This window comes from Dromaius novaehollandiae, chromosome 2 (genome assembly GCF_036370855.1).
Source record: "Dromaius novaehollandiae isolate bDroNov1 chromosome 2, bDroNov1.hap1, whole genome shotgun sequence".
NCBI lineage: Eukaryota > Metazoa > Chordata > Aves > Casuariiformes > Dromaiidae > Dromaius > Dromaius novaehollandiae.
In genome coordinates this window covers 43,335,640-43,912,355 of record NC_088099.1, presented here as the reverse complement: position 1 = coordinate 43,912,355, position 576,716 = coordinate 43,335,640, and the positions used below count along the sequence as shown (strand labels likewise).

The 576,716-nt window shown below is 36.4% G+C and overlaps 2 protein-coding genes across 16 annotated transcripts; both read right to left on the bottom strand.

Annotated features, from left to right (window-relative positions):
- Window positions 1-13,954: 13,954 nt before the first annotated feature.
- On the bottom strand, window positions 13,955-80,576 carry ETV1 (ETS variant transcription factor 1). Of its 8 annotated transcripts, none has more exons than XM_064506354.1 (13): window positions 80,473-80,576; window positions 79,401-79,534; window positions 78,521-78,608; window positions 76,742-76,789; window positions 66,864-66,917; window positions 46,510-46,639; window positions 44,777-44,965; window positions 40,704-40,951; window positions 28,823-28,889; window positions 26,559-26,629; window positions 23,270-23,439; window positions 19,335-19,436; window positions 13,955-16,725 (listed from the first exon to the last, which is right to left on the bottom strand). In XM_064506354.1, exons 2-13 carry the CDS (start codon window positions 79,443-79,445, stop codon window positions 16,504-16,506), a joined length of 1,434 nt encoding a protein of 477 aa, XP_064362424.1. In that variant the 5' UTR covers window positions 79,446-79,534; window positions 80,473-80,576; the 3' UTR covers window positions 13,955-16,503. The 8 variants fall into 8 exon arrangements, with proteins under 8 accessions (XP_064362424.1, XP_064362423.1, XP_064362425.1 ...); XM_064506353.1 differs by lacking the exon at window positions 80,473-80,576 and adding an exon at window positions 80,053-80,318; XM_064506355.1 differs by lacking the exon at window positions 80,473-80,576 and adding an exon at window positions 79,973-80,028.
- A 51,488-nt stretch (window positions 80,577-132,064) lies between these two features.
- DGKB (diacylglycerol kinase beta) lies at window positions 132,065-492,563 on the bottom strand. 8 transcript variants are annotated; one of them, XM_064506349.1, is made up of 27 exons: window positions 492,391-492,563; window positions 461,118-461,377; window positions 427,278-427,354; window positions 423,633-423,653; window positions 406,670-406,823; window positions 403,654-403,689; window positions 401,140-401,280; window positions 395,814-395,863; window positions 392,536-392,610; window positions 391,861-391,980; window positions 386,451-386,498; window positions 380,795-380,912; window positions 378,023-378,111; window positions 377,826-377,942; window positions 373,772-373,870; window positions 361,738-361,854; window positions 357,836-357,909; window positions 351,528-351,602; window positions 340,536-340,621; window positions 338,056-338,145; window positions 334,222-334,382; window positions 279,121-279,185; window positions 216,747-216,837; window positions 211,475-211,670; window positions 146,787-146,907; window positions 144,636-144,696; window positions 132,065-134,495 (listed from the first exon to the last, which is right to left on the bottom strand). In XM_064506349.1, exons 2-27 carry the CDS (start codon window positions 461,185-461,187, stop codon window positions 134,388-134,390), a joined length of 2,460 nt encoding a protein of 819 aa, XP_064362419.1. In that variant the 5' UTR covers window positions 461,188-461,377; window positions 492,391-492,563; the 3' UTR covers window positions 132,065-134,387. The 8 variants fall into 8 exon arrangements, with proteins under 8 accessions (XP_064362419.1, XP_064362418.1, XP_064362417.1 ...); XM_064506348.1 differs by lacking the exon at window positions 492,391-492,563 and adding an exon at window positions 492,182-492,276; XM_064506347.1 differs by lacking the exon at window positions 492,391-492,563 and adding an exon at window positions 491,630-491,754.
- Window positions 492,564-576,716: the final 84,153 nt, after the last annotated feature.

Genomic DNA, 576,716 nt, shown 5'->3' with positions numbered 1-576,716 from the left:
TGCTATTGCATGAGTGCAGAATTTAACCTTATAACTTATAAAAATCTGTTTTTAGTATAACTGCATTGGAGATGTTTTTATACAGTATTAATTGATGTTTATTGGAGGCTGAGGGGCTGATCCTTTAAAGTTGTGGTATCAGACATGTCTTCCTTGTGGGCCTTTGCAACACGACAGCAAGTACAAAGACTATTAAAATCTCTTTGTGCAAACACACAAAAAATCAATCTTCTTCCACAAGGAGGTGCCCTCCAGCACAATCAATATAAACTGGTACAACAATATCTTATGACGCTTGTCAGCTGCTTTAAACCTTTTTGCTCAGTAAAATTCACAAAGTGCTGTTGCATTTCATCTCTGCTGGATTGTGCCAAATGAAGATGTATTTCTAAATGAGCTGCAGGGGCAAACCCTGCCATCAGTTACCCCTGTGCAAATGGCTTTAAATTCAGCAAGGTTGTAGAGGACTGAGTTCAACCTGGATTCAGTCCAATATAGTTAAAGAAGATGGATTTGTTTACTGCTTTGAGATTTTTCTTTCCTCTGTCTACTTTAGTTATATTACAGATTCTGGATGGAAATTTGTGTTCTTCATTTTGATTCTCATATGTTAGAGAGCCCAGAAGACTGAAGGAATCAGAGTAATGACAATCAACAGGTTCTTTCACCTGTTTTGTATTATTAATCAATGTTATTAGCTCCAGTTACAAGCTGGCTGTTTGAAACAAGCTTTTTCAAGAACTGCATGTCTTGATCAAGTGCATACCTAGCAACTAGTTTAAATATGTTTTGTCTCTTTAAGGTTGTCATATGTGTTCACCACACTTTCAACACATGTCTAGGGGAAAATTTCTGCAGTAACTTTCTAGAAATCAAATATTTTCCCCAGTTCACTATGAACCCTGGACTGAATAACTGGACCTATTTGGTTCCTGTTTAATCCTAGTTTAACCAGTTTTATCTCCTGCTAAGTACTACTTGAAAATAAGCACCACGAAGACAGCACAGATAAAAAGCTCTAGGTTAACATCCGTCACCAAGTGTTAGAGACAGGAAAGTACTCTGCCAGCCCAGGACAATATACCTGAAAATACGCTTAATACAAAAAGACACTTGATAGGCTTGTTCAGTGAAAAATTAAACAGTATTCTCTATTGTTGTGTTGTATTTCTTTATGCAATGAGGCTCCAAACACCATGACTGAAACAAAATCCCAGAAAATCTTGTCCAAACAAGCCCAGTCAAATCAAAATCCCTTTTATGGAAATTAACCTTCTGTGAAAAGAAAAGAAAAGAAAACTCAACCAAATAGGCAGCTGCATGATGCTGTAAGTTAGTACATTAGCCTTTTGGCCTTAGGAGAGCAGAGTTTAAGATCTGGCATTAGGTGCAAAAGCAAACAAATTTTGAGGTCTCATACAAACCATGCTCATGCTGTGCTTCTGATAGTTAATTCTCAAAGGAAAGTGACTGTGAATACAGATTTGGCTGGATCACATAGTAGATCTTTAGTCCCCGATTTTTTTAAATACTAAGTTAATTTATTTATTGAAAACAAAAGTGAAAAACAAAGGACTGTCCTGAATTCTTCTCCTTTATGAGTTTCAGTACTTATCCAAATGTAGCATATCTTGATCTGTGAACCACAGAATGGGAATAAAAATACAACCTGTACAGTATTGCTCTGTCATTCTTTTGGCTCTGCAAAATGCCTTAGGGAGAGCTGGAGTGGTAGGAGGAAGGAGCAACCTTTGAATGAGCGTGAAGGGCGTCTGATACGCCAGCACTCTGAAATACACAGACTCCAAGAGCGCTAACTTGACCTCTATTCTCCTCCCCTGAGTGGAGCTGCCATTATGGATGCCTGTGGTTATCAGGAGATCCCTATCCTGACAGCACACCTGCAGAAATCAGGGATCAGCAACCTATGCGGCAGATGCCAAGACATCTTGTGGTCATCCCAAATAGGAGTAGGACCAAAAGGTGGAAGTGGGGCATCTGGCTCCCCCAAACTGTCTGCCTCACGCAGTGGCGTGAAACTACCGCTCAGCTGAAAAACAATATTTAGTTTTCTTAAGGACCTATACCTCTCCATTCCCACTGAGCTCCTCCCAGCTTCCCAGCTCTCTTAACCTCTGGTTTCAGAAAGAACTAGTCCAGTCAACCACTTCCAAAGTGCTGCTAAATTCCATAGCAGACAACCATGGTGGAGGTGGGATTAAGTGCAGCAGCTTTGCCAACATACACGGTTCCACACGGGGGCCACATGGGTCCCATTAGGAAAATTCATTGGTGACTGTGTGTGGAGAAGTAGGAAATCTCATCCAATGCGTGGCCACTCAAGTGGATTCAGCTTCAAATCGAATGAGTTCTTGTGTGACCTTTCCTCCACGCACATTTCAGTACTTACCTATAAAGCAGGAAAAGTACTTTCTGATCCCGTAATATTGTGAGGAAAAATTGTGTAGCAGTCAGTGCAGTTAGGAAGCTTCTAACTGCTTAGGAATATGAAGAACCTCACATAATTTTTCCATGGGGGTGCATCTCCAAAGTACACAATATCCTGCAAAATCCTTGAGTGACCTTTAGTGAGGTAATGTCCTATGAAATAATTTTGCACCTGACTGAAGGCTGATCATGTGCTGAAACGCATGCTAGGAAAGGAATCAGCTGATACGGCTGTCCCTGATTCAGACACAGTTTTACAATTCTCTTGCAATCTTTAAAGCCTATTAGTCATCAAATCCATATCAAAGGAAATATAGATGCTTACTATTTCTTCAAAGAGCTGCCTCCCTACAATATTTTAAGTGTAAGCAGGACATGCTTCTCTGAAGAAACATTGTTATGAATCTATCAATAGGCAGTAAAATGGGTTGAATGAGGCTTAATAAAACTATACATATACACATTTCAATTCCTCCCAAGTACAGTTGTAGGCGGACTGATACCCCCAAAACATCCAAGAGCTGAAAGAGAATTTTAGTTTTAAATCTTGCGGGGGGGGTTGATTTTTGTTTGTTTATTTGTTTTAAGGAAAAGCCTGTGATCCAAAGGTATTAGAAGTGACTGAAATTTTGCAAGTTGAATATCAAAGGTTGACAAAGCAATCAATGGTATTAATTCTTAGCTGTCATAGAATACTTTTTATCAGTAGATTTTAGAGCACTTTACAAAGAGAGGTGACTCGTTTGATACAAGAGGTAACAGAGAAAAATAAGCAGTTTTGTCCAGGGGCACCCACAGTGCTGAAAATAGAATCCAGGTTGCCTGGGTCACAAGTCACCAAGGAACATTTCTCCTCTGAATCTGGCAGACTGAATAAGGGTTTGAAAAAGGTTCTGTCCATAAGTTTCAGCTGGGAAGATGTACTTAATAATGCCCATAATATCCTTTTATAGATTTAGAGTTATCTTTAAGCTCAAATATTTCGTATACTGAGACTAGATATTGTAGATATTTGCATTGATTGTGTCTGTGCCACTGTACTCTCCACAAGATATGTTAACCCATCTGAACTAATTTTTATGTCTACCTTAGCTTCCTGAAAAGGGGATTTTCATAATGAAAGCGTGTAGGACCAAGCTAAGTGAAGTACCTGGAAAATGGCAGGAAAAAAGTTTCCTAATTTAAAGAAAACACAGAGTATAGTATTCTCTTTATGGCAAAAGAGATACAGAATAAAAGTAAAAGCTTGTTACAACTCAAAAACCACAGAGGAATAAAAATTCTTGGATTTGCATGGAGAAGACAGCAAACAACTGGATGCAACAACCCAATTCTTTACTTTTTACCTTCATTTGCATTTGTGCTGATTGGTTTGACCTTGCTACGTTCACACCCTCTATGCAAGAAAAAATGTCTAAAGAAAGGGCAGAGCCAGAATGAATCAGTGTCCTTATTTCAAGGAAATACAAGAAACCAACAAGGCATATGAGATTATCTTCATCCATATGATAATGAGGCATAGTAGGAATAACTTAGCCACAATGCTGTTGAACAACTTGTTGAATTCAACAGGTCTCAGGGTTATTGTTTTATCCAAACTGAATAGAAAAATTCATAGGACCATTCTTGAAATGCAACAGATCTTACCAAGCCACTAAATGGAATTCTGCTGCCAGCAGATGTTGACAAAATCTGATGGTTCTGATTGTGTTTGGACCGTAAGCTCCTTCCCTTCACAGTTCAGACTTTCACCTGTTCAGAGAATGCTCACATATTCAGAAAATCACACATCTATCTATGTGGGTATAAAAAAGGCAGAAGAACGTAAAGTCTACAGACTTTAAGGCAGGCTCAAAAAAAAGTGAACTGTGTATGTTGAAACATTGTGGCTAAATATTCTCCTCTCTAACTTCTTCTGAATTTGATAGAGATGATTATATTTGCAATCCTAAAGTCTCTGCTACCTGTTGTAATTATTGTATTTACCCTTAAACTTACTAATTATTATTCTTTTCTCTTAAGCCTTGTGAAGACATTTTCTTTATTTTGACAATTCCCAGAGGTAGCTAAAAATTTATTGCAAAGAAACATGCAACAAATAAATGAATTTTCTTAGGGTAATAAGAGAAAATGGTTAAACAATCTTTCCCTTGGAACTGCTGCTCAGTCTTTTTCTGATTTCCGCTTCCATTTTGAAACTAGACAAAGGAAAAAGAAAAAGGTTGATTTTTATTAGTCTGAATATAGTATATGTCTGTGCAGCCCTGTTTCTAGCCTGTTCCTAGAGATCTGACTGTTGTCAGTTTATTTTAAGTCCACCTTAATCCACTTCCATATCTTTTCTACTTGCCTCACTGAAAATCAGCCTGTAGGCTGATTGTCCCTTGCTAGGGCAATGAGACTGACTGCTTCTGAAATAGCATATGCCTTTATTAGTAGATTTATGTACTGGGAAGAATTTACTTCAACCTTTTTGTCTAATTCTGTCAGATCGGAACAAATGTCTTGTAGGGAACACACTAAGTTGTATCTTACAGCTTCAGAATGACAGGATCATTACTGACAGATCTTAATAGAAGCACTTATATATTAATAATGTATACATTAATTACATGGCTATTATATAAAGTGCCTATATAGTCTATATACATGAATAGTATCCATGTAGTAAATCACAAAGCCATATGTCAACTATAATTATCCATGCATTTTTAACTTTCTTTTTCCTGCTCTGTTGGGCACTTTCACATTCCAACACCCTGGACAACCTTAAGCTTCCTTTCTTTTCTTTTCTGATAATTTTTTCCTCCTTTTACAACAAAATCTAGAGTCTCCTTCCAAAATTACAGTGGTCTAGTGATCAAAATAGCCTAATTTTGGTTAAAGCTCAGATTTTTTCTTAAAAGTAGCTTTTATGTATCTAGAAAAACATTCAGAATGTGATAAGTGACTTCTTAGTGAACTCATAGACCTTGAGATTTTCAGATAGGGAAACTACAATTTTAAGTCATCAAAACCTACATTCCCAAGGCCTATTTAGAGCTTCTTATAACTTTAGCCTGCTAACTTTCTAAGATGAAGTGATTATTTTTGACTCCTTCCACAGAAAATAGATGACAGTACAACATAAGAAAGTCTCAAAAGCCCCATTTTTTTGCAAAGATGGAAAGATTTTTCCTTCCTATTGCCTATCCCCATTTCCACAGTTGCAACAGTGCTGTAAAAGATTTGGACAGGCCTGTTTCCAGGGATCCCCTAGATTTTCTTAGATACCATGGGCCCAGAGAAACCCAGGACCAGAGAGATCCAAGAACCATTTTTGTTGCTTCAGGAACACAGTGCAAGAAAACAGCCTGACATAGTTTTAACCATGCTAACGCAGCTTCTGGAAGCTGTTTGTACAAGATAGGAACCATCAACTTGTATCACATACATATATCGATATATCTCCTGAAAGCTTCGATAACTTTCCTTGAAAGAAGCAGTTTAAATATGCATGTGAACGCATAAGGATTAGATAACACATCTCTGCTGCTTCTCTAAGCCATCCTACCTCGATGTCACTTTCAAATTCTTTGTTAGGACACAAGAATTTCCATCAGAGTGATTCACTTTCTAGACAGAGAAATGATGAAACCTGTTTAAAAATTGTTTAAAAATTTCTAAACATTCTAAGGATAGGTTTCTTTTCTTATCTTTTCTTTTCTTTTGCAGCATATGTGGCACAGAGAAAATATATGATGCTGTGGGAATGTTGCTATGAAAACCTTCTTTATATATTTGGGAGGAGCTGTAAAATGTACTTCTGCCTTCACAAACAACATGGAAATAACAAGCAGCTCAGGCATGGATAATACATTTCCTGCACATCCATGCCAATAAAAACATTATACCACACTGCTTTATGATGTATTCTATAATTATGGCACAGTAATAATGGCATCCAGTGAAGAGAGGGTTGCAGATTTCATCTTTAAATCTTAATTTCAGGTTTGTAACAACAAGAATCAAATAAAGATTAGGACATTTGATATATATAGCATTTTTTTAGAGGGAGCTGATTTTTCTCCCAAAAAGCAGGGTCATGCAAAAAAGGAAGTTTCCCCATACCTTAGGAATTGAGTTCAAAGTAATCTTGCTATTTTGTCACTGAACTGACCTGGCTTTTCTTAACCCTTCTGCAACATACCTAAACCTCTCTAGATCGCCCTGTTTTTCAGCAGTATCGTTGCTGTCTGCTGTGTACTGATTCCCAGCTGTTTATCTTATTGTTATAGAGGTGTGTTTTCACCAACATGATGATTTTTTTTACTGTAATGTATCTGTCTGAGTGCTCCAGATGGAGTTTTTCTTAGCAAATTTGAGAGCTCTTCATACAGTGGAAATATTCATTGGCATGAGGGACCTATGGCTCCAGATAGAAGCAAAACCCTGGATGTGCAGTTCAACATAATCTGAACTCATCCGACGCCCCAGGTCTTTGAGCAAACCATTCTGAGCTGATTTTTACTTCTTAAGAGTAAATTCTCTTTGCTTGTCTTTTGAAAAAGAAGAAAGAAACAACCCAAAAAAGAATGCTTGCAATTGCCAGTTTGCAGCAATACTGAGAATACAGGTCTTTTCTTATGCTTTATGCTCTCAAGATTTTTTTCTTCATCCTTCCCTACTGGATACAGCCATATACGTCCCATTAACGTCCTAACTTATGGAACTGCTGTCTGTCCCATTTAGGTGTTGTATGAGAAATCAGCTTACATTGCAATGGCCTTTTAGACTGTTTTAGTGCAGTAAGTCATCAGGCCAAGCTTCCGTGGCTAGCCAGATCCTGTTACGTACGTTTTCAGAAGCACTGAGTTCCCATTACCGTTTATGCATAGGGTCTTCCCTGAATAATCCTTAAATCAGTCAAATAACCTGCTTTTTGTCTTCAAAAAACATTACTAATTGAGAACAATAAATATTTTGAGCATTTCCAGAGCTTTTTCTTTTACTTTACATGAGAGATTTGGGTCTATTGCTGTCTGCATTTGTCATAACCATCCCATCAAAATCTAAACCATCTTGTCATGACAAATCTCTGTGTAGGTCCATACCTGCTTTCAAAGAGTCAGATGCACTGGTCTGTTGATACAATTGATATAAATGCATGAAGTCACCTAAGGTTTTAAGCAAGAGTCCAAGTCTGATGAAATTAGGATATGTACTGCTTAATGTTATCTGTTGAGGATGGAAGTTAGAGCATTATGGAATATGCTATTGATAGAGTTAGAAGCAATATGAGAAGGGAAAGACATTCATTAATGTTTTTTCTCTCTCTCCTTATTTTGGGGGGGTTATACTTTCTGAGTCCTGCTTCAACCCTATCTAATTCTGAATAGCTTTAGCTTGCTAAACACAAAAATGCCACATAGAAAGAAAACATGGTGAAATGTTAGAAGGGTTTTAAGTGGCAGGAATATGAAAAGGGCATATTACTCACAAATCACTCATTTTTTTCTTTTTTGGGGGGTGTTTCTTTCTTCTTTTTCAAAAGACAGGCAGTTCCCAGTTAAACACAAATGCAGCAATGTTTCTTTTCTGCCTTTAAAAATAAAATACCCCCAATGTCAGCAGCTTAATAATCAAGCACAAGCCTAAAATAGCCCTTTGTAAGGAGTGTGTTTGTTAGAAAAGGAAAACAGATCCTAGAGGCAGAAGATTCTAGGTTCAATTTTACAGATTTACTGTACAATTGGGTACTGTAAAAGTACCCAAACTACTCAAGCCAGTTTTGTTATATATTCCTTTTAGTTCAGTCATGGGACCTGGACAAAATGAAGGATACAGAACAACACCTTGTGCCACCAGCGCTGGTGCCTTCATTGCAAATCATTACTCACTTCCAGGAGATACGAAGTCCTCTACTGTAGCCAAAGGTCCACCCACCCTAGGACAGGTCAGCATCAATGTTTAGAAAGAGAATGTGGGAACAGGGTGACTGGTACATCCTCTGAGAGTCTGACAGTCTCTGCCTTAGGGACTTCCCAATCTGGTCAGTTCAACTTCAACATCGTATTTGATCATCTTTGATAGCCATTTCTTCCATATATTTTTCTAAGCTTTTTTTTATTATTATTCACTCGAAACTTGTGCTGTCCAAAACAACTTTTGGCAGTAAGTTTCACAAATTAATAATTGTGCTGTGTGGCAAAATACTTCCTTCATTTTCTTTAAACTGCTCATTTGATTGTTTCTTTCTATTGTCCCCATGAATTCTTGTTATGAGACTAAGTTATCATTCCCTGTTCTCCTTCTCCAAATGATTCATTATATTATACATCTTGGTTGTATCCCTTCTCAGCTCTCTGTCCCAAGCTGAGTCTTTTTTAGTATCTATTAATAAAGAAGCTATTTGACAAGTCTTTATCATTCTTGTGACCTCTCTGTATCTTTCTAGGTCTCATATAAACTTCTGAGATGTGGTGATCAGAACTGCAGAAGTCATCAGAGGGCCAAGAGAAGTTTACATGATATGTGAAAGCTGCTTACCTAGCATTTAGCTGATGGAAAGCAATAATAAGCCAAGTTTAGGTTTAAGGACTGGCTTTGTCACAGCCAGGCTACATTGCTTACCAAAGGCTAGATAACAATCATAGAAACTATTCAGTTTAAAGGACTGCATAGCTCCGGAATCAACCTTTCCTTATGCACCAGTGCTTCTTCAGTCATTAAGGCCAGATTCACAAAGAAACCTTAGGTACTACATTAGAGAGTACTGGAGTTTCTAAAGAGATACCTTGCTCTTTAGTAGAATCTTTCCAAAATAGGAAGAATTAAACACCTGAAATCAAATTCATGAAAGCTAGAATGCTGAGCAGGCACATGCATGGGCTATGCAAAACTAAGAGGTCCTCAGGAGTAGGGAATCTATTCCAGGCTCCATGGAAATGTCTGATTGCGTTAACTCCTATGAACTCTCTCCTGCAGTGCCATGCTGATATTCTTTCTTTAAGATAATAATAGAAAGGGGCTCTTCACTTTATTTCTCTGTAGATGTACATCTAACTCTACCTATTCTGTCTCTCTCTCACACATTTCATTTCTGGGGAAGCAGAGAAGCCCTGGTTCAGCTAAGCAGCTTTTGAAAGTCTTCCTGGAGGCCCTTAGATATCTAATACATTTGGCTGGGCATACAAAGCCTTATAATATGGAGCAGAGCAGTGTCTGAAACTCCTTTGAAAGTCTAGCCTTTCTGGCTACATCTAAAATGTACTTGCAATCTGCTAGTCTTGAGAACGGGTGGAAGCCTAGTGTATTCATTAGAGTACTAAATGTCCACATCACCTTCATAAAGAGCTGAGAAGGCAGCCTGACTCCTACATATCCCACCACCTTTGCAGAGGCCAATGCTAAGCCACTTGTAGCATGGACTCCTGCACACACATCTGCCAGCACTGGTCACGTAAGATCACTGTAAAAATTAATGGGATGTATAGATCTCCACCACAGAGAGCTTTATACAAATAGGGAAGAGCTGTATACATAAGCAGAACTCAGAATATGCTCATTTTAGTTTAATTTTATCTTTTATTATTATTATCAAGCTTTGCCCCAGGTCTTGATTATTTGCATATCTTTCTGAACAGTGTAACAAGTGAAATTGTCCTCCATAAATACCACAACTAGACAGACATACACATTACTAATAACAGGCCACAGACTGTTGGGATAAAGCTACTTAGCTGACTTCAGTGAAATCAAGCTGATTTACACCAGCCCACAATCATCTGAGCCATTATCTTTTAATTTTTTTCTTTTTTAATATGGCAGGACAATAAAGTCACTGCATTTATAGCCCAGAACACTCTCTGCATATTCCAAGATCTTGTTTGCTCTTTTAACAGCTACCAAACACTGTGCAGATGGTTTTACTAAATTATCATCAGTCGCTTCAAAGTCAGTTCTGATATTCCTGTCCTTGGGGCTGAACTTACTGGGGCCAAACACATCTCTGGTGCACCTCTGCTAGAGTAATACATTTGGCCCACGGACCACAAAGTGCACTGCCTCCAATTACCTTCTCTTTCTCGCTCTTATCTCAGTTTACTGACTCTGTACTTATCTTAGTCCCTTACTTCCTTATCTAAAACACTGCAATCTTCCAGGTCCCCTAATGCAGTTCATGATTTGACTCCTGTTGTTCTCATCTAATATTATCGTCCCTTTCTATATTTTACTTTCTCTCTTCCTTTTCCTGAAGCACTCCCACAAGCACTGAGGTCTTAAAAATCATTGCTGTTTACAGAGTTTATTACTTTCCATCATTTCTTATAGTTCTGCTGTAGCATGTCTTTCAAGTAATAATCTCTGTGATTTACTACATCGGTCACATAACCTCCTCCTTCCTGCACTAATCAGGTCCGGATTATCTACTTGGTAGGGCCAAATTGCCACTGACAGACTTTTTCCCATTTTTGAGCCTCACCCAGGCATGCTGGGATCAAACTCCCTCTGGTTTTCTCCTGCACGTACACGCTGAGCTCCTCGCCAAATCTTCTAGAGCACAATTCAACCCAGCAGATCAGGGAGCAACCTTAACTGCCGATTTGGGCAAATGTCTCAAACTCCAAAGCGCTGGCACCTCTGCAAGAGCACCTCCTAATGCCTCTATTTAGGTCGCGTAGCCATATGCCACTCCCCATGCAAGACTTGGACTGAAAACCACAGTACAGCCCTTTGCAGTATGTTTGAAACACTCAGCTCTCATTATCTGAGGTTCTGTAAAGTGCCATGAACTGACAAACAAACACACAGTTCACTAAAACATCGTGGGTGAGCGAAGAATTGTTTTAAATTATCTTCAACCGGATTAGCTGGGCCCTACCAAGGTGGGGAGGGCAAAAAATGAAAACAGGGAAATAGGCTCTACTCATTGCGTTTAGGGCTCTTGCACTGAGGACCCAGAATAACCTATAATGCAGATTACACAGAAAAAAAAAAAAAACAAAAAAAAAACCCCCAAGGATCTACCTGGTTTTCTGGACTGTGGAAAGAGGTACATAAAGGCATTTCTTCTGAAACAAAACAAATCAAACCTGGCTATTGAATGTACTAGCAAAAGTAAAATCTTTGAAATATCCATGGCTGTAATTACCTTGCTATTGTGTGAGTAAAAAGCACAGACATGGGCAGAAATGCCCACGAAACAGGTAAAAAAAAAGCAGAGACACAGAATTATGGTTTACCAGATCCCAACATTTGATTGAACACCTGCCTCTGAGAGGCAGCTTCCGGCGACCTCAGGTAACATCAGAAAGCTTATTTCCAAAAGAACTTCAGGGTTGAAAGCATGTTTCTGAGGCCAACCCAATGTCAGTTTGTAATAAGGATAATATTGTGGCAGTATTAAAGGCTTGATACATTTCTAAAATTATTCTAAATAATGCTATAGTTGTGAGGAGCATGATGTATGGATACTTTCTCCTTGGAGCTCTTCCTTTGGCAATGTTGGCATCCTCTGCACATAAAAAATAGTTCTTTGGGAAAATATCAACAAGACTCTTCATAGGAATTTTCAAGTATCATAAAACAAGATGGCATGAATGTTCTCTTCCCACAGAAAATAAATTGCTGTTCAAGGGGAAGCCAGTATCTCAACCTCCCTGAAGTAAGTGAAGTTAACTTCATCTTCCTACATAGTCACGAGGCATTTGGAAAGCTGGGAGGCAAGACACAGCACTTCCTAGATGTATTTTTGATTCTTAGGGATTTCACATACATCCTCTGGGTAATTTTGTAGTTTTAAAATGCCTCCAACTCTATAAGGTTCCAATGCTCCAACTCCAACCCCTTCTCTGCCAGAGATTACCACTCCCATTGCAGGACCAACAGAAGATGCACCGCAGTTACCTCTTCCTTAACAGGCCAAGCAGGACCAGGCACATGTACGTGTTCCAGATGCTCCAGTTCTCAGCCTGGTATCTTAGCAAAACACAGGGGACTTTGAACTGGAGTTTCTGAGGCACAGGCACCTGCTCCCAGCTGCTACCTCCTTTCCAAGCAGAATAGCCTCTGATAAAAAAACAGTGAAGAGAACTGAGATATTAATCTCCTAGACTCTCATAGATTGAGTCAAGTAGGATATTTCAAAGCAATTATTCTTAGACTGTAAGACACCACACTAATTAAGACTCTCAAAACATCTTTGAAGTAGACTATTCGGAAAAGTCCTCAGCGCTATTAATGCGGGCACTGAATAAGGCTGTTCATGGGTGCTATTACCTGTAATATGTGAACTGAAGCTAATGCTCTTCAGAGGAGAAAGTACAGCCATTAACAATGCAAAGATTTCCTCATAATCGTTCTTTCGCACACATTATTGACCTATTTCCTGCTATTAAATACATACACACAAAGCAAAAATGTTTGCTAGATAATACTGTCCTGGTTCTGTAAGGATGGACTTGCAGCCTAAAAACAGTCAGATGTTGGGGGGGTAATAAAACTATAAGCACTAAGCCCCAGGAAATCATGCCAGCTACCAGGGAATTCCCCCCAAAAGAAAAGATTTGGCCCTGAGCAAGGGGCTTTTCTCAGGAACTACTGGAGAAAATGTTCCTAAATGTTTTGATATCCCAATTTCTCCTGGTTACCACAGCAGCCAACCATGAAGTCAAGGAGGCAGAATTTGGTCCGACAAGCATGTGAATTCCATGCTTTCCAAGAATGTAACGTTAAAATTTGCAGTACCATTGATGTGCAGAGAAGTTATACACCTTGGCAAGAAAAGGCTTAGGCTCCCTGACATAGAAAGTCTTATCCTTTAAGTAAAATTTGTGAGTTGTACCAAACATATACTTTTAACACGCTGAAATGGATTCTGAGGGGATCTGTCTTTATCTAATTTCACCTCCATTCAGCTACCAGTGCAACTGAACTGAACTGTGTGAGCACCTACAGCTGTAACACAGTACGTTGGTCTTACAGTGAAGCCTCCCAGATTTGTTCCCCAGCAGCACTACTTTGTGCTGCCTGCTGCTATGGGCAGCGAACACATACAGTCCAACTCCATTACAGTTCCTTCTAAATGGGAGGTGAAGCTGCCTTTTCTTCCTGGCTACTGCTGTGGTACAGCTTGAAAATAACAAAACAAAAAGAACCCCCTCCACCCCCACAAAAAAAGGCTAAAGCCCCACATTCAAATTCAGCAGGGTATTAAAATACCCTGTGGAAACCTGCAAGTGTTCCTAGCTGGACTTAGTCTTTCTCTAAGTTTACATACCCCATCCTCCCCTGTCCCTGCTCCCTTTTGTCAGTCAAATACAATGCTTTGGCAACCTAAATCCTGCTTATACCTTGTATATACCTACGTGTGAATTGTACATGCTGCTTTTTTTTTTTTTTTTTTGAATACATTTTGCCGGAAGCCATTCACTGGGAACAGATCATCATCTTCTCTTCCAAAAGAAGAATCTTACTGAAAGGGCCTCTCCAGTCCAAATGGTTAGGAATCCAATACACAACAATCTTGCAGAAATCAGCTGCCAGATTTATTAATCTACCTGAAAACCCCAAACAAACAAACAAAAAAAAAACCCAAACAAACAAAAAAGTGGAATAAAAACAGACTTTAAATAAACCTTTTAGGTACATTTTAAAAAGGGTTAATCGGTTCAGTGAAAGAGTTTTATATCTTCTGCTGAGAGATCATGTAATGTTGGTCTGATTGCTTGTTTTGTTCAGTGAGTCACTACCGTATACAGATATATATATATATATTTCCTCTTAAATATTACACATTTGATGCTTTTTTTTTTTTTTTTTTTTTTTTTTTTTTTTTTTTTTGTCCAACCCCAAATACCCACATCCTGCCACAGGCAGGAGGCGCTCCATACTGACATTAAAGAACCAAAACCAATCCAAAGACTTTTCATCAAAGCATCTTTCATTTGAACCTTATTTCAATGGAAACCACATTTTTTAAAACAATCTTACTCCCACCTTTTCCCTTTCTTTCTTGATAATTCTGCAATTTTAGACTTGCAATTCTGGGTTGATCACTGAAAATTTAAGTGCCACTGAGATGTATAAATATATGACAGAATTTGGTGACATATTAAGGCATATATACACTGCCATAGAATACGTTGCCTTATGATGGATCTAAGTAAATTAAATGCCTGCCCAAATGTTTTTATGTACCTGTGGTTTCTAGTGACCACTACTTTTTTACTTTTGATTAATTGCGTATTAAAATATTCATAGCTTAACTAGTGTCTTAACTGACACAGAATGGAAAATTAACACAGCACCTAGGATTGTCTTTGAAATCCATCCATTATGATGAAAATCATTTTTGTTGTTTCATGGTTATGCATTCATTTTCCTTTAACGCTTGTTTAAATCTCTCTGGGCAAAGAAAGAAAGAATCTAAATGTTGTCCCCTCTCCCTCCCTTCAAACTAGGAAATATTACATTTCAGAAAAGGTGCTCATAAATATTTAAAACTTTTGGGTTTTTTTCATTTTACATACAGAATAATGTGTGGCTTGTGTTCACGATCACCCCTTGCAAAAAAAAAAAAGTTTAAAAAAATAAACAACCCCCCCAAAAAACCAAAACCACCCAAATTTAAATTGTCTTCCAAACATCTCTGATCACATTTACATTTAGTGTCCAAAACAAGTGGGTTGGTAACATCAGTGCCAGCACTACAACGTCATACAGCGACTTCATGGTATTCTTTGACAGTTTGTGTAAGTCTCCGTCCCACCAAAAGTTACAAAAGGTTCCGCAGAGCTTTCCTCAGCAAGCTGAAGCTCACTAGGCATTTGTGGATGCGCATAAAAGCTGCTTATAGCACAGCTATGGCGTAAGCTATTTTCTAAGCAATAAATGGTTCAAGTCATCTATTTTGTCCTGAAATGCTACCTGTAGTTACAGCACTGCTTATAAATGGTCATAGTAAATTCAGCATCAAAGAGAGTATTACAGAAAAAGACAGCAGCAGAAGCATTAGCATTATCTAGTATTTATATATGTTATCAACATAACACAGCAGTAAAAGGTTTAAATGCATATTAATGGGTACCGTGTCTAAAAATTACTAAAGTACCTATTTAGTGTATTGGATATTTTTCTCAAGGAGTGCTTGCTGTGTCTAAACAGCATAATTAGATATGTGACTTAGTACAGTTAATTCCTATTGATTAAATAACTTATTTATGCACCAAAGGAAATGGAAGGATACAAAATGTTTTCTCCCTCCCAGTCATGATCCTGTATTTAATGCTGACATGATCATCAGAAAGCCTACCACATGTAATTACTACCCTCAAGTGGATCTTGAAAGGTCTAAACCATAGTGTGGGCCATATACATATAGCAAGGTGGCACCAGATATAACATGCAACTTTGCAATCTGAGGTCAGGGATTGTGCTACTTAGTCACTGTACTGATGGCCACTCTGCCATTAAATGAGGCCACAGAAAAACAAAAAAAGAGTAAAAAAATAAAAAAGGACAAAACTATCTTGAGATACTTGCTTATTTTTAAAGGCAAGGCGCAAGGTCTGCCACTTCTAGCTTCTAAATTAAACGCTGCGATATATGCTTTGTTCCTCTTTTATAGCTGCAGAAAGACAATTAAGAATGGCAAGAAACAAATGCCCTAGGCATGCTAGGCTGATATCATCAAGTGGTTATTTTGCACAATGAGAATTAACTGTACTACAGATACCCAGAGAAAATGTACAATATCTTATGCTGATATGAAACAAAACAGACATGATATAGTTTTTTTGTACTTAAAACCTGTATGTTCCCTTCCCAAACTTAAGTAAAAAGCAACCCCCCCGCTTTTCCTCCTGTTACACAGAATAACGTTTAGATTCCAACCCTCCCCTTTCAAATAAAGTGCGCTGTCCATGGCAGACCATAGGAGTAATGCAACAGGAAAAGCCCCTTTTAGTGTACTATTTAAAAAACAAACTGAAGTCGATTCAGCTTTCCCCTGGGTCTTGTCAAAGAGGAGAAGCCTAAGGGAGGGGGAAAACATCCCCTTCGCTGCCACTGTTGTTAATAGACATAGCCTTCGTTATAGGGGTGGGTGTTGCAGCAGCCACCGTCCTGCATGTAGACCATGCTCTCATCAAAGTGGGACAGAGGGACAGTGTCCTCCTCATTGATGTGACGCTCCATGTCAGTCTTCAGTAAGGGGCGCTGGTTGTCTGGAAAGGCCATGGAGAAAAGCGCTTCAGGGTCGCAAACAAACTTGTAGACGTATCTTTCTCCAGCGACCTTTGGGTAATGGAGAGGGGAGAGAAAGGCGCAGCAGCGTAAGGCTTCATTCATGGCTTTGCAACTCCAAGCTCAACAAACTTCTGAAGGACTCACCTTCAGTATGCAATTAAGTATCAGGGCACCAGAACTGGTAAGGCAACGATACTAGCAAAGGCAATAGGGACCTGCAGAAGCAGGCTGTGTACGTTTTTGGTTTTGAGGCACGTGATATCCTGTCGGAAGATGGACTAGGTATTCTACTTCCAAACTTTGTTCGTGATCATTTCCTATACTTAACCACAAATGGAACTGTTCTTATTGGAAAATGTAAACAAATTGTCACTACAGTGACAAAATAAAATGACTAAGTCCCACACTCTGTGCACGAACTGGAAAAAAGAATCATGTTGCATGATAGAGATCTGAATTTCACTTTATACAGATTGATTCATACTTACGAATAAAAGCACTTAGTTATACTGCATGCTGATTGTACAGCGCCTGCGCAAGCAAACAAGCAGGCTAATATGTACTTAGGAATTGCTCATGCAAAGCCTGGGGCATTTGGATTTACTTATGGAGGGGCCATTTGTCCAAAGATCCTAAAGTTCTCCTTTACTCAGAAATACCTATAAAAGTCTGTGCTTCATCTACTTAAAAGCAGAAGAGTGACAAAAACAATACAGCATTATTGTTGTATTTGAAAAAACAGTCAATATGGTGTCTTCTCAAGCACCCTGTTCAAAGAATCATGTTAAAAAATACGAACCATGTTGCATGCTTATAATAAATCTAAATTATTTTAATATAAAGATCATACTGTCTGCTTCTTCTACCTCCAGCTGGCATGGCATTAAGAGTGGGTGAATGAAGGCAGCAAAATGTTGCAAACTTAACTCTGTTCTTACGGGTGAAAGCACTCTGAAGCACCTCCTTTTTCAGCTGATTCATCCTACAAATAATGTAAAGTTTTGGTAGAGGCTATATCTGCAGTAGAATTTTTTTTTCCAGTCAAATTAATGTCAGCAAGTTTCACAGACTGGAGTCTGCATTCAGAAACTGGACATTCACATAGCCTATCTGCATCACCTAACTTAAAATAAAAATTGTTTTAAGGGGGAAATATGTGCATATAAATCTTGCAGTAAAGAAACCTGCCACAAATCTAGAACTCCCATTAGATTTTAACGTACACTAACTAGTCAGATAGGATGATCCCAGGGTAAACCTTAAACATGGCTGTGCCAAAGTAAGCAAGCATTCAAACTAGCTTTTAAAGTGTGTGTTAAATATACTTTTGTAGATAAAAAAAAGTAGAAGCTAAACAGGTAGCAAGCTAGCTGTTAGAAGAACCTGTAAACTGTCCATATTAAATGCATATGTGGCTTGGGCAGCATTATCAGCTTTACTGTATTCCTGTCCCCACTTTTGTATGTCATTTCACTCTCTTTGACATTTATTCTTGCCTCTGTGTCACCTTTGAGTTGTGCTGACATAACTGTCTGTGCAGCCATGCTACAACCTGGGACAAGGAACTCATCTGGCCGAAACGTTACACAGCAAAATCAAGTGTTTCTGCCTCTCCTCAACTGGACCCAGTCTCCACACTACTTTACAGAGGACAAATACAGAATTATGTGACTCTCAAAAATGCATGAGGTACTGGGGTGTTAGTAAAAGTACCATAACGCAGTATTAGCCCGAACTGATTGCCAAGTTCACAGCCAGAGAGCAAAAGGGGAGAGCACCACAAAGATCCCCACTTCCGTAACAGGCAACTCTAAACTGAGACTTCACAAAATCTACTAGAAAAGTTACCCAGTAACTTAAGCTGATGGCACTGTTCCATTCAGACCTGGCAAATGGCATGTTTAAACATGTTAGTCATTACAGGGCACAAAACTAATGTGAAAAGATACGGATCAAGTTATATAATACAAGGTGTTCACTATGATCTTTGATCACAACTGATCTAGTAGATGTAGCAAACAGGTCCCTCCTACTGATTTCTCAGTCAATCTAGCACTATACAGCACTATTTAAGAACATATATGTAAATTAGCAAGCCCCAGGGAAGGAACAGGTTGAATACTGTCAGCAAGACCAGACTGTTATACATAAATTATTGTTAAATATTTCTCATAATTCAGCATATTATAAAATATTAAATTCCATTTAAAAATGGTATTATTACAACACTATTGGTAAAATATTCAAGTATTTGGTATTTTAATAGGTATCATTTTTCTCCCCTACCTTGCAGTCATCAAAGTATCCCAGTGCTGGGCAGCTAATTTAGAACTGCAAAACATTATTCATAGTATACCCTACTGTTTGCCTTTCCCAGGTGCCAGGAAGCTCTTTTGGATATTTTTGAATGTTACCTCTTGTCCTAGAGTCATGATGTGCATTGTGTGAACTATCTAAAAACCACAGATATTTTTTACATAGAAAAAAATAACTTGATGCATATACTGGACCTGGCAGGTGAAACACAGACCTTAATGTTTGCCTAAACAGATGAAAAAATCTACCTAAGAAATGCAATTACAAGTACTCCTTGTAATATGACTTATGGATTAACATGCAACGTACCAGTGAAATTTAATACAGAACTAGCTGCTCACCTTTTGCATGATTCCCTTTTCATAATAATAGCGAAGTGATCGGCTAAGTTTATCATAGTTCATAGCTGGCCTATTTTTCTGAATCCCCCAGCGACGTGCCACCTGCCACAAAAATGGATTAGCATTGATTTGTTAAATGCATTTAACAAGCAGATCTTATCATCAGATATTTTACTTGGGTGTGGGAGGTAGAACCCTGCAGTGGAAGGCATAAATAAAAGAGAAAAGGTTGCCCTGACCTGAATTTCCCATGTGCTATCATGACTCTTAATTGGACACACAATCATCCATTAAACATGGAACAGACTTACTCATTTGCAAATGAGATGGAAGGGTTTGGGGTGGGGGCATGTTGAAGAAAACTGGAAAGAAAATAAAACCATGTAAAGAGCCAACAGACAAAAAAATTTAAAAAAATCAAGTTTCATCAGAAAAGTTTCGAGAAAGATGAAAACTTTTCTTTACTTCGATACTCTGTATTCTTGCTTTGTCCTTGCTGTCAGAACACTAAATTATATTAAACACACGTGTATATACACGTGCACACTTAGTTCATGAACTAATACAGACTGAACTTGGAATGACAGTAATGCTGATATTATTAGAAGATATGAGTCAAAAGCCAACTCCCAGTCCTAAATACTACTTTAGCAAAGAAAATGAATTATCTGAGGAGGCAACATAATCACCTGGAGAAGCTATGTGGCAGTACAAAGAATGGGAGAGAAACTATATGGCTGCAGCTGTATAATTCCCCTTAAAAAAATAATAATAAAAAAGGAGTCACAAGCAACTTGTAAAGCCGTTCCATGGAGAACAATATGCCTTCTGCTCTGACTTATGATTTCTACTTGTCTTCATACTTCCTGTTTTATTGCCAGAGGTAGTTCTTGAGAAACAGACTTTTTGTTTAAAGAGCTTAACTGCTTATTCCCCACCCTAAATTATAATCCGTTGTTGGTGACATTACAATTACTTGCTGTAGAAATTATTATCATGTCATTGTAAGAAAAAAAAAACAAGAAAAATTGTAGCTGGTGAACTCTTTAAAGTACATTTGATAAAAATGTTTGTAAGGTACATATGCATACAGCTCTGGAAAAAGAGGAGAGTAGCCAAACAATCTCTCTGTAGACTGTTCTATGAAATTTCCCTATAGGTGTCTGGAGTCTTTTGACACAAGTCACAGATGACATGTGGCATTTGGAATTGAAAGGGACTAAATAACAACAGCAAAAGCCATGACTTTCATCTCCATCTGGACAAAAATTTTTAAAATTTCTTTTAAAAATGTTATTTCCTCTCTGTGGTGCAGCTTTTCAGGCGTATGTAAATTATTATAGGCCTGCTAACTTCAGCTATGTTGGAGCTGCATTGAAGTATACCTCCAAAGCACGTCAATTTACTCCAGCTGTAGATTTGCCCTAGCTACAAAACCTTGATTTGCCTCTTCATCTTTGTAACAAATGCCTACGTCTCTCTTTGTGCACTCCTGCCAAGTTTTTTTCTGCATTAATCAGAGTCCCCCAAATCCCCAATGTGTCAGGTTTACATAATAAATAAATACACAGCAAAGTTAACTGTAACAAAATAGTGAATAAGAATATGCTACATTGCATAATATCTTGACATTCCTAAATAGGCAAGTCCAGAGATGGTTAGTCTAAGTACATGAGTATTCCTATCCCTCATCTGCAGATCATCTGGCAAGTCTCGCTAGGACTACCAAAGGGATTCAGGTCTCTACTCTCCACCCCACATTCCTGCTGAAGCCTGCTGGCCTGGTAACAAGGCAGCAAAAGCAGACCTATGCCCAAATCTGAGCCTCCGGAGTTCACAGTTGCCTGTATGAACACAAGCCTACTTTCTCAATGAGCTATGGTGCCTGAGAACCTGATACATATTAGTGTCTGCTGTCAGCCTTTCTACAGGGACATGAGCCTCCCAGAAAGGCATGGCATGGAAGACACCCTGACCTGCCACAGCTGAACCAACAAGCTCTTTGGCTTCCTTTCAGTTTACACTTAGCAACCAACAGGAGTGTGTGACTTCCCATAGGCTATTCTTATTTTAATTGACAGCTTCTTTCAGATCCATGATGCTCATCTGAAAACAGCTTAGACTCCTTTGTACTCACTATCAGCACACAGGAGTGAGCAAGTGTCCAGCTGTCTGCCTCTCAGACACAGAGGTGCTCAAAAACACAGCGCAACTGCTGCACAGTCAGGCAAGAAGGTGACCTGCTTAGCTTGAATCAGAATATTCCATTTTCCAGGGAATTATGAAACAGAGAAATCTTAAGCCTTTGTTTTGTTACTTTTTTAACTAATAAAATTTATAAAGTTTTTGCACCATCTGCTGGGAATCGTATTTTCATAAAACTCTTTAAATCTTGAAAAACTTTGGACATACCTTAAAGACAAAATAAAACCAAGAAGGGAAAGAAACACTAAAGGTGTGGGGGGGAATGAATCATATATTCACCCAAAAAATAATCAAAGAAAAGTCTGTCCAGAGACTTCACTCTGCTCTGGGCCAGGCCACATCACTAAGAAGACTACATTCAGTGAAACTTATTAGTACCTCAGCAAAACCTAAAGCTTGCTAAGGCTTAAAGACTTGCCAGCAAAGTTTCGATATCAAATGGACCACGACTGTGGTCAAATCCTCAGCTGCAGGATGCCAGAATGTGCTACTGTGAATATTGCTAATACGGGGACTCTCTGATGGACCAGAGCCAGCACACTAGTCCCCACGGCAACCTGCCCCTAAGCAAGACCAAGTCAAGAGGAAAAAGGACATCAGTACTGTCTGCCATCCCAAGCTACTGTAGCATCCCCTTAGGGCTGTTGGCAGCTGATGTAACTTTAAGCAATCTGAAAGCTTTCTTACATTATGCCAACAGATGGAGGGCAAACAGCAGAAATAGCTGGTGGAACACAGAAGTAGTCTTACACCCCCTGAACCATCCTACTTAGCTGTAACTGGGAGTAGATCCTGACAGAAAATTTGCTGTGGTCTCTTCTGTTACCCAACTCCTCCCAAGGGGCAAAATCATAAACCAAAATGATACCACTTTTTGACAAGTCTAATCAAAACATCCACATCAGTATTTAAAATAGAATACAGGCACACCACATTTTATAACAGCTTCCATTCGTGCTTAGAATCTATGATAGATTAAGGGTGATTTAAATGTTATCTAGTCCAAAAAAAGTCTACTTAATAAAATGTTCAATTTATTCTTGTTTATTGCACAAGCAAGCTAAGTTACGGTTCAGCAAATATTTATGAATACAGGTAACTTTACCTACCCATGACACCTTCATGGTTCAGGGGAGCTGCACATGCGCATGAGTGTTTGCAGAATGAGGATCTAAGTGTGCACTAAGCAACCTAACGGTATAGATAGGCAGGAAGACTCTAAAAAGAGTTGTTTCATTTAAATTTTATGGGATTTGACAGGCTGATTTTCTTAAACTCCTTTTCGATTCATATCAGACTCTGGGTCTTTCATTGTAGAGCTGAGAAGTTCAAAGTTCCCACATCGTCACGCTGAAGAATATTTGGTGCTAAAAGACTATTCAGGGACAAATTTCAAAAGAGCATGGAACAGTAACATGGAACAGTAACAGTATCATTTACCGTGTGAAGCTGTTCTGAAAATCTGGGCCCCAAGAGTAACGCTGAGTATCTGGACCTCTGGCACGTGTAGTATTATTACTATTACTCGTACAATTAGGAAATCAAGACCATGCTTAATGCATCTCTATCTTAACTGAAACAGCACTTCCCTTATCAGTCCTTTCCATCATCTTTCTAAAGTACTACTGAAGCAAAATATTGAAGGAAAACACTGGCTAACTCCAAAGGAGCCCTGTTTAATTTGCAGGACACCTCGGTGGATGCTGGGGCATTCTGTCCGCCCAACCCACCTCTTCCGGCTCGATCAGCTTGAATTCCATGCCTCGGCCAGTCCAGGCGATGAAGTGGGAGTTTGACGGGTCATCCAGAAGGGCTACTAAGAACTGCCACAGTTGAAGCGAACCTCGCCGTTGATACGTGGGTCCCTCACGGTACATTCCCGGCTCCTGTTTGACGTCACCTACGCAGACACACGGACACAGACACACACACACACACACAGAATAACAATAACGTGCATTGGCACTCAGTTTGTAAGGGAAACTGCTAAAGCAATCATTAGAGTTAAGAAAATTGATGGAAAGAATTCTTACTTCCCAATGGGTCTGTAAATGCCACATTCCCATTCTGCTATTAATTGTATATACTCTTACTGTAATGCATTCATAAACTAAAAAGGACCTAAATTCAGTCACATTTTATGGCAGTCTCCCTAAGCCTATCCCCATCTACCCCTGACACATGCAAATCTCACTTGCAAACCATTTTGCAATATCCTCTATCTAAAAGAGCATGAACTATTTTTGTAAGCAACTCTGATGTCTGAAGAACTGCGTATGTATACAATTCTTCGCACAAGCCCCAGTTTTGGAAATGTAATGTATGCTTCATAAAGCTACAAAACCCTATTGAGTGAAAATTCTTTTGCATGCAAATTCTTCTAAGGAAAATTTGACAAAGTATTTGACTTGGACTTAAACAGCATGTGCTTTATGTATAGGTATGCAAATCCTGCAGATATGCGAGTTCCTCTGTGGCATACTGGACTTGCATGCAAGCACACATTACATTTACTCATATCTACATATTAGATTAGCGTTTCCCCCAAAGAGCAGTAAGTTAATTTTTCTAAAATTTCAAATCCACAGGAAGCTATTAAAAAACAACAATAACAACACTCTGCTAACTGTTCCACAAACTGCCAGTGAAAAACTGTCCTGCTTCATCCATACTGTGTCTCTGTTGTTTTTAAATCTTACTCATAGTGAAAAACTCATGGAAACGACGATAGCTGAAAGGTCTGATGCTAAAGCAGAGATTTTTTTTTCCTGCAAATGATGACAGCAATCCTTGATACACTGGTAAAACTCCTCACTTCAACTATCAGAACAGCAGTCCTTGCCAATAAGCAGCATGACCTGTTTAATGCTGAAAGCGAGGACTTTACATTCAACCACAGCATTAGGATGCTCTGATGGCCATTATGGAGTGGCTCCGTGTAGCGAAAGTAAGAATAATAATATTAAAAATGGAGCACTTCCTTTTGTAATCAGGAAAGAAAACTGAGTCAATAGCTGTGGAAAACAAATAAATCAACACAAGGCTTTTTGTTTCTGTGAGTTCAAGTTCCAGGTCTGAAAGGCCTTCTTTTTCAAGGACAGGATGATTCTTTTAATGATAGCCGAGCAATGTGCAAATAGCAAGTGCGGTATTAGAGAGGATCAGATTCTTAGCCTGCGCCAATCTTTGATTTCAACCGAAGCAGCTGAGAATCTTGTTCTGAAACATCAAGTCTAGTCCTGGGCTTATCCCGCTTTTGCTTTACTGGTCAAAACATAATGACACGTCTATCATCTTTCCTCAAAACTCATCATGCTGCAAGTATAAACATACACACTTGTATCACAACATCAACTTCCGAAGTACAAGGTGTTGTCTCAATAGACAGCCATACCAGCTAAAAGCAGACTGCTTGCTTTGCAAGCACACAAATACTTCCAAAGATTATTATTATATTTATTTGTATTTCTTTTCAATTTTCCTTACCTTCCTTGTACAAGAGGGGAAAAAAAAGGATTTTTGAGAACAACAGAAACAAATATTACTCCTGAAGAGTTTTAACTTTGTATAGTACAGGGCCTGATCCTGTTCCATAAATGTAAATAGGAATTTGCCACTGATACTGAAAACAGGTCAGGCACACAAATTATCTTTTCGGATGAGGTGGGAGGGGAGGGGAATGCTGAACTGACATAATACATGGGGGTGTGTGTATGTGTATATACATATGTATATGTGTATATATAAATATAAAAGCATATATTTCGAGGTACGCCACGGTATAAAGCAGACTTTCAGTAAATCACCCTTTCACTGAATGTGTCAATCCTGTGACAATGCAATGCTAAGTTTAACAGTCTTCAGCGTTAGGTATAATACTTTTTAAATCCTCTGTTTATTTTTTGCTATTCCTCACCAGCCCTGAAATGCATGTGATACCTCAGTGTGAAGAATGTGTAATTCTCTAAGTTCATTTCATTTTAGAGTCTCCCATTCTTCAGCAAACACAACAAATGCTGCTAGACACAGTAGTATTGTATTCCATATAAGTGATTCTCAGGAAAAAAACAAAATAAAACAAAATGGGAAAAATCCTCTGAAGTTCTGCAGCTGTATTTTTAGCTATGGTCAGAGAGCTGTTCACAAATTCATCAGGAGGATATCTAATCTTTCCTACTAAAATAAACAAAGCTGGACATACATACACTAACGCAAACAAGCCACTATAGCAAATTTAAATACTCGGTCTCCAAATGACTTCCCAAAGTTTTAGACTAACAGAGGCACTGGCACAGAATATTGCATCCATCTACTTTGATTATAATGAAATAAATCTGAAATCAACTGAATTACACCAGGAAACTGTTTTTACATCAGTGTAACTGAGGATAATTTGGGGCATTAATTTTACTTGACCCCAGAATCCCTCTTAAAACATGACTGTTATGATGGGTAGTGCTGTGAAAAGGTCATTGATTTGTTATCAGCCCCATTGAAAAATAAACCACTAGTACAACATTTAATCTAGCACAAATACACTTATACATACACAAAAATGCCCTGCACACTTACTGTCCAAAATTCATCTCTTCACAGACAATGAGACAAGAGGCTTAGTCCTCAGTAAAACCCAAATTGCTGCTTTCTCCTCTGCTTTGTTAATTTTAAGGGGAGCTTTCATCAAATCACTAACAGAAAGTTATATATGATCAACAGTGCAATGGAAATCCTCCTATTAATTCTCGACATTACAAGAACTGAGCTCCTCTGTCACAACTCTGGATGCAGGATCTTTCACTGGCAAAAGCAGAATGACATCTTACTGAAAAGGAGACTTTAGTTTCAAGAGACAAAGGTCAGCTTTGGTTGGGCGCACAGCAAATGGTGTGTTGAGGAATCCTAAATTGGCATGTTACCAACCTTTTTTGATCAGCAGAGAAAAGTCCCTCATCTCTTCCTTTTTCAACTCCCAACACAAGGGGGGAAAAAAACCCAAAAAAGCAGAGGTGTCATACATACCATCAAACTTCTCTGGAACAACACAAGTGTCGTCATAAAATTGTCTAGGTCCCTTTTCATACATACAACCTGTAAGTCAAAGAGAGAGAGGTGTTTATTTAAAAGATGCAGGAATAAAGAAGAGATCATAGACTTAATGCCAGAGGGAACACTAAGGCATACAGGAATCCAATTGTTATCCCATATCCTTTACATACCACCCACCCACAACATGTTGGGCTCAATACTGGGATGTTTAATTGAAGTGTGCATTCCCAAAAGACAGCTAATCTCCACCTGCAAAAATGAAAAAGTGTCCATTTTTCTCCATGTTTTATTCCAAAATATTTGTCTCATCTCCTAGTTGAATTAGTGTGGCTTCAGCTTTTAGCCATTACTTTAATGTTCTGGTTAACCAGAACTGCACTGTGTGGCAGCATCAGCCTCGCTACCACTACTTCGCACAGGCACAGCACAGGGTACATCATTCCCTGTCTCCTCCTGCCTTCCCATGACCCTCCATTTAATCATGCATATATTACCAAACCTCTTTTTGCCTTATGGTTGCAATGTTTAGTTGGAGTATTTTTCCCCACTGTGAAGCCTAGGTGGAGTAGCCCCTTCTCACAGTCATTTTTTCCAATATATTCTTTTCTGATTCCATTGGCCTGGTCTACATTCAGCATATTAAAAACACATTTTGTTTAATGTGTCCAGATTACCAAACAATTCAAATAGCTTTGTGCAACTGCCCTGTCCTGCCCGTTATTTACCACTCTGCCTATCTTCGTGCCATAAAGTTATCAGTTAACTTACTTCCACAACATTACTGAAAAGGTTGAATAGCAACAGTCCTGATATCAATTCCTACAGAACTGTAATAGAAACAATCCATTCAATGATTGTCCAGTGACAGCCACTTTTAGATTTGTCAGTTAGCCAGATCTTAATGTATTTAATGTGTACTTTATTGATATTGCATAGTGCTAACTTCTTAATCAGAAAGTAATGCAGTGGTAAGACAAATGCCATAAAAAGTCTAACTATATCATACAGAGACAAGTATCTTTATCAATCAAACTTTTAATCTCAACAAAGAATGAAATCAGATTTGTTTGACATGACCTTTACTCCATGAAGTCATGTTGACTGATGTCCAAATACAGAATACAAATATTTATTGAACATCATTGCTTTTTCCTACGTCATTCATAACAATTTTACCACCTCCAAGCATTTATGGCTGTATAACATTGCTAAGACTGTTTTTCCCCTATCTATGCTGTGAATAAAGCTCAAATTTGTTACCTTAGCCCTACAGCTTGTGCATTTTTCCCTGATGTCTTTTAGTTCCCTTATCAAGCTTCTATACTTGATATAATTTCATATATGGAGACGGTTATACACTTCCATCTCCTGTCTCGCCCTCCTTGTTATGTATTACCTTCTGTTTCTATTTTCTGCCTTTACTCCACTTCAGAAGTAGGTGGGCTTTTAGCCAAATTTGTTATCTTTTCAGTTGTGTCTTGATTATTGAATGAAGTCCTATTAAAAGGGCTTTTATTCATACATCTGTCTGAACTCCCATCAATTTCATACACAATTCTCCTCAGGTTTGCAAAATTAGCCCTTTGGAGGAAAAACATATTAACAAATTCATAACAAAAAGATTGTATACTGACTAAAAAGATACATTAAAGCACGAGACTGGAAGGCAGAACCTATCTTTCAGTGGTCATTTTTTTCTAGTTGTGTTGGCAGTCTTATTTGGAATATGTATAAAGTGCTACTGAAGTAAATAAGAGTTTTGCTGTATATTAAATGCCTGTGCAACTGGGGCCTAAGAAGAACCAAAACACTGAGAAAAAAAAAAACTCATGAACCAAAGGGAAAGCCAAAAACATTCACTGAAAACCTTTTAAAGTATCAAATTGATTATTTAACATTTAACTGAGCCTGTCACACCAATAGCCTGGAACATATCATTTTAACAGACTGGGTAAGATGGACAAATTTATAAGCGTCTCTTCCTTTCAATAGCTGGAGGCCTTGAAAAGCAGAATGAGTAAATTCATAATAAAGTTGCTTCTGTCATAATCAACCTGTGGCACTAGAAGAAGCTACAAGAGATTAGTGCATCAAAAACTCAGGGCTGGGAAGGGAAAGAAAGATGATGGAGTTTTCTCAGCAGCACACTTAAACCAGTGAACCCCAAATCCCTCCCGGCTTTTTAAATTTTTTAAGTTTCTCTTGTACAAAAGTGATACATAATAGAAAACTTAACTTCTGTTCTGTTTGGGTGAGCCAGGAAGCCTTCTTGCCTCATGTAAATGGAATGGCAGCTAGGCACTTCTGAAAGGAGAAGACGACAACGCTAGTCAAAAGACCGTCCGGAATTAAAAGTGTGCAGGTTATCAATGAGACAGGCTGCAGACAGAGAAGTAGCAAAAAGGATGCAAGCTACAGCAAGGTGGGACCTGTCAACACACAGTTACCATTTCAGAGCAGCATGCACAAGGCATGGCAAAAAAGAAAATCAGAAAGTGAGGATGACTGAGCCCATCTAACGTAGGCACTTGGACTCAAACCCCTATTGCAATCACCCTTGCTAAAAGCTGCCTCCCGTGATTTAAAGCCATTCACAGATCAAAATCCACACGAGACAGTATTAATATTTTAAACCCTGTGCTTGTGTATCCATCTTGATAACTCACTTGACATAACATTTTTAATCAGTAACACAGAAAAGCCTGCCAATCACACTAGAAACTTACAAACTCTGCAAAGTATGGTATTATTAATACAAGGAACGTCAAGGTGAATCTAGAGCAAGTTTTGCTTTCTGGATTCTCGTTAAGGATCTGAAAGGTTAAAGAAATTGTCTGCAATTCCTAAGCATTTAGACTGGTTAGGGAATTCAGATGCATCAGTTCGACCCTCCACCTGCACACCAATCCCCTCCTGCCACAAATCCCTAAAAAGTTAGTGTGCACACTCAAAGTAATACAAATGTTTATTTGCTATTCCCCACCTCAAGAACGCAAGAAGAGTGAGAAAAAACAAACTAATGAAAATGGTATTCTTTGAACGTCTATATTTTTCCTCTGTCTCTTACTCTTTCTCCAAGTAGCCACATCCTGCTCACAGGGATTTACAAACAGAAATACACCATAAATGTTTGCCCTTCTCGACCATGTTTAACCGACTTCTTGGATATCAAAAGTCTTGCTTAACAAAGTCTACTTGATCTTGTGATAAACTCCTACCCTAAACTATGCGCTCTGTTACCAGTAACTTGTAACTCTGTAAGAGATGCAAACAGAGGTCAAAAGAGCAGACATTATTTTTCCAACGCTGCCAACAAACTCTTTCAGAACGTAATTCTAAATTTCACTGTTCACTGACTAGCGATGAGTATCAAAGATTTGGCAGGATAAGAAAATGAGGTTTTACACTGACTTCACAGAACAAGTAAAACACGGGGCGGTAATAATAGTTTCCTCTGCGAGTCCGAGGTCTCCCTTGCACATCCGTGCAGTGCTTCTCATTACCTCTTACCCGGAGGCAGCGCTCCGCACCTGCCTCCTCAGGCCCCTGGCATTTCAAACACCTCAGTCACAACTGAGCAATCTGAGCAATCACAGGAATCAGCGATCCAGCGATCACACGAGTCAAGTAGAGTTTTGTAGGCTACAATTAGTGGTTCACCTACAAAGAATCACTCATGTTACCAAGCAGATTGAATTTTAAAGAGAATGGAAAAATCTACGTAAAAAAGAGGAAGTCTGAGACCTGAAACAGATGCTATTTTCTATTTTAGGTAAAAATTCACTAGTATTGGCAATGAGACCTTTTTTTGACTCATGAACTCCACTCTTGCAAAATGATACAACAGAGTATAAGGAATAAAGAATTATGCACCTATCCAAAAAGTTCAGGTTTTAGCCAGTTTGGGGTTTCATCTCCTATGCTCCTGTTAATTATAATTAACATCTGAAGTCTTTTTGAGATGAGCATTGTTTGTACCGGCATTACTTAATCTTTTGGTTAGCTTGTGTTTAAACAGTCCACAGAGGATGGAAAAATATAGCAAGGAAGAGTTTATTTCTCGTAAAGTAACTAGAGTCTTGTTATCCTAAAGTGCTATCGGTTAATTTATGACTATCAGAGTGGGTCAGACTCTAATCAAATTGTAGAAACATTTCCAAAGTGATTATTCAATCAAATGACTAACATGGTTAATTAGGAGCCATAAACATTGCTCTGAAGTTCATCAAAGTAATGACTTGCCCAGAAAAATTACTGCTAATTAAATTGCCTGCTGCTTTCATTTCTACCTTATCTAATAAAAAGTCCAACCAATGAAATTTAGCATTGCAGTTTTAAATTGTACTAAATGCTTGACTAAGACCCAGAAGTATTTTTACTAGCTAAGCGGAGCTACTTCAAAAGAAAACATTTTAGTGCAGAAATTACAGAGCAATTATATGTTTTCTTCTCCTTAAAGTATTGTTTCAAGAAGACAAATAAGAGAGAACTAGGAAGTAGGCATAAAACAATTCTAGGGCAGGCTTCAAGTGTTTGAGGTGACTGGTGCTATTGCCTTTTAACAAATTTCAGTGTCTAAAAAGCATGCCTGGATTTAGGCTACACAACATGCTCATTCCATACTCTTAATGAAGTATTTCACAATGCAAAGTTACATCACCTCAAGAATAGCAGAGTCATTTTTTTTTAATAAAAAGTATGGAGGCATAAAAAATGCTGCTATTAATTCAGAATACTTCGAGGTTGTTCGCACTGCTTCTCTTGCTAACAGCAGGATAGCAGTCATCTTAAAACAGGGAATCTGGACCTATTTCATGTTGTTCTGAAACCATTTTTTTCCAGTAGGTTCTTTTTTTTTTTAATTATATATAATCTACACACTGCAGAAATGCCTCCTCATCTGGGAATGTCAAGGAGGAACTACTAGAAATATGCTTTGCTATGCCTTAATCAAAATACAACAAAGTACAAAAAGCCCAAATAGACTTTCTCAGGAGAAGAAAAAATCTGCTGCTGAATTTAGCAGGCATGGGTTCTAGGGTTTTATTGTCAAATAAGACATTTGAGTAGGCCCTTGCTAAGGAAGTATTTCATATTCAGTTATCGTACCAGAATTTAAAGGGCTGGGTAATAACTCCAAGTGATTAAGGAATCCTTATTGCTCTGCTCAGATTGCAATTTAGAGATAAGGAACAGGTTACCAACCCACAATCACACCCTGCAAAGCAACAGACCTAGTTTCAGCTTCACAGTCACTGCCCAGGTACACAGGGAAGATTAAGCTTCTCTGTGCAAGCGGACTTTCTTTCCCCGAATAAAGCAGAGCAGAGGAGAAACTGGAAACCCAAACGGGGATTTATTCTTGGGGCTGCTCCTGGGATTCTGAAGTTACACGGCCTTCCTAACTAAAGGCAAGTTGCTAAGTTACACTGTAACTCTGAATTACTTTTCAGTTCATGTTATCAAGGCCATCATAAGATGTGGAGGCCCACAGCACTGCCCATGTGCATGTGACAGAACATATTGTGATACAGAGGTATTATATTACGCACACGCACATGCAGAAAGGGAGAGAGAGGAAGGCTTAAAAGACACGTATGATCTGAAAGAGGATGGGTGGGAAAAGTTTAGCTATCTGCCTGGCTTTGAACTCAGAGTGGCAGCTTACGTCTGCAGTATGGCACACTGGCAACCGTCATGTGCACCGAGCCTGCAAACGAGTCACGCAAATTGACCAAACCTCCCAACCCGCACACACAACTTGTTTCCTTCCCTCTAGGCATAAAATAAAGTGATGCCACCAAAACTGGAACCACGTCCCTACTTGCTCACCTCATTCTCAGATCTGCACGCTATGAGCAGTTCAGCCATATTAACAACAGGGGCAGGTTCCTAAAACTTTGGAGGGACTCCGTTGGCCAGGGACACAGACAATACTGTATTTTAAGCTCTTCAATTGTCCTTTTGGTCTCAACAGTAAATGCAGAGGCTTCGGTTCCAATTTCAGTGATTAAAAGCTGGTATATCTGTATGAATAGGCTGAAATGTGCTCTGCCACTTCTCTCCCCTAGGCAAGACAGCGCATGTGCAGATTATTTCCTTTGTGTTACAGGGCCCAGAGGGGAGGATAAAACCCCCTGAGGGAGCTGGGACCAATCAACCTCCCAGGTACCGAACACATATAGCAACACATGTATGCCAGTCCCCTCATCGGTACCACGCCGGGCTTTGCAAAGCACCTTCTTGTGCAATGCAAGCGTTTCCCTGCTACATGGAGAGACAGTTGGAGCAGCAGTTGGAGCGGCAGGAGAGATTTTTGCTTAGTACAGAGACAAAGGTGGCTTTTTTATAATGAAATGTTCAAGTTGGAACATACTATACTTTTGGCCTCAAACTTAGTAACATTACAATCACTCTGCAAAGAACTTTTTTGTTCTCGAACTTCCAAGCATCGCTTCATCCACCACTGAAGCACATTTAGCTTCACGGTGGAAAGCAGCTGTTTAACCCCACTGGGAAGCTCTGGCCAGCTCAACAGTGGAAAAGCAATACTGAAATCACTGGAAAACAGGAATTTTTAGATAAGACAGTTGTTCAAACTAGATCACTGCAAGTAGCTAAGGTGGCAGCAGGCACCCCTAAGGAAAACGAATGATGTGTGTTTTGCAGGGAGACGTATCAAATGATACCTTTTGATCATGAAATCTGTAATTTTGTAAACCTGTAGAATACATTTAGATTAAAAATCATGTATCTCTATATACCAAGACATTTAGGTAGAAATACTGGAAATAATGACATAATCTTCCTATATAGGAATTGCTTGTGTATATTCACAACTCAAATGCTGGTGGGTCAAGTTTTAGTTAACCCTTTAAAAGCTCTATCTGCACAGAATCTATGCAACAACAACAGAGTCCTACAAATTGGAAAATCCTGACAATACAAAAGTCAACATTAATTTTTCATTAGCAAGGCCAGCATGTAAAATGTGGATGCATTTAAGTTACATAGGTCAACATCACGCCACTATCTTCTCTAAAAATCAGTCTAAAAATTAAGCATTCTTTTCCCAAATCATTATGTAGTTTAAAAACATTCAGCATGAAAGGTTTTGGTCTCCATTTTCCCAGACACTAATCTTCATACTGGCAATTAGAAAAACATTATGCCATGTACAAGTTTGTGCACAAATAGACACAAATACATCCCCTCTAAAAAAAAAAAAAAAAAGAATTAAAATATTTTAAAGTAATTTCATTACTTTGATTTCAATTATCTTTATAAATTTAATATAAGTTTAATTCCTCACATTTCACTTGACAAAATCTACCAGGGAAAACTAGATTTGGCCCCTGCAGCTCACATCTAAGTGAAATTATTACATGTGCGCGCACACACACACACACACACAGAGAAAGAAAACCTTAAGCAAACAACTTCCTTTCCACAACTTTGGTTTTTAGATCTATGACAACATCTAATGCATTTTCTGAGACCAGATGTCAACAGCCTGTCTAGGCGATGTGTAACTTTTTATACAGCAGAGCAGGAAAACAAAGGCTCATACATTCAGTCCCGAATTGAAATCCCACATGGAACTGACCTTTCTAGCATATTTTAAAATCATGTATTTACTTTTATTAACCTTAGTAACTCTAAAATGCATTTTAAGCATCGTTTCCCTTTGAATTCAATGAAACACGGGAATCTTTTCTCTCCCCCTCTCTCCTTTTGTTGGTAATCTTACAGCAAAAATGTCTGTGTTGCTTTTTCTCCCCCGCCCCATCCCCTGCCTGTAAAATCGAAGTTGGACAAACACTGCACGGCTGAAGTGACATATTTGAATGGAATTCAGACCAACCAGTTCCTGTTTATGTTTCTGATTTGAGAATGTAGCCTTCTCATTCACTATACATTAGAAACACACCAAGGCCATAAACGGTGTCAGGTTACAGGCAGGCCGGGCCAAGCGGCATTAATCATTACTTTAAGGCAACTGGCAAAAGCAGCAGCTGAGGGAACACTACACCCTTCAGCTCCGCGTAAATGGACATTCCAGGGTTTGGGCTTTTCTCCCCCCTCCCCCCCCCCCCCCCCCCAGCATCCATTTTATGAATGAAACTTCAGGCTGCACAGAGTCCATTCATATAAAAGCTATGCTCGCAGGGCTCGGTCTCCCGGGATCAATCGGTCTTGGGTAAGGCTGATGTGATTGGTTTAAGGCAGGCTTCAGCCTTCCATTACTGATTTAAAATGCAGCCTGTGTCCATTTGACCTGCGTTAATGCACAAAGAGTAAATCCAGACTGTGCTCTCAATCCTCAAATCAAATCATTAGCCAGTGCCACTTACTGTAACTGTAGATTTAGAGGATATTTATCCAATTCTTTGAGGGAAAAAAAAAGGGACTGCAGGACAGTTTTTCAGATCATATTGTCTGCTTTGAAAAGAAAAATAGATGTATGGTCTCCTGCCTATATGCTCATATTAACATGGTACTCAGGCTTTCTTTTGTTCATGAAGATAATATTACAAAATTAATTCTAAATTTCTTTCAGACAGAGTCAGTGAATAAACAGGGGAAATCAACCAGATAGGAAGCAAGTGGAAAGTTAAAATTCTGCCTTTCGCAGCAATTTTCCTAAGTTCAGGTTTCCTAAGTTTCCTGCACTTCACCATCTCAGACACCATTATTTTCTACTGTCCTACCAGCCAACAGCAGATTTGTGTCTAGGTGTTTTAGGAGCAAGCACAAAGCGCGGTGCGGCTTAACAATCGGCTTAACCAAATCCCTGCTCGCTCACTGAAGCAACGCAGCAAAGACAAGCTCCTGAAACAAGGTATTTCAAGCCACACGAATGATACTGGGGAAAACTGCAAAACCAAAAAAAGAGGAGGGGAGACTTCTTAACCTACTGAACTCAGGAGCAAATTCCTGCCTTTTACGGCCTCCTGCCTTCATTCCCACCAGATCTTCTTTGAGAACGACTGTACTGCCATGTGAAAGACCTTCTTTAAGGCCATATGCCGGTGCAGTTCTGAGGTGCACGTACCGAAGCATCATACCTCTGAAAAGGATGGGGTCAGTTCCGTTTCATAGAGCATTTTATAAAACTCTGTTGAAAATACTGCAAATATTTGCAACCTGACAAGACCCAAAAAGGAGAGAGAATTTGAGGAAAAGATTAAGCAGCTACAGGATTTATGAAGCAGGATTTCAACAACTGCTCACACAGACAGCCTAAGAGTGTACATGCAAACTGTCTACAGAGATTTAGAGGTGCTGCGTTAATACCACGGAATTGTTTCGGATGAGCCGAGGAGGTGTAGCTACGAGCAGTGGAATGAGACTGATCAAAGGGAAAAAATGTAGGCTTGCTATCAAGAAACGTTCCTTAACTGTGAAGTCTATTAGGCTGTGAAATAATCCCCCTAAGGGAATAATTGTAGTAATAACACTTAGCACTCATACAGCGCTTTACATTTTCAAGGCCCTGTACAAAAATTAGCCAATATAATTAAAGAGGGTAGTAGAAATGCCATGCATTGTGTCATTTTAAATGCTACACTGGTCAATGCACTAGAGAATATCCTGGAGAAAGCAACCCTGTGTAGACTCGGACTGACAGCTAAGATTTCCTTTCTTTCTTCCTATTAGTGTCTCCAAATGTCTAAACTTTACCTCAAAGACCAAAACTAACTTCTCTGAAAAACACCCATACAATAGAATATCCAATTGTTGCTTTTTTAAAAATTAGACTTGCTTTTTTAAAAATTAGACTAAAAATAAATATACACCCAAGAAATATATCTAAAATCTTACTTTTTTCTTGGCATTTTAATTCGCCACATTCCCTAATGTTACTCTACAAACTCCGAAATTTAACAGGGTGTCAGCTGATCTCTAAGAAAAAAAATACTAGTAGGGATCATTTTCCAAGTTAATTTGCATTGATTTGCTTTTCCAAAAACCACACATCAGGTATTTGGAAGGACTCTTGCTTTTTGTTCTTTTCCCGGTCATTATGTAAATACACATTTATAACATGGATAGTAGAAAGCTGGTAACATCCTATGTCTATGAGGGGAAACACAGGAGGTTAACAAGTGCCATAATTATAATTTCCTGGGTAACCTTGATTTAAGTCCTTTGTTGCAAATGAATTTTGATATAGCCTTTTGCCTCAGGACTCTTGCCTCTTGAGTGCACAGATCAAAACTGTAGGGGAAGGGAGGGCTGTGCAGTAAACAGATTTGTAGGTGGACCCCCTGCTTCATTTGTTACAGAAGCTGGAAGTTGTACAGTTAATGAGGCAGAACACCTCAAGAAAGGAAAAGATGACCTCAAGATTAATACAGCTGAATGATCAATTTTAAGCCCCAACAAAGCCGGTTCCAGCCCCAGCAACGTTTTCCAGACTTTTTCAAGTCACCTATGCCAGATTTTTCATATTATGTATTTCTTATTTTTGCAGTGCATAAACTGGGATGTTCCTGTCTGATGCCCCTGTATTTCCTTGTATAGAAATACAAACAAAGTCACTAGGAACTGAGCTTTGAACATACATAATACTCTTTGGGAATTATCCAGGCCTAACTGGGTACCCAAATTAAGCGGGTATGTATCTGATGTGGCTGTCTGCCTCCACTCATTGCTCTTAGTAGAGGGGCAATTCCCCATCCATTCTCATGTGCTGATAAAGGTATTTATGGCTGGTGAAGCCCTCAGGAATTAGACGTTTTGATGAGCAAGCAAGAAAACAAGACAAGGAGACAAAGAATAAACTATTTAGAGTTACTGAAGTGATGCAACTAGTACCTTGGAAGCAAACTTTGGGAGTGGCAGGGATAGAACCCTGATTCTCCTTAGGTCCATTCAAGTTTATTAATCATGAGGCTATCCTGAAATACAACTGCAAGAATAGCCTTGCTAAGGCTTCTAACCTTCTCGGTAAGGCCTGAATCTACCCGGATTTCAGCAAATAAATTTCTGGCAATCAGTAGTAAGCACATGCAAGCAACAGTTCCCCCTCTACATATCTCTGACATGTGCCAAATTTCAAACTTCCCAGTCCAAGACTGGGCACAAAAGAACTTTCCAAACAAAAGAACTATTTCAACAGGGCAAAAAAAAATGTGAGATCTAACTGCACTTTAAGATCTTAAGATTTTTATTTTAAAATTAATTCTTAATATTAATTTATGCAAGCATGGCTACAGTCATAGCTTAAAATATTTGCAAAAACATTGCATTAAGTAGGGAGGATCAAGTAGGCAAAGAAGCTACCTCAAAATGAAGGCCAAAATAGATAAAGTGTCTGAAGCCATGCCTTTTTATTTAAACAACTAAATACATGGATTGAAATCAAGACCTGCTAGCTGTAAAAGAATGCCCATTATTTATCCCTGTAAAAAAAAGAAAAAGGTCTTGGGAAGCATTTTGGTCTATATTCATTAAGAATGTAAAATGTCAAATCTCTATCGCTGTCCTTGGCTGCATCTTTGTGTTTGAAGTTGCTAGATATAACACCAGGTACTAAATAAACCTGTGACTGGCAGCCATAGAAAAAATCTGTTGTAGAAAATAAGGTCTTCTTCAACATGCATATATGTGATGCACTGTGACTTCTAGAAGTGTGGACAAATAAGAAACAGTTTCTACTTTGTTGACATTTTTCTTTTTCCATTATCTCAAACATTCTGCAGTAGAAATTGCATACCTGCAATTACAATTACAACTAATTGATCTGCCATTTCCCATGTCATAATTAATGTCATGTTTTAATAGAGTTATAATCATTCCACAATAATGCTTTTCATTCACCAGCTTCCCACAAAGTATAAAAGTATAGTGCACAAAGGCAATGAACTTTATGAGGCTGTTTCAAAAACATCCCAAAAGGAACATCTTGGTGTATTACAATGAACTTTTTAAATATGTTTCTATATTCTTATCTGAGCTGCAATAAAATACCATGCAAAAAAGACTTTTCACTCTGGTATTCCTCCTTCCCTGAACATCCATAGGTGAAAAATGAAATCAATGATTCAGTGACAAATACATTATGTTTCCTAAGGGGTTATTTAATGTACTCTTAGCAAGGATGGAAAATGATGGTTTCTAGAGAACAGATGGTAACAAGACAAAATATCAACAGACCACAGTTGTTGACTGCAATTTATGGAGTGTACAGATGTGTCAACTTAAATGCTGTGATTCTGAGGCCAATAAAAGTACTTCCTGATACCAACAGATTAATTTTTCATGACCACTGGTTACACAGCTATTACATTTTTAAAAACTAATTATTCATCTACAAAAGAAACAACAACTTTGCTTGAATGTCATTACTATAAAGTGGAATGTTGCTCTTGCTGGCAACGACAACAAAAAAACAAAAAAGGGAACTATGGGATAGGATACAAGTTTGCACACCATCCTTTCAGAATAAAATATGCTTTTTTGCAGTAAATAATATTGCAAGAAAAGATGAATGCCAGCAGCCAACACAGATTTAAAGTAATAGTATGCAATAAGGAGATCCCACTTCCTAGCCAAATATGAGGCATGCTTACAAAAGGGCCTTTTTTTACCCTTTAATTTAGCAAGATGAATAACGGTGCTTGTGAAGGTTGTAAGTGACTGGCAGTGCCTGAAAATGCAGTTCCCTATTTATTATCCATAGTGGCATTAACTATGCAGACAATCTCCCGATGCTGCTCTGTAAGACTAAAGATACATGACTGCCAAACCCACATATCTCAGAACCTTCATCAATGCAAAGGTTTAGTTCTAGATCTGATCATTGTAATCTGAACCCATCTTCATCTTGTCTTATACTTCAACTTGGAGAAATATATCCTCTTTAGTCCCTTCCCTGTATATGTCCACCTCAAATACCTCTAAGGATTGGTCCTTTGCTTGTCAAGAATAAGAAAGGAGAAAGCAACTCTATATTACAAATTCCCCTGTTCCAACATACAAATCAATTCTAAAACAAGCACATTACAATAATCATATCACAAAATGCCTCACTTTTACAGACAATGTTAAGTTAGCCTATAGAGAAGACAATAAAAAACAAATTCTCCACTATCAAAGATGCAAGACAGTTTATCATGGGCTAAACCAGTTACCCATCCAACACATCCAGCCCACCCTATGTTGCTTTAACCTCAGCTTCTCTTCACACATATCCTTCTAGCTTCCCTCTCCTCCTCAGCTCCTTAGTCCTCATCGCTTAACTCTCTTTTTTCTTGCTTACCTAATTCACTTTAAAAGTCCTTTTTTCCCATATATAATATAAACACTATATTTAAACTGTGGCAAAGTAACCTAACATCTACAATATTATTCCCTTGACTTCTGTTTTCATTCCTTCTGTCACTTATCTTTTCTATTCTGACCAGAAGTCGTTCAGAGCAGGTTCTTCCACCACCTCTTTTGTTTTGTGCAGTCCCTACTGCAATGACGCTCCATTTTGGTTACCCTATAAGCCCTATCATAATAAACATTATTAATAGCAACAGCTTATTCTCTACATCAGCAACCTGGCATCACAGATTATGTACATCCACAAAACACATCAGTGTGCACAAACTGAGAAGCTGACACCAATTTGGCTGATTCTTCTCCCTCATTGGTTTTATAGCCGTATAAACCCCACTTCAGTGGAGTTACTCCTGATTTAAAGTAGTGTAAGCAAGAGGAGAATGAGTCCTCTATTTCTGGCAGACGAAAGAGCTCATAAAACAGAGCGCACAGATTTAGAGGTCAAAGACACTATAGCACAAAACATCCCCCCACCCCTTGAGCAAAGCTCAACTTTCCACCCTTGAGGTTTCTTCTTTGCTTCTTTAAACTATGCACTGCCTAGATGGAGAGTTCTGGAAAATGATATCCTTTACTGAGCAAGCAAACAAGGCAATGGTGGCACAAGATAATCTGCACTATGTACCAGTCTTACTACTTTGCAGATATATCAGACATAAGTGAATTCAGGCGACTGAGAAGTCAAAAGAGCAAGTTGCAATTTATATGAACATAACATCAACAGCACAAGCTTGGACTCATTTATTACTTTACCATGTAGAACTAAAGGAGAATCTCACCTACCTGAATCATATGCAAAATCTCTAGGTTCCTGTTTAATCATCAGAGGAGGGGGGAAATTTTGACTGGCTGCACTGCCAACCATAGCGTTGTGTTCGTAAACTGGATCATGATACTCCTGCTTAAAACCTTGAGGTGGGAAAGGGATGTTTGGCTCAGACATCTGGCGCTGATATATTGGACGTCCTTCCCTTGGCATTGAAGTCAAAGGTGGAAAAGAATTGCAAGGTTCAGAGAGCTGGCGGCGAAATCTAGGACACAAGTTAGAGAAGTCATTTAAAGATGCAGTTACTGGCTTTGAGGTACATTCTATTTCCTGAAGATCTTCTCAGGTCATGATTAGCATGAGGGAATGGCTTTATCACTTCATCAGTAGCAAATACTTTATTTATGATAATGCCAAATGCATTATGACCACTGCAGTGCTGTAATAACAGAAAACAGCAACAAGCAAAAAAACCCCAAAGAACTCCAATAAATAGCAACTCTAAAACCCATTCCCACCACCATCCTCTTTGCCTTCAACATCTTCTCTGCAATGGAAGAGGCAAGCAGGAAATACATTTGGCCTTCCAGCAACTTCAAACCATCTAGAAAGACAGACTTTACCCACCACAGTAACATGAAGGAGCCGTAGCTAGAGTTCTCTGTCCTTTCATAAGTATTAATGACATACTGTTGGCACTCTAATTTACTCTTACTTTATTCTTACTGCTACACAGAAACGATTCTGACCACCCTAACACACACACACATTTCAAACAAATAGTACTGTCCGTGATAACATCTGAAATCATGCCAGAGTAAGGGTTTCCAGTTCTCTTCTTGGAAACAACATCATGGGAGGTCTACCTGAGAAGCTGGCATTGCATTCCAGCTTCAATTGGAAGGAGGTTTAATCACTCCAGAAAAAGGACAGGTGCTGATTTTGCTAAGAGACACAATGCATTAGAATTCCCCTCCTGCCTTAATTTGTTTCCTAGGTCATTTTTGCATGAAATGACCACACAGAGCCACACAGGCACTCACTACTCCAAAACGCTCTCCAAATGGCAAAAAAGTCTGAGAATTCAGCTTTAAATTAATTTCATTTCAATGCAGTGATGCTCAAGAACCTACATGTGTTGCCCCATCCGTAAAATATATACATAGTCAGAACTAAAAAAGTCTGAATGGAATCACTTGGACATCTGCAGGTTCAGAAGCACAGAGAAGAATACAACGGTGCTATGTTCCTACCCGGCCCTGATGAACTGCATGCATTATAACAAAGTCCTCTCATCCTCTCCTGCAGAATACCACACTGGGGGGACCTCTTGCTTCTGCACCAATCCATAGCAGACAAAATGTTCTTAAAACTGTTTACTACCCCTGTTATCATTTATCATGAACAAACACGTTTTTCTTTCCTTAAAAATAATAAAAAACCCAGAAGCCTGTGCCTTCCTTTGCAAGTTTCTCACTGTCACACTAAAAGTCAAGAACTAATAATTCTTCAGCTTCCTGCACATTGCAGCTCAACTGATTTTGTTTGATGCAAGCAACAACAGACATTCTCTTGAAGAAAACTGAGTGAAGAAGAAAGCAGGGTTTATCCTTGAATATCATCTTATATATAGTATGCTTCTGAAACAATTTTAACTCCACTAACTTCTATTAAAATACTGTGCTGAATTTGGTCTGACAAATATTTACAAATACTGTGGGAGCCACAGGGATACAAGCTATTAGAATGCAGTAGCAAAGACTGAAAATTAATTGTTTTACTGAAAATTAATTTTTAATGCTGCTATAAGGATTCTGTTTTGCTGTAGAAAGAGTACTGCACTGTAACATTAGGTTTTACAATTCCACCTACACCTGCAGAAAATAAACTTAGAAACTCAAATGTATTATGAAACAGTTAGGCTGACTGGCGCTGCATTCATTTCCCTCTTTTCCTTTTTTCATTAGCCAAAAAAAGAAGCAGAAATTATCATTAAGAACTGTCAAGGAGTGAATCAGAAAATTGCAACTTGAAGTTAAAATAAGAAACAGGCTCACTCACAAAGCCTCAAAGGAAGTTAATAATACTTGTTGTACTGGAAGCTTTGTATGGAATCAAGCCATTTGTTTACACAAGTGGATTTGATTCCTGTTGGTACTTGTTAGGACCACTTATCGTTCATATATTCATGCCTTGTATGAAGCTGTATGTGCTGTTCTAGATAGTGATGCTATCTTATGCCATCAATGCATGTTCCAAAGAAATACGCTTTGAGTTACGGAGTTATATATAAACTCACACAGGTAGGTCATTTGATCAAACGACATTTTCTAAACACACTCATTGTGAAAGAATGTGTTCTCCAGCTAAACCAGGCCCTGAGTAGCATACCCTCTTGTATATCAGGAGGATCCAAATTTCACAAAAATATGAAGTACACGTTTGCTTCAAACAATTGGAGGTGAGGAGATTCAAAGTAAATCTCCTTCCTTTAGAAAAGGAGAAAGACGAAACTTTTGGCCTATTCTGAGTCAGCTATTTTTGGACTTCACTAAAAGGCTGTTCGACATGATGTTCCATCACAGGAGGGAACCGTTAAAGCAAAATGCCTTAAAGAACATGAGTATCAAAGTCACAGAAAAAAAAGTGCCATGTCAAGACCCCATAAAGCTTGCGTAGAGCAAGTGTTATGGGTATAGAAAAATAAAATGTCCGAGGCACATACAAGCCTCTATAAATACTCAAATTAGGGCTGACAGACAGCTTCAGTATTCTCTTTATGGTTGCTCTAAAACAAAAGTTTTTCTAACCTGAAAAATCCTATTTATGTTCTCTGCACAGAAGCCATTCAGCTTTTGGAGATATCAGTCTCCTGACTACTTGACTTTGGTGTATGTACAGAAAGACATTTGTCCACCATCCTGTAATCAAAACCACAGCCTGGCTTTACTGGTGGCCTGCTTGGTTAGACCACAGTCCAAGGACGAGGAAAAGACTGGCAGCTGAAAGGGCAACTGAAGGGGCCAATTCAGTGTTTCGGCACTGCCAGAAAGGCTCATAAAGAACTTTGGGTGACATTTAAAACTATCTCAGCAGAGCACAAAACAGCAATATAAACCTTAGTAACCCCCTTCAGAAGTGATGTGCCCAAATCCCTGGAGATAATACCCCTTATTAGAGCAGAAGCATGCAAATCGCGCTCCCAACAACTATGATTTTCTTTTAAGGTTCCTTTTATTTTGCTAATGTTTCAGTGCTAAGTCAAGTCTGTGAACATATATATCTATTTATACATAGCTGAAGTTCAAAATGCTTAGAGCAACCACACAGTGCAGCAAACAAAAATAGGCTTATGTAATAAAAGTTAGGACGATTAAAATTCTACATACAAGTGTGTGGTCTCAAAAATAAGAGAAATCGACTCCAAGCACATGCACTGCAAAGCTGAGCTAAGAAAGATGGTCAGTTGTCTGGAGATCTCTAACATATCAAAACAAAACAGGGTGACTTAAGGACAGTTTAAGCTTTAATTCTAGTTTCTAGCTCTTGTGGGTTTTACTCAGACTAATGTTATTTAAGCATAGTTTATGTTGGCATCTTAATTTGTTTGAAATGCTTTATTTCAAAAGGGTTTGGAAAAACGATCCACCCTTCCAAAAAATACTCAGAAGCAGTGACACCATAACATAACCACTTATCTCTTTGATAGGAAAAATTCTTAGCAAGAGGCCAGACACTTATAGTCAGGATGATGCCTGCTAGTGACTTCATTATCTTGTAGGGCTGACTAGCCTCAAGTGGATGACCCTCACAAGGTAGCACACGTAGGTCATTAAAACTCTATGTCATTGCCAATATGAACTCCTACTAGAGTCCATCAAGCTGGATACCAGTCTTTTATTAAACATGCCTATTTCTGGCATTCTGAACCACTCTGGCTTTCACCTTGGACCTTTTCAATTATTCCCTTTTCAAAGGGAATAGTTGAGGGCATGAACCCACAGCTGTCCTGCATGAGAGACAGTCACTCATCTTGCAGCCATAACAGAAACACCTCCTGTTTGGATCCCCCGCATATTTTGTGTTTTACCTGTGGTCCATAGGGAAACTGTTGTCTTGAATGGACTGGGATGGAGGGAGATGGGTAGGGAAAACCCGGTCGGGCTTAGGAGTCTGAGCTGAGTTTGGGGAGGCATGGTGCAGCGGTGACACAGGGGTGCTGGATGGCGTTGGTGGGTTGGAGGGCCTCATTCCCACTTGTGGCTTCTGATCATAGGCACTATCAGAAACAGAAAAAAAGGTCAAGTTATTTTCTCTGCAAAAAGTATAGCACCTACATCCAGAGAAAAGAAGTGTCACATTTATAAACTTTTTAGTATAGATACTTTATTAACCAGTTTGGAGCAGAGGAATTCTCTGCTTTACACTGACAAGAGCACAGGAAAAATCAAGTTAGAGGTCAAGTGGCTCAACACAGCATTTTCCTCTCTAGGGCCTAGAAATGTATTTTTTAAAGGATTCAGTCTTAAAGTGGCATTGTAAAGGAGATATACAAAACACATAAAAGTAGAAGCACCTGGACTAGAGTACAAAGGCAGTCTTGATGGTGCCTGTCAAGTCTCTTTTTTAGAGCTTGCACAAGCCACAAAGTGAGACAGTAAAACAATGCAGCTAGAGGGAAGGGATCTGACCCAGAAAAACAATGCTGTTTAGCTACCCACACTACAATGTCGCAGCCTCTCCTAACAGGTTATTTTTTTCTCTTTAAATAATAAAGTTCTGTTCCTGCAAATACATAGACACTGTTTTCAAAGGTGCTCCAAATGAGGAAAGGACTTTACCTCTTTGATCATCCTTGTGTTTAAACAGGACAAATGCAGATGTTAGGCAGACAGTAAACATGAACTTGCATATATCCTTAAATCATGTCTCCTAGCATCCAGCAAATCCATTGATGGTTGCACTTGATTTTTTGAAAACAAAATCACTCCTCTATGACTGGGGAAGCCGCTGGTCTTTTTTTTCCTCCTTCCCTCCACCCAAGTTAAATGTAAATGCTTTAAGTATTACCAGGTTTGGTAGTACATTAATGAGAATAAAAACTCACTGCCAAGATAAAAGATTCCAAAATAGACTAAAACGTCAATAAGAAAACCTTCACTGCTGACGCTAAAGGAAGAATGAGTGACACATAAGTGTGAACCAAGAGAAAGTCAATAAAGAACATAGTGGTATCAAGCTCCCCCCTCCCAGAAAAGAATTAAAGCTTTTATTATCTACCCTTATAATCAGAAGACAACTTGCTTTTGAAAAGATAAAGATGCAAAGGCCTAATAAAATACTATTTTAAATTGTAATCATCCATGAATGCACACATATATCATCTGCAAGACTTGTCAAATACCTAATGTGTTGCTCAGATCTGCCAATCTCTTGTCTGCTGCACAGAGCTCTCTCTTCTTTCTAATGTGTGTAATGCATTTTAAAAGTACTTTCAACACAACTCTCAGAAAATGAGACACTCCTTCCTTCTATTTCACACTTGCCCCCTCGGTTTTTAAACTCTGGCTATCTCCCACGGATGAGGAACGAAGAATATGCATTTTGATGAAAAACACTGCTTTGAAATGATTATGTAAGTGTTTGATAGAACTGTAAACAACTCCATCACTGTTCATCAGCTAAATGCATTATCTCATCAGTCTGTTATCTGCTGACGAGGTAACTTCTGTAAGATCCCTGTTACGGTTTTATCACTCTTTAGTCAGTCCCCATTTAATCAGCAGTTCCCACTGAAACCACTACAAACAAAGGTGGCTTTACCTGACATTGTACAGGCACTTTTCCCCATAACTGAACTTGAATGGTTGTTCTTGACTGCAAGCAGAGCCAAGTTCTGAACATGGGCTATGGGGTTCCTTCTTGATTTTCACAGGGAGACCATGAAAAGCCACTGGAAAGAGAAAGAAAATGCAATTAAAAACCAAGTACAATATTAACAATGAGCTTTCTCAAGTAAGCTAGACACTGCTAATTAAACACATGATTAATTAAACCATTGTAGTACTAGAAACAATATCAGAAATAAACATTTCAAGTATGTCTTTGGGTGTCAGCGGAAAAATAGACACCAGAGATCCTTTGCACTGGCTATTAGCACTTTTATTGTTTAATAGAAAGATGGCCAGGATCCCATCTCATTAGCAGGAAAATAACAGCCCACTTATATTTGGCTTTACTACTGTAAATGTTGTCAGAGGCAAAATACTTCCCAGGCACCAAATGTTTCTAAGTAGTATTAGTGAGGTAGCTTTTAGCTATAAATGCAATGGTAGTTCACTTCAAAGAGTGCCACACAAATGACTCCAAAATTAATTTCTCATATATCAGCCTCAAGTATTTGATTGGTAATCTTTTTGTCCTATAAAATACATGGAAAAATTGCAGTCAAACTTATGAAACTGGAGGATACCTAGACAGGATAAAATTGTGGCCTCACTGAAGTCAACAGTAAGTGTGATGAAGACACAAACAGAGAAAGGATTTTTAGCCATACTTTTATAAATGGCAAAAAGAACAGACGGAGCATGACAGAAACACAGCATTAATTAGAAGCACGAGTTGGTCTGGATTTGGAAAAAGGGCAAAGGTAAAGGCAAGGTTAACCAGCATATTAGTCCAAGCCAGTCAACTTTTTCCTGATGTCATAGTCAGCCTTAACCAAAATTAAAGCAGAAGAAGATTCAAAGCAGTCTTAATTCCTTCGTCTGATCTAGACAAATCTAGAATAAGTGGGGAAGAGGACAAAGGACTAAAAGACAGGTATTTAACTTAACAGTTTGAAAACACATCTTTCAAGTTTTAAATAAAATGAGGCTATAAATCTATTTTAGAATGCTGAGAAGCCTACAGTTTGGGGATTAACTCTTATGACTGAGGTTTGATGTCATCACCAAAACACCATAGTCAGGGTTTAGACAGACACTTGTGCCTCTGTGGAAATTCACATATGCATAGCAGTCCTCGTTACAGAACCTCAGTGCAAAATTAGGTCATTATTACATACCATTAAGTAGTATTTTGTCCCTTCCCTTGCACATGAGCTTAGGAGAGAATTTATTACACTCTATCAATTTTCTGATACTAACATATGTGCATGTATACACATTTGTGTGGTGCGGAGGGGAAAGTAAATAAAACACTCTAAAAAGCGAGCAACAGAACCAATAAACTCTGATCTATTTGTGTCCTATCCTGATTCAGGGTTCCCACTACAGGTTTTTCCCATAGTTGGGCCACGTACAGAGAACTCTTTCACAGACGGGTCCTCTGCTACCCTACTATATGACAGCTTATACTAAAGCTCTTAATTGAGATATCTGCAAGATATTGCTACATTGTTTTGCCACCTATTTTCACAAAACACAAATGACTCCTCTGTAAGACTGTTATCCAGCCACTACATTCGGTGGGTAATAGCCAATTACCTGAAAACGTTTTCATCGGAGGGAAAAGCAGACAGAAAGAGAGGCACCCAGTACTCATGCGCAGTAACTTACACTCAGACGAAAAGTGGTGAACATCAAAACAAGGAAAAAACTCTTCCTGCATAAAACTGTTTGAACTTGCACTAAAATAAAAGACTATATGGACCTCTTGAATGAGGGTTGTCAAATTTTAGTAACGAGGCAAAATGCAATCCACACTCAGCCTTACACTGTGATTGCAGAGCAGGTTGGCATCCAGTAGCTTTGCTGGGGGGTTTTGCTAGTGAACTTTTACTGCTGTCTCTCTTCACATGCCTTGGTCACATAATGCATGTTTAATGTGTACGATAGGCCCCGCATCTCCAGAGCTGTGGCTCTGACGCAAAGCTAAGCAATCTCTTCCACTCGAACCAGAGAATTAAACCACAACTGTAACAAGTCCCTTTTTTAAAGCCAGTATCACATATTTGCACAAAGGCCACACACTGCTCTATTTTTTTTTAAACTTTGCTACTTCCTCGGAGTTAATCTGTTATGAAAAATTACTTCCCTTATTTATTTTTAAATAACGGGAGTACAGAGACTCCCACACCACAGCCCTGTGCGGAGAACTGGCTGGGTATTTCATCACAGCGCTGAGAGCCTGAACGTCTGCTAACAGGCAGTTTTCCAGCTCACTGGCACAGGCACAAGCGAAAGCAGCACATTCATTTTGTGCAATTTGCTTTACCTTCCCACATGGAGTTGGTGCATGTAAAAGGCTGTTAAGTACTAAATTATTCCTTATCAAATCACCATCATCTGGAGTCATGATCAACACTAATTAAATTACTTTCACTGAGCACGGCTCCAGCCTGCTGCCTCGGCTGCGAGGTACATTTTATTTTGCTTACTGTACAGTCCTAGCTAGGTACAGGGCACGGTGCTAGAAGGCATCTGTGCTGCAGTTTTAATTAAAGTTTACCTCACCTTCCTCCCAGCTTTATAAGCTACGGTAAAGTGTATCAGACCAAGTAGGTTAATGCCTTCATTTCTTTTAAGGAAAGCATTACAGTCCAGAGTGATTTTATACTAGATCTTTATCTTAACTACGGCCAGAATAGATAATGTAGCTGTAAAATTTAAAGCCTTCCTCAGGCAGTCCCCTGACACAGCCACCATGCAAAACTTTATCCGTAACTTCTTACATGTGCACTTTTAGAGGAAGAAAGGAAAAAAGACAGCCTTAGAAGAATACTTCTCACGTTTTGGTTTGGTTTGATGCTTTTGGGGGGGGGGGGGGATCCTTGAAGGCTATTTGACCTTTCAAACCACATCTTACATGTGGCTGAAAATGACAGTTATTTGCAAGAGTAAAATTTCAAAAGCATTCAAAACAGTTCCTTGTATGATTACTGCCACCTCCGCCCATCACTGTTCATTTTAGTGTGACATTCATTTTAGTACACCTATTAAAACAGGCTTTAAAATACAGTTTTACTAAGCTGAATTTTATATTACACTTTTAATCAGCCTTTTTTTTTAAGAGAGAAAGGTTGCTTATTTATATAATCTAATTTTAGTGCAGCATCCCAAGCTACTAACACATCCAAATTAAAAAAACAAGAAAGACATTTAAAACAACCAACTCCTCACCATTTCTTTTTTCCTGCTGCAAACTCATTTTATTTAACCACAGAATAAAGTCTCAACCCTATTAAACTAACGGGCACTTTGCCTTAATAGTGATCTTATTAAGAAATGACCAAGGGCCAAGATTTCATGCCGAGTGATTGCTCACAGATAACCACCTCCAAACTCAAAAGGCAAACAATCCTACAACCTGTATGTAGATGCATGTCTTCAACACCTCATCTGAACGACTGGGAAAAGTATGGCTTATCAGTATCAAACCTGCTCGCTTTGCAGACCCTGCCTGTAGCTCCTTTGAAGCCAACACGCAGACACAAAGCGAGCCGAAGGCTTGCCACCATCTGTGGCAAAATGATTAAGGTACAATATATTACTGTATGCATATTCTCTGTCTATAGATCTATCTGTATCTGCAGAATAACAGGGCCTGCATGTTACACATAATGTGATCTCGTGTATTCTTATATTAGCATTCTGTATTTTTGAAGTGTTTTTAAGGACTTAGATTCTACAAAACAGTATCATTTTCCATGTAGTACACTCATACAGAACATGCATAAATACAGGCTGAAGCCGACTACAGCTAACTTTGAAGTGCTACTCTCCTCTGGTTGTTACCTGTCAGCAGCCTAATCCCCAAACATTTTACTCATGATAACTCCCAGCTTAAGCCTCGAATGAATAACAACTGTTTTAAGAAATCTTAAATTAAAGAAAGAATTGGTTTGTCTTAGAAGAGACTAATCTGTATACTTTCTAGGCTGACAGACAAGACATTTACCATCTCTGCACAGATAGAATTGAGTCTCTTCTTTTGAGAAAGCCTCAGAAATACATTGCATAAAATATACAAGTAATGGTTTCACGTACTTTTCAGTTCAAGAGATGATTATTCAAGATGAAGACATGAGATTTTACATGAAATTGTCTGCAAGTCGTTTCTACTTTAAGCAGAAAGTTATTTTATAATTTTCAAACTTCAGATTCCTGTCTAGAACACAAAGTAAAATTTGTTTTTATTTTCTGAAGAAGTCATTTAAATATATTTCTAAAAGCTATGAAATATTACTGGTAATTCAGTGATGTGGGTTAATGGCTGGCAATCTTGACTGCACTGCCCAAAAGAAACCAAGATGTCTTATTACTGGCACTTGTAGGCAATGAGCATTTACCATATCGTATAGAATGAATTGACAGTAGCAACCCTGCTTGTGTTACTGAACTCAAATGACTTTAAGTGATATTATATTCATGTGTATTAAGTTAGAGGACTTTGTGCACCTGCAGAGAGAAGGAAGTAACACGGAAGTCAGCGTAAGTCATGCCCTCTATATTTCTGCTGAATGCTTTTGGTTTGCTTTTCACATTTAAGCCCTCAAACCACCCTCTAAACCTGATTTTGTAAATCAACTCATTCATTTTTACAACCAATTACAACAAAACTGTTAATATGTGATATAAGCTTACAGAGATTTCATGAATATATCTGAATAGCGGGTACTTGATTTTTGATAGAAGAAGAAAAAAGATAGAAGATGGAAAAAAAATGTAAGTTAACATAGCTTACATCTCCAGGTGCTAGACAGATTAAAATGACCTGAGTTAATATTCAGTAAAATTTCAAAAGCAAAAGGAGAAGCCCTCTGTACTGATAAAGCCAATACTGTCACACTTTAAATCTATCTTGCAATACGCACAGAAATGCAGCAGGCACTTCAGATACATCAGAGTCTCTCAAAGATTCTTTTCCAGTACATTTACCTCCACCAAGCCCTCCCCTTCCCCCAACACACAAAAATCCATTACTAAAGGGTCTAATCTCAGCTATCAGCACAGAGTGCCTTTTATGGAGCCATTAAACCATTTCTCTTGTTTACAGTGCCTGAAGAAAGATGTGAATTATGTCTGTGACAAAACAGGCGATAACATTTCTAAACTGCTATCAAAATGCAAACTGAAATACACTTAAGGACAGGGACCCTAATTCGCGTTTTTGCAATTTTCCTCGCTCACTATAACTGAGCGGCACTCACCTGATGATTCAGAGCAATTATTTATGTTGTAAATACAACAGGTAGGCATTTTGGTCCAAAAAATATACATAGATAGAGTAACAGTTTACTGAACGGTTCATTCAGGAGGGCAAAATGCTGGTTAATTCTCAGCTGTTAGCAATGACCTAGGTGCTCTTGTCAGCAGACTTAGGGAAAAAAAAATCCAAACAACATAGTGAGTTCATACAATGCCTGCAATGCTCTAATTCTGCAATGGTTACTTACCATTTAAGTCTACAGCTTCTAAATTCAGTATTGGTATTTGTCCTTCCAATGCAACTCGTCACAAAACTGAACACTTCTGACATGACCTTCCAGGTGGGAATGCCAGTCTTACACATCTGTTTTTGAAATGGTTCTAAAAATATGTATTTAACTTATGAAACAACAGCCTTCCACATTCTGGAGATTATTTTTTATTTATTTCTAGATCATTGTGATTTGAACTACAGACCTTAGCAGATAGTTACCTGCACTCTGAATTTCAACATTTAATAGGCATCTGACACGCCAGAGCACTGTGCTCTTTCCATGTCATTCCACTACACATGACCTGTAAAATGCCTCAGCTAATCTTTGGGGTGCACAGGAGGAATTAATTGAAGCAGCTGAAGCAGGGACTGGACCCAGATGACCAATACTTCATACTCTGGAGGTTACTGCTGCTGCAGCAGCTGTATCGGTCATACAGCCTTGCGTACTAACATAAACTGAAATAATAACGCCTTTTTGGAAAGGTGACAGCTCAGCAATAAGCATATATATGTGTCTCAAAGACAGTGGAAGAGAGGAGGGAGGGAAAGACAGAGTAAAAAGGGTGGTATCTGAGTCTCTCCAGCTAAACCGTTCCTGGCGCTTTTGAATCTAAGCCTACACATACAGACCACTGCAACAGCTGCAAGCATGGATGACTGAGGCAAGTTTCTACCTCGTGCAGTCTCTTGGCTAGACAACAGCAAAAAACGCTCTTGTTCCTGACCACTGAAACAGCTGCAAAGATGAGCAAGACTTGAAGACTGTAGACCACTTTAAAAAGTTGCTGAGCAGATTAAATCTATACAGACTCTACCAAGTTCTTCAACCATTTGATCTATCAAAGTCACCTCTATCAGATCTCAGCTGGGCTCCAGTCAACCGGATTTCATTTAGGTCCTACTCTTTGCCAGATATTAGAAGAAGATGGTGACAAATTGGATATCTGACACACAGATGTGTATCATCACTGCGGTTTCAGAGACTCTCCTGGCAGTTTATATAAAAACTGAACATGGACAAAGGACCTGAGCTTTCAGATTTTCACAAGTGAAAGTCACTAGAAAAGGGAAAAAAAAAATTCTGAAGCAAACTTGTCAAGCTTTTTCTTTTTGGGGGGGAGGCGTGATATGGATATGATATTATTGTCTACCTCAAAGAGGTCCCTAGAGACAACTGGCCTCCACCTAGTCCCAACGAGTGGTGACCATTCACCAGAATCAGTGTGTGTGCACGTGCACGCACACGCACAGAGTCAAATGGAAGTAAATATAATGAAGATGCAAGCGTGCCTCTGCAATGATACATTGCATATGGTCAAAATATGTTTAATATTATAAACAACAACAAGTTTCTTCCTTTTTAAATACATATTTGAAACTTGGGAGAAAATGGGGGAGAGGCATGCAATAGGGAGGAACAGGAAGTAAACATGTAAAAATGACTTCAACTAAAAAGCTAGTTCTTTTCCTATGTGGTGGCCTGGTTTTAAGACCAGGGAAAAGAAATTTGAGGATAGCCAGTATCACTGCGAATGTTCTGCCACCCCTCGTCTCAGTGCTCTTTCCCAGAAAGTGAAACCTCATGATTGGGCAGTACTTGGCAGCCCTATTAGATATGATTCCATCAATTCAGTCTTTGCCTTGGCTTCAGATCAGATCCTTCCAGCCCCTACCAGCTCAATAGATAGAAACAGCATGGGACCTCATTTTTTGGAAGCTGGTTCTGAACGATGAGCCCAAGCACTAGCTTTCAAAGCCAACTGGCAAGAACAGAATACGTGGGCAAATGGATCTATCTGAGACCTTGTTTAACAAAAAGAAAATACCAGCTTGGAAGTAATCTGTCACCTTTACTGGAAAATATGCAACTACAAATTCACTTTAATAACAGTTAAAACTCATTCTGCAAAATGAAGCAAATTGCTTATTTTCCTTTCCAGTCTAAAGCATACAATACTGTGCATGTCAATTAACAGTCTACCTAAATACTGCATTGCAAGAATGCAATAGCACAGTTTTTAAAATTCTTGGCGGGGGGAGGGTGGAAGGCAGAAGAATAAAAGACAGTCCATAATTGTGGGATTTGGCCCTCAAAGTCTAAATGAACTGCTCTCTCCTGATACATGAGAAGAAAAAGATATTGATTATAAATGTGATTTAGAAAAAAGCAGTAAGTAGACGAAGATGCACTGCCATGAAAAACAGGAATTCTTTCCTATTTACTACTGTAGAATTTCAAGATGGAAAGTAAAAGCACATTTTCCTACAACTGATATTGGGAAATTCTCAACCTTAACATCTGCAGTAGTGCATGTGTATTAACAAACAGTGTTTGCTAAAATAACTTTCTCTTGCTTTGGATTATGATTTTTTTTTTTTAAGTAAACCACAAAGCAGTACAGATGAGAGACTAAAAGACAAAAAACCCAAGAATTATTGAAAATCAATTTTAAATTAATTGAATCTAGACATTCTTCTAGACATTACTTTAAAAGTGGAAATTCTTTAACTGAAATGTTTTTTTCTAACTGTTGCATGCTTGGAGGACTCCGAGGCACAGCAGACACAGCCTGCTCCAGAGGTGGAGGGCTTCTTAGCAAGGGTGGAGGAGGGGGGCACAAGATTGTACCCATATGGCTTAATAATTGGTTTAATTCTGTAAATCCCCATTTATAGATACCCCTCATTTGCTTGTCTGTGCAGCTGCAATTTCAGAAATATTCGTGGGAGTTGCTGGGAGGACAACTGCAGCGCTCTGCGGCTGGGACTGCTGGAGGCACGGTGGCAAACGCAGCGATTACGAGCCACTTGGCTCCTCACTTAAAAGGACCCTGGCAGTTGGCAATCAAAGTTACAAGTAAGTTTCCATATCAAAAAATAAAAAAAGCCTGCCCAAAAGAGTAAGCCAGCTGGCTAGAGAAAGAGGTAGGGAGGAAAGGGGGGGGGGGGGGAAGCTTTCAGTAAATATTAATAAAAGTTAACCTACTCCTCAAATCCCAAAGACAAAGCAATTACAAGGCAAACTTTTCAACAGGCTGCTAGCAAACACTTTGTGAGGACACTATCTGTCATTTGGCCTAAACTGACGCTGTATTTGGCCAGCTGCTAATGGGCTGAACTGCCACATGGTATTAGAAGACTGTCACTCCCCTCTACCCCCAAAAGCAAATGACTAATTTGACATGATTTTGGTTAGCTGACCCCTCTCATCCTCCACTCCCAAAAGATTTCTAGTGGAGAATTGTCTACAGCATATTTTATTCAGTGGGAGTTACAGTTACTGACACAGTTTCTCAGCCTCTGAAAGCAGCAATCTCCCAGAAATGCTTTCATGGGCACTATTTTATACTGATTTATGTCCCCTTCATGCAGTGCTCTCCTTCCTTCCAGACATTTACCTGCCAGAGTTTGAGAGACTGGCAAGCGCAGGCAGCCAAGGGAAAGTACCGCCACGCCAGCGGCAGATGCCCTGATCCGGCACAGCACCAGTGCCTCCAGGGCAAAAGTTAACTTGTTGATAAACACCACGGACACCGGATAACCATGAGAATAAAACGAGGAAATCTGCACAACCTTGGTGGGAGGGAGCAACCGAGGATTAAGCCAATAGGATCAAACGCGCTGGCTTTGATGTTTGAGGAGAGAAGGTGAGGCAGGAGGAAGAGCTCCCTCCGGGCCCCTGCCCCCAAAACAAACGGGGCTCACAGCTCTCTGCAGGAGGAAGCAGTAACCTAATAAAAATTAAACCAGCTGCGTTGTGTAGCAATTGATCTAAAACCCATGTATAACATAAGATGATGGGGGGGGGGGGCAATCTAAAGAAATTTTAACCTTTCCAGACCAGATGTGCAACCCCAAGGACCCCCCAGAGAAACACAGTTGCTCTTCATTTGCATTAACTTTTGGTGTTCAAATTCGGCCAGGAGATGGGGGTCATTTGTTCCTACAGCTCCTTACAACGTCTGGGGCTCCAAAGGCACCCAGGCAGGATGTAAAGGGAGGCAAATCCGCCTTCAGAGCTCATGCGAAAGAGGCAGGTCTTAATGTAAACCCAAGCCTGGGAGAAAACCTAAATTGTATTCCTACCTGGGAATTATCAGCAAAGTTAAATGCAAGGAGAAAAAGCACTGGGCACTGAAACACGGTCTGTGTGCTTCTCTGAGGAGGAGATTTCCATTTGCAGCAATTTTGAAAATTTAATTTAAGTTGTAAGATGTAATGGCTAAGTACATATGTAACTTCCATTACTAAAATATCCAAGTGAGATAACAGCCCAGTGTTTTACACACAAACACACTCTCATCCCACTTCCACTTCAGGTAAATGAGCAGTTTGAGATGTTCTTTATTTATTCTTCAGCTTTCATGGACACAGAATCGTGAAGAAAATTTTGGCAAATCTAACAAATGTTTCTACCAGAAAAAACAATAAGCTTTAAAATAAGCCATTTAATTTGTTTTGGCATTTATTATTTTAAAGGTATCCTCAACTTCATATGTAAGCAAGCATGTTCACAGCATGGGAAAAAAGAGTTTTTAGCAGGAACTAATTCTGACTCTAGTTCCCCCATTTAGAGGAAACTTTCAAGTCACATCAATCTAGTTGAAAATATATGTTTTTTTTTCTTTTCTCATATATCCACTCATACAAGGAGTTAATAGCCAGCTATATAGGAGAAGGCAGCTGATCTTGTCCTCGCTGCTAGACAAAAAGTGAAAAAAAAAATGGATTTAATCTCTGATTGCCGTTTGTCATTTACAACCCAAATAACTTTTTGTTTCAAAAGGCTGCTTCTAGCTTGAAGTATCTCAGTCTTAGGAGCCTACCTTCAGAGATCCATAAACTGACACGCTGGTTACTTCCCTGCAAAATAGGAATATCCTCATAATAAAAGAACATCATAATAAAATTTTATCCTTAAGGATAATCATGCCTGTCTGTCAGTTAGCTACTCAAGAATATGTGAAAGCAAGTGCTAGACAAGCCAATAGATAATAAAATGGATTACCAGAGAGCTATCTCAAGCTTATATTAAGCAACTAATTTATAAGATTATTTACAATTTGTTTTTATTTTAGCAACTCTCAATGACAGAGAGGCATTAAAGGGAACAAAAATTATATTTTCAGTAAATGATTTTTAATTTGATGCTGTCTTTAACAGCAAAAAAAAATGTATTCATTCATAAAGCAAGTACACACTCACTCAAGGTATCTAATGGGATTTTTGTTTACTGTGCTGGAAGAATGAAATGGTCACAACTCTAAATACCTATGTCTCCTTCATACTTTAATTTTCAAGAACGCTCAGCAATAAGGCATCACTACCCAGATCTAGCTTCTACTTCATTAAAGGAAGGCTCAAATCTAAATCTTCAGTTTACTACTAAATTACAGAAACCAGTGCTAAAGCTGCAGTTTCCACTGGAAAAGGTGCAGGCCATTCAAATGAGTCAACAGTAAAACTCAGCTCACAAGTTTTATCACTGATTCAACAGGGAAACAAAGAAGCCATTGTCAAAGCAGTTACATCTGGGAAACTAAAGTCAGGACTGAAATAAGTAGCTTGATATTCAAAGACTCTTAGCAAAGAGCTTTTTTTGAAGTTGGTGGAATTTTGACCACCAGGCTCTGATTCTCAGCACAGCTATTTAAAGCTTCTGCTATCACTTACAGTGTCTTTACTGTACATGAGACTCGGATCTGAATATACAGAACCCCTAAATGAACGTTTTAGAATCACTAGATGAAAATTTTTTCTGAAGCCATTTTTTTTTTGATTATTTTACACATGCATGCAATCGGTGAGTGTAAAAAATTACACAATGTGTAATTCTTATAGGCATATGTGTCTATACACATATAGTATATGTATATATACACACAGAGTAGACACTGTGTAAAGATACATTTGTATAAATCTAGCTTCCAAATTCTAGTGCCAAATATTTGATACTTTTGGTCTTTACTGAATATTGGTACTTTTCCAAAGTTTCTATTGTCTCCACTTGTGTTTGTGCTTAGCCACGTGAAGTTTTCTTTACAGGTGGATTACTGAGGAAATATTGCACTCTGTTTCCGCATGAAGACGTAAGAGCAGTTAAAAACAAATAATAAAACTGTTCATCTTTTTTTAGATATATGTTAGGAACAGAAAAGAAGCAACATTTGAACGAAGAGGATCAAATTTGCAAGACTGGCAATTGTTTTTGCACCTGTAAGTTCTCAAATGTCCTTCATTATGACCCAGAATAAAGTTAAATTTAAAGACAACAACCTGGCCAGTGGGTAACCTGCCTTTCAGTGACTGCAGGCCTTGGCAATAAATGTCATTGCTAAAAAATATTTCACTACATTAACTTACTGGCAACCACATTTGCTGAGTAAGTCCATAAACAGACACAGGAAAAGAGACAACCAGAAATAAAGTTGCTAATGATTCACTCTTTTCTAACAAACATGCATAATCCTCAGCTTAAAGAACAGATACCTAAGAATAAAGATATCCTTTACCAACATAGTTCACTTCTCTCTTCACCTCAAATCAAGGTCAACCTATAATCCAGAAACGGGTAAGAGTAATGTATCAAAGACAAGGAGATCAAGTAGGAGCCTCAATAAGAAAAAAGAAAAGAGAAGAATCCTGCTCAGGCAAAAGATTGTAGCACAAGCCTTAAGAAAGAAACCTGTTTTTCATTCACAAGTTTGGAGTAGGTAGGCTTAGATTATTTCTAGAATAAAATACTAATGACTTCTAAAACTCAAAAAAGCTCAACTTTCCTACTTAATGCATTGAGTTGCTAGTCTAATAAATATTATCATTTATACATATTTATCAGCTTATAAAAGGCTCCACCATAATTACTTCCCAGCACTGAAATGCACAGGATCAAAATGAAAGGACACAAAACCTGAAACAAGGTGCTCTCCCCTGCGTGTTTACAGAGGCTAGCAACATTGCTCTTGCAAGACGTGAATGAATCACAGACTCTCCAATCCTTAGCTGACGTTTGAGGACCGTCTCTCACCTCCCCTTTTTTCCTGCTATACCCCTTGAAAACTTCACTGTGGTCTGTGGGAAAGTCTGACTTCTGTCTTCAGCTGCTGAGGCAGCAAGCAGAAGGAAAAAAAACGGTAGAGACTGTAAATACATTTTACTTAGAGAAACATGTACAATAAATAGAAGTGGACTCAACTTCCAAACTGCCTCTTATTTTACAGTATCCCAGAGCTTACGGATTTTGAAATCATTGTTTAGGTTGCTCTTGGAATACAAAACATGTTATCCAAAGACACTGCATGGAAAGCAATGTAAGGAGAGTAACTGCTTGTGTGAAAATAGGTTTACAGAAACTCTTCAGCCTGCCTTGCGTGGTTTTGATTTCTGTCTGAAAATACAGTAGAAACAAATTTATGCGTACTTTAACGCAACTGGAACTGAACAGAGCCCCTAAAAAACAAACAAAAATTAATACTGCTGATGGAATTAGTGGAACTGTTGTCCATTTTAAGCCAGAAATAACTGTTGCGTCAGGAAAACACTGCTGTGACTACAAGTTACGCTGTGAGGCTCGCCTGTATTTCCACAGATGGGATCTTCACGGAGTTCTTAGAAGGGGGGGAAACTTTCCTCAGAGAGGAAGTGGAAAGGATTTTAAATAAAATGTTTCATGTTTTTGTTTTTATGTAAACAGAGCTCAGGAAGTGATCTGACAGCCTTAAGAAATTACCATTTGAAAGCAAAAAGGTCTACATGCTTCATCTTTGATCTACAAGACAGATTTATCACAGGACAGGATGATTGAAGTTTATTCATTAGCTGATAACCTCCACATGCAACCCAAGCCTTTAATCTGCAATAAAACAGCAAAGGAGGATAGGGCTCTGAGGAAAGAAAACTTCGTGTGGCCTAGAAGGAGGGCAAGGGAGCAGACGGGGGGGGGGGGGCAAAAAAAAAAAAAAAAAAAAAAGCAGCTGTCCAGTTGCTTCGACTCCTCCATACTCGAGAGAGCTGGAGTCAATCAGGTTCACATCCAGGTCCTGCGCAGTTAAACCACATCCACATAAGACTCCTTCTCTGCTGGGATGCCCAGAGGTAACTTTTAGTCAACGATAAAATTTGCATCACAGCATGCAAGCTACTCTGAAAGGAACAGCTCCAACTTTAAATTTCAGACAGCAAAAGCTAAGTAACTCAACAGCATCTTGACATTTGTTTCACAGTGCTATTGCCACCGTCAGTATTTATGCAGTTTTTAGTCAGTACTACTACTAACATTCAGGAGAACATAAAGTCTTCTAATCCTTCAGAGCTAGGAATTTACTATAAAAATGCAAACAGAAAAGCAAATAAACAGAATCTGCTTATTAAAATCAAAGCAAATCCACAAATTCTCTTAAGTATGGTTAAGATCACAAGTTAAAGCCATTATGCTCCATGATCTGCCTACTGGTAAAACTTTTTCAAAAATTAAATCTTGCAGTTATGGAAAAGGCCAGGACTATGGCAGGTTTAAGTAGTTCAAAAATCCTCTAGAGGAAGGAGAAAGGCAAAAATGCTTATTAGCACAGGCTAATGCCTAGCAGTGAACCACAAAATGAGCTTGCAAAGTTCTCTGGAAGACATCAATTCTTAATTTCTTTTGAATGAGAATTAAAAAAAAAAAAAGTTAACAGCCGATAACAGTTTCAGTCCTGTTTTAAACAAGAAAACAACCTATTCAGGGACACAGGGAAAGAAGTGAGGCCAAGGCAACTGTGAAGGGAGGGAGATAAGGTGGTCAGCACAGACTCCTCAGTCTGACCTCTCCTGCTCTTACAACAGCAATTGCATTGGACTCTCTCTATAAAATGCTTTGAGATCTCTAGATAAGTGATCATTAAGAAAGCTGTGTATCTCACAGCAGAGCGACACACGCATTTCTGTATCTACTTCAAACTGGGAAACAAAGATGTTAAGCAACATGCCCAAGGTCATGCAAAACTAAAGGTAGGAACAAACTGTGGAGCCCTGACTTTCACAATCCCTCATAGTCGGCCATGCACTAAAATAAATAAATAAAAGTATCTGTATTTGACAAAGTCTGACCTATGAAAGGAAGTACTTTAAAGACAAGCGGCAAGAAACAAAGCACAGCTGCAGCAGAAAGCACTAACAGGGAGAGCTCTCTGGGAATTCGGTGCTAACAGCTAGCACCACCTTGCAGAGTATTTGTTGCACTGCCTCCTGCAGTATCACACTTGCAGAATGACACTTAAAGAAAAGGCAATTCCTCGCACACAGACTCAAAAAAATCCCAAAACACAATTAAAAAAAATTTAAAGGCACACTGGTATTAGCCTGCAGCTTGCCACACGCTACCAACTGCACTTTCTAGGACACTGCATGCTACCAAGATGACTACCAGCTGCCCATGTACTGAATCACCACGTTAAAAAAATCATCCTTTTCTCAGTCCACCAACAAATCGTTTCCACAGGCTGCAAAATTAAAACTATTCTGCATCATAAACAAAATCATAACCAATCAATAAATCTTTCTGACTTCTGTAGACCCACTGGAAATTAAATAATTGGAGAATACCAGAACAATATGTTTTTAACAGAATGTATCAAAATATATCAAAACAAATGAAAATTAAACTTCACCAATTGTTCACCAATTCTTGCTATACTAAAGCAAATAGGAAGTGCTCCTCTAGTTGTGAAACTCAATTTTGAAATTTAACTCACAGAAAGAAAAACAAGAAAATAAAACAAACCCAGATCACTTTTCACTTGACAGTGCAAAAAAAGCCCAACCACAATTTTGTATGCTGCAAACACGTAAATAAATATTAAAGCTTTTCCTCATTTAAACTGCATTTGGAATATACCAAGCCATTATTTAAAATGACAGAAGAATATAGCTACCTGAAGCCCATGTAAAGAATCTCTCTTTAACAGGCTTTTAAAGATTGCAAGCCAGAGCATCTAAAAAGCACATCCCTGAATAATTTAAGGCTCCTGGCATCTACATTGAAAGAACTTGTTTGATAAACCTGGAGGAAGGGGGGGAAAAAAAAAGGTAAGAGAAAAATAAAGGTCTTGGAGGATGAGTGACAAAATCATTACTAAAAAGTATTTTTCCTATCTTAAAGTTTAATCAGACATGGAGGAGTGGGGATTTTACAGCCAGCCCTTCCAAATTTACTGTCAACAGCTGCAGCCTAACATTAACATTAACTTTTACCCCTTGGCAGTGTTAAGTTAAGGCTGTGATGGTCAGGGAAACAATACAGGAAGAAAATGAAAGAAAAGGAAGGCGACTGATCAAGAGCGCAAAGCACAACACAAATCCTCATTAGCAGAACTTCAATAATAAAAGAAAAAGCAAAAAGCTAGACTTTATCATGAATCTTAAATGGATAGCCTACATTTTAGGGAAAAAAACCCTAAAAGAACAGATGAATATTAATACAAATCATTTAATAAACCCCAAAACACGATTATGCCATTAAAGGACCAGGCATCCTGGTCTGATGCAGGGTAATCCCTGTTTATAGCCAGTTGTAACAAGGTCAAATTACAAATCGGTGTGCTGTTGATAGTACCAAGTTTTCTCTGCCAGCTACATCTTTTAGACATCAGCAAATCCTACCTACTTCCTCTTGTGTCTGCCATAGAAACCATCCAAACAATGGGAGCAAGCAATCTTCACTTCAAACGCTATTAACTTCAAGCAAACTGAACAATTAATTCATTTTTACTCCTAGATTGGAAAAGTCCTTGCTGTTCTACGGTATCTGAAAGCCTTGCCACTGATTACAACCAGTTCGGGATCTGGCTCCTCCTCAGTATATGAAAATGGACCTGAAACAATAGGAACCTTATCTGAGGCAGTTAACACAAGTTATACTTCTTAACAAGTAAATAGAGTCTTCATAGGGACACCAAAACCGCTTAAGTAGGTCTTACGTAAGAAGCTGGAAAAAGTGTTATGTACAGAACACTCGTTCAAGAAAAAAAGTGTGTGTGTATGTATGTGTATATACACATATATATACACACACACACTTGTGCTTTTGTCTTACGCAACTTTCCTCATAGTTACTGAAAGACTACTACTAGAAAAGAAGACAACTACTAGAATCCTGCTGGTGCTTGAAGTATAGAGGTAGGTCCAGAACGGGGGAAGAACAACCTCCCCAACACAGAATTCCCAAGTAAATGCCTACAAAGGTGATCCCTCCCTCTCTTTGTGGAATTTTTCTCTCTTGTGAGAATAGAGATGAAAGGAAAGGGTAAGAGAATTACACCATTTAATATGCAGTTGTCATATTTTTTCCTGTGTAATTGCAAGATGAAAAATTCTTCCTGATGCACGTTTTTCTCCCTTAGAACTCAAACAGTTGAGCTGTTGCATAAAGCAGAAAGTTATCAGAAACTAACTGCGATTTGTTTGCCAAATTTCATCAGAACAGGCTAGCTCTTACCTACGCTTCATTCAACTGACTCTGAGAACAAAATGGTTCTTTGTGATAGGTATTCAAGGTTAAAAATTGCACAGTAAGAAGGTAAAACAAGATGTGCCTTTGGACACTGTGACAAAAAAAAAAAAAGAAAGGTTTGGGAAGTGCACGCATTTCAAAGATTACTGGGGGAGGAGTGTGGGGAGGAAGGACCTCTTCTCAGAAAGCACAATGGAAGAAGAAAATAAATTCAAATTTGAACAGGTAAACTGAAGTTTAAAGCATTAAGGCAAAGCTTGACAAGCTGGATTCTTAGCTAGTAGAAGTATGCATAAATCTAGTAACATCAATAATAATACATAAAGTTATGCTAGCTGTTGATCTCACCCACAGTCTCTAGAGCCAACACCTACCTATAAATATACATACATACACATATATATAATGTTTGCTTTTTTAAAACTGATTGAAGTTTAATAGCACACTCATAATTGAAATTTTCATGGTCCCAAGCTCGCTTTGAAGTTAAATCCCTAAGTGGATAAAGTGGACTCTATCTAATCTAAACTAAATGTTTCCCTTAGTTACTAATACCAGTGCTGTTTCACTAGTTGAAATCATTATTATAGAAAAGAAAGGCAGAACCCACTGGAGTGTAAGGGATGTTTCATCCTGCTCAGTGCTAGGACATGGTACGTGTTCTTAGAAATACCAGTTCCTCCACTCTTTTCCACACCTTTGCTTCAAAAGATGACTAATCTCCTGATTTCTACGTGAGAAGGTTTTAACCATAGTTTCCCAGCACTGCTACTGTTAGCAGTACTTCTTACAACTTCTTTCCATGCTCTAAATTTCAAGTTAAGGCCACAAATCTACCTAATCTAGTGTTAAAGACCACTTTTGAAGGAACAAAGTTGGAAATAAAACTTCACTCATTTTTGCGCCTGGACTGTAGGCTATAACTGTTTCAGTGCAAAACTTCAGGTTTCTTTACATATTCTGTGAATTACAGGCACACACGCATCCCCCTATTTCTACAGAGCTCCATAAACAAGCCTTGTTCAGGAGATTTAAATGAGATTAGAGAAATAAAGTGCACCAAGAATGCAGGCAGACCACAACGTGGTCCAGACTGTGACCTCCTTCACTGGTTTACACTTCTGCCCTTCACTACCTTTCTTGACCCTATGATGTATATTACACACTGAACCTTTGCACTGAAGGCTGGCCCATCCTCTCCCATTTAAACAGAAAAATCAAAAAAAATTAAAAAAACCTCCTGCTAGACTGCTGCCAAGTAACAGGGCGAGCACTATATATGGACTTAAAGATTATATATAGTGAGTAATTATAATACAGTTTGAAGGCAGGTCTAGATCCTAGAGAAAACAGTCACAATTGCGGCACTTCTGCAACAGTAATTTCCCTGTGGCTTTGGTTATGTTGATCTCAGTTCCTGTTTCGTAGAGCCCACAGCTACATACATTATATCCAAGAATATATCTGAAACTCCATAACCTTTGCCAGAGTAACTCTCCAGGAAGCTCTCCTGACCTTTACTCAAGATAAAGAAAGCAACTGAAATGAAGAAATAAATGTTCCTTTGATAATACTGTGTAAGCTGTGGCTAAGGAACTTTGAAATGCAACAGCATTAATAAAATAGCCATGTTAGGAGAATTTCTTTATCACCAAAAGCAGTGACAAGCTTCAATGGGGCTTTTCATTCACAGTTCACAAATTATTTTCCAAGAATCATTGACTTGTTGTGTAACGATAATTGTGGGTTAATAGAAGCCCTAACTGAACTTTGTACTCTTACACAAAGGACGTATGCATACATGACTATATTTGGACACAGCTCCATATATAGAATAAGAGATTTAATATTCAATTTATAGAACCATTTTGGCTTTCCTATTGTAATACAAAGAATTGTCTGTGAACCCAGAGGTGAAAAAATTCTTACAAAGAGCAACTTTAAAAGTGACCATAATCCCATAATTGTTCATTAGTACATGTACAGGAACTAGTAGAGAAAAATCAAAAATAAATTGTTTCTGTGCAGGTATACTATTGGTGTCCAGAAAAGGGAAAAAAAAAAAAAAACCCCACACAACTTGTTTTTCTTAAAACGTCGTCATGCATACTCTCAATAAGTTCTTCTTAAAACAGTTTCTAAATAACTGGGAAAATCCTCCAAGATTTATATAAAAACTAAACAACTCTGAATTTGTTTTATGGGTTAAAGACTATTTTAATGCAATTTTTTCTAATTTCTCTAATTTTAATCCCAACATTTCAATACATGAATGCTGCATTTAGCAGGTACCCGATTTGGTGAGCTGCAGTAATTCACTCTGATAGGATACATGATTTAAGTTATTTAGCAAAATGGAAAAGCTACCTTGCGCTCTGCTGCAATCAGTGGGAACTGTTTAGAAGAGACCTCTGATGTTGGAGAGATTTGTCATGAGGAAGAAAGATATCTAAGGGAGCTGCAAGAAGGCTGACTTTGTCATATAACATTCATAATCCCATTTCTTTAGTATGTCTTTGCAACAAGTCAAAACCACAGAACAGCAAGTACATCAAAGGGGAGCCAATGTTTAACACAATAGCAGCATTTTAGCAGCTAAGGGCAAGATTTCAGGGGTACGGGTTAAAAAAAAAAAGTTTTGGCATGTGTTAAGTAGAGTAGCAAACAACACAACACAAAGCATCCAGCTTAACATAATTCCTGCTTCCTCCCATTAACTCAAAGGGAAATTTTGCTTGAGAAGCATTTGCTAAACAACACAACATTTGCTAAAATGACCTAAAAGGCTTCAGCAGTGGCTGCATTCAATTAATTACATGGAGAAAATTCTTTACGAAACCTACTGAGGAGCTCAGTTTCGGTTCAAGAGGCTTGTCCTCTGTGTCTCACAGTATCTGCCTCCGCACGGTGCCGGCATCCTTCTCCTCCCGCTCTACGGACAGAAAGAGTCCCAGCGCCTCCGTGGAGCGCTCGGGCACCAGTGGTTCTCCCCTGGCTTCCCCAGGATGGGGCAGGCGGAGGGTGGGGATGACAGGAGAGGGCCCCCCGCTGCAGGGTACACCTTCAGCCAAAACCACCTGCGTTGGCCGCACTGCGAAACGCTACTTGCTTTATCTATTCCTCGCGCTGATGTCACCAACCGGTAAAAGCAACTATCACATGACTGCAGATGACAACAATATATAACAAATATGAAGACCCAAATATAAGTATATAGATAGATATTATTTTTTAAGAAAGCGATGGTTCATACTATACTTACAACTTTCAGCCTGATAGTCTGGCACAAACTGCTCGTCATTGTCAGGTACCTGAGCTGAAGAAAGGAAAACAAAAACAAAAAACAAACAAACAAAAAACAAAAACGAGGAAAGAATTAAAAGAAGCCATTAAAGCATAAATAAAGACTCTGGTGCTTAATTTGAAGCACAGCCAAGATTAAAACTAGGATATTACTCTCATTGTGGGGTATGGAAATCAGGCAAGAGAATCATTTTAATATCGGGTAACTGCTGGGGTGACACTCCCCGGCGCGGCACGAGTGCAGAGCGGCCCAGGTACAACACGCGGGCGGTGGGAGGACAGGGAGGCCGACCCTGCTAGCACCAGGGCCCCCGCTCCTTCCCTGCGCGAGGGTCCGCGTCGACCCCGCCAGCAGCGTTCATTTGCAAAACACTCACGGGGAATAGCGGCATCAAAACAAATCCTAGTGTTTAACACTTACACACCTTTAACCCCAAACTACCACGTCTTCGGTATACTTACAAATGCTTACAATTTTTCGTGGCAGTCAGCCAACACACTATGGCTTTTTTGTTGTTGTTATTTTAATTACTCAAAAAGAATGATTTCACCAGACCACAGAATTCCTGTTTCAACGGTGACATTTCAGACACATCCAAGAAATGATTTACTTAAAGCAAGAATCATTATTAACGTCCACGCACCTTGCGTAAGATCATTTCTGCTCTTAGGAAAGATCATTTTTGCTCTTAGGAAGCTTTCATTTCAAATCTACACTATAAAATACAATTATTTCAAGGGCTGCTGATACGTAATTTTGCTTCTGTTGTACCACGGTTCCTTTTCATTGTACACCTAGGACTTAAGCCATCTCGAATACTGTGTTGATAACTCATTTAAAGCATTTAAGCTGAAACACCACTGAACACATACTGTGGGTGAATACAGATGAATAATTGCAGAACATTATGCTAAGAAGCGGCATCCTCAGAGCACAACTGCTTCTAGATATATCCTGAGAGAGATTCGGCTTACCGTAACTGAACTTTGTCATCTTTTTGTCAACATATGCTAACCAGAATCATCACAGCAAAGCTACATAACACTATCTGTTTGAAAATATTTTAATTTACACAGTTCTTGTCTAAAGACAAGCAAATAATTCATATGTTCTTAATTAAAAGTTAACATCTGCCATGATATGGTTACCCAACAAGATTCAAGAGGTTATATAATCATTTATTGAAACAGCGACTATCAAACCATTAAAAGGGTGAAATGATAAAATATAACTTTAAAAGCCTTCAGAACACTTCCCAGATTAGGCAGCACTAAATGTATGTTCACCTTTACACATGTGCAACTCCTACTAGTTTGAATAGAATCTGCTTGAATGAAGAATGCATATTTAATTATAATTACTCACAATTATTTTGAATGTGCACTACAGTATTCTTCATGGACCAGATCTTCACTCCTTACTCAGGAAATATTTCTAATGACTTAACTGGAAGTTTTTTCCTGGGTAAAGAGTTCAGAATCAGGCTCATCATACTGAAAAATTATCTGTTCTTAGTTTTAAAACAAACGTTTAAAATCCTAACGTCTTAATTACAGCAAATATCCTTTAAGAATAAATGACCTTGGGAAATCTGCAAACATAGATTTTAACAGAACTGTAAATAAGGTAAGTATATGACGAGTAATTAACATTACTTTGAGAAAAATACATAGATGTTGTTTTGTTAAAAGAAAAAAAAATATATATATATATATAGTAACCTACCCTTTTAAGAAGAAACCAGTTTCTCTGAGGACATGTTAGCGCCTCAAAGTCTAAAGCTGTATAAAACACATATTTTACCAAACCAAGTATTTCTAGTATTTTGGATTCATTAAATTTCTCTTTCCTCCAGAGAAACCACAGGACTTTTACCAGAAATTAACTCAGGGACAATATGAACCCAAATACCAGCACTCTGCAAGTTTCTGACCTTTCATGCAATTCACTACATGCAAATGTTTAGCATTTTCCTTAAAAAATGCAAAATATTTGACTGTCACAGAAAAATCCAATGATGAAAGCAAGGTCCCCTAATTAAAAGGCAATTCCTAAGTATTTCTTACATCTCCAATTGTTTTTGGATGGTTTATGAGTATGTAAAGAGTTGAAGTAATTCTACCAAGTAATTTCTTGTTTACACAAGGCACATCCTACACATTTTCCTTAAGCTAGCTATCATTTTCAAATGCAGTAAAGGAGGCTATATATACATATACATATTTATATATCTATATATAAAATAAAGGGGTTCATTAGTGAAACCAGGACATTTGAAAAAGGCAAAAACAAAACAAAAACCCTCCTGTTGAAACCAGGAGGCTACATCTAGTGACTGCAGAATTGGGATAGCAATTTTATATTACTTTCCAGAGCATACTCAGAGTGCTGGACAGTTTCACCACTGTTTTATTGCAGTTTTAGCAGTTTGTTTACCCCAGAACAAATCTGTTATGCGGATTTAGGTATGTATCAGCAAAAGGAGGGCCTTTCTTTTCCCTGTCCTTTGACTGCCCCACTCAAATAATGAGAAAAAACTGAATACGTCCAGTTGAATATTCACGCAAAACCAGTATGTTCCTTTGGATCCACCGGAATTAGCACTGATTTGGTGTGGCGTAAACAAGAAAAACATACTTAATTTTATGGATCCCAAAAATGTATGCAGACATATTTAATAGAGATCAAGGCGCATCTCTTTATCGGTACTCTAGAAAACAGGTGGAGATTAATGTTGTCAAAAAGTATTTTAAATTCAATATTGACATAATCTTAAAAGCCTCTGTAGCAAAAGGAATATAGCAAGTTAAAACGTGTTTATAATCCTGCCAAATATAAACAAAACAAAGCAAAGAATAATACCCAAAATGTTAAACCTTGGGAACATGCATTTCCTACTCAAATCTATTTTAAAAGCATCAGTACCTTCGAAATGAGCCCACAAGTCTATACAGAGAAATTAACAGGACTGCTTTAACTGTTTGAGAGGGAACTCAAATCTGTTAGTTTATTCCTTCATTTAATCTGGTATTAGTTTCAAACTAACAGAATTGCAACTCACACACAATCATATTGGAGCAATGATCTGCCCAAAACACAAATTTCTTCCACCAGCATCTTGCTGTGAGAAGGCAAATGGTTTGGGTAGATCATCCCATTACTCAAAGAGAAGAGGGCTTTCGTACCTCGAGTTTGGATAATTAGAGGTAAAGACATTTTAACTCTGAAAGCAAAACGTAACTTGGACTGTTGCAACTGTCTGCACATTTATATATGCATGTCATTCATTTCCTCTTTTCTTTTAGTCACAGATACTGCAGTTCAGCAAGGCTGCCATAAAATCTTCATTGGTCTTCTGTTAACATACTCAACACAAGACACAACGTGTAAATCACCAAAACTTTTTTACTTTGCCATTCAGAAGTACATTGGAAAAAAAATCTGAAATGATCATCTAACTGAATGAGAAAATTTCCCTGAGCTACTTAATTATGGGGGTTTGAGAAAGGAAGTATATACCAAAAGACTAATAAAAGATTTTCAAGGATATTAAGCCCGTGGCTTTTACTGCTAATAGCAGAAGCAGCTATATAGCTCATTCTGCATTCATAGCCCTCAAGTCTCAGACTCCTGAAGTGGACAACATCTGTACCATAAGCTATGCAGCTCAGCCTAGATTATTACGAAAAGTTTTCTTCCTCTCCTGATTCTACCAATAATATCTCAAGAGGATTTGGGAAGTGTACAAAAATGTTAATTATGATCTTCAGGATATATCAGTTTAGATTTTACAGCTTCACAACCTACTCAGTTAAAATCAATTTGCCGAAAGCAAATGTTCAAAGCAGAAAAATACTTCATACCTGTCCGTAGTTTTCAGAGGCTTTAAAAAGCCTCTAAAAAGCTGAACTTACGGCATATTTTCTGAATGGAAAGCGATTCAGAAAAGAAAAAAAAAGTTTAAAACTAGGGCCCCTTAGCTCGCTTTCACTGCAAGTAAACAAAAAGAAAAAGTCACCGTTAACAAGCATCCAGGACAAAAGGAGTTAATATTTAATTAAAACCAGCTCTATCCACTGTAACAATGACCTGGAGCCAAACAAGGCAGAAGATGTATGAGTCATTCTTTCTGCCAGTGAATGAGACAGCTGATCTCCTAAGCAATTCCTCAAGACAAGCAGTCAGAACTGGAGTTCTGCCTCCATTCACAAAAACACAGTCCAGCATGAACCATGTGGCCCCAACCACAAGCTTTTCATGTCACACCCTTCCAGAAAGCTACAGCAAAAGTAAACTTGAACTTTAGGCATAAACACACTGATTTCACTGCTTTGTCTCAAGATGTAGCGCAGACCTGCTGAGGAACGTATTTAATAAATGAAAAGTTAAGCAAACTGAAAAGGGCTTAAATTTAACTCTTCCTTCTGCCCATCACAGAGTGCTTCCAAAGCTCTACCATGCTCCAAGGAAAGGTGCTCCTGTCAAAAAACAGAAACTTTCCAGAAAAACAAGCTGCAAACCTCCTTGCCTCACTTCAGAGCTTTGTTTTGGGTATCTCAGCATTTCCTATGGTATTGCGTTCTCTGACCTCACGCTTCACTCGGCGCTAAGAGCAATTTGTTTTAAAATATCAAAGATTTATTCAATCAAAATTGACAGGAAATTATATATGAACAGTAGTATTTCAGCTTGGCCTAAAACAAGACTTCAGGCCACAAAAGTAATGCGCCTACTGGGTTTTGCTGGATTCATTATCAGTCCTGAATATCTGAAAGATTGTATAAATTTTAAGTATTCATGTAAGAATTTTTTCTCTTTTTTTAAGATGGAGCAACTGTTTCTAACAAAGGAGCATTCAAAAGTCAGAGTGACAAATTTCAAGATGGAAAAAAATATTTCCCATAAGCACGGGATCTGCTGTCAAAACAATCCCAAATCCTTTTTACATAAAGTGAGATGCTCTGATTAATAAACTTAACTGCAGTTGAAAACTAGCTCCAGATCTCAAAATTCTTCCTTATGTGAATAAGCCCTCGGAATATGAAGATGGGTTTGCAGAATCTGCTCCTCATTTGGTGCTATACTAAAAATGATTTTAAAAAGTCAGTTTAAAAGGAACACTCACATTTCACATTTGGCTATATCCCTCATGGTTCACAAATCCCACTACACTTTTGAATAAAATTATTATTTTGAATAAGAGGCATTCACTTTTCCAGCAAAAAAGAAAACTGTTAAAAAGTTTATTACTGTACAAGCTTTCAGGCTTTGTAGATTTCTGGTGGTTTTATTTGTTTTGGATACTTTAATTTTTTAAACAAAAAAAATCATTTTGCCTAATGTAACTTTTCTCCATTCTTTTGTGCACAGATACTGAAGATCAAGCGTTTTGAGGATTGAGAAGTCAAATCTGTCAAATGACTAGAATTCAAAAAAAGGAAGCTATATGCTGTATTACACAGCACAAATTTAGAACCTTTACACTACTTTTTAGAGCATGCCCCATCAGACAGATCTTAGCCGTGAAGATATTAAGTTGTCCTATCTTGACTATTTTTGCTCCTAGAAAAATGCAGATTCATTGATAGCTCTTGAATATTGGCTACCTGGCATTTACCTTACAGGAAGTAAATTTTACAGCTTTCTGGGAGAACAAAGCTTGTTACACAGTATAAGCTGCTACACATCACTGATTTAAACAAAGCCACTCTAACTACACTAATATTTAAAGATCTAGTACCTTTTTTTATTAAAAATCTTCCTTTGGAAACTATAAACTGCTCATTTCCATACATCCTTATTTATGGAACTAAGTAGATGGCAACACTCCATCAGACATCACCGCGATGTTATGCTTCGTGATAGCAGATTAGGGAGCAGAAACTTACTTCCTAAAGTTCATCCCAAATTTGGGTATTAATTATTTGGGACAAATCGCTTACTTCCAGATACCAAGTATTAGCTTTTTCATATTGGTAAGTTAGATAAGAAGTGAACCATCCACTTAATCTAGCTAAACTGTGGTAGAGGTATGAACCCTGTTACCTGTAGCTATTACTTCAAACCAGTTACTATTCACTTAGGTGTTTTGTATTTTCTCACCCAAAGAACATAACATTTTATTTGCAAATTTACTACCATAGGAGAAGGGAATACCTATCGCTCTAAGAAGCAATCTTGTGCATAAACTCATTTATCTTTGCTTTGATGACTTTTACACATCTTCAACAAGCTATAGGAGGAATTAGTATCACAAAAAGATTTTTAATAAACAATCTGATTTTTTTCGTTAACCTATTATTCGCCTAATCCCAAATGCTTCCATCATGCACAGGAGACTTTCGCTCGCTAAGAATTTTTCTGTCTTCTTTTTGTTTCAGAATAAAAAGTAACAGCTACCATGATGAGGTAACATTAGATTAATATTTGAACCAATCTTTTCAAGTCACTGAACAATTGCTGTCTGCCAAAACCAATCTAATTCCAAATATAAAGAATCAATAAAGTCATTTTATAATATTATCATGATAAAATGTTGCCATCAAATTATTTAAATATAAAACAAAACATAATATGTGAATAATATTTGTCTTGGTTAGCAATAGGCAATTTTAACTATTTCCTTTCAAGTTTGAAGGTTGAAACAATTTACTAAAGGCTTGCCACTTTCAATTACTGGAATCAGGAAACAGTTACAATCTATCCTCTGTGCTGAATAACAGTTTGCACTAGGGAACCTAATTTAGAGCAAATTTTACATCAAAATAATTTAGATTCTTTCTTATACTTGTAATACTACACAAGGTAAAAACTAAAACTCATTTCCATAAAAATCTAGCATGCAGCTAGTAGAATACATTTGGAAGTTTTCTGCAAGTAGTATTCAGCTTGCTAACTATGGAGTAATATAATATTAAAGAGCTTACTGAATTGTTTACATTTTGGATTAATTCTTTAATACATGTGAACCTTCCACCATTTTCAGTAAGAAAAGAATACATTTCTTTTGTGTTTACTTGTTCACCACCAGCTTTTCACAGAACACAGGTGACACTAACTACAAAAATCTCCAGGCTAAAATATGTGATGTAGTAAAGATACCTTCAGGAAAAACAAAACAAAAGCAAAAGAAAAAAACTGCAAGCATTCTGTGTGTGTAATAAAAACACAACTCACTTTCTTCTCCCAACTAATAAGTAGATTTTTGACCTGGTTACTCCCCAGTAGGGATCTGAACTCGTGGGAGAAACCTGGTCAGCTGCCACTGCTTTTCTTAAAAAGGGTCAAGATGTTTTAAAATTTCATGGTCATTTCCCTGGCTCCAGAGCATTATGAAAAGAAATATGTAAACATTACTGATGCTGCCAAATTGGCAGACTTCTAGCCTATGAAGGTCCAGAAGAACATAAATGGACACATCTAGCAACTGGTAAACAAGTCTGATTTCAAAATCTGTTTCCTGGCTAGGCTCACCCATGTAGACATTTGAGCAAAGCTACAATATCCTCTAACATCAGTATATTATTGACTACTGAAAGGTGGGCTTTTTTGTGTTGATTGTAAAGAAGGGTTCAAGTTAATAGATCAATATTTGATTTTCTCATCTTGACTTTTTATTTCAGTTTTAGTTTAGCCTTTAGAAAAAGCTGTATAAAGTTTGTGTTTTACAGAAGAGTTAAAACCATGGCATAGTCTGCAGCATATGGATTTTTTAAATATTTCTATAACATTGGAAAGTCTGTATTAGGTAGTTTTAATATGCTGTGGAAATTCATAATTTTAAAATTCTGCAGCTTTATTATCCTCTGCCATGCAAAAAGACAGCTTTTTTTCCCCATTTTTAAATACCTACCAGATGATGCTATCTGCATTTTACAAAGGTTCCTCCACCTAGCTGATACAGGATTAGACACCTTTCTCTCTCAAATCCTATCTAAATTTATCAAGTGAGGTAGACTCAGCTAAAGAAAAAAAAAAAGGCTTTCAAACATTTCATTCTAGTCTGAAATAAGCACAGTGGCTCTAGAATAAAAATTGCCATTACAGTAACTTATGTACCTATAGAAATGATTAAATCAGTTTTAAATTCCATATTATTTTTAAATGTATATTATGTGCACACACATTATGAATCTGCCAGTACTTTTCTGACTAATGATCAAAGAAATTTAATCATTTTCAGAAACAAAAATGTCCATTCCAGTGAACAATCAAACCAAAAGTTTTCCCCTCCATCAAAAAATATCATATTTTGAATAGTATTCAAACATCCTTCTGGTTTGTTAGAATGACTGAGACAAGACAAAATAAGAGATCCTTAGTAAAATTACCATAGGAAAATAGTTACAATTGTATTCAATCATTACATTATAAAAAATTATCTTGTTGCAGGACATCCTGTTTTCAGTGATTAGAAAAGAATCATATTCATCCACAAAAAAAAATATAACTTCTGTTCCATGATTTAAAGGAAGACTTTTTGATTATATACAGAATTGCTACATGCTAAAAATAATGCTAGGAGAATAAAAATGTCAGCAAAATTAACAAAACCCCACAACTTATTTATAGGTTAAGGACTTCACTAACTACATATAAAACTACTAAAAAAAAAAAAAAATCAGTATGTAGCCAAGCAGTCACCAGCAATATTTCCTTCTGTCTATAAAAAGCAGCAGTAAGCCCTTCACCCCAACGTCTCTCCTTCCCAAAGAAGCAGAACATCTATTCTATAAACAACTGTGCATAGTCCAGTACATGATAAAAATTAAAACATATGTTAATACCCACATTCACTTAAGTCACGACAAATTTGCAGAAATTACGTTAACTTGAATCAAAATCATGTTTACTTCAGATGCAGAAGTTTACATTAAAATTTCAACCTGAAATACATTAATAACAGACAAGGCATAAGAATCTTTATGCTTAAAATAAACATTATAAATATCAAGGGAGAGGGAGAATCAGAAAATATTGCTGAAGTGAACAAATACACTTCCACAAGCAGAAAGCTGCTTTGCATTTTCTTAAAGTTCTCCTGTAGCAGCAGCTCATCTTTTTGTTATTGGTAAATGAATCTCTCAATAGCTACTCTAAATTCAGATTTCTATGTTATTGTTTTTAAATCCTTAGTAAGATGTGCTCTGAAAGATTAGTTGAAATACTTTAAGAAAAAAAAGCAGGCTTAAAAAGACCATTTTCTAATAACCCAATACACAATCTTACGACAACAAATATGAAAAGAATAACATGCAAAATATTAAAAGAATTCTGAAAAAAAACAAATAGTACTTTTAAAGGATTCCATACACACCTAATGTTCTGTGTTGTGAACAAGGTGGAAAGAAGACACTCGCACTTAAATCTTGAAGCATCCCGTCCCGATGAACCCAGAGAAACTATTTTCTGCCATCAGAAAAGTACTCCACCAGAACACCAAATAATTGTATGTGCTGCTCTAAAGGAAACAGCAAGCCCAGTTCTGGCTGTATGTAGTCTCTCGAGGTACAATAATATAAACCTGATCAATTGCAATTAAAATCTGAACAGAGGCTTAGAACTTGAAGTCTTGGTGCATTAGTTCTTGCCAAAAGCAGATGTGATTGTGAGCTGGAAGCAATTTCTCCTGGTAATTTGTGATGACACTGGGTAGAGCAGCCCCAGAGTCCCCAAAGACAAACTCATCAGAGGCTCTAATGTATGCATGACACATGAGGTGGCTCTTTTAGAGCTCAATTAATTGGGCTGAACATTAAGACAGCAAGTTCAGGACTTTTTTTTTTCCTCCAGAGTTGTTTTTTTCTCTTTTTACAAGCAGTTTTTTTCCCCCTTACCTTCTGCAAGCCATGTCTCCTGTAACTGGCTCAGATCTTGAAAGAGTTCTGCAAAAGATGAAGACATGGATAAAAGACTTCCACCTTTAGTCTCTCCGTAAGATTAAGATATACTCAAAAATGTATTTTTCCTGAAGAACAATGTCTGTGAATTATTTTTTGGCAGTCAAATATATAGACAAAACTAGATACCTTCAGATTGCAGCTAATGATTTTTCTACTTCGGTTTATATAAAAAAAGTGCATCATTTAATCAACTCTTGAAATAATAGCTAGAATCTTAACCAAGTTCTATAGTACAAAATGCTTATTCAACAACACAGAGAAAAGTTAAAAATTGTAAACTTTCTCATACAGGTGAACTATTTCTCCTCATATAACACAGGCCTCCTCCTGTAATATCTGCACAGACAAAACTCTCTCAGACTTCAATGGGAGTTCTGCCTGAGCGAAGACTGAATATCCTTTATTAGTAGGGTCATAACTATCATATCAAAATTTTGAAGCAAAGACCGCAGGTGCTGCAGTAGCAAACAGAAATAGCACATCGTATGTATTTCCTCTTATGTTTTAGTGAGTACCACAAGAGAATCACCACTAATTTCTCTGTACTGTGCTCACTGTAATTCTTTAAAGTGAAACCGCTTTCTCCATGGACTGCATTTCACAGCAGCATTTCTGCAATTCACTGAAATCAACTGCACATAATGGGTGTAAACCAGAGCAGAGTTTGGCTCATTTGCAAAGCTCAAAAACTCAGTTATGAAAATTTTGTTTATGGACAACTAAGTAGGATGTTTGAACAGACGAATGGTTTATTTTTAATTCACTATATTTTGAGAGATACTTCCTCTTTTATGAATGCTGACAGATAGCTATTTACATATACTTAAATGACAGAGGCTATTCATTTATCTGTTGGATTGATACCTCATATCCACGTTGGGAAATCATTTAACTGAAAAATCAGGAAGTTGCTTTCTTTTCAATCTATATTAGAATAGATACAAACTCTTCCAAACAAATTTGTAGAGATTTTGAAAAGCATATCAAAGAGCATCAGAGTGGGATGAGGAGGCATATGTAAGTCAAAGGCCCCTGTAAGTATGTAAGACATATAGGAAAGTAAGCATATACTGACCCTGTAACCTAAAGAAGTGTTACAGTTATTGCTACACTACAGTTTACAAGCCTGAATCATGTAAGTAGCTACTGATGGCACCAAGTTACAAACCTTTGGCCCTTCAAAACTTCTTCCACCCTAGACACTCGTAACCGCATTTCCCAGGACTTTTAACCCTATCAATGTCACAGCAAAAGAAACCTGAAGCCAGCAGAACCCTGGAGCTTGACTACTAGTTCTGCTACACAGCTATAATGAAAAATAACAGTTGCCACACTAGCTTACACCAGTGAAAAAAATGTTAAAAGACCACAGGAATGGAGAAAGTCCTGAATCTCATAAGGCCTGAAGGCGAGAAAGCCAGGTGCATGCAGATACTGAGGCAAATCTTTGCCTCAGCGCATGACATCTATGTGCCACATGGGCAGCAGTACCTAAAATGCAACAGGATAATTCGAGGAAGAAATACCAACTTTAGCCTTTGCCAGTTTGTTTTGCAACTGTAAATGCAATTTTCTTGTCTTGTTTATTCTAATTGATCTAGATAAATATATCTCCAAAATAAATAAATAAAGCGCTCTCAAAAAGCTTTTCTGCATTAATAAGTAAAAAAGGAGGGGGAGGGGGGACGGGGGGGGGGAGAAACAAGCCCTCACCTTCTGAATCATGTGCCAGGTCTCTGTTAATGAATTTTCTTTTCCTGACATTTGTCGGTCTCTCATTACAGTTTCTCCCACGCGGATTCTATAAACAGGAAAGATCAGTTACTTTAGAAATCTGAGGGTTTTTTTTTTTTTTTAAACAAGAATACTCAAAGCCTGCACAAATTCTTTACATTTTCCAACAGGGAAATGATCATCTTACAGCTTCTATTCTTAATCACTACATACGGTTTCTAGCAAAAGATTTTGCTGAGCACCTAACATTCTCCAAAAGATTCCTGTATCTAAATGCAACACATTTCTATCAGTCTATTTGTACAGATACGTATGTGATGTGCTCAAGCAGCAACACAATACCAAGCATGTATTTTTAGCGTCTAAAGTACACAAACCTACACAATAGCACATAAATCCCCTCTGCATAGCTTATGCAGAAGAACCCAAATATGAGGAGGTAATAATAGACTGCTTTGTTTCCCAGTGTAACTTGTAAAATTGTCTGCAAAATCCTGAAAGCAAAAGGCGAGGGGGGGAAGGGGGCAGAAAAAAGAAAAAGATGTTAACGTTTGCCTCAACTTCATTCTTCAGAGTGTTGCAGGCAAACGCAGCCAGAAACTTTGAATGCAGCTGCTGCTCTTGCCCTTCTCTTCCACTAATCGTGTGCATGATTTTTTAATCATCCCAAAACTGTCTTTAAAAGAACATGATGCTTTATTGAAGTAACTAAGCAGATAAGCTCATCTTGCAGGCAAAGCTCCTAGATGGAGAGTCGCCTCTACAGCGGTAAGAAAGCAGAGGCTCTGTCTGCAAAACTCCCCCAGAGAAAGAAGTCGGAGTCAAGTTTATAAACACCAACTTTGAACTGATCACTCACATTGGTGACCATGTAAGGCACTTGCTGGTCATAAAATCCATCCATTCTGCAGCTCTTCCACAAGTCTTAGCTCAGTGTTTTATTTACTGGGCATTTGATCTGGAGATTTCCTCGGGATCTGGACTCCAATCAGCCTAGAGGGGAATACAAGATGGCTTTTAGATTTAAAAAAAAAAAAAAAACATGAATGAACTGCTTGAATTTGCATAGCTAATTAACCTCAAAGAGTCCCATTCATAAAAACAACCCTCCCTTCTCTGCCTTCACCTGGGTTACAAGCTCCTGCCAGGGAAACACGGAGCAAAAGCACTTTGAAGCAGCAGCAGAAAGCAGAGCGAGAGGCAGGGTTTTATTTACACTCCTGCCGTATCCCCCGGGCGATCCGTGCAAGTGGCAGCACTGAATCGCAAACGTGCGCTGAACTCGTAATGGCGAACACCAGGGCTCGCCTTGCACCTAACGGGAGCGGGGGAGCGCCGGCGCCGAGCCGCCCGGGCACGGGCACACGCACACACACACGCACCCGCACACACCGATGCACACACACCGCGCACACGCGCGCGCCGAGCTACCTTCTCCCAAAGGCTCGCTTTTGCAACCCACGACCACGCAATCACCCGGAGCGACGGACAAAGTTGCAGGGAAGACCCACCTGGAGGCCACGCGAGGCGATCGGCTGCAAAAAATTCCCTCCAAATTTAATAAAAACATTAATTATCCCCCAGCACTTCCCCCTTGGAAGCGGCGAGCGCCACTGACAGAGCTCAATCCGGTGGTTTTTCCTCTCCTCCTCCTCCAGGGGCCCCCGAGCCGCGCCGGCGGATCCCCGCCGCCCATTGGCTCCCCGCGCCCCCCGCCGGATCGCCGGATCGCCGCGCCGCCCGCCCGCGCCCGCGCCCGCCCGCGCCCGCCGCGCATCCCGGCCCGCGCCTCCCGCCCGGCCCGGGGGGGAGCGCAGGGGGGGCGCGCGAAGACGCGCGCGCGCGCACACACACACACACACACACACACACACACACACACACACACACACACACACAAAATAAATAAATATATATCTATATCTATCTACACAACACCGATGCGCGCGGCCGCGGGGCACCGCGCGGATCCCTGCCAGCCTGCGGAGGGCTCCCTCCTGCCGAGGGGAGCAAGGCATCCTCTTCCTTCCTACCCCCGCCCCCCCCCAAAAAAAAAGGAAAAACACAACAAAGTTTGGCCTCCCTGACTCCGCCAGGGAAGAGCCCCCCCGCCGCTGCCCGGAGCGCGGCAGCCCCTCAAAACTTGGCGGGAGCACTGAGCTGGGCGCGAGGTGAGCACGGCGAGATGCTCTCACGCCACACCGGAGATTTTTGCGTCGTCCGCTCGAGATCTGGCGACATCCACTTTTTTTTTTTTTAATAGCTGAATCATAGAAAGCAATTGTAACTTCTACCATGATGCTGTAATTTCTAGGTTTTGCGGCCAAAATTTGGCAGGATCCGGGCACTGGATCTAGGGTTTTTTGGTGTGGTAGTGCCAGGATGTGTCAAGCCCAGGATTTCTGAGGACTTCTCAAAGAAAGTGAGCTTTCTTTTCCCCGCACGCAGTGGCTATTGGAGGGCTGTGACCAAAACTAAGTGCCAAAAATGCACCAGAGCTGACTGTGTGGTTTCGTATAGCACCTATACTTGTTCTGTCTTTGGGCACTGAACTCCAGGCATTGCAGGAATCAGGTGGTAAATCTAGGTATTTATTTGCGACACTGATTTGCTGTGAGAGGCAAAGTTTCATATTTTTAAGATCTGATGTAGTTCAGCAATTAACAGGCAGAGCCCCAAGCTACCAAGCCCAACTTGGTTTTCTTTATAGCTGAGGGTGTAAAGGCAACTAAAGAAGGCTGCTTTTGCATAAACTGCCTGCAGTGGTATTAACAGTATTCAGATTACTTCTTCAGTATAATTTTGTTTTGAAAATTACAGTTGTTTCATTACACTCTGTTCTGCAGTGTATTACTTTTCTCCACAAGTTTTTTTTTTCTTTTTCCTCCTTTCTGATCTCACTATTTCTACTCACCTGCCACTTCTCCTGGCCAGCCAGTTGAGAGGGAAGCGCCCTGTTCCAGACACATCTGTCATTCTCGTACAGGCTTTTCGGGGAAAATGATTTGCCACCAGCAGCCCGCGTTCTGGGCTTGCTGCTTCAGTTTCCACACACACCCCACCAGCAGACCTGCAGTCACAGGAAGGCATCGCGTAAACCTCAAATACTTCTACTGTGTTCTGGGCCAAACCTATGGGTTGCCACTCCTGTAAGCCACTTCTGTGACGTGATAAATAAAACTCCACTGAATGCTCTGAGTGTAAGTGTGATTCCCTGGATAATGACTCCATCTTTTTTGTCTTTTTGCCCCTAGCCAGGCTAGAGCAGCTGTTGAGCTGGGGGACTTGCGGGGCGCGTGGGAAAGCATCGGGCCACAGCCAGACGTGCCTCTGGGAAGCGGGACTGGTGCAGCGGGACTCAGCCTCGTGGCGCGTGGCGACGGCCGCTCTCGGCACTGGCGGCCCAGGAGGAGCCGTGCGCTCACGGCGTCCCGCGTGGAGACCCCACGCTGCTGCGCCCCACCTCGCGCCGTCCCTTTCCCCCATCTCGGTCTGGCCCTCTCGCACGTGAGGGGGAGGAGAGGAAGGGTGAAGCCATTGCGAAGCCCTCTTTATCCTCCTCTCTCCATCCACTGTGCTGAGTGGTACTCAGAGAAACTTCATTAACTATTAAGAGGGAGATACTTACAGGAAAAAAAAAAGCATGCTATCTACTGGCAACCCACTCCAATCTCCGTGTGCAGAAATGCAGCCTTGCACCATCTCCAGTCACACGTGTGTTATCTGTAATGCAAGTGTGGCCACAGCCTGTGTTTTGTAATTTTGCATGTTTGTCAAAAATTCTTGCAATTTTGCTTTGGTTTCTTGATAAAGGTAAGTTTTCCTGTCTCAAATATTATTTGCAGAAACCGATACTTTCAAGTTTTTTGAAAACAATCCTTTCAGAAAGCTAAAAAGTTATTACAAAATTACATTCTATTTTTTAATTGGACATATTGAACAGTTTTGACCAAACTTAAAAAAGTCCACAAAATATGTCAAATTTATTTTACTAGAAAAATTGTTTTAGAATATTCAGCTCTTCTAATGGCAATGCTTTAGAAGCGAGATATTTGTTTTCTTTTAGAAACAGACATGTTCAATTACACTATAAAGCTTCACTGTATACTGAAAATTATGTATTATTTCCATTACATAATGACAATATATACTTCACACACTTATCTGAAAGAGGACAATGAAATATATATTTCTTGCTCCATTTGACTATGGAGCTACAAATCAGTGCTCTAATATAAAAAATAAAAATAAATCCAGACAGGCAGGGCAAAGAGAAGATTTGATAAACACCAGCTTCTCCTGGAAAATGTGAGAAGAATTTAGCCACATTATCAAATAAAGAAATAAACCGCCATAATCTAAAATGATAAAATCAAAATTCAATATGAAAAAAAGAATATAAACTGCCTTGAGAACAAAACAGACAATTACACTCAAAAATGCTTTATATTGGAAAAATAACCCTTTTGGACACCTTTATAAAATTATACTTACACCAAAGAAAATCCTTTGGAAGAAGGATCATCACAGTTGAAATATAATAGCCAATTAAATTTTGAAACAACACTAAGTAAAAAAACCTTGTTTTTCTGAAATTATTTAGTCTAGTCCTTCCTTTTGGACATCTCCAGTATATGCAACATACTGATGAATCCAATATAAAAAAAAAGGGATGCCATCAATCCAAACAACTGCTAAGCAGAAACTTCTACAACAGTCTATAGCAAATTCAGTAAAATAATAACTAAGTATCTGACTGGCTACAGTCATGAAAACCATGAAAACCTAATGAGATTCCTCTCTAAGAAGTTAACCCTTGACCAGATTTTTAACTTACCACTGCCAGATCTTTCAGCATGGTTAACAATGTTTATTTTATCATGATGCTACTGGCATACAACAAAGCAACAGACATAGTAGCAAAAAGAAAAAGAAACGAAGGAAAAGAAATGAACTTTGAAAATATTTGCTTGCAGCATGGATTTTCATAAAGCCTTTGATTCAAATGCAACATCCAGGACTGAACCTTAAATTAGGAAAAAGAAAAGTACCAGTAGGAAGAAAGCACATGATGATTATAACCATATGCTAAACTATCAGATGCGGGATTAAAAGTAACATGCAAACAAGTATCTTCAAAGAGATAAGGAAAGAAAGTAAAGAAGTAATCTCAGTTTTTAACATATGGATTAATACCACATTGCAAACATCAGTGACATTGTAATTAAGAAATAACAACGCACAGACTTAGAAGCCTCCCTAAGTAACTGAATTAAAATGTATGTTTACCTGATAGTGAAATGTAATGCAATTTTCAGGTAAACCTTTATGTACTAGAAACTTATGCTAGCCAGGAAAACAAAAATCAGGATATTCCATAAACGATGCAAAAAACCAGAAGTCCAGATAAATCCTTTGTTACAGAAAGGTGAAGAATGAGCTCTGTTTAATTATATTTTCAGTGTTTACAGCTAACGAAGACTTAAAACTTAGGGCTGACTCTACAAGCACTAGAAAGGAGAAGGCCTGGCAGCTTTTGCAGTTACTACACTGGCCCATCTGTTGAGGCAAAGTAACCCCAGTCATTTTCTGGCTCTGCTACTAACCTGCTGGATAATCCCTGCATGGACAGTCCCTTTTATCTCACTGTTTCTTTTGCCTATGATGTGAGATAATAATACTTTCTTCTTTTGAGAAGCAGCTTTGAAACTAATTGAAAGTGCATTATTATCAATTGTCCTGATGCTGGCTGTACCTCGCACATTGGATCGCCCTAAAGTAACCACCATTAAATAGGTGGAAGGCAAAATAATACTACATGTACATGGTCACTTCAATAACAGTTGGTACAAAACCTAAGAGGGTCAACTAGACCTCTTAACCAACAATCAGGAAAGAACATGTAGCTTCGCATACCATCCCAGTCAAAGCAGTAAGCAGTCCTCTGCCACAAAATACTAGAGAACAAGTTAAATAACAGTTTGATCAGTTCATATACATCATTACTATCCAGGCTCAACAACTCTCATTTCCTGACCAATTGAGCAAATCCAAATAAAATAAAAAAGATACTAGACTAAGACCTATTATAGCAGTATGTGAGTCACTGGAAGAATAAACCAAGGAAAAACATGGAAATGTAAATTGTAATGGGCTCTCGCAGGGTCAGGGAAGCTCCTGGCTTGCTATCCTACCAGTTACATTCATGAAATGGTCAGACATGATTAAGTGATAATGAAGTAGCATAGAAGTCATTTGGATATCAGGCCAGTCAAAGAATTTGTGCACAACCCCTAATCTCACAGATGGCTTTGATTTTCATGTCTTCCCTTATGAATATCAAGAGAGAATCATGCAAACACTTCAGAATCCTTCACATATTTTGTGTGAGATTTCTGCCCAGCTATAGCTCATAGACGCTGTAAAAAACCTCTAATCTCCTGATGCAGCTATAGTCTAAGACAAACCTGCAAGAAGGATAGGGAAGAGACATGCTTATAGATCAAGTTTACTAGGTTTTCTAGCAAATCTGTTATTTAAAAGTTGTTCTATACAGGACATATTAAATGACCTTGCTCCTCATTTCATCCCTCTTGACAGCCTGAAATCCAGAAGGTAGAAATATCAAATCCCCTCTCAGAATTACAGACTCTCACTCAAGATCACTATGGGATATGTTCAAAGCTTGAGCAGAGATATTAACACAGCAGCAAGAGGTCTATAGAAAGAAGCAATGCCATTTATTAGACCAGTGGGTATAGTGACAAAAAACACACAAGCTTTTGGACCCAAAGAAGGGCTTGTGTGCCTAAAGCTTATCTGTTCTTTCTTTGTAACTCTATCAGTTGGGCTAGTAAAAAATATTATCTCTCTTTACAAATGCTTATTTACAAATTCTGACCATTACAGCTGCAAAACTATTACTATCAGCCAGCAATGGCTATATTGATACTACATCGTATTATTAGCACTGTCATACCTACACTAGAAATATGTTAACTATCTGTGACTTTCTCTCCTCTGTATATCTTAGGCTCCCTATCTGGAGCTACACGTATGCACATCAAATCATAAACACTTAGAACCATTAAGACCTAACCTTTCCTGTCCCACATGCCTACTCTCCTTAAACCCAGATGTTTGAACAAACATTTGGTATTCCAAGAGAAATAATACTAGAGTCAAAGAAAGGGGACAAAATCTAAGCCCAAACCCAAGTACATAAAATAGCAAGACATTGAAAAGCAGATATAGATTACCTAGAGAAAGAAAAAAATTAAAAATAGTGTTTCTTAGCACTTTTCCTAATAGGAAATGATACCTGCCTTAATATTAGAAATGACGAAAAAAACGCCCCGAGATAAACAATGACGTTAGTTGAAGACCATATTTGTTGTAAATGCTGCAATGTGACAAACCCTGCCCCAATCTGTAGTTAATTACAAAGCTGGTTTGCTGATGAGAGGGCAGGAGGTATGTTTGGCTAGCTGTGTTTGGGTGAGGAATTAATTTTTTGTGTCTACTTACAGTAAGGATCACATGTTCTTATGGAGTGGCTAATGTGGGAGAAAAGGACAATGTTAACTTCTGCAAGGATAATCAGATCATATCCAACCATATGTAATATGTTCTGTACATTACAGGATCTGCGAATGCCAACCTTGCAGCAAGGCCTCACTGTGCTTTTGAAGCACTGAATAAAGATGTCCATCTCTTCCCCAGAGAGCTTATGTGCTCTTCATTCATCAAACAGAAGTGAAAACACGTCCTCCCTCCTCTCTCCAAAAAGTAGCTATCTTTGAGAGAGATAACGAAATGGAAAACATACCTTGCTACTGCCCAACCGTGCCAAACAGAGGCATTTGAAAGCTTATTAACAAAATAAGGCTTTGAGGAAGCATTTGAGAGAAGACACCACTTTGGCATTCCTGAGCTTTCCATGGGAACTTTTGCCATAAAAAGCAGAAAGAAAGAAGCAAACACAGGGCAACACAGTCTTTTATCGTTGCTTGTGTGGCTATTACAGCTATTAGACAGCTAGCTAGAGCAGAAAATATCACTGTTACGATAAACTGAAGTATGAAGAGCCAAAGGCAAAGTGGTTCTATTAAAGATGGTAGAGGAGAAAGCAAGAAAGCCAGGGGGGAATGAGAAGAGGACAGCAATACAGACAAGGACCTTGTCCTTGATAGCACTACGTGGTGTGTGCAGGCAGAGCTGCCAAAAGAGAGAAGTGAAGTTCAAAGCAATATGAAAACTGCAGGCATGAGTAACTGGGAAAAGCTAATACTTCCCTGAAAGCAAGTTTTAGATTGAGGACTAAACAACTTTGTTTTAGTCATGTGGTAAGTAAATTCCTCACTGGGAAGAAATTCAAGCTGGGAAGAAATTGCCTAAAGATGGAGTCTAAAATTATATATACAGGCAGGAGTAGGATGTACAGGAAACACAAGCAAGAGTCCAACAAAATGAATTGTGGGAAACTTCACTGAAATAAGAAATAGCACAGAGGATATACCAACACAATAACATTTGAGCCGTCAGAATTATAAAATGTTGCAGGCACAGAACATTTAGGAGCAGGAAGTGATCTTTTCATTCTGAGAATTTAATGTGCTTAAAAACTTTCATTACACCTCCCAAAAACTCTTAGCAAAATATAGAAGCATAATTACCAATTTTTCAAAAAAGGAAAATTAGGCTCTTGCGAGTATACCAAGGATCAATAAAAGGGACAAATGTTGCATGCTGGGAGGATTTCAGTCATATTCAAGGACTTCATTGCTTCTCTGACCCAGCTATATTGGGTCACCAAACTTAGCTGTGATTTTAGAGGATTCTTCCACATAGAGTGCACAAGGTTACCATCATTTCGAACTCTGCAATTCATTAGTTTTTGAAAAAGAGGGGAGAAGGGAAGAACATGAAACTTCATGTACTTACATTAGGAATTTCATTTTTTAACTATTAAGTTTTAATAAGGCATTCCTTTCTTTAAATTACTGGTACATACTGGATTTTATTTTATCTTAAAGGGTTTTTTGTCTCTTTTGAAGAATAAATTCTATTTTTAAGTCCCTTGCATTCAAACAAACAAAAAACCTGGAGCTGGAGGAAAAGCAGTATTTGGAACTGGATCCTCAGTACATGAGACAAGTGCTAAATAGGGCAAATATGGTTAAGCCCTACAGGCTACTGCTGCGATTACAGGCAAAAAGCCTTTTTTACATAAGAAATTCCTCATAAGTCATTCTGCTCCAGCTATTTCCTTATGCATATTATTCTAGCTATTCATTTTTATCATAAAAAGTGTAACTGATGATCTCATATGGTAGTAGAGCAGAGAGCTGGAAGCCAGAGTCTGTACAATCTCCTGCTTTTGTTTCAAAAGAGGAGGGGTAGAGATTTTACCAAATTTTCCACTGATCTTATTTACTCTTTACTGCAGCTTTTCTTTTTTTGCTCTCTGTATTTCTCAGCTTGGCATGGTGTTAAATTGTGTGGTACCTACTTTACATACACATTTGGAACTACCAAAGACCAAGACTCACAAGTAATTGTAAAGTTCTTTATGAGTGGTTTTCAAAGTGTCTGCAGAAAAAAATGCACTATTGTGAAAAAGATCCACAAAGGCAGCTGCTCTTAAAATGTCATGCATAGACACAGCAAGGGTTGCACAAAGTTTCCACTACTTTTGAAAATGAGTGTTAAAATTAAAAAAAAAAAAATCAGTTCAACAAATGCCAGTCAGTCTGAATGGAAATTTTCAGTTTGGCAGAATTTCAGAAGTGGAATGGCAGAACAGAGGCAGAAAGATTTGACATTTATTTGCTTGTGTTTCGAAATCACATCTTGGTTGTGAAAGAGGGAGAGAGAAGAAATAAACATCTCTAAGAAAAACAGCAATAAAAAAGTACAGTTTATGTTTGGTAGGACTCAGATTATGTAATTATATTATGCCATTCCTATCATGATCCATTTTATTTTATTAACCTAAGATTTAAAATATAGTAATCATATTTGGCTTTTGAACATAATAGTCCTCACTGGGATTTCTTTTTTCAATTTTGGTTTGGGTTCATCTTTATTTATTGCAATTTTAGTTTCAAGTGCTAAGTTTAGCTCTCTTTCAATGTTAATTGCTATGTTTATTTTTCTTTTTAATTTTAGAGGCCTGCAGTACAGTTTGAACTAGAGATTAATTAAATTCCTGGTAAATCACATTCTAACAGGAAATGTTGGAATCCCATTGTGAACAGGGCCACGCTATATTAAAAAAAAAAAAAAAACTCTTCTAGTTCAGTTAGAGTAGGAACAGAAGTTCAGGCTGGCATAAAAGTCATCAGAGTGTAGATTTGCCTCAGGAAAACTACAAGAGCATAAGACTTCTTATATCTAAGGTTAAAATCTCTGAAACCTGTTGCCTTATTCGGGATGTTTCTGACTCAAACTCTGTTGACTCTTTCTATTATCATCACTATACTTTAAATGATGGCCTAAGGAAGAAAACTGGCTTTCTATTCACATCTTACATGGGAAAGTTCAAATTGACTAAGCATATGCCCCTAAATCTTTGTGATTTTTTTTCCACAAAGAAGATACAAAAGAAAATTTGCCTGAACTACATAATCTTCTTGCTTGCTTTTTTGAAAGTGTCAGTTTATCAACTTTGCTTACTAAATTACATTTTGTACATATAATTCATGGAAAAATAAGTACAGATTGTTTGAGCTCAAGTACCAGTCAAAATGTCAATGAAAATCCTTCTAAGGAGAACTTTCACTCTGAATTTGTACAATGAATTTGTTGCACCACTCTCTAGATTGGATCTCTCTTTTTTTTTTTTTCTTTTCTTTTTTTTTTTTTCCCTTTTTTTTTTTTTTGTGTGTGTGTGTGTGTGTGTCAAGTTCTTGGTATGGGGCATCTAAAAGCCCTATTAATTTCAGAAAGTAAAACTTTCAGGATGAAAATCATGGCATGAACCTCCAAGACATTTAAAAGTAAAATTGTGACTTTAAAAGGTTATCTCAGGATCCTAACAGCTCATCCTGAGTTTAAAGATAGGACATGGAATCTTCTCCCTTCCTTCTCCTCTGTTTTACTAACACATAGAAACTGAAGAGTTACCAGTTTGTCACAGTATTTTCCTTCCACCCTTCTGCTGTTAGTACTGTGCATGTACAATCTGAGCACTGGCCCATCATTTACCACCACCACAAGTTCACTGTGTGCATTTCCAAGACTGATACAGGCCCAGTACACGTAGGAGAGCTCAACAGCTGCCCATCACATGATTCTCAGCCATGGTGAATGATCACCATGCTGCTGACCACCATGGAGGTCCTGCAGGCTTAGCATAGCATGGGGACCTTAGTCCCCTGGTAGAAAGGTGTAGAATATAGCAAACTGGTAGTTTGCTAAAGAGCAAGAGGAAACAAGAAAAATATGAGAAAAAAACATGGCAAGCTCAGGAATCAATATAACTTACCTTTATTTTCTTTCCTTTTTATTCAAGAAAGTATTTGGAAGTTCACAAAAAGTAGAGGACTTCCCAGATACTTAAAAATATTTTATTAATTAATGTTGTAAATTTCTGCAAGCTTTATTTTGTGGTGCCCGATAGTTTTGCCTCAGATATCACTGTGAAGCACAGAAAAGATTTGTATTGTCCTTAACTCTAGCTTTTGCTTCTGTGATAAATCGTCAAATAAGGAGTGCTTGGTTTCCTTCTGTGGGTACCTGCTTGATTGGAACTTGTTTGAAGCCATTATAAACTGCCTGCAGGCCATTTACTTGGCCCTGGTTTTACCTATTACTGAAGAAATTCAGTAGATTTCTCAATGGTTAGCATGTTATTTAAAGAGATAATGTGTCACCATCCCATTTGTTTTAATAGTTTAAATGGGGCTGTTTGGCATCTCTAATTCAGAATTGTCTAATCTGGTGGTTTGGGGACAGCTGCTTAGTATGAACTTAAAACACATCCGAGACCTTGGCTCATACGTATTACTTCTATTACTGCTTTAGTGCACTTTTATTAGTTCTATTCACTCTCCATATCACTGTGTATTGTGTACCGTAGAGAACCAAGTGAGATTAAAGCTACTCAATCCATGGGCTCTGAATACGATCCTCTCTTTTCTCTAATAGCAATTCATCTGCTATGAAATTCTCACAGTTACTCTCATGGCTTTAAAACCATTTCACAGCAATTAAGCATGTGCATTTTCCTTCATCAGCCCTCACAAAACCTACATGCTGTTGTGTATTTGATAGCGGATAAGTAGACCAACGGAAAATACTGGATGGATGACTGAGCTTCACTTTTAAATATGGTAGATTGGAAAATCCACACAGAAGATATTTTGGTGCTTTCCCCATCAGGTTTTTCTAGTTTTACAAGAAAAATCATTTTGCTATATTGGTTCTGAGTAAAATTTGTTAGATGAGATTTTTTTCAGCTCAGAAGTCCAGTTTCAAGTATACAAAAACATATTGCTAATTTGTTTTTCCAGTTTTCACAATTTTTTCTCATAAAAAACTCTCAAGTCTGAACAAATCAAAATATTTTTGTTTTGACATTTTTTAATTGCTGTTCTCTTTTAGAATTTTCCTTTACATTCATTTAAAATATTTGAAAATAGTAGATAGGGAATACTTAAAATTACTCTAAATTATATTTTCTAAGCTTATAGACAGATGACTAAATTAAAAAAAAAATGTTAGCTGACCTGAAACAAATTTTCTTTTCAAGTTTTTGGAACAGCCAGAAGAACAAAAAGTCAGTTATTCAAATAGTTTTAATCCCAAATGACCAGCTGCCACAAAGAGCAATGCTGGCCCAATTTCCATGCAGGATACAGTACAGAAGTGAGGGATAACTGAACTAATTCTGCTGTAATTGTTTTAACTTTTCTCCTTATTAGAAAAGAATGACTGTAGACTGCACTGATTTCTTCAGAGCTGAGGAAAAGTTCTGATTTCAGCTCACAAATGACTGTAGCCAATGCCTGTAAAATTCCTGGAGGTATTTTAGAAAAAAGCTATGGTACAGGTATTTTAGAAAAAAGCTATGGTACAATGGATCTGAATGCACCATTTTCCAAATAATGGTGGCTTCCAGTGGCTTTTGATTCTCTAGAGGGCTCCTGACAGTACAGAAGTTTCTGAATACAGTAGCTTAGAAGCCTCAATAATCTTTCTATGCCACTTTGCTACAACAGCTCAGTAAGTCAAAAATATTAGAGATAATTTGTTATAACTTCCAAATGTTTCTCATTTATTCTGTAGCTCTTTTTAGCAACAGTTATTTTACTGCATATGAGGCAGTCAGCAAATGTAGCTTCCTGGGCTGTGCAGACTATGGAGTTCTGCAAGCTCCCTCAGAAAGCCCTTATCAGAGCTTAAATTAAGAGTTTTCTTCCAAAAGCTCAAGCACCTCCCTGCACAGAGCTAAAAGAGACGGTATACTTCTGGCATTTGCTTCAAAACAACAACAAAAACACATCCTCTTGTAAAGCACTCAGTGCTTTGGGAAAACGCTGGAATGACAACTCAAGAAGTATCCACACTGTGCATTTAAAAAATAGCAGTTTTCTATTAGATTTAATACAGCAGAGAAATTTGTGCTGTCTGACAACCATCCCTCAGCTTTTCCAAGGGGAACACTTCTAGAGGCAAGAGTGCAGTTGAGTCTTGATGAGTATTTAGGCTTAGGCTTCTGAGCAGACACTGTCAACAAGGAAAAGTATTCTTGCCAATTGTAGCGGTGGTTTTGCATGACCACTAAACACAATCTATTTTCTCTGCCTGAATATAACATTTCTTATATTTGTCATGCTTCCCATATGGGTATCATGTGCTGTTCTGAATGTTTAATGGTGGAATGTAAGTATACAGAAACATGTTCTAAAGCCTTCTCTTATCTGTACAAACATCTCCAGAATAAACAATTACAAAAATACTACACAAGCTATAGAGTGAAACAGTAAACAAAATTCACCTCTGCATGGATGCAAAGCCACATTCATCTTATTTGTCACTGCTAAGATAAATTAGTAAATATCAGAACAACAAGTAGAAAAAATCTTAGCTTGTGTGATGATATTGTGTCATATGCTATTTATTAATAGCAGTATTTTTTAACACTGGCATAGTAATTGTTATAGTAACACAGAAAGAACCATCATAAACATTAAAAGTCAAATCAGCCACAGGTAGTAACTCTGCAAGGAGACTGGAAAACTGCAAGACCTGACCAATTCACACCATAAACAATCAGATCTATGACTTTCAGCATGACCTGAAAGGATCTTTTCCATTTCCTTCCTTTCTTTTCCGTTTTTTTTTTCCTTTTCTTTTTTTTAAGGGAAAAAATATCCTCAGAATGTTAGTGTTTTAATTAGTCAAACTTTGTGAATTCACCCTTGGAACATAGCACATTTCACCAATCCTAATCCTAAACCGAAATTCACCTTGCCCATGCAAATAAAGTATTTATTTTCATTTTAATTATTAATAGTGGTCTGATTTTCTAGCCTAACTCTTAAGTGTCATATTAACTGTCTTATTCTAAAATTTCCATATGAAAATTATGCAGAATCAACCGATGGCTGTCTTTGGTAATGCTCAGTCTAACTAATATTAATGGGGGTCTACAGGTCTTGAGATGGGACTAGGAAAATATGCAATTATTTAGTCCTGTGATGAAAGTTAAATCCTCAAATTTTCTAAAGCCTTTCTATAGCCTTTATGCTCAGTGAAACTGGGAAGAGGAAGAATGTTATACAGAAAGGTGGAGAATATCATCCAAAGAGGCTGATTTACAGAATTGCATAGCTCTTTCCAACATGGAGAAAGGCAAAACAAAGAGCACGTGCAGTAAAGAGTACTCTCATCACATCTTCAGTAAACAGTCTGATGGAATGGACATATTCAAAAATAAATGGCACTTGAAATATTTGCAGTCAGAAATTTAGCTCAAGACTTTCATATACATTACAGAATTTCATTGAGCATTTTTGAAAAATGTTAATGAGGATGAGGGAAAAAACTTGTTCTTACATTTCAAATTAATTTTAATTTTTATAATGGATCTCAACTCACACCACACTACTGACAGGTGGTAGCAATGACAGTATTTAGAGTTCAGTTTCATTTATGTTCTGCTTGATCTGCTTTGTTTAATTGTATGTTCTAATTCACTTAATATGCCTAACATTTGGAGTAAGTAAATTCCTTGAAGTGAAAGAGTATGTAATATAAATGTTTGAGAGGTTTATATACAATATGGTGGATTTTCCTGTTACTGTATTTGAACAGAACAAGCATGAGAAAAAAAAAGAGAGAGAGAGAGAAAAAGCAGCAGAGTGCATTATACTTTTGTTGACCATATCAAACTAAAAAGACTCCCATGACTTTCATGTGCTTCCCAGAAACATCACCCACAGAAAGAATGCATCCAAGAGCGCCGAGGGCCCAAGCCAGGATCTTATCCTCACTAGTAAGAATCTTCATAGATTCACAGCTTAAGTGCTTCTAAGCACATAGCTTAGCTCTTTGGTGTACCACAAGTATGCAGCCGTTTTGTTAAAAAGTCCCAGCTGTATAGTAATCAGCACACATTTTAATCCACCCGTTCTCTGCTATGAAATGGCAATGTAGCAAAATAGATAATTTCAACAAGCATCCACTGCATTCTGTTATAATCTGCACTTGAGCCAGTACTTCATTTCTGTAGGTGATAAACCAGGATGCCACATGGAGATGCAATAAGACTTAAAAAATCTTGGATCTCTAGGTCAGATTAGACACAAATTTATAGGGGACAGAGGCCATAAAAGGAGGAGGGCGATAAGGATGTCTCTCATGCCCAACAATACTACTCAGAATTTTACATTTTCATTCTTACATATCAAAGATGCTACATAGCACACCTTCATCTACCCTTCAACACTGCACCGATGTCCATCCCTAAGAATCAAGATGGACAAGATATGCTTGGTAGCATCATACAGTCATTCAATTTGTGCTGTTTGAAAGTGAATGTCTTTTTTTTTTAATTGATAAGGAAACCTAGGAAAAGTAAAGTTTAAGTAAAGTCTCTTTTTAGAGGGTATACTAATACTCTTGTTAAGTAGTAGAGCAGTTTTTAGAACAAAGCCAACTGTAAAATGATAGCTGACATAAATTAACTCAAATGTTCTGTCAGTTATCTGCACAACGGGATCTCAAGTTGGCCAATGTGCTAAGGGAAACATCCTGCAACTTTTCATTGAAGTGAGTGGTTTTCCTCCCTCCTCCCTTAAAAAAAAAGGCTTTTAACTTCTAAAGCCGGATTTTATTGGAATAAATAACACTCCTTAAAGTTGGCATCTAGCCTACTTCATCCTCCACTGGAGAAAGCTCTGTTAACTGTGCATGCTCACTGGCTCCTGGGGAAAGTCCCCTTTCATCCAGGTTTCCCTATCAAGTACGCAGCAGCCACAGCATGCAGCTGCCACACCACGGCAAACAAGCATCCCTTCTCCAAATTACTAAGTCAAAAGCTTTACATAGACTGTAACATACAGTACACTGAAGACTACAAAGAAATAAAACAGATACAGAACCTGGGAAGGTGACTTCTCAGTTATGAATTCACACCTGTGGCTTTGTCTGGCTGTGTGGCTTTCGGACTTGCTTCTTACTTGAAAACAGGATGAGCCCTCACTAACTGATCAAAATTGGGATCTGCAGTTATTCAACTTCCAGGAAAACTATGGCAGGAAATTGCAAAGACAATCTGAAAAGTTCTGCTGATCGTCTCTTTATATCTCTAGACATGTGTGTTCTTTTAAGAACCTCACCTGAACAATTAATAGAGATTCCTCATTGTAACTTAAGGACATGCTAGGATAGATCTTAAAGTAAGAGAAAGCATGAAAATCTAATCAGTTTCTTTTTCCTCTGAGATCGCTAAAGAACCATTCAGTTTTATACATATATGGAGTTTAATCAGACCACTCTGTCTGGAGACATAAGGCCAGGTTCTCTGCCCTTGAGCTAGCATCTTTATTCACCTGAATACCTTGTGCAAGCCATCCTCTGCTGGAAAGAATCAATGCAGAAATAATTTTTAGAGATATTTATCAAAATATTAGTACATTAATGAAAACGGAAAATCATGACTTTTAAAATATTCTAAGTAACAGATTTTATAACAATAATAAAGTTATCCCTAATTTAGTTTTTTTAACAATCTACAAAACTGTTGGTATCACTTCTAAACATCTCATTATTTATCAAATAAAATTGTTGACTAATGGATTTCACCTCAAACGTATATGTGATCAAATATATTTCTTACATTAAAAACTAGTTAATTCTATTTAAACTTATATTACAGGCTAGACTGTTAACCAAAAAATAGAAAATTATTAAAATAAAACCATTTATTTCCAATAGTGTGCCATAAACAGAAATTGGAAATAGTGTTAATAAGTACACCTTGTAGATAATAGCATAGAAACAATTTTTAATTTTGTCATAAGATATAAATTAATAAAAAATTTTAAACTGAAATTTAGAGACCATAGAAAAACAAATAATGTTTACAATTACTTTAAAACACTGACTTGAGAAAATTATTCAGACTTGTATTTACTTATGAAAATACTAAAATATTTTTCCAGATCAGAGCACTCATTCTTATGAATCATTAATGAGTTAATGAAGTAATTTACTCTCTGTGTTTTTGAAAATAATATATTCAGATGTTAAAAGACATGTTTTTGACAGATAAAGAGGTGTCTAATGACAGAGATAGATATGTATCTCCCAACACCTACTGAAATCAATAGGAGATACGCATTATCAATATCTTCAGAAGCGTAAAGACAAATATAGATCTAGTCTTAAATGTCAACAGTTTGGAAGAAAACATTATATTTATGTGAATTAGATTGTATCCGCTATCTTGACAACTTAATCCACATCTGCTCAAGCGGGTAGAAAGATTCTCCTCCCTATGGACTTTACATTACACCACATACAAACTTCAACTCATCTTAAACTGTGGCACTTCTGCATTGCTATCTACATTAAAAAAGTATTGTATGTTAACTTCCTTAATGCAAACAATTATTTCACAATACAGGAAGGGCTAAATACCTTCTTCTACTTTCACATCATTCTATGTGGATGAGAAAGATGAGAAGTCTCTGCAAAAACTTCCAAAGATCTTGAGAAACATTTCAAGAAAGATATTACAGGGAAAACATTGCCCTTTGTCCTTCATGTTGTCATAACTATTGGGCTTTAAAGACTCATACATTTGTAGAAGTTGTGTTACTGTTAATTACCTTTAAAGCATTTCACTCTTTTCCTTTCTTTTGATTTGACTGCTCTTCACCTATAGGAGTACTTCCTTGGGAGGTCATGTGTGACATACAACCATAAATATCTGGCATCTTTTCCGAAGCATGAGCTGTGGTGCATCTTCTAAATTTTACAAGCATATAAACTGCATCTTGAGAATCTTAAAGGTGCTTAAAAAATCAGTAATTGAGTGTTTTGTATGAACATCATCAACTTTCTAGTGATGGCTTAAGAGGACTTTAAAAAAAGGTCATTGTGTAATACTTGAGCAAGTATAACTCCTCTCACCTTCAGCATTAAAAAGCCTCTTCATCTTAAAAATAATTGCATAATAATTGCATACGAAGCAAATAGTTTACTTCCACAGATAGATGTTGCCTACCAGAACAGCGTTCTTGGTAGGGCGACTAAAATTTCACTGCAGCTAGTAGATCCAGCCATCACAGACACATGGAAAATTCTTGCATATTGCTTCTGGGGAAAAAAAAATCTCTATGCATATCAAATATAACTCTATATAAAACTAAGGTGCCCCAAAATTAGTGGAATTTGTAACCCTGTAGTTGACACTTGGCCTCCAAATATATTCAAAAGGTCAACTTCAGGCCAGTTTAATTTGTTTTAATCTGAGTGCCATAGCTGTTCATACATCAAATCACATTATACACATGCAGGTGAAGTCACATGTTTGTGCCAACATATGGGACATAACCAGCTGTAACAAGCAATGGCACAAATAAATGACTCTCTCCTCTTAAGGGGAGGCTTAAAGAAGGTTAAACAGACTGATTTAATCTTGTTACTTTGGCGGAGAAACGGTTTCTGGATGCTGATTAAACTTTGTTGCACATAAATCTTCAGCCACTCAGTCCTCTCAAATTCTGCACATTCTCAGACACTTAATTTTGGTGAATTTTAAAATTACAGGGGAAAAGATGCCTATGTTATTGACTGCCTCTAGGGACACAGAGCAGAAAAGTAGAAATTTTCAGGTCTGTAATTTTCAACTTTGACAGCAAAATTTTACTTACTCACTTTACATGGCCAGATTGTTTATTATATCTGCCCCTTAGAGCAGTGTACAAAGCCAGTTTAAGTCAGTGGAAGCATTTCTGCTGATTTCACTAGAGCTGGGTCAGAATGAAAAGAAATTTAAAAGAAAAGAGAAAATCATACTCCATTTTTTTTAAATCCTTCTAGCACATCTTTTCAAAGGACTATTTACCCTAATGTCACATATAAAAGGAGTATACGTATGTCATCTACTTTTCCCTACTGCTACACTGGTTTGTGTGTGTGAGTTAGAGTAAAACTTGCCTTTGCAAGTTAATTTTAAGTTTGCAACATTGTGTAGGTGTAGGTGGGGAGCTGCTTGTTTCAAATTTAATTGGAATGAAAGCTATATTCCATTTGTGTAGGTGTAGGTGGGGAGCTGCTTGTTTCAAACTTAATTGGAACGAAAGCTATATTCCATTTGAGAATATTTAGCTCTAATAGTAGATTAGAGATTTGGCATAGAGGATTTAACATTGTCCATTTAAGTTTCACACTCTGCTTAATTTGTGTTTCTTTTTTTTTTTTTCATAAAATCATATGCCAAAGAGGGGAGTATAAGCGTTAGCTTTGAATATTCATTATATCAGTTTTTGTCATATCATATCAACATGCTTTACAATAATTGTTAACTCTCAGGCTAAACTAGTCATAATAAGAGGCTTGTCACAGTTTCATTGAGAATGCACAGTGACAGACATGCATTTTCATACTAAGAATACAGTTCAATGCTGTTTCTCTAGAAGAGGGGGCTAAAATAGAGGCTTTTGGGGACCAGTGATGTCAGGCAGTCTTCTGAAGTTTTTGCTCCAAACATACTCTCCTGCAGACTGGCTTCAAGCCTTGTGGCCCTCTGTTTCACTGGGCATTTCTACAATTAGTTACCAAGAATGCATAGAGGAAAATGAATTACAAGTGGCTCCATTGCAAAAATACTCTGGGGTCCTGAAAATGGCATAGACGTGTTTGACATATATGCCTATCTCAGGGGTATCTCTCATGTTGCAAACTGTCAATCCCTATGGATTATATCATGTCAATAAACTCTAACGCAATTTTAAATACCACTCCTCTCAATTGTTCCGTTTTCTGTGTTGCTTTAGTTATTCAAAAGGAAAGCCTTCAAGAAATATACCTCAATATAATGATACACAAGTAAATAGAGTAGAGTGGACTTCTGTATGGATATAGTACACATAGTGGCTCTAAGCAAAAAATACTACAATAATTTTTAAAGCCTTATTAGTCAACACATGAACCTTCACTAATTCAATTACAGAATAACAGTGGTGGTGGAATAACAGGAAGGTGGTGTATTAGAACAACATGTCTGTAAAATATCTGTCTGGGGTAATACGACTTGTTAGCTGTAAACAAAACAATCCGTGAGAATCTATTTCAACAGTGGTCTGCATAACAGGATGCATTCAGTTTTCAAGTGTATGACTGGCTGAAGATATATTGAGCTTCTACAGTCATTCCACACCTTACAAAAGTAAAGTCTTCCCCACTGAAACTTTATTGCTAACGTAAATATTACTAGTGTAATTACATATTACTAGCATAAGGATAGGATGCAAATTGTGCCTAAGTTAAGCAAAAGATTAAAATACTACTGATGCTGTAAGGGGAGGAACTTATTTGTGCTTTAGTTGATCTCAAGACTGAAAGTACCAATCCAAGAGAACATAAACTGGAACTGTAAGAGGCAAGGACAACAGGGAATGCCAAAATAAAATAACATGTCAAAAAATTCTGATTATTTATTTCAATTAACTTTCAAGGTAACGTTTTTATTTACAGAACAGAATTTCTCAAGAAGATTTGCTTCCACCCGGAGTAAAATACTCGCTGTGTAGGAGGGATCCTGAAGAAATGCTCAAGTTGCTGATTTACAAAATCTAAAGCAGATTTGTGTTGGGATCTTGTTTCTATTTTCAAGTTTTTGTAGCTAGCCAAGACAATTTGTTCTTGGCTTTTTCTTCCCTTTCAGTTTTCAGAGGGCTACCCAACAATAAAACATGTCTAAGAAAATCATATTAACATTACAGATAGCAAATCGACTAAATCTTACCCACTTCTGAAGTTGCAAGGGTCACATATGCAGTTAAATCAAGGCACTTCCAGGTGAAGAAGAGAGGTGGTGAAGATTATGTAAATTCTGCCAAGGATATGTAATGCCAACTGCATGCTGCAAATCCTCCACACCACGAGTTTGGAAGGGTTAGGCCAGTAAAGAAGCGCTGATGAGACCACTGAAAATGCTGAATGGATTCATCAATATGGATTCATCAACATAAAAAAACAGTAGGAATGGAAGGGCATGCTAAAGGTGTAGATTACCTTTATTGTTGCTCTGTGGACTGAACAAGAAGATTACTTTTCCTTCCTATTAGGTCAAATTTAGGTAAAAAAGGAATCAATATATAAACACTTAGGAGAGAAATAGATGGTGAATGATAAATGACTAGGATCAATTTAATAGAAGCTATCAGGCCACAATAATCAGAAGCCTTCTCTGAAAAAAAGAAAAGAGATAGTTTGCTTCGTAAAGTGAACATAATCGTTTTAATAGATTTTAGTAAAGGTACTCATACGATCTATCCTGGAAGCTTTATAGATGAAATAGCAAATCTAGTGTTAAACAGTGGCTAAGATTAAACAATGAATCATAGAAAAATAAGGCTGGAGCGCACCCTAGGAGGCCATCTAGCCCATCCCCTTCCCCAAGACAAATGACACAAAACCCACTCCTAACACATTTATCTAACCAGTTCCTAAAAACTTGCAGCAGATGAAGATTCCAAAATCTCCCTAGGCAAACTACTCCTTTACTTAACTATCCTTTACAGTAAGATTATTTGTCTTAATGGTCAGACTACTCACACCACTTTCTGCCCTATCCACAGAAAACAGACTGTACTCTTACCCTTTTAGTGTCAACCTTTTACATACTGAAGACATCTCTCCGCAGTCTTCTATTTTCTATCCCAAACAGCACTAATTCTTTCACCTTTGCAAAAAACCCATGCCCTCAGAGTGATTACAAGGCTAAAATAAGTGGATAGAATATGGGAGATACTGCAGATAGAAGTATAAAACAATACTCATTCCAATATTGATAGCAATCATCTGCAGTCATGTGTTGAGATATGCTCATGGTACAGCCACTTAGCAGAGTTGGCAGAACCCCACAAGATGCCTCATCATTGTGTAATTTAGATCAATCTTAAAAGTAGTCCGAGGAAAGGTAATAATAATGAAAGAAGACCATAATTATGTAGGGATAGGTTCTTCAATGCAGCCTAATGCAAAGCTATCTGATGGTCTTAACTTCACAATATCTTTGTAGTTCATGGAGATATCTCCTTAATACAGAAATGGCAGTTAAAAGACAGGATTTCCACAAACTAGGAATTCTGCTGAAAGTTTGATGACAAATCCTTAATCTTGAAACTATGCGTCTTCCAAGGTGAAGTTCAGCTTGACACACAATAGTGTTCAGTATCTCCTACACTTCCTTCCATTTTCAAGCTCCTTTGACATCAATGGAAAGCAGTCTTATACAAATTCTTATACAAATAGGAAAGAGAAAAATGACACTATTTTCAAAAGGATATCATATTAAATTTCACTAGCCAGTCTCCATTAAAAAAAAAAAAAAATTGTAGCCCAGGAGAAGAAGTTGAAGTAGTTTAAGTAGTTTAATACTCAGATTAGTAACAATATATACAATTAAACATGCCATGAGATCACTGAGTTATCATCACTACTCTCATCTCCTTCTACAGAGTTGCTATTTTATATAGCAGTTGCTTTAAATTCCAAGAAGCCAAAGTCTGACATGAAAATTGTTAGGCAAAAATAGGATTTTCTTATAATTACATTTGTTTTCTACTGAAATGTTGAAAGCATTAGGCCCATAACAAATGAAAAAAATATATATTGTAAAAAGCAAGCATTTAAAAGGAAGCTAAAGCATATGAACTGTAGATATTTTTATGACCTTTTAATATGTTATACAATTTAATTGTCAGACACATGCAGTAATGTTTCAAAATTACAGTGGACCAGGTCCATCCATAGATATATTCCATACATGTCAATGAATGTATCCTGCACTTCTTTAAAGTGACTTCTAAACTTCCATTGAGAATGCCAATTGTAGAGTTCATACGCTTCCATTGATACTATAATAGATCACTGTCTCCTACACTTCCTTTGACTTCTGAACCATTATGATGTCAATGGAAAAGTCTATACATGATTTGCCTACTGAGAGGAGAGAAAACAAGACAAAGGACATATTTTAACATCCTTTCATATTTAAAATGTAAATATTTAGCATATTTAGATAGGCTATGTTACTAGCCTATCTAAATGACAGAAGTGGAGAAGTTCAATAGGAAAACTTGACTTATATTTCAACTTATTCTGTTAGTTAAGTACAGACAGCTGGTGCTGCTCTTTCTGGAAAAGGGGCTTTTTGCCTCTGTGGTACAATCATCAAGTGATTTAGTTTATCTTTGACAAATAAAGCATATATTCTGATTGGATTTCCCTCTGCCCACCCCAAGGAAAAAAAAATGAAGAAAACAAAAAAGGTAAGTAAGAATCTCCTGCTACAGTCCAGAGTAGCTTCCTAGACCTTTGGCAGGATTTCCCAAAAGTAGAGGGAGAGAGACAATTCCACAACTGTTTTTCCCCTCACCCAAAGGAAGGGGGTGATGCAGTGGCTCTGTTTTCTGCTCCCAGGATGTGCTACGTGGCACATCACAGCCAATGTGGCGCTGCTGTGCAAACTCTTTGCAATTGGTGTAAATGCTACCTTGCCTGAAAGAAAAGAAATTCTGCTTGAGGCACAGAGCCGTTCAAAGCCTTTTACAATGTCGAAGGACCAATCTAGCCATAAGTGATCTTATGCAAGAGCTGCAGGTTAGCTTTGAAATGATGAAGTACCATGCGACAAATCTAACTCTGACACTCTTCACTTTCTTGGTTTAAGTGAGACCTTTAATTTAATTTTACTTTAGGGTGTTTTGGTGGTTAATCAAATGCAATGTGGTAATGCAGAGCCCAGTGGAGATCTTTTGTGATTACTAGACTAGTCTTCAGATAGAGCACATGTCTCTCAGATGCTAATAGCTTCTTCAGTATGCAGCACCCTCCAGCATTTGGGGGTGGTGTGACAACATACATGGAGACAGAGGTATGATTGAAACCTGAACCTTGGTATAGATCCGTCTGCTTCCTACCTTATCGTCACTTTTCATGTCTCTGCACTGCAGGCTGTTTCTCACTTGACTCTTACTTTTTTTGTATTGATGGAGACTTTGAAAGCCAAAAACCACTATAAGGGCAGGAAATGCAAAGTGTGGTCACTTTCTGTAACCTATTATAAAACAAAATTGCTCAGTATCTTTTGTGTAACATGAGGTTTCATTTATTGATTCAGAGTAGCATCATCATACCAGAAAATTCTGTAATGCATTGCTACCTCTCAACAACACACACAAAAAAGGCGGGGGGGGGGGGGGAAGAAATATATAGAGAGGCAAATGTAGCCTTGTTTTCTCCTTATTTTCTATAAAGGACTTATCTACCTCATGACAGACATCTGCAATTTCAATTTCAACTTGGTTTTGAACTTTTCTTTACCTCGTATAGACTTCATCTTCTTGTGGACAGACTGCCAAAGGATATATATAGCAGGCTCATCCTACACTTTGATTAATATATTGGAATGTGGGTATTGCTAAGTTTCCAACTCTGCCCTTTAAGATAAAGATACTTCTATTATATCTTTTCAAAATATCGAGAAGGTTTCAGCACAAATATATTTAATTGAGCCATCTCTAGGCCCAACTTAAAAAAATGCGTAAAACCCACTGATTTATAATGGTTGACAGTGATACGCAAAACAGATAAAAGCACTCATCATATTCTTACATGGCCCATTCCAAATGATAGAAATACTTGCAGTTAACACGATACTTATCTTTTCTCTAAATGGCTCTCCTCTCTAAACTATATTTTTTTCCCAAGAGATATATCCTCTGAAGATTACTCACCCAGAGAATGGTAAAGAATAGGTCCTCATTTTTCCATATTTATGAAGATAAAAGTAATTGATGATTAACTGACACTCAGATATTTTAATTACTTAAGTCCAGGGAGTACTGGGATGTGTAACTCACTTCTTTCCTACCCAAAAAAGGATCACACCCTTTTCTTTCCGTCCCATTCCTAAGAGTGGTATCCTATATCTTAAGGATTCTGGTGCCTATCAGTCAAGGAAGATGACAATTTTCAATGTACAAAGTTATTATAAAGAAAACTACAGCATGGATTTCAGTTATGCATCTTACAGGGCTTGAATTAAAGTATTATCTTGGTGTTGGTGTACAAGCAGAAGTGTCAGGACCTTTCTATACTTGAAAACACTAGTTTATGCAAGTCATTCACAACTCCCTGATGGAACCATACCATATCAGCATCAGTAAGCAAGGCTGCTTGGGCACAAAACACCACTAACTCATAATCTGCTATCCACAACTTGCTGAGAAGGAAGTGAGAATAGGTGAAGAACAAGAAGTTTCTGAAAACATTTCTAAGACATACAGAAAGTCTGCTCCACAGTAGATTATTTGTTGTGCTGCTAATTTTCCAGGAAAAATATAGATGTGCTCTAGACGATATTACATTTGGTACCCATTCCAGACAGAGGATAAATAAGGACTCTCTAATACACTTGGCAGCCAGATCAAATGGCTATGAACTGAAAAGGAAGGGGGGAAAAAAAAACAATCCAGTGCCATAATACTGCTCTGACTATTGGCTGAAGTATGACCCTATATATATGTCCTATAGGACAAATTGTAAATTCTCTTTTTTGACTACTTTCACAAACACATATGTTTAGATTTATTTTTATTGTCCAGCTTGCTCTCAGCTCTACAAAGAAGTGGATAATCTGCCCAGTAGGTACTGTAATCACAGAAAAAATTTACCTTTACTGTATATCCACTGTTATAGATAATTTTAAAAAGTTCTAAATTGAAAGCACAGAATTAGAAACAAGGGGTTCTACATGGTCTAAACTTACCTCAGAAGGTGACTTCTGCTGTTACCTTACTTCCTCATGCAGTAGTTTCACCATCTGTTAAAACAGGGCTAAGCATATGTATCTAGCAGTAAGGTACTATGCGTAACATTTGCAATTTTTCAAAGAAATGCCCATCTGTGTGAAGAGCAACTCAGTATAAGCATCTAGCAAGCAAACAGTTATTTTGTTGTTCAATGGAGTAAAGAGTAAGAAATAAAGCTTATATAGAACAAAGCAAGAATTTTTAACATTAGATAATAGTAGTGACATAACTTTTCTTTAACATTTCAAAGTGCTAAGTAAGATTTTAGTATTAGATCTCCCAGAGGGGTAAGTGACTGCCTGACTTCCAGTGAATGACTTGGCTCCAATCTCAGAACGTTTAAAAAAAATCTCTTTATTCTTCAGAGTTTTCTGTTGTCTTTACCACCAACCTATAAATTTATCAAGACATTCACTGTAGCCTTACCTAATATTCAACCATTATCGACCGCCTGCCTGAGGTTTTATTGATGTGCAGTGTTTATTCACTGAAAAGTATGGAGATGAAGCAATAGTTATGGAACTCTGCAGGTTCTGCTCCTGCCTCGAACAGAAGGCAACTGTACACATGCCCTTCTGGGGTGGGGGGAAAGCATCAAGCTTTAATTTTTTCCCATTGCAGTGATAAGAGAAAAGCTGCTTTGAAAGCAGTTGCTTTTATTCTCAGTGTTGGGTATATTGTCATCATTCACTTAGCTTAAAAAGTAACTTCAAGAATATGACTCCTGAGCTCGTTCACTGGAACTGCACACCTAATTTCCCCCACCTCTGTCCAATACATGCAGAGTGAGGGAACAAATAATGCATTAGGTATGCATGGCTGTCCATATTTAAGTATAAACTCTATACAGGTAGTAAGTAAGGATTTCAACAGTACTGGTCTCTTGTCTCTTCATATAAAACACACAGATTGAAAGGAACAGTGTTGAGAAGAATGTAGCCGACCAGCAGAAAATAAGACAAAATTTCTAATACTGTAACAAAGACAATAAAAGTTACTGAGCAGCAGCCCCAAGAAGTTATTTCCTCTTGGATGGTAATGTGTGTTAGGTCAGTTGTCTTTTTCTAAGCAAAGGGCATTTGACCTTTCCAGTGAATAGAGCTCACTAAATTGCTTCCTGTTTCAGAATCTGTGAAACCACAGGCTGAACATCCTCAAGAAACCTGTGTAGGGTGAATATGCACCCAAAGCGGGTGCTTCAGGAGCAGCTTGTAGTAGAGGAAACATGATTTGCAACTGAGTAGGAGTTGAAAGAGCAAAGATCATGGAATACAGACAAAATAACAGTACAGATAATGACTCTTCTGCTTTAAAAGTCACAGAACCCAGAAGAACAAAAGGGTATCTGGATTCATCTTCGGTACCACAGTGGAAAAAAATATTCAGGTATAAAATGTTTCTCTCTGAACAAACGGCACTAAGAAGCATTAAAAAAAATTAAAAAGCAAAAAAAAAAATCAAGCATGCTAGCTTGTTGCTAAATATGTACTACTCAAAATAAAATAAAGCTTGCATGATTAATGATATAAGCTGTACAAGCACTAGTGGAAAGGTTTAAAAGATAAGAAAAAAGGTTAAGCCATGCTGAAACTGAGGTTTCATATATTGTATGTATTCTTCTAGGGTTTGAGCGCTTTTTTTTTTCTCTCTGTTTTGAGGTACTGAACGTGAACCATTAGGTGATAACGATCAAAACACATGGGGAGTTCACAAAAACAAAGAGTTGAAGTGTGGGTCACAGTATGGCTGCAAGTAAATTAAATGTTTGCTTTTAAGGCATGCCATTTCATTGTTACTAGATAGGCTCTTTTGACCACATCCCACATTCCTGTATAGGCATCCCACTACTGAACAGCGCCCAACTCCACAAAAATATTGGCAACATTACAGAGTGCTGTAGACGATTGCACATGGTTGTTGCTAGTTACTCTCATTAAGCATATAACTTTAAATTTCACCTTGATTTCATTTAAATGTTTAGATACACGGACATTTGAAATGGAAGGCGAAACCGTGCTACCAAATTGGAATACTTGGACAGCTATTTAGTTTAGTTTTAGTTAAACAATTGCCTGTGGCAACAAAGTTATACCTATCACATTACATAAGTGCTCAATTGTTCTTTACTCATTCACTTTAATTTTCCTAGCTTACTTTTATAAAGTAGTGAGATCTGAGACAGATCTCGGTCACTGAGGACAAATTGTTCTCAGAGCAAAAAATAAGATTTTCCCCCCCCTCATCTAGAAAGAGCATAAATTTACTTTTCAAGTTTTTATTTTTGTCACATTAATGCCTCAATTTTTGTTACGTTTCTGTGTCTTCTGCGGCAAAATTCACATGGGGACTGGCATGCTTAGTATCCAGTTATTGGTGACCAGTTTGTAACCAACACCAACAGCTTGAACTGAAGCACTAAAAATATCTACTCTGCCTCCTCCGGGAGTGTAAATTTTGCCAAATGCTCTCAAAGACTTCAGGCAAGTCACTGTTAGGTCTATAATGTTTCTGGGTCCATCCTGTTTTTGAGCTAGATAAGTATGAATGAGGAATGTATCTGGCACTTTTTAAATGAAAACAATATAGCTTATTTTTAAAAGGTAAAGTTTTGAAACTCAATTAATTGTCTTGGTGATACCATAATTCAGCTAGAAATCTTGCAGCTGAAATTTTCAGATGTGTGTATCGAAAATTCGGCACATAGCAAGAGAAATCTCAGGAAAAAACAAGCCCCTTTCCTGTGTTGCTAGCAACAATAGTAGGTTCTTCCCCCAAATCCTCTATAGACATTAGCAACATCCTGCTTTAAGGAACAGTTTCATCAGCTAGCATATATATTGCATTTTACTAACACCAGCAGCAGATTTACTGGCATAAGAAGTAGAGTTGTGAGTTGTAAGTTGTGTGAAAAATATACTTACCATGCTTAGACATGTACAGACTGTTGTGTATCAAGCGAACTTGCATCCTTACGCGTGCTAGTGCTGTGATTTTTTTCTATTAAATGAGCCACAATAGCAGATAGCACAGTCAACTGCGCTGTCCAAGGGCATGTCCGTGCTCTCTTTCAGAGGGCCAATAAAAGGTGCATTCATGTGTAGACTTCTACTCTCAGAAATATTAGTCTGGCTGGTAAAATTCTGGAACTAAAGCAAAGATTGTACAACAGATGTCAGCTGCTTGTGACTACGTACACCAAGGAATATGTAAGCTATATCTAGGGAGTCCACTAATTTCACTGTACAGGAGATCTGGACAACTATGGAAAGTGTATGGTCTGCAGACCGAGAAAGTGCTCTTTCTTGTGCTTTTTCCAAAGCAAGGAACATAACTCTTCCCCCAGTAAAAATAGTGTTTATCATTTCAGTGCCTTTAGGAAACATTCAACTCAGGGTTTTCAAGATAAGTATCCTGATTCAGCCACATTAAATGTTGGTAGACCTGCCATCCTTCTGACCTACTACGTTGCAGCTGTCATCTTAGTATGACTCCTGTTCTCAGCAGGATGACAAATCTCACCCTAATTGAGCAACTCTGTATTTGAAGTCTGAAATGTAAAAATTCTAAAATTCACTATAAGAATTTCCTTACTGTGTAGTACTTAACACATCAAATGCACTCAGTTCAAAAGAAAGTAGATGCCACAGGGTTAGCCAGGCATCCAAAAGTCAGACTATGTCCTCCTTGATTATCCTCATCACCAAAAATTGAAAGTAACAATTACATTTGACTAGTGGGTCTATTGATGTAGGAAGTAGGAAAGAAGCCAGCTGATACCACTATAAAATAAAGTGATAAATAATAATAAAAAGTGATAGATACCACTGTGAAAGTGATAAATACAGTAAAGCAGTCCCCCAAATACAACTGCAGTTCTCCATGCTTATTTTAACCAATAGTATACATTCTCAAATTAAAAATTAAATGGTCATCATGCTGTTTGAAGTAAAATGGATTAGAAGGGAGGCTTGAAGGATAATTCTGATCAGCTGCTGATGAATGTCATTTTATTTACCAGTCACAGACAAATCATTTAGGTGGATACTGCAGTGTGCTGTAGGATTGAGGAATCTGAGAGGTTTAGCTAGATTGCAAAGCAAACTAAGGAAGATGAGGGATGTAAAGACAGTCTTATTGGTGTTGTATTCTAACTTTGTTTAAAGGTCAAAGACTTGATCCTTTCATGAACACTGTTACTAACTTATTGTCCAGGAACTCCATATTCTTCTCTATAAAACTGCTGACCACTATCTTTTCTTACATTTCCTTAACATTTTTTATTCTTACACACTAGGTTGCACTATTAGCTCTGTGTCTGCATATATAAGCATGTAATAAACACACGCACAGGTCTCTCTCTCTCTCTTTCACTAATAAAAGCCAAAAAAAGTGAAAAAGCTTTTTTAAAAAAGAACAATGTTGCCAGCAATACAGTTTTCATATTAGAACTAGAAATAGCTTGCTGAGAAAAAAAAAAAAAATCAGGGTAGAAACTATCTATTAAAAGCAGCACAACAGGGAATTTTCAGAGAATCAGTGATCAATGATCTTTTCCTAAACTGCTGAATGAACTTCAACTAGATGAATTTAGATGGGTTGACTGTCATGAAAAAAAGGCAGATTGCTGTTGATATAGGTAAGTCTGTTATAAATATGAGTCAAGGATGTTAAGTTTGCCTCAGACAAATTGGCCATTATTTGTGTGGTATCTGATGTCCACAAAAGAGAGCAAGGCAAAACCTTAAAGTATCCCAGCAATTAACTCTAAATATTAACTATAAATAATATGCAATAAGAAAAGGATTCTCTTTGTTGCTTACAAGTATCTACTTTATGGACTATCAGAAACCTTCACTTTCACAGGCTAGTCTAGCTGACAATTTTCACAAGCCCTAAATGCCTATACAGAAAGTGATAGCAAATGAACAGTACCACAATATGCTATTTTAAGACCTGAGAACAAAAACAAAACAAAAAGACACAAAAAAGAAAAGAGAGAGAGAGAGACTTACAGACAGATGCAAAAGGGAAAAAGAAAAAGGGAAAAAAATGATCATTTTTCTAAGTCATGGAAAGGAACAAACTGAGATCAAAAGTATACTGTGTTTCAAATTAAGACAGAGATGAGTGAAAGTGTGTTTTTCTAGTGTACTAAATGAGTTGAAGGAAAAGTTTGAGAAAGAATGGAGATCAGATTTGGAAACGGAAAATTCAATAATAGATATTAGATTGGATTAGATTGAGGGATATATAGTGAGTAACAAAATGTCTAAAGCGTTGACGTATTAAAAAACTCCAAAGAGCTCCAAAGAAACTCCAAAGAAATCTAATAGAAGCTAATTTTCTACTCATAACATGTCACAAGGTGACCATCTAAGTCCACTCTGCTGAAACGTCAGAAAATTTATTAATAAATGCCACTCGGTCAAGCAGATCTGTTCTCTGTCATCAGAGACACACAGTGACAGCAGCAGTCATTGCTGCTCCCACAGCATCTGTGTCTGCCCAAGCCAGATGTGACCAGTAGAGACAAGAATATCTCAAGGAACAAATAGTGGACACAATACTATTTTTACTGTATTCACTACCTGACAAGGAAAAACCCAAGTTCTTTGTCAAGTCACTGTCACTGCTTTTATTAGGCTATCTAGGGAATAATATTCCCCTCTCTCAGCATTGTTCAATTTGTGGCTCCAGGGACAAGACGCTGGGAGACAACCAAAAGTAGTAAAGGAAAGGAACAGCTTTGGCTTCATTTCTCCTCACTGCCTGGAATAGCTGGCCAAGCACATCAGATACAAACCTGTTTGCACAGAGAGGTGAGGTAATCTTTTCCTTCCTCATTGGAAGAGAGAGTAGGAAGAAAAATGATGGGCTGCAGTTTGTTGTCTAAACTGCTATGAGCTAAGATGCTCCTTATACTGGTCAAATAGTAGTAATTATGTAAAAATGGGATTCAAAAAATGACTTCTGAAAAGAATCAGATCTCACAGATTCTCAATCTAAACTCCCAGAAATACATCAGTTACTTCAGAGCATTGTCCCTTTTTAGGATTTACCTACAGTTTGTGGACCACGTAGAGCACAAAAAGCAAGACAGCAGCTGGACTGCACTAAAGGGCTTAGCTCTCCTCCAATGACCAAACAAAACTGCTAAAATTTAGAGCAGAGACAATACTAAGTCATATAATAAACAAGTTAATCAACACAGTTCTTAAAAATTTGCTTGAAGAAAAATCTGCAGCTGATTCTCAAACAAAAGAAATGAAATAAGTAAAAGATAATTCCACGGATAAATGTTCCTATTCAGTAGTGCTAAGGCTTGATTAAAAACAAAACAAACAAAAAAACAAAGAAAACAACCCCCCCCATCAGTTTCCAAAATTGTAGTACTCTTATTTTAAGACTGTGAAGTTGGAAAAAAAAACCCACATATTGGTTCAGAAGCTACTCAAGAATCTTCAGGAAGTTTTTTTTTTTTGTATTAAAAAATAGCTGCTTATAAATATTGTTATTTTTCTAGACTTATATTCACAAATGTTTCAACTCCTTTGAAACTGTACGGCTGCGATACATTATTTGACAAAATTAAATAATACTCTAAAGAAACAAAGTAGAACCCATTTTACTGATACATAAGCAACTAATACAATTTTGTATGGGGAAAACAGACATCTTTGATCAACTAAAATCACAATACTATCACCCATGGACTGAGAGGTGAGAGAAATTGAACATCTTTACACAGGAACAAGTACAATACTCAAACAAAATTGCTGAGGTGCATTTATTCCAGAGACATATTCTTAGTCTGAGCAGTAAAGATTACAACACCTGGAACTCATTTGTAGTGATTAAATATCTGTGTTGTTATACATAAGTGAAATCCAATTGCATGAACTTTTGCAAAAATTTTCAAAAAGCCTTAGATTTATCCTTGGAAAGACAAGGAAGTAGAGTGCTCAGAGACTGACAAACTGAATGTGATGAAAGTATGAAAGGTAATCTCCAAGTTTTATTGCCAGATGTTTGCATATTAAAGGGTTCCAGACTGTATGCCAGACAAGCAGTTACTAAAATAAGTAGAAGAATAGTGAAGTAGTTTGTTCCTACCCTTACAAAGTCTAAGCCTCAGTTTTCTCTCTGATCTTTGTCTTACTGTTTTGGTAGGTTGCTTGATAAATTTTTAAGTGATTCGGGCTTCCGCTCAAGTCAGAAAATTACCCCAATGTCTCTTGTGCACCTTTTCAGGGGCTTCTCTTCTACTTTTCTCATTATTCACTTCTGCTTCAGGTTTCAGCAGGCTAAAAAAACTTTCATTATATAATCCAACATTTTCTGAATGTTCCCCACATTTTTGTTTGATTGATCCAACATGCATTCCTGTTCAAAGTCAGAAATAACTGCAGTAAGCCATCACTGCCATCAAAGAGCTAGTAAATAAAGGAGCTAGGTCAAAGACATAGCATTCAGGTAATAACATTAAATTAGCCTAATGATTGACTTTTTTCCCCCCAGCAGTTATTTATCAATATATACAGAACAAGGACCCCAGCTACATTTGATTAATGCAAGGCGAATGTAACCAATAAACTCTTTCCTATCCATGTCTAATAACCCCATTTAATCTGTGTTAACAGAATATACCTTCTTCTTATTGCGCTCATCTCACCAGCATATATACCTATTCATGTTGTGAGCCTAACCCATGGAGAGGAAGGCTAGAAGCCGGGGAGAGAGTTTTCTTTTATCTAAGTTGAAATGCAAAGACATTTCTTCCCAAACAAAGTCCTCAGAGAGTCCTTTAAATCTCTAACACTGGAGATGAAATTAACCTGGGTAACAATTTACTAATACGTAAATTCCTGGACATCAAAATTTGACTGGATAAGTTGATAGAGGGGTATAAATGGATATGATGATGTTCACTAGACTCACTGTCTTGGATGGATCTAACTTCTACATGGATGATAACTACTCACTCAAGCATACAAGCAAGCAAGCAAGCAAATAAAAATAGCTAATTGAGCTATTTCCTCTATAGGGGGGGAAGAAAGAATTATTGCTATTTTTATCTGTAGTAGCTGAGTGCCTTCTGATTACTTACAAAAATTTGGGTCATATAATTTATCTAAAGAAATGAACCCCATTGCAGCAAAATACCTAAATACATATTGAACTTTAAGTATGACAACAGACCCACTGTCTTAAATGAAAGCCTTCACATACTTCAATGCTCCTTTTAAATTATTTACCAAGCTAGAATCTTCATAGCTAGTATCCAGTTTACACTAATTTTCAGCAAGCTGAAAAAATAATAGCTGATACTTATCATTTTATTTGAAGTATTTAAGAGAAAGGGCAATCTTGAAACAAACAGTTTTCTGAAAAAGTAGAATTTTCCGCTCTCAGTGAGGACAAACAATAAGGATGCTGTAATGTCAGGACTCTTTCCAGAGTTCAAGAATCCATTGGAAATATCATCCATAAGGTCTGGGTATTTAGAGGCTCACAAGCAAATCTTACACTTTTTGAGATTTGCAAAGTCAACTTTTGTCCTTAGACTGCTGCTGGTCTTTACAGTGGAATTGAATAACTTTACCTTTTTACTACCCCAAGAGATCACTCAGTTTTTTTTCTAGATGTTCAGCAAGTGCTAGGGTGAAAGCCTTGAACAACAGAACAGGTAAGAGGAACAAAAACACAGGACTATGAACCTGCCATTTATTAGCTTCATCAAAATTCAGTTATTCTGCTGTGAACTTGTATATGAAAGTATTTTGTTCCTCCAACACATAAACAACATTTTGGTCTCATTTTATTTTCTGAAACATGACCTGGCATATTTTTTGGTCTCACCGTGAGGATAGAGAACAAATTCTGATATATCAAAAGAATATCTATACAACTCCAAACTTATTCCTCTTCACAACCTAAGACATAACATTATTTTTCAAGTCATGATATGGTCATACCTTACAAAATAAAAAAGCTTTATCTGGATAGTATAATCTGGTGACCGGAACCTGAGATAGCACAGGCTAGTCCGGTGCAAGAGTTCTCACTGCAAAGCCACATCCTAATTCCTGTATTGTCATTGTCCCTATACTCACTAACGAACCTAGTATAAGCTGTGTTTTTTTAATGATAAGACATTGTATTCTTTCTCAGCCTCCCATCAATTATGTATATGTCATTTTGGGCAGAACTACAGAGTCACTAGAGGACTCTCAGCATTCAGAAAATACAGACTGCAGCCTACTACAACCTCAGGGTATGCAGAACATCGAGAACCTATGTTTTAACCTGCATCTCACAAAGGTAAGTTTCAAAAATTGAAGTGTATTGCTTCTAATGTTTGAAGCAAGTCCAAATCCAAGTAAGCTACTTTGCTGAGAGGGCCAGGAAAGTAAATAAAAAACAAGTAATAAAAAAGTAAATTGCACAGTGTAGACATAATCTAAGTTTCAGTGACAGAAAAAAGTTATGGAGATGGTCAAGGATTAAACTTACAGGGGGTATAACAGAAGATGACTCCATGATTTGAGTGCTGCAATAAGTGCACGACAGACAATTTAATCAAGGAGAGGAAGTGGACAAAGTCTACTTGAAACATCTGGAAGAAGCCTCATAACTGCAGGCCCTGGTTCTCGAGGGGGATTTTAACCACACTGATGCCTTGAAACAACACTGGGTTTGAACCGCCACTCATCTCCTGGAAGGGGAACATAGCAAGGCACAAGAAATCCAGAAGACCTACGGAGCGTGCCAGGGACAATTGTTGACACAGGTGTTGACAAGCTGGGGGGTATGCCTTCCTGGATCTGCTACTCACAAAGAGAAGGAATGGGTTGGGAGTGTGATAGTCAATGGCAATCTCATCAGAAGTGACCAGGAGACAGTAGAGTTTAAGATCCTGAGAGAAGTGGGGAAGTCAAGTAATAGAAAAAATGATCAAGTCCTAGGCTACTCTCCTGAAGTCCATGTTCAGGGAGCAAGTAGGCAGAATCCTATGGGAGGCTGTTCTGAAGGGCGAAGGGGCCCAAGAGAGCTACCTAACGTTCAATGACAGTCTCCCCGAAGCACAAGAACTGGCCATTTTCCAATGTGCAGAAGGTCAAGCGCAGGAGCTGAGCTTGGCTGAATGTGAAACTCCTGACTGAGCTCAAATGCAAAAAAGCAAGCATACAGAAGTGGAAGCAAGGTTGGGCTACTCCAAAAGGTTGTGAAAATATTGCCTGGGCATACAGGAGTGGAATTAGAAAAGCCAAAGCTCAGACAGCAGGAGATGCAAAAGGCATCCAAAATTGGTGTCTTGGAGGAAAAAGGAAGACTAAGAAAAAGCAGGGGCTGTTGCTGAATGAGGCAGAGAAGTTAAAGACAGAAGACAAAAAAAGGCTGAGGTACTTGATGTCTCCTTTGCCTTGGTTTAACTTGCAAGGGCTGCTTTCAGCTCTGCCTCATAAGTCCTGGAACCGAGCATTGGGGAGTAAAGTATTACTTGGGTTATGAAGAGTAAGAGACTCCTTAAATGTGGACACACAAATCCATGGGATCAGACTGAATGCCTTCTGAAGGTGCTGAGGGAACCAGCAGTTTTCACTGCAATGCCACCTCCTGGGATCTCTGAATGACATGACAAGTATGGTAGCTGTCTGAGCACTGTAAACAGGCAAATATCTCACCTGTTTTCAGGAAGAGCAGATCTAGGGAACTACCAACTGGTCAGCCTAACCAGTTTATGGAGGAAGAAGCAATGGACATAAGTTGAAGCAAGGGAAATTCCAGTTGGATAGTAGGGAGAAATATTCCCCAAAGAAGGTGGTCAAGCACTGGAACAGACATAGTAGAATTGCCATCTTTGGAGGTGATCAAAACTCAACTGGGCAAGGCCTTGATCCAATTTTAGTTGGGTCTGCTTTGACCAGGGGGTTAAGACTTGGTGAACTGCAGATGCTCCAGTCTAAATTATTTTATGATTCTAAGATACCAGAATATGTCATGAAGACTGGCATGAAATATATTAATAGAAGAGAAAATGGAAAATGGTGGTGAGAGCTTTGCAAAGAGGAATTTCTTTTGAAAAGATCAGAAATTCTAAAAATGTTAAGGTGGAAATCTTTTGAATAAAATTAAAATAATTTAAGACAGGAGAAAAATCCTACTAAGACAACTTTTTAAAAGAATGTATAAATTTCCTATTTTTACCTGTTCATGAAACTAGACAAAAAGCTGTCAGTTCATAAGAATAGTCCAAGTCTCACAGAAACTAAAGACACCCCACTATTCCTTTAACTACTCAATTACTGATGGCTTTCACTCCAATAATTTCTGTGCATCTAGGAAAAAAATATTTGGAAAACTCATGTGACAGTAAAAATGAATGAGATTTGGATGCCAACTCACTTGAGGTGCCTTTGAAAATTTAACTTTTTTTCATTAACTTTCTTTTGCCACTACCAAAGGCCATTTCACAATAGGAAAAAAAAGTATCCCAAATTCTGTAGCCAAACTGTTGCAAGTGATTGCTTCATCTGTCATTTTCTCTATCAGTTGGCATTCCTGCAGATAAAAGAAGTCTTAGTGCCATGAGATGAGTAAGAAATTGGGTCCAATATAGTATGCTAGCAGACTGATTTTCTCACTCACACGCCTTCATATTGAGTGGGATGCGACTGCCAAACCAAATTCAGAAGAAACTGTGGATTTGAATGTTAGCGGCGGGGGGAAAACAACAGTATCATTAAAGCTGTCTGCTAACTACATTTCAGATTATGAATATATTCAGCTTAAGGATTTGGGGAATTTCACTTTCTCTGCATTTTTTTTTGGTCAATACAATAAGGATGAGTTTGAATGGGCAAAATTGAGGTGTAAAGGTCAGTTAAATACTTCTATTCATTGAAATAGCACCTCCTAATTAGGTGTTATTTAAAATTATAATTGCTAGATTTATAGCAATTTTCAGTTCATAAACATATATGACTATGTGTCTATACATCATAGAGTAACATTCATCTCCTAAATGCTGTCAGTCCAAGAAAGGACCAGGTTCAATAAACTGCAAGTCTCTTGTGAAATCTTGACGAATAAGTACTTATTTAGTAACTTGAAGAAACTAAATGTTTCACAAGCATTACTTCCCTCCCCACTTCATATACTGAGACTCCTGTATTAAACTAAAGTATTAGAAGGACAACACACCAAAAAACACTTGAGAAAACTTATAACTTATCAATATCCATATCAAATCTACTATTTAAGACTCTCTCTCTATGCCCTAGGGTATTTTAACTTAAGCTGACCACTTGCAGCACATCTCCAACGTTTCCTTGCCCCTGCCACTTTGCTCCTTTTCTCCACACCTCCGCACTCTTTCTCTTGGGGTTAGAAGGGAACCGAGGGCCCTAGGAAGTCAGGTCAGGGGCCTTGTAAGAAGTACCTGCTTAGCCTGCCACAAATTAATGAGTTCCTCATTTCTTCTGCTGTCAACTGCAGCTTCTGTGAAAACCATCAATTCACAGAGAAATCCCACTGCTTGCCCTGAGGCATCTATTCCCAGTAAACCAGGCACTTCATTTACTGATCCCTTCCCAAGAACACACTCTAGTCTTGCTTGAAAGTATATTTAAAGCGCAACTCAGAAAGGAAAAGAAATGATATCATCTACCACAGTATATCAGACCTCAGGATAGAAAAGGCTGTCATAGAAGTTGGGGGATGAGGGTTCACACCCTGCAAACAGGGTTTGATGCTGCCTCTTGCCATGGAAGTGCCCCTAGCTTTACACTACTTGATAAAATGGTTGCATAGGCACCCTCTCCTAACAGTTTTATTTCCCCGAAATATAGCCTTCCCCTCCCTCCCCCCCAGTTGCATTCTTTCTCCAAATTTGCAAATCGTTTCAGGCTTCAGAAAATGGACCATTTGCCAAATCACACACAAACACAAAACCTCCACTCAGGCCTGTTTAAAAGGCCCACCCTATTTGTATTCACTGGGAATACGGCATGTCCTTTCAAAGCGTTGGGACATTGTCGTTCTAGAGCTAGTCTTTCAGCTGGTAATAAATCAACTCCCGCTAACTCTGAGCGGACTACTATTTACCTCAGCTAAGAACCTGTCCCTAGGGCTGAAACATCCATTTGAACAGTTAATATCTGTTTTCCTAAAAGTTCCTTCTGTGCACTGCATTCCTTTCCTCCTTCCTCTTCAAATTACTGTATGAAGTTGTTATGCAATGTTAAACATTGAAGACTAATTTTAACCATGAATATAGTGAGCCTTTGTATCAACTCTGGGGGGCAAAGTAAATGTGGATCACGCAGAATGAAGAGATGGTGCAAAAATAATGACCGATAATAAATGCATCTGATTAATGAAAAATTTGGTCAGTGTCATTAATGCTAAAATTACTTTGTTACAATAAATTGATTATAGAGAGATCCTTAACTGCAACTTCCCTCTCTTTACAAAAATGAGCCAAGTTTGTATGTTAGCATTCTGCAAATGCTTGACTATTTTTTTATACTTTTACCAAAACAATACATAATTCCAGAAATTATATGCCATTTACAGTGTCAAATATATCTCATATTTTATTTCAGCTGAAATTTCATGTCCCTTAGAGTGACTTGTTTGGTCTGCATATATGCGACAGAATTGATATTTATCTTTTTTACCAAAAGAAGGGGGGGAATTCCCTTTATTAATTGACCTTTTCTGGAAATCTTCTGATGAGGCCACTTTTCTTGAGATGGCATTATCTCTACGCAGATTTTAAGTTCTATTTTTAATACATGGTTTTCTATGTTATTTTTTAATTTATGTTTTTACTTTTGCCCCAAGACTGATAGCCATTTTTTTCTTCTGCCTTCCCCATCCCAGTAAGACTTGGGGTGTCTTGCTCCAAAAAGAATTAAGGACTAAAACGCATGAAGTCTTTATTCTACAGATAAAGCAGGGCAAGAGTTTGAGTAGTTGCTGCTTCTAGCCCATCTCTTAAACTGGCTCAGACTATGTATATTGACTCTGTGGCGGTAACAAGAACAGAAGGGGTTTAAAGTGGATGTGACTAATAGAATATCAGTGACAAAACTTTGGATTTCAGTGTTTTTTTTCCTCCCAGTATCTATCATGATTTCATTTTGAAATTCATGGTGCTACTTCTACCTGTTATAAACAATTCACAGTATGCCCAACTGAAATTAAAATCCCTATTATCTAGGAATTTTTATTAACATATAACATGTAGCTTTCAGAGAGCTTTTCCCACTGTGCAACTCCCCAAAACAATACAACAATGTCTTTAACAGATAACAAATTTTGCATGCTAAAGGATTAATCTTGGCAGCCTTAGTCAGACAAAACCCACTGTGATTTGAGTTAGGATTTTACCTTAGTAGGAGCTGCAGGACTGAACAACTAACACCTCTCCTTAACCTCCTATTATAAGAGTCCTTTTGAGTTTTTGGTACTCTAATAGCTCTTTTGTTAAACTATAGAACATTTTTTTTAATGCTTTGTGCTATACTGTAGAAACATTAACAAATGAAATAAATGTGATTTTGGCTTTCTATCACTTAGAAGAATTCACTTTGAACTGTAAATTATTTATGATACTCCAAGAGACACTTTGTAAATAACAGGAAAGCATCAGAAATCAAATGCAGATTGTGGTGTTTAGCCTTGTCTTGCCATCCTTAACCATTTCAGTACCACAACATGCCTCCGTAAGTCAAGTGTGTCTTTTGGACATCTCCTAAAGGGATTAGAAATCAGCAGAAATAAATGAAGCTGTCTGAAAGTGACAGCTACAAAGGGAAACTCAGAGAAAAAAAAGAAGAAATAAAAAATAAAAAAGGGCACTCCTGTGAGCAGATGATAAAGCAGATGCTGTAAGACAACAGGGGGATAGCAACATTTTTTTCTCCAGAATTGACGATTGTTTGATAAACAGCTAGTCATGCTCCTGGAAAACCCTGTCCATCAGCGCATATCAGTACAAACTAATGATGACATGTCCTGATTAAACTTGCTGTGCTGTGAAATGCAATGCATTATCTGCATGGCAGTAAATGAACAAATGCTCACAGGGAGTGAAAGAACAAGCAAACACACACATCTCGGGTTAGGTCCAGAGTCCTAGATGCCTGTGGTGAAGTAGGTGTTTAATCTGCAAAAATCAGTCTCATGTTGTGGGTTTTGCAGTCTATAGCTTTTTGGTTTGCTCATTAAAAGAGATATCTTGATACTGCCCTTTCTGTAAAGCCACGCTAGGTCAAATTCCAAGCAAAACCCAGAATTAGCTTGCATATTATGTACATTGGTAAGAAGTCTCTCTTGAAATAAGCTGTATGCTACAAACACAATACCGGGGCAAGACCACAGCATGGCCCAGCAGAAACTTCACCTGAGGAAGAGCTAAACAGTATCTCAGTAATAATTTCACATGTCTCTCATACGCTCAATTTCCAGAATCAAAGGCAAATAATTTTAAAAGTACATTAAAATCCCAAGCATAAAGCAAACAAACAAACAAAAAAAAACCCCAAACCAACCACTTAAGTTCATTTTAGAAACCCTAGTACCAGGAGTTTCATTTGGCTTTTCTCTTCCCCAACATGTGAAGATACTTTGCGTCCTTGAGACGAGATGAAAACCCTTCTGCATGTATTTTTCTTATTTTAAAACCACAAATCACTTATTTTACACTGTTTCTCACTTCACTAAAACTTTCCTGAAATAAGTGGTGAATAATTCTCTATTGAGTTGAACAAGCATTGCTGCTGAAAGAAGAGAGGTCAGCTGGATCTCCTTTTTAAAAGACATCTCTTTTTAAAAGATCTCTTTTAAAACATGTAAGTTACCTTATGGGGAGAAGTGGGGGGCAGGCTTTGTAACCTACACCACTCAAGGAGGTAGGGACCATTACCAGCACAGCTAGCAGAATCTGGATTTTCTTTGCACATCTGCAAAACACATTGATGGTGGTATACTCAATCCAGATGGTTAGAAGCAGTCTGAAATATTTTTCAGAACAATTCTTTATCCTGCTCTTATTTTATCCAGCTAACATTCCAGGTCAGATTCCAATCTCATGTAAAATCTAGAACAACTTGGTTGATTGCTGTGGACTTACATTACAATGAATGAGAAGAGATTCCAGGCCAACTGCTGTAATTTTTGCAAAGGAAATGCAGAATGGAACAATAGTGACATTGCCTCTTTACTTTCATTCAGGGAACAGGCTGCAACAAACAAACTCAAAATTATCTTGGGAGTCTTGGGAGAAATAAAGTATTTAACTTTTTTAGGGCTTCGCTTCCTCTGTGCACACTACCTGGCCAGCAAATGAGAAGGGGGGAACACGACCACTTCTAGCTCTGTTAAAAAGATGCAGAAACTTAGGCTGTTATGCAGGCAGCCAGTTCTGGAGGCTAAAATCATACTAGCATTCTCCTTCACCTGGCTGCAGGTTCTGTGATATACCAAACAGCCTGGCACAGAGGGTAGCTTTGGATTGTAGGCAGTTTCTATAACAGGAAAATGCAAGACAATGCAACTTTCTCCCCCCTCCTTTCTTTTATGTGAGCTTCAATCTACTTTTTTTTATTATTTCTGAAATAAAGGTTTTAATTAAAACTACCTTCCCTACAATGCACTGCACTTCAGCTCTGTTGCAAATAACACATTAATTTCCCCTGACTCCAAGTAATCTTACTTTCTCTCTTTTATCCCTGTACACATCTTGCCTGGGCAAACACCAATGGGAAATAACAGGTGGGGGCAACAATACTGAGGTAGCTTACTGGAAGTTATGACAAACCGCACTTTGTTATTTCTCCTTATTTTATTTATATATATATATTTATATATATATGTGTGTGTATATATATATATATAAAAATATAAATTCTAAATAAAGTCTTGCAGACTTCCCCTACCAAAGTTATGGACTGAACCTAACAATGTACCTTCTCACTAGACGAATGGAAAGAGAGCCATCACAGCATATACTGCTTTCCAGAAATCACCACTACTGTTTCATTTGGTAGGCTACAGGGATGCACACTGCACCATGAACTTCTCTTTGCAACTTCACGTAGTATGTCTGGCCTTCATACTCTAATCTTGCATGCACATATAAATATGGTGAAGTGCCTTGTACTTTTTACCTGAATACTCAGCCAAAATACAGAATGCTAATATAAGCTATTGACTCCTGTGGCTAGATGGGAATTCATTTAACTTTTGTTTGCATTTTTCTTGATATAAGATTTCCCGGATCATGTCACTGGCAAAAATGAAATGTGCAACTACTTTCATGAGGCCAGCTTCCCTCTGATATACAGAAGGAATGAAAGGAGGAGTTGATGCTTAGTATTCAGCAGCTCTAGAAAAAGCCTCCAAAGTTGCTGGGTCTGCGATTGTTTTTTTGAGATCTTAGGAAACTTTGCAATTACAACACACATCCATGGGGTCCTTGCAGGACAAAGATCTTACAGGTCCTCCTACTAGTGGGGAGAATGAAGTAGCATAAGTAAAACCCCAGTATATGTTACAGTTGCCATCTTGGCCAACACAGTAGGAAATGAATGAAAGAGCTTCAGAACAGAAAGCTGAAACTGTGACAGAGTAAATCCGCTAGCTGGATTCATATTCTCTGCAGATCATGCGCAGATGGGACCCCCCCCAAAATTATCTTCAGTGGGTATAAATGCATTTGCCAACAAAAAAATTACATGGATTTATTTCTGTTGCTGCAACATTTAAATGAAATAGCCAGGGACCAGAACCCTTATTGTGCTAGATGTTCTACCAACACAGGACATGGAGAAGGCCCCAGCTACTGCTTCCCCTACTGCTCCCCGTCCCCCCCCCCCCCAAAAAAGCTTGCAATTTAAAAACAATTTGCAATTTAAAAACAATTGCAAGACAACAGTTTCTGTGATAGTGGCTGAAACAGCATCTTTTGGTAGCTATTTGAAGGAAGAATTCGAAGGAAGGTAATGGGGTAAGTTTGTGGAAGGTAATGGGGTAAGTTTGTGGATGTTTCCAGAAGAATTTTCTTGAATTAAGAGTACTATGTGATAAAGCCTACATTTTTTTCCTTTAAAACACACTGAAGAACAACATCATGGCTCTATTAGATTTAGGTACTTGTCTTTGTATCAAATAGAATGATTTTAGGTATACATACAAAAATACCTTATGGTAAGGGAGGCATAAGCCATAAAGGGTAAGTGAAGGCAAATAGCTTATGTTTAATGTAACAGAAAAAAAGGAGTCTGGAGGACAGTTAAAGAGATGATCACATTGCGAACTGACAGACTGCGGTTCCTAGAAGCAACTTTTGAATGGATCCGAGTAGGAAAAAATTTTACATGAGCTGTAACTGAAGGAAGCAAAACTGGCAGAGGAAAAACAAAGTGATGGAAAATTAAACAGAGTCTTCAAAGACTAAGGAGAATCAGTTGTTACTTTATGGCCAAAGGTAAAGATTCAGTACTGATGAGCCAGAAGTTAGAGAACTAAGTACTGCTAAGTACCAGGCCACCCTAATGATATGCGTGGGAATAGCTGAATGAAACTCAATAATGGTTGAAGGCAAAGATTTGCATCCTCCCAGCATTCAGTATAGCCATCTAACAATTAAAATGACTACTTTAAAGTTAGTATTCGCAGTCCCCCTTTATCACAGGAGGAGCGTAGATTAATGAGATAACTTCAAACAAACAAACAAACAAAAAAACCTCATAGTTCCACCTGCGACATTTATCTAAGGAGTAAGAAGAGTGTTTTTTAAACAGTGTTTTTTGGTCTCATGATAAGTAACTACTACTTGAGGAAGAGTATAGTTCTGGATTAAAAAAAAATGCCACAAAATATGTTTTGCTGTTATGTTTCACTATGTCGTTTTATACTAACTGCTAACTAACAATCTAATAACGCTGAAATGAATGAGCTGTGAGATTGGCATTATACCTTAGGACAGCAAAAGCTTGAAGACTGCACAATGTTTGCCAGAGATGACAATAGTAGTCAGAGTGCACAGACATCAAGTGATACTGCAAACAAAAAGCTGTATGTAAATGCAAAAGAATAAATATGTACACTTTGTATGCAATTTGCATACCTCTGACATATCACATGCTAATCAGGGTTTGCACACATGCCTTAATATATATATATCTTTTTATATAGCACCTAGCATTGGGTATTCAAGCACTGGCAAAGGCCTGACTCACTACTGCGTCACTGCTGTTTTAAGAATATAAGACACAAGAAATCCAAAGACAGCAGCTACTCTAGGCAGAAATAATTAGGAGTGGGTTGTGTTCTGCTGTACCCAGACATGCTTTTGCAGCACTGTGTGGGAGCCCCTTAAAGCAACCATACAGAATTTGATACCAAGTCAATAGTCTGTAGAACATGCAAGTCCTAAGAGCTAGGTCCAAAGTAGCTGTCTATGTATGCTCAGCTTCGGTGTTACACTACCGCAGCAGGATGATTGAGAGAATGAAGGTAGATTTTTGAGGCTCTGAAGAGTGAGAGGAGAGGCCATTTATGCATGCAATCCATAAAATTTGCATGTGAACTGGCAAATACAAAATAAAACAGCAATGTAAACTCCACCTAGTTGGAGTTGCGGCATCCTCATGCTTTTGAGATTCAAAGCACGGAGTCTGAGTTCAGGTCCTTACCTGAGCAGGACTCATTCTAAAAACAAAACAAAACAAAACAAAATTCCTCACAACACACACACACACAGACACACACACACCCCATTAAAATAAGCAATCCCCCTCTTCCCCCCTCAAGGTACAGCAGTTATAGTTTGCCTAAAAGTGGAAGTCTGATTTCTTCCTTAACTGCAGAAACTTCAAATTTGCATTTCCCAGCATGATGCTTAACCACCAACCAATGGAACAGTACAGGTGAAAACATATTCCATACACCCTGTTGAAGCTAAGGTTTTGTGGCAACAGAATACAGGATTACTAAGGGCACAGGAGATGAGGGACAAGAACACTCAGCTGAAAGAAGGAGTGGGGAAATGTTGGTGCAGGTGTTCAGTAGTTTTAGGCATGTGTGGATGCATAAGATTTCTCGGTCTCTTTCTTGGACTTCTTTGTGGATATTTTCCTGTAGGCAGGAAGGATGCTCAGAGTCCTCCCACAAGACAGTAGGGCTTTGCGACTGTCCTGGCAAAACAATGACTTCAGTGGAATTAGGATTTCACTTCCTTGTCTCTGCTTCACTATAACATTATCTCAAGCAAGGTTATAATATTTTAACCCTGATCTTCAAAGTTATGCCTTAGGATCACATTCTGTATTAATTAGGACTTTAAATGCCCTTAAATGGATCCACATTGGTGTAGCAGGAGTAGCGTGATACTCAGATTATCTATATAGTCTGATGCTTAGTGTCCCCTGTGCAAGTCATCTGTCAGCGCTGAGATTATTCTCGCCAAGAAAATATTCACAGTAGCCATCTCTGAGCTGTGCTGACAGTGTGTTTTAACACCTTAGAGGAACCAAGTAATTAAACAAGTAATGACTACCCTTGTCTATATGAATCTTGCAAGTAGGCTGCTTCTACTGCTCTTAAGGAAAAGCTACAGAGAGAGTTCTGCATGCAAAGGGGACCAGAATCTGGCAAAAAATAATTTTCAATTCCCACTTACACACTTGTGTCTGGTTTACTTCATAGCGACTGTGCAAAGGTCATGTACAAACAAGTTAAAATGAAAGAATAAAGAGAGATTGTAATTTGGCTAAAATCCTTCTATCTTGCAAACTTTTCCTGAGCAGAGATGGAAATGGCATCACTTCATTCTTCCTTCAGATCTCTTTGCTGTCCAGTGGTCTTGGGCCAGAAGGTATTTCACGTTCCTTAAAATGTTATTTTACTGAACTTGTTAAAAATATGCTTTTACAGGCCATGCCATTGTACTGTATTTTGGAATGGAAGCGTACAGTAGAAATAGCTTTAAAAAAATTACTTATCTTTTTCTACTATATTTGAGATGAGAAAGTAGCACAAATACTATTTTGCAGAGGAATAAGAATGATATCTATGGTAAATTACAAAAGTATGTTACCTTCCTGTACTCTTACATTTTTATACAGACCACTCCAGAAATTAATAAAAGTAGTCTAACATGTTTCTAAGTTTCTAACACTCTGCATTAGCTTTGCCTTTGTGTGTCTGATCCCAGGTATTCTACTCTGCTCTCAGTTGTCAAAACAGCTGTTCTGATTGTATCTGAATGGTTTGACCGGCTCTCATAGTAGTGCATATTTCTATAGTCAGACCAACAGGGAACAATTGGCATCTGCCGTAAGATTTATTTTTTGTCCAAGATTCAGCAGGCAGTCCAAGGAAAACTATAAATCATTCACACAGACTATCTCAACTCTTTGAGAGAGAAAGGTGTTATATCAGATAAAGTGACAGGACTCCCACAGAAGAAAAGAACCTTATCTTGCACTGAAGGAACATAACTTTTTCTTAAAGCCCCATTAACCTCATGCAAGTCCATTCACCTCTTGTCCCAGAACCATAAAAGTAAGACTGTTGATTGTCGTGGCAAGTTTCTTAGCATGATATCAATTGGGTTAGACATGCTAACATTATATAGTAATAAAGGTACAGCTACCAGAGGAGGAACAGCAAAATTTGAGGCATCATACATATTTAGGTAACCGTCAGCTGAAAAGTGTCCTCAGATTAGCTATCACACGGCATTATCTGATAATGTGCGTCTCAATCTTTTGGCTGAATTAAGGAACACAGGATTTTATGAACGACAGTGTAGTTCTGTGACATACAAATGCCTTATCGATGTGATTGAATGATTATTGTCTGCTGACTTACAGTGTATTCAGTACCTGAAAATAAACTTAGAACCTGTTTTGTTAATAATACTGTTATTCAGCAATTAATCTGATAGAGAAGGAAATACAATCCAAAAAAAAAAAAAAATCAATCTATTTAAGATAACTCTCAAGGGTGTGCAGCTATTGGAATCACAAAAATGCACAGATATTGCATGAAGACTAGAATTTGACTTGCAGCCTGTTAGCTTGGTGATGATTACAGCTGTACGAATGTTGAAAGTTTCATTTCAGGAACTGCAACAAATACTAAAACTTTCAAAGTTCTCAGTAAATAAAAGAGTTATGTTCTGACTGAAATAAAATAAAAGCATCATGCCAACCACTTTTCACTTTTTAAAGTGCTATGTTTTAAAGTGAAAAGTCAGTTATAATATTAGCTATTACACTAAAGAAACAGCAATACGAAATAAAACCTTACATTTCCTGTTTACATCCACGCATAAGACATTTTGACATTTAAAACATAAATCTGATTTTGTTATGATGTGTTAATCCAATGAAAATTAGATCAATTTAGGAAGGTGTCCCTCTACCCCCACAGCATTGGACTAAGGCATTTTTGAGCAGCTCTGGTGGCAGAGTACCAGACATGAAGGCCACACCTTGCATCTCAATGCAAGGCTTGACTTTGAGAACTGGCAGTTGGACCAGATCTCTCAAACTTCCTCTTACTTGTAAACTAATTGTGTTAATACATTAATTACTGAACCATAAGCACACAGCCACATTTTATTGGTTTTCCAAAAAAACAAGAACAAGCAAACAAAAAACCCCCCACTGTTTATAATATAGTCCCAGAAAACAGTGATTGGAGTAGTAAATCAAGTGAAAATTCCTTAATCTATATACTGTTGTAACAAGATCATACTGCTCAGGAGAAAAACCCAAAGCAACCCTTTTCCCCAATCCCACCCAAGCTGCCTAAAATTAAGAACTGTTGGCTGTTCCTTTAGTAATATGATTGATGGACTGAGTTTAAACATGCAGAAGTAAACTTCAGGACAAATAGAATATATCCTCCTGCACTTGCTTGCTTGCTTGCTCATGCTCCATAAGCACCTGGAATATGTGCCTCCAAATCAAAGTGATAGTTATATTCATAATTGTAGTGTAAGAATGTAGTGTAGAGGTTTGGAAGATTCACTCATATTCACTAATAAACGTTTGCAACAGTTAACCTCACAGCTGGGCAGAAATAGCAAGCACAGTGCTAATGCTGGTTTTGCAGTGCCTCTGCCTCACCGAATAATACACAAATCACCAGGTTCTTTCTGCTGATCTAAAGTAACAAATAATTTTTCTTTAAGTTATTTGCATTTAATGTAAATAGACTGACAGGCCTGGAGACTGACATCTTGTATTTTCTTTCTGACAGGCAGAGCTTGGTCCGTAAGTATGTGTTTCACTCAGAGAGTAACAAATGTTCACTTCCCTGTCCAGAAAAGCTACTGATTAGTATAAATTGCTATGTTGCTTCATGGAATGTGAATTTGACCCTAGGTAAAAAAAAAAAATATATATATATATATATATATATATATACACACCAACGAGCAGCTAAATATCTATTTTCAGTAACTATCCACCTTGGACTAAAATCTAGACTTGAAAATTGAAAGTCTTTGCTTACTCATTCATTCAGACCAGGCAAACAATTTTCCATGTTTATTAAAAATGGACTCTTCACCATCAAACTGTGCTGCTTTACCATCAACAGAGCTGCCGCCTTTCTATAAATAACAAAGCCTGGTGATTATCACTTACTCTTTGTATGACTCATATTTAAAGAGCTCCCCCAGGTGCTTCTCAGGTAGTCTCTTTGAATCATGAATCAGAAAGAAAAAGGAGGGGAAAAAAAAATCACCCTCTGAAATATCACCGTGCTGAGAGATTCTAGATGCTTAGAATGTATCGTCTCCTATTTATAGTGTTAAGCTGTAGGGAATTTGACAAAATGGAAGTCAATGGTCATGCAGAAGTTTATCTGCTTTAGTTGTTCTTGCTGCATAAAAAGAACTTGAGAATGGGAAAGCTCCATCGGCATCCATGCCACACACACACAAATCCATTAATCACGACTTAACTCCAAGACACAACTTTATTGCCATGTATGATATAGAAACAGGAAATAATTGGAGTGAAATTTTCCAAGTTCTTTGCCTAAAAGACATCTGGTTGCACTCTAACTTAAAACAGCCTCTATGTCTATGTATGCAAAGGCAATGGTGTCTGGCAGGATTACTCACTCAGTACTACCTAAACATGAATATTCTACTCTCAAAGTCAGCTCAGCTCCACCTGGCTCAGGCACTTCTAAAGAGTGCAGGGTTTGCTGAAAACACAAGCCAGTTTCACATAGAGCCACTTACTGAAAGTCACTCTATGCTCCTGAAAAAGACCCTAAATAAGTCTCCATGAAGCCAGCATGGACCGTATAGGCCTGGTGCTGCACGCAGGTTAACACGCTGTCGTATGCAAGCTTGCACCCAACAAAACCCATTCAGACCTTCCTGCTCTGGATGTTGCCTTCTGCAGGCTTACTGGCCTTGGAACAGTTTCACAGGAAACACCAAACCTGCTTATTTCAGCTAAAAATCCAGAGTCCTAGGGAGAATGGCGCACAAGACCCACCCTGGAACAAGCCCTGGGTTGGCCGACACCAGCAAACCTTGGTGGACCTCGTACTGTCAGGCAGGTGTTTCTGCACAGTACACCCAAAAACCCATTTAGTTCACCCACACGCCACCAATTTTAACCTATTACCACATAGAGCGCTCTTTAATAGAGGTTCAGTGTCCAGATCTGGCCTGCATGTTGCTTTATTTCCAGCCAGGGCCACAGCAAGGCCTTTACTCACTTCAGCAGGACCACAAGTCTCCTTCCTCATGGTCAGGGATGGAGGGAAACAAATGCTTTCCGACCTCACTGAGTTCTGGAGGAGTAGCTGTTTGACAAGAGGCTAACACGCTCTTCACCACTCTTGCATAATGCATCAAGCAGTGCTTCTCACGACCACCTCAGCTTTCTAATTATTTTCTTGCTAACTACTCTGCCAAACTGCTACTTAACAGCACAGGCAAAAGTCTTCTTCCAGAGTAAAAACATATCAAGAAATAAACAAAGCCTTAGCAAATTCTTTACCTTCCTTAGATCATCTTTCCCTTGCTCACAAGTCCTTTTTCCTTCACTGGAAGGGCTCAGTTCTTCACCTCACTACTGGGCCTTACTCCTGCTAGGCCGTGTGTACCCCAACGAAGGAGACAAACACTACCAAAGTCCCTGAGCCCTAAGCACAAGGACTCTCTTGGGTTATCTTAACCCCTAGGTTAACCTAATTAATTTACTCCCTGGCACATCATGCTCTTTAGATGTGAGTGCCTTCATCTGGCTTCTCAGGCTCCACACTACAATTTTTATATACCTGCCTTAGAAGTACCTGCCCCTTTAGCACATTGGTTTTAGGATCAGTTTAGTCATTCCTTAGCAAAGTTCTTCCAGGCTTTTTTCCTGATTCCTTGTCTGAAGATCATTATTCCTGATGCTTCTTCAGATTTGTAGTCCCTAGAGCAAGTCTCTAGTCACTCTTCCAGTGAGGCAAGGGAAATACTTTTCTAACCTGACTGCTTCCCAGAAAGCCTCACTGGCCTCACTATGAGCCACCTAGAACTACAAGCCCCAGAATCCAATTGGGATTGAAGACAGTAAATTCCAAGACAGCACTGGTATCTTAAATCATTAAAAGGCCAGCTTGCTGCAATTGACTGAGTAACTATTTACAATCTCAGTTCACAGGTGTTAACCTACAGATTAAAAAAAAAAAGTCTCATTTTCTTACACTAATTGCATCGAAACCAAATATTCTTTGACTAAGTTATTTCTTATGTTGGTATCTTGACACATCTTGAACTGTGACTTTATTTGTACTACGTAATTTCGGATATTAGGCAATCATTATTACTATTTACATGCAATACTACAGAGCTGACAAGACTGAGGCAGTGTTATAGGACATTAGTTCTGTTTCAGAAACTAAGTTCTTCTTAGCTCATCACAGGCCTAAGCATATCAGTAAGTTACCTGATCTGGAGTGCGTGCATGCGCCCCCCCCCCCCCCCCCCACACGCACAAATAACCAAAAATCATGATTTAAATCATGATTTAAATCAGATTTAAATAATTGTTTTGATGATATACATAAAAATATCTTACAAGCACTGGAAACAGCAAAAATGTATTTTTCTCTCCACCAAATTCTGCTTCCAACTTCTTTAGACATGAGCTCATGTGAAGTGAGTCTGATGCTAACCAATTTCAAAACTTAGGTTTCTTCCTGAGATGTCACATTCATTCCTCAGCACATTGCCCAGCTGCAACATGCTAGCAGGTAAATGAAAAATGTACAAATTCAGTGTCAGACACAATTCCTACATGTTTTTAATTTCACATTATATTGCAGACATTAATAATGAGGCCTAAAAGGATGACTTATTGTAAACAGTGGAAGGTTTACAGCTACCACTCTAAGACTGACTGAATGTAAGAGCTGTGTGTACCTATTTTGGCTGAATAAGGACATAGGCATATATTCTTTGTTTCACTTCACCATATACCAAAGTACAATTTCATCATGGTAATTCTGTGCATACTGAAGAAGAAGAAAAAAAGTGACATGTTCTTTCATTAAATGTAGTATTTTCCTTTCATGTTATATTCTATGTACTGTAAAATTTTTCTCTTCCTCATCAGTGCTTTCAACTTCAACTTATCACTAGAGGCTATGTTAAACAAACAATCAAGATTAATAGAATGACAATGTAACTATTACAGTAAGTGTCAATATATAGTAAAATAGCTACTCCATTATATTTTCCTTCAGTGAGACTTTGATATATACTGACTTCTTTAATAGAGCTGATTTACCTTAAATATGTCTAGTTGGAACAGTATATAATCGTGATTACACGAACTCATCTATTCCTCTTTACATGAAAAGGTGTGTTGTCAACAATTTGCTGTTTACAGACTGGTACTTTTAAAATTTCATACATTATTAAGAATAGGTTATGTATCATTTTATTTGTTTTCAGAGATACAATGTTTATGAGATAATCATAGAGAGCACATTATATATTATCATTAAACACATTTTTGCCACAAAAAGTTGAGAGCATTGGTAGAAAATCCTATGTCAAGTTATGTGAAAATATTTATCACCTTTAACCATAATTTCATAAAATCAATGTACACTTTATGTAACATTATGTCAGCAAGTTCCTTCTTTATGCAAATATCTTTTGCTCTATACTAATGCATATTTGCAGTTAAGAACTCCATCAAATGCTTTTCTCTGAGTATATGTGTGTGTGTGTTATACAGGAAAAGTAATAGTTTCACTCCTATGGTAACTGTAATTGTCAACACCACTGGACTCAAGAATGGGGAATTACAAGATCTTAATTTTAGCAAATAATTGCCATTGTATTTTTCTACCTAATGCTGAATGTAACATTAATTGGTATTTACCTCCTAATGTTTAGAGAACACTGACTGTATATTTCAAAGACATAATCCTTACTGACTATATACTGACTTTTATTTCAGTGTCTATTATATAAGTTAGGACTTTGCTGAATACTGAATACTGAGGAACAAATGATAGCAACTTTATTTAAATACATGCACAGTATCGTGCACTACAGAATGATGAAATACTATTTTTTTATGGATGAATGAATCAATAGAAAAATAGATTTAATAAATCATTAACACTTTAAAGTCTAGATAAAAGTGGGAGGAAACGGATAAATCATGCATTTCAAGCAAAGTTTTATCTTTTCCTTTTTGTGTTTTTTGATGAAATCTCTGAGAACTTAAGACATGCAGAGATGACAGGTAGGTCATTCTGACCAAAGAGCTGTGTTAAGACTGCACAAAAAGTTTTGATTGATACTGTATGTTTATATGCAACACTGAAAAAAGTTGCCATTCTTGGACTTCCTTTCAACATTAGACAGTGCTGTGTAAACCTCAGACAAATCCCTGTAGTATGATTTCTAAGTTGCTAGGAAGTCTCTCAGAGGGCTAAGAAAGTAAAACCTAAACAACTGCCTCCCCAAATCTTTATGACAAAAAATATTTTGATCCCAGACAGCAGACTACAAAAGAGGAATAGGTAACAATTTATCCTTTCCTTGAGAGACTAATTTAGAGGATGAGTAAATTATGGATAGCATAAATTTGTAAAGAATAATGACAACAAAATTAGATATAATTTTAATTTTGAGGTATGTGTCTATGCCTATCAACTTATGAAACAAATAAAAAGTGAGTATTATTTGCAATTAATTTAGTGTTTTTCCTACCCCAGCATTTGTCTGGACATTGCCAAGGTAATCAAAAGAACTGTAAATTTTCAGAAGTGAGTCTACTCCAGTGAGCTTGATTAATTATGCATTAACCCATTTCTCTGAAGCATCCTTCACTAAATCTGTGGTGGGAAATGCACGTTATTAGGCATAAGCTTTGGTTATTTGTGTGCATACACACTGTACTATCGGTCAATATGCAGAATGATTTAAAGTTTTCCATGTTACAGAGATTTATTGCTTGTTACAATAATTTTAGTGTTTCAGCAAACAATACCGATGATGAGTTTTACAAGTATTATTACCTTCACTCTTCGCATGATCTCTTTAGCCCTATAGCTTTTGCTCCAACTTCCAAACTTGAAAATATTTGCACTCGAATAATCATGGTCACTTGAATACTGCACACACAGGAGTTCAGTTAGCTGTTTTCTGCAGGTACAGTTACTCATATACATAAGAGTTATCAGAATAAGATATCAGATTTTAATACTTAGCTGAGGAAAAATATTCTCAGGGTAGAAAAAAATGCTAACCTAAAAGTACAGATTAATGAGACCTGAAATAAACTTTACTCTGAAATAGGTCCAATCAGTTACTGATCTGAATACGTTTGATTCAAGAGAGATTATTGAAACTATGGCGTATGATCATTGTAATAGAAAAAATTATAAATGGAATTATGGAGAGAAAATCAAACTACCCATGGCATTCTCTTCCCATATTCCATGGCAGAATTATCCCATAAATTAGTAAATGGTAACGCATGCAACAAAAAATATGCCGTGCCACTTTATGTAAACATCTGCTTTCTTCATGCAAAATGCCTACAAAACTGTGACAATAATTTTTTCTAATAGCATAGTTTTACATTAGCTCAGTCACAGAAACTGTTAAACCAAAATCCATGATTTTGCAAGTGGAAGATATTCTAAAATTCTTGAAAGATTTCCAGCATAAATATTCCAAAGCCCAATACAGCTGACTGGTTTTCTAAAAACTAAACTACATAGGCTTATTCCTTGCTGTGGTTCCTTGTTCTTTTGATGATAGAAGAGAAAAGACCAGTTTTTGGAGGCGGTCCCATCAACATGGGTGCTTGGTTCTTGTGGGTTATTTTTATCTGGGGGAAGAAAGAAGAAAAATAGAGTTATCCCTAGAACTAGTTCAACTCCTACACTCAAATATCCAAAATACCTGAACCATCTTCATTTAATCAAAGATGAAAGGACCTGTATTCTTTATGAATGATACTACATATGCAGTAAGCCAATCTGTGTACAACCATTGTTACCACAAATACTTTAAATTATACTGGCAATCAATATTATTAATTGTATGCAATGAAATACATGCCAATATGTGATCTTACTTTTGGGGTGTGAGATTTATTGCTAGCTTTTGAATATTTTACCTATCTACAATGTGAATAATGATTTAAAAGCTGGAAAGGACATACATGCTGACAGAACAAGTTGTTGCCTATTAGGATATAAGCTGTATCTTTGTATGCTTTATTTATAAATCTAATCAAGCTGTACTTCTCTTTTAATACAAGACACTGCTTAATTTCAAAATAACCATTATGAATGAAAGTCAAAAATTAGCACACAAAAAAGGTCAAGAATGATGAACTAGCATTCTAATTTGTTAATTAATTGGTAATAGAATAGACTCAAATATTGAAAAGCCTATTTAAAATACTTTGCAAGACTGCTCTAAAGCCACCCGTTTTGATTTCTTTGATATAAAACTACGAATCACCTTAAATGAGACAACCTTAAAGTAGATTATGTCTGCAATTTTCTCTAATTCAAGTCTAAATTAGAGAAGACATTTTATGAATGTATGCTATGCTCAAAGCTAATTGAAAGCAATTATCAAAGTGGCATTTTGTCTGTGACTTTAAGATACATTGTAAGATAATAAATGATTCTCATTATGTAATAAAAAGGTCACATCTTGCCTTTGGGCTAGTGACGCTAAGAGTTTTTCAAAAGCAATCCGAGACATTTTCTTTAGTGAACTACGACTAATACAAGAACCATCACTTATTAAATATCAGTTGTCACCTGCATAGTACCCACATCAGAGATGGGTATTTCTTTCAAAAAGAAACACCACCTCATTAAAAACTGGAAAAATATATCTCTTAAAGTGCATACCTGACATTTTCAAGTTAAAATGAATATCCTTCACTTGTCATTCACTAATAGTAATGAAACAAAAAATGTATGTCACGTGGAGAGGCTCATTAAAATATAGATCAGGACATTTCTTGGGGTGGAAATTTACTTTACAGTCTAAAGAGACAGAAACATAAAAATCTCAACAGAACAAGTGGGTTTATTTAACTGTATTATAGCCTTTACTTTATTCTCCAAATGTTCATTTCCATGCCACCTTAGTTCATTAGTCTCATATTTCATATCTGACCTCTTTTTGTCAACATTGTTCATTAGTATCAAATTTAGTATATCATTTTTTGGCAACCTAGATTACATTCACACAGAAAATATAAAGTCTGTCTTCCAAAGATTGGCATAAACATATTTTCTCACAAGATATTCTGCTTCAGGCACCACTTTGGAAGCCAAATCTGTAATTGGGATAAATTGGCATTATTCCATTGATGTCACTTTATACCAGCTGATGATCTGGTCCTGGAAATCCTCAAGGATTTCTGTAACTTTTACATCCTTCATAAGACATACTCTGGGGCTCAGAGATAGTGGTGACATCAACTGGAGCCTAAGGATCAATACATAAAGTAATGTGCAGCTGCCGTGAGTAAATTCTTTGAGAGGCATGAGGGCTCAGCATATTGCAAGATTTGGCCATGATGAGGCAGTAGGAATGTCCTCAGAATTTCCTTTCAGAGGTAAAGCATTGGAAGTCTTCAAATGAATAAAAGAGCAAAGCACAAAAGATGGCTTTAGCATGAAGAGGTGAAGTAATCCTGAGACCTCATACAGATTGCGTGTTGGATTGGGGCTGTTCAGTGCTGCTGAGGATGAATGCAATTACATATTGAGAAAATATTTATCATTTGTAATGTTCTTTTTTGGCTTGAGCCATCTGTTTCAGAGACCATGACCTCTTCAGTATGTTGTATCCTATCAGCTGAGATCAGCTAAGATGTCTGAACATGATTAACTACTCATGCACATGAGAATGGAGTCCTATATACATTTCTCTCAGGCATATTTTCAACTGTTGCAAACTGGCACGGTTCCACTAGTTTCAAGTATACATTATGTTCTGAAAATACAAAAATAAAATGTAAACTTAAAGTACATATTTTATGTATCTTTCGTAACATAAGTTATCATTGCATTGGCTAACAATGATAACCATCAATTCCTTTAATTTCCTGCTGGAAAAATATAGATAAAAATTCTGACAAAAATGTGATAAAAAGAGATCAGTATGTAATACACTATGTCTTTACTGGACCATAGCACTACCTTGCCTGAAATATGTTAATTTTGTCTTTCTCAGGACTTTCAGGCACTGTGTTTCTGCCCTGGACTCTTGCTTCTGCTTCTCTTTCCGTACTAGCTGCAATGCCAGAGTTGGTGCTGTGAGTTTGGGGATAACCGAAAAGGCAAAGTACACGCTTGCAGGCAGGAAGCAGCACTAAGGGTCTCCGAAAGAGAAATAGTGTTGTAGATCAAAAGAAGAAAAGTAGCACTGAAGACTTACGAGTGCTGGGTGGGAGACTAAAATGGACAAAAAAATTCTTTAGTTGTGAGTAATCAAAATCTAGTTAAGTGAAAAAGAAAAACTGGTATCTTATTGAGACTACTTATAGCTCTGTGTAGATTCCACATTTGTGTACATGAAGTATCTAAAGACTAATTTTTACCATTCACTTTTTCTCCCTTGTACAGCAAGCAACCTTATGTCTTCTGTATTGGAAACATAATTTAAAAAGCTTTAAATGAGACCCACCAGTTTCTTTTTGTTTTTTCTTTTTCCCTAGGTGAATCTGTGTTTAGAACTGACTCAAAACAAAAGATATATAGAGAAACAAATTGCTCAGAAAAAAACCCCCAAAAGCTCAACCCTAAGGTAACATATTTTTAGCAGCTGACGATACCCTGACACAGTCATACAAAACACTATGGAGTTCTGTGAAAATAATTTTTGAGAACATTTCCTCAGTTTTATTGAAAATATGGAATAACTTACAGAAAACAAGGAAAGCGTTCTTAAACATAAATTAAGGGGAGAGACTGAAGTGCGGCTGGAGGAAAAAATAATCAAATACTTTTATATGGCACAAATTTATATTTAAAAAACATGAAAAATACAGAAATAACAAAATTACATTTAGGATGAAAGTAAATAGCCAAATGAATTGCTAAGATGTCATGGATTTTTGGTGAAAGCCCGATGTACAACATTATAGGTTAAACTCAAGCTGTTGAAGCCAATGGCAAAACTCCCATTCACTAACTGAAGCCAAGATTTTATTCTATGAGTTCATGATCACAGAAATTTAAAGGACTGCTATATCTAGTAAATAGATTTAGCAGAAAAATACTGCATTTGCAATTTTAAAATCACTTTTGCAGTATTAGAAAGTGTATCTAATGATATATTGTGGGAAGGAAAACTAGATCCAATTAAAAAAGAGCATAATTCTTAAAAGTAGAGATGGTAATTGCTCCCTATTTGAAGATAGGAAATTTTCTAATAAAGGAGAAGCCTGAGTTTGTGATATTAAACATGTTTATAAAAGCATAAAATGGACATTTATTTGTTTCAGGAGCAGGTCAGAGTTTCAAACTGTGCTTGAAGTCACATTAATACAATGCATTCAGTAAATAAAATGCACAGAGCATTAATAGTTTGAGAGTAATAACTACATCTTTTGGATCAATCAGTTTTCCTTTTATGTTCATTTTTCTACAATATTTGCTGGTTACATATGTGTTCCTCACTTCACAGAATGCCTAAATGCTTCATATTAATACAAAATAAGGTGTTATAAATATAGGTACTGACTGGAATGCTAAATGACAACAGAAAACTGAAAATGGAGATAATCAGTTCTGCTTATAATATTTAAATTGATATAAGAGAAATGATATTATTTCTGCATTTTAAGGTGAGAAGGATAAATTGAAAGATAAAAATATATTAAGTTGGATCTGGAAGTTCATGGCCACTTTGTTCCATGCAGGGTTTGGCTCTTGGTAGGTTTGATGGTAAGAAGGTTTCCCACAGCTTAGTTGCTCATAGGTTACTCCTTTCCTTTATGGGAAATGGATGGATCTGACACCTCCATATCATAGCATTCATTTATCTTCCTATAAATGATCAAGTGCTGTACTGGGTATCATGATGGGAATAAGAACTACAGAATGTAGGCAGTGCTAAAAAAAAAAAAAAAAATTAACCTGTGACTTGTACTATGTGGCATTTGGTCAGCTCTCTCAGATCTAGACTGGTGGTTTTAAATATAGCGTTATGCAACACATCTTTTAAATAAATTTCTTAACAATATTATTGTGCAAAGTGCAATCAAATCTAATCAGTTTGGCATTAATTAAGCTCTAATAATATACTCTAGTCTCTCTCCTAAGTAGTGTAATCCGTTTCCCCTTCACACAGGTAGATTGGAAAACATTACGGTGTCATCATAATTTTTAAACATACTGAGAAAATGACAGAGCTGCAAAATTAAAATAAATGATTAATGGCATTTTTTTTCATGTTTTGTACTAATAGGTATCACTGAGGTTTTAAATTAATAGAGCTGTCAAGCCCAGGGTTGTTACAGATCCAGTGCAGAACAAAAATGGAAATTTTGTATTCCACAGACACCTAAAGATGACACTTTGGAATATTTTAAATTTTAATTAGTAGGTGCAATTGTTTTTTCCCCCTTCCCCCCTCAAACCACTGCAAATTAATTGGCAATTAGTCACAACTAATTCTTTTCTTAACAATCTGAACTGGAAAGAAAGGTACATTACACGTTAACATATTTGTCTGGGGTGCAGAAAGCACACATGCAGTAAATTGCTTTGTCAATTACAAAAACTACTGTTGTGAAATTAAGAAAAAATATGCATAGGTAAACAAAATTAATTAATGTGCAGTGTACCTGTGAGCACAAAAAATAATGCCCAGCTACGCAATAAATTGTTAGAAAGTCAGAAAAGCACTCTGGCCTAGAAAGAGAAATGTATGCATGTTGTTACTCAGAAGAGGGGGGAAAGATGCAGCATTTCATTATAACACCAGAAACTTTTTCTGCACATCCATTTACAGCCTAACTATGTAATAACTGCCTAATATTCTACTAACATCAGCCACTGTAGCTAGGACCCAGTTCTTCTTTGCCCTAAAGAAACAGATACAAAAGTCTCATTTCCCACTTTTTTAAAAAACTGACAAAAAAAGCTCATTACATTCAGCGACATGGAAAGAGGATACCTTACAGCCTGACAGGCTAGAAAACAGCTGCAGATTCCTCATGCCATTTATGGGGTGTGGGAGCCAATGGAGCTACATGAAAGCAAATCTGGGACTCTTCCTTTTAGCTTTCTCACACAGCCCTGCCATATCGTGAATATGATTACGAGCCTTTTTGATTTTAGTTCGTGCTTCTCTCTGGACTTAACTAGAAAGGTAGGATTTCAGTAGGCCCTCTGTGCTCAGGTTCATCGCATCTTTAGGGACTAAGGGGAAGGCTAGAAAGAAACCATCCATTCATTCCAAACTTATTTTCCAGTACATATAAATTATAATATTCTGAAATTTTATTTCTGAGTTTCATCATTAAATGGCTTACTAAAAATTTACCTTTCAGTAAATGATTCTAAAAATACTATTAGACACAAGATATATATTTTGTTTTGGTTGTCTATGAAATTGTATTTCTGGCAGTCCATTATAATGGTCCTCCCTATGGTTATCATCAGTTTCATTCCTTCATTCAGGCAATATTCTTGCATATTCTATAAACATTTCTCCATTCCACTTTTAATCTAATGATGTTAGCAGCTTGAGGCTCTTTCAGACATGATGCCAACCAAGTCAGGAACAGATGAAAGAACTGAAATCACAGTTATTTCTAATTAAGACAGCATATTCTTATAGATTTTTCAAAACAATGCTAATAATTTATGTACTTAAATTGAAAGATTATTTTTCTAAAAAAAATCCTGATGGCTGAAGCTAGAAGTTTATCAAATTAACTTGAGAGTCTTTGAAGTTTCATTGCTATTAATGACCTGTTTGGAGATCAGGTGAAGCCATAGATATCTTTCATGTTGCTATATTTGTCTGGGAGAGCTCTGATAAAATTTTCTCCTCAGCTAATCAGACAAGATGTTTAACATAACATTAACATTATCATCTTTCCTTCTCCCAAAGACTCTTCTATAAAAAACAGTGAAAACAATACAATTTGACATTCAGATTCTGCATCTTATTATACCAGAGCAGAGTGACTTTGTCAGACACTGCAGTCTGTGTGTGTTCAACATACTGAAAATGGATGGTAAGATGTCTAGAGCAGGGTCATTTACATTTTTAAGTATGCACTGAACAAGCAAGAATGCACTTCTGCTCTCTTTTAGGGATGCTAGTGGCATGTGCAATAGAAGATGGTAAAAAATGGTAAATGAAGCACACAGTAACTTTTTTACTACTAAAGCAAATCACAAGAAAGAAAAATCACAAATCACATAGCTTCTGCGGGATCACTGCATTATCTATTGCATTTCACAATATTTTTCAGTCTACTCCGTCATTTTGGGGGAACATGGTCTCTACATGTTTGAGAAGGAACAGCTATCAGCAGCTCATGTGCTATTTGTATAACACTTTCCAGTCAGAACGGAGAAGTAGCAGAGTTGAGCTTGTTGATTCCATTCTCACATCAACAGGAAACATACTTCAAAGCCTGCATGTGCTGATGTCATCCCATACATAACAGGGATTTGATACAGAACTTGTTTTCCTTAGTCTGCTTAATGGAATCAAGCAGGAGAATTTTGATCAGGTCAAACCAGACCTGAATGAGAAATACAAAAGGACTTCTGGGCGTAACCACTTGCAGCTTGGGACAGAGTTGAATCAACACTTGCTGATAGAATGAATTTCTTTCTCACTCCAATCTCTGTAATTTTTATATCCCCAAGAACTACTGAACTCAGGGGACACTGAAGTTATAAGCAGCTTGTCTCATTTCCAAAAAAGTCTTACTAAGCCAATAGGGACCGAGAGACTGTAGACCTGAATCCAAAATAGTCCCACAGGTGCCAAGAACTCAGCATCTTCACACCTGATTTGAGGATAAATGCTACACCAGTAGCACAATCCACAGCTCCTGCGTTAAGATCTTTAGGTTCCTCACACATTACAGAATCATTCACAAGAGCCAATACCCCAGTATGCCTAATGACTGGGGAGATGCTTAGTCTTGTCCCTCGGCAGGGTTTAGGTATGTGATTGGCACACATCATTACCTGCACAAAACTTGCAGACTACGGCTCCATCCCAAAGGGGCTACTCAGCTCACTGGGTTCCTGAGATCACCATGCCAAAATGAAACTTGGTTTATTTCAACTACTGTACTATTAGTATAGGCTAACATTAGCCTATACTAATAAGCACCCTCCCTCAGCATCCTACATATAAAAATGTGAGTCCAGAGCTAGCATGGGTATCTCCTCACCACGTCACAGTGCATGGTGTTTGAGTGCTGGCAGCTCTATATATGGGCCTCAGTTCCTTGTAAGAGCTGGGGAAAGAGATTTCTTAAGAGAGAGGGGGAAAAAAAGGATAAATAAACTCTCATGTGTTTCTTAAGAAACAGAAGCCACAAATTTCTTTATCTGGTCATCAAGATTTTCTCCATTTAAAAACTAGTAATTGCTCATTCACTTGCAGGTAGTTCTGGGAGAAAACTGATTTTGTCTGCAGAGAAGGCAAAAGCTCATGACTCTCATATTGGTCTCTCCATATTTTTTCTGAAATTTGAGCTCTTGCAGATTTCAACTGGCTACATAGTTGGCTACACCTAAAAATGGGTTTTGACTTTACGTTTTCTTCCAACTCTGGTTTTAGATACACATTACTGAGAGACCATCCCTATCTCCATTTGATCACTTACGTGATCAAAATACACTGCAGCTTTCAAACAAAGCCCCCTCTGAAGCACACACTTGGAAGTCAAATCTTAGACTACAGCTGAGAGAAATCTAACATCCACCTTTGGCATTATCTCAGGAGGAATTCCTAGCTACTTTGCAGAGAACCTCAAGGAAAAATTCTAACATGGTTAGAATTACAGTGAGGAGGAGACAGGTTGGAACATGCATGTTTTTTCCTCCATAGGATGTAGAGAACAGGCCAGGGCAGATGTACAATAATGTAAGGAGCAATTGTAATACATACTTTAAATTCCTCAGCAGCAGAAAAATTCCTGCAAAATAACTAAGATAAAATAAAATAAATATTCTATATCTAAACTCATGGTGGAGCAGTACTGTAGACAAATAGTTCATGTATTTTCTTCTCAGATGAAATAAATACATTCAGTAGTGTAGCTTTTTTATATAACACAAAGTATGCTCTCCTAACAATGATATAGCAAAGGGAAGGGTTCTACAGAAAAGCATATGCCATTTCTATCCCCTTTAAAAGGATACTTTAACTGAACAGCAGTAATTCTCAGTAATTATTTGCTGTTTCCTTAAGGCAGCAATTGAAGTATAAGAACTGTGTCTTTTCCCAGGGTTGTCCTCTCTATCATGCAGGCAGCTTATGCTAGCATTATCAATCAGATAGCAGGGATTTTGCATGGAGCAAGCAATCAGACAAAAAAAAGCCCATTTTTTTGCCAGCATCCTTCCATAAGTTCTCTTCTGTAATCTGGCAACTGAAAAATTACATGTCTTTCTCTTGAACAAGTAACTGCTGGGTACAGTACTGTTGCTCTGCACTGAGCCATCCCTGTGAAAGAGGTAAAGATAATGATATCTCTTAACTCCAAAAGATTTTCTGGACTAAATCTGGCAAAATTCCCAGTGTTTTGTCTTCACATAGGGTGCATTCACATGGTTCTCATTGCAAGATCTGAGGTGCTTACCATAGAGAATTAGAATTCAGCCTTTCCCGACTCTACAGCTCCCTTTTATTTTTTTGGCGTAGCCTTGAATTTTACTACGGAGGTAAAGCTCATGAAAGTGATCCAGTACCCTGGTCTACAGAATTACCCCTTCTGTGGTGAGATGCCTTCTTCCTTGTCACATTGCTGGTTTGTATTACAGACTGTGAGGCTACAACAATTCATCTACTTAAAATCATAGGTTTTCTTTAGGGAAAAAAAATCACTAAAATAGCACATTAAAACAAGTTACTATGACTATACTCAACCATAATGAGCTTAAACTTCTTCAGCATTGTCTTAAACTGCTCAGTAAGCCTCTCTGACTTACTGGAGAGGGATAATAATGGAGTGTTTTTAGAGCTACACCTTGTTTTTTTGTCTATTAAGAGTTATTCAAAGAACCTGCTCTGAGCAACCTGCTCCCCATCCTATATTATTTGGAGGAATGGATTTCTCCTTTCTGTTTACTTGCCCTCATTTCATGCACATGGGCAAAGAAACACCATAATATAAGAGATTAATTGCCTTCCCTTCTCCTTTAAATTGTAAGGATTTTTAATTATTATTTATCTTGTATGATTCAATCAGCCCATTCGAAACTTCAGCTTTAAACAAAATGTTCTTGCTATGAGCCCTCTAAGGTAAATGGAAAGTCTTCCTAAATTTTCTAAGAGTTATTAGTCATATGCATTTTAGCACCATAACTAATATCAGGTCTTCCTCAGCAATCAATAGAGTATAAATATGATAGTTCATCATAAAAAAAGATGACACGAGGTAACAGCATACTGGGACTGTACCCTCTAGGCATTTTCCAAAGTTTGAAATAAATGATATCATAATAATGCCTGTCCTTTTACTCCATCCCAACCTGTGGAAAAAACAGCATGATTAATTAAAAATGCAGTGGGTGTGAACTATATAATAAATGCTATGTGAAGATGTTACTTAAGTAAATTAAGTTAATGCTTGTCTTTTTAATCACAAATATTCTGCTTCTGTCACTTAAGAAGTGAAATTAAATAAATCAGTAAATACTTCTGACTATTGTCATTTCAGTGCCATAAAAAATGTTTCTGAATTTTCATTTCTGTTCAGCACTCCTCTCAGAGATAAGAGTATACTTACTGTGCAAGGTGTCTGCATCCAAGGTTCCCCATCTATCTGCATAGGTAGAGACTTGCTGGTCCTATAGTAATATATTTCACTGTATAAGTAAAAGTAACTAGACAAAACTGATAGATTTATGTATTAAGGAGACACATATATGATGGCATGACCCATATAATCCTAATTTACCCTAAAATTCTATATAATCTCTGGTATGATGAAACATGCTTATAATAAACAAGCCTTAGTTTCATTTTCAACATACAAAACAAAAACATAGCAGACATTCACACATGTTGCCAGTAATATGCTACTCTCCCATGGAAGAATAGTCTGTAATTTGTGAAATAAAGAGTGAATTATGCAAAAAAAAAAAAAAAGAAAAAAGAAAAAAGAAAAAAACCCAAAAACTTCAGGCATAAACTTTATTAATTTAAAAGACAAAGAAATCTCTGCTTTTTTTGGTAATTTTGACTGACTGCTATAAAGGAAATAAGAAATAGACCTTAGCTCTACCATCGATGTTTGCTAGAACCATAAAAGATGTTTTCACATTTTTGTCTAACTCTGGGTTAGACAGAGCACTCACATAATGTGACAATTGTACTATATTCAGAGGCTTTAACTTACCATATTATAAATTCTAATTGTTAGTAAAAGGGCACTGATTTTAACATAGAGCTGCAGCCAGTGTTCCATGTATATTTTGGATACCACATTAAGAAAAGTATAGACAATAAGAAAGAAAAATAAAAGGATGATCTTTTGGGGTCTCTTACAACCCTATATTTCTGTGTCATAATGGTTTCCATATAGGCCTATTGGAAATAACACAGGCTAAATAACAGCAAAAAAAAATCAGTTGAGCACTTATAATGTTCAGTAGAAATTCTGGCTTGGACCCTAACAGTTTGTGGGCTTAATCACTGTCATCTGTGGGCATATGAGGATGAAGTGAAGAGAATGTGCAACGAGCCTTCACTTCATAGCTTGAGAAGGGTGCATTTGTGGTCCTGCAAAGGTTGGAAGGAAGCATTCTCATTTCTCTTCTTCGTCAACATGACAGAATAATTTGAAGTCAACACCATGCAGTTCTGCAGGAGATTCTTAAAAGTATACCAGGCCCTTTAGAAAGTCCTACTTATTTTATTAAAGTTTTGATTAATTCTCTTCAACAATTACCTTACTTTATGCCTCATTTTAGGCTTCTTAGACTTTAATTTATAGCTTATGATTCTATTAACATTTTGAAAACATATATTGAAATAAACTTTGAAAAACATATATTTATAGCTCTTAACAATAAGATTTCCATGCACAACATTTAATTTTACAAAAGCAAAGCACAGGATCACAGAAGGAAGGGCTAAAATGTTGTAAATTCCTTCCCCACTCCTACCAGTCCTGAAAAATTCTTCATCTCTCTCTTTTCCTGTACTTATCTAATCCAAAAGGTAGAATGGTCATTTTTTCCTTAACAGCTAACCTAAATTTCCTTTACTATAAATGTTCTGGTCACTTTTAGCTTAGTAAATGATAAAATACAACCAAATTAGCATGCTCCACTGTTCATAGCTTACACATACCAACACATTTATTAATAGTGACTTGTCAGTGTTCAGTAAATAACAAATAAATTAAAAACAGAGCACTTTGACTTGTAAGGATCAAAAATGTGCTTTACAAATACTAATTACATGCTACTATTCCCTGGTGAGGAATGCATTAGAAATGGGTTGAAATGTGTTAAAGGGATGTTAAATGACTTTTTGCTCAAAATTGCGCAGAGTCTATGTCAATAATAAAACCCAAGATGTTCACGCCCTACTCTTTCTGCTCCAACTGCTTGATAATATTTCCTGATAAGATGAAACAAGAGTTGAATACAACTTGTGAAGCCTAAATGTAAACACCCTCTTTCTAGCTTTTTGACACATTTAAAGAAAGGAAAACGTATGGGCATAGAATATGAATGGAATAAATATTTCTTTGACAAATTTCCCTTGAACATGTTGTAAATTACTACTATTTAATATACAACAATAATACTTTTGTAAGCAATAAATACAGTAATCATGACTATTAAACTACTGAAGAAACTGTACTGGTAATGTATAAAACATTACTGTTTCACTGCAACAGTACAGTGCATGTCAGAGATGCCAGTACCTGATGACAACAGATGAGCACTGGGCAAGCCGTCTTCCAGCACTTTTCAGGCCTGTATATATCTGACCCATCTCCATAGCTCCTTCCAGACCAACGACTTCCATAAGTTGGTCACTGAGATCTGAAAGAGTTGAAAATTGTTCCATTAGAAAAAATATTTTGTCTAGAAATGATTTTGACGGTGGTCATACTAATTAGTAAGAATTTTTTTCAGAAGACCAGCTAATAAAAGATAAAGGATGAGGTGAACAGAACTGGCAAAAGTGATAATGGTGATGATTCCTAAGCAGTGATTGCAGCTTTAAGGCTGGGCACATGTGAGCCTGTCATCACACCAGTCTAAAATATCCTGACCAAAATGATTCTACAATACAGGAATACTCTTCATGGTTTGTTTTAATACATACATACAGAACTAAGAATTTTGTTATAGGAGAAAACAGCACAGACTACTTCATTCATTTACCTGAAGCACACTGGGTGAGAAGTTTGCATTTTAGAAATTTATGGTCTCTATTGTTTCAAGAGATATTTAAAATCTGGTAAAGTCCGTGTCCCAGACACTGCTGGAATCTCTTCTATACAATCCTTTTAAAAACAATGTGCACAACTGTAATTCAGCCTTTGTGTGTGCATGCATTGTGATAGTCTTTAATTATGTGACTACTTATTATTTTTTGCACAGGATTTTTGCCTCAATAAGTGCACAGATTCAATGCAAAAAGTGAAGAATTAAACTTTTATCAGCAACTACTCATCTAGCTTTTCTGAACTTTGGAGTGCTTGTTTGCAACCACTTAGATATTTTTGTTTTACGTTGCTTTTTGATTAGTAGCATTTTGGCACTAAACTTCTAAAAATATTTTAAAAACATAATGCTTCTGGCAAAATAAATATTAGTTTGTTTGACTTCAAGGAGCAAGGACAAATTCTATTTAGAATTTCAGATATGAACAGAGATACAACCAGAAACCTGAACAGTAATGTAGCAGTCTGTTTTGAGAAGCAACCAACAAAGGTAATGAAATCTTATTCAGAACGAACTAGGATGTTTTGTATAAAATGTTCTACATGCTCCAGATTAAGTATATGTTGCCAAGACCAGATGCACATGGCAAAGAAAGAATTTTTTAGCTGTATGCTATGTGTGTTTTATAGATGAGCTGTTAATATCCATGTTTCCAAAAGATACGCTATTCAGCAAAGCAGAGATGAGCTAAAATGTTAGCCTACCATCACACTGAAGAACGAAGGAAAAAGAGCACATTACTCTCTGTATATTTTAAACCCTTCAACCTTTAATGAAGGTAGAATTTCATGCTAATTATCATATCTTTGAGGCAAGTCCAAAGTTTCAAAGGGAGTCTTTTCTGTTCACTTCTTTGGGCTTTGAATGAAAGTAATTAAATGAAAGAAGTACTGTTATAGGAAGAAAAAATAAAGTATTAAAAGCAAATAGGATTTATGGTCTGGATTATTCTGCTTCCAACCAGAAAGACTGATGCTATCCACTGCCTTCATTTTTATTCTTAGATTTTCATAGTGTTCCTTGCTATTTTAATTTTCTCGTCAGGGTGAAATCTTTTTCATGTAATGCAAATGAAGCAAAAATAAACCGAATTCTTTCCTATTACAGAAAACAATAAGATGGACAATAAATTAAAATATATAATATGATGGATTTTAACTTTTTTAAATAGTTTGCATGACTATAACACATGTAAACCTAATTTTATGTTTGGCTTTCTGCTGAATTTTGTTTAAAGGATGGCATTGTTTTAAAATATTTTCCTTGAAGTTATTAATACCCTTTCAATCTTGACTCAGATTTAAACATCAGATTTTCCTGATATCCATAGAAATTTAATTTGGAAAGGCCTACTGATTTGCAAAAGCTTTTAAATTATAAAAGCACACAGAATTTTATAGATGTACTAAATCATTAAAATGTTTCTAGCCAAAGAAAACATCAAATTCCTATTCACTGGATTATTAGAAAATTATTATTTTTAAAAGTGGAAGAATAATTAAGAACAGATTTTTATTACTGACAGCTCAGGCAACATATGCAAGATTCAGAATACTGACATTTGCAATGATATAAAGTTGATGCATCATTTTTCAATAGCTGTGAGATTAGTGCCAGTGACAGCAGTTAACTAAGGGCCAAATCCTGCCCTTTGATCCACATCACATATCTCCAAAAATGTGGTATATTAAACACTGGAAGATGTAACTGAACAATACTCTTATATACCAAAAAAGTGAAGCCTTTTCAAAAACTTCACATTTGCAATGGCACATTCCCAAAGTGGGGTTATTTTAGGCCAAATATGGATATTTTTAGCATCAGACTTAATTTAGACATAACCTTCCCTCAGAATTAGTTAGGACTAAAGCAAATGTAACGTGCAATTGATTCTAAAGACTTAACTTAGGGTTAGTTTTTGCTCCTGCCCTTGCTAATATATTTGACCTGCATGGCTCTACATAGCCAACATACATTTCAACAAATGCTTCAACTCTATTGACTTTGATAAGAACTTAGAGGGCGCAAAAGTGGAAAAGTGAGTGTACATTTTAGTGCAATTTTTCAAAGATTTTACATGGATATGGGTACTTTAGTCCAATATAAAGGGTCAAGACATCAATGAATCGATTGTTCATAAAAGGTTCTTACCAAAGACTCTGAAAGACACTAAGCGCTCTTAAAAGAGGTCAGTTCCTCTTTTAAATTAAAAGATATAAAAGGGAAAGACACTCTTTACTGTGGTGGAAGGTTATCACTAATTTCTCAGAAGGATCTGTGCTGGGCTCTGTATTGCTCAACATATTCCCCTAAATAACTTTGAAATAGGAGTAGACAGTGAGTTGCTGAGGATTCAGGAAAGAAAAGACAAAAGCCAATTAAAAAAAGTTGTAAAGGGATTTCACAATACTGAGTGATGGGGCAATAAAAGGCAAGAATCCAATAAATGTAACCTAATTCCAATGAGGGGAAACAGAGATATGCTGTTTTCTCTTTCTTTCTCTCCATATATATATATATATGTATGCGCGTATATATGTGTGTATATATATATATTTGTATATGCATATATATGTTATGATGGCCTTTAAGTTAATCCTATCACGCAGAAATTAGTTGTGGAGTTATTCTGGCTACTTCTATGAAAATACCAGCTCAATGCTCAATGGTGATCAAAATTCAAATATTATGATTGGTAACTCCATGCAGCACACAGCTCTGGTCCACTCATCCACAGAAAGATATAAAATAACTGGAAATTACAGAGAAAAGAGCAACAAACATGGTAACAAATATGGTGCAGTTTCTATACAAAATGAAATAAGACTAGAACTCTTCAGCCAAGAAAAGAGAAAACAGAGGAAGGATGATAAAGTCAGAGGAAATCATGAGTGTCATGGATTAGGTGAAGACAGTACTGTTATTCATTATTTCTCAAAATGCCAGAAAGGGAGTGCCGTAGTGCTTCTAGAACAAGCAAGAAATACTTTTAACATAATACGTAGTTAAACCATGCAACCCATCATTGCAGGATTATCACAGAATATTACAGATGCTGAAAAGTTTAGATGAGTTAAAAAAATAATTAGGCAAATTCATGAAACTACTGATGCCATATTGGACTTCAGAAATTTCCCAAATCACAAATTGACACATACCTGGGAGGGTATCTTAGTGGAAGAATCACTGTAATTTTGCCCTCTTATACTTTATTTCTAATGATACAATACTGGCTGGTGTTAGAGGTCAGATACTGAGCTACATGAACTTCTGGGCTGACCTAGTGGGACTGTTCTTGTTATCTTTATATAGATCTTATACATTTTTTATCCAGAATAATGAATGTTGCTTTTCATTAAACATCATGTATTGCTTAGAACAGGCTTTAGCATGGACTTTCCTAACTGTGTTTGGGACATAATTCAGAAAGTAATTCCTTTTGAGTCCCCAAATGATCCTCTAAAATTATATGCTGTTGTGCTTGTCTGTGTATGTCTCTACCATACTATATAGCAATAAATGGAATTTTTTTAGGTATGTTGCAGTTCTTTGGCATTATACAGATTTTAGTCTATAGATAAAACAATCAAGTGGTGAATGCACTCATAAAAATTTCTCTGTGCTCCAATGCATGCTTTATCTTTTGTAACCAGTTTTAGATTATAGACTGAGGATCAGATTTTCAGAAAGAGAGTAGTTGTTAAGAGTGAACAATTGCAGCTATCAGATACTGAGCAGCTTTTCAACCCAGCCACATCATTTAGTTGCCTAAATGAGAGCTGAGGTCTCATAGGTGGAGAGTATCTATCTCAGTATTAGTGTGTGAGGAAAGTGATTTTTGACTGATGCCCTTAGGTTCTTGAGTCAGCTTATTCTACTGGGAGCTCTGTGAAAGAGCTGAAGGCTCTCACTTGTTTTCCATGTGAATGAGCTGTTGGAGTGTGTGGGAATGTTTTCACAGCACCGTGCCTCTCCTGCCCTCTTCCATAAACCAAACTACTTCACGTGTCTCCTCATATTACCCCCATCGGTAAACAAAGGCAACTCTCACAGAGGAGGCGGATGTCAGCAGCTGGTGACTAGCGTGCAGAGGGGCATCTGACCCCTTGCACTCATTCCCCATGGGTGGATAAAGTCACTAGGGAGATGCCTGCCAAAGTCCAGACAGAAAGGTGCACAAGTGGCAGACGAAACACCGCACGTGAATTTGAGCCCCTTATAGTACTTTCCCTAGTCATGAAGAAACACACTTGGAGACCTTAAAGTTTCTCAGTGAGGAGTTTACATTATCCATTAGCTTGGCATCAGCTAAACACTTCAATATTCAAAGCAAATTCACAATAGAGTAACACATTTGGAATTCATTATGAAGATAAAGCGAGGAAACAAAATGGGGTAGGGGGTGGGAGGAAGCACGGTGTGATTAGAAATACTGATTTACATAGAGAACTTTCCATCTATAATGGAACTGGTTTTGATATTCAATTTATCTTTGTAATATATAAATATTGCTGTCCTGGCAAGAGATTGAATGACTCATTATAATTTGGGGTTACTGCACTCACTCAGGCACATTTGCATAAAAACACTGTTGGTCAATGGTAAATCTGTCTCTGGCAGCAGTTTGTCTTCGGAGAGAAGGGGCTTCACGGCTTACTAAATGCAATCAAACCCTGGTAATCATCACATGGGAAATTTTTTAGTTCCAGTTAAAATATTGGATAAGAATTTGAAAACTGGTGTGTTGCCAGAGGATCCTTGAAAACCGCTCGAGTCCAATGCTCTGCACCACATGAAAGCTTCAGTATCTTCTTGGAACAGAGAAAACTAGCTGCGCATTATGCAGGAATGTGGGGGCACTTTCATATGCAGAGATAGGAACGGCTGTTGTATAAAATGCTAAGGATGTGTTTAATGTCACAGTATTTGCCTGATTTCAAATTAACAGCTTTTTTGAGATTCCTGGTTACAAGAAATCAGTAAATCAAGAGTAATCCATGCATTCTGTTTTTTTTGTTTTCCTTTCTTTCAGAGAAGCTACCTGAAATAACATATTCCCCAATATTCATAATTGTTTATGTCAGAGTTGTACCTAGAGGCCCAGCTGATGACAAGGCTCTGTTATGTTACTGATTCACAGACACATAACAAGAGACAGCCCTTGTCTCCAAGAATTTATAATATAAACAGATAAAACAGACAAAGCATGGGGGAAAGATAATATTATTTCATCCATTTTACAGAGTGAAAAAATTGTATACAGACAAATTTAGGTCCTGCAAAAGATTTGTTCTCATATTTAACTGAATATATTGTGCATAGACCCACAAGAGTCATAATATTTTTCCTACTGTGTAAAGAGCGTGAGTTTACAGAAGTGACTTGGCCAAGGTCACACATAAAGTCTGTGGCAGAGGCAGGAACTAAATCAGCGGCTCCTAAATTTCAACCCTCTTCTTACAGAAATCTATTCTCCCTCTTAATATTGATTTCAAGGTTCTACATGAAGTCCTATGTCTGTAGTATTTGACCCAGTTTTGACTACTCTGCACTGCTGAGTTTGCTTGTAAACATTGAAAATCTGAGATAGGTACATACATTTCATGACAGTATTGATTTTAAACTCAACTCTATTCTTGCCTTCATAATTTTTTCTCTTTTTTAAAAAACAAAATGAAGCAAAACAAGCTAAGCCTGCCTCTTGGTGGGAGGAAAGGAAGAAATATCACTGCTGTAATTTTCACCCTACTGAGATACTCAGATACTGTGATAATAAATAAACAGATATGTTATATACACAAACACATACACATACATATATTTTATACTTATGCAGACATACACACATATCATATATACCCAGATATATGCATATGTGAAAAGTAACACTACATTTTTGCTCTACCATATAAATTGATGATGCTCTAACTAGTTTTAATGGGGTAGGACTGCAAGGTGATGTTTATTGTTGATATGTTAAAATTGATGCAATTAATGGAATCCTGGCTTTGCTGAATTCAGTGGCAACCTCTCACTGACTTCAGTGGGACCTGGATTTCACCCGGTATCTTTCAGTCTAGCACAGAGATTCATTCCTCAGATGGAATCGTTTAACAGATACCGCTCAGCCTACTACTGTATATTGGATATTTTGTATATAACCATCTCCTGACTCCCATTAATCATTCAGTGACAAGTTTTCCAAAAAGTAGGAGGGCAAACAAGGAAGAATCAGTCCCTATAATTAAACATTGTATGAAACTTTTTAATGTGCATAGAAGGCCTTTGTAAAACTTTTCCTTAAGTGAACTCTTTTTTTTTTTTTTTTTTTTTTTTAGGCTTCCCTAGGGGAAGGAGAGAAGAGTTCTTAATAGATACATTCTTGATTAACAGTAGAAGAAGAAAAACAGGAAAAAAAAGCCTAGAGCATTCAAATTAAATCACTTCCACCCAAAAACTACTCCCAAATATCAATGTTCAGATGTTCAGATTTTCAGCATTTGAAACAAGAGGTTTCATCTTCCACTTCGGGAGATCGTTATGGAAAAGTCTTTCATGGTAAAGCTTGGCAGTCAAAATGTATTCTTTTTCACAGATTTATTCTTTTAATAGTTTCAGGTACAATTGCATTGAACATACTGCTGCACCAAAAAAGCCCCTTATTATTTTAATCTGTATTCTTTTAAAAGTTATTTGTTCAAAAGGATTTCACTGTGTTACTCTTATACCCCCTTCATCCAACAGAACAAAAGGCGTTCTATGAAAGGAGTCTAAACTTGGACAAACTGTAAAAAAAGCAAAGTTCTTCTCTGTTTTTATCAAATTTGATTGCTGCAGCTGTTCCCCGTTTCTGTATTTTAAAAATAGCCTTATTCAGTGCCTTGTTGGCTAAAGGCCAGAGTACCATTAGAACATGCTGTACGGAAAACCTCTATTCAGTTACAGATACAGAAATATATTTAAGATCAGTGAGGGTCATCTGCAGCAAACACTTGTATGGGGGAAAATGGAATTTTAATGTGTTTGGACTGCTCACTACTTTTAACAGATATTTAAGAACTTCAAACCGGATATCTTTCTATTTGTATTGGTACTATCATATTACTGAGCATCAGGTATAATACAATATGAGCAAGTCAAGATCATTTCAACTAACAAAAATAGATCTAATTCTCAGATTACTTCTTAGTAGTTCTGGCATTCACTTTAAATGGCTCCTAGTAATATTGGATATTTGATTAGTCTATAAAAATGCCACAGCCTAGAAAAGAAAAATACAGTAATATTGATGAAACTGTAGAAAACTGATCAATGAAAACCAGCTTTGATTTGTACATTTCGAAAAGGACTAGTACTAACAGGGGATAAATGTTTCTATTCTGTAGGTTAGCAAGCTGTAATAATGACATTATTTCTATGCTTATCCACCGAAGACTTTTTTAGTTACCCACCAGAAAGAAATCTGCATCCCATTTACATCAGTATTAAAACTCCTTTTGATTAAAGTACTAGTGATTTTGGTCCAGGAGCTCATAACCCTCAAAGAAGATCTTCATTCTTTTTTCTCTTTATGATAACCAATTCCACTTGCTTCTTCTACTATGCTAGTGTCCTGTGATGTTTGGACATCACAATATGCAGAATGGACACTGACCTGAACAGCAGTTTTTAGTAACTAACCAGAGCCTACACCCAGGAAAGGGAGGTAGACTATTTTCTGAAAGTATTCTGAAAATCAATGAGATGTATGACAGATCAAAACTTCTAGCCATTTCTGGTGGACTGAAATGTCTATGTCAAAGTATTCAAGTGTATGTTTTTACTGCAGTTGGAGTCGGGACCTTCAGCACAGTAGAGATATACAAGGTAAATAGAGGTATCCAAGGCTATTTGGATAGGTACTTCGGGAGAGAAACCATAGCAGTGATGGCATCAGGATAGCCTATATGAGCTTGCTGAGACCCCACATTCTTAGTGGCTAGGTGGAAGCCTTCATTTCTGGGCCTTCACTCTCTCTCTAGAGATTGCATGTTCAATTAAAAACATCATACACCCCTCCTCTGCATACAGAACATGCATCAAACAATTCCATGAAGCTAGATCTAGTGAACTCTGGGGCAGATATTCGTATCACCTAAGTAAATCAGCTAATCTTCCTAAACTCTTCCTACAGTCAGTAGAGGTAAAAAAGCTTAGATTTAGTTTCCCACTAAATTATACATATACCTCAGTGTTGTGTGAGATGGCCTAGGATTTCCAGGACATTTACCCACAGCTGACAAGCCTCACACAGGAGATACAAAAGTAGCAGATGAAAGGATGGCATCCTGACAGCAACTCTGTTGGTGTTAGGAACTTATATACGGACAGCTGAAGAAAGTTCAGTGTTCCCTCCAGATAGTGTTTCATGACATGAGTCTGAGCAGCCTGATATCTGGAGGGACATGTTTTCCTGTGTTGCCTCAAGAAGAATCCTGGGAGATGAGCTAGCATGCTTAGTCAGGTTAGCTATGCAACTAAAGCTAACTTGTGCCAAAATTTGCAGTCCCCAAAGTCACCACTTGGCTTGGCTCCTTTATGGAGGCTAAGGCTTATAAAAGCCTCAGGAACATTAGTTACATGCATGCAATTGTAGATATTTTTCTTCCTAGCTGAACTAAATACTTTGCTAAAAAGAAAAAAAAATCAGGAATTTTTGGCCTATTACTGGTTTACAAGAAGACAGTTCTAGCATACGCAGAAACCTTTGTTACTTGCAGAAACTAAAGGGGAAAATGACCTCTAATCTTTCTGGAAGAAAATTAAACATCTTCTTTGGTGTGCTTTCTGTGGAGAGACATAGCAAAGGATTTCAAAGAAAGCAAAAACAATTTTCTTTATATACCTTTCAATATTTTAAGTGTTAATAACTGACATTGAGCTATTTTTCAAAACACAGTTATTTACAACATCCAAAGGAAAAAAAATATTTTCATAACTGTAATCTACAAGCAACTACTTCTGTAAACTACAGAACATTTCCAGATTTCTTCTCAAGGACCAAAAACCCAGAGCCAGCTATGAGTATTACAGTATGAAACTCAAGTTATTTTTAGTGTTCTGGTCCTAAATGCTATCAAACACAGAAAAACACAAAAACCAAAAAACCAAAAAACCAACAACTTTTTTCATTCCAAACAACAACAGAAGAATGGTAAGAGAAATATACCCTCGTGGTGCCTAATGCAAGATAGGAGACTGAAAAAACTAAGGCAATGATTCTCATCTTATTTTCATTCCCATTTTTCAGTCTAATTTTCATTCTGAGTGATGAAGAATAAGAGAAAATGGAGGACAACAGATATGGAGGTCAGAGTTGTTTTGCTAGTATGAATGTACATGCATTTTCTTCATTTTCAGAGTGGAATACACTAAACATGAACATGGCAATCTTACTCTGAATAACAGTTGTCACATCTGGAGTTACTGAACAAAAGTCACGCTGAAATTCCCACATAGCTATTTTAGGAAAATTCTGGGAGTAGACAAGCCTTTTGGTTACTTATGGACCTTGTAATAGGATGGCACTTCAAGAAAGGTTTTTACTTTATGGCCTCAAGAATTCACTTCATTATGCTACTTTGTTTAAATACCTTTTCTAGGCATCGGGACCAAAACTGTAATACTACCTACATAAGAATACTATTTCTCAGTGCAGATACATATGAATTCGAGAAGTTGCTGGGGTTAGTGTTGTGCACAGGATTCTGGCTGGGGCATGAGACATACTGCTGTGTTTTTTACACTGTTATATTAATTGTATTCTATGAGAATGTCGGGTGATATTTTAATGACTAAATTTAATTCCCATGAGGGTTCCCGGGCTTCATGTGTTAGCATATTTCCCATTTTTTAAAAAAAACACATATAAACAATAACATATATTCAACAGGAAAGCAAACAAGAACAAATAATCAAATATATGAAGTAACTGTTTAGAGAAGTAACACTGACTAGGAAAGTCAGGCAATACTTGTAGAGAAAGTTAATATCCTTCATCATATTAACCGAAATAGATGGAAAAAACAGCTTCCAGACTGACAGCTCCTGCCTCACATCTGAAGCAGGAGGAGCAAACTTCAAATTGAATACAAGCTGGGAACAATCATTCTGAATTTCCTTTAAGTTTATTAATTGATTACACACTGGAAAGTAAGGGATGGGAGGGTTGCCCTCTGGTACAGCTGGAAATTAATCTGAAAGGATGGAAGATTGCTCACGAACATTTGGGAAATTTTAGTTTCCAAGTTACTTTCAACAAATGGCCAAACTTTTAAAGTACTTTAATTTTAGTCTGAGCCCAACAAATCATTTAAGCATGGACTTATCTTTAGTGGTATCAAATGAACTACATGTGTGTTTCAAGCATGACTGTAAGTGCCTTGTTTATTCAGGCCTATCTCTATGGTAACTACTATATGGTACATCATCCCACAATACTAATTATAAAAATAAATAAGGTAGTGTGCACCAAACAGGTTTATATTTATGCATTTGAGGCATCTGAAAATTCAGCCTTACTTGTATGATTTATATATAATGTGTAATCGATTTTGAAAAATAGTTTTTATCATTGTAATTCATGCATGCTAATGTTAGCTGATTCTCCCCTCTGCCTCAACATACTTCTTTACACTAAGATCAGCAGCACAAGAGGATTGCAATATACTAAAGGAATTAAAGAAAGCAGAAGATGCAGGTGCACTAATAAATGGGTGGTCTTTGGATTACAGTATTTGTGTGTGCTATGCCGAGCTAAACAGAAACCTAAACGTTACACATACAAAGTGGTACAACAAGAACATCTGTGTTGGGGGACTGAACTGGCATGGCTAACACCTCCAGTGCCAGGTGCAAAGGAAATTTCAGTACAGCTTGAGTAATTTTGACTGCTAGCATCTGTATACATCAGATTATCTCTCCTCTTCCTAGCCCCATATTCCACTAGAGTATTTATATTATACATCTGGCTTTGGATTCTGGAATAGCAAAAGACAGGTTGTAATCCTTCCATTCCTGGATCTTAGCCTAATTTTTTTGGTTTGGTTTTCACTTCTCACGGAAGCAGAAGCCCACAGTTAGTAGTATTTTAAAAATGTATATTGTGGTGTTAAAAAAAAATTGACCATTTTTCCCTGGTAAAGAAAGAAATATTAAATGGAAGAATAATTAATTTGATCCATTTAAAGATGATCGAAATGCCTGTACCGAAAGCTTTCCCACTCTAAGAGACTAAAGCTGGACAAAAACTTCATCTTTCTCTGAGATGCATGTCCATTCTCCTGAGAAGTTCTAAATTTTCATGGAAAGTCACATTTTAAATCAAAATTCAAAATAGAATGAGAACTTCCATTTCCATTTCAAATGGCATACCTGGTTCATATAAATGTTGATAATATTTGGTAGAAGAACTAAAACAGCTGAAAGAAAGAGAACTGGACAGCTGACATGATTGCTAGAAGATCAAAAAACAGTCACTTCTGATTTACTCATCTGAGTCCAATTGTAATAACATTTAAATTATGGGAAATTTATATAAAGCCCACTGAGACCATAACCTGCTTCTGTGTTAATAATGACTTGGGCTTGATCCTATATTTCTTAACCAGGCAAAGATTTTGGTGGTCAACTGAATACAATAAGTCTTAGGAAAAAAAAAAAAAAAAAAACAGCAGTGACATGTCAGTTCAGGTGGAAGACAACAGCATGATCACCATGGCCAGGAGTTCAGTGAAAGCTGAAGCTATTCTCAAGAAAGAAAGAGAAAGGAAAAAAAGGAATGGTAAGATTATGCTATACTTGTATTCTGGGCTGAATAAATTTGTTGGTGCACTGTTGACATGTTTGAACCAAGCTCTCCATGTTTTATTTGTTGAGCACTTTTAACAAGACCTACATTTCTGTTCAAGACAGGAAGGAAATGTTGTCAATGATACAGCTGGACATATATAGCTTTGAAGGAATTTCTTCAGAAACTTTTTCGGAAAACGATTTCTTTCTCTTGGCAATGTCAAATCACCTCTTTCCATCCTGAGCCGCTGATTAAACCTTGTGAATATGTCTAATAAATAATCTAAAAAAGGAAAGGACAAATTATTTCAAGTCTATACTTTTCTGGGAATTGGGAGTTTGTTCCACTACATTGTAAATTAACTTTGATAACTTCTAACAAGGTGTGACAAAAATGCAATAAATACAAATAAATCCACAGGGAACAGACTCAAAAAAAATACAAAAGGAGGGGGGGAAGCTATAATGAATTTGCAATCCCTAGTTACTCATCTTTTCTTGTTACTTCAGTTCTAAAGCCAGATTCCTTCATTATTTTTTGACCTGATATGAAACACCATCTGGCAAAAGCGTGTTGCAATTCTACATAAATGAAATAATTGGAGCATTGCTTTAAAATATATTTCATAAATAAGTATTATTATGCATTAGTAAAATTGACTTCATTCCATTTCTGTGCTCTATTGCTGAGCTGTGACTCCTTCTTTTGTGCCTACAGGACCTGGCATTCCCGGGTAGTCCTCCATCTAGCACTGAGCAGTTTTGAGCCTGATCAGCTTCCACAGTCATACAATATCAGATGCATACATCCATGTGTTTTATTTGTATTCATCTTATGCATTATTATTGTTAGTGGTACATTATGGTAGCACCACAGACTTAGAATTTGTAGGAAGAGATCACAGCCTCGGAGTCCTGACAGATCTGTGGCAACAGATTACAGCCAAATCTATATGGCCAAAGTGGTTCTCTCAATAGGCTGAATGGTATGGTTACTTAGAAGCCATTTCACATGGGGATCAGGTCTCCTTGTCCTGGGACAGCCTGAGCATGCTTCAAAATATCTTTAAAATAATTTTGGCCAGACAGCCAGTTTCAATCAACTGCTCAGCCTCAAGGCCTGGGGACATCATCCTCTAGCTGGATTCCTATGGAGGGACCTTTGTGCCAGCACAATCTCATTTTTATGTCAGTGGGACCTTCTGCAGCACGCAAGTCTCAGTAGGCATACATTATAGGAGGAATGAAGCCAGAAAAGACAAAGAGGAAGTCATTGATTAATTGGATACATGTTACAATGTTGTTCCTCCACAAGTTATGACACACATGGAGTAATAGTGCAAAACAAAATATTTGCTGGTGATGAAAAGGGGTATACAAAACAGCAGTTGGTTGTGAGCAAACATTTTGCAGTTATAAAGACCCAGCTGCTTTGGCTGACTAAAATGAAAAGCAACAATGCTTTAGGAGTTGTGAAAGAAGATCTCACAACTGATGGATTATATTGAAAAAAAAAGAGACTTCCTTATAAATGGATGAATAGAGGACTATTCATGTTTTATAACATATCTAATTTCTCTGAAGCTACAGTCCTAGGTGAGTGAGCCATGTACCAAATGAACAGCTGTTCACAGCTGTTGAAAGTGGTTTATTCCTTATGACTGTTTTTATTTCTCATTAAATATTAATTCATTGATATTAGAGTTATGAAAAATTTAGCATAATTTTCATCCTCCCCTATATGAATACAAGAAATTAAAGGAAAAGGGAGTTCATCCTGGTTTATAGGTATGAATGGTACAGCTTGTGATATTTCCAGAAAAGGACAACAATATCAGGAATCAATGAGAAAAAAAAAAAAACGCCTTGTGCATCACCTAAATATTTAACTACGATATCAGCTTATGCTAATCACATTTCAAGGGTTGGGTTGAACATGATCTAATTGTGCCATCAACCCACATGAATCAAAGCTTTATTTAATAATTGTAAAAGCTGCCATTTGCTACTTTTAAAATATCTCGTTTCTCATGGTCCTTTACTCGATAATGGTCACTAGAGTTACAAAATGCTAAAAATATCAATGTTCTTCAAAACCTTATTTGAGTCCTTATTGCAGAAGATGAAACATCTGTAACAGGGTATGGCAGTTATCAGCTTCTTGTAATTTCTGGCAGTACTCAGTTAAAAAGGCTTTAAAAAGTGCAAGTAAAAATATTAGTGTTTTGACTACTTGTAGGGAACTGTTTTGTATGCAATTCAAAATTTAGGGTTTTGTGTTATTTTTGTTGTTTACAAAATTTTTTTTATTCATTAAAAAAAAAGCTGTTGCAAAACCTAAAACCAATAGAATATTCCAGGTATTTTATTTTAATTAAAATAGAGACCTACTGTAAAACTCCCCAGACAACTAATAAGGGAGAAAGAGCAGAAAAATCCATGAATATGAATATACATTTAGTATTAGAAAAAACAAACTATGTTTCCTCATCCTGAATCATGCAAGGAAAAAAAAAAAATCAAACAAAGTCAAACTCTAAGAACAGTGTTCTCTCAGTAGCAAGCATACAGAAAGTTCACCAAAAAGTTTGACTCAACTCCCATTCAGATATAACGAGAACTGGACCCAGTCCTAAATCTTTTGAATAAATGGAAAAGTATCCTTTCAGAATAAAATAAAATTAATCAATGCTATTTTGGTAGTAGCAAGAAAAATCAAACAAATATAAAGAGGAGGATTAAGAAGAGCAGTGAGGGAAAACAGAGTTAATGGCTAAGTTTTGAGATTTTTTTTTCCATCATATGCTTTCTTCCAAAATATCCTGGAGTATGACATTTCCAATGCTAATTCCCAGTGCTTACACAGTTCTTCATAACAAACTACAGGATACACACTGGAGTCCACATCACTTACCATGGGAAATACAATGCACAGCACTATCTGGAGTCCAGAAAAATGTGGTCTTCACAGGAGGACTGAATTAAGGTTAGCTTTTCTGAATATTGGTACTTTCTATATTTTGAATTCTAACTCTGTAACGTTAAGACTGTTCTTTTAACTTACTTTTTATGATCAGTGTACATAAAGCCCTTCATAAAATAATTTTTTAGGATTATACATATACAGATATACAATAAACATTTTAGAGAGATTTTAAGGTTTATCTGATCACTACTACTTATCACTTTCTTTCAGTCAGGTTTTTAATCTTCTAAGTAGTTAAAGCCATTGTTCAAAAAATTAATTAAAGCATTATCAAACTGCAATGGCTTTCTTGCTTAGCCCCCATCACATAGCAGTTGTTTTTTTTTTTCTTCTGCAATACTTCAGCTGTAAAGGCTAAGACAAGGACTGCCTACTGCTTTTCCTGTTCTATTCTACAGCGTTTCACAAAATAGGACCGTATTTTGAGGATGTATCACAGGAATCATCACTACTGCTAATAATATGAAGTATAGATCTTTATTTAGGATCTGCTCCAAAGCCTGCCAGTTCTTTAGGAATGAAGCAACCACCATGTATGTATGTATAATATTACATCCATTTGGGCAATTAAGATAAGAGATTTATTACTAATGCATCAAATGATCACTTAAACATATCTGCATTTTATTGTGATCCAAATATTAACTGCATCATGGAATTTACCTGATACAGCACCTAGACAAAAAAAGAAGGAAGATGTAAGCCCAAGAATTTTGTTTATGAAAGCTAATTTTGTTTCAGAAATCTGTGTGTGAATGGAGAGAAAATATGCCTTTCATTATGTCCTAGATGTGTGTTTACAAGAAGGCAATTCACTTTCAAGTATTCCACTGGCTTTGATGCATTCTCGGAAGTTCTTTTTTTCCTCATCTCTAACAAGATTTCTATCAATTTAAGATCCTTTTGCATGTTTATCTGCAAGAGGTGAAAATGCTAAGTAAGTGGCAGTAAGGCTCATAGTCGCATCAAGAGTACAAAAGCAGCGTGCCAAAGGCCCAGGGAGAAAGGTCAGGAATTTGGAATTCCTTTCAGCTGAACCGTGTAACTGCTATGTAACCTCAGGAAAGCCATCATAGCCCATTTACAACCCCGGTCTCATTGTACCTATTGAATTAATAGGACTATTTGATCTTGCTATATGTATGGGCTCTTCTGGATCTCATGGGAATGGGAAAGTGTCCACTCATATACCTTCCCTTTAAATTTTCCAGTAGCTCCATTTTCACATGCGAAACCAATGATCAGCCATGATCATCAATGAAGAGCCAAGCAGACTGTGAGCTCTCTAGGGCATGCACTGCTTTTTTTGTTTGTGCAGTATTCTGTTCCCTGCAACTCTGCTATCTGATTAGGCTCCTTAGGAGGTACAGGAATATACATAAATAATAAGCAAGAGGAGACAATTTAAAAAAAATAATTGCTACCATTAATCTAAGAGATTAAGATGTAAACTACACACTTCATATTGCACTGCTGACTCCCAAGGGAGGTTTGGCTAAGAGAACATATACAAATGTGCACACAAGGCAGTATCATTGAGCAGTGCTCCCTCACCAGTTTAGCAGAAATTTTATCCCAGTGCAGACTAATGATTTTCCTTGGCTGACCTGTGAAGTGTTTCTCGCTTCGGCTCAATCACTCAGCCTCCTTGCAAATGCCAGCTTGTTTTTCACAACTATCTTTTCCATCCACGGGGCTTTTAATACGCACAAGTAAATGAGGACAGTTACGAGGGAAATTCATAGTATAAAGAAAAACTGCAAGTGCCCAAAATTAATTAGTCACCCGGTCTTCAGAACTTTTTCGTGCTGACTAGTGCTTGCTCCTTTGGACAATGCCAATGATTTCTTTCTAGGCTGACCATCAGAAAGCCATTTGTATACCGTAGCATGGCTTTTCTCTGAGCTGGTGAGTGTGTCTGCAGCTCAATAGGACTATTCACATGAACAGATGTTACTCAGTGTGACTACTGGTAGCAGAATTAGGCCTATCCCTGCTCTTCCTTCTTGCTACAAACATCAGCTGCTCGGATATCCAAGCTCTTTTTCTATGGCTTTTTGCCATACACAAAGCATACGGATGACAATTTTCTTCTTCTTCTTTTTTTTTTTCTTTTTAATTCTGTCTTCCACCAGCACTTACATAAGCTAACGTTTATATAATACTCCATACAGTTTCTTGTATGGGTGTTGATAAAAATTGCAGTTAGCTGTCCAGTTAACATGAAACCTCGTGACATTCACAGATAAACAGAGATACCTTTATCTGGTCATTTTTAAGTATACATTCAGATGGATATAGAAGGCTGTTGGACCAATATGGAATTTTTATTTTCATACCACACAATCAAAGCAGATAAAGCTAGAGATGGTGTTTGGTTTGATATATTTTATTTTCATCCCAACACAATTTTTATCCTTACCAAATTCATATATATCACTTAAATATATGCAAAACATCCTTAGCCATTTTAAAAACCTGAAGTATTATAAGACAGATATTAACATTAATAATTATCAAATTTGGATATTAAATATATCATAATATTTCTTTACCTAACTCTCTGTCCTCTTCCATTTTTAACCAAACTAACAGTGACAATCTGAATTCAGACTTGGTGTAAGACACTCCAATTGAAGAGGACCAGACCTGAAATCATGAGTGTTACACTTGCTGTAGAAACAAATTAAACATCATGTTTGAAAACAAACAGTAATAATAGTACTTATCATACTTATTGCTCTCTCATTTGATAACTGAAAGCATTTTATTGAGCATTTAGCATTTTACTTCTGGTTAATGGCCAAAAGTGATCACTAATACTAGTATCTCTTTGTCCATTTATATTTTAGAATCTCTCCAATTTGACTCTGAGCTGAAGGCACAGATGAGGCTTAGAAATAAATCAGGAAAAGGTATAAAAAGATCTTTTGATAATGAACTGGAAAAATACTTGAAGAGAAAGTGCTCCACATGTAGCATCTGTACAACCAGGTTTAAAGACCAAATATGGCTTGTGGGACTGTTTTTTTTGTTTTTGTTCTCTTTGCTTTTCTGCCTTACATATATATCAAAAAACAACAACAACAACAAAAAAAAACCAAACCCCCCTTTAGTTATTTCTCTTTGTTGCAACCTGTGATCCCAAAAGCTGCAGAATAAAGATCTGGGAGGAAAAGTTTAAGTGAAATATCTTTCAGATACAGCTGGACCAGGTGGTCCAATCTGCTAGTTTACAACTCATTGGCAAGCCATTTGCTCTTCTTCAGTCCTGTGGTACATCACCTGTTAATGATTTGTCCAAAATATGACCAGTGGATCCACAATTTACTCTCTCAGTTTTTTTGAGAACTCTTGACTGAACATCGTCTGGCCCTGCTGATTTATGTATATATTTAGTTTTTCTAAGTATTCTTTTACCTTCTTTTCACTCATTTCAACCGATTCTCATTAAATGTTAACTCACCATGCTCCAATGTTTTCATATGCAGAAAACAAAATGAAAAAAACCTGAATAGAGGTGGAGAGGGAGGGGAAGGAGAAAAATAAATACCAAAAAACCCCCCAAACAAACAACAAAAAAACCCCCACAATACCCCCAAACCCGCAAAACAAATCTTGATGAATATTTCTAAAAATATAATCTTCAAGTTCTCTGCTTCACTTTCTTGGTTAGGACTAAAATATGCTGTGCAGGTGCAGATGCAAGTAAATGGATTTATCACCTAATGGAGAAGGGTGGCTGTTCCTGTTTAGCAGGTACAGCTACACTTGCCAAGAGATGAGGGCAAAGCTAGAATAGTTTGGATTTTGGAGTACTCCCCATCCTCTTCCCCTCTCCTTCCATGCCCACAAATTACTCTCAAGGGAAATAATCCAGAAATAGTACTGACATTTCGTTAAGTACCAGACTTGTGATTGTAGCCATTATTTACACAGAAAAGAAACAAGAAGAATCATCCTACTTCCCAGCATGATCACATAAGTACTGCTTCCAACCTAAACCCTCAGTAACAATTATGATTTCCTAAGGTAAAATATGCACTACCTTTTCTATAGTCTACTATTTATGACAGATTTCTTATACCACTGTCTTTCACTTCTCTGGAAGTTATTTTCTGGCATAATACTTTCTGATAGCAGCAAAATTCATAATATATACTTCCTGGTCTTTTCCTTTTCACTATTTCATATTAATTCCTTCTTTCTCTCAGCTTACTGAGAACTATATTGGTACTGCTAGTACCAGAACTACCATCTGCTGTGCCTTTATTATTGTATCATTCATTCTATGCCATCTTCCATGTCCTATCACCTCTTACTAACACTGCTTACTGGATCCTGGCACACTGATTCTTTTAATGTCACAGTAGCTTCTTTTAAAATGCAGTATGTTTTCATTTTGCTTTAAACTTAACTGGTTGCTTTTACAGGTTTATTCACTATTGCAACAGACTGGGATCCAGGGCATGTAAATTCTAGCACCTTGTTTTGGGGGCATGGCATTGGAGGACAAGGGAAAGGAAGGATATGAGAAGACAAGCACACAGATAGGCACAACAAACACAGACACACCTCAATTCCCTGTTTCATCAATATAGAGAGAGAGAAAGTCAATTAAGTCCCAAGAGGGCACCCAAGTTAGGCGTCCTTCTTGCCTTCACTGTCTGTACACCAAAGTAGCAAATGTCACTTCCACTTAGGAAGTAATTCTTCCAGCCATGCTAGAAAACGGACACCAAAGGACCAAGGTCGCCTGTTATTAGAAAGGAAAAATCTAGCCACAGCAGAAGCACTTAACTGATTAGCTCATGGTACCAGGTGATTCCCCATATAGTTTAAACCATACAAGCAGGTGCCTAACCACCAAGCTCCACGGCATGTTGGGAGACCAGCAATGTGTAACCAAAAAGATAATCATTATGGGATTAGGAGGAAAGCAAGATAAGGTATTCCTGAAAATAGGAAACATGGATTCAACCACATGCAGGCCAAGAGTGCAGAACCCAGATGACCTCCCACATCCTGGATGAGAACCCTAACTAGCAGCCCTTCATGGGAAAGGTAAGGACCATCAAAAGGAATTACCTGTGGTCCTGACTGGTGTGGCACTTAGGTATCTAACTGAGTCACAATTGACCTCTTGGTGGGAAATACACATCTATTGCCCCATATTCACACTAGAATGCACAGGCATATCCGACACCAACTGAGCAGGTAGTTACAGGCAACTGAGCAGCATTGAGCACGAGTTTCAGTGCCTGAGGGGGTCTAGACAGTGGGAGAAGATAAATATACTGGAACTTTTTCTGAAATTTAGATAGATTTGGGGCACCTACATCTCAAGTTAAGTAGTGTTTAGATTCACTAGGTCCCATTTACACCTATTAAAATTGATTTCACAATGAGAGTTGACTGGACTTATGCCTTACACAGATCTCGCCAAGTAACATGGTGCATAGTGAAGGGTTATGCTGTAGACTACTCTAGGGTGTTTTGTATTTTCCAAGTTAATTAAAGCCTTTAACTTTTTACAAGGCAGTTTAATCTTGAAAATATACCAGTGCAGAAACTATCAAAGATTGATAGGTACTTCTATTTTTACGAAGTAAAGAAGAGGACGAGGTTTAAAACATGTTGTTTGTCCTTGAAACTCCCTGAATGTCATATTTTGGCCTGGAGAATTTCTATAGCTGCATTATAAACTCTGGAGGTAGAGTGATGAAAACACTGAGTTATTGTGTAATAGACAGTGTCAATATGATCTGTCACTGATCTGAAAGAACACTGTACCCTGTGGTAGAAATAAAACCACTCCTTCATCAAATACTGAATGAAAACAATAAATGATACTGATCCAAAGGACTCAGAGAATCATGCTGGAAAACTATATCCTACAGTAATGAGCAGGCAATGAGTTTTTATCTAATTTCAAAGTGGTAACAAACAAGTAACATGCTTTATGTTGCTTCCCTGTTTAATATCTGTCTCTCTGTTTTTTATAATACCGTGCCTTGGGCCTACATAAGAAGTTCTACCTCAGTACCTACTATGCTAGTCTACTGTATACAGTATAAAACTTTTCTCTCCTAAAATGGTCTGAATGGGTCATATGTTAAAGAGACAAAGCATTGTAACCTGACTAGCTCCACACACACTACACCTACTTAAATCAATGAGACACACAGTAACATGTTCATTGATAGTGGCATATACATGATCATGGCAAAGCTTTATTTTTAAAAGAAAAATATGGTCAAAGGAAGCTTTTGCATTAGGGTGTATATTTTCATAGGGAGATTGGAGAAATTTTCCCCTAAAGAAAAGTAATGTAAGAGGGCAGCAGAGAGGAAGTGTAGGTAGTCTTATTTCACTTGCATAAAGAAAAGCTTCTGAGAAAAATAAATAAATAAGAATCTCTGATCTCCTGACGGATCCAGGAAACAATTCAATTAAAATAATCAGCATGCCAGATCTCCCTTCCTGATTTGCTTAAGTAAGTTTGTATTTCCAATAGTAGAATTAGACTGTGTATATATGTGAGTGCTTGCCTGCACTTCTGCCCCAGAGAAAATCCACATTACAAGGGGTCATTTAGCAAATATCATGGGGGGTTAAAGGACCGCAGGTTCCCAGAATTTTGACTACACTGACTATATGATTTGTATGCACTAAAGGACAAATCTGACTCAGATTTAATGCAGCCATCTCTTCGCTGGCTCCACTAACCAAACTTCAGTTGGGTCAGGTATGATTTTGGTCAAGAACTCTGCATTTGCTCTACAGTGGCTATAATTTTTATTAGTTCCTATTCTACCTACCTAAAACAAAAAGTTCAACATATATTTTATTGTATCACCTTTTGAAATGACTGCACTAATCAGATGCTTATAACGGAAAAAAAAAAAAAGTAGAATAATTATTCTGGTTAGGATAACAAAATGCCTTATAATAACCAAATGTTACCTTTACCCCTCTAACCCCAGCCAAACATTTAAGTGTGTTAAAGTGCTAAAGGCCTGTAACATAACGAACATTATATTCATGGTAAAAGATACATTTACAGACAGATTAAGTAGATTATTTCTTTAGAAAAGGGGCAAGAACCTTATTTGGATATGCTGCAAGAAATGAAAATATAGGAATAGCAGTGATAGCCATAGCAGATCAGATTGCTAATGAAAAGGGCGTTCACTGCTGCCCTGGAAGCCGCTCTTCACGCAGAACACAGCACTGTGCTCAACAGACCCAGAATTCGTGGACTCAGCAGGAACAACCTTGAAGTACTGATAATATTGTATGCTAAATTCAATCCCACTTACAATCAGTTCATACGATTATGTGATGGATGTGTCTCAAGGAATAATACACAAAAGGCTATGAGAGCTTGAATATGGATAAGCACACAAGTAAACCCCTAGATTTCTAGACTACTATGCAATTTTTCTATTTCATAGGATTCATACTGCTAGTACATTTAACTTTCCTATACAGCAGTATTTTGTTGGTAGTTAGCATTTTACTGAAAACATTATGAAAACTGAAACTTCATTTTTGAAGTGATTTCCCTCAATTCTCTGTTTTTCACAAAGTAATAGTATTATGATTTACATAATGTTTTCAACAGACTGTTTGATAATTAACTTAAATTATATTTGTAAAAAATAAAAAAGAACAAGAACCAAAAAACACTTTACAAGACTTTTAATCTTTAAGGAAATATAATTTGAAATTAAAAAAAACCCAACATATTTTAGAACAGCTAGTTACACACATTTTTTCTATCACATTTTTCACACACCACTAATATTCAGAACTATTTGACCTTTATATTGATGATTTCCAAATTTGATACCATGAATTAAATCAGAAATCTTCAACAACAAAAAAATCCTTATTTATAACAATTTATAACTTTAGATTGGTTCAAACTTGACCTTGAAACCATGGAGCAGCAAGGAAAAACAGAGATTTTAACAAAGGAAGGGCTTAAAACTGAGTATGAGCCATATCAGTCAAAAATAAGCTCACAATTCAGAAATAGACTGTAACAGTTATTTGCAATAGCAGCTTAGAGCAGACTTAGGTCTACTTGAAAATCACTGGATTTTCACTTTCAGATCACTGAAAATTGTTCTCAAGAAGTGTTGAATATTGCCCTTTCATCTGCCTATATATTTATTTATAAATAAATGTCTATTTACTCAGTAAACAGCAGAGTTCATGTGGTTGCATTTTGTACAGGCACAGGCAGAATTCATGGTTTCCTGCATAGTATAGATCTCAGTTTTCTGAGCACCATTACAGAGCATTGCAGGAAAATGGGAAGTGCATTCAGAACAGCTATTATAGCATAGATTTCTCTGTTCTCTCTGTCAGAGGAAAATGGCATAAACGTCCATGAAAGCTCTGTTCTGTGAGGTCTGGCGGCGGAACAAGGAAGCATGCAACTCGGAGTCTTGGATTTGAGAATGCTATCGCTGTTTTCTGCTAAAATACAGTCCTAACTATGGATCGAATTTTTAGTTTTAGAAGGCAGTGTCAGTCGCAATTCCTTTGGAGAATGACTGAAACATATAAAAAAAACTTTTACTGAGAGCATGGGGAAAGTGCATATTCTCCCTAATGAAACTTCTTCACTGAAGAGAGACGAGCAAACAATTTACCTCTCTTTCTGTCTGCTGAACTTAACCATACTTTAATGGGTAGGGGATCTCAGCTACCTCTTTTCCTCTATTGCAAGTTCCGGGAACCTCCATAAAAACCTGTTCTAGTATTATCGTTAACTATTATAACCAGGAACAACTCCTTTTTATGACCATCCTCATAAGTATGACATTTAGTTTCTAGGTGAGTAGCACAACATTTCCAAATAAGATCTCAAAAACTAATTTGAATAGCTCAAAAAAGATAGGTTTCTCAAGTCAACATGATTAATAATGAAGTTATAAAACTGGCATTTCAAATTCAGTAGAACTATTTGTGCCTGAGCAAAACAAGTGAATAAATATCTGTATTCCTACATGGTCTAAATTAGTGACTTAGTTCTATAGTGCTCCAGCATACATTTCCTGTCATGCAACTCTGGTTTGGAGGTCCATATCCAAGGAAAATATTTCCCTTCTATACATCATCTACAGATATGGATATCCTTTCTAAGTTATTAAAAGCAAAACAAACCAAAAAAACTCCTCAAGCCTTACACAAGTCAGCAAAGGTGTGTAAATGTCTGCATGTGTATGCATGTGTGGGTATATGCTCATTTGCATCAAGGGAGAAAGAATGCAGAGAGGTATAAGGACTTACCTAGCTTTCATTGCAGAATTTCTAGTTTTAAAGGCATAGAGACTGTATTATGTCATAAGTCTCTGCACTTCACTAATTCCAATGACTGCTGGCTTCTTTGTGATTTTGATTTTGCAATTGAAACTGATTGGCTGGTAGACAAAGGGACAGAAACAGCTGCAGCTAGTATTATTGATTATTTCCTCAATTTAAAGGAAGTAAAGCAGGAGGCTAACAACATTGAAGGACAAAGGCTAAGTTGTTGCTCTACATCTCTGGCAAAGCCAGTCACTGCCCACTGCAGCATGCTCTGAATTAATTCATAAAATGTAGCTATTATAATTGTAATACCCTGGATTTCTGTAGAAGTCATAGGGACCTGCCTGATATGCTGGGGAGTTTTTATCTCATTATTGTTTTAGTAAAAACTGAAATCTCTAATGTGAAAAGACACTAAATCCAATATAAACATTCTGGAAACTGCTTTTGGGCTGTGTTATCGGTAAGATGAATAACTTTCTAGCAATACACTCAGCTCATGACAGTTAATGCCCACCCTGAGAGGTCCTGCCGTCTGAATGAGAATTGTGTCTTCCTAGAAATGAGAAGATAACTCTCTAAAACTGGAAGACACACTGGTGATTCAGGTTTGGGGGGAAGGGGAAATCGAATCAAAGCAGGAAATGTGTAAATTTAGAAAACAAATGATACAAATGTTATTTGTTGTGCCTCTTTTCTTTACCCCCTTCAATTCATTGACTTGACATTAGCCACTCTTTTCTTGTCTTATATAATGCTTCAATTTGAAGGAAGCAAGGCAGAAGAATTGAATAGCGCCTGTCTCCATTAAATAAATGTATGTTAATGTAGACGCACGGTATAAACAGCATCATGTATATACTCCCTTGATGTAAAATTAGGTTTTTACTCACACTGCTTCCTCTGGTGAGCTACTGGACGGATGTCTCTCAGGCTACAAAACTGCAGTAATTTACCTTATGTAGTGCGTGTTGCATTGATTAAGATACAATCTTGGAGCAACAACAGCAGGAGGAATCAGATGCTCCCTTCAAGACTGAGAAAGCTCTTTTGCAACCAACAGTTTTATGATAAATCCTAAAAATGACCAATACACACATTTCTAAAGAATTAGACCAAAAAGCGGAGACATGAAGGGGTCCCTTACCTATGCCATTCAGGCATTCTCAAAGCCTTACTGTGACAAAAACTCCACAACCTCCCCAGGCAGCCTATTCCAGCTCTTCACTCTCATTACCATTACAAAATTTTTTGAGTTCTATCTCAATCTCTTGATCGAATTTAAGGCCATTACTCTATGTACTGTTCTCCACGTACGTACAGAACAGATGATTCCCTTCTGCTTTAAGAAGCTGGAAGCTGTCCTCATGTTCCCCCTCAGTCCTTCCCAACTGTGCAGACATCTTTTAAAGAAAAGCACTCTAGGATCTGAGACCATGCCTAGGCGATTGCTAAGACTGGATCTGTCCGTTACTGGATCGTCTGAGAGAGTAAATCTGATCTGCACAAGCAGATCTCAGCATTTCTGTTGAGAACACTCAGTTCGATGCCTTCCATGCCCACAGACAGACCTCCTGTGTTCCCCGTCTGTGTTTTGTCTTATCCTCCTCTTGCCTTCCAGTGGAAGTATAATGTCTGTAACACTAAACTAAACAAGGTCAGGTTTTCTGACCCCGAGGCTAACTGACACAGAATGATTTCCTTGCATACAGTTAAACTCTCTCCTCCCAGATAACAGTATAGCTTTGTCAGTGCTGCCGACTGGGAACAGTCCCTGGCTGGCACCCAGGCATTATCTGGGAGTGTTCATTTCCACCAGAGAGCATGCTGCTGGACAAGCACGTGCCAGGACTTGAGGCCTTGCTCTGTTAAGTTTACTGCCTTAAGTGTAGCCAAGGATGTTGACCCTGTCATGTCAGAAGAGATGTTTACGGCCAGTGCCCCCTTCAGGATGTGGTGTTCTGTTTCCAAGATTAGCTACCACCTTGGAAAAACGCTCCAGAAAAACGCTACGCCACTATCACACTGCTAATTTTACTTCACCGATGTTAGAAGGCCAGGCTATTTATAGCCACCCCACCCCCTAGGCACCATTTTCAGGCTAGCCTGAGCAGCAGCATGGATCTATATCCATGCTACGTCCCTATGTTAAGCACGCCATGACAGAAGATCACATGCTGAGAAGGCTCCATAAACCACAGCTGAGGAGTTGGTGGTCCCTGTTTCCTTTACCGGAAAAGGTCCACCAGCTCTTTGGAAAATTCTCATTGCCTGTGGATGGCTAATGGAGAAGGCTAAGACAGGCTCTGCTGAGGGGAATCTTCTAACAGCATCAGGATTTTCTAACTGCATCACAAGTTCTTTGACTTTTCTGACCTCTCCCAGTTGCTGAAGGGTAGAAAGGAGTAACTCCCCAGACATGCAGCAGGCTATTGGGAGTTATGCATCGAATAGATGGTAGAGACTGTGCATACAGGATATGAGCAGCTCCAGATCAGTATCTGAGGAAGCTGCAAGATGATTTCTTGACTCTATACACTAATGCCAGCATTTAGGGCAAGTCACCTCCTGCACCTGCCCTACCTCTTCCACAAGGTACAAATTTCCATTAATTTTAGTGAGATATTCGTTTCCATTGTTTCCACAGCCAGCTAAGCTGTAACGTGTTTACACTCTCTTGTACTGAGATTTATCACCCCTCAACACTACCAGACATTCAATTCTTGACCAGGACTCACCTTCAGCATTTCACTCCATACTATGGCCTCAATGTTTTTGAAGATGATTTAAGTATTCTAAAATAAGATTTAGTATTGTGCTTTTTCACAGTTTACCTTACTCCAGACTAGTTTGATGGTACCCTTTTATAATACCCAGCAGACAAATTCAATTTTCAGTTACACTTGTTCAACTATACTGGTAGCAGGACTATGTATTGAGTCTGATAATTAATAGAAAGGACACATTTCTTTAGTACTGTATACACTAATGCAGTATTTTATCTGCAAAATGTTTACTGAATTCACCCTGAAATTTGCATAGAATTGATTTTGGGGAATGGATAAAGGTAACCATGAACATATGGGAATATGGGATTATTGAAATGAACCAAGCACAAATTAGGCAAATTAAAGAGAAAGGATATGATTTAAATGTAAGCATCAGATAACTCTGTGCAAGATGGGAAGTTTAGCTATCACCTGTGATTACAATAGGTAAAAAAATTTCAGATAAAAAATATGATTTTTTCAAGTTGATTAATTCTTCTAAAGTATTATATTCCTCTGTCTGCTTCCTGAAAATATTGTTGTCTATCTGCACTATCTAAAATAAAGTAAATTACCTTCTCTTCCCTGTATCATTTCTTATAGTTCTAAAGTTTAAAGTTATGATTGCTGTAACTAGGAGCACAGACTACACAATTAAACAATACATTCTAGAGGGGGACAGCAAGCTAATAAAAATATCTATCTATCTAAAATTCCTTTAAGGAGGGAAATACTGAGACTCATTAAAACAAGAAATCATTTCCTTTTCAGCTCTTCTGGATTCTGGTGCAAAACTATTAGAGATTCTGCCAATATAAACAAACAAACAAAATTACACTGCACTGACAGATTAAAAAAAGAGAGCCAGAACCACAACTGGTCACATTTTAGTCACAACTAACTATTGACACTCCCCCCCCAAAATCAAGAGAAGCAAAGAAGTTTGGATTATTTGCATGTCGTGACTAAGGCACACAGGCATAGCTATATAGGTTGCCTGTCTTCACTGCTTGGTTAGGTGCAATGAACCTTGCTTGTTTGCTTTAGTACTTTGTAAGTACTAAAATGTCCCCCTCTTACTTAAGATACAAGACCAGCCAACAGCTGAGCTAGTCTAATACTTGTGTGTTAAACAGAGCTCAAGAAATATATTATAGCTCCTTATAGTGATTACTTTCCACTTAGACTCTAACAGATACTGTGAAGCAAAATTGTTATTATCCACTTACAAATACTATCTAAGCATGATACAGAAGTAAAGGTGAGTATCAATTTTTTTTTAAAAAAAAGGCATCAAGACTCCCATCTGTGTTTAAAAATATAGGGAAATACTTTAGGGCCAAATATGGCAGTTTGTTTTAATTCTGCTCAATGGGTAAAAGGTCTTCAAGTGGAACAGTTAGGCCTGTGGCAGCAACCAAAATCTCAGCCTATTCTGTTTACATTATTCTTGTTTACAGTAAGATAAATATGCTGCATTACAAGCTGATAAATGCCTTCAAAATATTAAGATATACTTCTTAATTTTACAGTAAAAATAAAACAGCCTTTAATAAGACTGGATGTGTGTCTAAGGCCAAAATTGTGTAAATGTCTGTTCCTAACAAACAAAATGAATTCAGCACTGTCAAACTGAGTCCACAAAACACTAATAATTTAGCTACTGTGAACTGACCCATTTGCCATTCTTTTTCTCACTCTGGGGGAACACTTTGAGAAATATATGAAAAACTTCAGAATGCAAATCTCTTTCTTTCAAGTTGAAAAATCCTCAGAAAGTCAGAGCATAAAGCAGGATTCTGAATAGAGTATCCCTTGCCTGTCTCTGCATAGTTCATATTATATCAGCACTTTGCTTTTCTGTTTCATGCCAGAACATTTCAGAATTTTTATGCTATTGTAAAAGAACGGTATAATTTCCATAATAACTGAAATTGTTATAATTGCTAGAAGATACTGAGAAAGCATAAAACACCTGGGGAATTTCTGATTCAAACTCTGTGATATGTTCTTAATCTCAAGAGTGGCTTTTTGTGTTTGAAGAAATAATCAGGAGAAAACCAGCATCTGAAAAACAACACCTAAGTGCTGGCCAGTTATCAGGAAAGGCAAAGGTACTAAACTCTCCACTGTAACCAAACACTGGCATGTCAGGAGAGTTCCCAGGCACATGAAGCCCCTATGCTCACTTTAAGACCTCTGAATGGTGTATCGTAGCAGTTTGCTCCAGTTGGAATGGGGAAAGGTAGTATGCTCATAAATGTGTAATTAATAACTTTTACACTGTCCTTTTAAGAAAGGCAAAGAAAATTATTCAAATGTGTTGCACCTCAGCCACTCTGTGCATGTGCAGAGCCAAGATGCTAAGTCCAGTGTATGCCTGAAAACAGATCTAATACTAGCCTGTTTAGTTTATCCTAGCTCTGTGAATCTCCACTGTTGCAGTGTGAAAACTGAACATAGTAGAAGGCTGGGCATTTTGGTGCTCTTTTAGGCTGAGGTGATATGTGATTACGTAGGAAACATGCAGCTGAGGTCAGCCATCAGGCAAGTTCTGCTAATTTCTGTTTAGGAGAAAAAAGTGATTCCAAAGACAATGTAATTCAAAATCCTGGAGAGAATTTGTGAAGATTGGTGAGGGTCATGTCAAAAGAGTAGCAAGAGACATGCTATGTTGGCCCAGCATGACTAAACAAATAGAAAAAAAATGGTCAGAGATTGTTGCAGAGTACCAGAGACAGAGCTGAAAAGTGTTTATGACAATTCATAGGAGGCATCCAGCAACAACTGACATCACGGTTACAGCAGAAGGAAAAACAAAAAACAAAATAATTCACCCAGAAGAGATATGCAAGTTTCATATCCAAAGAAAAGAAAGATTCTGATAAACCCTAATACTGCATTGAACAGCAATAGTAGTAATGGAATTTTTACACTTCGCACATATTGTATTCTTGCAAACTTGGATAACTCCAGAACCATTTTTTTGAGACATAAGGAGTGATACAAGCTTATCAAAAATGATTTCTGGTCATTTGTTGAGTAGAAATGCTAAGAGAAAATTGTATTTAAAAACCATGCTGAACAAAACTCTGTATGGCTTATGCTAACCTGTAGGAATCTCAGATACCATGAGTAGTCTAAATTAAAAGACACACAGGACATACTTAATTCCATTAATTCTCACTTGCATGTATAATACCCTTCGAAAAGGCATGCAATGGTGCCAGTAGAACAGACAACAGAGTACATTCTCCCAGCTCATACAGAGATTAAGGGAGTGGCCAGAACGGCAATGGCTTTATGGTGGGTATCATAGCGGACTCCACATGTCCTCCTTCTGCTCTGTGCTTTCGGGAGAATCTTTCACTGGGAGAGTCCAGCCCAATACTGACACACATACTCCGTCCTCACTGACAGAAATCAGAGCTTCATCCTGTGACATACTAACTACTTTTACTGTTGTTATGAGTAATATGGTCCATAACAAGATAGAACTGGATGACTAAGTCATATAGATTGTAGTTCTGATTCAACACCTATTTTGGACAACAGCAAAATCTCCATTGATTGCAGTAGGAAAAAAGATTGGATGGATATATGCATGTGTGACTATAGATTCCTTTGTCTAATGCTGCTTTCACCTTCCCTGAAAAGACCTAATCTATTCTTGCATACTTAAAGAGGTATTTATTAATGTTTAGCTTCCTGTAGCTAATTTGGCTGCTCTATGCAGCTATAAAATTTCATGACAGTAAACATGAGAGATGTGCCTAAATTGCACAGAAATGTTTCTATACTACCTAACTGTTTTATATTTCTTTTATAGTGTCAGTCCCATTAAATTTACATTGGTGCTAATTTTACAAAAAACTTTGTGTAAAAATTATTAGGGTGACAAATATGCTGAGTCGATTATTTTAACTACATCCCTTTGACTGCATACAGTAATTTTGCTTCAGTTTGAGATGTATGTATGTGGAAACTCTATAGCGAATGTTGCTATGCTTACCCAACTACTGCAGTCATCGGAAGGACCAACGATGACAGTGAGAGATCATTAAAATAGGATTTTAATTGTTCACATCTCAACATGACCTTCAGAGCAAGATGCCTTTCAAAATAAAAAAGCCACTTATTTCTTAACATTTGCCAAAATCTACAGTGAGGGCAGAAGAGAAATAGCTATATTAATATAAAAATGAGCTGAATATTACACTGAGGTCAGAAGATAAATCAACTGCTGGACCTTGTAAGGTATGAAAGTAAAGCAGAGCACTTCTTACAAAAAGAGCTACAAACCACTTCAGAATTAACCTCTCACAGCATGGATTTCTATAAAGGTAGTGGAGAGGAGATTAAGATTATGAAGAACAGATAAAGAACCATATGTCTTTTGATGAGAGAACATCTCTCTGTATTGAATCAAAACTAGAACTTGAATCAAACTGGGGATTACATTTTTTCATAGCCTATTACAGAACAATGCTTAGTGCCTATTAGGTGAACATTCCCAGCCTTGAAGTCCTGAGCTGAAAGTAAAAGTATAAGACTTAAGAATTTGTACAAATCAAAGCACTTTTTCTCCACACTGAAATTACTTCAAGTAACATGTTTCTTCTTGCCCTCTCTTATCCTTGTGATAGGGGTAGTACGACTTTTGATCCCTTCTGCAAAAGACAGGTGCACAATGACATGCAGGTCAATAACTTGACCTCATCTGAGTTTTAACTCAAAACATGGCAAGTGAGTGCAATCTGTTTATAGTCATGACGAACAAAACTAGCGTGACTGACAAAGCACACACCTCAGTTCTTCAGTACTGGAATGTTACTTTTCTGTGTACTTTCTCTGTAAGCATTTTCCCTTTGCCTACATTCCCTTTCCACATGTCTCCTCTCTTTTCCTTCATGTTCTGGTGGTAGTACTAGGTTCATGTGAAACAATGCTTTGGTTATAAAATCGTAAGCCATGGTTTTCCAGTTCCCCAATAAACATTGTTCTTATGAAATAATTTTATTTGTCTGAGCAGTTTCACAAAGCAGAACCTTGTTTGGTTTAGTAAGAATTAGAACCATACATTTGATCAATAGCTGCAGCTATATACACAGATTTTGTCCCCTTTTATGCAAGTCCAAGGCAGACAGATACTTCTGAAGTGCTGATTATACTGCAGGGAAGAGAAAGATTTCCTTTGCCAGTACCACTGTATTTTCCCAGCAAAAGGATTAAACATTCCCAAAGCCTATTTTCCTAACTCCTTGTTTGGTTTGTTTCCTTTCATTCATTTTGCATTCATCTTTGTCTTGCATCTGTTTACAAACTAGTCTATTATTCATCTACAGTATAACGGTGCAGCAGTCATTGCATCCTTTTTATATCATTCTTGCAGCTTTTGTTTCCAACTTGCTGTATTTTTTTTTTAACTCATATAAGCAATCAAGCCAAGAAAGGGTATGAACACATAAAAAGTGTAGTTGGAACATCAGGCTTTTACAACCTAGGCAAGGTTATTGCTGATTCCAGAGAAGAATAACGTTAAAAATTGTCTGCTAGAAAGTTTAAAGCTCAAAGGTACGATAAATGACAAAAGCTAGAGATCCAAGATATAGAAATCACAACAGATTTTTGATGCAGAAGTCAAGAAATGTGAAATACTCTGCTGTTAGGTCTGTGAATGTGGGCAGATGACTCTACAGTCAGATTTTGCAGTGTGCCTCAGACACTTAGCACCTAGCAGAGCCTGTGTTACCATAGGCTACTGCGAAGGAAACTGTAAGAGGAGGAGGCCCATGGACCTCCTTCTGGTTCTCCAGCCATGGATCCTGCCAGCCTTCCAAGAGGGAAGCACAACCAGGAGTCATCAGTGGCTGCAGGGAGCCTATCTGGCTTTACCCTGTAAAGGTGACAAAACTGAGCTCCTCCAAATAGGGTAATAAGCTCCTTGAGCGTAACATTACAGAGACTGCCCTTCTTTGGCTATGATTTTCCATGGGAGAAAGTGATCTGAGGTAAGCTTACACAAATAATGCCAAGCCCAAAAGAGATCATTCTGTCTCTCCACTGTTAAGTCTTTTTCTTATGAAGATCAGCATTCTTTTTTCCTATTTTCACTCTCATAATCAGTTCTGATCTTCACTTTTCCTCTAAATACTGGAATTCACAGCTTCCTAATTTGTCCTATACACTGTTTCATAATGAAATAAAAAGGAAACACTCAAAGACAACTAAAAGGCAGCAAAGTTAAAAAATAAAAAAGCAGCAGATTTCTTATGAAATGGACTATTGAAAATGCTACTCAGGGAAGAGTGAAGGAGAATTCTGAAACAAATTAAAATAAATAAGATAACTAAAAATCTTAATTGAGTTATGATTGCAATTTTTAGGGTATAGAGACTTCATGCCTCAAAGCTTAAATCAACCGTAATTTACTTGAGGTATGGAAGTAATTTCCTCTCAGGTATTCATACTTATCTATTGTGGGAACTCTTTCCATTTCTGTTAAGCAGCCAACATAGGCATTCAGAGGTTGGATCAATGAACCAGTGACATAGTGTGATTATATCACAGTTACTCTTCTTAGACTCTTGTGCACTTTTCTTCACAAAATTTCACTACCCTTGTACTTAAAATATCTTTTAAAATATTTTGAGATAGGTATGTATAAACTGATTTATTTTAAGTTTATTGACCCTTTTGACAATTTTCCAGTTCCAGAAAATGTTCAATTAAAAATAAATTCACTACTCATTGTTTGAAAAAACAATTATGGCATAGCCCCCCCCCCAAAAAAAAAAAAAGCTTACAAAGCAGGAGAACGCTAAAGCACACATTTAAGAAAGAGAATGTCAAACACCCTTCAAGAACACTGTAAAATGCAAGAAAAAAGAAATAAAAATAAAATACTGTGCAGCAGAGTATTTTACTAGCAGCAGCTGTAACATAATTAGACAAAAGTGTAACAAATTTGCTTTGGATTATTGAACAGTTGTAATTTGTACAATTCTGCACACATCTACATAAAGCGTAAGGCAAATCTACATTCCTCAGTTCAGAGTATGCAGGAAACTAAGTAAGTTTCATTTAAGTCACTCAATCAATGACCTGCCTGCAGGCAGACACAGTTTTCCTTTGCTTACTAGTCCTCCGGTAGATACCAATTTTGACTTCATCTTCTATAAAGTTCTCTGAATTACTGAGCAATACAGATTTGTATATTAGGCCAAACAAATCATCCAAACCAAAATCCAAAACAGGCCTAAGAAACAGTCCTTACACTGCCCTAGCAGTCATCTCCAGATTGACTACATTAGAGAGAGAATTCAATCCAGACCACATGCTAGATCTGCTCACCCTTCCATGGTGTAGATTATTGGCTACACTAGTGGACTATACTTGCAGAGTCTGATGCTCTCCTTGCAGAACTAATGGTAAAATTCATTGTGGCCATAGTTTCTGTCTAGAAGTGGATTATTATTTGAAAGGAGACAAAAACGTATCAGGCTTGTTTCCTTTGGGAATTTAGGTCAGGCTTTCGCCAGGAACCCAGACCCAAAGTAATGTCTCACGATGTAAAATAAACCTTTAACAAATACTTATATCTCTTCATAAGTTACAACTGAGTGGAGGAAAAATATTCTCCATAAAATTTAATTGGTGACCTCAGAAGAGTGCTAAAACCTAAAATATAACTACCCCTCTTATGACTTCCCAAATCAATAATAATAATGTCTGAATATGAAGTTAGACCTTCTAAATTCAATAGAAATGTCAGTGACAGTAAATTTAAAGGAGGCCTCATACCCAAAGATATGAAAGCTCTTCAATAAGCAGAAGAAAAAGAAAAAGTCTTCTGGCATTGTCCCAAGATCACCTAATGTATTTAGAGTGTAAAACAGGCATCCTTGCTTGTTCAAGAAATCATTCTTCTGCCCTCTCAGAATGAGACTTTCTTAAAAATACAAATGTACAGCTTGTGGGAAGAGTCCTTTCCTTTGGATTTAGGTGCCCATGAAAGAAATATTTCCAAGTGTTCTTTTGTGCTCAGAGAGGCTAAAAATGTTCTTTTATGTTTCAAGGCTTTTTGTTTTTTTGTTTTTTAATAAAAGTGAAAGATATTCTTACTGCATCATGTGATTCCATGATCTGGGGATTGAAGAAAAACACCAAATGTCTTGAGAGCTGGCAGCTCTGAGAGTGTTACAAAACAAGCCCCTGAGCCAACTTGACTGAGAGATGCTGGCCTCGCACAGTTGCTATAACATAATGATAAATGTTTAAGTTAAATGTCTATAGCACAAGGAAGCCGCCTCTGACTTCAAATGTTTATGTAGAAACTCTATTAGGATAATAGCAGATGCTGCAGTATGGAGAGCGCTCATTACAGAGCATGTTGCCAAATTTCCCAAGGGGGACATGGCGGAGCTCCGACTCCAGTATCCAGCAGCCCTCGGGATCAGCTGGTGGCATATCTGGACAAGCAGAAAGGTGAAGGCAGAAGGCATGTTGTGTCCTTAAAAATACGCAGCAATGTGTATACTCCTGGAAGCGCTAAGCGCTCCAGCTCACTCAGGGAAACAATCTCAAGCTGCCACTGGGGCAGAGCAGCTCTGTGCCTATCTAAATACACTGAATTGGTGCAACAGCACTGCATGCTGCACTGATATATTTTTTTTTTTATTTATTTTTTTGCAGATGCTAATATATGAGAGATGGAATCATTCCTTAAAATTCAAATGGAAGTTTGCTTCCCTCATAGACTTTTTTTTGCCCAGAGGAATGGGCAGTAGAATGAGAAAACAAAGGGGAAAAAAATCCTTAAATAAAAGATATTTAATTCCTGTGCTTGCTGGCTTGCCTTTCTCACTCATTGAACAATTGTATTTGAACAATTGTAATTGAATAAGTAAAACTACTCCTATCACTGTTGTCTACAGAATTAGGGTCATTCTCATGTTTACTTCAGTCTAGAAGATTGCTCTGCTTCAAAAATGTGGTCTCAAAGTATGCTAGCAGAGATCAAAAAAAACCCAAACACACACATAATTGTCAACTGAAGTAAATGCAAATTTTACCTCTGTTGAGTCTGCGTCCTAAATGCAAACTGAAAAGAACGTGACAAGTTAGTAACCAGAGTTATCAAAATGATGCTCTTTCCATTGTGTGGGGAAGGTGGTTTTCATCAGTTTCAGAATAAAAGTTCAAAATGTGGAAATTTTATAACTCTTAAGAGAATTGTTTCTAAACAATTGAAAATATTTTGCTTTAATAATGTTAAAACATCTTATTTTGATACTGTCAAATCTGATTTACTATATAAGCAATGAATATAATGCATATTATATTAGTTTAAAATTATTATAGTATAAATATCAGAACTTCAGCATTATCAAAACACAGTAAGAGAGTCAAAATGATTATATGGATTTCTTTTCATTGAAAATCTTACTGAGTTCAATTCACTTTCATAAAATGTATTTTAAATGAAGTTTCAGATGAAAAAGATATTACAGGGAACATTTTTATGAAACTCTGCTAGTATTTTACTGCACTATTAATTTATTGTTTTTACTAACAAAGGGTTGCTAGTATTAGAAGTATTTGCTGCTTCTTTCTTGTAATAACTTTTTCACTGACAATCTTGAAATTTTCTGCATTCTTGACTTACTTCATATGATGAGGTCTGTCAAAGGTCATATGGGAGTCCTAATACTTGTGAGACAAGTTTGTGTTCTTGCTCAGACAAAGATGATAATGGTCTAAACTCTCAAAGTATGTATTCTTTCACATAAAATGACTTTTGTTGGCTTTATTCTGAACTCAGTCTACCTCTGCTGTTGATTACATTTTACAGAGCACCAGGTAGAGGCAAGTGAGTCAGTTCTGCTCTGAAATGCCTCGAAAGCTTGCAAACAATTAAGTGAACAAGCACCTACTACACCTTCATGCTCCTCCATGAAAAATGGAAATGGAAAAATTTTTATAGAGAGATGGACTGCTAATAAGAGTTACCGGTTTCAGGTACAGTGTGCTATCAGATGATTCTGTTAACATTAATATTTTTCTTCCTACTTTGTCTTACTATGACAAAGAGAGATTAGCCATTAAGATATACATTTATGGACTTTTAAGGCGTGTTTTGTATAAACCTGTACATATATAAATTCACATTTTATGTCAATAACGGGTCTCCTGAACTACATGCTTATTCAACATTTAAATTACATTAATAAATTGATGGGATCTCACAGTCTATGAAACTGATGCAAGTATTTATGAGAACATTTAAGTACATGTGTAAATCCAGTTCACATAAATTGAAAACAATGCAACATGTGTGTGTTCTTAAAGCTAAGGACACACTTAAAGCTAAGGACACACATGGCTATTTAACCAAATCAAGATCTACATTGGGTTGAATTCAGTTTGAGACAGAAAGGAGATCACAAAGACTTTTATTTAAACAAATGTATTCATTTGGATACTACAATTTATACAGTGCTTTAAGAACTTATAGGATAACAGCTCTGAGTAATTATGTAATGTGACATACATATATGATTTCAGGAAATTAAACCTGTTAAACTATGGGGCTGGAGAAGAGATGGCACCTTCACTGCAATTGCTTTTAGGCACATAAAATCTTAAGTTAGTTTGTTAGTCACTCAAGGTTCTGTATGCAGCAAATGGAGAGAAATGGGCAGTTCCAGATGGTGATCCTCTATGAGCCTGGAAGTGTTTAAATAGGGAGTTATTAGTTCTGCCTTCCTATGCCTTCCCCCAACAATCAAGAAAAATAATATTACTGCAGATACCTAGGAAACTCTTCATACTGTATGTGCAGATACACATTCAGTAAGACACCACTCCTTATACCTCAGTTCATCTTTTATATTCCTACAAAAAGAAGGGGTGGGAGGAGAGAAGAGGGAGAGAAGAAAAAAGGCCTGATATTAACTTAAAGATGACGGATGAAGAAAAACCCTGCTGAGGGGCAAACAGATTTTGGAAGCCAGTGATGAACAAACACATTTCCAAACCAAAAAGGATTCTTGCTGATATACATTTCCAACGTAATTTCTCCTCCCCTGAACGCTGCCATTAACAGCATCAGAACTGACAGTAACACCTACAGCATAGTAAACACTTCACATTAATCTAACAAAAGAATGGCAAACTATTAGCAATCAAGATACTAATTTTAGTAAAGACAAGAAATAGTTGGAAACTGAATTTGAAAGACCACTGTATGAAAGGTGCAAAGGTCTATTGGAAATAAGGTAGGTAACAATGATGATTTTTAGAAGTAGTTATAACTTTTTCCATTAGCTCCAACTATGCTCTGATGAAATTGGTTTACGTTTGATGACATGATCATTGCTGCCACCAAACCAGCTTCTGCAGGTCTCATTACAGTAAATGTCAATTAATAACAAAGCAAGCAGTTTTTCAGTGCTCCCAGGGAAAAAAAAAAAGAAGACAAGGCTAATGTATTATTTGTTCATAGGATCAAGGAGCAGTGGATTACCAAATAGGGAAAAATGTTTGTTGGTTCATGAGTCAAAGGCAAAATTGAACCTATGCAGATGGAGGTCACTGGGAATTGTTCTAATTAGCAAAGTGCAACAAGATAGATCATCCATCTCTGCTTCCTCTCCCAAGTGTCCAAATATATCTCATCAAGAACAGCTGCCGGGAGGGGAAGGGAAAGAAAAAAAAAAACCACACAAACTAAAAAAACCACATGGGATAAAAGATGGACCAGCCATGGCTTCTTTAGAAACAGGAGCTGTGCTTCACTATGAATTCTTTCCAAAGAAAGGATGACAAACGTATCTGAGAACCATAGTTTTAATATCAATGCACAGTGGAAAAATATTCCTATAGATTTAATTTAGATGTTTTTAAATTAATGAAAGAACCTGTGTATAATGAATACTAACTGGCATACACAGACATATACTCTCACTGAGCTGGTAGAGACTTATGTAAGTAATACATTTCTTCAAGCCTCAAATTTGTTGTGATAGACCTACTATAGCAACTCCATCATTTCCTTGCTGTTCTCCTGAATTTGATGCCACTTGAAGTTAAAATACCCAAAAAAGCAGTACAATTTGACATAAAGTTACAAAATATGCTTCCAAAGAAAAAACTGAAACTACTCTCCACTGTCTTCATGATGTAATCATAATTGAAAACATCTCACACAGTTGTTTATAAGTTATGAATGTGTTGATTTTGAAATTTCACTTCACACAAAAACATGGGTTATTAAGGAAGAGGGAAAAAAGAAAACCCAGATTTTACTTAGGAAAAAAAATCCTAAATAAATAATTCATGCTTGGATGAACTGAATTCTAGTCTTTTAAAAGGTGCCAACAGATGGTTTACATTTATAGAAAGCACACTAGCTGACTTCGAAACAGAAATTAAAATTCATAAACCATATCATTAGTTCTTCTTTGAAGCACCATTATGTTTATGATGTGGATTTGGATTTTCCCAGGTGAACAGTCTTTAATCATAATTTTACTAAAGAATAAGTGCAACATGTTACTTTTTAGCTGCTGTTTAGTGTTTGTAGGTTTAGAATTAAGCTGATGTGGTGATCATGTCAAAAACAAGTTGAGAAAATGGAAGTTGAAGTATGGTTGATGTTTTCAGCTATTACAAATTTCATAGCAACTTTAGACTTTTCCCATTCTTTAGATGTCAGGCACTGTACCATCAGTCCTCACATATCAGAGGTTAATGTACTGTGGCTTCAGTTTATAACACCACTGCTTGGACTGAACATTGTAACCACCAAATAAACAATAAGCTTGCACCTCATATAAAAGTGGGCACGTAGTAGTTCTCAATTAATTTTAGTAACTCCCTAGTCTAAGTACAGCCAATAATAGCATGGTATTATTGCAACATTTCATTTTTAGCTGTACTCACTGCTAACTAAATGTTACCACCTATAAGATAAGGTTATGGTTAAGGCTTACTTTATACTTAGAAAACATACACTGATCAGCTTTCTTTAAACATTGTTATTGTTATACATATCTTTCCTCTTTTCATAGCAGATTTACTGTTTAATATATTTTTTGATATAGCAGAATAATACCATGAGGTATGGGAGAATCCCAGTAGGTAGGAGAAGAGTTTGCTGCCACAGGATCAGTCATAGGACACAGGTAACCTCTTTTCCAGCAGAAGGCTGATGGATTTAAAAATAATTTTAAAAGTGAGTTTTGTCAATACAAAGTTGATAAAGTAAGGAGATAAACGTTACTTGAATTGACAGATGAATTCAAAACAGGAATGAAAAGAGAGGAATTGCTACAAATTGCTACAAACACACTAAAGGAAGTGGAAGAGTTTGGCTTGTTTATGGAGGAGGGAGAGGAAGGACTCCTGGTTACTCTCTACAAACGGGTCAAGGGACTAGGAGAGCTTACAAAGCTAGAGAACAATATTGGCATAAGAACATGCCATGGGTCTGGACACTCAGGTGGAGAGGATTAAGTGATAAACTGCAGCTTTAAATGAATGTATTAAGTAATTTCCACATAAGAGAGAACAAAATCCACTCTACCACCTAGAACCCTGGGTAGATTCTCCTTCAAATGCCCACAGGATTAAGTCTAGATCCTTTCTCATTTTCTGCAGAAGAAAAAAAATCCACAAGTAGCAAAAGCTCAAATCCCTTTCACATGTTGTAGATTTTTATAGCTTTTTCTCCACACTGTAGCAGTTGGAAACTGAGGTGACCTATGCATTCATATCAACTCAAATGTGTTAAATTTCTAAACGTCCTATCTATTCATCTTACTGTGCCCATTTGATACTGCAAGACAGGGGAAAAGTCAAACTGATCACAACTAATTTTAGCCCCAACAAGAAAAGTTTCTTACTGCTATCCAACATAGACTCACAGCATTCTTAAAAAAACTCTTCCCTTTACTCTGAGTACCAACATAGAAAACTATTGGGGATGCAAAAAGTAGAAGACAGACTGTTTAAAATATTGAAGAGTGGATAATATAATGAAGTCTTATTTCTGGGACATGTCTTATAACGTTCCTGATATTCTCCTCCCACTCATTCTGCATGGCCTTTTCCCCCACTTCTAGTCCCTACCAGGTATCCTACCAAATTAAATCAGGTCCTAATGTCCATGAAAAATATAGGCTGAAGAACAGGAGGAAGGGATTTCTAAGAAATGCCAGCAGAAACAGGGAATGGTCACCAACTCCAGATTACTGAACATTACATACCTGAGATATATCAGGATCACAGTTCCGTCAATTACTGAGATCATATGGATATATAGAGAATTATAATGGTTATTGGAAGACTCAATCCAGTTACAAATCAAAGTTGTATGGAAACATATAACTTGTTCTGTCAAACTACACTCTGAATTTCACAAATACTTATAGCCATGTTATACCCACCTTTAATAAGAAGCCCCAGGAATGTAGGGAATGTATTATGGATTGAATCCTTCACTCTCCATCCTCCAAGGCACTACCCATCCTCCAAAGCACTATCTAAACAAACTCATTTTCTGCAAAATGACTACTTTTCTTCCGGAGAAGGAATACACCTTCCATATACTCTCTATGAATTGCAGGTGCTATAATTAAACAGCAAAAAAAGACAAAAATTAATACTGCTTTTACTGTAAATTGCTGAGATTTGACAGAAAGCTATTTCATATGACTAGCTTAGAGGGCAGTGACAGTAAAATATTGCCTGGAGGAAAAAAATTTTCTTAAGACTGTGTTCTGGCACCCAAAGCCAAAAGCAATATATTCAATAAAAGGAAATAGTTATTCCCAAGGCATTTTATAACTGCTACTGAATTCAAATCTGTCACCACTCTCTTGGGGCTTTATGCACTGGAATCTTTGTAAACTAATAAAAATGAGATGATAACATCAAAATGAGAATAGGCCTGTGGCTCTTGATGGAAAATAATGGAAAAGGTCTTAGTTCAAACTGTTTAATACAAGAGCTCATTCAGAAGGCCTTCAGGACAACAGAATTTTTTTTAAGTCTATAAATATCTTCCATGACTACAAATATATGTAAAAACAGTATTATATACTGCAGTCATTGTTTCAGATACCTGCCCAGCCTGCCCAGTTTAGGTGGTTCTCAAGACACCTCTTGCACAGAAACAGTCTGCCCAGCCTATCTTTCCTGTCAGTCAGCCAGATTGATCTGAAAATGCCTGGAAAGTTAGCTTCAATGCCTTGTCAGCAGGAGTCATACACAGAAACAGTTCACTTTGTGGGATACTTGTAAGATTAAGATGCCACGTGAGGGCTTTTTTGTACATGAGTGACTTCAGCTGCACTCTTTGCAGGGTAGCATGTGCTGTTTCTCTCCTGTTGAGTTCAGGATAGGAATGTTCCCAAAGCTCTAGAGTATTTCACTGGGTTAGATTCAGGTCCATTATTAATATCTAATTTCCTGACTGATGCTAGGAGCCTCATTAATACTCTGAAATTTGACCATTAATATCGCATATTGGTTGTTAAAGAACTGAAAGTTTCTGATCCTTAAAATCATTTTTTCCTCAAAATTCAAGACATATATAAATATCTGGGATCTAAGTTTCCTATAGCTCAGGGAAAATTAGCAAGACTCAACAAAACACAGTATATTCATTGTTTGCTTGTACAGAGGCTTATTCAAAACAGGAGATAATATATTGATTAGGTTTCTTGAAGAAAACCTGTAAATTACTGTGTTGGAAATCCTCCGGTTACTAAAAAGGTTATGAATAGCATAAATCATTTCAGGTGTTGTCTGCCTTATGCAGCTGCTTATTATATGCGTTATATTTTTTCACTTAATAAGGGAACAAAATAAGGAATGCTGTTTAATTATTCGATTTGCCATCATGCAGATACAAAATCTTTGTCTCTCCTAATCCATACTCTTAGGGCTCTTGGCCTCCTTGAAAGAGTGAGCATAATTTTTGAGATATAAACAAATAATCTTGCAAATATTTTATTTGCCTGGCAGTAATGATACTCACAAACATAACTCTACTGGAAAAATATATAGTCACTTAGTTTAAAGTTATTTCTGCTCTGAACTTATTTTTGAATAATGAATGCTTCACAGGTACGTTGGGTCATATGTTTTTAATATTTCATATGCTAGTTTGCAGAAATTATATATTTGACACTGTGGTAGAGAAGAGAGAAAGAAACCCATGCCGACTTTCAGCTTTACACAGGGCACAATGCTGTTTTCATGGCTGGGATGAATCCTAAAGCATATGTTTCTTTTCCTTCTAAAAATCATTATTTCATACTCTTCCCAGAACCACAGTCCTAAACTCTCAACTAAATCATAGCAGTACCTCTACATCCATAGAGCCATTCAGCAGGAACAATAATCACAGGGTCTTTGACTAGATATACCTGGGTCATACTTGCCAATCTATACAAAAAAACCACAGTTTTCCAAAGGACTGTAATCACAGAGAATTTACTGCTTCTGGCAATAGAAGAGAATTTCCCAATCTTCATGCAAGAGTAACAGATATCTTCAATAACATGGCCATCAAAAACTTCTAGTCATTACTGACAAATGCTACACCATAATGATCCACCATAAAGCAAAGCCATGAATAGATGCTCCACCCCAGCTCAAGCTGCATGAGCTAAAGTCGTTTTGGCCCCCAGCTGCTCACCGGTGCTGCTCACTGGTGCCTTCAGTGCAGGAGTGGGCACAAGCAGCTGGGAGGGCAGTACCTCCTATATCTGGCACAGCTGTTGGAAGAGTACGTGCCCGTGATGGCCTGACTCAACCAAGTCTCTCACCTGGTTTGCACCATATTGACTCCCACACGTAGGAATAACTCCGAATGGTTTTGAGCAGCTGGAGGCTTTACTAGCATTCCTTTCAGAGCACAGTCACACAAATGTAAATGAAATATTGACACATTAGGGAAACTGTTAGACAGTGGGAAGAAGGATTACTGTCGGAAAACCCTCCATGCTTATGTTGTGGCACTTTTAGACTGTCCTGTTACAGCTGCATTGGTGGGTGGATGATACGGACATCTTTTGTTTTGTCTACTATGTCTTTGTAATTATTTCTGAAGGTAATATTCCTGTCAGTAAGTAATCTCAGCTACTCTACCAGACTCTCAGAGTAATAGGCATGACTGTAATTAGATTCATCTGATCTATTTCAAATATCTTTATTAGGATCACAAGAGGAATCACGCCCTACTCCGAAATATTTATTAAAAAGGGAGTCTGCAGTGACAAGTTAGGCAGACAGCCACTGTGCAGATGTCAGATGTGAAGGATCTCACAGGAGATTTCTATCCCAAGGTTTGCAAGGCCTAGATTGTGTGACTGCAAAAGTCTGCTGTTTGTCTACCTCTGTTGCTATTTTTTTTTTTTTTTTGTCTGCTAAGTCTAGGACTTACCCAGAATATAAAGAGTGATTAAGGAGAGTTATTACATTCTAGCACAACATAGTATGGAATTATATATAACATTCCTGTAGGTTTCTCTTTATGTCTATTTTCTTAATTAAATTCAACCCTGGAATAGGATGTAAAAAACATTATAGCTAAACTTCACCTAACCATAAGCAGTTTTGCTAATCTGGAATCTGGAACACTTGCATTCTGCAAGCTCTTAAAGGCAGGTAAAAAAAATTGTGTGGCATCCACTATAAAATAAGTGGAAATAAATCAGTTTTTTGGATTAAGTTCATGATTTAATGTGCACTAATAAGGTGAACCACCACTGCCAATTAGGAGCTGCTCTGTTTATGTAGGATCTTCAGAAACTGAGATAAATCCATTTCCTTTTTATTTTCTCAGTCTTTTGTATTATATTTTGATTTATGCACATTTAAGTATGTATGTTAATAAGGTGCCCTAGGTAATTTTTCAAGCACCAGAATCTATTTTCTGTATAGAGAAGAAATGATTCCTGAGAAATTCCTAGACAATGAATTCAGGAATTTTCATAGACATTAAGTACTCTATAATGATTACTATAATGATTAATTTTGGGCCAAAGTATTAAACAAGAGCTAACCAAACCTTTCAAATCTCATTACCAAAACAATTTTAATTGGATTATGCATGCATTTAATCATATATGCAGTAATCCAACAGAAATCAAGGAAGCTGCATGAGGCTGAACATATGACTAAGTCTTTGGTGCATTTGACTTTACTATGACCAAAAGAAAAAAAAAATTTCCAAACCTATTAGAAATCTCTAACAGGTTTATCCTTACTTTTGTCTAACTAAGGAATAATAGTAGGATTTTGCCTATATGAATAGATGTTCTGTTGTTTTATACATGGTTGCAAGCATAAGACTGTTGCAAGACTGCAGATCATTGCATTGTCTGTAAGGCTACAAATATAAGAAGTTTCTGAGGAAGCTGTGTGTGTTTTCAAACAGTTGTTCAGAGACCTCACGGCAGTTGCCAGCAAGATTGGCTCTTACCACTGTCATTCCCTTAACTGTATCTACTGACATTCCACTTTTGTCTTCAAACCAGATGTCATCCATTACAGAGAACATTCTCTCCACAGGTGCATTAGTGCCTCTGCATGCCAAAACAAATTCAGCAAGGAGCAGGAGATTTTAGAATGTATGGTATTTTTTTTAATTATTTAAAATTTTCACCCATCTTTCAGCCAGCTTTCTGCACCCAAAACCCCATGACAAAGAGGGAGAGAAACCTCCAGCTTAAGAGAGACTTTCATTTCAGCAAGCAAAAGGTTCCATTATTTAAAAATAAAATAAAAATGAATGTACCCTCCCTGTGGTTTTGGGCCTATGTTCTGCATGCTATTAAGATGACACACGATTTTGGTTTAGGGGAAAAAAAAGCAAAACAAAACAAATCACAGCTCAGATTTGTTTACTAGGTCATTGGCATTGCAATGTTGTGGAGATATGTTTGGTGGAGAGGAAAAAAAATATACTTTTGATGGACAGGCCTGTGTAAATCCATGTAATTATGTTAGCCCACATAACTTCTGATACTAAACTTGTAATACCACTGTAATGTAGAGGATTTAAGTCTCCATTACAGTAAAATAGGCTGCATTGCAGGTCTGAAATAAGTCCATTCAAGTGCTAAGTGTCTTAACACTGAACTGTCTCCTTAACAAGCACAACCATGGTCATAACAACGTAAAGGTCAAGGGGACAGAAATTTCCCTGTCAAATGAGAGGTGACCCTGCCCATGCTACACTATACTGCTCATACATCTGTCACCTTCAGCCTCTCCACTACCTCAGGCTGTGTTTACTTGGTGTAGCACAGAGTAAGTTGGGAGAGCTGCTATACTTAAACAGCAGCTCCTTTTCAGACACTCTTAACTCATACTAAAAATGTTTTTGTGTGGGATAGTGAAGGAGCACTTACAGTGCTGTTAAATCATACATTCAGCAATTCTTCCTGAGTAGTGGCCTATATATTTGGTGCTAATTACTGCTGACACTGCATGGATGCAGTTGCTGACGGCTTTGATATTAGTATAAACACAAGCACAGCCTGTAATTAAAAGACCATGACTCTTTCTATACAAACATTTCTTGCTGGATATCTCATGTGGTGACACAGATTTCAAAATCTACTCAGCATGTCAGGGAAGAACTGGAAGAGCAGCTCAGGTGAAAGCAGGCAGTTTTTAGAGGTTCTTAACTTCCAATTTGAAATAGAATTTCTAACTTTTGAAGTTGGGAAGAAATTTTCTAAATGCAAAAAGAGGGTAGTAAATAATGTACTGCTCCTCTTGCAAAAATCCAGACAAATACTCACATTCTGCTTTTGCTGTTCTTACCTATAGCAGGCTGCAAGAGTTGGCAGCACCACCCTACTTTCAGGCAGTTACAAAATATGACTAACATCCTACAGCCATGAGACTTTTTTTTTCTTCCAAAGAAATACAATTGTTCTTTATAATTTTCTTTTTGTTTTTTAACCCTTAGAGTTTCAGTGAAGGTATCTTTCTTTGGCTCAGGAGAACCAAAAACTAACCCCCTCCTCTACTGAAACCTGAGCTTTTCAGAAGACCTTAAGATCTGCTTTCTACAGGAAAAGAATTCTTGGGAGTCAGAAACACTACGGTGGGTGAAGACTACATGTGTGGCCATATAAATTAGGAGGTGCCTCATCTTCCGGGAAGCAGAGAGGAAAGACAGCAGATACTTCACCTACTAATTCCACATACCTACTGAGCCATTAAATATCATATATTTATATCATCATATAATTCTGGTCTCCATTACTAGTATCTGTCTTCCTCTCGGTGTCAAAGAAAGCCCGCCTTTTGTTCCTTCTTACAGGAGGCAGAGAAGACTTTCATGGCTTTATTAGAGAGAAAAATGATAATTTTTTTTATTAAAAAAGGACACAAATTATTCTCCTCTTAAAAGGACAGTTTGCTACATGTCACTCAGACACCCAACTTCTATCCCTCAACTAGGGAAAATCATATATAGAGTTACAGGAATGCACTTTGTTCTCAGGGGGAGAAAAAGGTGACACTTCTCTGAGAGTCTTTCCTGTTTTCAGTCTGTTAGTTTGGCGGGTTATTATTGTTATTATTAAAGCCAGGGGATGTGGACATCTGTCTGCTCGCTTCCCTCACATATGCAGCAACTGTGTGTGGTCCTCTAAATGAAACTATTAGCTATGCAGTCCTGTATCCCTCTACCAATTCTGAGCTGGCTGAACTCATGCCAATTAGAAAGTATTCTGCTCTGTATCCCCACTTCACCCATCCACAGACACGGTAAGAAAATAAATAATGCTTTCAAATAATGTTTTTTGCCTTTTTTTCTTAACCTTCTCTCCAATTTTTAAATTTGTTCTTTTAAAAAGAAAATGCACGCTAAATTAACAGGTCTATTTTTAAAATGCAAGCTTGCTTTACAGCAGCATGCTCTACTGGATGATAATCACTGTATGAACAGCTGCTGTGTGAGGTCATGGAGTCACAGAAGGGGAAAAAGTAGCCTCTGACATGAGAAGTTGGGTGATCTCAAGATGTCGTTGATCTAATGCACAAAGTTTGCATTACTAAAAAGAATGCATTAATAAAGACTAATGGGAACCAATGTTTACATACAAAAGTTATTACACAATTAAGGATAGTCTACTATACTTATTAGTAAATGTCCTTTGCTTGCACAGGTGTTTATGAAATATTTCTTGGGAGGTTTTCAGCTGATATACAACAAGTACAAATATACTCCATAACACTGAATTAAGAGATTTACTTTGTTTACTGGTTTAGTTAACTTTTCAGACTAGGGCAGCCTTCGTGAGATTCAAGATTACATTCAAAACACAGCAACTGTAAACACACATACTTTACAGCATAAATCTTGCAACACCACTATCATGCAAATCCATCACAACAGCAACGTCCAATCTTTATTTAATGCCTTTCTGGGGTCATAACACACAGCATGAAGCATTTTCTAATGAGGGGCAGAAACACACACATAGCTGACTTCCTATTCCTCCCAAGACAACCCAGCTATGCTGCTTCACGTGCTCTGCCTCTTTTTTGTTGCTAGATATGTAATAATGTCATCCACCATGCTGTACAAGTAGTATATGTTAGTTAAATGGATTTTTTCTTTTTCAATTATCTAGTAACATTTTGTCAATTATCTAGCAGCTCACATTGGTCAAACTTGTCATATACTTCACAGATCTGTCAGATACCTATAATGGTGGAACATATGTTAAGAAGATCTCAAATCCCCACCAAAAAAAAAAAAAAAAGAAAAAAGAAAAAAAAAAAAGAAAAAGAAAATCAAACATGAGGCCTAGACCAAAAGATATTTAATGCATGTACAATGAAAGGAATCTAGTGATTTTTTGAATTCACTGGTCACAATGTCACTCTCTCTTTCAAGTTGTTGCAAGAAGTTCCTTCACTTTTAAAGCTAAAAGGCCATTTTCTCTCCTATTAGCTTTTGTTTTAACACAGTACTTTTATTTCCACAGCAGAAGAAATCCTTTTCCATGAGCTGACTGTCAAGTGATTTTTTTTTTTGACTACCTATCTCTCAACTCTACCCAAAACCTTTGCATTACTCTCAAGAAACATCTGAGAATTTGGGGATTTTTCAGATTTTGACAGGACATACTATTCAACACATCTTTGAAGTTGTTCAAAACAAATTTTATACAATGTTCTAGTTAGCCCATAAAGAATAACTTTGGAGCACTAACATACTAAACAAATATACTACTAAATTAGTATAGGCAGCCTTAGGAAAATTTTGGAGATGTTGTAAACAGATGATGTTATAAAACATAAAGAAAACCCTTAAGCTAATGAAAAAGTTAATTTTGTTTATTTTAGATTAAGTAAACAGCAGTTACACTCAGAAATAGGTCAAAAAGAAAGAATTCACAAATATAGTTCTAATTTTACACTAGTGACCAACTCTTGACTTTGGCTGATGCAAACCAATGTAAAAGTGAACTTGATTTAAACGCAGAACCTCTAATGATTTACAACCACCCCACCCCACCCACAAAACCTCTGTTCCATGAATACAAATGAAACCTAGCCTAGACAAATGTGCTCTATAGGCACATTTGATCTGCATCTTTTCTGACAGTGCCAAGAAATTGTCATGAATTCTCTGACAAGTGACTACTAAGAACTCAGAGACTGCCAGACACAGCAGGTTAAAATAATTTAGCAGAGCAGGCAGTATTTCATAAAGGTGCACTCACATGAGTAGGAAACGATTTAAAAATCACCACTGGACCAATGCAGTTATGTATATGAACTCAGATTTTCAGATTTAGAATAGGTCTGAGGAGAACCAAGAGGAAGAGCGATGAGCAGCGTTGTGCGTACCACACAGACCTCTGCAGCTGACCTTGCTAGCTCAGAGCGGAGGCTCAACAGAAGCTAGCTAGGCTGCTTTCCCAAGAATTACAACTCTGAGACAATCCTGTGGCAACACAATGAGATACTTTAATAGTGGTCATCACCCAGCACAACAAGCACCAGATCGTCCTTGATTTCAACACTGTAAATATTAGTTCTTTTTTTTTTAAATGGTTATCACAGACACAATGCTAGAAATCTGATGTTCAGCGTTCTCTCCTTCAAGAAGGAAGAAATGATTACATAAAGAGATTACTTTGAGCAGACCTCTATTACTTATATTCAAATAATTCCTTTCACACAATGTAAGCAGAAAATTCATACAGCTAAAAAAAAAAAAAAAAAAAAAACAGAAGTCTCTTTCTCTCTCTCTCTCTTTTTTTTTTTTAATATTGCAGGTACATATTACTATTTCCTCCTTCTCTAGTGGACTTCTTTAACCCAGAAATTTTTCCTTTACTTTTTATGTTAATATTAGATTGACTCTTACTTTGATGTAACTTTGAAATGCAAGTTCCTGCAAAGTTAGAGTCATACATGGTCTTGTCAAGTTAGTACATATACCCAGATATAGCTTATGCATGCATTAAATTTTACAAATTAGGACATATAAAACTAATAGACTTTAACTGTATCAAAGTGATATTTGTCACTGAGTTTGTATTCCCTGCTATAGAAAAGAGATTGCAGAATGAGAATATTTAAAAATAAACCTCTCTTGTAACCTCATGAGTTGATAACTAAAGCAAAATTAGTGCCCCTACTCTATGCATTTTGATAACCAAGTTGTAATTTTATAGCCAAAAAGCATTGTATATACAAGACTAACAGTTAGTTTTTCACCTGTAAAAAGAGATAGTTTCATAAATTGCTTCAGAGATAGATTAATCAACTCCATCATCCCAAAATTAATTATACAGCAATTATTTTTTGATGTTTTAAATGTCTTCTGATTATGTCTTAGTCAGCAATTCTCAAAGTGTCTACAATCTTAATATGATTTCCGATGTTATAACAAAAATTGCTGATTGTTCCTTACTAACTTAAGACTTTTTTATGCTCTAAAGACTTAATCATCCATTTTATCAGTTTTTAGGTAATGGTTCTAAATATCTCCAAACTGGCAACAAAGATTTTCAATTGAATAAAACAAATTTATTTTAAAACTTGAATCATGAAGAGTTTTTCACACATTCCTTATTGGAATGCAAAAGTTCTTAAAATTGTTGGAAACTTTCTTGGAACAAAATAAAAATAAAATCAAAATTAAAACAGACAGAAAGCAGAAAGTCAATAAGGAGAAACAAAAAAGTTATAAAAGAAGAATTATATTCTTAAGTACATTTAGAGTCCAGATAAATAGAGATGAGGCATTCTAGAAGATGCTTTAGATTTAGGGAAGCACCTAAATTCCCTTGCCTCTATTTAGATTTAAATACAAGCTTCAATTCAACACGTAACTCCACACTAATCATCAATGGGATAACCTGGTCTGTAGGGGACTAATGAACATATTGGGACTCCACCTGAAGCAGCCAAAATGGGTGGTTGTAAACATAAGAGAGAAGAAATAGAAAAGCAGGGAATGTTGAACAGAAAACGAAAAGAGAAGAACCATTCCAGTGTACTATTTGGCAGTCATAGCAGTCATAGTGACTGTTTCACTGAGGTTTTAAATAACAGTGCTGGTTTCACATATAGGTGGGAATATCAAGGCTTCCCAGAAGGCAGGTCCCCAGCAGACATCTCTTTCTAAGAGAACTGTAGGAGCCTCTGGGATAGGGCTGTTGGGTCAGCTATGTCCAAGGTGAATGAGCGAGTGAATAAGAAACATGAAAAGAAAATGAATGACATACTGACTGCCTGAATTAGGGTCACATATAGAATGATGTTGGACTTCTCCTTAACCTTGCATTTAAGAATGAAACCTTCAGATTTAAGCAAATGAGCTTTAGATCATAAATTTTTAGATTCTTTAGACTGTAAATTCTAAACAAGTCTCTAAACAATCTGATCTAATCAGACCTGGTTTTGAGGGTTGGACTAGATGCGGGACTTTGGAGATCTCTTTCAACCTAAATTGTTCTATGATTCTTCAAGCAGAAAATGCCCATTTGATCTGTGTTTATTTTTATGTCTAGTATCTGAGACCTACAAATGTTACCACAGAACAAAAATAATAATCACTAACTGCTAATTTGTCAGTTTGCTCATACAGTTCATATAAAGTAACGCAAAGAATGGTTTGGTCAGCCTTGGGTTATTCATTGGGTTCTAGAAAGGCTATTTTTTCATATTAACCTCATTTCTTTTCCTGTACTCTGTACCATATTAGATGCACAAAAAATGATCATCAGAGTCATATTAATGGTACCTAGAAACCTTCTGTGATTTATTAAAAATCCATGTCTGTTCTAGTCCATATTTTAAAGAAGCTTTCCTACTGGTTGGAAGCTGAAGCTGCTGAAAACCATAAGCAAGCCTTTCTGATAAGATGGGAAGAACTTAGCTAGTAACCAGAGTCTTCATTAGAAAATAACAGCTGTGCATGTAGAAGGTGTTCATAACTTCCACTGAGGATGGGCAAACACACAAAAAAAATTCAGCTCTATCCCATAATCTTACCACCTCTGCAGTGCTAAGAACTATTAAAAGTTATTGTAAACATAAAGACATGTCTGAATGCTCATAAGGAGGCTGATAGAACAATTCCTGAGCCTTTAAAACTGTTCACTTCGCATCTTGATGGTTTCTGCACCAAGGAATGCATCTCCAATGGGGATGCAAAACCAACACAGTAGCTTTAAGATGTGCTTCTCTAAATCAGAGAAAGAAGCACAGCTAGAAAATTTCTCCCCTGCAGGAGCCGCCTACTGAGGCTATACATAGGTAGCATGATGTAGCACTATCAGAAATCACAACATATACAATAAATGGAAAAATCTGTATCTACCTGGATTTTACAATTAAGTATACATCTCTGCTTTACTGCTATTTTTCTTATGTCCAATTTCAAGGGCTTCCAATGATGATAATAAACCTTCCCACTGACACATATGAAAGACAAGCAGTATGTTTGCAACTCGGTTGCCTGGAAATAGTAGGTCCAGAAATAGTTGGCGCTAAAGTTTAAATAAAATTATAGAACTCTTTCAACCTTTCTACTCACACTGTGTAAATGCGAAAGTATTGTAAATCTTGTTGACAGTTATTGCCATATCTATTGGCACACAGTCAGCAGCAGTTTGAAAAGTGTTGTGCAGCATAGCTAGTGCCCATTACCTGCCTTCCTATATTTTCTTGCAATCTATTTTCACCCCAGCAGGCAGCACCTCACAATGCCATTAATTTGTTGGGCAGCTCATACTTTCTAATACACCCTACTTTACAATGTGCTCTTATAAACAACCTGGTGGTTTACTGGCAACGCTTAACAGTGTCAGGAGGGAGACTACAATTTAAAGGCAGCAGGTAAAAATGGAAGGGGTCACTGAGATGACATGGTCCGACTGAATCTCCTCTCCTTTACATTGGCTTATCATCAGCACAAGCATGCTAAATCACCAGACTTGCACTTGCTCTCTGTAAAAATATGATTGAAGCAACACTGCTAGCAAACACTGCTTTCTGGTAGGTGTGCTTGGACACATGCTTTTGCTATACAGTATCCTGCTATACAGTATTCTCTAGCAGATCCTGAATGTTCATATGAAGAAAATAAATTGAGAAAGGAAAAAAATAATCTTTAAATTGATCATAAGAACAGGGATGAAAAAACCCTCTTTGTGCAAAGTAAGAGAAAGACTATACCCTTTCTCACCCACAAACACTAATCTCTCATGTACATCCCATTTCTATCTCAAGTGAGCAATGCAAGAGAATATACATCCAACCTGTGGTCTTACTGGGTCCTAATCACATTATTCCTATCACCAATAATTTTAGAACTTCTACTTATCTTTTCATTAGTAGGATGAATGTGTATATTAACTGAAGTTGTCTCTCCAAATTAAATTGCTGTCAATACAACACCTTTCACAAACACTCAAGGAACTCGACATCTTCTATTAACAAGTAATAGAAGACTAGAACAGATCAGAGGATATGATTATGTGTTACAGCAGCCAAAAATGATCTGCTAGGCTATTCTATTTTTATTTCTGAATCTTTCATCTTAAGATTCAGGCACCTGGGGCAGGGTTAAATGAGCAAACAATCTGAGTAATACACTATCAGACATTCCCAGGGAATACTTGTCTGCCATTAAACAAATTGAATATTTCAGAATGGTTACTGCAGCTTTTTATACAAAGGTCACAATATAAAAACATATGTTTGGCATCAGAAAACATTACTATACATCTAAACCATATAAGCACATATCTGATGTTCACATTTAGTTCTCTTTTTTAAAGTGATGGCAAGCATCCACAACATTCACATGTAAAGAGAGTCTGAAAGGGTTAAAATTGCCTCAGTCTTAAATGTATCCAACCTTTCTACTTCATTTTTAGCATTTTCCATGTGCTTGCAATGTTTTCAAATAACAGACCAATTCCTTAACTCACATAGGAATCTAAATTACAATAATCATATGCATTCCCTTCCTCAAGAAAGGAAACACCTGTTGTAGTTAGTTAATTGCTGACTTTTTGTAAGCATTTGGAAGAAAAACTTCGTAAGCAAAGAAACAAATGAATTATAAAAGCAGTATGAAACTCAAAGAGTAGTTGGAGACAGCAACAGATGTTTCCACTTTGTCAATTAAAGAAAAACTCCTTACCAAAGTACCATAATAGAATATGGTTATTTTATAACTAAGATGAGTGCTAGTTTCCATTCTCACACTGGTCTAACACTTCTGCAATAATTGTTACTTATCCCATATACCAGTATGAAATAAAAATTAAGCTCTACAAAAATATGAGAATCTGACTTTTGGAGGAAAAAAAAAGTGTGTGTGTGTGTGTGTGTGTGCGCGCGCGCTCACGCGCATAAATCAATGTAGAAGATGCATCCAATGAAGCATTATCTTTTATTTACATGCCATTTTTATGGAATTGTTGCTGAAGTGGACCAAAAAAATGCACATTTATGTGATTACAAAATCTAAAATCTCTATTAAACAGATCTGACACATATATATATTTTCACAGTTTTTCAGCTGGAACATATAAAGTTTTTCCTCATCCACATTTAGAAATATAAAAAATGTGAAATTCTGCCCTGGGCTACAGTACTTTATTATTCCTTGATATAAATCTGGTAATTTCAGTAAAATTACTCCAAAGGGAGTTATGTCCTGCGGAAATTGCATCATATGTTGGTAAAAACCAACATTTGATGCTTGGCACAATAAATTTTAAACAACAATTACTTGCCTGCAGTATTAGCAAACTCTGAATTGTAGACTTACCACACCACACTCTTGCCACTATAACTGGACGGGCTGCCAACATAGAGTAGCAGAGCTACTGTCAGAGAAAAGACCAGCATGGAGGGAAGATACCAAGAAGCTTAGGAAAGGCAAACTTTAGCTTCTCCTATCGCATACAAAAAACGCTAATTATTACAGAGCTTCACATTCTACAAGGTCCATTTTCAATTGAAAGTCAAGTCTTTCACAGAAAAATACCAGCAAAACTGTTGCCTTTAGTACTAGAAATGGGGGGGGGGGATGCCTGGGTAAGCTAATCAGTTTTGCTACTGTGAAAACAATATTTTTTACTAATTCTGCACTGAGTAAAAGAAAAATATATCAAAATCTTTTGGATTTTGCATTCTTATTCCTTATCATTTACCACATCTTAACTCATAATTTGGTTCTCAGAAAGGAAAGTATCCATTCACTCAGGTTAATAAGGCCCAAGGGTCATGAAAGGCTCCCAGCAAAGCAGAATTAAGCACTGGGACTCGTCTGGAACAGGTTGCAAACACCCGTGTGTGTGGTGGAGAGGAACATATTGGGCCAATATACCTCAAAGGCCACAGACCCTGCACAAAGGGCACATCCTCTATTCTAGGTAAGACTAAATTTACTTTGAACAGTGCGCCATGCACCGTAGAGGGGCCTGAGCTGCTCTAAGGAGCTGGCTGAATAGTAGAAGCTCAGCCACATCAGCAAGGTGCTGCATTTACTATTTAAGCAGGTTAACTGAGTCCCAACAGAAAATTGCCTGACTGCTGCCGGCACAGAACTTGGCTTGGTCACCTGCATGCCGCTTTGCAGGTGCGCCCTAGAAGAACGAGCAATGTCCTGCTTGTCAGCTGGTCCTGAACACGCTATCCCTTTCATCCTCGCCTAGCTCTCTGTACAAACCAATTTACTCCGGCTTTTTTCATACAATAGCTAGAGTTAATTTCACCTACTGCATTTAAAGTCATGGGAGTTATACGTGTAAATCCCTGTACTTAGAGATAAGATAGTCCTTTATGCCATTTTAATCAATCTTTGTCATGGGTATGTTACTTAATAGCTCTGTCTTCCTATAGAAAATGAGCAACTTAAGGGAAATGAAACTTTTCAAAGATACATTTTCCTTCTGGCAGTCTGTGAAATACACCATAATTATCCTCTTTTGATGAATAACGCTTGAAAGAAAATGAACATTCTGTGCACCAAAAGGTATAATATAATGACAATCTCAATTGCCTTGTAAATAAAAGGAAATTGTTTTTCTACTATGATCTATATTGCACAGAAACATATACACATACTTTATAAATATAAATCCAAATCAGACTGTCAATTCATTTTTCAAGCTGCTACTACTTCCTAATAATAAGAAAAATCAGTATTTCACAGATACCAGGAACAGTATTTATATTTCTAAAAGATTTAAAGTGTATTAGGAATTATGGACTCCATCCCTCAAGTTGATGAGCTTACTTGTATTAGTAAGGCTCTTTCTAAAGCACCTTTTCAGTAATAAAGGTATCTAGAGGAAAAGCAGGAACCTAAAGTTTCACTGCCATGAGGGCAAAAGAGGGGGAAAGGCTTTTTTAACAGCATATTAAAATGTGCCTGTCCACATTCTTTTGTGAGGAAAACTACTATCTTTAGCAGCTCGATAAAATGAACATAAATTTGCTTTCCAGATCTCACAAACTAATGGGCACAATGCACAATTTAAGTAAGTATATAAGACAAAGCACCATTCACCCCTTTTTGATATTTGAAGCTGTCCTTCCAGTGAAAGTGGGTATGCATAAAAACGAAGACCCAAACCCAAGATATCTTCAGTAGCTAGTATGAGGCAAAGGCAGAATTTCTACATGTGAATAGCAACCTAATCTGTCTGCCAGCATCTGAGTAAGGAAAATTTCCTCTCTACATATAGAAGTCTTATTCTAGTCATACTTACCAATGCCATCACTCTGTCAGGTTAAGTAGCTCAGCACCTTTGTCACCTCTATACGCTGTCTAAACACACAGCCCACTACTCAAAATAAAAGAAGTGGAAGTTTGCTAATGTGGAAGAACTGAAGGATGTTTAATTCTTCCTAAATTTATGCTGCTGCCTCCACAGAGATACCATACTGTTGATTTGTGGTAACACATCACAGTATGGGGATCACTGCTCCACAGCTTCTAGAGGGACCACCAAGACCCGGGAGCTGCTGCTTCAGCAGAAGCAGCTGATGGTTGCAGCTTGCCTTTTGCAAAGAGCAGGTCCTGGATTCACAGGAACAGACGCTTTCCACAGGGGGCAAATTGGCAAGCGTTCCTTGCCCCTGCTCAGTCTGCAACCTCGCCAAAGCCAGAAATCACCACCTCGCACACTCACCAGCTACACTGTGCAGCTGCTCCCGGTGAGGCAGCAGCTCTCAGTGCCTGCTGCACTCCTGCTAGAGATATGGAGCGAACTGTCCAGCACGGTGGCCAATTACTGCTGATCAGCTGATGAATTATGATTTGATGAGGTAATGCACAATGACCGAGGACGGCAAGACAAGTGCATACAAGGGAAACTGGATATTCAGCATGGCATTCAGAATTTTAAAGGTGACAATATAGCGCAGTCCAAACTGAAGAAGGGGCAGTATGTCACACTAACTGAGTGCTACCCTATTTCAAATATTGCCAATACTATAATCTCCCAAACAGACATTCCCCTGCTGGAGCCCCCCAGGGGTGGAAGTCATACTCCAAGCAGGCTCTGCACACACTGACAAGACAGATATTTTGCTGGGCTCCTTTCTGTACAGTAGATTAGTGATTCATGAAAGATGAAGGACACATCAACACAGGCCCAGAATAGAGAGCACAACTCAGCTCAACAAAACTCATCTGGCAGAGGGGCGACCGGTTCCCATTCCTGCTCCAAGGACTGTTTATGTATTTTATGAACTGCTGTCATGTGCAGCACATACAGAAATCCATCAAACTGTCTAGTCAGCTGGAAGCAAGGTGTCTAACCTAGCCAGTCAGTTAGGATCGCCTTACGGTAAACGGAGAGAGAGGCACCTCCAGGGAGCAATTTATCCTGCCTGTCTTAGACCCTTACACAGGATAAACACTCTTCTTGAGGTGACACTCTGTCTATCTATTGACTATAGACTTGACTTTTAGACACTAAAGTCAGCTGAGATTAATGGTTCCCTAACTTTGACAGGACTCACAAGGATTTGATTTACCATATACAACATGTGCTCATGTATTTTAACAAGAAAATCCAGAAAGAAATATGTGAAGCCTAGCTTAGAGCTTAAGTTTAAGATGTTCAGTATAGTTCTGGATGCATGCTTGGACAGGGAAAAAACTGGCCCAAATATATTTAATTTATTTCAAATGTTTTACGAAGTATTTGGATAAGAAGCGTTAACTTATTTATTTATTCATTCAGGGGATTTTCTATACCTTTCTGGTTTCAATCAAGGACAGAAAATAAAGTGCCCAAAATATGCAATTTAACAAAACTTGAGAAATAATGGAAATTTCAGACCAGGAAGCTTTTGCATTATTCTCCAAACAAAGAAATCCAGGTATGTAACTAAAGGAAATTGACGAAGGAGCCAAGCATTCAAAGCATTTTAGATGCATGCAACACTGTAACTCACTGCATATAGAAATTTCCTAAATTTACACATTGGAAATAAGCTCCACATGAGTTTTATAGCAGCTTACACTGAAATAATACTGCACTCTTCTCCTGAACTTCATACACTTAATGTCTTTGACCCTACATTTCTATCACCAGTGAATAAATAGTCCTTTCTAAATAGACACTCAAGCATACATACAGATCCTCCTTCCTTTTTGCCTTTTAAATTTAACTTATTTTACTGTTTGTTATGGAGTTTCTTCCCCTCCCTTGTCTTTTCAGATCTATGTGTTAGTCAACATACAACATACAGATCTTCTTGGGCTACTTTCATTAGAAAAGGAACACCAGAGTTAGATTTTTCATTCTTCAGTCTTCTTACTTACAATTAAAGACAAAAGATTTTTTCCCTTAAATATGGGAAGACTCAAGCAGAAGGTTTTTTTTTTTTTTGCTTATCTAACAGTTTTATAGCCAGAATTCAACTATAAAAGCTGTCTTCCTCTTCACTTTTTCTTAAAAATGCCCCAAGAGATTTTCTATTACTGTGTATGCTGCTTCCTCTTTTCTTGGCTTCTCTGTTCTTTTTCTGCTATTTTCCACAGAAAAATCACAAATAGAGCCCAGCAAAGCATTCCCACCATATATGCCCTGTCTGTATCTTTGTTTTGGATACAGACATGTATCTCAGCTTTTGGAGAGGCCCTTCCTGCAGAAGGACCATAAATGTTTTGCAAGCTGTCTCAAATACTAGAGGGTGTTTATGCCGGCCTGTAGCCTGTTTTAGTAATTTTGAGCCTAGCTCAGGACAGTGCATAATTATTATTTATTTTGATGTTTAACTGGTTTGGTCACTGGTTTTCATGGGTTAGAGGTATTTCTGCTTACTTGAATTCTGAATATCAAACGTATTACCAGAGGTTCTTAAAAAGATATTATGATTAACATACGCTAACTTACCTTTTTTTCCTTCTCTAAAGTACCACAAATAACCCACAACACCGATTAATAGAATTGGTAGAACTAGATTATATCAGGACTGTTTGTTTCCATCAATCCATATGTGTGTGTATCCTAAAACACCTAGTTAGGATTGTCAAGGCAGCAAGTAATTAAATGATTTTACTTAGATGCTCCAGCCAAACGATATTGTTTCTGTAGCTGAGTGTCTAACACAGTACCAGTTATGAAATAGCTATTTTTAATTATTTTTCTCAGTAATGTGTTAATGGTTATCTTTTCCTTAGAAAAGGGATTTTTACTTAGAATGGAATTTCATACCTAATGAATATGGCATTTTTCCCTCTTCCACTATATACAGATGTTTTGGAGTGTTCTAAGGCCTTCACAGTTTGCATTTCTCCTATTTTTGACTGCAGTGAACTGTCTGTATACAGATTATTCTACTCCTAAAACTTCTGCATTTCCATTTAGAAATTCATAATGCAATTATTAACTGAGATTTCCGTACAGAGTTATTGAATCATCTTGGTAAGCTTGGTATATGCCTAGATGCTGTGACATGAATGCACATTGTCTTGAATTAGTCTATTAGTCTAGCACACTGCTGAATAATAGCTCATTGCAGCGCCCCTAACAAGCTGGCCTGAATAGTTTGTTAAATACTTGGTAAGTGTCACTGTGCTTGGTGCTGTACGAAATAAATAGGAAGAAATATTCTTCTACCAAAATATTTATAGATTAAGGGCTTTATCCATTAATACTACCATTCATAAACTTTGACTAGAGTAAGTCCACTGAGGTGACTGGAACTACTTATCCAAAACAAGTTATGGACCTACGTTAGCAACAAAAGTTTAAAACTATTGCCCAATGAAGAAATCCCATTATCGGCCATGAAAGCAAATCAAATCACAATGACATTTCCCCCAAAGGAATCCCACACCACTAAACAAAAAGTTTAGTAGATAAATTTTCAAAACAATAATTTTCTTTCGTCACAAATACTAAATGAAGAATGTAAAAGTTTGAAAAATTTATTTAGTATCTCTGGGAAGAAGATCATTTTGCTTTTTAACACCTAACAGAAGTGGTTTATATTTTATGGAAGACATGTTTTCATGATTCAACTTATGTTTTGGATGTCATTTCCAAATGACAAGTAGCTCAGTTATTTACATTTATGTATCTCAATTCATACTTTAGTTTATATGCAGTATGCTCATCTTGTTAAAACACTTATTTTGGCATTTATCGATATTTGTGTATAGCCAAACAAAAATCCTGTCCAAATAATGTTCAAGGATACTTCACAGTTACAGCTGAGATCCTGTACTTAGAAAAAAACTGATTGTGGATAAATAGTCCATAGATAAGTACATACTAGGAGATGAAAAAATAATAAAAACCCACCAAAAAAACACACTGCAAGTGGCAGATTCATAAAGTGAAAATACTAACTAAATCATATACCTGGATCATATTGTATTTATTATTATTCATTGATTATGGGCAAGAGAAATGATAATGATAATTTGAAAGAAAAAAAAACAAAATCTGATTTCTACCCTAATAGCATCTATTAAAACATGCTTTATACTTCTGTACAGGACATGAAATGAAAACTTCAGTATTTGATGTAATTAGTAAAGAACAGAATAGTGTTTACCACCCTATGGCTAAATAAGGTTTTCTTTTTAAAGAATTATAAATTTATTGTACAAATATATTTTCATATATGTTTCTATATGAAAATATCAAAGCCAATTACCTGTTAGATGGAAATATATATGATGCACACACATACCTTGTGCATATATGCACAACTCCTAATGAAATCAGTAGGGATTTAAATATTCTTGTATTTAAACGAAGAATGCACATTTTAAATTGCTGTATTTCAGTTTATTTTTTCAGACTATGTGTATGTAATCAGATTGTTTTGCTAGCAGGTGTCCACCTAATTATTATTTCTTAAGAGTCCGAATTGTGGTCTGGCTATTGAGTAGGCAGGCAAGGAGAAGGCAAGCTTTTTTGCTCAAGTGTGCTACCTATAGTTTGACCACAGTAAACGGGGGGGGGAGGGGAGTCGAGGGGAGAAGGCTCAGAGAAAGCTACCTTCCCCCAATCATATAAGAAGGAAAACGATTTGGCATAACTTTGGTGCATAACTGCAGCGATGATCATGCAATATACACATGGTTTGTATCAGGTAACACGCACAAAAGCATGGGGAGACCTCACAGAGTTTACTACTGCTCTGGATTTCTCCATCACCAAGTCCTTCCAGGGCTGCTCCAAGAGGAGCAATGCGACATGCTACGTGGCAGCTAAATGTCCAGAGCAAGGAGACAGCTTCAGTATTCTGTACTTGTATCCCATGTGAGGGCTCAGATGTCAAATGCTAAAATTTGATTCACGTATTTGTGGTCTAGTTATAAAACTGGAAAAGCAAAAAGTTACAATAAAATACAGTTGCAATGCAATCTGACAAGACTAAAACTGAATGTAAATGCCACTCTAGGCCCAAATATAAGGATTAAATTTTCAGAATAAACCTGATAGATATCTATATGGAAACATGGGTATGTTAGATTATAGTCTCCTAGAAAGCGTAGTGTTTAGTTAAGCTGAGTTATCAGAAACTGTATTTGGACATAAAATCAGCTGAAAGGATATTTATTCAGAATATGCAAATAAACGAACAGAAGTTAACAAACAGGTGTGCATTTAACCTTGGTTCTCAATCCAGCAATACATATTTCTGCACCAGGCATTAACATTTTGTAAAATGTTTTTTTCAAACTAAAAATACACAAACTTAATGTACCTAAGATATAGGACTCTAGGATATGCTTCTCTAAAGCTAGCGAAGGAATCATATTACCTTAGAACAGACAGGAAGTCAGCTGTTTCCACAGTGGATAGATTTAGATTTATCAAAGCTCTTTGATAAGCCCAGACTTAAAATAGATTGAATTCCATTATTCAGCAATATTCCTGAATACTGAGATGAAAAAGCTTACTCTAACCTGAGTATCTATTTTAGCTGGCAAAATTAGACGGCTATTCTTTGCAATATGTAAGAGGAGTGGATCCACAGAACAAATTATTTCATCCTTAAAACCTGATGTCCACACTATGTGCATTTTGGGATTTATACAGGGATGGTAGCATATGCAGAAGTAGTACAAACTTAGCAGATGACAAGTCTTCAGCTGACAGAGTGTATTGGCAAGTTATGTGGAGATAAGGAGATCATACCGCAGCCTGCCAAAATGCACAGCAAACCTCGAGACCTAGTACCTACTGCAGTCTCCAGGCCATAGAAAACTACTTCTTTCCTAAACTTATCTAAATAAATTAGCTGGATTAAAACCACAACATATTGTGATTAACTAAGATATAAACAGTGACTTAAAAATTACTGCTCATAGGGTACAAAAAACAAGTTATCCAAAACTAGAAAAAGGATTAAAATAAAAATCAAACTGTTTAAATCCTAACCTTCATTCAGTCTATGCATGTTGTAACCACTGAAGCAAAAGATACTCTTTTCCACAGGATAAAAGGTAAAGAGAACTAAAGTTTGGTTCTTTGATCCCTTCGCACGAAGGGAACCATTGCTGTATAATCTCTGCAACTTGTGATGTTTTACGGTGTGTTACAACACATGCTATTCAGCTTCTACAGACTATAGTAGAGATTGGTATTTATTGTAGGGTTTCCTCAGAAGTTGTGATTAATAATAAAATTTAAGGAGAAAATGCTTCTTATCACCAGGAAAGTATATGAGCCCTGAAAGAAAGGATCACTCCCATGCAAGCTACAGTGTATACTATCAAGGATTGCATACAGCATCACAGTGTGGTAGCATCAGATGCACAGACAGCTTCTTGTCATCACTAAGCAATTTTCCACAGCTTGTTTCCTTAGGACAAAGTTTGTTAGAAAAGGGGCATGATTATCCCCAATTTTTATGCATATTGACACTTATGGCAAGCATTTTTGACTCCAAAAACTGCAGGCACTTCTAGACTGAATATAATAGCAGCAAACAGTGCCACATGCTGTGCTTAGTCTGCTTTACATGTGATATCCTAAGAAAGGCAGGTTGTCAAGTATATAGATTGCAATTATCAGCATGTCTTTGCTCCAGCACTTACCATCAGAAAGCTAAAAACACATACACACACACACACACACAAAGAAATACCTAAGAACTGCCCATCTTTACTGTTGACAAGAGGCAATGCAATTGCAATTAAATAACAGAGCTGATTGTATGAAACCAGAGAGCCTGTATCAATCTGTAAGCTTACCTTGGCATACAAACTTCAATTCCTTGGCGTCTGTGACAGTGGTTCTTTTATCTGACCTCTTCTTTTCTGTTCGGCGATGGCTACGTCTTTTCTTCGTCTCTCCCCAAAGATTTGACCCACCATGCATGCTTGGGATGTTGAGAATGGCAATTCCTTCCAGAGAAATATTGATTAAGTCTAGCTGAATTCCATCACACTGATTAGCAAGGAGAGAGAAAGAGTAAGAGAGAGAGGGAGAGAGAAAGCAGTAAAAGAGAAAGAAAAATCAGCATGTTCTACCTACTAGATATATTTCTTTAGCAATTCACTGCTCTTAGCACTGTTAATGGTTTATTCAGGGTTTACATCTAAATATATATTTATATCTGGAAAGGAGGTATGAAATATGAATAGATCCTCATTCAGTGGGCAAAACATGATTGGTATTCAGCCATTGATTGCTTGATTAAGTGTGGGACCATTTGGTAGAGCCAGGTTGTTATTTGATGCTTGTTCATTGACCCATGTGAAACATATTTGTGGATTCATTTCAGCTATTAGCAGACAAACATTTACATTGCAAAAAATTGCCATTGTAATAACTGGTAGGTGTTTTGTTGCTTCTTCCAGCTAAATTGTCTATCTTATGATTTTATAATGATACTTGCCATTATATCTGAATCCCTTCCACATGAAACTGAATATAGAAGTCCTTACACACACATCATAGAATTTCTGGTTATATTTAATACATAGCTTCATGGAAAAGGTCTAAGCGGGCCCTGAGAGCACAGAACACCACACAGATGTTAATGTCAATCCAAAGGCAAAACTTGCACATTCTGTAGAGCTATACTGTAGGTGAATGGACCTTAACTTATCTAGCCTGCTTGCAGACAAACTGTGACACCTTCTCAGGTGGCAGAACAGCCTCCACAGAGGAAAAGAGACGCAATTTTGGTTGCTACATTTGGGAATACATTTGAATATGTATGCAGAAGGGAAAAGAGTCCAGATCTAAGCCAAAGGTCCCAGGATTCACATTCTTATACCTCGATTAAAAGTAAGTTAGCTTCATGTCTCACAACATAGCTAAAACATAGAGGTACCCTGGCAAGTCACACACCTTATTATGTATAACAGCATATTTTAATGCATTAGTTCCCACTCCTTCAGTGAATGACTTGAGCATTGGAAGGGGTTCTTCAGGCCAGCAGGGGCTCCAGTCATGCATTTAAAATTGATTAAGGGCCTTATTTTGTAATTCCAATATACAATAATCAGGAAGAAAACTGGAAAAATAATTAACCATGCTTCAGCAATGGTCCACTGACATCTTGCAGCTCGCTGCTCTGTGGGTCACTGGCACTTTTTCTCTCTCTTTATCTAAGCCTTTATCACAAGCTTTAAAGAAGAAAAGGAAAGTACAACTCGCAAATAACTACACATATTTATTCATTTACTCTGAAACTTACTCAGATCACAAATCAGAACTATATTATAAAGCACATTCAGCATCTTTCTAATTCTTCTAACAGAATTATAAATCTGGAGAGAGAACAATTTCAATATTAAGGTTGCCATTTCATATTTGCTCTTCAAGAATTAAATTTTAATTTTTGGATTATATTCATATAGGGAAACTTTTACAATGAAAAGACACATCTGGAAATGAGTTGGCAGTTGTGGCAACAACTGTAATTGAAAGTGTAACTTTCTAATCACAGTTTTTAGAAAAATAAAAATAACATGGTTCTTCACTATTGTTTTGGAAGTGAATTCATGCTTTTTCCTATATTTTATATGTATTAAATATTGAGATGGTTTATTTTACTAAAAATTCTGCTCATGTGTATGCTCACTTACTGCTATACATTCTAGATAAACAGATATTAATTTCATAATTAAAAGTAATCTTGTGTAAATACCCTGCAGGCCTCAATGAATCAAACACATACTGTGTGTCAGGCCTCCCACTGTCTTCAAGTGGAATGTACTGGCTGGATAATTAGATAGTACATATTTTTTAACCTTATTTGCATGCATATTATATCTTTTGCACGCTGACAAGCAGCAGTAACAACAAAAGTCAGATTACCACAGGGAATTCCCACAAAGAAGTCTTCATTCCTTATAATTTGCAGCCTAAATTAAAATAATTTGATCTTTGACAAGGATGAAATGTCAAGCAGAAGGGGGTCCTCTACAAGCCACGGCCTGTGGCTTCTGAAATCTGCCTAATTTATGTCAGTCACTTCTTAATACATATTTAAGTATTACACGAGAAAGATGATAAATATGCAATCTGACACCTTTGGTATTTTCCTGCTGTTAATTTATAAAGGTCTGGCGTCCCCCAAACTGACTGGAATTATTTAAATAAAAGAAGGATTGTGAAATAGGATGGTGCAGGGTCTGGCTTCCATTTTCACTCAATATTGAACACAGCAGGTAGTACACTAAGACAATTATTTGACTAGGCCTCAGAATCCCACGGTGACGAGTAACTTCCAGAATTAGTATGGGAGGATTTCTTTTGTTCATATGCAGACGAGAAGTTTGCACTACAGGTAGCTTGCACTGTCCTAACACGCTCATATGCTACAGCAACAAAACACAGATGTGTTTTGCTCCTTTATTTTGTTTCAAGGAACTCGAAGATGCTGCTAAATATAAAATCATGCTTTTAAAATGCAGAGAGAGCCTATTTTGGTTAAAAATAAACAGCAGTGCTCCTCGTTGTTTTTCGGGTGACTGGCCTCCGTCCCCTTTTTGGCATTATCGTTTCCACTTCATTCATTATATTGAAACTATTTAGATCTTCTCTAGGTTGAGAACATAGCCATGCCTGAAAACAGCAGAGAGGCTTTGCTGTCTAAACAAGTTCAATAGTATGCAAGAGAATATAATCTCTTTTCCCCACCCGTTATTACCAGGTGGTATCCTATGTTTCCTCTGGTCATGTGAGGCTTTTACAGCACTGCAGGTATGCACCATACCATCCCCACTTATACTGGATCTGTGCCTAGTCTAATTAAGTCTGCTTCACACACCTTACTTTTTTTTTTTTGAAGTGGAAATAAAGTGTAAACTGGTAATCTGTAAAATTTTAAGCCTCATTTACTGACACATTATGTTTAAAAAAAGAATTGCCCTATTTTTTTCCTTTAAAACCTATGATTATCTCATCATCTTTTTAGATCCTGATGTGGGAAAACATCTCCTATTGTGGATAATATTTTACCCTACGCTACTTTCCCACGTTACCAAATAGGCGATTTTCCCTGTATCTTAAATACAGAATTTAGCAGATGAATTTAGTGTTCTGCATCTCAAACAGAAAAATAAAATACAGGACTGAAGACTTATGGATGTATATCAGGAAAACCAAGCTTACTCAATTTAGAAATCAAATATATGGCTGAACAAATAATTGCCCACAGAATTCTTAATTGCGTTCTCCCAGCTCGGACATACAGATCCTTAATCTTAACGTGCTTTGTTCATTCAAAATTTGGATGCAGAGCATATACATTCTGCGTGCATTTTATTCAGAGTGAAATATGGTGCAATTCATCAAGCTTCCATTTCCAGCAACACTCCCGGCCCCCAAGCAAGGGGCAGCAGGTTAAAAGACAGATGAAAATAGCATTACACCAAGTATTTATAATATAAAAATGAGAAACATCAAATACAAGCATATTGGTAAGCACTGCTTGCCTAAATGTAATTTACTCATAATAATGTCTGTAAATAACTTCTTCCTAACACCCCTTCTGTAAACATTTTGGAAAATATGTCCCATATGATTTGCTTGCCTTCCTAATTGTAGCACTAATGATAATGGCCAGCATAAATGAAATGAATATTAATAAATATATCTTAAATATTGGCAATGTAATAATGCTATTGGTATTAATTGTTAATAATAATTAAACTGGTATCCGCAACATCATGAATTTGTACGCATACTCATTTACTTTGGGACATTAGCAACATTTCATCACCCATCCAATGGTTACAGGTAGATGACTAAAGAAGATCTTATCTTACTAAGTGTCAAGCTATATAAAATTTTAGCTGGCTGTAAATATTTTCTTGGGAAAGCTTGCTCTTCAATGTACTTAATCAAAAGGTATAGTTAACCTGCAGGGCATTCAAATCAAATCCAATCAATTCAGGTAAGCATTACTTCCAATAACTAATCAAATATTTATCAGGCTGTATTTTCAGACCTGTATTTAAACCCAAATGTGTGAAGTACTGTCTTGGAAAGCAAAATTAGATTTTTTTTTTGTTTTTAAAGGAACATTTCTAAGTACTTTTCCATTTTAAGAAGAAACATAACAAAAGACAGGCAAGTCTCTGGCATCACAGTTCTTACAATTTCAGTCTCAGTATCCTTCTCCTCTACCACCATGGTCCCTTCAGATCATTTAAGCACAAGCCTTTCAGCAGGCTTTGACCAGACTAATAGCTCTTACCATACCTTTCAGGCTGTCTCATGCTACTATACAAACACCCTATTGACATGTGCAATTTCTCATTACTATTGGAAGAGAAAAGCACCATAATCCTCTTGAGAAACAATTTCATTATTTAACTTAAATTCTCAGCTTTGTAGCTTCACTCATTTCACATTTTTCATTTATTTATAAGTATCAGCCACCCCCAACAGTTTACCTAATGTAGCCACTTATTCTATGAGCCATCAAAGTAGCAGTACCACATTATTTTAAATTCCTTTTTTGTCTGTAACTGTCCTGTGTCTTTCCAGCTAATGTTCCGTGTATAATGGAAAGATGACCTCTTGTGCAGAGAGAAAAGATAGTTAATGAAGGGGAATGATTCTAAAAAATATATATTCTTTAACCTTTATTCAGAAAAGTAAGTACAATTTTAGGGAATTGAGTTTTAAAGGTTATAAAAACTCGGGACCTAGAAATAATAAGATTTTTTTTTTATTTTAATCCTGCAGCAGCTCTCACTCCCTCCAACAGTCTTTCATTTTTCCATCTGACCTAGCCACACTCCCTATTGATTTCTAATGTTATAGTTCACCTCCTGACCTTGTCTACAGTATTAAGACTTCACTAATCATCAAACTGAACTTTGTTCCAGTGTTCAGGGCTACACTACAAATAGACATGATAAAAATAATATTTTGGAATATAGGGTCAAAAGGATGTGCACTGCTTTGCCTTGTTGGATTCAGGCACTCTGCACCCTTGCTCCCTGCATTTCAGCCAAACTAGTGACATTTCAAGGATAAAAGCAACAATTAATTTCTTACTTCTATTTCTACAGATTCGTGCAGCTTCTTACAGGTGGCTGAGAAAGTTTCCGAAGTGCCAAATTCAAAATACCAAAATTTGTTCTTCATTCTGAAACAAGAAAAAGAAAAGAAAAAGAAAGATCTTATTCACTATCAATAGGTGACAAAAGTGATCATCCTGTCTTCCATTATAAGTAATGGCAAAGGCTTGGGAACATGTGACATCCCATTTGAAATAGATGAGCTCATAATTTTCAAAGCTTAAATGTTGGTGTCAAGTTGTATGATATCCCCTAAAGGGATGACAGGAATGTGTTGAACTGACAGGTTCAAATGTACTTTTGACTTTTCTTTTTCAGTGACTATCAGAATATTTTCTGTCACTTAACCAGTGACATGCCTCATAAAAATGTATCGATTTTATTTCGTGTCTTACACCTACTATGTGTTTTCTGATCCATGGTTAAAATCTCTATCTCACAGAGTACTAGTATGTATAAGCAGGGCACGCCTCTCATGAAGAAGAGCTAAGACAAAAATGTAGCTTTCCCTAAACTCAGTTAGTGGTTATTGTTCATGATGACAGATAAGACATTCAAAGAAAATAAAATTTACAGATCTAACATCCTTTAGGTATTTTGCAGTAGGAGAGCTGTACTACCATGCAGTTAACACACAGACACATTTAAAAGGGGTGATGGAACTTGTGTTTTGAAGTTCATTACTGGATTCAACAGAAAAATAAATCCACATATAAACGGTACTAAATTTCTTAAGTTATCATGACAGTGGGCAGAGATTACACTTTTTTCTTCTTAAATACATAAAGACTGCGTTTCTGTTTTACTAGAATTATTACATACTGTTAAATACAATCAGGACATCAGTGGTACCATTTCATACAATTAAGTATAGTTTTGTGTAACTGTCATGAGTAATTATTATTCTGTAACAGAAAGAGAAGTGAAACTAAAAAAGACACTGAATTGGAATTCATTATTCACACTTAAGAACCAGATATGAACACAGAGCATCCACTTGTATAAATATTCTCGGATACAAACACATCACAGTGTGCTTGAGCTGTAAGTGGAGAAGAGCAAAATACAGATATATATGACTGTCAAACATGCCAGGAAGAGTTATAAATCCTACCCTATTGGTAGGTATTTCAAACTACACATCAAAGTCTACTTAGCAGCTTTTAGAGTCACAGCCATGCAGAGGGAGCAGGGCCACTGCAGTGTTTGCCATTCCCAGAAACCTGCTGGGAAGAGAGCCAGCAATTCCTGGTGCACTACAGAGGTGCCTCAGGGTGTCCAACCCAGCAGCCTGCCTGGGGTGGGGAACACCAAAATAAGAAGAGCGCGATTTTTGAAAAATATGGTGAAACCATTTCCAAGGGCTTTTGCACAGAAATTCTGGATGCACTTGGAAACAATTTTTGAGAGCTGATTCTGGGGCCAGCCTGCTCTGGGATAAATGGCATACACACCTACGTGCTCATCTGGGATCAGCTGCTCTATTTCTGCCAGGAATATAAAGAAATTCAGAGTCCTTTTGTTGCCAAAGAAGTGTGAACAAAGTGCTAAATTCCTGTTGCGTCCCTTTGAAAAATCTGGATGCAGCTATTTTCCTGCTTCTTTCTACACAGGGGGAACGAATAATGAAACAATAGGAAAAGTTGATTTAGGAATTCAGAAAAATACTTTGTCATTTCTTTTGATCCCGTTATTGAGTAAGATTAACAAGTCTTTGTAATTTCTCCTTTGAGAGCCTTTCCTCTTGCTATTCATGTTTTTTTACCACAAATGAAGCATTATTTCTTTCCTTTATTGCAAAGCCTGATTTAAATTGACTTCTCAACACTGTATATAATAAATTCTTTGACTTGCAGAGAGTTAAAACAGACAGATATATTTTAGAATCATTTTAGGTCATTAAGAATATATAGTGTCAAATTCATTTATTCATTTGACAGCGCACTCTAGATGTACTAGAAAATTCAGATCAATAAATAAAAACTTGTACAATTATATACTAGAATTACATTTATATACCTTTATCAGGTGATTTTTTGATTATGGATGTATTTCTTGTCATTGTGATATACCTACAAGATTCTATTATGCCCCAAAATATAGTCTTGTGAGCCTGTCCTCCTTTCCCTAGCTAGAGACATTGGCTATACCTCTTTTGTAAGGATAGAAGGACAACCTACTTGATAACCTTTTTAGTACAAATAGGTACAAATAACTTCATTCTTCATTTTTGAAAGGATCTACAACTCCCTTTACCAGCCATGAAATAGATTACCTGTTTTTATTCAAATAAATAAATAATTTTTATAGAATAGCAAATTATTTGATCCTTTCTTATACATAAAAACATATTTAAAAGTAAAAAAAAGATTACAGAGAAGAAATGAATACAAAGTATACAAACTTTCCACAGGCAAGACTAATCTTATATTTATGCTAAATATGCTGTTCTGTATAACAGACAAAAACTTCTCTAAATTCATATGTTTCACCTGTGCTACTCTTTCAGGTAGGTGAAGCTTATCTACCTTATCCATGACAGTAGCAAATAGTGGAACAGTCCATTTAGAAGATTAGCAAACTTTTCTCATTGCCATTCTCATTTCTTTCACAATGGTGCAAGTAAATTTTAGACTGGTAAACAAATGTATATTTAATGATAATTTTGGAACAGTAAACCTGAAAGAAACTGAATCATGGGCTATTGTCATGTGTATCTTTTCCTGCTAGACTAGCTGATAACTTAAAATTGTTCCAACATTTAATAAGAGATAATCAAAATAAAGATGAAGTCTATTCCAGGAAAAAAAAAAAAAAAAAAACACTATAAAACAGTACTTTTCTTTACAACACTGTTTTTGTTAGAATAGGAAAGGGAATAGCTTACTTTACAGGAAAGTGTATTTGCATGTGCTTCAAAGTACCTAAATTCTTAACAAGACGAAGACTTTTTGATTGAAAGTACAATATAAATAAAACATGAATCATGATTAAAGGCTGACCCAACCCTATCTAATGCTGCTATTGGATTACAGTATGCCAAGATATATACAGATGTAGGAATGACCCAAAAAAATGTACTTCAAGAACATAAGTACTCCCTTTGGTGGTGGTGTTTCATGCTGGTCCAGCATTGGCTACTTCCCGATAAGTGGAGTGATCTTGAACAGAGATGAAACAAATTGGCAGTACAGTATGAAAAAGCTAGTACTGTGATTTCATATAATCTTTCTGTACTGTGGATAAATATTAGACTTTCTTTCTGCCTACTGAACACAACTGTTACACTTGATTAACTAAAAAAAGTAGAGATAACTGTTTTCTCCAAGTAATCAAAAAAGTCTGGTTAGGGTGAATATTTCTTGGAAAAAGTTCAGGCTAATATTTGGTAATCAAGACCAAATGATCAAAATAGTCGGTGATACAGGTTTGCTCTATTATCAGTTAATCAGAAACCCCCCTACTGCTAAAACTATTTTATATAACTTTTCTGATTAAGCAATTACAAAGCATATCATTGAAAAATTGTCCTGTGTCTAAATATGGAAATGGTAAATACTTTATTCTACACCTGAAGAGCATATATACTTCAGTACAGTACACACACTCCTTCAGAACATGCATAGCAATAGATCAGAAATAGGCTACTAACAAAAAGAGGTCAGAAAATAAAAAAGGTATCTTTAAACTTGAGAAGCAAATTCATACTCTGGCTTTAAGGGACAACAGGTTGGGGCAGTCATTTCTTATTAGTTTTACAGGTTTATCATCCTTTTCATTGCATTTTATTTATATTTCTTATTCATATACTTCTTACTTACATTTATTATATTTATATTATATTTATTTACATCCTATATTAATCATGCAGTGTAAAGCATCAGTGATTTGGAAAAAAAATTTCTACATCAGGAAATTTCTGACTCCTCTTTTTCTAAATATTTCAGCTGAAATATTTTGACCATTTTTGAAAATGACATTGAGGAAAACCATGGGCTTTTTGCTTATATTAAGTTTGTTTGATAACATATGCCTTGAACTGTATTACTACTCCTGCACTTCCAGAGTTGAGATTTTAAATTTAGTACCAGGATAGCCTTGCATAAAGAATATGCTTCTGGCCATCTGCATGAAAACACATAGAGAATTTTACCATATCACGATCATTTGGGAAAGAGTTCTTGGAAAACCTTACTTTGAACAGTCTCACATGGCACAGAAAGAACAAACTTTTATCTCTACTTATCTCAAGCTAACACCTTTCATTCTTTTGCCTATACAAACTATGGAGGTTTTTATCCAAGAAACTACTACAGTTTTTAATTTTTCTCAGCTAATTCCTTTAAGAGTCCAACTCCAGGAAGCAATCTCTACCACAGATCTGCGCAAGAATTTCTGTTCATGTCCAAGAGGTCACACTTTGCTACTTTTTTTCCTCCATAAACCATATAGTCCCCAAATTAGAATCCCTAAACTGTATCTGCTTAAAAGCTTCTCTTTTCTTAGCAATGTCAGTAGTGTTGCAGAAGTACCATTTTTTTGTCAGTGAGTGTCAAGAGTTGATCTCAGCCTATATCATAAACTCATATAGATTTCCAACACAGAGCTCCCCTTCTAAGAGCAGTGTTCATGAACAACAGCACACAGAATATAACACATTTTAAAAAAGCAAAAAGAGATGCCTTTTTTTTTTCCACAGGAAAAAAAGAGTCGGAAATAAGGGCCCCATAGAGTGGATGCTTCACATGTCATTCACCACAAAAAAAGCAGAAATGTGAAGAAATGGAAGTGTGAGACATAAAGATGTATTTCCACAGCAGAGGGATGTTCAAGGACAGAAAGTGGTTGAGAAGTGTATGTGAAAAAACAGAGATCGTCATCAGGGAAAACAGAGGACTCAAAGAGAGAGAAGAATGAGAAAAAGATAGGAACCTAATTCCAAAATGTATTGAACTTCTGTTAAGATGAAAGAAAAATGAGGATAAAATAGAGAAGGGATGGGGAAAAAAAAAAAAGAAAATAAACGTAAAGGATGCCCAAAAGTACAAACATACACTTTCGAAGTCTGAATATATAAACAGTAAAGTCTAGAAATGAAACTGGGAATATAGAAAATGTCATACTGGGCAAAAAATCCTGAGCATCTGTTCCAATATTCTGTCACTGACAGTGGCTAGTACCAGAGAGTTCAGAGAACAGCATAAAAATCCATGTAGTATAGAGCTGGGAATAATATAGCTCTAAAGAAGGTTTATTTATTTATTTTGATTCAGACTGTGGTCATTTATTCTAGGAAGGAAAAAGCAATAAAAAAAGAAAAGAAGAAAAACAAGAAAGCCAAATTTGGGGGAGAAAATTACCTTTGATTAAAAAGAAAATCTTATTTATATTACACTGTGGTTGTCTGCTGCTGACACAGTTGGTGTTCTGCTTTACTAGATTTTGGTCTCTATTGCATTTTTTAAAAATTCAGCACAGAAGGCCTAGTGTTGGTTAACAAATCCAAGGAATACAAAGGTCAGCACCCAGGAACAATCAAAACATTAGCAGCTATAAAAGTCTCCATTCCTGCAACTGGGAATAAAAGTGTCTGGGACCTCAACTATCTTAATTTCCTCAGGTCTTGGAAAGGCCTTCTTAGCTGTGGCTGAAATTGCAGCTTTTGGTCTATTGAGTCCCAGCCTGTGTGACATAACAGTAAATGAAGTAAAACTTACAGCAGCTTACATGTCAGGGTGACTGTGCTTTGTATTCTGGTAATAAAATATGTTGGTACATTGGATTTTATCTAATTAAATAAATATCTAAAAATCTGATAAAATAAAATAAATTAAACTTCGGCTGGTAAAAAGTATTTTAACATTTATTACAATTTCATATAAAGAATATTTTTATCAAGTCCTGTCCTTCTCACAGAAGTTTTCAATAGACAACATATTTTCCATCTTTTCTCACTGTTCATAAATCTATTATCTAGGTAATTTTATACTTAGGTAAAAATGATTTCACTGCAGCACATAATATATATTAATAAGAATGTATGACTTTTTCTAATGTTCTTCTTTTCTTTCCACTTCTGTCTTAACAATCATATAATTCCTGTTCTGCTTTATAATGAATCATACGCAAAGGTAAGGAAATAGCCAGTGGAGATGCACATCCATAAGAGATTTATATGTGACTGGCATGATTTTAATAGGGACATCTTTGTCAATTTTTTCTTTTTCCATTACCAGCTGTACTTATGGCATATCTAAGTGTTAATCTCTTATGGTACATAGCATAAGCAGAGATTTTATACCTAAGTCCAGAAAAGTTAAAATCCTGAAAGGACGTCTCCGGTTTTACACAATAAACAAATTAAAATTTTCACACTATCATACAACAATACCATAAGCAAGTGGAAAGGTACAGCCTAAAATCTTATACCATTAAGTAAAATTTTGAGACTTTCCTCCTAACAAATTAGTTCTACAACCACTGCTGCAAATCTGCATTTCATTCCATTTTCTCTCCTGCTTTACAGCACAGTTTTGCACTGTAGCTTGCACTGGAGTATGCAGCTGTTCTGCAATCTCTGATGTCCAACTACCTGCTCAACTTTTCTAGCTTTCTGCCCAGTTTTCTCCAAAATGCCTGCAGTTTGTTAAAGCTTTAAAAGCATCCTTCCCTGCCTCCCCCTTTCAATTCTACTCCTACCTTCATCTGGGCTCTCATACCCATCCATGAGTCCATTCTTGGATACCCTGTCAACTCCAATCATTTTCAGTAATAAACATGAATCATGAAGAATTGCAAAAGAACCTCACAGGACTGAGTGACTGGGCGATAAAATCATAGATGAAATGTAATGTGGATAAAGGTAGTGATGCACAGAGGAAAAAAGAAAATAATGCTAATTTTACATACAGTAGTGGGCTTTCAGTGGGCTTCAGGGACAAGGTCTTGGGCTTACAATAGATAGCTAATGAAATATCAGAACAGTACTAAATGGCATTTGCATAAATTGAGTTGTGATGCTGAAAACTATCTGTGGCTTTCCTCTCCCCAGTTAGAAGGAGGGGGAGGGGAGAGAGAGAGAGAATAAAGGAGTGCAGTACAACTGGAAAAAGTCTGAAAAAAGAAAACAGTGATGAGCAAAATAACTCTTAAGTCTAGAAAGGTGATAAATGACGGGGATACAACAGAGCTCTCTAAAATTATCTACACAGGGGGGAGGATGAATAGGGAATAACTGTTCACTGTCTCTCCTGAGAAAAAGCTAGGACACATGAAATGGAGTGAGGAGGCAGTAGACAGAGCAAACAAAATGATTCTTTACACAGCGTGCAGTTAAGATGCTAAACTCTTCGCTATGGGATGCTGAAAGCTTACATCACTTCAGAAGTGACTGGAGAAATTTGTGGAATAGCCACTGAAGTCCATATAATAAAAGCACCATGTATCACAGAATCACAGAATAGCTGGGGTTAGAAGGGACCTGTGGGGATCATTTGGTCCAAGCCTCATGCTCCGGCAGGGTCAGCTAGAGAAGGTTGCCCAGGACCATGTCCAGTTGGGTTTTGAGTATCTCCAAGGACAAGGACTCAACAACTTCTCTGGGCAATCTGTTCCAGTGTTCAACCTCCCTCACAGTGAAGAAGTGTTTTATAACATTCAGAGGGAATTTCTTGTGTTTCAGTTTGTGCCCATTGCCTCCTGTCCTGTGGATGGACACAAGTGAGAACAGTGTGGCCCCGTTTTCTTCACATCCTCCCAACAGATACTTATATGCATCAATAAGATTGCCCTGAGCCTGAGGCTAAACAGTCACAGCTCTCTCAGCCTCTGCTCATATGAGATGCTGTAGCCCCTTGATCGTCTTTGTCCCTTTGCTGGACTTGCTCCAGTAAATCTATGTCTTTCTTATACTGCAGAGCCCAGAATTGGACACAGCACTCCAGATGTGGACTCACCAGTGCCGAGTAGAGGGGAAGGAACACCTCCCTTGACCTCCTGGCAACACATTTCTAATGCAGCCTAGTCGCCCGATATTGTTGGCCGCCTTTGCCACGAGGGTGCACTGCTGGCTCATATCTAAACTGCTGTCCACCAGGACTCCCATGTCCTTCTCTGCAAAGCTTCTCTCTAGCTGTTCATTCCCCAGCCTGTACTGCTGCATGGGGTTATTCCTTCCCAGGTGCAGGACTCTGCACTTCCCTTTATTGAACTTCATGAGGTTCCTCTCTGCCCATTTCTCCACCCTGTTGAGGCCCCTCTGAATAGCAGCACAACTGTCTGGTGTATCTGCCACTTTGCCCAGATCTGTGTCACCAGTGAACTTTCTGAGGGAGCATTTGGTCCCATCATCCAGGTACTAGTGAAGAGGTTAAACAGTACTCAACCCAGTACTAGCCCCTGAGGGACACCAATAGTCATTGGCCTCCAGCTGGACTTCATGCCACTGATCATCATTCTCTGAGCTTGCCAATTCAGCTAGTTTTCATTCCACCTCACCATCCACTTACCTAATTCATACTTCATCAGCTTGTCAATGAGGATGTTATGGGGGACAGTGTCAAAAGCCTTACTAACATTGAGATAAACAACAGCCACTGCTCTCCTCTCATCCACCAAGCCTGTCATCTCATTGCAAAAGGCTATCAGATTGGTTAAGTATGATTTCTCCTTCATAAATCCATGTTGACTGCTCCTAATAACCTTCCTGTCCTTCATGTTTTTGGAAACGGTTTCCAGTATTAGTTGCTCCACCACCTTCACAGGGATTGAGGTGTGGTGACTGGCCTGTAGTTTCCCAGATCCTCCTTCTTTCCCTCTTGAAGATAGGAGTGACATTTGCTGTCTTCCAGTCCTCAGGAACCTCTCCCAGTCACCATGACCTTTCAAAGATAACAGAGAGTAGCTGCCAGTGACATCGACCACCTCTCTCTGCGCTCATGGTTCCATCCTGTCAGGGTCCATGGACTTGTGTATGCCCGGGTTGCTGAGGTGTTCCCTAACCTGACTCTCAACTCTAGGAGTTAGCTCTCCTAAACCCTTCCCTGTATGTTTGGACAGTGTCTGCATATTCCTCCTGGGTCACCTGACACTGCTTCCACCTCTTGTACACTTCCTTTTTATGTCTGAGTTTAGCCAGGAGCTCCTTCTTCATCCATGAACGCCTCCTGATGCCTTTGCTTGATTTCATGCTCTTCAAGATGGATCATTCTTGAGCTTGGGGGATGGTGATGCTTGAATATCAACCAGCTCTCTTGGACTCCTCTTCCCTTCAGGATTGTATCCCTGGGGATTCTTCCAAGCAGGTCCACGAAGAGGCCAAAGTCTGCTCTCCTAAAGTCTAGGGTCGTGATCCTGATTTTTGCTTTTTTCCTCCACCATCTTGGGACTGCTGCAGCCAGGGCTTTTCCAGACTTTCACACCTCTGTCCAGTTCTTCTCTGTTTGCAAGTATGAGGTCCAACAGAGTGCCTCTCCTCATCGACTCCTCAATCACCTGAGTTAGGATGCTGGCATCAATGAGCTCCAGAAAACTCCTGCATTGCTTGTGCCCTGCTGTGTTGTCTCTCCAGCAGATATTGTGGTGGTTTGAGTTACCCATAGCGACCAAGGCCTGCAAACATGAGACTTCCTCCAGTTGTCTGAAGAAGGCCTCATCTACTTCTTCCTGATCAGGTGATCTACAGGAGACACCCACTACAACATCACCCATGTCAGTCTGCCCTCTAATCCTGACCCATAAGCGCTCAGCTGACTGCAGGCAGAGCTCTGTTACTCTCCCAGAAAAACAGCAGCTCCCCCTCCTCACCTTCCTGGTCTTCCTGGCCTGTACTTCCTAAACAGCCGGTATGCATCCATGGCAGCACTCCAGTCATGTGAGCTATCCCACCATATCTCCATGATCACTATGAGATCGTAGCCCTGTAAAGCACATAGACCTCCTTTTTCTCCTTTTTTTTCCCCATGCAGCATGTGTTAGTGTACAAGCTTCAGAGAAGCACCCCAGCATGCTGTCTTCCTAGAAAAGGCAGGAGAGCTTTCCCCATAATGTAGTGCCATAGGCACTTCCCTATTTGCTTGCATAATTCAGGATGATTCCACTTCAGCCCCATTTTGTTCGTCAAGCAGTCTCTTCTGCTTACATCACCCCAGACCCTTTCTTGGAGCTGCCAAGCCCACCATCACTTTCTTGCTTGACCATTGGTCATTCTCCCCTCTTCCATCATTCCTCATTTAAAGCACTCCTTACCAGGTTCAACAGCCTGCTGGCAAAGATACTTTTACCCCATTTTGTCAGGCGGATTCCATCTCTACAAAACAGTTGTCAGCTCTTGAAGGTTCCGTGGTCACAGAAACTGAAACTCTATTGTTGACACCAGCAGCAACTTGTTTTTGACGCACAGGATCCATTCAGTCCTCCTTGGTCCCTTCCCCCTCACCAGCAAGATCAAGGAGAATATGCCCTATGCCCTTGACCATTAACCCCAGAGCCATGTAGTCACACTGATACTTTCCAGGTCTCCCCTGGCAGTAGTGCCTACATGGAAAAGCAGCAGGGCAATAGGGAAATGTTATTACTAGTTAGCTTGTTCTTACAGTCTCTCCTTAGACTCATCAGTAGACAGCACTGGAGAGATGGCAGCTCACTGGATAGACCTTTGGCCTGACACAGGATGGGTTTTTTTGAGTGTTCTTATATTTCTGGTCTAAACACATTTACTTTTGTCTGTCTTCTTTTCTTAATCTTTTTGCTTGATTATTTATTTCTCCTCAATAAATGCCTCATCACACATAACTACTTCTTATCTCATATGTCATCTTTCCATGTGGATTGAAATATTTGTACAGACAGCCCAGATATGGATAAAGTCGGTCCATACATTTCCAAACATAGGTACTCATGTCCCCAAATATTGTATATATCTGTATGCATGCAGACAAAAAGTATAACAAATGCACCACACGTCTGTGCATTATTTCCTGACTTCGTTGGGCTACTGATCGGAATGTCATTTGTCTAGCTTTTCAAGATAAATAGTAGCCAGATCGGAAGCATTCCCTCTCTCAGTGCAACCAGAAGAACATGAGCAAAACCAGAATGATAATCTTATGCATAATCCACATTCTTCACTTACTAGTTGTCTATGAAACCTGTTTTAACTGGATTAAATATAATGCCTTTCTCTCACACCCTTCTCACTCTCCAGACTCCAGTAGATTATAGAGAAGTCTACTACCAGCATCTACACAGAGGGGAATCTTATCCTAAAACACAAACAAAAAATGACTATATTGCAATATAAACAACACTTCAATCATTACAAGAGCCTCTGGAGTACTGTGCTAGGTACTAGAATGCAGGATGAACTAGATGACTTTTGAGTTGTATCTCAGACTGTGTCTGTTCTGTGCCAATATGCAACAGGATATATCTAGCACATAAGAAAAAAAAAGTTAATATATTTCTCCTAGAGTTATAGAAATATGATACTCTCAACTAGCACAAATCACAGGAGGTTAACCTACAGCACTTGGTATAAATCCCAGCTATTACAAAGAAGTGTTATGCCTGGTGACTGATAATAGTTTATAAGAAATTCTTCCATGTAATGGGGTACTGTTTCATATCTACTATATGAGTATCTGACTTGAATAAGGAATTCTGACACTTGGTTTTGAAAATATTCTGATCTAAAAAAAGTTATCAGTAAGACTAAAAAATATCTGTTTAGTTTCTCAAAAAAGTTTACAAGTAACCAATATGTTCATTATATCTGCAATTTAATCTGTTATTTTGCTCCATTAAATGAACTTTCTTGTAACACTTGTTAAATCTTTTGTGTTCATTCCCCATCATGAAGATTCCTGCTCTTATCATTTTACTTATTTTCATCCTGATATTTCCCTTCAATTTCCTTCCCAAATTCCCTAGTCTTGGGAGCAGATGCTGAGGCACCAATGACTCATTTATCTGAAGAGGTTTTTTAACATGAACAAAAATAAAGGCTATAAACAGTTCCTCACTCATGAGACTCAGTTGTACTAGAGAACCAACAAAGTTCTGTTTAAAAACCTCTCTGTATATATTATAATATACCAAGTATCTCAGAGTAAGGTCATAGAATTCACATTTCATCTTTAACTTATGTCAGACAAATAAAACAATTTTCCTTCACCTTACCCCCTAATATCCTGGTATGCAAAAGCAGATATGACACTGAGCAGTACTTAAGTTAATGAGACCATTGTTGCAGCAATTTAGAGGTTCAGGTACAGGTTTACAAGGAGCAACTTCTTATTGGCTGCTTCAGATGTACAATTATAGCTCTATTTTAGAAAAAAAATATAAACCAGTTTTGTTTCCCTGTAAAATAGGTATATATGTAATTAATTTATCCTTTTCTCTACACAATAATTTTAACTCTGACTGCAAAACTGAAGTATTTCAATACTGACATTCATTTCTGGCCAAAAACCCTCTCCATTCCCTCAAAATATTTCAAGCAACTTTTTGAAAAGCTTTGAAAATCTTTCTACCACTCCAAGGTAGGACACAATGAGGAGATTAAGAAAAAAGTAAGAAGAAAGCAATCAGATGCTGCAAAGGAAACAATAAGCAGTTCTTGCGTGAACACAGGGGAGAAACCTCAGACTCTGGGTAGGAGAAGATCTTCTTTGATAAAACCTCTTCTCCTTAGGACCTCTTCAGAAATATTTAAGCCTGACAGGACATGGGCCGATCTAAACACCTCTGCCTGTCTGACTGGGATTCTCTAGACTCTAAACCTTCCTCTTTTACTGATACAACAGTTTAAGAAGCTTCCTCCTCCTTAAGCTCCATTGCCTTCTGATTCCACCCCACAGAGAATCAAGAAGTGAGGAGATCACATTTAAGAATGAGATGGCTTTCCTGGGTTCCAGTTTGACACCATATATAGACACTTAAGTGCATCAGTCTGCCTGTGAACTAGACATTTTTACTCCCACTCCCATTTTTATTCCCATATCAAAAGACATATACTCAATAGAATTTAAGGTGACCACAGCAGAATTGGTCTCCAGGCTTCACTGACAGAAATAACTGGCTCTCAAGTGACTATAATGAGAGCATTGACATCTAGTTCATGTGCACACAAACACCTTCAGATGCCTACATTTAGGTGTCTAATCTCAAACTGAATCTCACTCATCTTGTTTCAAAGCATTTACACCTAAACAGAAGAAAAGAAAAAAAAAAAAACAAGAAAAAGGAAGTTCTATTATTCTTCATTTTACTTGCTGAAAGAGAATTTAAGAACCTCACACTTAAAAGTATTTAGGTGTCTAATTCTGAATAATTTCACTGGGACTAGGCATCCTAGTATTCTTATACCTAAGGCTTTAAGTAATTTACTACAGAAGAACCCAGGAACAGAACAAGAAACTGAACCCAGACCACCTGTGTTCCACTACACTACCTTAAAAATAAAAGCTAACATAACCTTTCCCTATTCTCCAGGCTCCTCTTCTGGGAGTTTTCAGATAAATATTTACCCTAACTTTCTATCCAGGAAATCTATGGGCATTGTGCTTCAGTATTTCCTATGTAACTGTTAGAGTGCTACTGCTAGCTCCCATGTGCAGACCATTAAGGGAAGAACAGGCAGATGAACCAGGTGACATACATGTGCCAAGATTTGTTCTCTCTGTGAAATAAAAGCTCACAGTTATTAAATAACAGTACATTCCTTTCTATTTTGTATGGTAGGATGGGGAAAGTTTTGTTTTTTCTTAAATGCCAATGCTTTTTCAGAAACCTGAAAATACTACCATTAATGCTATATTTGTGAGTCTGTAATTTTACACAACATTCTTTTCCTAAGTGAACTGAACACAATAGTCAGCTGTGGCTAAAAAAAGCTGTTTTGTAAATGTTTCTCATATGCAAAGACTTCAGAATGCATCTTTAGTAAGGCAGAAGGTCTTTACTTAGTAGAAATCAGGACTTAGCATCATAGGTGCACACGGTTGCTGTATAAATAATAAATTCTACTACTATAACTACTTACCACATTGCTTTTCAAAATACGAATCTAGAAAACTTTCTACACTGAATGGCACCTAAAAGGATGAGGCAGCTGCCATGGCGAGAGTAAACTCTGAGTACTGTAGTCTTTTTGCTCCTATGTAAATGTGACCGAGATTCTATTTCAAAAATCTTGTTGTATAATCAGCAAATATCTGCTCAAATATTTCTGTGCTATGCACATTGCATATCATTTGTTTCATTTGTTAGAATGTTGGGGTGAAAACACTTATTTTTGAATCCTTGTGCCTTGCTGCAATTTAAAATACATGTAATCGAGAAGAAATAGGTATCTTTTCAAAAGCATACTTAATATAAATCTGTAAGATGGTATGTTTCTTCCACAGAACATGCTTGTGATTATATACATTTCACTATAGGGGAATCTATAGATATAGATCCCTTTTCACAGGGATATACACAAAGATCACTTCAAGAAATTTTCTGCCTTTCTAATTTTTGGATAATCATATGCTACAGGAATGGTAAATTTAGCACCAATGTATAATAGGATTCTTTTTTGCAGCCAGAGAATTGGTGAGGAATCAACCTTTATGGGTGATAATTCTAAGCTATCAAGTAAGCCTTGTAATTAGACCTGTGCATCTACCTAAATTATATTTGTCTTGTTCAGTGCCTTCAGTTTAACTTCTTATACTGCAGCTCCATATTGCATTTCTAATCATTACTTCACCCCTGCTTTTTAAAATCTATCACAGCTCCATGCTACCAGCTGTTGTTTTCTTTCCTAATGCACTTTACTTGCAAGAAGGAAAAAAAAAAAGAACAGATCTGAATTTCTTTGAACCTTATTCTTACTCACTGTGAGTCTGCTTTTCAGCTCATAAGATACATGGAAGCAGTCATTCTTTGCTTTAAAGTCAGTAATACTTTAGGAGTGAAACTTGATAAGGAAATCATACATAGTCAATAAGGATTCAGTCATTTGGAGGTCTTGATCTGATTTCTTAAAATTCGTCGAATTCCAAAGACTGGTTAACTTGAAGATTGCACCAGTTTAACTGGTTTCTTAAATTTAAATAAGCAAGTACAGACTGTTAGGTGTATGATTTTGAGTGAAGAAAGACAAATCAAGGGAGCTACTCATACACAAACATAAAACGAAGCACTTATTTCTATGTTTGCAGAATAGGAACCCCATTTTAATATAAAAGCTAATAATTTTACATTAGTTAATCATTTTCTAACTGATCTAAGCTAAGCCAAAATAAGCCACTCTTAAATCAAAATTAAAATACATCTACACTTATCTTTTGTTCCAGTTTAATCATTATACGGTTTGAACTAAGAAAGCAACAATAAAAAGACAAAACAAACAGACAATATTAAATTGGTACAATTATTATATAGGCAGAGGCTATTCAACATAGAGAAAGCATCAACTTTTGTTAACAGAGGTGCATAGTTGTTTGTGAACTGTGAACAGACAAGTATGAAAATATAAATTATCAGCTAATAAAACATGGCTTCATTAGGTTCACTGTAGTTACATAAGAAATGCAGCTAAGTCTTCTACTGACAAACACAGCTGTACAAAGCTCACAGAACTTAGCTTGCAGGCTTGGCTTTCTTTCAAAGAATCAAATGTTAAGAGTAAATTAGAGGATATAAACCTAGTCTCTAAAAGAGGTCTTCAAGATGTCTTCTCCCATAAACTTTTTAGGACTGAAGAAAAGTAATAAAAAATGTAAAATATGTTTCCACAACATTACATCAAAAAAAGAGGGCAAATGAACTTTTCAAAATCTAAAGAAAACCAAACAACAAAACTGCTCTGAGAAACCATGTATGAAATGGCCTGTAAAATTTTCTACTTGGGGCTTCACGACATCATACGCTAAATTCTTAAGTAAAAGCTTAGCATGCTGACCTCAAAGAAGATGTTTTAAAAGAATAGCATGCATCAAACTTTTCAATGGATCCTATCAACTGGGAATATAATGATGCATCATTTTTCTTTTTAATGGTGAGCGAAGAACCAAGAGGGAAGCATGTGCTGAAATTCTTAGCTTTTCTGTAGTTTCTTTGCATCAGTCTACCAGTACAAAGGGGCAGTAAAAATGACTATTATTGTTTTATTGTGTAACAAAGTCCTCATGACTCTTACAGCAATGCAATTTTCTTGTTTTTTAGGGGTTTGGCCAGAGAAAGGGAAGATACTGGAACAGTTCTTTTTCCCAGGAGTCTTCAGCTATGTAGTGTGGTGCTGAGGACCATTTGCTAATTTATGCTAGAGACTGAATCAAATAGCTTGGCCTAGGACTAATGAATCAGATGGCAGGAGAGGTAGCATAAAGCACATATAAGATTTGAACTGTAACTGTTAAATTGAAAAAATCCATATTTGCACTTTCTTGTGTGAGTGCTAGAGCTGACTGTAATTATAGTTTTCGGGTAGCATACATGTTTCTGTGTTAAGAGATAGGGAGCACATTAACTAAGAACATTTCAGGGAAGGGAGTGGAGGGGAGGGAAAAAAGCAAAATCTGTTTAGTGAAAATAGCACTGTTTTCACTAGGCAACAGAGGCTATTATATTAAAGCAGAGCTATGCAATGCTCTCTGAAAAAAGTTTAGTCTTTGCAAGTGGACTTCCACCAACTATTCCTGCAGTTTTCATAGGTAGGAAATACAGCCTATGTGTTTGTCATTAATATACAATTGTGGCTTTATGTCTATGTAGGAGTATTATTAACATACTCTTTCTACTTGCATAAGCTCCACAAGAACATACTGAAGAATTTTTCCCTTCGATTTTGGTAAACCATCTTTTATATTCAAAAGACTTCTACACTTGACAGTTTTTTATGTCACTTGCCAGACAGGTTATCTTTAGGTTTCTCTCTCAGTAAATAATTAACATACTATTTCTTCCTTAACTGTGTCTATATGTGTGGAATTGTGCTCAGCACCATTTCTTAAAGATTGTCTAATTTTGCAAATGTTTCATTAGAAAATGTCAGCCTCTTTCTTCTCTGAGTTCTTCCTTACAGCTAGAAATGTGCTGCGAGTATGAAGTATCATGGACAATTGTCAACGTGACAAATTACTCTTTCATCCATCAAATATTAAAGCTGCTCACTGCTGACGGTGAACACCACTTATGCTCCCTTAGCCAGGGCCCTTTTCTAAGTCAGCAGGGTGCAGCTGGCACAAATTCAGCTCAGCAATCAGATTTATACTGGTCCACAAAACTTGAGACTTTTAAAAGCACTGTGTCTCATGTAGTACAACTAGAGTCCTGACCACGCTTTAGAAAGGTGCCCAACACCTGACCGTTGTTACTGAGGAGTATTACCTGCTCACATTGATTTGCAACAGAGTACTTCTCAATAAGCATTTCCACTTAACATTTACTCTCAGGGAACCTGTGTAGTGGGAGATATTTACGAGTTGCTTTCAGCTTAAAAATAAATCACCTCTAATTCCTCTAAGCAAAATCAATCAAAAGTCTGTAAAAAATGGACTGGTTGTTTGTTCGATTCTGGCAGAAAAGTAAACAGCACTTCAGCTTTTCTCCACCATTAAGGTCTAAATGGCCTAGAAAGTAAATCAATATCTCCAGTCAGCCTTCTGGCTATTGTTTAGCCAGTAGATATGGATTTTCTGTAGCTTACTGCACTCCTTTGGGACTAACCTGTAATCCTCAGAGAGTAATAAGAAGTTCGTTATCTAGTTCAGCTCTCTGTTGTACATTTAAATGGACCACATCCATCAGCAGCACTTGTTAAAGGACAATGACATCCCATTCAACCTATTTCACAATGAAACAGTTGCAACACATGATGAAAAAAATTATTATAAAAATCATATTTGTTCTCAAGTTATTAAAAATAAAATATCACAAATGAGGAAAAAGTAAATAAGGATTTTTTTCTAGATATGAAACCTTATTTCTTCATTAATGACTTAAATCATGGTGAAGTTTATTTCTGTCATACATCATGCAATCTTTCATTATTCATATCAATCTGTTTCAAATATTTCTGGTTAAATACCACGGCGAAGCAGGCAGCTGTCAGAACCAATCAGTACTTTTTTGTCATTCCTGAGCTACCAGATGTTTGCTGGACCAAAATGATTTTCCCTCTCCCTACTTAGGAGTGAACAAGAAAGCTCTCTTATGTGTATATACTGAAGTTTTAAAGGGCTTTAGTCTCAGATGGTAGAATCTGTACTGTGCTCTCAGCCAGGGATAGTTACAGACCCTGACTTGAGCACTCCATCTTATTGTGCACCCATATTTTCTCTTATACAGGTATACAGTCCATCACAAAATGACAAATAAAATATTCCTTTCATGGCTTTAATATTTCCTGAACATTTCAAAAACATTATCTAGTAACTAAACTCTAGGTACTCTGAGGATTTTGAAAAACACTTACTAGTTGTTGTGAATAGATCCACACTGTAAATTATGCACATGAAGAGTGGTGTCTGCTGGGGGAATGTGAATGCATTTTATCTATAGCCTCATATTCAGCCCTCAGAGGGGTTATACAAATATATTTAAAAGTCACAGCCACAACTGGTACAGGTTCTTTTCTCTAATTCTAGAATTAATAGGAAGAATGAGACAGGAACAGAAAGGGGGGTATGGCCCTATTCAGGCTAGCGTTTTGAAGAGTAATAGTTACTATACTTTCTTTTTTCACAATTGCCTATCTGGATTTCAACCACATTTAGGTGAGTGACGAATAGTCCTCAGATCAAAAGGAGAGTTGATAGAGTCCTAAATAAAGATTAAGGAATTGATCTCTATAATGGATCATCTAAATTCAAAGGTTAAGTCCGAGCAGCAGTGCTGTATAGAAAGACAACTGGAATGCTGTGACAGTGGCAATTCTAAAACAAGGCAGCATCACTCTCTGCTGAGCTCTTGGTAATGGGATCACCACTAGGTGACAGCTAGAGAGCACCCATTGTTCAATACACTTGTTACCCTTGGTGTTCTGTCTAACAGCTTTACGCTATTCCTAAAGCAATTTATTCAGTTTGGTGACATTTTTTAGACCACTTTGCACAGCACTGTAATGAAAATCAATAGAACTTAGGTTCCTACATGCATGTCACTTTGAAAATGTCTAATACCACGGTGCGGAATAGTGCTTATACACCTTAAAAATCAGAGCCTTAAAGTCTTCTTGATGGCGCTAATGTTCATGTACAGAGGATAAGGTTTGGTCAAAGGGTGTGTCAAAGAAATCAAAACCACAGAAAGGAGTGACTGAAAAAGTATCATATTTTACTATCCTTCTAAACTATGTTGCAAAAGTGATTCTCATCCTTTCTCTCTTGGTATGCAAGATGTAAAAAAACAAACAAAATCCTTCCCCTCTACTCTTCCACAGGATTTGGGGATTCGTAGCATTGCAAGAAACCAGTGATGGGTTTGATGTTCTAGGATAAGCATTTCTTTGCTTTTGGGATTCTTATTGTAGGATTCTATTCCCCTTGCTATGTTCTTTCTTGAGGTTCTCTTGCAGCAATGAATTGTGAGACAATTCTTTCATGAGTTCATTATTCTTATGGCTGAACATTTCTGCTCTTCATTTCCACATCATATCTAACTAGCTGCAGCTTCTGCATCTTGCAATACCTTTGTCTAATAAACCAAACAACCTTTTGCAATGAAATAACATCTCATGAAGATACTTGCCATGATCATTTCACATTTTAACCTTGTCCTTTTCAGAGTAAATAATTAAGATTCAAGTGTATGGTTGCTTTTTCCGACTTTTAATAATTTTTGCAGCTTTTCAGAATCCTTTTCCATTTCTGATATTCTTTTTAAAGACTGAACACTAAAATTGGATTCACCAAAAGTGATGGCCTCATTAAAACCCTACAAAGTCTGAAGAATCACCCTTCCACTTATAAGCATGATGTCCCTGCTCATAAAGCCAAAGACCATGTCTGCTAAGCCATAGCATCACCCTCAAAAGCTCCTGTTCAGCTGGTTACCAGCCATGACCTGTCCTTTCCAGGGTCACAGTTTTCTAAAATGCAGTCCTCCATTCTCCAAATGTGATCTACATTTGTGCTTTCCAGATGTATGATTGTACATTTAGTAATTTTAAAATATGTATAGAACAACTCAGCCCAGTTTACCACATAACCCAGACAGCTGTGTTATCGACCTTTCTCCAGAGCTTAGCACTCTTCCAAATTTTATAAGTTGAAAACTTTGCCAGCAATGTTTTCTTACAGATCTCTGACAAAGGTACTAAGTAACACTGTGAGAATTAATGACTTAATTCTGTACAAATATTTTGGACATAAAAATATAAAATGGTAATTACAACTATAGATAAGTGGCTTTCAGTGTTTGCCTGACTATGACTTTTGGTTTCTGTAACACACTTATAAGAAAGAATTAGAAACAGAATATGCATAAAATGCATTTTGGCTTTACTGTAGCATATTACAGACTCCCTCCAATCAATATATTTCTAATCTCCTGTTACGTTAAAAAAAAGTTAAAATCTGAATGCTGTTAAAGAAACTTAAACCTTTAGATATTCCTTTGAAATAATTGTCTTCTATGTTCAGATTTGTTTCCTCATTTCACTCCTATTTAACTACAGTTATGTATATGAACTAAATACCCTTCAAAAACTCCCTTATTTGGTAATTATTTTAGGCACTTGTAACACTCTCATAGCCCAATAGCTGCTAAGGTAACTTATACCCTAATATCTTGCATCTAGAATGAGATCTGGCCCCTTTAATTCAAAAGTAAAATTCACCCTGTTTTCAATGAGGTCAGGATCTTAGTCTTTATCTTTTAAGCATAGACCTAATGCTCTCTTCAAAGTCTCATTTTAGCAATGTTCTTTACTTTGTATAATGCATATGTTTGTAAAATCTTTTTTTCTTTCGTTTTAGCCAGAGAACAAATTCAAAAAAATCAATTTGGTTATTTTTAAATGTGATTATGTTAAGAAAATGAACTCTATAAACAGTCTCTTATTTCTTCACTTATCTGTTTCTGCTGTCTCTTGGGTTTAAAGCAGAATGTTTTACCCAAATGCTGGTACTCAGGAAACTTGAGGTTTTTGTCAGAGCATTGCTGATGGGATGTAAATAGATACCCTAAGTTACCTATAGTTTAAATAAATGACTGAATTTTCAGAGCTGATCACGATTCTCAGCTGATCAATGTATTAGCAGAAGTTTTGTATTACAGATAAAATGAGCACTCTCGCACATGTACATAAGGCACCATGATATCAACAAAACAGAATCATTAGAAGCAGTGGCAACAAATCCTCCCGATGGAAATAATTTTAAAGCTGAAGGAAGTAGATTTTCCCTAGTGTGAAGGACTCGTCCCAGCTCCAAGGCACCCATGTTTCTCTTTGCCATGCTGAGAAAACATGCGGGTGCCTGGACTACAGCTTATGAGAGGAGCCATGCGTTCAGAGGGCAAGCGCCCTCGGTGCTGGCAAATGGTCACTCCTACAGCTATCCTGAGACAACGCATCCCGACAGTCTTATGACGCTGTGGGAAATGGAGTCAGGTGAGGTGATCTGACCACAGGAGACAAATGGGGCAAAAGCATTACAACTCCCTTGAGATACTCAGCAGTTGGGGACAGGCAGATAGCTGTTGAATTAAAGCGAATGACACTGTCCGTTTCTGGATTGATTCTTATTGACAGAGTTCTTAATTTTCTAACATTACTCTTTTGAATGAAATCCACTAGCCCATGTTATCTAATGGAGTAAAAGGTGTTTGGCATTAAGGACTCTGCTCAATATAATGCAGTGCCCTGGCCTCATTTCCCCTCTGGGACACTATGTGTCAAGTTCCATTGACCATGGACTTCTAGCACAATGAGTTCTGTTTTAGGTTATCTGACTAAAAACTAATCAAATTAAACAAACACACGCAATCCTTCCATCAAAGGAGGACATGTTCAGCAGGTCCAGCAGAGACCACTTAGATGTTGGGGACTGCAGCACGTGCTCTGTGAGGAGAAGCTGAGGGAGCAGAACTTGTTCAGCCTGGAAAGGAGATGGCTCTAGGGGCCTAACAGCAGCTTGCCAGTGCCTACGGGAAGGACATCAAGAAGACAGAGCCAGGCTCTTCACGGCAGTGGCAGAATAAGAGACAAAGGGCATAAACAGAAACAAAAGAGGATCTGTTTGGGTATAAGAAAATAATTTTTCATCATGAGCACATGAAGGCAGAAGAACAGTTTGCCCAGAGAGACTGTGCAGTCTCCATCCTTGGAGGTTTTCAAATCCAGATTGGATGAAGCCCTGAGCAACCCTGACCTTAGGATCTGGGCATAGATATGGGGGAGACCTAAAGTCCATGACAATATTTGAGAGATCTGTGAATATAAGCGTGATTATGAATCAAGAGAATGTGTATATTCCACTAGCAAACATCAATCCTGATCAACTGGAGAGGAGGAACAAGGTTGGACCTTCTGTGTTCATCCTTGTGTGAGTGCTGACGGTGTTTCTGTAGGTGTTGGGAAAGGCACTGCTCTCTGTGCTGGTGTGTGTTGCTGGCTGTGTGAATACCTCTGACATCTTGGAGTTCCCTCTCCAGGCATGGATCTTTGCTGGCAAAATGGGAAAAGGATGTGGGAGAACACAGTACTAGCAAAATTTGGGGAATTTAGCATTCAAATTCAAAGCATAAGATTTCACAGACTTTTCTGTGTTAAGCTGTTTAGCTCTGACTGAAAATGTCAGGAATATTTTAGGTCAGCTTATTAAGGCTTATAATTCAATAAAAAATACTGATGCTTAAAACCTAATTTAGACAAAGGTCTTAGTATTGCCATTTCATACCTGATAGAATTGCTAGTCTTTGAATAACTAGAATAGGTACCTATGTCTACCTTGGGTATTTATGTATACTACAGTGTCCTGTTACCACCCATTACCATTGTATCTGAGGCTCTTAAAATTTGCAATATACCTAGACTTCCCTTAGGTACAGCAAATGTATTGCTCATGTTTACAGAGGAATTAAAGACAAAGAAGAATTAGTAAAACCTGGAAAGTCTGTTCTTAAGCAGGCTTTTGTACTGAATCTATACCGCTAATTCTGTTGCTTTTACAACCACAGTACACTTTTTTTCCTAGTTATTGGCACAGTTCTCAGCCCTGGCAAGGCTGATGTAAATCTGAAGGAACAATTGAAACTTATGTTCTGTCCCATTAAAACCAAAAATTTATCTATTTCTGACAAAAAATCTCCCTCAAAAATCTTGAGTTTAAAAAAGTGTAGACTAAAAGACACATTAGCAAAATCTATATACATGTCTAAGTGAATCCATCAGTGTTAGGCATGAGTAGAATCAAGTGTTTATAGAAAACAGCATTACCAGGAGGTATCAAAGACCTTCAACCTCTATAAGACTTGCAACAGGAAAAACTAACAACAAGGGAAACATCCAATATTACAGAAAACAAACTGCTAATCAACATATTATTGATCCCTCATTTTGTCAAGGTCATTTTGTGTTTTAAAAAATGATCTCATGCTAAATCTTTATAGAAAAAGTGGGCTAATTTGATTTACAAAGTAAAGTGCTATTAATTATAGAAGACAGTCAATAAAAAAGCTGATTCCTCTAAACACAAGGCAAATCTCATAGCCTGTGATTTATGATGATGATTATGATGGCAAAATATTTGCAGTTCTCAATATCATCCAACTTTGGTTAACTGGAATAAAAGATGCAGGTAAGATATAATCAAGCATCAATGCAAAAGAGCGTTACAAAACAAACAACCTTTTCAGAAGTAAAGGTAAACATTTGGATTAAGAATAATACACAGAAAGGAAAATATGATGGCCTATAGTTTCTTTTCCTCTGTGCAGGATACAAACCTCTATTTTTTTTTAACATCAGAGACAGACTTCTGTCTTGCTGCTGTACTACAGTCCCTGAAAGTTACATAACCAGACATCTCAAGGGTGCACAGCACTCATCTAAAAGGCTGTACTCATTACAAATTTTCCCATTTGGGAATATTGGTATGTCAAATAAAATCTGCCAGCTTCTTTCATAACTAAGGCAAGCCTTGGATTTTACTAGAAATGTCTTGTAGGACTTGAAAATATTCAAAGGCCTTATTTCCTTTGAAGAAAGGAATATTATTAAACCTGTAAGTTAAAGATTATAGACAACATATCACACATTTTAGATTAAAATACTTAATGCTAAGTAAATACTTCATATAACAGAGATAAAGTTATACAAGATAAGCCTATAAAGGGGTATGAAAAGGCCAAAAATGATCTACAGTAGGAAATAATCTTAGAGAGAAAAATGAAGAAACTGGAAAAATCAAACGCATCTATCGCAATATTTTCTGTTTTCTTTTTGCATTGTTTTTATTTTAAACAGTGAGAATGGGATAATTCACACTTCTTAGAATAATTGGGTCAAGCTGCCAATAGACAAAGACAGAAATAATATTGGTTATTGCAGGTCACATTTTCCAACTTTTTTCATAACCACGAGATTTAAAGAATGCTTCTGTCACTGATGTAATCAAAGGGCTCCAAAAGCCTACAACCCACAGCCTGGGCTTTCAGTGCATGTGTCTTAATTCAGCCTGGATTTTTGAGCCAGTCTCTTTAACACAAACAAGAACAGTTATCTATCCTGCATGGTTTGCAAAAGACATTTCTAAAAGAACTGATCAAATTTTGGCTTACCAAAATCATCATCTGTTTTTGTGCACAAGCAATTGTTTGCATAAAGTATCATTAATGTATTGTTGCAAGGTACTGGCAAAACTAAACCTATGGCTATCACTAAAATCTTTCATCATGTTTGCTTTGTTTTCGTGTGAGCAACATGACACTTAATTTTGACAATCTGTCATTTTTCTAGCATGTTTAGAGGGCAGTCAGACAGAGCAGGACTTTTATGTTTTCCATCAAAAGTCTTACGATGCAGAACTGCTCGTCTTCTATTAGAGTCCCTGTCAAGCCCAGTGAGCTGTTAGGGAGGACTGTGTCATATTGTCTCAAGCTCAGGTCAGCAAAGAGAGAAATAGATCTAGTGGTTTCTATCAGCATTAATGCTTACTTGTGCATTCATATACATCAGATATCTTTGTTTGCAAGAGGCAATTTCATAGTGTTGTAGTGCCAGTGTAAGTAACGTATAAAAGCTCCCATCTTCCAAGTTAGTGTCTGCATGGCTTATTCTCCATCAGCTTGCTCTCTCTGAGCCTGCTCTCTCATTTGCACCTGTGCAAAAACAGTGGCTAGCTGGTGTAAAATATTGACAAGTCCAAGCAGCACTATTTGATACAGAGTTGCATGACCTGTGCAATGTTATTCATCAGCTCTCATTTTTAAATCTAATGGAAAGTGATATTTTTGCATAGATTCAAAATGTTATTTTTCATTCTTGAATAATTATGAGTATCAAATCATTCCTACAAAACTCCCCCCAAAACATGTCTGTTGGCTGTTTTGTAAAGTTGTTGCAACCCCAAAATAAAGTTTTTGAGAATATTATCAGAAAATACAAATGAATCTTTGTAACAGATTGCTACTTCTTTTAAACTGCAGGACCCCAGAAAGAAAGGTGAAGCTCCAGAAGGATAGTCAACAATTTTAATGGTAACTGAAATTGGTAACTGTATCATTACAAGCCTCAAAAGACTTTAGTCTGAATATGAATCATAACTAGCTTTTAACACCTCCTTTCCAAAACTTGCTTCAAAGCTTACTTACTCAGAAAACTCAATTACAGAAGACTTTTCCACATTGGAGTCAAGCCATGTACAGAGTTGTGGACCCTAGTGCATAAATATCTCCAAATATTATTAAGGTAAGGATACTTGTATTTTTTGTTCACCTACAACAGTTGCAAGAATTTTTCTCAAGCTTCAACAGCAATCATATTCTAACAGAGTTTGGGGGTGTTTTTGTCTTTCCTTAGGGATGACTTTCTAAATCTCCCTGGAGGTCTTGGTATTGTTCAAAACAAAAAGCCAAACAAGCAAACAAAAATACTCTTTGTTTTTTTAGAAGAAAAATAGAAACAAAAATCCCTTGCTATATAGCCTGGGGACAAGAGGGACCAAGGACACCTCTGAAAATGATTCCATTATTAACGAGAAGCCTAAAACTACACAGTGATTTTGCATTATTTATCTAAACAATTTAAAAAGTTATTTTCTGGCAAATATGCAGCCTCTTTTGGCATTCTACCAGAAATAACATTAGACTGAAATTCATACATCATTCTTTCTGTTGTTAAACCTCTGCAGAGGGGATACTTTTAGCTAACTTAAAACCAGAAAGATGTCAAACCATCTCACTTTAAATCTTTGTGAACATGAGCCCTGATGTTACCTATCATTCTCAGATGTCTTTATTTTTAAGTGCATAATAATCAATTTAAATTAATTATATAAAATTACAGAAGATAGCATGTTTAAAATAAATTGATGCAACTTACATCAATTAAAGTGCCATATGTTCATAAGATCTAAGTAACTTCTAGTTGAACAATAGCCTGTGGTAACATCAACAGTATCTCTCAAGTTTGAGCCCAGGCTCATATTCACACACAGATCTGCCTTGCTTCCAAATTTTTCTACATTTTGTACAATTTTTGTGGGAGAGCTCAAGGGAAAGCTGTGCTTGTATCATATTGTGCTTGTATCATGTTGCTGGACTCAGACAAATTGCCTAGATGCCTTCTCAGAAGGGCTCCACCAAAGTCAGGGTTTGACTAAGATTGTTTTCAGACAATTTACAGGAGTGTAGAACAGCAGTAATGTGTGTACAGGATACAGTGTAATCTAGCCCATGTCAGGATCCGTGCTCTACAAAGTAGAACATATATTAAACAGTATAGTCTAAGATGACAAGATGTTAATGTTGGTGCACACCATTTCCTTGGGATTGTGAATGGTAAAGCTGTATATATATACAGCTGTCTGATACATCTATGGGTCTATTGCTATATCCTAAAATTATATTAAAAGTTTGCAGCCCTAACTAAAATGGAAACTTGCTTAACTCTGCTCTGCATCCTATACACTGGAAACATTTTCCTGACTAGAGGAGTATACATCTTTCAAACAAAGCTCTGATTTTAGACAGCTGACTCACAGAGATCAGGCAGCCTAGGTACTCTAAGCCTTCAAGTAGGGTAAGTTATTTAAATACTTGCATTCAGATTTATGAGCATAATTCTAACATAATTCTAACAATGTATAAATCTAGGTGCAAGTCACTTGATGGTCATAGTAGCCAAAACTTTTAAAAATTCTAACAGGAATATTTTTGTTGTCATTCTTATTATTCCTATAGCAGCTAGAAACTTCAGCTATGGAACGGGACACAATTGTGTCAGAAACACAAAACAAAAAGTTGGTCCCTGCATCAGAAAACCCTTACATTTAATGAAAAATTTTCTTTCCACATTATTGATCAGATAAGAGGCTTCTATTCTCTGGAAGAATAGAAGATTTCTGAGAGAATGCCAATGTTATTATTTCTTATATAATGGTGTTTTCCGATTTGGAACAGCAGTACTGCCAACTCTAATATTAAAAAATCATGAGTCAGGGCTCAAAAAGCATGTCATTTGGAAAAAAAATTACATTTGGATATTTCATATTTGTCATTTGCTACTTTGCCTAAGGGAGTGTTCAAATCATACCTTTAAGACTTTTGCTATAACAATGAAGAAAAGAAACATATTTTTAAGTGAAAGCAAGTCTTTTCTTGTAATGACAAGAATTCAAAATTGAGACTTCAGTTAACTTCCAGCACACCAACATTTGTGATAAAAAAAAAAAAATCAACACTATTTGCCAATAGTGGAATGGAATAAACTGTGTTCCATGTGTCACTTGTAACTCAGGGTCAGCCTTGCCAAGCCCTTAGGTAAGACTTCCTATTTGCATGGGTACCTTTTGCAAGAAGCGGGCCAAGCTTCATACCAAAAAGAAACTTTGGAAGAACACTAAGGACGAGAACAATTTGATTATGTGATCACCTGAGACAGTAACACGGTCATCCAATTTACATTTATTTCACTTTTACTCCTCAGTTTATTTTTAAATGGAAGAAGCTGAAATCTATACGTCTGACTGAGCATGTCGTTTAGAAAAGAGATTTAGAAAGCCAAGGTGAAGGAAGCATGAGAGAATTAAAAAGGAGGTTAAGATGTGGCATCTAGACAGATTTAAACTACAGTTGGAAGGTAAGAAATGCCAGTCAGACAGTGCCTTGATAAAGAAAAGGTAGAGGTTGGCAAAGAGGTGGTATTTCGTTTTACTATCAGAGAATATGTGGTGACACAGCAAGTCAAGATGAAAGCAAATATTAGTTTTCTCTACCTCATGCCAAGGAATACCCACATATGGAATGTGTTTCATTATTTTCCTATGTTGCCCAAGAAAAACAACCTGTAGTTCTTTAATGTTGATGCCAAAAGACCCAAAGAGGGAGCAGGTCTGGGCTGTCAGCCAAACATCTCATCATTTTAGCCAAAAATTATCTATGGCCACTAACACCCACTTCTGAAGCTCCACTCATCCAAATCATGGAAAGAAGAAGGGAAGGAAGGAGGGAAGCAAGCAAGCAAGGAAACATTCTGGGATACATCTAATGCTACACCTAATGTCTCAAAGTTATTTTTGTTTCTTTCTAAACCATTTTTTTCAGTACAAAGATTACTTTGCAGATAGATCTAATCTTCAATAACAGGCATCTCTTATTATACCTGAAGAATGAAGGAGAGAATTTTGACTTGGTAACCAGCTTCAAGAAACAACTAGCTTTTGAAAGTATAATACATGAGATTCTGTTCCATTAGATATTACTAAATATTATGAGTTGATATATAGTTTCTTTGATGGCAAAAAGGAATACCATCAGGTTACAGCAAGTACCTGCAGCTGAGAATAAGAAGAGATCCAACAGCTACCACAGCAAATAAAAAAAGAAGCATTTTATGATGTTATGCCACATGCACTGCCTGGCATTCATTCAGCTCACTGTAGCTGAAAAATAGCTGTGAGCGTCTATGTCCCATTAACACTATGTTAATTATTATCATTGTCTCATCAGTAGTTTGTTTACGACAGCTCTGGGTGACAAGGATACTGAGATGCTCTGTCAAAGCCATCACCTGATGAGATTTTTATTGGCATAAGATCTTTCTTTCCTTTAGTTAGCTACATTACAAAAATCACTGTTTCATTAAATGCAAACACTATTCCCTGCCTTTGGCTTTTTATAAGATTCATATGACTGATATAATAAGCCTGATCTGGCATTGCATTAACCAGTTTCTTCTCTAAGTAGGGATAAGCTAATCTGTATCTCTTCTGAAGAGATTCACACTGTAATAGTAAAAAATCAAATGGACATGCTGAATCTTGCTTAATAAATCTTTTATTTCTGTTTCTACCACGCAAGAAAGATATAAAATGCACTGCTATTGTCTAACCAAAAGTAAGCTCCTCGGAAATTTAGCACTAAAAGGGAAAGATAGCAAATGCTTTATTATTCTTCATAAATAGCATTTTACTTACAGTTGCATTGCTGAATCCTTAAGCATTCAATTTAGATTAGGGCTTTACTAATGAACATGTTCTTTCTTAATGTCCTTCCTTATTTTGCCATCCTAACAAAGATGGCCCTTCCAAAACAAAGGATGTTGTACTGAGGTCCTAAGCCAAATGCACACTGGAGGCCAATCCTTTGTTTTTGCTGTATGTTTTGGTAAGTGCCATGGATATGACTAGGCCTCCTATATTCTACCTAAAACCTATTTAAGTAGATCTTAGAAATGCTAATCTGAGGAGGATTCAGACCACCTCCACTAAGTCTCTGTGCAGGGTGATTCAGGCATGTACTTCATAGACAGTGAGACACCTGCACTAGAGCAGATGGCCTAAATCTACTTCTCTCTTTAGCTGCACTTCTCCTCTTTGGCAGACACACACTAAGACAGATAAGAAATAATTGTTCTTCCTTCTTCTTCCACCACTTTTTAAAGTGTAAGACTTGGTGCCTTTAGTGAAAATTACTTCAATTAATATTTAAGGTTTTGAATTACAGCATGAAAAGAATGCTGCTTCACAAAACTACCAACTACTGGGCTATTTCCAAACTTTTTCTAACAATCATCTTTCACATTTATCTAACAGTTTTTCTTCTGACAGCTTTAATTATCTTTGTGATTAAATAGTTATGCTATGTTGAACTGGGAACTGGCATTACTATGGGAAAAACATAATCTAACTATACTTTACAAACAACACCTTCTTTATCACACTCACCTCCGTCTCATGACTTTTCTTTCTCATTTGTGGTACCTTTCTTCTGCTAGATTCATAATCACAGATGTACTTTTATCAAGGAAAAGTCACATTCGGATGTGGACGTGGTGTGAACCTCAACTTAACAGTGCTGAGCTACAAATTTCAAATCATAATGTATCATCATTCATCCAAACAAGGATATCATTTCATACCTCTTGGACTCGTATGTCAGTCTATCCTATCTGAAGATTTAGCTGATAGTCTTGTTTATCATCACCAAAAAGTTGGCCTCAACATGTCCTTTCAGAGTGGAACTGCTTGAGAAAGTATCTATAAGATTAAACAATTTTGCTCTTTGTATCAAACAACCAACAGTTTCCTTTGTACCTACCTTCCTTGCACGATTCAATGTCAGAAGAAGTTCTCATAATAATTATTACAAAGACTCCTTATTTGAAAATTTACTGATCTATCAGAACACTCTTTAGCACATGGTGATTACAAGTAGATCAGCCATCAGAAATACCAGGATCATAAAAAGAAGTCTGAAATTATCAAAGATTAGTTTGTTTCACAGAACTGATTTTAAAATGCCTTAATCATAACATTCTTTAAATGGTCATGGACCAACCTATCTGGAGGTTACTAAGAAACAATAGGTTATAAACATTCATAAATTCAGAGTAATAATGTTTAAAATTTTATACTTAAAAACAGTGAATGAAGATAAGGAGTAATTATATCTCAAAAAAGAAGAGGGACATTGCAATGAAGCTGAATTTATAATAGAATCACTTGCCTTCTCTACACGCACATTTCCAGGCCCTGGGCTTTAAGACTAACAGTATTCAGGTCAGCCCAAAACAGGAGCCAGATAAATTGCCTTATCTCCAGTTTTTTGCATATATTACACTTCTGTCTCACTGATGCTTCAAATTCAACTTTGTCATTACTTAGTTCTAAGTGATTTGTTTCCATTTCTGATCTAAGTAGTTTGGTAACTGAATCAATAAAATAATTCCAGAATATTGCCTCAAGGACTTTTGTCACAGCTTGCTTAGTTTATTTATGGCTAATCTTAACTGAGTTATTTGGTAGTTGCCTGTTAGAAACATGTCTGAAGGGTCAAAACTGGCACTTCTGCACACCTCTCCCACTGATATTCAACGAACACAGGATCAGACCCAAAGAAAATAGTCCATGTAATGTTTGAATAGCCAGTGCTTTCTCAAAAGATTTTACAACTACTTGCAAATAGCATTTTTTCCCCTTTTGGATCCAGAACTATAAGAAAGAAACAAGGACAAACAACTTTTTGATGTTGACATTTCAGGGAGTGTGATCTATGCCGCCATTTTGTACATGACAAAACTCAACATCATCAATTATCTCATCAGGGTTATAAGGTTTTTTAGTATTGTGAACATGTATTTCATGCTTGATTTCATGCTTCAGTGCTTCATTTACTTTTGAAAAACTATCTTTTATTAGTAAGGAGCATACTAAAACTATTAGCTCTAGATTTTCATAAAATTCACTTGACCACAGCTTTTAATGAGCTAGCACTAGGAAGGGAGGAAGAAAATAAAACTGCAAGTTTTGCAGATACATTGGACCAATGGAGGATTCATGGACTTCTGGGACAGGTCTTATGACCTCCAGACATCCTCTGCTGATGGAGCCAGGTGGGGAAAATCTCTTTGAGCAGATCCTCATAGAAGTTTACTCCCCCTGAATTTTCTCCCATTACTTTGGGATGGAATTGGGAAAATATCTTTTAAATCCATAAGTACACTTAGGAGAAATTAAAGGAGAAATTCTGCTTAGCTTTGAACTATGAATAAAGGGCACAAGCCAAATGGACAATGGGGTGAGATTTTGTGTGTGTTTGGGTGTGCTTGTACTGCAAACGTACCTTTCCATCATCCTTTAATCTGTTTATTACTTATCCAAAGGACTTTCCTAGCCTTTTATGAAGTCAGCTTTCAGCAAGGAATGACTTTTTATGACCCTATTATAAACCTATAAAAAGGAAGGTTTACAGTGGAAAAACTAACAGATGTTTATTTCTAGCTTTAAAAGAGGGAGCTTTGGACTCCAGAGTGAACATTGCTTTTATTTAAAAATAGTCAGTCTTCACAGCTATTTGGCATTTTGTCCTGGAACTCTATATTCTGTTTCCTACAGTTTCTTCAGCTAGATCTATTGCTCTTATAACAGTACCATTTGTCCAGATACACTACAGTGAAAGACTGAATGCCTTTTCCTTATCAGTAAATTCTTATTTTAGCTCCTAAAAATATGTTCTACATTTAAACTTGCCACTAAAAGTTGGGCTAGGGATAATTTTTTTTGCAAAGCTTAATGAAAAATATGTATCTATTTTTGAGTCTGCTTCAATAAAATGCAGGAATGAATGACTTTAAGCTTAAAAAAAAGAATTGATTTTTAAATGGGTTTTTGGAGGCAAATAATTTGTAATTGCTACTAATTGACTTGTTATTAAAAAAAAACAGAACAAGTCACTTCTTATTAAAAATAGGTCAGAGTGTTTTCAATGATAATTTTGTGAGATTATTAGTATATCTACTTAGTCCCTCTATTGCACTTGGTAAACTAATGCCTGTAAAAACAAAGACTGAAACATCATCTCCCTGTGAAAGTGGACAACAGCATTTCTAGCTAACATATTGAAAAACAAACAACTACTTCTTCTCATTATGTTATTAATTCTGAACTAAATCTGGCTGAATTTCCAGGAGTTTTCAAGATGACATATTTTCCCCAAAGCAAACTGTGAATTTGGGCCCTAAGCAATAACAAATAAAATAATATATATATGCATGAATGCATGAAGCCAGTCTTACACTCTTAGGTCATGTTATTAGGTCATGTTCAAAACAAATGCCTTGAATTCTGGTTATACGATACCATGATGCCTCGTAATGGAGAAGCAACTTTAAGACTATAGAAAGACACACAAATGCACAGTGAAGCATATTTGTAGCATACAACACCAGGAAAATTGATGGAGTATTCCAACACAGTCCTGGTATTACTCATTTGCAGATATATTTTAAACAGTCATTTCCTATAATCTCTCTATATTTCCTCTGCTGCTTTTGCTGACTTTCACTATAATGACTAGATTAAAAGGAATGTACTTTGTCAACAGCAAAGAAAATGGGCCTAATTCATTCACTAAAAATGCAAAAGCTTCTCACGATTTTATGAAAACCTTTTTCCATAGGTGTTTTGGATATACTATAAAATGGCTCCATAAGAAGAATCTGAAATTATTATGGCTGCTCCAAAGAGAATGATTAAGTCTAATCACAATTATGAAATTGCATGAAGAAAATAATTATAGTTTAAATATTGTATCTCTCCATATCTCATGGGATCTGTTCAAGTTAAATTAGTATTATTCAGAGTTTGGGTTTCCTTGTATAAGGTTTCTCAGAATGGAATCTACCCTATTTTGGAGATACACTCTTGAAAAGTAGAAGGGTGACTCGAAACATGTGCTCTGTTACAGAGACGTAGCAGGACTGAAGACATTGCAAAATTACACATCATTTTCATTTTGATAAACAAACACTATCCAACACCAGCTACTGAACTGTGCTAAAATAAAAGATTATATAGTAAAGAGTATACATGTAATATTAAGGAAACAAAATATTGGTTTCCCTTTTTGATAGTCTTTACCACTGTCAGCAGAATTTCCCAGAGCATAGTGAATATTAGAGTCTTGAATGTTTGAAAAAGTATTTTAAATTCTCTCACTGTATCATACCTATGTGGATGCACTCATACTCTTACATACGTATACTGCATACATGTGTCTATATATTCTGATAGATAACATAAAATAATACAAATGAAATGGAAATTTATCAGGCTAGCCATACAATTTTTTCAGTTACATTTTGTTGCACTAGTTGATGATGAGTTGATAAACCCACAACAACAGGTCCAATCAAACAAAAAAGTAAAGATAACCCTGTGTACGTAGATAGTTGGCCACTGACCACCAGAAAGCGTTCAACCATTTGTTGTCGACTGGGAAGACCTAATTTACAGGTGTTCCTTCACAGGAACTTTCTAACAGAAGTTGTTGAATCTGAACTAGTAGAATATAGCTTATTTTAAATTTCACTTATTAGGAGAGCTTATTTTATAAAGTTTTAATTCCTGAATAACATGTTGATCCATAACAGACTATAAAAAGGCCAAAGAACAAGGGAGACTCCTTCCTCCCTAATGAAGGCACAGCAAAGCTGATTTATAGTTGCTCATTTAATAAAATCTGTACTGCTAGTCCTCACCTTAGTATCTCATACTTCTCATCATGAACTAGATGTCTTGTTTTAGACTAGGTACTAATATAGAAGGAAAAGATTGTTCCTGACTAAAGAGGAGAGATCACTGATGGATATAGACAGAAACATGAGAAAAAAGGGGAGAGGGGAATATGGATTTATAAGATAAATACTAGTATCAGAACTAGCAAAACTGTTATAGAATATTTGTGTAGACTAAGTTAGAGACAGGAGTTGCATGGGGGCATTCCTAAGCCTTAGTAATTAAAACAGGAGTTTTCCTAACTTGAGTTTATAACTTAAGTAAAGTTAAGAGAGCTTATAGTTCCCTAGAGTCATATGAGATTACAATTTACCTTGGTTTCCTTTTTTTTTTTTTTTTTTTTCCCCACTTTACTCTGGCCAACTGAAATCTGGAGCTTCCTCCTTCAGTCACAGAGTAAAAGGGTCCAAAGAATTTATGATGACAGATACTAAAGAAAAAAAGAACAATTTAGGATATCACTAAAATCTTTCAGTTAGTATGTTAAATATATTTGAGAGGAAAACAGGCATGTCTTATAAATGAAACTAGGACTAAAACCAATTAAATGAGAGAAATCCTATTTTAAATCATAGGATGTTAAAATTACTTTTTCCTTCTCTTCCAGAAAATGTTATTTTCTATTTAATGTACACATGAATCTGTGGATTAAGTTTTATAAAAGATATAAGACCCTCCCTCCTCAGGGAAGTACTTTATGTTAAATGCATATTTTAGAGCTAAGTGGGAATGTTTCTAATAATTGAGTGCTAGCACAAGAAGTTAAACAGATGTGTTTGGTGGAAGGAAGGATTAAAAAGAAAAGACAGATCTCAAGCAGATGTATATTGATATGAACATGCAGGCCTATAGACATAGACACACAAATCAGATCTTGACAAGGCCAACACTATTTTATGAAGTAGGAGATGTTGCTTGCCCAAGTATTAATCAGTTATGACCCACTTTAAATGAATAATTCATTGATGGAATTTATTCCTTCAGATAATTCATTAACTAACTAGGAAATTTAATCAGATTCCTCAAATGGACTTTAGTAGAATAACACCTAAAACTTTCTGTAGGGGCTTGGGAAGCAACCTGCATTGTATCCTCTCCATCCTAAGACTATTTCCAGGTTATTTCTAGATGCCAGTCTCCTAGAGGGAACATGAACAGCAAGATACATGATGAGGCCTGGACAGGGCTGAGACAGAGGACAGATGGAAAGAAGAGGCAACAAAACCTTAGTAGGTGGGATTAGGGGGACCATGGACAATGCAATTAAGACATTTTGAAAATGGACACTTCTGTGTGGGCATGTATGTACAAGGTAGCTTCGTGACAAGAGGGATAGTGTCAGGAATCAAGACAAGAAAGCCTTAGGACAGAGATGTTACGTGCATGTTAAGAGAAAAAGATTTGAAACATTAACATCTTGATTTTTTTTTTCTATACAATTATCAGTTGCAATTACACATCAAAAGAAACAAATCTACCCCCAGTTGGGATGGATGAACATCTGCACTTTCCAGACGTTCTTTTCCATGGGATTTCTTTGCAACAGCATAGAACAACCAATCAGTCATTTAATGACTGCATTATAATCCATTATGTTCAAGAGTCAATTACTCTTAGGCCTTACAGTTTTATCACATACAATATGTCTAAATTGGATGCAATATTGTGGATCAATCAAATTCCAAATTTTGTCCGAATCTGACTGCATACAGCAACAAATAAATTATATTGGGGGTGAGGGGAGGAAAAAGAGGCAAAATTACAAAACACCAAATAGTTAATAATCCCTTAAAGAATTAGCTACTTCTTTCATTGATACATGGCCTGTGAACAAACAAAATAATTGCAGTTTAAAGAAAGTGTCTGGCATTTTTTCCAATTGTAACAAAGCCCAGAAATCAGCAATACTGATCAGTTAATCAGGAAACACAGCACAGATCAGCATGTGGAACTAGTCCATATGTGAAACTGGGATTATCAGAACAAGGACTCTAATGGTCATAGGACACATATCTGTAGGAAATCAGTCTTCATTAGTTTGGCTGCTCATGGAACAGTTTGTTAGTACTATGTTCATCTGTGGATGTACAATCATTAATAAAATAGAGCTATAAGCTACTTTTCAAAAGAGTATACAATATATATGACTTGGTATGTGTCGCCTGCCTAAGGGATGAATGAGTCACTAGAAATGCACATCAGATGTATTATTTAGAAATGCTATATTTTGCAGCATCTTGACATTTGCCAGTTTGTAAAGGCTATGTCTCATAAATCTCAGTGGACAATAAAAGCATTTATTCCTAGACCACTGAAAAAAAAGGTAACTTGATAGAGGCTATGTTCCATCTGATGGTCAAAACAGTTGCAACTTTATTATTGGAAAATAAGACCTTCACTTGCTATAAGTGAGCATTACTCCATCAAAATCAATAATGTTGATTGACTGTAACAGAGTATATGCCAGAAACATGCATCAAAATTTCCACTTAATATCTTCAAGGAAAAGAATGTTCTTGTTTTTTTGTTTATTTTTTAATAGCCCACTTACACAACCCCCATCGCTTTGCTAAGAGTTCTGTATATCTTGCATGGGTAAATCTGAAGTTTAATCAACTTACATCCAAGTGGAGATTCATGCAAATAGAGGCCAAAAGAGGGGCCAAAACGAGCATTTAGCTTTCCAAATGTAAATGTGTTTTACATGGGTAGACAGGTGCTGTAAATAGCACCAGAGGACTGGAAAAGCTAGTTGGATATTTAAGCAATATGAAAGAAGTCAATGATGATTGTTAGGTGAGTTGACGAGTATGTGTTTAGATGTAAAAAGACATTTGTTTTAGGAAACTTAGTAATATGACATCAAAGATATGGCAATATTAGTTAAAGCTGCTTTCCACAAATTCAGAAACCACATGCAGTATTCATAATCTCTAGCACTAAGCTAGTTTGGTTTCTAGAGTCCTGAAGCTGGCAAAATATTTTAAGATATTCTGAAATGGAATATAATTCAATAGCAATTTTATTTTATAGCATTTTAATAAGTACATGCTACCTTTCCCTTCTCTTATCAAGAACAGTTGTCCACTGCCTTCAGGCTTGTGTGTATCATCATTTCATAAAATAAACCCCTTCAATAAAAGATTCTTTTCCTTTAATTTCTTCATGCAACCTCCACCTTCATCTTCTAACAAAAGAATGAAATGTCCACATTAGATCAAAGTAGTGAGATAGACAGGAGTTTGGTTTGACTATGATAGTTAATTTAAAACACAGAAGCCTGCGATATATGCACAGTATCTTTAGGGCATGTTTAAAAACAATACTTAGGACATCTCTAAAGAATTTTTTTCCTTCTTGATATGTAACATATGTAACCCTCCTGGGAGGATGAGTTGCTTCTTCACTCTCTTTCACTCACCATGGATTGGCCACTGCTAAATACAGGATTTAGGTTAGGTGTTTGACAGCACTCCAAATGCCGCTAAGTTATCTCAGGTACCTAGCAGACACTCTTGTTCATATAATCAAAATAAAACAATTGCCAGCCTGGGAATTTTTACCCCAGGGCACAGCAGTAAGGACTCTTGTCCTTAAGGACATGGTGAGGACCATAGTCTGCTTCCTAGGTTCTCCTCACAGGGTATTTTTGCTTTGTTTTTTTGAAAAAATTCTGCAGTGGCAGGGATGTAGGCCTGCTGGTGCCTGTGATCACATCCGTGTTCCTTCTGTAGCATAATATGACTTCTGGTCTTTCATTACATGTCTTAAGTTTCTGGTAGCAGGAAGAGAAGTATGTAATGCTACCATGGATCTGACAATCTGTGGGCATTCCTAAGTAATTTTATTGTTCTAACATCTGTGACTGCAGTGGATTGAATGTCCCAGGTGTTTTCTTAACTTCCTGTCTTCCTAAAAATGAAAAATTGAGCAACACTTCCCTTCTAGCTTTTTACTTCTAGTCCCTGACCACCAGGAGTTCAGAGACTTTCTGTACTGGAGGCTGCAACTAGATCAGAATGTTTAATAGGTCTTGATCTCCATCAATTTGCCTAAATGCTATGCCATTCTATGGATTGCCTGATTCTAAATCAGGAGAGTTTGAACTACGCCCTCAGGTTATTCTTTCTGCCTATTTTATTAAAAATATGTTTTCTGTTATTATGCTAAAAAAGAAATTGAAAACTAACAGATTTGACTCTTGTATCCACAATGAACCTTTGGACCAATACCTAATGAGAAGGTGTATACCTGGGATAATCAAACAAAGATCCCCTAACTAGCATAGGTTAGTGAGACAGGAAATCCTGCATTTCTTACTCAGATACAGGTTCCATAAAAATAAAATAGAAGTTTTGTCATCATACAAACTGGTCGGCTCACATTCTCTCTCAGGTACTGCAAGAGGCACATTCTTTCTGACTCAATACGATCAACTCTCTCTCCTTTACTTCCAGTATAAAAGCTCACACTGCAGCTCCAGCAGCTTCGTTAGGAATCCTATCTCATGTTTACTAGGAAATAGCTTTCTGTAGCCAAACCAACAATAAACTGTGTTGATAATGTTATTAGGAAAGTAGGGCAACCCAGATTACAGATCTGCCTGTGACACCAAAATAGTACATGTTCTAGATTGCTGTTTAAAGTAAAAAAATGAGAAGTATAGTAAGAATATTTAAAAAAAATAAATAAAAATCAAGTGGGAAAGTCACATACTTAAAAAGAAAATGAAAAAAAGAACAAAAAAGGCAAAACCCCTCAAAACAGGTCCTACAACAAAATATTCACAGTATTCACACAGCTTTTCTGGGTCTTAATATTTGATGGGAAATTCATGACAAATCCTGTTTATATAGTAGATTTCCAATATGCTTTATGACTCTTCAGAAATGTTAAAAGGATTGGTACCCACACAGGGCATCACTGCTGTAAAGCCTGTGAATCTGAAGGAATGTTCCTCTTCTGCAACTGTCTAGGCACCGCCGTGAAGACTTTGCCTGCCTTAGCTTCCCTCTGAAGATGAACTGCTGTGGTGTTAATCACAATAATTATGTACTTTCTCTCTCTCTAATAAGCATTATTTGTTTTCTATCTCAGACTGGGGATTCTGAAGAACTAAGATGAACCTTTGCATCTGGTCTTTGTTGAGTGCTAACTAAATTCAACCTATCCTTTTTTTCCTGTATTCTCAAATAATTACGTGTTTCGTGGAGTGTGGTGAAGAAGACAATCTGGATACTGCGTATTGCTGTTTTTCTTCTCCAGGCATGTTGTCTAGGCAATCTGGGATTGCTTTCTCTTTACTTCCTACTTTGGTAAGAACAGAGAAACACCTACTTTTACAATGGGATAAAACTGAAACTGTGTACAATCTGAATTAAAATCTGAATTAAAAACTGTACTAAGTAATTCTTATCAAGTTTCTCATTAGAAGATATTTTTTATTTACCAAATGTGATTGCACATGCAAGCTTTATTTAACTAGTTTATTATTTTGATTGCATATCTCCAAAATATGTTTTCAACTAAGGTAATTGTGTTAATTTGCATCTTGAAAGGGCACCTTTGCAAAACTGAGCATTTTATCAAGGTTATTCCTGCTGAATCAAAAGAAGTTCATGCACAGAGATGTAATAATTACCTTCAATATTTTACATTGACTAGAAAAAGGAAAAACAAAAAATCTCTAATCTTCTAAAATGGAAGACAGAATGGTTTTTCAGTGAGATATAAAAATAAATTATTTCTGTTTTTCAGGGAATTGTAATAAAAGAAACCATATGGACAGGAGGTGGTTGAGATAGAATCCCTTCCTCCAGTTTGGAGACAGAAACACATCAACTGTGCTAGTCAATAGCTGATTGAGCAGTGGCTGTTCAACAGAAGGTAAGAAAGTAAAATCAAGGCATAGTTGTTGCCTTGATTTTATTGACAGATAATTTTGCACCTTTTTACTTAAACTACTGGATAAGCTTCCTTTTGTTTTATTTGGCTCTAACAGGCATTTTTTGTAACTCATTATATAAAGGCTTCTTTTGACTCAGTGGAAATGCCCCTAACACAATTGTCTTTTATTTTTGCTTTAATTAGGACAAACTATATCAAGGAAAACTGATTTTTAATCGGTAAAATCATACATCAGATTATATTACTTCAACTAAATTAGTACAAAGTAGAATGAACCATTAAATTCATACGGCTTATGAACCTAGACAACTCTAAAAGAGTTTTGATCAGTGACTGCTGCCAGCTGAATCACTGCCCGCAGGCTTGTTCCCTCTGAACTCTGCACAGCCATGAAAAGAGCAAATACCACATAATGCCTATGAGTCCTTATTCTGCCTTGGTCATACACATACCTCTATGCAAGAGAATCACAGCACTGATGCTGCTTTTTGGATCTGTGGACTCTGCAAAGTTGAGGAGATTAAAGGATAGAGAATCATACTTTCATATCACCACATTTTTATGTCTTCTACAAATGACAGAGATGGCTTATTTAACCTAGAAACAATATTGTCTGCAATTATCCAATAATGCACAGATTAAAATAATTTTTTATTGACAAAATCAGGATGAAAAATCTAGATTAGCAACAAAAAAGATCCTTTTGGATATACTCACAGTTGACTAGTTTAATTAAGTAAAAAGGGAATCCAATATAAATTAATTACATAATGCCAAATCTGATCAGATGTGTTAAAGTAATGCTGATACAGACAAGATTAAAAAGAAAGGGGTGGATGTAACAGTCTGCCTTGTTATCAGTGTGTATGTTGTCACAGCTTCCCAGTGAACTGTGACTGAGATGTATTAGCAGGTCAAAAGGGCAAAGCTCTTCAATTTTTTACAGTTCTAGAAAATGGATGACATTCGAAGAAAAGCTTAGTCTTAGCAGGGGGCCAACCAAAGTGTTATTTTTTCTACATATATTCTAAAAGAAGGAAAAAGAAAACAAACAAACACAGGTTCTGTTATTAAAAGCCTCTACTTCATGCCAGGCTTCTTCTATATGTTTATTGTGTACAATTTACTGCTTAAACCCCCTATAAAGCTCACATAATGATTTGGATAAAACCAGAAAGAAAAGTGCTATGAATCTTGCTTCCTGGAGTGGTGGAGGTTGGGCCAGAGGTGAGATTTCAATGAATTACACTCGTAAGTGCCCATCAATTATAGATAACAGTACAGTTAGATGCATTATTTTATCTCAAATTAGGGGCATGCAACTGGGTATTCAGAGGAGCTTGCTCCAGCAGCTTTATGCAAGTGTTGGCAGCTGAATGAGGGAGGATTTGACTATATCTTCCTTAAAGAAATAGATAATTAAGTATCTCCTAATCATCTATCTGGCCTTTTTTTTTTTTTTTTTTTTTTTTTCTTTTCAAAAGGTTAACACTTGAATGCTTTAAAATCTGATTAATAAGAAAAAGATGTGGTGACCTGATAAACTTTTTAACCTTTACTATTTTTTACAACATATTTTAACATTTAAAGTCCCATAATAACTTTGCTAACACTTAATATTCTTCCATTTAGGAAAGCATACTCTGCTTGTCGTCTGTGGCAAGCTGAAGACTCAGGATAACAATGTAATCCATGCAGAAAATGCTATAATAATAAGAAAGTTTGTTGCAAAAGCAGTCAAGGGAGGATGACCAGTTTATATTTCTGTTTCATTAACTCTCTTCTCACTTTACATGCCACTTGTCACTACTGCATGTGTTTCTAGCATATATAAAAAGGATGACATATGCTTTGATAGCCATGCCTTGGACTGAAATTCAGAGGACACGCTTTCAGTCCTAGACTCTGGCAGACTCCCTGGAAAATTATTTGCATCTTTATATACCTGTTTCACTATATATAAGACCTTATCCAAGGTCTTATATATTTATGGGCTGCAATACACACACAGCAAATGATGCAAATACCTTTGAAGTTTAAATTCTCTTCCTTAGTAGTTTTGCAATAACCTATAGGGTGTTTAAGTACCAATAATTATTTGAAAGACAAAGCCTGGCCCCTAAAGGCAATTTAAAAACAAAGATGGGGCAGGAGAGACTCCATATATGGCTCAGTAGGCATTTCCTCTCAGTTTCCCAGAGATGCTGTGGACCTGAATCTGTGTCTTTGTAAACCATCTACTTGCAATATGGTAGTATTTCCAATCTAATGGAGGCCAGTACAGGCAGTCCTCCATTGAGATGGCATAGGATTTCTTTGCTTACTTGCACCTTGAGGTCCTTCTTTACACAGTGGAGAAATTACTATGTGGAAAAATGCTAGAAGCTCTCAAGCCACGTTCATGAGAGAACATCATGCATCTCCAATTAAGTTTCAGTTATGGTGTTTTGTAGATGCAATGTGTTTGGAAGCTGTTAAAACATTTGATGGGATATTTCTGCTGTCCTTATACTGTTCAAATATATGTAAGAGGAGAAGTAAGCTTGACCTACACCTCATGAAGCTTTGCATTCTGGAAACCAAGGCTGTACTCTTATCCCTAGACGAAATTTCCTATATTATTTTTTTCTTCAGTATGAACAAAGAAGCAACAGCCAGGTCTTTCAGTTTACAACTGCTACCTTTAGCAATTATGCAGTTCACAGATTAAAGGAAATTCTGTTGGTTTTTTTGAGGCTATATGAGCACTTGTTGTCCCACCAAAAATATCTAGAATTAAATGTTACACAAAAATGCCATTCAAAGTACTTATTTACCATGATGATTGTTATGAACGGTCTATTTAGAAAGGGAAAACTGTAGTCAATTGTTTTTAAATTACTGACCTACAGGCTTATAGAGCCATTATTGATCAATTTCTGGGCAACGGCACAGGATAATCTTTGTCATATGATTTACTTTAACCGATAGAAAAATTTGGTTGATATCCAAGAATGATTTTAAAAAAAGACTTAACGATATTAAAAAATATATTTTATAAATCCCTTCACGACTGAGTATATAATATTAATCTAGTGCTGTTAAATCAGTCAGTGTAGCATCCTCTTCTGTAAATGATTGAACATTTGTCCTTTTCAGTATGCATATTTAGCACACTGGAAAAAATATTCCTCTACTTTTTCCACAATGGTAATAAAAAGAAACTGATTATTTTTCACTTGTCCATAAAGAATGTCCTCACAGCAACCTGAATTTGATTAAGCTGGTATATCGAATATATATATGGAACTGTGTATACAAAATAGGGCATATAAGAATGTATGTACAAATTAGATGACTGCAGTATTTAGTAACACAGTGAACAACCACCTTTGCTAATGTAACACTTTTTTTCTGCAGTTATTTGAAATTGAAATCATTTTTAGCTAGAACACGCCGTTCTTTTAGTGTTTCAATCAGGTCTCCTTTATCAACATACTGATCATAACTGCTCTAATGAAATATCTCAGACCTTGAAAGTTTATAACCTAATAATGGAATACCAAGAAGATACAGTTATGAAAAAAGTTTTTCTTCTTTAGTAAAGACTAATAACATGTCCATTCTAAGCAAAAGAAAACAAAAAACAAACCAAAAAAAAAAAACCAAAACAAGATAACAAACAATCCCCTTCCTCCTCCTTCCCAGAATAAGACTTCATTCTAGGTGCTTCAACTATACAAAAATAATTCTCAATCCTATTAAAAGTGATGGAATCGGAAAACTTAAAGGTGCTTTAAATGATCTCAGCCTACACACTTCCCACCTTGGGTTTAGGCCAGGAAGTTAGTTTTAAGAAGCATTTAATACTGCAAGAATCCCAAGCAAAGGAAATTGGCTTCGGTGTCTTAAAACTTAAGGTCAGTGGATATTGAACTGATCCAGTGTGACAGATACGAGACCAAATGTTTAGATGTGAACTACTCATTACAAATTTATTGTTATTTTTCTATTGCCTTAATCTGAGTCTAAAATCTCCCCCAAAAAATGTAGTCTCTGTGTGCTCTGTCTCAATAGTAGCTGCATTTAGTTTTGTTTAAAATAGAGAATTAATCACTGCCAACATCTTTCTTTTTTCTTTTTCTTTTTTTTTTTTTTTTTTTTGACAATGCTTCAAGTTTGCAGTGGAATTAGAAAATGATTGTTAATTTACACATACAAGATAATTTTATGTGACTTAAGAAAGATTAAATGGAACAATCAGGAGTGACAGTGGAAGAAATTAAATCAGGATATGAATGAGCGCTGTTTTATACTGTAGGTGTTCCTGCAAAACCTAATGCTAATACTTAAACTCATCAGTTAATCACTTCCCATATTCTTTTTCAAATATTAACCTTTTAAAAAGTTGAATTAGCTTAAGAATAACTTGGTATATTATTAGGATTCATTTAAAAAGTCCATGCTGAAAAAGAATGGTTCTCTTTTTAAACAGTTTTTAATTATTATGAGGCTTATATGAAGAGGAAAATATATTTTAACAAGCATCCACACAAGTGGTCTGATTATGTTATTCTAATCTGCAAACCTAATTATCACCTTCTTATGGAGTACAAGGAACAGCTTTAGAAGAAAATTAATGTATCCTATCAGTGGGACAGTTTGTCACTTTATTAAATAATCATCTTCTTTGCAAATAAAATTGTTAGAAGCTTCATTGTATTAAGGAAAAAATAAAACCCCTCACACCATTACATATTAAAATTAACTTCCCACCGTTTCTTTAATGGTCTATTAAGCCTTCACTGTGGTGGATTATGAAGTACAAATGAGGATATCAACTGTTTCTAAAGCTTTAAGAAAAAAATATGTTCTATGTGCATTTTTTATTACTGTGAGTTATAATTTAGCAAACATTTAAACTATTTTCACTAGTTTCCAAGAAGGAACTAGTGTGAGAAGGATACTCAATACATAAAAAGCAGATATCGTATTGTTTTTTCTCTCTTTTTGATCAAAATCATAAGCTATGGGGACAAAACTGACAGCTCTGTCCATTATTTCTGTAAAATGACTGATTCACATTCTTTGGCATAAAAAATGGAAATCTTGACAGAGATATTTAATACATCATTTTTTAAACTATCATTCTCTTATACCTCAGACCAAAATTCCACCTCTAAATCTTCAGAGGCCTTCTGTATAGTAATTGTAGAATGACATAGCTTGCAAGTACTTACAGGAATCCAACTTGTAAGTACATGCAGGGTCATACCTGTCCTGCAGTGAAGGACTTCTATTTGGCTCATCAGTTATTAAAGATTTTCTTTTACTGCTTGTTGGAATCAAAAACTATAATTCATGTATGATGTTGCCTTTGTTTCTTCTGTTCTTTCTTTTCTTCTTCCTCATAGCATGCCTGTTATGACTTCCGTGTAGAGCTAATCTGGATTTTTTTTTAGCTAGCTTCGATTAGACAATATTACCCACTGGAAGCAAAAACTACATAAAACAAAGCCAGTTTTAATGGAATCTTTATCTGGAAAGAGTTGTTGGATAGCAGATGGAAATTCAGCTTGTAACTACTTATAAAAACATACTTAGCTACCCCTTATTAACTGATCTCTGATGAAAGTACATATCACCTGGGATTTGGGAGACACAGGTTGTGTGTACCATACTTGGACTAAAGTCTTGAAATTAATCTCCAACATCTCAGGCCAGTGCTCCTATCTTCGCAGTTCTAAGCAGGGCTTTCAGTGTTATTCACTGGAGTTGTTTCACCCTGGTAGTAGGAAATCGAGAAGCCTCTCAGATGGACCTATGCTCCAGCCACCACTTTCAAGCTGTCCATATGGCAGTGCTCTACCTTTTATAAATAAATATTCACCACTGCAGTTTCTAAAAACCAAACCAAACCAAACCAAAAGAACCCCTTCTCTCATATACTAACTTAGCATTAAGTCAACTGAAATGTGAAAGAGGCACAGAGTGAGAAGCTGAGTCTATGTCAGGCTGTTGAAGTTGGGATTCTCCCATTTCAGGCAGGCACTACAGCTATTAGGATAAGAGCAATTGTGCGAGACATAAAGGCCCCTTTCTGCTACCAAGGCTATTCTATAAACTGGATAACAGTCTTAAAAATGTAAAGCTTTAAGCTGTCATAAAAGTTTTCTTATTCTATCCATCCAGAAAAAATCAAAAATTCTATCTGTGTTGTCATCAGAAGGATCGATCAAATCTGTAGTGACAGCACATAAATATTTTATTCATAAAATTGTAATTCTGGTTATCAACAAGATTTACATTCCTTGTGAGGAAAAACTTTAGCTACAAAGATACTGATTTTCCTAACTGATTGTTAAATGCAGACCTCTGTGGCTTGTGGATACAGGTATATACAGCTGCCAAGAATGCTCAATATTATGTGATATTATCCTGTATACACGGGAAATTATGATGCTCTGTAAAATAAGGCAATCTGTTTAAAAAATTAGAAGGTTACTTAATTTTGACAGTACAAGGCCATCATTAACTTGGGATAATGAAACAAATCATAAAATCAATGTTTTTATTATAAATTCTACTTCTCTGCACTTTATTTTACTCATAAATGTGAAGATCAAAAGCATGCCTTGTATTAAAAGGTGAAAAATATTAAAGCTCAGATAAATCAGGATTTCAGTAGAAATACTGGTTTATCTATTAGAACTAATTTTTTTGTAACAGGTTTGGACTTATTCCCAAATCAAAATTCTTGGAGAATAGAATAAGATACTATTCATAGTTAGATACTTCAAAGTGCTCTCAAAAAAAAAAAAAAAAAAAAAACAACATACAAATGATTAATTCTGTGGAAAAATAGGATATCAGTAATTTAGTCTGCAGTGGTATAGACACATAGTCTCATACTTCTAGACAGACTTTACCGAAGAGGCAATGCTTCTCTAGACATTAAAGTCATTTTCCCTTTTTTCACAGGCTGCACTCAACTTTCATTGCTACATGCTCTAAACAAGAACTGCATGTCTAGCACTGCTCTCAGACTCTGCAGTGCACACCAAAATCCTAGTGTACAACTTGAATATGTCCTCTCCCAGGCCACAGGTTGCAGAGTACTACCAGCTCAGGGCACTAAACTGGCATGCCCTCTAACTCGATTGCTTAACTGTAAACTCTCAAAGAGTATTCTGGTAGAAGTGTACATGCTATGCAGTGGTACACTATATTGATAGAGAAAAAAATGTTATGAGAGAGGTATGTGTTGTATAATCACAGAATCACAGAAAAGCTAGAGTTGAAAGAGACCTCTCAAGATTGTCTATGACTTTCTTATACTGGAGAGCCCAAAACTGGACACAGCACTCCAGATGTGGCCTCACCACTGCTGAATAGAGGGGAAGCATCTCCTCCCTCAACCTGCTAGCAACACTCTTTCCAGCTGGTTGTCCTCCAGCATCTACTAGCTCAAGAGGTTATTCCTTCCCAGGTGCAGCACTTGGCATTGGCCTTCGCTGAACTCCACGAGAGTCAGTTCTGCCCACTTCTTCAGCCTGTGAAGGTCCCTCAGAACAGCAGCATAACCATCTGGTGTGCCAGCCACTCCTCCCAGTTTTGCATCATCTGCAAACTTGTTCAGGGTGCACAAGGCCCAGCCATCATGGCATTAGTGAAGAGGTTAAACAGTACTCAACCCAGTATCAGCCCCTGGGGGACAACACTAGTCACCAGCCTCCAGCTGGACTTCATGCCACTGATCACCACCCTCTGAGCTCGCCAGTTCAGCCAGTCTTCACTCCACCTCTCTGTCTACTTACCTAGCCTGCTCCATGCACGTCCACTGCTTGCCCAGGTAAACGGCAGCTCCCCTTTCTCCACACCCTGGCCTCTCCTTCCTAAACAGCCTGTATGCAGCCATGGCAGCACTCCACATGTGCAAGTTATCCCACCACGTCTCCATAATCACGATGAGATTGTAGCCCTGTAACTGCACACACAGCTTTAACTTCCCCCTTTTTGTTCCCCATGCTGCATGCATTAGTGTAAAGGCACTCTGGAGAGGCACCAAGCATGCCGACTTCCCAGAAAAGGCACAAGAACTTCCCCCATAATGCTGTCCTGGAAGCACTTCCTCATTTATGTGCATACACTTGGAGGGATTCCCTGTCAGCCTAGAATAAAAGTTTCAGAAAAAAACAGCAGGTAGACCTAACAAAGCAACATTTAAGACTTCAATTAAGAGACACGGTTGAAAAACACTTCCCTCTTGCTCTGTCAGCTTCTCCGTTTCCTTTTTTATTAAAATACTAAACCACGAGCATTAAGTAGCTCTTAATTTAGCTTTATAATAAAAATTGAAATCCTTCTTCACCAAGACTGTAGTTTTGTTGAAATCTGTATCCTTGATTATTTTATAAAGTGAAGGAACAAAGTAAAGTCAAGAAAGGCAAGGAAAAGAGGAGCAAAAAGTAGAAAGAGAAACATGAGAGGCATGCGACACCAAAGGAGGAACCAAAAAGTAGACATAACATGAATGTTCCTTTTAGCAAGAACATGTTTCCAAGTTAAAATTTCATCTTAAAACTTCCTTCACTTGAGACAGGTACAAAACATTTGACAAGAATCAAGAAGCTGTAATATTATGGGAAACTACTGGCCACTAGCTTGTGCCACAGTGTACTCATCTGAGTCCATGTCTTTTACCATATACTTTAGCCATGTCTTCCCTGTGTATTATAGCATGCTTCCAAGATTGTGGAGCTAGTGCTATGGCCCAGATATGGCTCTGGAAATACAAGTAAGACAGCCAAAGTGTATCACCTTCTGCTTGAGTTACTCTAAATTTACTCTAAAACATAGCGGAACATGTGGTCTTATGCTCCACTCAGATCCTGAAGTGCTACCCAACTTAGAAGACAACTTATGGTTCACTACGTAGGAAGTCAACTGTGACTGTCAAAATAATTTTGAGAAATTGGCAGAGTCAGAGCAAGTGCAGAGTAGCATCTTCTTTCTTTAACTCTTGTAGTTCTCTGCTTGGCAGTGCTGCCATGTTAGACTATCTAAATGCAGATACCAGTACGATACACATAAAACATCTCCACTGTAACAAGTGTGTCTAGTGTCCACGACATTTATTTTGAACATGTGAATAAAGCAGATGATAAATACCATTATTAATTTAAGCAACACAGTTAAAAATTTAGTCTTTTACAGGAATTTAAACAATACAAAAACTCCTCCTCTTTGGGTTAGAGCCTTACTCACTCCGTCCAGCGCTATTTTGTTGCCTAGTGCTTAAAACACTTTTGAAGGAAGTAAGAGAGCATGTATGATTGCCCCGAGTCAGAAGTGGGAACCAAACCCCGATCTCCCTCTTCCTGGGTGAGTGCTCTCACTACAAAGACAGTATAAAAACAGGGACTTGGCTGCAGTGGTGCAATTGCTGTGCTGCTTTGCTACTGCAAGATTTTTTTTGAAGCACAAGCCCTACCTACTTAGGCCAATCCACTCAGGTTTAATTTCTAAATGTTGAATACAATTTGACAATTAAATTTATGTTCCCAAATCACTTACACATTTACTTTACAATTCTTTATGCAATCAAAGAAGCTAAACATATTGAAGATTTCATTCAGAATGAGTTGTCAGCTGTCTCATACCAGCAAGAAGAACATATTTCTTTGATTAACACATATTTTTTCTTTGAACATCAACAAAATCTTGATAAAGAAGAAAAGATTGACAGCTTAACACAGCCTTCAAGGATTTGTTATCAAAATCTAAACCACTTAAGAATTTAGACTGCTTCTACTTACACTGCTACTGTAGTTATTAATATATCACTATAACTAAAAGAAAAAGTGCATGAAATATCTTAGCTCATAAAAAAATCAATGTTGCCCTTGTTTTTAATATATTTGAGCACAAATATTCTAACTACAGAAAAAGTTCTTCACTTGGCCATTATACTCCCAAATCACAAGCTACTGTTCCAAAGAGCATTCAATGCCTTTAGACATCTTCATAATTGGCTCAGAAATAGCATGCTGCAAGAAAGGTTAACAGACCTTGCTGTTCTTCATATGGAGAATTCTTTATTAAAGAAAGAAAAGAAAAGAAAAGGAAAAAAGGATAACTGAAAGGTCCTCAAGATTCAGGAAACCATATTACTTGCAGCTGTTCCCTAAGTCTCGTTTAAACAAGAAGTTGCAAACCTAACAGACAGCCTCTTCCTCTGAATGCAAAATGAAAATCCTAAGCAGCTTTTCACATATATACCTATGCCACACAGATTCAAATGATACATTCAGAGCTCTAGGCCTGAATTTTAGGCACATCAGGAAAACAATTTAACATAAATTCACTATCATCTTAAAACACTTAACTTTTTCCATAACCTCAGGAACAACTTTAGCTGTTGGCATAATCATATCTAAATACATTTCTAGTATTCAAACTGGATATAATTTGAAATCTTTCCAAGGTTAATAAACTCAAATGAATTACTAGGTAACTGTTTCTATGTCTGCTGTTTTCTGCTTTTTCTATTGTCATCACTTTTATGGCAGGACAGACCACCAGCATCCTGCTCCTCTTGGCAATCAGTGGCCAAAGAATGAATTCAAAATTCTGTAATTATTGTCTGCTAAGGCTTTGAGAAACAATACCAAAACTATATTGTTTTCCACATATGTCTTTGCCTGCTTTGTATCCTGTCTTGACGTTCCCCCAGAGAGTCCTCCTGGCCCTTTTGGGCTGGAAGAGCGGGTGGTCAGATCAATTGGCCAACGATCTGCCATTCTTACAATCCTGAAATTGATCTTAGCCCCCTTTAGCCTAAACAGCCCTGAACATTACAGAACATTCTACAGAGACAGGTAACTAGTTCTTCTCTTGACATACAACATACATTTCCTGAAGTACATAGAACAGACCATGAATAAACATGAAAAATTTTTGCTGGACCAGAGTAGCAATATTTTTTAAATTCCAACAATTTCTCTGTCTGACAAAGGAAAAAAGTTGAAAACAGGATATTATGCCCTGACCATTGATGAGATAGTAAATCAATGTCCTTTAACCTTCCAGTTCAGAAGCAGGTGTAGATCAACAGGTACTACCCACTGAGCAATATAGTTGCAAGAGAAGCCCAAGAGTTTTTCTTTTAGTGACATGCTAGTTCACGGAAATATCCTAATGTGAGTAACTCTTAAATGACCTAGGAGTATTCCCAAAACACATCAGCTCTCCCATTAGGCAAACTATAAAACGGGGGTGAGGAAGACATGCAATATCACTTTACACTATTTTTTTTTCTAGCTAAACTTGACTTCAATATTAGCAGTGCCACATATAAGAAGAAGCAACAGTCCTTTCCTTTATACCATCAAGTCAGCCAATATACATCTCTGGTGGTGTCATGTTCCTTGTTTTATGCTCTTTGTTTTATGCTCTTTTGGATAACTTATTCAAAAATGTGTAATATTTGATTGATTTTACAAACACACACACACACACACACACACACACACACGCAAAGACGCTGGAAAAAATCTGTATTTTGGGTGTAAGTGTATAAGAACTTTATCTGAACTATTCAAATTGACTATCTAAAGAGAATTAACATTTGGATGAGTACTTCTCAATTTTTATTATATACTTATATTCTTATCAAGTGAAATAGAAAGAAGTGGTGGTTTATATTTTACAAATAAAACTAAAAATCAAAATTATTCTAAAGACAACATGAGCAACAATACGGTTATAACAATAAGCAACTATCATACAACTTCATTATATGATATGGCAGTGTACAGATAGGCTCTATGTTGTATAAAAAGATGGTATTTTCAAAATATTTTCTCTGGAAGAATATATCCTATGTTAATTAAACTAAGATATATACAAAAAGTCAATAAAAAATTTATTTGAAGGATAGCCACAGGATTTGTCTCATTTTGTAAGATAAAGAAATTATAGTTTGCTACATAGTATATGTTTGGAAATAATTTTTGTTTTACACATTTCATAAAGAAGGGTATATAATCATCTGTTGCAACAAAAATAAGAGACTCAAAATCAAATCAGAAAGAAATCTGATTTTTGCATGAAAATGATGCACAGACATAAGCTAGCTAAACAAAATTCAAATAGAAAAAAAGAGGAAAATGGAAAACGTTACCTGAAGTGATGGAGATGATGACAGGCTCTTTATTTGATATATTAAGTACCTAAATTACTTCAGTTATATAATTAGCAAAGATAAGAAGTATAGCTTATTTATTCAGGATCTGGCATACTGGCCGAAAATTAGTTCAAAAATGTTGAATACTAGTATTAAAAATTTTGAACATTAGTATTAACATTTTGAATAGGGTTAGGAGGTTTGGCTACATCTACACTTTTTTCATATTTATTTCCAATTAGCTAGGTCTCTCTAATATGACATAAAACTAGTGTGGAGAATCAGAGTGTACTGTTGGAAGTTTGGGGTATATTAGCTGTAAGATGCTGAATCTGAAGTAAATCTAAGATCCAATTTCTCATGAGTTAAGGCACCGGGCCAGTTAAGGCATATCCTGTATATCATGTCAGTCCCTGTAGTATTGAAGACATATCTGGACTCTCCTTATTATCGGTGGGTGCTGCAGTATATTCCTTAATAATGATACTCTCCAAAAATAGGGTCGCAATTACTGGAATTACAGAATTAAAAAAAAAAAAAGTTCAATAAAACACCCACAGGTCAGAGTAAAGGTGTTCATGTCATGATTAAATTTTAATATCTTTGTCCTTAAGAATAATGTGTTTATGTTTATTAAATAGGAAATGTAAAATGTATTCCTTGACAATTCATTTCATTGCTTTTAATGGCTGGGATATCGTCAATAATATTATAGGTAAGTGCACTGTGGCCACTTAGCAACCTTGACTGGATTTTGAAACAAGGTTTTGTTGGTTTTGCAACATATATTAGAAATGGCTGCTGCTTAACCCTTTGTAAAGCCCAGCATCTGTTGTAAATATGAAATACAGTCACATGAAGCTTATGTAAAGATTTGCCATTTACTTCAGATGAATTCATCCAAAATGAAGTCAGAAAATCAGCTGAAATTTGCATTCTAAATATTCTCTAGTTCTGACCACAAAAAGTCTCCAGCAAAAAGCAAGCAGTATTCCATAAAGAATTTGTATCATGATGTTGCTACATTTTATTTAAAGTATGCTCATGAATGTCAGGGAAAATAACTTTATTAATTTTTATAGAAATACCTGACTAATATTTCATGATTAAGCAACAAATGGCATGCTGTAGTCTCTTGATTTTCCTACAGTGTTTCTCCTATCTTATAGACTCTCTTCACATGTGAATTTACTACAAATGAGAGTAGCCAGAAAGCTTTTTATGTCATTGTGTTATTAATTTTTTATTTCATATGGTGTCTGCTTAATTCCTATATACTGAAGTTTGCCTTTAAAGTATTGTAATAAAAGATAGTATTTTTAATTAATTGAAGAATGTGTAGGACATCCAATAGCCACTACAAAATCCATGTAAAAGGTTCATGACCTACTCTGAGTAATGACAGATCATCTTCAAAAAAATTCTTTACCAGCTTGACATCAGTTGAAGAAAATAAGATTTTATTGACATTGGCCTATAGCATATGGATAGGCGTGTTGTGAATCAACAGTTTGTTACTGGCAGAAAGCATGCTGGGCCAATTTCTTTATATTATTGTGTACCATGTTAAACAATCCTTTCCCCTAGACAGTGTGATGATTTTCACCCTTTAACATGGCTATCCATTTTACTTGACAATTTCTAAAGCAACTGTTTCTTTAACAACTGGATATCAGTATGTATCTTTAAAATACATAATTTTCCCTAAAGAAGAAAAGCATTCCCATTCTGTTTTATAAATATCAGTAGTACATATTTAATTTATTTGTTGTTTTTAATAATGAAAAATGAGAAGTATTTCACACCACCTCCCACAAAAGTGCCCAATGAACAACTGGACCTTACCATTAAAAAGTGCAAAATCTGAACTCATTTTGTTCCAGCAGTAGTGAATTTGACAGCTGAGGATCCTGGGAATGTAAACATAAATTCACTGCTCCACAGAGGGTCAGACACAGTGCACTGTTTAAATCTCCAAAGATGTATTTTGAAATCATAGGGGATGCTCAGGACTACTACCAGCCCTCTATTTAGAATACCTTTTGTATAGCTCACTGCCTCTATTCCTCACGAGTCTGAACCTAAGAGTCATCAGCCATTCCAGACTCCCAGATAGCCATTGAAGAAAAATGTTTAACAGATTAAGAGGTCTCTCAAGCATGAAGGCATGAGCTCATTAGCACTTTCTACAGAAATAATAAAAATCTGAAATCTTGTATCAGAGAGGGGTGCAGATACTGGAGATACACACTGCTGTAATTTTGCCCTGTAGTCAGCAGACATAGGCATGCTGAATCAGCATTATTTTCCAAATATCTTCTTTGGGGAACATATTGTGGACTACCATGTTTTTAATTAAAGAAGAATGTCTGAAGAAAAACAAACGTTTTTAGTAAAACGTGACGCACTGACCCAAGCCGCAATGTGACAGAATCTAGAGCTTTTGTGAAAGCCTGGTAAATATATAATACTGGTGTATCATTTGCAAATACAAACTGTATTAAATGGATATCTGCCTAATCTTTATATTAAAGATCCAATAACTCTAGATAAAGTCCTATAGACAGAAGAGCTGCAAGATAGTATCAAACCAATCATATTGGTTTTGTACCAGCTCAGTAAACTCAAGCATGCGTGATACACTTCAGGCATTTTTCTAAAGATGAGACACTCCTGTATTTGAAGTCTGACAGAAGAACATGTTGATTCTTCTTTCCTGATTTCTGTCTATTAGCTTTATAACCAAGAGCTAGGTAGAGCAGGCTGTATAACTACAGGCCAGCTCTCGATCATGTGCAAATACTTCAGACTCTGTGCCATAAATTATTTTGCCTAATGCTACTTCTGATTACTACTACTGCAGCAATACTGTCTGAGTGCAGAGGTGTTGTCCCCTGGAGTCTTCTGCTTTTATGAAAAGGAACCAGTGGGTTCAATGGGACAGGTAACAGATGTCTGCAATCTGGTCTCTGCATGGAATCAGTGTCTTTTTTTAAATGTTCTCTGCTCAGTCACAACCAAAAACGAAGGACAGGTTGAAGGAAATAGACTCTAAAACATCTGCCTTTCAAACTAGGAATATTCGGTTGAGAATTACTTTATGCACTGTAAAAACGCAGTTTTGATTCAACCAAAGGGATTGCTTAAGCTGAAAAAATGGAAGAATACTGAAAATAGCAAAATTGTTTTGTTCTATTCAAATCGAAACATTTGAGCTTTTAATTCAACACTAAAATAAGCCAACTATAAAACAAAGGCTAAGCACATCTAAGAATGGAGGATTTTATTCACAAAACCCCAGAACTGTTGAGGTTGAAAGGCACCTCTGGATATCATCTGTATTTCAGTTGGTGCCCATTGCCTCTTTTCCTGATGCTAGGCACCACTGAAAAGAGTCTGTGACTTCTTTACACCCTCCCAGCAAATAGTTATATATAACTTGACAGTACCTTCCTGGTCCCAGCTCTGTCCTTGTAGGAGAGCAGCTCATGCCCTTCATCATCTTTGTGGTCCTTTGCTGGACTTGATCCAGTAAATCCACGACTTATACTGGAGAGCCCAAAACTGGACACAGCACTCCAGATGTGGCCTCACCACTGCTGAATAGAGGGGAAGCATCTCCTCCCTCAACCTGCTAGCAACACTCTTTCCAGCTGGTTGTCCTCCAGCATCTACTAGCTCAAGGGGTTATTCCTTCCCAGGTGCAGCACTTGGCATTGGCCTTCGCTGAACTCCACGAGAGTCAGTTCTGCCCACTTCTTCAGCCTGTGAAGGTCCCTCAGAACAGCAGCATAACCATCTGGTGTGCCAGCCACTCCTCCCAGTTTTGCATCATCTGCAAACTTGTTCAGGGTGCACAAGGCCCAGCCATCATGGCATTAGTGAAGAGGTTAAACAGTACTCAACCCAGTATCAGCCCCTGGGGGACAACACTAGTCACCAGCCTCCAGCTGGACTTCATGCCACTGATCACCACCCCCTGAGCTCGCCAGTTCAGCCAGTCTTCACTCCACCTGTCTACTTACCTAGCGTGCACTCCATCAGCTTGTCAGTGAGGATGTTATGGGGGACAGTGTCAAAAGCCTTACTAAGGCTGACATAAACAACATCCACTGCTCTCCTCTCATCCGCCAAGCCTGTCATCTCATCACAGAAGCCCATCTGGTTAAGCATGGTTTCACCTTCATAAAACCACGCTGTTTGCTCCCAATCACCTTCTCTTCCCCCTTGTGTTTGGAAACAATTTCCAGGATTAGTTGCTCCACAACCTTCCCAGGGATCAAGGAGAGGCACACCAGCCCGTACTTCCCTGGATCCTCCTTCTTGCCCCTCCTGAAGACAGAACTGATGCTGGCTTTCTTCCAGTCCTCACGAACATCCTCAATGTGACCTTCTCTCAGCACTCATGGGTGCATCCCATCAGGGCCCATGGACTTGAGTATGCCCAGGTTGCTGAAGTGTTCCCTAACCTGACCCTCCTCCACCAACGCAAAGTCTTCTTTGCTCCAGACTTCACCTCTGCTCTCTGGGCCTTGCGATTCCTGAGGACCAGTCATACCGGCAAAGACTAAGGAGAAAAAGGCATTGAGTACCTCTGCTTTTTCTGTGTCCATGGTCAGCAGGGCCCCTTCCTCATTCGCCAGCAGGCCCTCCTTTCCCCTAGCCTTCCTTTTGCTCCTGATGTACTGACAGACACCTTTCTTGTTACCTGCCACATCCCTTGTGAGATTCAACTCCAGGAGGGCTTGGCTTTCCTAACCCCTTCCCTGTCTGCTCAGACAATGTCTCCATATTCCTCCTCAGCCCACCATCTGTGCTTCTGGTGGCTGAGGCCCCCCATGAGCATCAGGGCCTGCAAGAAAAATGCCTCACCTACTTCTTCCTGATCAGGTGATCTACAGCAGACACCCACTACGACATTACCCATGTTGGTCTGCCCTCTAATCCTCACCCACAAGCTCTCAGCTGGACCCTCACCCATCCCCAGGCAGAGCTCCATGCACGCCCACTGCTTGCCCAGGTAAATGGCAGCTCCCCTTTCTCCACACCCTGGCCTCTCCTTCCTAAACAGCCTGTATGCAGCCATGGCAGCACTCCACACGTGCAAGTTATCCCACCATGTCTCCATAATCACGATGAGATTGTAGCCCTGTAACTGCACACACAGCTTTAACTTCCCCCTTTTTGTTCCCCATGCTGCATGCATTAGTGTAAAGGCACTTTGGAGAGGCACCAAGCATGCCGATTTCCCAGAAAAGGCGGAAGAGCTTCCCCCGTAATGCTGTCATATACACATAAATAAGGCACTTCCTTATTTATGTGTATATTCTTGGGGTGACCACACTTCAGCCCTGCTTTGTTGATTGCAATGTTTCTTCTCTTCACATCAGCCTGGACCCTTTGGTTGCCAGCCGCATACAGCACTTCCTCACTTGATGGCTGGTCATTCTCTACCTCCTCCATCATTTCTAGTTTAAAGCTCTTATTATGCCATGAGAAAAGATTTTGCTTTTAAATAAATGCAAACATAGGAAAAGGTTAAACCAATCTTATTTTATCATCTGTGGTGTTTGGTCATCAAACCAAAATTAATACTTTCTTTCCAAAGCAAGTGATTTTGGGAAGCAAGTGGAATAACTGTTCTATTTTCTTTGCTACCAGGCTACATTAGAAATATTTTTCAATATAGCTTTTGAATATAGTAAAAGTGTTTACAGGACAGGACTTTTTTTACTGAGGTCAGGCAAGATGTGTTACTATGATGGATACATAATATAGTGCAGTACCCAAGCAGGTGGAAACAGAAGAACTTGCTAAAGATTTATTTATCTTCTATTTCCCCTATCTTTTCCTTCTGTGGCCTTAAGAGAATAAACCAGTCTCACATAACATGCAGGTCACAATGTAAACATAATTACCTACACGTATATACATTAAAAAACACTGATTTTCTTGGAAATCACTGACACAAAGTAAATCAGTAATTTCTATTTCTCTAATTTCTATTATTCTAATTTTTTAATATCCAGAGAGATTACATGTATATTGGCACAAAATAAAAGCATAATTAAACAAGTTGAAAGGGTATTTCTTAAGTATATGGTCAAGTATATGATACTAATTAAGTTATTAGGAATATGAACATTTTTCTGGTTTAGGATTTCTTCATCATAAAAAAGCTATAAATGAGGACAATAGACTCATGCTTGAAAATCTCAGTGATGATGTATTGAAAACTGTAAATACAACCTATAAATACTACATTAGTTAGCTGAGACTAAGAAATATCTTGTATGGTACTGGGGGCCAGGAAGTCAAATTAGCAGGCTTATTTAACTGAACATTATTTTAGAGTAGTTTAATATTGACTTGAATTATTTTTTGTTATATGTTTTCTTTTTTTCCATGTGTATATTCTAGTCACATAACTCATACATCTGTTATTCTCAGCTTCAAGTCTATGATGTTTACACAGATCTCCCTGCAGGGCATTTTGGCCTAAATGAATCGTTATTTCAACAGTATGTCCTAGCTTAATGATAGTTACTTGAAATGCTGTCTTTTGCAAGTTTACTTCCCCCTGAGGTTACCTCGACCCTTCCACACTGAAATCAGGAAATCTGACCCTATTCTTAAGCAGGAGATACAGAGAACTGAACCATGCTTTCTCAAGCACAGTAACCTCAGCACTTCAGACCTGTAGAATGGCTATGGGGACAGCTGAGATTCTGATTTTCATGAACATATTTAAGTCTTGGTTTCTAAATGTGTCAAAGTCCATAATATCGAGCCACCCACTTCCAGAGTATTCTACAATATTAACTAGTAGTAATTAAAAGTCCTCCTAAGCCTTGTGATTTGCTCTCATCTTCATTTTGTGATGCTAAACCAGTGCAGAAAGATTCTGCTTTCACACAGAAACGTAAAGTATCAGGAATTTCCATAATGGTATGCTCTATTTATTTATTTATTTATTGCTATGCTCCCATAAAGCATGGAATGAGAATGTCAAGAAATGTTCTCAGGATTTTGAAGATTGTAATAATTGTGAATTAAAAAAAAAGAAAAAAGATTCTCCAACCCAAAACTTACTGTAATTTATCTCAGTAAATCAGCTCTGCACATACAGTTAACTCAAAGGCAATTTATTCTTTCTTTTGAAGCAATTTTTTTGATTTACTGGGCAAGATGACCACCATCTCTTTCTGCTTGGACTGTTCTGGCTATTATAGTAATGGAAACCTTACTTCCAATTTAATATTCAGGGGTTTAGCTACAGTATATTGTGACCAAGGGCCATTTTGATTCTGTAAGAAGATGAGACCCTGTTTACATACTCATCTTCAGAGTAGAACGTCAATCAAGGATCTGCTTTACAGAACTGAATGATAGCTATGGGAGCTTGAAATCTTGGAAAATCAGACAAGAGAAAACTCACTGAAAGCTAAAAAAGTTTTTTTGTTTTGTTTTTTTTTTTGAGTCAGTAGAGAGATTCAGAAGTGTCAAGGTAGGATTTTCAAAAGTGTAAGTGCTATCGACTCTGGAGCCCACTACAAACCCACTTGACCTTAGCTGGACTTGCTGATCCTAAATCATTTAGACTGCATAGAAAATTCCACACTTTGGTAAAAGGAAAAGTAAAATATATCCTGATCTATAGCAGAGATCTAAAAAAGGGCTTTATTTTCACATACCGCAGAAAAATGCTGCTACAACATATTATGGAGCATTGCCACATACTAGTAACTATTAGAGGAACAAATTATTTCTGACCTAGCATCGTTGCTTGGAAAATTTTATTCAACAACAACAACAACATCCTCCATTTTTTATCACTACACAGAAGAAGAAATATTTAAAAAATCAGTCTCTACCACAATACATTGCCCAAGTCTTTATATTCTCTTTTAGAAATGTATAATCTTTCTGAATAGTCTTTCAAAACCCAGGGAATCATTGATTTTTTCACGTTCTTTCAATATCTCAGAACCATAGCACGTAGGGACTTGAACTATATATTTTTGTAATTAATTTCCTTAAGATAATGTTAGAAACATCAGATTCCTTAAAATATAGATGAATTTCAAGGTGAGTCTGCTAGCAGATGTTATTAATGGCATATGATTTATTGTGACATGAAATCTGATCTGAAACTCATGTTATTAGCTGAGCTTTTTATAAATTATAATTGCCAACCGCTGAAAATATGCAGAAAGACCACTGATAAACTAGCTTCATCTTCAGGGCCTAGAATACCTGCATTTGCTAAGTGTCCAATATCTCTAGTCTTTCTGAATCAGTATAGTACATTTTGATGCACAGGCTAGGTTTAAGTTCAGATCTATTCATAGCATAATTCTTTCAGAATGATGAGCATTAGAGTAAGAATAAGAGGTAATACAACATAAATGTTTACTGTGGAACTTAAACAGAAATATACACTTGGGTTCATAGTCTGTCATTGCATAGATGCTAAACATATTGAGCATTGAAGAAAAAAGCCCCCATCTCTAACTGTTAAAATATGGGAAATGTAAAATTTATACTCGCAACATGAAAACAGTGAGAAGTTAGATAATATTCAAACATCATTCTGTACAGCTCTGAGGAGTTAGACAACCCACTGGCATGAACAGCATATTTCTATGAAGAATCTCACAAGACTTTCCAGGTTAGCCCCATGGAAAACTAAAGAAAGACTATGAGTAGGCTCATAAAGACAAAACATTTGGGTTAATATTTTTTTCTAGATATCCTCCTTTTATTCCTATGCACTTTAACATCTTTCTTTCCTCTTCCCTTCTGCCTCTAAATGTTAATTAAAGTTTCTGAAATGTTGCTTTTACCCATCACAACTAATGTGCTAAATTACCTAAATAAAAAGAGACAAACGTAAGCATTGCATTATGAATATTATCTACTCAACAAACCAGATACTGAAAGAAGGTGAATTTACAGTACATGTTGTAATACATTTTTAATCTCCAGAAAAGCTCAGAGATAACATTCCAAATTCAAAAAGCAACACAAGGAACAGATGCAAAGTCTCATTCTTGACTTTTTTACATATCCAAAGCTCTTTAATGATAAAAAGCATTTATGTGTAAAATAGCATTCACTTGCCCTTACTAAGAGTATATATGGAAGAGCCCCTTGTCAATGTACCAGTGTGCGTGTGGGATTGAAACATAAGGATCACCATCTGCAGCTGTCTAATAAGTGTTCTTCAGTGCCTAATGGCAAAGTGTCAATTCAGGGATCCTCAGATACCACAATGCATCATCTTGTCCATGCTAGTCTTACAAGTCAAACATTTTGCATGTGAGAACAGTTTATTTATAATGCTATTCATTTCAGTTGAAATACCAGATATAAAACAGTTACACTACAAGCAGTCTGGGAGCACATACATAATATGAGATGCACCAATTTCCTCTCTTTTATAAGAATCCATATTTTAAAGGATACTCAAAATTTAACCCCCTAAAGAACATACCTTAGTAACATGGAAAGAATCTCTTCATATACAAATATTTTTAGATTCTTACCTACTGTTGAACTTCTCTGGATGTTTTTCTCTCATGATATGGAATCTGTGGGCAATTGAAGCATCCTAACAGGAAAAAGAAAACTATAAATCTATCATGATGGGAAAACTGCAAAACAGAAAATCAAACCTGTAACCAAGGCATATCATTTGTAAGGTGTTTTGTGAAATACCATTGTTCAACAGGAGCAAAACTCTAATCAGTTAGAAAGCTCACAGGTACACTGTTCCAAGAATGGGATATATCTAAACAATTAATTTATTACATTTTTTATAGTCTTCATTACAAATCAGACATAATAGTTATTTTTACTGAAAGTGTCTTCAACTTCTTTATAGCAGACGGCATCCAGATTCGCTGAAGGTTTACAGTAAGACCATTCAAACAGTTCTTTTTGCTGGAATACTAAATAAAGTCTACAAAATCTATTCCTTTAGTAAGGCTGAGTGATTCAGCAGAGTTACATTATATGTACACAGCTTGATATTTGCATATGGCTGTTCAATAGCTTTCTATTAAATTTGGTAGAAAATGGAAATAAATGCTAGGGGATATTCCATTTCCTACATATCAGGATGGAAAAAATTAGTGATCTGGGGGAAAAAAACCAGGATTTCCAATTTAAGAGAGACTTTTTATTTAACTTAAAATATATCTTATTAAAAATATTTTAAAATACAGAAATTAATGATTAATCATAATTGTTTAAAATGCATATCTGAAATGAAATAGTATACAATATTTATATATTGATACACTTTTAAAGAAAATCAAACCATTGTAGTTGTGGAAGTTGCTGAAAATAATGTATTTGAAACTGTTGTGCTAAAATCAGTTTTCACAGTAGTTTTGTATCTATCTCCTTTGTAGACATAAAAATAATGTTTTCTTCATGCCAGATCCTTTAACACTTACTTTACTTACAAATTCATTCAATATTTACAAACTGGGAATTAAGAAAATAAAAAGTTTTTTTTTCATCTTTTAATAGAAGTATCAAACTAGGTGTGAGAGTATGTAATCTACCAGCCCTGTAGTCTTACAAGACATAGTAAACCCAGAGAAATCCATTTGGTTTTCTCACTAAAGATACTATTTTAATTGTTAACTACACGTTATTAATTGCAAATCATGTTTCCATAATTACATCTTAAAATACTGCATATATAAGAAAATTAATATAAGATTTAGTTTAGTTAATAATAATTGTAGTTGAATTCTATTTCCATCTAAATAGAGTTTGACAAAAACTACAAGTAAAAACATCACTATAATCAACTATCATGTAGAAAAATGCATTACTTACCATCTTAAAGGGTCATGAAAATATAAAAACTAAGAATTTCAGAGAAGTATTAAATTCAGTTTAAAGCCCTTATCTTGCAACATTTTAAATGATTTCCCACCAATAAGAATTAGCATTTAGCAAAAAAAACCACCTTAAACTGTATCTTGCTGCTGATTCCAAACTTGATTAAAATATTTTGTTTAAAATCATTTTTATTTAAACCAATCCATCTTAATATAAATTTTAAATAAGCAAGTAATTATTAAGTGCAGATATATAGCTACCTACTAACATCAAACATGCTTGCAACATATTATGGATGAAGTCATTTTTTATTTACTAGAGTCTTAAACAGGGCACAGTCCAGAGAACAGACTGGTATAACCTCTAGATTTGGCTTACTAACCCATGGGCACTTTGAAAAAATAAATATGTGAATTTGATAAAGTGTCAGATAGAACTGCTTAGAGTGATTGATAACATTTATATAAACTTTTAAGATTATGAATAAAAAGCAATAAAAGTCATAATATTTTTCACACTATTGAACATAAGGGCTTACCACAGTATAGAATTTTTTTAGCAATATGACTTGTAATCACTGATCAAGTGAAATCAATTAGTGGCATCACTAAACATACTGACTCCATTGAAATCTTCACATTATTCATGATCTCATTATGTAGTTTATAAATATGCAATATAGTATGATGCATTATTAACCAACATACCATTATTTTTTTCTATCTTTAAGAACAGAATAATCAGTTAACATTTTACTGTCCTACAAGGAAAGGAGAGCAAAAAAACCCTAATGAATGAACTAGTGTTAGTCATAAAAAGCCTTCTCTTTCCGTCCTGTCATCCAAACTGTCATCTGAAACTTCAGATGCAATATTCTCAAACTCCACCTACCATTGCTTTAAATTTATTTTTATGTGCAACACAATTAAATAATGCAAATACCCACAAGTACCCAGGTGATCCCACAGTTCTTGAATACGGATGAAATAAAGCTGACGGTAAACCCTGAGATGTCACACTTCTAAACAAAGCCTGACAGCTGAACTAAAATAATAACTCTGTTAACTTTAGAAAGGCCCATCGTTAATACTTTATCCCACATTAGACTTGCCAATATGAGAAAAAGTGTATTTGTTAGCCAGTTCTATATGAAACAGAAATAAAAGGACTACTGTTGTGGTTAACTGTTAATTTTCTCTACATTGAAGCAAAAGAAAAAGACAGACCCAAGACAAACTGAATAAAGGAGTAGTAGCATATTTGACAGAAACTAGGAAACACTAATCAAGGACTAACTGTCTAATGAATGAATGAAAAGGCTAATGTGCTTACTCATGCATAACAAACGCACGGCACAAACAAGCTAGGGATCAATGCCCACTGCAGATGGCAAACACACAGTTGTTTCTATGCAAGGTTGACTGGATTGAAATTTTCCCCTGCCCGTACATTTTCTGACTCCAAAACAGATCAACTACCTTAATGAGCTGAGAAGTAAAAAAGGTAATACACAAAGCTAATTTTGATGGGCACAACACAAGACAGGCATACATCAGACCAATTTCATCCAAAAACTGCTGAAAGGCTATGGCTTTGATAACGAAGACTAAACCAGTCTAGTAACTGCACACAGATGAGCTCCAAAGGATGGGAGCTGCTAAGGATGTCTTCAATTTACAGAAGGCCCAACTGCTCTCTTAAATCATTCAGCTGACTCCAATATACACAGCCCTTAAATTGTATAGCACATAACCCCTTCCCAACCATAACTCCATGTTATAGGATGATCTGGAAGTAGCCCATAATGCTTGCATGTTAACAAGATCCTTTCTTTTATGAAAAAACCCTGCTTTTTTAAACATATCTATAACCTTTTATTTATTAAGATAATATATTATAACCTAGTATCAATAAATGAAAAACAACCAGGAAAATTAAAACTAACAAGAGTAAGAGGAGTGGGCAGGACTGCAAGTTCTGCCTCCTAACAGCTGTAGGAATTACTGGGTGCCACACCCGAATCCCGAGGAACGACTATTCCAATCTTTGTATTCCTGGACGGGGAGAACAGAGGGTCCCTTACTGTGAGCTGCTTCTGGTACTTTTGAAATAGAATCAGTCCTTTCAAAAAGAGGCATCTAGCATAATCTACTTAAAGCCTACTACTGTTTTTGGACCAATGGAGAATTAATTTCTTTTTGTGTCAGAGCTATATTGAAATCACCTAATTAACTATACTGAAAAGAACACAACAATATTTACATGCATAATAAGTTGAACATTGTTTGTGTTTTATTGACTTAATATTGTGCACTTTTCTGGCACCTGATATTGTGAATGGCCAATAAAATACGAGAAATTATTTTTATTTTTGATAATAAAACTCATGCAAAACAGAAAACCCACGAGCCAGTAAAGCAAACTCATGTGCATCATGATGTTACCTAAAAAGGTAACAAGTAAATCATTTTTTGAGAAAGGTCACTTGGGAGCCAGATGGTGGTCTATAGTTAATATCACACATGAGCATTATTATTAACTTTAAATTAATTGATATTTGTGCTAGCCTGAAATATAAATTTCCAGAAGAGATATTATACCTGAACCTAAATATTTTCTATTTTCAAGAGTAATATAGCACAAATGCATACAAACATACCTAGACTAATTAATCCTCAACAACTTTAATATTAATAATAATCTGAAGAGATATAATTGCTGTTAAGCCTGTTGCAAGGTGAAAGGAGGAGGAAGGCATTATGTGATCACTGCAGTATGAAGCTAGCACCCTTCACTACACACATGCTTCAACCACAAAAGCTCCTTTTATACATAAAGCGCTCTAATACTTTGTACCAAAGTATCCAAGACAGGAGATATTTTTCAGGAACACTTTTGCATCAGAGCCAATGCTGGTGCACAAAGGAATGCTGAATACAGAGCATTTATAACTAGAAGTTCAACTAAGTAACTAATTAGACAATTTTATGCTTCTGACAAAATTCTATGAATATTTGAATTGTATGCTACTAATATGAAACACTATGTCTTTAAGATCTACAATATTTAGTGTCATTTAGATGTTATATGCAATATATGATAATAGCCTAGATGATTATTGTTTCTATGAACTTTCTTCTCATAGTATCACCAATCTAATCCAAAAAAACTTACTCTCTTTTGTATGTCTCTCTGCGTTAGATGGTTTCCATTCACTTCTGCAGAATTTTAAAAGCAGATATGAAGAAACTGATAAGCATTTGATGAACATGAGTTATAGTTTATTCTGGTTTAACAAGAACATGATTTTTACCCTTTTTGTGGTAATAAACTTAAAAGCATACTCTTGAATAATGCCCTTTATTCTCTTTAAAAGATTTGACCAGGAGAAGTGTGTGGTGAACATGCAAATATGTATACATACATATATACCGTTAATGTGATTCTGTTCAGAGTCTGAAGTAGCTAGACTACTCTTCTATTATCTCACTCAGGTTTGTTTTAAATCCTGACAGCGAAGATAAGATAGAGAACAGACAGCATATCTGAATCTACTACTAGGAAATGGAAAAAATATTTTAATTGAACTAGGACATTTCTCAAAGTGACCTGCCAAGAAGAAAAGAAGCTTAAGTTGCTACACCTCTTTAATACCTTATGATTGACTTACACACATATATATTCATCTTTTTAATGGGTATTAGCATTACCGGAAAGCAATCTGAAGCAGTCTTTTCAGAGGAGTAACCTTATACATTGTGAATAACCTTATAGAAAGATTAATGCATTTAATATATGTCTATCTATAAGCTTGCTGTGATTAAAATTTCCATTAAATAATAATTTTTATGCTCGTGAACAAACAAATGACCAATGTGCATCTTCTTTGGATATAAATGGTCTGATTATTTTTTTTCTAAGATGCCTCTTTAATTAAGGCTTAATGGATTCACAAGGCTAGGAAGCTTAAGGGATAATTCAGTAACCTGTAATCTTTGGATCAGAATGCAAATCTAACCTGAACAACCAGTTAGCTCACATCAGTTCAGTTTTAATGTGGAGTAGTAAAGGTGGACCAAAACAACCACTGAAAACAGTTTTCCACAGTGGCTTAAGAATAAAAATTCTTTTCTAGATAAACAAACCTCTTCATCATTTTTATGTATTACATTTTCTGCACATACAAGCAAAAAGCCCAAAACTCCAGTACATCCTTTGATTTTAATATTTCTCACCTGATAATAATCAAACAGCCTTAGACAAACACATAATATGTATAGTACAGAAACATATTCAATGATCCAAGTCTGGTAAAAGATACCCCAGAAGCTTTAGGTCTTGCCTTGTCTGGATCAGTATGTCACCACTTCATGTTGGACTCACAGGTATTTTTGATTAAATTATATATACTAACCTGTGAGAGGAAGTAGCAGGACTTCCAAAAAAATTCCATTAATACATTAGTTTTTGGTGAATTCCAATAGTATTCCTAGTTTCCAGTGTAATTCTGAATCTATATATCTGAGGATGGTTTGAAATAGCTAAACTTAAAGATAATGCCATTTACTTTCTGAAGAAAAAAATCTGAGAAACTTGTGTTCCTTGTTTCCCAAGGAAAACACATAAGCTGGCAAAGTAATCTTATTTTTTGTGTCAGTGATATTGCTGACAGCCAATCCTGTATTTAAATATGGTCATACTTAAATAAATTTTAGTTGCACATCTATTACTAAGTCAAGTTATAGTTCGCATGTTAAATGCACATTTAAAAAGGTAAATCTCTAAAATCAGGATGAAATATAAATAACTACAGTATTTATAACTGGTGGTCAAATGACCAGAGGATGGTATTTTTGGAATTCATAACAAGATACTTGGAGCAGAACATCAGATGTAAGCATATTACCTCCCATATCTCATTTAAAATCAGATGTCTGTTGAATTTCTGACGCTGTACTTGAATAATTTGGTACTGGAAATATTTCATACAGCCACAAACCAAACTCCATTTTGCAGAAAAGGATGTGTTTGTGAGACAAACTATGTTCTGCCTATGTATAACTCTATAATGTGGACATGTACACAAATTTTCTCAACAGAATTTACTGTAGATCAATTCATTTAGTGTGACCAGGTGTCCCAGCTGTGTACGGAGGGACGAGTTCAGGCACCAGTCCTGCAAGACAAGCCTTTGTAGCAATATCTCAGAGACTTTCTTTGAGGAGCTATTTTGAATTTTAGAAACTGACACAAAATTTCTATGCATCCATCCTTCAAATCAATACCCAAATTCCAGGACCATCAAAGAAAAAACTGGGAAACAAAGTTGTTACCTTGTTGTCTGACCAGATGACTAAAAGCATGCCCCATGACTTAATATAATGCAGAAGGATGCCCCCTGTACCATGACTGCTGCTAGGAATATGTTGGGTTACAGAGCACATCTTTCTTCTTTTTCTTGAAATCTGGTCAGCCTAAATTTGTTGTAACTAGAAATGGTTCTTCTAGATTCATGCTGAGTGTTTATGTGGTCACTAAAGGGAGAAGAAAAGTGATCACATGGCAATTAGCCAGCATAGCCATAAAAAGAGTAAAGAACAAAGCTGTTCAGAGACCTCCTGTATGTTAAAAAGATCTCTGTGGTAAACCTTTAGTAGCACTTCTGCTACTGCTGATGGAGAACTATGCTGAAATTGCCCCAAATTATTCTGCACAGGGAGATTGAGCAGAACACAATCAAGGTCACAGCTCAAATTGAAAATCAATATAATCAATACAATGCAATGAAAATGGCTGTTTCTATAGCTGTTCTTCAGAAACACACATCACAGATATATACAGTAAAAAGCAGAGAAGAGGAGTTCACATTTAGTCTCTCTAGCTTGAAACAAACATCCAGAATTTCATGCCCAGTACTTTGGCAATTTTGAGGAAAGTATGTAATTTTCCAAAAAATCAACTACTAAGCATTTTTGGTGAAAAACTAATTATTGCCATCACACTAGAAAAGTTAACATAGAGGAAAAAAACATATTTGGCATAAGTACTCAATTGCCTGTAGACTGTCTTGAAAAAATAAACTTTACTTGTTTATGGTCTTCAAACACTGTCCTAATAAAAAAAACAAACCCTGACGGTGTTTTTCCTCTTGAGCTTTGATCAAGTTGGCATTAGTGTAGTATTCACAGAGGCTAAATCTAGGCCCTTAATTTAGGTGCCTAAACTGGGAGGACAGTCTCTCTATCCTTCTACTACAACCAATGGTAAGAAACAGGCTGCTTGGAAACGTTCTTCCAAAAGGCACTTCAAGGCACCTAAACAAGCTGCTCTGAGCCTTTTCTTTGAGTCTTTTGGAAATCTTTCGATATCGACCAAATAAGAAGCCTAGCACAGCTAGCTTCTTAACTTAAGGAAGTTATGCCTAAAATACAACAGTTTGAGCAGTCTTCTGAAATATTCACTGGGGTCCAAGCCAAATCTTGTATCACCGCCCATTTTATATGCTCATTTGCTTGATAGGGATCAAATAATAAATGTTCACCTGACTTTTCCTTAGCAGCTTCACATAACTTGTTAGTCAGAGCTTTGGCAACAGAGAGTTATGCTTTTAATACATATTTATGTTATTCATTTGTTTCCATAGTAGTTATTTATTTTTATAAGAAGTATGAAAACCACTGCAACATCTCTTATTGATTTACAGTCTGTAAGAATATTTTTCTCTTAATTGAAAAAGGTCACTGTTTTCCTCATTCATTATGTTTTTCCATTTGAAATTTAAATTTTTGTATTGTAATATTATTTATTGTCTTCCCTATCGGACAAACAAATCTTAGGGGGGGAAAAAAGAAAACATACTCATAAATCAATGCTAGATGTTAGATTATTCAGCTACAGCTGTTCTCTCTCTCCATTGATTCACGTGAAACTTTCTAAGACCCTACCCTCCCTCTCACATCTTTGACACTCTTTGCTCTCTCCTAAAGGCCTAAAAGCATCTTTTTTATCTTTTGCTCAATATCTACACTTGTTCTTTTACTGCAGCAATCAAAATATTCAAAGATTCAGAAATCTTTTTCATATGACCAAAGCCACTTTCTTCCTACTTTATTTTCTTGTTCTTGTCTTTCCCTGCATTATCCCCAATTGAGCAGATCTACAGTTATCAGACACAAGTTTTCTCCCTTTCCTCATGACTCAGACTCCTGAAAGTGTTTTTCATTTATTTCAAGACTTTTTCCCTTAGAAAGATTTTAGGATTGCTCTGTTCGCCTTTTTTGACTGCATTAGCATTGACATTCATCACCATCACCATCTTCTCCATTTGACCCATGAAAAGTGAGCCAGACTTCTGGGTTTTTTTGCTCTGAAGAAAAGGTGTACATCTTTAACTTGGGCACACCATGTCAGTTCAAAAAGCTGCTCTTCTTTATCACTAACACCAACTCTCTCTCTTTCAGGAACTTCTTCCATAACTTCCTTCTCTGACATAATTTTCAGGACCAGAGTCAGAGCCCATATCTTCTATTCCATCCCTGATTTTCCCCTGAGTTGATAAATTCACCACAACTTGTCTGCCAGTACCACTGGCCTGCATATTCCAAACGAGTATCTCCAATGCTGAAGAAGTGATGAGTTCAGAGAGTCTGTGGTTGACTAAGATATTTGTTCATTGTATTCAGCATAAATGTTGTGGCTACAAAAATGCCTTCCTCAGACTTACTCTTTCACCATCTGCAAATCTAGCTGCGTCGTAAGCCAAGAAGTTCAAATGTGGGATACACCTACTACCAATGTACTAACTTACAGGCCTTCATTTTTAGTTGGTGTTTCCCTACTTTCCACCCCCGAAAATACCATACAATCCAGACCACTTGCATGATTACTACAGTAGTTTTCCTCCTTGCTTTTGCTGGTTCTTTCTTCATAGATTTTACCTCTGTAACCATGGTATCTAAATACTTAAGGGCAGAGCAAGCTCTGTTTTCTCTCGTCAAATTCAGGATTGTTAGGTCCAAATGTTATTAGTCTAGAAGCACAGTTAACTCAAGCATGCACAGTGGATTGTTTTTTTCCGGTATTGCTCTCCACAATTTTATGTTGCCTATCTTTCATGCAATCTTAATCTTAACTACACCTGAAACTTCTTGTTAAGTGATCAGCTGTAGAATATTCCAATATGGAAAGAAACCAAAGTCTCCATTGTCAAATGTCCGACATAACTTTTAGGTATCAAGGCCATCAAAGTGCCACATGTAGAAGGCTATATGTGAGAGGCACTCTTCAGTCTACAGTTTGAGTGGCTGAGGGACACAATGACTTTTTGTCCTGATCAAGCATGAAGGCCTTTGGTTCTTGCCATCATTCAGTGCTTGACTTGCAGTCAGCTTCCCCATTCACACACAGGCTTCCAAGGAGGTTCCTTATGGCTTCCTTCCTCCTTTCTCCTCCATCAGTCTAGGCCATGCCCTTGGGTGCTGATAAGCACCTGGGATCCAGTTCAGACCTTAAGTATCCATCCAAGCATGACATAGATGTGGGAAGATAATGAGAGCGACTGCAGAGCATGCTTGCAGGCCCTGGGCACTGCTATCTTGAGAGAAAGAGAGGTATTCTACTCTTTTCAGGCATTCAGGCACGTTGAATCTATTTACAGCCTTTGAGGGCTGCCGAGTTCCGATGAAGCAGAAGGAAAGTCCAATGGAGGTTCCTACACATGGCCTTGTTCCTACACATGGTTCTCCCTAGTGCTCACAGCTAATGCCAAAGCACCAGATTGCCTTACAGCAGAGTGAGGTCATATGGTAAACAGAAGAAAAAGGTTTGGATCAAACTGAGAGCACCCTATTTACAGATAGGGTGAAAATACTTGGGTAACTAAGAAGCCTCCAAGGATTGTGGGTTAGATTCACATGAGGTACTCATGCCGAGAATGCCCCTACCAGAGTGGTTTCTAAAATTAAGCATCCAAAAGATGCACTGCAGAAATGGAAATTAAACTGTTCATAAAGATTAGGGTCTAATGACCCTAACAGATTATGGGATGACAACATCTTGATTACACACTGGTTTTATTGCTATTGTTACTCAAGTTGGTAACTTTTAAAATGAACGCAAAGTAGTCTTCATACATAGTACTAGTAGACAGGCTGTTCCTTGAGTGTAAAAAAGTCACATGCTTCACTTCCATGACCAGTAGTTCCATGAAAAATACAGGGTTAATATTCTCTGAAATATGCCTGTTCTCCCAAAACATAATATCAAGTTCACATAAAGAACATGTGATATCAGTTTCTCTCAAGTTAAATAAAGTGTAGCCTCTGCAAAAATGTCTACTTGAAATGCAAACTAGATCAAAAAACAGAACTAGATGTCATCTTACTGAGCATTTAGGGGCTGAAAAAGATATGCAGTATGAATAACAAGATCCTATATTCCAGAAACACAAAGCATTCTATGGCATACAGAAAGAAAAGTCTTTTTGGACCTTGGTATCTGGATATATGGAAGAGTTAAAACATGCCCAAGATGAATAAGTGTTTACGGTAGGCATACTGAAATTTTCCAAAACTGATTCACACATTTTCCTCCTGAAACAGACCAACCTTTCTTTATATCTGCATTGAATAAAAAATTTAGGCACGCAAAACTTTTTACGGCATACCCAGTGTGTAGCACACAGAGGTTATGCAGTACCTGTTTTTGTCATCTTTTAACATCAAAAGCCTTTGAGGTTAAATATATTTACTTATTCCAGAGATATTCTATTATGTGGTACAAAGAGAATAAGTCACAGGTTATTACTGGAATGTTGGTACTCTGAGAATATCAACAAAAAATTACTCTTTATAGTATCCAACTGATTAATAATTAAGAACTCTAAACTTATTTTACTAAACTTATTTTAACAAAACTAATGTGCAGTTAAAATTGTCTTTAGCTTAAAAAACACCAGGCAACTTTAGTGACTGGGACCAATTTTATATTTCAGTATGACATTATGCCATGTAACTTCACTATTAAATAATCTCTCAGTAAAATAAAAATATGTTTCTTGATGTGGTCAGAAACTCTGGAAACTGCACTAAAAGCCTTTGCTTTTAATCACATTACACACATACAGAACTTTTAACCCAAGAAACCAAAATGTCCAAATAGCTTTATAACTGCTGTGTTGACCATGTACAGAAATGTCTCTGAAGAAATATCTCTATTGCCTTTCACATACCACAAACCTAAGTTTGCAGAAGATTTGTGAAGAATGCTAGAGAAGTATAAGCGTGTGATGAATGAATTTGAGAAATTCCTTAAATTTTCAAATCAGAAAGTTTTTTTCTCCCATATCTGTGCACTTTCATAATGCTCTTTGCTTAACCATCTGGACAGGCTCAGTGCGTCATGGTTGTTCTAGCAACTTAAGGCTTTCATGGTAGTTTTGAATGTGTTATGCAAGTATCCTATTCTCAGCCTCAAATTGTTTGGGAGGATTCTATTAACTTGTCTGCATACAAACCCCTTGCACAAGTCCCATTTACTTTGCATTTTCAAAACAGATGAGATTTTCCAATAGGCTAATAAGATCAAGTCATTTACACTAAATATTAGGGTCTAATCCCACAAAATAATTATCTGGTTCATCGAGTAACTCTATAAGTGATTGTACCATCAAACTGAGGGGGCAGCAAACTGTAGTGCAGACGTGGGAACAAGCAGAGTGAGACAAGAAATTCTTCAATTTCTTTCCTCTCTGAAGCCTGTATCTCTTAAAATAGCACCCTTAATTCGTAATGAGCCATGGAATATGTGACAACTTATACAATTGAGATATTACCTGTACGGACAAATGGCAAACTATACGTTTATCTGCATGTATATCTGCTTTAACATATGACTAGAAATCTTTGTGATTTTTAAAATCTTCTGATGTGGTGTTTTCAGCTCCTGTGGATCAGTTCAACAGACCACTACAGCACATGCTGAAAGTCAGGTCCGCTAAATTTCATTGCAAACAATTTGAATGGAATCAGTTTTCTGAACTCCAGGCCAGAAAGTTATTTTTACACATATTTTACAGATGGAGAACCACACTGTTGTTCCATAAACAACAATAACACAATTTGCCTTGTGAGTCAGAAGTTATAAGTAAATCTTTGGCCTAAACAAAATTTTAGTCAAATTAGCCTTCAACTTTTGACCTTAAAAATCAAAAATGCAATAGACTCAAAGCTGCTCCTAGTTCTTTGGCTTTTTTATAAATTTGCGAATCAGAGAGCACCTGCTTGTAAAGCTCTGCTTTGCCTCAGCAGCTCAGGTAGTTAAATAATGTAATCAATACTAAATGACAAACTGGTATTCCCAAATCTGTGTACGGTAAGCAGACACCTGTCTTGCCAATGTTTGTAATAAAGTTATCTTTGCAATTACAGTGAAGACAAATGTTGTTAAGGTTACTCAAGCATGCTCAAGCATAAATATCATACCCATATGCCACTAAAAGTTAGCCAGGAGTAAGAACATTTTAATGGATATAACTATTTGGTGTAATACTAGCACTAATAAGGACAATGTAAATTTGTTAAATCCTAATTTTACTAGTGTTTTAGTTTTGCTAATCAAAACAATCAAAACAGTCCAAACAAACAACGTAATTCAAAGGTTAGTGTAATCCAAACATCTCCAACTTTTGGAAAAGTCTAAATTCAGACTTTAATCTTTTTAGTTTCCGATATGTACATGCAATTCAGAGTCATTTCCCATCCCGATGCCTGAAATCTACCACTGAGACCTTCCTTTAAGGACACCTTGGAACACACTGGACATTGCTTTCTGATAGACAAAATGAAAGTTGCAGTTCAAGCTGCCATGGCTTTCAAAAGAGATGAATCCATGTCAACAGTCCCCAGAGGGACATTTAATAATGGCTTTCATTTATACGTTATTTGTGACAAAAACAAGTTGCTGGAATAAGAAACATCTTTTGCCCTTAATTCTCTTTCAGTAAAAATACTTATACTGTTAGAAATTGCTAAAGTATCATCTACAGCAATTTCACTGTTATTGTGCAAATTGTAAATTATGCTTTCTGAATTATGGATGGAATTTTTAAAAGGCTTCCATTTTTATAGTCTTTTGAAAGGACAATGAAATCTATAAAAAAACCAAGATTACAATTTCAGCATTTAAAATCTACACAAAGTAATTCAAACAAATGTTATGACATTTAAGATAATGAAACCCTTCATTTATGCCAATGTGTCCTACTTCACATATAAGGAGTCAGAACAGATGTCCAAATACTGTAACGCCAGAAGAAAGTTAGGGCATATCTTGATTAATACTCTCAGTGCAGTCCATGGTGTCTCTTTAAAACTGGCATGCGTTACTTCAAAACATCTATTTAAAATCCATTCTAGGAAACACAGCTATACAAAGTGTTCCCAAGACAAAAGGAAAACAATAAAGCTCTGTATAACCCTTTTAGCAATGTAAGCTGCATATTATCGACAGACCATTCATTGCAATCAGCAAATGATTAATTGCAAATTTGTTGCTAAATTGACCACAAAAAAGACAAGCTTCAGGGTACTGTTAAAGAGGAAAAACTTATGTTAAAAATGATTGGAGACTTTTTGTAGCGAATTAATTCTAATCAATACTCTTGTTGACTACACAGTGGAATAATGACTTCCTTAAATAGCGTATGTACCCATTATTGTAGACATCCAAATTAATATTTAACCTAATTCCTTGCTTTTTTCTTTTCTTCTGAAACAGCATTTTTCTAACTTCACCTTTAAGAATTATAGCATCTCTACTATCAACTGCAATGTACAAAAATTTTTTGTAATGTCTAATATCAATCAGTTTGGGAGGCATAATATAGAAGCAGCATACAAATTTCTAACACAAAATAATGGTGTTTTTTTAGACTATTTACACAAGAATCTTTTTTTAATTATCCTAGGCATAGAAGAAATATAAGATTCTTTCAGTCATATCTACCTTACAAACTTCTGCCAGCTGTACTATCATTCAGTTTTGTTTAAAGGTTTGAGTTCAGATTTTCCTCGCTGTGCAATTTTCCTCCTATTGTAGATGAAATCATATGAGTAGAAGCTAACTTTTCATGACATAAATCATTTCATTCCTGTGAGGATCAGTGTACTATTGCAAAATAGATGAGGGTTTTTTTGGCATGATGATGTTTTCTTGAGAAGTGCTTTGCTCCTTCATTTGACCCAGGGTCTGGTTATCAAATTTTTATGCTAGATAAATTGACTTACAGTTTTATTGATGAAGAAATGCTTTAATGATTCAAATATACTTCACAACTAAGGCCCAATTTAGAAAAAGCACTTAAGCCTAGACTAAAACACCAGTGGAATCACTGGGTGTCAAGCATGGGCTTAGAGTTGAGCATATGTTTAACATGGACTGATGTGTATGTTTATTAAAACCCTTTGGAAAGCAAGTTTCTTGTAAATATGGTGTAGGTTGAATTGCAGCACTGAACTAGGTCTATTCTTTTACATTTTTTCCTGATAATATTACAGAAAAAAAAAAAAAGGTTAAGAGAACTTATCAGATAGTTTACACTATGGCTTGTGTCGCTTTTTTTGGGAAAAAAAATTCCAGACACTAGAATATTTTTTCTTCTACTTCACCACTACTTCTGCAACATATATTTGTACATGTTATATCAAAGAAATATATTTGAAAAGATTCAAGTTTTACTCTGGCTGCAAAATAAATGATAAATTTACCTAAAAAGCCTATAAATAGAAAAGGCAAGGATAAGGCTGGGAGCTGAAAGTCAAGCTGATGATAAAGTGATACCAGTTTTTAAATGTCTATGCAGGCCAAATTTTGTCTTCAATCAAATTTATGTTTTAAAAATCTCTGAAGTATTGTTTCCTTTAAGGAGCCTAGATTACATAAAGCCTCCACAATACCTAGCTTTTAGATGCTTGGCCCAGAAGTAGAATCCAAACCCCAAAGTGAGGCCCAAAACTTATTAAAGCCGTGTACTTCAAAAACACGCATTTTTTTATGAGTCAAACAGACCGGGCCATGTCACTTCTCTTCCCTGGAGCCTTCAGTAAAGTTCCTCCACTCTCTCAGTATCCACAGTGTAAAACAGGTACTGATATCTATTCTTTCAAAGAGCTGGGCAGAGTTTATAGAAGAACTCTATCTAGTCCAATATCTTGCTTCCTGTTGTGGTCAGAAGTGTATTCTTGAGGAAAAATATGACAAGGCAAACATAAAGCAATACTTCTTCAGTAAGAGAAACTAGCAATATATTCTCAAAAGCATTAATACAAAACACAATAAAATGACATTTTCTTAACTAAGAAATAAGAAATTATAACATAGGGTTATGTTTGTAACCTAAAATGTAAATTTTCTATCTAGGTTTCACTAACTAAAGAGATGTAAACAGGAGTAACAGCACATAAAATAAAACATGCAAATGACAAAGTAGCCTCCATGTCGTACAATAACTATTTTATAACTTAGCCTTTAAAGCAAGTCTTCAAAAAGATTCTATTTTGTAATTTTATTTTTGATAGGAGCCTTTTGTAATTCTGAAACGTAAACAAAAAAACTGACATGCTATGTGTATTGAGCAGCCTCTTTGGATTCCAGCTGGCTTGGCTGTATGCCTTTCTAATGGTAATGAAGTCACACAGCTGCTAGGACAATCAGCTGGAGTTCAGATCATCACTAGCTAAATGGATATCCACTGACTGGCTTCTTATCAGCACTCATTAAAGTTCAGTGTTAACAAACTGTAGGGTTACACAGGTTTACATGGTTACAGCAAAGTGTCTTTTAAAAATGAACTTGCTGGAGCTGAAAAAAAATCTCTCCTTTTTCTGCCTATAAATGTTACTTTGTGCTGGTCAACTCAAGAAATGTCCAATCCTACTCCCAGTGAAGTGAAAGAAAAATTCACATTCATTTGCATGGAAGTAAAACAAATCAGTTCCCAATGTTTCAGGGATTTTTGAAGAATACTGCTATTCAGATTATTTCGGAATGCCTTGGCTAAAGGGTCACTAAGTATTCAACTATGTCCAATTTTCAACTTAGAATGCAGTGCACACTAGACCTGGGAGAATTTATGCTTTTGCTTTGCCCATGAAATTTGCTGGTGTGTTTATGCTACTTATAAAATAGTAAAATTTCACCCTTTCCTCAAGAGGACAATTTTCTATTATGAAAATACAACTGACATAAAATAAGTCTTTTTAGCATAACAGTATTACACAACTTTCAATGCCAACACAATACGTTTCAGTGGTAAGTGTATTTCCTGTAAATAAACAGAAAACCCCAAATGTTTAAATTTTTACAAAATCCTTATTGATACCTTTTTTGTCATCCCTATAGTTTGTCTTTTGTCTTTACTAAACAAAAAACTAGAACATGGAACATGCAATGGTACTTGCTATAGATACTAAAAGGGGATAAAAGGCTGTATCAGCCATGTGTGAATGTTCAGTGGTGGACTTTCTGAAGTATTCTCCACATTCTTCAAAACTGATATAGTCCCTAGACAAAATTTCAACTTTTAGAAGTAATGGAACCAAACTTTTAATTATGAGACCAAATGTCCATTGCACTGCTAGTAAAAATTCAATGAGAAATGACAGTAGTTGAACATCTGAGCCTCTCTGAAATTGAGCAGGTTTATTTCTTTTTTCTTCTTCCTTTTTTTTTTTTTTTTTTTTTTTTTTTTTTTTTTTTACATATTTTCAGTTGGTTAGGACTTTGGTCATCAGCTTTATGGGACAGTTACCAACATAAGGTCTGCACAATATAAAATTTATAACTGACTTAACTGACTTAAAAGGGCAATATCTTAGGACTGGCTTTATAGTGATTTATATAAACAACAGAAAAAAAACCCACTCAAATTACAGGCAAATTTCAGCCTGCAATCCAAACAGTTCTGACTTTTGATCTCTTTACTTTCCTTTTTAAGATTTGCCCAGCTCTTTCCAACTGGGTTTCCTCTAGCAAGCAAAAGCTGATCAGTATTACTTATGTGAAACTTAGACTAAGGGCTTTGGCAAAACCTCCAGAGTATAATCAGCAAAATATCATACCTCCCACAAACCAATATATGGAAACTCACCCACATAAATGATATCATCCTGATTCAACTAAGCATGCCCAGAGTGAACAGTGACATTCATGCACAGCAAAAAGTTCATAGAGGGAAAATAACAATACTCCTACAGTTAATTACTCTCAAAGAGAAACAGGCAAGTAACTCCTTTATAGTTGCACATACTCTGAATTCTACGAGTTCTTCACTGTAGATACTGCTAGAAATGAAAATATTACTTTAGTTTTGATTTTAAAATGGCTTTAGTGGCTATGAAAGTTGGCAGGATAACAGCATTTTCTGCATAAAGTCCTATATTTATCCACTGAGCTCAGGTTTCCGTGCCAATATCCTTTGGCTTTTACCTAGAGGGGCTACTTCTGCTGGCAAGCAATAAGTTCACTTCCACGGATCACAGTTGAGGCTGTCAACAAAAGTGCCAACTGTATGACATTGTTGTCTATTCAACAGAAAGGACTAAGTAGAATTATTCTATAGGTTGTATAAATGTCACTTGGTAATAACTTTTGGTTACTGTGTATCTCAGCAGAATTTAAATAACTGATCTAGAAGGGAAAATCTCTGAAACTCATTACTTCTCCCAGAAACCAATCAACCAACCACATGTAGCAACAGTCAGTTGATCTGATTTTATCCATGAAAGGGAGGCACTAGCAAGTAGACAATTTACTAGCAGTTACAGCTCCAACCCAATACCCACTCATATCAGGACAAATATTCCTATTACCCTCACTGAATTTTCAGTTAGCTTTTACCACTCCAACAAGAAACAATTTTTCAGATGGAGAATAGTAAGTATAAATACTTTCAATTCAAATGACCTGTAACTTTTTCCTACTCTCAAGATCTATAAATACCTTTTAGTAAAAACAAGAAGTTAGGATGAGCACATGGTCTTTTTCTATTTCTAATTTCTGCAGTATACAGGTATGTCTATAGGATATAACAAAGTGTTAATGTGGTGTCCAAAAGAGGGAGACTTCGTACAAAATAGGAGCCACTTGCAGTGTTTTGCAGTGTAACCATCTAGAGCAATTGCTCTTGGCACAGGTCTAACCAATTTGTGAGCAGGCAAAATGCCATCTGAACAGATGGCACGAGGTACACAGCCAAATAGCCATGTATGTGCATCGACTGTGGGTAGTAATGGCAAGATTCCCAGCCATGAAGGTCTAAACAGTTGTCCATCCTGATCTTACAAGCTCATGTTTATAAAAAATTGTCATCAATAATCCAGCTCTGTAATGAATTAATTCAAAAAAAAAAAAAAAAAAAAAAAAAAAAAAAGAAAGAAAGAAAAGAAAAGAAAGTTGCTGGAGCTGAAAATGGCAGATAGCTGACTTTCAAGACAAACCCTGCATTCATTTCTTTATTACTTTAGTGAACAACTACAAAAAAGAGACAGCTACAGAAAAGGGGGCCCAGTTCCCCAGACCCATTCCACTTGTTGCTTGCCGCTGTGGTAACACTCAGCAGCCAAAGATCTGGAATGGGCCTTTGGGTAAGGGAATGCCTGTGCTGCAGAGGATGCCTGTGCACATTGTTTCAACATCCTCCTCTTTCTTCTTGTTCCCAGATTAGTCAACTGTACCCAAGAAATAAAGAACAAAGTGTTCTACTCTGGAGATTCACATGAATGATTCAAAGGCACTATGATCACCCCACGCCTGGGTACAATAAACTGTACCTGGGCTTTACAAACTTTATCTATCCCCACAATCCCAGAACTAAAAACAGCTCAGATTCAGCTTTCCATCCTTACCAGTGTGTCTCAGCCACCACCAAAACCAATGATTTTGCCTAGGCAATTTTCATTTAAAGTGTTCAGTAATTCAGCGTAGCTAATAATTTCTAACTGACTATTCATTCAACAGCATGAACTCCTTTTCTGCTTACAAACTGCCCAGAAACAAATTAACATATCTTTGTGGTCATTAGTTACTTTAAATTATTTTCCACATAATTTGAGTAATTGGTTCTTATCCTTAAATAGATAGATTTTTGTTATGTGTGTTTAGTAGCTAAAGCTGAATTGGTTGGGTCTGACCATACAGAAAAGTTACAGTAGCACTATATTTGCTCTCTCTTTGGATGAACAGGAATTTAGAATCAGGATTTTGAAGCAAATTCTTGTAATTTCAAGTTCCAAATCAACGCTTGCAAATAACTAAATTTTGTTTTTCTTAAAATGCTCCCTGCTAGTAAATGTACACACACACAATACAAATTAGTTATTTAACTTAGCATTTCTATCTTTCTGAAAGTTGGGCCAAACACAAAAGAAAGACCCACACTTGTAAAGAGAATACACAGAATAGACTAGCTGAAAGAAAAAAAAAAAAAAAAGCTCACTTTTTTTTCCAAGCAGATCTTCTGATGGGTACTAAATTTTATTTATATGCAACAATATTGGATTCTATATCAGCACCCATCCAAAGACAACTTTTAGCTTACATAACATGTAACTTCTGCAAGTATGATAGTATAACTTTTTAAAGAAAATGTCACCAGTTGCAATTTAATTAATTTTACTAAATGATCCATCCTTATAAATTCACCAGTGTAGATAAGTTGTCTCTGTGTAGATAACTAGGGCTGGTTCAATAGCATACCTGTCAATGTTCAATACAATGTACAGAAGACCATCGACTACAGTCTCTTTAAACATTTCTTGATGGATGCCTTTTGCAGATGTGAAACAGCTTGACAAACAAAGACAAATTTGGTGTCCTTGCAACAAGAACAACAATAAAAAGCCTTCTACTGATTTTAATGGGATCAGGAGACAGTCTGTAAACATATCATAGATTCCAGATTATCAACAATTTTATATAATGGATCACAGAAAAATTGGAGGAATATTTGTGGAGGCAAAGCTGTGTGATTATAGGCTATCATGAGAAGCTGACTATTGTTTTACCTGTGCAAACTGGAACTGATTCAAAGAGAGCAGTTTGCTTGAAAGGGAAAATTATATTCCCCCCCCCCAAAATGCAGTACAGTCCCAACCAAAGCTTTAATTGTCAAGAACTTGCTAAATTAGCTCTTTGCTTTTGCAATATGTCCTGCATATACATTTATGTTTTTAATCTTACAGATAGAACCTCTCTACTCCTAAAACGGTTTACCACTACAACTATAGGGAAGGCAGATTAGCACATGAACAAAACATATTTTTACCAAGAGTATAAATGAGTTACCTGAAGAGTTCCACAACCCCCCCCTTTTTTTCCACAAGTATATGTTTTTTGTTGCAGTTTTGTTAATTAAAAGGTATGCTTCTTGTCACTCTTTTAAATGAAAATTATGTTAGCAAAAGTTTCTAGTGAAGGACAATCCATAGATGTACAGTTGGTTAAACCTTTTCTTCCCACTATATCTTGAAAAAGAAGCTTAGCTTAGTAAATGCACCAGAAACCTAGATTATTGCCTGGACTGTTAAACTAATCAGGCACACAAAAGAGAACTAAGTACATATATGCATATTACATGGCTGTCGGGTGTTGAGCAGAGGGATAAATATTTGGTGATGGCATCTATCCCTCCATTATAATACTTATCAAAGCTGTGAAAGTAAAAGCCTTTTAAATTTTCTGTTTACATAGGGCAGCTGTAAAAACAGTGTATTTGTACAGTATGATTCAGGTATTCAAAAAGAGGCACATTTCTCCTAGATCTGACTTATTTAGTCCTGGAAACCATGATGGCTTTGACATTATGAGTTGAAATTGGAAGCTTCATAGTATGCAGCAGAAGAGTGAAAAAGCAGATTCATGAATGACCTTTGTCTTTTCATACTGATCAAGGAAGATCTGCAAAGAACAGCATAGATTAAAATGGGAAAGGGAAAAGATCAGAATGAGGATCCACAAAAAAAAGACCAACAAAGTCAAAAAAACACAGATGTTCTGGAGGACTAGTTTTGAAGAATGGGAAATACGAAGACAGCATGAAAAGAATAGCCATTGTTACACTAAATCTGGCAAGATCTGGAAGGTTAAAGACATTAAGATCAAAATAAAAATCCTTCTTTATTTGAGAACTAATATGTCAACAATAATTAATATGCCAATGATAACTAATATGCAATGATATGTTCAATAAACCAGGGTAAAATGATATAGATCAATAAGCTTTAAGAAATTGTTTTGCAAGCAACAGAACTAATACAATCTGATTTCTTTTTGATCTATATCCATAGTGCATTATGCTTACAAACCTCTAATTCCTGAGACAATCCCACTGGTCAAGAAATTGTACATCTTTCAGACACTGCAAAACTAAATGTATGATAATTAATGCACTAGTTACTACAAATGAGATTGTTTGATAGCTGAATTCTGCTTGCTTTTCTTTCAAAGGCAGCCTCTCTCCTACATCAGCTACTGATTCTCACAGATTTCTGAGATCTTCACGTCTGTTTCTAAATTGGCTGGTATTAGCCTGACAGTCACTCAGATAGACAACATGATCATATGCATTTTATCTCTTTATGAAAATGTGTTTAAAATCAATGAAGCTGCAAAGATGGCTCAGGATAGAAAACAGGGAACAAGTGAAGGAGTTCTATCTCAGAGGAATATCTCTTTTATCCAAGGGCAGAGGATCATGTTAGGCACTATTCCTTTTGCAGTGGTGAATCTAAACATGGAAAAAAAAAAAAAAAAAAAAAGAGAGAGGAGTTGAAACTGCTAACATAGCTAAAAACAAACAAACAAAAAAATGAAATAACACCCGTCTTCCTGTTTTCAAGATAAGATCATGGGCAAATAGTCTAAAGTAGGAGTAACTAACTCTGCAGTGGGAATAGAAATAATTCTTACCTCCTTAGTTTACCTTCTGGAGACTGTCAATCTATGGAGGGGATAGTGCGGAAGATTTAAAAAATGTCATTGTCTTTCTGTGCGGAATTCTCCAGGCAGCCTGGCTGTAATCTATGACCAGCACAGCTGTGCCACGTAGCTTACTAGTAGCTTTGGTTCACCCTCATCAAGGCCTAATTATCTCTCAATGATGATTCAGTTTTAATACAATGTATTCATGTAACCCACATTTCTGTACTGCATTTGGCAATGCTTTTGTCACATTCCCATGAAATCTTAAAACTAAAGCAGAAGCTTCTACCAGAAGTGGATTATGAATATCTGTATTCAAATCCAAGACACACTTACAGTGAAGGGCAGGATGTTTTACAGTCATTTAGAACCTCCTGAGAGTTAAAAAGTACTAGTGTATCTTTGTGAGCTTGGTCAAGTCACTTACAGGGAAACTAAAAAAGTAATCCATACACTTCTGCCTCTAAATTACATAGTTTCTGTCATTACAGTTAGTCTGGTATAAGCATGCATAAATATACTACCATTAAGATATACATGAAAAATAACATTCTCTATCTTCCATTTTGCTAACATGGTGAACCTGAAAAGTCTCAAGCCAGTATTTCAGTATTTACCTATGTAGTTTGTGTTTTTAGCTAGGAGTCTATTAGACAGCAATGGGGGAATAGTAACATGAATAAGTATCTAACAAAAAAGAATATCTTCCACAATCCTTAAAAATTACTGTAGGAGATTTAAGTAGTGGTGTAATGGTTGAGACCACATAAAATCAGTATTTTAAATTGCCCGGAATTTGATTTGACTGCACACTTTTTTCTATTCTGAATCTAACTTTATCCATTCATAAAAAAAGAACAATTACATACTTACCTCACAGAGGTATAGTAAGACTTAACAGCAAATGATTCAATATCTCAAAGGAAAAAATGTAGGAAAAAATACTATTCTGTCACATTCCGCATAATAAGTAAAAGGTGTATATAGTTTGAAGAGTAAGACATACGTAAGAGCTCCTGCATCATCAGAGCTCTCTTGCATAGTGACTCATTTTACTCATGTTGACCGGGTAATTTTACAATATCTACCAACTTCATTCCAAGAAAGAAGTGTATCAGTTCCAGTTCACTGCCACAAAATGTAGCAGCACATTGCAACCACTTCTCAAGAGCCTGGGAAAACAATAAAAAATACAGGATCTCTTGCAGGACTGTGAGTCATCACATTTCCAGGGACCTTGGCAAATATTAGGCAAAATTTACTTGTGAGATGGATCCAGATTAGAGTCTACCATTTGAATCGTCCTATTACATAATTAGAGAAGTACTTCATACTAGAGCCAAAATACAATACGTTTTTTATAATCTGTCTCACTGACACATCTCTGATTCCCTCTGGAAACACATGTGCAAAGCATGGCAATAAAAGGGTTATTCAAGTATCTTAAGCATCTGCTTTTGTGATTAGTATTTGAAAGGAGATGAGTGCTTCTCTTGCAAGGCACAAAATGACATGGATTATAACAGGTACTGTTAATGACAGTATATTAATGTTTAATAATGCCGAGTGATTAAGACTGGGTCTGTACTTTATTATTCTATCTTCTACATATGTCAGAACGGCTTGAATACCTTTTGGCATTATATTTAATTAAAAGTAAAAGTTAATTTTTCTCATTCATATCAGGTATAAGAGTTATTACTTATGATTACACTAAATTTCCTACAATGACTTTCTTTGTTTAATTGATTGTTCACAGTCAGAATTAATATAATTTTATTTTGAGTTCTTTGATTTTTCTAAAGTAATGTACAAAAGTTTCAAGAAAATTACTTTAATATCATACTAATTGAATGAACACTGTTGTTTAATATAAATACAGTAGAGTTTTTATCCCAACAAAGAGTTGCTCAGATGAAGAAAAAACTCTTTTTGCAAAAACTCTGAAGAGCACATCATCCATACGTTTTCAAATGGATGTGGGCTGTCTCAAATGACTTTAAGATGATTTGTCCCACAAACCATGCTTTCAGCTTCTTTGAAAATCCCAGTACTTGCATCTGATGTATTTTGTTCCTTAAAAACAAGACATCACCAAAAGTAAATATTTTCTCCATGAATTTCACACCCAACTGTATTACTAGTAGCATAGCTGAAAAAGTGATTTTCTTAGTATGCTTTAGATCAATTCACAGAATCTCCTAAAAATCCTATCCTAAATATTAACCTGCTGTGTTCCTGCAACAATAGTCTTGCTAAATATATCCAGTATGAACAGAACAGAATATAATCAGATGGAAAAAATCAACTGGACTTCAAGTCAGTATTTGAACTTAGAAAATCTGGAAGTTAACGAACGAGTACATTAGTCTTCCATATCTCCAAAACTCCCTGGCAGCACAGCAATTTCTAAAAACAGTACAATTAGATACACAACCCTAAATTGCAAGACTATCTGCAAAATGCTAACATAACACTCAAAAATAAGTTTTTCTAGACCATTATCTAATTTTACCTGTGCTTATTTGAACAAATCCACCTTAGAACATGATTTCATGAAGATTTCAGTGCTTTTAAATTCTTGTTCTCAGTCCCTCAGTTCTGTAAAATGGGAATACTATTTTCTAATTTCACAACATACTGTGAAATTATATTCATTTGCAACTATTTCTACTGCAAAGAGAGGCATATAAAAGTCTATAAATAAACAACACTGTAAATCCTATTTATTCAGTGAATACTTGCCCACACTACATGGCAACTCTTCTTCAAAAAGTATGTTTGGAAGCTCAAGGGATAAAAACCCATATGTTTATCTCCTGTATAAGAATGTACAGAGAAGAATAAATTAGTTTAAGACATTCAAAATGGTACAAAGACTGATTTAGCTGGTGTATATTCCTCTGGTCTATGTAGCTGAAGGTGATACAGTATGGTTAGGTTCAGGCAAAGCAAAACAGTGTGAGTTAGGAATCCTTGCCAGGTATGAGGACAATTTTTCACAAGATATGTACCTCTGATTTATCTCCCACCACCTCTGAGGCTTAAGCAAGACTAAAGCTTTCTGTCGTATTTATTGCTACATCCTACATCTGTGATTTCAGACTTTTCTTTCTTTAACAGACCTTCTTATGCTGCTTTGGTACTCTTTGCTCCTGTCCACTCACTTCTTCCCGCTGTCTCCTCAGGTTCTACCCCCGCACTCAGACTCCTCAGAGCGATGAGGTGGACAACATCATTACTTCTATCTTTAGCAACAGCATGCCAAAAGAGAGGAGTGAAAAATCCTGGAGGATGACACAGCAAGAGGACCAAGGAAAGGTTCCTTAGTCCCCCCACCATTCAGGACCTTGTTGCCTTCTGTAGGTCTGTTTTTGGCACAAGAGTCCAAACTCACATGCCTGGCAGAGACTGTGAGTCTATGTTGAACTTCATCCTATATTTGGGCACACTTTACCAGTCGAGTACTGCTACTAACAGAAAGAAATTGCTACTAACATATATTAACCATTCAGTGCTTCACTTACTGTTTATAATAATATAGCTACTTTAAATAAACATGGCACCTCAAAACCACACTTGCCTGTATTTTCCTTTAATACCACGCCAAGTCCAGCATCTCTAACATATTTTGTGAAGGGGACAAGAAACAAACATGGGGGTTTCAATATACTGTGTAATTGTTTTCTATGTTTGCTCTGCCCATCAGCACCTTTCCTATATAAACAAGATAAAAAAAATGAAATTCAGATACTGAATCTTTCTCTCAGTCTGAATTGTGAGAGCCTTTTGTCAACTGTCTGAATAGTACATGTTCTTTTCCCTAGGCTGCCATTAACAGTTCTCTATAAAGATCTACTAAAAAAAGATGTTTTAAAATAGGATGGTTTACAGATGCTTATCACAGACTCTGTCACCTTCACAGTATTTTGACTGTTTAATAGCTTTGGGAGACAGGATTCCAGTTGTTCCAAAGTTGCTCTTTCATATGCATGTTATTAAATGGCACAATTTTTATATGTAATATTCCTCTGCACTCATTTGCTAATTGTGAGGACTATTCCTTTTCTCTAAGCATCAGTTTACCATGACATCAATACATTTTGCTCACGGAGTTTCAGCAAGACTGAATCTTATACATTGCAAGCACAAGGAAGTGCAACTAAGAGTTCAAATTCTTATGCTCCCTCTTGCAATGGATTTGGATATGTGAATTAGTAGTTTATGGATCCACTAGCAATTCATCCTCAGTTGAAGTTTTAGTGTAGCAAAACACAGGACTATAAGGAAGTGGAACCCTCCTGCATTACAATCCTCCATCTTTAATAATATAGAGAAACCAGTTGTTTCAAACTTAACGGATTTGGTTACAGTTTAAAGCTATTACTTCATTTGCCCACAGTAGACCAATTGGATCCTGATCACTGACTTCAAGCAAACCAAAACAGCTAAATCATATCATGTCAGTATTTGTAAATCTTCAGTAACTATATATATCTATATTTCTATATGTATAGATATATGTATAAAATTTATTGCATTGAATACAGAAATGTAAACCTCAAATAGGAAGAGAAAGGTAGCTATATTTTCTTAACAATCTGATAAAAAAAACTTAAAAATCTGAAGCAGACGACAAAAACAGTGAATATGACTAAAATAATAATACTAAAAAATGAGCACCCATAGAGTCCAGAGGGGCACAAATTACTTTTCTTCTAAGAGCAGTTCTCCAGACATGGCTGAACTGCTCTAACAGACCTGTGTAAATTCAAATATCTACACAGACATCCTACTTGATCCAGATCACCAATTCTTTTCTCCACCTTCCACCTATTGCCCCCAAAAAAACAATCAAAAGAACTCTCTCCCCACCAATCTGAGCAGCCTCTTATTCTTTTCAATCTACAAACATGGCAGGTTTACATAAAACTTCAATTCTGTATCTTTTTATTTATTCTGTATGATTGTTATTTATCATGTGATTTGTCCATTGTAGAAAATGAAGGCATGAACGAAGTAAGAAAGTAGATATAGATATAATTGTTTGTGATTTTGTATTTGTTAGGGATCTATCCAGGAGATGACTTCATAAAAGTTAAGCTTCAATTCCTCTGACATCTTCTGAAAAGAAGACAATTATAAAGAATTTTAAATTAAAAAAAATTGTGTTGAATACTTCAGAACTGGTGATATGTAGACATTAAATATAAATATCAATTGAAAAATCAGGAAATCTAGTGGTCAATAATGTAGTTTTCAAAAAATAAATGCAAAAGAGCAGGCATGTGGATACTGCAGGGCCATAAAGGTAACAGTTCCTCTGCAGGCATCAATCAGAATAAAACTACAGAGAATGCAAAGTTTTTTTCTTTGCTTTCTTCCTATTGCCTATAACTCTCTATAACATCTACCCTGCTTCTCAAGGCATGATAATCTTGGGGAGATTGATAGGGTTAAACAGGTCTAAGCAGATAGCTATGCTTTCAACTCTTTTACCCAATCAGAATGTTCCAATTTCCAAAAGCATTTTATAATCAGATTATACCATGCTGACATTTATATACAAATTACAGTGTTTCCATGTATCATAACCCTTATAATCGCGAGCAGCTTTAGTAGAATTCTCAGTGGAAGACTGCTTTGATAGAAAATCATTTCTGTCCTCCCAGTTAATTACTGATTTTTTTCCACCAATTAGAAATTTGAACTCAATCCCACAGATTTATAATTTACAATCAGTAGCAAATGCATACAAATTACTCTTGCTTCTGTTTTAAACATGACTAAAAGTTCAATTTATTAAATGTTAAATCATATGAAATATCCACAGTAAAATGCTGTGTAGTAAAACCTTCTCTGGCTACTGGAGAATACAGAATAGTTATTTATTTTAACTAATCAATCTTAAAAGCTACCAAAGGCTTTTTTACGCTGGGTAAAAGCATATGTGTTTGCACTCTAACCTACTAGATAAGTATTGCTAATTTAGACTCTTAATCAATTTAATTTTTTTAAAAAGAACTAAGATAAGTAATACAAGTAGAAAATGTAGATTAAAAAAGGGATGATTACTTGCTTAAAAAAGAGCCAATAAGGCAAAGAGAGAAACATTAACTTAGATTTCCTGCTCTAGTAGTTCAGAATCATAGTAGACTGAGATTTCAGAATTCACCTCAGTTCCAAGGAAACACATAATTACGCTGTATTTCTCTGCATTTATTTTCTTCCTTCACTCTCCTTCCCATCTGACCCTCCAGATCATATATGAGTTTTTACAGGATAGGACTCCGTAACTGGATGATTAGAAAATAAACAAATAGAGGCAAATCATTGCTACTTGCACCTATGATCATGGATACAGATTACGCATGTATGAATGCTCCCAAAGTTCAGCAGTGCTAAAAAGAGTGCAAAATTCATATATCTTCCTGGAAGCCTCTTCAGCAGAGTTTATGAAAGTCTACTCAGCAGACTTAACAAAAATGTTTCTAAGTCTCTTTTTCCAATTATTAATAAATCATAGAATATAGAGGTGATAGCTATACTAAAAATCACTTGGCAAAACTGACTTTGTTGCATTCCAGTTAAGACAACTACACGTACTGCTTTTTAACAGTTTTCTTATTTGTTAATGCACTATAAAATATAATTAATAAAGAACTGTTGAAAACTTGTTTAGATTAATAGAATGCTTTCAAGCAATTGTAAAGTGAAGAAACGTGACTGAATATATAAAGGAATTATCTTATGTGCAATGGATAAAATACTGCAAGTGATGATAAAAATAAAATTGACTTATTAATTAACCATAACTCCATTTTACTGATTTGCCCTCAATGTCATCAACAAGTAGATGACAAGTAGATCTTATTTAAAACACAGTTAAACAAAAAGAAAAATCCAGTGCTATGACTTGAACTGATGACACCTAGATTCAAAAAGCTTTTACACTATGGTTAAAGGAAATTTTCCAGTTGTTGCAAATACAAATTACTTTTTGGCATTCTTTTCAGAACGAAGACCATCATAACTACATCTGAGTAACAAATTCAGAGCAGCAATTGTTTCAATAATTAACTTATTGTAATGCTTTCTCACCCTGCCTGGAGAAGAGCTGGCCACTTTTACACTCCAGGCTATCACCAGTAATATGTCAGAAGGTGCTCTTGGGAATCTAATGAGGTCTGTTATTACAAATATTCATATCCAATTGATGGCTTGATCAATTTTCCTGATCTTTATGGTGGCATTTTCCCTTACTCTGGTTCTGGTTTTAATTACACAAGATTGCCATTATAACAAAAGACATAAACACTTCATAGCTAAGCTTATCTTAATACCGGCCTTAAGGAGAAAATTCTTTTACTTGCAAAGGAAAACAGTAGACTGTAAAAGCTTTCATATCCATAGCAGTACTGTGAGCATAAGCGCCCATAAACTTTAGTAAATACAAACTGTGAAGTTACTATAGTTAAAAACCTTTCTATATACATCAGGTATGTATCTGATTTCTATAAAAAATATATATATGTACTTCCAGCACAATTCTTTTACCCCTAAACCAACATAGTCAATCCTTAAATATGTTTGAAATAAAAATTTTTCAGCCCCCTCACTACAAAATGGAAGTTCAGGCCTGACAATGTACTGAATAAACAAGCGCATCATGGACTAGATAGTCATGAACAACATGATCAAGCTTAAGGCAGTAACAATTCAGAAAACAGTTATTTTGTACATAATAATTTGTATGTGCATTGAAATATCAGGACTGTAAAATATCTATTATTGCTAAAAGGAGATATTGGATCTCCTGAGCTCTTGATAATATTGCAATTGCTGTTTCTTTAAGTGACTTCTCTAAGGCCTTACACTATTTAATTTTCTCTGTATCAGGAACTCTTCAGCTACAGTAACTGGAACTGTCTTCAGACGAGAGAGCAGAATGGAGCCCTTGGCACAGTCAAAATAATCACAGATACAAACATACAGGGATGTTTTGCAGTAATTCACAGTGTAGAAGGGACTTTGAGGAAAAGCAAGCTTAAAGTCGCTTTTATGCTGTTATACAACTTTCTTCTTTGCTATGTGGGGCAAGCCAGCACTACAATTTACTGCTTCAAAAACTTGCAGGTCAATTTACATTAAAAAAATGATAATTTTTAAAGAATCTTTCTCACTTTGCCACACTGATTTTTTAATTTGATTTTCTAAAACACTGATGTAAAGTTCCTGTCATACACTCACCCTTGAAACTAGGCAGAGCCCAGTTATGAACACACAGTTACACAAGACAAATTCAGCAATTCAGGGTTTAAAAGTACTTCTAATATGAGGTTTCAATATTAGTTAAACAGCTCTCTAAAAAACCCCGCTGCCTTTAGTTTATTAATCGCTATTAGTGTCACCTTGATACACACTCATTTTCTTATTGACATCATCATATCCTGCTGCCATGGTTTCAAAACATCACAGATTACTAGCTACTAATGACAGAACCATAAGGTTTGCAGATATATATTATCCAAATTAGTCTCTAAAATAGTTAGAAAAACCCTGAACGAAGCAGTTTCACTCAGACTCTCTGAGTCACCATGCTGCTGGACCTACTGGCATACAGATTAATTCTAAAAGATTAATTCTCTTTGGCTAGAATTCCTGATATGATCATGGAAAGCAGTATTACTTGTCCTACCAAAATACTTGGTGGCTGAATACACTGTGATTGCCTCCACGAATGTTCCTCTTCTTGCTCTCTGCCAGAAAACCATTATTTATTATTTACATTAACACAGCATTTAAGAATTGTTATCATTCGTAGTGCAACGAGCTGGACAAACACAGAAAAAATGGTCAGTTCTTGTCATGCTAGTCCTGAATGGGAGGCATGGAAAGAGCTTATCTGAAACATCATTCCTTTGGGTTTGTTAGCTCTGATTAAATCTGGCTTTACAAATCTATTTACATCAAAGTTTATACTAAATACTAGGTAAGTGTAAAGATGAAAACAAATGTATTCTAGCAAAAGGAAGGAGTAAATTCTTGATATTTAAATTCAAAATTCATTACAAATGAGGAGAATAAAACAATAAATAATTTTTCAAGACTGCTTTTCATAATAAAGGTCCCTTCTAACTGCTACAGCATCTTCTCTGGCTTAGGAAATATAAGGAAATTAGTGCCCCCCTAATTCACAAGAATGACTTAATCTTGAGGGCTTTGCTAGTTACACTCTCCTTCTTTATTCCTTTGTTTAAGGGTCACTCATCTATTTTCCTCTCAGACTGGCTTATGTTACTATTCAGTGTACATGTGTCAAGAAAGTTATCTTCCACTTCCATCCTTTGACTAACTCTGTTTCTTCTGGCTTAAATAACGTTTCAGGTGGCCACAATATTTTCAAGAGTATTACAAACCATGGATCACAGCTCTCCCATGGATATATAAGTTATGGCCAATAAGAAGTTTTCACTACTTGCATATCTTATCAAATTCACAATCTTTAGTTTATCTTCATAGGGACCAGAGACAGCCTATTAATTACAAAGCTACAAACTTGGCATTTAGAGTGCTCTCACCCTTCCCTCACAGCACTTGTCAGTTTTGGGCTCCTGCCATCACCACTATACTATAGAAAATCAGTAAATCAGAAATTATTACAGGATTCAATCAGTTTTCCAAGTGCTTAATTTACTCAATAAGAATTTCATGGCTTCTAAAATTATTTTCATAATCTTCTTTAGCCCTGGTTTCGCATTCTACATATTCTGAAATAAAATACAACCTTTTGAAACACAAACCTAGAGATTTAGCTTAGATACATAATACATAAGGTGCTCCCCAACTCTGCCAATAAAATAGTTTAATTTTATGCTTGAAACCTTTAGTAAAAAGTTAAGGTCAGTGTATTATGTGAGATCACTTGTGATTATCTGTCTTCTCCTTCAGCATGGATCAACTCCAAAAGAGTCCTGAAGATACACTTGCACTTGTATAAGCTGTATGCACATTTTTTCATATTTCATAACCTTGGTTTTTATAGTCTTTCCTTTACATGAGCAAGTACATCTCATGATCAGTGAGTGTATCACATGCAAATTCACTCAGCTGGAGTTCAATGCATTTACTTATTCAGCAAATGAACAAGCGCTTATTTAAAACATGAAGAATTGTATTGTATGTGTCTTAGTGTTTTTTCTACTAGCTCACAACAGCTAGTTCTATGCTGAAGTGAAACTGAAGTACCAGTCCTGTACTTTGATAATTATACTTTCTCACGGCACAATTGCTATGACATGTCCTTACTGTTAAAGTTCAGACTGGTGTTAAATTTAGTATATGGAGGTACTGTAAATAACAGGCAAATCTGAAAAACACAGATTTCTTGATCATTTTGGCTCTACATTGCTGCCTGCCAGTATCAATAGTTACAGAAATCCATTAAGGGTAGCCTGAAATGATAATTATACATACATGTACACACACACACACAGAGAAATATATGTGTATATATGGCCTAGTCACATGAGCTTTAATGCACATGGCTGAGCCAATTTTTCCCATTGTCTGAATCTCTTGAGGTTATGGGAACTAACCTGACAGTGTTTAAAAGCAGCTCATGTCAGTCAATCAGTTTATCTCAAGAGACAGCTGTGAAAGTTGACTTGGATTCAACAAATATTGTATGCCATGTGGATAGATGCCTAAAAAATCAGCTAGAATAGGCTACTTAATTAAAGCCATATGTTCTCATCAGTTACGCACTGTGCACAGAAGCAGCTGGTCACAAGTTATATAACTTACGTGCAAAGTGCTAGTAAACTCTTAATATGGGAAATTAATGTCTAGATGACATACTGACAGTGCTGTTTGGTACCCTAACATACTTGGATGTACTCTGTCCAGGTTCAACATTGTATTATACTTAGATGCTTGCAACAATGTTATTTAAAACATGATCAAGTGCAAGGTAAGACCAATAAGCCTCAGAATTTCTTGTAAGGCAGTACAGATCATTCACAAATTAATATAAAAATAGCACTAACAATTAGAATTACCTGTAGTTGTCTGATGACCAGTGTAGCTGGAGTTCAAGTATTTGATTGTTTAGTTATTCTGTAGCACCAAGGGTTTTAACTGACCTGTGAAATCAATAAGACTAAAAAGTTCACAGGCAGATCCCTATATCCAGAAAAAAACACTGAGTGAGGGCTAACTACTTATGACTTGGTAGTGATTGCTAATTAAGTGATGCTATAATTACCATTGACATATAGTATTAAGTCATGAAATATAAAAGCACTTCAGCCAGATAAAGGGGCAAGCCTTTTGGTTCATTAGGAAGGCTGGGTAGAAAAAAGTTCCCTAGGCTTTTGTATGAAATACTGACTTCATCTGGCTGACTTTGAGAGAGGTAAATACAGAGACACTGCAGAAAGCAGAACTGTACAGATCAGTTTTTTGGGTTTATTTCCTTTTTTAACAAACAAAATATATATAATCTGGTGTGAATACAGAATTCTAGTGAAAACCATTAAAATTCCAAATTATGTATGATATGTGAAGGAAAGTGTTTGCAAGCAATGGCTCGTAATCAGCCAAAGACAACAGCGCAACTTCACAGACAGGTTTCACGGTAGAATTACATGGGGTCCTACCCTCTGTGGCATACGAGCGCCACTTTCCAGAAAGGCTGCAGCTTGACCCTTGCTTGAGAAAACAAACCCTGGTTCTCCCTTCTATCAAGCTTTAGGTCCATTCCCTTTCCAAGGGTGGTTATGACTGGACAAAGCAGAAGAACGATTTCAAGCAGCAGGATAGGAAAGCTATCAGAATAGGAACGTATTGACTCTCTATCTGATGGGGCTATCAGCTGAAAATACTTCTGTCTTTCAGCCCACGGACTGCAGAAAAATATTGCATAATAATGCTGCCCTTGGCAAGTCTGATAACGATGTTATGCGTTTATCTACAAGAAGACAAACTTTCATCCCTGTTCTAAAACAGGACAAACGAATGTAAAATTTTATCATGGGCTTTTAGACTTAACAAGATTGTGCCTTCATAGCCAAATGCTTGCAACATAAAATTTGCTGAATACTAGAAAGGTATGCACTGCTCTGGGCACAGCACTAGAAATAAAAGGTCTACAGGTCTCTTAATCATTTCACTAAATTTGGACTGACATAAGACATCTTTATACACTGACTGCATTACAAGGAGCCTTACTGCAAGTGAAAATATAGCCTACAATCTTCTTTTTTTCCATTGCCATTACTATATGTTTGGTATCCATTTGAGACACAGGCAACCTGTATGACCTCTGTTCCTTGTATCTGTTATCCACAGCTATCTATCTTCAACTAACAATACCAATTTGTGTTTTACTATTGTGAGTTAAATAGAAGTGTGATAAAACTTTCCCAGACACAGAATCCAAAATACACTTAGTGCTTCTAACTGGTTAGCTGTTAGGTACATATGTGTGCATATAGAAATGTTAGCATAAAATGGAGATTTTATATCCATCCTGAGGGAATTTACATTCCTCCCACAAAGTGGTAAATATCTACATATTTTCAAGAAGGATATCAGGCCCACTATGTGATCTTCTAGCTTGACCAGACCAGTCAGGCTATGTAATATAGCCTGGAACTAGAGGTTTCAACACTTTCATACGTGTTTCCATTTTGCATTTGAAATTTTATGCAAATTAATGGCAAGCAGGAGCTTCCTGAAAGTCACTTCTTAGGGGATTATAAAATGCCCAATACAATTCTATTACTAAATGCAAAAATCTGTGTTATTTTGCTCATGTTTTACATTCAGAAACCTTATTTTTTCAATCTAACTCAAAAACGATCTTTAACTGCAAGGCTTAGTTTTTCTTGGCAGCTGACCATAAATTATCAGAAGGCAATCAATAAATATACATGTTAAAACTCAATGACTGTAGCCATCAAAACAGTCATTGGAATATTTATACTCTGTGAAACAAGGGAATTATAGAAGCTGTCACTCTTCTTGACAGGAAAAGATACCATACATGCTGTTTAACTTCAAATAGAGTTAAAGAGAAATAGTACACAAAACGACAGAGCTTCACACAGTTTAAGCAGTGAGCCAAGGGTGAGGAAGACCTTATAATTATTCTGTGTTGCTTTTCAGCTGAATTTCACAAATGTACATGCTCTTTTTCTACAGCATTTTCACTTACTCTTTTTGACCAAACTCAAAAATTATTCTTGCCATTAACCCTTCTTCTATATTGCCATATGAATCAACTGGACCTTTTAAATCCAGTAGCCTTTAAATAGCGCAAATGAAGCTCCACATGGCACATATTAGCTCCAAATGGTTTCTGAATTTTCAAACAGAAAAGGGAATAAAAGCTGAAGAGATCAGCTAAGATGATGTGATCAAGGAGGACATTTTAAGAATGGAACTTTGGGAACATTATGAACCATCCAATGTAGAAATACGTAATAGGGTTCAAATCAAGTAGTAGCCTGCTTTTTAAACACCAAACTGTTATACGCTTTAGGTTTGTAAGAAATGGGAAACTTCCATACTATTTTTCCATATATTTCACATAAAATTTTTTTAAAAATCCCTCTGATGACTTGTTGCAGATAAAAAAAAGAATGATTTTAGGTATGCAAAAAAGGTTGCTTAACAAGTATTTTAGTCATTGTGATACTATTATTACATGATATTATATGTTATGATATGATATACTTAACTATTACTACTGCAATTATTGCAATATTTTTTTAACTCTATTGCCTTCTACAGTAACTCCTCCTTTGCTTTGCATATGCATATGTACCTGGACATTAGGTGGAATTCCTCTTCCTACGCGTACCATACACAGTATGGTAACAGATATGCTGGAGCAGTGAATGAGCGCAGGCAGCCAGAGGAACTAAGAAGCAAGTGGCCAGCTCCAGCATTTTACAGCCAGGAAGGACTAGTCCCGGCTGCCCTAGCAGCCCATGGCACTCCTGTATGCTGCTGCTTCCTCTCTCAAATTCCTCTGGGAAGGGAATTCTTATAATTGAACTGAATGAAAAAGGTCCCACTAACGAAGGATTCACTAGTACACTGATGTCTCTAACAGTTCATAATGATTTTCTACATAAATAGGAAATAACATTCAACATTGCAGTTCCTGAATAAATCCTGTAATTTCTTCCTAAGCTATATTACATATTTATGAAACTGTACTAACTTGAGTTGAAATCTGAAGTGATGAAAGTATGTAGATTGTCCCCATTATCAACTACCTTCATTCTTAAATATCTATGATTTATGTCCACTCTTGATTTGTCAAGTTTCAGTTTACTTCTTGAGGATCTTTGCTTTTTTAAGGGACTGTTGGCTACCACATATTTTGTCCCAATTAAAGTACACTTACACTGATCTAGTTGTCTCTTAACTGTCTTCTCAAAAAATAGATTGAGCTCTCAAAGCTTGTGAACCATCCCTGACACTGTTTTCTGAACTCTCTTGAATCTTTCAGCATCCTTTTTGAAATGTAGATGCCACAACTGGACAAATTAACCAGGACTGCATACAGACCATTCTAATTTTACTAAATATTCCCCACAGAATAAAGTCAAGGATCATATTTGCCTTTCTAACAACACATCATAGTGATTACTAAACATGGCCAATTAGGGATTCAGAGTTGCTGCTTCAGAATATACAGCCTTCCACACCACAATGCACATGCTTCATTTCTAGGTATCTGATAGTGTTAAAACATCAGAATTAATATTATTAATAATAATATTATTAATATTAGCTGATGAAAATAGTTACTGCATCCAAGAAATAAAAAAAAGAGGAAAGGCTCATTTCAATCAATCTTACACATTAAGCGGTTTATTCCTTGAGATACGCCATTGCAATTCCCAGTACTTGGTGTCTGAAAAGTGCTGCTAACTTTTCTGACAGGCTGAAGTGTACAGTAATTAATGACAGGGAACTTAATCTCAAGGAATACATTTTATACCCCAGTATTGAGTCAATCATGATGTTGTTCAATGAGAAGAACGGAGTTCTTCTGCATTATCTACTTTGTTCAAAGTGATATTTAAGCATCTGACTTAGGAAAGCCACAGATGTGCCTTTAAATTCTAACTGAATGTGTCTATTATTTCATAGCATAGCCATGAAAGCCATTTAATAGCAAATTTGAATACTAACCATATGGACACATTTGGAACAAACCAAACACACTAGTAAGAATTCACCCATCAAAATATAGTAGAACCAATTTTCAAATGTATCCCAGAATCTGTCTGGTCCAAAGATACGAGTACTGGAACAAAAGGAAAACGTACAGAACTCCGTGTTCTGATGACAAAGAATGGCAAAAGGGATATTAAGGGTTTACAGATGTGAAATGTGCTGATTTATCTAAATTAATTTAGACAAAATTGATGCACTTGCTTGTGTGGTTGCTTTTAAAGTGGTTAAAGAGTGGTCAAAATTGATTTAGTTTAATTGGGTTAAGCTAAAACTGTTTTAGCCACTTTTAAACTGCTTCAGTGTCCAAACAAAGCAGTTGAACCTACTTAGCTAAATGGAATTAGAAGCTGATTTTGTTAAGCAGGAACAATTCCCACCACACACAAGTGACAGAAAAGTGACACAGTTAAAAAGAGAGAATGGTAAAGATGAGGTAATAATAAATAGATATTATAGGATAAATGAATGAACTAAGAAGAGGGGACAAGAGTGAAGGACTGAATACAAATGAAGATAGGATAGGTAGACAAATGGATAAAATAGAAAAGAAGGCAGAACAAAAGGCAGGAAAAAGAAGAGAGCTTTGACTTTAACCTTATTCTTACAGAACAAACTAGAATAGAAGTAGTAAAGACAAAATAAGGTTTTTATAAATCATACTTCTAAGTGCAACCATCCATTTCTTCCTCTGGCAAAGCTGCTATTGATTTTTGCCTGACTAAAGATTGAGCCTCTAATTTGGCTCTAAGAGTGGAAATTTGTTCATTCTTGCCATGTACCATCTCAATGAACTATTGTAAGAAAACATGCTTATTATGATCTTTTGCTAAGATGCCAGGTGGTAGCACTTATAACCTCTTGCTATGGGAGCAGAAAGGGGATTTATTTTCATTATTCATGAGAACCATTTTTTAAGGGATAACTAGTAACATGAATGCAGTTCTGAATCAAGTGACATGAAGTGTACTTACTTCTGGGGTTACAAAATGAAATAAGGTGAGGTAGTTATTTAAATTGGCAATTGCTTATAAAATGCAGGTACATTGTGGCAATAAAAGTTACAAGGACCCAAATTAATTAGCCACATGACTTTTATGTTTTGTTATACGTGTGTGTGTGTGTGTGTGTGTGTGTGTATAAATATATATATATATGTACATATACAGGTGCCATATAGTTAAAACTCATAGCTAATACTGTATGGTCAAATTCAGTCTTACATTCCATTGTAAGTCTCATTTTAAAATCTCATCTGACATTTCAGAAAAATTGATCTTCTTGATTATAGATCCCTTAGCCTGTTTCTGACCTGATCTGTTATGTGCACACAGAACAATATTATATGAACAAGGCTGCTTTGATTCTGGACTCACGCTCAGACAGCACGATGTATCTTTATTCACAGTATGGAAAATTCAGAGCCCTAATAACTTATAGATCATCAAAAGCTGACTATAACTAGAAGGTACAAGAAGATCACCACTATTTTATTTGTATTTAATAGTATAAAAGTAAAGCGTGCAAAGAGAGTTATGCCAATAAAATATTAATTTTATTCCACACACGTGGTGTGGATTTGACAGCTTAAGACAAAAGTATTTTGGAGGCAGTGTGCTCTTGCAGATAAAATTTGACTAAAATTCAGAAGATCTGATTCTGTTCCCAGTTCTACACCTGGCTTCCTGAATGGCCCTGGAAAAGTCACTTCAGTTATTAATGAAACAACGATAATGATACCTGCCTCCTTTTGGAGTGCTCCAAGGTCAAGAATTTAGTGAAAAGTATTACTAGTAGGGGCTATTGTCTGTAGAGTCTAGAAACTGACAGATGAGTGACCGCATCTTCTCTCTCTGCCACTACTATCCCTTTGCTTATAACTCGACACAGAAGCTTCAATATTATTGCAGGGTCAGATCATGCAGCATGTTAATTTTGTGCCTTATCACTGGTATACTTTATCCCGAAAAATAGCTTAAGTAACAGAGAGAGAATCTACCAGTCATAAACTTTACTCTCTGTTAAATCAGAGATTAAATAGTGGCTTATATGTCTTTCCTCCTTTCTTTTCAAGAAGTGAAGAAAGGATAAAACTCATACACTGTGCTCATTTTTTTATACATTTTTGTTCTCAGTAGCCATGATAAACAATGTAAGAGACTGTAATTTCAGCTAGTAAAACATAGCATTTCCCAGAACTGTCTACTGGTCTGTACATTTCACTGGTAGATAACATACTGTTTACATACATTTTGCATGCTTTTTTTAACACCTGTTTTTGCATGGAAGGGGAGATCATCATAAACTGAAACATTAAAGAGATCATACATTTAACAAAGTAGAAAATTTCAATATCCTTTTCCATGCATTTTGTCTGGGTGATGGATTAAGTTACATTGTAAGATTCAGCTTCAAGCATTATCGCACACAATTAGCCAGACATAATTAGACAGTCAAGTGAGAGAGTATTAGTCGTCACTCACTAAGCTTTTTCATCTTATGACCTGTACAGATTTCCATAAGGTGAAGGCCAAAATGGACTACAGCATTTTTATTTGACTAGCATTTATGAATTCATGTATCATTATCTAAATATTACCTTTGATTGGGATCTCATTAAAGGTCTCTCTGTCTCATATCAAAATGTCAATAATCCTCCTAAGATGGGAAATGTCATTTAACTAAGGCTGTACTAATAACTTCAAAAATGATCACAGAAAATGACTTTTTTTCTCATTAGACCCCCATTGTTTAGGTTTTTTCCTTCAAAAAATACTGCACTTTCTTCGGAGATATATTACAATGAAAGCAGAAAACAGTCTCTATTTGAAATGATAGTTGTCTTCCTGAGCTGAAGAGCTATCAAGGAACTCTCTCTTCTCATTCAAGACATTGGCAGGGTCTTTCCTCCTCTTGGTCTCATAAAATACTCAGTGTAAAAGTGACAGAAGGAAAGAAATAGGATCACCATAGCAAAACTCTCATTGAATTCATGAGAGACAAGTAGAAACCCAAAGTCTAAAGGGAAATGCTTTTTTAACATTACACAACTTGTAGCTAGGTGTAAGTTTATGGCTAGGTATATTCACTTTCCTGAAGATTCTCCAAGCATTTTTGTTTCTGATGCAGGGATGCTTCCTTCCCTGTAACCACAGCAGAAGTCAATTCTTCAAGTAGGCGATACATCAGTTGGATATGTCAGGTGACAATCTTTCCAGATGCAGTTTGCCTGTAATGGGAGAAGGGGAAAAAGAATTCTCTTCCCTAGCCAGCAGCTATGTGATTTTACAGATGCAAGGCAGCAGGCCTTTCCCCTCCTACTGCATGGGATCCCACTGTAAGGCCAAGGACAGCCCCTAGGCAGGAACCTCATTATTGGGATGGCACCATGGTCTGCCCTGAAAAGGGTGCGCTGTCTGCATTACACAGTTATTGAAGAGTTATAGTGTATATGTGACTTGGCAGTGCTGAACAAAGGTGCAGGTGCAAGCTTGTGCAGATCTTGCCATATTGCACTGTGTAATATGTGTTGATGATCCTGCATATTTCTAGATGAGAGCACCCTCTAGGGTGAGACTGCCTGGTAGGATGCACTGCAAGGCACTGACAGAAATGCGTGCTCTTTTGACGTTTACCCTGGTGTGTCACGTCAGCTCACCCAAGGAAAATTTGGCCTTGGTGACACCACCAGTACTAGTACAAAATTACAGCGTAAGGGCAACAATTATGACCCATTCTTTCAGGTGTTATAACCCTAAGGACTCTTGGAAGCATCACGAATACAAGAATGTGCTAAATTTTGCACTTAGAACTCTTGCATTAAATGAAGAAACTGTAAAATCTCATATAGTCAATAGAGAGCTCCTTGGCTATGTGTCTGTAGACACTCTTCTGTACAAATTGTTCTAGCAAGGACAAGGATTAACTTATGTTCAGTAATTTGCCTCAGGATCCACCTGGTTCAGATAGTAACGTAAGACTAAGTGTTTCTTGGCTAAATCATGCTCCTTCTGGGACTTTGCCATAAAAATGCAGAAAACATGCAGATCTGGAGATATAAAGAATAATTTTGTACCGCTGGAATCTCAGTTAAGCTACCAGCTCTCTAAATATATAAATAATGTTAAATGGCAGATAATTCTAGTCCTCTCATATTCTTAGATATTTTGCCCTTAATATTTTCCCCATATAAAAGAAATCATAGAATCAATAATGCACATTTTTAAAGGGCACAGATTATATTGTTATCATTATATATCTTGTGATGTGAACTCTTCTCAGACATATACAAGTCCCTCAGAACTAAAAGCTTCTTCCTGAATAGTATTTTGGTTTTTTTTTCCAAGATAATCTCTTCACTATTTGGGCCCTAGGTTAGGCACACAATATAGTGGACAACTAAGCACTAATCTCCAGTGCTTATTTAACATCCAATTCACACATCAGATTTGTCTTTTAAATTTGGAGGGGTACTCATTTTAAATCTCAGAATTCTATGTCTACTTCTCCTCTTTCTCTCTCTTCGGCCAGAATGCCTTTTTTTCTCTTTTATGATTTGTTATCTTTCTCTCTCATAGAAGCAAGAACAAAATGGCTTTGCTTACGCAGACAGACAGTTTTAAAGCATGCTAAATTGGAATCATACAATATTCATCTTGCACCCAGTGGATCCATACCACAGATGAATTTTCTAGTTCTAACAGCAATTTCTTACCTAGTCAACATATACACTGTTCTTCTAAGCCTAGCCAACCAAAGGTAAAAAGCAGGGGAAAAATGTTCCAGTGACTGTCATAGCCTGTTGATTTTCTAACCACTAAACAGTTCAAAGAAATTAACTAATTTAAGAATTTGTTTCTTAAGAGTATGTAATTTAAAAAATGTAAATTTCTTTCCATATAAAATTATATAAAATGCATCTCTCTCTTTGTTATCTGTAAGAGATCATATCTTATACTGTGTTCTCAGAAATTACTGTACTTCATGTCCTCAATGAGTAGTCATGATCATTGTTTCTTTAGTCAATCCCAGCTACAGACAGGCAGTCTGAAAAGGCCCAGAAGGGCTCAGTAGGACTCCGGAAGACCTGAGAAAGCAGAGTTCTCAGACAGAATCTTTTATGGGGTGGGAAAGGCTGCATGATGTTGTCAGGGAGAAGTTGATAAAATAATTCATTTACATAAGCTCATTGACATATACTATAGTTTTACATGTGTACACAGAGCATGTCAAGACATTCTTGTAGTTTAGCCAGGTACAAGGTGTCAGCATACACGTAGCCAACCCTATGCTCTGCACAGCTTGCACATATTTTATAAATTCCTTTTTCAGATGCAATTGACCTCCTCCACTGCTAGCCTCACATGTCTTCAGGATCTCTGCTTTTTCCTTCAGGTCATTTTCTCAGTCCTCTAAACTTCTTCCTACTTCTAGCTCAGTTTGAGACTTATAACCAATCTTTCAGCTTATTTACCTTACTCTTAAATATAAAGTATTGTTGGCTTTAACTTTCCTCACAACATTCCTCCTATCATTAACAACCAGAATTACAAGATCAGGATGAGGACTAAAACTTCAACTTCATTTAAATACAGCTACTTCTCACTTTGTGTGCAAAAACCCAATCATATTTTTCCTATATCCGTGACATTTCTTTTAAGAACAACTAACAATAACAGCATTAACAAGATGAACATACATCACAATCATATTACGATAATATGAATGAAATACTATAATGTACTCTTAATCATTACTTGGTACATTGCAAATTTCATATGGAGAAAATAATACCTTACATATATAATGAATAATATTGTACTAGGACTAATATAGTTGTAAGTTAATTATACACTGTGTAGCTGATTTAGTTGCATTTAGCTAAGGAGCTGTTCTGAGCTCAGTGCAGATTAATTATGTCTTTAGGCATATACTCTCATTTATAACTGTCACTTGCGACAGTAGCTGCTGGCTAGGCTGCTTTATAGTCAATTCCTTTACAAAAACAAAAGTAAAAAAAAAAAAAAAACCACCCCAAATCCACCAAAATCTCTGAACATCCCAGAGGTTTCACGAGACTCAAAATCTCTACGGGCTCAGGTAAACACTAGAAGAGTGCAGGTTTTATTTTACTGCATTTCTGCCCACAAAACACCTTTTATAGTATCTGCTTAGTAAAATTATAATGCCTCATTGTATTTTATTTAATATAATTAGCTCTGTCAATCACAAAATTTAACATAAATCTCCTCAGAACTATTTTATAAATAGCTGTATCTTCCAAATCCATTATAAATTAAAAAAAAGGATTTAGGTAAGTGCCAATGACTTTCCCAATGAATTTTCTTAAAGTTTTTACTGACTATAGGAAACAAGTCCCTTTCTAGTCTTTGATTCTACATCAGGTGAATAATTTTGCATGACAGAAATGGGTAATAAGTGATAACAAGCGCATGAGTTATTCATAAATCTAAAACTAGGGAGTCTTTCTCTCTCTATTCAAGGTATTTACCATTGTTCTAACCCCGTCATGAAAAGTTAAATGAAGAAGAGCCTCAAATATCTAACATGCCAAAACAAAAATGAATCTATGTAGGAAAATAAGGAAGAAGGAAGGAAGATAAAAAGTTAGACACACTATGCTCTTACATGTCTATACTCTTTTAAAACTTTGGAGGTTTTATTGCAATTAACTGCTAACATAAAGAACAGAAAAAGGTTGTGTTAACATTAACATTTTGGTTTGCAGAAGTAGTGAAGTTTTAAAGTAAATCCCCCAATTGTTCCCATTTCCTGTAACTCTGTTTGCAGAGAAAATTTGATTCATTTGAGCTGATTTCTTCTGTAGGAAACACATTTAATGTGTGTCTACGTGTTTCTCCCAAAATACAGGGATACACAAGCTCAAATCAATGACTAGTCTTATAGGTAACTTTGAGACAAGCATGTTCCAGGACAGTTCAGCCTAAGGGAACTGACTTTATCCAGTCTGAAACAAAACTCCCAGACTGCATGCTGTGTAGATGTGTGAGCCTCAGCCTCCGTTGCTTCAATGTACCGCTATACCCCTACTGAGCCAAATTACTTGCTGACATGAATGTAGCTAAAAGAACTGGAGTTTCACTGATCCTGATAAAAAACCTACAGTGAATCCATCTCAGCTGTCAGTAATCTCTCTGCGAGAAAAAGGAAACTGCACATACAATTCTCAATCTATCTAGATGATATACATATTTTTAGGACGCACTCACATTTTAGCAATGTTACGAAAATGAACAAAAAGAAAAAAAATCTTTCAGATAATAGACAATAGGAATAATTTAAATCCTTAGAATTTCTTTATACTTACATAAAACATGAGAAAAGGTATTTCAGAAAACTAAAATTATTTGTAGTGGTAAGTTACACTAAGTAGTAGAGTAAGGGTGAACCTTCAGCTCTTCACTTGAGTGTAGCTTTTACCCATTACATACAGCACAGTGCAGGTCTCTTGCTATCCTGATCCACATTATGAAAGGCAGGAGGTTTTGCTGGCAAGAGGGATGACAAGGTAAACTAAATCCACAGCTGTGGAAGAAAACAAGCTAGCTTGAAGTGCTGACATCAGTGTTGCAATATAGGTATTCCTTAACTCTAAGACTCAGTATTCCCAGCTACGGAATTCGCATTCTGCATGTCCACGGAAACATTATCCCACAGCAGAGAAGGGAAACCTTCAGAGAGGCTCTTATTGCTCCTTATCTGTGAATATCTACTACAGCTCTAGCTTTCCAAGGCACATGGTATGTGTTTGTGCTTTCCAGCCATAAGAAAAAAATAACCACTTCAAATATTTTATGCCCAAAATCTCTGCAGAAGAATTTTAATAGCTACAAAAGCAGAAAAGAGTAAACATGATTCAAACATGTAAACTGCAAAAATCTGTAAGAATGACTACTTTCATAAAAGATTAGTAATGTTTGGTGATTACAAGGTAACAAGGAAACTATAGCTCAAACTACCAGCAATTTGAGGATAACATAATGTTTCAAAACGGGATTGGAGCTGTCTGAAGAGACCGGTTCTCCAAGACAACATAAACCTCTTCACAGATGCAACAATCACTCCTACAGAATTGGCTGCAGGATTGAAGCTTATGCTATCATATACCCAATATCAATATGGTTCTTTTAAAACTATATTTACATTCATACATGGATGAACTGTTCATTCTCTTAACCCTTTTGGAGGAAAAAGAAGAGTTTTGGATTACAGAGTGATAATATCGGTTATTATGTAATGTTCTTTCTCTCACTGGCACAGAAATAATACAATATATAGCAGCATGCCATTAGCACATTCAAAGTGATGATTACGATTCACCAAATCATTTAAGCATGTGCTTATGTTCATATCAGTTCAGCAAACCAATAAACATGATTTTCAGTTATGTATACACACAAATCTGGCTATAATTGACTAGCTTACAGCAAATGCCCAGATTTAAACATGTGCATTTGTCCAGTCATATTAATGAGATTGTAGAAAATGGTTAAAAAATTTACCATGTTTAACTGCTTTGCTAGATCAGGAGTGTTTACACACATACTCAAATGTCATGTTGAATGAGCATAAAGATGAAAGTACATTGAATCAGGGCCTAAACAGCTAATTTCCACAGGAGGTTTTCACACATTGTTAGAAAAAATTCCCTCTGACCACTGTGAACGCAAAACGCTGTGAGGCTTTGGAACTTCAAAATATATGGTTACTGCAAATCCTGAAATCCTTCTCTTCTGTAAATAACATACCATAATAAAGTAATTGTTTGTAGAAATCAGGATATTCTGAAATAAGGTAGATGAAATAGAAGACTATGGGACCACATTATCAGCTAGACTTAGACTCTGGCATTTGCGAGTTAAAATCCTGATAGCCAAACTTCTATTCATGCTAATGAAAAGTTCTCTTGAGAAACAAGCCAACAATAACAAATTATTTTAGGTAAGATTTTTCTTCCAGTTACACAAAAAAGAATTAGAAAGATGTAATGGAAGTGGAGGTTGATGACTTAGAGCATAGCGATGGGGAAGCAGACCCATAACAAGTTCAAATTTATGATTATGAGAATTAAGCAGACATATTTTTTCCCACTGGCAGAATAAGAGGCTCTTAGTGACTGGTTAAGGCTGAAGGATATTAAATCATGACCATGCAAATATCTATTTGATAGTGCACTTGAATAGTAATATATTAGGTGTCATAAAAGTGCACTTGTCTTTGTCACGGACCTTTGCTACTTTCTGACAATTTTGCAGAGAACACATACTGAATATAGTAGTATTAGGATGAAAGAGGTCTCCTGTCTGTCTGACAACTGCTTTTTTTAAAAGAGCATTTAATACTGACTTGTTTCTTAAAGAACTTAGAGAATATTTCAAGGTACATTCAACAGTCTTCATTGCCTGAACTATATATACTTGCAGAAAACACTGCTGTAGATCATCTAGTTCAGAATATCACCACATTGCTATGAAATCAATATTACATGTTGTAAAAACTGAATGGAAGGCTGAGGTATTCTACTTGTATGAGTTCTGTTTTGGCATTAAAATTCGGTATCTGTTGATGTTAGAAAAGAAGTCATATTCAACTAGTGGCAGTTTCTGAATTGCCATGTACATGTTAATCAAATGGACAAAAACAACAGATGGAACAGGAATCTGGATATCACAGTTCTCTTACAGGTAACTGTCTTAATTATTGTCCTAGAGTGTTACACTCCTCCTTGTTTCTCCAATATGTTTTTGTGTAGGTGTTTGCATATGCATTCAAAGTTTCAGCTGAATGGAAGATAATTGTATAAATCCTGTCTTGGTGAATAGAGAGATCAGACGTTTTCCTTACGTTATGTATCTTGTGAAAATGAAAAAGTCTGAGTAATACTAGCTATAGCCTTAAGCTTTCTAAGGAGCATGATTCTGTCAACAAGAACTCTCAAAGAACATATGCAGAAGAGCACCAATACTAAAAATTCCAAGTAAGTTTAATAAACTAATATGTGCATGAGGCTGATCAAGGGCAAAGCAATTCAGGATCTACAAAGAAAGTAAGCCTCTAAGGTACTCTGCTATTATCCTAGCAGACAGAAGCCCTTGTAGTCCTTTTGGCCTGACCATCAGGCAACATTCATAAGTATGAGTAGATAAGATCCATATGTTCTCTACACATAAAACAGCTACATAACCTGATCAAAAGTAAGAGAAAAGTTAGTTCAAAATTCAGATGAGATCTGGCCAAAAATTCAGAAGGAATCTGGCCCAGCAGGAACAAAATTGAGATGGAAATCAGTAAGTCTCGCAACTAGTCATTTATGCAGAACATTTCTAATTAAACACAAGAATATACAGTGGTTGCTCATATAATCTCTACAGCTGCCATCTGTAAATACCTATTATTACTATAGCATTTGGTTTACTCCTAAACCTTGAATACTGCAATAACACCAATGAGAATTGCTATTATTATAGAATGGTATCTTTACTGTTTTATATATGGAAAGACAGACTATGCCATACTTCAGCTACTATAATTTGTCTCAAAATCGATCTCAGTGATGTTTCTTTCTGTGCAAACTTGTACTAGAAGACAATGCAGATGTTTGCAAGTTTAGTTTATTACGCTCCAACACTCTAATTACAGAGCTGCAAGAGGCTAAGTAGCATATGCTCTGTAATACCCTATGTGGTTATAACAATTTAAATTATAGTTAAAGAAAGCTGTTAATAGTTTATCTCCTATTAACAACAGATAAACTTATGATTGGTTTAAAAGGTAAAAAATAATAAAGAAAATATAGGAAGAAAATCTTCACAATAACAGATTTTTCTGTAATAGTACTGATTCATGCTCACCTAGTTTGGCTCCATAAAGGGTAAACTCTAAACTAATTCAGTGGAAGAACAGTAAGTTTAAAATTATGCTTGATTCTGGAAAACCTACTTTAAGACTCTTGTCTTAACAGCAGTGCATATCTCTGCATAAGTTCTTCCAGCATTATTACCCCAAAAATGGAAAATAACATTTAGGGCCATAAGTAGCTATAAAGCAAGTCAACGGGAGATAGATGAATTGTTCAGTATACACATTATTATTAGCCCTTTTAAGATCAGTCATATTAGTATAATTAAACCATATTTTTCACTTAAATACTTTTACATTTTCAAGCTGTTTACATAATAAGCATAAAAAATGAGGTTCTAGCAAAATTGGCTGCTGCAGAATGATGCATGTTACTCAGCTGTGCTTTTGATTTGGCCTAGAGCTCCTTGCTCCAACCAAGAACGTTATCAGGAGTCAAAGTACGCATCTGTATTTAGGAGTTAGAATTAATCAGTGTGAAATATCAAATAACAAAAGAGATGTTTTAAAGGACTCCATTGTAATTTTTGCGTTATTTCTCTAACCTTTATTTCTCCAATGAATGTGTAGCAGTTACAGTGCTGGTAGCACTCCCAGACTTCGAAAATTAGGACGTTCTGGCCAATTGTCCAGGAACTTCTACTGAGTGATCCAAAAGTAACTGACTTACAAAAAAGACTACAAAAAGATAACAAAAAGAGTATGATTCTTTTCCTTTTAGCATTGTATCAGTGAATAGCTTTTCCCTTAGTTCATACCATTTGTATGTATGTTTAACTGTCCATGTATGCATGTTCACCCACCATTACTTCTAAGTAGCTGATTCCTCAAAGACAATAGTATAAGTTACATCATTTCATCCATGGGGAAAAAGGTAACCATGGCAATTACTATCAGAAGCTGAATGTCATATATCAGAAACTATGTGTGGACACACACACGCGCACACACATGCGCGCACGCGCGCGCAGACACACATACACTTCAAGTGTATTTTTTATACTCTCAGCAATTTTGCTAAATGATGTGACATGACTGAATTTCCATTCCTAGGCAACTACAGAAATTCACTGAAAGTCCACTGGACAGAATACAGGGTCTGTGATACCATACAAACACAAATATAATTGAACTCTGTGTTTGATAGTCACTGATAACATCAATCTAGTGCATGAATGTATGACTATCAATGTATGTTGTGCAGTTATGGGGAAAAGGACTACTTTTTCTTTTGTCCAAAATCTGACAGTAATATTTGTATTTCAGTAGTCTCTTTCTGATAGTTGGCCTGATATTTCCAGTCTGTATCATGCCTGCTTATCTTTCCTCTAATATTACTGGTTATATTTGGCCAGCTCACAGCATCTGTGACTTTCCACGGCAAGCTTCTATTTTCAGATGGTCCTACTATACTCTTGATTTTTTTTCTCAGCAAAAATTATTTGACTGCTTTTATACATGTTCTTCTTGGATATTTAGTTTGTTTCAGTGATTCCAGTAATATTGGGAAGCAGATGGGACTTCTCTCCTGGTATCTTGCCATTCTGACAGAATGATGGATGTGAGCACTTGAAAATCTTTATCTTATTCTACTTTGCTCTTAGACATTTTCTAGCTCACGCTTGGAAACTGACACACAGCTTGGCTGATGCTTTACACGTTTTTTCTGTGCTCTTTGCTTCCATCAGGTTGAACATCTCATATACTCAGTCATTTACTGAATCTAAACTTTTCTTGTTCGTTTTGCTGTAGTTTTACGCTGTATAGTACATATCTCAGAGTAGAAAAATGCTTTTTCTTTGTCTTGAACATACTAACCAAACTTTTCACATATTCAAACTATTATAAAGCATTCCTTTTCAATTGAGTGCATCATTATTTTGCTGATGATCGCAACCCTTATATGAAAACAACGGCTGACAGAGATCTGCTATTGGTCCCACCTCACTGACGTCATGTTGTGTAATAACATTTTTGTCCCTTTATACTGAAGCTTGAGTTATTTGATCATCAAGTCCTTACTGTTTGGAATACTCATTATACTGAATTAAGAATAACCAGGCCTCATCTTCATAGATCATATATTTCAAAGGCTTGAAAGAAATGTTGGTCATTATTTTACAAATTGTGCAGATCCTTACTTATTTACTATCTTCAGATTCTGGCAGTGCTTTAGCCTTTTCGGTTCAAGATAAAAGCTCAAAGACGGAAGTATTCCTGGAACAGATTTCTGGACACATGGGGAATATAGTGAATAGGAAGTCAGCATGGATTTACCATGTCAGGGTGCCGCAAGGGTCACTGCCTGTCCCAATGCCCCAGCAAGGGAGGTGGGCAGGCCAGGGGGCAGGTCCAGCTCCGGGCACTGCGCACCTCCATGGGAAAGGGGCCAAGGCCAGGCCTGGACATCAGCCCACAGGTGGGGTCTGCATTGGGCCCAGCAAGGTTAACCAGGGTCAGACACAACCCTGCGATGGCTGGGCAGGGCCTTGGTGACGCAGCCAGGCTGAGACCGGGCCAAGCAGTTGACCCACAGGTCGAGATCAGGTCCATGGCTGGGCAGGGGCAGTGCCGTGGCAGACCTGGAGAGAGCTATGGCTATGGCTCAGGACAGACACTGCAATGGAATCACTGGGGCAGGGACTGACGGCCCAGGCCTGGGCTGAAATGGTCTGGACTGACGGAAAATAGGTAAGAAAGACTGGTTGGATGATCAGGCTCAGAGATGGCTTCAGGCGGATCTAATAGCAGCATGCCAAGGTCATTGAAGAAGTTATCAAGAACACAAAGCCATCCTTTTCACAGTGGCGCATCATGGCACGGCATGAGACAAAGACAGTAGCATTGAAACAAGAGAAATTCACACTGGATATAAAGAAAAACTTCCTCACCATAAGGATGGTCAAGCACTGGAACAGTTTGCCCAGAGAGGTTGTGCAGTCTCCATGCCTCAAGGTTTTCAGGACCCAAATGGATAAGGCCCTGAGTACCCTGGTCTGCCTCCTAGCTGACCTTGCCTGGAGCAGGAGATTGGAATAGAGTCCTCCTGTGATTCCCTTCCTGAATTATGGTCCTAAGTCAGCAAGAGTCTCATATCAATCACCACTTTATCTAATTTTTATTTAGATTTACTCCTTTGGCCTTTTTAGGCAGACATTAAGATTATCTTTGTTGTCAAATACAATTTCTGCAATACTGTTTCAAAATCCATACAGCAGATTCTATTCATAATGCAATAGAGACTGTGCTTATTATTATTATTTGGCATGAACCTATAAAGTAATGTGAAGTATTTTGTAGAATATCATTAGTATTCACAGTGCTTCAGAGGAAGTGTAAAAATGAAAAGAGGATGTAATTCAATAAGTGTAAGTTTCTACACATAGGTAGGAAGAATCCGCTATGCAAAACCCAAATGAGATATACAGTAGTGGTTCTTCAGAAAAGTATGTGGAATTAACAATCGATCACAGGTCAAACAGGAATAAAAAATCATGCTAATGTTAAGAAGGCAAATTTCACATAATTTTTTGTAATAAAGGTATCATCTACAAGACACACAAATTAATTCCTCCCTTCTACCTAGTGCTGATAAGACATTAAACGCAGTACTGTGTCTAATTGGGAGCACTACAATTCCAGAGATACATGGATCACAGGGAGTAACTGGATCAAATTCTCATGTTTTAACTAAACACACATAAAAGCAAAACATGATCAGTTGTCTAGAAAACATGACCTGTGAGAAAAGGTTGAAGAAACTGGGGTTAGTTAGGCTACAGAACACAAGACAGAGGCAAGATCTGATCGACCTTCTAGGAGATAATGGGTATTTTAACAGGGGAATGGAATAAATGGTTTACCTTATCCACTCTATATAGGACAAGATGTTCTGGGGCTAAGCTACACCAAAACAATTTGGATCAGATGTGTCAAAAATTTTGAGAGCAAGGACAACAAAATAATACAGAAGGCCTTTGCAGACAAAGGAATTTCCTTTATTCAGAGTTTCTAGAGACAAACTGGACAAATACCTGTCAGGAATGAGGCAGGTGTCACTTGACACTACCTTAGGGAGAGGAAGGGATAGGTGACTTTCTGAGGTCCTTCAAGTACTACCATTTTCTATGAGGTTATAAATAACACAATCTACAATAACAATCCTTTTGATTTCTCTTAATATAAATTTGCAGGTGGCACTTACATTTCTCTGCTATAGACTTGACCCAAGTTGCGTTCTCAGCTATCAGTAACTACATACTGGTGTCCAAGATGGCAAGAGATAGTGGCTTTCCCTATTCAGTAGCACTTGCCAAAGTTCATATTAGGCATCACATATTGAAAACAGTTTTGCTTTTGTGAAATTAGGTTTACTTCTGTTCTAGACACTTGGTAACCCATTTTCAGTACTTTGTCTATTTGCATAGATACAAACATATTGTCTTGCTTTTCAAGAATTACCATGAATGCTACCTAATATGTGAATTACATGATTTTAACGAGTCTAAATTCCAATTTCTGAATTTTTCCATTTGCTTTGACTCATTACTTACTTCAATGAAATTGAGACAAGCATTTTTTACATTTCTGTGTGTAATAAACTTGACAGAGATCTTACTCTTTCAAAAATATGATCTTAACAATTTAAGAAGCTGAAGGAAACATACTGTATTGTCCATTGTTGGCACCATTTTGTGCTGCTCACATTTCTATTATGTGAAAAAATCGTAAGTTTAGTGTGATTAAATTCATGAATTCACATGTTTTAACTGAAGACAGAGTTTTCTGGTTGCCTATAGAGCCTGAAATGTTAGCCTATGTTCCTTGGGTTCTTTCTGCAAGTACATTAGCGTCCTTAATAGCATTATGATCTTGCCACTGTATAACTTCAATGCAACTTTTCTTAAATGCAATTCTGTTTTCTTCTCTTGAATAATGCTAAAGAATTCTCTGAAGCCTAGCAAATTCACAGATGTCCCACTATCTATTTGGCATTCAATTTCCTGTTTCTGTGCTGTGCCTTTACACATGGTGCTCCTCCACATTTTATAAACCGTTTAAACTGCACGGCAATAATATACAGGTGTAAAATCTCATCCCTCATCCCTCTCACCTTTTGCTTGCTTCCTCAGTGTAATATATTTTCTTTCCTTGTCTGTGAGCTTTAGCATCTATATTATTTTTTGACAAAGTCACAGAATATGTCCCCCTGTGCAGGGCATTTCCATAATTATGATATTTTTCCTATAACCTTTCACCTATTCCTTTGCACTGCGCTTCCTATTTATGAATTTGATTTGCACTAGCTTTGGCGCATATATTTTGCGTTTATATACTTTCATATCCTAATTTCTGTAATTTCTATTGCATCTAGTTATTCTCTGCACTTGTTTTGAACAATGGAGGCTAACAGATCTGATAACACAAGCAAAAGAAAAAAGAAAGTGCAATTTCTTATTACTTAAATATCTTAACCTTGGGAAGACCAAACTTTTTTTTTTTTTTTTTTTTTACATTTAGGACTACACAGTAGAGGAAGCCAAACTACATTTTATTTATAAGACTAGGCTGTCTCTGCATGCTGCTTATCCACACTATATCAAAATTATAGAATTACAAGCAATATTATGTAAAAGTTTCATCAAAAATACCTACAACCATCTAAAGCTGTGGCAGAATCTTGTTAAGGCTGAAGTACAAAGATCAAGTAAATTAACAGAGCCTTAATTTCCTTGGATTTACAGTGAGTATGTAGTACTTTCTATTAAAACACTTTCTATAGTGTTTTGAAACACTGGATTGCAGAATTAGATACATAATATATGGATTCTTGTAATGTACAAAGTAAATGGAGCAAGTTTGTTTTAAAACAGCCAGAGCTAGGTATTGGAAGGCACATTCCCACGTTAATTAGACTGTAGCTTTGTCTGAGTTATAAATCCAATTTGTGAACTGTTCAATCTGTTAAATTTGGTCCTCATTATGGACCCTTTCTGATTGTGTTTGAAAGTGCATCCTTAGTAAAACACTACAGGAGAGGCAGACTGGACAACCCCTGATTCCTCACATATATGCAGTGTGGATAGCAGATGAAATTATGGGAAACGATGGAGAAGCACAAGCTGGAAATGCAGTTCCTAAGAGCTGAAAAGCTTCTTAAACCCTGTATCCACATGATTTAGTCTAACTGTGAATATCCACCTACGGACAGAACCAAGAAGATACTTGCAGTAATTTTCATTTTATTATTTAAAACTACTCCGAAGAAATAAAGAATGCCACTGCCCTTTTAAATAGTTCTCAATATGTGAATGCTAACAGAGAAGGTTACTTAGAATTCTTATTAAGTGATTATTTTTCCTTTATATTTTTTAAGGATCTTTATAATGACAATCTAAATTTAGTGCTATGGATGCTCATAAACTATTAGGAACAACATGAATATCTTCTTTGTACCTCAGAAGGTAGAAGATCCCGAAAAGTAATTTTGGTTTGAATGTAACTAAATTTATGTAAACTGATGTCAGTCATCTATGTATTCATTTCACTATCAAAATAACATTATAGATGATCTGTAGGCAACCATTCTTCACTAAGGCGTGCAAAGCAAATATTTATTCAAAACAGGGAAAAAAACACTTAAGGATAAACATAAGTCTTACCACGCCAATTGAAAAGTAGTTATTGATGATGTTGTAAGGCACTGGGTCTCCTTTCTCATCTTTATCATTGGGTATTACTTCAAATTTCCACCTGTCCAGCAAAATTTCTGTGCTGTTCTCAATGTCTTTTAAGATCTTCATCAAATTCTCACCTTCATAACCTAGCAAAAGGTGAAGATGGTGATTTTGACCAGACATGATAAAAGTTTTATTTGGTTTTCTTTCTCTTTCTCGGTGACTGGAAAAATGAAAACATATAAAGGCATATAAAACCTGAAAAGCAGGCAATTTTTCCAGCATCTGTCATTAAAGGAATACAAATAGAGGGCTGACTTCTGCACTGTAAACTTAGAATAACTCTACAGATTTCACTGGGCATCAGATTTGTACTGATACTGGAGAAAATAATTTGATCTCCTAAACTTGCCAGTCCCTCGAATTTTCAAAATGATTATACTAGTTATCCAAAGCCTTGAAGTTATACTTTGTATAAAATTATTGATATAAAATGAATCTTAATATTTAAATATGTCTTTAATTTCAAAATTTATGCAAAAAGACATACAGAATCCTAGATCTGTGTCTAATGAAAGTCTGACAATAGAGTGAAAGGTTAAAAGCTATTTACTGCTTTTTTGTCAGTGTTTTCAACATGTTCTAGCATAACAAATACAAAACTTGAAATCCATTCATAATGCATAAGATGCCTATTCAGCAGAATAGCCATGTCTTTCCATACTTTAACAACCTCTTCATGAACTTCATCCTGCTCTGTATCTTATTCTTACTTGCCAAAAACACACAAGTCTTTAGGTAGTTCACTGCACTACTTAAATATAATTACCTACTGTAATATACTGCATTGTATACTAAACCCGGTAGAAAACTCTTGCTTACAACCTTTTGAGTATAAACAAGCCAAAGTACACGTGTGCACATACACACATAAAAAGGGGGAATTTTACTGGGGAACATTATCAGCTTTAAATGCTATTCAGACCAAACAAGTCTGTAATAGGTAACTGAGATCTGTGGATCAGGAATAAATGTTCACATTCAAGCAATACATACTTCCTGGTTCATCAGCAATTTTAATAAATCAAAGCCTCATCTTCAGGAAGCAGAAAGTGTATTTCTGGTAGAAGGAAAAACTAGGACAAGTATCAGGAGTTCTTTTCATAGATGCTGGTTCAACATTCAGCATGTGCAAAAGGAGAAAATGAAGACATTCAAAGCCTCTCTGTACAAAACTCATTGCTGATGTACTTCTTTATTGTTTTATTGTTGTATAATATATTTTTATTTGTTATGTACTGTCAACCACCACATAACTGCACAATGCATATATGCGTAATTCCATTTGTCTGCATCCTTGAGATCACTCACCAGTAATCTAGTTTCTTGAAGCCCCGTCTGTTCTCCCATCCTATCAAAGTTCCAGAAAATCTGTGTTATGGCACTGTCTACCAGAAAGCAAGTAGGCAAAGAATGGTGAAAGCCAGAATATTTTCTTATTGTCTCTTTCTGTTCTTTCCTCTATTACATCAGCTAGTTTTCAAACTAGTAATTTTCCGTTCAGATGGAATAACTCAAAGCAGGAGTAAATAGAAGTGAATGGCAGTACAGATCCTGAGAAACGTAATTAAAAGTAATAATTGTACATTGTTGTTCATTCCCATCTTCTCCTGCAGAAAGTTTGAAAAAAACAGCAGAAGTTGATTTGTTGAGTTTTATTTGTTTCACACTATTGAGGAGCCTATGCCACAGTGACAGAGAAAAGAAACAGGTAGCATGACAAGACTTAAATGTATCTGCAAACTTCCACTGTAATTACTCAGACCTTCTCAGAATGGGAAGACAAAACAAGCAACCACAATTAATCTGACTTGTAAACAAACAGATGAGTAAAAAATTAATTTTTAGCTAAAATTTTAGCTAAAAGCTAGTAGGATCATAGAAGAGAAAACTGTGATTCAGTTTTTCAGATTCAGATGAACAGAGTTGATCCAAACCACAGAATAAATATGTTGCAAGTTAATTGTAATAGGACTAGGCATTTTGTTCTTCTTGTTTTGGTTTTTAACTTGCTGAAGTGTTTTCCCAAAGGAAAAGGAAGAATTCAGTAGTAGGTAAATAAGGCTTACGGTTCACCTGTACAGAAGGCAAAAATCAGGTAGGACCAAGATATGAGTATCAGGGATTACAGTCAGATGGATTTGTGGGGAGAAGAGTAGATGTTAATTACCCCAATTTTAGCAAGGTGTTCAACATTTTTCCCACAACATACTTGCATCCAAATTGGGATGTTACAGTCTGGATAGGTCAGAAACTAGATCAGTAGATAACTGATTGGATGGCCAAGCTCAGATAGTAAAGGGGACCTAATAATAGCCTGCCAAGACCAATGAAGAACACAGAACCAGCCTCTTCACAGTGGTGCATTGTGGCACGGCATGAGATAAAAGGAGTAGCATTGAAACAAGAGAAATTCACACTGGATATAAAGAAAAACTTCTTCACCATAAGGATGGTCAAGCACTGGAACAGTTTGCCCAGAGAGGTTGTGCAGCCTTCATGCCTCAAGGCTTTCAAGACCCAAATGGATAAAGCCCTGAGCAACCTGGTCTGCCTCCTAGCTGACCCTGCTTGGAGCAGGAGATTGGCTTAGAGTCCTCCTGCAATCACTTCCAACCTGAATTACTCTATGATTCTATTCTATGAGTTGTCAAGAAAGTGAAGCTTGGCTGACTTGATTTTTTCCAAGACTATGTGAATAAACAGTCACCAGCCAGAACAGGGAAAATAAAGATCCTGAAATAATTTGACAGAATATTACGGTTATCGAAGAAGTTCTATAGTAGGCAAACTACTGAGAATTTGCTAAAGATCTATCTGATAACACGGCAGACATTTGGAGAACGAACTTGCCATGATGAGACAGAAGGAAGGGGATATGTACACAAAGGTCGAGATGTTCCAAATAAACAGCCAAGTTCCAAATAAACAACATCTGAACTGAAATGACCAACTGAGAGCTGAACAGCCAGAACAGGCTGGGAGCCTGTAAACTGACATGCTTTTAACAGAGACTGAGTCTTGTCTAAGACTTCCTCCTTTTGTTTCTCTTTTTCAGGTTATCCTGCTCTTATTTTTTCATCCTGTAATGTAAATCCTGGATAAAAATAAGCTATTGGAGGAGCTGAGAGTTAGGCTCCATACATCCAGGAAAGGATGCATAGGATATTAAAAGTTTGGCTTTACACACATTCTCTTTTCAGTATTCTTTGCCTCCTCATTTCCTGATAAATGGCACCGTAGCACTTATTGTCTGGAATCCTCTGCAGAAGAAACGAAGGGGAGTGGATCAGAGGTACTAGTCTGAGGCTGAGACATATTTTTCATTTAATATTTATGAATATTAAAAAAGATGAAACCATTCCAAACCCATTATTAGCTGTTTTCAGTAACCCTTTCAGAACAGTTCCAATTAAAATGCATTTAAAAATACCTTTTTTATAATGTATTGATCAAAGAAATAACTGCAATAGAGATGGTAAAAAGCCAACAATTACTATATACTACTCTCATTGCACCTTAGAGCATTTTTGGCATCAGTGAAAGCTACAAACAAAATATGAAGAGTGATTATGACCTTCAATATCTGTAAAAGAGTTTGTGTAACATTTACAGACAGCTCATTTCTAAAAGAGGAAAGGTATAATGGTTCTTTACATACACCATAAAGGAGAAATTAAAATGTTGAGAGAAGATTTTGATGCAAAAGTTATTTTTCTTTTTAATTACATAATGAATGGTATTTTAATTTGTTTTTACCTCCTCCCCATCTCAGACACCTCGCTAAATCATTGCCAGTCCCAAGAGGCAGGATAGCAACTGGAGGATGCTTAAGCAAGTTTGCTTTCTCTGTAAATAAAGAAGGAAAAACATAACTAAGCAACAAAAATCTAATTGCACAGTACCGATACAGTTACTGGCTTAGGTTTTGTTTCAGTGAATGACAGCAACATGTCTTGCATATGAGATTCTCCACATTCCCCACAACAGGCTCTACAATAGCCACTCCATTGCACTTCCCTCCCCTTGTCAATATTCAGTCATTAATTTATGTTATTGTTGTTACCACAAAGACTTCTGGAATCCCTGAGTGTGATATCTGGCATAAACAAAGATATTCAAGATCTTTTTGAGACTGATCGTGCTGTATTCTCTGTTTTTTTGAGCTCTGCCATCCAGTTAGGAATGCCAAATATAATTAGTTAAGGACACAAATCATGAGACAATCGCGTACCTTTTCATCTGAATAGCTGAATTTATGTTTAACTATGTATCCACATGGATTCATGTCTACACATGAGCACCATTACCAAGAACTCCTCATAGCCAGCACTAATAGGTTTTGCCCATCAGAAATTAAATCTGATATTCAAAATGAGCACTGATTGATCTGATTAAGTCTCTAAGCTAGTATTTTGTAGTTAATAACTAATATTTTGAAATTTATTTACTTCTAGCGACTTTTATCTCTTAACTATACTTTCCCAGTGTTTCAAGTCAAAGAATTTCTATTTAAAACCCAGTGGAAAAACACACATTAACAATTGACACAATCTCTACCACTGGAAGTGGTGCAAATATCACTTAGGCATAATCTTTCAAATGCGTAATTTGTCCAATTCCCCATTTAATAGAAATGAGCAGTGTATCCAGTTCAAAGTTATACTTGAATAGTTAATCTGTTATTTTGTTAAACAGAATAATGCACAATTCTCAGCAATCCTCAGCATGAGTTCATATCCAATGGATGTGAAAAGGACATCTTGTTATTTATCAGTTTCTGTCTTCAATTCTTTAGGAGGATTTGGCATTTACAAGTGTATTGCAAAGCTTTAAGGCTTTTAACAAAAGAAAAAAAATGCCAAGTTTAAAGTCTCATCAATTGTAGAGATAAAAATTTTGGTTTTACCTCATGCTTTGCTCTCTGTTAAGATTCTTTTTAAATCAGAAGAGTAGGGCAGAAATGATCAAACTGAAAAGTGTCTGTTTCTCAAACCAGCTGATTTTTTAAACTTCACGTGTACAACTTGTGCCAAACAGTCCTGTTTGCTAAAAGGCAGCATTTAGAATCCATTTCTTGCACCTACAGAAATGATGGTTCCCCAAAATCATTTCTTAGTTTTATACCACAAAAATTGCTGCAGAAGAAAGGATTTAAGTGAGTCGACATGCAGTCTTTTGTTCAAATAATGCCACTAAAAAAGAAAGGTGACTGCATGGAATTTTAGTCCTTCTCAACAAGAAGGTAATGACTCAATAGCAGCTGCAGAACTTCATCCCTTTCAAGTTTAGGCAGTACAACAGATATTAGCATACACTCATTTATGATTCTGAAACCTATTTGAGAGCTAAAATCAATAGTCTGTATCTGCAAAAAAATTTTTTTTTATCAAGATTAGAAATACACCTCTGCTACTATCATTCCTCCATCACATCATCTTTACTTTCCCCTTTATTATCCTCTTTCTGAAAGGTTTTCCGGTCTTCACCTTCCAAAAGCACATACCTTTTAACACTCCTCATCCAAACTTTCAATTGAGCCCTTTGGTCTCTCTTTCCTATTTTCCATTGTCACCCATTCCCCTTTTACTCTCTACAGCCTCTCTACTGCCAAATAAACAATCATGTGGTGCTGGAGATATTCTCTCTAATGAGCCTTGAGAAGTTTAAATTTGTAATATTTTGACGTCTGTGTCTTCTTAATGATTTAACTTGTAGAGCACTTAATGGCCAAGGGCCTGAAAGAACTCAGAATCTGAACTGGCAAACAGGCCCCATAAATATACAGCTGAGAGATTTGCATGGCTCTCAGAACAGTCCTTTTCAAAGGACTATTATCCCATTATCCCTATTATGGGATAATGGAGCATAAACAAAACCGTGGAAACTGGAAAAAGCCAATGAGTAAAAGTAAACCGTCTTGAAAAATATTAGATTCAATTCAGTCTAGGGAACTGACTTTGAACCAAAAATTAAAACAAACTGATTCAATATTTCTTGCTTTCTGGGATCCAGAGGATTCCCAGAAATACAAAAACTGGGCTTATGTAGGGATTTTGAACACCCTTAATAATTCTGGATATTCTTAATAATCCTCCAAACTAATACATTTCAATAATTCAGATGAGAAAAACCCTGTTTGAAATAGTTCGATCCACATGCCAATAAATAAGGGAGAGCAATAAAATGAAAACCATGAGTAACTGGTCAAGCAAAACTATGGAAACAATATTGATTACCTATGCAATCCAAAATCCAGCCCACTGTTCCATCTCCACCACATGCCAGTACTCTGAATTCAGGAACATCTCGGAAAAAATTTAACCTAAAACAGTAAACGAAGATACATATTTGATTAACATTAATTAACTGTGTATTATGCATACTTTTTATGACTTAAGCACATTTTATTTAACAGTAAATATTAAACTGGCAAGTTTAGCGCTTTAAGTAATAATCACCTCTGTCGATGCATTCATTCTTTTAGACAGAAGACAAATATAATCCAACAATGTATTATCTAATAAATTTAATAAGAAAACATTAACCTGAGGACTATTACAGTACACTACTATTAGAAATAGCTTGAACCTGATAGTTAAGCCAAATCTTGATGTTTGAGTTCAACTCTTCCTCCAAACTATTGTCAGAAAACATTCTCAGGTCACCTAGCTATAAATGGCTGTGCAGTCTTTTAAGGTAGAAGAAGCCTAAGGTGGCTAAATATATCATCCACAACACTTCCTTGTAAGATAGTACCTATAAAAGCTTACAAAAACTGTGTATTTTTGATAGTATACTAATACCTAATAAGCTGAGCATTGGGGGGTTGCTACAAACTACTTTTTACAAATTTTACAGCATGGTTTAATATAGAATGAGTAGGCATCAGATTGAATGCATCCATTCCATCATCCTACAAACTGTAGTTTAAAAAGTGAAATGATATCTTTGGTAATATTTGCCTGACTACTTCTGGTTCCATATCCATTGATGATGATCAGTATCACCATGTCATTATCTGTTTCATGTAATACCGACATTCTACAATGCTGATAAAGCAAGGATATATTAAAACAATTCTAAATTGCAATATTTTTAATTTAAAACCACTTTTTATGGTAAACTCATGCTGAAATTAGTCCTTACATGTAAATTGTGAATTGACAAAAAACTTTCCAGCAATTCTGCAGGTATTTTAATATATTCTATTCATCAGTGTCATGCACATCTTAATACATATTTTATATGCTAGTGACAAGAGCCAATATCCAGTTCGTAAGCTCCTAGTAAACATACAGTTATTGTATTATGCACAAATTCTTAAGTACAAGTAAATCTACTAGACTTATAAGTAATATTTTAATTTAAGCTATTTTCTGTATGAAATATTCAGCTCTAGTGCTCGACAAGGAATGGTGTCCCTGTCCCTAGAAAGCTTTAAAAACTCTTTCATGCCTCTTGAACAAATCAAGAGCAAAACAAAAACTACAGAGAAAAACAAAGAGCATGTCAGAGGGAAACAAAGAACCAACAGTCAAAAAAGGTCATTTAACATGTAGAATACTACAGCTCAACTTCTTGTTCTAATAGTTTTAGACCAGAATTTCAGGGCAAATGACAATATTTCACTTCAAAGCCCACCAGTTCAAAGGAACATGAAACACATGGCTGTCCCATTCCCTCTAAACAACTCTGCTCAGAAGAGATCTTGGACGGTATCATGCAGTAAGTGTAATGCTCTGAGGATTTTGTTGAACCCAGCCCTACCTTGCACTCCTCACCTCTTGTGCCCTACTTGACATATCAGCAGGACAACTGCTATAGGATCTCTTTTGACCTAAGGTGTCACATGCCAGATCTGGCTGGGTACACTTGGGGAGAATGTCTTCTAATAGGGGCCTGGGCATAAAGACGCTCCACTGGAAGCCACATCCCACCACGACGACAAAGGGCAGTGAGATATGCCTGGAATACCTCCTTCACTTCATGAGACCTGCCAATGGGACAAATGCCTCCCATCACTAGCATTTCCACTTTGACACAGCATGTGGGGTCTTCAGAAAGTTGAGAGATCTAGCTTCCAGTACTGAAGGTGTTTCAGATGAGCTTAAAATTAAATTATAGCCAGGAGAGGAGGGCAAAGTACTAACTTCTGTTACCTAAGCACTATTACCAAATGGAACTGGTGACAAAAAGAAAAGCTGGAGAAAAAAAAGTGCTTGATGTTAGCTTTAATCTAGTTAGACAGAGCATGGACCTAAACCTCAGTCTCCTTCCCTATAAACCAGTATCCTAACCATATGGCCATCAAACATTCTTTGAATCTTCCTAATTTTGATTGGATATTTCATCCTCATTAAAAAAAAAAACAACAAAAAAAAAACCTTTCCTATGAAAAAGCAGGGGATTGAAGAATCTGAAAAAACTACATTGTCAGAAAACTCCCAGTAAGGTTCAATTGCTGTTTCCTCTGAAGCGTTTTATATCTATGCCCAGTGAATTTTCCAAACAATAATCTCATAATACAGCACATATCTTTTTCTTTCTACATATTTAAATATAAGATATACATATAATAGATATATACATTTAATAGATATTATATATATACACACACACTATAAATATTTGTAAAATTGTAATGTATAAAATTAAATATAAATGTATTTATCTAATTAAATACAAATAAAGCCAATTCACTGATTAAGAATTTGTAGCCTACATTGAGGTTTGGTAAGGAAACGTTTTTCTGTTTCATCTAGTTTCATTCAAACTCAGTTACTGTTATCACTGTAAAAGAAGAATTAGACAGACTTGTTAAAAGAGCTTAAGGAAAAGAATAGGTATTGTCTATCAAGATGTTTTTAGTCGTTAGTGCTTTAATAGTACCTGTGACCTGTTAGCCACATAACATTTTTAAATGGTTTGAAAAATCTGCTGATCTAAATTTTTGCTTTTCTGCTCCATAACGGTAAAAAAAAAAAAATAGTAAAAGAGCTTGAAGTGGAAATAAAAAGTATAGAAGTCACCCTAAAGGCCTTGTGCACTGTCATACTAAAACAAAGGACCAAAACAGAAAATTTAGTCCTATTTTCCTGAACCAATTTATTAAATTGTACAAGAATTCTGGATTTATATTTAACATCATATAACATAAAAATATAAAACTACTTACAACAGAACTCTTTCTCCAAAACTGTTATCTATCCTTTCTTCAAAAAAAAAAAAAAAAATTCTTTACACTCAGCTCATACAAATAGGCTAAGTAATATGAGAAAGGGGAATTACTTTCCCCTAAGCATCTAACGGGAGATCTTAAAATACATGGAAAACATATAAAGTATATCAGATTTATAAAAGGAAAATTGTGCACCCATTAGTTAGACAATTGCTTTTTACATAGCACAATGTGAATCTTATGAAAAGTATGGCATAGGTACAAAGGACAAATCTCCATTATGTCAATAATCTGAACAGAAATTAAATAGAATATGAGAAACAAGTAAATCAGATTCTTCAAAACATATATTTTAGCTGTATCAAATTAACTAGTTCTATAGTCCATACTGAATCATCCAGTACAACCCACTATTTTGATAACTTTTTTTTTGGTTCAGTTAAAAAATGTAGCTACTAAAAGAACATTCCCTGCTTCTTTATAGATATGATTGGTAGGTATGATTAGGTAGGATAGACTTGATTTTCATATGAATTAAAATAAAGAGCTTTCCTACACCACTTTACACAGGTCATACAGTCAAAAAATTGCAAATGATGGAGCTGGAATGGAACAAAAGAATGTAATGTTGATACAGACTGTAACTGAAGTAATATTTACTCTTCAATCACTGGCAAACAGTCAATAGGAAAGATCAACAGAACATCTCCTCCTAACATCTCCTACTACAGCACACACAACATTCCCAATACATTTAGGACTGAAAGATGAAAAGCCATAGCTATAATGATCCACAGGAAGACAACAAAAATGGGTGACAGCATCCTAACGCCTTACAACAGCAGGATATTTGCTAGCTACACTGTTAGAGAATTCTGGAAAATTGACCATTTTCTTGGTACAGAGAAAGGCAAATACAACCTACTCCTAAATTTGGGTTAGTAGAGATTATTATATTTCATTGTAACTCTCTCATCACAATTGACAGGATCATCTAATTCTTCTTGCCTGCTGACCAAATTCTTGTAACGTTAACCGCTGCAATACTTACCAACCTTGCACATTCTACAGATTTCATAAGCATACAAACAGTTCTTAGCCACAGGTTGATAATTAACATATTAAACAGGATCAACCACAAGACTGAGCTGGAAAACCTATCACTTGATAACTATTTGCATCTCAATAGATAAATTAACTTGCTGCAGTCTTCCCTGAACCTTCTCTCTGTCTGCTGTAAGTAAAATAATTTAACTTCAACCACTGAAGGCGTTTGATACTTCTTTTACTTTATATTGCCAGAGACAAGGATCATTCACACAGGCGGTTACTGAGTCTCTGCTGATGAATTAGTAATTTCCACCTGAGAGATGGCAACTGCTTGAACTACTTATACTACTCTAGTCAGATTCTCATAATCATCTGATCAAATCCATACGAACCTAGACAAACTATTTCAGGATCAAATACCTACACCAAAGAACTTACCTATTTGCAGCTGAACAACTGCATTAAACTGATATATGGAGAGATACCCCCTTAATCCTATTGAATTGTTTTAGGAACTCCTGCCCCATTCACTGTAACACTGTTTTAAAACATAAGTATCAACACTTTCCATTTACAACCCTGCAGGTGCTTTTTTCTCCCATTCCCAGAAGCAGTGCAGTATGCGGGGATTTCAGGTACACAGCAATGCAAGGTGGCATAGCAGCAGAACTGCGTGAAATTGTTCAGCCAGTCTGCACTCACAGTGGAAGTAAAAAATTAAAACTTTCAATAGCCCAGATAAAGAACAATCCACTGATACTGATAGTTTAGGATAGCTATCAATTAAATGTTAGGTAAACTACAAATTATCAGTGAATATAAAGATATTATTTAGCTTGGTAAATTTCTCCATTGTAGAGAAGATTAAAGTGCAAAAAAAGGGAACAACTTAGGGATCTGCCTACACTAGCGAAATGTCCTCTTAAATAGGAAAGGACTTCAGAAGTTCAGCATTATGATTTACAGAAAAACTGCTGGATGGTATACATCTGTCTTGGATGGTATCTGTAACTTTACCATCAGTTTGATAATTATGATTGAAGTAGTACATCACTCATGTATTGGAATAGAACTTACTCTGTATGTGAATGGAAGTGAATGAAAGAAAAAAATTAATCCTAAACATCACCACGTCAAAGAAAATTAGTGTCAGCTAAACCTTCATTAACAGATTTACTTTGACAAAAGACTGATTTGACAAATATCACACTTCTAGGCAAATTCTGTAACTTACAAACTTTGTCCATTTGTGAATTCAGAATTCTGGGTTTAATCAAGCAATTCCACTAATATAGAAGCTCTGCTTAACTCACCACTGAATCCCCTTAAACTAGCTATCCAGAGGAAAGCACGAGGTTGAAAGACAAAGCAACTATATTGTTGCAATGTTTACTTCTTCATTTTAAGGACTGTATTGCCTTCATTTTATAAAACAAAACAAATACAACCCCTGACAAATGGCTATTTACTTGAGTATATGAATGAAAATGAAACACGGTCTTTCCCCTCCTAGACTGCCAAAGCTGAGTTGGCCAAGTGGCCACTGGACAATACACACACACATGCTTTAAGCTCATTATAACACTGAGTTATAGTTTGTGTACACTGTAATGACACTATTCATGAGATACTAATTACAGTAAAACACCCCAATGAATTAGTCTCAATAAATCCAGTTTATCATAGTGTGGGACAAAATATGTCTCTCCTGGAATGGTGTTTTAATATGCAAAGGTTAACTGGTAGATGAGTATCTAGCAGCTGAAAATATTGTTTTCAGTTCATACTTTCTAAAGATAAGGGTGGCTGCCAATTTCAAATCACAGGCTTGCTAAAGAACATGATGGCACATTTAGAAGAAAAAAAGCCCAGTCCTGCAGTGTGTGTTCACATGGGTATTTTACTGGAAAATGCACTTCAAGGTTAGAATCTATGTCAGGTACTCAAGACTGAAAACATTGGTCTATATCATATACTTCACACTCAAAAATGCCCAAAATATACTTAGGTTTTCCTTAACTATTACTTAAGATGCATACTGATCTATTTTTATAGCAGTATAGTCAGTAAACAACCCCAAATCATTTTGTTATAGATACTAAAGAATAATGATGGTGTCAAACTCATGATCTCTACATGAATGAAATTTGCTTCATATGCATGATACCCCCAAAACGGACAGCATCTTTGCAGGTTTTGGAGAGACATATGCCAGTCACAATAATGAACACAGGAAGCATTTGTGGGAAAATGAATCAACACAGGCTGAGTAGTAGGTGGAGTAAAGATGTTAGATGTCATACGTACAGTGAATTTCAGAAGTAACTTAAAAGTGAAGGTCAAAAGCTTATTTTGAGGTGACTGAGAAAAGGGAACCAGTTGAAGAATGCAAAGAGAGGGCAGCAAACTAACGAACAGGAGAAAGGATAACACAGAGGCCTTTAAAATAAAATTCAGACAATTGTCTGTGACTGTGAAGTGTACTCACCACTGAATAACTACAAGTATTAAGAGAGGGTGAATGAATCTGAATCACAGCTTTAGCAGTCTAGACAGACATTTCATAATATTTAAAATATTGATATAAGATTGAACTATCTTAAATATTGATAAATAATTTTACAATATTGACAAAATATTGAAAAGACTGTGTTATTGATACTGCAAATGCCACAGATGTCACACATACTTATATATTTCATACTAGAAATATTCCTTTCTTAAATGAACAATATTATTAAACAGGTGATGAAATATGTCTAGAAATAAAGTTTAAGTTTTACCCATTAAGACTTACTCAGTTCTAAGTTCTATTGATTTACAGTGCACAGCTGTTACTTTAATCGGTTTAGAGAAACACCATGGCATGCTTTGCCTTTCTTTGGCAAAAAGCTAATTTTTCCAAAGTACCACAGTGCAGGTCTCAAGGTTTTGTTCAGGAGAAAATAGCTCAGCAGTTATTATGTTATAGAAAAATATTCTTGGTGCATATGTCTTCTTAGAATACTCTAAAAATTCCCAACATCTAACAGCAAAGAAAACAAGAATATACTCTATCAATCAATTTCAATAATCAGGGAAAATAGTGTAATTTTCAACACAGGCCTATTGCTTTGTGGAGTTATAAAGGCCCGGGTGCTGTAGATTCCCAATTAAATTACAGAGTAAGTTGTAGGGATTCAACCTGGCTGTCTTGGGCATCTTTTAAGTGGATAGAATTTAAGATTTAAAAAGGCCTGTTGATGTAAACTTGTGGATGGAATTTAAAAAAATATATGTTGTCCAAATCAAATGCTCAAGGGAGTTACAAAGGAATGCAACTTTTGTGGATATAATTCCTATTATTGAAATAAAAATAACATAAATTAGACATTTTAAATAATAGACTTAAGGGAATGGGAGCCTTTTCAGAAGAACAAAGCCTTTGTGTGAAATGGTGACCTCTCTACAGAGTCATATGGGTCTGTGGCTCAACTGCTATTCATCCAGCTATTATTTACCTCTCTGCGAGGTGAACAATAAGTGAATTTCAGATTCTTCAAGATCATTAAATCCACAATAACAGTTGTTGTCAGAAGTAGAGGGCTCCTATAGAGATATAACAACCAAACAGGGAAACTATTTTCAAGGCTAAAAACACAGGTGCTAGGCACAAATTACACAATGTATCAGCATGGCAATTTTCATGTCACTTTGTTAACTGTGGCAGTCTGTAACTGTGGAGTACCTTTTATGCTCGTGTTCAGCTGCAGAGCTTACAGGGTTTCTCCAGCTCACACGAATCTCTTTGCTCCCAAACAAAGAATGTCTAAACCATTAATTAGTATACCAATCTTAAAAGTGTACTGTTGCCCTTTGGCTGAGAGCTCCTTGATTTTCAGGTCTCACAGCAAGTCAGCTTCAATTGTTGGAAAAGAATCAATGTCAGAGAGTCAGCTGCAATGCCATTTATTTGCATCACATACATACTTTTATATACATTATGTTCATGAGTCTTGACATAAATGACTCTGGAAACCTTAGCATGGCCATGCTAAGAAGCTGCAAGGACCACCTTTGCTCCTGCCCCTGCAGTTCTCCAACGACCATCCCAGCTATTATGAAACTAGGTGACACAATCACTTGAGTAACCGGGCATTCAGACTGCAATACTAAATTCATTGTCACCTTCTTCAAATTATTTTTCTGCTTAACTACTACACGTCAGAAAATTTACTAAAAACGCACAATAACTGATATTCAAAGATTTCTTTTTCTTTTTAAGGGAGGGATTTGAAAGGGCAAGTGGTGTCTATACTTTCCAGATTTCAAAGAAATTCAAATATGGGACTCCAAAAATGGCCGTTGTTCCTCTGAGCAAAGACTGTTTTAACCTTATTTCAGCTCAGGTCTGCTAAGGAGCCCTTTACTCCCACACGTATCTGTGAAATAATGTGGTTATCCCATTGAAGAGGAACATTGCAAGATCTAGTGATTGACTGTTGCTATTTTCACAAAATATAGTCATTTCTGAGCCCCTCTAAGATTCAGGATTTTACTATTCTCCTAGTTCTCTCAATTATCTCTCTGTTATCCCAAACAAAGCTATTTAGATTTTCAACAGAAATGAACTGAAAATGTTAATTCACGTCAACCACAGATGTTTGGAACTGAAGGTAGGAAACTTTTGAATGTTACCTTCTTGGTTGATGATGGCATTTCAACAGAAAGATATCATCATAAATAAATGACAAATGTTAACTTATGGATTAAAGTGGGCAGTTTGGCTCTGCAGAAAACATGCAAATACTACTCTAATACTATAAATAAGGCACAAGTTTAGTAATGTCTGAAATTAGTGTTCAAAACAAAAAAGCTCAAATAGACTCAATTGAAAACTATTACACTAATCATAAACAACTAAAAAAAGACATGTTATGTTTATCCCTTTCAACTCAGTAACAGTAACTGGCATGAAGAATACAATTTGTTTTCCCCTGTACTGTACAGTTCCTCACTACACTCTATTTCAGCCTGAATGCCACATAAGACAACATGAAGTAAATGTATTATTTTGTTTGACAATCTGGTGTAACTGGCATTGTAGAGATGGATGGGTGAGTGGATAGATGGATGGATGGGCAGGTTTTTATTAGGTGATCCAGCTCTCACAGAAAGAGAAACAAAGATTGGTAAATGAAACAGAGAGAAAACATGGTCTATTGAACTGCTCGCTTAAGGGACAAATCATACACAGCCTACACAGAATTGCCAGGGGCAAGAAGCAATGCCAAGAGATAAACTGAAAATTTAGGATTACTCTTTTCTGTGGAATGAATTAAAAAAAAAAAAAACATATACCAAAACAAGCTTAATAAAAGGCAATGTGTGTTTGAAAATTAATTAGAAATTTCTTCAAAGTGACACTGAAGTAAAACTATTTAGCTTCCTAATAGGAAGAGAAATTGAAAATATTTCCTAAAAAGCACTGTTCTGGTTCAAAGGATTAGAGTTTAAATGGTTTCAGTGCAGGGTTTCTGTCTGCACTTAACACTGCCCTCTTGTGTTTCTGCCTTAAAATACATTTTCTTTACATCATCACAAGTTAGAGGAAAACCAGAAGTCAGTTATAGATGGAAATGCAGTCAATAAATGAAGTATACCTAGCCCAATTTCATTTTTAGGTTTCAATGAAATAAGCTGAATTTGAGCAAAAATATTTCAGTGGTTTTAAAAGCTAGCAATTCAGTCTCAAGTATAGCATTTCTAGGATTATACCCTATATAAAGCAGTATTAGTTGCTAGTTTTGTCTGTGTTAAAATTTACTAAAAATTCCTGAAATAACTTTCTGTAATTTTTCAAATCTGCTTGTTTTCTGGACTCATATTGTTTAAATTTTCCTTAAGTCCAAAGATTAGTATAACAAAACACAAACAACAAGTATCAACTAATAAACTAGCATTAGCATTTAGGTACAGTACAAAATTACAGGCATGAAAAGAATCACGCATCGCATGATTTCCATTTTTTCAGCATTTTTTGCACCATCAAGCAGGTTGCACATTAGCTTTTATTTACAATATTTAGCCAGCAGAGTTAGCACAAAGTATCCTGAAAATCCAGACTTCAAAAAGAATTAGAACCAATTCCCTTTTCATTTACATTGACTCTATAAACCCTGTAAATCTAATGCCATAAATGAATAGATAGCTGATGTAGATCAGTATTAATAAAGACTCACTTTCTGTATATTTGGCCTTGAAATCAACTGTAATTGCATAAACTCTTAGAGCAAACTCTTTCCAGTAATATGTACTTGTGACAACTGAAATATAATACTACAAGGCACAAACCATGTACATTTCCACTTTTCTCTTTCCTCCTCCAACCTTCAAGATAAACCTAAAAAAACCTCTTTATATAAAAAATCCCAAGAGCCAAAATAGAAAGAAAAAAATAAATATTCAAACAGTGTAAAGTTTCTGTCAATGAACATATACATCCCAGTATCCCCCTGCATCTGTTTTGATGTAAAATTTCATATATCAGTCATATAATTAAACAATATTCAACACACATAAAATGATACGTGGACCAGTTGTTCAGTGTTGGGGGGGGGGGGGGATGTGTGTATTCACGGACACATACACACACGTGCACATGTGTTCATTTAAAAGAAACTTATGTCTTGAGAGCCACTCTTTGAGGCTGCTTAGATACTTGCAACATAAAAGTAACTGCTGAGTGAACTCAGATTGCTGATACTGCAAGGAAAGCTGCAAATGAAATGAAATTTATCACACGGTTCTTACAGTGGCCAGCATGGTTATCAGTAAAAAACAGAGGATATGCAGTTTTATTTCTACATATAAACAAATAATATCTGTAATTTCTGCAGCCATTTATAGGTCTGTGGTGTTGAGACTTTTGAAGCATGCTATATGTGCCTCAGCCCCTTCATTTGATTATGCAGTTTTTTATTAAATGAGTTCCTGGTAATGATATTAACTGCAGACTTACCCTGGCATTGGTCCATTTCCAGCAAGACTATAAACTTGACGAGGATTTAAAAGGTACTGAAATTTTCTATAAATTCTGAAGAGGTAAAAAAGACAAGGGAAAAATATTTACTTATGCTTTTGGAAATTTTTTTTAAAAGCTATCAGTGAAAGAATTAAAAAAGTAAACACACACAATAATGATCTGAATTACAGGATCTCATTAATACAAAAAGAAGATCAAATATTTGAAATTGATAAACATAATAATTCACATGTAGAGTGTTTTGTGGGCATAAAATTAAGACATAACTGCTACAAGCTTTTTACAGTCCAGGTGCCTTATATAGACAGATAGAAAGTAGGATAAGGAGGCATGATCACATAAGAAAAAGTAACTCAGAAAAACATTTGTAAGAGCACTTTGGTTACTAGTAAAGTAACTTCATTGTAAAGGAGAGATTTACTCCTGAAATTTACTGCTAGCACAAAATTAAAAGTATAATTATCTGCAAAAGCAAACTGGCTCTGCCACCTACCAAAAATGTCCCCATACATTGAACAACATTCTGAGAAAGCAAACCTGTTGTCAGCTACTGTTAGATTCAGTTAATGGGAACTTACATCTCCTTTGGATTATTTTTAAATGGAATGAACATCAAAAAGATTGAAAATGACTGTTTTAATTAAATTACACTCTTTTTAAAAATATCTCAATCATAGGAGGGAAATTATTGATATGGTATGTAAAGTGTTATTCTATTCCAGAAGGAACTACTGGGAAATATTTCTTCATATGGTAGAATACTTCAAAAATTATAACCTCATGAATTTGAGGTTACTTGTCCTAAAGGTATGACAAATGTTTTGTGTCTTGATTACAAGCATTAGAAATGCAATTTCCTACACTCACTACAATCTGGTACCTGTATCGTTTCTTATGTAGAAACAAGCAAAGACATGAAAGAGTTTGAGATCAGAATGACTGAATATATGCCTGGGATCTATGACAATAGTTTGAATTTATAAAACCTTGAATCCTCCTTTTAATTTTAATGTTTATGTCCTCAGGCTAATTAATATTTTAAAGAATACACTTATCTTTCCACCAGAATATCTCTTCCTTTCTTTTTAAATAACCTTTATTACTGCTTTAAATAAAATAGATGCATAATAAGAATTGAATTCTTTTAACTTAAATGTCCACGTGGTTTCAAATTTAGCAAAATAAAACTGTCTAGACACAATCTACGTGCATATTGGGGGATTTTTTTTAATAGAAATACATAATTTATCAGGCTAGATGGAAAAGGAGGGTATAAGAACACTGAATACAAACAAATTTATAATTATCTGTAAAATCGCTAAATTGGAAAATTTTCTTAACTTATCAATTATTTAGTGATATCAGCTTCTTTATAAAGCATTATATTCAAACACACACACACAATCTATTCCTGATGCCATTCATGACAGAAAACGTCAATGTGAAATGACTGGCTTCTCTTTGCAAACATGCACATTTTTGTCAAATGTTGTGATGATGACTAAGACATTTGACAGTGGATTTACAACACTATATTTTAGTTTCATATGCAGAATCTTACTCATGCAAAGGGATCCTATTTCTAATTTTCTAGTTAGCATGTGTAAGTTGCTTATCAATGACAGCAGCTGCTTCTCAGTGACAGTGATGCCACTTAACCTGGTCAAAAGTGCACTGACTTAACCTGTGTAGCTGACCTGAGGGAGTTCCTAAACAGTATTGTTATGAAGCCCTGAAGGCTTAACTGTTAGCTGCCTAAAAGTTAGGAGCTACGAAACATAGCAACCATTACCTACATTCACAATGCTATTGTTGGGTATCAGTGAAATGCTATAAAAACCTTCTTAATAAAGGGGGAGCTACGTATCTCTAGACAAAGCCTGGAAGTCCATCAGCAATAATGAAGAGATTACACTGAATCCTACTTGATTCAATGCATGCCATTCATAGATAGTGGTTGAACATCACTACCAGAAGAATCACACGATAATGACTCATTGTAAATGACACATCATGTTCTAAATTATTATAACACATATTTATGTCTGTGTAAAATTCATGACTTCATGATGATTCATTTCAGTTCATACATTCACCAAGAGGAAGAAACTGCCTGTGTTTGCCTTCATACTAAACTGTAACTAGTTCTGACAGTGTGAGTGACACATTCAAGACTAGGAGATGGATGGACAGCAATTTAGCGTTCCCGGTTTTATATGTACAATACTGAATAGCCTAACAACACTGACATGCTTTGGAAAAAAAAAAAAAGTTTGCTTTTATTTGCAAGGAAGGATTCGGACATGGTTGCCTTGTAACTCGTGATTTGTGCAGACAAAACAACGAGGCAGTGCAGTGGGTAATGCCACATAAGAGAGCTCTTTGTGACTGAGTGCAATTCCATGAACAAAGGCAGTTTATGAAATTACCACTTGTCACCATCCAGCTGGTACCTACCCCGTAACACAGCCTACCAACATACAGTTGTGCTTATGTAATTGTTCACTGGGTTATTCTGTGATCTAGATAATTCCGTAGATTAAAGTTAAAACACTAATCGTTAGAAAAATTTCTCTGCTGTCATTTCTTCCACTCTCTTCCACCATGCCCATGATACAATATGCAGTGTAAACCCCAAAACAGCTGCACTAGCGTAACTGAGGAGACAGGAGATTATAGCAGAAAGGGCCAAAAGGGATGAGATCTTTTGTAAACAGCTCTGCTGCTGAAGAAAATACCTCTGATTGCATGTGACTGCTTGGTCTGAGCTAGACTGAGCTATCTTTCAAATTCGCAAGATCACTGCTTTAGAAAGTTAGGAGACATAGAGGGACAGAAACCTGTTGGTATTCCAAAACTGATAGGAAAGTTGACTCCACCAGGGGAAAAGCGAGCCACAGCAGTGCCTTCTGCCATCTAGGGAATGCATCATTTCAGTCATCTGGGGGATGATTTAAGATGAGGGGAGTTTAGGCTTAATTTATCAAAAATGACAAAGAAGCCAAAGTCTTCACCCCCAAAATAAAAGAATGTTAATAGTCTTTTCCCCAGGACATAGAGCGTTTTAAAAGGAACATCTGCAATGACTTCTATATTCTGTTTCCATGCTAAATGAGAGCTTAGAAATCCAGTGTAATCATAAGGTGGGATGGAAGAGCTACTTTGAAACAAAGTTATCTGAAAACAACAAAGGTCAAAGATATCATCAACCTGCACTGCACAAGTACTGAAAGTGGAGTCAGCAGGAAACATCAGTGTACGGAAGCTGATCTCCAGTGCATCCAACTGCACATTTGTCAAGGAAACAATTGTTTAAACTCACCTGCTGGTCAGGCAAATAAATTGTAAAATGGGGAAGTTAAAAAAGTAGTAAGTGTGGCAAAACAACAATGTGATTTAGTAGTACTCTTATGTGAGAAACACTACCCTTCACAGTAACAGTGTGCTTTGGAAGCACCACATGCCATAACCACTTGCCAGTTGTATATTCTTTCTGTTGAAAGAACCTATTTTGTCAATGATGTAGCAATTATGTACATTTTATTCAGATTATTGAAAGCTGCTTGTCTTGGTAAGTTAGATCTTAAAGTCAGACATGCAGGAATGTTAGCTATGAGACAAAATGGAAATATTGTAATTTTTTCTGGCTAAATGTACTCACAAGTGTTTAAATTTCCATTTTATGCATAACTATTGAAAACATGTTAAATTGTAATGTAGCCCTAAGAAGACACCTGATTGGGTTTGATGAACTCCAATCCAATCTCATTTTAATTAGAGTCTATTTTTGGTCTGTGAAAGGCTAAAATTCATCAATTTTAATTCTAATCTGATACTTACTGCTTAATACATGTTAAACTATACACTTTTCAAACTTGTTATAAACCTATCTACGTTGGAATAAATCCTTTAAGAACAAACAGAAATGTTCAAATGCATTTGCATTTCTGGTGATAGGCAATAGGTACCTATCTCTCCATCTGAGAAGAAAGCATGACTGGATTATTTTCATAGTACTCTATTTTGTAATTATATCTGAAAATCATGTATTAGTTTTTAAAAGAGAAAGCCATACAGAAGAAGAACATGCTATTGAACACTATACATTTTGCATAAGTGTTCTTTATTAACAGATTCAAATTTTAAAACATTGATAAGGTAATCTAGATAAGGTTGTATAGAACACAGATGCTCCCAATACAAACTGTTTTTATCTTCTGAATGCACTCTTTCTACATATCCATTTATGTTTCCCACTACCCCTCTGTTGCAAAACTCAAAACCAAAACTGAAGTATCTACCTTCCTTTACATTAAAGTGATCAATCCTCTGTTCCTTTCCTCTGCATTTGAGAGATTTGAAAAGGTTTGCAAAATAAGAATGGAAAAGACAGCATTATTATTGGTGGAGGCCATTTACTCAATTTGGTGTCAGACAGATGCATGCACTCTCTCCAAGTCTAAGGGCACTGAAATGGGTTGCCTTACCATACGGCAAGGCATAAAATCTCATACAGGAGAACTGTGGGAACACTGGATTCTTGACAATATCTGCAATAACCTTTCTGTGTTCAATGAAAGTCAATTAGAAATCATAACTTCATTCATCATGATCCCTCAAATATAGCAAATCTTAAGTAAAGACTGAAGAACAGCTCTCACGAAAACGTTACCTTAATCTGACTGAGCCAAGATAATGAAATTCTTATCTATAAAAATTAGCAGCCCCCCGCTATATAAATTTTGCTTTTGTTACAACCTAACTTCTACTCTTAAGTTTCTCAATACCTGACTAGATTGCAAAATCACTATAATCAGACAGTGTGACCTGAATCACCATCACTGTGCATCCTGCAAGGCTATTTATGTCTTTAAATATCCTTTCATTTTACTTTTCACAATATATAACTGCCACAAAACTCAGCAAGTTTCCTCTCTTGCTGGTTACTGACCATATATCAGACATGTAAAAACCAGGAAAAGTAAAAAAGATAAATATTATTGTTCCCTGGAAGTGATTTCATACTTTAGATCAAATCTTTCAGGTACATGATCTTAAGATCCTTATTTTATCATTTTATTACGTTACTGGAATCAATACGAAATGTCAACACCTTAAAGGCAGACAGCAAACTCCTTTTAATAAAATATTCCATATGTTGAAGATCATTCCTTTTTTTGCCCCCTTTTTAAATCTAGTTTTAGATCAAGCCATGAGATAAAAACATCCCCTGCTGGTGACTGACTTAAGATATGTCTACATGGGTATGCAGTAGAGCTCTTGACATGCTCCTGCTAACACAGAAAACTTGAGTGCAACCTTGACAAATTAGTATGCAGTTAAACATTATATTTTCTGTGACATCAAAGCCCATTTAAGAGGTTCTTATACTTCACTACACCCAGCTGCTTGTTGCTGTCCTCATGCTACACACTTCATTGTGTAATGATGCTTGTAGGTAATGGTGTTAGTGAACAAAACATGTACACACATTTTTGAAGCCATTTATTTTTAATTCAAATCATTTCTGTGATCTGCTTGGCCCCATTAACAGTTGCATTAACATAAATGGAGAGGTGCCGGACTACTGTATGTGAATGGAAACGAGATTGGGATGGGGATCAGGTTTTAAACTTGCTTTAATGCAAGAGAACATGCATCATTAGATGACATCCCTCATGTTTATTAAGCCTATTCAGCTAGTAACATCTGGGACCAGTTCTGAGCTGGGAACTAGAAGTATGAAACAGCATTTCCTTAAACTGTTTCTATGTTATAACTAACTCGATTGGTAAAATGTTTCCTATCTACTCCCCCCCACCCCGTACCTAAAAGGCTGAAAAGTTTACTTACTAAGTCTCCAAAAGGTAAGTCATATATTAGAAAACAGAATACTGTCTACAGTTTAAAGTATTGGCCTTTTTTTGCATAATTAATACAGATATTAAAACTGTTACAACATGAAGTTTGCAATGCAAAATATAGCAATTCACAGCTTTACGCAAACTGTACAAAACCATACACTGAGTATAGTTACTCTTTCAGATGTGAAATGAAGCTGTTGCATAGAACTCATTCTAGTTTTTAATTGCAAAGTTTACAAGCATATGCTAATGTGTACCTATTCTAAACAGGGTAATGAGAATGTCCAAATGCGAGGCATAATACTATAAAAGGTAATCCAGTTTTGGATTTCTTCTCATGTCTAAGCTTTTCAGATCCATTTTTAAACACATCACAGATCAAATAGAGAAAGAAAATAAAACAGAGAAAATAATCCTTACCTTTCACCTTGTTTCCCACCACTTTTAGGATTGACAAAAACTAAAAGTGGATGAGTGCCTGGAACTGGAGTGATCTAAAAGAAGGGAATAACACAGCCACTCATTAATGCTGTGTGTTGCATTCATTTTTTCCTATAGTAGACAGAAAACAAAAAGCTTAATGCAAGCTCTATGTTATGCTATGTAATCCAGCTGGAAGTAATTCCACAATTTGCAATAATCCTCACTTCATTAATTTCCCACAAATTATAAGTGACATTTATGATTTTTATGCTAGCTGTCTGGCTTACAGCTGTGATGCCATTTTAACATATAATTCCTTTGAAATCAATACTGATATATATAGGTTATACCCATCAATAGAGAAGAAAACTTTCAATGAAAGAAATGCATAACTTCAATTCTGACAAAAGAGTTACTTCCTATGCCAAAAAGCTATGAAGAAAATGTATTTTGTTGCGAGCAGGAGGAGAAATGACACTACGTTATAAAGATCAAATATAGCTACATTAAATGAAATCTTAAATTTGAGGGAAACTCACAAACACAATAATTTTTAATTTTTTTAAATGACAGAAACCTGCAATACTGATATGAAATCGCACAGTTTTAAAAACATAACAATCAGTAATAATTAGCTCCTTTAAATAGCTTAGACAGCTGGGAAGTTGAGAAAAGGATAGGAGATAAAATGTGGTTGTGGAAGTTACAAATGTAGGGAAAAGAATAGAGAGGAGGATGAAGAAATACTCATACTGAAAGGGACAATTCCCTCTATCATGTCCTCTTCTTCTCTTGTGTTTGGAATGTTTTACATACTAAACTAACGTTTAACTAGTTTTGTCAAACCAACACCTTCCTTCTAAGTAATACTGTTAGTCTGCATTTTCAAATGCCATAAGATATGAGTGTTCACTGCTTTTGTTCCATTGACTTTGAAGAACATAAAAAATTTACATCAGATGAAGAGCTATGTCTAATACCTGTTTTTAAATCATAAAGTGAGTATTCATATGAAAATAGTATCACTCTTTTAGCCATTTATCACAGTTCTAAAGTATTTAAAAGCATATTAAGAGTGCAAAGTCAACATCTCCGAAGTCATGCACTAACAATTTAGATGGCCTCTGTTAGCTTAGATTGTCTCTGTTTCAAAGCGATATATATTGAAAATTCTTGCTCCAAATCCTTACTCATAATTCCTGAAACAACAGAATCTTTTCAGCTGAAGATTGCACAAAATATAACTTAAGGCAGAACCTAAAGAACATGAAGCTAAGGGGTTTAGTTTGACAATCCTGTATGTATCTGAAGCTCCTTTTTGCTTTTTCCATCCATAATTATACAAACAATGGGTCCAATTCTGCAACATCACACAGCATCAGATTCTGTTGCAGTATATCCTTAGAATATACTACTGTAGGTTGAAACACATAAAATATCAAATTGCAGGACATATTGAAGTTTGTCATATATTTAATTTTTATCTATTGTTTTAATCAATTTTAGTTATTTAGCCAATTCACAAGATGTTTGTTCCTGTGAACTAAGTGTAAACCGGTGGTGCTCATTGTGACAGAGATGGACTACCTACTGAAATCTCTTAGGACACAGGTTAATTAATGAGACTCATCCTAAGGTTATACATGATCTATTACTTCCTCTAATTAGAAATAATAATCCTGATCATTATGCTGGTTAGCTAGAAAGAAGTAAGATGAATGTGCCTAACTATGATTAATAGTCTTCTCTAAGTCGTGCAGATCTCCACTGCCACTGAGTTATGTGCACACTGCTCTCTGATGGAAGGAAGGTTTTGTCTTGATACTTTTCTCAATAAAAACTAAAGCTGATAAACTTATTTTTCTTTTAAATGTTTTATTTCAAAACTTAACCCTATTATTATAGGTAGGTGGTCTAGGATCATCAAAAAAAATCTAAAAAACAGTTTGTATTCTACTTGATTCCAAAGTAAGGTCTCTTACAATTAATTTCTTACAGCTTTTCTAAATTAGTTTTCTAAATAATGTAGATGTTTCCATATAATTCACAATGCGACCTAAGATTTGGAGTAAGTTGGTGAATATTTTCAAGTGTTAACCTAACATAATTAAAAGACAATTTTCATGAAGCTATTGGACAAGTGACTTAAATTTTTGGGACCAAGCCTGCAAAAGATTTTTTTTTTTTTTAAGAGGAAACCAATTATATATAGCTTCTCCCATATTTAAAACAGATGTCTCACAGGACTAACATGGGGATTTGCTGGGTATCTCTGATAGAATATCTTGGGATCTTAAATCATAAACAAATGCAATTAACATCACAATCTGATTAAACAGATCATATTTTCTATTAAACCAAGTTTCCCAAAAATCATCAAAATCCTTTTCTGTTCTTTGAAATCACTGAAGATCATGTTCAAATGAGAAGACACCAGCAAAATGTAAGTGCTTATTGTACAACTCAAGTAGTGTACTTCGGCCAGCTACGGTGGAATTACAGTAGCATAATTTGATCAGCTACAGAAATTTTTGCTCCAGATCATCCTGAAAATATGCTGCAAAAATAAACAACCTAATCCTGGAGTAAAATAAAAATTCATGATACATGGTGCTGCTACTGAAAGGAGATGCCATAAAAGTTCTCCTCTATCTAGAGCACTTTTGCTCACTGGAATTGCACAGATATCTCCCTGGAGCTAGAGGATTCTCCATGTGTTTCCAGTAGCACCAGTTTATTAGAGCTCTTCACACTGTGATTAGTTAGAGATAGCTTAAGCATTCTGTCAATAAATATTCTCGCCCTTTCACTTCATGTTTCATCTGTCACAGGCAATCTGAATACTACTGCAACCTGGGCAGATGAAGAGAGTCTTCAGAGCCATGGAAAATGATCCTGATAATATCCTGCCAGGCCATCAATGGAGCAGTCATGTGACTGCAGAGTGTTTTGCTATTTTTTCCCCCTTTTAGCTGTCATAAGAAGAATGTTTCATGAACCTAAAAAGATGAAACAATACAATAAGCCTCTCTATCCTGACACAATAAGGGGTATCATGAAATAATTATGAGGTATTCAGCATTTGATCTACAATAATGGAATCTTTGGCATTTCACTGAACCTTAATTCCAGCACATCAAAAGATAGAGAGAGTAGTCAATGATGTATATTAAATGATTATCGCATTGTTATCATGATGATCATTATATCCTGAGGAAATCAAGAAGCAGCATCACATATACGAATATTTACACTACTCAAAACTGCCCATTTCTTGAGGAAAAGAAGTCTAGCAATTCAGGCAGAACTTGTGCCCTAACCTCCCTACAATAACATTTGCTCATCAATCACATGCACAAGTACATACTATCAGGTTTCTTTTAAAGTAGAAAAATCTCCATTTTTAATAGATAAAGCTACTACTGCAGCCAACTTACCTAGCTCCACCCTCGATTGTGATGTGCCAAATACTATTTTTGGAAATGCCTGGACAAATATCTTTGAAGTTTAATCCATCCGTCTATTAGTTAAAAGATCCAACAATGATCAAGTCATACGCTCAGTTTTATCAAGTAACTTCAAACAATGTTGCATGACAGATACTAAAACAATCAAGTTCATCCTCACTCCACAATCCAAGTATTATAGAGCTAGTACTCCTTTCCCTTTAATGTCTTAGGAAGTCCTATCAACCATATCAGAAACAGAAGATTCCTGTAAATGGAAATCCTGTACAGATGGAAGAAGTTATCTTATTGTCATATTTTTAAATATGTAGGAGGGAAGTATTAGAAGAACATATATATAGGAAATATTTTACTTTTAAGATTGCTCATCCTATTGTTATCTTCATACCTAAAAATATCTTCTTAAAATTAAAATAACAACAATAATCGCACCTGAAGACCTTGTCCATCTACGGTGACTGAATTTGCTCTTTGCATTTTGTTCCGTTCTCCCAGTTTGTTCATTTGCTGGGGGCAACTCTTCTCTTTTTTCACTGTTGCCTGCCTTTCCTTTGAGAAAAGAATAGAAAAAGAACAAAATGGAAATTTTAACACATTATATAAATGCTGTTGTAACTTACACAGTGCCTGTACAAAATTTGCTTTTTCACTAGAGAATAATGTCAGATTCTGCTTTAATGAAAATGAGATCTCAGTCACGCTACTACACAATATCTGTCCACTTCACATAACATCTATCTATGTGCCTAGACATCAACTAGGCAATAGACAGATTGAAGTGTGCAGTCACAACACGAATTAAAGCAATGATGTGAAGATAATCTGGCATTGCAGGTTGGCATTCTACAACTTGAAAGCCAATCATACAAAACCCTTAATCACTTAATAAGCATATTTATAACAGCCAACACAATAATTTATCAAAATCTAGTCCTAACTGCTGGCAAAGGTTGGCTGTTCTAAGATACTTTGCCACTTTGGGCAAAATATACCTATTCTAAATGTACCCAAATCAATTGACTGTCTATCTTTAAAAAATAGCTTTTTATATTTTAAAGCAGGTTTTCATAAAATATGTATTTTGTACCAGAAGGACTATACTCAGTCCAGGGGAAGTTGTGAATCTGTATCAGAATCTAAGCAGTTGGCAACTTTTAATACTAGCAATACACAGCACAACCAGGTGGTTATTAGAAAGAGGAAAGCTCTTCAAGAAAAGTATGTTGCTGTAATCATATTTTCAACTGCTGTGAGGTCATTTCAAAGAACTGTGAAAGTTAAAAAACAAACAAACAAACAAAGGAAGGAAATATTGTCCTTGTTCTTTGCATCTCATTTTCTTTTCTATTTATAAACTGCACCCAGTATGTCCTTTTAGCATGTCCCAAAAATGCACCATAAAATAAGACAGCAGATGTTTATCAAATGGAATCAGCGTCCCCAAGCCCAATTGCACTCCAATCACTTTCCTCACTTCACAAGTGCAAGGAGGCTTTAAACTAGTCGGGGGAATGGGCTGGCACAAAGCTGCTGCAGCAGAAAAGAGCATGAAGGACATACACCCCCTGCAACTGCACTCAGTAAGCAGTTCATTAAACGTTACCATTTACGTTGCATACTAGGCCAAACTCATCTCTGTGGTACCTCTGATAAAGCCTAAGGGGTTTCACTAGCAATTAATCCATGTCACTCTTTCTAGAGCAGTTTAAACTGGTAAGAAATGTTGACACAGACTCTCTGGGATGAACAGTATAACTCTCAGTTTAACACAGTGCCTTCCTAGTATTACTGTTTCATTAATATGGTTGCAAACAATCACTATTTTTACACCATCTTTGGTTTCCTTAAATTTGAATACCAACACAGTCTCAGTCTGGTCCTGAGGCAAACAGTGCTCTGAGTCTTCCCAGGCTGCTTTGGGTAGCCAGGTGCTCTGGAGAACTGTGGCAATCTGGTCACATTTCCTATAACAGGACTGACAAACACATGCCATGGAATAAACAGGGCAGTCTACACTATTTCCCATTCACAGTGAGATCCCTAAGAGGCTAGTTAACTGAGCTCTTGAATGCTTTGAAAAATGAGACCCGTTCAAGAGAAGGTCTAAGAGTCTAGCCTACATGTTGCTAGAAAATAACCTTTAATGTATGAAGAAGAAAATAGTAAGGCTCTGTAGAGGAAATTACACCAACTCATCCCAGCTCTAACCTTCAAAACACAGACAGACATACACTGCCCACATCTCTGCCTAAGAAATCACCAACTCTGCATTTATCTATGCAATGATTTTTACAAACTGGAGCCAAGATGAAGAATCCTAGCAGTATAACATTTGTGATCTAACACAAACATTAATGTGCTGTCCCATTGGTTAGTGTCAGGAATGGAGAATAGGACAACTTCAGTATGAGGGAAGTTTCACATAAGCAGCAGCTCTGGGGTTTTAAACAGCTTTGCAAGTAACTTCCCTTAATATGAATTGCTTAAAAGTCACTATGTGTTATACAGAGTAAGTACACCATGTTAGACAGGATTTTGCATTACCTGATGTCATATGGCCAAATCTGGCTGTTGAATATTGCAACATATTCAAAAATCAAATCAGATGTCACTAATGCTCATAAAAAATCCTGACTCATAACAAAAATCAGAGATGGAGAGAGAACTTCACACAGTCTATAAAAATGTTACGTTGAAAAACATATTTGTGATAGTTCGAGGAAGAAGACAATAGAAGGGAAAAGGCTGAGCATATAGAGGATGCATGTTTAAAGAGTTTAAAACAAAAACAAGAACACTGTTAAAGAAGCTTACTCATAATGTACGGCACCAAAAGACTCCTTTCATATTTCATGCTATTACTTAGAAGAAGAGTATTTATACATTGCTGAGAACTATCTTTACATAAAGGATGTTTACCATAATGCCCAAACCTCCTGTTATCAATCATTCACAAAATAAAACCAGTAATAATTACCTCAAAGTTTTGGGGTTTTTTTACTTTGTCCCAGCATGAGACAGACAGCAGCAAATATGCTCTACTGGTCCTATGACTGCTGTATCACCTTTCAGAAACATTCTTTTCCTAATTTATACTACTTGGTCCCATAAGCAAGACAATCTCTTACCTCACAGACTAAGACAGTTTCTCTTAAGCAGTGACTCAATAAAATCATGCCATACACATCACACAACACAAGGAAAAAGCATATTCATGATACAAAACTGTCTGGAATGTTATAAAAAATCCAATATGCAGACTGGACCTTGTTATCTTTTTAGGCCTACTTCTTTCAATGATGATTTTTGAAGAAAGTACAAATAAAGTACTTCCTATTACCTTTCTTCTATACATATGATACCACATTATATGTCACTGCATGTATGAAAAGTAATGTTTCCGAAACATTCGTCATGATGATAAGAGATTCTAGATTTCCTAAAATTATAGAAACTACATATCTGTCACACTATGAGGATCTGACTTATGATTTATATGAAATAATGTAATAACCTGCATCTTAACTCTCTACTGAATATTTCTATTAAAGGTACACAAAAAGAAACTTTTGCCATGAAAGATTTTAATTGAAAATTATCTTGTAAATACTCTTGTACAGATATTCTATATTTTATATTAAATAGAAAGCTAGCTTTCTAATCCAGTTGCAAATGACTACTTGAATAAATTTCAGGAATTAGGGAATTACTAAGATATCCAAGATTATCATGAACTAAACAATGTCATTTCCTTATGAGATAATAACTATTTAATAAAATCATCTTTGGATAATAGCATACCAGTTCTAACTTAATGTTAGAATCTGACATGCACTGAAAATAAGCAATATTATAAAATACAAACATGTATTTTCAAGGTAAGCAATGTTTATACTATAATAGTGCTGTGTTAATATCTTTTTTAATTAAAGCATACAAAATGATCAAGGTATCTCTGAATCATTTTTTTTCTGGTGGACATGCATGAAGTTGATAGAGACTGAATACAGCATTTTTAAAAGCTATTGTACATTTTGTTGGCTCAAAGAATCAGGCTTTTCCTTTTTTTGGTATATGTCAGAGCATATACCTTTCAAAACAGCATTTATCACAGGAAGAATCTTTTCTACCCATTTTTGCATCTCTCATGCCCTCTTTTCTCCCCTTGAACTCCCACTTTGAAATCATTATCCATTAACTGATAGGCTGGAGCTTCCACAATTCAGTATCACTCCAGTTAGATCACTGTCAAATAAACACTGCCTCTCAATTTTACCTATCCTTTATTCACCCAAGTAAGAAAAAAGAATTGATAAATGAGATAGGACCTTTCAAATGACAACACAGAACGCCATGTCTAGATAGTTAGCTCAGCCCCAAAATGCACTTTATAGCAAGAAGAATGTCCGTTATCATGATCTATCAGTACTCATGTATACATGGATGCCTCCCCGTTATGCACCTCAGGGAGCAAACCTCCTAAAGTGGGTAGCGTCTGTTGGAAAAAAAGAATGTTAGGCTGCAATACTGAACACCTGGCATGGCAAAGGGGCTGGAGAGAGCTCTCACAAGGAATGCTGCCTTGTAGCAGTTGTATTTAATAAAAAACATATAAGATACTTTTTTTTTTTTTTTTTTTTTTTTTTTAAACACATTTGCACAACCACACATCCCCAGTGTTTTGGATTCCATATCATATAATTTACACTCCTAAGAGTATGTGTGGGATCATTTTATCACCAGCTAAAATACTGGAAAATCTGAGGATTACACTCTCTCATACAGTAAAAAGAGATACCTGGCACTTGGAGAGTACTCTCTTTATGTTGTTTATTTTCTAAGTTTTTGAATCCTCATCCAAAGTGAGGAATCTTATTTAAAAAGATTTCTTATACTATGATTGACAAGCTATACAACATTTATTCTCAGTCCTTTCTTTCCATGCACAGATACATTTTTTCCTTTAAACAAAATAGTGATATTTAGAAATATCACATGCTATTGTAGCTGTTGCCATGAGAAAACAGAAGACTAAAAACTAATGTTTTACTAAGTAGTTTTCTGTTTATATTTTAACTGCTGACATGGAATCCAGTCCTTATGCAGCAAAAATTGATTTTGTCCACCTTGTCTCTTATTCAATTTGCAAAATTCTGTATGTTTCTAAATTATTTTGTACATAACTGAGATTATTTAAAACTTTATTTTTAGAATCTATACATTAAATAGGCTTGTAAAACCACTAGTGAATGATTAATTTCATTAAACAATTTGTCAAACAACTACTGAAAACTCCAGATGACTTCTGTATGATACTTACTTCTTTTACAATACACACCTTCTGTTGAGGCATATACCCTAAAGTCCAGCTTGGGGGTGGTGGTGCATAAGGAAAGGACCAAATTCAATATTACTATGCGTAAACCGAGAAAATTACTAAAATTCTTTTTTTTAGAACTTTGAGACTTGAGTTTGAAAGGTATTGATTTGTCAAAGAATGGAAAGGTATACTCAAATTTTTACAAGATGAAGCCTATGGATGCTCAAATATGTGACTTGAATGCCAAACTGAAGGTTTTTCTTTTTTAAAGGAATTTGGAGGAAGAGGAGGTTGGTCTTTTTTTTAGAAGTCCTACCATGATTCCTTAGAGCTACTTTGTTTAATGACCTGGCAGTCTCCAAGGGATACACTAACTGTGTTTTAATATGCAATGAAATATTAGATTAAACACTCCTAGACTGCCATTTTGTAAGCCTACATGATATTCAAGACCCTACTTACAAAAATTCCATTCCATGTAATTTCTGTTCGTAGTTACCCAAATAACCAAAGAGAATGAAGGATTCAGGCACCCTGAAATCTGATGACGGGCAAGCCTGGGAAGGAATCTATCTGTAACAGATATTGAATATTATATCCAACTAACTATGATATAGATGGGCCACGATATTTTGAAAATTCACTTTATAAAGTTATCTCCACATTTCCAGCTCTAAATGTGTGTACATACTGATCAGAAGTATTAGGACACCATATCATACTGCCGTGAAAGTTCATGGAGCTCAATACCCAGCTCTATGTCCATGGGCTGAAGCTAAAAGTCATCCTGTGGACAAGATTAGTGACCAAATCAGTAGCAAGAGCATCTGTCCAATAACCTATATGTGCCTATCCCATAAAGAGAAAATAAGGCTTCTAATAATTTGATAGCTGTTGTGTCAGAAACATTATGTCAATCAGAACGATTAAGGGGATCCTCATCAAGAGGATTTTCAATAACTTTTTTTTTTTTTTTTTTAAGCATATTCCTCCTTTCTCACATGGCACTCCTCAGTTCCAAACGTTTATGCTAGGAGCCTGAGATCAGCTATGTGCATTACTATTTTGTCATCCATAATACTGGTAGCCACCTTCGGTGATAGCTGGAATGAATACTATGTCATCTGAAAATTCCCTCTGAGGATAAGAACTCTCTGACTGTAAGACTATTATGAACAAGATCGTGAACTTATATAAAATTTGTGTTGCTTTCTTAAACTGTCTTAATAGAGATACAAAGACTTCTCAAAATCACAACCAATTTCTCATTTAGCACATCAGCCTCGGTTCATTTAGTTGGCAGAAGACAACTTGCCTTACACCTTGCATCCATTCAAAATTTACATCAATATGTAACAACAGTAGGGATCAAGACTTTTTATTTAATTTGAAACCTAAAATAAATTTGGGCTACAGCAGGCAACTATAAACGTGCTTCGAGGAGGAAAAACATTTGGAAAAGTATTTTGAAAATAAGAACATGCTAAACTCCAATGGGAGAGTATGTAAGGAACAACATAGGGACAGAGAGTAGTGATGAATTGTGGGCAGGCAACTAGATATAACTTAAAATGATTGAATGTCTGCCATTTCAGTTTATCAGCATCTTATTATTTTAACATTGAACTGTGTTTGCTGAACAGATAATTAGCTAGAAAGATACATTTTCCTCCAGGGCAATTATTAATTTCCTTCTGACTTCAAAGAAATGAAAAAGCTCTTATTGTAGATAAGCACACCATTATATTTCAGGTCTGTTTTAGATTCTCAGAAAACTGAATCTGCAATATGATATGCAACTGAGAAGGAAAAAATGGTATTCTTCTGTTTCAGTTGCTATGTCACTACTTAATATCCAACAACAGGATTTAAATTCTTTCCCCATAGAAGTATATATATTCAAATAACTATTCCTGCTGTGTCTATGTTCACAAACTCACAATAAGGCTAGTACTCAACTTCCATGGATCCGATTGCTCATAAAGATGCTTACACACTGCACTGACTTTCTCCACTCAGTGTAAAGTTTGGATTCAACTGAGTTAAAATAGATCTCTGCTATAAGAAAAAAAGAAGAATCATTTTAGGATTCAAAAAAAAAAAAAAAAAAAAAAAAAACCCACAAGAGAAGGGATTAAGAAAGCTCAATCTTCAACCAGCAACTGCTAATTCCCTTATTCTCCTTCTGCATCTCTACATTCCTATGCGATTAACATTTACCTACCTCACCGGAAGACTGTATTAGAAAAACATATTATCAGATATGGAAAAATACCTAATGAATTATGTTACAGTTACAGCACAAGTATGAGCTATTCTATTTCATCTCTCTAAAAACCAACAAAGAAAATTCTTGTACGATATCATTCTTTTCTTCTAAGGTACTTTCTGTCAGCATCTCAACACACTTGCTATACTTAGACAAATTCATGGAAGTTTGAAACAAAATATAATGTAAACTGTTTATTTGCAAGAGACATTGCATAGCTAAATTTGTTTCATCTGCTATATATAGTATTTTGCATGCTTAAATAGAACTAGTTATAAATACAAGATTTTTGCACATTTGTGTTCTTGTACAAGAAAAGGCTAAAACATAACCCAAATCAGACACAAGTCTTCTCCACCAAAATATATAGCCAGATGTATTTGAAAATAAGGTCAGATGAATTCTACTTGTGATATGTTATTTTATATTACCTATGTATTTACACATAACACATAAATATACTCTCTCCATAAAAATAATATAGTACATACATTTAGACATATAAAATCACAGTGATATATATCATATATATCAGCTATGTTTAAATGATTTTTTCCTAAAATTTTGTGAGTATCTTCACTAAACAGAAAAAGTTGAATTTCTTTGAAAGAGAAAAGTGAGTTGTTCTAAACTTTTTATCATGGTGACCAGTTTATCCCAGAATGCTGAACAATGAAGTTGTCACAAACAAACGTGTCCACTCTTAAATTTTATTTCTATCACTTCTTGTCTTCAATATTACACCAGATCCTCCCCTATTTGAAATAAACTGGTTACTATGGAGACAGTGGTAATTGCCATATAGGAATACTCACATCGTAATCAGTGTACCTTATGTTTTAAAATTTATTCCATGATTTTTTTTATTCCATAATTAACAGTTTTAATCATAGTTTTCAAAAACAGTGCCAGAAAAAAAAATTTCATAGTAAACTCATATAAGTGACAGGAGAATCAGAATCACCATATAACATAATATACATATTATATATATTCATTACATTGTAGGCTTTTATTGGTTGATTTGTCACTACTCAAAGCTATATCTATTTGTGGGAAATGGAAGAATTTAATTATTTTTCTACACACATAAATAAGAATTAGAACATCCTATGTGGTCATCAGAAATGGAGGAAAGGAAGGCATGAAATTAAGAAACCAAAATGAACATTAGCATTTTTCCCTTTCTGTCCTATAAAAGAAGAAAAAAAAAGAAAAAAAGCTGTATCATAAGAACAGACCAATCTCTCTTCTTGACTACTCACTCATCTCATTCCAATACTCAGTTTTTAACCTGGTTATGATCTAATTCTGTACTCTTGGTAGGCTAGGATTCAATTGAGTTAAAGATTTTTAAACTCACTGCCAGTCAACCTTATCATGAACTTTCATTATGTGCACGTAATTAATTGGGTCCAATGAACAATATCAGCACTGAGTTATAGACTTTTTCCCCCCACCACATAATTAGAATATAATTACCCACAGGATATCAGAATGATGCAAAACCTTTCCTCTAAATGTGCCCTCATTAGGAAACAAGTCTCAATGTACATTTATTCAATCAGTATGAATTAATTAAAACGTTACTGAAATAAAAGAGGGTAGCATTAAAGTGTATCTGACATCTATTAAAAGACTATCACTTGAGATCTGCACACACAGTTTATAACAAAACTCATTTAACTCAAGCAAGAAACTTTACCGTACAACAAGCTTTATATACAGTAAACAGAAAAGTGAAAGGATGAGTTTTAAAATAGGCAGACTACATTCAACTAAATCATTTAAAAACTACTGCAGGGAGATATGAACATTTTCATTTGGCATCAAATTCTGAAGGTAGCCAGGACAGATACGTGATTATTTCATACTATACACAATGTCAGTTCTCAAATTGCATGAGTTTCTTCATGGTTTCTTTTTTCAGCTGAGAATTTAGCTTATCATATTTAGAAAAAAATCTGGCAAGCCCCATTTTTGTGGTTTGAAGGTGGGAGCTCTCTTATATAACTTGGACCAGCCATATAACTTATAGGGGCAACAAGAGGATTATGCCAGTCCCTCTATTTTATGATCACCTTTCAGAGGAACCTCTCTCTCCATTGTCTAAAGAGACCCTCAATGATTCAGGCTAGTCACCTTAGCTGAGATAGCTATGTTTAGGAGGAAGACAAATGTCACCTCCTGAGACATTAAGATTGAGAAGAGTAGTTTTTCTATTTATTCTTCACAGTCACAGTAGTGATTTTGGACACTGATAGATTCCTAGGAAATGAAAGAATAACAGAGAGGGGATGGATCTGGACAGCAAACTGAAGTTTGAGGGCCCAGTTTGGTAACTCTATGTGCAATATATCATTATATATAAAAACAATTAATGAAAAAATTCTCTTTTCTTCTACAGAAAGAATCTACATTTGACTTTGTGAAAACTGAAAGTGAGATAGGGTGGATGAGATAGAGGTAAATATATATATATGCCTTTATTTCCTCAAAAGAGAAGAGATGTAAAGGGATGTTGCCCATTTTCCAATTGTCCCTCAGAGAAGGCATCTTTGTGTGAGATGAACTTTGACAAACAGGTTTCAGGAAGAAGTCAGCACTTCCAGTGTTACAAAGGGAAGAGAGGGCCAAAACTTTAGGGAGATGAAAGATACAAAACATTTCAGCTTGCCATTTTGTCTTTCCCACAGTTCTTTTGGGGTTTTTTTAGGGTAGAAAGAGATGTTTTCTTCTCTGATACCTCCAAGTACCCAGGTACAACCTGCTACAAAAGTTACCGTGACAAGATGGTTATCTGCTTTTCCTTTCCTTTCACATATAAGTAGCATTCTATGAATACCACTGCTTAGGTGATCTGCAAAGCTAAATGTGTGTCCTGGATGAAAGACCCTCTGACTGTCAGGTTTATGATTCAAAAACTATAAAAAACATCATTTCGATTAACAGACGTTTACTATTGTATCTTTAGAGGATTCTGATGCAAAAACATTCACTACTTTGCTGTTGTTTTGAGAGTGCTGGTTTCACATTCACTGAAGTACTACATTTATCAAAAGGAATCCCCGTAACAGGAAATGGTAGAAACTAATTAAAAATTACTAAGATAAATAATATGTACACTGTAATCAATCATTTCTAGGAGGAATTCCTATTAGCCAGGTCACTGATGTATTATTTGTAATTTGAGTAATCTCAGGATTTTAATGCATTTTTGGAAAAATTTACTAAAGAACAAACAAGTATACTATGAAATTATATAGTTCCTATTAAATCACAGTAAAACATACTTTCCATTCCTAACAATATACAAACAGTGCTGAAATACATGCTTCATGTTATATTATTAGTAGGTAATAGTGAAACATAATTCTGATACAGGAAAAATATTTACTTCTGCTTATGCGTTCAAAATTTGCAGATGAAACAAACCTATTCAAGGATGATTTTGACTCTAGAGTGGTTTTATATATCCTCTAAACAACTTAACTAAACTCCAATTGTGGAATGAAAATCGTAATTCCGCTATACCTCTTCCTCTCCTGAAAAGAAAATGGAGTTACACAAACATAATTGAAGATGAAATTTCATGCAAAGGCTTCATTCATTTTATAAGAGTGGCAAACAATAAATAACAATCAAGAAAGAACAGTACAACAAATATGACTTCTATATATTAACTTTTAAAGTATGATCTAAAATCATGAAAAAAATGATGTAATGCAAAATGTTATCATCCAACAAATTTAAAATAGCGTTACAATTTTTATTCAGAACACATCCTGACAATACCAAAACATCATTAGAGCTGAACTAGAAATCCACTGTTGGGACTTTTAATAAATATCAAAAAATCATATAAATATTTAAAAAATATTTCATAAATATTAAAACCAGCTTTCCATTGCTTTACCTCAATTGACAGCAATGGAATATTCCCAGTTTACTCAAGTACAGGGTCAGAGTCAAGCATTCATTCCTTTAGATATTCATAAACAAACAGCCAAAAGGGTTAATCAGAAAACAAGTAATTTATATTAAGCATGAATATTATTTTTAATTATCAAAAAAATGTTTCAGATTGGAAGGTAAATTTTCTTTTTTTCCTCACTGCCATAAATCATGCTTTCTCAAGGTCAAGAGTTTATTTTTATTATGAAATACATTTAAAATAAGACGACCACGCATGTCTGTTCTGGTATGAATATGAGGATGCTATGACCTTTATCTGCATAAAGCATCTAATTTAATCTATGAAGTTCTAAAAATCTTTTTCCATGATAAACTGCTCAGCTTCTTCAGTACAACCTACATAGAGCATGCATTTTATTTTCATTGAATTGAGTTATTGTTTTCATGGACAGAGAAATTTACTGTCCACTACTGCAGAATAAAATATACCGTAATGTTGATGCATAGCTTGCTGCAAGACCAGCGTCATCATTCTAGGTAACCTCCGGCTTAGATCAGAGACCTCAGCATCACAGATATACAATATGCATCCCAAGCAAAAACTGTCCATAAGAATAACTTCATTATTCTGGGAAGTTGGATCTATAAAAGATGTAAAATGTAGTGTTCTGCCTATACAGTTTCTGGTAAGTACGGTCTGACTAAGTGATAAAACCTGAGTCAGCTTCAGTTATAGTGTGCCCTACAGAAAGTTCATTGTCACATAAAGGAAAACGTAATATGCAGCAGATAAAGTGAAATGCTTCTTCCTATAACTAATCAGCTAGGATTACTCATGGTGTTTAAGGTCTATATAGTCCTGTGAAAACAACAGTTTCAGTACCAGTAATCAGTACAGGCACGGTTTCATCCATTACCTATGACAGAGGATTTCATCAGAAAGGAAAATACTAACAACTCACCAGTACTATTGGGCAGATTGATGTGGGCGGTAAAATATGATCCTTCAAAGGTCCACAGTCACATTCAGGTTTTAGATGTGAAGCACATTTATTATGTAACTAAGAGAAGACAGAAAATGAATGTTCAGCTTTTTACTTCTACAGTCTAAAAAAATTCTAAAATATAATACTAGAATAGGGTGAATTTAGATTACTAAAGTAATCTAATTACTACTATAATACTACAAGGGAAATGAAACAGTGCAGTGGAAAACATCTTGGGCTTGACAAAACCAATGCATTTATACTGAAATGAAGAACAGTGGATCAAGATACCTTCCAGTTTGGAAATGCTACATTTGGTTCAGCTTACAATATGAGAACAATGTTACATTGACAGTAAAGTGACATCAGCATAGTGACTAGTGACAATACCTACTGGCGATCAAAACTTCCATTTCATAAGACAACTTCTTACACTAAATCAGGGATTATAGTCCTATCACTGTGCGTCTTGCAAGGAATTTGGGAAAGCCTTTAGCACTACTGATATAACTCTACTTCCATTTAAAGTTGATAAAGTCATTACTGATTCAGTTCTAATGCTGCAGTATGTATGAAAATATATACAAAACATAGAAGAGAGTAATATAAGAATATAAGAGCTTTAAGTAATACAGGTGAAATTTGGGGGCTGTTCAAGCTTTTACTGACTGCTGAGGAACCTGAACTTATTGTAGTTTATTCCTAGCATTCATCCAGTTTTCATGAAAGTAATGGGAAGAATTCTGCTCTGAGAACATAGAAAGAATATCCACAGGTTTGCTGATTGAAAGAATACTGGCTTACTTCTCTACTGATAAAAAAGGGAAAGGGAAAAATGTGTATATCACAGCAACATAAAATCCCAAGAAATAATGACATGTGTATCTAGATCATGCAAACCATTCAGATTTGATTGGCATAGTTTACAATACTAGAGATAGTCACATTAAAAATACAATTTTATATTGTGAAATTTGGTGAAAATTTATTATATCTGCATTGATTGAATAAACTGTGCATTAAGTTCTTCAGCTAATACATGCATTTCCCATAAATATGAGCATTTTATTTTTTGAGAAGACACACATATTTGCATTAGAGGAAAATAATCGGGATAAGAAATATCAGCAATTTTGAAGTATAAATCTTATTTATTAAGTTTTCTATCTGGTTTAATAGGTAGCATACAGCATTAGTTTAACAGGTTCAATAGCTGTTATAAAATCTGTAGTTCCATGGCTACATCTATAAATCACATTTTTCCAATGACTGATTCATTTTTCCTTAGATAATTTAACCATGTCATCATGATCTCCATCAAAATTACAATAAAATCTTATCAGTTGCTGATATATAAGCTTTACCAGTAATACGTTCTTCATGAAGTCATCTAGTACAGTTAATGTAGACATAACATTTCTGAATTTTGAACTGAATAGCACCTAATATTAGCCTTGTCCATATTCATTTATACTGCAAATTTACCTTCTCAGGCAGTTACTTAGCAACAGAAAATAAAAGTCTAACGAGTTTTGATTTACTCTGAGTATTAAAGCCCTATTATGAGGGTATTTTGGTAGCCCTGTAATCTAAATCATTTGTCATGATAATTCTTTGCCTCAGTGGTAAGGCTACTTGTACCATAATTAATGCACACCAGGCCACGTTACATCAAATAAAAGTATCTTCACACATTCAGTGATAATTAGCAGCTCTGCTACTTGGTGGCATGCAAACTTATCTATGAAAAAATAGCTTAATCTTCTTATTAGTCTTTGCTGATCTTTGACAACAGAACTGATGCATAGCAGACAAAAGAAATGGTAGAAGATATGTAGCTTTAATGAAAATAACATTTTGAATGAAATGAAATAAAAGAAAATAATACATATCTCTTCTCAAAAATATTTAAGCAGATTTTAAATACATATCCCAAAAAATCCCTTACCCGAAACCTAGTTCCTTAGAACATCCCTCACAACCAGATGCCTGGAAAGTAAGAAAATCTGTATTTGCTGGACAGACAGCTCGAGGAAAAGCCCATTTATAAGATCCTGGTGGAGGACAGAGCTATAGAGTATATGGAAGAGGAAATCATGGCCCGCTTTAAAACTCTGTATAACAAGCCTCCTTACCTCAAATAGTCTCAAAATTCTGAAAACTTTGTGATCTGAATCAGTCATTTGACATCAAAAATGACCCTATTAACTTGTACAAAGGAGAAATATTTAAAATACATGAAAGATAGGCTCTGAATTGGCTGTATTATACCTAACATCCTCTTATGATACAAAAATACTTTAGCAACAAGCCCCCGACGTGTTATTGTATAAGAATGTGAAAACATGATTGTACTGGATGTGATGATAAATAATTCTAGAACATCAGTTCAAAAATTATGCATCTGTTTGAGATTTAAAATATTGGTTTTTCAGTAATAAAGCAAGATTTTATTATTAGAGAAGAAAGGCCTAAAAATTACTGGTTATGTAGAATTGCACAAAAAGCGAGCAGGAGATTAAGAATGAAATTTAAACTGCAGTATTCTTAAAATTTGAAAAAAATCATTTTTCACTTTTGTGTCTAGTTTACACTGGAAATCATAGAAATAAGAAGTTTCATAAAGTTCTTTTGAAAATATAACATAATTTTAATACAAACTTAAATGTTTAAAATACTGATGGAATTACAATCGCAAAATTATATGCCAATGCCAATATTTTCATATCTGCACATCTGAAAACATACGCCCATTTTTAATTGGAATTTTGATAGTTATTCAAGCATTTAAATATGGAGACAGGTACCTAAGATATTTTCAAAAGAATTTATCCTCTTCATTCCCAATGATTTCAATGAGAAATTCCTCAGTATTTCCTCCCTGTTTCTCGGTGTTTAAGAAAGTCTTCCAGATTTTTGTGTGTTTCTTCAGAAAGTGAAATGCCTTTAAAAATCTGGTCCAGATTCATATTTAGGTACATAAATACTAGGAAAATATTTTTTCAGAGAGGCTATAGAATTTGCAACTTCCTTTGACTTTCAGTGGGAGCCTTACATAATACGTATTTCTTGAAAGATATAGTAATTCTATACATATATATATAAAATAGATATATATATATATATGGATCTAAACACATGATATGTATATCTACAGCAGAAAACTTATTTAGCTACCTAAGCAGAGATGGTGGTTGTCTAATCTGCATTTCAATATTTTGGATTGGGTGTTTATTCTCTAAATAAATTATCTGAATTTTGACTGCAATCTGGACTACATATTTGCTTCTTTGTAAAATATTGGGTTTTACGTAATCATAACAGCTTATCACTGAAAGTATCCTGGATCTATTTTCCTTGATGATTTTTCACATTTTGTATTCTTATGTTGAGAAAATGTCATAAAACATCCAAACTTGTATGTTGAATACAAACATTCTCTAATGCCTCACTGACATTATCCTTTAAAACACTGAACAAACAACCGATGTTCCATAATAATAACAATGATGATGGTGATGATAATAACAATAATAAAAATCCCATAAGAGGCCCAAATCTCTTCCCATTTAGATTTAAATCCTGCCATGCCTATGAACAGAAATACTGGCATTGTTCCTTCTAGCATGAAGATCTTACTTATAAAAGTAGCGTTCCTTGAATGTCATTAGTTCCTGTTACTGGTTACTGCTGAATAAGGAGTACACACAAGTTGTATATATTAGACTTAGTGCACAGATTAGTGTTTTACTAACATGTCTCTGCTATCACTCCCAGGCACTTGAAATCATTGTATCCTACCAGATGTCCTCAATTACATTTGTCTGTCAGTACACCACAGATCGTGATTTTTCCCTGACTTCACAGTGACCTTGACTTTTACCAGTATTGAAAAATTCCTTTATAATCATTCCAATATATATATTGGGAATTCTATTCTTTAGAATGAATATTAATGCTATTGTTCTTTAGAATTTTTCTTTAGATTTTTGTCTAACCTGTGCTAAAGGTTTTACTATAGAGTACTCACTGTGATCTGACACCATACACAGTGAAGTCCAGTCAAGCCTTGGTAACATTTTATAGTTTTGTGACACTTATCACATTTTGTTGGACAATTTCCTTCTACCCAGAAATGGTGCATTACCTGCAACAGAAAAGTGTGGATATACATAGGGTTACTAAATTAACAGGTTCATGGCAAAGGTAATGCTGCCTCAGACTTACATCAGTATTCTTTTTAGACTTCACGTAAGTTTTGATGCAAGATGCAGGAGCTCTTGAGACACAGCGTTCATGGACTGTATACTTGCAAACTGGAAAAAGAAACACGTTAATAGATGCTGAGGCAATGGTGTTTCTGACTACATTTTTATTAAGTAAATAATGTTACCAGCATGCCTTCTCTATATAATCAATCCAATCAGTCAATGAAAACTCAGACTAGACTGCTTTTTCCATGGAATAAAAAAGGCCAATTAGTACAGGAAATATTATGCAAGTGAAAAATCCAAGAATGCACTATCATTGCATAACAGGAAATGCTTAATTAAATAAGAGCTCACTAAATTTTTTCACAATAATTCCCAAATGACAAAAATGTTAAAGACAAATTGATGACTGCCAAATGGTTTCGTGTCATTTGCTAGTAGAAAGAAATCTATATTTTACAAACTATAGGCATGAGAGCAGCTGGCAAACACAAAAGTAAAAGCCAATGAGTTTATGTTATTCTTTCTACTGATTTATAAATCTTAAATGGTTGATTAGTCCATTTCCAGGTAGCAATTGTTTTCATGCATTTCATGCAATCATCCCAAATTTAACTCCTACTTTCCCAAACACTACATCCAGAGAAGCTTTCTTTTCTAACCCCTCCCTACCTGTTCTGCGCAACTATCTTTGTTGACCAGGTCTGTAAAGCACACTAGCTGCATTTGTAAAATATACAAATGTCAGGGTACAATGCAAAGCTTTCCTGACTATAAAACTCTACGAGCATATTTCTGTGATGACCGAATAGTTAACAATACTGCAACAGTTCCTAGATGAGGAAATAATGTCACTACTTATAGTTGCATTCAACAGAGTCAACTATTAAAAACTGAGAATGAATACCCTGCATGATATGTGTCTTGCGCTTTTGACTTCAAGAGCAATTAAGCACAAAGTACTTCTAAACACCTTGCTTGCACCTATTACACAAACCCAGTGGGAGGCCCAGCCATTAATCAGACAAACTGCAGGGAGTAACATTGTTGATTGGACCATGGAGGGATGGTGAGGTCCCCTGCAGTTTCCCTGTTGGTTTTTTTTTTCCTCCCATACAATCTAAAACACAAATAATAAAATCTATAGCAATGCTTTGAAAATATGTAGGAGGAGAAGCTTAGCAAAATATAGAAATAGAGTCATCATTTTGTAATAAGATTCATGCCCCTTCCTGTATGAAGTAAGTGAGAGGAACATGTGGAAGTTCTTTAGATACTCTAATTGGGACCATCATTCTCACCCAATAAATGTCAAGCACAATAACAAAGAAATTTAAAAGAGGTGTATTGCAGCACAGAAAATTACAGCTCTTCTGAGGTTGGTCTCTCTGTGGCAGTTTACCTTATACAACAGGGAAAGTCTTGTCTACACATTACCAGTAACTACAGAAGGGGAAGATCCATGTTATTTGTTCAATAGAATTTTCTCTATCTAACAGATATGGGTCTCAGGTTTCCTCACCAGCATAAAGTAAGCCTCTACATCACTTTGACTTGAAAGAACATTGAAGGATGCAATGGTTCAAGATTTGACAGTCAATTCAGCATTTAATGTATATTCAGTTACTGTCATCAGCATTTATTAATCTGAAGATGTAAGATTTCTGTTTGTTTGAATTGCTTTTAATGAATGTATCTCTCTTATTCCAAAATATTGTGGCTGAAATTATATGATGTGAAAACCCATAAATGGAGGATTTACATCTGAATTATGTTTTAAAGAGGTTTGTGGCCCACAGAGGGGAGAGAAATGGCTGCTTCCAAAACCCTCATTCATTTAAAGTATTCTCAAACTAAATCAATAGAACTGTACATTCAGAAAGGTTCTGATCAGCTGTGATGGGCTACCTTTCATTCCAGAAATGGAGAAAGTAGGTTACACTAAGAATCTGGTTAATTTATCAAAAAGAAGAATGAAAGGTGACTTGATATCATCAGGAGGAGAATATAGTGAGTACTAAAGTTCTCATTAATCTAATGGTGCAGTGCATAACATGAACCAATCACTGGAACCGTCTATCAGACATAGTCAAATCAGAACATAGGTCTTTGTTAAAAAAAGATGATTAATCAAGGGAACACACCACGAAAGAAAGATATGGATCATCCATCTCCTGAAACATTCAAATGGAGATGAGGTATCTTTTGGCAAGATATGGGTTATCAAGATACAGGTTATGAGCTGGCCAAACACAGGTTATTAGGACACATACAGGTATAACTCAATGAATTGAACTATAGTAGAACTTTACATAAGACTCAATAGTCTTACCATTACCATTAATAAAACAAGAATTCTGAGGAAAATTTGAATAAATAAATATGAGAATTAGATACTAGGCTAGTCAATGTTTAATAAACAATATGAATACTTATTTATAAATACAAAAGAGGAAACGACAATAAAAATATAATGTTGAATCTTAAACATGATACTTGCTAAGAAAAAAGAAATAAAAAGTAGAGGCAGAATACAAAAGGGAACATCCTAACATTTACAGCTATTGTAATACATAAAATTCCCTCAAAGGAGAGTTTTGAGAGCCCCACAGCTTGCACAATTGAAAATGCAACCTTGAGAACTCGCACGTAGAAGACAAAAGGGAAAACACCATTGTGCTGGCAAGGGGTTGGTACCGGGAAGCTACAAGTTTTTTGTTATACAGTGACTGTAACACTTCTAGGAATAGACATATATGCAAATGGACACTGAAATGCCTATACTCACAAGAACAGCAGAGACCTTGCTTGCCTACTCCTATTAGCATGTTCAAACAAAGATTACAGTAGGCAGGCTTGTTAAAGTGTTTCAGTCTCCATACATGCTGCCCATCATCTTTCACATTCTGCACAAGACATAAAAGAAACAGATTTCATTTAATAAAATAAACAATGAAATATATAAGTGCCAATAAAAATTGGAGATTGACTCAAGAACGTAAAAGACAAGCTGTTACTTCATTTAATACTCTGCACCAGATCACGGTATAAACCTTATAAATACACAAGCAATGATATAATAAAAATTCCTCAGAAGCTCAGGGAAGTCCATGTATTTCAAAAAAAAAAAAAAAAAAAAAAAAAAAAAAAAAAAAAAACAAACACTCAGAAAAAACGCCTGTTGTCAATCCTGCAACACAGCTCTAGAAATAAATCTAAGCAGATACTAAATTCCAATTAATTCTGAAATTTATTAAAATAACTCTAAGCTAACTCTAATAATAAATGTGCTGCAGGTTAGAAGGCAAAACTCCCCAAACCAACAACAGAAAGGATTGCTAAAACTTCAAAGATATCTTCAATGGCCCTCAGAATGAGGGACATGTAACATTGTTCTGTATCTTATGATTTATGTGAAGTAGGAAATCCAGCTACACCATGCTAATACCTACTGCCAGCTTTAATTTATGTTCACCTACCAACAGTCTACCAAAAGACACATATTCAAGGGTGGGATTTACATCCTGTACCTCTTCACTAAAAATTGAATTGCTCACACTTAAGCCTGCCTTTCTCAATTAGCAGCAGCATTATACTCAATTCTTGTATGAACAGACCAGCCAGCAGACTGGGACTTGCACCTCAGTGCCCCAGTGTAACTCATGCTTACATATAAATTATAAACCAAATGACTTACAATTACAAAAGTAAGTTTTCAGTTGCACAGTTGTCCTCTTCCTCCCAAATGGAATCATTCTGTGACCTCATTGTTATTATATTGATTATTAAAATGATGTGCATTGTACAGATAGTAAATTATGTACAATTACCTCTGTAAATTCTAAGCTTCTCAGCAAGTGTGGCTGTCAGATTTTTTCTTTTTACAATTATTAGAATTTCTGAATAAATGAGATTTACCTAATCTATAATATCACTACAAAATCTTTGAAATCTATCTTAATTATCTTAATTATTTTTATAGGTATAACATCAAAAGGAAGAAAAGTAGTGAATGTCCATCATCCGGAAATGGGTTGCAGTATGATTTTGTTGTGCATTTCTGAACTGCTGTGGTCTTAGCCATTTCATTAGTAAACATACATTGTCACATATCTGAAGATTTAGAGTTCATGATCACATTAGGATGGCATAGAAATCTTAAGGGCAACAATAAGCAAAAATCTTTACAATATTTACGATCCAATACAAATCACATACCTTGTTTTCACATCAAAACTTAAAGAATTACAAAGAAGCAAATAATGTGTTTGATCAAATATTTCACAAATCCAAATCATCCAGACAACAAAGCAATTGGATTTTCTCATGTCCAAACTTGTCCTATTTATTTAAGTACTTTCAACTCTGTTATATTTCAACGCATGCTGTCTGAAAAAAGTAGCAAAGTACATTGTGATCACCATCAATTTATTTGATAGACACAAGAAAAGAAAACCACATGAAGAGCTGCTTCTCATCCAGTTACTGATTTTTCATATCAAACTACAAGCATATTTATCATGCACAATGTGCCTGACTTGATTTTCAATAATACAATGATTTTCACTGATAAGTGCAGTCAATGTAAGTCAGAGGACATAGATTTTAACAAAAATTCTGTTTTTTTGTATATTAGCATATATGGCACTAGTTATGACCTTAAAAATTAGTGTTGTTCTACTCTATAGGTTAGTCATTAATGACAAGTCAAAGATGAAGTCTACTTCATCCTCATGAAAGAAAAATTTCCTTTTACGAGAAAAATCAGCACTCCAAGGAGTGAGGACTGTTTGGTTCAAGCCAGATCACAACTTTGAATAATTCCTACAAATTACCTAAAATAAAAGGAATTGATATCAGAGGGAATATTTTTTTTCCCCCTCTGTTGAGATATCAGGATCAGAGCCTAAGTGGAGTTCCCCTTATATTATCAGCAGGAGCTCAAATGCCATCTCTGACAGCTGGGCAATGTCAGGGTCCCCTTTCTGCAGAAAGAGCAGAGCAGATGCCTAATGCAGGATTCTCAGGCTGGCAAAGAGTGTGGAAGTTTTCCAATTTCCCCTGAAGAATCAGAAATAGATTCTGCAGCTGTGGAGCCCTAGTGTCCTGTCAAGCTCCTTCATGACTGGCAGCTGAAAAGAATAGATGTACTTTATTAAACGAACTCTCTGACTCCTGTTTCTCTTTCCATCTTACAACTCATTCAGACCATTTTTTAAAGTATTGTTACACTGAAACATACTGAGTAAGTTCTAAATCTTCTGTAAGTAAACAATTATTCACTAAACAATAAAGACCATGTAAATCCTTCTGAGGAAAAAAGTAGTAAAGAATGTACACTTTCATTTTAACATATATTACTCTGGTCATCAACAGATACAGTCATAAGCCACAAGCATTTAAAATGCAAGCTGACCAGCTTTTATTAGCAAAAATATTTGCTATTTTTGAAAATTAACAAACAATACATGATTAAGCATAAAGATGCTCCTAGTCCACATTAGCTACAGTTACTTTTTCATTTCAATTTTATTTTTAAAGGAATGGCCATTGCATGTGAATGTGTCATTTCTTATTTGAACAGAACATATGGACCAACTTAGCTGGCATTTTCCTTATCAGAAAAACAAACAAGTCTTGATGTGGGTGTTCTGCCAATTAAAACACTTAACTGTGTTACAGACTGCAACTGATGCACAAATCCATTACATAAACACAATGCACTTTTGGAAGATAGCAAATTAAATTTTTGCTCTTGTGCACTGCCAAAAATCAGCAATAAAGTGTGGCATATGATTATGCATGTACATAACTTTTTAAAACACTGCCTAGGAAAAAAAGACATAATGTGAAATAAAGCCCCCTCCATGTAAGACTTTAAGTATAAATAAAATCCGTATTTTTGACACATCAGTGCATTTAGTGACATTCAGTCATTTTGCTTCCATATCCTGAAAAGGAGTTTAAAATCAAATAGTCATTAAGAAGATCTCAAAGTAGGGCAGGTACAGTAAAATTTTCTTCCTCACTTCATTATACATCACTGAAAATGAAGCCTCCATATGTCATACAGAGACATTAGTACATTATGACAATACTAACATTTATTTTGCTAACAACGGTTTTCTTAACTTATGGATCTGACCCTTCTTTCACAGATTTGATTGCCAGAAGGACCTGACCTTAAAAAGCAAACCAATCACAAAATAGCCAGCCTTAGAATTAGTAAAAAGCTTCATAAAGTCACAAAACTTAGTCTAGGCTAATGTTAAGTTACTTTAGCTTTCTAGGTGTTTGTAAATAAAGGTAGCTGAAGAGATCTTAAGGTTCAAACCATGAAACTCCAGATTCTGAGACACTAAAAAGGTAACAAAATAGCTGATAAATTTTTATCTTGGTTAAGCATCACCTCATATAACAGTAGCCACAAAGTGCCTGAAATGTCAGTATGTTCAGTCTTTTCTATGAAAAGAGTCAGTAAGAAGCAACCTATATGGCAATCAGGGAGAAGGATATTAGGGAATCTGGTAAGTTATTCGTTTGCTGCCTATTTTTATTTTGTTTTGGTTTGCTTTATAAAAGACTTGCATGACCTGAAGAAATTTTTATGACTGATCTTTGGGTATTAACCAGCCAGTAGGAAGGTGAGAGGTGTCCATTAAACCACGTAGAACCTCCTTTTAACACAAAACTGTTAAGTTCTACATTTCCTTGCTGGACTATCAGCAAAGACTTGAGGTCAGGTTTCTTTCATTTAGTTGGGTTTGGGGGGCTTTTCTGAGCCTCTTTCAACTTGAGAAGGAGTAACCTTACTCAACAGACATGTCTTTTGGGAGGGCTTCTTATTTCTAACTCACAAGAAATTGTAGCAGGGGAGGGCAGGAGGGGACAACATTGCCTCCCCAGTCTTCATCCATGTAACAACCAGTGTATTATCCTGACCACCCAGAAATGCTTAAGTAATAATACACACACAAGAACATGATGACGGGAAATAGAACAGGGAGCACAGTAGGGGGGGAAGCTCATTTGTTTAAAACAATCTTCATAATTAGCCACACTGTCACATTTTCTTGTCCCTGAAGTGTTAGTCGCCTGTCACCTGCAGAGACAGAAATGCTGCAAAAATTACAGTTTAAATAAAGATAAATTTGTGTACCTGCATGAAATACTGTGCATTTTACACATACTTAAACACAGAACAGGCTAGGGTTATTCCTGATTTCTCCTGGGCTTTTACCAATCTACAAGCAGAAGTAAAGGTACTTGCACACTTCCTGAAAAAAAGTGGGAGTTAGCACAGCACAAAAGTAGCACTGTGAAGAAAAGGTATTTACATTTTTTTAGCAGCTCCTAGTATGAAGACTCGCAAAGAATTAATGTTACTCCCTCTAGTGGCAAATCTATGAAATGATATTGGTAAAACAGCTCCCATCATAACTTAGGGAAAACCTACTCCCAAACCAGTAAGGAGGTAGCACAGAGAAGGTAGGCTACAGCTTCTTCCAGGAGGGCCTGCATATGTCTGGAAAGAGCATATGGTTCATTTGTACTTCAGGCTTTTAGAAAACTCATCTACCAGCTATGACTTTAGGCAAAAATTATAAACTTAACACCGGGGAAAAAGGAAAAAAGAAATAGAGAGAAAGAAAAAAGCCCAGATCAGCCCCATTCCTCTCTGAATGAAAGAAATGTAACTTTACTAAACTGGCTGTGTGTTAAACAGTTTTTTCAGAGTACAGTCTGAGAGGGACTCCTCACAGGGCAGACATGCAAATGTTTTCAAGTCCCCAGTTTGGTTCTACTTTCAGATATTCAGAGCTCAAAAAGTAAGCCTAAAATAATTTAATAGACAATATAAAACGCAGCATTTCTCATTCCCATGGGAATGGTTTTCCATAAATCTATTCCCATGGATTCACAGCAATGTACTACAATCCATATTTAATCAAAAAGGTTACAAATAATTACTTTTAAAATTCTTAGGAGGTAATGGCAAAATATTTGTTGCTTGAGTATCCAAGCTAAATTTTAAGAGCATTTCTTTCTGAATTAATTAAAGCATAGTCATACTTCAGCAGAATTGTGTTTGTCTCATTGAGATTTTCCTTGATGCTCTATTTTGTAAGTGTTCAGAGTATATCTGCTTCAAGAGGCGAGGTGCAATGCATTGAAGATGAAAATGGGTAATTTAAAAGAAAGGCATAGTGGCCTGGTTTCGTATTATTTATGACACAACTTACACAGGTTATGAAGCATTTATTGTTGTTCAAATTTTCTCTTGCCTTAGGGCAGCTTTTCAGCAACTGTGCAGTACCACATACAGTGCAATTGTGACATCTAGTGGACAATGAAAAGGGAGCAAATATAAAATAATTTCCACTAAAAAATCCTGGGCATTTTAGGAAACACTAGCACTTGTGAAAATTATGGTTTATACATACCTTTTGTAAGACATCTGACACAGATGAGAGTGATACACCACAAAATACCTGTCAGGAAATTATTTTAGAACAGAAATCAAGTGCTTTCATCAGGACAGAGTGCAAAAATACTGTGCAAATGAGGGTCTCTTAGGGGAGAACAGCAGACAATGTTCATGGCTAACAAAAACCCTTGTTCCCAATTTACAAAGAACATTCGAAACAATGCTAGGAGACAGTCATTCTGGTATCTCATAACTGCTTCAATTAATGCAGAATGAAAGAAAAAAGGTCAGACACTCTGAATGTTTCTACTGTGGAAGAGTAGAATATAGAGAGCAGATAGTCTAATAGTTTGCACTTGTGTGCAAAATGCCACCTTCCAAAAGTGTAGTTATCAAGCTGAAGGAGTAATTAGCAAGGACATCCCTATCCAACCTGTGTTTTAGTGGGAGAAAAAACAATTAATGTCTTAAGAAGCAAAACCAAACTTGAGAGTTGGTGAAGACTGTGAGAATTGCAGATTGAAGCATGACACTAAGACAAAAACCCTACCTGATACAATAATTACTAAAGATTCCATTACATAAATTACTGTTTCTTTGCTAATTCTGTATTTTTTGACATAAGTTTTTATTATTATTAATTATTATTATTATTATTTACTTCAAGAAATCCTTACTTTTCAAGAGACTCAGAATGTCTTGGAACAACTTCCAGGAAACTGGTGTGACTAGATGCTTCAGAATAAGAATTACGGGTCTTCAAGAGAATGGTTTTAGTAGATGTGCTACTTGACACTATGCATTCAGCCACTGCTAAATGGAAAAAGTACAGTTATCCAAGTACAACTGGATTATTTAAGTATAAAATTCTACAATCTACTCTTGCAAAACAGATTTCCAAACAGTATGTGTATCACAGTACCTCCATAGAATAAAAATTAATTTTTTATTTAAATTCTTTATTTTGTACCGAAATTGTTTGTCTTGAAAAGCACCAGAACAAAAATTCATTGCTTCTGTCTTGGAACATCACCACAAGTAAAACTCTTACCTATTTCAAAGAAAGTTCTGCTTTCACAGCAGCTCTAAAATCAAGTTTTAGGAGAAATTAAAAACCCAGTAACATAAAATAAACCGCATATTTACATAGATTTCTTAAAAGAAATTTGCCATAGGCATTTATGTTCTCTGTCCCTCTGTTTGTACGTCTCTAAGCTCCTTCAACAACTTTTGAATTTATTCAGTAATGTTGGCTAAATTTGAAAGGGTACTAGAAGTTCCATGAAAGCCTAGAGAAAGGAGAGAGAAAGAGAGGATTGCCCCACAGAAGGAAAGCCAGGCAGAATTCCTTGTTAAATTTTTGAATTTGGCAATGGCTGACTAGCTAATATTCATGGTCATAGCCTAATGCTCCTGTCTCTTTCAGAAGGGGTTTACTAACGGAGTCAAAGGGCAAAGACCACAAGCCTATAAGAGATTAGGCAGTCTCAAGCCCATTTCAAGCCCAAGTAACTCGTTTATTTTTTCAGTTTTGTATAATATAGTTCCATAAGTCACTGAAATTATTATCCAAATATTTTGGACTACTATTTCTGTAACTAAAGCATCTAATTTAATGTTTAATACAAACGAATTGAAAGGTATTTACTGTAATTTAAATCTTTTACATCATATCTGGCCTTTATATATCTCTTAAAGGAAACTAAAAGATTAAGTGCAAACAATCTAGCTGAAATTCTAAAGATACGAGGGCAAATCTTCAGCTGAAACAAGTTGTCATAGCTTCACTGATGTGAACATAACAAATTACACCAACTGAGTTATTGTTTGTACAAGTGCTATACAAGACTTAAACACATTACAGTAGGTGAAGAATGGAGCAACTCTATCCCCAACTCTAAACAAATAAAAGACTTCACCGGTATTTGCCTCGATATGAAGCAATTAAGAGTAATAAAGTGCTCTGTATGCTTAGTTTACCAAAAAAAGCACTAGGGGGACTTGATCATAGTGAACAAATTATACCTGTAGGGACAAAGAAGGCTTATAAGTCTAGCAGCACAAGCCATGAAAACTTTTAGAATTTGAAGATGTATATTTTTAAAGTGAAATAGGCATGTAATAGTGAAAGTCATTTACTATTGCAGCAACTCACTATGGAGTACTGTGGATTCTCCTTTCCTTGGAATCTTTTAATACAATTTGTATGCATTAGCACAGCCACAGATTACCAGCCTTAATTATGAGTCAAAATTTTTACTTTCTTGAATTTAAAATAGATGTATTTTGATAATCAATAATTTCTATCAGGTCAAGGCTAGATGGAAACAACAGAAACAGTACTGATGTCCAAAAAGTTAATGGCATGTTCTAATGGGACCATGAGTTAGCTTAGAACTCTGACATGTGCTTATATCTGGATGTGCTTATATCTGGATGTGCTTATATCTGCTCCTGCAGGGACCACTCCAGAAAACATTCAAAGACTTTTAAGGTGAAATAAATAAATAAATACATAAAATAACTACATTTTATTTAAATAAAAAATAATCTAGATATTGACCTTTTTTCCAAACAGAGAAAACTCAAAGCAACTGCGTTAATATAGTAAGACAGAAATAACATTTATAAAATATTTGCCTGAGATAACATATCCTTGCAACCATGTTCTTGTTTTTATCATCCAGGGCAAACTCTGCTTATTTCTTCCTGATATCCAAGAAGTTCCTTCCATCTTCTCTGAGGCCTGACAATCTACTCACTGAAATCTCATTATTCATTGCATGAGCTACGCGTTCCCAGCTTCTTACTGTGACTTCTTTGATGACCACATATCCCTAGCAAGTTTTTTTTTCCATGCATGGAAGAAACAATCTTCTAACAGGAAAGTAACAATCTTTTCTCCCTGTACAGGTCCCCCTGACCTCTTCAGGAACAAAGCACAAATTCAGAATAAAGTTGGATATTGGCACACTCAAGTTTTGTGCATATTGACTTAAATCTGCCAGACTTGAGACATTATAGTTTATCACTGAAGATTCAGATTTTTGAAAAAGAAACTGTAGTGACCATTCTTTGTCACTACCATACTGGACTGACTCTGAAACTAATCTCTACTTGGCTTTATTGCCTTAGTTCATACTGGGATGAAAAAGTAGCTGGTTAAAGCCAAAAGAAGGCAAGAGAATTGTTTTTTGTGTAATGAAAACATATCTTGAGAAAAAAGGGAACTTGCTTCATATCAAACAGTTGTATAGCCTGAGATTTCTAATCAATTTTCCATATTTTAAGCATGTGAAGACTAGCTGGACATGTCTAAGCAGCCTAAGCCAGGAGGTTGTTCCCTTTATTCTCACAAACTTTAAGATATCAGGACTTCATTGTTTGATTAATGAGTCCAAAAGACTTTTATCTTACTTTTCATTATCATAATTAAAAGGGAATAGACAGACAAAAAGCAGTCCTGGGTGGTTGGGTTTGCAGAATGTAGCAACAGGATGCAAAGAGAAATGATAGCATTCCACCAGCTGAAATGACGCATGTTACGCAAGAGCTTGGTTTTATAACATCAAATGTATCACTCAACAAAATGATGCCAACAGCTTACACAAAACAGTAATGGATAGGCAATAAAGAGTTTTATCCTACTTGACTAACTTTTCAGTGTCATAAAATACACTTATATTTGATTATTTCAACCTGCGTACAAGTGGTAGAAGTAACTTTTTGCTGTTTTGATGGAAAATGTGAAACTCTGGCTTTTCTCTAAGTATTATGTAAATGATTCAGGAGATCAAGAAAGCTTTTAAAGATGGAAAAAATGGGAGCCCTTTTAGAGGATGGCATCATTTCCTAGTGAATCGTTAGCAAATGACTAGCGACACAACTTGTATGGTTCTCTAGGTAATGGCCCTTTCACCCGTAGTAAAGTAAAATAAAAAGCATTAAAAACACACCATCCATTTTACTCCAGTGTCAACAATTAAAACTAGGCATATTGATCAAACAGATATTTTTGCATAGAACTACATAAATTTAGAGTTGTGAAAGAATTATGTTTCTTCGACAAAGAACTGGGAATAGTCTTAATGAGACAGACACTGACCCAACCCATGGTGATACTGTTCACAGGACTATGGAATTTTGATCACTAATTTCAGTGCTGATTTAAATGTACAGTTAAGTAATCCTCAATTCACATATCCAGTTGGAAATTTGATTAATAAAAGCTAAAGGTATACTATTTTGCAAGAGTTTTAGGTCTTCTTTCTAAATATGTTGTAGTGTTGCAGATTTTCCTATGGAAAGTCTCGGTCTGACCATTCTTTGTGAAAATAAGATACTACTGATTGAGTGACTGCTGCAGTCTAGGCTTAGTTTGGACAGTAGCAGTAGATGGGGAGATTAAAAATTATTTTTTATTATTTCCCTCCAGTTTCTTGAAGGCACTTCAGAATATTTTAAATAAAAAATGTTTTATATCATATCACAGAAAAGTATTTGAAACATATGCTGAGATACACATGCTCAAACAACTATAGGACAGCAGGCGGCACTGGCAACATGCCAGTGTTAAAGCAGCTGTCAACTCATATAAAATTGATCATATTGCATATTTTTTATCTTTATTGTGAAGCTGTAACTGTAGAAAGAATAAGCTCTTCTTTCATAACACTCCACCCTTTGGTATAAGTGCTCTGATTGATATTGCTGCTTGGTATGGTTTATTGAGGTAGTAATGGAGAAGATGGAGGAGCTCTCTTCACAAGGATACACAGTGACAGCACAAGAGGCAACGGACACAGGGTGCTTCAGAGGAAACTCAATCTGGACATAAGAAAAAAACTCTTCACTCTGAGAACAATTGGACACTGGAGGAGGTTGCTCCAAAAAGTGGTGGAATCGCTGGAAATATTTAGGACTCGACTCAACAGGGCCTTGGATAACCTAATCTGAGGCCCTGCTTTCAACAGGAGGTTGGACCAGATGAACTCCAGAGGCCCTTTCCAACCTCAACTCTTCTGTGATTCACTATGGTTAGGCTACATGGCACAGCACCATGCAGAGAAGCCTAGACACTGCTCCAAGCAAGTTGCTACATACAGGTGGGCATTAAAATATTCTTCACAGATACTATTTTGTAGTGAAGAATTAGTAATATGCTGTCTGTAGCACTAATTGGAATGGCTAGCACATCAAACTACAAAGCTTTTTATAGCTTCCAGCTCCAGAGCTGGCTCATTTGGAGCAGGTTTGGACATGCTAACATAGCTCTGCCTTTTGAAGGCACAGTTCTGCTCTTCAAATGCCATTCAGCCATAGTAAAAACAAGAAAAGACATTCTTTATACAGGCTGCAGAGAAACTAACATTAAGGTCACAGCTGGCACGCAAGCAGAGGCTGGATACTGTTATGTCAATACTTACATTCTCTAATCCAAGAAGCACCAAGAGCGGGATTGTTGTCATTCCTCCTTGGATCCACTCTTCTAGAGAAACAGTGCCATCGTGATCATAGTCAATTTCTTCCATCATTTCATGGAGGATCTACACAGTTTTAATGTAAAAACTCATAAATTTCATATTCTAAGATAACAATAAGACATATACAGAACTCTGATCCCTCATCCATGCACAGACAGTATGGAAAATATCATGTGTACGGCATCTTTGGGAGAAATATACTAAAATGACTGGTGGCAGTTGAGAAGATGAAACTCCATATTCTTATTTATGTTTTATTAACACTTATTCTGAAACCAAGTTGTGCCCCATTGTGTACTTACTATGTACAATAAAAATAAGAGACAGATCCTTTTAAGAACTTTTCAAGGATACACTAGTTTTATTATAAACATTCATTATTATATGCACTGAAGAAAAGCCTTAAACTTTAGCAAAGAGATAAAGCATATCACAGAGCAGATTTAATCAGAAAAAAGACTTGCAGAAGTGCTAATTAACAGTGCCATAGTGAAGCATAGACTACTATGATTTCCCATCATACTTATATCTAAAATCACATGTAGGCATTAAGTATCACAAAATGATTAAAAACAGTCTCTTACAACATCAAAAATGGGTGATAAAATGGATGCTTACTGGACTCAGTTCAGTAACATCCCATTCAAGGTACTCTGCAACATGCATCATTTGAGCAATGATATTTTCCAGCTCCTACAGATGCAAGAAAAAGAACAATTATATTTAGTGCAATGTTATAATGGCATATTCTACTGTAAACAGCTTATGATTCAAACCTATTGCCTTTAGTGATATTGCTTTGACAGTGCTAAAATACACAGAAAATTACATTTCTAATCACTAATTGGTAATCAATACACAGTGTGATTGCTACCAAAGCCTAAAATCAGAGACCCACTGAGCAGAAAAAGGAGGAATAATTATAATAATTTTTAAAGCAAATAATTTACATAAATGTATTTACCCTTACAGAAAATTCTTTTTTATGTGAGAATAGGAGGTTTGGGGCTCATATATGGCATGCTTCTTTAGTAGGAATAATTTCTGTTTCTCATTTGACATGACAAAAGGACAAACGAAAAATATTTGTTTTAAATAAACCAGCTTCAATTTTGTCAGTGTTATTTCCAGGATAACTCTAAATTTCAATTGCACTATTCTAAATAAACAAAACTTGTGACTTTGAGTCATTAGGATTTAAAATTCAAAGGTTTCTTCCTGTATTCCAGGGCCTTAAGAATGCACTGGGTAGAAATGCTATATTAATACTAATGATGGGAAATATTCTAGACATAAGGATATGCAGGAACTGTGTGAACTTAACCATAGATGTCCATGAGAAATGTTACATTTTCTTTTACTTAAAAGTGAAAAAGTCCATACAAACCTTTGAATGCAACCTCACGTAACTATGAAACTTAACAGTAGCTGAAGGTCTACCCCATATTTTTCGGTCAATCCTGCATGCTAATGTAAATTCAACCATGTAGACATATGAAACTCTCCACTCCTATTCCCAAAAGAAGTGCAAGGGGATATACACTACAATTACAAATATGATCTGATTTTAAGAAGTGCAGAACATCTGTATCTCCAGGTGCAAGGCACATAGTTACAACATCTGAAACTCAGGCTTGCAATTCATTTCTTTAACCAGTCTTATACAGCATCAATGATATTTACATATAAACATATCTGTGAGGGTGACTGAGCACTGGAACAAGTTGCCCAGAGAGGTTGTTGAGTCTCCATCCTTGGAGATATTCGAAAGCCGTCTGGACAGAGTCCTGGGCAACCTGTTGCAGGTGACCCCGGTTGAGCAGGCAGTTGGACTAGATGATCTCCAGATGTCCCTTCCAACCTCAAATGCTCTGTGATTCTGCACAGTAAGTTTTTGGGATGATAGTAAGAGAGCATAAAATCTGCCTGTTAATCAAGTCTCCTCTTATTATTATGTTCAAGGGACTCCCTAAATACTGATACCCAACTTAGGGAAAAAAACTCTCGATGATTTACACTAAAGTTGTACTTGAGAAATATGTAAGCTGTATTTGCAGATCTCTGTTTGCTTGGGCATTTAGCTACACAGGAGTTTTAGAGGCATAACGTAGAGACCAATTTTTGAAATACTTTCTCTGGAGTAATCAGTGTCCCATGAAACCAAGTCTTTCATTTGAAGCCAATCCAACTTTGTAGATTTTTCTATTATGGATAGCAAGATCAAGCAATCATTGGTCAAATGTATTACTGTACTTTATTTACTCTTCACTTGTAAAAGAATATGTGGACACAAAGCCAAGGAGAAAGAAGGTCAATTAGTTTGTGAGTAATCTTGCATTGACTAATCCCTTCATTGTGGTGTGACTTCATACTTCAAAAAATTCTTCAAATTCTCCTGTTATTAAAACCCAGAATCTCTGAGATAATAGATGGATAGGACATGTTTTAACAGCTCTATTTTAATGGGTGGCATTTTGTGTAGAAGTGTAATTTCTCTACTCTGACTGCACTTTGAAGTCAAACTGTGTACTATGCAGTAACCTTGCTGCAACAGACATCCCACTTCTCCTGTCCTTGGAATTGTACATACAACTGAACATTGTATAATTCAAATGAAAGGTGTAGCTGATTTTAGCTTCTAATTTTAATGTTCTTAACAAAATATCCTCATGCTGGAAGCTGCCCATTTTTCCTCTTAGGTGAATCCACATCACTAGCAAAATATCAGGCATAGACTACAGACCATTTAGGGAGGTGAAATGTAGCCACACAAGCAAAGGACAACCTCCAGACTGGAAGAAGTAATAGATTCTTGCTTCCTAATTGTTCATTTGACCACCGCTTTCATGATCTGAAGCCCATCCTATGATTTAAGGTGCTTCAAATTCCAGCACTCTAAAAAATTATTTTTTGTCAGCAATTGTATAATTCACAACTTTCTAATGGAAAGAAGGCATGAAGTGAACTGCATAACCTAATATAGAGACCGTTTCTCATTACTATAGTGCTGTAATTTCCTTTGATCATATATCACTAGTGCTTTCCCATAATCATGTGTAAAATTTGATTTGTAAACATGCTCAGGCGCTTATCTAGAACCATTTGGTATTCTCGTGTTGTATTTATTATGATTGGTTATCCAATTAATGTTTTGTATTCCCTATCATAAAGTCTTTACATTATACATCTCTGTATCTTAGCTTTCTTATTCACATACAACCTATTTACTTTTCCTTACCAATCGGGTCTTTGCTTTCTTACTCTGGGGAGAGATAAAAGAAAGTAAAGCTGCCTGTACAAGACTTACATCCATTAGCTGATCTTTGTTCCTTGCCAGAAAACAAAAAACGTCAAAAAAACCCAAAAGCACAGCTTCATTCTTCAAAAATTCTTTCTGATTGCTTTGATTTTTGGTTTTCATTCAAATGTTTGGTTGGGCTACTACTCAAAACTTCATCTTTAATATTGCTCCTCAGTTCCCAATCAACTGGAAGTTCTGACATCCCCTCTCTACCTGCACCAACTGTGCAACTCACGCTTTCCCTACTTAACGAAACCTTTCCAAATGGCACTTTCATATACCTCTCCCAGAGGCATACTAGAGTTTTAAGAACCATGTTAACATGACTCCTGCAGTAAAATTTTTAAAAATCAGAAGACTCTACAAGACTTCACAACAGTTGTATAAGTATTTGACAATTTATACAGTTGTAGAAGAAGCTTATGGAAAAGCTCAGAGCTACTTTCAAAATGGATAATGTTTCTACTGAGTACAATTCATATTGCTTTTATTAATTCAGCATAAATATGAAGTTGGTTTGGTTTCATGCAGTTTGCTATAGGTATACCATTACTGCCATAATCTACAACATATCAAAATTAATAAATAATATTACCGAACTATCCAGGTATCCATTCCCATCTGTATCATATAAGCGAAACATAACTAAAAAGGAAACAGAAAGAAAGGAGAAGGAAATTCAATTAGAAAAAACAGTAATAATATTATTTCATTTTCACAAATCTGAATTTCAGACAAAGAACAGCATTATCCTTTTCCTCAGTGTTCATTTATCATAAACCCACCAAATCCCTTGTATTATGTGAGAAACACTCAGTGGCTCCCCTGCCACAGTGCCTCCAATGAGACACATGAGCAGGCCATTCCAGTTGCACCTTTTCCATGTAGCCCATGAAGCAGCTAATTTGATCTGTGACATTGGATTCTTGTTCCTCCTAGAAAGGATCTGTTCTCACAAGGAGCACCACCGAAAAGGCCCTTCTCTGCCACTTCACCAAACATGTGATAACATGCACCAGGTCAGGCAAATGTTGATAAGCCTCCTTAAATTCCAGTGCTATTCCACTCCCTCCTTTGCAGCTATCACGATTCAATATTGATACTGCTTTAGAAATGTTTTCTGACCAGCTAAATGAAACAACGGATTATTATTTGAAGCATCTAGTCAGCCAAATCCAACAATAAACATTACTCATACATGTCAACATGACTCCTACCAGGTTCAGACTACAGCCTAAACATGCTCCATCAATTTGAAAATGTAGTCCCAACATGCTGGGGAGCTACCCAGACAAGAATAGCTTCATTTTAATAGTGTCCAGAAAAAATATATTCTTTCATGTTTCTATCATTACCTGATTCCAGCCATAAGAGGTGGTATATCCACCATTACCAAGACATTTAAAGGCAGCTTACTTGAGCTGGTCATTTGGAGGATCAGACTGCAGAGCAGGAGGAAGCTTGAACCTCTGGTAGAACCATTATTATACAGCAAAGGATGAAAACCAGACAGCTAGGAATACTTCACTGTTTGTCCCTACTATGTGGGGGACATAGTTTCTCAGAGTTTTGAACTCTAAATCCCACCTCCTTCAACAGTGTTTGGTTTTTTTCCCTAAAAGACCTATTTTCTAAGGAATAAGAAGAGAGAAGGCCCACCTAGAGGTGTTGCAGGACACTGTAGTGTTTCAACTCATAGCAAAACCCAAGTAAACTGCTCGAACTGTGATATCAGATGTCTTGGGAAACATAACTTATGACCTATTAACGGTGAACATTCCAATTACATTGGATCTACAGGAAATGCAGCTACAGGTCAATAAATTCTGCAAGCCAAGTTTATTACTGTTCTCAGGCAACAACAATATAATGATAAGTGAGAGGAATTTCTTAGCAGTTGGAAAGCAAAATGAGGGAAAGTATGTGATTATTTTTGACTTAGGGCAAAAACCAGGCATTTCCATTAGTGTGCTTGCTTTATATCCCCCATCCCCCACTATCTTCCCAAGCTGATCACCTAATTGAGGGGAAAAAAAAAAAAAAGTAAGTACTACTCCTCTCCATCACTTTAGCAATTTTAGCTACTATGATATGCCCTTAAGAGCTGTAATAAAAGATTGAAGATATTTACTCCAGAATACTGTTACAAGCTACTAAGTCCACTGTTCATAAATTATAGCATAAGAACACCCAAAAAAGTGTTTCTTTGCTGGAAATTACACAGCAGAAATGCTTGAGTGAAAAATAGTGATTAAAAGTCACCAGAGACTGGTACTGTCACTGCTGCTATGCTTCTACCAAAGCTGCTCTGAGCGAGACAGCTAGTATTATCTGGCAAAGGTATCATTAAGCATTCACAGTTTCCATAGGGATGAGTCACACTGAATCACTCAGCGATAAAGTTTAAATCATTTGGTTCTGCCACCTCCTCCGTGATCGTACTGCAGTGCTTGAAAGAATCCTCTATAGCTACCACTAGAGCAGCAGTTGTTTTAGCAGCTCCCTGATCTTTATCCATTCCAGAGAAGTATAGCGTTAGCAATTTTTTAGCATGAGTCAGCAGTTCTAATCAGTCATTTAAAAGCTATTAGCACAGTTATAACTCCTTCACCTTGCTAGCAAACAAAGTCTCTCCAGTTACATACACATTGCATAGGGATAAGGCTCAACCACTGCTCTTTGCTGACATTCTGTTTTGAATAACTACCCTACTGGCGAGGCATGTAATCTCTTTTCCATTCATACATTTCTACATATTCATGTTCTTACTGATTCACCCAGTCTGGGAGAAAACGAAACAAACAATAAAAAACTCCTGAACAAATATCCCCATGCAAACAGAGCCCAAGCTGGCCTTTCATATTCCTCTTCCCATCCCCTAACGTAACAGGACCGGCTGGTTTCTATTATGAGACTGCACATCTTACCTTTTGTAAATAAATAAAAATGTATTAAAAGAAGATTACCCAGATGAGAGCAGTCGTTGCACTGCTGAACTTTCAAAGGTCAGGTGACATATCCCCAAAATTACAAGAGTTGGAAACCATGGCCTTTAGAGAAGGAATCGAGGAATTCATTTTCACACACACATGCACACACAAGGGCTGAATGCACTTTCTGTTTTCACCACTGCAAAAACGCAAAAGAGAATCGTGGCATTCTGGAAGCTTCTGTCGGTACGGAAGGGACAGAAACTGAATAACTTAAAGTCTTGACAAGAGAAACTATGGCAAAAAAGCACAGCACACAATTCTTGGAGCTTCTTTCCATAACTGCGATGAGAGGTCTGAGCACTCATAAACACATTATCTTTGTGGAGCTACGGTACCTGTGCAGGTTGCGTTCACATCTAGTGCCCTTCATACTGCCTCCTGCCATTTCTCCAGCCAGTTTCACAATAGGTCTGTGCCCCATGTGTCTAATTGTCTATGGCCATAATAATGCCCCACACTAATAAAAACACAGACAAATTGAGGAATGGGCTGGGCTGAGAAAGTCTCGTGTAATTGTGAGCTTAAATAATGTCCACTGTTGGGGTTACTAAAGAAAGAAAAGTTGTGCCATGAAACACCACAGCTCAGTCCTAGAGAAGTACCCTGCATATCTACTAGGGGCCTTTCTTACATATTCAAGAATTACCAGTAAGCAATGCGTGGTATATGTGAAAACAGCATGGACAGGAAAAGGTAGTTTTGAATCAAACTTGCAGGCTAAGCTACAGAACATCTAAGCACTTAATAACACAGATGTCTATTTGCAATATAACCTTAAAAAGGCAGCTCAAATTCTTCCAGTTTACCTCCGCAACTAAAGTTTGGCTTATAATTTACACTGAGGCCAAATATATTTTATGAATAATAGATGTGCTAAGCATGTCACAGGAGAGATTCATAGTGCTAAAGAGCTTTAGGAATATCAGCATACTGTTACGTGTTAAAGAATCCACTCATCGGCTAAATTATTTGTAAATCTATGAAAACCTATAAATCATACCTAGATCCAAAATCTATAAAACGCTATTTCCTTTTGGTATCTTTTTATCTTAAAAATCCTCCATCTTATATCAATTTTTATTTCAAAGCACAGCTTCCACTCTCTGCTCATCCTGAATCTAGTTTCTGAACTCTCAGCTATGAATCAGCATGTTCCCATTTTTGTCAACAGAAGAACTAGTGATTTGAGATTAATATTAATGTTGGCAACTCTGGAACAAGGCACCCTTTCTTTTTCTGGCTGCTGCTGCTAATTTATATTTCACTTTGCAGTCACAGTGCCTATTATTATGAAATTATTTCAGACAAAGAGTTAAATTATACCATCGATTTATATGGAGAATTCAGCTAGAATCTACAGGGAATTCTGCACTCTAAATAATGGTACAGTACAATCAAAAATTTAGACACTGTATAAAACAGTAATACATGGTGCATTTCAACTCTGTATGACAAACTATAAAATTGACCTATATAATAAGCATGTCCTTACTTATAACTAATAAATGCAAATGATCTTGAATATGTGAAACGTGTAACAACAATACATTTATTGAACCAGGCTCTCTCCCCTAAATCATAAAAAAACATTCACAGTGTCTTGGCTATGCACTTCCTCTAATGGGAATTCCATGCAACATTCCCTGCACTAAAATCACCTTCTGTTTCTCTGCCTCTCCCTCTTTCCATTGTACCAATTCCTGGCTCCAGGGGAAGGAACTGATCTCCATTTTATGCTATACTCTGGGCTTTAGAGCTCTGATAAGGCTTGCACAGCTTGCTACCAAGAAAGAATTACTACACTGTAAGCTGAATTCAATTCTGGAAACTTGGTTTTTCTTTGTATGCATTCTGTATGCACATTTGCACATACATCGTCATATTCTAACCATGATACCACACTGTGATATTATCAAATCTGAGGGCAGAACCTTATAATCTTTGCTGAGACAAAACTACCAGTGATCTTACAGTATGAAGTCTAGCATCTTTGAAGCTATTATAAGCAAACTACAAAATATGAAGATAGTTCAAAAGCATGTAGTCACTTCACCTTGTAATGAATGTCTCTTTCCAGCAGATAGAGCCTGGTGTCTGCATTTCCTGTGATATTGAGCATTTACCTTCCATACAGTATCAGAGCCTGATCCCACAGCTCTTTTACAGACACACCAGCTATGTGTATCAAAGTATATTTGGTCTTAGTAAGGATTATAAGATTGGATTGATTGTTTATCTTCCTGGAGCTAATTAGTTTCTAAAATTCCATAATGGGAAACATAGATTTTCTGTTTTTCTCTGATATGCAGATCAAACTCACTTAATTACTTTTCTGAACTGGTAGAGGTATTGGGCTTCAATGAATCATGTCCCTAATTCATAAATCAAGTGATTTCTAACTTCCAGAGTCAAACATTTTCCCTCAGCAATGGCACAGATCTGGGTAAATTTTTTTTTCGAACTTTCTGGTATTCACTACTGTTATAGAGTCCATGGCCTACATTAGCATCTGTTCTTTGCCTGAACTAGCACGTCTTCTACAGATTATCCTAGTCATTACCTGCATATATCTCTAAGCATCATCTGTATATTTAATTTGTTTTTCACAGCTCTGATACCAGAAGTAATTTATTGACAATACTATAAAAAGAAGTTTTTGAAAGGATTATTTTAATTGCAGATCTTATGTTCCTTACTCCCCAACTTCATGTGTACTAGACAGAAAGAAGCCAGTTAAAAGCTTACAAAGTTAAAACTCTTAGCAAGAATAACAGTTCATTTCTGCAATACTAGTTCCCTATCACCAAATTAAGTCTTAAATTTGGAAAATTCCAAATCAGAAATTTTGATGACTTTTTCTTTCCCTGAAAGGAAATTCCCTGAAAATAAATAAATATATAAAATAAGGTAAAATAAAAAAAAACATACATTCTAGTTTATCTTCAGGTCTTCCTCTTTCTAGCAGAGACAAATAGCAAACAATGTCTTTCAACTGGATCACATCTGGTAAATGTAAGTTAGCAGGAGTAGGAGGTCGGGATGCAGTAGTACCTTTGTTAAGTCTCAAACCTGAAAATAACACATAGCCGTTGTTATTCTTATCCAAGATATAAATAGAGAATGCAAAACAGAACTGTGACATACATGCATGTTTGATTTCTTTATTTAAATCTCAGAGTACTTTTTAACTTAAACATAAAATGTGAAGTTTTAAACAATCCATATTCATAGTCTATCTGGCAAAAACAGAATTAAAATGATGGTTGGGGTTTTGTGACAAAGGTCTAAAATAATACACAGATAAAGCAAACTACTGTAAAAAGAAATCAACTATGGGAATGGCGTCACTTTTTTCATTTGCCCTGATCTGATGTCATTTGACTGCACAACATTTTTGTTGAATATTTTTACTCAGCTGCTTATATGTTAAACATTAAAACAACCCCTGCACAACTCTGCATCCACTTCCTTGTGTTTGTATAAGTTTCATCGAACTTAAAGATTGTCATCAGCTACACTAATTAAAAGATATCTTAGTGACATCAAAGAGAACTACACATCCAAATGTGTAGTTTTCCCCAAAACAGTCAGATGCATGTCAAAACAGCACATATTTAAGTTGTAGAAGCCTTGGCTTCACAAAAATAGACACAGAATTTAAATAAGTCATAGTAATTGTTCAAATGTTGTGATCAGAGCAATTCCAGCGTGGAGCTGGAACACAAGTTTCAACATGGCCAAACCTTTTGTTTCAAAACAACATTAGCAAGACTGGTCCTGAAGATAGTATTAGAATTTGCAGGACTGATGATAAATGGAAAAGCAAAGCAAAAGTATATGACTACACAGTGAAAGCAATAATAAAACTTTCTTAAAAATTTATTGCATTTCCCACTGACCTTAGCAATACTAAAGAAAAATCTTTACAAAGGGATTAATTGTCCTTAAATATTTTCTACAATTAATTCAGAACAGGTTCTTCACTGCATACATAACATGCATACATAATTTCTCTCACCCATTCTTCTTGGATTAGCTAATTACTTTAACAAATTGAAACAGAATTCTGTTTTTTTTTTCTATTTTCATCTTGAAAATTTTATTACAATCTAAAGATTTTTTCAAAGGGTCTCCTGAGGTATGTATGTTGCAAAAAAAAAAAAAAAAAAAAAAAAAAATCAGTAACTAAGAGCAATTTGGCATGCAGAGAATATATCTTTGAATCAAGTTCATGTCCAAGGTTTTAGGCAGATAAGCACTAACAGTAAATATTTAAACAAATAAAAAGGTTAAATAGGTCAATATTCCACCAAATATTACTGCTAGAAGAACTAGAACATTAAATAGTAATTAGACTCTGAAATGACTTAAGCTGTTCTATATGAACCCCCCACACACCGTAGATTTACATATGAGGAGACATTATTATAAGTAATGAAAATCATACTACTAAGAAAATTATTTGAAAAATGAAACACTCCTCCTTTCTGAGCCCCCAGAATCACTGTCAGCTTTCATGACATAACTGAAATTCTGTTCATTGAAAAGGGACCAATTTCAAAGTTTTAGCTCCAGACAGTGCTAAGCATAGAGGATAATATGGAAACCACTACACTGGTATGGAAACCACTGCACTGGAAGCTCACTCTCATAGCCCCATGACTTGTTCAGATCACAATACAACCTTTTATAGCTACTGTATCCCAAAAGGCTCTGCTTGGCTAGGGCCTCTAGGTGGACCATTTCTCTGAAGTGGCCTGTCTCCATCTGAGGACTGATCCAGTGTCCTTTAAAGCTTCCCAGTCTCTTGCACAGGATCTTGTGACATCATCACCCATAAGCACTGCAAAATTACTGTTTGTATTTCCATTTATATCAAAGAGCGAACAAAGTAGGTCAGACAGCCAGATTTTGGCTACTGACAATGCACACTCACGCTTGAAAAATACTCAGTGCAGCAACTGACCATATGATGTGGCGGGAAGGAGAGAGACATTTCATGCTTTTTCAAATAGTACAGAGATCCAAAAGCAGGATTAGAAATTGAGTTCCTGACCCTTCTACTGGATCTGTACTTGACGTAGGTAGCGAAGTACTAAAATCTCCAATTCAGGAAAAAACATGAAACAGAGAATTCAGACTTGAAACTAACAAGAATGGTATGTGCTTTTAAAATTAAGACAGCACAAAATATTAATCAACAAGGTGTTACCTTTAATCACACAATTTACACAACTAGTTCACATTCTGATCTTATGTGAATCCTATGCACTGAATAAAATTAGACCTAACTCATCTCAGATATGTATAGCCCTGAATCCCACTGAACCCCAAATGAAAATGAACTTTTGGCTTATCATCAGCTGCAAGTCAAAGTACTCCTTCGTAACCCTAGGTGGTAGAAGGGGGGATGCAATACTAACGTACAATGCTGCTGCTTACCTGGCATCTGTTTCCATCTCTCTTCAGACGCCTTAACTGAAAATACAGTTTATAAACAGAGGTGAGTGGACAGAGAAGCACTAAATAAAAAGTGGACACATTCCAGAGATATTTATGAACTTTGCTACTTTTCATGTGATCTTCGCTAGCTCGTGTATACCTTCCCATCCTCCAGAAGAATGCCAGATGCTTCTTTCCAGTATGGTCATTTTTTTCATTATTGGTAATGTTTAAAAATTACTTGATAACCTGAAATGAAGGTTTCCATGATTTTCATTTGTATATTAAAAAGTACAAATGCCCAGGTTTTTCTCTTTAATCATTACAAATTATAAATATGTAACACCTAGTTAAAATCTCATGCATTTGAATTACAATACAAACAGCATATTTTCAGGCTCAAATAACCAATAATCCTAGCATGAGATGAATTGAATGGTCTCTCCAAACATGCTTTGGGCATAACACTTTATAAAATTGTCCTTTTAGTGTTACACTGAATTCATATGGCAGACTGCTAAACTGATCTCATGACACATTTTTTTTAAGTCCTTACTAAGAGAAAAAAAAGGTTAAAAGGAATTAAAAAGTGGAAAGAGTGAGTGAAGGAGAAAAAAATAGGAGGTAACATTATATTAAAAAATACAGGATACAGTTTTAACAATAATAAGAGAACTTACTTTTTTTTTAACCACATTTAAGGAATAAATGTATCAGAGAGCATTGTAACAAAAGTGAGGGAAGCTGAACATGGCCTTTACTGAGCAGAATTTACAAATTAATCTGACAACAACCTAAAAATGGCAGTTAGAATTTTCTTCACATGAAGTGTCAGAGTGACAGAAAGAAACGCAACACCAAAATGATAAAAGATGACTTTTTGAAATATCTACTCAGACGACATATGTTAAAACATAACATAATAAATAAACAAATATGTATCAGTAAACATCAGCTGTTGTTGGAGTTATCAGGCAAAAAGTGTTGAACGTAAAAGATTACAAAATAATGGTGACTGGTATTGTGCATGTTTGTAGTGGATGCTACTCCCTGTGAAAACATCAATGAAAAAATAGACATGCTGTAACTGGAAACAAAATTGTGTTGCTAAGACATTACTGGCAACAGAATCTATATATCTAAGAGAAAAAAATGGAATGCTGAAAATGTATGACATCCGAAATAGCCACTGCAGTGGACAATAAAGATTACATTTACACATGTCCTGCCCTTAGAGATTCTGTCACAAAGCATCTCTAAGGGCAAAGGACTGAAACCATTGGTCTAAATGACTTGCCCAAATCCATGAGAAAGTCATTACCAGAGCTGTAATTAGCAACAGAAAGCTTTGTATCTTCTGCACAGTTGATTACACCACAGTCTACTAAGCCCACTGCTCTGCATATGGAACTGGTCTAGATAACAAGACAACAAAAACACAGGAAGATGGAAATTTATTGTCTACACAGCAGATGTTTGTGGACGGAGATGAGTCCAAGGCAGTTCTGAATAGAAAGGATAAAGAAGATATCTTAAGAATTCAATTCAAATGAAAATGTGGTAAGCAAATTTTGCTAACAGAAAAGGTTAAGCTTAAATTACAGTTTATGAGCACAATAATAAATATTATATACATAATAGTAAGCAATAATGTAATATGTCTTTTGGCTTGAGGTGCATAAAGCTAAGAAGTGGGAAAAACAACTACTGTAAATTTAAGGAAAGAAAAATAAATGAAACATATCTATTTAATATATTTAGTTGATAATGGCATGTGCTAATCAGAGAAAGGGTTATCATAATACTACTCCTTTACCAAAAAACAAATCAGATTCAACGGGTGATATTTAAAAGCCTATAATTCTAATTGTATCTAGGAATCTATGGAAATGGGCATTTATAACACCTACAGAAATTCAGAGCTTGTTACTGTGGGAATCAGCTTACTTTTTCATTTCATCCCCTGCTAAAAGCAAATATTTGGTATATTCACAGGTTGTAATGTTACTCAAAGCTATTACCCATATCCCATCAAGCCTCTCTGCAGCATAAGAACTAACATTTTATCAAGTAGCACTGGTATCAAGTCCCCAACTTCCAGAGGAGTTGCATTTTGAGAATATCCAATTTTCACATAAAGATTTCAAGTGATTAAAGACCCATCAAACCTTTTTGTAACTTGTTCAAACTGCTCGATTATCCCAGCTGTTCAAAGTAGGAAATTTATTTCTAGTCTAAATTAGTCTAGCTCCTCCTTTCAGCTACTGGATATTGCTATAGTTCCCAAATTAGTACCATTCAAAATGAAGTCTCTGAAATTTAGGAAGATACTCATTTTTTTTCATCTGAATTTTCTTTGAAAGGTTTATAAAGCTTTATAAGTCAAAAGCTTTTAACACTATTTTTCATGAAAGTATATTAAAAAATTATGTTCTCTAAACTCAAAATCATGTTAAATAAAATGTACAGTCTAGCATGAAAACTCCAAGCTATATTAAAGAACTGATGCTCTTATTGGGTAAAGAAACACTGTTACCACTTCCAGGTCATTAAAACACCAGGACCTGATAAGTGTATATGATTACTACCAGCAGCATCACAATCAGACAATTAAGAGAGGAGACAGTAAATGGGTAAGGAAAGCTTTAGAGCACCGGTAGGAGCTTCCTGCAGGAGGCTCTGAAAGTTTCTAAGTGCTAATACAGTGCAGTAGGCAGCAGGACCATGTAGCAATTTAGCAATAGCAATTTAATTAGCATTAACATGAAAAAGACTGTCCACTTGGTGTCTCAGCTGCATCATTATTGTGAATTAAAAAGATGAAACCATTTAATTTCCATTTCTCTTCACAATAGTCCTGTGTTCATGACTGAGTTTCTCCAAATTCACAAATACCAGAAAAAAATAAAAGAACAAACTATACACAGTTCAGAATTCTGTATGTTTATAACTATCAGAAGTAAATAGCAAGGAGAGAAACTTTAATTTCTTGTATTACTGTGATTTTATTACTTACCTCCAGAAAGGAGCTGGGGTTTGTTTTTTATTAAAGGGCTGCAGTGAGGCATTTTGTTGCTGAATGATGTAAAAAGATGTTCAATGAAGTCATCAGGTAGCTCTGCCTCCAGAAAAGTCTTCATGAACAGCCTGAATCCCTCTAAATCAATTGTCTAGAGTGAAAAATATATATATATTTTTTGAATTGTTGGTTTCAGAAAAACTTTCATATTAGTGCGCTAAATCATATCCTGTTAACAAAAATATTAGACTGTCCTTGAAAATACTGATTTCTGAGGATATAATCAGGAATATATATTGAAAACTATTGATAATATAGCATTAAGTAGAACTTTGACAATTCACAGTATTGCTACAATAGCCCACAGAGAGACTGAGACAGAGACATTGGGAGAGAGAGAGAGAGAGAGAGAGAGAGAAAGAAAAAAAGACAGACAGAAAGACAGACAGACTACATCTATCAGACCCCTGGAACCAAGTGCCATGCTGCCTAGTTTCTTCATTACAATATGGCTTAACTGCACACACAAAACCACAACCAAAAATGTCTGTGGAGCTCATAGGGCTGTACCTGGTAAGTTTTAACTTTTCCTCTAATTAGGCAGACAGCAAACAGGGGGTTTTTGGATCCCAAATTCAGGGAACTGAAAGCTAGCTTAGTCCTTTCCTGGGTAGCAACATGTTTTGTTGATGTTTGCCAAAGAGGAATCAATCACCTTGTCTAAACAGGTTCTAACAGCCAAATGGGAGTGCTGAAACTGTGCAACATTATGCATAGGAACAATTAAAAAAAAATTTAAAAAAAGACTTCGCCAGCAAGGTAAAAAGTGATTAACGAAACTTCATTGATGACTCCTCTCTGGTAAGACGATATTATCAGTCTTAACTAATAAAATGAATGTAAAACATTATGATCACATTTTATCCTACTAATATAGAACTACTAGAGACAACAGCGTGATGAAGCATATCAAGAGATCTTAAGACAATTTCACTTTTATATCTGAAATAACCATGATACAATTGCACACTTACCAATGAGGCTACTTTGTTACATATATGATAAATAATAAATCACCCATCACTTCTTAATTAACTGAAAAATATAATAGTGTTGCTGTCTTTGTTTCTATCTCAAACAGAACACTAACTTTCCACTTTTGAACAAATCTCAGATAAAGCCACATCCTACTGCAAAATCAATTTGGGAAAAACCCTCCATGTTTAGGGAAGACTAAACACCCTGGTGCAACAGAACAATGAATGCAATATTAGCAAGCAAAAGACCAGAAATTATGTCAAAAACAAAACAAAGTTGAAACCAAATTTTCTAAGTGCCTCAATAACTCAGGAATCTGAGTCACAGTAAAAATTATGTTCAAGTAACTGTAAAAATTATTTCAACACTTCGTAGCAGTGATTTTTCTTTTTCTCCCCCCCCTTCTTTTTTGATGAGATGAAGAAATTTTGTTATGTACATATGAAATAAGGTGTTTTCCATGAAGAGCAATAAAACCTAACTGCCCCAAGGTAATGTTTTAATTGTATGTCACTCTTCTTACTAGTGGGCAACAACAAAGATTGCAAAATCTGACTGATTTTGTGCAAGTTTACTAACTTACTAGGAATATAAGCTTGGCAAGAGGGCACCTCTGTTGAGGCTCTGAAACAGAACACCTTGTTCAACAAAATGGCTCAGTGAAACCACTAAAACTCCTACCAACTGAATGTAAATATAGCAGAATGTAAAAAGAGGCTGAAAAAAAATAAGCATCTTGGACATGAAGTAACTATCTTTCTGTCATCCTAGTACAGTTTCAGCCATTCTGTTCTACATTTACAACTCATACTGTTTCAGTTATGCTGTAAACTTTCTAAATGTTTTCCTCAATAACAAAGTCACTGACATTGAATTCAGTTCTTATAAACTACGAAACCACAATGGCAAAAAAACTCGTATCAGCATCCAAGCAAACTGGTCATCAGTTTACACAATACATATATAAACATATTTTTTATCTGACAGCATAGCAAAAACACTAATCACTAAATTAACTAATATTAGAAACTTGAAATTATATTGTTAGACTGTTCATTAATGAAACACATCTTAGGTATTAGGTATTTCATTAAATTAGATATAAAGAGGTATAACAGAGATATAAGGAAAACAGAACAACAAACTACAATCTCATTTAAGTTAAGGTTTATGGATGCACGTATTAAAATCTGTTACATAAAGCTTTCTTTCATTTACCTTGTCCGCAGATTTTATGCATACACTTCCCTGCTAAAAATATTCCTTGAGTTGATAGCTATCTTAGATTTTTAAACAGCTGCGCCCATTACCATACTGCCTGAGTAATAAGTCATCCATCAGGCTGCTAGCAATAACTAAATGATACATTTTTAATTTTATAGGCTCGGAATTGTGCCTTGGCAAAAAGTTGGTTAATAAATAAGATTAAAATTATGCAATTTTCCTTCCCAAAGACTGTTTTTCTCAAAGAGGTTCTATCTTTTCAATGTTTTCTAAAGACCATCAAATTATCATTTACCCCAGTGTGCTCTAAAACAAATGTTCCAAACTGTCCTATGTCTGGCCATGAAAGACAATGTGTGTGAAAGTAATACATGACTTAGCTGCTGTATCCATTTATTATATTTGACACCCTGGCTGCCATTGATTAGGGTGCCCAGCAAGCGAAAACTGACAGGCCAGAGGAGTTGTTGGGGAAGATCGTTCTACAGCCAGACCTCTTCAGCTCAAAGTGCATTATGCTCTGCTCTCGCGTGCTTTGGGACCTATATTTCCCCAGAGAAACAGTAAAATTCATACAGCAAAACAGAGCTGTAATGTCATACAGCCAAAAAGCCTTCAAATGAAGCTGAAAGTTGGTTAGGAGCTGGTAAGTGACTTGACTGCACAGCATGTTCACATGCTGTATCGACCAAATGCACCACAACTGTCCTGCCTGAAGGACATGGACAGATCCCTGTGAACAGGTCTTTGGCTATATGAAGACAACAGAAGCCTTGATTCTGATACTCTTTTGCTGAATAACACTTTTCTAGAGGAGCTAACATAAAGAAGTTAGGTATAGATGTATAGATGATCTTAATGAGAATTGAGCTCTGAAGTAATGCAGGCATTTTTGAAAATTTGTTTTTTCTAAATGTATCTACAGTAAAGATTTATTTTTGTAATGTATCTACAGTAGAAAACAGGAGACTGTAATAGGTCTAGGAGTAGTTTAGATTAGCCATCTAGTCTACAAATGAAAAATGAGAGACCCTTCAAAGAAGGTTCACTTTAAATTATTCTTCGTGCTTTCTCTTCCATCTCTCTCTCATTGTAATATACATAAGCCATTACATAACAGCAGAAAAAATGGAAGAACTTCTTAAAAGAAATCCTACGAGAACCACAGCAGAAGATTCAGGTTATATGTGTTAGAATATTACCAAGTACCTATTTGAGTATTGAGTATGGTGCATTTAAAACAGAATACTTAAAGAAGCAAAGCATTTGCTGAACCTCCATCCTAATTTAAAATAAGTTTTGCAGAAGAATAACACACAATATTATGAATATTTCTCTATCCTGAAATTATACAGTACTTTCTTCCTCATAGAACTTTCCTGTTCTAAAATGTGAAGATGCTTCTATTCACCTCTTCAAACAGCAAAGATTGTTTGCCTTCACCGTTCTGAAGCTGCCTTCCAGAGATGGCTAAGTAACTTGCCTTTCTCTTCCCTAACAATTACGAGCAAACTCCCCCTCCTCAGCTACTTTTCACAGGAATCACACAACGTTTTGGTAAGCAAAAAGACTTCAGCCATAGACAGAAGAAAAAAGGAAAGCAGAAGAAAAAAGGAAAGCAGAAGAAAAAAGGAAAGCAGAAGACATTAATTTTCCACTGACATGCATCATGCTCACTCATCTGTGCACACCACAATATCTTTTAGAAGATCTCACTGCCATATCAGAATTTCTCAAATGAAAAGTCCAGTAAATTTTGGTATGGTTGCAAAATAATTTATTTCTGTTAATGAATTCAGATGCATTAATTAACCAGTTCAGACTAATAATATCAGAATAGCAAAGACTGATATATATTAGCATGCATACTAATTGCTTAGTTTTCAACAGTTGCTTGGCTTCCAGAAGCTCTAGTCGAATTCAAATGAACCTGTGAAGGAAGGATTTAGCTTCTTAAACAGCATTTCAGAAGGCATTTTCCATGATGTTTCCCAAGTGTGAGAAGAGTGTGAGAGGATGAATCAAATAGATGATGATTAAAATGACACAAAATACAATTTATTCATTCCATTTTGCAAGAGACTACCAGGGTGAAGGGGAATTTTCATCACAAGTGTAGGAATATCAGGACACCACATATTTTCAAGGTAATGGGGTTCAGCTGACTGAGAGACATATAAAGGCCTGGTTGAAGCAGACAACAGTTCCCACTCAGGGGAACATGAAAGAAATCATTTGGCCTAAATCTTTGGGGGCAGAAGGAACACCCACTGTGCTGTTTTAGCTTCAATCCAAATAAAAAATTCTACCAAATGCCTGTGGTCACAGAAAGGGAGGTTTTTCCAAATTGAGCAGACATAAATGGATTCCTCTTTTCTATATGTTGCAATAGCTAAATAACCAATTTGTCCAGTGTACTAGAGTTCCCTTTCTTATTGTTTCATACTATTATTGCAACATAAATGTTCATAATCTGCTTTATAATCTTTTATAAAGCTTTGTAAAGTTTCTTACAGTTATTGCTTATAAAACTTCATTTGGTAATATAACATTTTGGTATCAGCCCAGAGAAGTATCCATTCAATAACACTATCAAGTTATAGTATCTAATTTAAAACATAATGTCTATATAAAATTAGTTCTACTACTATTTTTACAAGGAATACATCATTTCCCGTTACACCATTTAGCAACGTTTCCTATTACCTCAAATTCAAAAACATGGTATATATCTGACTTTGAGAGAAAGGGAAGGAGAAAGGACAGACGGCACAAGTAAAACTGCAGTTCTAATTTTTGATTTGTTTTCAGCAAATAAATGTGTCAATCATTAAATTTTTTAGCTTTTCTGGAAGGAAACATTAAACTGGATTCACAATGACTCAGGGTAGAGTCAAATTAAAAATATGCATCTTTCTTGCATGACAATTTGTCAGAGACAATCCATAACATTTAATTAGGCATCTATAAAATTTCAAAATTAATTCCAGCCCAAGCTGCCAACAAGAATTTAATTCATAGGTATTGTTTTTTCTTTAACCTCCCCACACACAGATCTGCACTATAAACTGAAAAGTAGAAAAAAACCAACATTTATGATCAGTCTTAAATGATCGACTGAGTACCAAAAGAAGGTATCTGGACTTGTCCCAGTGCATCCAAATGTGTAAGATGACAGATTTACAGAGAAAGGCATCCTAAGGTGCCTTTTGTGCATTATTAGTTGTGCCCACTTCGAGATACACTGTGAAGGAGCATGGCTTTTACTTCACAGCACTGCAGACCTTAGTCTACAGACTAAAGAATCTCTTATTCATTTTTATAACTATAAAACCAGGCAGCTAAATACAGTCTAATGAGAACAATATGGGGCAGTTCAGAAAAACATCTAAAGTTGGATTTCAATATGATATTGATGCCTTTGTTCGTACTGGAATCCTGAAGGACTCTGCCAACAGCTACCAATCCATAAGGTACTTAAATCTGATAAACCCTTTAGCTTTCTACCTTAAAATTCTTAAGGTGTCTACAAACTTGTTTCTTAAAATGAATAAAAATGTTGCAGTATTGACTAGACTGAAGTGTTCACTATTTACCTCACATCTAAGATACAGAATACACAGCAGGATACATAACTAGATCTGTATTACTGGGTCTCATTCTCCATGTTCACAAAAAAATCTTAAAAAACAAAACAAAAAAAAAACCAAAAAAAAAAAACCAAAAAAACACAAGGCCATGCACCAAGTGTAGAGGAGACCACCATTTCATTTTGAAAGCACAGAACGAGTGACAGCTTTTCCCACATTTTTCACAAAAATCTCCTGACTAGGACACACCCACGGGGTGAGATACTTTGGTTGAGTTCCTCTCTTACAGAAATTCAAACTTGCATCTCCTCTTATAGAGGGTATTTAAACATCAGAAAAGAGCTGAAGATTCACTCAGGAAAAGAAAAAAAAGGTCTCTGTAGGTCTATTCCAAAGAATGTTTACTTGTGAAATTGTTACTGTACAAACTCCTGAAAGAGTCCTTAGAATTTCTGAGGAGGTACTCTGAGCATGTCCAAGCAACCAGGCTGTTCAGCAAGATGCATCAAAACAGATACCAAAATGTTTCAGCCATTTCAGCCATTACAGCAGTACTTCTGGACACATTAAGAATTTAAGGTGCTTGAGTATGTTTTACTGAAAATGGCTAAGAAAATATTTCTTGTTTCTTTTTGTTTTTCAATTCCTATATCAAAGGTAGGTGCTAACTTCATTCAGAGTGGAAGCACTCCATTTTGGATCTAGGCCTCTGATAAAAGAAACAAAACACATATGATACATAACTATTTGTGTGTGTGTGTGTGTGTGTGTGTGTGTGTGTGTGTGTGTGTGTGTGTGTGTAAATTATCTACAAAACAATGAAGCAAACACCAATTATAGATTGTTCACAGAGGCCATTCAGCACCCCGGGACTATATGTCATCTCATATGCTGTGCATATTTTACAATGATACTTTGGAAAATCTGTGTTTGCTGAAAACCCTTAACAGCTTATTTTAAGGTTGATACCATAAACAGATCACTTCCATATACAGAAAGTTCTATCATCTGTATAAATAACCTCACTTTCTTATGTGTAAGAACAGCAGAAGCAGTTTTTCTAACATTGAAAGAAGACAGACTAATCTGTTTTATTTCCAGATCATATGAGAACTTTGCTTTTAGAATGTCTGACTAAGCAAATACAGACAGATTTGCCCACATCTTCAGTTTGAGCTGAGATTGTCTTGTTAAAGAACCCAAACTCAACCACTGTGTTGTGGTGGAAATTTCTCTGAAGCTTATGGCATCCTTCACTTTACAAGGAGCCACAAACACAAACAATTAGCATTTGCTAAGCCAACTCCCAGTACTTTGAAGAAAATTCCTGCCCTCAAATAGCCCTTTAAGAACCAGGATAAAATAGAATTAATTAGTCCAAGAATTTTCCTTATAATAATATCCTTGAAATAAGTTAATAAAAACCAGTTACTCTAGGAACTTAGTTACAATGTCCTAATGATATTATAAAATAGAGTAAAATAAAACTAAACCAACACTGGCTATATGCATATGCAAAGTGGCAGCTGCAGAAAGTAATAATACCACATTGTGCCTATTCTGCCTAAACTGAAAATCTCCTGAAAGAGAGAGAAAGAGAGCTATGATTCCACTCATGGACAAACTGGAATACGGGGGGCGGTAACCTCTGAACGAGGCCAGCACCTGAGGTGGCATGGAAACTGCAGTGAGTTTCAACCTTTCTTCCAAACCCATTAGCACCTCTGGCTCTGCTGCATCTCGTTCCTTATTCCCTTCCTCTATTCTGGCAGCAGCCAAGGAGGCACAGCTCGGTGAGCAGGGCAGGAAGGCTGGAAATGGGCTCTGGATCCCAGATTTGGACTCTTGAGAGACTTCAACCACATCTAAAGGCAATCTATTTACAGCAGCTACCAGACACTATTATGGAAGATGACGATGAGACAGATAAGACGAGTCTTCTGAGTTATAAGGTTGCCACTCTGAATTCAGTGGAAGAACTAAGCTAAGATCCAAAAGTCCCTCGATAGGATCTCATGATCCTACAGAGGTGTTTAGGGGAATGTGCTTCTAGGAAGCATTGTATTTCCCTCTTGCCCAACTGCAAAAAGCTCCTGGAAAAACCGTTAATGGCTTTGGCCAAGTATTCTGAGGTGTTTTGCTGTTTTTCAATCTTCATACATTAAAAAGCCAGTTCTGTAGAAAAGCCTTTAGCCTGGGTTTTATTCTGCTTTCCCACCTCAAGTTTGCGATCATTAATTTACTATGGGTCCTTTTCAACATGCCACATGAAATCCTACAACAGAACAGTAAGCACACATAAAAAGACACATAACAATCATTGAACCTAGAAACAATGTTACTAAGGAATCTAGACCACAGAGAGTTGCAAGTCACCAAATGACTGAAGTCCTGGCAACTGACAAGGCAAATAAAATAGAGTTTTCAGGATAAACTGCATTTTTCAAGAGAATTTTCAAGATGACATTGACCACACTGACTAAAGAATTCTCAACTCTGAAGAAATAAACCTAAAAATATTAAAAATAGTTTTTGATGAGTATTAAAAATCTTATTCTAAGCTAACAAAATAATGTGCAAATTTATTCTCCTGTTACTGCACAGAATATCACAAAAAACAACAATAAAAGAACCATTATCTTCCATAGTGCTTTGACTGATGATGTGTGTATGCACATTTCTTCACAGTTATCCCACTTGACTTAGATATGTGATGAGAAGCTTTTTACCTCACTAAAACCATGGAACTATGCATACACCTTACATCTCTTTCTACTCTGCACCAATGGCATGAAGCAGAGTGCTAACTTCCTACTCTTCAGCTTCTCTTGAATTCCAGATTCCCAGAATACATGGGACTGAGGAGAAAAGAGATGGAGGATGGTCTACAGTTAGTATGATTAAAAATCTCCAGTTACTAAGATAAGTGTCTTATTTCTCCTCAAGCACTTACTCATAAATACATTACACTAATTCAGTTCATAAACAGCAAGTCTCTGAATCCCAGGGAAAACAGGAATTGGAAAACTGATTTCCCCCAGCAGCAGTATCGAAAGTGAAGGTATGACTATACATAGTGCTTGAAGGAAGAACAGAGAGAATTTTTTTTAAAAACTTTAGGCTTTTTTTGTATCACACTTTTATATAGACCAATACTCACCTAAAAAATGGGGGGGGGATGCTCAGCTGTATGATACAAGAACCTGCAGAGATGTCTTAAATACCTGATTCTGTTTAGACAGAAGGATGGCTGCCAGAGAGGAAGAGGCTAAACTCCATCTGCTTTACCAGGGTGGTAAGGTCAAAGATCTGCCTCAAAGATGTATCCTGGCTAACTGAAAGCATAGGATCACCTCTATAAATTCCCTTCTCTTTGCAGACTAGCCAAGTCTGTCTTTCCTTCCAGTGTGGAGCAAATGAAGAATGCTCTGCTCACCTTCTGCTGCCTACTAAGAAGGACTGATCTCAGTCAACTGGTCATCTGCGTACAAGCATGTTGCACTCTACTTTCTTAAGATTGGTGGATGTCACAAAATTTCCCACAAGGTACCTGGTTGTGTAGTCAAAATCTGGAATCATAGGAGCTGAGAAACATGCACATGGGACCACACAGATCATAAACAAGAATGTGCAAGAAAACTACAAGCCAAAAGTTTGACACAATGTCAGCAGTTATCACTTGGCTCTTACTTCTTACAAGGTATCAAGCATCCATATAATTATTGGCTCCCACAAACTAGTTAAGCTTTCCCCCCATTTCTCTGTGCTACCCAGAAGTTAACAGCCCTTATACTGTTCATTTCAGACTGGTGTGAAATATGACTATGGATGTGATTATAGGTGAAGGAAGCTGGATACAGCAACTCATCTCTTGTCCTCCACCTCACAGAGCAGAACTGACACACATGCTGGGGATTAGTGAGATAAAGAAAATATCACATTGTGAGAATTAGGCTCCACCCTTTCTCCTACTGCAACTAACCTGTGCTATTTTATAATTTGCTCCTCTGTATTACTTACAGCACACAGAAATACAAGATTAAGAGAGAAGTAAGTGTCCTTATCGTGAGTATTTATGTATTTCCAACTGTGCTAAAGTACACAGAACTCCACATGGTACAGACATCACAGGTCGATATACTCTGATTCTGAGAATACGCAAAAGTGTTTCACCGTGAAAAATGGGATATACTATTAAAGCAAATTTTGCATGTAGTAGAATATACTTTAATGAAAACTATTAAGAGGTTTTAATTACAGTATGTAATATTTTACCTCCTACCATGTTAGTCATTTGAAGAGAACAGATAATTTAATCAGAAAAAAAAATAACAGCTTTTGACTCAAGATTTACCCAATGAAGCCAAACTGCCATAGAGGATGTCTAATTACCTCCTGTATTTTCCCAGCTGGTATAAATGCAACAACCAACTTTGGTGGCTGACATGTAGTAGGAAGGCAGAGAATCTTTACCACTCCACTTTCCATCTCCTCAGAAGTTGTAAAAAAACCCCAAAAAACAAAAAACAAAAAAAAAACAAAAAAACAAAGACCAAGCAACTTATTAATAACCTCTTCACAAAAGAGTTGCCATTGTGCACGGGCTAGAGTGGGAGGTGTGATTAATAACTCATTTTATTCCTCCCCACATTGGCCACACAAATGGGAACAAGGCATGATCTGGTGTTTGGAATTAATCTCCACCCAGAATTCTTTCAAAATAACACATTCTCTTTGGTCTTTTTGTTCTTTTAAATTTGTACAAAATATTTCAACATAAGCCACTGTTTTCATCATCCTGTAAATGGAATGTAAGAAACAAAAAACTCATTCATTTCAGCACACTTTCATGAAATATGGTTTTCACATATTAAAGAGAACATTTCAGAAATAATGGAAAGAGAATTATTTTGAAAGGCAATTTTCAATTAATTACTTTTTAAATTATGCTGCCTGATCTCCAACTGGTGCCAAAAATGTAGAGTATAGTCAGTATTAATTTACTGATAGCATTAGCTCTGAATTATTTTTTGTTTGTGTGGGCGTCTCCCTAATTATCTCTTTTTAAACAAGTTATATAGACCCACTATTTGAAAAATGAGCTGCCAGCACAGGAGTGTATTTTACAGGGCCCTGATCCACACATAATGCTATGACAAAAATTGTACACCTTCATCAATACAAGTGCATTTGTGACAATTAAGTGATTAACTGTGAAAAGAGGTGCTTAAGCAATCCCAGTAAAAGTCCAAGTTTTTAAGATTCATTAACTCTGATCAATATTTCTAACTTAACTTTTGCCAAAATATGGGGAAAAATAACAAAGATTGTACATAGAGGGTCAGTAATATAGAAAATATTAATTACATGAGAATCCACATTTTTTTAATGTATTTCTAATGTTAAAATGACAGAAATTCAAATTAAATCTGGAATTCATAATGCAGATTGTGCACTAGGATAAACTTTGGTTTCAAATGAAAGCTCTTAGCCCTTTCTGATCTAACCATTTGATGTAACTCCTTTTAAAAGATCTAGCAACCAAATATAATTATCTGTTACATAAAATAGCAGCCAAGTTTTCATCTATCACAGTGAAAGTTAACAGAGTAAAAAAAGAAATCACATGCTCTCATACTGTTCCTACCAAAAAGTCTGTATGACCAAACAATTGTTGGATATCATCAACACTACAGACATATATACCTGCCAAATGTGCTCTTTATGTCTCCTGTCAAAAACAATGCTTTGCAATATTTGAGAGCAGCTAGCATGTCTCGTTAAAGAACTCAAGAAAATAACCTAAAAGGAAATGGAAAGACTCAATTTTTATGCAGTAACTAGACTTTTGGAATAACCTTGGCACTGCATTGTCATGTTCCATGTTATAAATTGGTGCTAATTACTAAAATGAATGTGGAATGTCTTCATCAACAACAGCAGTCCTATCCCAGCCTAATATCCGAGTAAGAAAAAATAAAACCTTTCTACCAGCAGGTTTTCTTTAATGCATGACTACATGTATGTTATAGTAGGTATGTCCATATGTACTAAACACATAAATGCATATACATATATTTACTATACAAAGGTTTTCTTAGAAGAAAGAGTACTAAAGAACATACCTTCAGAAGGATTCTGTAGTGGATTACCTGCCATAGTCCTATTTATGCATATTATCAATGAAGAATATTAAAAGAAACATATATAAATTGTTGCATACTAAACAGACTGAGGAACAGATATGTTGCAATGGACACAGCAGCATGGGACAGCTGAAAATTACAATTACTACAGAAGTTAGGAAAAATGGGGTAGACTACATGCTTCAGATTAAAACCAACTAAATAGTATAAAAAATGAAAAGAACTTAATTATGAAAAAAGTTCTGGCTGAATCAAAAATTTATCTGCTTGTGAAGACAGTGCCAAAACCTACTGATAGATGAACTTGGCCAAACTGTCATTTTCATAATTGGCTAAAATTAACACGTAAAAGCATTCTATATCAGTAGCATTCTCTTGTATTTTAACTGTAATTATCTTCCCTACTTGTTGAGAGTGCCATAGATGTTGTCTTTCAGCTACCCCTAATAAAAATATTTGCTACAATACTTCTAATAAGAAAAACAATATATGAGTATATTGTATATGCCATGAGTATATGCCATCATGCAGGTTAATCAATTGCAATTGCAGCCATTATCATAAAACCAAAATAGAATATAATATATTGTACTGCAAAATGAAAAACAAACAAAAAAAAGGTCATAATTAAATATTCTGGGTAAAGCACTTTAACCAGAATTTACTAATTCAGCCTGAGTAAACCTATATTAAATTAAATGCATTTAGAGATGTAAGCCAGATATTAATGAACATTAGGCTGTTCAGGAGTCTAGTAACTGTCTGCAACTTCTAGATAATGACCTTTAGGGAAAAATAAACCAGGCCTGCTGTGTGTCTGAACAGGTAACACAGATGCCTGTAGAACTGTTTAAAGCACTGGATAGGCCTTTCTTAGTCCACTGGTTCAAATAGGATGTTAATTAAAAAAGGAATATAGCACCAATGCAGCATCCGTTTGATATCTTTAGAATTCTTCCTGTTATAAAGCAAATATAGAATTTCAACATTAAATGTTGTTTTTTAAAGAAAACACCTTTATATGTTTTTGTTTGTCAAAAAGAGAGTAGAAATACACATCAGGCAAAAACCTCTCCTCTGCTGTTACTTTCAAAGCATTAATTCATACGTAGTGATTGACAGAAGGCACAGGGTAATATAGCAGTAATGAGACAAGTAAAATGTGTGTTGATGTCACAACTACTTTATTCCTAATGCATTCTGCCATAAACAACTGTGAAATATTTAGTAACTCTGTGACAATGCCATGGTTGGCCACTTTCCAAGAGTCAGCCATGAGATGTTAAAGACTTATCAATGCAAAAAAACTGTCTGGAAAAAAAAACCAAAAAACCCCAAGGACAATCTGCAACACTGCTTGGGAACCTGAAGCATTTTAATCTACTTTTCCCCATATTCAACTTAAGTAGTTTGAATCCAATAGCCATCAAATGAGGACATGTTTCCAGAAACCCATCTTGCAAAAGACAGTTTGAAAACCCAAATAGAAGGGGAAATTGCAACCATCTTTCACCATCATCTTTGTATTTGTGAGAGACTAGAGGGAGAAAGAAACCCTTGTTTCCTGTCTCGCGGAAAGCAAGTAGGTGCATAGCCTATAAAATACTTAATCAGTAAAATGATTTCAGAGTGCATGTTATGTGCAATGTAGAAGTAAACAGTTCTATGCCTTTGCCAATGAATGCGTTCACTCACCTGCTTTTCTATCACGAGCACATTGCTGTGTAAATATGGCTGTCCCTTAAGATGTAATAAACACTGAGTAGGGCTGGAGCCACGTCTCTTTCCTTGCAGATATTTTTCACTATCATCACTTTTTTTTTCTAAATATGCAATGTACTTTGTAGAACTTAGACTAGTATGACTGCACCATTTGCATATTCCACAGCTGACCAGCTCAGCAATGTTTTTATGCTAGTTATTAGTAATATTATCTACATCTATTACATCTTAATAATAAAGTGTAATTCTTATCATAATAAGACTACTACAAAGAAAGTTGGATACAGGATGGACAAAAAGAAATCATAGTATCTTATCCCAATTTTTTGTTTCTCATATTTTATTGCAAATAAAATTAAATTAAAATTAAATAGCTAAATATTATGAAATTATCAGAAATGACTAGTAACTTGCTGTAACTCCTAATCATGTATAAACATTGTAATGTTGCATGTATACTTGAGCTGAAATGTATCAACTTTAAATATTCATTAATGCCAATATAAAAATCAAGAAATATACTGGAAGAGGGTCTTTTTTCAAGGAATTTATTTCTGTGTTTATTTCACTCTAGAAAAGGATAAATTAGCTGGTATTTCACATTACTATGACAAAATTGAGGATCACATTTTTCATACTTTATAACATAGTACCATCCATATTTGGCATCATATTTATACTGTGTTCTCATGCTGTTAGAGGAGCTGAAATGTCATCAGAGTAATCTGTCACTCTTCAAATAAAATAATATGTTAAAAATAAAACATCTTAGACACCAGTGTGGCCCTACATAATGTTTTTCCGTTTGTGTGTTTGGAAAGTTTTCTTTTTAAAAAGTTGTAGTATTAAGAAGCATATTCTTTCTATGTTTTAAATTCTGCATTCTCCTTCTTTTAAAATAGTTTGAAACAATATCTAGTGCAGGTCAGAAATAAGTCCTTGAGTTATCATCTCAGAAACGTTAATTACACCAGGTAACATGTAAGTGACAGGGGTATCAGGCTCCATAAACATAAGGTAATATGTAGTACAAAAAATAGTACGAAGAAAAGGATAAAAATGGGAGATTAAGGCCAAGAGGGGAAAGTATCGAAAAAGGAGGAATATAACAAGGAGTGAGAGATGGACTTGTTAGCACAGATTGAGGAAAGGAGACAGAGGGACCACTAAAGATGGTCCAAGATGTTCAAAACCGAAGATGATGCAGCAGAAATTGACGTATCTGAAAAGTCTTACAAAATCACCTCAGTGCCCTCAACACTTTGCACAGAAAGCAGGCTCGCAGGCCAGGCTGCCAGCATCGCCGCCTGGCAGGCTTCCTGACTCTCTAGGTATCCAGGAAGCTGTTCCCTAGAAATTCTGCCCAGAAAGCCAAAAAAACCATTGTGTGCCCAGTTTTGAAGAGTTGGGCTTTCCACTGGAGATATTCACAGATTGCTCAGTTTTTCTGTTCCTGGATGTCTCATTTAATAGGGCTAGCAAAATACAATATCTTTTCTTAGTCTTCAGTTGCTTACAGTGAGGGACAGGCATCTCTTCCTACATACTAGATTTCCTATAATTCTCATCCTACTAACCCTTCTGTAAATCAGTTCCTTTCTGAGTTCACCTTTCTTGCATGTGGGACATATAGTGGTAAAAAGTGGGTCATTAAGGAACTTGCTTACCTGTAGTAGAAATACTTTGCTTATATATAATAGAAAAGGAAAGCTTGCACAGCAAATTAGTATCTTCTGCCAAACTGAACAACATAGCTGGGGAAACAGGCACACAGAGCCTTCTAATCTGTATTTCTGCGTGCTTGAAGGTTTAACTAGTTTTCCACTTAAGCCAACGGGCCTAAGACACCACCTTCCCTTACAAGATTGTCTTGCTTTTATATTCTCAGACCACCACGGCTACAGGAACACTATTATGATGTCCCAGTAATATATTTCTCCATGAACAAACTACAACGATGCTTCGTAATCATTTTGTGATCAACTACCACACTCAGCTCTTTATCTGCCAGTACCTCTAGTCCCACGGTACACTGCACTGCTCTCTACACTAGCGCCTTTCATTCCATTTCTATTTTCTATAATCTGCAAGATCATCAAGCTTTTTCAGTATGATTTTAAGATGTTTCTCCACTTTGGCAACAACTCCCAAATTTGGGTGAGTGAGCACATTCTATCAGCATTCATCTACTTTTTGTTACAAGATTAGCAGCAAAACTACTGATCAGGTTAGTCCCAAGACTGATCCTAAAAACACTGTTTTGTTTTGCAGTGTCCTCTCTTTCAGGACCCATTGCAGTCATTCCTTTAACCAACGTTACTTTTGTAATAGGTTACCTGAAGAAAACAGAGCACTTTTGTAGGCAGGAAGTGAGTTACTGCTCACAGTAACACGCCTCCAAGAGCTCAACAGGCCTCTGCCCCTAGGAAGTGAGGGGTTCCCACAAAACAAATCCTTTCAGTCTCTTGACTTTGTGACTGTTCTCATGCTCCAGCTGCCTCTTCCCAAAGAGTAGAGCAAAGGCTTTTTAATGCCTCTGTGCTACAAAGGAAGAATAACTAGATCATTTTAAGAAACAGTTCATTTGGCTAGTCCTTCTTGACTTTTCCTTCTTTTTTTCATTATATTTTTACCTGGTTTTAGGCTATTTAAGCCATCTAGGAGTAAAGCCTTGAGTGGATGATGAGCCCTTTAACCACTTCTCTGTAACAGCTGTGAGTCAGCCATATCACATGAGAGAAAATTTGTTTTAAGCACACTATAAACCATATTCAAATTATAAAATCTGGGGTTTTTTTAAACCTTGTACATATAAATGGTACTATATGGTCATAGAAGTGTTATTTAATATTTTTGCCCAGATGTCTATCATTTCAGAATAAAACAAAACATTTATGAGATCTCACTAGTAAGCATACATCTCTGTGACAAGTGTAAAAGTTAGTTAATTACTTTGTTTTAACTAACTTATTTTCCATTTTGCTCTGAATTAATATGTTAGCAAAATCATGGATTGTTACAATGACCCAAATGAAATGCATCTAGTGAAAAACAGTTTGCCACCATAAAGAGAATGCACTTTGGTCTCAGTCTCAGTTTTAAATATTTATCTATTAATTTATAGGCTAGCAATGTGCAATATTTATCCATAAATGAACATCCTATTGGAACTCTATAAAATAACACATACTGCTCCTATACGTAACAAAAGGAGAAAAAAGTCATACTAAGTTTACTTACTTGGTTAAGTATATCTTGTTTCTGTAATGCATGCAAGAAAGAAAGAACACGCATACATTAATGAAGTACAGTAACACTCAGACTCTGTTTTTATAATAGAACTATTTTAGTTAAAAGATTAGTGATGCAGATAAACAGGTTTAAGAAAGAACATAAAATATCCCATTTTCTTGAATTAGCACAGACACCAAGAAAACAGTTCTAGTCAGCATGCTAGTCTTGATTAATTAGACAGTATAAGCAATTTATTTTTAACCATCCAATGACAGATATCCAAAGAAAAGATAGTAAACACAATGTTCGTATCTTTCATCCTTGTGTAAATTAAAAAAAAAAAAAAAAAACTCATTGCCAAGAACTGTTAATGAAACAATTTAATCAGAAATGAATACAATGATAAACATTAGTAAGCACTGCCTTGGAAGTCATCACTACATGCTGCTTCAGTTTCTAGTAATTTCTACTTATTTTAATAAAGGCACTGTACTAAGTTTCTGCATTATTCACAAACTGCTATAAATATAGTAAGATGTACTATCTTAAAACTACGAATACTGTTGCAGACTATGTACAAATTATATTGATTGCACCAGATTTTTCTAAAATGGAGTTACCAGGTGTATCTTTCATACTTCCATAGAGTCAAGTTAAAGAAATTAAAACTTCTGGAAATCAGAAGGATCCTAGAGAAAACTTCTCAAAAGAATCTGCAAATCTGCACTATTTCCAAAAACACAAAAATCATTTGGAGGCAGATAGTTGCAACATGACTGCAAACGTTCTGCCAAAGTTGGGGCTTGGCTTCTGTGGGCAGACTAGATCATGAAATTTATCTTGCATTATGCAGTCACTGTAACAACCTTTTTGTAAGTGTTTGTTTTCCTGGTCTGCCTGCACATGTGCATTTATTCTTTTTATCCACATCCACGCTGTGGGACTCAGAAGCACTCCTCAGTCCCAGGTGCAGACCCGGGCTGCACCCTGACTGCTTGTTGGGCTGAGGCCCCTCCATACACTTTCCATCCTCACTTTTCATGCCCTGGTTAACCCCAAAAGAGGTAGGTGGGTAGCTAAGCAGGTCAACAAGAAATTATGATGCACTCCAACAGATCCCCCAGAACAGACGACTGATCAAGAGTCTGGGACTGCAAGCACACAGCAATGTGCTTCTACTGTCCAGACTAGATACGGTCTTTAGCTCAATCTACTTTCTTAATCCTTGCTAGCCTATTCAGTGCTCTCCACCAAATAAAATGGCTGAAATTAATTAATTTAGATAAATCCCAAATGATTGAGACATTATTTATAAATCACATTTTCCAGCAGGCTGATCTTAACTTACCTACAAGTCTTACATGAGGCGTAAAATCCAGTCTTAATTACATATGTTAACAGTGACATAGACATACAAGGAAGCAGGAAGGCAGAAGTTCATTAGCGTTTGTAGTTTAAGTCATCTCCCCTACACTGAAAGCTAGCAGACAGTAAAAGCAACAATGACAGCTCCATAAATAAATTCCCTATACTGGATGACCTTCTGATAATCAGCTTCACCATTTCCACGAAGCCCAAAAATCATTCACTCAACAAGATATAAAATAATGGAAAAGCAAGCCAGATGATTTCAGGTAACAAGCTTTGAATATCCATAGCTTATCTTTTGCTATTTCTGTCCCATTAAATCAGCTTGTGATAAAAAACTGTAATATAGAAGCAATAGAGGGGTATAAATTTTCCTGAGCCCTTTAAGCAGGGAGAAGCCTGAAACAAGAAATTCTTAAGCCTTTTTCTTAAGTATATAAATACGTCACACTGAAAAATCTCCTGGCATAGCTCTGTGTCCCACATTTATTAGTGTAAAAACTGACACAGCTTTCTGCAGACTATTGACAACACTGGAAAAATATTTGGAGTGCTTATGAGATAATAATCTAGGAAATAAAGAGCTAAAATGGAAAAACAAAACATTGGATGCTTAACAGTTTAAAATGCTATCTATAAAGCACAGAAGGGGAATGTTGCATCATGACTGATTTCAGTTGGAGCTTTGTATCTTGGATATCTCATGCTGCCCATACTAAAACACTCTAAGACTTTCTTTTAAATTTTCAGGTAATAATTACCTTAGTTAAACAGTACATCCAACACAGGGAGACCTCATCTGATCAGATACAATCCACTCTCAAATCATCTTCTAAAGAGTTTATCCAGGTAGCAGGCTGAATGCCAAAAATACACACACACCCATGCTCTGTGCAAGGGCAGTTCAGTCTGCCTTGGATTATTCACTCAGCTGCAGAAGAAAGTAATTTCAGCTACTCTGCTTCCAGTTCAGCAGCTTATGGCATGAAACCTGAGCTAATAAATCCTACTGAATCCAAACTAGCCTCACTGCTAGCTGCATTTTCCTTTTGCTGCTCTCCCTGAATTTTGAGTGCTAAGCAACATGGTGCAAGAGCTGTTGAGATCAGCCTGGGTCCAACATGGGCAACCCTGAGCAGTGTACATTAGGAGCACAGAGAAGGCTGCAGAAGTTGAAAGGAAAAAAAAAAGCAAACAGTGAGTTTGTAAATTAACATTTTACATTTTTCTAAAAAATGTCTCTGCCTTCCAACAGGAATCAATAAAGGGAAATCCTACAGCCTGTGCCACATTGGAGAACAAATGAGATGATCCCAGGATTCCCACCTTGTTTTTATAACCTCTGATTACTACTTTAGTAAAATAATGGAGATTTAAGATGATGATTTATAAGATAACACATACTACTTCAATGAGATATGAAATAATTTCCTCAGAAAGTTAAGGAAAAATTGAAAAGAGAAATTGAGTAGAATGACCAATATTATGTTGTACTAAGTTCAAAGTGCCAAACAACATTTCAGTACTTCAATGGGTTATAACCGGCTTACTTGACAACAATTCTTGCCTTTTACATCCTGAATGTAAGATCAAGTAATTTTCATAATGCTTAGTTCATTCTTCTGTTTTACATTCCACACAATGGAAGTGTAGTAAGGAACATTACAGAAATAGGTTTTTACTTAGCTACATTTTGAATCACACTTTATGGATGTGCTAACCAGATATAAATTGCAATCGAGGGTACCGAAAGAAAGCAATCTAGCTTTTTCTACCGGACAAAATAGAATATTTGCTCTAGTAGTGAATTTGTAGGCACAGTGCACACACACAGGTTTCTCTTCTGCTTAATTCGTTCCTTCATAACATGAGAAAGTTTGTATTACAGTTTATATCCCTATACCAGAAAAAACATATAAGAAGCAGAGTTTAAGAAGAAATCTTAACTGAACACGTCATCCTTTTCTAACCTTTGAAAATATGCTTAACATTTCCAATCTCTAAAAAACTTGCAAAGTACATTAAATTTACCATAACATTTTTTTAACTATTTAAAAAAGGAAGTGTCTTTCTGTGTAAATTATTCAACAGTTCTGCAGGATGTGGTGTTATAAACTTTTAGTTCTTCAAAGTATACACACTTATTATTTTCCAAACAGCCCCAATCACCCCAAATAGCTGATTTATAAATAATCTTCTGTTTCTAAATGCTTAGATTTGCTACGACACTTGTAAAATACTTTTCCCACCATTTCTGACCATTGAAGAAAGAAAAAGAATTACCCCTTCAGGATTATATTTTGCTAGCACTCCACTGCCATGGAATTCTTCCAAGACATCCTTAATTTTCTTGGTGGAATCTAGGCAAAAAATAAAGAGAAAGAAAATGAAAATACAGAAAACTGATTTACATAAAATGAACTTTAATTAAAAAAAAAACAACAAAACTGCTAACAGTTTTTCTGAATGCACATTAATAATTTCCTCTGGATGTATGAGAGCTACTGGCATGAAGAAAATGAGAACAAACTGTACCCTCTCACCAAACACTGTAAAAATCAGCAGATAAACACAAACACGCAGAAACATATACTCTTTGACCCAAAACTTGATTGCTATTAGGTAGTGTATTTCTGAAGGAACAGTTTGCAAGGACTATTTCAAGTCACTTTTTTTGTCCTTCAAACCTGAGTTATCTATGGAACATGCTAATTCCCAACAGCATTACTAAATCTCCTCTGGCATAGTTGCCAACGAGTAAAGGAACTGTCAGAACAGTGAGACAATATCAAGATAAAGGGAAAAGTCAAGGAAAAGTCTTTTTCTGAAATCACGTCACAGGAAAAACGTTGCTTTTGAAATCCCAGCTTTTGCAAACCTCTAAAATATTCTAACCGCTGTCAGCTCTAATAGCTCTAGGGCAACTTTTGTCTAACAGAATTGTCCAAAACTACTTCAGTTCAGCAACACATATTTCTTTTAACTTATCCATTTTTGTTTTTTTCAAGTTATAAATGTCTACTTGCTAAATAAGACAGTCATTTCACTAAGTATCCACTGCATAAAACCCTTAAACTCAGATTAATTTAGACTATGTCATTCACTCAGTTATCCCCTCCACCTTTTTAAATATCTTATCAATAAAAATAAATGTAATTCAGTTTTGTCTTTAAACACAGCAGTCAAGTGCATAATGGCCAAAACCCTGGAGCAAACCATAGACCAGTAATGAGTAGCACATTCATTACAGAAGAAAACAGGTATACTTAATGGGTGCATATTTATTTCTATGGCAAAATCTGGAGGGAAAGAAGGCAAGCAAAGAGTGTGAATAAGAACAGGACTATGAGCAATCTGTTGGACATCAGCAATTCATTAAACACTTAAAATTACAAACATCAGAACCCAGCCTTACTGATTTTTTAATTATATCAACAAAATACAGAATTGTAATAGTTCTTAAGAGTTAAAGAAATTCCTCATCTACAAACTGACTCTAAAAGGTATATTTAATTAATTATGTGACTTAGAAGGAGAAAATATGACAGCAAAGAATTCAAAAAAATATTTTTAAGTTTGTAACAGCTTTAAATAGGAGGCGTTTCACACCAGTAAAGTTCAATTTCAAAGGATACTGGAGGAGGGCTTTTCATTGGGGGGGGGGGGGGGGGGTCAGAGTTTGGGTTGTAATACCAATGGCTTCTCCCAGTGTCAGTCATTTTATAATCCTTTCTTAAGTGAAAACACCTGACACTTTCTGTGTGGTCACAACACAAGAGTTTATTTGATTAATCAGACACATTTTGACTTTACTTGTCAAGTTGGAACTAATTGAATTTCCCTTGTCTCATGGGCAGTCACAGTAAATATTTATTTGATGAGCAGCCATCTATAGTTTTACTGCTATGTGATCTTAAATATAGCAAACAATTTCAATTTTGTTGCCTACATGAAAAAAGAATCAAAAATTGTAATAAAAGAAAGGTAATAAATCAATACCTTAAAAAAAAAAGTTCTATAAGAACTGTAATTAGAAACTGTTCAGTTGGACATGGTTTTCTGATTAGGACAAGTACAGAGATTGATAATTGACACAAATTTCTATTTCACTTGGTCTCTTATATTTCAATATACTTATGGTAATGAAGTCAACAATCATGAAAAAGGCAATCCAAGCTGAGCAACTACATGAAAGTGGTGTCCGAAACGAACCCTAAAAAAGGATTTTTCTGATTTTTGGAAGAAAAGGGGAAGAGGTCAAACATACATGAAATAGCAAAGGAAGTCTCCCCACACACATTCTGTTACACAAGGAAAATATCTTCCTAAATTAAAAAATGGCCCACTTGCTAGAGACTTCACAAGAGTGAGTGGAGGTTTTTCTCCTAGGAATGAGCACACTTCTTTCATATTTTCCCAGATAGATTCTAATCATCTTTAAGTGAGTATTGTGCTTAGGCAACTGTAATTAAAATTGAAAAATAAGTCTTATGTTTCTAATTGAAAATATATTAAATCTTTGCTTTTAATTTGTTCAGATTCTTCTAATCAAATATGATTAAGATAGAAAAATTCTCCATTCCATCAACTGCACAACTATTCTCTCTTTTTCTGCAAGTCAGCTTAATGCAGTCATCCAGAAAGTGTAGCAAGTTCCATGCTTGAAAAATCAGTCAATAAAAAAGGGTCTGTGGATCTAATTTCTGCATCAGTTGTCCCAACAGAACTCTCTGAAAGACTTCCAAGGTCTGTGCAGGAGCTATATTTATTACAAGCACCACACCATACATTTGACAACCGAGGCAGAACCAATTTTCAAAATCTTTCATTCCCAGTCATTCAGTTGTTTTTCAGTCCATGTAACAGTATCCAAACTAACCTGAGGAGACTTTATAAAATGCTGTGAAATAACATATCAGGGTTTTAAGTTGAATGCCAGCTAACATTATCTGCATGTGTACTCTTCAACAGAGTCGACGTTCTCTCAGAAAAATTAGTTGTTCTTCTACAGCCTCTAAAAGGCAACTAGTACTAGCTGCACGTTCCATTTTTAGTAAGTTGACCTGGAACGGTATGAGCCTCAAGATCATTCCTACCTGGGAACCGCACTGAAAACAAACAAGCAAGCAAGCAAGCAAGCAAGAGACATTGCCTTAGAAAGCTCTATGCCAATAAAAAGAAGAAACTCTAATCAAACACTCTCTCAATTCTACTGATGGAAAAAATCGCTGGGTAAATGCTTTCTGGCAAAAACAGACAAAAGTTTCCAAAACTTAGCAAATTAGCATTCAAGAATGGATTCACATTCCTCTTATTTCTGATATAGTAAGTACATTCATTTAAACTGACCTTGGAGAAATTCTGCTCCTTTACAGAAGTTACCCAAACTAAAATCACAGGTTTTTTTAATAAAAATAGAATTCTTGAATAACATTGATGATTTATCAATAATAACTGTTCTTTACATATAAGGTCTAATCAGGTTCAGCCTTGGCTGAACTACTTGCTATCATATATTAAAAGATAGCTCATTTCCGCATTTCCTTTTCTGTTCCCACTGATAAAAGTAATAGGAATATGTTTTTTATGTTCAAAGCACTACTCTCAAAAGTATTTTTCCTCACAATGCTCTCTAGGTTTTACAAAGAGAGCTAAAAAATTTCATCCAATATCTCACTGTTTTATATCTTGATTACTGCCACTTACTTTTCCTCTTCTCCTGTTAACTCATTATCTCCTATTCCATTGCAAGCAGTTATTTTTGCCTGTGATCTTGATCCATGGCTGGAGCACTTACTAACAACAGATGTTAATCTCATGTATGCTAGTTTCTAGCATGTATAGGCTAGTTTCTAGCCTATTCACTCTGATCCAAATTATCTACGTAATCACTGGAAAATGGTGATGGAAGGCAAGTCTCAAATTCGAACCTGTGTTCTCACTGTTACCTCTGCAAGTGTAGATGTTCTGCACGTCTTAGCAACTTACTGCTTTTTGAGAACTCTCAGTAAATTCATAGGCACCACTCATGTGTCCAAAGTTAAATATAAATACAGTCTTTAATTTCATTGGATAGCGGTTATCTGTTGGCTTTTTTTTTTAATTAAGGACAGATTATTTCTGTGTCTGGGTCCTTTTATTCCAAGCTCTCCATGAGAGAGAAAGTTTCTAAATATGTGCAGACAGAGCACACAACCTCTTATTGTAGTGTTAAATCCCATCTTATCTGCAAAGCTACGACTAGCACAGTATGAATTTCAGGTACCATTAAATATAAAGCTTTTTGGAGAAGCATTTCATCTTTTTGTTCTCATAATTTTAGTATATTTTTTTACTCACTAGCCCAGTGCTTTGGGCATTTGCCCAAAATATCCTGTGTCTTATATTCAATTCTTTCTTCTACCTGAATGGATTTAAACCCTTATCTCTCTACCTGTCTTCCGTTGCAATTTGGATAGAATACAGCAGTGTTCACTGAGCCAAGGAGACGGAATAGGAGAAAAAGAAACCATGGCCCTGGAGTTAGAGCTTTTCCTTGAGAAGGTGAGAGATTTGGGCTTCCCACCTTCTGCTCTAGTGAGTCTGAGGAAGAAAAAACAGGCTAAGCATGAGACAGAGCTGGAAAGTTCATAGGAGAAAAGAAGCTGGATTTCACAGAGTGGTGCAGACATTTTATTTTAAAATAAATTAAGACTTGAGCAGACATATAGATGAGACTTGAGCTAATGCTGTATTACTTCAGACTACACACAAATTAAATAAAACCATAGCATCAGAAATAATAAGCCTGCATACATAACAACATATTCAGTCCCTTTTTCTTAACTGTTCTTCAGTCCTAACGAAGTTACATGTTCTAACTGAAGACAAATTTACATACCAAATTCCAAACCATTTAAGATGTAGCTCACATTAAAAATTATGATGCATTTTATTAAATACCACAACTTCACATGAGGAAGACTGAGCACTGAAGACTAGAAGTCAGTGTACCATTTTTCCTTACTCAGAAAACACTGACCAGTAGGAGAAATCACATTCCTCCACATTCTCTCCCCATCCTCCCCCAAAATCCTTGGAAAGAGTAAAAACAAAACAAAACAAAATAAAAAAAAACCCAAACCCAAAAACTTTCCCCCAAAACACTAAGAATTATTTAAAAGTCAGCTTAAATGAATAAGAAGCTGTACAGGCAAACTGTTTTACAATTTGAAGTGAAATAAGCACTACAAAGCAATAGATTACAAGCAATTCCATTATAAATACAGATGTGTTTTTCAAGCTTTACAAAAATTCATAATAACCTGCATACTTATTGGACCATAACAAATTTTGACACCTACAATAACAAGTGAACTAATAACCACTTTCTACATCTATTTCCGTTTCATAACCTTATAAAATATGAAAAATATCACAAGTACCTAAAGTTCTCCAATGGTCAAGTTCAGCATATTATATTTATATTATTTATATTTAAAAGCACCAAAGTTTTTAAGAGATTTTCTATACATCATATTATCCTTGAGAGATGGAGAAAACAGACAAACAAAACAAACCACACACATACACTGTAGCCTTCATTACACAATTTTCTTCATGTCAAGAAAGCCTGGCCAAAACTTGAAAGTTCTGCTTGATAGCTAAGTCAAACAGAAGCATGGAGAAAAATCCAACTCCCAGCTGATATAGTAACTCTTCTATAGGTTCTTATCCTTGTATGGATTTTTCTTTCTTTTGTGGATGCAACTATACACCCCCCCCCAAAAAAGACATATATATGTATATATATACACACATATGCACACACACCTTTTTTCTTGTGTAGCTTATTTCATTCAGAGAATCAGCACAATGCTTTTGCTCAAGTTAAGCCTATGCCTATCAACCTTTGCTGGTCTAGAAACACCAGAAATGGCCAAGGACTTCAACAAAGCTTTACCCAACACCAAAGGGTAATAAAACTATTCGCCTTCAAGCAAAAAAGGCTATTCCAGTAAAAATACGGTTTACCTACCATAACTCCTGCAGCATGTTTGTGTTGATAAGAGATGCCTGACTGATGACACTGAACCAGGAAAAGCCAGTAGCTCAGACGTGTCCTGTGCCTGACACCAGTGTGGCTGCAGGCTTCCTGGCAAGCCGCTTTTAATACAGGTCACGCCTCCATTTTGGTTTATGAACTGAAAGTGGACTTCTGATGCAAATTTTGCATAAGAAACCAACATTTAAAACCTTAAGTTTTAAAACCTATTAAAACCTTAATGCTCAGTTTGATTTTTTTTTAATTGGTATTTAAGATCAAAAAATCTATTGTGGCCTTGAAAACAATGGCCAGGCTGAGAAAGGGTCCCCCATCCAGTTGTCTAAAGGTGTCCTCTCCTCACTAGTTGCTACCGATGACTTCTGTAATGCTCTCTAAGCTGGAGAATTTGAGGCTACACCTCAAGCAAATCGCCCTCCCACTGAATTCTGTGGCAAACGATTAGCAAAAAGCTTCTTAAGAAATGCAGGCAGAATTGAATGATGCTGCCTAAATAAGGAATGAGCTTAGGAAGGAAGAAATAAGTACTGGACAAAAAGGTACTCCCGGGCTTCTGAGGAATTGCAGGTGATTTCTCTGCATATTTAAAAATAATTGGGGGGGGGGGGCACTAGACTTTGCCCTAATCATCTTTTGGATTTGTAAAACTGCTTTACAAGTATCTTACCTAGCTTCTTGTGGATACCTTGGCCTCCTGAGGGTCAGAAAATTAGGGCTGAAACAGTACCCGGGCTTGAAGGATCCTTCGAGAACAGCTCTGAGCACTGGGTCCGGTGGGGAGGGGTCGAGGAGGGGGGCAGGGGCTCCTCCGGAGGGACGGTACCGGTGGGCCAGGGCTGGGTCTGGCTGCCTGGGCCTGTCCCCCCACCCCGAGGGAGCAGGGCCCCTGGGGAGCCGGGGCCGGTGCCGCTGCAGCATGACAGGGCAGCGACTGACAACCCCAGGCTGGGGGAAGCCGGAGGGTGGGCAGCGACAGGGGGGCTGGTGGCACCCTCGGGGCCCTGACACAGGGTTTCTCCAGAAACACCTTGCTTCGAAACCAGGAAGGTCTAAACGTCTCTTGAGACCCCCCCAGGTCTGTCACGTCTGAGCCTGAAGCCCACACAAACATTCAGCAAGTCACCTTGCAGCTCCTTCTCCCTCTTTTCTCATTTCCTGCTTATTTATAAGTGTTCACCACATCTGATACAGGCCGCCTGTTCATAACCTTTTCCATTAGAATAATAGATGAAACTACTGTCTATTAAATTAAAGGAGTAATTCCACGGACAATATATTTCACCCCAAAGAGCAGTTCTACACGCTAACTTTCTACAAGGGAAGAATCAAATCAGTTTGGTCTGCAATTTATCAGGAATAATTTCTGTTGTAAGTGAAAACAGGGGATGGCTTTGTACATTTGAGATTATTTGCCCTGCCTTTGAAATTTGCATTTTACAAAGTACAGTAGTTTGCCCATTTTTATTTGTCCCCTAAATTCTTCTTTATGATTTCTAATACCAATACGTTAGATTAAACAGGTGCTGAGTTCAAACTTTAACTATGGCTTCAAAAATTATTGAACAGGATATATGAAAGTACAGCATAGTCATATATATCTACCTATACATTTGAACACACACAGTTCTCTTGTGGTTATTATAAAATTAGAGTTACTAAAAATACTCTGAGAAGTGAAGGGAAAATGGTTGGGAACTGCCAAAATGCCTAAAATTAAATATTTTCCAGACTTTGTGTCGTAAGTATTTTGAAACATATTCTAATCAACATGGAAGCAAACAGCTATTGATACTTTATAGAAGTCCACAAAATAACAAGAGATCAAAAATGTTAAAATTAGAATTAAGAAAGCATTACCATGCAATTTTCCCAAGGCTCTATAGATAGGCCGTAAGATACTTTATTTCCACCTACCATGTTATTCTTATTCCTGATCTTTTTTCACTAATGGCAAACTTGAGTTCCCCTGTCTCTTCCTTCAACACACACTTACTACATACTGTTACACAAGTTTCTCATATTCCTTCATATTTCCCAAAAACAAAATTGCCAAATGGGTTGGGCAATACCAAGGTAGGCAAAGATGCTAAGAACTCATGGGTTTGAATTTAAATTACAACTTAAGTTATGACACATCATATGAAATAAAGTAACCACGCAAATGGAACCTGTAAAATAATTTAGACTAACACATTTTACCTGTTTGTCATGAGGGCGATTCAAAATCAGTAACATATTTTATCAAGTTACTAGGCTTCTTTTGATCATGTGTTCATGTGCCTTTATTTTAAAGAGCTTGGGAGAAGCTCCTCAAGAGGTTGCAGTGTTCTTTTTCTTTATTTCTTTATGGGCAAAGCAGCCTTAAAGCCCCTGGTTCATTGCAGAGCTAGACAGAATTTAGAAGCTATATTTGGTTCTTCCGTTCTTCCAGGTAACAAGAACAATTGAAACATTGAAATGATTTGGTACTCCTCCTGAAGCAGGAAGATATTTCTTCCTTCCAAAGTATCATGTACTCATTTTCCCAGCTATAAGGATTTTAATTTTCCAGTTACAGAGAAAGGATTGTCACTGCATAAACTTATGCAGTGAAATTGTATTTCAGAGGTGAAATTTTAGCTCTGTTGAAATTGAAGGCAATGCTTCTGAGCTTAACAGGAAAAGACTTTCACCTAAGGCAATTTTTGTAATGTACGATAAATTATTTTCTTACTTACAAACAAAGCAATATAAATGTTAAATCAAGGGAAGATTTTTTTTAAAACTAAAAACCAGCTAGATTGGTTTTTCTTTGTCCTACTGGTTTCTGATCTATTGAGATAAATGTATCTTTCATTTCAAGATTTATTCACCATTGCACAGAAATGTTCTTTAAAAACAAAACCTGCAGTTCTTGTGATCATGAGTCTCTAGTTTTTAGCTTAGGAGCAAAGGCTTTAAAGTCAAATACTTACCTAGACTGTAAAACTGAATTAGCAACAGAAGCAAACACTGCTTTGAATTTTTTCTGTTCTCCCATTACCAAAGGATACAAAACGATGGTCTTGTAAGAATGGCAAACTGACAAATACAAAGATTCAAACATACATTTGCTGCATTGTAGGTTCTGCTCCTCATCCTACAAGGAGTTAATTCAATTTTAGAGAGCTGGTAAAATTGAAAAACATGTTTCAGGCCCATTAAGTTAATTATTAGGTTGAGTTTGAAATTTTACTAAAAATATATGTTTGCTCTTAATGGTGTATGATACCACCAAAAGCATTTTAGATTCCATATATTATCCTCAAAATACCTGGTTGCCTCCCTGTCTCTTTGTAGGAGACAGGAAGTAAATCTGCTATCATTCGCAACATGATAATTTAGATTCTTTCAAGTATTTGTGTACCTGGCCTCTTTTAATGAGATGTTAAAGCTGTTAATCTTGGTTCACGTGGATAGGTTATGTATTTCTACAAAAGGATGGAATCTAAATTACTAAATTGCCATGAACATTCTCTCACAAAATTACCTTGATGTAGGAACCTAACATGGCAAATCAATCCCAAGATGATTATTTTGACTCATTTCTCATATTTACACATCTAAATCATGAGATTTTAACTGGTGTGGAATGCATGAAAATTGGCTTAGTAAGATTTTTATTCTTAGGCTTTTATTTAACAGTTTTTATATCTCTTCTCAATTGCCAGGAGAATCATGGGAATGCACAAACTCACTAGAACCATGGTTCCTAACTACCTAATACACAGTTCAAGCTAATAAAAGTTATACCGCAGTAACCATATTGTCCCCTTCACAGTGACATTAGATTGCAAGTAACTGAGTGAAAAAGAAAAAAGTTAATATCACACTAAAAAAGTTAATTACACACTATATGAGAAAAATGCCTGAGGTTCAGTGTGGATTAAAGATAATGCATCTTTGCTGTCATCTGCAAAATGCAAAGACAGAGGAAATACAAGGAGGAGCGTATATGGCAACTAAAATTAATACAATATTTCTGAGATAATTTTTTATCATTTTGCTAAACATATGGATGGCAGGTATGACATTAATTTATTCAATTCTTTATGTTTCTTTTTCTGATAACAAATGCATTTTAAAATGCAATGAGAGGAAGTATTAGATGTGTCCAAATGGTGAGGAGGTTCTCATGCCATGTGAATTTCCAGTGATCTGTTACAAGTACAGGGGCAAAATGGTCACTGGGAGAAGTGACATGGAAGAGAGGGAAAGGATTCAGTAATCCCACCCACTGCAATCATTAAACAACACATTCTAGGAATTCCTCCTATCATTTTAACTCTGCAGACCAATATAGGTGATCTTTTTTCCTTGCAGTCTGTCCCACAAACATCAGTGAAAATGAACTTCTTCATGGTAGCAAAACCAGACCATTCACAATCAGTAATGTTTTACTACATATCTTCTCTGACAAGCCAATAACCACTTCAGTGGATCAAAACTTCACAGGCAGACATTTAAAGTTCAGTATCATGTAAACAGTTATTTTAACACCTTACGCTTTTGAAAAAGTAAGGCCAAACTGAAGAACCAAAGCATACAAATCTAGGATCTTCACTACCACGTTTCTTTATTAAAGGCATCTTGAAATTTGTAAAATCATCAAGACATGCAGTTCACATCAAAAAGTTTTTATTTCTGAAAGTCATAATCAGGATTCCCCTGTCAATTCCCTACTCTCCTATACTGTCTTTTTATCTAAAGGCAGAGAAGAGGTAGATACTACCTGTTCTTGTGTTCCATTTTTGCTGCCTGTTATCTCTATTACCACTTTTGTCCAATTATTAGGAACTTATGTAACTGCTAAGGGGGGGAAAATGAAGAGTCAATATGAACAATATGTAGAGGTGTACTGCTGCAAGGGAAATGTGTTTACCAGCTAGATGGATTGGAATATATTACAGTATTCCACTGGGTACATCACATTTCAACAATGTATATCAACAGTTACAGTGTCAACATTGTTTTATTTGGATTATATTTATTATCTGCCCTCACATGGAACTTCTAAATGTCATGAAAGGCAAATTTTGTCTGACCTGCTACATTAGCCAAATGGATGGTGAGAATTGCTCAATTCGTTATGTATTTGTATGAAAACCGTATCTATTTTGATGTTAACTATTTAATTACTTTCAGTCTCTTCAGTATTTTAATCCCATCATTTACCAGTAGAAATGCAAGTAACAAGATGTTTTTTGGTTTTCCTAATACTTCGGCCTTCTTTCAGTTCATCTGAAATTATGACATATGCTTGAGCATTCTAATGAGCTTTAATAATTCTGTTATTAAACATTAACCATTTTGGATTAGAGTAGGGTTAACATATCTGCAGAAAGTATTTTGTTTGTTTTCAGTGTTTACTCTTTATATAACATTGTATGTTTATTCCATGGTCTTGGATTATACATGATGAAGGTTCTTGCACTTGCTGAAGATTTGCAGTAGTAGCAGTAAGCTGTTTTGCCTTTTTCTGTTCTAAATATGATTCCTTAATTTTTGTTCTTGGGTGATCATGTGTTTGGAATAGTAATAAAAAGCAGTTGCTAAAATGTTCACTAGTACCTACTCTCCAAGACCCACAAAGAAACAAGCCCTGACAATTCTACTTATAGCTTTTCAGCCTTTAGAGGTAATTCTATCAAAAATTCTATCAAACAATGTAGTTGTACAGAACGCTTGCTGATATTCTCCATTGCTTCGCTAGTTTTGGTACATCTGATCTCCCCATGAATATAATCGTGTATACTACATACATACATATATGTAAACATAAACTAAAATGCAAGGGCTTGGCAACAATCTTCACATCATAATTTCAGTTGGGTGAATTCAGACTACCTTTTGCAGCCAACGAGGTATTGGCTGAAGTAACCTGTCAATCACCATAAAAATGGCTTAAGGTTGCCATTGTGGACTGGGGAAGGGAAAGAGGGAAAGTTTCTTCCCTCTGTGACTACATTCTATATATTTTTGGATATCATAAACAGAATTGGCCATTTGGGTCATTATGCATCAAGGATATTTTTATCCTTGTCAATTTTTTATTCTAGTGTATATAGTAAGAAATTGCCTGAAGGTTCACGGTTTTTAATAATCCTGTTTAAAATAAATTTAAATTATTCTTGCTTATATGAAGCCTCTTCAATTTGTATTTCCTTTATAGAGGGTTTTTATGTTTGCCTGGGTTGAATGTTCTGACACTCTACATTAAGGGTTCTAATTTTCCACTATTTTTGCTGAGAATCCTGCCATAATTTCATTTTGGATACAATCTTTGTGTACTTATCATAGTATTGCAGGTGTTGGGGCTTTGGAAACATTAATGTCATACAAAGTATAAAGTTAGTCACTGATAAAATCACAGATGTGTTGTCCATAAAACTGAGCTGTTAACAAAATATCTGCCCAGAAGTCACTGCCTCCCAACCACAGCTTAATTACAAAGTCATGGTCTGATGGTGAGATTGTTCCCACTGCGGTATTACTTACAGTTCAGCTATGTTATAAGGCTATTAAGAATGCATTGCTAAATAGTTAGAATTAAAAATTGCAGTCAAAAGAAAAAAGGCTACAGACTGAGCGGTCTCCATTCCAGGCCAAGATCTAACGTCTGGGCTAATATTGCTTGCCTAATGCCCATGGGCATGAAGTGTGATGTCATGTGTAACAGGTCTGATAAGTGACTACGAGTTTGTCTTAATTATGTATTAGGAAGACTCGGAGTTTTACTATTTCCATTATTATAGCAAAGCAACAGCATAATTAGCTAGGTTAATACGTGGTCATTTATCTTAACAATTGCCATTGCAAACCTATGCTGGGAGATCTGTTTTATGTTCGGTGTTCTAGGGAACTAATGTTTAAATACTACTTCCATAAATCCTCTAGCAATGGAGATGAAAATTTAAAAAATTGTTTCCATCCAAGCCATCTCTGTGTCTGAACATGGTTCCATTAAACAGGTCTCTGGCAGCACTGCTATAACAAATCTTCATTTTGCCAGTACTAAATACTTTTCCATTAATTAACTCATTTCTCTGATTAATTTCTTAAGAGACTTTATAGGAAATATTGACTGTAACTGAAAAACAATACTCTGATGAGAGGCAGAAAGTACAGGAGAGATGTACTACACATGGATAGCAGGCGAAGAAAAGGCTCGTAAGGATCAATTTACATTCCTGGAGAACTACATTCTAATGATTCTTGCTTGATGCATCCCAAGTCCTTTCCTTTTCACTATAAATACATTAGATGTGAATTTGAGCTCTTCCTTAGCTTGAAGGGATTTAATCCTCTACCTCTTTGATTTATTATCAAAGCTGGCATAGGGCAACTCTCTGCTGGATTTACTGGGTCAGGGTGAGAAAGGAAGAAGCAAGTTCAAGCTCCTTTAGGAGGACACATACACTCAACCTGGCCATCAGATACTGCAGAAGCAGGGTTTGTTCAAACAGAGACTGTAGCCATTCATGAACACGCAACTCACAGTCAATCACCTGAGCTCTCCATTGCTTTGAGATCCCTCTCATAATTTGCTTCTTTTTTAAAAAAAGTTTCAATAGCTTTTAAAAGCACTGGCTTAACTCCATTCTTAAAGAATTAAAGATTTTCATTGACTTCAACAGGAGAAAAGGTAGGCCGAAGCTAAGCTTCATCCATTGTCTCTGCTGTCAATGTTTTCTTTAAAAAGATTTACTCCGCACTGACAGAGAAAATTTGCTCAGGTAAGTTTCCTCTCTCCTCTAATATCTAGGATTCTATACTTAGTGGATGAATGTAATTTTGGGAACACCAACTGAAAAGTTACATAGATAAACATAAATGAAGTGGGAGGAAAAACAAGTAGAAAGGTATTCAAAGGTTTACAGTACTTTGAGATCACTGTTTTTACCAAGGCAAGTGCTGTCAGTTGTGCAGAAAAGTTAAAATAAAAAGTGCAAAGCAGAAAGGTAATTAAAGTTTTGTGAACAGTAATCAGTAAAAAAAAGAGTGTGATGGATTATCCTTGTTTGAAACTTCCAAGTATTTTGTTTGAAATAAGTAAAGAAAGTATGACTTTAAAAATATGTAATATGTATATAAAAAAACTCTTATAGAAAGACAACTAAATTAGCAAAAGTAAATGACAACATATCTTCAGATTCATTGTTATACAAAGAATACCACAAAAAAAATCTGAAATTACCAAAGACCAGACCAAATACGATAAAGAGCATGTTAAATAAGTACAAAACTTGCTAAAGCAAGCTGAATTAGCTTGCTTTTTTTCCTGCTGTTTCCCAGCCAGTCTTAAATGCATTTCTAACTATCACATTATTTTTAGCCATCAATTAATATTCTGCTGCAAACTGTTGATTAAATATCCAAAGAAACTGCATAGATAAGGCACCAGTTCCTGATACAGGTCAAGTAAATTTTGCTATTATAGGAATACTTTATTCAAAATAATTCTCTTGTGTTTGTTTTGAATACTCTTCCAAAACATGCTTTTATCAATAAAAAATCCACTGAAAATACAAACCTATGCAGGTTGCTCTGAGGATGTACACAAGGTTTGAGTATTGTGGGTGCAGCCTAAGAGTATGGGAATCTTTAAAAGAAAACATGTCAGTGTATTTGGTTTCTTTAACAATATGGCACAGCAGATTCCATCTACAACAACAATTGTTGCTATAAGCAAAATTGAGATAGTTGCCTCGCTTTATTTTAATAGAGGCATGACCAATACAGCAGCACACATAGGTCTTCTTTGGTTACCCTTTCCTTTCTCAAAAAACTCTATTCAGGTTGGTTGACTAGCATCTCTTCACATTTCGAATAACAATCTAAGTCAAAACAAGTCTTTTTCCATCTTTATATTTTTTTTAGAAGAACATCTTAAAAATGATCACAGAAAAACTTTAGTGACAAGGCTAGAAGATAACAGAACAATCACAGGATCTTTAATGAGAACCCATTCCCAGTGCCTATTTCTCTCCTGTTAGTTATTTGGCTCTCTCACCTCAGTATAGTCTAAGCAGATCACTCTAACTGAAGTGAAAATTTCTTTTTTCCGCCTTCATCTTACAGGTCACTATCAAATATACTGAAGATGTCTCTACCAAGATGTCTTGTCTACCCTGAAGTCAAAGTTGTGACTGGAGCTCCTTTACTCAACCCACAGGACTGGGGGTAGAGATAAAAGCACAGTTTACAGCACAGACCTCAATTTCACAGGTAGATTTTGAGAAGCATACTGAATTCCCTTCTGTGAAAAATTTACTCTAGAAGTATCAAAGGTAGCTTAATTAAGCCAGTTCTCTTAAAGCTGTAGCAGGTGTAATCACACTCCAACCTTAACATGAGCACAGTTTGAGTTAAATGTACTTCCTTTTCCTTATATCAAAGATCAAACTTTTAGTACCTTTCTCCTCTATAGAAACATGTATCTCTATGATAGGTCTATTATAAAATAGCACACTACATATAGAAAGACAAAGTATATGTTTTACTGATTTTTCCCATGTAAGGACAATTACAGGTTAGCAGCCAGTATGGACAATTAATATAAGTATGATGCTAATAAAGCCTGTATTTTTTATAAAATAAACTTTGTTATTTATTTGTCATTGCCATGATCATCAAAACAATCATCATTTGCCTGTCAGCATCATCAATCATTAGCTATTCCTGGCAAGTTCACCAAGAATTTCCTTATTAGAATCTGCTTCCACATTCCAGATGATGTCCCCCTCTCTAGTTACATCCTTCCATATACCTATGCTTAAATCATTTCTGCCAGAAAACCTGCCAACAATCAATAACCGTTGGAGAATGAATCACTTACCTTTCCAATCCATCATACTACAGCTTAGGGGGAAAAAAAAAATTACAGAAGAGATGAATCAAATGATTTACTAAAATACCTTTTCTGCCACCTATGCTTCAAATTACAAAGATATCACACAAAGCTAAACGCAATGTATTATTAAGAAGCAAAGAATAAATGTTTCTAATTATGTGTACTGACTATAAGTTTATATTAAACTTGGTATAAGCTTATTGAAGTGTTTTATGAACACGTAGCCCAGAAACATAGGGATTATAACAAAATTAAGGTATCTGACCTAGTTAATTTCTGTAAAACATAATAACAGTGCTTAATATGTAACAAAATACCGGTAACATGACACTGGCATTCATCAACTTAATGCTGCCATAGACAGAAGGCCACATAGTGCTAATAAGCTAATAATGTGCTCAGGTTCAGCATTCAAATTTTATATCCCTTCCTAACCCATTGACTTCTCTCACAGTGTGCTCATGCAGAATAGGTTTATTTACTTATTTTTTATGTTTCAGTTAGGAAGTTTAACAATGATACTGTCCAGAGCATTAAAATCAGGACAATTTCAACAAAGGCTGATCTGACAGAGCAGAAGAAAGCAGAAAAGACATGTGAAGCAAAACAATGACAAAGAGGTAATCACCAAAAAGGGATAAAAAGAACAATAGAAGACAAAAAAAAGAAGTGGGGAGAGTGAAAGATGAAGACAGACAAGAAGCAGGAGATGAAAGAGTTTAATGTTGAAACAAAATGGAAGAGGAAAGAAAAGCTGTTTCTTTTGCTCATCTTTTCTCCCTTCTTTCACTCTCTCTTCTTTTGCTTCCTTACAACTTAAAAAGAAGGTATTACTAATGCATCTTAAGAGAAACAGCTCAGCAATGCTTGATCATTTATAAGGACCTTAAAGAGTCTACGCAAAAGATGAGATCACATTTTAAAGTTTCCAGAGACCTCTGATGATCTAAAAGGATGACCCCATTTCAGAATAAAGATATTCCATCAAAAGCTCTCTCCATGAGAAAAAAAAGCATTAAAAGTTAACATTAGAGCTTTCAAGAGAATAGGAAATTATAGTTACGCACAGAACCTCACCTTTGCATAAATACTGGCATTCATTATTAACTTGGAGCTGAACATTCAGAAAGTTCCGTAAGTCTGATTAACAAAAGGATTGTAATGTGGGATTGCAATGTTAATTAAATAGTTTGATTTAAGGAAAGAAAAAGAAACAAGATGATGATTTGAGATAAATTCACTTAGAAACAAGGGACCAACATTGATGGGGACCAAAGTTACATTCCAAGTTAATGGGAGGGCAAACCATCACTGAACGTTTTGACTCAGCTCCTTTGAGATCAAACTTATTACGCACAGCTTGTCTTGGTTCAGGAAAAATCCAGAGGACAAGGAAAATTGGTGGATTTGGTTATAAGACACTAGGGACAGTGCAAAGAGAAGGAAGACTAAAATAGACTTCAGGGACTCAGTAGCTGCTTAAGAGTTCTGTCAAAGGATGACAGAGGAGCTTTTAAAGCTGGGCTCTTTTTCTTTCTGTTGTTATATTTTGATTTAAAATTAGCAAAGCAATAGTTTTGAATACTTCTGCTATAAAAAGGCTGCTGTAGAACATTTTAATCCTAGGAATCTATTTCTGAAAGAAAGACATGGAAGTGCTGGACCCTGCCAGGCATGCCATAAGTGCTATATACAATAGACAGTATCTTATGAACATCTTTAAGAACTTGGGTATCTAGACATTTTATCTCAAGGAAAGAAATTCTAATGTCTGTGGGGATGAGCTGTGAAGAGTGTGGTTTTCCTTTAGCTATGACACCATGCGTTATTACAACTAGCTTATCATATGTTTTAAATATCACTGTATAGCCAAATATATAAAACTGTAAAAACAATTTATTGAATACTATTTAGCAGATAATGTGCTTCCCTAACAAATAAAATTAACAATAACTATAGCATGTTGCTTCATGCTTGACATTTAAGAATATCTAAGTTGGGCTGTCCCTACCCTTCCTGTAGCCCCTGCCCTATTATGTTCTTGTTCATTATCTTACAAAACAGATAAATTTGCATGTGGGATGGGGTTCTGATTAGGTATATATGAAAACTGTAACCACATTTCATGCTTGAGTTTCTCACAGAGCAATGTTTTTTTTTTTTCCTAATGCTTTTATATATAATGTGTGTGCTTAGTAAAATGGAACTTATCTCAGACTGTGTGTTAAAAAAAAAATGACAGAATAAATGACTTACTAGCTTTCAATATATATGAGATCATGGCTTCAAGATAAGGCAAATAATAAGGATCTAGTCTCCTGAAAGTCGTGATGCACAATCCTCTACACCATTAAGAAATATGCCATATCCTTGTCAGAATATCTCAAGCTTGGTGTCACTCAGTGGTAGCAAATAGGAAAACAGGAGAATGAATTCGTTAGCCACACTAAAATAAAAAAATCTATCCCCATTTTCTGACTTTTCTAACAAACTCTGGATCTGAAAGAAACAAAAGATAAGATATGCATAAAAATAAAATGCCTAGGCAGAAGGGTAATTTATTTTTGGCAATGGAGTAAAGGTTGAAATTTTTGAAGCTGCCTAGCAAACCAGATCGCCTAAATCAAAATGCCAAGATAATACAGAAATCTTTCTTTAATAATTTTATTTATATTTTAAAGCTGCATTTAAAATAAGACTGTGCAAAGTATTTATTTTTGGTCCACACATCAAGACAATACAATTTTTAGATGAAATTTCTATTGATTTTTCACAAAGGAATAAAATATCCAAAATGCTTTGTTAGATAACATATTCCAGTAAACCTGACATGTTTGTTTTTCATATTCTACCTTTAAAAATCAGATTTTGCTTTACTTCTTTAAAGTGAAACATTCAGATATTTAATTCTGTAAACATCCAAAAGAAACTTTTCAATAGGAACACTGGAGTATTTTGTTTCATCAAAACAATTTGTTGTTTTGCATTCCTGCAAATTGCACTATTATGTAAAGACATTCTGACTAGCTTTAATCAGGCACTGGAGGAATTCTAGAGCTCCAGGATGATCATATTAGGAACACTGAAAATAAACTCCAGCTGTGCTGCCACAGCCAGCCTACTGCTGATTTCTCGTTCAGGAATCTTTACCCTACATTGCAATGTATGGCATAAGCACATTGCTTCTCTGGGAAACAGGACATTCCCAGATATCACAGTCTTTTATTCCCGTAAGAAGACCTCAGCCAGATCCAAGTCTCACATGCACCCACTAGACCCCTGTAGGTTCCACACAGCTTCTTGGTTTCATTTCTGAGCATTCATTCCCTTGCCAAATTGAGTGGCAATGATGGCCTTGTATCAAAGCACAGAGCTCTTTGTATAGGCAATGGACACGCTGCTGCTGCCTGAGGATGGCAGGAGATGAAGAGGGAGAGGATGGGGATCTCGACAGGGAGCTGGTAGAAAGGGGAACACCTGCCTGCAAAAGAGGGGGAGGGTTGCTTGCTGCTGCTGACGGTGTTAAGGAGGAGGAGTAGGAGATGGAGGAGAAAGAGCAGGAGGAGGAGAGGCTGCTGGCAGGGGGGGCTCCTCTCAGCCTCATCAGAGCAACATGGCTGCTGACACTGGACTCACTTTGAATACAAAAAAATACATCATTTTCTTGTTATCACAATTGAAGCCACCCCCCAGGAACTTTAATCACAAGTACAACAATGTGCATCATATGGAGTTAATTCTAATCATGCAAAAGAGCTGGAAAAGCAGAATGAAGTCTTCCCATTCAGCCTGCTGTACGTCTTGTGAAGGCATTGAGCCCTGCACAAAGATCAAGGATTGACTTTTGTCCAGTTTTAAAGGGAACAGCTATAATTCAAGTTGTTTAAAACCTTGTATGTGATTCAGTGGATAATCTGAATATAGAAAAACACATGATTTTTTTTTATAAAGTATTATTTGTTACCTTTCTATGAAAAGCACATAGAAATTTCTCCTTTGGCTCATCTACTGTATACTTTTTCATTCTCACCTTCTTCCTGGCTCTGTTGCCTCTTTATTCCCTTTTCAACTCTCACATAAGCCTTCGATCATTTCATATATATTGCCTAACTTCCCATTAACCTTTTCTTTTTGTCTCTACTTTCAGTCTATCTTATCCAAAACCCTGCAGCCTTCTTCATTGCTACTGCTTGTTTTCACCAGTGCCTCCTAACTACCTTTTATTCCTAATGGCCATTCTGCAGGCCACTTACTCACAATCTTTTAATTAAAAAAAACAGCTAATGAGAATTAGGCCTTATCTGCCTCCTTGTTCACTATTTTCCTGTTTCTACATGAGCTGCACCATTTTTTAAGGCACAGGATTCAAGTTATTTTAAAGTCTAAATCCAAAGTCTGACTATGACCAAAACCAGAGGAAGTGTGATAAAATGAAATGGGATAGTCTCTTCAGAAAAATTATTGACAATGAACTCATTTCATAGAGAACAGTGAGGCACACCCTGTACACACTGACACTGTTGAAACAAAAATATCATTTTACAAGTCTGGAGGTTTCCCCAATTCGAGGTTAATTTTCTCAGATTTTTGAAAACTCCAGAAATAGATTGATAGAAAATCTTTAAAAGTTATAAGAAAGTATTTGAATTTCTGGGCCTGCAAGTGGAAATGGAGCAGAATGTTCTACATTCCCTTAAAGATTAAATATAACAATGGACTGAGCTGAGAAACACAGGAATTTGCAGAAGAGCAGCAAAAATGAAAGCTTGAAAGAAAATCTGCAAAATGGTAACAAGAATTACAAGAAATGGAATAAAGAATCAAATAAGATGTAGAAGCAAACACATGCCAAAGCCATGTACTGCTTTTGGACAGAGCTACTCTATCTGCAAGAAGAAAAATTAATGTGCAGAAAAAAAATCTGTAGACACAGATGAATTTCTCTGTCATACACGCACCAAGAGGTGTCTTTGTCCTACACGTACAACAGACGTAAAGAAGATTTTGATAGATTAAATTACATATAACAGAATCTACAGAACTGTTTCCTTCCCTAGTACTTGTGGAAAAGAAAATAGAATCTTCTACCTGAACCTGAAAAATGGAACAGACATACAAAACGCAAATCCTTTCACCTTTTTTCCCTATTGGCACATGCCAGATATTTTTCCATGATGAACAATTTAGGTAACTTTTTTATGTCTCCAGAAAAATAGAGTTAATGTTTGTTCACTTATGGAAGTACATCTGTGATGTACTGATATATCAGCTTATTTTGGGGGTTATTACCTTAAGTATTTTTTTTTCTAAGATATAGAAATATTTGATAATATAAAAGATTTAAATGATTGGTATTCAAATGATTTTGGATGTGAATATGAATTTGGCTATGAAGACAAACAGTAGTAACAACAGACCTCCCAAAAGCTCTAGAAACATGGGATTCTGGCTTAAAATCAATTAGGCAGACAATTAAAGGAATAAAGAAATAAAAAATATGGAAGAAAAAAAGAGAGTGAAAATAGATTTAAAAGATTATTGAAGTCCAGTAGGATACAGAAAATTAGAACTATGGGAAAAGATGATATACATATATTTAAAAAAATAGAATTGGAAGGGACGGGACGGGGAGTGTTTATGCAGAAAATGACTATTACAATTGCTAGTCCGACAGCATTACTGCATAAAATTTCAGAATGCAATCGGATGCTAACCAAAAAAGCAGTTGGAAAATTCTCAGTTAGCTCTGATTGCAAGCTCCGAACAAAGCTGTTTGCCAACGGTCATTTTGCAGGTCCAGGAGTACTCACTTTTACAAAGTTCCATCTGTCCCAGAAGATACGCAGCATAAGCTCCTAGACCCTTATCTACAACTAAATATATGTACTGTAAAAAACCCTAACTAGTGTATGCATACAAAGAAAACCGTATTTTTAATTAGATGGGAGACTATTACTGCCAGTAAATTGAAGGCAAAGATTAGTGAAAGTGTAAATCCCACTTGGCGGAGTGGGGCTTCACATGAAGCTTAGGACCAGACTGATGTACCATATACCTACTCACACTAAATAAAGGGTGTCATTTTCATCTTTTTCACAATAAACAAAAGAAAGGTTTGTGTAATAACCAAACAGGTTTCATCTCCTTCAGAAAAGGAAAAAGAAAATGAGGTAGAATCTGCGCTCTGGAACAGGATACAGAGCAGCACCACAGAACAGAACAGGGCACTGAGACAGCAACAGCGCTCACGGAAAACACTCAGCAGAGACACACGAGCATTTAGTAAAACCATGCACAAATCGAAACCACAGAGGTGCTTCAGCAACTGTAAGCCACAGCAGGTCAATTCTTCTGAGCTAAGCTAAGAACTGTTTGTATATACTTTTTATTATTGTTACTGTCTATTTCTGGAGGAGAAAGAGGCAAGGGTATGTGGCCTGTAAGAAGCTTGGTTTAAAGAACACTCGAATGCTATTTGAGACAAGCTGTTAGCATATATCAGCAGCCTGACTAAGAGCAACACTTACAGAAACTCACCTGTTACATTACAAGACTAATCACAGTTAAAAACCCTAACATAGAGTCTGCCGTAATCATCACCTCAGAATACTACATGGGCTAACTCTTTGGCACTGTAATTCGTGTTGCAGCCAGCAGCAAGCAAACATAACTTCTTTATTGTTGGCGGCATGAACATCAAAAACATATGAGCAGAAATACTCTGTATCCCTGGTTGCCTTCTCTATCAGTATATCTATCATCTATCAGGATAAAAGCTGAAATACACATCAACTGGCAATTTTAATATATAAAAATACAGTGACATGCTAGGTTCCTTAGTTATTAAGCCCACTAAGTTATTTCAGAAGAATCATTCAGAGCAGCTTTTCCAGCTTCATTCACTAGAAGCAATACAACACTCAAGGAGGTCTGACTCAGTTTCAAGCCAAGGACTTTCTGTAACACTGAGACCATATTGCTAGTTTCCACTAAAATAATTAAATGGAGATGTGATTATAATCCATCATGTCTAATTATACAGAACTTGGTATTGCTTTTTATGTTCAGATAGACCCTGAGTAAAGATTAAAATACCGCTGCCTGGAACCTTTACAAAAGGGTTCTGATGCACGCCTCCCGGGGCAAGATGCTAAGTTGCACAGATGACTGAAATGTTTTTCTTTAGTTATCCAAAATGCTACTTGGATCTTGTGGCTAGATGACAAAATGGGGAGGGAAGAGTAGAAAAACAGGAAACTCAGGTTCTTACAAAGGCTATTTACTGGAGGAAAACCAAGAAACTTAAAGTAAGCTTATCTAGGGCATTTGTGAAAAGATGAAATTGGATAAGTATAATTGTACCATATATGGATTTAGCTCCAGTCTGTCTACAGTGCTGCAAATTATCATTATCTTAAGGGCAGAGTCTGCCCTGAAGAGTTTGCAATTTGAACAACAGCTTAGCCTCCTATAAGTCATTCATTACATCTCTAGAGTGCTATTAGAAGCAAGTGCTATTCTTGCACTCACTTATTGAAACCTAATCCAGAAAATAACTTCGGCACGTGCTTAATTTAAACACACAGTTATGCACAGAAATACTTCAGCGTGTTCTTCTGTACAATTTGGCACAACTTAGTTATAATCGTCATTTTTATCACAGATCCACCCTTTTTATGGATCTCAATCTTTTTAAAGCGCTGATAATTTAAAAATATTTAGTATGTTATATATTGTTTGGAGAAGATATGTTCCTGTTTGGAGATATCACGTGTTAGATGGACATTGCTTAAATAATACTGAAGTGATCAGAAATAAGATAATGAGCTTGGACTTGAAAAGCAACACAACAAGATTCAGTGTGTCTAATGCAAAATGTATAGATGTGGTTCTATACTTAAAACAAACCAGTGAAATATGAAATGGGTCATTATTCTTTTAACTATTAAATTCCTAATTAACATCTTAGCTATGAAAATAAGTCTGAATGAATAATCATTTCTGATTTATTCCAGATTAAGAGCACCTCCAAAGGGATTGTAAGTGGATTATTTCAAATTCCAGTTTGAATACATATTTTAATTTGCCCTCAGCCAAAATTAGCTTAATAAGTAGTCAAGCCTAAGAATTAAGAGTACTTGTACATTTTCACAGGTTTTAATTATTAAATATTTACACAAAAACTTCTACAGGGATCTCTACAGAAAACGGAGTAGTTATCTTACAGTCTTTTTATTCATTGTTAAAAGATAAAAATTAGCTATCCACTAGAGTTCTGCTTGAATTCTTTTCCTTCTGCCCTATGTCATTCCTCTCAATCTCACTGTCCATTTTTCATAAGCAATATTTATCATTTTTTAATTAAAAAACCCACCATATCGAATAAGAATTTCTGAAATTAACCTTTAGCTGCTTAGCACTGTTTTAGCTCCTCTCTGCTGCTCTGATTCTTTAAAGACCTCTTTTACTTTTGGTCTAATCATCTCATTCTGAGATCTGTTCTTCTCTCAGTTCCTTAATTTCACTCAGAGCATTACCTTATGTGAGCTGCAAAAGTAGCAGGGATCCATTGACCTTGGTCTATCACATATAAGTTCTGAGATTTGATCTTAAGCCATTGGGGGTTTGTTGTTATTGTTTGTTTTCCATGGCTCAATTTTTGGTTCATTTTATAATTTTTCCTGTTCTGGACTTCCTTCTTGCTCCCAGAAGTCTTGTATCTCCTGTACTCATGCTGCTATGATGGTACATTTAGCATCTACTTGCAACCTCAGTTTAAAACTAAAGTACTTAAAAATCAAACACATGTACTTTAGTGCTCTGAACTATTCTGATCTTCCACATTTCTTGCTGCTCACTCTTTTTCTTTTCATCTCTTCAATGCTCTTCATCTCTAGCATCACTTCAATAATTTCTCAGACATTTAGACCCTATCGAGTACTCGCTGAAGTACTGTACGCTGTTCAATGAAGCACTTGGGCACATGCTTAATACAATCTCAGTGTTCCCACCCTCCTCTCATAACTCTCTAAATTTTCACTTTGTTTCCTTCCATTCATTTCAACATCTATGCTATAAGAACACAGCCTAAGCTTTCTTCCAAAGCAGTGATGTCAACAGTGACCACGAGATTTAATAGGTCTTTTTTTTAGATCTATTCTGATACAGGTAACGATGCTAAATTCTATCCATCTCTAGTGATTTTCAAGCATAAATAATGTATTAAGAGCAGAATTAGCCCACTATTTGAAATCAGTTAACAAATCATTTTCAGGATATGCCTTCATGGATGAAAATATATAATCTATTACTATGCCAGTTAATTAATTCTGAGAAATACATTCTTCAAAACAAATTAATTATCAATAACTACCATCATTACTGCAATTAATTCAAGTATCTTAATAAAACAAATAGTTTATAACTTTTTATTTTGAGGAATAAAATCAAAAACTGATATTCTCATTTACTATGCAAGAAAATTTTATATTATACTGAAATTTAATTGCAAGTTCCCTCCACATTTCCATACTTCCACTTCCATATTTCATACTTTTTTTAAACAAAATAGTAAGTTATAAAACCCATAAAGTATGGGGGTTCTAAAAAGAAATTTAGCAATCAGTAAATCTCCTCAAAAGCCATTACATTTTGCAATGCAGCCAACAGAACTATGCAGTGACAGTCCATAACACCCAATAAAAATCTTCCAAGGCCTCACAAAAGAGCAATATATTTTTAGTGCTTAAAAAACAATGAAAACATTCATAATTATAAGCACATTTAAAATCAAATTTTGCTTCTTTCAATTAGCAGAAAACGAGAGGAATGCAATCCAGGGCCCTTCACCCTCTACACAGGGAGAGGTCTTATGACACCATCAGGCAGCCCGAAACCTTTTAAATTCTTCCAGACAGAGGTCCCAATTTGGACCTTCAGTAGCCACCTATCTCCTGTTCTCAAGAGCAACAAGAAAAGCATCTTTGGCTCCTTTTTTCAGAAAGCCAGAATAGGCAGAACAGCAAAAGTAATAACCCTAGGAGCAAAGCACACTTGTTCAGTGGATGTGTTGGACAAGCTGCTTTCCCCTTCTCTAACCAGGCATACGAGGCTTTGCTGGGGTGAGTGGAACCCCCCAAGCTATTAGCTCCTGGAGTTAGAATACCATACAAGCAGAGAGGGATCATCTTTCTCCCACAGCTATTTTTTCAGTTTGTGTGATGAATCATGGATTGTCATCATTTGGATTACACTTTCAAGCTTTTCTGCAGAAACACAAGGACTAAAAATACATACTTCTAATGAGAGCTGAGATTCTGCCACAATCACATGACTCCACAATTAATCCATTCTCCTTTCGCTTTGTTTCTTTAGAGCTTGGTGAACTATAAATCTGTGTTTGTGACATGTGGATCATTTCCACAGCAACCAATTGAATTATCCCCCAAATCTTTGTAACAGGGAATAAGCAATAGGAATGGATGAACTCCTGAGAAACAAAAGCTTCTCACTGTTTACATGCAAAAGTCCATAGAAACAACTGAATAATAAAGGAAATGTGGAAGATGCATAGAAACACAGGAAATATAACAAAGGCATAGTCAATGTTTATACATTTTACAGTGTACAAATACATGTTCAGTATTTTTATAACCATATGTCATATTTGTAATGACCGCAATATATGTTCAAAGACAATAACAGCTGATGCTACAACACCGAGCCTTAATGACTGGCATCGTTTATCTGTTCGGCTTCATTTCTGAAAAGGAACCATTATTTTTGACAAAGGAAGCAGAAACCAAGGTGAGACAATGCCATTCATCATCACGGGGAGGTAGTGCTGCCAGCCACCACGTACCATGGATCCCACAGCCATGGAAATCCTAGCCTTGAGAAGTAGTGTTTCTATTTTGGACATCATAGGAACTCTGTAGATTTGTTTCTTGCAATGATTTTCATGAAAATGTAAATGAGTAGTTATTAATTTTTTTTCCTAAAGAATTATTCATAATGCCCTTCCATTGCCACAGAGATCCAGCATTTGGGAGCCTACCTATATTTTTAAGAACTATAGATCTATCTGCATCTCTAAGGATTAACATGAGCCCTGTTACTATTGACAATGCTAGAGCTTTGACCAGCTTCATCCTCACCAGATACCTAAACAGCCAGTATGCCCCCAGCAACAGTGAGAGAGCTCAGTAGCATAATCTAGGAAATCAGTATGATTACCCTAAGAATAATGATCTGATATTATCCAGTGTCAGTACAGGCAATTCAATACATGTTTGTTTGTATTGACCTGTTTTGTCTTGCTGCTCAGTGAGACTGGGTAACAACTGCAATCTTCTTCAGGTGTTGTGACTGCCTTCTCCCTCTGCTTTCATGGATGAAGCAGATGTTGAAGATGGTTGCCCAGCATAACGGGCAAGAAAATTAATGCATCTTCTAGTAAGGCCACTAAGTGGCTCTTGATGGAGGGACAGTATCCTATCTATCATCCAGTGAGTGTGGCCAGAGCCTCACTGTGCTCAAATGATGGGTGTGTGATAATCAAAATGCTATAGAAAAGGCTATTATCTCTGGAGTCTGGCACCAATGTAACCTGGTACTATCTAACAGGGCATATAAATTTTGACTCCTCTAACATTTCCTCCATATGAAACCTAAATAGGTAATAAACTTTGATAGTGTTTTACACTAACTTTCCTAAAGTGGACAAATGAAGTGTTTTATCACTAACACAGCTGAGTCCATTTGCTCCAAATTATCTTTGTTACTCCTGAAAGAACACTTCAAGGTTGTGAGCCACCATATACTTGACCCTGCCACTCAACCATTCAGAAATCAGAAACAGCTCTTTAAGATAGGAATTGAAGCTGAAAACAGTTGCTACTTTGTTGAATTGATCCTGCTCTGGACCAATTTGCCAACAAACATCTTTAAAAATTCTGAATAAAGAGTTTACTCAAAAAGCCTATAGCTCTTTCTGTTTGTACTAAATGAACTGTCAGTCTCTTTCCTTCATGATATATGATCTCTTACTAGCAGTTTCCATTCAACAGTAGGCAGCAGCCTTGCATTTTGATGGCCATGATCCCCTTCCACCAGATAAACCAGTCATATTTTCCTGAGAGCATCCTTTGTTCAATTCACGGCACTGCAAGAAACAGAAGATCTATGAACAGCAAAGAATATGTCCAAGTTTTGCCATCTGATAGTCAAAAGCACGTAATATTCACTATTTTCCTTCTTAAAGCGTGTCTCTATGCAGGTGGCATACAAAGTTTCTTATGATTGCACTCTGAAGACAAAGCAGGATCCTGAAATTAGCTAAGATACAAGCAAAATGCTGTAATAAGTTCATCCAAAAAAAAAAAAAACCCAAAACAAAAAATGTGACTTTACTTTTGCCATTACTGTGCACAATTCAGGTAAGGTTCTAAGAAGCCCTTTAGTTCCTATAGGATTGCTTTAAATAAAATTATCTAGTAGCCTAAGAGGGACTAAAAGGATGCGAATGCACTTGCCTTTGTCGTGAAAAAAAGTAGTAGTGCCTGAACTATTTATTTGATAGACCCTTTAGCCAGAATAAGGAGGGCAACACTTTCTTCTGCATTGTCTCTTTCCCTAAATGGTCTATTCCACCTCATATGAATTGAAGACTGCATTCAGTATGGACTGGGAACAAGGAGACAAGTTCTGCATACTCCTGAGTATCCTGACCAACAGCCATAAGGATGCTCCTCCTTACTCACAGCTGTGGATAGAGTCAGTATGACTCCATTTACCCTAGACAGGCTAACTAGAGAACTGACTGAATTCTGTCTGGGTTAAAACACACAAGCTAGTCATAGACTAGACATATATCATAGCTGGAACACTAAGCAATTTAGGTCATCAGGAAACACACCTCAGAGATTATATTGTATTACCATATACAATATAATATTACATATACAAATATAATATTACCATATCACCATGTTTCTCAGCTTTTTTCCTGGGGAATGCTTGGCTTATCAGATCTATCTTGCAGTCTCTTCAAGACCTAACAAAGACTTCTCAATGAGAGAAGGGAAAGAAATCCATTGATCCTTCTGTGCTTGACACTGGTGCCCAGCTCCCTACTCGCCCTAACTTTTTCATCTGTGAAACCATCTTTGGAGGACAAATCCCAATTATAATGGGATAGGCTAAAAATAAATTCACAGCTTTGATAACTTCTATTCCAGATTTCAGTCTAACATGAGTCATAAAGTTGGATCTAATACCCTCATTACCACAGACTGCATACAATCACCTTCCTTTGGACAGAGTTCAACTTGATCAGCTATTTATGAACAGATCTGACTACAGCCTGAATCTATCAGATCTAGTATTTCTCTCCCATTTTCTCTAACTTGGAACAATATAGGAATTTACACCATGGATTTAAATTCAGAGGACTTAGGAAGAAGATTGCTTTACATTACAATATCACATCAGTAACCATAGTTCAGCTCCTGGAAGAAGTAAACTGAGTGCCCCACCAAACCCTTGTGTGGGACTCTGCTGTCTTTCAGTCAGATTTTTTAGTCCCCAGTTACAGACTCACAATCATTCCAGACTCCACAAATAAGCCTTACAAGCCCTGCTGCCCCCCCCCCCCCGCCCTTTTTTTTTGGCCACTCCATATAATTCCAGCCCCAAAAGGCACTGCACACAAAGAGGGGATCCCTCATGAGACTCATTATCTTTCTCCAGTAAGCTCTTTGAGAGCCACAGGATATATTACAGGCAGTGCTGGCAGGCTCCATCTTTGAGCCAGTTTGACAGGCTCTGACAAAACTTTACAAGAACTTCAGTTTCCTCCATTTTTACCAACAGCAGCAGAAACACCATACTCCTAGAATCCAAGATTTGGCGTGAAACTGTTCTCAGTAATCACCAGCGATTTTCTCTTTCCACTTTCCAAACAGCCAATTACAGCTGCTTTTAGCTCTCTACAATCCTTGAGGAGGCTGATACCTCATTACAATTTGCACAAATGCAGTGTGGTATTAGAAGCCTGCGACCTTCCTCTTGCACTGAGAAACTGAGTAACAGTCCGTGGCTTTCAGGGCTGCTGGTAGCCAGCACCACATGTGCAGAGTTCCCCGCAGGTTATCATTGTAAGAGAAAATCTGTTCCATCTGTGAGAGCCACAGAATCAAACCCGAGCAAGAGTCCCTGGCAACTTAATTCTGGGCAGAAGCTTCTGCTGACCCTCCTGTTTCTCATCAGAGATTTTTCACAAGTTCCTCTTTCCTGTTTCCCTAAAAAATGGTTACACTGTCTAGTTCTTGCAGTAGCTATTGACATTACATCAAGAGATGCTGCAGCTGCTGATGCTGTTCCTGTTCTCACAGCCATCTCAGTAGCACTCTAACATCTATTTCCACCTTCAGGCTGTGACAGTTTGGCCAAGTTCTTCTCCACTAGCCTGGGAAAAAAAATCATTGCCAAAAGTTTTGCAAAAAGTCCTTCTCAGGCTTTTTCCTCAGGGCACAATTTGTTGACAAACTCAAAAGGACAACACAAAACAAAGCAATTTCCCCAGAGCACACATGCTGCCAGAGCTCAGGGGCCTTTTCCTCTGCTTCTCTCCACCTACTAAAGGAAGGGCAGACTTTCCTTCTTTCTTTTAAAAATTAGCTGAATCATGAAACAGTCTTGCTTTAACTCTTTCTAACTGCTTCAATGTTTTCTCACTTGCTTTTGGAGCAGGATCTACCATACTTCTCTGATCTGAAATTTTGGATTAAAACAGACATTTAATAAAATGGAGATGATCCAAGAATACTCTCCAAAATGATCAAACTTACCCTATGGATATTAATAAAATCACAATGGAAGTACTTACATTGCTTCTCACTAATACCCTTACAATTCAGGCTGCTGTTAGGATGAGGCACACACAGGACTAACAAAATAAAATAGGAGGCATAAATACTATATTTTTTAAATTCAAAAACTGTATCTGTTAAAAAATTTCCAAAGTTAAAATCATGTTGTAATCTAGGTAGGATTTATGAAGTGCAGTCTATATACATCAAATTGAACAAAAGGCAGAACAAATGATAATCCCCAGTATCAGTAGGTGGGTGGAAAATGAATCACTTTGATAAAACTTCCCCACTGTATTCCAGAACACTCTGATGAAACCCAGCTCCTTCACACAATTAGCAGTCAGGACCTTCCTTGCCAGCCATGAGACAAAGTTGGGGGTCATAGCTGACAGTTGTTGATAGGCATTTGTCACAAAATCAAACATCCCTGGAGCATTACCTTCTGCAATCCAGAAAATCTCTCCTTTCTGTGGGAGTTAAAGAATCTCCAAGGCTCATCAGAGGCTCCTGGATATCTTATATCCTAGAGCAGAAATTTCTTCTGGTCTTTTCATTCCTTTTAAAACTTCTGCAGAATGCTAACACTATAATGTAAAACGCCACTGATTCCAGCAAAATTCTGTTTCACCATCTGCAACAAGCAGCAGCCATTTCTGACAAAGGAGCATGATGGACAGCTGATACTGTGCATACATAAGCACATCACAGTTCTGGGACCTGCAGGGCTGTACCATGAGAGAAGACCCAGTGGTACCTCAAAAGTCACATGCTGGGGAAGAGAGTGCATTTTTTTTCTTTTTTTTTTTCTTTTTCTTTTCTTTTTTTTTTTTAAGCAAACTTAGTCAAGCCAGACAAAGACTCCTAGGATCTTGCAATGTTCAAAGAGAGTGGAATATCAAAGAAGTTATATACTCAAACTTTATAAAACTCCACATAATTTAATTACTATACAGTAATGGATAGAGGCATCTACTATCCTAATATTTCATATCTCTGCGTGTTAGATAAAAATGTAACAAATTCTAAAATGCTGGATCCAATTAAATATATATTTTAACAAAACTGCATTTTTAAGTCTTAATCACACACTTAAACATATTGTTATTCTGCTATTTAGCAAAATTAATTTGGACAAATCACACATTTAAAATAGGGCCCCTATTTGGGTTATATTCCCTTGGAATTATATATTAAAGCTTATACACAATTAATGATTTTTTTTTCTAATTGCCTCAGAAATTCAAATGCTGATACAAAGAAGCATCACATTTCACATACTGGTGCAACTAATATCCTTTTACATACAAGCAGAGAAGGGTTAAATCAATATACTTCAGAGACATCATGTCTTTGTCTTATGTATACACACAAATCTGCATCTTTTCCCTTATACACACACACAAACCTGGACGTAAGTAAATCCAACCAATTTCACAAAATGCTTTATACTGATACCAATATTTGTTCTATCAAAGGAATAGTTCTGAACTATGGTGTGTGCAAGAGTGCTGGAGGAGGAAATGGAAGTAGAAAAAGAAAGAATATGACAATGCCTTTTTCATAAAGGAGAAGACAAATACTTTTGAAAATGGTGTACTGAAGACTTAGATTAAAACAATATATAGAAAAAACATAACTGTTTATACCTCTGTCTATTAGAAGTCATCAATTTCTGATAATGAAAAAATTAATGAAGAACCATTTTGAAACCTCTTCATAGGCAGAAGTAAATATTCTCTTTAGAACTACTACACTTGGTTTACCATCCAAAACTTACTCATGTCAAATTTATGGAGCATAAATCTTCCACTGCTATGTTCTGTGAAGGCAGTGGAATATCAAAGAAAATACCCCTTCAAGCTTTGTGAAGCTCCACAGCACTGCATCGTATTTCCTTGTATTTAATATTTCTGTATGTTAGACACAAATAAAACAAGTACTAAAAAAGCTTGGACATGTTCATTTCTCACACTCAGGCCAGATCTTTAAGAAGCAGAACATAACCAATTAATTATTTGACAGGTCTTATTTTCCACTATTAAAAAAGAAATGAAATAGCTCCCCACTTCGTAATGTCATTGAGATTTAAAGCAATATATGGAGCAAATTTCTTCATCTCTATAGCTTATCCTTTGAGACAAGATGGTAGTATGGGCAGGGGGAGCATGCTTTGTTAATAGAGTATTTTGAATTACAGAACAGTTTTATAAACCTGAAAAACCTCAAATACATCCATTCCAGAAAGCATCATATAAATATTTTTATCTGACCATTTTTTTTAATGACATTGCAGAATATTAAGTATAATTCATAGTTTAACTTGATATCGTGAAAAATTTATGAAACCCAATAGTACCTTCCGCTGAAATGTGATTAAAGTTAATTCCAGTCCTCATTTCATAGTTATCCTGTTAGATGACCCCACTGAAATAAAATTGCACATATGTTGAGATTTCATAGGCAAAACAAAAAAACAAACAAACAAAAAAAAGCAAGTCACTTTTCTTCATTTTACCTTATATGTAAATGTGTCCTTTAGTAATAAGTCATTCATAAATAATACAGGATTTTCTCTAATGTTTTTTAAAAATATATTTGCATTTTTTGCATTTCTTATCACACAGGAAAACTTCCCAAATGTTCTTACACTGTTCTTGTTCAGTTCCTATCTGGCTTTATAAACTACCTCCTAAATCTAACTTCTCATCTGTCCTCTAAGCATGTAATTCTGTTCTATTTATTCAGGCAACTTAAAGGAAGGCTTGCCTGAGTAATAACTAAAGCACTGGATCTTCAGCTTGTCTTTTGAATAGGGAGATTTTTATTTCCTGGTCTTTCACATGAAAACAACTCCTTCACACTGTGCAGCTAGATATGTTTCTCCTCTAATTGTTTCCAGCAGGACTGAACAAGTTTTTTTTTTTTTTTTTTTATTTTTTTTATTATACTCCCCCCTTCTGAGGCCTGTAAAGTGTTACAGTGAATTTAAGAAAACACAGCAAAAAAAATATGCTTTCCAAATAACCATAGTCAGTCTAAGTCGTACCATACTGGATGATAATTGTTCCGGGGGGAAAAAAAAAAGTTAGGAGTCACCAACTGTGAAGATTTTTTTCTGAAAAATAAAATCTTCTGGTTTAAAAAACATAAAAATGAACACTAATTTAACCCATTATTTAGCAGTGAATAATATGCGTAAAAATATACAATGTATAACAGTAATGTACGATGTTAACTATCTTATGGCTCCAGTTTCATCTTCTAGAATACAGTTCAAAACGTTCTTGATTTTGAATTAGCAGTTAAGTCATGTATTTCAAAGAGTAAGTACTTACATTCTGCATATTTCTGAAGCTGGGAGAATTCTCCAGGACTAAGGTTAACCCACTTCTCCTGGTTCGTCATAATGGCAGTAAGGTTCCTTGTTAAATATCAGAAAAGCATGCCTTTTGACCCAGGTGATATAAATTCCATATGGTTTTGTAGTTTCAGTTCACAGTGGTTGGAGACTTGAGAGATGGTATCCGTCTATGCGATGAAGTTTTTGATGCTATGAGCTCTTCTCAAGTTATTGATCCAGTGGTGAGCTATAACACTGTTAAAAGAGAGTCAAACATTAGAAGTATAAATATCAGTTTTACTAATGGAATAATTATAGCTGATAAACATATTTAGAACAAAATTATTTAGAAAAAAATTATTCATATACTATTTGTTCATAATAAGTTTTATGTGTATTTCCAAACTCTATAATTTCAAATGTTTCTGTACAGCATTGCTAACCAAATATTATCCACTGTTTATGATCAAGGTGTATCTGCACAGTCTGAGTGGGTACATTCCTGTTCCAGCAATATCCAATGTAAGAGCAGGCACCATCTCTGAGTAGACTTAGTTCCTACGATTTTAGGATGGGATTTAGGCAACTGGGTTTATATTCAGTTATGCCATTGTGCAGTACTGTGTGGCCTTGTCAAAAATATTCTACAGCTTCTATCTGCACGCCTTAAAAATGAAATTAATTTTATTTAGCAACTTGGTGAGAAATTCACATGAGAAATATATAAATATTAACTATTCTAATGAAATAACAGGGGTTGATTTTTAGAATCTGTCGCAACATTGTTAAAAACATCATTGAAAAAAAATGAAATATAACTGTTGGCACTGTTCAGGAATCAGTTCAGGAAGCAAGATTAAATTGTGGGTGCCATCGCATTCCAGTTTTATGTAGTTTTGACCTCTGTAGAACAGACATTACAAAGGTAATGCATTACCAGCACCACTCCTTGAACAACAGGTAGTATATTTTTCATCTAATTTTAACCATCTGAAAGTCAGATATCTCATCTGAGATTGTCATGTAGGGCTCTCTCTTTAATCAGCAAAAAGAGACAGGTGGCCCAGACAGCAATTAATCCCTCTACCTTCAACATAATCTTAAAATGTGATAAGTTGCCTTCTTGCGGTATTTATGTTTCTCTATTGATTACAGAGGTCGTCTAGATGACAGGTTTAGACTAGAAAGCTAATTTTAGACCGTAAGAGGAATCCCTTTATATGTCTGGCAATGATGTTATTTACAAGGGTCAGATTCTGAAAATAGCAAAGGAGAAATTCAGACCAGAAGAGACTGACAGAGTAATGGAAAGAGTGCTAAAGAGGAAGATGTTAGTAGCTGGGGGAGGGAGTGAGCAAGGAGGGGAAAAAGAGCAAAATATCACAAGAGGAAAAAAAGGCAGAGCAGCTAGGAAGAGAAGTATGTGGGGGAAAAAAAAAATACATTCATCCAATGATAGTCAGCATCTTTTTTCTGTCTCACATATGAAAGCATCATTCCTGGACAAAAAAATTCAGGAACAAAGATGTAGAAGAAATAAAGCTAAAAACATAAGAAAATTATCTGAGCATAACACTTAACATTTCTAGAGTTAAGAATAAATACACTGACATGATGACATTCTAAAGTAAATCCTGAATTACATTGGAAAAAAATATGCCTAATCTTATTAACATCTAAGTGATACATAGTAGGTAATATTTGGAAGAAAGTCCAAGTAGTACTAGGTGTGCCTTTTGAGAAATTGGAGATACAAGTAACACACGTATCCATGTAAACTAATTAAAGTGCCTCAACCTCAGTGCCAGAGCATGCTTTCATTGCTCCCAGACCCTTCTTGGTGACTGACATGGGCATATACAAACCTGCATTAAGAGTATTTAATGTTCAAGCAAGATTACCTGAATAATAATACTAGCTGTTCAATTTCCTCATTGGCAGCTGCCTTGTCTTTTTAAAATTTGAACCAGAAGAGATTTGTACGCTCTTCATCTTCTGAAGTTAGAATAAAACATAAGGGTAAGGTAAAAGACATCAGATTTAGAAACACTAATTGAATGATAGCTAATTGAAGCGTGCAGATTGTGATGGAAAAAGTAACATTAGGGTGGATAATGATGACTAAGAGTAAGGCACATCAGCCCTCAAACAGTGAGAGAACCTCAGTACGAAAAAAAAAAAAACAGGGCAGTAACTACAAAAGGTAAAAATGACCAGTCAGAAAGCTATTGTCCTGTCTTGAGAGCCTCATTCTTCTTATTTACAAGAAGAGAAAATGACTTAGGTCAACAAGGACTTTTTCATCAAATTAGAAGTGTTTCATTTTTGACAGTTGATTAGATTATATTGAAGACAGTCTTATATTTTCAAATAGATTTTGGCCCCCCCCCCCCCATCTTCTTGACAACTGATTAGGTTTTATCGCAAATGATTTTATATTTACAAGTTTGATCTAAAATATTCAAAAATTTCTACAGCAATTTCATCCAGTGTTACTTCTTGCATTATTATTTACATCAGCTTCATTAGCTGTAAAAGTTAACACTGCTGAATGCTGTACCATTAGGGATCATCCCAGTTATTTAATTTATTTAATGCAAATATTTATGATTAACAGCCTACCATCTGAATTGTTATCGCTAGCAAGATAATAACTGGTGTGAGATCTAAACTGATCCATCTATTTATGTGGAATGTCTTGTTCGCAGTACGTGGGCAGCAAAAACAAACATTTTCCTCCCATTGTCTTCCCCTTCTCCTGCTTTAGAGCTAAAGCCTCACCTCTGAGGCAGGATATCCTTTTCCCTAGACCGGACACTGAGACCCTCTGCTGTGTGGGGACAGTTCTGTGAGAAAAGGTACATGACCTGGTGGAGATGGAAGGGCAATGGAAAAGTTTAGTACGGACATGACAGTCCACAGGGAAGAAAGTGTAGTCTGTGTCTAAGCCCACAGAGTTACCATGGAAGATTACAGAGTTTAAGTCTACACTATTATCTTGGAAATCTCTCCAAATGTAGGTCCTCCCTTTAAAGTAAAAGACTGGGAGCAAATGTAACGGAACCAGTTTACCAGGCTGAACCCTGGAACAATAACGTGGAAGTAGACAGTCCTCTGAGGACAACTCCCTGGTCTTTGGGGGGGCTGCAGCCAGGTCCTGTATATCGCCTACATGTGTGTGATGCAGGAAGAGGCACAAACATAATGGGGAAAATCTCTGCAAACGGAGCCTTATAGAGGTTTCCTTTTTTAGTCTCCTACTATGTTCTGCTTCAGGGGAGGTATCTCAGACCTAAAAAAGGAAACAGTCTTCCTGCATCCCTTAATATTCATATTTAAGGCTTTTACAACAGCATTTTCTCATTTTACATAGATAACAATGTGTTCATTACACAGATGCTAAGGCCAAAAACCATCAATGCATGCTTATGTTTTATGGTGTCTCATCTGTTCCAACAAACATTGCATTTCAAGAAGATCTGTATTTCATACAAGTTTCTTAAGTTCTGTAATGTAAGAGAAAGTATCAAATTATCTTTCTTCGTAGAGTTTACTTTAAATGCATTCTTTCACACTTTATTTTAGTGTTCTTTCTTTCAGTACTCTTATGAATGTCATGCAGTGAGGGTATTAAAGCCAGGTACATGAAGAGGAAAGCAGTAACAGAAATATAAAGTCATGAACTAAAACATTAATCAAATGTGCTTGCTGGCAAGCAAAATAAAGATCAGCAGCACTAAACAGATACAAACAGTGCTTTGACCTCTCCATGCAGAGACGAATTACTTTGAAGAACACACTATAGTATACAGTTAAAATATACAGGCTGTCAGGCAAGGAACTCTTCCACTGATCCTCTAAGAGTTTGACCTATGCCAGGAAACATGGATTTGTGCAAACATTTTGTTTGTACAAAGCATCTGCTTCAGTAAGACCCACAATCCTCCTTAACCAGAAACAAAGCAGACCTTACAAATAAGAGAAATTTGAGACACTGTATTAATAAAACATTCATTTTATGAAAAAAAGAATTAGACAAAAATTTTTCCTCCTCTCTCCCCTGACAATAAGAATTCTTAAATTTCCAGTCTCCCTTTTATGATGTGTTCTTCATTCAGGATTTTAGGATTTATAAAGTTGTCTGTCAGGATTCCTACGAGGCCACATACCCAAACTAGGAAGTAAAGCTTTGTTTAAAAACTCTACTAATTAAGTTATTTAGCATTCAGCCAACAATATTAACAAACTTAGATTTCCAGGAATTCCTCATGCCACCAAGATTCTCCGCTACCCTTAAGAAACCAGACTGAGGAAAGGGGAAGAGAAAGGAACAGATAATGGGGGAAAAATCAAAAGGGCACATCGCCTCCACAGCAGCCTCACTGAACAAATTATCTCATAACAGCTCATAAAGCAGGGCAAAGAGAGAGTAGCATCTGGAAAGTATGGCAAAAGCTGATACCCTCAGTCCTACAATAACAATCAGTGATGCTAGGTTCAACTTGAAACTTTGATGCCAGACAGTGACTGTGGCCTGTGCAAGCACGTCCAGCTGCTCAATCCATCCAACTCCCTCTGCTTCTTCCTGAAAAGGAGAAGGGCTTCTTCTGGGACACATCACCACTTCGGTGACTGAAAGCATGAAACTGTCCCTTCAAGACAGTTTCATGAGTGCCTTAAAGCACTTTCTTTGCTAACCATAACAAGAAAACCTAAACAGCCTAGAAACTGGCTATTGGAAATTTTCTGCCCTTTGTCCTACCAGCCTTTTCATAATGCCCATCTCGCATCCAATTCCATCATTAATTTCCAGTTACTTCATAAAGAGTAAACAGGGTAAGGCTGATGGCAAGAAGGGGTGTGGGTGACCAAGTAAGCATCTTCCACATTATAACAGAGTGAAGCCTTCTGATCAAGGCTTTCTTCAAGTCCTTTCCTCCCACTTTCTTCGATTTGCTAACTCCAAAACTAGGTGGGAGTTTCCTACTATGTGGGGGAAAGCTTAGTTTCCCACATAGCGGGACACTAAGCTAAGAAGTGACTAATTCATTTAGCCAGCCATGGAAAACTCATTTCAATGTGCTCATGCTTTTCTTAGGAAACAAGAAAAACAACAAAAAGAGAGAGAGACAAAGAACTTGAACCATGAGGAGACAAGTTGCCTTCCAAGGAGACTATAGCTCTCCACAACATGACTGATTAGCGATTTTGCCTGAACAATAGAAATAAGTAACACAGAATGTTTTATACCTTAGTTGCTATGGAGGCTGAAGCAATTATGCTTTTCAGGAATTGAACTTTTCTATACAGAATGTACTTGACATTTCCTTCAATAGTGTCCTGCAATTTCACCATGGTTGTCGGGGTCCTGTGATTTCAGTATGGGTGACATCATAGATTTTCCAAAGGAGAATTCTTACATGTCAGCTACCACATGCTGACAGACATATACCTAGAAGTCTTCTGTATTAGCTCCTGAAACCAGTTCAGGAAGCAGAGATGTTCCTTTACTGACAATGTATAAGCATCTTTCCTCTGAAGACTCAGTGTCATTTGCAGATTTAATCAAAGAATGGAAAAGTGCATGTTTAATGAATACTTGTAGAAGAGGAATTCAGCCTTCACGTATAAAATATATCATCTTGTGATCTTATTTTAAGATCTATACAACATTAATATGTAAGGGATTATGTTGCACTATTTCTGGTCTATTTAATTAAGCAGTTAAAATCAAACTATGTAATATTTCCTGAACAATGAATGACAAACTTTGCTACTGAACCCCAGAATATTCTCTATGCTAAGGCTGTTATTGTCAAACAAGCTGAATCAAAAAAACCCATCCTTTATGGCTATACAAGACAATTTGTGAAAAATTCCAGCAATTCGTTTCACACCTTTTGGAAAATAGTGTCTCTAATGTCAGCCATACGCCAAATGGCTGAACGTTTATTCTGAAGAGAGACAGAAAATATAATGTCATTTTAGTAATGCACATTCTTTTTCAGTTTGGCAAAGGATGCTTATTGATGTAAATTATCGTAATTCTGAAATCTAAACACTGATGCACTGAAATCAGTAAAAATTTTCTGACCTAGCTGAAAATCTCTTCCATGAAATTTAAAGCAACTTCAACACAAGTAAAAAGCATGCATGTTTTCTGACTGCTTTAAACCCCAAGTGTCCTAGTTTGGGGCAGAAAAGAACATGCATTTAAATTTTAATAAAAAGATTTGGACTGTATTCCTCAGAGAAGCAATTATTCCAATCCTCTTTGAATTATTTATGTGGAACATATCAGTAAACACTGGAGACACAAGTAGCACAAAAATTATTGTGGCGAGTTAAGTAGAATACCTGAATCTTTGAGAAAACATTTCACTAATATGTTTTTCTGATACTGAGAATTAGCAGCAACAAACGCTACCCACCAATAAAAACCAATCAGAATATATTAGGAAAAAAAGAAAAGAAAGGTGGATGTTTAATAAAATCACTTAATATATTTGATTACATTTTAAATACAGGAGTACATTTTTAACTATATTTTACTTTGCTTTTGATGTAGCTTAACTTCATCACATAACTACTTTAAAAGCAACTTTAGATAGATCTCAGCTTTTTCCAACTCTTTCTAGGCTTGTTACAGCCAGGTTATTACATTAAAAACCTACTAAGTCAGAAGAACTACATCTGAGTTCCTTATTGTTTTTTTCACTAAAAGAAATACTGAAAGAAATGAATTTGGCATAAGAATCCGGACAAGAAAATACCAGAATGTATATGTGTTGATGTACTGTAGGTTTATAATGGCTTTCTTCTTCCTTTAAATAATATAACTGAATCAAATAAACTGACATATTTCAGGCTGGGTTTTACTATGTGCTTATGAGGCAAACAGCACTTAATTCAAAAATCTTTAACTGAGAGTCATGGGGCTATTCCCAAGGTTTAAAAACTCCTGGATTACAATTTTAGGAAAAAATAATAATTTTAAAAAGTAAAAGCATGAAATTTTGACAAGTTGTCTTTTTTTTTAAAAAAAATCATTTTTCATCAGTGACTAATTTGCATTAGCAAATTTTTCCACAGGTCCTTTAAAATTTGGCACTGTTTGTTTTAGGATTAAATGATTACACTATTTTACATTTTGTTTTTTTAGATAATTGATTATAAGCATATCGAAAAGTGGGGGAGTTGGGGGGACAACACCCAGGATCAACCCCACCAAAACATGGGGTTTAGACAGAAAAGTTTCTAGGAAAAGGATGTTAATATTTCAAAATTGGCAAGTTTCAGAAATACACAGTATGTCACTTGAATGTGAAGTTCTACAGACTTTTAAAAGGCGGCTGAATTAGAGACTTATGACTGGTATTCATTAATAAATAACACAAAGTAATCTGCCACAAATTACTACAGAATTTGATAGGTATAACTGTTTTTTTGGAATAAAGCATATATAGCCATCCACTGGCTAAACCATTCTGCTGAGAATTAATCAAAACTCTTTCCAAGTTACACACTACTATGCTTTTATCCACCCAAAAAAATCTCCAAAGTTCACAGCAGAAGAGAATAAACATCTCAGAGGCAAACTCTGCCTTGAAAGTATGAATTTGTCACCTTTCATAAGAAAACCAGCTTTAGAAGCATATCCTTCACAGTGAATTCTACATAGATCTTTACACTACTGGCATCACAAGTATTTGAGCCCATATCAGCAGAATATTAAGCTCTGACTACTATCTGTCATGTGTTGTTACTCTTTTCTTTCTGTTCCCTCTCCCGGGATGAACTGTAAATTCAGCATAACAATTAACTTTGCTAGAGTCCTTTTGTTGGGGATAAGCTACATGCTTTTTGTTTAATTGTTTGCTTTAATTAATGTCTCCATATTTAGGTGCTCTAGGGGCGGTTACATTACAAGAAAGAAGCTGAAAAGTGTAATTTACAGCTGGGGAAGATTTCTGATGATCCTCAATTTCCTGGGGCAGAAATTCCTGCTTCATGGTTGGAAATAAGCCTTTGAAGAGATGTGCTTTAGTCTTGTGACAAAAATGTTCCACTGTGCTCGAGGAGAAGATTTGTTAACGGCTGTCCTCATTCCAAAAGTTGTATGCACTTTTAAAATATACCAGGAACACAGCACTTCAGCTCCTTTTTAGTAAGATGTGAGAATATGAAACTGATTTAATCTTCAGCAAGAAATCTGCACAGAGAATAGAGGACAGGTTAGAGGACAGGTTAATGGGCAGATTAATGGATTTTGTGGTAGATGGGCATACTACATTGTTTTCTACTAGCTGAATTTTTTTTCTCCTTCCAGCCCAGGGGAGATAGCTTCATGCAGAACCTGATGAAACTATTGTAGCCCGAGATGTGAATAGCCTGTGCTATGTCACCGTCCACTGGGATAGAGTGGTGCCTTCTAGACAACTGGAAATGGTTTCATGTTTATTCTCTGGTATTACTACAAGGGAGTTCAGTGACAGCGAATTACCAAAAGGGATATTGTAAAAGTGAGATGGGCCCTTGCCAATTGAAATGCATAGCCTCTGCCAAACTATGAGACAGCAGCAGCATCTCAAACTACTATTCCCTGTTCACCAACACAACGTCTGTCTTGCTCAAATTTAGTTCCCGACAGCTGTTAATTTCTAGGTTTGCAAAGAATCTGTAAACAGCATCAGTTGTATATTCCTAGCACACATGACTTCATGGCATATGCACACCACCACCAAAGATGTGGATGTGCAAGTATAGTATGGTATGTGTGAGGTAGTTTTAATGAAGCAACAGTAAGAGAGGAAGGGCAGAGTGGGCACAGCACCCTGCACAGGCTCCACACCTCAGCGCAGATCCCCCACATACACATTCAGGCAGCGCTGAAATCCATGCTGCTACCATTTCACAGCTCATGTTACCGGCAACCAGTACTTAAAGGTAGGCTTGCCTCTATCTTTCATCTCTTCTAATAGCATAAAAATACCTGTCTCCTATCTCATCTTATATCCGTATCAACTTTCCTTTAGGCTATATACAGCTATTGACCCAAAACTAGACAGGTAACTAACATTCTGGAACTTCACACAAGAGATTTGGTCAGTGATAAAAGTGCATTTTCTAAATAATGGTCCTTCATTTGTTTGTTTTTCTCCAGGGAAGAGTTACAGCATCTAGACACATGACTAATACTTTGGCACATCTCTCAGATGGGACGACAGCATCTCATCGTTAGCCGTGCTGAATATTTCAGAGGAATATAAGAAGATGACAGTAAAATGGCTGCCTTCCATCTATGGATATCAGGACATGAACAGTAATTATATTGTAAATGTTTAGACCTTTACCAAAAGACACTCCATCCCACACCTCAACATTTAAACAAGTTAAGCAGTCTCCAGATTTTTTTTGTAGCTAACAAATGCCACATATTTCTCTGACATTTTTAGATACTTAAAACATGAAGAATAAAACACAACAGAAAAGATAGTTGTATTGTATTGTAAGGTATTTAATTGTACTTTTATTCAGCCTAATTTTGTGTTCTTTTTCATTGAGTTCTGTTCAAAATATCAAGTCTTATTTCACCAATTTCTTTGTTTCTTCCTCTTTTCGCCGTCTAAACTAAAAAAAAAAAATCCTGTTTCCTTTCTCCCCTGAGATTTTTTAGTCTGAGCTAGCATATGTTATTCTTGCACTTTTATATATATATTTTTGCCTAGATAAAGGCTTTGTATTTGTTCAGTTTTAGTTATTATTTCATTTCCCTTGTCTTTCTCTTGTATGTTTTTCTCTGTAGTTCCACCTAATTATCTTGTCTCCTAAAATGTTGCAATTTTAATTTCAATTAATTCTCCTCAGATCTAGCTTATGCTTTTATGCAGTAGTCCTTGACATTAATAGTATTGCTATTGTAAGTATGATTACCTAAAGATATGAGAAAGCTAGGGTTTTCAGAAACTGGTAATATTTTAGTAACGCACGCAGCTTTCAGACACACAAGCCATTCCTCAAGTCCAAAAACAGATGCAGAAAGCTTCAAGATCAATTATTCTGCCTTTAACTTACTTATGTTACTTTATTTTATGTATGTTCCTTCGTATGCCTTCCCTACCCTCCTCCCCAACCTCCCCCCAAGCCCAGACCCCAGCTGCTGACCCCTCAAAGGAAAGGCGGCACGAGGGGCCAGGGAGAGGGGCAAGGGGCAGCACTGTCTCCAGCACATGGGCAGAGGACCTGTGCAGGTAGCAGGCCATTCCCACAGCCAAGTGACAGTAGAGGGGCCACTGCCTCTGCCCCTTGAGGACCGCAGCATTGCCTATCCTCATGAGCCTGCGAAGACAAGTCTCTTCATTTTGCCATCAATTCTTCTTGCATATACTACTGTTCAACTCAAGAACAGCCTGCTCAGAACACAGTAATAAAAAGCACTTGAAATTACCTGAGTAGAAGCACAGAATAAACTTGTGCAAAGATGTTCTGATACTTTAATGAGCCATTTGCCTTATATATGTGGCTGTCAAAGAAGCAAAAGCTGAACTCACCCTACCCCACTCTAGTCCAAAAGTTGTGCCAACTTTGGAACAATTTTCACCACCTTTGCTGCGGTGCATTGATGCATTTTTGGTTCCCCCAGGATTCCACCATCCCCATAAGGAACTCACGGGATTTAGCATAAGGAAATGTTAATGTTGCCCACAAATTATAGTCAAGGGAGACCCTGCTGACTCCAAAACAACACAGCAACCTCACATTTCAGTTCATGGGAAACTAAACAAGTTTGAAGAACTAATCCATTTTCATAAACATTGGGCAGTGTTAGCTGACCAAAAGAGTATGCTTTTATGGGAAATTACCTCTGCAAGGTGATACCATTTATGTTTGAGGGGGGTGCCTTCATGAAAGTATAGATAGGATTAGAGTTTCCTTTAATTCCATTTTAGTGTAGGAGGAAATATCCTTTCAAGAGCAATTCTTACAAAGCAGTACTAACATAGTAAGTTCACTCGACATGATGAACTGTAACAACTTTAGCATTCAAAAGACTACTTTGAAACTTGTCTTCAAAGAAGGTCTAGTGCTTTTGCATTGTCTCCTTTACATCAAACTTTATGATCCTACAACTTAGCTGCTTCAGCTATCAGTTTAAATTAAATTAAAAAATTAGAGTGAGTTTACTTCTATTTGAGAGCCCTTTGTTTCAATGAATAGCCCTTGGCACACACAAGGTTGAAAGGTTAAAAATTGCCCCAATAGTACTTCCACAATATCCTGCAAATTGCAAAGTTATCTAAAAGGTCTATTTTTGGCTTTCTATCATTAGAAAGAAACTATGAGGAAAAACCTTGGTACTTATGAATGGGAATGAGATCAGTAAGTCATATTTTATCTTTCTTTTTCTTTCTTTTTTTTTTAACATTTTATGCTATAATCCCTTTGTATAGCTCGGACTATGCTGACTAGAGTCAGTAACTACTGTGGTACTTCTTTCTCCATCTACCTGTCCTGTACAAAGAAGTCACTAAAGGTTTGGATGTTTTATGAGGAAACTTTATATAAAATATATACACATTACAGTGTTCAGATTCAATTGAAATCTTGCAAGAGAGAAAATATTTTACATTTTTAGCAAGCAGATTTGGGTTTTTTTTAAGACTTATTTTCTATTGTTTCATCCTGAATGGCTATATAAAAGTTTTCAAATAAAAAGATTTTCAAAAGTCCTTTGGGTGGTCTACTGTTAGCAGTAGGCACAGGTTTTACATATAACTCTTTCTAAGAGCCACCCATATAAAACTCATTTTTGTGGATAAGAATACTTGAATTTAAAAAACAAAATTATGCTAATAGACTAGGGTATTTTGCTCATTAAATGATTTGTAAATTATAAAGCAGGCATTCCTTTCACATATTATGTACTAAAACACGCAAAACTGAATTCTTCTGAAAAAGTTCATTCCTCTTATTGATCTTTGCATCAGAGGAATATGAAAGCTACATAATCCATAAGTTTACTAATGTCACCCTACTTTGGTTTAACTTGTGAGAATAAAAAAAAGAAATAGGCAAGAACAATTTTCTTCTATTTGCTACTCAAATCTGTTCTGTGATGAGTTTTTACAGAGTTTATATTTTACTTTGATAAATTTCTCTCTCATCAGTGAGTATAACTCCATATTCGGAGAATATCAAAGATGACCTAAAGCCTAGTAAACTTCCATACTCAAAAGGATAAAATGCATTTAAAAGGAATTTGTTTTACAAGTTTCAACATATATTCACAGAAACATTTCTGCTGTACCTGACTGGCTTTTATAAAGAATTCCCTTCTTTATGCTGATATTTGCAATAAACAAAAAAAGACCTAGCTCCTCTTGCAATCTTTTTTCATTTGAAGCATGCCAAGCCATACACGTAGCTTTATCTATTGCTAAAAAACAAAGGACAACTACTAAGCAGACACGCACACAAAAAGAAAAGAAAGAAAAGAAAGAAAAAGCATGGAGAGAGAAAGGACCTCCTGAATCTAGTGAGTTCACCCATAACAGGTCATGCACCTTCATTCAGATCTGTGCTTCGAAGTGAGGGAAGCCCTGGCTCGCAGAGTGCCACAGAGCACCAGGCAGAAGTCCCACAGCTCGGACCGGCAGCCACATAGCCTGGGCACTGGCTATTCCTATATGGTCACTTTGTGACCCAGACCAGAATGGCTGCGCTCTGGCATCCAGCACTGACTTAATACACTGGGGTTTCTGCTAATTCTCTACAAGCTGGCTTAAGTAACTAAACAGATGAAAAATGCTAAGTTACTACTAATTACGTTTTCATGTGCTTGCCTTAAAAAAGCACAAGATGAGGTATTGACTATACCACTGACAGCAGGATATACATAAACGACAGCTCTGCTTACTTTTTAGTACAGGACTAGAAAAATGACACAAAGATATATATCCCATTTCACAGAAAGTAAGTGGAGATTTGAAGTTCCTAAAAATGAATATAAACCTACTGCTGAATTTTAAAAAGCAGCTAAGAATTCAGGTGGCATAATTATTGTATTTTAAGTTCACTAGACATACTGAAAAATTTGTTCCCAAATAACTTGCTCACTATCACACAGGAAGTGTGTGGAAAACTCAAGAACTGAACTGAGATCTGTAACTGAATATATTCAAACACAGGAACAGTGTTAATTTATGTAAGTCAATAAAACAGTTTTACTTCTTAACAGCTTTATTTTTGTCTGTCCTATTAAGTTTGAACTGGAAAATCTAAGTCTAAATGCTTGCATATATATAATAACTTACAATAACATTGCATAATATAAAATTTATCATTTATATTTAATTACTAAAAGCACTGAATGTTAATTAAAATTCCCTCTCTCTCTCATTTCAGCTTTAGCTACTGCTCCATTAATTAAAACAAGAAATAGTTCACAGAAAGTATACACTGCTGGGAAAACATCAGCCTTTACAGATTTAGCTACATATAGCCAGTAAGGTCACCATTCTGGGAATCCATGGCCGCATCTAAATTCCTTGAGCGCATGTGCTGTGGCTTCCCCAGGCTTCTAATTCCCCAGGCGCCGATGCTGGGCACTGGCTTGGAAAATGCCCCAACTCCCATCCAGTTCAAGCAGCTCCACCTCCTTTCCAGGGAGGGGGACGAGTACAAGCCCAAGCGCTACCCAAACCGCAGCCGAGAGCAGGCAGCCAGGGTCTAGACCCCAAATACCAGAAAGGCTCTCAATGCAACAACTTATTTGTCCTTGTAACAGCACTTTAAACTAAAGGAAGATGGAGATACTGAGCAACATGTGTTAGGACACAAAACAGATACCTGCCACAGTAAAGACTTGAATCTTGACTGCTACACTGTCTTTCCCCTGGTATATACCTTAATCAGAGTGAAGAGAGATTTGGGGATGGGGTTGGGGGGTCTGCTACTTGAAATACCAACCTACAAAATGCTAAATACTCTGTTCTCAGAAGTGAGAGAGAACTTCAGCATTTTTGAAAATCTGGTCTTCCCGCAGACACACAAGACAAAAGATTAGACCAGAAATTATTATAGATCTCTAATATTTATTAGTAGTTTCCAGTCCTCAAGGTTCCTAAATACAATAGCATCATTTGATTTAGCTTACATTTCTTAAATTGGCAAGGCTGAATAAAGTTATTTCTTTTGGTTTCTTAAAAGAATTAAAAAACCACAGATTTAGCATACCTGAGAAATTCAATGTAAATATACCCTGTTGTAAATGTATGTACAATATAACTTTGATGGTTCCTAATTTTTTTGCAGGATAATTATACTGAATTATGCTAGTATATCTTCTGTTTTAGAAGCCTACCTATGATAAAATTCAAAATTATGAACATCTATATTTCTGTATAGATACATTTAAATATATACATAAATATTCTGTCAGCAATTACCTTAGAATATTCTGATGAAAATAAATGATCCTTCATACTATTTTATGTATTTCTACCCTATTTCAGTCATTCATGACAGTATCTAGCCTTTGAAACAACAGGTGTCACCAATAATGGTCACAGACCTCTTACAATACTGTTGCTTAATGAATTACTAAGTCAAAGTTGGCATAGATAACTAATAAATAGATAGAAACTTATGTTGATCAGTTATAAATCAGACAGACTACTTTTAAATATTTCTGTGTTCATAGCTGTAGAGTACTCCATTATTATGTCATTTAAATATATACATACTAATCTAGCAAAGTTCCAGGAAATAATATTAACACAAAATGTATCTTCTTTTCCTGTCAAAAAGTCCAAAGGAAGATCGAATGTGTTTTCTTGCTAATCATGATTCCAGATAACATTGTATTCATTTCACAGGTACCATTTTTTTCCCCTGAATAGCCAAAGCAGTTAACATACCAGCAGGCTCGAAATAGTCCAACAGTCCCAAAATACTTTAATGAAAACAGCAAGCTTTGCTTGTTTAGCATGGTGGGGGGGATGTTTTGGTTAGTTTTCAAGTTTTGCATATTTTTCAGATATATCAAAGGTTGCAAAACCACATTTCTTCTCTTTCAGGGGACATCACAATTGCTCCATTTGTGGTAAATTTGCCCTGGGACATAACATTTTATAATGAAAATTGTGTTACAATGGCGCACAATGCACCATCTGTTTTAAGAAGAACTCCTCAGTGATTTCTATGGAGAATAGTCTCCTTAAAAGAATAAATGGAACAATATGTCCCAAACTACTCTTTTACCTAGCTTAAATACTCTTGATAAAAAGATTTTGAAGTTTAGCAAGCCTTAGCTGTAGCACTACCACTAAGGTATCCCCTTTTTCTTCTTCCATTCTCAAAGAAGCTAGTGGACAAGGGTTGAACATCACACGTGGGACAGCCCCATGGAAGCAAAGGCAGACAAGGATCTCCATGACTCAGGGCTGTGTAGGCAGACCAGGCTTTTGCTTTCCCAGGACACAAGTCCTGCCAGCACCCTCCCTTCTGCTCAGCAACAGCAGCATTACCCATACCAGCAAATGTAAACAGCATGGTGTCACAGACCTAGAGATGCCAGCTGACCACAAGCAACAAAGTCTGGGGTCTAACAGTCTAATGTGACCCTCACATTTGACCAGTGCCATCTCAGTCCATCCATGGGACATGCTGCAAACAGTGCTAATGCCAGAGCCAGAGAAAGGACTTCTAGAAAAAAAAGCTCTCTGGAGTTTTCAACCACAGTGTCAACACTGTAAACAAATCTTCGTATGCCAAATACCTTAGATGCACTTCAACTGCTGGACAGAACATCAAGAAAAAAAAAAGGAGGGGAAAATAAAGAAAAAAGCCCAACCTTGTCTTGTTATTGTCTACTCCCTTTTAAGAATAAAGTATTTCTCCAACACAAAATGCATCTATAAACTTCAGTGCCATGAACTTGCCATGACTTTCTGCATTCACTCACCTTAGAACATGAGATCTCTATAAAACTCCAAAGTAATCATAAAGTTGTGATTTAGGTCCAAAACAAGTAATTAATAAGAAGAGGCATGTTATGCTTATTTACACTACACCAGAGCTATTATTTTACAACACATTCACAGAAAAAGAGTCCCAGAAGTTCCCTGGAGAAGTCATCTGAAACCCCTTTCAATAGAAGAACAACCTTCTGCATCAGTATAACCTTCATATTACCTCATATCTCATTTAGACATAATTAGGACAAAAGCTTCCCTGTTAACTTCGTTAAGCAGTTATTGTATAAAAATGTTTCCAATGTTTTCACAGAATTACCAGTGTTTTCAGGATATTAGTATTTTTTCATCAAGTGGTCCAGTCTAGTTCAAAGGAATTGTATTCTTTTATCCAAATTGTCCACATACGATGGTAGTAACATAGCCAGTGTAACACCAGGTGACAGTAACAACATTATCACAGAACTTCAATATTCTCCTCACCAGTTCCTTAAATTGCTTTAATTTTATATTTGTATAAATAATAATTTTAAACCACATAGAAGGCATCCTGAATCTGAAAAAATCCTCCTTTGCACTGTACATAGATATAGCTATGTGAAAAGTGTACTGCAAAAATAGTTGTTTGGGGTTTGGAGATTTCTTTTTGAAGATCAATAATGTAGGGAGCACCTTCTTTATATTTAGAAGTGCTTCAGTCATGCAGATTATCTCCCTGTCATAATGGATCCGAATTGAAATATTATTAAAGTGACGTGCAAAACATCAATAAAAATTTCTAATGGATTGACATGAAGTCACAGCAATTCCTGAACTGACATACAGATTTATCTTTCTTTCACTTGTCAAAGGATCTTTCCCCTTCCCACCTCCCATGCATTGGGGGCCCCCAGCCTAGCCTTGATCCCAGCGTACTTCCTCCTGCTGAGCATCGTGTCACATCCATCTCTCTCTAACTAGATGTTGCTCAAACACTCAGCACAACATTTTGTTTGCTCACCTTGTGCTCTGGAATTTAGCCAGTGCTTAGCTTACCCCTCAAACAGCAAAAATTCCACACTCTGCCCTTTCCATAACTGCAGCGCATTGCCTTGCTCGCAGTTCGAGAGCCATCCTCGCCCATGCCACCCTGGCAGCGAGATGTGTTTGCCCTGAGTCTTGGTCCTTCACCTGCATTTCTCACATTTCTGTTTCTCCCTCTGGCAGCAGAGGAGAGGGCATGACAGCAGCAGCAGTTGTTCCCCAGCTCTGCTTGTGCAGAATTCAGTCCCAGGACTTCCACTCAGGGAATCATGTTTTCCCAGCAGCAACACATGATTCCCACAACGTTTCTCCAACACACAACGATTTCCTACTGTGCTTTTACCTACCAAGGGAATGACTGCAGTTATCTCACACACACACAGAAGAGCAGTGACAGATTTTATTTGATTGCATGTGGTTATTCCCACCATCTTCTGCTGCTGTGCTCTGGCAGTCAATCTGTTGTTTGCTCTCGCGAACTATCTTTAACAGTATCACTTTGGCTCTTTCAAGAAGCAATCCTCAGAGTGTCATTTCCACCCAATAATATATTATATTACATCATTTAAAAAACGTGGGATCACTCAAATTTGCCTAGGGCTTATTCACTTCTTTTACAGAATGCTAAAATTTGTCCTAGTACTTGGTAAATACAGGTAGAGATTGAGTTTTCACATATCGTTATAACTGACGCAATCATCCCAAGTAGAAACTTAAATATTTTAAAAGGGAAAAGCCCCAGAACATGAAGAAATACATATGCAAATCAAGATACCTGTGCACGTGAGAATCCAGTCAGCGCCTTTCCACTGGTAATCAGATGCTAACAAATTACTCCTTTCCCTAGACTATCTCTGTACAAACCAGAAGTTTGCAGAAATGGACTGTTAAAAGAAAGGATGTACAGTACAGGCAAACCTGGAACGCAGGCCACAGCAGAGGTATCCTGAATTTTTATTGGAATTCCATTTGAGAAGGATGTAAAAGCCTTCACCATCTCTTCAAGGCAATAAGTATTGAAAAGAAAAATACGGATTTATTTGTAATTCTTTTTTTCCCTTCCTTTCCCAGACAAGCTAGTTCTCCCCAGTTTTGCGAAAAAAATGCTGACAAACAGAATTTCTACTCAGCCAGTTATCTTTGCTGCAGTAGCTTCCACTGCAGTCACCACCAGCTGTGAATGTCTGTGCCTTAACTGTGTTTGAGATCATCCAAAGCACCACCTAACCCCCTGGGGTACACTAAGGTCTCTTTTAGGAAAGACAACAGGATTTTTTTCTGAAATTCTATAAAAAGAGATAGACAACAAGGTGAGTAACTCTGAGTTTAGCTCAACTTCTGTCACATATTTACTGCCTCTACAAAAACAGTTTAGGAAAAGGCATATATACATAGATTAACATTTTTAATTTGCAAGACTTACTTTCATGTGTCATTGAATATACACCTCCATGTAGCATAAGAAATATAGAATAGTAACAAAAGCATTCCCTAGGTTGCATTTGTACATTTCCATGACTAAGGCTCTTACCGCCATAGCACCAATGCAACAAAAACCTAATGTATAAAGCATACCTGATTAATGACATACAGTAGAGTACAGCAATAACAGTGCTCTAGAATTAAGGACTGTATCTGGAGATTCAATGATTGAAATATTAATTTTCTAAGAAGTATGAGATTAATTTCTAATAATTATTCTCAAGTCTGGGCGATGTATTTTACATATTCCTGGAAAGCAGGATCATAAACAATGCTCCAATGCAGCAAGCTCCAGGTAAAAAGAAAAAAAGAAAAAAAAAAACCCAGTTCAAGTTTTTTTTTTTTTTCTTGTACAAAACTCAAAAAACAAACCTTATCTTCACATCTGCCTATGAATCTTCTTTTAGATGTGCAAGTCTACTTTAAGGAAAATCACCTAGCTAGAAATCTTAAGGTTAGAAAACTACTTAAATGTCAGATCCACACATCTTTTGGCTTTGGCTCTCCAAAATGAAGCTATGACTAAAAATGGCATTTCAAATACAACTCACAACCAATTCCCATGTTACTGACTGAAAATCACTTAACCAAAGCCTGCTTCAAGAGCTATATATAATATCACTGACCTACACGACTGGAATTCCCACATACATCAGTGGCAGCTCCATGTGCAAAACAAAGGTAATCTACAGCTCCAAAAGCATGAATTAATTTTGGTCTAAATCCTGAACTGATTCCCTCAGGCAATTAGAAGGATAGAAGTTGGCAGATTGCTATGCACTTGCTAACATGAGAGCCATAATGCAAATATATTTTGGGGAAAATTCACAGAAAATAGCATGAATTGTGTTTGTTATTAACTGGCAAAATTTATAGTTAACTAAACCATGCTTTCAATATAACCTCAGCCTAAATTTTAGTCCTCAGTTTTGTTCCTATTACTTTTTTCACAAGTTGTCAGTCTAAAGCCCAGAAAGAACTACATACTCAAACAGGCATTAAAAGCAAGACAGGATCCACAAAAGCAGAGGTCACATCTGAATATTCAGCATTATGATGCATCAGTTTAATATTGATCATCATTTTTTCCTCAAAACTTCCAAGTTTTGCTTAGTCTACCCAAATAACGTCAGAAAACCTAAACTTTAAAAGAGTAGCACCTGGAGTCAGGCACCACTAGCCACTCTCACTCACTGTTCACTTTGCCATATTCACCTTAGCAGGGCCAGATTCATAGGATGTCAGCTATCATTTGGTTGTGCTCAATATTCATCAATTGTACTAGCCCAGACCATTGGAAATTTCAGTGGTTATTATTAAATGCATACTTTATGGAGTTACCATTGCTTGGTTCCCTTGTAATGTAACATTCTTGTATCATACACCTAATAGGGTGACAAAAGTCTATCTCATTATTTGCAGAATATATTGAAATATGGTCGAGTATTTCACATAACATGCATATAACATGTCACAGAACTGTCACTCTTATTAAAAGGATTAAAGAAATGATGTAATGCATGGCCATATACTTTGTTATTTATAAGTACTAATACTTATGAGCATTATTATAATGATGAGCCGTACATAAAGAGTAATTTGTGGAAAATTGTTTTTTTGATCTGTGCAATCACCGATTTCACAAATAGATTTGCAATTAAAATTCAAAAACAAATTCTTTAAATGTTAAGAAAGAGAATATTCGTTCCCAAATTAAGTATAATTATTGGAAACAGATTCCCAGTGAGAACAGTCATATTTATGAATTTAAATTTAATTTTATTCCCATCTTCTCCAAAGTTTAAATTTAAAATACCAGTACTTAAAAATTGTGACAATAACCACTTCACTCAAATGCCTTCACAGAACAACACAGAAGGCACACAAGTATAATTGAATTATTCTGTTGTATTCTAAATTAATATTATCTCAGTATTTTTGCCCTCTTTCTTCTTGCAGTATTACTGTTTTAATGTTTTGACTTGTATTACAAACCATAAGGTTTTTTCAGACAGCAGGGAAGCATTCTGTGGCTTGCAGTAAGGGTGTGCAAAATTGATGGTCAGCCAATCCCTCTGAATGAAGCAGCTATGACATGGATTCCTGAGGCTGAGGTTGTGAAGCTCATTTTTTAAACTCATTTTATGCACACTATGTATTTTACTTTCAAAAAACTCTATTTATTCCCAGTGGATGATCAAGTCATTCTTCTGCTTGTTATTATCCACACACCATTGAATATTGCATAGCTATCAAGCCCAAGTGATATAAATGAAACTTCCATATGTCACCTAAAAATGTACAACACTGATACCATAATGCTTTGAAGCTAGATCAAGGAGAAGATTTAGAGAGCAGAAACAGGATTTAGGTATAACAGAGGCACTCAACCTCTGTAATTACAATCCCTCCTTCCCCCCCACCCCAGCACCACCAAAACCAAAAATATCCTAATAGCCAAATTCTCCCTTCTGTTGCTTAACACTAGCTAATGCTAGTCTCCACTGCCTGCTGGAACAGTTTCATATGCCTCATCATAGATGAATATAAAGTGATGCAAATGGAAAAACACAATCCTAGCTTTATACCTAAAGTGATGAGTATTGAGCTCATCAATGATGAGTTATCAATCAGAGATGAAATTTTGGAATTATAATCAGAAAACATCAGACCAGTGCCCAGGAGTGTATATCCCTGTTGTGCTTGCATTTTGAACAACATATGGAGTTCTGGGTTTTCAAATCAATTATAGCAGAACTGTAAAAAGAGGGAAAAAAATAGAGCAACTTGCTCATGAGAAAAACGAATATACTATAATTCTCCCAGCTTAGAAAAAAAGCAAGGGGATATCACAAAATCATGAATATGTGTGGAGGGTTGGAGCCTGGAGGAGTGCTCTAGAGATGCTTATCTATTCTTATATCCTTTCCTATAACTGCACTGTTAGGAGACAGCATACAAGGCTAGAGAGACCTCTAGTCTGACCCAATAAAGCAATTCTTCCAGTTCTAATTAGAGGGATGGAGAATGACCCCATTTACCTGGTAATATGGCTTTCTGATGTGGATATGAATATGCTGCAATGATGTTTAAGGACAAGGTGCAAAATATGCCTACACACACACACACACACACACACCAAAAAAAAAAAAAAAAAAAAAAAAAAAATCCAGACAAAATTGGGTAGCAGTATGGATTTCATCCCTGACAAAACAAATGCTACAATGTTTACCACACTCTGTAATGTGTTTGCTAACTTGGGACCTATATTCCATACATTTCCCAAACCACATTGGGCCATACAGACAACAAGTTTTACTGGCAATATGTATAGCTTTCAAAAATAACTGTCTAATACCTGAGCAAAAATGTTCCTCTAAGTTTCGTCTATGCAGTCATTTACTGAATCCCACATTTACTGAATGCCACTAGAATTATATTAGAGAATGAGGTCTGCATTATCAACTGTTCAAAAGGATCAATCTATTTTAAATATGAGTCTTTACGAAAAGCTCTGTGACAATATTTAAAGATCTTTGCATTATGTTGTTTACATCTGTTCCCTTCAGAGAAGAAGCATTTAAGGTACTAAGACAATAAAGGGTATGCTGACACAAAATGTCTTTCTTTTCTTTCCCTTCTTCAATTCCATTAGGTTATCCAAAAACGAAATCTTCAGTGAAATTTCTGCTGAATCTGCAGAGAGCGCACCATTGCTGAAGACAAGAGGTAAGTTTTAAGTATAAGTTCCCTTCTACAACACCCAGACACTGAAAAACAACAAAACAGCTGTTCCACCTTCAGATCCATGATTTTGAACAGTTCAAAATCTCTCCTAACTTTCTGCTTCACATGGATTATACAATACAGGTATTCTTCCTAAATGGCCTTAACATTTCTTTCATATCCCTGAAACATTTGAATGAACGTAGAACGTACTTGTTTTTAATGCTCAAAAACATTTAGGTTCTATAAAAAAAAGTAGATGTAGAGGTTTTATGGATAGAGGTTCTATAACTCTGTAAATTTCAAGGTATCACTAAATGATGGAATTGGGGTTCAGTCATTCCAAACAGGATAAAAAACAAGTTTGATCTGAAAAAAAGCAATAATAATGAGCTGGAAGTGTGATTCACATTTATATGCAAGTATCAAGTAACGCTGTCAATGTACATGTTGATACAAAAATAAAAGGTTCAGCAAGTATGGAAGACCTTTATATTGAGATACACATATCAACTCCCTAGGAGAGGAACAGCATTTTATTCCTTCATGGGTTAATAATTTGCTCATAGTTTAAAAGAGATGGCACCTGCTCTGCCAAAGACATATTTGCATTTCCAAAGAATGACAGCAGTAAACAAGACAAGGGGAGGAGCGCTGAAACTTTTCCTGAATAAATTAAAGATTAATAATCTCCAAGGGGAAGGGATGAAACATTTGAATCTGAATGAAAACTGCAGAACATGCCAAGAAAAATATCTGTGTATGAAAATTGGCAAACTTTGCCAGTTTGGGAGGTTCTCCAGTGAAAGCTGGCCAAGAACATAAATAATGCAAGAAGACTCAGTCCTCAACCTCATAGCGAATCTAAGGAGTAGTACCTTCTCAGGATATAGAGAAAATTTGGATCTGACTTTAGTACAAGAAAATAAAGCAAGAATTTGTTTCAATACTGTAATTCCTGTTTTTATAAATCTGTGCTTTAGAGTTTGTTTTGGATTTTGCAAATAAATGCTTTATTTCCTTTTCCATTAACACGGTAGCTAAATTAAGGATGAGTTAAGGATGAATTAAGGATGTTTTCCAAGTTTCTACATGACGGAGGCATTATTCCACTTCCATTGGAGTAGATATCCTTTTAGCTGGGGTCCTGGACTAATCATGTAGAACCCAGTGCCTTAATACACCGTATTAGAATACTGAAAGAGTAACACATTGAATCTTGCTTTAGCTAGACAGTATTTTGAGAGGTGGTAGTGTAGCATCTGAAAGAAAAAAAGCTTCACTGAGTGGCCAGAGTTGGCCAGGAAAGTGCCCTGAACTGAAATAAGGTCATAGGGAGTATTTCCCTAACCCTGAAGGAGTTTGTAGGATATTCTTTAAAGATACAAAATGTGTTTGTAGATGTGTTTGTATATTCTCACTAGTCCAGTTTCCTCTACAGCTATATGTGCATTAAACTATACTGAAACAAGACTGAATGACTTAAATACTGTTATTTAGAAGACTATATTTATATGATGCTACAAATCCTTCTGTCATTGACAGAAGATCTATTCTGACATTATGCTCATCAAATCTGAATAAGAACTCACAGAAATCCTTGCTAGTGAGACTTGAATTTCCTCTAGTTCATTAGAGATGCAACTAGAAGTAAGTACATCACCAGACACAAGTAAAAATCACCATGCTGGTACACAGCATAATACAAGAGTAGAAAAATATCCCGATCACTCACACAAGTAGCCTCACAAGCTGTTTCTCTAGTTTCTGGATGCCCAAATAATTTATGGGAAGCAGTCATTGACTGAATGTAAGAGTTTATGATGCATTATTTTGAATTTAACAGCAAACAATTTCATAACTGATTGTCATATTTTACTATGCAAAGGACACAAAATAACCACTTGACATTTTAAACTTAAAGAGGAAGTAAATGAATAGTCTTATCAGAGCACCTACTATGATTAACACCACCTGTTCTTCAAAGTTGGGAGGTTACCCTGGGATCCCTCAAGGCATTCTACTATGAAAAAGTGGTTGTGTCAACTGTGCTAAGCCTAAGACAGGCAGTACAGTTTTCTTTTTTCTGTTATGTAAAAGATGACATTGTTTAGAATCTTTATATTCTTTGGCCTAGCAGTTGTAAGGCTGTAGAAAGGGATATCTTCCTTCCCTGCATGCTTTTAAAGGCAAAAAGGCAAAATGACTGTCTCTGATGATTTCCTTCCCCCCTGCCACCTCAAACAGAAATCCTAACAGTATTAGACAATTTTAAATTTACCACAGAGTATGAAGATTAGCCTGCTCATTACACATTAATTTTTCAATTTCTGTGGCATGTAGAACAAAATAAAACTAAATACCTGAACAACTCTTTGCAGTGTTCAAGTCTCAAAGTAAATACAGAACTTTCACAAAATTATATAATTTTATTTTCCCTAATAAATGCTATTTGAATATTTTATATTGATAAGGAACCAAGATGCAAAGGCTTTTTTTGATAATAAGCATATCATAGCAAATTTTACAGGACACGATGAAAATGGAAATGACCAAAAGTATTTTTTTAATTTAGATATCAAAGGACATTTTTAAATATATTTACCTGAAATGTTCTCCAAGGTAACCCATGCTAGGCAACTACCTTTGGTAAGTATATTTTATCTCATGTTTATTTTTAGTAACACATTGGAAAGTATTTGATATATTCTTGGGATTTCAATCCTGCCTTAACTTTTTTTTTCTAGGTAACAAAATACCCAAGGGTACAATTTATCTCAACCAGTGCTGGATGTCTTAATATTAGACCTTAAACTGTGCACTAGTCATCCCAGGCACCCTTTGTAATGATTTGAGAGGCCTAGATACATCCAGTGCGTACTTCCACTGACCTATATTAAACGCTTATCCTGAAAATGAGAATCTCCCTCAGCAGGTGCTTTTATCTTTCCATCAGCAGTAATAGGAGATACACAAGGTAACCAGCTAGTATTTAGATATCAAAGTTAGGACAGATTAATCCCACTTATGTGTACTTCAAACATTATCAAAACTTTTAACTCTAAATGATAACTGAATTACCATAATTAATCTACAAAAAGCATGAAGGAAAAAAAAGTAAAAATCTTGCCACATACTAGTAGTATAAGGAAGGATCAAGCAGCACTGTCTTTTTATATAAAAATTCATTCTAATTTTATAATCTTAAAAGTTTTTTACATTTCCATTGAATTCACTAGCTTAAGCTCTTTTAAATTTTAGAAAAAAGATTTCCTTTGGAGACTAAACTTGAGAAAGAACCATTATATTTACCCTTTGTATGTTTAAGTTATTCCTGTCTATAATCATATATCTTTCCATATTCATCTATAACATTTTTGGAGTGAGGAGGGGGCACTTAATTCTTTTACCATCTTGTCTGTCCTTTTCTTTTCCCCTCCCCTGCTGCCTGAAGGTATCTTCCTGGCCTATATCCCAATATTACCTCCCATTTGCTTGATGAATACAACCATTCAGGCAGGAGATGCGAGAAAATCTGCTCTGCAAGAGGCAATAGACTCCAGAGGAAAAAAGGAGCAGACTGCTGATTCTTGGGTTGCAGCAGCTCGTACTGCTTAAGCCCAGGCCAATGCCCCTAGGCACCAGATGTACAAGACACCATTATGACTACTTCCAGAAAGAGACAGGAAAGACCACTGACATCCCATCATCTGTGATTCTTCCATACAGCTGATTAGAATTTGCCATTTATATCCTTTGCTTAGACTTTGCTTCATCAACCAACCAGGGCCACAATTGCGCAGAGACGTAACGACATGAGAAACCTGCACATCCTTCTACAGAGTGCAGGTCTGAGGCCCTGTGCATATCATGGTATATTTCAGCTTCTTTCACAATTTGAACAAATACAAGCACTGGAAGTGTCCGCCTGGAGATAAACTTAGACCAAATAGAATAAATTTGACTAGCATTAGTAATTTTTCCTTCCTGCAACATGATTAGGTGATAAAGGAAAAAATGGTATTTTTCATTATCCTGGTGCATTCTCCAGTTCTCTGAATAAGCCACAACTACATTCAAATGTTTCATAAATTCCCACGAGGCAACCCAAAGGGAAGTGAAGCACCATTTCACAGTGGAAGACTCAGAGTATGATGCACACAGCACAACATCAGCTTCTGTGAAAAGTGCATCACACCCATCAGTTGGGATTTTTTTTTCCTACTGTAACACCTAGAAAGTGAACTCCTCATTACTGCTCATGAGTAATAGTGGATTAGCATTTGCCATTTGTATCCTTTGCTCACACTAGTAGTCCTACTGAACACAATGGAAAAAAAAAAAAAAAAAAAAGGTGATTTCAAATCAAGTAATCAAACTGTGGCTGAAAGTCAAATTTAAAAGCATTTCATGGCACTTACAGTAACTAGAAATAAAGATTTTATGCCAGCATATATAAACAGTCCATTCCTAAAAATGAAAAATTTTTAAAGACAACAAAAGGTATTCAGATGTCATTTTATTTATAGTTTATTATAGTAAATAACAAACATTATCTAAAAATAAAAAGTTATACTGTTCTAGCACTTAAAAGTCTAGTTAGTAACACTGAACTGACAAATGTGTTTGTAAGTTTGCTTTTCTTTGTTTTATTTAATTTTTTTAAAATAGTTTAGGGCAGCACAATGGTGTCAGGGTTATACATTTTCATTCCAAACTGGTATTAATGGGTTGGACAAGAAGTAATTAAAACAGCCTCAAAATACTTACATTTGTTAAGCTTTCAAACTTGTGGCAAACTTACTAAACAAGAATATATGCCCTCAGGGCTAAAGTGCTGCAAACATTAATCAGAGAAATCCTCTATTTTTCTTCAGAAACAATTAAAAAAGGAAAATGTATTCTAGATTGCATAAGGCTGCTTTACTGGTTCTTTGGGGACAGTTATTCACCCTGACTTGAAAAAAGTAAAAAAATATACTTCTCTACTTGCTAAATTGGCACAAAATGCCAAATGTGCATCAAATCACTTCTATCTATAGTAAAAGCATCTCTAGTGTAGTGAAAGTTAGGTCAGGTTGAACAGACCAATGGTATTCATTTCAAAGCCAAGATTTGCAAGGTTTTTTCCACTTCTGTGGACAAAGTATTAAACATATCTACAAACATATAATTATTTTCAGGGAGGCACAGCAGGTCACTTCTTAATCTTTCCTTTAGCACAGTGAATTAGCTTGTTCAGCTATACAGCTGGTCCCCACATACAAAATTATGAACAAAATGTTGTCATGAAAAAATACAACTATAGACAAACAATCGTAAAAGGACTCATATTACTGTTATTAATTGTTTCAGAAGTGCTCCAGGAAACAACAGACGAGAGTTGCCTGACTCAAGAAACTTGCAACTGAAAGGTCAACAGACTTTACATGGAACTCTTACAGAAGGAACTACTATTTTTTCTTTAACCTTTCATATCTTCTATTATTGATTAAATTGCCTTTGAAATGTTATAATTACTACCAAATAACACTTAAAACTCATTTTGCGCAAGTACACAAAAAGAAAAGAGTGAGCCATACCCAAAGCATAGCCCAGTGCATTATATTATTTATTTTATTGTCCGAGACAGTAGTGACGGTCTGAAGATCAGTTTGCAAGTCTTGAAAATAAGTTGCAAAGTTTACCTGATAGTGGAAAAAAAGGTAAGGAGTTGGAATCAAAAACTGATGGATTTCAGAAAGTCAGCATCCTGTCCTGTCCCTCAGTGGCATAACACACTCCTGGTGTCCCTCCCAGATTTCACATCACGACTATGAAATAAATGAAAGATGTTCTCAAGGACCTTCTTCTTTCCACAGGCAAAGTCAGGCTGGAATTCTTTCACTCCTGGACACCAAACTACAAAGCAATACCTCCTCTTTTCATATTCCTCCCCCCTCCCTGACTCCCCCTGATTTTTGTCACTCCTTCACAATTCTAGATACATATTGGGAACATTTTGTCAGAAGTTTTTCACAACAGTTCATGACTCTTGCCCTGACAAAAGTTGAGATACACTATGGATACTGATATAATTATGTAAAAATGTTCTTTGCAACAAAGCTAACTTTAAAAACAGAGAAAAATGTCAGAAATAAGTGATGCTTTAAAAAGACCTGTTAAAATTGTGTGCAGAATGTTTAACTTCTCAATGAATTCTAAGAGGTCACAATAATTCAAAGAGAATGAAACATTATGTAACATCTAGATACACTTTTTACTATGTATTGAATTCATTAATCATAAAGCATAACTTAAACCCTTTGTGTTTCATTCTACAGCTGACTTTGACAAGAACTCAGAGCGACTGTCATACAAGCATGAAGCAAAAGTCCAGCCCAGCCATGCAGATGACTGACTTTGAAATTTTCCCAGTGTCGACCTATTACTGCCTTTCCTCATAGATGTCCTGTATTTACACCCTGCTTTATCAAAATGCTGCTCTAGCAGATTTCCTACAACCCTTGTACCATTCTCTCCATTCCTGTTCTAGAGATCTCATTGCTTCAGCAAGAGCTACCTAGACCAGTCTCATAAAGCATCACCTGAATGACTCTGCTCCACAGCAAGAGTTGGAACAAAATTCTTATAAATAATATATATTTGGAAGAGTATCAGACACCAGTTGTATTGACTTTGCTACTTCCAAGTTGCATAAGCTCTTCAAAAATAACCTAGCATTTCTATTGAACATAATAACATTCTTCGAATATTTTATTCTAAGACATCTATAGGTTTACACACAAAGATGATTTCAGTTTGTATTAAGAGTCCACATACATTCCTTCTTCCTAGAAAGAACATAAGAAACTGTAGTTTTTCTAAGCTTGCATAACAGCAGCAACTTCATCTGGTTGTAGAAATCTAAATTAGAGGAATGGATTTTGGCCCAAAGTTTTTCAAAATCGTAGGATAAGCATCTTTCTGTACACACATTTGACTGCTGACTAATTGTTTCAGGACTTCCCTGTCCTGAGAAACGAGAAAGCTCTTCCACCTTGACAAGTGAACAAGAGAGAGAACTTGACATCCCAGCAGGAAGTACTGCTTCTTAAGGCCAGGTGTTTCTTAGCATTCTTGTGCTTGTTATCATTCTGTACAAGCTATGCATTTCAGGCACTAAACAATACTGGATTATCACTTCAGGGGGAAAAAATAACTTCTTTCTTGTTGATTTATCTGTAGCGCAGAGCAGAAGTCTGGTCATTTGGGAACATGTATCATGCTCTTTCTATAGAGCTTTTTTTTTTTTTTTTTCCCTCTGAGCTATAATGATATATTAAAATATGTGGAAGCAATATATCACTGAAGTGCAAAGAATAAAAACTAGCCTTGCTATATTAGGTCATTTGACCTATAGGAGTAGAAGAAACATACAGTTCCTTTTTAAAAAATTTTTAGACTTTTTATATATTTTTTTCTGCAAGAATTGTAGCTTTTTCCCCATCCTGTTGCATTCCCTTTCTTACTTTCTGAGATATGTATTTTACAAGCATATTCAATTTTCTTTCAAAAAGGTACATGTACCATAAAGAAAATGCTTTTGAAGACTAACAAAACTTCTCCTTTCTATTATTTTTCTGCAACATAAATGAGAATTAATTGAGGAACCTATAATCTGGTTGTTTAGCTAGGGAAAAAAATACTTGATAACGTTCTGAGAAAACATTTCATCCCTTTCTGTAAAAGCATACTTGCAATAAAAAACGTTACTGTAAGCACTTCTGACAAATAAAATGCTTTTCAACAGAATGAATCAGAACAACACTGGACTACGTAAAACATGAATAAGCTGTATCTACATTGACTTCACACATCCAACAGTTTAGACAATTAGTACAGCATTTTTAATTCTTCCTGTAGAAGATCTTTATACAAACAGACTGTCACATCAACACCCAAAGTTTCAGAAGACCAGTTTTTATAGCTCAAGTTTTCAGCTGCATCTTTTGTTTCATGCACTCGCTATGTCCTTACCACACTGCATGCTTCAGCAATTCAGTGTTTTGAAGCCAACTATCAATGAAAGCCCAGCCAGTATCATGACATTTACTGTGGCTGAGCGAAGTGGCCTAGGTCAGTGCGACAAACTGGCATTAACCACGAACCAAAGCAACCAGTCGCGACAAATTCAATACCGCACGGCTAGCTATAACTTTCCTCCTAGCCTCCCGCCACACATACACACACAGGCACGCACAGCCCCCCTCGGTTTTCACGACCGCAACCGGCTCAGCCGCCCAGCGCCTCGCTAACTTACTGCAGTGCGATGCGGGAGGAGGAGGCGCGCGTCCCCGGGATGCGAGGCAGCCCGGCGCCCTGGGCAGCGCGGGGGACCAGCCATCCAGCCGCGCCGCCGCCTGCCGCAGCCGAGCGGGGCCGCCGCCCGCCGCCCGCCGCCCCGCGCCGCTCCGCCCCGCACGGCGCGCTCGCCGCTGCCCGGCGCGGGTCCCGGCAGCCGCCCGCGTCCCGGCAGCAGGCAGCTACAGCCTGGCCGCGCGTTTTTAAGCGGCTGTGCACCGGCACATCTCCCACCCCCTTTCTGGCAAGGAGGAGGGGAGGGGACGAGCCACACACCCACCCACCCACCCACCCACGCTGCTGACGCCCTCCCGCCCCCCGCGCAGGCTGCGGTTCCCAGTGTCCGGCGCCTGCACCCCCCGGGGCCGCACCGCCGGCCGCGCGGCCCCGGGCCCACTCCGCGCTCGGGCGGCGGCGCGGCCAGCACCGCGCATGGCTCCGCGCCGCTCCGCTCCCCCTTCCCCTTCCCCTTCCCCTTCCCCTTCCCCGCCCGCCCCCACGCAGCACTTACTCAAAGTTTACCCGGTCCCTCCGCCGGCGGTGGCCGCGCCGGGCTGGCGGCCGCCTTCCCGCTCGCGACGAGGCAGCGGGGCTGTGACAGCGGGCGCGCCCGCGCAGCCGCCAGCGCGCGGAGGGGCTGTGCGCGGGGGCGCGCGAGCAGGCGGCCCGCCAGTCCGCCCGCCCGCCGTGCGCACCTGCGCCGGGCCCGCCCCCGCCTACCTGCGGCTGCGGCCGGGCGCGCCGCGCTGCGCTGCGCGGGCCGAGGCGGGAGGCGGCGGCGGCTGCCAGCCGAGCCCCGGTGCGGTGCGGCGCGGCGCGGCCGGCGGCGGAGTCCGCGTCCAGGAGCCGCTTCAGCGGCACCCAGCCGGGCGCAGCGCAGGAGCTACCATTTGGCCGTCCCTGCCGAGGGACTTCCGTGAGTGTCAGAGCACCGAGGCGCTGCCCTGTACCCCTCGCTCGCCTCCCGAGGGGCGGTCTCAGGCACGCGCGGAGAATTGTCTATAGGTAGCGACAGCAGCAGAAGAAAGGCCCGTAAGAATTCGCAGGTGAACTTAAAAACAAAAACATGAACGTACATGTCCATGGCATGAAAATAAGCGTCTTTCTACCAACGCATCCCTCTTATCAAGACACAGAACAAGGGAGAAGATCAAACTTTCACTGAAAGCTTCCCAGTAACCTCAATGGCAATTTGTCTTGACCAAAAACAATTCCCCTGAAACGTTGTCTTGTAGATTTATAAGCAGAACAAACACCGCCAAACTTCCATCTTGACCAGGTCCTGGGAGCCCTTCTTAGATAATTCATTCATCTGTCTCAGAGTATCAGCTGTGATCTTGATGGTTTGGTTAATTATAATAAGGATCAATTCCTATCTGAATCCTCTTTGTTGCTATAGGCACTAAACAAGCTTCAGCACTGAAGAGTGTTTCAGGCACTCTAAATGGAATTTGGCATACTGCCAATAATTTTATATACTAATAAAACTGCAGAAGTATGAAAATACCAAATATTTTACCAAGATTTTTTATTTTGTAACTGTATCCTTTATTCCTTTCTGAAACATGCATTTAAAGGATTTAATTTTTACATAACATACAAGTATTTGAAATGTTGGGGATCCTCTTTATTTTAGTAGCCATGTAAAACCTTGCCAGGCCAATTTTGTTGCTAAAGATTTTTGGTTTCTTAAAAAAGATTCCTTAATTCACCTATCTTATGGGAAGCAGCTTCCTCGGACTATATGGTATGTACTTTCTGTAAATTAACTGCTACACAACACAGTAAAACACATTCAACTGTTTTGAATTAGCAAGTTTCCAAAACTCTTTAACACTTCAGCTTTTTGTGTTTAACCCAGAGTTTGAATATTTAGATACGTTTCAAGAGTATGAGTACAATGTATTTTATATAATAAAATATAATGAATACATATTTATACCATACACTGTACTGTATACATATTAATGTGTTTACAACTAATATTACTGTGTGCATATATCTTTGCCTACACTCTAGATAAAAAAAAAAGCTATTAATTTTTCTTCATGTGCACACAAAACCAAAACAAATAACAAACAAACAAAAATGTCTCTATCACTTTGGAAAAATATGTGCTAGGGAGTGTAGTCTTACCACATGAGCCTTTCAGTTCAGATCCATGTCAGCAGTCAACTACAGACTTTATAAATATCTTTCCAAATAACACTTTATCAGTAGGACATGACTAGCACTTGTCTTTAGTCTCTCATGTTTAATAAATTGCTTCTCCTCTAAAACACTGATTTCCAAAGATTCTTTTTCTTTCAGAGAAGGAATTTGGTCCCAGCATATCTGAGCCTTGGGTTACAAGATATGGATCAAAGCACTGAAGTACAATGGCTAGTTAATTGTGATGCATCATTCCAATATGACTACATTTATAAATATAGGTTCTGCAATGCTTGATCTAGTGGTTTAGGTTTCTTTTTCTGTTTCTGAAAGGCCATACTGCCTTCAAAATTGCCTTCAAACATTCTCGGGTCTATAAGGTTGTATTAAAACCAAAATTTATAGGTAAAATTATGTTTTACAAATACAACCATTTTTAACATTGTACATAGCTTTGTTACACCTTCTTGAGTTGGATCTCCACTGTTCTCTTCTTCCTTATGTTGGAACCATGTTCAACTTCATACCTATTGAAAAGAAAAGAATCTGCCAAATTCATCAGTAGAGTCATTCCATTAACATTTGTAGGTTTAAAATACCAAAGTTCAATCTGAGGTCTTGTGATAAAAGTAGAAAAACTAACCATTTCATTAAGCAGTTGATCTGCCTTACAAAACCAGTAAACATTATACTAGCCAGAAGACAACTCAGTAAGGTACAACTCTCAAAGATCACAGTGAAAGCTGTCAAACTAAAGGGACACTAATGTGCGGATTTTCTGTTTGCACTGAAAAAATGCTTATGAAGATTGCTATCCTCATGGCTAGCCTTGCAAACAGGGTTGTAATATGCACAGTTTTGAGAAAAGGCCAAAGGATGGGTATGGAGAAAAGGCCAAGGCTGAAATATGGCTTAAAGCTAAGAGCTCACTCAGCCTAGAGCTCCGTGGCTGTGTTTGGGGGCAGCACATTCATAGGCAGCTTTGCTTTGGTTTCAAAGCTCTGGTCCTGTTCTAGTAGTAGTATGCTGCCTAAACTGTATATGCTCCTGTCCCCTCCTCCTCTATTTAAGTACCTACTATAAACAGATTACCATCTGAAAAAGTCTGCCTCTTAACAGCTCATTCTCGCACAGCAGAGAAAATAACAGATGCCTGGAATCCACAGCCAGAATTTTCAAAATGAGATTTCTTATCTTCTTTCCCCAGGTCTGTGTTTGGCCATTTAAATAAATTATTTGTGCTGCTAAGCATAGTTTTAAATTACTCATTTAATATGCCTTTGTTATGAACTCAGGAACCAGTTTTGATATCATTTATAGAAGAAGAAAGCACCAAACCAGAGACTTAAAAGGGAAAGTAAACCTCAGTCTCTGATATTTTTTATTTGCTACTGAGAAGTTGCAACAATATCAGTTGTTTGCAGTCATTTGATAATGATACCTCTGTGAGACACGAGGTCTTCCAAATCTGACTTCAGTGATAACATGACTATACAAAGTCACAGTCACTATTGAAAACTAATCAGAAGTTCTTCTGATTGAACTGAATACAGTTCATCGAATTTGTAAAAAAAAAAAAAAAAAAAAAAAAAAAAAAACTCCTCAGAGCTTAAATCACCTAACAGAGCATTTTTACAAACACTTGCTGATATTTTTTCAGCATGTATTCAAGGAAATTGAATGTAGTGAGAAAGCATTTTACACACAACAAATATTTAGCTTGTATGCTTCACCTATTTTCATCAAGAAATGTCAGTACACAGTAAGACTATACTGGTTCCTCCCAGAAATACCAAATTCACAGACAATTCAGAAACAGGGATCCAAATAAGGATCCAGACATTTTTGTCAGAAATATGATCTGGCCTACATCATGTAATTACTTTACATTAATTATTGTAGTGATAAGGAAATAAAATAGACTAGTAAGTACGATATGCTTGATAGGTTTATGTAGGATAGCATAGTTATTTATACAGCTCAAGGAAGAAAAAATCTTGTGAAATACCCAGGGGCATTTGCAGGTCTGCTACCACTCCCATTACTGATATTTTACACACACACACACACACACACACACACACACGCACGCACTTTGGAAAATTTGCAACAGAGTATATATCTATATTTGAGAAGAGAAAGTATTTCAGATATTCTAACCAATCTTTAGCTAATTTTTTGTTAGGTTAGTAAAGACCAGAAAAAAATTGGAAACATTAAAATCTACTATTGGGTACATTTGCTTGATTCCCTAACTGCTACAGGCCAGTCAGTCTCACTTCTGCCTGGGAAAATCATGCAGTGAGTCCCCTTGGAACACATTTCTGGGCATGGGAAGGAAAACGTGTTGACTGGGAACAGTCAACATGGATGATGAATCTATGACTCATCATGATGATTCATCATGACTGATGAATCTAACTGCCTTCTGTAATAAAGTGACTGAATTTATGGACAATGGATGCCACTTACCTCGGCTTTAGCAAGGCTTGCTACACTGTCTCCCGCTACATTCGTGCACCCAAGTTTGGACGTTACATTGTGGATAGGTGGAAACTAGATGGATAGATAACTCACTAGATGGCTGGGCTCAGACGGTAGTGGTTAATGGGCTCTACTCTATCTGGACGCCCACTGCAAAAGGCATACCGTAGGGGTCTATCCTGGGACCTGTCCTGCTTAACATCTTTGTGAGTGACCTCGACAACATGATAGCATGCACATTCTTCAAGTGCATAGAGGAGACATACCAATTGGCAGGACATGTTGACATGCTCAAGGGCAGGGCTGGCCCCCAGAGGGACCTAGACAGGCTGGAAGAATGGGCTGACAGGAACGTCATGAGATTTGAAAAGGACAAATGCAAAGTCCTGCAGCAAGGAAGGAATAACCCTTGCATTTGTCCTTTCCAAATCTCATCCCTGGCAGCAAAGGAGGCCAGTGGCATCCTGGGCTCTATGTATGGGAGCGCAGGCAGGAGATTGAGGGAAGTGATTGAGGAAGTCCCCCTCTGCTCAGCACTCACTGGATCACGTCTAGAATACTGGTTCATTGGACAATTCAGGTTGAAAGGTTACTCAGGGCTTTATCCAGTTGGATATTGAAAACCACCAACGATGGAGACAGCACAACCTCTCTGGGCAACCTGTTCCACTGCTTGACCGTCCTCATGGTGAAGAAGTTTTTCCTTATATTCAGTCTTAACCTTTCATTTCAACTTATTCCCATTACCTTTTGCCTTCCCACCGTGCATAACTGTGAGGAGCCTGGTTCTGCCTTCTTGATAACCTCCACGCAGGTCTTAGCAGGCTGCTGTTAGGTCCTTCTGAAGCCTTTGCTTCGCCAGGTTGAACAAGCACGGCTCCCTCCACCTCCCTCATGGGCCTCAGTTTGGGAAGGCAGTAGTGAAATATCCATGCCTAATTATTGCCCGGATAAGCCAGTGATTATATACAGATTGTCATATGAGTGTAACAATACCTGAATGTATTTGTCTGTACTCTGATTTTATAACATTCTCTCTAATGCTTTAAGGGAGAGAATGAAAACTATAAAAGAAGCAAAGACAAATGGGTTATACTACGGTACGAATTTAAACATACTTTTTACTTCCAACTTATTCTCATCTTTGCCTTCTGTCTATATATGCAGTTTTCTTCTGTATTACTTTGCTTCTAATTTCATATTTCAAACATGGACTATGCCTGTATATGTCATATGACTTTGATTTATTTGCAAAACCTTGGTCTAGAGCTATCTGAACTCTGTGGGAATAATTTTCAGAGACATCAGTGGGCAATGGATTTAAAAGCCTATATAATCCACATCAAAAATGTCTTTGGTTTCAAATGGATGTAGGAACGAGACCTAAGTATACTAAGTGATAAATGTTTGTTCCGTCTGAAATTACACTGTTTCGATAAACATTACCTAAGAAGCACATGTCTGATAGCTCATCCATTCTTAAGTATAATAATGTAAAGACTACTAAGTTCTATGCAAGCTCCTTGATACTGGGCTGGACACGAGGTAAGGGGAAAAATGCATTTACTGTATGTTTCTCAATATAGCATTATAGCTGTGACATGCATGTTTTCTTTTCCCTACTCCATTTCTTTTCTTCATTATATTCAGGATATAAAAAGGAAGGATATGGCTTGCAGACATTCAAAATAAAAAGAAATATCTTTATGTGAAATCTCAAATATGGCTTTATGTTTTAAAAGATGGTTTTAATACATTAATCACCATCTGTATGTTTACTGAACAGTGTTAACTGTGTGAAAAGATATGACATGTCCTTAAACATTTGTTGAATCTTAACACGTATTTAGGAATCACTATTTAACATTCAACCACCAATATAATTTGTTTTAGGAAGGCTTTTTGTTTTATTTTAAACTGAATTCAACAGTAATTCAAGTGTAATAAATTCTCTGGTGGACAGTAATCATTCCAGAAAACTGATGGCCTGAGATGAAGTCAAGGATTATTAACTTTTAAGAAGCTAACAGTTCACTTTATGCACCTTGCACAACAACCGTTCTTGTTACTAAAGCAGGAAGATTAAAAACATGCTGAGGGCTTCTTGGTTTTGTTTTCTTTCTGCTGCTGCTTTCCAAATTTTCTCTGAATTTTGGAAAGTTGCTTGTGTGTAACACCATGCCTGCATATGTGCTTCCTGCAGGTAGATCGAAGAAGAGGCAGTGGTAGGTTATCACATCTCAAAATACAAACACAAGGCAGAAGTTTGTAAGAATCCTCTCCCTCCACTATTTATGATGGGAACACCAAAACAGAACAAAAATGGGAACATCTATTTTTCCTTGATTTACGAGTTATCTGCTAGCAGAGGTAGTGTAGAACTTTTACAGATAACTATTATTAAACATGTATTAGAACAAAGTATTTCATGACAGAGAGCAAAGTTGCATGGTTTACAAAGACAAGAGAGAAGGAGAGCAGTTCACAAATGACTAAGGAATCAATAGCAAAGACATAAGCAGAAGACGGATTCATGAGGTGAATTTAATTTGGATTTCAAAGAGAACAGGAACTCTTTGTATAAATGATTAAAGAAAATGTTAAAATTTTTCAGGTTGGCACAGCAAAAGGTAAAGAGCAGAGAGGAAAAGAAAGATACAGAGAGCTAATGGTGTTACAATTTTCCTTATCTTGCAAAAAGACCCTATAAAAAGTGAGCATCAGAAAGTGAACAAAATTTATAAAGGATTATTTAAAAGTATAACTGAAATTAAAAAGCAAACATGTGCCTGTTACTTGCATTTCAGTTTAACTTATCCTAAAACATAAGAAAATGAACTATAAGAATTCCTAAACTGCATTTCCTAATCTTCTAGCTAATTAGATCCATTTAATTTGGACTTTCTTTAAAATGATGAGGAGAGTTGGGGCTTTTTTTTGAAAAATAACAGAGAGAAAGAGAGGTACTAAGTGAGTAGGCCAGAGATGTGTACTAACTATACTAACTTCAGTATATCTGACACCAGGGAACAATGGCATTACCAATAGCAACACAATTAGCGCAAAGACCACAAGTTTTGTGTATTGTAATAAATATTCAAGGGATGTGTATATTATTATGTAAGAAAGTGAATGGCACTGAAAAGCAATAGGGAAAGTTGAAGTTTGGAAAGCTGAAAACTGAAACAAATTAGGAGTAGATAAGACGACTTATTTGTAAAAGCAAATAGAAAACAAGTAGTAGAAAAGAAAGGAACTATTAGGAAGAACTAATTACATCTAATTACACTAGAAGAAACTTTTGGGGTGGAGGGAGAAGAGGGAATGAAGGCAAACAAGGACACGTAACCAAAGACAGTCAGTATCAGTGAAAATTAAATATGAAGTGAATACTTATTGGTGCAATCAATGCATATAATAGGAGACACTCCAGCCCCCAAATTTTCACTAATTAGTTTTAACCTAGTCAATGTGGTTTTCAGACAAATTTTTCTGGCATTTCTATTCCCATGTTCTCTTACACCAACTTTAGGTATATCTCTGCAAATGAAAGACCAACAATGAATACAAGAAAGACACAGAGACAGACTGATTTATTTACATTCTTTAAGTAAACTTATACACGCTTTCCTTTGTTCTGTGGCACACCTGCTATCTATTTCTTGGAACAGAAAATCAAAGAAGCCTACAAGAGAGCAAGCAGAGAAGATGAAATCAACAATACAAAAAGTAAAAAGAAATTCCTCCTTAAGTAAGTAAGGAGGAGGTTATGAACAGTCTTTACAGAGAAACTTGCAGCGGATTCAAAGCAACTAGAGAAAGGAGAGAAATCAATACTCTACATAGTGTCTAGCTAGCACCTGCTCTACTTATAGCCCTTAAATCTCAGATTCTTTTACAATCTGTGGTGCAATTTATGGATAATTTTTTCTCCTTGTGAAGTTACGTTTTGCAGACAGGTCAGAGGTCTAGCTGTTTAAATCAATTGGACAATATATTTTGTAATAATATACACTTTGCAATAGCTAACATGGAAGTTTATTTAGTAGCTAGATCCTTAAAGAAGCATATCTTTTTCTTGGCACACTAACATCTTTTTTAGAAATACTTATATATAATACACATGGCAATGTTACATTGTAGGTACTTCAAATAACTAAGTTTTTTAATAAATGTTTTGTTAAAAGTTATTTACATTAAGTAAACCTTTTTGAATTCTTATTGCTTCCTACCATACCATGTCATCTGAACATTACTAAAATGGCTGCTTTTAAAGTATATTTTTACGGAATATTCTGCCTGTAGTTGAAAGTGTATAATAAAAAACAGTTTCCACTAACTTCTCTAATAACAGACTTGCATACAAATTTAAATTTGTAAATTTAGCAATTTATCAATAAATCTTTTACCCTTATATTTATTGTTTTATGGAACATGTTATTGAAAAGCTAAGTTTTGCTTCTACTTGCACTGCCACAGCTACCTAGATGGCTTGTTCTAGATTTACATCACTATAAATAAGATCAGAATAAAGGCATTGGTCTGTGGAAGCAGCAGGATCCTGTGAATAAAGTAGTCAGTGGCACGCCTAGAGACGTGTGTCAAATCTCTTCCAGTTTTGCTGTTGCACCATTATGTGACTTTGACATATAAAACTAGTATTGTGATTTAAGGCTGTGACTTTTTAAAATCTTCCACAAACACCACAAACCTCAAGTATTCAGTCAGTAAAAAAGAAAAATGGGGAACTAAAATTCTACTTTTAAAGATGGCCACAGCTTCCTAGTTTTTGTTAACATCTAACAGATAAATGTTTCTCTCATGCCTGGGCTTCCAGTGGGACATTTTCCATCATGTCTCTTTTGCGAGACTGAATTTAGTAGCCTTGTTTCAAGCATACCCAATATAAACACAAGATCGAGATCTGTACAAAACACAGTGGCATTGATTGCATTCACTCAGAAATAACAGGCAGAACGCAAAGAGCTAGTGTTGCAAAAACTTAGCAGTTAAACGCATGAAACAGGTGCCCCGTTCACACTTCTCTGCCTGAAGGGACTCAGACTCTCATCTCTTACCTCACAGAAAGGTAATCAAGCATCTTCACTGCCTGTTAATACGGGCCAACACAGAAAACATGAATTGGATCCCCCCAGAAAAAATCCCAAGAAAGCACCAAGAATGGGTAGGGTACTTCCACCTAGGAAGGGCCACAAACTTGGTTCTCTTTTTTGTTTTTTCTGGGATCCAGGATACTTTTCCTCGTAGGAGGTCTATAAAGTCATACTCTGAATTCTCATGTTGATACAATAAAATTTACATTCTTTAATTCAAATGAGAAGTGACAGACTGATCCCATCAAGACCAGATTCAACACTAAAATTCTGGTATAGGGGGAGAGGGAGGATTTGATCCAAGTTCTTCTACTTTTTAGGCTAGCATTTTCTAATTCTCCCACAAAGTTTTAAAAAAGAAGTGGTGATGCTTTCACAGATGCTGCAAATACCTGTTGGATATGCTCTGAAAAGATGTATCAAATAAAGTTGTGGAGAAGATTATGGTGTAAATTATCTTTTGGATTTAGCTTGGGCTTTTGCATGAGCTGCTATGATATCACACCTGTGAAGACCAGAGCAATTTTGGGTATACATATACGTGCAACTCTAGGTTTCTTAGAAACTTTAAAGAGAAAGAGACACATCGAATTTAGAATTAAGCAACAAGATTCAGAAACTGGATACTTGGAGCTAGATTCTAAATGTTAGCTTGCTTCTTCTGATGAATAATTTACACCATTTGCAGAGCAAGCCCTTTATCTCTTCATATATGTGTGTCCAACACAATGAAGTTTGAAATTTGTCTTAGGTCTGTAATATAAACTGCATCTATGGGATGGTGTAGGTTTAGCCAGTTTAGAGAAACTCTAACATTATAGATGTGTAGCAATGGAAATGTTTGCTTCTAAAAGCTAAATTAAACCCAAATCAGGTAAACACACAATAAATGCATTGCATTTATTTGCTACTGCCTTAATGCAAATCTGAGTGACACTTTTTAGGCTAACTAAATTTACAGCTTAGATGTTGAGTATACATATTACCAGCTAATACAATACTTCCTCTATTTTCTTTAATTATTTTAGCAGATTTTATTATATTTTAGTTTTAATATCTATGCAATGCTGAGAATTATCTGCTTCAACGTATAACAAACACTTCAACTTTCATTAATTTTGATGAGCCCTTATTTTCATGCCTAGACTTTCTGTCTTGAATGGAATTACTGCTGCTTGTCTGCTAATATGAATAAACATGTAAAATCCATCTCAGAACAGAAAAGTCATGATGCTGAAAATTTTGCTTACTTCTGTCAGAGTTAGTTTCCACATAATAAGCCTGAATATTTAACTCCTTGATTATTGCATATGTATGAACATAGTCATCCACCTGCATACAGTCTATTCTTAGTGCAGTGTTTTTGCACTTGTGAATAGGACTTTCAGAGCTTATCTGGCACTTTCAGTCATTATTAATTGGTCTCTGATCCTTCTGTAGAGGTTTCATGTGGCACACATAACTGAGGACAACAGGCCAGGTTACAGAGAAGACAGTGGTGCAGAACAGAGAGATGGTATAAAAACTACTTGAGGATCTCAAACGGTGCTGCAGCAGGTAGATCTGCTATGATGTATGTGGCTCTGAGGATACATGCAAGTTATGGATAGGGTCTTCTCCAGCTCCTCACCTGAAGCATCTTCACAAAACAAAAATGTGGCTTGAAACTGCCAAAGTCCAACTTTCTAGTATCTATTTTTTTCAATTCTGTGATGATCTTCTTAAAGGTACAACACAGAATTTTGTCTTAGAGAAGAGTGTAAACTATGGTCTTATTCAAATGATAGTGTGCTTTTCACAACAGCTTTCAGTTTGCTTTTAGCAAAGGTGATCGAATATTTCATGAAAAATTAATTTAGTCAGAAAGCTTTTTTTAATGTTAGAGAAACTAAGACATATAATAGCATCTTGGATTAACTAATGCACGTTTGATTTAGTGGAAATGTTTAACTTAAAATAATTGAAGTATTGCTACAAATGCATTCATGTCCCTTTTTACCATTTGCCCTGGTGACACTGCAGCAGTTGTTGATTTATATATGTGTTTCTGTTATGCTCCCTTTTCAGAACTCACTTTTTTCAGACTTGATGTGGTAATGAATTTTGTCTACAAGATAGGCAATATTGGCTTTAATACTATTTAACACTGGCCACTCTACACTGTCCTTCCTGTTCCACTATTAGAAGGTGCTGACAGAAATGAAAAGAATCAGCTGGGATCCTTGCACAGGACTTTGTCATGTGAGATGGGCAGAATGCAGAAAAAGGGGAGGAAGAGGGAAAAGCAAGTGCTAGAAACTCCTTTGTGGGCACACAGCAAGAGATTGCTTTTGCACCCAATCACTTCTATATGTGATGCAAGGTGAACACAACAAGGGTGATCTAGAGCCTAAGGAATTTAAATGTTGATGTGAATGGGGTTGCTCCATACAGAGTGCCACTAGCAGGGCAGTCCCCAGGAATGAATTAACACAGCAATACAGACATATGTTGCTGATATCTAAACTATATACCTTTTAAGGTATCAGAAAATTGTTTCGAAATATATTGTAATCTGAACATTCAAGCGAAACAGACTTTAGAGGTGATAAAAGTTGCAAGCATACAAATCAAAAGGTAGGAGTGAACACAGAAATTGCTATAGTTAGGTACAGACAAAGACATGAAGCAAGGAGCCTGGGAAGACCAGAAGTGGGCTGCGATTGTCTCAACTGTGTATAAACAGGAATAAATTCCTATACTATTCAAAGTAGTGAAATACCTTCATAAAGAGGCATTTGCTACCTTCATTTTCATATATATTTTTTTAAAATATTCAAGAGCAGCATTGCTTTCTGGTACTTCTGGAAGAACAATACTTTTGTATAGCATTAAATAGTTCGGTGTAGCATACATTGTTGAAAAGAACTAATGGACCAACTGAAGCCAGAGCTCTTCATTTCTTATACCAAAAGTTAGCTCTAAAACAAAATACCAACTACAAAAACAAGTTCCTCATGTATAAAATCCTTCATAAAAGTCAACATATGATCTAGTAACATCTGTGACTGAGCAAGGTTTTGGTTTAGCTTATCTTTAGCCAGTTTCAAGTTTCTTAAGGAAATTAGATCTGTGTGTTCATACCGCTTGTTGGATCCATTGTTCAATAACATTTACACTGGTCAATTTTAACCAAATTTTACAGATAATTAAGAAGAACAGAAATCTCAGGGATGATAAATTCATATAAATTTTATGAACGCCAATGAGCAAGCAGGTGAGAGAGACTCAGGTGTCTCTCAGGTTTGGTGCCATGGCTGAGTGAGAGATACCAGCATGAGCTAGGTGATTATCTGTTTTTTTGTCTGCCAGCTGACCTGCATGCACACAGTGGGAAGCAGGGAAAATTTGGACTTACTTCCATATAAGAATAGAGATTGCAGTTTACTGGGACCTGGTCCAAGGTCTATTTGAGACTGCAAGTACTAGAGAAGCAATGCCTGGCTTGAATCAGCTGGAAATGGAAGGGGAGAAGATAGAGGAATTTGTAAAGCTGATGCGGAACCACTCTACTATAGGCATTTCATGAGGTATTCTGGACTTATACTGTGACATTTTCAGCCACTCATAGATTTTCTCAGGGTTTCAAAGATAGCACACTAGAAGTGTGGCAAAGATGGCCATGAAACGACAAATTTCCATTTTAAATAGCAATGCTTCAACAAACGGATTTTAATATGCAAAGACAACCATTAATTGCTGAAAGCTGCTGCTTAAATAAACGAGTGAGCTACTTTCTCAACCTAAGGGAGCAGCCTATTCCCACAATAGCCATATTTGCAAATTTTATCAGAAGAGAGAAGATTTAAAAACTACTTCTTCCCTTCTTAAAGAAAACATGTCCCTTACTTAGGATAAATGAGCTCTGGTCTGGCCAAAAAACACACCAAATAAAGTCTTCAGTTGTGCTTCTAAAACCCCACATTTCACATTATTTTAAGTTTTTCAATTAGTTGTCACAAAAACAATCAGTTAGAAGTTACTAAATAATACCATTCGAAATACATCGGGAGGAATTAACTCATCTTACTAAGCACACATCAAGAAGTATTTTTTCCTGTTTTTTGATCACTAGAGGCTACACCTGATTCTAGATATACGAAAATTATTGGGCCCTTGTTAGATAGTCAGTATTCATTATAGAAACGTATTTTAATCTTATTTTTAGAAAAATGAATCCAGTTCCATGCAAACAGAGGAATGAAAGAAAACCTTAAATAAAGAGGTCAGAGGGTAAGGTGAGGAATGCAACCAGGTAAAATGATTTATAACAATTTTCCATATAATTAAGAAACTAAATATTCATAAAGAAAAAATAGAAAAATATCCTTAAAATACCAAAGAGAAATGGGAAGTTTGTTTAATGAGCTGTAAATTAAGGAGAATTTTGAAATAAATATAAAAAAGGAAGGTAAGAAGGTGGAGCTACTCATCAAGCTTGAATGCTCAAGGAGACTGCAATGCATTACTTTCTTAATTACCAACCCTCAGCTAGGAAAAATATAGTGGCTCTACTGTATGTTTTAAGTATTTACGAGGACTGTCTACATAGGCAATGGTAGGGAGTGCACAGAGCATATCATCGGTATGATATTTACTGCTTATGTTAAATATATGCTCATACCTGTGGTCAATTCTGCCATTGTCTCCAGTGAGGTTTTTACCAAAAGAATGGAATTTGACCCATAGGGAAATAAGGCAATTTTAGTGGCATTTGACATTAGTTACAAGTAATGATATATAGTCTTCAGGCAGAAGATAGCGAGAAGATGTTACTTATCTTGAGATAAACAGTGCTGAAAAGTTATAACCAATACTAATGGATCAAATTCACTTTTTACCTGGCAAAAACATAGATACTGCATCTGATTCCAAATTAGGCACTTAAGTAAGAAGTGTTTAATACTAATTCTTAAGAAAACTAAGCTAGAAAAACACTTTATTACCAAGAAGGCATTGAGAATAATTGTTATGACTATGGAACAGTAGTAGTTAATAATGCTGCAGTTAGAAGAATTCCAATTTTCTTATTTTCTAATAATATATTAGACATTCAAAAAAGTTGCACTTCTCACAAGAGGACAACTAGATCATTATTCCTGACTGTAAAATCACTTGCAAAGAAGCAACACTTTGCTTTGCTGATGCCGTGGTCCTGTATTGTTTTTTAATGGCACAATGAGCTGTCAGTTGAGATTAAGTGAAGTTCTTTGAAAAGGTCTTTTCATTGAATTAAGCTTCTTAATAAAAGTAATTACTTTTCTAATTTCCCACTGGGCTATTACAGTATAATCCAGTACCAACTGGAGAGAAAGTAGAGACTCAGAAACTTTAGTGAATATTTGGATCAGGCCCATAACATCAGAGCCATAACTATAGCCTTTGCAAAATACTACGTATGCAAGAATGGGACTGAATAGGTTGCAGAAAAAAAGTAGAACCATGAATTTAATAATTATAATGCAGAAAGAAAATGAGCTCAATATTGGTTAATTATGATTAGATTCCCCTTATAATAGTAATATTTTTAAAAACGAACAAAAACAAGGAAAAGGAAGAGCATTAATAGTTAGAAAAGATAAGTGAGGGCAAGTGTATTCCACTAACTCGGTTAAGAGAAAAGCAGGTGAAAGCAATTTTAATGTTCTTAATGAAATATTGAGGGTTTTTTCACTTACAAAAAATGCCCTACTGCAAATTTATAGCTTCTAAAATAGACATCAACCAGGTGAAAAGTTTTCTGAATTTATAGCAGATTTTACAAGTCTAGTTTCCATGTGCAAATTTGGTGCCATGTTATGACAAACTGTGACAAACTGAAAGATCATTTCTTTGGTGTGGAATTAGCAGAGGTGAACAGCACAGCAGCTAATTAAGTGATGCCTCTTGAGAAAATGTGTCCCGGGAAAAAAGCACTGGGCACTGATGAATATTGAAAACACTGCACACACTTGGAATATTTTTATCTCTTCCCAGACACTCCAAGTTGCCGAAAGGCGCACAGATACTCAGTTTCTGTGGGATGATCAGATACCGCTTTAAAAATCAAGAATAGGCAGATTGCAAAGTAAGTGGAAGTCTTCAAGGTGTTTAAATTATTTTTATTAAGAATCATAAAGAATTAATGAACTAAAGAACAGGGTATTAGGGTGAGAATCAAGAGATCTTTTCCACTTTCTGGTCCTGCTGCTGACCTGCAAGATGACTCTCAGACTGCTGTTTCACTTGCCTGAGTTTCACTTTTCTAGTCATTTGTCTTGTCTAAATATGAAATAGGTAGAACTGCTTCTATCTGTACAGTGCCTGGCATAAAAACAATACAATTCACTCCAGGTAAGACACCTGAGAGACACCCTGGAAATAGCACTTAAACAGCTAAAATCAGCCTTATGGATGTGTACTACTCCATCCCTAGAGAGAGTGGTCTCTCTAAGGTCTCCTTAGCTTTTTTTTTGCAAAAGCAGAAACGCTGAAAATTGAGAGTATGATACCACATACTTAATTTGCTTTCCATCTAGACCTATTAACTACATTTCCATTGGATTATAGTGAAATGTCTTGCCAGAAAATCTTTCCAAAGAGTCAGCTGAACAAACTTGACCCAAAAATACAGTAAGAAGTTTTTGTGTTTTTTTTTTTTTTTTTTTTATAGCGGACTGCCTTTAGCACTTAAAGTTTTCCCTAATTCTTTTCATCAAATTACAAATCATATCTATTTCAGCATAGTTTGTAAGTAATCAGGAGATTTTCTGCATTAGACCTATCATCACATAGAACTGAGGACAAAGAAAAAAAAAAGAGTAGTTAACTAGATTATGAGACCTCCCCTCTTCCTCGGATGATGTAGCTCAAAAATATACAGAATGGTCTCTTTAGCTGTCCCTGCTAATACTAGATTGCAGTTGTGAGCAGTGTGGAAAAATACTAAGAACAACACATAGTTTTAACTACAGACTTCTAAAGCAAGATTTGCAATGGTCTGCTAGGCTGCTCAGAATTCAAGCAATGCAATTGCTTTGGAGAAGGGAATGTAAAATAACATGTATTTTATATTAGGTGATTACACCACAGGACATTCCATAATCAGCACCACTGCGGCCTCATTATCTCTTGATAACTGAAATAACTTATGTCTTGCAAAAAGAATCCTCAGCCTCCAGAAACAAGTGAAAATGTACTTATATTATTCATGATTTAATAAAAAAATAGGAAATAATATCTAGCTTAATTAAAAAGTAATTTCAAACACTGATATTAAATGTGCATGTTTATATCAAAATTGTCTATGATGCCAAGTGATTCATACAAGGAAAGCACTACTCACAGTATGAACAGAAACAGGCAAGCATCTCTGAGATACAGATATAAAACTCACCTCACTCGTTACATTTACAGTCTATTCTTAAAGATGCTTCTTCCATTTATAGTAGCCAACATCCTTCTGGATGCCAGGCAGTATATCTTTTCCTAGTTCTAATCTGTTTCTAAAATCTGATTCTTATTGAATGATTCACCACGTATGTGTGTGTGAGTCCTGTGTGGGTTTCATCTCACTTCTGCATACTTTCATTAGGCATAGATTAACAGTAAATAGTTTGTATGTATTTTATGTGCAAACAAAAGGAAGACACACAAGCATCAAATAAAACTGCTGTAGTTTGTGTAGTTACATCATTTAGAGGTATTAAGATAATTGCACACTGTTCAATAAAACTATCCTAACTCCAAAATATTATGAATTGCAAATAACTATCTACCCCCAAAAGTCCAAGCAGATGTTCTTCTCTTTTTTTAAAGCATACTATTCATCCAGTCAATGAACTAAAATACAAAATGTAGCCAACTGCACACAAACTAAACTGAAGTGAAAGTTCATGAATACACAATAACATTGAAGTTATTCAACCAACTTAATTTATAGCCATAAAGAATTAACACAAGAAGAATCAATTCCCCCCACCCCCCCAAAAAAATTGACAAATGTGGAACTGAAACTATTAACAAATATTAAAAGAAACAATTTATCTGTCTCTGGACAGATATGCCCTTCTTTAAAGATCTTCTTAAAAGTGAGTCTACCAATCCAATATACTTGAATTTAGTGAAAAAGGTCTCACTCTTTTTAACATTGATTTATCTGAAAGTATTGTATACTTATAGTAGATTCTGGATCCATCACTGAAATTGGAAAAAGGTTTGTTCACATCCCACAATACCACAGAAAGTAGATTTAAAAAACTCACAACAAACACAACAAAAACACAAAGAACTCTTAAAGTGTGATTCAGCTCGCAGTTTGACACCTACATTCTAAGGTTTAGACATCCAATTTTCCATTACAGTCAGTGAAAATACAGTCAACACATAGTCTGTATTGACATACTCTGCAAATTAAAGGTATTCAGCTGGTCAAATGAGGGTGTCCACTTGGAAGTGAAATAAATAGCCATCTATACCAGCCAAATCTTTACTGATTATAAGGGGTACATATTTGTTTGTACCTAGGCACCTATAAATTCAAGTATCTCAGCCTGCAAGCGGAATCCTGCTGTTGCCTGTTACTTTGCACTTCTTTAAAATTATGCTTAAAATAGGGAGAAGAAAGTAAAAGAGTACCTTTTTATTTATTTTACTATAGTATTTGGCTTGTATTTTATTGTAATATTCAGAATGTACTTAATCAAAATGGAGTATGCAGCCCTGACCTTCCTGTAATTAACATTTTTGCAAATCAGTAGCAGTTCCTTTTCAATCAATAGTGTTATTCAGGCTCTCTGGCATAACTAATTCTGTGAAACTCTTAGTTTAAAAAGCTACATTAGGCCAACAACACTTTTGTAAGTCCAGCTTATACTAACAACATACTTTTTCACAGGTACCATGGCTACACCTGCACTTCTCTGACCCAAGATATCCCAATAGGGCCCTGAAATTTAGGGGTCTCATGGACCTGGTATTTCATATTCCCATTTTTCATATACACAGGAAGAGATTGGCGTGACTCCAGGATGCCTGTCAAGACCATCCACTTTTAGGGCAGGTAACCAGGGCCCTTATAGGATCATCTTAGGTCACCTCTGCCCTTGGCTGAACCTCAGGAGCAGAAGCCACAGAAGAAAGTGTCACGGTCAGATGTAATGAGTCTGTATTCTCCATTGCACAGTCTGTGCCATAAGACTCTCACAAGACTATGAGAAGTACTCACTATCTCATCTCAGAGACACCACAGCGACCATTCCAGAAGATAAATATTTTGGGTAGGCAACAAGTTTAGCCTGATCAGGAGACCAATCTGTATCACAAATTCTATACAGCAGTGTAGAATCTATACAGTGTAGATCTACACAGCAGTGTAGATACAACCACATGAATCTTCCTGGAACTGTATTAGTTAGGGAATGAGTTATCGATTTTTAATAGTCATAAAAAAAAGATTGCCACAAAAATGTAGACCAGGTTGCTAGTATGAAATTGTATGATGCAGAGAATTATCAATTATGTTATTTTATCAACTACTTGATTTACCAGTGGGTTCTGATTTACCATGGCCATTTGAACAAGAGCACTTGGCAGTGAGAAAAATTCTTTCGGTGGCTATTTTTTATTCAAAACATGCTTAACACCCATGGCTCTGAATATCTTCTATTCATTTATAATTGTGGAACATCAGGTTATACCAGAAGGAGAACAGAACATTTGAATTACCTGACAGATTTGAGCTGGGCAGGGCATGGTTTCAAAAACTGTCTGTGTTTCTGGAGTCAGTTGTCCTTAAATCTGCAAGTTAAAACAATTGAATTTTAGAGTTGTTATGGTAAATGCATTCACATATAATATTTTAATTTATAACACTACATACACTTGCAGCAACCATGCCTTTGTTAAAGAAATCAGTTACTTTCACCAATAATGCAATTCCAGTGGAATCAGTGTGCTTTCATCTGTAAATCATTTTGTCTTGCTTTTTATTAACAGTCTGCATTTTGGGGGGCTACTCTAAGCCAAAAAAACAGCCCTGCATTATAATAACCAAGATTGGTGGTGTTGGTACTATAGGCTGGTCATAAAACAGACAGAAGCGTGTAAATTGCAGGAAACTAAACCCTGAGAAATGACAGTAAGTTAAACTGGTGGGTATGTGATGCAAGCGTGTAGAAATGAAAACAGTATACAGAAGAAAAGACAGAGATGATGATTTTTCTAATCCTAATTTTCCTTAACCTACATGTCCCTTGATATTCATGCAAAACTCAGCCTTGGCAAATATGGCATAGTTGCAAATAAATTTAGTAGGAACTTCATTCATTTATGCTTAGTGTTAGGCCTAATCATCATGGAGTAGCAATCCAGACCCATATTGTGCCTCCCCTGAATGACAAACAGTTTATATTATTCTACCACTAACACTTTTGCAATTTACACAGCTGAAAATGGCTTTGTCTGCACCTCGGGTAACATGTGCTACCTCAGGTCAGCAGTTTTCCAGTCAAGCTTTAATCAAAACAATACACTGAGTATTCACATGGTGCTTTAGATAAGCCTTTTGTTAGAAACTCAGAATCCCCCCATTCATTCAGTTGTCTCTGGATAATTCATTTTAACTAAACGCACACATTTTTGCTACTCAATAAGAAAGTTTAGTCTGTGGAGGTGAACTCACTGCGAGAGTACAGCCTTTGTTTTTAATTATTCGGTGAACCAGAAAAAGCACAAAAAGACCAGAGTAAGTTATATTTCTGTAATGCCAAATCTATCTTATTGATGTTATCAAAATGTATTTTCTAATGATTCCCATACACTGTATTCATTTTAACTTTCTATTGTTTTCATCATCATTGTATTTTCAAATCTGCCAGCTGAACTAAGTACAAAAGTATCTTGTTAAAGAAAAAACATTTTAACTTTTTAACAATGATTTACTTTTATAACTGCATTCTGTGAGTGTTCATCATTTTATTTATTAGCAATATAATAAGTATTTAAAATTTATTTACTCTATTAAAATGCTTAAAATATGAGCAGAGTGGGATATTATTGAACTTCCACACAAGACATCAAAAATACCAGCCTAGATACTGTTGGTAAACTTATCAGCACTGACATTACAACAAATAATTTAGAGCTGCTTCAGGATTACATTATTGATCTGTACATAAGAAATGTATCTTGACAATAATAAGGAAAAGGACAAGTAAAAATCTTATCCTTTAATTTATTTCACTAAAACCAGTCATATTATGTGGATTTAAGAAAATCCAGGCATGGGCATGAATTAGAAAACATTTTACTAGCAAAATATTTTATGTTTTTCATAGCAATAAGAACAAATAATGTCCAACATGCTAGGCTAAAACTGTGGCCCTGCAGATAAGCTTCTGATAATGGCTATTAAAACAGTCTATGATAAATACTATTTTTTCACAGGAAAATGATCATACTGTATTCAGTGAAAAGAGTGATACATGATCTTTTATGCAGCATGGGACTGCATTTTTTCTTTGTCATCTTCTCCCAGTACTTTCAAAAAAGAGGACTATTTGCCTATGGGGATAAGAGAATGCAGTGGGCCATCAGAGGTTCCAGACATGAGTCACAGTAATTATTTTTAATTACTGTTATATTTTCAGTTGGCTGCTGGTTTTATTTGGAAATACTTCATTGAAAAAGCAGGGATAGTTTCAACTAATCTAGCATTTTGTACCATTATAACTGTGTTTAGCCCCTTTTTCAAATCTACAGGATTAATCAGGTGAAAGATAACACCACCTTAAACATCTGCATAGAATGCTCTCTTCGAGAGTATTTAAAAGACCAAAGTTACATTAATATATTTTGGAACTAGAAAAAAAAAATCCTTGGTTTACAGAAAGACAGACTGAGCCTCAAGACAATAATTATATCAGGACACCATGTTGGAGGTGTGTTAATTTAGCAAATAGATTACAAGAGAAACTAGTATTCAGAGGAGCTATATTTTGAATGCACAGGTTAAACACCTTCACTGACATATGCATGTGGTCAGCACTGTCACAGATACTTATGGACATACTCACTGTCACTTAGCACTCTCTTAAACTTTCTTATGGTAAAGTAGGTGGCAGGAAAAGCTTCTTGAGCAGATGTGTGCATGACAAGAAAAGGATTTATTTTTAAATTAAGCTTTGCATAATGGTTTAAAACACTTTTTTTTACTACATTGTTCTTTCAGAATATATTTTGTTCAATCTGTTTTCACACAGGCACACAGGAGCTATTCTTTATTTATTTTTAAAAGAAAAGCATGATAATTTGGTGACAAATTTGAAATAAAAAATATCAATTTTTCAGCACTTAAGGTAAGTGGACTCTTACAAAAAGCTGTCCATGCACAAACATACAACTAAAAATTCAGGATTTGACCTCTGCTCCTTAATCAATCTCCTATGGAAATTTAGTTTGAACAAGAATTGTAGGATTTAACCATTAATGAATAAATAAGCCTTAGGACATTGAAAGAATGGTGTGTATTCAATGTTTACTTTCTACTCTTTCATTTATTCCTTATCTTCCTCAAACAACCCCTGTCATGATGCTCATTGATATCCTTCATCTAGAAATCAACTCTATATTACAGCTGGAAGAACAGCCCTGCCAAACTTAAGCAGGTTCTGCATAGAGTCAATTCAAATGTCCTCATATCCATAAAAAATAATGTCACAGCCAAAAAACCCTATCTATATATAATTGACCCCTTATTTATGAATTAAACAGAAATAATATATTAAAAAAACAATTACTAATACTTCATGTGCATAAAGTAGCAGGGGCTATGTTCCACTCCCCAGTCTTTTCAGTCTTGATTCGCAGTTGCTGTAGAAATCTCTCCTCAGTGCAAGCCATTAAAGGGCAGACCTTCTAGATCTTAAAAGCCTTCTGAGACTGTAGTTTGCAGCTTCAAAAGGAAAACAAAACTGGCAATATACAATAAGAAACAAACACTTGAAAATACAGTGGTCTGTAAATAAGCTCTTTGATAGTGCTATTTGGGATTTCTAACTGGAGAAGACACACCACAATACTGGCAACAATACCAGTTCTCCTAATATAAATATTGGCTTCAGAAGCTTCAGAATGTTTCATTTTGTCTGGCCTAGAATATGACTGTGACAGCTGCTATTTAGCAAATAAAAAATCATCATATGTCTGATAAAAATAACATGCATATTAATATTGTACTGCAATAGATTTAATATCATTGTTTATTATCATTTTCAAATGACTATACCATGCTCATATAATAACAGAGAACTGCTTTGGAGTTTTTCCCAAAGAAAAAATCCCAGGGTTTTTAGTTTCTCACCATAGACAGGCAAAGCTACAGGCACTAAAGTTGTATACGCAACGCTTATAAAAGTAGAGCTGATTGCAACTGATTACAGTTCCAGAGACATCCAATTTTCTTTTAAAGAGGGTCTCTGTATGGCATATTTCCATGGAGTGAACATCAGCATCAAGAGTTGGTGGAAGAGATTTGATATTGTGTTGTCAAGACAAAAGACAGAAGTGGTCTGCACACTGGTGAGGTCACCTGCACTTGTGAATAGTTGAGGTGCACTGCCAGTTCATAGAAAAAATGATTAAATACACATTAATATTCAGCTGAAGAATCATAAAGTCTACTCTTGAATCCTGCCTTCACAAGTTATCACAAATAGTTTTAGAGATGTGCTGAAAACCTTAATTTTATCTCTGTATAAACATGGAGTCCTGCAGACTTTGTAGGTACTTTTGCATTTTGCTTGAATATGATTTAAAACTATACTGGAAACAAGTAACTTCTTGAAATGAGAATCTGAAAATAATATTGATAGACTTATTAGGCAAAGTTTAATTGACATGCTGTCTTTCTGCAATCAAATTTTAGATGCGGGTCTTGCCACTAAAAATTTGAATTCCCTTAACTTCCTGGCTGATGTTATTACAGCTAAGAAATCTTTTAAAATGTACCCAAGAAATACATGGCCAAAGAAAAGTTCAAAAAGCCCCTTAAGATCAATATTTAGCCCTCAGAGAAAGGTAAAGCAAGAAAATAAATAAAAAATAAATCATTATAGGTTCCTTGTAAAATTTTGCTACCATGGGATAAAGCAAGACTGATGTTTTGGCATCACTTGTGGCCTACATGATGTTTTCCTAACACAGGAATATTCTGGACAGCACAGTACACATTATTATACTCACTTTGAGACTTGAGTATGTTTAAAGCCTGCGTCCATGGAAATCAATGCCAAAATACTATATTTAGTGAAGCCAGAATTTCATCCACAGAATACATTGGGTATAGTTTTCATAACTTTAATTTATTCATTAAAAATAATTAGGTTGTGTGTATGCATTACCATTCAGAATGTATCTATTGCTCAACAGAATTTTGGTAGGTATCATTTCATATCATTCCCAGAGCTAAAACTGAACTTCAGAGCAGTGGAACAAAATTTGGGATTATTCAAAGGCACCTGCAAATGGGGAATCTGCCAAAGGAAGTGGGATTGTATTTTCACAGATGATTTATTATTTACCTGAAAAGAGCTTGGGTAGCAAAAGTGTTTTCCTAACTTTCATCTGAGAATACAAATGATCAGTTTTTCATGCATCTTTTAAACAGTTCTGATAAACAATTTTGTGATTAATTACAACTAACTTCATTTTCTTCATATTTATTTCTATCTTTTTCCAGTTTGGGGGAAGAAGAAGCAAGTAATCTTCACACCTTCTGCATCAGGAGCAAGATATGTCTTAAATTTGTCCTATATACATGCCTCGTCTGATGGTGCTTTAAACTGCTATGTTTGGAGGATGCTGCTAATTACTCATAATTTTAAGGAATCAGAAAGTTGCAAGAATAGTTGAACCATTAGTTAAACCTAACATTAATAACCTACTCTGTTTAGTACCTCCTGAACTTCTTCAGACTTCCTAAATTACTTGCAATGATAGTTTTTGTATGATATTGATATCCATATGATTGACAACATAAAAACTGCAGTTGTCAGAGCTGAAAAATTCAAGATAAGGATCTAATATTTTAATAAATGTTTAAAAATGCTTCTATGAATACTTTTGTAAACCTAAAAACTAAATCTTGGAAATCAAAGGAGTTTATATAGTCATTTATTTCATAGTTATCATGCACCTTCTAGATTGTATGTTGGAGGTAGCCTTCTTTAATTTTAATCAAAAAAGAGAAGAATAAGGCAAAAGAAAAAAAAAAGTAGATGACCATCTCTGAAGAAGCCATTGTCTCCAGCAACATCCAGATATAATGGTTTACTCCTCCTGAGGCTAAAGCTAAGATTGAACCAGTTCCACCTCCAAAGACCTTTAAAAAAGAACAACAAGGGAAAAATAAGGGGAAAAATGGGATTTAAGCAAAAAGGAGAATTTGCCAAAGATTTTCCATGGAAATGTGACAGACAGCAGGTTCCTACAAAATGGTGTTGTGTGCTTCTTGCTGTCAGAGATGGAACAAGTTGAGCTGAGCAGAATTTGCATAATAGTAGTTCATGCCGACATATAAGTTTATTGATTGAATCCTTTGCTCTGTGTGGTTTAATTTCTTTTTGGGGGGGTAAGTAACACTTGATTTTGAATATGCCAGCTTTACATTTTTAAAGATAAAAATTGACATGGGCTCCTAGACGTGTCCATTAACATGGCTGAGAACCATAGGTTTTCACAAGAAATCCTGTTTAATGCTGTCTGGAACTGAATGATTTGCAGGAAGTCAGGTCTGTCACTCAGCAAGGGCACTCAAAAATGCTTAAGCATCCTGAGGGATAGATACTCACACTTTCTTGGTGGATGATAATTTAAGTTAATATCCAGATTGTTCCAAACTACTTGTCAGAAATTGCCATTTCCTCTGCTATGCTGTCCAAGACATTTGTTTGACCTCTCTGTAGAACATTTTAGTCAAAATAAACCAGGCTAGCATGAAGAGTTTCAATAGCAGGTTTTTGCTTACCAGGATTATTTTGACTCAAACAGGCTATGGAGCACTTATGCAAGCAGCACAGACAGAGGGTTGAATGATAACAACTTCCAGAAGGTCAGACCTGATGAACAACTGGTGTAATAAAGCAGCAGAAAAGGGAGATCACCAGTTTATGCCTGGGGGTATAAGTCATGCTGTAAGCATTGCAGAAGCACCTTCCACTCACAGGAAACTGAATTGACAGTAAAAAAGCCACAGACTCAGCTGAGATTCATCCAAAACATAAGCACTAATAAGATGCCCAAATACCTCAGAAATTGTTATCTAGCTCTATGGGTAGTCAAAATCCCAGGATTTCTAAATTTCCTCAAGGAGGTATGTCCCTTACCTATCCGGATCACATTATCATCCAACATGCTCAGAGTCTTATATCTACACACAGTGAAATTCTAAACGTAGGGGTTTCCATGTGTCTAACCTATTGCAGGGCCCATTTTAGTAAATATTCTCAAAACATACATACAGAAGTAAGTCTCGCAAAAAAGAAAAAGATTATTTTTTTTTTGTGGCGAGGTCTGAGCAGGTGATCATCAGCTAGTTGCCTCATTTCCTCATATAGTCAATGACTGAAGCATCCATCTCAGACATTGAAACCCCATTCTACTGGACTTACAGCTCAGTCACATGTACCTTACCTTAGGGGAGCAGTTTAAACACAAACTTACTGGATATAGTAATGAAGGTATTTGCCAGATGTATGAGAGAATCAGGTTTACATCACTTAACAAATTAGTGCTTCTTCCAGTCAGTGAAAGAGAGAAAAGTCACCTTATAGCACTATTATTCTGTAAGGATCAGGGGACAAAAAGTTGATTCAAACAATCTTAATTCAGAAATTTAGCCTAAAAAAATCAAGGTTCAGTTTATCCTAGCTTTTAAAGTAAAAAGATGCTTTTGCTTGACTACAAGCATCACATTTCACACAAAATTAGGTACTTCTTTCTCCTGATTGAACTTGATTTGACAAGCTACCATAAAAGTGAAACATTTCTTAGTCTACCAGCAATTCATTATGCCATGTAATCTTTCGATGTGACTTTTTCATGCCACCAGAAATGCTGTATCATATGCCAATGAAATACATTTTTGCAAGAATGTTTTTTGAGAAAATTTCTGCTGGCCTTTGTCTGTACTGAATTGTGCCCTTAACCCTAAGGTAGAATATATAATGTTCAAGCAGATGCTATTCTTGAATGTATTAACCAGCCCTAAATTCAGCCTGATATTTAAAGATTTCTTTTGCATATTCCAATCCTTTTTTTTTTTTCTAGAGACCTTAAAGTTTTCTAATTTATTGCAAGTTGTTTTAATAAAGATTTGTCATTCAGTGGGTGAAGATAAGAGCTCTTAAATTAAAATGTATTTGCTGTTCTCTGAATGATGAAAACAAAATATAATTTGCAAATGCACTTATTAATATATACTTTACCACTCAAAACTACTTAATTTTGTCTCCACTAAAGTTCATGCTTTTTCTTTCTTTTTTTTTTAACCATCGGCTTGAGTGTGAATTTTTTACTGTAACTCTCACCCTATTGTTTTATATGGCTGAGCTGTCATTTTACAGAGTGCCATGGAACCATGCTGCATAGCCCTGCTGAGGCTGTGGCAGGTATGCCTCAAATACTCTACAGTCAAATAAAACTGAAGATGAATAAATAATGTATCTCAACAACCTACAGGTTTTTATTTTCTTTGTAGCTCTGCAACTGACCTACTCAGTAACTGTGGACAAATCACTAATATTTCTAATAGAAGAGGTCAGAAGAGTTGGCAGTTTCTTAAAGGTAAGTGTCAATGGTCTCAAAAAGGAGTAAAAATAGGAAGTGCAATAGTGGTGGCTAAATAACACTCATCCAAAAATTCAAGAAAGACTTCTACAAAGAGTGAAAACTAGGTCATACAACTAAAGTGAGAACAAAGGAATAACCCAAGTATGGATTACACTAGTCTGGGAACACTATTTAAGACAAAAAAAGTTGAGAGAAGTTGTCAGTGGAAGTCCACAGAGATACTGTTCAAAATTTTCATAAATGATTTGGAAAGCAGGCTCAATAGTGAGACGACAAAGCTGGTGATAATAAATTAGTCATAGTTGAAAAATGAATGACAGACAACAAGGAATTGCAAAAGGACCTTTAAAAATTTGAGTGAATTGGCAATAAAAAGATTGTTTTTACATAGATAAGCATAAAGTGAAGAACATGCATAAAAATTTATCTATGTACAAAATAAAAAGAGAGCAGCTAAGAGCTGTTTAGAAAAAAAGAGAAAGCTAGCAACAGTTAATGCTGCTTTGGGAAATTTTTGTTTCTTTTCTTTTTCTCAAAAGAGATGGCAAAGTGTTAATTACTCAGGCTATACTGAGCAATTAGCAAGCAACAGACTACTGGAGCCAGTGTAGGAATTGGCTGAAATAATCTGATCTTTCCACTGAAAATATGTGGAAGACAATAGAATTAAAAGGGAGAAGCAGTTGTGGATAACTTTAAAAAAGGTGGAAGAGGAGGATTCAGAGAATATTAGTCAGTCTAACTTCAATTCTCATAGAAGTGCTGGAATAAATATCTGTCTTTAGGTAAAGACTAACGCTAAGCTAGAGCAAACATCCATTTGCCAAGAGGAAACATCAGTCCTGTCTACTTTCTTCCTGTGACTAGTAACAGGCCTTACTGGAAGGTACAAATGGTAAACACGATAAACATTTATTGCTTCAAAGTGTTTGACAGTCTTACATACCATTCTCATAAATAAGCTAAGGAAAAAAACAGCCTAGATGAAACTGTTTTGACTATGTGCACAACAAATTTGAAAACTGTATTTAGAGCAGTTACCTGTAGTTTCCTATTATCAGGCTGGATGGAAATATTGAGTGGGGTTTCACAGGGCCTGTCCTGGATCCAGTATTATTCAATATTTTCATTAATGACCAGGATGATGGAATAGAGAGCACACTTATTAAATTTACAGACAATACCAAGCTGAAAGCATCTGCAAGCACTTAAGTGGATAGGATTTGAATTGAAAGTGACCTTGACAAATTGAAAAAGTGATCACAAAAAAGAGAAAATGATGCAATTCAATAAAGAAAAGTACAAAGTATCACACTTATGAATAATCCCCAGCTGGAAAAATACAAGACAGGAACAACAGGCTACACCTCAGATTCACAATGAATAATGAATCACAGAGACATTAAGAATCAAAAACACTGTATGATATATGCAGAACTATAATACAGCATGGGAAATGTGTGCTGTTTGATACTAGTCCAGTCTCAATACTTGCCATGGCCGTATTTAAATGGAACGCTGCATGCATTTCAGATGCATTAGAAAGAATGCTCTTCAATGCTTAATGGACAAAAAAAAAAAGACTTATTTCTTGCCTTTTGGGCTGTGTGAAAAATGAGATCTAATGTTTGCCTGGCAATACACAGGCTTCTGTACAGGAAGAATTCTCTTTCCCAGCTGAGTTAAAGTTACAGAAATGCTTTACCTTCAGATGGGGAAATATGGTATAAGCTGAATTGTAGGTATTAATGTGACCAGCCAATAAGCCTGTACAATGGAAGAAGGCTCAGAGGGAATGGGCAAGGGTGAGGTGCCCATGAAGCTCAGGAATAATGTAGGGTGTGACTCGTTAACCACAGCTGTGGCACAGAAAGCTGACTTTACCTCAGCACAAAGGGGACCGAGGGTAGCCTTTGGTTTAGATAAACAGCTATGTCAGTTGAGTGGATTGACTGGTGTAAATGTTTCTTCCTGAGTTCCAGACCAACACGGGGGAAGTGTACACATGGCTCAGCCCAACACAGAGTATAAAACCTGAACAATTAACAAAAGAATTTCGAAGAGCAAGGGGCTTGAGCTGGCTTCCACCCATATATTCCTTCCCGGCAGCTGGGGATGCCCAGCGTCATGATGGTGAGCATATTATAGAGATTGGTAATGGGGATCACACTGGTCTTGTGATTGAACTGTATATTGCAATTACTACATTTTGCTAAGTGTATACACTTGTATTGTGATTTCAGTATATTGCTGAATCACTCTGCTAAATCAAAAATCCCGTGTAACATCAAATACCTTCAAAGTAAACTTTTATATTAAGCATTGCACTCTCTGTGTGTGGAATATTTAAAAGAACCTGGTTGAAGAGTACTGGACTCTGACAACTGAACAGCATAAAAGGCCACAAAGAGGAGATTTTTTTGTTAAGTCATGAACCACTGCAGATAATTCTGTACTGAGAAAACAGTATACTAAAGAGAGTAAACTACAGACATATTTGAATACTGGTTACCCTTCAAATTTTGGTAAAAAGAATTTTCTTTTTGTATTCTCCAAAATAAGTGTCTGCATATATATATACATATATTTTTTATGTCACGTGTATTCCACTTATAATTCACACTACCTCCATTTATTGTTAATATTAATGGATTCTTACAGAGTACTTTACTATCATAGTTTGCATATTATATCTTCAGCAGATGTTCTTCAATAGGGATAGCAAAAGATGGGGAACAACTAGCTACGCTGGAGTTTCATAGTGGGTAATGAATTACAAAGATGTCATAAATGAAAATTGTCATACTATTGCTACATACACAAGCAGAATTTATTTAGGAAACATGGAGTAATTTATCCATGTAATATTCACCAGCACTCTTTGCAACCACCAACCACCACTGTTTCTACTTTCACAAGTACATGGAATACATTTATGAAAAACAGGACATTCATGATGCCAACTTTTTGCATTCTAATCAGAAATTATTTTCATTGGCATTTGCAAGAATAATTTACCTCTTCTAATGAAATCACAGAATTTGCAAAAAATACCTTAAAAGACCATTATTTTTCTATATCATCTAAATTTGAAATCATTAGAATAAACAAAAAGCTGCTTACATCTCTATCATTAAGGGTTACTGGAATAACATTTACCCTTCAGTGTATAAACTATTTATTGCCATTTCACCTTGCTTGGGTAACGGAAATGCACAAAAGAAGTTCGCACTTGATGATTACCAATTTGTGATGTACAGCTTTATGTTGCAGAATACAAGGAAGTATACGGTTCATTCTCTCAAAATAATTAAAGCACTCTTCTATCAGTGTTTTTAATTAAAGGAATAAAAATGGAAAGATGAATTATGTTCTATGATCCTAAAACAAGCTTACTGCTTCCATTCATAAAGGGACACGCTTAATATATCTTTGCAGAATCAAATGTTCAGATAAGGACCTAGTTTATATTTTTTTAATAGAATTTAATTTCCATTTAAAGTTAGACCACAATGATTTATGCTTCTCCATAATTACTTTCTAGATTTTAAAACTGAATATCATCTCATCTGTGACAACCACTGCTGATCCAAATGCCATCAAGAGGAGTCCCTTGAAACTCCCACTATTTGTAAGCTATCTTTCCGATGGGTTTGCATTCTAGCTCTGCAATGTTATGTGTATTGCCACAGCTGGGGAATAATGGAAGACATGCTGAGATGAAAACTTTTAAGTATTGATAGCAGATGGGGAAACTCCTTTAATCCATCTGATTTTGGAGAAGTTATATTCTTAACTCCAAAGCAACTACATAATCCATACTTGTTTGGGTATGAAGTCTGTCCATATCTTCTTGCTACCTGTGAATTTACGACCTAAGTTCAAATCATGTAAACAGGTTGTTCAGTGAATACTGTGTTTCTCAAAAAAAATAGAAAACAATAAAACATACATAGTACTATACAAGTGGTAAGAAAGTCACCTTTCAGGCAGTTGCAGTGATTTTAACAGAGCTAGTCTAGGACTAAAGCACTATTCTGTATCAAGACATCTGAATCAGCTTTTAATGAATCATACTAATTAGAAAGGAGGTCAAGGAAATGACCTCCGTAAGTTCTAAAAAGTTTCTGTTAATTTCACCATTAATAGTAAAACTAAAATCCTATGCCTTTCTGAAGCTTCTCTTTTACAATAAAAGGAAAGAAAGCCATTTTAGAAATAAGAGCTTCTTGTCTGTTAGGATACCCATAGAGAATTTAGAAAACATGCCAAAACAGCTAAGATGTAATTTCTTAATTAAGGAAGTATTACGTTATAATTTCATTATTTAGGTCTTTGTTTAAATGCATTTTGGGTATAAAAATAAACGTATCACCTGCTATGGTGGGCCACTATCGTAAATCTTAATGTTCATGTTCAGTTAATGAAATAAATTTTTAAAAAGTAGGTGTGCTTCCTATGAAGTTTTTCTTTAATCTTTTAAACTTGTAGTCAGGATGAGGCTCATTGAAGCATGCTACTGAACGAGGCATGGTGATTTTAGAACCAATTTTATCTATTCAAAGAACCAGAAAAACTCTCCAGACTGCTCAGCTGCTGAGAAACAGTTTTATTTCTGCTGTTCTCTGGAGATCCAGACTCAAAAGACTTGAGACAGGAAATACTGGAAGATCAGCTCTCACAAACCTGATATCCTGCATCACTGCCGGGGTGCGAGCAGCTCATGCTCCGCAGCTCCTTCACAGCACAGCAGCTCTCTCCTTCCTCCGAAGCCAGCAAGGAGATGTGGATGCACCTTGGCTTCATATTTTGGCTAATGAGGAGGGCATGCCCACACCCTAGGGCCCACTACAAGGACGCGAAGGACATGTTCCTATGTCCCACCTTGGCCGTAAACAGCAAAAAATGGTGGTCTGCTAATAATGCAAACGATTGCTGGTAAAGGGAGTGGGAATTTTTTCTTCAACCTTCATATCAGACTTCATCCACCTGTACATATTATTTAATTCTCATTAATAAACGGAATGCAAGTAACGGTCATTTCGGCTTGTCTCAGAAGTAGTTAAACAGGGAGAAGTTGTCACATATCACAGCCAGTACATAACACAGGAGGAATGTAGCATCAGAGTGCAAGAGCCTGCTTTGTAAAGTCAAAAAGTCATATCACTGAATTCTTTTAAATTTCCCATTGTTCATTTCTGGTTGAGATTCTTCTGGAGGGTTTTATTCAAAGATGCAAAACAAAGGACACTGGTAGGGAAAAAAAAACACACTAAGTGTGCAACCCCTATAAAGGAATATAGATGTAGGATGAGAGATATTCTCCGTATTAGTTTTGGAATGACAGTGATTATAGAGGTCTTCGTATATGAAAGACAAAGTGAAATCAACAGGAGAATGCTGACATTTCTCTGGACATCTATGGAAAAATTTTTTTGAAATAACCTCACTTTGGCCTCATTCTCCTTTCATTACATTTTGTCCTTAGTCCATTCCTGTGTTTTAAATGCTTTGTAATATTTTTTTTTCCTGAGATACAGAAAAGAATAGTAGAGTACCCGGAACATGATATTGTTTCTCACATTGTAGTGGATTAGCATACTCCAGTAGATGGCCTTTATCAGTTGAGCTTTAAACTTCCCTTGATCATCATAGTGCATGGAATGGAAGTGCTACTTCGGTATGTAAATAAACTGAATAAACTGAACTAAATGCACCTCCTGATTTTCTGCCTGGATGTTAACGTGGTAAAACATAGCATCTATTCACAGCAACAGCTATTTTTAGAACAGACAAATAAGACTGCAATGATTCCAAGTCACGATTAAATTCTTATATTTCCTCTTTTTTCTTTTGAAAAGATACAACTGATACAACCCACTCACTGCCATCTACCATCATTAATGATTCAGAAACACCGAACAGATAAAAATTATCCCCAAGTCAATAGCAGCTGCCAAAGCTCAAAAACACTGAAAATGATTTCCCTAGAACTTTTATGTCTGTACATGGATTTAGAAATTTGCCTGTAGACAGCCAAACTTGAGCATCTTGCTAGGTGGCAAACTGTCTACATTGGTCAAAATGGACTGGTATTTGATATGCTACTACATGAACACATTTTAGTGCATCAAACATACTGGCATCTTTATGACTTGCAATACAGACAGACTTCACACTGAAACATTTACACTAAATACTATAAAATAAAGGGCAAATTATGCAAATATCTTTATATATAAAGCAACTCTCCCTTAACTTTCAGACACAAATACCATCCTTCAGTCTAAAAAGAACAAGCAGTCCACTAAAACTAACTGGCCACCCTGTAAACACTGTGTAGAAAATTAGAATTACTGTAGTCAAATTGACAGCCACAAACAAAAATAACACTAAGTAACGATAACTATTTTAAGGTTGGTATTGATTTTAGTGAAAGTTGCCTGGTGCAAGTGGTTTTAGAAAAACAAACAAAAAAACCATAAAAGCAATAATTTTTTTGAGGTGATTTGATGCAGTTACAAACCCTATCTTCAGAGGGACAGCAAAGTTCTTCAGTTGGTATCAGAGTAGTATAACAACACATTGTATGGGGGGCGTACGGCCACACCATTAGATTTAGCATTTCTTCCCCCTGACAAACAGTATACCATCTCTAGAAACTGGCCTTTAGAAATAATGATATGAATAAATTGTAAGTGTTAACAGAAAAAGGGGACTGGAACTGAAATCAGTCTCGGTACCATTGCCTTCTAGCACACTTGTACTTATCTGAAGCTATTGAACCTGGTATCATCAAAAGAAAATGTCACAGACTCTCAAAAGCAAAGGACAGACAATTCTACAGATTATTGGATCATGTCCTATTTATAGAGATCTAACCTTTTCAGCCCTAAAGAAAAGCAAACAGAAAAGTGGAGTTGTGTCATAGATCCGAGCCCCAAATTACAGTAATTTTGTACTGTTATTGTATTTTGTTAATCACAGAGACTCAGCAAAACACTAAGTGAGTCACCATTAGTATAAGCAACATTTTATTGTCAGAGTAAATAAAAATACCATACCTAAATATTTGTAAAAAGCGGCAAAAAAAATCTAAAAACCTCTTTTCCTTACATGCAGTTTTTATCTTACCCCTGCGTATCAACAATATAATTTGTTCCAGTAACTGCTGAAATAAGAAGCTCCACTTTGGATAATAACTAGGAGGGAAAACGGGTAGGTTCTCCGATTCCAGAGTTGGTCAATTATAAAATTAAATTCATGACCTAATCTATATCTTATTTTAAAAAAATCACAGAAAAGACATAGAATACAAAATAAATAATTATAGGTCCTGGAAGTGAATCAGTCTTTAGTGCACACAAATGAAAATGGGGCCAGCTGGTGCAGCAGAACAAAGAACTATGGAAGGAGAGAGCACTTGCAGACTCCTCTACGTTACAGCTACAGTGGGCAGAGGAAACTCTGCAAAGCATTTGTTAACATGGGCCTGTTATTGATGGATCTCAATAACTGCTGACACAGAAGTAAACTGACTTGCTTCAGGTTTCTTGTAAACCTTTTCAAAACTAAATTACCCTGCAGGATCACTTTTTTTTTTTTTTAATTGTGTGGCAAACTGTGAAATGATGCATTATATATCTCATAAGCAACAACCTGCTCTAAGTAAAAATTAAAATTTAATGGTTCATCTCCAATATATCCTTAATCGTTAGCATAATCACCCTCATAGCTCTTTAAATTAGCACTGTAGCTGTCATGAAATAAAAAAGTAGCAGAACTAGAACAACACTTGCCCCTTAAATTTCACTGTAACTTCTTTAAGAAGTTTGTTAAATTATATGTTTTTTGCTCCTCTTGCATATAGTCCTACCCTTCTGTCTCAATGACAGCAGAAGAGCAGAAGGTCTGAAATCCCCACCCAGACTGGGTACAGACTGCCACACGACTACTACTGCAGATATCTCACCACTGTATCAAACACTCAGCATCAGTTTTGAAATTCAGCCACTCCTTCATTTCACTGTGTTATTGAAACTATCACCAACTTCTATGGGCTAACAGTCATATCCCTTTTATGGCAAACGTCAGCATCCTTGAATGACTGTCCGAGACTAATCCCCCACGTTGAAACAAATTTTTGAGTGAGGATTGTGTCAACCATCCCCAAAATTTAGGGGGAAAATTCCATGCGACTAGAGAATGAGACAAGCAACTCCTGGTATAAACTTCAACAGATTCACTGAGGTGGAACTGTGACACATGGAAGGAAAACATACATCTGTTTTCAGTGCACCACTAAAAAGGTGTACACATTACTTTTGATTTTAGCAATTTAATCTTCATTTCTTTAAAATTCAGCAATAACAGATTCAAGAAAGTGGGAATTTATTGTTTTTCTGAACAGAGATCCTCCCACCTGATATTGGGGCAGCATTATGATTTCTTACACAGGCCTGCTTGGCAAAAATGACAGCATATGTCAGATATAATATCATGGAGTTATGCCATGGGAAACTTGACAGGTGTCTTAGCAAAAAGGGAGGATTCTTAACAAAAACAGTGGTATTACAAATGCAAAGTATTTTTCAAGAAACTTGTGATCTTCAAATATTAAGAAAGTAACAAGTGAGCTATCAGTACAATCCTGAAGTGGTCTGATTTCAAAACTCCCTTGGAAATTCCTGGCATGGATTGCTTACATAACTGAACACTGTGCTAAAGGAAGAAAGATACTTGTTTTGATCTGAACAATATTCTACTCTAAGAAAATATATCAACTCAGGTAATTACAAGAAGCGAAATCAGTGTCTAAAGGAATTTATGCTGGCATAATCAAAATTTATGCATTCATTTCATTTCACTAAGTAAAGCTATATATTTGAACTCAAACACTTGGCTGTACAGTTTTTCACATGGTGAAACACATATTTGTACTAGCAATTCCATTGACTTCAGCTGAGCAGCAGAGAAAATTCAGCAGTGTAAATAAGATTTGCACAGTCTAGTCCTAGGCAATTTCATTCCAAACTGTTATTACAAACCAGCTAAAAAGACTTTTGGCAAGTGAGAAAAATTTTATTTAAACAGCCAGTTTGTATATTAAAAAAAAAAAAGTTTTCGTCCCTTGTCCACTTAACCTGAAGCTTATTCATGTGTAATTTTCCTCACAGTCCAAAATGCTTATTGAATCTGCTTGTTCACTAGTGCGGATCGCTTCACATGAGGAGAGAGTATAATTCTGAAATAAACTACAATACCTTGTATCAGTTATTATTATTGACGTACATTTTTAAAATTGGTGTCTATTTTTAAAACTGAGAAGTTTAGCTTTGTCTGAAAAGCTTGAAACTAATTTGTCTTTGAATTTGCCGCCTCATTTTCATATAACAATTCTGTAGATGTGTTCTGACTTACATGCTAGAAAAAAAACCCTGAAAGCTAAGCATAAAACAGTTATAAGTTATAGCTCAGAGAAAGAAAAAAGATCCAGAAATACATTACATAAGGGAGAAAGACTGAGGTCTAAGTGATCACTGACAAGCCCAATGAAAAATATATGGAGTTCACCCTCTTATACCAGAGTGACTTTTTTTTTTTTTTAATTTGTTTATTTGTTGCTCAAACCTATGAAGGCAACTGAAGACTTTATAGTCTGACATCAACGGATCCACACAGAGGGAGAAGGGCATTAAACTTAGCAGAGCCAGAAGGACCATGTACCTTCTGGTACGTCTGCAAACAATGGAGGTGCCTGAGTCCCCCACAAGTCTCCCCTCTTGGCGATGTCTGCGACAGGGCACCAAAGAAAAGCAAGAGTGAGTCAAGGAGTGGGATTCATCTCACCTACAGTTTGTAAGTTTTGGGCACCTGTACCTGAGCTAGTCTGCTAGCTCCTTGTAAAGTTATTGGCAGAATATTGGCAGCAATGAAGGGTCACTCATCTGACATCTTTCAAGATGATATGAGCTGTCCTCAGAGGCTGCATAGTTGTCTCTGTTGAGTACAAGGGAGTCCATGGTAGCCCAAACTTAACTACCTAATATTTGAACACGCTAATTAAACCACACAAATACAACTACAACTGGTCATAGAAGCTCCCTCTTCAAACATTTATTCAGAGATTTCAGTTGGAGGTATGATCTAGACTCATAACAATACTAGATCTGGCAAATGCTTACAGGAGTCAGGAATATACGAGTTTAAAAATCTGATGTTTAAGTCATGACATAAACATCAATCAAGTAACATTACAAGAAAAGAAAAAACATTGCATAAAAATAGATTAAAATTGTTTGACTTTTACAGAAAAATTATTCAAAGTAAGTTCACACAGCTTGACACTGTTTTCAAACAACAATCAAAATTACCTTTTAATTTTATTTGAAAGCAGTTCAAGTTTGAGAATAAGAAATATTTTATCACAGAACTTTAAGAAGTATTTAGGTCTTTCTGAGCCTTGAAACCTTAAGTAACTATTTACATAAGAAAGAAGGATATCAATTTTTTTTTCTGAATTCCAACAAATCAAAGAATTTCTTTACAGTAATGACAAATAAGAAACTTGAGATGCAAAATGTAGGGTGGGAATAAATTATAACATATCCCTTCAAAACCTACGTATCAGGCTTCATTTGATGACTCAGATACTATGCAATTATTTTAAAGTCGCTTATGTTGGTTTCTGTAATCCTAAGGGATGTCATTATAGGGAATAATCGTGCTAAAAAACCTTTCTATAAGCCATTATCATTAATTAAAATACAACCAAATTAGAACATGAATATGACTTTTCAGTTAATCTAAAAATACATTCAGTAAGAGTGAATGCTTATATGTGCATTCCAACAAGTATAAAACCCACGATAAGTACTATTGCAAGTGTTGCTGTGATGCTGTATAAGTCTGACTGTCAAAATAAAGATCAGAAAATCAATTAGTCCAAAGTTTCTACCTGAAAGACAACTCACTAGTCTTCTCCACTGTTCTCCCTTTAAATAGAATTTTTACATATTAGAACTGTGCCATCTAAGAATGTAACCTGCCAACTCTTTCTTAGCTCAAGAGTTTTAACTCAGAAATGGAAATGAGCATTCCTTTTACTTTTCTCCCTTTGACACAGTTCATCCATATTTGACACAATCTGCTCAATCAAACCACTGCTAAAAACCTCTATAATTTTGATGTGAAAAATCTGATTAAGCTGGCAACATAGGAAGAATAGGGTATCCACAATCACATTCAACAACCAAGCTGACTTTACTCTATTTGTCAGATACTTAGGGCAAAAGTGGCATTCGATTTCCTCTTGTAGAGCTCCAAGTCTTCACTGGTGCTTAACAAATAATAAGAATTTCTACATAAGTGTATGTCATAACATGCAAGTGCAGAAACTTCCAAAATATTTGGAGCCAAAGTTAGTTTAGCGTTGACAAATAAGTTATTTTCTTCACTTCTTCCCTAATGCACTGAGAGTATGGTTTATGTAATACTAAAAACACAAGGGAGAATAGCTTGCATAACACTAAAAAACATTCCTCAAAAATAAGAGTAAACAAATAAAAGTGTCAAGAATTTATAGTTCTCCAAATTTCTGCTTTTGAAAGATGAAGAAATTAAATACCAAAAAAATTCAAATTGAGCACATTTTGCACCTTTTGCCTACCAATCACTGGTTTAGTTTATAACCAGTTAGCAAATACTCAACCATTTTCTGTCTATAAAAGACAGTTGGGGATTTCCAAACAGTTTTCAGTGGGGAGATACTACTCTATCCGGAAGTACTGAAAGAATTCTTCTCTTTATCAACTGAAGAATTCAGCTAATGTTATTTGAAAAAAACAACCCTTCCCCCCAAAACCTACTTCATCTTCTCCCAAGAAACCCTCTTCAGAACAGCTTTGGGGCTGGGGAAGCCCAGGAAGCTTGCAAAGGATGTCTGTTGCAGTATTAACCACAAATGTAAATGTCTTCTTAAAAGAGTGTATGGGTTTGATAAAGAAAATAGAAATATTTAGTTAAGGCTGTGAAAGCTACTGGGTAGCTGATGCAACTGAGTAGATGCAACAAACTGCCACATAGGCTACAGGAATACTAAGAAAATATAAAGTTCATTTAAGCAAAGACGACATTAGCATTCCATTGACAATGTTTTACTTCATTTCAGCAGTTTTGTCTGACAAGGTTTCAGACAGAGTGTAATATCTCTCAGACCTGTCAACCCTGAAAAGCAGCTCCACTGACAGGAATCACCATAAATTGTCTTTTCAATTGTATGAGGGCCTTATTTGCTCACTTTGACTGAAGTGATTTTATGCCTGCATATTATTAACAGAGCTCTCTATCTAACTTGCTTTCTGTGTTATTTAGCACATTAGATCTTCATTTTTTTCTTTTGCAAGCTATGCCTCTTGAATAACAATATATGTTCCTTGATGGGAGAACATGTCCTTAGACAGAGCACCTGCCAACATGAAAACTAAGATGCCAGGATATTCTATTTGCAGCCTTTAAGCAGTTCTCCATTGCTTCCTCTCTCTCCTTATTGTCTCTGCAACTTTCCAATTTCTTTTGCCCCTCCTTTTTCAATCTTCAGTGTTTCTCACAATCTGAAGGTTAGCATCCAATATAAAATATTAAACACCAGCAGTAAGATTAAAGCTCTTATGCATAATGCAGCATGTTACACAGAGCTAGTCTTTCTATACATTCTGATACCCAGAGACAAGAGCCAGCTGAAGAAAATATAGATTACAAAAACATAATGCTATGCTTATTTCAAACACTTTTTCCTCTTCATGAAACTTGTAAGAGTTACAAATTTACCCCAGTTATCTCTAAAAGAAAATCTATATCCTTCTCCTCTGCCTTAAATGATATTTCCACCCTGCAGCAGGTGTTCATGAGTCTAATTCTGCACTGCGAGTGGGGCTGACACTGCACAGGGCAAATACATTTCTTGTGCTCACCGTGCTCATCTCTCCACTGGTGCTCAAGATCTGAGAGAAGGCAAGGTGATTTTCCCTCCTGCTTTCTACATAGCAGACACTAGCTGATATGGGTCCTCCTTTTGAAATGGCCCTCTGCAAGCAGAAGTCCTGTCTCTTGTGGGGAGAAACAAACTCACCCATAAAAGCAGCATTGGCTTGGCGAGTAGCTGCTTTCTCCCCTATATTTGAAACATTTAGGTAGTGAGGGGAAAAAAAAAAGAAATCAGGCAAACAATTTTTTTTTGGACACAGAACTTTTGAAAAAAAGCCCTTTCTTTATTTTGCTCATGCTTACAATAGCACATAGCTGCCATAACCTGCTGGATTACTTTGAGCACTAACTTAGTTTCAACAAGAAAAATATCTTCACATACAGAATTGGTCTACTGTAAGGTTTACTCTGATTTTTCACTTACAATGGATATTTCTTGGAACAATACTACACATTTTTTCCAGTTAATAGTTCCTCTTATTCAGAGGATTATCCACTAAAATTCACAACTAGAAGAATAGTTGACATTACCACACCAAAATCTCTAATAGAAATTTAAAATGCAATATATCATAATACTCAAGTCATATTTTTTTCTGTCCAGCAGCACAGTTAAAGCTAAAACAAGAACAACATTTTTTACTTTACAATGCCTATTTAATGTTGCTTACATCCAGGCTCCACTGTATGCCAGAACCAGTGAAGTCATCTTTGTTTATCTGGAGCAATTATATACATATAAGCTTAAAGGGTTACAGGCAAGTTCAAAACAAACTATTAATTACTGACTAGCAGCAGCTTAAAAGCACATTTGCAGAACTAGAACAGAAAAGTCCATTCATTTACTATAGCAGTTCACTCCTCAGCTGCATTGAGCACAGGAAAGAAGGGCTGCACATTAGTGTGGCTAATGCACAGTATCTGAAATTAGATCCCTGCAGGTTTCTTTCACCAATATTTGGAGAAGATTGGAACACACTGCCATAGAGCACTGAATACCATTTCTAATTATCTTATGTAGCTCTTTGTGTTTAATGAAACAATGCAATTGTTAAAGCTAGTTGTGGACCAATGTGAAGAATCCTTAAAAACTAAGGGAATATTGATGACTGAGGATTTGTATCATTTACTCATTTTAGCTGTATGCCCCTCTATAATCTAAAAATATTGAACTTTTTCCAATTATTCAATAATATACTTTCTAAAGGATAACATTATTAATGTAACATTCCTGCAACATCTGTGTTTTTTTGAAGATAACTTTTCAGTCTAAGTTTTTAGAGTTTTTTAATTGAAATCTTTAAAGAAAATTTTATTATTTTGGATTACCTATAGTAAGATAACATTACCTCTATGCTTTTGAAGAAGAATGAAACATTTAAAGTTATCTTTAAAATGAAATTGCAAATGTTGTTGGAATAGAAAAAAAGTTCTGCATTCTTTCTTTCCTGCGCCTGTTTTTTTCTTTTTTTGCCAATTTACAGCATTCTTCTCTGAATAAACCCATTAATTAAAATTTCTCAAGTATTTGATTGATTCACCTTTACTATCACCTTTCCCAAGCACCGTGGCATATCTGAAGTTCTTGTTAGAGGTGTTTCTTATTCTTTTTTCATAAACAGGTTTTAAGCTTGCAGCTTGAGTGAACTTTAGGAGCATGAGCCAATCCAAAACCACAGAATGGTCGAGGTTGGAAGGCACCTCTGGAGATCCTCAAGTTCAACCCCCCTGCTTAAAAAAGGGCAAGTAGAGCAGGTTTTGCATTGCAGTGTCCAGCCGGGTTTTGAATATCTCCAAGAGCAGAAACTCCACAGCCTCTCTTGGCAACCTGTTCCAGTGTTGAACCTCCCTCACACTAAGAGAGTGTTTTCTCATGTTTAAATGGAATTTCACGTGTTTCAGTTTGTACCTACCGTGCCTTCACTTGTAGAAGTTAGGAGGGCTATCTCCTGAAACACATCTATTCCTATTACTGCCTTTGCTGAGCTGATCTAGATACCCATCAGTCTGAAGCTGTTTGGGACCCAAGTACTATGCATCACTGTACTTTATGCCCCTTAGGGATACGCCGTTCATGGTCTGCACTTACATAAATCACTTTGAACTTTATGGGGTTCATCTGAAAAATGCAAAATGAGATTTTGACTCTTCGATTTGTATCTTTCCTAGTAGCCCACCAATCAGAGAAGTTTCCTAAGAAATAGGAGACGTGGGGTGTGAAACCCACATGGGCTCAAGGCAGTCTCAACGTATTCTGTGCAAGAGCACTGTTCCCCCCCTTGCTGGAGCTGGATCACAGCACCACAAAAATACAATAGGAGATATGAAAGAGTGCAGGCAAAGGGAAGCAAAATGTTTAAATGGGCATTTTCAATTCTTTTCTCAGAGCCAGATGCACGGAGCATCACAATAAGTACATCTCTCCTTGATTAGGGCCTCTGCTTTGCTATTTTTTTTTTTTTTTTTTACTTTTTGTACTGCTGTACAGTTTATATCAATTTTACTTTGCATATTGGTTGAAAGCCTGTTTAGCAGGCCTAGACTGTCAGCAAAATTTACTAAATGTGCACCATGCAGAATCCAGGATGCATACATCAATCTACATATTTTATCATAATGGAATGAATATCAATGCAAAATATATGAGGCAAAACAATTGACTAGATGCGATGCCAGTGTCTATGATAGAACATTCACTCAAGTTTTGCTTACTTTCATTTTTTTTAATGCTGCATTATTTATGTTGTAAATATGTTAACTATATTGGTTGGCAGAAAACAACACTTCACGATATTCCAAAACTAACCGTGAAGGAGGATGTTGCATGCTTTCTCTGTTCTCTGTGAATCGAGCTTTTGATTTTTTGTTTGTTTTGTTTTCTATTGTTGTTCTCTTGTGGTAATTTGATCAACTTAAGCTTCTAAAAAAAAAAAAATCAAGTTGGCTCTTCTTTTTATTTGTGCCACGACCATTTTCCTCAGTCTCTTTAAGATAATATTATGAATCAGAAAAAGCTCAAACATTAACCATCCCTGAAAACACTATCTTACTGAAGTTGATTAGATTTGGTTTTATTTTTTTTCTTGGGAGAGTGCTGACATTTTGGCAATATGGTGAATTTACCATCATCTGTAAGATTCTGTATTTGTTGAACAGCACAATGATTAGATCAAGGTATTGTAAATTTGTGTATATGCTCTACGGTCAGAATTCATCAACATGAAAGTTTAAGTTTTTATGAATTTTATAATCCAGATTTAAATTTGTATCTCTGTAACTTTTGGGTTTCCAGGAAATTACTTAAATTTCAGAGATTTCTTGAACATCCCTTCTCCACCATCAGACAGGTAAATTTTGTTTTAGTCAAGAAATAATGACAGGCTTTTAAAATGATTGATCTATTTCTTATTTGTAAAAATTATCACAGGCCTGGAGTACGTCCTAACTAGTCATTATCTTCAGGGAAATGAATGCACATAGAAAGTTCATATTTATATTACTAAGGTTTCAGCAGTTTTAGGAGGGAAGGTGGGAATAAAAAAACACCATTGCTCCTGGGGCAGGTTCTTACCTAGTGAAAAATTGCCATTATTATACCAACATTATGCCAGGTGAGTGTCTGCCATTCAAAATTCTTTTTTATTTCATGGTTGATATAAGCTTTACATTTCTGCCTCACCCTCAAACGTCTAAATAAGTATATTTCTGAATGAGGTTTTTTAAATGCTTGCCCATCTGATATTATTTTTTCTTTCTTTTTCTTCTTATAAACACAAATTAAAATATTTTATCTGCAGAAATTAAAGTGTCTCACTTTCTTTAACCTTCAACATGAAAGACTGTAACATATTTGTTTGATATCAGGACCTTCTTCTCTTCCTTGTCTCAGAGCACCCAGTTTGTCCCAGTTCTTCCTTTTAAGAAGAAAGAATGGAATTGACATCTGCGTGAGCATGTGTGATATATCTTGTTCTGTTCTTATATCTGTGGGTTCTTTTAAGTGGGTTCTTTTGCAAACATAAGCTTTTTTCTTCTTTTTAATTTCTTAATGGATGAGCTGTGATTCAGATAGACTTATCTCAAGTCTTGTTCCCTGTACTAAGCTTGACTGACCCTTTGTGAGTTCAGTATGAAGTGTCTACCTAGGAAACAGGAGGCTAAAGCTCACAAGATTTGATTTGTTTATTGATTTAAACATAGTACAAAAATCCACATAATCACAGATATGCTATTAGATATATCTTTTCCTTTGAACTTTTCTTAAGTTCAAAATCAGCTGATTTTCCTCTGTCATTTCTTCAGTTTTGCTGAATCTAATATACTTCTTGTGTTTGGCCATCTCTACAATACATTGAGAACTAAATCTACTTGGAATTATTTAACACCGAAGTAAAAATTTCAAGGCAAATAACTTTTTTTAAAAAAAAATCTTATGGCTTTCTAAAGTTTATTCCCGCAATAAAAATAGTAAAAAAGGCTTCTTTCCTTGGCTAAAAACAACTAATATATCTGTCTACATTTGCTCTCTCTTCCACTTGTATTTTCACTTTGTTTATGGGATTTTTCCCATTAGTACAGTGCTCTCATGATGGTTTTAAAGAGCATATATTGACCATGTCGTGGATAGCCCGAATCTTAGAAGTTTCTTTTCCATTTTCTAACTGGAAGGATATTTACTCATATATATACCAGAAAAAATTCTATTTTGAAACTCCCATCAATCTGTAGTAACTTCATCATATTTTTGAGATATTTTAAGAACTTTCCACTTTGAAGTCAAGATTATTTATCCAGCTCCTTAGCAGTACATTTTTTTTTCCAGAGGTGACACCATATTTTATTAACTTACAAGGTCTATTTTGCTACTCAGTTTACTTAATCCAACTACATCCCCTCACCCAAGTTTTGATATTTTACTTTCATCTCTACACTTTTACATTCTTCTGTCAGAAAGAGTGCATTACATGCCATATTAATACATATTCAAATCCATGCATATTTTCTCTGCTTTTCTAGCAGAATAAGGAAGCTCATGGAGTTCATTCTCTGGAAGAAAACTCTCAGTTCAAATGAGTCACACTCCAAACAAAACTCCCTTCTGAGGGGGGAGGTTTCCCTACGACTTTATTTTTGGATGGTCACTGAAAGCTCATGAAATAATGTTGTCTTCAGAGAGCAAGATACAGAAAGCAGTAGTAATTCCATTCCTATATAGTCTTTCCTATAGCCTTGCTCTTGCAGACCTCTGTTTGAAACAAACTTTGTACGTGCACCTCTACAGTGCCACCAAGCCACCTCAACACAACACACCAAGTGAGCTACTACAGGCTATTTCTCAGCCAGACAGTGCATTGGGCTGATGCAGTGGACCTCTGAGGTCATTGGATATTTCTTCAACACAGGACAGTTCCAAGTAGACTCAACTCTGTGTGATACAAGCCTAAAAGATCAGGATCAAGTGCATCAAGTGCACTTGTGAAAATCAGAAGCAGTCCTGATAGTATACACAAGCCAGACATCTCTTATTATTTATATAATATCAGAAGATTTCATTGAATAAACCAAGGAAATGATAATACCTCTATATTCAGAAAAAAAAAAATCATAGCTAACAATACAGACTAGGTTATGATTGGTTCCTTAAAACTAGCATTTTCTAGTATGAATGTTAAACATTATTAGATACCTGTTTCTAATTTATTTCCTTTACAGCAAGACTATAGTCTAAACTATAGTCAAACCAATTAGGAGGCAGGGCATCATGTAAGACTGACAATAGTTTGGGGAGAATATATTTCATAAATTCTTATCTGAATGTTGCTTATTTCCTTTGGCCTTTGACAACATCAGTAAGTCTTGCTTTCTCACTTTTCTGGGTGATAAAATTGAGGTAGTGCTTCCCTAACATGTTAGAGATGAAGGTTACTTATTGTTTACACAGTGCTTTAAACTTGCAGAGGACCACATAGATTTTAAGTCATCAAAGATTTACAAACATAATTTACATAATTTACTTGAAAAAAACTTTTTTCATTGTTGCTTAAAAGTTGTATTCTCTCATGCCTGAATGTATAATGGATTAGAAAGAAATAACCCTTATGAGTACATATATATGATAAGAATGAAGACAACAGTATCAGGAGAGTACTGATAGGACTGATTCATTATCAGATCCTGATCTCTGCCATATATATGAGTATATTGCATGTTTTGCACTGACTCATCAATAGCAATATAGTGTTACATCAATTATTGTTTTTCAGACTTGTTAGATTTGAAGAGATCCAGACATATATTTGGGGAAATAGTTCTCTATATGTACAATGAGACAAGAAGAATGAGAAGATTACTTAAGCAATGAAAGGGCATGATTTTATGATTTTAAATTGCAAATGTGTTATAGCCATTGTAACTGTTCTAGATGTTACCTATATCTTTTCAGAGGAAAAGGAAGAGTGCATGGTATGAGGTTTGCTTGTAAATAAATGCATCACAGAAATAGTTATTCAAATTTGAATGTGAAAGCTTTTGGCACTCTTCACACAAGGCTGACAAGGCAGCCCATTAAGCGATGGGGCTGTGTGTGTATATATATATATATGACACAAACAAACCAAAGAACTGCAGAACAGATAAAAAGCAAAAGTGTTCAGCACTAATACCCTCAATGATAGATACTGCTTCACAGGCCGTGAAGCAGAAGCAGTAGAAGGCGGCCCTGTAGAGAGCAGGCAAGGAGCAGTTCATAAATGTACTAAAGTGCATTTTCCCCCTCAGACTTTCCAGTAATTACTAGCTGAACAACATCAGGAATGATTACTTCTTCCCTTACAAGAAAAAGAATGTACGTAGTTTGATGAGAATGTGGACATACAGTATTGTTAAGCTCAGAGTTTATTATGATCATTTGTTTTTTTGACCCCAACTGTTTGTACTTACCAGCATTCAGCAGCAGACTCAATGTTCCTGCAACACAAAGCATTAGATATTTCTGTCACTAAGGCCTTTGTTGGCCAGAACAACAGAAAATTTACCTATCACTTATGATTTTGCATATTAAACATGTTTCTCTGAAACATGGCATTCATAATAAAAATTCTCATTTTTACTTGCATCCATTTCCTCATTGCAAGGAGATGCCAGAGCAAAGAATAAAACTAAAACAAGGAAAACATGCTTTCCTTTTTAGTCACTCAAACTTTTCAGAAGATAGAAACACTGAAAACAAAGCTGGGTAAAATAAGTGTGGTAACCTTCTTTTCTCAACTAGTCCTCTAAAAAGGTAAGTGCAGATTTGTATGAAACATCCAGTGTATTAAAAGCCTCTGCAGCAGAGTTAAATGTGAAATTGAAAGAGACCACCAACAATTTGTTTTTGAAGAGAGAATATTAGAAAAGTGTTGAAAACAATCTGAAATAAAACCTGCAATTTCCCTTACTTGTGGATTATTCCTGTGTAAGGACTGACCTGAGCTAATGCCAAGACTTGATTAATTTCAAATTTGGAAAATTAAACTCCAAATAAAAATAACTTTTATTGTAAATAATTGCTAAGAGTCAAAAAGTATAAAAATAGCCAACTATTTTGCATATTTTCAGACAATTTTACTGATATCAAACCTATGACACTAAAATTTAAACATTCCAAAACCCTTAACTTCTACTGTATTACAAGTGAAATGATTACCGCTAGGTGACAAAATATAAAAAGTCATTTATATACAAACTACAGAAAGAGAAAGCACACAGAATGAGTTGCTATTCACATAAATAATATATCTGGCTATATAGAAAGATAGATTTTTAGATGTAGGAAAACGACTAAAATAGCTATTACATCTTTGTGATTTTCAAAGTCAGTGTTTCCATTTTGTAATTCATATATTTGAGTTCTTATTTTGTTTTATGTATGAGATATACATACAGGAAACTGAGTCTCAGACCGAGTTCTTTATAAACTGTACATCTTCATTTGCAACATTAGCTACAGGATCTCTATTATGACCTTGCTTAAAACTTTGCTGTTTATTGGTTTTGCCTACATACAGCGATTCATTAATTATTCTGAAGGGTAGAAGAAAGGACAGAATCAACTTCATCCCCCCATATGTGTGTTGCCTTACATAATTAAAAGCAGTAAATCACCAGTTCTGAGAAGAATACAAACTACCACTTTGAATGTACTCAGCAGACAAAAATGCTTTCTAAAAAGTCACCATTGTTACATAATTATTTCAGAATTACATTATCTTACAGATTTACATGTCTTAACATGATTTAGAAAATATATAGACTAACGTTTGTTCTATTTTTTTCCAAACTGACCCTTTAACAACTTGTTGTTGAGCAATATATAAAAATTTCCAATGAAAGATTCTTCATTTCCATTTTTTGTCTTAAGAGCTAACAAGTTTTCCCTAATACCTATCTTCGTGCAACATATGCTAAGTCTTTTTGTCTCATAATATAGAACATAAATGATTACTTCCTATTTAAATAATAACCTTTCTTTCACAAAACAGTGTTCTATCTCCTTTGAACTGCCTCTTTTCTAAATTAAACAAGTTCTTCAAATTTTCATAATTGGTCAAACTTTTCTAGCCTATTATTCTTCTTGCCGTACCCCGGACTCCAATTTGTCTAGATCTTTCTGCAGAGTGTTGTGGTCACTAGACATATTGCTCCAACTAAATACTGCTATTGTTAGAATGAAATCATCCTGAGGAAAAAATAAGAAAAAATTTCAGACTAATTCACTGTAATTTAAATGTAAGTATTTCTAAAGCCTTCTAAGATTTTACCTAGAGCAAATAAAAAAAACTCTAAGATTTTATAACTTTAAAAAGTTCTGAAAAATACATTTTTTATACCTATAAATGGAGAAAGACTTTATTCTAAGCAATCAAAACCAGCTTATTATGAACCACTACAAATCATTTAGCTCCAGATAATTGTGCTACAATGTAAAAACATATAACAGGTAATATTAATTAGTTTGATTATGAATCCCTTTTCTATTATTTAGGAAAAATACTTCACAAACAGAATGTACAAAACCTGGAACCATAAAATATATCAGTGTGAGCACCAACTGCAACTATTTTTTTACATTTGTACCACTTTAAATTAGTAGGTTTAATTAGGTCAGGCTGGGTCTGAGAATGCTAGCTTTTTACTTTGCCTATCCATTTTCATTTGTAATCATTTATTCTTTTCAAATAAATTAAAAGTTATAGTATCAAAACGATGAAAATGTTATCAACTATCATAAGTTCTGTATTGACATATCCTATCAGGAGATTAAACATGCAGAGAATCCAAGATGGCCCACTGATATAATATCTGGTAATTTAATTAACATTTCTACTTAAACAAGAATTTACATCTTCATATATGATTACACTTAGTTTTTACTAATCACCGCAACAAAGGTAATGAATTATCTTTCTGGTGGTCAAATAACTAAGCAACTTTTAAAACAGCATTAAAATGATAATAAAGCCTCAATCCCACCACCTATCGGTAGCAACCAGATGCCACTTGTCAAACATTCTACTATAAAGCAAGGATAGAGTTGAACAAATCACTCTCAGAATTCAAACTACAGAGTGATAAAACTAGCTCAAGGTTTCTCAGCAGTGTGGCCAAAACTAAGTTCTCCTGCCCAAAGATAAGAGGCTTGAACAGAGCCTGAACAGAGCTGAAAAAGAAAAGACTGGAGCTAAGACAAAGCCAGAAGCAAGCAAGACCTGCTTCCCAGGAAGCCAGCAAGAAAGTGGAAACTTCTGCCACCAGAAGGAGCTGCCTGTCTGCCTTTCCCTGTGGTACGTCCCAGCCTCTCCTGATGCTGCAGCTGGGTTTATGGGCTTGGCGTCCCCACGTTCTCCTACAGCAAAAGCCATCTTCAGCAGTCTGCAGTCCCAGGGTCTTCCTACCTTGCCTACAGATTGGATCCATCCCCAGAGTAACTGCCCATCTTCTGCTCTTAGTCAATACACTAGAAAAAAATCTTTCAGCTAAGGACTAGCAGTGAGTGCATGTTATTTGAGAAGAGGTGAAGGGATGGCTTTCTTTTAACTCCCTTCTAGATACTAGGCATCAGTAGAACGACCTCACATGGTAGAGTGGAAAAGAACCAAAACCCATTTCTCTACACCTTGATTCTTGAATCTTCCTTGATTGTTGCTACCATTGTTCCCTTCATACAATAATTATATCTTTAGGTGACACTTCATTTAGGTCTGCTAAATAAAATTTCAGTTTGATCACTTAATGTTCTTTAACATGCATGTACATGAGAAACTCAATTCAGGCTTAAAATACTTTTAAAAAAGTATGCACTCTAATATATTACAATGGAGAAAACTTAAAAAATGCAGTTTACTTAGAGGAAAGAAACTAACCTACTCAGGACATTCACTTTAAAAGCAAATATTCTGTTTTGGGGATTTTTTTTTTAATCGTCATGAAAGGCAGATGCAAGTCTTGCAGTGCAGCCATGCACCTTTCATTTTTCAGTGGCTTGGACTCCACAGCAGAACAGAAATTTCTCTTTCTCCTCTAAATAAAGGCTTGAAGTTGCTCTTATTTGTTAGATTTCTAAATGTCCAGGACTGATGATGTTATGCCTTTGCTGTTACTCTGATACTTTTCCCCCTTAGTTGGAATTTCTTTTTAATTCCTGAATATTTATGCCCATCTTCAAACTCTATATGCAGAAATACCGCCTCAGCACTGTATTTTTTAATTATGTCACAACAAAAATATCAACCCAATGGTTGCTTTTGGTTTATATAGTTTTCCGATTAAATTGATTTAACTTGGAGAATAATCTAAAAAAAAGAATGATGGATTCATGTAGAAAGGAAACTTATTAAAGCTTAGACACTGTTGTTCTTATTAGTGATATCTGAATACTATATTTGGTAAACAATTAAAGTTTTCTTATTGAAGTAATTATCGCTTTAAGATAAATATGTTTGGACAAGTATAGAGATCAACTCCAGCTGAATTTCTCTCAGTTGAAATCAAGATTAAGTGAGCCAGAGCTGTAAAAAACTGCTTACTTAGGCTTGCACAGTAAGAGACACGAAAGCAGACATGCAAAAGATACCCCATAGGAGTTTTAGATTTGGTTAAGGTTTATTACAAATACAAATACAAATACTTCCAGAGGAATTCGACTTGTGTATGTTTCCATGCTAATATCTTGCCCATACTCTGTGTTTCTAAATGGTTATTTTCATGGTTTCAACACTATGATATGTGAACACATTTGAAAAAATGTGGCACAAACTAACAAACTTATGGAAACTACAGATTGTGTTAATCTTGTAATATTTCTAAAGACTACAGTTTTCAAAACAAGCTTTTTTGCCAACACTAGTTTATTATTTCTGATGTGGGAAGACACAAGCATTAAAAACTATGAGACAGTAGAAATCAAGCAGATTCACAAGGAGAAAATAAATTAGGTTTCTGGGTGGTAAAATATGACTGAACTGCAGTACAACATACATGCTACAGCTCAGCTGAAACAGCACAGAAACAGAAATACAGAATGAAGAGATTATTTTAAATGAAAAGGATGGAAACAATCAAATACAGAAAAAACATACCTGTTTAGTTAAACTACACATATTCCACATTCCACTTCCAAATGTTTCTTTCTTCCTCAAACACAAAATCCTGCCGCACTTTTGAGAAATGTATCAAAACATGAGTTTTCTACATTCAATTACTTGTTGCAGAGAATGCAATTTTATTTTCTTCTTGTCCTTACTAGTTGAAAAGTAAAATCATACTGCGCTTGAATAATGCATTGCTCTTACCTGTCTTGAAAAGCTGTCTTGCCATTTGTTCAGGAATACCTTGATCCGATGTCTACATCAAATCATCTAATGTTCTTGCAAATGAAACCTTGTATTAGGGGAGAAACTCTCATTTCTATTACTTTTTATACAAAAAAATATAGATGACAGATCCTTTTACAAGGCAGCCTAGAGTGACTAGTTCTTGTCATAATGTTGTCATAGTGACAGTGACATCAGTATACTTCATGACAATCAGTACAGCAATTTATCTGGAGAAAACATCAATGTTGATTCCCAAGTGTATTTTGTATTGATCTCCCTTTCCAGTTTCATTAAATTATTTATTTTTGCAATAATCCTTAATTCAAATGATACTTTTCTAAATTCTTCAAGTTGTAAACAGCCTTGTTTAAAAAAAAAAAAAAGGAAAGAATGGAACAAAGTTTGATTCCAAAATTTCTTTAGACAAATTAAAATCTCAAACGGTTATTTATTAGCATAATAAAGAGACCTTCTTCGGCCGATTCTGTTCTTATAATCCTTTTTTATGTGACATGGAGCTGCTGGCAGTGTAAAGTACTATACATAGACACACGCAGTAAAAGGAGCAGAAAACGGCTTTCTAGAAAGAAGTGATATATTCTGAATTTTAACTTCATTTTTAGTTGAAGTATTTCCTAGCAAAACACGTGTCATGGTAATTCCTCACATCATTATAGCATTTAAAGGCCTGTTTTCAACACGCAACTTGTCACCTTTCTAAAACATACCATTTTTTCAGTCAGTAATTGCTACATGACAGATATTCATGTGAAGTTCCTGAAACAGAAGGCCTATATTGCCTATTTTTGTCCGAGAATGCCACCCCTAAAGTTAAGTGAAGGCTGTAGTTCACTTTCCCACCCATCTAATCTTTGTGCTATTTGAAATCTGCCAAGGTAATAAATTAGTGTTAATGGTGATATTTTCTTTTGATAATAGAAATAAATTTTAAATATAGGTGATATACTTTGATGTTGATTTCAAACATTTTCTTCAAATGCTATGACTTTTAAAGATTGCTGTCTGAGGCTAACACTCTTGCACAAACTACTGAAAACAGATTGAATCCTGAACCAGACCACTTTTTTTCATGTTTTTTCCACATATTAAGTGAAAATTAACCCAATACACCTCTCCAGTTTCTTAGGAAAGAGGAAATACCTTTGTACCAGTATATAAGTCCAACATGTTCCCATATCTTGAATATTCCATGTATTTGTGGTAACTACTCTTTGAAATAAAAGACATGTTGAATAAGGAAAAGTACAGAGAAGTAAGATAACTTTTAGGTAAGTGTCATATCATTTAATATTAGCCACATTAAAGTTAGGTCTCTAGTTGAAGCTAGTCATCTATGTTAGGTGTAACCTGCCAGAGCAATTCATTCTGTCATCTCAACACCTATGTTAGCTGGGATCACTCATCCTTTGGAGGTGGCTCTTTCTCCCCATCAACCTACTGAGTTACTCCAAACTGGCATCTTGCTTATCTTGAGTCTTTTACAGGCTAAAAGAATCCCTTTATAGATAAATATGGGTTCATATATACCAAGCAATAGATGGCATCCAATCAAATGATTGGTGGGTTTGGGGGTGGGGGAAGGGGAAGGGGACAGAAAACTTACACCTGGTAATGAACCAAAGAGTTGAATATTGCCTGAGGCTATGAAGCTCAGAATATAGATTGGTTCACAAAGGAATGAGGTTCATTAGTAGCTACTCACAGCTGGTCAAGTCACATGCTCTTTCTCAGAAAGTCCCTAAATTGATGATTGCTAAAAGTTGAGAAGATAAACTAGAATGAATTGCACTATACCCCTCCTGTTCTTATACTTTACTTTACTACTAGTGGCCAATGACAGAGAAAAAGTACAGAATGAAAAGGACCCTTGATATTACCTACTATTTTTCTTAATTGGGATGATACCATTAAATTCAGCCAAGAACTAAAAGATTGTAGCCATGTGTGTCTCTAATTAAAAAAATGTGACTGATCAGTGAGCTGGAAGTGTGAGAACTATCTCATTTCCATTCATCTCTTTGAATTGATTTTTAATTCCTCCAAATGGAAAGGTGGAGGGGGAAGGAAAATGGAACAAAGTGGAATCTTTGATTTATGGTTAGGTATATTTTTAAAAGAATCCTCTCATCTAGACAAATCTGTTTTATATAAAGATACAGAGAAAGATCTGAGTTGAAGTACATAGGTTACTACATTTTCTTTCAAGATTATACAGAGCGGAAAGGCTATCTTTTATTTTGAAATTTAATTACCTCACTATGTGATAAATAAGAATTAAGCTCTTCACTACCAGCAGCAGTTAATGGGAGGCCTGACTGCCTCTGGCACTTTGAAAATATCCCTAAATGATTATATCGTAGGCCTTAAAAAGTTTGACCAAAACCGTATTATAAAGGATGAGTAATAGATGAAAGTTCTTTGTACTCTTGAGTTGGTACTTGACACAAAGCCAGGTCACTTCATATCATAGTATGTATATATACCTTAAGGAGAAAAACAACTTTACTGATTCAACCATGCAAAGTGGGAATAAGTACTCTAGACTATGGTGTATTAAGGACCCAAAATAAAGAAAGCACATTTTATTTCCTTATGAAGTCAACTTAAAGGAAAAGCATTTTATTACTTAACATGTTTTTGAATGTCTGGGTTGCAAACTTTTTAAAATAATATTATGAACATTGGAAGATTTTAATAGTCAATTTTAATGATGGTCCTCACAACTGATGTCTTCATGAGGGGATTACTCATCCAAGAGGCCAATAGCAAAGAGACAGCATCTACCAGCTGCTCCACTTAATCATGTGACGCTAAATTCTTTATGCATATAGCCATATAAGAAATTGTTCCTTTACAGAACAATAAAAGACAGAGATTCAGTACTGACCTGAAATCATTCTGTGACTAACTGCTTTAAAAGTCAGATTAGCTTATTTTGTTTCAAATATCACCATGGTGTTTAATTTTTCTACAAACTAATATTCACATAATTTTTGTGAAACAGAGAAGAAAACTTTAAAAGTTCAAGGAAACTGAAACCCTTAATTTCCCTGAATTTTCACTGATACCTTAATAATTCAATATTTATAATCTCTTCCTCACAGAAACCACTTACTTTCTATGCAACGAGCACATCCAAATGTATTTGTTCAGAATAAATCATATTAGTGAACACCAAGAAAATTTGATTTAAATAGTCTCACAGAAATAGCAGAAAGCAATCCCTGGCACTAGACCAATGGAGAAAAAAAAAAAAAAAAAGCACCCACTTTTTAAAGCAACATTAGTATTTAGCCTGGCACCAAAAATCCTTCAGCTTAGAAAAACATATGGCAACTTCTATCGAACTAAAAACACGAGCTCCCAAATTTTTATCATCAGGAGATGTTTTAGGTCCTTTTGTCCATAAGAACTGGTCTGGAAACCACTGCACTAAGTGAGAAAACATTCAAGTACTAAAATAAAAGCAAGTGTAGTGCAACAGAGTTCCTATTCTCATTTAAATCCAAAAGTAGTTCTCTCGCTAGCCATTTTTTGGGCTACTATTCATGCATTGGGATAAAGAAAAAACATTTATCCCAGGTTTTCTAATTCTAAACAACTAAAATTTTGCTCTCTCAAAAAACACCCTGGAGGATCACAGACTTGGTATAGTCTTGCAATAAATAAGTGTGATGAAAATACATCTAATTTTTTAGTTTTACTGGCATTAAGAATTTAAAAATCCATCTTTGCATTACAAAGTGCATACAGGCTTCTTTTGTATTGTTAATTCTGTTTTAAATACACAGTTGTTGCAAGATGACCTTTCTGAATGAAGAATATATTTTGCTCATAGCACGGAATAAGAGTGACTACTTGCAAAGAATGAAGTTAACAAGTAAGTTAGTTTAGAGAGAGATGTATGAATCTGAATTACAACCACAGTAATTAATTTATTCTAAATGAACATACATTTAGTTGTGATCCAATTTAAACTGTAACATTTAAAATTAAATCATTAAAAATTATTTGACTAAGAGGGTCAGATTTTTGTTGCTCTCCTTATGGTGCTGGTATGCAACAAAATACCATTGACAAAGAGTTTGATTCCTTGCAGTCATAGCACTTTTGGAAGATTTTTTTGTGCTATACTGACTTTAATATTCATTCCCTGTTTATTGATCAAATGAAAGATCGGAGTAACTAATACCAAAGCACTCAGAGACAGACTACTTCGTAGTCCAGCAGCAGTTCTTTAGCAGTAATAGTGCTCTCAGCTTGGTTGCCCTTGTGCAGGGAACAGATAGACTACCAAGAACTCTGCATATAAGCAGACGTGAAAGTTCAGGACAGGTATCTCAAACTTTAAATAAGGGTCCTCCTGACAATACCTCATGTTCACGAAACATGCTATATGGAAGGAGCCTGAGACACTGGAAAGAGGTAAGACTGACAGGCAGTATAAGACAAGGCTTTCTCTTGAAGCATCATCCTCTAAATAGAGGGCTGAAAGGATGGAGCCTTTTGTTCAGTCTGATCTGCCAGTATTTGGACTGATGGTCAAGCATGAATTTCCTACTGAAAATCTGTAAGCAGAGTACTCAAGAAGAGAAAGTCTGTAATGTTTCTTTACTGCTGTTTTGTTCAAGCATGAACAACAGAATATACAGATCACACTGGTGACTGTTTTTCCTACACTAAGTGCTAGTTGTAAGCTATTGATCTATCCTTTCAATTATACTGTAATGTGCTACACACTACAGTTTTTCTGCACACTCTGGCCTCAGTGTATGCATTACAATGAGTGCTATTAACACAGGTGGAACTGACCTCAGAAGTTTACTTTTTCTATGTTCTGATGACCTCAGATATGACTTCAGATATCTCAGGACATGTTTTCTTCAGCTCTTTCAAAAGGCAACTTTTCTTTTTTTTTTTTAAACTGAATATCACTGTTATTTGAATTTTAATTAAGTTTATAAGGCTTTCATTCTCAGTGCTGTTTTTGTTAATGTGCATACGTACAGAAATCTAGATTGCAATTTGTGTCTTCCTCCCAAAGTATTTCACAGGAAAATTAAGCATTATCCTCTTGTATCCTACTAGCTGCATGGATAAAAACAATATTTGTGCCTACATGGATGCTAGGGTAGTAAAATGTAAACGGGCCAGAGAAAGGGGCCAGTCTTGTCTGCTCTCCCCAAATGCTCCCACCCACTGCTTCAGGCAGAGGCAGAAGTCTGGACTGCACAAACCTGCGTCATGAGGGCATTTCCTATGTCTTCACGCTAATAGGAAAACATCAGCTTTGATAATGCTATTTGCCTCAAGGATATTGTTTTTTGTGCTCTGTAATTAATTCAGAAACTTTAAGCATTCTTTGTGTATTTATTAAGATAATTACGTATGGCAGTTCACCCTTTGCTGCAGTCTGTATTACAGTCAAGAACAAAAACCTTTTCCCAGAAGCATGCCATTTATAGCCTATACTTTGCTAACGTTATAAATCTGCACAGTGGTTTGTTACGAACTACTAGAATTAATCAGGTTTCCTGGTTTTCAGTGATGCAAATCATATTTGCTGCAAGCCTGCAGCGTGCATGCTTTTGTTGCAAATACCTGTTTTAGTGTTTTGTAGCACTTATGCTCTGCTGCCAAAGAAATGAAGGGCAGCCATCTGAGCAGCAAAGAAAGATAAAGAAAATACAGTTTATTTTTCAGAGAGTAGATTGTACTCATTGCAGAGAACAACTGAAAAGATGCTTCTATGAGGGTAGAGTGTTCCTGCTTTGCAACCTCTCAGGACAACACCAGCCTGAAGGAGGAAGAATCAGTTACCAAGGGCAATAGTGATGGAATAATTTTGTCAAATAGTTAGCAATTCAGTTCATAACTGCTATCCTCTTGTTTTTATTGATGAAGTGGTTTGTAGCTTCTGATTGCAGCACTTCATTTTGAAGTGTTAAATAAAAAAGTGGAGTAACACAAAGTGAAGGAGGCAGAATTAAACTTAAAAAAGGATGAAGGTGAAGTCCATAAAATGGATCTCTCTTTACCAGGAAAGCCAGCTCAATCAAGTCATGTGTTCTTCTTAAGTGATAGTAGCTCATCTCAATACCTATATTGTTCAGTGTGATTCAATTTACGCTTTATGGAAATGTAGACGTCACACTTTTTTATTTTAAAAACTGGCTTAAGTTTCTTTTATATCCACTGTGGCCCTACATAGTTGCACCAACAGACCTTTCCTATTCAGAAATAATTATAAGAAAAAAAGAATGAATTTGCTGAACAGTTATTTTTAAATAAAATTTATCAAACTACAAATGAACTTTCCTCCCCTTTGTAGATCATTTACTGAAATAGAATACATTCTGTGATTTTGAGCTATCTGCACAGGTGGAAATAAAAGTATTTTGAAGCTTTTTATTTCTGATAATTCAAAATGAGCTTTATCTTAAAACTATGAACTTTGTATTTCTGCAGAAAAAACATTTACGAATATTTGAAAATTCATCTCATGAGCGTATCATATATAATTACTTAATCAAGCCAATAGAAAACTCAAGTAATTATAGAATGCTCTAACCTACCTAAAGTGACTGGACAGAATGATGGGGTAGCATTTAGGGTAATTTATTCAAGGTCAAGTGTATGGGACTGAATATCTTAAACTACTACAGAACTGATAGCGAAGAAGATATTTAAACACAAAGCCCAGCCTAACATCCTACTGTGATCATGAAAATAAACGAAGTATTAAGATGTAAAATGAGGGACAGGAAATAAAACCAAAATTAATATGTTAAGTTAATAAATTATACAATGCTAAATGCCCCAAATAATGTGTCCTTATGAATTACTTACAACAGATACCACAGTAAAACAAAAACAAAACAAAAACAAAAAAAAGCTATCCCAAGATAGACTGCAATTATTGAATACAGACTGAAAAAAACTTTCACATCAAGACAGGACTAAATATATTTGGACTGTTTATTTTAAACAAGGTGATACATCAGAGGACATGAGAAAGAAAGGAGATGAAAAAAATTGTATATAGAAGACTTAAAGCTGCTGTTTACTGTCACATAAAACAGGAGCAGACACTCAAAAGAAATAAGGAAGAGAAATGTTCAGCTTCCCCTTCCCCCCCCGAATTAATAAGTGAAATGGTTTGCTACAATATATGACTTAAGGCAAGACCTCATAGTATTTTAAAAATATATATATACACATAGTAAGAAGCAACACAGTTAACTAGCTAAAACAAGAATTTAGAAGAAAATTGAACCTTGTTGCTTCAACTATTAATTCCTTAAAGTAACTATCTATTATGAAGTATCTTGAAATGGCCAGTATTGTCAATAATGAAATACATTCATCTTTGTTTTGATCAAATATGGCAAGTCTTCAGTTGCCATAGCTGCTAAGTTAACAAATAAGGTTCCAAACTGCACTACGTCACACTGCTTAACGCAACGAAAGCAAGATCCAGGCTTGTGTGTTTACTTACAAACTCCCTCCGGATGTAACTTATGAACTCATATTATCAGTTTGCTTATGAAAGGTTATATATTTGTTTAGAGACTACCTCATTTTGTGTGCCTCCTCATGACTGTGCTGGTAAATCCACCACAGCAGAGATATTATAGAACAAAGCTATAGCTAGCTATTTTTATCTACCAAACAATGGATGTGCAAAGGAGAATGAATACTCTTGCTGAGCAGCCAGTGTAATCGATTCTGCCTGGTGGAAGGTATTTCAGGTTGGTAGAGGAAGGCTCATAAAGCTTGGGACGGAAAAGACTGGCATATTTTCATAGCAGAAGAGTCTGGCCTGAGAGACCAGCCTTGCTAAAGCAAGATGACCTAGACAGAGAGCTAATATTACTGCAGTGGACACCAGTCAGGAATATTCTCAAATGGTGAAGGTATTACTACAGCTAGTTGCATCTTTACAAAGTAAGCATGCATAGGGATACACAGCCACCTAGTGAGTGCAAAGGGTGCTGGTGGAGAGCAGACAACCAGAGCAGTCTAATTCTAATTCTGTTCTGATGAGAGGTAACTACCTTCAGATCTTGGTGGAGTTCAGCAAGTCAGTAACTTGCAGCACCTTCACGCATTTTGTTAAGTATGGAACAAAGTATAATAGCTTATAACATTTCTAGATACAGAAGCACAATATGTAAAAATGAGTATCGTGAGGAGAGAAAATGTAATCAATTTCTGCCCCAAAGATTGTGCTGGGTATCAGAATAACGTTTCTGAAGAGACCATACTTCTTCAGGCAGAGACACTAGCATGCTTAAAGTATCAAGCAGTAAAAATACTGTTTTCATCGCATGCATCTAAACAAACATATATTTTATGAGCAGTTGCAACAGTAAAAGGATATCAAAGTGACACAGGTGCACGAGTTTGAAAACTAAAAAAGATAAAACCAAAGTTAAATAGGACTGAACCTATCAGTATTTAAAGAATTCACAATAGATCTACTGAAGGTTCAGAAACATGACTGAGTTACTCTGCTGACTTAGAGGGACTGACTACACGTACTATTCTGCCTCCTGCCAAATCCAAGGCAAAAAGACTCATTTACAGAATAAATTAACAGGCTCATAGCACATGCACATAGTGGACTACTGCATCTTAATTAAGTGGGTTGTTTACTAAACCATGAGTAATCCTTGAAAATCCTGAGGGATTACCCCCGCACTTCCCAGATTGTAATCTCTGGTGTGAAGACATATCTAAGTACTTGTGTCCATGTAGTCTAGATTAATCCAGATGAATATAATAGATAACACTTCAGAACTGGTTGAGAAACTAATCTTGGTAGATATCAAGTTCATTTTCAAGCTGGAAAGCTTTGCTGAATGGAATTCCTTATAGAGCTGTCCCAGATTTGATTCTGCTCAATATTTTTATTAACAGTCAATAAAAGCAGAGTATTCAGTAGTGATAAATTTCACCATCATCCAATGACTTGGATAATAGAAAAATTATTTTGCTCAAATTTGCAGACAACACCATGCTAAAATAGGCTTAAGACTTGCTGCAGGACATTTTAGACTTCAAAAAATCACACTGATAATTTGAAGAAAACATTCAAAAAAAAATTTGCTTGAGACAATTTCAGATGCATATATTTCTGCCCAGATACTGATAGGAAAGAACTGCTCAGGTAGCAGTTCTGCATCTTATTGACAGCTGTGATGAAACAGAGGATTTGAACTAACTGGGAACTAGTTTACAGAATATGGATATGAAGTGTTCTGGAAGCAGAGATACAAGCTACAGAAGAAAGTAAACATGCTTACTTGTTTACTTACTTCTCATTCTGAGCTATAAGGTATACTTTCTTCCCACTGCTCAGCACAAAGCACCAAGAAAGTGAATTTGCTCCTAAAAAAAAAAAAAAAAAAAAAAAAAAAAAAAAAAATTCTATCCAGACAATGGGGGTAGGATTTTAAACTATCCCAAGCTGGTTCCAAAACTATGCCTAACCACAGTCTTTGCTCACCTAAAAAGCAGATATTCAGCAGGAACATTTCTATGAAGGTATATTCATCTCAGCTAGGCAGCTATTCCATAAGAAAGGGTTCATCTAGGACACAGCTAATTTCATTTGGCAAAAAGCTATTGTGACCTTTAATTGCACATTAACACCTCTGATTTGAGCTGATGACCATTTCCTGGATATCTTTCTGAGACACAGTGCTAGCTATGAGTAATTCCTGACCTTTAACCACTGCATTAACACCTCTAATTTTAAATGAGAGAGCAATTAAGCCACAAGCTCTTCCTTATGAAGTGGCTTATGTGACTATTATTTGGCTGGTCTACTACAGAATATGCATTCCCTTTAAGATGGGAAGGAAAATGATTTCCTGAGGCTTTTATAATTTATATCCTGCAGAAGTTGCTCTGACTGTGTATGTTTTATACACCTATAGCTAGACAGGTTACGTCTACACTCTATCTTGCCTTCTGAAATAACAGTAGTACCTCGCAATGCTGCTTGTATGCGTTGCTACTCATCACGTTTATTTGTGTTCCTTGTGAGTGTAAAGTCACAGCCTGCAACCAAACTATCGTAGGCCACTGTGGGTGGGTACTGTCGAATCCCACAGACTAAGCAAGTTAAGGTTGGCAAGTTCGTACATGACACAGCTGGGAGACACTAATATTTCACAGGTGTAATTTTCTACCTTCTTGCAAGCAAAACTTCTGGACTACCTTCTTACATAGAGCTATAAGCTTTAAACTTGAAGCTACTCAAGGAATACATAAATTACAGTCCCTCTGACATAAGACTACCGCTGACTTACTCAAAGCCTAAATTATACACAAACTGTGTATCTATGCCAAGAGCTGAGTCGTCCTGGTAACACATTACTGCAATTCTGTAGAACAGCCTAGGTCTGCACACCTAGTGTTACAAGACAACCCTGAGAAGCTCAGAAAGAATGTTTGAAGTAGGTAGATTTGGATAACTTCTGTCTTAGGCAGAATTTGCTTAGCATAAGTAGCCGCACACTTGCTTAGCATAAGTAGCTAAATTTGCTGAAGCCTTAGGCCGCGCTCCCAGTTGGTTAAGAAAAGGCCTCAGAGCTGGTGCAGGCTGGAAAGATAAGGGAGGTACAAGCAGTCTGCATTCCTGTGCCCCACTCTCCGAAAGGGAGGATGCCAAGGCTGAGAAATAAGGCCTGTTTGGGCGCCAAGACCTTGGGAAGTAAAAAGCTTCCTCTCACTGTTAAAACAGTGATGATTAAGGGGTCTGGATTATGTCTTCTTCCTCAGGGCCTTGGAAGATAACACCTACTGACCCAGCTGGGGCAGTGTTAATTAATTGATCAGGACCTTGAGAAGCAGGGGTGCTACCTGAAAAGTTGGGGGGGGGGGGGTGTGCTTGATTTGTGGGAAACCACTGAGCACCCAGGCTTGCGCAACTCTGAAATAAATAAATAAATGTCTCTCCTGAGTGTGTAATTATTGGCTTATTGCACACCGGGCAACGAATCCGCTTTTCGGACAACACTAGCAGAGCTGGAAGCCGCAAAAGCTTAAATCTCAAAACCAGCTAGAAAAAGGTGTTGCAATAGCTTTCATCTCCCATTCAAGCAGAAACGTCTTTCTTGCCTAGAAACACAAAATACTGTCTTGGTTGTCTTCTTTTTTTCTATCTGCCACAAGTCTCTGGCAGACATCCAGCATAGGCTGAAGCCCCTTAGTCTTCTATTCTGAAGGCTCTTTCGGGGCTTGTTTAGTAACTGGTTTGGGAGGTTGTTTGTTTGTTTGTTTGTTTTCCTCCTTTCTTCTGATAAAGACCTCTCTGGCAAATCCATTTTCATAAGCAGGAATTATAAACACTGCCATATTCAGTTAAAAGGAGTCCACTTCTTACAAGCTTCAGCTGTAACAACTCTACATATAACAGTTTCAACTATAACAAATAATTACAATTAAAGGAGAATACAAAGTTTATAGGCATTTTACCTTGCAAGAGCCAGTGTTAATGTCTCAAACATTGTCGCAAAACAAGTTTTTGTAAGCAAGTTCTGCATGGCAGTGGCAGGCCATGAAGGAGGCGTGCAAAAAACCATGGCACAGGGCTGCCCCTGCCCAGGAGAAGCTTCTGGAACCCAGCAGGGCAGCGCAGTTGGGCAATGCAGATGTGTGTGGGGGAGCTGCGCGGGAGTGCACCCAGTCCTGCTTTCTGATTGGCCCTGACATCACAACGTTGGGGGCAGAGACCACCAGAGGCCCTGAGAAGCCCCTGGACCATTTCTGGAAGGTTCCAGGAGAGTGGACTGCACATGACACAACCACTAGCCATGTGCCCAGTGTTAAGGAAGCTATTGAACTGAAACTGTCTAGAGGTAGTCACTTAGCACAGCTTGCATAAAACTTGCCTAGCGTGAGTAGCTAAATTTGCTAAGCCTTAGGCCCCGCTCAGATAACAGGAGGAGCTTTCACCTAGTTCAGTAAGAAAGGGCCCCAGAGCCGCTTGGAGCTGGAAGGATAAGGAAGTTACAAGCAGTCTGTGTTCCTGTGTCTCACACTCTGAAAGGGAGAATGTCCAAACTTTGAAATAAGGCCTGTGCAGGGCATCAGGACCTTGAGAAACAAAGCCTCCTCTCACTGCTGGGGCAGTGTTAATTGTTGTGGTCTGGAATTACCACTTCCTGGACAGGACCTTGAGAGACAGCGGTGGGACCCAACAAGGAACGAAGACACATCCATCAGCAGAAACCACAACAGTAAAGATAAGGAAAGAAACAGCCCACTAGGGACAGTGATGAGACCCAATAAGGAGCAGGAGACCCCAGACCTGAATATTACTATTGGTCTGAACTACCACGTGAGGGGTGGAGAACTTAGACTGAAAAGTTATAATTGCCCGGGAATTTCTTTGTTCAGGTTCCCTCCTCGGAGGCACCCAGTTCGAGCTGTAATTACTGTATGTGGGCCCACCACCACCATCATCGACACCACGGGATCCAAGGGTGGTGACTATCTCTTCCTCTTTCGCTCCTTTTCTCTCTTTGTTTCTTCTTATAAACATTTCAGTAGAACCCGTGGCAGACCGTTTACACTTTCCAGGTTCAGGTTGCCTCCAAGTTAATGTTGTTTCTAAGTTTGTGTTAATGAGTAAAGCAGGTAACTGATTGTTTGGTGTTGTTTCACCTTAATTTAGCCCAAGGGAATCATGAAACCTGGATCTCTAGCACCCTGGGTCATAGCAGACCTGTAACAGGCAAAACCAATTTATTTTTCAGCAGAATTGTCCTCCCCTGTTGTGGCGGACAGATGAATGAATTTTTTGCCTTAAATATTTCTTGGTGCATGGGGTGCAGGCAGGCCACAACCCCGAACAAACCATCTGTCCCTGGCGGAAACAGGACTGGGCTGCTGCGACCCCCCGAGATGGTCTCCCTGCGACCACCCAGGACACACCAAGCCTGCACTGAATGAGACCACAGTTGGGCAGAGACTTTGGGATCTGGACTGTAAATTATTGTCTGTTTTTAGCACAACTTCTATAAAACCTGCTTGGCATGAGTGGCTAAATTTGCTGAAGCCTTAGGCCGCACTCCCTAGTACAGTGAGAAAGGGCCCCAGAGCTGCTGCAGGCGGGAATGATAAGGGAGTTACCAGCAATTTGCGTTCCTGTGCACTGCTGAAACAGTGCTAATTGCTGGAGTTATCACCTTCTTTGTCAGGACCTTGAGAGCTAATGGCTGGACCCAAGAATGGAGACAACACCTGTCAGCAGAAACGGCAACAGTAAATGGCCTACCTAGGGACAGTGATGAGACCCAATAAGGAGCAGGAGACCCCAAACCCAAATATTACTATTGGTCTGAACTACCACGTGAGGGGTGGGAAAACTTAAACTGAAAAAGCTATAATTACCGAGGGATTTCTTTGTTTGGGCTCTCGCCCCCTCTCTCGTCCCTCGTCCCTCGCTCCTCGTCCCTCGTCGGAGGCACCCAGCTTGAGCTGTGATTTGAACGGAGTCAGCGGAACATCATCGGCCTCGGAGTGGTGGTTGCTAGCTTCCTCTCTCCTTTTCCAACTTTCTCTATCTTTTCCCCTTACCCTTGTTCTGTTCCCCTCTTCCCTTCGCCTCCCCTTCGCTTTTCCCCCACCTTTTCTCTCCACTTCCTGGAAAGTAAAGTTAAAAGGTTGTACAATATTTGACCAGATTTAGCGTCTTAATCTCGTCCTTGGGATCGTAACGAAACCCTCCCGATATTGGATCGGGACACCTGTGAAGACAAGTCTACAGTTATACCCATTCCCCACCTAACCTTTTCTCATAATAAGGCCGAGAAACCTGCTCTCCCATCGAGGCAGACTGAGTATCTGTGCAAGCTTCAGCTGATCACCATCAGCACTCCTGAGCTCCCACTCCTTCATGGGATCTCCCCCTCCCCAGCCCTTCAGTGAGCTGCTTTTTGAAGCCTCATCTTGTGACATGCTGTTTTTCTCCACAAGTAATAAAGACTACTGATTTTGGTTGCTTCAATTTTCATGCATATATCAGTTATAAATTATTAATAAGGATACTCAATTCAGTGGTGTCTTGATCTGGATAACTAATTTAGCTCCAGGGGCCATTATTATGCCTGTAGGCTTCAAACACCTACATTAATTTGTGGAGCTTTTAATGGCTTAATTACAGTTCCACAGAGAATAAAACACAAAGCCTTTGCTTCTCAATGCCCAGACCTGGTCGCACCACCAGATCACCTTGGTTTTTTGCTAGCCTATTGCAAGACAGAGATATTGAAACTAGTACTATGGAAATTGTTGCTTTCAGTTCAAAATATGTTGACCTGCTCATCTGCACAAATAAAAAGGACATAACTGCATTATTCAAGCCAGTTATAGCAATTCCAAAAAGCATCATATGGCAAACCTCATTTTCAGCCCTTTTATTCACAAGTTTTAGGATCCGAGAGATTATTAAAATGAAACAAGAAACAAAACAGGCCTAGTTTCTGCTCCCCTCCTATACTCTCTTCCTCAACTTTAGCCCAATTTATACATGTTTTCTGTCAGCTTTTTGCCTTCTTTCCTGTTCACCACTGTCATCGTACACTTTGTTTTCGTCAGTCTCTCTGCCCTTCTCTGACTGTAGCTAAGTAGCTTTCTCCAGTTCCAACATCCTATCAAAGACGTGTCCCAAATACTTATTACGTTTGTACATCTGCATTGCCAAAGCACTGACAGCATGCTGGTTTGAAGCCCAGAGAGCCTGTAGAAGATTTCCCAGGCACTTTCTCTGTTTCCCAGCTTAAATCATTGATACCCTGTTTCTGGTCATAAGAAGTTGAAGGCAACGCCTGTTTTATTCAGAAAGGGTCTGAAGGCCATTCCTTAACCGCAGTCATTCGTAGGCCTGAATGTTAAGAGAGGTTAGGGCAAATAGTTCCTGCCATCCTTCTCCTTCCAGTGCACTTAGTCATGCGGCTGCTTATATATAAATACGCAGCAAGGCTGCATATATGTTAATCTGGTCAAAGCATTAAAAACTTGTGAACAGCTACAGAGACAAAGCTGGGGGGATTGAAGGCTGCCTTTGTACTCTGTCCCATCACTGTAATGCCACTGGCATGCCGAGTGCTTTTATTCCCCTCCCCTCCAGTGCTGCCAATGGCGATGAAGCATCTTTTTTTCACAGAGTTCCTAATTCCAAAAAAGCACTGCTAAAATGCAAAGAGATATTAAAGAACTGAAAATGTCCCTAACTCTTACACTGAACTCTGAGGAGTATGCCAGTAACCTCAAACCAGAATTGGTTTATACCTGACGGGTGTCAGACAATTTGTCAGCAGAGGAGAAACAGCTATAACTGCCCGAAGGCAGAAGAACGTGGCTTTTACTAAAGCTGTTCCCTCTATTCACTAAATTCCTTTCACCTACTCAGTCCAGTGCTTGCTGTTAACAATATATTGCTGCCTGACTTCCACAATACAGGAATTTTAGCTTCATATCAGATGAAAACAGAAATACTTTTTAGCCTGGTTCCTAAGAAAATGATGTTTGTACAACCATGCATCTCTATATGTATCTGTTTCTTCCCTTTCTCCTAACTGAATTCACTGTTTCATTTCCACCAGTTTTTCAAAGGATTAGAAACCCTAATAGTATTATGTCCTTAAATATTTTGTGAAATATATGGTTGGTTAGAGGAGCAAAAACTTACAAAAGCCTCCCACTGAGCTCAACTCTTATTAGGCAACAGAGAGACAAAGAGGGTATGAAAACTTCAACCAAAGGGGGAAAAAAACACCCTTTAATTGTAGTTTTCACTATATTAACATGAGAGAGTTCAACTGGGAGACAGATTCTTATGAAACCATGCTTAATTCATTCTGTTGCTGACAGAACTGTTGATGCCTCTGTGCTGCGACACCTAGCATAGAAAAATGCTTTGGTCACAGTGAAGGGTGCTTTAGAGGCTCTCAACCTTTCTGACAAATATTGTTCTCACAATGCAAATACTTCATGCTTTCTAATTCAGCTCTTTGAAATCAAATTTCAGGGTAAAAATCGTTCCAGAGGAAAAAGAAAGGCAAATGCAAGAACGTCAGTGAGTGGAAATATGAAGTTAAAAAAAGTTAAGCAAAGAAAACCAATAACCAGTAAACTGCAATTCAAAATTATTTCCTTCGGCTTAGAAAACTTAAAGATAAATTCTGTTTGGTACTTTCTTGAGGTTATTGAAAATAAAATTTAAGTAAACTTTTGATTTTACTAATGAAATGGATGCACTCCTTCTGGTCATAAAAGCCTTAATGCTGCTATTTCTTGTGGAGATAGTGTTCTTTCTTGTATATTTGTGCCATCTGACCTTATAATTTAAGCCAAAATATGTAAGAGAAACTATCTCCCAGCAGAAATTCAGTTAAGCCTTGCTATTGAATGAAATAACATATATATATATGCAATGTCAGGTTATTTGGGCTAACTCTAAATTACACAACACTGATTTTTGTATCATGCTTTTTGAAACATCTTTAAAACTGATTATTTAGACTGCATGTATATTAATATATTTCACTTCCAAGTATAATATGCAGTAAGTTATAATCTCTTTACATTTGCCATGTAGGTGATCCAGATACATACTTTAACTTACCCCTGAAATTTTGTTTTTGATTATGTCTTAGTTTTCCTCAAGTTTCTAAAAATGTGGCCTCTTGTTTGATGAGATGTGACTCATTTTTGGGGGGTGGGGGAGGGGTACTTTAGAATTTGTGGAGCACTTGCCTATGCAGATGTCTCAACATATTGCTATACAAACCCAATATGAGTTTTAGACTTCTAACAATATGGTACTGGGTTTTTCAGAGAATTGTTTTTAAATTAATAGTTTTCTGTGTAGGTTATTATGTAACTGATATAAATTAATTCCTTATACTCAGTGCTCAAACACTGTGGAAATCTGTGGCTATATTGAGTGTAGCAGCATGCAATTAATGCTATTTACACTGACTATATCAGTATGTGCATACTGGTTCAGTTAAAGGAAGAGGAAAAGAAACAACAAAGAAAGAAATGAAAGGAGCAGAAAGTTAAAGAAGATAGGAAGAGGAAATTGGGAAGGAAGAGGGAAAAAGCATAGCAAGGGAAATAGAATTGTGTATAACATTATATATGTATGTACAAACATTTGTAAGTATATTAGCAATTCCTTCAGATATCTGGTGTTTGAAATAAGACTTTAGAAAGTCACAAGTTCAGCTTGGAACATTTTTGGTTCATCAGTTCCAATTGGTGCAGAAGCTGATCCTATCAATACATCGTTTGTTTGCAGTGGATATTTGTCAATCTAACAATGCTAGGCTAACCCTTGGCAAGTTAAGTTCATCTTTTATTCATGTGTGGACTCTATTGCATTTATTTTACCTAAAATAGGCAAGTCTTTATAGCATCTGTTCTTCATGAACTATATTTGTCCTAACTGATCAGATATCAATGGAGGAACATATGCAGTGTACCTACACACCTGCATCTCTAGAAAGAACATGGTGGAGGCATTTAGTAGTCCCACCTGAAATGCTGAGGTCTGACTTGAAGAAACTAGTAGACTGGATTGTGGTGTCTCACTTGGCAGGACATTGAGAAGAGCTTGCCAGACTGGAACGAAGGACAGTGGCTGGAGACTGCAGTGATCCTGGGGAAAGGGAAAGCTACCTGACATGCTGTGCACAACGCCAAGCACTGTCACTGCCAAAAACAAGCACAGGAATTGGCGAAGATGACAGTATGCTTTGAAAAATGCTCAGGGCTAATTGGGCTTGCTCTGTTTTTCCTTCTATGGAGTCCCTTCTAGGGAAAGAGGGAGAATAGGGGAAAAGATGGTAAGATAATGAGAAATAAAGTTTATGGAAATACAGGGAAGCTGTAAAAAGAAATGATAATGAATAATAAAGAGTCACTGGATATTAGTTATAGATAGCTAAAAGGACAAACTCTGAGGACAAAAATGAACAGGAGAAACAGAACTAATGGAGTCTCAAAAAGAAGAGGATATTGATTTTAAAAGCAAAATATATTTCCCAATAATGAAATTATCTGATCTCACCTAAAACAGGTCTCCAATTCCTTCAAACTCCATGCACAGCTTTCTCTTTTTCTGTATTTAGAGGATCCTTTCTCCAGTTAAGGAGATTTTCTGTGTAATAAGCATCGTATGTGGTGTCAGTATTCTGTTTTGTTATGGGAAAATAAACTGAATGAAACAGACCCTGGAAGGATACACAGCTATGCAAAATCTTAGCTCCTAACTAATAAGGATAAGTTGTTTGATTTTCAAAACTCTTCCACTTAATCATGATTTGAAGGGTTCAGGTGTTAAAGAATCTACTAGCAAATATATTTGGCGTATCTCTGGCAGAGTATTTTAAATACATAATGGTACCGATTAAAGTTTAGAAAACAGAATAGCCTCACTGCCAATAGGAGTTCATCTTGCTTCACCTGCATTCTTTTATGCCTTTGCCTGCTAGGGTAAAAGGCCTTCTTCTAACAGGAAAAGTTATATACTGAACCATACCATCTATTTTCTTTGATAAATAGCTAATGCCCTAGGAGATGCAAACAGTTTTCACAAAGAGAAAGTTTGAGATAGCCTCAGGTTTTGTTAAAAAGAATACATTAATGGAGAAGATGCAATTAGACTTTTTTTTTTTTTTTTAGCGCAATGTTAACTTCTGAAGTGCAGTAGGGATAAATGTAAAATCTGCATTCTTGGTAAGTTCTCTTACCAGCCAAGGAGAAGTTTAATAATGGAGAAATGGAAAGCACCAGCTAGCTGTTTCATTTTTTTATTTGGTGAAAGTCTTGGTGATATTATGTTTGAATTTTGCAGGAGAGAAGACTAACACACTACAGTTACTGAATTTGCTTTATTTTAATCATCTCAGATGGTGCATTCTAAGAGAACAGATGAATCTCTCCCCATCTGTTTCATAATTTATATTTTACTAAAGTGAGATCAATCATGGTAAGATTAACCTGTATTAAAAACTTGGAGTAAATAATAACTGGGTACACTATGTAGATATGCACCTAATTGCAGTCCAAATAGCTAGGAAAAGAGTTGATGCTTACAAGTGAATTTCTGTCCTTCATCTTGTAGAAGAATATGAATATGATTTAGGATATGTTGGCTGTGAACTGCCATGTGATATTCTTTGGTAGCAACAGTCTGAAGGCAAACCTTTGAAAACATAGTTGTGTTTGTCATCTTAGCCTTGCAGACCTTTCAACACAGTAGGCACCCACCCAAGAAATTTCCCAGGAGTACAAACATGTTGAGCATTACTTGTTTGAAAAGATACTCCCTGGCGATGCTACAAGAAGCAGAACACTGTTGGCACCAGAGAGTAATGTGCTTCAGAACTAAAGCAAGGTGACTGCTTCCCCCCGCCCAAAGGACTGAATGCAGTATCTGTGGAAGCGAAGTATGATAGATAGTGTCTGCTCTGTAAGAAGTTCAGCACCATAGTCCCAGGAAAAAGCATTTTTCTTAATCTGTTTATCTGTTTTTGTTTTCCCTCCTTCCCTATCCCAAAGTATCCACAGTAGCAAATCAACCAGTGTTTTATTTTCCTCTAAAGCATATACAAACAGCAAGGCACATAAGAGATGAGCATAAATGCCTATCATTATTGCCATTATAAAACAAGAGTAGTCAATATATACTAGTTCCTTACTGGTGCTACTAAATTATTTATGCAGGAAGTAAGGGTGACATGGATGCTATGAAATTAAAATTAATAGTGCTTAATGTAACATTAATTTTTAATGATTTACATTGCCTGTCAAATTGAAAGAGTACAGACTCTCACAGGCATCTCAATTTGCAAGAGGTAAATGCACGTAGTCCCTGCTGTTTTTAATCAACATACCAGTATCTCTAAAAATTTACCATCACTAAGCTCCATTGGAACAGTGTAGGGACAGGCTTGAAAAGGCAAAGTGAACAAACACGCACACGGTTAGGTACTGTATTAGGTAATTAATTCACTGAAGATATAACTATAAAAAGAAGTATGAAACCTAATTTTCCAGTGTGTCATTCACAAACAGTCTGGGCAAAACAAGCTTGAGTGTGAGAATCAACTTTCCTGATTTTATCTTAGCGTTAAATTTCCCAACTGACTTGGCATGCAATAAATTGTATACGCAAGCAATTAGAAGGACAGAAATAAAATGAAATGGAATTAGAAGCAACAGAAGAAATGATATTTAGTATCCAAATACATTTAAATACCCACTTATCAATCTCAGGAATAAATAGAAATTACGGACTATTTCCTTTAGCTCTCAAGTCCACTCACAAAAAAGAAAAAGAAATCCTGTCAAGCTAGGAGGAAAAAATAAATAAAGAAAAGCTAGACATGGAAATTCCCTTGTGCGTCATCACTAGCTCAGACAGATAGAGAACCAGCCTCATTTACGTAACTCATTCAGCTGACTCAAAGATGATTCATTTACACCTGTGAGATGTAAAATATTTGGTGGTAAATATTTGATAATTGCAACATCCAAATGCCATGAGAGGGGGAAAAAAATAAGAGACCAAATCCTGACCAGCATCATCATTAAAATTTTTAACAAGCATAGGGTTGCAATATGTATTTTGCACTCACAGAGCTAGAGGTTAGGGACTTACATGAGAAACATTCTTGAATTCTAAGCTGCACTTACATGGTTTAAACCCGCAGTTCTCACACCCCAGGCTTTCTCAAGAACCGAGCCTTTGAAATATTCTGAACGAAAGCAACCCTTTTTTCAATTGAAGCTGGGCCTCTGCACTCCAGGAGTACAAAAGGCAAAGCTAGTATGGTTGTACTACACTGCCGAGTTTTGTTGTCTGGGCTTGCCACAGTGCAAAATATTTTTGCGTTTTACATTAGAGTCATTCTGTGTAAATAAAACAAAAGCCCCACAAACGCCAGTAAAAAGAAACCACAAACATACACACCACACACAAATAGCTCTGGGGGCAGAGGTTTCCATGATAACCCTTGGCCAAAAACAGTAGCTCAGTGTTTTTACTGGTTTAGAGAAAAAAAATTGCTTATTTTCTCACCAAGACAAATAAATTCTTATGTCTTGCTGGACAGCAGCCTAGCTTTAACAGTAGTGAAAGACCAGCTCCACCTAATCTTGCCTTGTGGTTATGACATCTCTGGGGACCAAGGATATTTAGATTCAAGCCTCATAAGGTTAAGGAACATCTAGAACAAGCGTCTTTGCTCCATGAATGTCACAGTCCTACAATACTGTACAAAAAGCATCAAGTATTTTCTCCTCTGTCACACCCACTCAGAAGGCACCTCCATATTTAGAATCAAGCAAGGGAAAGGCATAGAAAGGGAAGCCATGGGAGATGCCTGCTGAGGCTTCCCTCTAGACCTGCTGTTCTCTACCCTGTGGCTTTAGCCTGCTTCCTACCTGGACACACCAAGTCATTTTCCAGAGGCTCTTAATTTTTCCTGTAAGTAAAAGAAAAAGATAGTATCCTATTTTTGCCATGTCAAAGCCTCTCTCCATTACCTCCTAAAGAATTTATTTTCCTAAGTTAGGTTCAAGGTCTACAAGGACAATTCAATCAGCTTAATCTTTGATTAGCTGCATGAATGATTACCACTGAATTTGTAACATTTCACTTGTCCAACTGAGCAGGGAAGCCTAGGGGGTGAACTGGATATAACCTAGCTTCAGGTAAAAGGCAACATGCACCCATCAGTTTCCAAATTATATTTGTCTCTTCAGTTCTTCTTTCCTCCGAAGTTTGATCTGACAACAGCAAGAAAGTTACTGGAACAATGACCATGTGGTCCTCTGGGTGACCATTTAGATTTCTCAAGTTTATGGATGAGATTAGTTATTTCTCCAGGTTTTAGTTTCTTCCATTCTAAAGAAAAGCTTATCTAGCCCCCTAAGTTGAAGAATTCAAGCCCTCTAAATTTTATCTCTCTCCCTCCACACACAATCTCTTTCCCACCTTACAATTGTGTGCTCAGTGTTACCGTTCTTACTGAACCCTAAGATAACATGATTGACTGTATTAAGGTGTTTTAATAGGACTGCTTGCTAACCTTGGTTAAGAGAGTCCAACATGGCTGGTTTTTGGACACAGTCTTCTTATAATCTTAATTTCATCAGTAGCCAGTTGAGATTAAAAATTTAATAGCTAAAAAAAAATATTAGTGAAGATACAGAACCAAAAGCTGGAGAATTTGCCAAAGATCATTTTCTCTCATTTCACACATTTTAATTTGAGACTTCAATGCCAAAATATATTACAGGTGCTGAGCCACATGCCTTATTTTCTCTTTAGTGTTAGGCTTACACTAAATATGCTTAGTTCTCAACAAGCTGAGATTAATCCACATACATTTCATCCTGCATCGTTGATCTTTCTCTGAAATCAACAGAAACAGAACATTTAGCACTTTTCATGATGTGGTCCTCTGGCCTTTAAATTTACTATTAAATCAGAAATTAATGTTGAAGACCAAAATCAGTTTCTGCTAAAACAAAAAAACTCCCCACATTTCCTAAAAGGTTATTCTTAGTTATCTATGCTAATGTTTGGAATTTTTAATCCCAATTAAAATGCTTTCAAACAGTGAAACAGTGTTGTTTGATACAGGCATTTTTTGTATAGACAAGTTCCAAATCAGAGGGCAGGTGTTTAGAGGGCAGGTTTAAAGAACTAAAGAAAGATTAAAATGGCAGTGTTTACATCTTGGTAGTGCCCTGAAAACAGACTTACACTGGAATAAATTCAATTAGCTGCCCATGGATAAAAAGAAGAATGACTACAAATAAAAAATCAGATTCAAACAATAGCAGAAGGGCAAGTAAAATGAGGATTAAGATTAAAATACCCACTGGCATATGACGAGTAGGCCAAAGGATTCTTTTTTTTAATCTATTTTCTGATTATTTTAACATACTGTGAGCATAACTGTCAGCCATTGCCATCCCAATATCAAAATTTGGAAATTCATAAACAGAAATAAAGCTATGTTAGCACTGAAGTAGTGCTGTATTGTGGCTTTGTAAAATACACACTTTCTGAGATGAAAAGAATGGTATCTAGGACAAGAATAGAAGATATGTTTTCCATAGTTACCTAAGTAAAGGCTTGAACACCATTCAGATTACTGTGCAACTAATTTTACCTTCAAGTTCACAAACAAATTCCAAGCAGCATAGCTGGTTATAAAGAATATTTCTCTGGAGATGGCTTGTAGAGAATAACTATACTAACGCAAAACAGATCATACTTTTCATCAATAGGAAAAGGTATACTTCCTTTCTTGAACATGCAGATATCACTACACCGATAACAATAGCAAATAGTTTTATTTTTGCTTTCAGTTGTTACAAGGGGGGGTATAACTGAAAACTACTTAAAAAATGATAAGCAAAACCAGAACAAAACAAGTAAACTAAGGGAATGTAGTATTTTAATAGCTCTACTTCAAACACAGACTGCTAATTCAAAATTATTTTATTCCAAGGATGTAGTAGAATAAGGCCAAGAAAAATGAAAGGAGAGTAGATACATGTCTGAACAAAGGAATCTGAAAAACATTAGTGGTCAAACTGCCCAACTGAAAAATACCTAGTGCAACTGTTTGAAACAGTTTGTTTCATTTCTCAGATGTACATTATTAATTTCTATTTCATGATCATTTCTGAACTGGTAGAGGAAAATAGTTTGGTAATAACAATTTAAGTTAATAAGATCATTTAATATCCTATAAACCTTAAATAATACCTTCTGGCATGGAGCAATGCAGTTACCATTAAGAGAAGATTTTTAGCTGAAAACAGCTCTGTGGTGGATAGAGTGTTTTGTTTAGAAATGAAAAATAGAGATTTTTTTCAAAATGCTGAGCTTGTAACAGTACGACAACTATAAGTCAACTGACAAAAGAATTTGAATCCCTGAGATGACCCCTCCTGCCTTTTAAAAGAAAGTGCATTATTTTCTATTCCCCTCCATGGACTTATTTAAGTAACCAAGCATTCCTAGTTTCAAAGATTTGTGAAATCTTTGTGCCTGCTCTTATTTGGGTCACCTTCTTCTCAATCACATATCGAAATCAAAAATCACTTATGAAAACCTTCACCCTCTCTGGACCATGTGTGCTTTATTCAGTTGCAAAAAGATATATTTGTTCTCCAGCATCTATACCCTGGTCTCTTCAGAAGGACCATCATGGTCTCTGAAAGAGAGCAATTAGTTCATTTTGGCACTGTTTCCTGTGGCTGCACTGTCAAGAGATCTCATACGTGCTGGCTCCCTTCCTTCAGGAAGCAGGAAACCCAAATTCAATCCCTCAAGCAAAGAGAACAGTGCGCACTTCTTGCAGAAGAGTTTCTTTTTGGTGCATTAATAGAGGCATCCTCACTCTTCCTTCTACTGAAGCTTTGACATTATACAATGAGAAGAACTGAAAGATATGCTGATCAGAAAATACACAGCGAGTCCCCTGAAGGAGAAGGCTGAACTTTCTTAAGACTTTCATTCTCTAACCCAATGCCTGGAAGAAGTATCTCAGGGAGGTACAGCTCCTAAGACAAATTCTATATTTAGAGAAAAAGGAGGTGGAGGGGGGAATAAAATGAAAGCTTTTTAGTAAATCACCCACCACTTGTTTGTGATTTTTTTTTAAAAAAGTGTTTTCTGTCTTTTGGAGACAAAGGTACTTGAAGGTTTGCTTCTACAAATCTTTACAGAGAAGTTTTCTGTGCTATTCTGTACTGAATAGAGTAGCAGACGCTAAGAAGACAAGAAGAAAACAACACCTTAGTTTTGGGAACAGGAAGGGGAAGATATCATTCAGTCAGGGGAAGCATTCATGCTGATAAACATATAGGTAGTTGTCAAAATTAATATGCAGTTCCACTGAAGATATACAGTTGGTAACAACTAGAAATATTTCAGAAAACAGTTAAATATTTGTTCATGCATTAACTAATTAACTTTAGGCTACAGATAAGGCCAATATTTGATAAATAGGAAAACTAGATCAAAATAAGTCATATTTTTAGGAGTGAAGATAAGGAACCCATGCATTAAAAAGATGCTGAGTAACTCAGACAACCTTTATTTCAAGATTTTTATGATAGTGTAACTTCTCTTGTCTCTGCAGAAAGAGTATTACCTGCATACTAACCAGAGCAACAAATGGTAAGCACATAGGTCCAAAGCCCCTGAAGCACAAATAAAGTCATTAAAATGAGCCTTTCCTTCAGGGAACAGAATTAGATAAATATTTAGAAGCTAATACTGTTGAAAAAAATTATAATTGAATGACAGTAAAGACGGACTGACTACAGCAGGAAGCAACAATCTGTTTTGCTTGGTGGTTTAGAGCCTATTGAGAAAATTTGAAAACTGAATTAAGAGATGAAAGCCTTTGGAAGAACAGTCTTGTAACCACTTTAAAAGAAAAATGAGTTTCATTGCTAATAAAGCAAGCCAGTTTAAAAGAAAAAAAAAGGGAAAAAAGAAAAAGAAAACAATGATTAGAGACTAAAAATATAATCATTGCCCCCTTCCTTATAGAGAGGCAAGAAACATTTATTGTTCATTCCAGCAGCTTTAATTTAAAGCAACCATGAAGGAACATTTTAATACCACGAGCAAGATGGTAAGTTAGACTTGGAAGATCAAAGACTAAAAAAGAGAAAGTATTTGTTTGGCTGTTTGGATTGGGCTCAACATATTAGCCTTCACACAAATGACAGAATTCTATTTCCTTAGTAGGAAAATCCATACAGTTATTTGCCTTAACCTTTAGGGAGGCAAGAGATAATTGGGGGCTGGGGGAAAGAGAGAGGAAAAAGGGGATCTGTTTTTGTTTTTCTAAGAGCCAAGATTTCTTAATTTTTCTGTAGCATTATGGCAAGAAACCCTAGCTTAGAATATGAAACTCATGTCTGTTATAGATATCAGAGAAGAATGTCCTTGCCATTATACATTCTTCATTAATTTACTGTATGAGACCAAGAGTTACCTCAAAGTTCTAAGGGGTTTAAAATATACACACATGTGCACATATACATAAATGCTTTCTTTGAAGTTTCTCCTTAAGAAAGTGTTGTCATTTAATGTAGCATCTATTACACATAGTAGTGCTTATCACCATTGGTGAAGATAAACCACTGTCACAGGAATCAAAAAGCAGAGTTCCTACTACAGTCAGAGAAAGCAGCTTACTTTGATGTTTATCAGACTGTATATCTCACAGTGCCCAAATAACGGGATTTTCTGCTCCACATAGGCAGAAGTTTCGGTATATCCAAAGATGAAACTATAAATTAGTACATGTAAGTAACAAAACCCTTCTTCAGTAGTTACCATTCCTCCTTCACAGAAGGAAATGCCAGCTGCTTTACTTTTCTTTTATGAATAATGATGCCAACAGTGAGACAAGACTTGCATTTAGCCTGTATTAATGTCTAAAAATAGATTTGACCACTATTTCATATGTTCTTATTCCCATTTCAGGTCAGAACCTTATTTAACCATGCTATGTAGTAAGCTGGATAATAATGTCACAAGGAGAATTATTTTAAATGGCCATCTCTTCCCCCCCATTTCAGAATGTGGGAGGAATCAAACTTGAATTAAACATAAAGGGAAAAGGTAGGTGAGGTGAGCAGGAAGAGGCAGCAACGTCTCTGCTCAGTAGGCTTCCATGGCAACCACAGCTAACACAACAAATTGTCACGGATGTTCACGTTGAGTATTTCTGCATTAAGCATGCATTCTTCAGCATACAAACACAAAAAGCATGCAGGAGACAGATTAGTAGCAGCCCAGCATGACAAATGGTCATTCAATGCTAAAAGGCATTTCAGAAGTGGCAGAGATCCATGGGATTTGACTGTTTCCCTTGGACTTTGCCTTCACATACTTGGCAAGCAATGTCAGCAACCTTCTGATAAGCTGCTATCCAAGTAGGTGAACCTACATAGCTTTTTCATACCAATTCCAGTTTGTTGTTTCTGTTATTTCCAGTTTGTTTTTTCATCTCTTCCACTCCTAGTGATAAAGAAACTGTTTTCAGTCTTAATTTTTACCCAACACTCTGAGGCAGAGTAAAGAGCCCTTTGGCCTTTATTGTATTAACTTATATTGGAATACTGCTTCTCAAAGGTGAGAGAAGAATTCTTAAAAGCATGTTTTTTCATGTTCTTGTCTAAGCAGGACAGGCCATGGAACGCAGAAGCAGGTTGCGCATATCCACAGGCTGCAGGTATGCCCAGCTTTGTGGCAGGTAACAAAAGGCGGCACAAGCAAGAAACGCACTTTCCTGAGCTTTAGCCATTTCAACATGTAGAAATTTATATAGGATTAGAAGGAGAAAGCAGCAGCTTCATACAACCCCTCCTTTTTGATGGCATCAGAAATTAAAGCTAAAGAGTTAATCCCTTTTCTGAAGGAGATGACTTTTTAGGCAATGTCCAAGATTAGCCCTCACAGGTCTTATTTTCAAGAAGTATGCAACCCTGCGAAACTGAGAAAGAAATAGCTCTGAAGTGATAAAGAAATACATTATTTTTATACATTTTCTACCTTAAAACTCTTGACCAGTTTAACAACTTCAGTTATAGGGACACTTATTCCTGAACTTGCAACTACTCAAATCTAGAAAATAACCAACTTTACGCCCAAAACAACAAAAATGATTGCCATATGAAAGTCACAACTATCTTTAATGGTGGGGGGGGGGGGGTACCTACTACTGGCCACCATTATAGGAATGGCATAAGACAGGACAGTTACACAGCAATACTTCCCAACTAACTGGAGGCTGGAAGAGTTATTTGATTTTCAGGAATGTCTTGAGGCAGAGATATTTATATTTAACAACAGCTAACGAGATTGTTAAAATGAATTTTTTATTCCATAAATTTGTTCAGTTGCTTTTTGGATCTGTGAAACTTTCAGCATTCAGAGTAGTCAAGGCATGCTGCATTACAAAGTCCACAGGGCAATGCATTATTAAGGCAAGTACAACTACTACTACAAACTGGGGCAGGGTGGGGGAAGAGGGCACAGCTGTAAGTAGTAGTATGTAGTAACGTAGCACCCTTACCCTTTTAGGCAGTCGACTGCCTATTTAAACATGCAGAAGTCCCTTCAAAAAGCAAAACCACTAGCATAGTAGCATCTTTTAAGACCTCAGACAGTAACAGAAGTTATGACCATCTACACAGTAGATGAAAATTTCCAGTTTAAACTTGTGAAGGAGATGCTGTTCTTGCCTACAGTCTACTGAAGCAAAGCTTTAAGGTTTGAGTTTGTGCTTGACACTCAATGTACAATCTGTACTTTGAATGTTTCATACAAAACTTTACTCACCAAGTACTTTACTTAAATCACATGTAACATAATTGCTATTTACATTTCTTACCTTTCATGCCCCAATAATTCCTGTTCTACACAGGGTCACCACCTTCTTTTCCACATTACATTTAAAAAACAAAACAAAAAACCACCCAAAACATAGAAATTCTCCTTCCTCCCTCTATCCCTCTATACTTCCTGCCAGGAGGAGTTATTTTAAAGGGTTGCTTCTCCTGCACTGTACAATCACCTGAGCGCATCGCTTCCAGGAGAGGAAAGAGAAGGAAAAAAAAGAAAAAAAGTTCAAGCCTCAGGCTACAGTTGTACTATTGGACCAGTAAACACTAAGCATTATTTAAATTATAGTTGCTGGAAAGTATCAGTGTTATTTCTGGGAGATTTGTAACCTAATGAATGACAGTAATTTTGTTATCAGTCCACAACCACACATATGATTTATGTTCTGTAGAATGATAGTCCGTAATAGAAATCTCACTAAAACCAAACATTAATAAACTCTGGATTATGATTGCCAGAAACCAGACACTAAATTGACATCAAACCAGCAACTTTATAAGTAGAAGCAAAAGGGATTATTGTGTAATTTTCTATCCGCCAAAACATTGTTTGTGCAACACCACGTGATTTTTCTTTAACAAGATGTCATTTTCCTGTACTTTCCAGTACTTAAAGTTTTAAACAGTGATTAGCTTCATTAGACCCCAGAAGGGAGGACTAGGAAAGTACAAATTTGTGGTGATGGCACAACTTTAGAAAGTAGCTGAAACACTTCTTGCAGAAAGATTTTGGCAGCAAAGATAAGGAAACAAGATTTGCTTTTGACAAAAATTTGATCTATTTTCCAACTCAAATTTAACTTTGCATTAACCTCAAAATATAAGACAGCACTGCTTTCCCTTAACAGAAGAAAAAAATGCAAAGGTATTCCTTAAAGAAACAGACATATCTTGGGAAAGGAGCGGGAGGGTGGAGGAAACAAATTACTTAGTAGAACTTCTGCTGTAGGCATTTTGCTTTGTTTTCTTGGGAGATTTTAAAGTTTACCTTTTATGAACTCCTATTTATAGGTGTCTGACTGGCAAAGGTTCACAAATAAATCCTTGCTGGAAGTCTAACTACACCCACTTGTCTGATTACTTAGCCCAAAGGTATATCTGTTTCATAGCTTTTTCTGATAATGGTTTTTAAACCTATCTATGGCTCCTCTCTTGACATACGCACATGTATCTCAGATAGCACAGACCTTGCATAAGCCCTTTGCCCTCTATTGGATAAGGAATTTGCCTAAGCTAAAGATCTTTGAACCTAGCTCTCAAATTAACCTGGCCAGGTTAAATTAAGTCTCATCCTTTTAGTTAGATAATAGAGCACTCATGCCCTTAGAAGTCATGGGTAGGTGTTTTATTTATTTTTAAGGAGTGGAAGTCATATATACAATTGTTTTGAATCCAGCATTCTGGTCAGAGAACATTGTCCAGTACAGAGACCAACATCTATTTGAAGATTTCCAGAGAATCTCTGTTTAGAAGATATTCAAAGATCAGACTCTCAGTTCTTTTAAGAGAAGATTTTGTATCTAGAAACTAGTCCATTTTCCTAGCCTCTGGGAAAAGCACAAATAGACTTAGCTGAGTTGTAACCTTAACTTCACATATGGACAGTTATTAGAGAAAGCATATTAACATCTAATGCTCTTTTCACAGTGTTTATTTTTAACTTCTCTCTGCCTTATTCTAATCATTTCTGTGTATTTTCTAAACTAAGTGTTTAGCAAGAACAATTGTAGCTGACATTGCATTTCTTGACAGTGCTGTCTGCTCATATCACATAAATTTAAAAGAAGATATCTTCGTCACTGCTAAGCAAGATTGTACTGACTCCAGGTGTTGACTGTTTGATCAGTTGTTTCAAGAGCCTGATATTCAGAGTTAGCAGGACATTGGCAATATGCTGACAGAGATAAGCCTCTTAGGATCTGATGAGCTAGAAATAGATCAAAAATTGTAAAAATAGCAGTTTGCTAAAGAATCATTTGTCACACTTAAGAAACAGCATCTTTTTTGCAAGGATCAAAAACTACCCAGAAAAGAGGTTTCCTAGGCATGCCAGTTAGTATAACTGATCACCAACCTGCTTAGTAAATATCTTATGCCCAAGAGGCTACTCCTACTTTAAAAAGCAGGATTAAAAGAATCTTCCAGTTTCTTTTAAGACTTACTTCCACACTGAATTTGTTTGGGAAGGAATGAGATGCAGATTTTGCTTGTCAGCATTGCATGTTTCCAGATAGAGGGACACAGTAAAACATGTTGCCTTCTTTGTCCAAGTATTCGTTTAAATTAAAAACAAACAAAAGACCCACACAAAAAACAAACCACCCCCCACCCTCAAAATTCCTTCTGTTGAACAAAAATGACCTTGGAATTTTCTGCTCCCATCTAAACTTCTTTATGTATTTATGTACTTTTTTTGCATTTCTTCATCACATATACCTAGCAAATAGGATGATCTTTTCTTTTACATTATTAGCTTGTCTACTTATCTACTTAGAATCCAGTGTGTGTCATATCTGGTGGGTGGTGGGGAAAAGCATATTTCATGGTTTACAGTCCTTGAGTGTAGAAAAAATGCTGCTTTACCCTATGGTTCATCATCTCTTCCACTGTCATTATGTCTTTGCTCTTTTCTCCTTTAGCAATTTTTCTGAGGCACTTAGAGGTGATGTCAATAATGAAAGAGATGCCAATCATGAAAACAAATGAACCCTCAAGACCACAGTCAAAACAAAAATTTTCTCCAGAGTGGTATAAACTAAGCAGTCTTTACTCTCCTGTGAGACAGCCCTGTAGGAGATAGCAGCCTCAGTATGTAAGGCTCTTCTTTTCAAACTTTCTATAGAATTTGAATAGATATTCACCCACTTAGAATTCTACAGTACAATTAAGAGTGTTGGTAAGACTAGTATAGAGCCTGAAAATTCCTAGATAAGTGTATAGATTGATGATATTGTTTCCACAAGACACATTTGATTTCATTAGTATTAGAACTGCCTTGCATTTCTCAAAGCCCTTCCCCCCTACCTCCACCTACAAATCAGGTTGTTAAGCACTACAAAAATAAGACATTTCCTCAGAGGCAGAGACATTGAAGAAAAAGTAAACAGGTATTTTCAGTCAGCATTATGTCTTTCCAACCAGTTGCATGCATGATCTCAAAGATAACCAATAGCTTAAGAATATCCTGTGGACCTCATGTCCTAAGAGACTACCTATGGTTTTCATAAGAAATATTGCTATGTTGAAGTTATGCAGATGTATAATGAAGGTAAAGAACCTAAAAATAGGTTTGTTGCCCTAACACTACTTAAGGTTACACAACCTCTGCTGTCAAGAATTTAAAGTGCCAAAGTATTTAAGATTGCAGTTAGCTTAAAAGTTAACATCTTGACCCTAGCCAGGAAGTTTTATGAGTGTTTGCATCATGTATTCTCAGCATGAAATTCCTTCTAATAAGCAGGCAGTCATATGTACAGTTTAAACCAACAGAAGGATACATAACCCCATTTTAAGAGAAAGTTCAGGCGCTGAGAGCCAAGGTGATGGAGATAAATTCCTAATTTCTATGCGGTAGCATCTTTCACACTTCCTTCCCCTCACCACAGGGCCCTTGCCAACTAATGGATATAAACTTAAGCAACCTGTAAGCAACCAAGAAGCACCTTGAAAGTAAGTTTGTGTCAAGTTTCAGTTGCATTCTGCGGATACAGAATGAAATGAGCCATACTAGTTATCTAAAGGAGATAAAAATTAGTCTGAACCACAGCCAGCTAATATTCATGGATATTCCAGCTCTACTAGACACAGCATTATTGATACCAATCCTCAGGATAAAACTAGAAGGACATAAGCAGCAGGCCATTTTTGCAATGGGGGCACAAACTTGTGCTTTTTGATGGTCCAAAACACAGTTTAAACAGACAAAACACCTAGACAGAATTTTGTGATGTTCTGCATGCAAAAAACAGTATTTATGACATAAGAGCAATTTTCAAATCATTTTCTATTATACTTCACCAGTAAGAACATCATATGTATTCTCATCATACATATGTTCCTGTATATTCCTGCATGCTTACTTAAAAAAAAAAAAAAA

What these genes read in the sequence shown, in the direction of transcription:
- ETV1 (XM_064506354.1), bottom strand. Translation starts at nt 79,445, where the DNA reads ATGGATGGATTTTATGACCAGCAAGTGCCTTACATGGTCACCAAT. An exon ending in AGATTTTGCATATGATTCAG is followed by an intron (nt 28,890 to 40,703) that starts GTAGGTGAGATT and finishes TTCTCCTTTCAG; the next exon opens with AAGTGCCTAGCTGCCATTCC. An exon ending in AGCTGATCGAGCCGGAAGAG is followed by an intron (nt 19,437 to 23,269) that starts GTGGGTTGGGCG and finishes TTTTTGTGGCAG; the next exon opens with GTGGCACGTCGCTGGGGGAT.
- DGKB (XM_064506349.1), bottom strand. Translation starts at nt 461,187, where the DNA reads ATGACGAACCAGGAGAAGTGGGTTAACCTTAGTCCTGGAGAATTCTCC. An exon ending in ACTACTTTTCAATTGGCGTG is followed by an intron (nt 279,186 to 334,221) that starts GTAAGACTTATG and finishes TTTTCCTGTTAG; the next exon opens with GATGCTTCAATTGCCCACAG. An exon ending in TGCTCATCTGTTGTCATCAG is followed by an intron (nt 144,697 to 146,786) that starts GTACTGGCATCT and finishes ATATTACTATAG; the next exon opens with GACCAGCAAGTCTCTACCTA.